At 40.5% G+C, this 485,769-nt stretch overlaps 3 protein-coding genes across 3 annotated transcripts; 1 reads left to right on the top strand and 2 right to left on the bottom strand.

The window, feature by feature from the left end:
• Positions 1 to 69,870: 69,870 nt before the first annotated feature.
• CEP85L (centrosomal protein 85 like) lies at positions 69,871 to 180,165 on the top strand. The gene is made up of 13 exons (XM_034060755.1): positions 69,871 to 69,919; positions 86,579 to 86,740; positions 112,655 to 113,418; positions 148,701 to 148,822; positions 161,293 to 161,410; positions 163,466 to 163,642; positions 165,798 to 165,950; positions 166,211 to 166,365; positions 167,957 to 168,074; positions 168,405 to 168,455; positions 173,654 to 173,761; positions 174,124 to 174,337; positions 175,684 to 180,165. The coding sequence occupies exons 1-13, from the start codon at positions 69,871 to 69,873 to the stop codon at positions 175,845 to 175,847; spliced, it is 2,355 nt and encodes a 784-aa protein (XP_033916646.1). The 3' UTR covers positions 175,848 to 180,165.
• Positions 123,806 to 124,110, bottom strand: PLN (phospholamban). The gene has a single exon (XM_005154709.2). The coding sequence runs from the start codon at positions 124,108 to 124,110 to the stop codon at positions 123,952 to 123,954; it is 159 nt and encodes a 52-aa protein (XP_005154766.1). The 3' UTR covers positions 123,806 to 123,951.
• Positions 180,166 to 228,100: 47,935 nt separating the features above from the next.
• SLC35F1 (solute carrier family 35 member F1) lies at positions 228,101 to 473,008 on the bottom strand. Its single transcript, XM_034061113.1, has 8 exons — positions 472,614 to 473,008; positions 334,020 to 334,195; positions 279,199 to 279,326; positions 265,900 to 266,059; positions 261,538 to 261,694; positions 256,777 to 256,829; positions 251,387 to 251,541; positions 228,101 to 232,198 (listed from the first exon to the last, which is right to left on the bottom strand). Exons 1-8 carry the CDS (start codon positions 472,814 to 472,816, stop codon positions 231,974 to 231,976), a joined length of 1,257 nt encoding a protein of 418 aa, XP_033917004.1. The 5' UTR covers positions 472,817 to 473,008; the 3' UTR covers positions 228,101 to 231,973.
• Positions 473,009 to 485,769: the final 12,761 nt, after the last annotated feature.

Below are 485,769 nucleotides of genomic sequence, written 5' to 3'. Positions count from 1 at the left end.
CTTCTGTATTTGAATTCTCTACAGAATATTGTTTTTATTACCTGCAAAGTAAACAGCGAATGAAGTGATTGCTTACAGCACAGTAAATCCTTTTAGAGGCTTGCTAGCACAAAGAACATTTGATTCTCTTTTGATTTGCTTAAATTTGGAAGTAGGTCCATTGAAACCAGGTGAGTTGAAATGCTGCAAAATTTCAGAGAATGAGGGAGTTTGAGGCCCAAGTGCTTTGGTGTGATACAGTGAAATAATGAGAACAGTAATTCTAGTAATTGGCTTACTATGGAGAGTTTGGGAAAATGACAGAAACATTACTGTCCAGACTGACTGTGTGGTGATTCCTCCACTGAAAACATTATATCAGAAGAAGTGGAATTTATCCACCTCTCTCCTAGAGCACAGAGACATCCCATTCTGTTCATTTCTCACAAAGACCTATGTAAGGGTTTCAGTGACCTGCACTCATGTTCCTACTGCCTGTGAAAATCAGAAGTTCTCTACAGGAAGCTGTGTCTATGCTGAAATTGGAGAAAGGCCAAGAATCCTGGAGCTATTAAAATTTATTATGATCTTTAGACTTGAATTTTCATGGGCCAGAACAGTTTTCATCACCACTGGAGCTGCATCAGCCCCTTACATGGTGGTCTCATTTACAATCAAAAATCGTCTTCACAAGCTTTTTGGTTTGATGGATGTTACTAGCTGGCCAGTGCAAAGCCAGAACATAGCTTCTGGAACCCCGTGGTCCAGCATCGCAATCTTTTTTTTACCATGTAAAATGATACTAAAAATCAGTTGAGAAATTTCATCCACCTGTGCTGGAAATGTTTTATTTCTCACTTCCTTATAAGATCAGTAGCTAGGGTTCTCATCTAATGCAATTTGCTATGTAAAGTTATGTGACGAGATGCTCCCAAGAGCTGTGGGATCTTTTCCTTAATACTCTTTTGTGGGAGGGTGGTTGATTTTCTTCCCGCTACCCAGTGGAAATTAGATCTCTTGAAATCAGTGGAGTCAAAATGGCACAAAATTGGGGTGAAAGTCAAGCTCAAAAATTTCCTTCATATTCTCCATGCTTATGCTGTGTTTGAGAAGGTTCTGGTTTTGTTATATTCTGCTTATTTCAAAATTGTTGCCCTGTAAGATCTGTGTGAGGGCTGGGGAAACTACATAGTGAAGTAGAGCAGCTGTATTGCAGGAAAGCTGAAATGTCAAGTAATGCAGCCAGCTGTCCTCCTTACTAATGAAACATCCAGTTTAATGAAGCAAGGGAATCCCCGGTTAGCACCAGTTGAAAGAACTGGGCACTCACAGTCCTGTGGTGTCCTTAAACTTGTGTGTAGATTGTTGCAGCTGAATAAATAGAAGACAATTAAAGCAAGTTTATTTTTTCACAGATGAAGTGTTTCCTCTAATCCAGCAGTAAAACACAGCCTAGAATACTAAGGTATTTTATGTCGCACAGCTTTTCCCGTCATAAAATACTAATCACATATGCGTTCCTGTTCAGCAGCAAGTGTCGCTGATAAAATACTGTTAGATCCCTTATTTGTTTGTTTTTAATTTATCGGGTTTGAGTTGAAATCTGCAGTTTAACTGTTCTTTTAAAGCATAGTCAGAGCTGTGGGCAAGCTGGCAACTTGCTGGAGACTGGATCTCTTAAGATAAGCTCCCTGATGTGCCTTAGTGCCTGGTGGGCTCAACCAGCTCAGTATACTGCCAGACATTTGGGATACATTCTTTCACTGCCTTAGAGCAGTATGGCCAAGCAAGGTATGTATATTGACATACCTGAACTTATAGGAGGCTAAATGTGTGAACTATTCTACAGGCTTGCTGAAATGTCCTGACAGCAAGAGGAAAGTTGCAGCACCTTTCTGTTACAGAAAGGACTCTCAATGCTTAGCAGAGAACAGAATCAGGAAGGATAAAGAAATACCACAGCATATGAGTTCTTGCTTAACATGGGCAGATTAGCCCACTTAAACCAACCTTTTCACTAGTAAGTGCAAACTTTGTACATTCAGTCTTTAATGCTCACCATTTCAAGGCCTGATTTGCAGATATCCTGAGTCCTTAACAGCTGCAACTTAAATCAGTGAGACATGTAAGGTGCAGTGTAATTATAATTTTGCTCTTCTGACTTAATTTCTCTCATATTCTTGGTTATGAAATGGCCCCTTCAAGAAGAAATGGTAGTGGGTGGTCTCACTTAAGACACCCTGTGTTCTGGGGGTGGAAGAAACAAAGTGATACAGGTTCAAACCTGTTCTTGCTGAGAACATCTGAGAACCGAAGACCTCCCACATTCTAGCACCTCTCTTTACTAAATCGCGAGTCAATTTTGCACCCTTCAAAACAATACTTTTGAGCTCATCAGGACAAGTTTGATAATGCCAAGGAGACTTTTCCAGATCAGCAAAGAAGTTTTGTCTGCAGAGCTTTGCAGCCCTGGAAAGAGCATGGCTGGGTTGCTATCTGCCACTTTGATATGTTTTAGGTATCATTAACAGGAAAAAAGAAAAAAAAACACTGTTGTCCTTTCACATTGCCTGCAAAGAGGTTCTGGTGACCTGAGTGTGTTAGGTAAGCAACCAAAGAATAAATTTGGAAGAGCAGATACTGCTGAGATCTTTCTTTACCAGACCGGTTGAAATACTACTGTTGTGGTATTGGTATTGCTTCTGATTCATAGCATGAATTTAGAGCATTCAAGATAAATGGGAAGCAAACAGTAATAAGAAAATTACACCTGCTCCTGATTTACTCTCTGCTTCACCGTTGTCATTGCTACAAAACCCATTTATAAGTGCCTTGGCAGGAAACATTGCTAACTTTGTTTGCTTTTTAAACCAACTTCCCCCACAAATAATCGTATGGTTAAGTGTTTTTGGAGTGCTAGAATAGCCCAATAATAGGAAGATTTAATCCATTCTGTCAGTGAGAGTCTTCTGGGCTAACCTACCGATTAATTTCCTCTGCAGATGATTTGTGCAGTCAATGAGCAGTTAAGTCACTTCCTGCCAGCCTGCCTTCCTGGCCAGGCACAGAGCCATTATCTCCTTTAATACTTGCCTCTCTTGGGTTTATGATCTTATAAAAACCTGTCCAATGTGTCTTCTCAGGGTGACTATATACAAATATGTATCAAGCCAATTATTACTGTTGAATATTTTGTTAAGCTGTGTTTTATCTTTATGAGTGTCATTCATTAAAGGTGAATATAAATGTTACTGTCTGAACACCCAGTTGAACCAAACCTTGAAGCCACTGGTTCTAGCAGTATGTTAATCAGGTCCTTCTTTGTGAGCACAATGTTGTTAGGTGTTCAGTGGTCAGACTCCACTGCCTTGGTTGAAACCAGATTTCGTCAGTTCAGCATGGGACAAGATCACGGTTTTGCTGTCACTGTCCCATGGTAGTGTTGTACTCAATGGCCCATGCAGACATGCTGATGAGTCAAAAGGGAGGTGGAAAGAAAGAAACCCAATGATTTAATTATATTTTTATATTATTTAATTATATTTTTCTGTAAGAAATAATGCTTCATCATAATTCTTTTAATCCTCCTGAATGACATTTTTGCTGGAGAAGGCATACCCTTGGCTGAAATAAGACCAGACTTAAGCAAGAAGCACACTCCTCTGAATTAGGAGCCCAGGTAAGATATTCTAGACAGTCATGAGGTAGCGCTGCTGAGAGACTTCATCACTCCCTGTCTGCCAGTACTTGGGAAAGGGGACCGGTGAGTAATCATTCTCTGTGGTTATATACATCACTGGTTGTTTTATAGAACTCTCTGATGGCCTGTCTTCACTTCTTTCATAGCTGAAAAGTCCTTCCAGAAGAGGGTCTTTGGGAGTCTTCCTCTCTACTTCCTATTTACAGAAACAGGCTATTGACCATACCCAGGGCTCATTTTCCAAGTTGGATGCTGTGGACAGCAGTCTTTGTAAGCTGAAGACAAATTAAAAAGCTGTTTCTGGTTATACAGCCACCAGCTATTTCCAGATCTCTATTGGGGTCTTTACCTGTTGGTTTGGTTTGGGGTTTATTATTATTATTACTATTGATTTATTTTAAAATTCTTTTATTTTAAAAAACCTTTTTAGTAATTTTTTTATTTTCACCTGAATTCATCTCTGCATTTATGGATTACCTCACTTGCAGATGAGACTCAGCATGCTACATGCAGCAATCTAGCATTTGTCACCTGTTCATTGTAGGCATCACTGCAAAAGTGACATTCAAGACAGTGCAACTCATAGACATTTATGTGAAACTTCCCTGAAATTAAAAGGCAGTAGAAAGAAAGGCTGTTTTTTTTTTATCCGGAGTTCTTACAATGTTTTTGACCTCCTTGACCTAAACAGCTACACTATTAAGTTACACTTAATGATAATTCCCTATGCTTCAGGATCACTTGAAATGCTTCCTGAAGACTGCAGGATATGTGAGTATTTGTTACCTTTCAGGATCTTACAGCACTTACAAGTACAAAACTGTGGTTTGCAACCTTCTTCCAGTCCAGTCTTGCTGGGAAACATTGGCAATGCTTTATCAGACATGGCCTGCAGCTGCTGCTATTGCTTGTAATGGACCCTGCCTTCGATGTGCCTACTCACCTCCTCCCTCCCAGACCTTTGTTGCCTTCTTTTTTGGCAACTCTGGTCTGTTATTTACATATGTTTATATAAATAAATATTATTTTATTTAAGGCACTTCTGGGATACCTAGTTCTTAAACTTGTAAAACAACCTGTAATAGGAATCTCTTGCCATGTAAACATCTTACAAAACCAGCCTCCAGTTCTTCCCAGCTTTATGAAAAGTTTTGATACGACACAAAATGTGGCAGAAGATGAACTGTAAAAGGAAGTACATGCCCTGTGTATGAGCTGCTCTGCTACCACATCCTTGTGCTCACTGCCAGCTAGTCTTACTCCAGTTCATATGCTGCATTTCATTCTAAATAACTAGTAAGCAGGAAAAATCCTACCTAAATAGCTGAATTTGCTTGTTGCTCCTATTATTCTCTGGACAGTATTTTTTTATGTCATGATTCTTGTCAGATATGAAGATTAATGTGTTAAATATCATACTGTGATGTACACTAGGATTACAAACCCAAGTAAACTAAAGCCAAAGGCAAGGCAAAGTCAATGTAGACTGAACTGAAACTTTTAATTAGTGGATGCCATGTGAACAGATCTCCCAGGTGAGGATGTGTAACATCACATTCTAGAGGGAATGTATTTATTGATGAGAAGATGAGGTAAACAGAGTATTAAGTGCTCTGTATTTCATGAGAATGAGGCAATAGCTTCATTAATAATGAATGCTAATTATGTCATCTCCCTTAGGTATCTGGTATGCCTTTGCTTATCAATACTTTCCTTCCTGTCAGACAGAAGAACATTAATAGTTCCGAGGAATAACATTGTCCTTTCCTGAGTAAAGAGCACAGCTATTTTACAAAAAAACTGAAAAATGTTTCTTATCAAGTTTGATTATTCTGAGCAAATACGTGTAATTACAATTGCACCCATAAGAACTATATGTACAATTGTATAACTGCGTATACACCATAATATATGCATAACAAATGCATATTGGGTAATCAAATACTATTGTACAAATAAAATGGATTATTGCAATGCAGCTTAAGAAGAGATAGCTGTTGAAGCAATAAAGCAATGTAGTCATGAGATAGTTACAATAAGGTTATATAAAAAGGCAAGGAAGGAAGTGTATGTGTCACCAAAGTCATCAATGGAAAAGCTCATGCAAGTGAAGCCTACATGACTGTGATCACTTACAAGATGTCTGACATCTTCTGAAGAGCAGATACCGTGTTCTAAATCCCCTTGATGCTACTGTAAACGTTATTATAATTCTGTACTCTCTGGCAACTGAAGGCAGGGGTGAAGAACAGTGGGAGCTGCAAGTTCCCAGATGCAGTCGTCTTCCATGTTCAGCAGCATACTTATATTGTTCATTTTCAGTGCCAAATACTAGGTGAGCACACCACATATTTCCAGAAATGTTACTTGCCTTTGTTCTGAAGTGTTTTCCTTCTCCATTCAAGGCACCTACTTGTCACAAGGCATTGTTCATCTGTCAGAGCAAAACATCCCACAGAAGAGAAGCAACACCTGCAGACCTTCAGTGTGAGAGAGACAGCAATTAGAGCAGCTGCACCTGCAGTTGTGCTTCTAGCCCATAGCAGCAGTCTGGAAGCAATGATTAAGCTCAAGGAAGCATGCACTTCACTTGCACTCTGTACTACTAGTAGGACAGCAGCTTTACTCAATTCCCTGTTTCATGGAGATGTGGTGTAAAAGTATCCATCTTTGACAGCGAAGGTGTCTGTGCACTAGAATAATCATTTTAAAGAGGTCTTTCAGGTTACAGATCTCAGAAACAGAAGGCTGTTAGGAGAGAGCAGCAGCCACTAACAGCTCTAAAATTCATCAGGGTGAGCATCCCACAGTGGAGAGGAGCCCAAAGTGGTAGGCGACGCCAGCTGACATAGTCACTCACACAGCAGCAGGAGCAGTAAGTCATGTGCTCCAGCCCAGCCCATGGATTTGGACTCACCCTGTGCTGTCAGGTAAACAGGTGGGGACAGATGTGTGCTGAGGATTATAGCAATGCAGCCTTGCTGCAGCTGGCACTGTTTTCTCACAGGCACTATACTTAGGCAAGCAGCCTTGGCTTTCATCTTGGCAACACCTAGAGCTAGTTCTGACCATGGGGAAACTTCAGAAATATTAAACGTGAAAGCTAAAACTACAGGAAAAGCTGAAAGAGTCTGCTTTTGTATTCAGAGGTAGGATAACCCCCTGCTCAACTATGGCAAGTTAACTTTTTTCTTAAGAGAATACTTTTTATGGTGCCTGGTTTACACTTTCTGAGTATGACTGTCAGCTCTGCCCAACTATATAGCTAGAGATCAACAGCATCACTGAAAGATCCTTGCCTTGTTTAAACAAATAACGAAAACCCAAGCCAAAATAATTTTAAGTATACTGCAAAATATTAGGAAGATTGAAAACTTTAAAACCACTAGTAGGTCATTCCAGTTTCTGCAATAATCAGAAGGCATATTTCCTGTGACTTCAGTGGATAATTTTCTAATCACCTTTACAACATTCAGCTCAGCAGCATATATTTATGGGTCCATTATCCTGCTATCAATATTCAGAACTAAGTAGCCCTCTAATGTTTTCAAAGAAACCTTTTCTTGAAGCAAATGGAACTAAAAATATACTGTTCTCTCAGCGAGCACAGAAAATAGAAGTGGGGTTTTCCCCTATGTTAGTAATTTAAAAATGTAAATTAAATTGTTCAAAAGTTGAAAGTTAAAGTTCCCTATCTAATCCCCTCTCAGTGGTGTCACTGGAATGATAATATAATCTGACGTAATCATTAGATTTGAAATGACGTTCTCCTGTTAAGTGCTATCTTGATTTAATCAGCTGCTCCTGTAGTTACATTATGGCTCTGCCATTACTATTTTGACAGCCTCATTGAGGGATGTATACCTCCCCTGTTAAATTTTTTTATAGGCTACAATTTGATGTGCAGACCTTGTGTTAGTTGGAATTTATTGCTGCTTAACTGCAAAAACAGTCCATTCACAAAATACTTGAGCATAATGAAATTTTATCCTTTAAAACTATTTCGTATTAATTACAAAAAAAAAAAAAAAGAGTAGAAAACTGATTTTTGCAGGGAGGGTTGTTGCATGCAGAGCAAGAGTGCGCCCCAGAAGGGCTTGAGTCTCAGATTTGATCCCATGCACTTTGGAGCTATTCTGCAAACTCACCTGTGGATAGCATGCCTGGTGCAAGGCAACAGGTGATAAGCTGCTGCTTATCAAAATGGAGAGGTTCATTTTCATCTCTGATAATTTGGAGTAACAGCCCTAGAGTTACAAACTAAGTGAGAAAATTGATACCCACCCTCAACCCCTGAGCTCCCTTTGAAGGTAATGAAGACAAAGACACTTGAGCAGTACCTCAGACATACGCTGTTTCTCATTTGTTTGTGTTTTCTCTCATTTGTTTGGTTGGTTTTTTTACACATGCACCTGAAGTACCCGTGTGATTGTGTTGTGTGGCACATTGAGCCTGGTTGCAGCTTAGTGTAGCAAACTCTGAAAACTCTGTAGTGCCATTTACATACACAGCAAGAAGGGAATACTTTGCATGAAAGGGAGAGAAGTTTTAGACCACATAATAAATAAGCTACATAAAGGTGTATAAAACCTAGTTTCTTGGTGGTGTGTGCTTGCACTATCTCATGCAGCATTTTCACCGTGTCTTCTCCTTGGCTTACTTTGCCTATACTTAGTAAGGCAGACTGACAGATATATTAAAGTAGTCACAGAACACGAGTGCGCACCTATTAGGAGTTCAGGGAAGAAAGGAGCAATAGGGGCATATGCTTCCGTTAAACGCTTCCATGCATGCCCTATGCATGAAACTAGATTTAGAAGAGGAAACATTTTGTCTCCTTGTTAGAGAAATGACAGATTTTTCTCCAATGCAATATCAATTATCACAGACACATGCTCTGATAAGCAATGTAACATCTTTTATATACATCACACTGAATGGATTGTTTAAGTGACAATGAGCAGCCGGAGAGAAGAGCAAGCAGTTGTAAGTGAAACCTGATGTAGAACCAGCAGAGGGAGCTCTAAATTTTAGGTTTTTTTTTTTTTTTTTTTTTTTTTTTTTTTTTTTTCTGCAGAGAGAAACGTCCTTAGGAACCGACTGCGAAGAGCAGTGGTCAGTTACTGAACACGGTGGCTGGCTGCACTGCTCCCTCTCTGATCCCTGGAATTACAACCGCAAAATTATGTCCCATTTCTTTGGGTAGGAGTACTCTCCTGGCACGCTTAAATTGTAAGTTAAAGGCCTTTGTAGCATCACTGTTTGTTAGAGGAAATAATAATAGTATGCTTGTTAGATCTTCCACTCATCGAATGATTTGTTAAACTCTTTCTTAATATATTACATTACATATATTACGTATATTACATTACAAGCACTCTTGACCTTACCTGAATCCACTGCACGTAACAGGAAGCCATGATGAAGTGCCAGACTGTGGTATTAAATGCTCTTTTCCAGGCTAAGACATATGATCTCTCAACAGAGTGCCCTAGCCTGGGTCACAACAGGTTTTCTTATTTTTAGACTAAGTTCCAACATGATGGGTGCCAGGACACTGAAGGGACATGGAACATGGAGTTAGCTATCTGGTACTTTCTTCATGTTCAGACAGCACACATAATATGCTTCAGCACTCCTCCCCAGCAGGGACTCACACAAAAGCAGACCCTTTTGGCATTACACCTTCCTTAACTCAGGGTGAGAAACTGTGCTGGCCAAGGAGAAATGTTACTGGAAATAATTTCACTGTCAAAATCCCAGACTGAAAACCAGCACAGTTGTGGAATGAGCTGGTCAGATGCTCTCCAGATCTCCTTGCTAAATGTACTCATGGACTGCTTCTACTTTTAATTATTTTGTTCAGCAAAAGAAACTGGAGAGAAATTAAATACCCTCTCAACGCAGTGTATTATCACCGAGAGCAGCACAATTGGAAGCTTCTCAGCAGTGTCCAAGGCAGGGATGACTCATACCTCTCATCCTTTCCTCAGTAATATGCTTACACATTAGCATGAACATTAAGCTGATTAACATTAGCTTAATTGGTAGCAAACCACGTTTGAGGTGAACACTCTTGAAAACTCTTTCTTGAGTATCATTGTGAGAGACATTTTCTCTCTCTGTGAAACAGGCAAAAGTGTTTTATTCTCATGCTCTTTTACTGACAGCAACACACCAGTCTTCCTGAATTGTAAATAAGCGAACAGCTTTGTCCAGTACTGTAATACCAGTAATGACAAGTATCTGCTAGAAAGACTTTTTGGAGATTTCTCTCTTCTGTTTCTCTGATCATTTGAGTGCTACTGCTAACTTCTCTGTATCATATGCATTTACTAACCCCCTTCCAAATTCAGACAATAGTAACATGCTTTCTGTAATGGATGACATTTGCATTTCTTTCCTCATGGTTTCTATATGCCATTCCCTAGCTTTTTCCAGTGGTCCTTAAATGTTTTGGCTAAAGAGACTGTTCTTTAACCCTAATGCCTCCCTGCCTATCAAATGTTTGGTGGGTGGTTAAAACTTTGCAGAATTCAGCCACTTTGCTCCCTCTCTTCCTTATCTAACACTCATGGTAGTAATGACAGTCAACTCTTCAGCAAGGCTGGTCTTGGACATACAGGATCTGGGGACAGAATTCTGAAAGTTTTTGTCATGCACGGATGCTAGGTTTAGGTTGAAACTCCACCACCTTTCTGTATACAAGCCTTTATTGCTTTTAACATCAGTCAGCAGTTTCTTAATCAGTAGGCCTTCACAGTTTTGTTTGCAGTCCCTCCCAGCAGTAAGTCCCTCTACCTTGTTGATTGAGCCTTGGCCTCAGGCTGTGCTGGTGACTGGCTGCGCCTGCTGGTTATAATGCTCTGAGGTGAAGCTGCAAGCAGGAGCAAGGCCTGACCAACACTTCAGCATGGGTTCCAGACAGCTTGACATCACATCCAGGAGCAAGCCTGGGGATACTGCAGACCTGCCCACCAGCAAGTACCTTAGCAAAGCTTCATGCAAGTGCTCTGAGCTCAGAGTGCAGCGTCAGGGACCATAAAGAGACTGTGGAAGTTTCATCACTGAAGGTCTTAAAGGCAAATTAAACAAACATAATTAAACATTAGCTTGTCCTGGGACAGAGCAGTACATCACTAGGGTCTCTCCTGACATTCCCTTCCTCTGGCACTATGATGAGGGCAGAAAGGACACATGTTACAGGTGTCTATAGTCACAGAGGTAAGCCAGTGCTGATATAACTACAGGTCTTGGGTCTCATTGTGCTGTGTATTTGGCAGCTGTGTGTCTCATACAGAGTAAAGAGACGCAACTTGCAGGTTTTAAACCGTTCATTATCCACTGGCTGAACAATTCTGTGTCAAGGAACTGTTTCCATTCACTGTTCAGGACTCAAGATAGCATGGTTTCTTTCTTGAACATAAGTAAAATGAAGTGCTTTATAAATGCCCCATATATCTAAGTTAAAATTATGTTTCCAAAGGGCTTTGTTATTAGAAGATGATAAATGATGGATATGTTAACTTCAGACTAATTTTAGAAGATGAATTCTATAAGACATCATATCTAGTTTATTAAGAATTTCCAGGCCTTTAATCTAAACATCATCCAGCTGTTAAGAAACAAAAGCAAAAACACAAAGAAAACCAGAGGATCTTTACTTTTACTTCTACCGTGCTAAACTTGTCTCAGTTAACTTAAACTGAGTAAAGACATTTGCTTCATGAATTCAGGTTCTGAAATTGATATTCCTGATAGACTTTTAGTCCAGTTTAATTTTGCTTCTTCATCTGAACTGCCATTGTTGGAGTCTCTTAACTGTCCTGTTTGAGATGCTTGAAACAATACAAGAAATATCTGGTTCCTATTACTGCCACAGAACTGCCATCCTCCCTAGGCTGAGAGTGTTAGTGATGCCAAAAAGCTAATTAGGTCAGTGTGTCAGTTTAAATTATACAGGAGATGAGCATTAAATGTTTACTAAATTTAACTGTTTCTGGATCTGGAATGTCTGTTTGCAAGGATAAAGCAGGAGCAGAGACACTGGGCTTTAAATTAATCAAAAGCAGTGTACTGAAAATCATGCAGAAAATTAAGTGGCAGACAGAATTACAGTATTTATTGTATTAGCTAAATTATAAGGCCAAGTAAAAGCTGAAGAAAGGGATGGCTTCCAGAGTGGATATTCTGCAGGCATTTAAATGGCTTGTTCAGCAACTGCCTAGATAAGTCATAAAATAAGTAATGTGAAAGAACATTTTTGAAGTGCATGCAACATGAATTTGCATGCATTAGGTACCTTCAGCTGTGTCTAAATGATGATATGTGGAAGCACTTCCTAGGTCCTGAGTCTAGGTGCACCTCTCAAAGGCATCTCATCTTTGTCCTGTTTAGACTTTAACACACACCATCTGATTTCCCTAGGCCATGCTTACTTCCATGGGAAAAATCTGGGTGCACACCCCAGAAGGGAGCACTGCAAGCTTCTGGCAGGAACTCAGCTGTGAAATCAGGAGTGCTGTAGAGTGTACCTGGCCCAGAGCCTAAACGCATCCTCTTTGCAACTGGGATATACAGCCTGAAGTGTGTCATTAGGCTTTTAGGTTATCACTATGTGCACAGTGCACCAGCTCACCTTTCTTCCAAAAGAAGTTATGCACCCCTCTTGCAACATAGAGATTAGAGCACTCCCTTATAAAGTGACATCTTGATTACATATTCTAATCTTTAAGATTACTCTCATTTTTATGCAGTTGCTGACACATCCACCACTACTTTTTGCTTTTTGGAGAGATGAGTTTGACAACAGTGACTTGCTTTTCCTCCCCAGTATGCCTGAAGTCTGATAACCCAGTGACTCCACTAGGAACCTTCTGGTTTGTAATATTGTGAGGAAAGGTCATGGGCAACCTGTTTCTTTCACTTCAGCCTATAATATCTTGGGATGTGAAAAGGTTATGCTTTCACTTTTGGTTAAGTTTGCAGAACTTTTGGGTGATAAAGCTGGTGATATTCTAGGGAGAGAACAGGGAAGAACTTGTGAGAAAAAGAGAGGAAAGGAATAATACCTCAAAACTATCTAAGTTTAGTTTTATTCTTACTGGTGGGATCAGTAAGAATAACAGTTAATGTGCTTTTCCTGCACTAAATAGATGGATTTATTTCTTGGTAATAAAAAGTGTCTATAGGATCATTTTTAGATGGCATTGTGAAGTTTATGCTCACTCAAACAATAGGCACTGGAAAGCTGACGTAAAAATATGGTTGGAGTAAAAATAAATGGTTTTCTTTATATTCTTCCAGCTTCTTGAAACTGGGTGTTTCTGAAAGTGCTGGTGTGAAAGCAAACACTGCCAAAATAAAGAAAACAGCAGATGCCATCTCCATTCCAGGTAAGCTAATAACCTGCTTAAGGCGGACTCCCTGTTTTCTTTCGATGTACGTTGCATACAGTGTAGTTTCTCAAGATTTGTAATCAGACAGAAGCTACGGAAATATCAGTATCCAATATCAACTTCCTAAAAGAGCTGTTCTCACCTATTGTCACACATATAGTCACAGTCTTTCAAGTATAATTCTTATTTTCATCAGTTAATACCTAGTGATCAAGTAGGTGCCCTTTTCTTCGAGGTGTCTACAGAACAGAAAGGAACTGATGATAAGAAAGAAATTAACTTTAGCTGTTGTTTTTTAATACGACCACCAGGAATGTACCTCCAGACATGATAACAACATCTGCCATTGAACTGTGCAAGCTCTATTTACCTCCTGGCGCATTCCAGATAAAAACAGTGGGGCCTCAGCTGATCTCTTAGGAGTATGCACAGCTAACAGCAGCAGCAGAGCTTGAAAATAATGCATCCTCCCTATGCCATGGCCTCTCTGAAGAATATCCCTCTCCTCCCCAAAAGGAAGGGTGGATCAGCAAAGGAGAAGAATACAGATGCACACACAGACACCTGGATGGGTTTAAAGACAGGCCTCCAGATCATTTCCTGTGCTGTCCCACCCACAGGTTCATTGGAACATGGCAAAGTAACTATTGAAGCTATATGTGATGGAAATGGTAATGCAACAAAGGAATTGGCAGCAACAGCAAAAAATATACTTTTCAATCAAAACTCTCTGAGCCAAGCTTGTATGTTGGAAACACAACCTGGGGGCAGGAGGTTAGATAAAAACACACTTGTATGAGAACAGCAGCCCTCTGTTCATCAGGGCTTGCTCCTGGCCTTGCTGGAGTGCTCGAGACACAGTCTGCTCAGGCAGCTGCTGGCAGCTGCAGCCACCAGCTGTATCCAAGGGGATCCCAAGGACAGACCCAATTCAGCAGCCATGAAAATAGTACCCTGAAGATATGAAACAATTGTTGGTCTGCATGCCATCAAGCTCCAGTACTGAATAAAGGGAAGAATAATATCTTCTCTTTTGATTCACTTTATCTATCCTGTTCTCTTTATTAGAACTCTCTCTTTCCTTGTGATTGATTAATTCTTAACCTGATATTTTTAATAGCTGTATATTTCATTTGCATTTGATACTTAAAGAGGGAGGAAGGATAAAAGGGTGAAACTCCTAGAATTAATGCACACCAACCCCTAACCTTAAACATTGGTATTACTCTTCTGTAAGTCTACCCTCTGTCAAGTAACTGTACCCAGGAAATAAATATTAGTCTCTTAACAGCTGTCCTGGAGACTACATCCCTATTGTGACTCTTCTTGAACAGAGTAAACTAAATAAAGTTAAATGAAGTTATCAGACATGATCTCATATTCAAAGAGCCAATGTCACTAAAATAACATTCTAAATTCAACAGTCTAATGTAATTATTAAAGTGGAATGTGATCTGTTTAGTACTGTATTGATTTAAGCTGCTCTCTCTCAGTTTGTAGCAGCCATGCCACTGCTGGCATTGAATTAGCCCTGCTGGTATATTTACACCTTGGACAATATTTGCAATATAACATCTTGATAATATTCACAATAGAGCAGTGAATAATGTCAATGACCAAAATTTATTATACAGGCTTCAAGATTTTCAGCAAAGTATTTAAACCTAATGTTAAAAGGGGAAGGCTTGTGCTTATGGGAATAAAAGATGTGAAATAACAAGAAGCTATAAAGCATCAAACACTTCTTTTGCCTGTCTGGAAAAAGAAGTAAAAGTGACTTCTCATCTTTCTTTCTGTGTTGGTTGATGCGGGGGGTGAGGGGGGGGTTCTCAGAGAAAGGACTGTAAGATGTGGTAGCACTCTTCCTTTGTCCCTACAGTGGTGTCTTCTCCCCAGCCTGTGATGTTAAGCCTTCCTGCCTCCTTTGTTCTCCCACATTTTATTCCTGTTCAGTGGCTCCATTCTCATTTTTAACTTTTTTTCAGTGCTGACCTCACAACCTCCATCACTTGTTTTTACATAGCTCTTTTTACTGCCATATCTGAGGCTCCTGAAAGCACAGACACACATATCCCTGGGAGTGGTCTTTCACTTCTTACCTATTCTACTGTGAGTTTGTAGCCATTATATATGAATGGAATGCCTACATATATATGTATATAAATGTCTATATACAACTTGTGAGTGCTAGATCTGGGACAATAAACATGTCTGTTTTTTTAAGTATGTCTGTGAAGTCCTATGTGTCCAGGCTTGCCAACAAGCTGTGCCAAGTATGTTCCACAGTAGCCTGGTTAGGCAGTCACTGAAGTAAATGGTTGTACTATAGCAGAACAGCTGATACACTGGAGTAGCTGAAGCCAGAGGCCTTGACTGTCTGCAGACAAAAGGCTGGAAGAATAAAGGAACAGAGGTGATAAAAGCTGTCAAAAGACCCCTTTGAGGAAGGCATTCAAATGTATTTTATGGTCGGTAAAGAAAGCAATCTCCTTCCACAGCATGCTTTGTCCCATCCTACCTTGGCTGTTTAAAACGGCACCCTGCCTGAGCTGACACACTTCTGACATGCTCCAGGCTCCCATCCCAAAATGTCAGTTTTGCCGGGCACCAGGAACTAAACCAGACATTTGGGGCACTGCCCAACTACACTTACAGATACATTTTAGATGTGAATTTATCACAACCGTGTCAGCTTTGCTGCATGGGTGTCATGAGTAATAGCAATGCCTCTAAGGCTTGTTCCTGCTGCAGTGTTATTGAGAATGCCCTCTTTTAGTTTTTTGAACAGTAATTTATTGATTCCCCGTTGATTTGGTAATGAGAAAAAAGAGAACAAAGGGCAGGGGAAGCTTTGTTAGGTATGAATTCCCTGCTCAAAAAAGGGAGGAAAAATAGCAAAAGAAATCCCACTGCTAGCACAGTCAACCTTCAAATCCAACTTGTGACTTTTTTCCAGTTGTGGAGCAAGCCGTACTGGTTTACATGCATTTTCTTTCCTTATATAGAGGAAATAAAATCTCTTCTTCCTTGGTGTCACTTGTTCACGGGAAATGTGCAGCTTATCGCTGAAAAGGCGGTTGGTTTTTGGAAGTTTCTGTGCGAGATGCGCAGAGGAAAAGCAAACCCAAAGTAACTGCGTCCAGCAGAGGGAGCTCCAAAATCTGATTTTCTTTCTGGGGTGACAGATGGTGCTTTTCTTTGGAAGAGATGATCTCTGGGAGAATCGTGTTTTCTTTCCCTTCTGTTAGGAATTCCTGTCTTTCACAATCCCCTAACACTCAAATAATTTTTATATGTTTCATTTCAAATTACATTTTAATGCAGCAGTTGGCATATTTTTTCATAACATTTATTTAAAATACATCTCTTCAGCTTTTCTAGAAAAAAAAAAATTAATAATCATAGCATAGGAATCATTGCATGTGTATCTTCCCAAATTTCCACATGGAAACTCTTTCAGCAGCTCAGCAAACAAGCAAAGTTTTTTCCATTATATAAAACCTATACCTATAAATGGCCTTATGTTTCAGCTTCTGGTCAAGTCAAGTCAGTCCGCCCCAAATGAAGGTTATATGAGCTCTAAGCCATCACCTCTACCAGCAGCACCTGCTCTTCCCTCACTGTTCAAACTCATTAAAGAATGGCTGCAGATGCTGGTGCCACTTTGTTGCTTCTGATAATATTGAAGTGCTAATGTAACAGATATTCATTTAATTTGACGTGTGAAGGGTGACATGTATATGTTGTTGCCCTCACAAGTGACATCTAGCAAGTATGCTTTATTTTGGTTAGCATGGGCAAAACAATCACTGTCTGTTTGGTGTTCATAGTACTTAAACCTTTGCCTCTGTGGAGAAGCGGATTCCAGCCTTCAGTGGCCCAGCCACAGAAATGCTGAGCAAATGAAGTGTGGAAAGCAAAGCCATGCTTAGCTCTCCCTTTTGGCTTTGTTTTATATATTTATTTAATTAATTTCCTGAAGCTCAAAAGCCTCAGGAACATGTAACAACCCATGTCTGCTGCCTTTAACATTTACTCTTGCAATGAAGACAGAAAACATATGGCATTCAGCTCCTGGTCACGTCATACCACTAAAATATCCAGTCAACGGGGGCTTTTTCTCTGTCTTGGAGGTGAAAGAGACATAATAGGAGCAAGCTTCAGGGGAAAAGGAACTGCTGTGCAGTTCTTTAGCAGCTGCTCTGTGTGCACAAGAGTCCAGATAGTTGTGTGTGGGATGAATGCCCTTCTGAAACAGTGTGGCATTGCCCTTGATATAACTACTTGTTCTTCCAAAGAATTACTGTCATGATGTACTCCTTCACATTTCTGCTCCTGTTGCGGCAGCCCCCAGATGCAGAAGAATGTGTCATCATTCATTTTACAGCCAAGAAAGAAGCAAATGTTTTTTTGCTGCTGGCTGTTTGATTTCTGCATTCTCTGCTCTACAGACAAGAGAGCTGGAAGCCATTTGTTCATTTTGGAGCTTCCCATTACCAAATCCCGGGTGTGTTGCGCCTGTGTTGGGCCCAAATAGTCAGAAAGCAGGATCTGGCTCCACAATCTGTTGTGATCCCTTCTCCTCTTTTTTGATCTGTTTCCAAGAGTTTCCTCTGGAGTCAGTGATGATGGCTGGGCACCTTGGATATCTGAAAAGCAAGACACTGATGTAGGTGCAAAAATAATGCTTTAGGCTTATTTTTTAAGAAGTTTACTGATGCCTGGGTATGCAAATATTGAAACATTATTTGTCACACTGTGAAGAATAGTTACTAAACAGATAGATTCAGATTTATTTGTGCACTTTAAATGTGTTAAAGTTGTGTCACAAACTATTGCTTATAAATATGGTGCTTTCCCAAGTCCCACAGGGGACAGAGAAGCAAAACCTCCACCTGATACCTTCAGCTTAAAGCTCACCTCCGAGCTCCTCTCCTTCTGACATGGTGCCAAGCAGAGATGGGAGATCAGATTAATTCCTAGAAGTCCTTGTGCTCTCAAACCACAGCTGAATTTCCTCTACAAGTACTTTCCAGCAAGCCAAATTTCAGGGTTCTGTTCTTCAAATTCACTGTCATGTCATGCCTGCTCAAAGGAATATTCTCTTCCTTAAAAATCAAGGTGATCTTTAGGATAAGTTTTGGTTTTTTTTCTGTAACTTTTCCCTCTTTCCTGCTTCCACCATTCAGAGTCTTAAGTGTTTAAAAAGGTAAATCAGAGCTTTATGCATAATTCTCACTTAATTTACAGCTGCGTAATCTCCAATACTCCTATTCTGCAAAACGCTCTGACATATTCTCCAAAAACTGAGATCTGAAAGAGAAACAAACGTCAGAAACCCCACTTTTGATCTGATTCCACTTGTTTTACATTCCCACAACCTGACCTCAGCATCTGACAAATGTGGGCTTCACACTCAGCCCATGCACACACACACACACACAGAGAATGGAAGCCCCTTGTCTCCAAATGCATCTCCCCACAGCCCAGGCTCACTTTCTGGCCCTCAGTGTCCCCAGCCCTGCTGGCTTCCTCTGCATGGCTGAGGTGCTGCCATCGCCCCCACTTCAGCCTGGTCAGGGTAAACGAGGCAATGGCTGAAGCTAGGGAAGCACTGGGAGATGTGGGCACAGTTTCCTCCACAAAGGAGAGTGCCTCCATTATTTTAAACAACTCAACTCACTTGTCTTTGGTTCCCTTTCTTATAGTTGATACTCTGGGTTTCAACCCGTGAGGAGGACAGAAGGGTGTGTGGCCATTTGCCCAGTTTCCATGAGATAAAATGGCCACCATCTTAGGCCAACACCTGTGGATCTGGTACCCACAAAATGGCTGCCCTAGGGTTCTGCAGTGCATGGTCATGAGTCTTCTCCTCACAAAAGTGGCTGCTATCTCCCAGTGGTGAGGTGAGGTTGTGTGTGTCTGTATACCAGCCGGCAGATGAAGGGCTGCTCGGGATGTGGAGTGCAAGAAGCAGAGAAAACCCAACGCAAGGCAAGGAGGAGGACCAAATTTGCAAGGAACAAATAGGAAGGCTGAGAGATTGTGGAGGTATGTGCTGACTTTTGTGAGTGGGCAGAGATCCCTGTGGCATGAACCACTATCTGTAGTATACCAGAGCAGCAGGTGTTCCATTTATGGAGTATTTTCTGTATTTTACTTTTCTTTTTTCTTCTTTTTTTTCCCCAGTGCATGCCCTCTTAGCCTGGAAACATGTAATTTAAAAGCTTTCAGCAGCTCATAAACCATTGCACTAATGTGCATCAGGCCTTTCAGTGGAGAAGGGATTGCTCTTCCTGAGGGGATATGGGTTGTGCCTCTGGCATTGGTGCTGGTATCATCAAATCCTAATTGAATTGTGCAGCTTTTTCCAACTGAAATCAAAAGGTAGATTCAAAATTGAGCTGACCCTTAATAAATGCAATTAGGCACATAGGTTCTCTATTATTGTTCTGCCATTTTTCAGCACTAAGTCAGAGAAGCCCAAAGCTTCATAGATGTTGAGGTTTTCAAAATATGCATGTCATTACTTAGGGTACTGAAGCCATTTCCTTTGTGTTGAATCTCCTTTTAAATGCAGTGAGTGTTGGATCCAGTCTGCAATGTGTATGTTAGCAATAAAACTAGGAGAATGAGAGGACTGTATTTTATCCGTACTTATTTCTGGTCTGGAGAATCGCAGAAAGCTGAAAATTCAGAAATATTTCAGATTTTCATTTGTTTTGTATATAATTTTTTACAGCTTATAGGACTATGCTAGTGCAAATGGTGATAAAAATATATGCACAACGTTAGTGTGTTTTTCCAAAACCAACATTGCCTAATATCACAGAGAAGGAATATGCCTTTGTTAAACATGGCTGGGTTTAACAATCCAGCTAAGGAGGCCCCTGCCATATCCCTGGAAGGAAGAGATGAATGGGGTATGTCTCTGATGAAGCTCATCATTATGACAGGACATCCTGTCCTGGTTTCAGCTGGGATAGAGTTAATTTTCTTCCTAGTAGCTGGTGCAGTGCTGTGTTTTGGCTTTAGTGTGAGAACAATGCTGATAACACACCAATGTTTTAGTTGTTGCTCAGTAGTGCTTACCCTGACCAAGGACTGTGCAGTCTCTCATGCTCTGCTAGTGAGGAGGGGCACAAGAAGCTGGGAGGGCGTAAAGACAGGACACCCGATCCAAACTGGCCAAAGGGGTATTCCATGCCACAGCACATCATGTTTGATATAGGAACTGGGGAGAATTGGCCAAGAGCTGCCGATCACTGCTCAGGGACTGTCTCAACATTAGTCAGTGGATGGTGAGCAATTGTATTGTACATCCCTTGGGGTTTTTGCAGGAATTTTTTGGTTTATTGTTTTCTCCCCCCTCCTCCTTTCGTTTTATTACTGTAGTTGTTCTTATTATTATTTTACTTTACTTCAATTATTAAACTGTTCTTTTCACAACCCACAGGTTGTACTGTTTTTCTGATTCTCCTCCTCATCCCACTAGAGGCAGGGTGAATGAGTGAGTAGCTGCATGGTATTCAGTTGCCTGTTGGGCTTAAACCATAACACATCCTCACCCCAGGATCCACTGGGGACTTTTCTCTAAAATTATCCCATTTACCTCTCCCAGTTCCTTCTCATTTCCAAATCCTGACACAAATTAGGCAGCCACAGTTATTAGATTTGTTTGTTTTCTAATATAGTTCTTTGGTTGTTTGACATGGCTAATGTGTCGTGTTCCATTAGAAATGTTCATGGCTCAGTGTTTCCAAGCAAAGAAGCCTTTTACCTATTTGTAAGTGAGGTGCAGAGCAGTGCTGTTTTTCTCTGGCAAGGCCTGAGGATGCACTGGGGTAAGCAACTGAAACGGATAAGCTGGGGTGGCCCCAGAGAGCCCTTTAAAAGGCTTTAGAAGGCCATTACCCATAGTCTCTGCCTATACTAGAAAGCAGAACAGGACCAGGGCACTGGCCTGCAGTCACGCGTCTTGTTAAATTGTTGCAATGCTCCATGGTACAGATTTTGTCCATGCCAGCTAGCAGTATTGCAGGAAAGAAAGAGGATTGTATGTCACAGACCTTTCCTAATGGGTGGTTCAGATAAGACCATCATGTCTGGAGGCAAAAGAGAACAGCTTAGCTTTATGTACATATGCCAGGCCATGTTGCATTGCTTCAGGCTACAGAAAAGTGTCTAGCCTATTTACTAGTAAAGATAGCCTAATGGTTTCATCCTTAGTGCTGCCACTGATTTTAGAGAATAACATCAGTGTGGGGCTTTGCACATCTATGATGCTGACCCTAGGCTGCTGGCAACTTTTAATGCTAGGTTAGATATGTCTGCAGAAGATACAGTCACAGCAATGCTTGTGGTGTGGATTTAGCCTGGGGGCAATCTTAAAAACGTCACTAAAATTTTTTTTATGCCTTTAAAAAAAAAATCCCCAAAAGAAAACAAACAAAAAAAAAAACCAAAACCCAACAAACAACCCTTCACAGAGCCTGAATACCATGGTAGTGCTGTATTTTAAGTCAGTCAGGCTGGTGAAGAGATTGTCCAAGTAGGAGCAGCAGGTCTGCAGACAACAGTGCAGCATCCACCTGTTGTTCTAGACAGACCTGCCAGAAATCAGTCAGTTTGTTCTTGTTTCTTCCTGTAGCTTTACCAAAAATCAGGAAAATATGTTAAATAGTTTATACTAGTAAAACATTAACTACTCACTTGCCTTTTCATGAGCAGTGAAGAAAACATAACTTTCCTAACTGAGCCGCATTATAATCCCACCAGAGGCTTCCTGGTTAACAGTACTGAGATTTCAGGTTTGTGAAATAGGTTAAGGTGCAGCTTTATTCTCCCTTCAGGGGTTTATAGAAAAAGTTTTAGAAACTGTTACATCAGTGTTATTGTGAAAAAAGATTTTATGTTATGCCTAAGAAAAGCAAAGATGGTTGACTTTATATGAGCAGGTCATGAATCTCTTAGATGCTGTGGACTGGTGGTTTACTCCTTCTGAGAGAGATGTCAGAGCAGCCTTTGGCAGCACAGTGTTTCCCTGCAGGGTTCTGAGCTCCACCTCTTGCAACGCCACTTTATTCACGGCTGCTGATCACATGGGCATGGCCCTTGTTGGAGTCCTCAGCAGTGATAAAAGAGGTTTAAGAGGGAGGTTTTTGGCTTTGCCCAGCCATGCTTCTTGGCACACATCTCTTCCTCCTGTGGAAGGGCAGCCAACTGGATCCCCAACAAAAGCACTACTTCCAGAGGGGGTTATAGGAGTGCCGAAGAGAAAGTTAATTTTTAGTCGATGTGCTGTGAGACACAGAAGAAAGCAAACACCAGAATTTCCATACACTTACTCGTTTTAACTTCTTGTGAGTAAGCAGGTTTCAGGGGAAAAGATGAAGGAACATGGAAGAGTCAGGACAGACACATATTAAAGGAGTAATAGAGAGTCTGACTGAAGGCCTATTTAGCTCATGTTTTGTGTATCACTGAGCTGAACCAGGACATTACAGAATGAGTAGATGCTGAAAGAAACTGGAAGGGAAAGTGTTGTGAGACATCAACAAGTGCAACAAGGTCCTGAGGCAGTAGTGAGAGATCCCAGTTGCACTGAATGCTTGCTTCAGCATGTAGGGACAGAGGCTAAGATGCTATGGAAAGACTGGAAAGGGCAGCACCCCGAAATGGATGCTACTTAGTCTAGAAGACAATCCTGCTGTGACAGGAAGCAAATGAACTGGAGGTAGTCGTCTCTAAAGAAGCAGATGAGAGGTTCTTGAGTTCTCAGACATGGACTAGACCAAGTGTGAATCCTGGAGCAAGACTAATGAAGAAATGCAGCAGAAGGTCAGAGAGCAAGTGCCAAGCATCCCTGGTGTGGTGATGGCCAGCTTCAAGGTGCTCCAAGGCAACCAGAATTATCAGCAAATGAAGCATGCTGTGTGGAGGAGTCAGTGGCAGGTGCAGAGTCCTACTAGTTGTGTAACTATTTATTTAGTAAAGGTAGGTAGCTTGGAGTAAAAGGAAGAAGTAGCTGCTGATGGAAGACTATAGCAGCAAGTCAAATGTCTATGAGGCTTCTCCCTAGCTGCTCCCCAGCCTTTCCACATATTTGATAATGTGTTGTGGATTTCCCGTTCACTAATTTGTCCTTGAACACATGTAGACACAAAAAGAGGGAAGGGCACACAACTATATTGTGGAACTGGCAGCATGAGGAGTTAGGGGTGGCTACAAAGCAGGACTTAAAGGTGATTAAGATGATGAGATTTGAATACCTGAAACCCTTGGTCACCAGCAGCAATAGTCAGAGCAATAGTCACGTGCCAGTTGAGGGGATCCATCAGTCAGATCTCTGAGAGATTCATGTGCATAAGAAAGCAGGTATTGTAACTGTATTACATACACATGAAGCTGTGCTGTGCAGGTGAAGAAATTTTGACACTAGACAGCACATCAAACACATAAACCTACTTGGCTTAGGCTTCAATGCCATCATTTGGTGCTTACCTCATTGCTTTGGAGGTGTGGGCCTGGCTCATACCAGCAATAATCTGCTGCAAAGTCTGAGTAGAAATGAGACTGCACTTATTTCCTGCCCAAGTAAAGTGATATGAGAATGATTATGGTGAGGTGGAGGTGGGAGTCAGGACTTCCAGCCCCCTACTCTTGTAGTGTTGGTAGGAATTAGCAATTAGGTAATAATAATTATAAAACCATAAGACCTGCTTTTGGCAATAATATAGTTGACAGCATTTTTAAATATGGACTCTGTGTTAGCCTTGTTAATCACCATCTTTGAGAAATCCATTGCATTTGGAATTTCTGCGATCTCTGGGTTTGCGTAGCAACATTTTGGTAGTCAGGGCACTATAGGGTGGCTTCTCTGAGAAGCTGCTGGAGACCTCCCCCATGCCCACCAGGCCCAATGCCAGACAGTTCCAAGAGGGACCCACTGCTGACCAAGGTCAAGCCCACCAGCAGTGGTGGTAGTGCCTCTGGGATAATGTATTTAAGAAGGAAGAAAATTTACTGTAGAACAGCAACTGCAGCCAAATAAAGGAGTGAGAATATGTGAGAGAAACAACCCTGCAAACACCAGGGTCAGTGCAGGAGGTGAAAAGGTGCTTCAGGTGCAGGAGCAGAGATTCTCATGGAGGATTGGATGCTAGAGCAGAGGGATGCCTGAAGAAGGCTGTGACCCCATGGGAAGCCTGCTTTGGAGCAGGCTCCTAGCATGACCTGTAACCCTGTGGAGAGAGGGGCCCATGGTGGAGCAGGTTTGCTGAGGGACTTGTGACCCTTTAATCTTGAGATTAAGAGAAACTTTAGACCATAGATAAGAAACATGATATGTGGAAAAAAAATCTACCTAATATTTTTTGGCAATTATTTGTAATGGCATAATGACCATCTGCTTCCCTGAACCAGTACACAAGATTTCTGTGCACCTGGTTTTATTGCAATTAATGTCTGTATGTTGTATCTCCTATTATGACAGCATCAGTATCTATTATCTATTATTACTGCAAACTGATTTGTTCCTAATAATAGAAAATAGGTTAAAACAAATGTCCTAGATTTCTGCTGAATTGGGGCCCCAAAAAGTGGAGCAGATTTAAAGATACTTCTGACGTTTAGATACTGCAGGGAAAGGTGATGATTATTATTTTTCAGACCAAAACCTTCTTAAAGTGCTTGTTAGACTGTGTAATATTTCAGTGCTACTAATAGTTTTCTTTCCCCTTGCTCAAAGTAAGGAAATAAAGAAGTCCAGCTTTTAGGCTGGTTGCATGGCTGCAGCCACCAGGATGTCAGCAAGGCTTTACTTATTTCACAGCTATCAGGACCTATCACACAGCAAAGCAGCAGCCTCTGAAGCCCAGTCAAATTGAATTTTTGTACATGAAGAAGCACTAAATTGTTCAAGATTTCGCTGTCTCTCATTACTGACTCCGGATTGACATGAAATAGCAGCCAGCTGCTCACCGAAGGTTTTGTTAGACGTTATCATAGTTTTCAATAAAGTGGAAATCTACTCTTCAGAAAAATCAATAATGGTAATTTTCAAGTGGCCACCCCAGCATTTCAGGCTCTTCTTCTCCTGTGCTGATTCAGAGGCAAGGAAAGTAACAAGACAACTTGCAGCAGCCGAAGCCCAGTCAAAGTGAGTATTTGTACATGGATAAGTATAACTGTTCAGTGAAATAAAACATTTGTTTCCCCCTTTGTTTAAAATCTCAGAACATTTCTATTTCTCCGCAGTTTGATGGAGATGGCTGTGAAGAGCCAGGAGCCTGCTGGAGTGCAGCACAGCATTGAAGTTCAACATGAGAACCTTGCTGGTTTGGTACAGTCACTTTGAAAAAGAATCTAGGATGAATGGTTTTCTTTTCACAAGCCCCTTTCCCTACCCATATTTCACAGGCAGCATTTTCAAGCCATTTGTGATACTCTGAAGCTGTTTTCCTGCTCCTTGGTTTCCTTCCAAGTATGATTGTCTGAAAGTTCTTCACTTGTTAGCATTTGTAGGCTGTGAAATGCATGGCAGGTAGCAGGGAAAACAGGAAGTTTCAATGTAATTCCCAAAGGTTGTGTGTGGGATTTAAACCAAAAACTGTTTTATGTTTGGTTTGGCCCACATTGCTGGAACCTAGCACTGTGGAGTTATTAATATTCAGCAAAACATTCCAGTGGGTATGTACTCATGAACCTGCTGACTTCTTGTTACTGTATTTAAAGAGATGCTGTAGAAAATAAAACCTAGTTTATCTGGTGAACTTTAACAGCACTGCATCTGTTCAGATGACGTGGCTTCTAAGAATATGCCTTTTTTAGAGCTCCTGTTACTTTTTGATCACTCCCTGGGCCAGGGCACAGAAGCCTTCATTCAAATACAGTCTGTTTTGTACATTCCCTGTGGCTTATTTATCCGAGAGGAGGAAAAGGAAGAGAAGCAACTCTGTCAATTCACCTTCTTCAGTACACTGAAGATTTTTCTCTGTGGAGTTCTTCATGGAGTTACTTCCTGCAGTGTGGCATGTGTGGCTGTCCAGCACAGGTGGAAGTTTTTGTATGCTCATTCATCCACTTTGAGCCTCCCTTTGCAAATGCTTACCACTGTCTCACCTTCTCTTGACCTATATACTTAACTTCTGGCTTTGGTTTTACACCACAAAATGAAGTCAGTATCATGCATATGTTCAGTGATCAACTCTGTGACCAGCATGAATAAAACAAGATGGGGGGGGGGAGGGAGGGGAGAGAGGGGAGGGAATACTGCATTAGCCAAGAACAAAACCAAAACTTGTTCTGATCTGTAATGAAATAATCTTTAGGAGTTCTCTCCATACCCAGAATTAGAGGCTGGACTGTGTTCTAAAGCACGAGGAGACCAAGGTATTATCCTGTAATTGTTATGATGCTGTTGTGATTTAGGGTCTGCCTGGAACTGCAGTGTGTTTCAGCAGTTCAGTCCTCACACTCCTGCAGTGTTTTGTGCCTGTCAATTGGAATTTCTGGTACTAAGGCCTCATACTGGATTTAATTAACACTCTCACTGGCCTACACCAGCTTCTCAGAAAGTTCTCGTGTGGGTCTTGTAATTATATCTCAGGGTATATGTAAACACTCAGTGCTGTGGAATGCTAGTATTGCATAGCTTAACAGCTTATTCTTTTGACTCCAGTATGTCTTTCTCGACTAACACAAGAGAAATTTAATGATAACATAAAGATTTTTGAAGCAAGATTTCAGGTTAGGTGACTGGATTGAAATCAAGCATCTACAAGACTGATACAAAAATCAATCATTGTCTGCTTTAGCAACTAAATATTGTTCAGTTGCTTAGCTTCTCAAATTATTTTATCATTTCTGAATGCATCTATTTTATGTTTCGCATGCTGCCCCTTTGCACAATGCAACAAGAAAATTAAACTGACTTTTCTAACACCCCCGATCATCCCATCTAACAATTCTTTCACTGATAATCACATGAAATTGTACCTATTATTTATAATAACTTGTGTTCATTTTACTACCCTTTAGAACTAGAAAACCATACTAGAGCTTACCAGCCCAGTTAGAAATGACAGCAACGCATTATGGAAGGATACATTTTCATGTTTCTTTCCCCCAGTTCAGCTCTATGCTAACACCTGGGGAAAGTGTGGAAGATGATTGTTTTTTGGTAGGTGGTGGCTAGAAATTGTCTGTGTGTGTGGGCTCTTTCATCTTTGTTCTACACTGAACAGATACAGATAGTAATTTGTATGAGTAGTTCAGACTGAAAAAAGATGTGCCCTATCACAGCTTACTGTAAGGTTTTTACCTACTAATTGAAATTTATCTTCCACTTAACTGCCATTTAAAGTCATTAGCATTGCTCAGCCATGGAAATTGTAACTGAGACTGATGGACGTAAGAGTCAAATGCAAGAAGCAATCAAGCTCTTTTTAGTAACTGAATACCCCAGACATGTAGCAAAGTTTAAATATGTGCTGGGCTATGCTGTCCAATCATGGACAGGAAACGAAGCTTTTTTTCTGTAGTCTGGTTCTATCCAGTTGGCCTTGATGCTGTCCTCATTGAAGGTTTGTCTGAGTAACCTCAATTCTTGTCCTTGTTAGGTATTTCCTCATAGCTGATGTCACCTGTTACAACTCAGGGCATAGTCACAGGGGAAACCTCAGTGGAGACAGAATGTGGGTGGCTGCTGACATGTTCCGTACAGGCTCATCTATCCATGTTCCAATACCATTAGCCAGTACATCTGCCACAGCTCCCACCAATGGATCTGAACAGTAACATGAACTTGTATCACTGGCATGTGGTTTCTGTGGTGGCTATACCTCCCTCTTCTTTCTTTCTCTTTTGTTCATATTCAAATGAACCCTTTCATTTGTTCACACTTTTTTACTTGTTTCAAGTATGCCAGAGCAGTTGTTATCTACATAAAGAAGTTTTTAGAGTGTGAGCTCTCCAGATGTGGCAGTTGTTACTGATATGTCCTCTTAAAAATCCATTCTTATATCTGTAAGAAGTTAAAACCAAATGCTGGAAAGTTTTGCTGCAACATGCATGTTTCAGTGAGACCTATCTGGGAGTTCTGTAACCAAAATGTGTGGGCTATTAAAACACCCTACTCAGTTTCCAGCATTTTACCTGTATATCTTGCACTATTATAGCATCTTTTCTCCTTTCCAACACTTTCCCCCTATGTTTAGGACAATAGCTAGCAGTGAACTGTGCTTCGTTGATGAGTTGGAGGAGAAAATTAAAGAACACTAGTGATTTCTGTGGGATCAGATTATCTGCAGCACTTGCCTTGAATAATCTGAGCTCAGAAATGCTTTCAGTCTGACCCTTGTTGCTCTGTCTCATTAAATTGAAGAGGAGAAAAAAATTCAGCTTCATAATGTAATTGTCAATATGTGGTTGACTCAAAGGATTAAAGTTGCAATACATGTTGTATCGCTCTCATCTTTTTAGCTGAGGAACAGAGTGTATTTATACAGGCTCATTTATAAAACCTGCTCATCCTCATTTATAAAACCTGCTTATCCCTATACAGGAAGAAAAATTAACTGCTTTTCATTACTATGGATTGCAGTAAATAGCGCTTTTAAAGGAACTTTAAAACTGTGCTGCAAATTCAGCTTCCATGTAAGTATGTGTGACTCCTTCCAAAGCACCAGAGGGTGGACTTACCTGTAAGTAAACCCTTTCCCTATGAGGCTAATCTTTGCCATAGATTTCTACATCCCTCAGCTTATTTGTTCAGGTTGCACAGAGCCTTTTGAAGATCACTCCAGTGAAGTGTGAGCTGCAGCAGCCAACTCTGTGCTCCAGTTTTATGCAGCCATGTAAAGCAACAGGGGAAGCAAAGATGACAGATCACGCTTGCTGCCACTTCAGTGAAAAGATTAGTATTAATGGATTTGGAATCCAATTAGCCACTCCTCTTCTTTAGCAGAAGCTGGCATGTCAAAGGTTGCTGTCTCTTGAGAGAACAGTGGGGTGCAGATGGCTGAAATCCTAACATGCTTTGAAGCAAAATAAAATTTTGGCCTCATCGATTTGTTTCCAACTTTGGAGCTCCCAAGGAAAGCAACGCTGTCATTGACTGGCTGGGCTCCTCCATGCAGCCACTTCCATCTGTAGCCATCTTTCCACTTTAATCGAACAGATTTCTCACCCAGATTGGTAGCTCTTTGCCAGACAGTGTTACAGGGCTGTCAATAAATGGACTGCAAATCAGGCTTATATTTGTTTAAACAAAGTTTCCTTTTCTGTCTTTCATTTGTCTTCAGTGAGGTTCAAGGTCAGCAGTTAGAAGCTTCTTAAAAAGAAAAAAACCCAACTGGTTTGTCTGGGGTTTTGTTTTCACTTTGTGTCTCTTTGCAGGTATTTGTAATTTTGATTTTTTTTCTTTTCAGATGCAGTTTAATGCTGGAGTTATTTCATTATTGTATCCCTTATACAGCAGTGTTTCCTATTTAACTATTCTGAGAATTCGTTTGTATCCTTTAATGAGGCATTCAGAAGTCTTTATATTTTGTTAAATTGTTAGATCAATATTGACCAGAAAATTTACAGAATTCCTAGATATTAATCTGGGCTCTGCTGGGCTTTGCAGTGACTGTAGAAGGATTTGTCAGAGTAGGTAGTGCTTTAGTTCATCTCACAGAGTGCCTCTGACATTTTGGTGCTCCAAAAGATGATGGACATTTCTTAGCCATTGCAGATCAAGTCCCGTTCCACAAACTGCCCAGCTCACTGCAGATTTTTCTTCAGGTTTCTGATGAAGAGGATAAATTACTCCATCCCAACCTGAAGTTTCAAGAGAATTCTTGAAACTCTAGGCTTTCAGGCTTGAATAAAAAATGAATTAGCAGTTACGTACCCCATAGCAGGATTTTTAAGGGTGATTCCATTTTTTTTTTTTTTTTTTGCAAAGAATAGGTCAAACTATTTCATTTTACCCAGAAAATAGCACCATTAAAAATAAGATGCAAAGCAGGACACAGAGTAAAGCCAAACTTCCATTTTAAAGGAGCAGACTCTTTTCAACATATCAGATGGCCCTAGTAATGTGAATAAAGCTCTAGTAAACATCCATACTTTATCAGAATACCTTCCTAACCTGTGGAGGTTTAACTCCTTAGTGGATAACTAATGTTTTTCTATTATAACTCAAACTATGGTAGGACAGAGGAACTTCAAGAAAAGCATATGGCAGAGAATGTCTGTATGTTGTAGGACAGTGTAGGGTTGACTTTTTTTTAGGCTGGATGAAAGGCAATGTCAGAGGGCATTGTTCTTGGGAGCAGTTACAGAAACTCTTTCTATTTTCTCAATCTCTGAAGAAAATACAGCACTGAAAACTGAACTTCTGAATGTCTCTTTTGTTCTGAGCTTTGTTTGACTACTACAATGAAAGGTGTAAGAAATACTTAGGTCTGATCAATCCACTTCCTGTACCTGGGATTAATACTGACATTGACTTTTGTGAAAGCAGATGCAGGTTGCTGTTGTTGTTCCACAAAATGTAATAAATCTAATGCCATTAAAAAGAGATCTATTATGTTACTAAAAATGGGATCCATTTTATAAATGCCAGGCACTCATGTACTCCAGAAAGGTCTGTCACCGTGGAAGTGGGACAGAGCAGAATGCCTTCACACAAGCTGTGCTGCCTGAAGCTTCTTAAGCCCCAGTCATTAGTACTCAAAGACTTAATGATATTTTTTTCCCAATGATCGCCACCAAAGTTCATCAGACTGTAAAACTGGCAGAAATATAAATCTTTGCAATGCTTGGAAACATGTAAACAGCCCCTCCAGGGTTGTTAAAAACAAAAAGCAATAAACAAAATAAGTTAGGATGAAAGAGGATAATATTTTACACCATTTTCTATTTTACTGTTTTGGTTAAATAAACTGTGCCTTAACATGGACACATTCTGTATTGAACAGCCATCATGTCCTTCATAGAGTCTCTAAAATTGATATAATTATGTATTCCTGTAATTATAGTTCAGTATCTGTTAGCTTGTTACACTGTCTTTGGACACCCCAGACAAGAAATAAATAATGTATATTTCAAGCCTAATTTAACTTTCAGCCATTAAAAAGTAATTAACACCAGCTCAGGCAATCTGCACAATCACGTTTCTTGCCATCACTTTAGTTTTCTTGGAACTGAGAATACTAACAGCTTTTTAAATTAAACAAAACAAATGTTGTTTTAGTCTTTCCAAACTGTTCATGGTAAATCCTGTTACCCTCATGCCTGAAGGTAGTTTCAGTAGTTTCAGTGAAATCCCTCACTTAATATTTAAGTGGAAATGAAACACAAGACCCTGAGCTGTAAGTACAAAGGAAGCTGTTTCAGAAGCGTTGCTGGGCCTGACATAGCAAGTAATCCTTTCAGCTGTGCTGCTGTGCCTCTGCTGACCCATGTTCTGCATTGGAGTCATGTGCACCTCCTGGGTAGAGCCCGGCAGATGCAACACCCAGACATACAAGCTCCAAACTGATATTTCTGCTTGTTTTATAAGTACAGTATTTGGCTTCTGGTTTATCTTTTTGGTTGTTTTCTTGTCTGGCTCTAGTGTTTCCTACCTTCAAAGACATGGGTTATGGTGACCACTTTTATCTGATATATGTCTCCTTTCTTTCTTCATTTCTCTTCCTCTGTCTTTTCCTCTCTGTTTTTCTGTTCAGGCTTGCCACCAAGCTTCTGTATACAATCCTTAGGTTAAGTCACTCCAGAACTGGCCAATTGCTACCAGATCCTCTGGAGGTAATTTTCATTTGTGTCACGCAGATTGAACTATTTTCTGTAGCACAAAGATGGTACATTTTAAGCAGCTGATATATTTTCTAAAAGAGTCAGCACTGTTTGTCGTTGTAATGATGTGCATACTTGCCGAGTGTTGCATCAGTGCTAAAGCATGTTATTGCAGCTTATCTTTCAGAATATTTGGAAGCATTAATGTTTATCTATCTATTTTCTGTTCATATTAAAATATATGTAATTAATGGGCTTTGTCAGTTTAAAAAAATAATCAGTTCTTCTGTAGAGGTCTAAAATGGAATAAAGAGTATAGTACTATAAAGAGATCATTAAAGAAGAAGCTGTAAACATTCATTCACCAGTTCCCGATGTGGTAGTAATTGCAGTACAAGCAAACATCTTTGGTAATAAATCTTTCCATTTACGTGCTCTAGGAAACAGACAAGGAAGGGGAACAGCAGACCTGATTCCTGTCACAGCTTTTATCACTGCCCCACTAAATCGTCTCTGGTAAGTTTGTTTCACAGATCTTTTCTGACCAAATCTTTATCAGTGCAGAACAAGAATTCCCAAATGACCTTATTTTACTTATAATACTGCTAGTAAAATTGGTTACAGAGGAGGTCCTCAGACTCAGATGATTCATGAAACAGTAAGTATGGCATTTACAGCTGTTAGGTGTGGGGGTTTTGTCATCTTTTAATCCAGATGTTGAAAGGAGTATAACAATGTGTGACTCTAAAAGTTATTTGCATTTTATCCTGGTGGTACTCCTTGGCCTAATGCATATCATAGAAATTGGTCTGTTTGGAATGCCAACTGAATATTGCCATGCATGCAATCAAAGCAAAACAAGGAATTCATTCACCACTTCCCATGGGCAGGCAGGTGCTCAAACATCTCCAGGAAAGCAGAGCTCCATCATGTGTAATGGTTACTTGGGAAGAGAAACACCCTCACTCTGAACATGCCTCCCTTCCTTCTTCCTCCAGCCTTATACACTGAGCATGATGCCATATGGGGTGGGATATCCTGTGATCAGTTGGGATCAGCTGTCCTGGCTGTTTCCCTTCCCAACTTCTTATCCACCCCAGTCTGTTCGCTGGTGGGGTGAGAGGCAGAAAAAGCCTCAATTCTGTGTAAGCCCTGCTCAGCAATACCAAAAGCATCCCTTTGTTATCAACACTCTTTCCAGCACAAATCCAAACCATAGCCCCATACTAGCTACTATAAAGAAAATTAACTTTACCCCAAACAAACCCAGTACATTCTCAACCCCTTACTCCATACCATGCTCAGTTCCCATACTGTTCAATACATCCTTCTAACTACCACTCCCCTTCCCATCCTTTGATATAATACACAGATATCATTCCCTTAGTCTATGGACCACCCCTGTAAAACGTCTTTAATGTCCATAAAACGTCCACAGAGTTAATTTAGTCCATGACTTTGGGCTCCATCTGTTAATAGTAATCACTCAGGACAGGAGAAGTGATTTGTAGTTATTTGGCACAAAGCCAGCTCAGATATGGTCACTGCTGCACTTGCACTGTTTCTTGGAAGGCTTGTACTCCACTTTTTCAGGGGAAGTTCCTATAGGAGTTCCTCCTATAGGAACCTATGACATGCAACTCAAATAGTGGACTAAAAAAATGTAAATGTACAGTCTCCAGTTCTGGTCCCTTTGGACCAAGCTAGAGGGTTTAACGTTACAACGAACCACAGCTATCAAAACACTAAAGTAAATGTTCATTTAATACCCAGCATGCAGAAAGTAGTTAACTTTCCTGTCTTTCTGTGTATTTATAATGAGGCTTTTAAGATTTGGTGCCCTCAGGCAACAGAGTGCCTGTCTCTAAGCAGTTGCAGATGCCACATTTCTTACTGTTTCCCTATCCTGCACTTTCTGTTTTCTTTTGATGGACCATTGCTTAGCAATTGATTTTACTTCACTCGGTGAATTCTCCATAAATAAAAGGTTTGGAATAACACTTAAACAGTCAGTTATTGTAATTCCTTGTTTATTCACTCCATCAATAGCTTACAGTTGGTAAAAAAAAATACATTGGCTCCAAGACAACAGGCAGTCCATGCACTCCCGATGTGAATCCTTTCCCAGCAGTTGCAAAGACACTATAGCAAAGTATTAGTGATAGACTATCAGTGGAAGCACAACACCCTGTGTTTCTTTCTTTCTGAATTACTTCTATATTGAAAACATCAACTGGCAGACCCAGAGGAAGTTGGCCTTGAGAGGTATTCATTTATATTGATAGCAGGGAAATCATTATTTCAAAAGCCAGTCTCTTAAACAAAACTAATACAGTGGACAGTACTGGCATACCATACGTATGCTGAGGTGCTGGCAGAGAGAAGCTGCTTCAGTATGAAGCAAGTTTGCTTTCTAATTAAGTTAATTGCTTCATCGTTGTTATTGCAGGATCACGCATATGAATAGCAATTTATGCAGTCATTTCATGTTGGTTATTATTACTAAAAACTTCTGTCACTTTAATTAATAACTTTCATTTCATTGAAAGCATATTTTAATGAGTTTGAAATGCAAAGTGATTTAAAAATCAGAAATTACTGTCAGTGAGGTAGGGGATGAAGGAGGCAGGCTATTAATGCTAGAATTCCAGTGATGTGAGCTTTAACTCCTTGGTATGATCACCTTTTAGTACTCAAAATAACTTGCATAGTTCTGAAGCAGTAGTGTCAATGCTGAGTAAAATCTAAGAAAATGGTGATTAGGAGAATGTGGCTGAGAAACTGTGATAAAAGATAACAGGAGAAATATCGTACTAGCTTATTAGTGTATAATTTAGGGGATGAAATCTTATAGAATCATAGAATAGTTAGGGTTGGAAAGGACCTTAAGATCATCTAGTTCCAACCTCCCTGCCATGGGCAGGGACACCTCACACTAAACTATATCTGATACTGTTAACTGGCAAAAAGATATCTGAAGTCCTGATTCTGCAAAAGCCATGTAAAGAGAAATATAGAATATGTCTGGATTTAGAAATATAAAAGACATGTTTTACTGTTTGAAATAAGTCTCAGCATTTAGATTCTCTGTGACTGTAAACATTTTCAGTATGGCTCTTCAGTGACCTAAGTTCTGACAAAAGAAGTGCATTGAGAGATGGTTTAACCAGAGGCTAAGCTGTTCACATTAAATTCTGCATTTTCTAGAAAGAAGTTTTTATACATATGATGATAGACTCTCTGTATATTTTCATGGGGTGTTCTGCACTGTAAAAAAATTCCAGAATCTAAGTATCTCATACCAGTAATGTTTAGTTTGTCATTAACTAAAGTGGTTTTGCATGATGAAACAAATTTGATGTCAACTCTCGATGTTATGTTTACTGAATGAATGCAATACCCTTTCAGAAGTCTTTAAGGGGACACATATGCAAAAAAAATCAGATGAAAGAACCTGTGCTGCTTAAAATGTGCCTTTTCTAAATTATTATTATACATCTTTAGGTTCTATGTTTGTCTCCCACTAAAGAGGAGTTCCTTTTACTGAGTCAGATATTCTAGGTTTACACACAGGAAGAAACACAAGGTTGGGAGTCCAAACTTGTAAAATCAAATTGATACCTGAATTTTCAGTGAGTTTTTACAAGCTGTGCACAGCCAACATAAGATGTCTTTCAAGTGGAGTTTGGGAAAACTTCAGGAAACTTGGTGAATGCCATGACTTGCACTGATTTCTATAAATTGCAAGTGAAAAAGGCCAAAGTAGAATTTTTTCATCATACACCATGTGGAGTAGGAACAATGGTTGTTCCTCCTCTCTTGTGTTGTTTCTGTAGGTCTCAAGGAATTTAGGAAAACACAGAAACTTATGTTGTCAGTGAAAACAGTGAGCTTAGCTGAAAGTCTGCAAAGAGCAAACCACAGAAGTGTGACTCTTCCTGTCCACTTTCTGTGTAAAGACACATTTTAAGTCAGTGGATTTTGAACTTGTGCAATAATAAGCTGCATAAGGTCAAGATAAACAGAAACAGAACTGGCAAAGTGAAATGAATGTACTTTGTGGTTTGGTAACTGCCCTGAGTGCTGAGAGGAGTTACAGCCTTGTAAGACCACAGCCAGAGATGCTAGAAATACAGCAGCCTGACAGGGATTTCATGTTTTGTGTGCTTGCTGAGGTAAATAAAATAAATTGGATTAATTTTGTTTGTATTGTGCACATTTGCAGCACAATGTCAATATAGCCACATTTCTAAAACTCACCTTAGATTACCAACCATTCCTTTACAATGCTCTTAATCAATGTAGTGGCTCAGAAACAGTCTTTCTGGTTTGAGTTTTTTTTTTCCTGTCAGATGCACTATGGGGATCCCTGCTGAATGAGTGATTATTTCCAGCTGTGTTAATAAATTTTCTGAAAAAATGACAAGAAATTGTTTGGATGTTGTCATTTAACTGGCTAAAATCAATTCTGAATTTGAAAAGGAAGTGTCTAGTATTGATTTCAGACATACACTTTGCAAAGAACTAGCAAGTATACTGTGGGGAACAAATCTTTACAAGGAGTGGAGGAAGAGCAGCCCTGAAACATTTCTGTGATTCAGATATTCTTCAGAAGTTCTTCCTTTTTAAAGGGCACTTTGAAATGAAAATGCTTCCCTTTTTAAAAAAGAGGAGGATTCAATGCTTGTGCTTGGTTTTAAACTTATCCTTGTTTCTTCCCCCACAGTGAAGCCACATGGTTTGAATTAAAGAAACAAAGAAAGAAGCAATAACCATATTTTTAAAATGTTGCTCAGGAATGTGCCCATTAATGAGAATAGCTAATGTGAAGAAAGAACTTTGCATAACTGAAAGGCTGAACTCCAAAACAATTCCTTATTCATTCAAAAAATAAACTTGCATAAACATCTGTTTACTATAGGTGGTACTATCAGCCCTAGAGAACCACAACTGTAATATGAATTGCTGTGGTTTGGTTTTGTTTCAGGCAGTGCTTATCAAAACAGACTGTTTAGAGTAATTATTTACCCTACAGGTATTCATGTCTCCACTCAGTGAACCTCTACAGTCTTCAATTTCAGGCATAAATTACAGACCTACATTATAGATCTGGTTTAGCAGATCTGATAATTCTGAAAACTGCTAGAATCTGTTCCACAGAGAAAATGGCTGTATTTGCAGTTATCTTTGGGTGAGGACAGCAGGGTGTCTCACCAAGTGAAAATAATTGCATAAATGCAGTGGAGGGATTTGACAATTGGCAAGTAATGGCCTAGTGTTACCTGAATGCAATCAGTGGTAGCAAGTTCAATGTTTGTCTCAACATTTGACTGGGTCCCAAGGGCAAATGGCAGTGGGTAAACCCCATTTAATCCCATGAGGAGATATATCTCCTAGCAAGGAAAAATATTTCAAGGTTTCGTTTAGCCTCAAGAGTATTGCATCAGTAAAACAAAGACTTGAGCATCTGAGTTAAAAATTGTTATCTTCAGAGCCCCTGAAGTGCTTCTGCACAGTACAAATGGGAGTTTCTGTGTGCCAACTTTCCAGCAGTGAAGGTCCCTCAGGAGTTAAGTGCATGTTTTGTGTACAGTCTGTTGCTACCTAGTGTATGTAGTTAAGCTACAATGAGATCTTTATTCTAAGCAAATGTCTACTGAGATTATTGATACAACTAGGTACATTCAGTACTCAATGAATCAGGTTCAACCTATGAGATACTATCACTTGTGGAAGTTCTTGTGTTCATGACTTTTTGAACTCACCTCTATAATGAGTGCTTAAATTATAGGATGTTATAGGATGAGGCAGCTTTAATCTTTTCTATTGCAAAATGGAAGAGTTTTATTAAATAGTTTGAGAAAGACAATAACTTCATGACTAGACCACTTGTCTAGATTGGCAGAGGAAAAGAAGACTCAGGTTATTCTGTCTACTCTTATGAATCATAGAATAGTTAGGGTTGGAAAGGACCTTAAGATCATCTAGTTCCAACCCCTCTGCCGTGGGCAGGGACACCTCACACTAAACTATTTACCCAAGGCTCTTTCCAACCTGACCTTGAGCACTGCAAGGGATGGAGCATTCACAACTTCCTTGGGCAACCCATTCCAGTGCCTCACCACCCTTACAGTAACGAACTTCTTCCTTATATCCAATCTAAACCTCTGCTGTTAAAGTTTGAACCCATTACCCCTTGTCCTATCACTACAGTCCCTAATGAAGAGTCCCTCTCCAGCATCCTTGTAGGCCTCAAATACATAAGAATCTTACCAGTAAATGGGATTTCCAAAACCTAGGTGAATGCTCAGATGTCAAGGCCAAGGAGACTCAGTGTAAATTTGTAAATAGTCAATGTAAAGAGCAATATTTTCAATGCAGGGAACCAAGAGAACCTCACCCCATGCTGAAGCCAAAGTTGGTAGCTCCTCAGGAATGTGTTCGCTTCTCTTCCCTGTGAACTGAACTGCTTCCAGAGAAGTTGTATGTGACTTTTCAAATGAATATTTTAATATGCATTTAAGGCCAGCAATATCTTGTTTCATAATCTGGCAGAGCATCTGGATAGGAAAAATAGGTTTGCAATGCTCTGAAACGAGTTAGAAATGGAATCTGAATCTTCCATATACTGGTTCAAGCAGTGAATTATTGAGAAATGGAGGTGTCCTGAAGGTAGCATCTGCAATCATGTGTGTAAAGCACTGCATGGGTGCCTAGTTTCAGGAGAGAGTTTGTGTTTGCGAGTATAGAGAGGATGGAAGTGGTTGGCTGCAGTGAAGAGCTTAATGTGTAATACCCTGTGTCTCAAAGAGACCTTACCGGCAGCTGGTCAAGACAAGCAATCACCAGAACCTGCATTTGAGCCCCTCACAGAGCTTGGGCTGAAAGCATTCCTGCCTAGTAACCTCCAGGTACCTCTCTCCTTTAGCTGTTAACCCCATGCAAGAGTTAGGGCCGTGAAGTTAAATAGAAAGCCGATCACTTAAGAGCCAAGTATTGCAACATATGCATTCTTTTGTGAAGCTTATCCCTAGCATGTAGCAGCTGGGTCCTCTTTCTCCTCTCATACTGCTGTTCAGTTGCATGCATTCCATACTGCTCTGAATAATTGGTGATCCTTGGCTAGAGTGATGGGCTAAGGGAAAGAGGGCAGGACAGCTGTGTGAGCTTCTATGGAGAAGTTCACAATGTTAAACTGAAGAAAGAGAAATTATCAGGTTGAATGGGGTTCTAAGCAACCTGATCCAGTTGAAGTTTGCAGGAGAAATTGGACTAGATGATCTTTAAAGGTCCCTTCTGGCCCAAACTGTTCTGTAATTATGTGATTCTAGGAGTAAGAGGGAAGTTAAGAAACTGTAAGGTAAAGAGTCACTTGAAAAGGAAATACTAAGAGGGTTAAGGCAACAAGAGGAACCCAGAGAGAATATGAAACTCAAGGGGGAAAGAACTTTTGGATCAGATTGCAGAAATGTCTGACTTGTAAGGGGACAGCCATTTCACTTCAGACAGCTACTAACATCCACCATTCTTGTCAAATCATCTGGTGCAGTTATCTGCTGATAAGACAGTAGTGGAGGTAGTGGGGTGGAGGAGGAGAAGGGGAAAATGCTGCTTTTCTCTCTGTTTGCAGGTCCTTCAGAGAGTGGCAAAGTTACCTGGGGTATCAAATGACCCGCATTGGCGGGTGCATTTGGTGCAGGCAAGTATTCCACGGAAGTGCTTTCCCAGACACTGCTGTTCAGATCATCTGCACATGCAGCAGTGAAAGACTGAATGTGTTTAATAGGAAAAAGTGCAAAGAAACCAGATGCATTTCACTGAAGCTAGGGAAAACTTCTCCTTCAGGGAGTCTCTATGCCCTTTTAGTTGTGTTAAGCAAGAATGCATTGCTAACTTGCTTTAGCTGCTGGCACAGATGTTTCCCTTTGCATGTGCATCTCCAATGATTTCATAGCCTGGCATGTAGCTGTGTAAGCAGGGCCTCCTGGAGTCTATGTCATGGAGCTGACTCAGCACACAAATAAATACTTTTCCCTAATCACTAACCCTGCAGAGTCAGACTGATCCAAAGGCATTCTACAAGTTTCTTGACTTGTGCCCAGAAACAGGTTCTGTAGGCTAGGTCTGCTCTACAGCAATCCTATACAACTGCTCATTTTGGTAATTCTGCTGTCTGTATCAACCACCCTGCAAGAGTTGTCAGGTGTCTTAGAAGTGAGAATTTGTTCTTGCAGTTCCAACTTAGTTATCAGCATTTCATCCACTTACATTAGTATTTCATTGCTCTGCTGTTAACCTCTACCTTATCTAAGCACCCTGTGAGTACTAAACTGATTTTCACAAAAATGTAGATTTGAAAGTATAAACCTTGTTGAGGCAATCTAGTTACTAAAGACATGCCGAACTGCCTGCAGTATCTGATGTTATCAGAGCTTTTCCATGAGTTCACAGTCTTACATACATATTTCTGTGAACTGGATATTAATTGCAGCTTTCTGCATCTGTCAGATGCTAATTCAGAAACAAAGAAGAGATTGTAGTTCATGTCTTACAGGCTGTGGGATACTGGCATGGTTTCAGCTAGCTGTCTGTCCTACTATGAAACCCTCTTGTAAGAAGAAGGCAGAAGCAGGGTCCTGATTCACTACAGGCAACGTTCTGTCTCAGCTCAGAAAACAAAAGCATGTGGAGCTGTCTTTGGACCTACTCGACCCGTGAGTGTGCAACTCTGTTCTCAGTACCCCTTCTCGCACATTGCCACAGAAAACAGGACAAGAGGTGTCCAAGTTCATCCCTGTGGGACAAAGAAGAAGTAAAAGGTCAGTATTGCCTTTAAGAAAGACAGCGAACACCTGTCCAGATAAAATCAGTAATAAATGATAGTACACCTAGGATGCTTTTCACCTGTAGGTCTCAGAGCACTTCACAGAGGTAACTTCCGAGCACAGAGTTGTCATGAATAATAAAGCCTTTTTGCTGATATATTTCATGTGGATCTTTGTTAAAGTCACTTCTCTCCACATGGCGCCTGTTTAAGATTTACATGCAAAGTACAAGAAGAAGGGGAGGCGGCTGCAGTTGTTGCTTACCAATCCAGTGCTGACTGCCTTTGCACTTTGCAGCGGGTGGTTTGAGCTGCAGACGCATAGCTTACCCGTAATTACCACAATTTCCTGTTGCACTCATTTGAAAAGACAATGCTCCTGAGGAAGTTATGAAGACAGCAAGTAAGTTGCTGCCTTAATTTCTGCGTGTTTGACTAAGAGTTCTGTCTTAATTATGCCAGATAGAGCTTATTTACAGTGCTTCTCAAAGGGTGCTATTTTTTGGAGGGGTGAGAAGGCTTGTACTTCCAGATAACAGATGGGGAAATTTGGGTATTCTGGAGTCCTCTCAGCATATTCCTCAGAAACAGCTGCAGAAGGTCATGACAATTCTTTATTTTACTAGTGCTGAAACTGTGAGGGAAGTAACTTAAATATTCGGTTGCAAGATGCTGCTGCAGCTGGGATGTCAGATAAGAAAATGTAACTGTTAGTAAATCTACTGTATGACAGTAAATATTCCTTAAAGACAGAAACTAAAAAAGCAACTTCATGTGTTCAAACTAGCATGTTTTTGATTTTTTTTTGAAAGTACTGAATTATTTATGCCTTCAGCTGGACTCTCCCGATGGTTGTGAAGTGTGTGCTAGAGAGCTCTCTCACAGTTCACAGAGCAGGGTTTTTTCAATAGGAAGGATATCTGTACCTTCTTGCTGAAAGCCGTGGTTTCCTGCCTTTGTTAGGGGAAACATGGTGGAGGGACGCAGCAAGTTTGCTATCTGTCTGATGCACAGATAACCTGTTCAGGGTGCACGGTGCTGCTACGCAGCTTGCAGCACAGACAGGACTGCTTTGACTTTGCCTGCACTGTCTATCATGACAGCACTTGCCTTCCTAGTTACAGCTCCAGTGCATATGGAGGGCTAAATGTAGTTCTCAAAAAAAAAAAAATCCAGAGAGAATACTAGGTGCTATACTTTTTTTCTGGACACACAACATGTGTGAGGAAATGTTGTGGGAAAAGCTGGGTTGCTAGGCAGTTGTTTTGCTGGTAATGCGGGAATTAAGCCAACACAGAGCAAGCCATAGGGGCTGTTCTTTTCAGGCCACAGAGGAGCAGAGAGCTCAGCTTGTTCTTTGCACTCTGAGTTTTCCTCTGTGCCTGAACGTTTGGAAACCATTGATAGCACGACTCTTTAAAACTGGTAAACCACCTGCAACAACTCTTCTCTCCACTCACCATAAAAGTTTTCATTTCTTTAACACATCTCATTAATTTTTAACTTCCAGTTTCAGTTCAGTTCAGCATGTTGTACTAGATGACTTTTGAAGGTTCCTTCCAACCCAAGCTATGATTCTATGTTTCTGTTGTCATTTCTGGAAAAAGTGAGATTTAGAAAAGAAAGCTACTAACTTGAGAAGTTGTAAATGCAAAAAGCAGTAGCAAAAATATTATGTTTTAGTGTATGAAATGAATACTGGCAAAAATAAATTATTTAGCTGCATGCTCATCACTGATACTCCAGGTTTCCTGTCACTGTCATTCCGCTTAAGGTTGAGCAAACTAGAATGCACCTCTCAACACTTACACTAAGTTAAAACATCATTAGCTGAATAGGAAGAGATGTCTGAAAGCCCAGAAAGATCCCTGTAGTCTGTAGGAGGAATCACAAGATCCAGAGACTTATGACAGTAGCCTTAATAAAGGGGGACTAATTTCCTTTTCTAAGATAGAGAGAAATGTACAGCCCTTGGGCACCACACGTATTTCAGTGAACTGTGCTGGGCAATCTTATGTACTTCAGCTGCAAACTGGAAATTTAATGCCAGACAGTGGGAAGCCAGAAAGCTGCTCTCTGGGAGCGTCCCAGATACTGTACTGACACCCTGACTCTGAAGAGAGAGGGTGAAAAAGGGTATTTTCCAGTGTCACTATTCATGTTGTCTCCATTGTCTCTTGTGACTCTGCAAAAGGCTTCATGTCAGAGAGAGTACCATTAGACTTGGCACTCATGGGCATTACGACTGATGGTGCCAGCAGGGTCTCATGGCCAGATGAGTGTGGAGAACAGGATCTTCCATTCTGAATCATCTTCCTGCTGTCTGGTGGTAAATTTTCTTTCAAAGGATTATTGTGGTGGTGCCATCCCAAATCTCTTTCAGCACCATGGCTGGCAGTGATGTGAATGGTTTGCCATGAATGCTCAGGAAGAGGATGAGTTCAATTCTGCTGCCTATAATGCAAAAGCTCTTTGGTAGCCTGAGAAACCAGAAGCTAGGTGTCATCTTTCACAGTTGCTATATGTGCCTTCCTTCATTTGCCTCATTGTATTTCCTTTAATATTTCCCAAGTAGTGGCTAAGAACATTATGGCATCTTTTTCGCTTACGTTGTCAGTTTCAATTTTAGCTAGCATATTAGCTGAATATAAACCCCTATTTTCTTCACACACAAATTCAGCTCTTTTCTGACTGCACTTCATAAATAAGTCAATGTACAGAATTGTATTACAGAAGCTCTACTAACTAATAAATAATGCATTTGGTTTGCCATATGATTCCATTCTTGTCTGTCTAGCCAGTGCTTCTCTATTTCACAATTTTTTTTTATCATGGGAATGTAAGTTTAGTTCTTTCATTGTACCTTTCGTAAAACTCATGCTTATTCTGAGCTAGATGCTTCTGCAAAGAGTTTATACAGGTCAATAATATACAGAGCAAAACCCTTATTTATTTTATAATTTATAAAACTTCTCTTTGAAGTTTTAGTTGTACTGGGTCGGGGCTTTTTTTAATGTTTTTGTTATGAGTCAGTGAAGTTTGGAGTTGATAAGCAGAGTGTTCTCCTAAACCCCCTTGATTCTTGCAAGACCAGGTTGGATGGGGCTTTGAACAACCTGGTCTAGTGGGTGGTATTCCTGCCCATGGTAGGGGTCACAACAGGATTTGTTTTGCAAACACAGAGAATATAAGTTTGAAGAGTAAAGTCAACAGCTTCCCCAGACTGGTGAATTACTGGTCATTGTGTAGAAGGCATGGCAAAAACAGTGGCCTACAATGGAGATGACAAGAGTTACACAAGACAGTGGTATGGCTGATGTGCATATTGCCTTCTGTGCAAAGGCAGCCTGATCACAGAGGATAGCAATGGTTTAAAAAAATCATGAGGGACTGCTCAGTGGAGGGGGTCTTAGCTTATGCAAGGTCTTTACAGAGAGAGAGATTAACAACTTTCAGCCTGTAGTTTACAAAACTGTGGGAATGTATGGACTAAATCTATGAAACACCATGCAAAAAAAGCAAGCTTTGGTGTCAGTGAACTTAGTATTTGCGAAGAGTGTTGAGAGAGCAGGGAAGAGGATTAGTGGAAATGACAGAAGGAGTAGCATGTGTTGCCATTTAGTTCCACCTGTGAATGACTGGACCAGACCTGTGAATCTCACAGCTCTCCCTGGCCCTGTAGCTGAAGTTGCTCTAATAATACAGACCTAGCATTTGCCTTGAATCTAAAATGTTGCTACCAGAGCTTTTAAAGAGAAGATATTTTCCAGTGTGTATCATCAGTACCTTAACTGGGGCTGGACAGCACAGTGCCTTCATCATCCTGAGTCACTTCAGGCACTGCTCATGCCTCCATCTCCTTCTCAACAGTCTGCCAGAAAGCAGAGGATCTTATCCAAAGATTATTGCACCTACTGCTGACTCTGATGGGAACAGAATAACCTTATCTTTAAAATACTGGTGACTTGTGTGTGGCAGAATAGCATTTGTTAAAATATTCTTCTGCCTTGTTTATTTAATTTGTGTTGCTTAGTTTTATTTTTTTTCCATCTGCTGCCCTTAGATTTATAGCCAATATCATGGTGTCCCCTCTGAAAGCTTTCCTAGAAATAGTTTCTGCAGCAGTGTCTTGTGAGGGACAAGGACACAGGGTGTTGAAATCTTATTAGCCCTCACATGTTCTGATGTCCTTCCTGAGAGGTTCTTAAAAGCATGTCAATAAAATGTCCATAAAGCAGATTGGTAGGAGGAGCTCACACAGCAATGAAATACAGAGGGAGAGAAGGTTGTATGGCAAAGATCTCACTATCAGTGCTAAGAAGAAAGTAGATGTAGCTACTACCTTTCTTTTAAGGTATTCACCTTGTTTTGCCCACTTTGCCTGTTACCATATATATTCAGAGCTGATTGCTGCTAATTATTACCATACTAACCTTTTCAAATGTTGATGACGCATTTCTGTTCTCATTTCCTCCTCTGCACACACGTATATGTCACGTAAACACCATGCAGTTGTATTCTGGTGAACCCTTTGAGATAAAAATGATAGGGAAGGGAGGAGGGAAGGGAGGAGGTAAATGGCTCAGAGGGTGGGAGCCTAAAGTTTTAAACAACAGTAAGAATTAAGAAACTGATGGTATAGGGAAGTAAAGACATTTTAGGGAATGAAAAACTGAGCCTTCATTTCTGATTGTGGTTTTCAAAGCAATAATGGTTTCCTTCCCCCACTCCTCCCAGCACATACGCACATCTTTCCCTCAAAATAGCAAGTTATTATGACCACAGTATAGAGAGAGAGCCAAAAGATTTGCTAATATATATTCTATGCATACCAGTGGTGGCTATGTCATACAGAAAAAAATGTGTGGGATTTTTTTTTCCCCACATTTTTAATAGCAATAACCAACAGAGGTCAGGGCATTTCCTAAGGATTTATTGACTGTTTGGAGTTAATATCCTTCACCTTCCTTATGGACCACCATTTGCTCCTATCCAGCCATTAGTCTCCAGGAAACACTCTGCACCATAGCCACTGAGTGACATTAGAAATGTCATTTCCTGAGTGACATTAGAAATGGTGTTTGAAGAGTGGGTTGAAGTGCTGCCCTGCACCTGAAATGCATGTCATGTGCAAGAATAAGGCCAAGATGTGAAAGCTTCTTGTGCACAGGACCAGACTGATTCTTGTGGGGCATAACACTGTCCGTCAGCCGAACAATCAGGGAAATAAGCTGACCTCTTCTGACCCTCTACACAGTAGCCTCATCACCCACAACCAAGTTCTAGCAGGAAGCATTACTTGACAAAGCAGCACCTCAAGATGTGTAGGCATAGGGTCTTTTCTGCCACCATTGACTTTTTATCCATTTTTTACGCCTCTCTGGTATGGGATGTAATAATAAATCAGCTAATGTGTTGTCTTTGATGAGTGACATTTCTTCATGCTTGAAGTTTGTTCAGTCTATGAATGAAATTACACTCCCTTAGTCTCTGAAAAATTACAGGCAGAGAGTAAATGCAGTATAAGGAGGATGGTCTCCGGGAGAGCACAGATGGAGTCTGACAGAGCAGAGCCATGGCAACTATATAAATAAAAGCAGAACTGTTTATAAATATTTCCTTTTTTTGGGAGTGGGTGTGAGCAATTGCATTATTTGAAGATACTTTTCTCTCATAACACTTTTTTCATCCCTGGCACTGCAGAAGGTTCCTATGGAATACAGGGCAGCAGCAGTGGCCAGGAATGGCAGTAGGGGGCCCCCTCAGGGAAGACAGCCCAGCAGAGGAGCCCCGGGAGCCCCCAGGCTGGATCTGCAGTGGGAGCCCGGGCATGGGGCAGAGCCCTTCCTCGGCGAGTGTGCTCTGCTAAGCAGCAAAGACAAGAGGTTTGGACAGCCCCTCCGCTAACGTGACTTAGCTGCTTCCAGCAACCAAAATAGTCCTTGTACTGCCGCCAGCTGACTCTCTAGCCAGTCCCATCCTGTCACTCAAGTGGTTGCAATTGGAGCTCTCAGCATGTAATTCAAAGCTGATGTGATGAGGAGGGTGTTACAGTTTCACATAACAGAATTTGGTTTTACTCGAATATACAAAACAAGGAATTATAAGCGGTTAGGCACAAAACCTTTCCTAAAAGAGCTTTGCTTCCGGGCCAGGAGGTGGCTTTGATCCTGTGAAAGTGCATTTTTCCACCTTATGTAAACCACCTCAGACCTTTCAAATGCTGTTCATGCTCCTGAGGCAAAGCTGAGGGGCAGCACCATGGAGGGGAGCAGAAGAGAGTTGAGGGGACCCCCAGTGCAGAGTCACAGCAAGGGAAGCTTCTCTAAGCAAACTCCCAGGCAAGGCAGATGATAAGGTGAAGGCATGACCTCAGAAGAGGATACACAAGTAGAGAGAGGAGAAAGCTGAGAAGAGGATGTGATTGACCAGAGAGGGGCAGGTCACAGTGAAATAACAGCCAGGCTCATGAGAGAAACGGAGCAGAAAAAAATAAGAGTCTCAAAACCACTCATGAAATACGAGCCCAAATGACGGAACTGCTGGTATGTGTCTGAATATTTCTGGCAGCTATTTCTTACAGTTTTGAACAGATATTTCTAAAACATAGTAGTATGATTTTACTACATTATCATATTATTTAAAAAGCTTTTGGTTAGTTCTTTTGCACAGTATCCAAATAAGAATAGCAATGTGTATTTAGATGCTTTGTTTTGGAAATCTTTTTTACACTTCTGAAAGAAACACATCTCTGTAGAGCAGTATTGCTGGAGATGGTTAGGACAAGTAACCCTGCATTGGTATTCCTGCTGGAGCTACCCCTCTGGTCCCAGCCAAAAGGTTATACAGACACAGGGTAACAGAAAAATTCTGCTTTGGAAAACTCACAAAGCTTTTATTCTCCTTTTATTCCCTTGCTTTTAAGCCTGGGAAGCAGAGCGGATGTCATGAGGGCCTGGCACTGGCATCAGGATGGGCATATATCCCAGGCTGGAGGCCAAATGATGGGTAACACCCACATGAGGGTCTCCATCTCAGCCCAGGGCACCCCTCTAACCCTGCTCCCACAGGGCCAGGAACCAGTGAGATCCTATGGCTGTGGCTTGGGGACATGTGGCAAACTGCATATCACGAATTAAAATCTGGGAGAAAATGGCATTCTGAAAACTTTGAGGAGCATGCTCAAACCTGGCAATGTTTTCCAGGACTGTTCTGGCTGTTCACTATATCTGTGTCTCCAGCCAGGCCAAATGTCCACTCAGACTTTCCCCAGGTTTAACTGATAATTTCCTGGAATTTCCCATTAGTTACATCAGGAGGAAAAAGCCTTTGACAAGCCTTAAATCAAAGATAGTGAAGTTCACTAAACTGGAAACTCCTTTATTTGTCTAACTGTGATGATCATGGGGCAGCCTGGGGAAAGCCAGGAGGCACACAGGAAACAGTCTGCTTTGCTGGGCCATGGCTGGGGCAATCACTGGGCTGCAGTAAACCCTGAAAAAGCAGGAAAGTGGGTGACCAAACTGAGGAGCAGGGCTGGACACCTGAGCTGTGAGGTAGGACACTGAACTTTGAAGCAGAGGATTGCAGGATGAAGTGGCTGGGTTGGAGAAAAGCTGAACACTGATCCTCATATAGATTCCTGGGGTACACATCCTTCCTCTCCTGTTCCTGCCTTAACCTATATCTGCTTTTGGCTTTTAATTTTGCTGAAGCACAAAAGGAAACATGGTTTGCACCAACTCTTATGGTTTCTAAGTTAGGTTATACATTGGCATATGGAAAAAATAAGCGAATACTTAGCCAGGGTGTGAATATAGTTCCTTAGCTACTCTGTACCCTATTCTTTATGGATATCCTTAGTATGCACAAAATATTGTGTCAACTTACTCTGCTTTCACAGTGACCATATAAAAGACTAGTACAGGATAGCTGCCAATTCACACTGTAACTACTGCACACTAACTTACTCATTGTAGGCAGAACCTGACTTAAACCAGCATCACTTCTCTGCATGGATGAGGCATATTTGCTTGTACTTGTAATTTGTATATAATCAGACATCAACTGCAGCTGGAGTGTCTAAATGGTTCTGTAATAGAAGCAGAATAATAATAACTAATTGAAATGGAATATATTTCCATCGGTAGACTTGGCAGTGTTAGGTGTACTCAATGATCTTAAAAGTCTTTTCCACCCTAAATAATTCTATGTGTCTATGATCCTGTGATTCTAAATTGATTTCGTCACTGTAAGTACACTTTCAGATGAGGTAAAGAAAACCCTTCATTTGTAAGCTGTTAAATGGAGATACACATAGGCCCAGTTTGAGTCTTTTATTTCTTAACTCATCTGCAGGAAAATGGTTGTGGGTATTTCTTATGCTGTCACAGCTCGGGTACAGTTCTCCCACTGGTATTTCAAACACTATTTTGTGTCTGGCTGGAAGAATCTGCCATTTATATTTCCTAAGCCCTGTTTGTTTCCTGTGTGTCTGGGAGCTTTTGGCTCACACCACTGGGACTTGAAGAAGTAACTGTGAAGACAAGTGATGAGATGGAAGCATCTTCCTTCAGTCTATTCCTGTTTAGCCCAAACTCCTGTACTTGCAGAGCTATTTGCAAAAGCCAAGAATACTGCTGTGGAGACAGCCAGTCCCTCCTTCCTCGAGCTATGAGAGAGCCATCGCTTGGAGGCATCACTGAGGGGAGCAGTTTTAATGGGATGAACAAGCACCTCAAAGAGTCCCCTGTATTGGACATAGAACAAAGATTAACTAGTTGAAATTAATCCAGTTATAAAGGCAGAGGTAATTAACTCTGTGTTTAATTAGGACATCCTGTATGCGAAAAAGGATGTTCCATGGATTAATAGTTTCCTGTGGTGTATACATGCCAAGTCCAAATTAAATGGGTTGGTAAATGCAAATGGTGAGGTGAGGGGGTAAAAAAACACAGTATGTAACACACATGGATTTGCAGTAGCAAAATTTAATTTGTTCTGGAAAAAGACTGTAAGAGCTTGAATATTATCATTTGAGGGTGGTAAGTGACACTTGACCACTCTATCATTAATCAAGTGCCACATTTTGAGTTCATTTTTTTTAAAGTCTATTTATTTCTCTATAGCCTAACAATTATGAAATTCTCTTATTAAGAATCATCTAGTTTTTAAAGAACATTACTTGTAAATAATGTTAGCTCCCTGGCAGCACAATAGGCAGAATGACACTCTGTTTGCTATCATTACAAGGTAACATCAGAGAAATTAATCTTTTCACAAGGTTTCTGGAGCCATCTTTTGTGTTAGGAGTATTGTATCAGGCTCTAATATAACCAGGTGAAGCTGTGAGAGGGATGTACTGCTCCATGACAGAAGTTGTGTTTTTTCAAAGACAGAGTGCTTTTCTAAGGGAAAAAAATTTGGGGTAGGGCAAAGCAATAAAATTCCAGAGGTGTTTGGTAGTATTGTCTCAGGTACATGTCAAGGGCCTGGTCTTGGTTTAGGGTTTGAGGGGTTTTTTTATTCCATTCAGACTGATGCGCTTTTTTCTAAGCACGTTGGATACTAGGACTAGGCTGTTATTTCACAGTCCCAAGGTCGGCAAACTCTGTCTGACATCATGGCAAGAATGTAGACCAATTTCCTCAGAAGTGCTAGAAGCTGGATTGTTCAGGACATTGAGAGGATGCTGGAGAAAATAATGTTAAATAAAGAAATATCATGATATTTTGCAGGGGGATAAACTATGTCACTGAGGAAGTTTCTTCCAGATGTATATTTTGTGATACTTTGAACTAGAGAACAGGATCAGAAATCAAGATAATAAGGTAGAGCTTTCCAAAAAGGAAACCTCTTTTTTTTTTTTTTTTGTTCCAGCAATATTAAAGAAGATTGAGGAAGGAGAAACTAATTGTTGCCATCATTGGCTTTTAACTGAAGTCACGTATTGTTGCTAGCAAAAAGCTTATGTAACACTGTCTAAAATGTCTTTGTGCTTAGAAAAGGTCATAAGTAAATGACTTTGAAGCTTAATCAGTGGAAGTACAGGACAATTTTTGTATTTCTTTATAAATGGAATGAGGTCAGCAGAGTTCCTTTGGATTTACAGTAGAGTGTGTGCAGAATATGGCTTCATGATTTTAGCTGTGCTTTATTTCCACTGTGTAGATATTACACATTTGTTTGGAACTTCCATAGCGTAATTTTAAAGGAAAGACTCGATATGCCAAAGCATCAAATAACACCTATAGGACAAAAAGTGAAAAGTTTAACATTATTTAATATACAAAATATTTTCTAGTGTTTCTACAGCAGTTTGTAAAACTAGAGAATACTTTAGGTAGGGATTACAGTGGCTAGTTTTGTACATAGGACATTTTAGAATAGAGTTTTAAAGTATAGCCTTGCTGTCTTTATAGGTGTGTTTATCTTCTTGACCCATTATCTATTTTCGTGATCTGTGTGCAAAGCCAAAAAACCTTTGTAGAAGGAGCAACTTTCAAGAAGAGCCTGGTTTGTCAAGTTTCTTTTGAGGTAGTTTAGATCCCTGGGTTTGTTGAGTTTGGTCACTTAAATAACAGAGCACTTTCACCATCTCAAATCTCACAGAGGAAATCAGTAGGGCCCTTTGCTTCAGGATGTAAGTGTGCCATTGGCTATGCTGGGGAAGCAAAGGCAGCAGGAGAAGATTTTCAGCACAAGTAGTCTATCCATTTTTTGAAGCAGCTGAGAGTGAAATTTTATTTGAACCTGTAAAACAAATCCTGCACTTCTGTATAATTACTTATGAAGAATCCACTAAAAGGTGAGACTTCAACAGAGAATAAAAATCAGAAATAATAAAACAGAAATCCCATCTGGATTCACATGCTTACATGCAGGTCAGGGTCAGCACTTCCGTAGAAGTCCCTGGATTTAGATCCTAAGCCTCAAGTTGTTTCAGTACAAAGAGGAATGATGGAAAATAGAGAAGAGGGGAAAGAAACCAGAAATCTTCTGGTGGAAGCAGACATAGCTCATCTGAACCACTGCATCTTTTTTGGGATTCCAGTGTGGCTTTTTGCGGATGGGGCTTATAAAGCCTTACCAATGCTGAACAGACTGCACCTGCTGCCTGCTGCCAGAGCCAGGGCACTTTCAGCAGCTGGGACTCTTTTCGCTGATTTGCATACAAAAAGTGCACAGAACATGGCTCTGGGAGTAAAAGATAAAATGTCAGGAAGGGTTTTCTCAGTGCTCTTATTTTGGAGAATGCATTAGGCTGTGCAAAATTCAAAGGGATGGGTTTTCCTGTTTCTTTTCTAATGATGGTTTTTACAGTGTGTAAATGTGGGAGGTGCACATACCTGCGGTCATTTTTCCTGCAGAAACATCATGGAGCAGTCAGATAAAATGATAAAGCTAATTAATTTAGGAGGGGTATTTAAAGGTAAAAAGTTGAACAACACAAGTGACTGTTAAATTCATTGCCAAATGCAACAGCTTTTGTGAGTGCTCCAGAAAAATAATCATAAATGTGCCTGTATAAAATCTCTTCCATGTTTTGCTATCTTGCTATAAATAAAAAAATGTCATTCCTCCTGGGAAAATTTAGTGTGATAAGGACTTTTTGAGTAAGCCTGGTTGAGAAGTCAAGGTACAGCTGCACTGTCTCAGGAAGAAAGGACAGTGTTCCTAGGTATTTCCTGGCCCGGGCAAAGTATGGCTCCCATCAAGAAGCCTGATGCTCTGAGCATAAAGCTTGTATCTGGTTTGGCTGAACACCTTTCTACATCACAGAAGCTCCCTGCCAGATGCCAGAAGCAGTGCTTGTACACTTTCTGGCAGACCCATCCTGCAGAAGACCACTGGGTGCACTGGAATGGAGGCTTTCTGCAGCAAGATGTCATATTTTCAGGTTCAGCAAAGAAGCAAGCAGGGAGGCAGTGCAGCTCAGAGGTGACTTCACAATGACATGCAGGTCTGTCACCTACCAGCTCAGCATGCTCCCAGGCAACCCCAGCTCCAGGGGTTGGCCGGAAAGAACAGGAAACAACTGCATCCATCCATGGATCTCCACGGAAAACAAGGCCACATCTGAACTGATCTCGATTTATTCCCCCCCAGGGAAAAAGGAAAGTTATCCTGCTGATGCTACACGTGTAAGTGCACTAATAATGCCATTCTAGGAATGGGTGTTGTAACATTCGTACCTGTCTTCTCTTAGCTTAGTCTAGTCTTATGCATGCAATACTTTCTATCAGTTACATGATAAACCATCATTATGAATTACCCAGTGATTGTGAATTTGAGTTATATGCAGTGATTCCTCTGGTAAAGCAAGACAAGAGAATTTATATTGGACAAGTTTCTGAATAAATAGCGATGGAGTGTCACTAGAGATGTATTCACATTGTGAAACAGGCAGCTAAATTTTAAACAATCTTATTTTACTAGTCTTAATGCTGTACTGGCAGTGTTGATGTAGCTTGTGGAAATGAATTTACATTTAATGTAGACGTCTGAGTAAGAAATTTGTTGATAGTGATCCTTTGTTTTAATTACAAGAATGTCAATCATACATCATATGATACAAAATACATTGTGAAACCATTAGACATTTGGGTCTTGTCTGCATGTTCTGGTGGCAGGGCGGCATACAGTGTGAACAACATGACCAGAGCAGCTGGTTTCCATCAAAAGGCATCATGATGGTATAAGGGAAAATAAACTGGGCCCTGCTGACTCTCTTGTTTATGCTCTGCAGACCAGCTGATGTAATTGTGTCTGATGGATCTCTCCCCCTCTCTGTAGTGTCCTGGGGAGTTGCACTGCAGTTGTCTATTCATGCTGTACTTGACAGATAGCTAAGTGAACAGAAGTGCACCATCCAAAAAGGCTTTCCTTTAATATTCCTGTGTGTCCTTTTGGAGAGTTCTAAGGGTAAAAACAAATGAGTCTGGAATCTGTTAAGTAGTTGTTACCTTACAAACATGGCAACATTGATGTAAGGTCGTGTGATACAATGGGTATCAGAAAATAATGCCATGTCTTCTGGACATCAGACTCAGATTATATACATCTCTCTTTATAGACCAGTGACTTTGTGTCAATGGCAACATTTTTTATTCAGTGACCTGTAACCTGATCTGTAAATGTGTTTGTCTGGCTTTATGTTCATGTGCATCCTTTTGTGCTTATTAGTATACTAGAACTGATATAAACATGCTTCATGAAGCAAGCACCTTCATTAGATTTGGGCTTGTGTAAATATTTTGCTTTGTGTACACTAAATTACTTCTTTCAGATAACCACATTTTCTTGCTTGTCCAATATAAAAGCTTGCCAAGTGCCTTGCACTCTGTTGCTCTGTTGCCCGATTACTGCAGCTTTAACTCTCCCACAAAAACGTTTGCATAGTAAACACACTGTTCAGTGACTACTAAAATCTATTTAGTAAAAATGTGCTGAAAAAAATGTAAATATTATTTTATTTAAGAGTCAAAGCCATACTTCACCATGATTTACCAGAAAACTTTTGCCTGACAAAAAGCTTATATGTAGTGGTAAACTGTAATAATGGTGTAAAAGAACGAATAGATTTTCATAAAAGAATACAGTAACAATTTCTGGAAGTCAAATCCTTGACAGCTTCTGCTTAAATTAAGTCTTCTTTAAGAGATGAAAAAAAACCCCAAAAAACACTAAATCATTCTCTTTCCTTCCCTGATTTCTTGAAACCATGCAGAAAACAGTTTTTAGATATGTTTCCTGTAACCAAATAATTACATTCTTGAAGAATTTGCAAACAGCTAAAATGTGACTTCTTTTTTAATCTTCATTGCCAGCAATGATGAAGTTAAATAGAGGTGCTGCAAGTAGCATTTATAATGGATGGTACTGCAAAAAAGCAAAACTTTGAGTGTCACCTTAACTGGTTGGTTGTGTTCTCTATTTTTCAATATGAAGAAAATGAGAACATACAGGGCAAAAATGCTCAACATGTCTTTTAGGCAGCAGCTTTCAACCTAAATGCATGAAGAATGATATGCAAAAGATCATTACACAACACATAAATCAGAAGAATGTCACTCTCACTGCATAGCTAAGGGCAGGGAGATTACAACAACCATCTTGTCCCTTGGCCAAGCTCTTTATTTGGCCTCTGGCTTGAAAGAGGTGTGAGTTCTAGATTAGAAATCCAATGTATTACATTCTTTTGTGAGTAATCCAAGTTAGTTTTAAGTGACTTGTGTTCTAGGGCTTATTCATCTTCTGTATGTCCTCAGTTGGTTACCTACAAATCCACTGCATGGAAAATTGCTGTGGACTCCTATGCACTTGTCAAACCATGAGGGAGTCTGCAGCAGCCATAGTCTGGAATTGGCTTCAGTCTTTTGCAGTGGCATTTGGGATGCAAAGTGGTCTGTGAATTACTTTTGAAAAGGCTGCATGGTGCATCATCTGGAAAAGGGTTTGCTGTCTCTCTACAGAGGACACTGATCAAAACAGACAGAAAAACATTTTCTGGTGAAGTCCGTGATATAAAACCTGGTGGAATAGTGAGTGAATGCAACACCTTAAAGCTGTGCTGCCTGTGTTGGCTCCTTGGGACCAAATCAGACATAGACAGTGAACACCATTCTCAACTGAGGTTATAAAAAGCTGGGGAGCTTCTGGTCAGATGACACTGCCCAGACTCAGGTGCAGGACCCTGCACTTGGCTGCATGTTTCTCAAGTAAGCTCCAGTTGGATTGCTGGGACTTTGCCGTCAGGAAGGTTTTCACCTGAGTGCCCTGAAAATCTGGAGCCTGTCGTACTCATTACCCATACTCTGTTTTATAGCAAGGTTTTTCTTTCTTCATCTGGAGCTGGAAACACGGACATTCACCCAGCGTGTTTCCTCTGTGCTGAATATTTTTTCTATGTTGAATGACTAACAAGAGACTGAGGAACACTGTGAAGATAATCTTTTCATTACTAGTGCTCAGATTTTCCGTTCATTGTAAGACACAGCATCCATTTCCAGCAGTAAATGTCATGCACACAATAGCTCTGCTGTCGGTGTGAAACCTAGCTTAACTAGATGAGGAGACATAAAAGATCAGAGCATGGCCTCTGTGTGCTAAACTGTACAGTCCAAAATATGTCTCATACTGTCAATTCAAAATAGATTGATTAGATAAGGTTGTATCCTAAGGCTTCATTGTCTGCCTGCATCAAATGTTACTTTTTATTTGAATCATCTTTACATGTCTAGGCAATAAAACTGATTATGGTCCTTATGTGGCCAAAAAGAAAGCAGAGTTTGAAGGAAGATTTGCAGATTACAAGCCTGACTACACATGGTTTTCACCTGCGTGAACAGGGGTTGAGTGAACATCAGGAGACACTGGGGCTGTTTGTTTTTATCCAGCTTGGAGCAGACAATATTCTAGGGATCGTGTTTAAGCAAGCAGGAGATGTGAGAGACAGAAACAGAAGATGGTATAAGACAAAGGAAAGTAGAGCCAGCAAAGTCTCAGTGCAAGACAATGAAGAAAACAAACCCTGGGGAATGTGTTTGAGGTCAGTCACTGAATCAGTGGCAAGACCCAAATCAAAATCTGAATCTTCTGTCTTGTAGTTTGACCTTCAGTGCATAGTCTGTAATTGATTTAAAAGTGGTATAATTCCTTAGTGCAGAAGTGTTTCATGTGTATGAGAATATTTCTCCAGCTTTATATAGTAAGCGACACATAAAATCCTATTTGGAAATAATATAGTGTGCAATGAATAAATGATATGCTCTGACATTTGGTGGTGTTTGTGAGATATAAGTCTATTTCTAGTGCACTCCAGGCTTAAATAGCCAACTGGTGTTTATAGGAGATGGGCTGCTGCATTCCTTTTCAGTTTGCTAATATGTGCTAGTCTACTGAAGTAAGCCAGCCCTACACTGAGTAAACACATGGGACTCTGCTCATCTATAGGACGATGTGAATAAACCATCATGCCTTCACTGGAGATCTATGCAAGCATCAGGTCATCAATTGTGAAAAATTTAAACAGAATTTAAACTAATTGAGCATGGTGTGTGGATACACTCTCAGCCTGCACGCCTTAGTTTACCTAGCTGAACTAAAAATAATCCATAGATGAAAAATCCTTGTGATGGACACTGTAAAATTCCAGTGAGATGGTTGTGAAGCATAGTTTATTCTTGTAAAGCACTTTAAGATCTTTGTTTTAAATGTGTTTAAACCATAAATGCTGTTATGTGGTTTTTTGTTTTTTTTTTTTTTTTTTTTTTTTTTTTTTACTGTGGTTCAGTACTTTCAGTGTTGCATCGTTACATTAAGAAAAAGGGGGCATATTTTTTTGACTGGATCACCATGGAAAACTTTGTTCTGTATACTGCACCAGCTGGAGCACAGAAACATGAGTTCTTGTGTACGGGTACCTATACTAGACAGATGGGGATACTGGGCTGTGTAGCGCTACCACCAAGTAGTAGAGGCAGGTAAAAAATCAACTTTTATGACTGAACTCATATTCAGCCACTGGGAAAAAATACAGCCTAAGACAATGGGACAAATGTTAATGATTCTTCCTCTTCAAGGTCATTTTGGCTTGTTACATTTGGTTTATCTAAAGTACTTTAGGAGATTGTAACAAATATTTGAATTTGCACGTAGATTCTGCTCTCAGTTTTACAGTAGTTCTTTTTCTCTACAGTGGCCAAAACACCCCACCCACCTCCCACCCCAACCCCCCCCCAAACTATGTCTGAACTTTTCTCAATGCAGTTGATGCAGCGGGCTTTATTCTGAATCCTGTTTTCAGTCTCCAAAAATTCAAATCCTGTCTAGCTTAGGAAGGTGCTTACGCAAAATCCTCGTCCATTTCTGCTTGCATCTTGCTTGGGTACTAGCTAAGGAAGAAGTTTCACCAAGTTCTGATAAAGCAGCTTCCTCCTCCCCTTTTACTGAGAATCATTTTAGCTGAGATTATTGCTGTGATCAGTTAATTAAGCCAGATAGAAGCATGCAGAGAGCCAAAACACAATTTTCACTTGCTGCATCTAGGTCTTGAGAAGGAAAATGTTAACATGTGGTACTTTCTTGCCACTTGGATATACATAATTGTGCTTGAACTGGAGGGGAAATCTGTAAGTGGAATTGCAAACCTTCCTAATGGAAACAAGGACAGATCACTAACAAGGTAACTGAAGTAGCTGCTTGATTGATTATATTAATGCCCTGAAGGCAATGTGTCCATTATATTTCTACTGTGGCTTTCTATTGTGTCTACTCATTTAACAATGATCCACATACAAGGAAGTGTAAAGACAATTGAAATTGGAGGAGGGAAATAATTGTTATTAAGCAATGTCCTTTTACTTTCAGACTAGCTGGGACTGTTTTCCCTCTCTGCTAGAAACCCCTATGTATAGCCAGTGAGCAGGGCTAGCTGCTTGGTTTGGATTTCTCTTTGTCTATTTACTGTGACAAAAAGACCTCAGCTTGTAAGCAAACTGCAAAGCACTGAGCAAGGATGTGTTCTGAAGGACAGGAACAGCTGAGCCTTCTGGAGGCTCTGCAGTTTGCTGGTTAGTGGTCTCCAGGCTGCTTTCACTTGCAGTTTTGTGTATGTGAATAATATGCGCATCCAATTTTATAAATTATTCCAAAGAGGAAATAATGCTGCTCTCCAAACTTTCCCCTCCCCAGGATGGAGGAGTTGTGTCTCCAAAACCACATTATCAGAGTTTTTTTCTCTTTCTGTCTTTTTTTCCTCTCATTCTATTTGTTATTCTCTTTCTGAAAATCACTGCAGTCTTGTAGAAGGGACAAATAACCTTTATATGTTGTTTGCTGCTTTCTGAAACACTTTTAAGATCTAAATGATCTAAAAATGTGTATCTTGCTGATGGTTCTTTTGACCTTACGTGACTGTAGCAAACCAGTCATCAGCTTGATTTGGGATAGGATTGAACCCTCAAGATGGATTTCAGTAGTGACTGCCCATACTGCATGAAAGTAAGCATGAAAAAGACTCATCCATCTACTTATTTGCCTGTCTAAAACTTTTACGTCAAAGACAGCTTGAACAGTTTCTGAGCTGAAGAGTTTTTGAGGAAGACATGAAGACTCTAGAAGCTGACACTGACACATTTCTGAAAAGGCACTACTTCAGAGTACAGATATATGTGCCTTTGTAGCATCCAGAAAATTGTGTTTGACTGTGAGAACCAAACTGTGTTGACTTAGTGAGATCCAACAGCACACATGCTGTTTGAGAGGCAAATGAAAATCCAGGGCCTCCTACCAGGAGCCTGTTTCTTATTTCTGAAAAGCTAACTATGGTTTAATTGTGGTCTGGAAGTTAATGTTATTTCAGAATTGTCTTCTTAATTCCCATCATTCCAATTCTGCAGATGTGGAAAATCACTCTCTTTACTATATTGCCCATGACGCTCTTCATTACCATCTACTAAGGTTTCAAAATCTGTTATGAACTTCCTGCTAATTTCAACTTTCTTTCCTTTTTCTGGAAAAAACAAACAAAAAAAAAACAAACCAAACAACCAAACCCCAAACAACACAGCAAAACACAGAAAAATCCCAAACCAAAAAAACAACCCACAACAGAAGACAACCCATCTGTATAGCTGCTGAGCACCTTATCCTGCTGTAATAAAGAATTCCTTTCAGAGACATAAGTCAATACTTTTGCTTAGGTCAGCCAAGAGGAATTGTCTTTTCTTGGGTACATCCTATACCCGTCTCTTCTTTCCAAGGGAAAACAGTTTTCACCAGGCAAGCTGATACTCTGCCAGCCAGAAAAACCTACGGTGTTTGAAAAACTAAAGCTGTCTCGCATAAAAACCTCTTTTCTAGTATACGCATTCTTTATTAGCCAGCTCTGTACTATTAAAGTGTTCAGAAAATAGTATTTAACAGTATTACGAAAACAGATTGTTTTTAAAAATACATTAATTTTTAATTTATCTATTCTTTTTCACTTTTTTTCTAATAGCTAGGCACAGCATAGAAGTAATTGGACTGTTTGGATTCTCCCTGTATATTTTAAAGGATTTTAATTTAAATGATAGACTTGCAACTGCTGAGTAATAATGACATCATTGTTGCAGCAAAGTCAATTTTTAGCAAAACCCCAGCTTACTAGGCTATGAATACACAGTTCTGTGGGTAGTAAGTACATTTAGCATTGTAGGAAAGTATTAAAACTGGAGAGCCCTGGGCTGTTGTGCACCCAGTTTTTGTCATCTTTGAAAGGGCCACAACAGGACTCACCCCCACTGGTTTGGAAGTGATATCTGAAAATATAAGGTGGAATAAGGGTGTAAGACTTTGAGGAGGGGCTATATACCATGAAGGCCTGGAGAGACAGATACATTGCACCATCTCTTTGAAAGCCTCATCAGACGCATGTATACACACACATACATTCTATCATGAATAGTTCTTATGATGCATTTGCCAGTTACTTCTGCAGACTAACAGCCCACTAAATGAGCTGCTTACTCATTTGCAGTAGTTGAACAGGCACTGAAGTTGTGCCTGCATTGAAGCTGAAATTTGATGAAAGGATTTGTGTTGTGCACTCAATGGGGGCAGACCTGCATCACACTCATTTCTTGTCCAGCAAATGCTGCTTCCTGACACTGTGATATGTTTACTGGGCCAGGTCTCTCTCTTTTTTTTGCTGAGTAGGAAGCCCAGCCAAGTCTGCCACTCTTCTGTTAAATCAGTCACAGTGTGACCAACTGTCAAATCTCAGGAAATTCTATGGAGCTAGTTTTGTATTTAAAAATAGAGCTGATAAGGGTGGGTGGGGGAAGAGCACATTCAGAAATCTGTCTCTTTGTTCTTTGCCAAACAGTCCCACTGTTTTTCAAGTGGATTTTACAAAATAATAATATAATATTATATATAATTTTGTTCCCACATGGGCAACAAGGGCTTGGGAAAACCTGACCCTGCGTTCTTCTGAAACTGTGTTCTTCTGGGATGGTAAACTGTGTGATTAAGTGGTACAACTAATTGGATAATTTTTCATACAGTCCTCACATGCTTATTGGTCCTGCATACAATCACTGGAGTCAATACTGAGGTCCAGTCAGTCAACTACTTTTCAAGCTTTTGCAAGTTTGGGGACCCTGCAGGTGCATCAGTCAGAGCTTCCTCACAGACCAGAGCCCTTGTCCTCTTCTGCACTGAACCAACAACTCTTGTCTCTTTTTTTTGTAAATCCAACCACAATGCATCAGGGAGCTTGTAAGTCCGTATTGTGCCGCTCTGCATGGAATAGCCATCAGGCAGGGAGGCCCTGCTCTATGAACCCCACGCTGTGTGCTGTGGAAATGCTTGAAGTGGCTGAAATCCAGAGGCAGTAAATCCTTATATTGCAGTCACTGCTTGGATAATTAAAAAGATTTCTGTGGGAAATCCTTGCAGCTATACATATGGTTGATCAGGGCTCTGCAAGAAAGTCCCTTTCAGTGACTGCTTGCTTGTATCTTAAATGAATGAGACTTTAGTAAACTAGCCTCTTACCATATGGTCCAGTTTGAGTTCCTATATATACTTAATGTAAAACTGTATTTGAAAATCATATGAAAGATTATGCTAAAAAACCCAGTGAGGGAAAATTAGAGACTTCATTGATAAGGAAACAAGAAAACAGAATTCACAGCCTCTCAAACTAGAGAGCTGGATTTGTTTGGTCCAACTCGGATCACAAATTGATGTACTAGCCCCATGAAAATTACTGTATTTACTAACTTACCTTCTTTCATTAAAGAAGGAACTAACCTGCCAATATTTTCATCTGTGTTCATCCAGATTTGAATTTGCAATAGGTCATGTCTTGTTCATGATGCGACCTTCATGAGGGTTATCTGTGGGAAGCAAAAAGTTGATAATTCATCTGAATTTCAGAACTTTCTTGTGCTTCAGAATTGATATGTAAATCTTTCAAGGTGAAGCTTTGTTTTAAATATTCAATGTGCTTCATGATGGCATGATGAAAAAAAACCATTTTTGTAGTGATTTTTTAATACTTCTGTAGAGGCAGTTTCAGCAACTAAAACACAATGCAGCAAATGCTAAATATAGACTCAAGTAAAATGGTTGGTAGTTTTTGTTTCACACAGCTCAGGTTTCTTATCTCTGTGCAAGGGAGAATGGTTTACTTAAACTGAAATATATAAGCTTGAGGATATGGAGCACTGATTAGATATTGCTGTTTGATTATGTTCTGGGTTTAGCGTTTGTTACATACTTCTGGGGTTTAGATCTTTCAGATTACTTTGGAGGTCTATTAGAGTCATGTTTCAGAGGTCTCATCTGCATGCTTTAAACTTCTGTGTTCTTGTATATCAGTAATGTTTGAGAACAGTAACATATAACTGCAGCAAATGTGTTTTGGTATATGCCATCTAATTTATAATTTTTAAAATTAGTTCTTGAGTTCTATCCTTAATACAATGCAAAATACGCAGTTTTCTCATGGCTTTAATCCAAATTTTGTGAGCTTATCCTTGCAGCAATTATCTTCAAACAGAGAAGAGAGAGACAAGTAATATTTGCATGTATTTAAAGAGGCTTTATTACAGCTGTCTGCTTCCTTTTCATGTCTTATTTTTTTGTTCTGTCTTTTAACTGCAGTGGCTGTGATAAGTAAAGATCTTGTCATGGTGACTGCTAGGGATGTGTTCCAGCAGGGCCAACACTGTGAAGTGCTCACGTAATGTAAGCTCAGTAGTGTCTTTGAGCAAGGGCTTCCGTGAATGAACTGACTTCATGTAGCATTCACTGAAGTAGTTTATAGATGGGAATGTGGTGTATGACTGCCCCTTACACTTTCTTAACGTAATTTGTTACTGTCCATTTCAGCTTCCTGCACTGCTTGCCATGTCCTGTTTCAGGGTTTTGCTGTTCTTGATTTTCACTTTGGGGATACAGCTAGTTCTGAACAGACTATCCATCTCTTACCATTAATGCACTTCAGTTGATACTTAACTTGTGAATAGATGGCAACCATCCTTCCTTCAGAAACCAGGGGGATGTTCCCATGTTCTGGATTGACCTTCTGATGCTTAGCAAAGAAAACCGTAACACTAAGAACTAAACGACCCAAGTATAGAGCATATTTGTATTGTACTGCCCTGCATGAACCAGAAAACTAGAATTATGATTCTTCAATTTAATTTTAATTGGTTTAACTATATATTCTTATTTGAGGTATGAGAATGGTATACCAGTGCACTACATGATGTGCAAGTCTTAAACCATGGGATTCCTAAATTAGTGGGACAATACCCAACAATTTAAGCAGCAAAACTTAAACTTCTAGGCTTCTTTTATTTATGTACATTTAAAGTTACATGCTCATTTAGAAGCTCAGTTTCCTGTTTTCTCTGTGACCAAATATCAGGTTGCATGTTTACTAAAATGCCTCCCAGATAAACTTGGTCACTCAGGCAATATGTTAAAAGTAAAATACTAGAGAATGATCTTACAGTCAAGCTAGAATTGCAAAGTTACTTTTAATAAACAATCTTGTCTGTCTTACTTTTAAGTCAAAAGCCAAAACAGTCTACGGATACTGTGGTGGATTCATACATATGTCATGTACTAACCCTGACATCCCGTGAAACAGTTCTGATGGGCACTGTGGTCAGTACAAACTAGTACAGTCCACTTTTTGCATTTCAGTCATTTTCTGTTGTCTTGGGTGAACTGGGTTTGTCTAAGAAAGTGTGTCCTAATATATATATTTATTAGTTTAATGTGAGAATGTTGTTAAAACGCCTGAAGAATATGAAACACAAGATACAAGCAAATGGTGCTTGGCAGTCTCGGATAACAAAACCAGAGAGTTTTCTAAACCTGTCTGTTCTGCACACTGGGAAGTTCCCAGCACTGCCACAACTGATGGCTGCTGGCCCTCATGGATTGCACAGGGAGTGGAGCTGGTTCTGAAACATCTGCAGGGGGTGTGCTGGGTGGGTCTGAAAGTGTCCTTTTAAACTGGATTTTATTCTAACAGCATAAAATGCCCCATCATTTTAGTCATGGACTGCTAAGAGAAAACAAGAGTAGTATAACTTTCAGTGGGATACTGATCCATGATTACAGTAACTAGTAGTGAATTATTTTAGAATCAATGTCAGTAATTTTTGTAGAATGGAGAAAAAAAATGGGGTGGGGAGCTTCCTGAACTGAATTGTATTTATAGTTAAAAGTATGAAATAAATTTTTCCATTTGACTTTTACATATGGGCATAAGACAGCATTGAGCCGACTAAACTGAGCACTGGCATAACTCCACTGACTTTACTGAAATTTCATCCCTTTGCAGCAATACTGGGTTTGGCTCAAAAACAAGTGACCAGATAATTTTCTGACTTGGTAATGTTCATAGCTTGTATTTCTGACTTGGAGTAAACAAAGTACATATTTCAGGCTATAAGAAGATAGCGATGGCCACTTGAAGAAATTTCCATTTCCAAGTATTCAGACAATGTTGCATTGCTGGCTGGTTGTGCTGTAGTGTGTCTGGCCTTCCTGTATACAGTTGTTGTAATTTTGAATTCCGTATTTCTCGAAAGTTACATAATTCACTGGGAATGTTAGTTGAGAGAGGAAAACAGGATTTACGCCTTTCTGCGCTGAGGTAGACAGGGTGCAGGGATCCTCACTGTATGGTCTGATCCTTTGTTTCAGTGACAGCATACAAGGGGAATGTTTTTTGATTAACCTTCAAAGCAAGCAGGTTTTAAACAGGTCAGGCTAAAGGCTGTTTTGTGCTTCTAATATGGCAGTTACTTCACATCTGAGGTGGAGTTTAACCTACATACAGAAGCTTAAAAAAATCCTACAAATTATTGTATAAAGATACCATCCAGTGCTTTATCCTCCTGCATTCATTTGTTTGTGTGTAACACAGAGTCAGAGAAGACTGCCTTGAAATAAAAGGCCAACTGTAAAAACTCAAGCATTGCCAGTGGCAGTCAGATAGAAAATCTGAACTGTAGCACTGCTGAGGCTTCTTAGGTTTTACCATAAATTTTAGGAAAGTAAAGAAAATACAAAATATTCAGTATTTTGATAATCTCAAAATGAAAGGGTTTTGATATAGCCATTTTGAGACTGCGCTGTGCCTGCCTGGTCTGATGACTGGCAGCAGTTATTTTGTGTCTTCATTTTCTTCATTTGGTGGGTTTTCTCTGAAGGATACCAACAAAATTATCACAAAGAAGCCTCTAGTCTGCAACAGGTCCCAGATATGGCCTTCATCAGATGTTTCAATGTCATAGTATATGTAAAACATCACCAAGAGGTCTCAGTCCTCTCTCTCAAGAGAATTTACAGCTTGCTATTTCTTGTTGCCTTCAACCTACTGGGAAAAAAAAGCATAATAATACTGGGTGCTCCTAAAATCAGATAGTGTGTTCATAGAACCTAAAGGTGACTCAAGAGGGCTCAAGAACAAGAGAACTAGAGAGATTGTAAAAAAGTCACACAATGTGAGTAGGAGAAGCAGTTTTTGAAAAACTTTCTTTAGTGGAAGCCTAATGTCTTGCAAGGAAGCTGGATATGTTAGTGAGTCCCACCAGGGTTAGAGGAAGAGGCTTGCTGCTCTGATACAGGCACTTAAACTTTTCAGGAGCTGACCCTGGAAGCTGGAGAGAAAGAAATGGCCTGTTGCCAGCCCATGGGTTTTAATATATTCTCTCTATCTCCTTCCGAAGTATTTATATCTCCCCTTCTTTCCCACTGCCTTTGAGAAAAGGGTATTGGGAAAAGGGAAGGTAGAATAGCAGAACTCAAAAATTTCTCCTTGAGAAAAATGTACCTGGGAAATTCCTGGTTCTCTTCATAAGCTGCTGGTTAGATGTCACTGAATCCCACCCCTGTATATACTCTGCTTCTTTCAGTATCAGAGTTGCTGACACAGAATTGATCTAAATCCATTAGACTTGTTTTAAAATCATATGACACACAAAAATGTGTTTGATCTACCCACCGATAATGAGCTACGTGACACCTTTGACTCCCAAGGGTCTTCTAGCAATTATGTCAATAATTTCTCAGGTGAAAATCCGATTCTGAAATCTGGAACATTAAGAAGAATCTGAAATTTCAGGGACTGGTAATAAGCCATAGCTATGGTAACAACAAGCTGCTTGGTTTGATTTACTCCCATGGTATAAGCTATTACTGAAAACATGGCACAAAGCAATTCAAACTGGTATCAATTTGTGTTCTTTTGTGAAAGATGTGTGCTTTCATTACGTTGTAGAGGAGTCAAAAATAAAAACCCTGCATGCACCATGTTATTTCATGGTGCCTGCTTGGCAGCTCGCAGGTGACACAGTTTATTGTTAATGCTGTGCACAATGCACACAATGTACTTTCAGTGGAACATTTCAGTGTTCTGTAGGCCAACCTGCCCCTACCAGAAGGGATGCAGTTTATTAGGGAAGCTAATCTGCTCTTAATTATAGTGTCACCCAATGCTGTTTTAACATTTTGCTTTGTAACATGCATAGTTAGTTTTTTTTTTTGCAGAACAGGAGGAATTTCTCTAAGGCTTCTCAAAGGCTGCTTAGACTTTGCTAGGACACAGTGTTCAACTGAAAAAGTTGTGGGTGGAGGAAAAGGATTTCTGTACTCAGTGAGACAATTCAAGAACTAAGAATTTGTGATTTTAATTTCAGTCATTTGCAATATAGATGTGCTTACAGAAATGCCACTGTTGTTTTTTTGATAGAATGCACACATGCTTGATTCTTAATTAGATAGAGGAAATAGTCTGCATTCTCTTAGAACAATGTTTAGCTATTTAATGTTTGGGTTTTTTTTTTTTACTAGTCTTTTAATTCTATTAAATGAGAAAGCAGGTGTATAGAATTAATATTGAACACATTTCTGGCTCTAATCACAGAAAAATGTAGTTTTCAGAGGTTATGTTTCAGCTTAATTCTATTTAGAGCATCATGTTTTTATTTGGGAGGAAAAACGCGATTTCTGAACCTGGAAATAAACCACAAGCCATTGAGTAAGATGTGCTGCAACAGACCTTAATGAGACAGCATCTGCCTAGTGTCAGTGCTTACTTAAGCTGTTACTTTCAGCTGATACTTTTCTTTGTTGATTCTGCCAAGAGGGTGGAATACATGTCAGAAGAAAGGTGGGGAGAACACTTTTCAGACAATAAGAACTTGAGTCCATTCCTTGTCTGGAGCATCACAGCTCCCAGTAATTACCTGGGGATGTGGGCTGTTTCCACTTACCATTGATTGACGTGTAAAGTTACAGGAGTTTTCTCTCGTATCATTCTTCCCTTGTCTAGGAGTATCAAAATCTTTACACCCCTCTTGATCAGCGCACAGACTGGAACAGTCCCAGCCACTGGGACACAGACTGCTACACTCCTGATTCTTAACCCAAGAGATGTAAGAGGTGATAAGCCAATTGACTCATCTCAGTGTAGGTTGCATTAGGGGCAGAGGGACAAATGGACATAGAATGGACTGGAGCCAGTACTACCTACCACCCCTGCACAGTCAGGCCTTGTAGGTGGGACAAGAGGATGAATGTGTCTCTGATTCTGTTATCTGACTGCTTAAATTTAAGTACGTTTGGGTTTTCTTTTGCTCTGAGCTGCACTGTCAAAGCACAGATGCCCCAGCAGGGACACCTCAGAAAACAGGGTGTTGCTGTCAGAGGTGATTCAGCCACACAGCTTGTGTATGCTCTGCCACACTCATCTTGGCCTTTTTACCCATTTGTTTTTGTTTTGGTTATTTTTTTTTTCCCTCTGTGGTATTATTCATGAGGAGTTACATAGGATATTGTGAAGCTTCCATGAATATGTAATACCGAGGTACATAAAAACAGTGCAGTGATGTTTACTAGGAGATGGAAGAGCTGTTATCACACTCTTTCCAGGCATGCCACTTTCTGGGGTCAAGATACACCTCAAGAATCTTGTAGCTTCATTACAGGGCAGCATCATTACATGGCAGTATCACAAACTCCAGAGCTCAGCAGCTCCTCACCTGCTGCTAGATGGCTTCCCCTTCTTGATATTCAGCTTCCTCACAGCTCATTGTGTCCCCGTGTAAATACGCAAAGTACATATGCTTATCCAACAAAACAGTATGCCACAAATGTTACACACAGACAACTCCTTTAAAAAGGTCTTGAACTAACCTGTTTACATATTTCTTGGTCTTGACTGTTTTGCAAGATACTTTAGCTCTTTCTGTTATGTTGGTTTACCTACCATGCTCTCTCACAATCATTGTTCAACACTGAAGCTGACTTCAGGCTGGACAGCTTCATTGAGGTGTTATCAACACTAATCTAGATTCCTGCTCTGGTCTTTTAGTGTAAACCAGTAAAATGTAAACTATTATCATTCAGAGGACCTCTAGCAAGAGCCTGAAGGTTTTGATGGGATCTCCAGGAGTTTTAGTATTTATTTTTTTATTCAGGATTTACTAACTTCTAAAAGCCTGTGCTACTACAACTTACCTACAAAACACCTAGTGACAGTTAGGCTCCATAGTTAAAACAAGCTGGTGAGGAATGTACGTTGTGTCAGGTCTTCAGTGAGCACATAAGGGCTTTATATGGATAAGAAAGAGGACAACATAACAATGTACAGCATTTCTACTTGCTCATGCAAGTACTTCTGCGGCCTGCCTTTTACAGAGGACATTCTGAATACCTAGACATAAATAAAATATGACATGTGCTGAAACATAACACATAAATTTCCAAGGAGATAAAAGCTATTCTGTGATCATCAGCTACCAATTAAAAATGCATTGGGTCAGCAGGAAGTGTTTGAACACAGATTTATTGATTGTGAAGGTTTCCACATGAGCACAGAACTGCTCCTGTTTCACCTCACCTCCCTAAGCTGTCATGTCCATCACACTCCAATGCACTGTTTTTGTATCTTGGTAGTGGTGGCTTCTGTAATTTTGTGATAGTTTCAGTGAAGTTGGAAGCTGGCCTTCTCTTCCTCTTTTTGTCTGATAATGTGTATTGCTGATTGAGTCAGGGTACACTTGTGCAGGAATCAGTTTAGAATGGGGACCATTGGGCTGCATTGCAAACACCAGTAACATGAAGGCTGCTATTACAGAACTGTCTCTTGAAGTACTTGGATCAAACTCAAAGCTGCTTGTGGTGAGGGGGGAGCCTCTTACTGTGTTTGAATTATCGCTGACGGGAGCATTTTGTTTCCAGTCCTGTGGCTTAAACTGTATGATGACGCTGAGGGTCTTTTGGTGGAACCAATCACTGAAATTAATCTTATGATGCTTCTTTCTTTCCACTTAGTTTTCTTACTAAAACAAAGTACTAGTAAATTCTTATTTGATGAACTCTGCCAAGTCTGTAACCTACTTGCCTTGTGAACCTCAAATGCCATAATTCTGGAGTAAGGCATCTCACTTTTCCTTACCAATTATACCAAATTAAGTGCCTTCCGTTAGGCGTTTCCCTGATGACAGTTACACGCCGTTGCTAACGGGTCCCTTCCCCGATCCAACGGACAGGAGGCTGGGATCCCTCCGGACAGCCTTGGGCGCGCGCGGACAAATGGGCAAACCCGAGGCCAACGGGGCTCTCGAACCACCCCTGCAAGCCCCACAGGGGCCTGACCGGGGCACCGCGATCGCCCCACTGGCCACAGTGGGGCCGTGAGTTGGGGCTGGGTAGGGCAGGGCTGATTAGCCGCCCGGCCCCCCGGCCCGGCCCCCCGCGGCAGTTTGTCCCGCGCCCCCTCCCCGTGGGCTGGCTTATGTAAGCGGCCCGTCCCCGAGCAGCGGCAGCAGCATCAGCATCTGCGGGGCTCCCGCCCCTGTCTCCGCCCCGCTCTAGAGGCAGGCGGTGGCAGCGCAGTACAGCAAGTTTTGTCTCCTGCAAGGGAGCGGCGGGGTCTCACCGCCCTCAGCGGGGGGGGGCCGGCACCATGGCTGCGGCGTTTCTGGGGCAGGCAGCAGCCCCCACCGCGCCGGCAGCGCCCCGCTAACCTCCCTCGGCAGCGGGAGCTGCCGCCTCGGCCGGCCATCTGCGCTGGGGCCGAGGGAGAGCGCGCAGCTCCGCACCGCCGCTGCTGCTGCCGAAGAACTGCGGCCCCCATCCCCCCCTCGGCCCGCCGCGGCACCATGTGGGGCGGGTTGCACCCCCAGCTCGGCTTGCGCGGCTACAAGGCGGGTAAGTGGCCCCGCCGCCTCCCTTGCGTCTCGGCGGGGCGGGAAGGGATGGGACTGAGAGGACGTACAAGGATCCCGTCGCAATGGGGCAACGGCGGTGGGGCGGGCGGGCCATGCCCTACAGTGCCGTTTCCTTTAGCCGCAGCCTGGCTCCCCGCAGAAACGTGTGAGGAAGCGGCTTCCTCATCGCACGGACGGGAAGCGTTACGGCCCCCACTGGCTGCATGAGGGGGACGTGGCGGCGGGGCCTCCCGGAGAGGGCGCGGGGGCCGGACTGCTGCCGCCGCCGTCTCGGTCCCGGCCGGGGACAGGCCATCCGTCCGTCCGGGGGCTCGGTGTTTGCTTAGCTGGACCTCGCAGCGGAGGGGAAAAGCTGAGCTTAACCTATATAATCCGTTTCCTTGTTTGGGTTTTTTCCCTCTCTGTTGGTGTAGCTTTAGGCAGGGGCTGGAAGCGTGCTTTGCTTCATGCTTCTAATTTTTAAACTGCAATAAATAGAGCATTTTTTTTTTAATTCCCCCCCCCCCCCCCTTTTCTGTCTGATCGTTAATTAGAGCCTAGTTCCTGCAGGTTTGCAGGAAGACATTGAAATGTTACGCTTGGAGTTAGGTTGTTACTGAGGAGACATGGATCTGTAAGCGAGGGGTTGATCTCTGCCGTCAAGGCTGTCAGAACTGCCAGAGGAGAACTGGTGGATTGATTGCAGAACCGCATGAGCATTACTTTTTGGGAAGGTAAGACTGGGTACCAAGTGTCTGGGATGCCCTGTTCAGGATTTGGAAATGTTATTATCTGCATCACCTGCTTTTACTCTGGCAGAGTTCTTTCCTGCAGATACTTTGTGGTATTTTAACTTACTGAAGCAATCGATCACTTGTGAAGGTCTGTGGTTTGGCTCTGTTGTTACAAGTTCAAAGTAGTGCTGTTGGAGTAATATCCTTTTTTACTTCAAAAATTTGGATTAATGTTTAATTTTGGGATTACAAAAGAGGCTGTTTTATGCTTGTACAGTTAGTTCACTTATTTAAATGGCAGAATTGTTTTGTTTTCAATTAACAGGGTTTTTCTTGCAAATACAAGAGCTGCTAAGATGTTCTCAGCAGCTGCCTGAATCTCTACAAGTAGTCTAATGTTTCGTCCCTTTAATGTGAAAGAAGACATTGTTCCTTTTTGTCTGTACTATTATTAATTCCTGTGTATAACACGTTTGCCTTGTTGAAGTGTTGCTTGTTGTTTTTTTTGTTGTTTTATTCTGTTATTTTTGCAATGCTTCCAGAAAAGTATGGAGTGACATTATCTTTGTGCAACATCTTGTAGAGGTGCTGGGTGTACTGAACACTAGGTGCAGAGATTTCAGTTAATTTGGTGGAAGCTGCAGGAATTCAGGTTGTTCTCGTTCTCGATTATTTGTGCCTGGGGCAGCAATATCAGATGGTTGTATCATAAGTGTGCACTGGCAGTAGCTTCAAACTGTTGAAAAGAGATTGTTGGTGTTCATTTTTCATTTGTTTCAGAAAACTTTGGATTTTGGCATTCATGACACATCCATTTTGCGTGGGATGAAATTAAAGGGGTTAGTACCATGCTGAATTTGTCAGCAATTCTGGTCAGTCAGTTATTGGATGGATGTTTTGCTTTGGTTTGTTTGCCAGAATTGTCTTTAAGATTTGATAACTAATTTTGGGTATTGCTTTTTTTTTCCTCCCCCATAATCTTTCTTTTAAATACTCAGGGTCAATATGAAGTTCAACACTTTATCTAAAACCAGTAGAAGTGTAAAGTAGCAAAACTTGGAGAAATATATCATAATTAGGGGTAAAATGGAGTAACAGAAGGTGATGGTTAATTAGAAAGCAAGTAGATAAAGGTTTAGGCTAGAGATATGATCTGTGCATTATAATTTCCAACATATATTTCAGTCCCTTCCCTCATCAGCCTTACTTTGAAAGAGTCAAGAAGCTGTTTCGAGAGGTCCATAATCCCTCTAAAGAAGAGGAAGTTAATTAGCTCCATGCAGTTTTTTTTAATGAAGGGGGATGGCTGCTAAGATCTTGGCTGTTACATTGTTGCTGGGTTAGTTTTTTGGTGTGTTTTGTTTGTTGAGGTTTTTTTGTTTTTGTTCTTCCTTGGAAGGAAGCTGTCTATGGGAAAAGTATTTTGTTGCAGAACAGCAGCATCCTAGTAGGAAGCAGAAGTTTAGGCATTTATTTTTCAAGATGAAGGAAGTCTTAATTTGCCAAGATAAGTTTTACTCTTTAACAGCAACTACTTGCTATGGATTCTGATTGTCTTTTAAATATTGCCATGGAAGCATAACAGTTAGCAGCTTAAGCTGTGTTTATTACCAAAAGGCATTCTGTTTTGCTAGTTGTATTCTAGTTGTCTATGGATATGGGTATCTAGAAGTCTTGTATTTTATTAAAAATCTTGCAATCCTCTTACAAACCTAGGTGTCCACTGAAGAATTATCAGATTTTCAGTGATAGATGCAGATTAACTCTGATTTTCTTAAAATTTCTTAAAAGGTAATAAGCAGAAACACTTCTTAGGGAGTATTTGTGGCCTTCAGTTTTATTCCTTCCTGACATTTCCTAATTGTTCGTGCTTTTCTATTCAATAGGAGTGTTTTCTCTGGGGGAAAAAAAAACGAAAACAAAACTAAACCCCAAAATAACTCTTGTTTGAATTCTGCCAAGATTTAATGACAAAGTTTGGTGCCCTGAAAAATAAATTAATAAGTTCGGCTTTTTACAGTCTAAGTATCTGTTCTAGAAAACTAAATTGCTGGTTTTGGAATGTGTATGATCAACTTACAGTCTTTCAGTCATTTTGTACATGAATGGTTTATAAAAACCTTGCAGCATAGTTTATACCTCTGTAAAGACAACAGCTGCTCACTGTGCTGCAGGAATTTAAATAACTGCAGTGAAGGGCATACAGTATGTAAGGCCCTTTGCTTATTCACCTAGACCATCATTTGAGATGCACAGTTGGCTAATGACTTTTTCAAGACTATGAAAGTGTTCACCTAGATGTGTTGTCCGTCTGGGGTATGCAGTCATCCATTTAGGCTATACGTGTCAAACGAATGACTGGGGAAAGTGAAACAAACACGCTTTAAAATGGAATAACAAATATTACTTTTAGTAAACTGTACCACCTTCAGTCAAGCCTCTCCACTGTACAATATTACCAATAGTTGTCTACTACTGAAATTTAGCTGGTAATAGATGTTTAGATGACAAAAGTCAGAAGTGGTAAAAACTAGAAGTAAGGTGCTCAAAAGGATATGATTGACATTCCCTATAAATAGTAGCCTGCATCCTTCTGCTCCTAGAGCCCTGGCAATGTGATTTGTTCCTCTGACAAATCCCAGAAGACCCCTGTGTTCTCATATTTAACCCTTGTTGGCAGTGAGCATGGCACATGTGGATCTGAAGGGTTCTGTAATGATGTCACAGTCAAAGCGCTAGCAACAGTAAGATCACAACACACTGTAAGGCCCCCAGGATGCTGCCTCCTTTGGGTAACCATGGACTGGATGGGCAGCTTCACAATACAGGTGGGGAGATAGGGCTCATGACACACTTTTTCATCCTTTGGGGTGGAGGAGAACAGAAATCCAGTGGTTTTGTCCGTAACAAGGTTTATTGGTCTGCTATTGGTCTGCAGCTGCGAATGTGCTAGCTCTTGGGACATCTTGAGAAGGCAGGTTTATATTTTCAGGCTAGGCAAGGTAAAAAATGGTGAGTTACTCTTACCAAGGGTAGACTTCAAATTGCTTGCCAGTTACAAGTGTGTGTGTGTGTATGTATATATATGCACACTTATGTATATGGTGCACAATGAAGATTGATTACCTGAGCCAAAAAATCTTGCATCTGCAAGACTGGCTGCTGGAATGTCCTTTGCTATCTTCCACAGATCACAGTGATGTGAATGACATTTCTGTGTTTTAGTGCTAGTGAGCAGGAGTTTGTTACTTCTCTTCAAAAAACATGTCTTTTATTCCCCCTGTCGCTTCCCTCCAGGCAATTCACTTTTATGGACATAATATCCACTCTTAATGTGTATAAAAGATGAATGCCTCAACTGCATTTCAAGAAAACTGTGGTAGATGTAAGAGTATATTGAATTGTTGGTCTTACAGGTTAGCAATTGTTTCAATCTCTTGTATGTTAAACATTTACTGACTGAATATAGACACATGGTTTCAGTAATTTTGTGCTTGTAAAACTTTTTAATTAAAAGGAAGTAGTAGTTACTTTAATGATTTTTGAGAACATTGCTTTTATTTTAAGCAGGTGTGCAGAATAAGTACATAGTAAAAAGCAGTTTGAGCCATCGTGTGCAGTAGCGGATAGTGGTGAAGGAAGTGCTAGTTGGGATAAGAGCACCTGGAGTTTCTCCGAAGAACGCCTAGGATTTATGTTCACCAAATGTTGCTTATTAAGGTTGCAAATTATTTATGCTCAGATTGTAGCCAAGCATTTAATACGTGTTAAGAACCCCTGCATTTCAAAATACGGAGAAGTTGCCAAACATAGCAATAATGCATGGTGGTAAGAATAACTGAAAGCCTCCTAAATCAAATAGATCTTGCATAACTTGAGATTGTAGCCAGAGGTGATTATCTGTCATTGTTGGAAGTGAAGCCTGCTTGTTGTAGACAGGTTAGTTAAGGAAAAGAGGGATGGTGCTACATTTGTTCAGTATAAACTTTGCCTTTTGTATTCTTTGAATGCTTGTTCTTGTCATACAACTTGCCTGTGGTTTAAGAGTTGAAGAGTTAAACTAATAGTCATAAAACAGCCAGCATGGGAATTGACGAAGTGCTGACTTGGTTGTAGTTGTTGGTAGTCTCTCAGATGCCCAAATGTGTCTTGAAATTGTACACTGACTATAAAACAGTCTCACTGCAGTTGCGATTAACTTTAAAACATGTTCAGTGTATTTGCTGTGTGACTGAAAAAGGATCTTTCCAGCTGACTGATGCAGTGGGTTAACCTTGCCTGGCTACCAAATGCCCACACAGCTGCTTACTTGTTGCCCCTCACAAGACTGTAGAGAAAATAAGATGGAAAAGTGTGTCACTCGAGATGAAGAGATGATCTACCAGATGCCATCACGGGCAAAACAGATTTGTTCATGTGGTCAGCCCATGGCAGCTCCTCTCCACTCCTTCCTCTATGCTGTTCCCCTGCTCCAGCCTTGTCTCTCTAGGGGCTGATAGGGAATCTTGGCTCAGGTGCTCAGAGCTCCTTCTCCTCTCCTGTGCTCACATCTGGGCTCGCAGGCCTGTTTCTCACACTTCCCCCCCACCATTGCTCCCAGGCAGCGTTTCAGTGTACTGAAGTGTAATAAGGTTCTGGTTTCTGTCTTGGGCTCCCACATGGGAGTTTTCTTGCTGACTACTGCAACTTGATGTTCTAAATGTGATACATGTGACACTGCAAATCAGCTTTGGAGGTTCAGGTGAATAGCTGGAGAACAGGAGGAAGACATGCAGCTGAGAATAACTTGTGTAAATATACTCACAAGTGTGCTTAGGTTTGTGTTAGTCCTGCTGCATCCTCCCTCATGTGCCCTGAAACTGCTGACCCCTGTGGAATCACCCCTGAGCATGTGAGTTTTCCCTGGGCACTGTTCTCTGCAGTGCCTGGCTTGGTTGCCTGTGCTTGAGCATCCTATTGATTGCACAGCTTTGCTCAAGTGACCTTCTTCTCTGCAGCCAGGCATGCTGTAAGTGGCACTGCATCTTTCTGTCCTTGTTTCCCAGGGTTCTTTGCTTTTTTTTTTTTTTTTTTTTTTGAGACTCAAATGGCCCTCTGTTAAAAGAAGGGCAAGTACTGAGATTTTATTGGTTTTCTTTTTTCTTTCAAGGTATGATAGTCCCTGGAATGTGGGAGGATGTGACAGAGGAACTCTTCCCTTCAGGCAAAAGGGAAGAACTTATGTGGGTGGGTTGCAGGGCATGATTTCATTTTACGGTGAAGATCATCTAATGGATAGTTGCTCCCATCCTTCTGGGTACCTCTGTTCACTGATCCTTACTGATTCCCATGGGTTCACTCTAGCACTTGTACAGCCTTATGGCAAGCTAACTGAAGATGCTGGTCCAGGAGAATAATAATGTTAAATAAATACTGAAGGAGAGATTTACAGGTGCCTGACCATGGTGTGAGACACTGGTGCAGGAAGGTGTTGGGTGGGCGCTGAATACCTGAGTCAAATGGGCTGGCTCTTCAGTCAGCTGACAGATAGTGGAAAAATCTGTCAGAATCTTGCTTTGCCACTCCTGATGACATCAGGAAGTATATAGCTAATCCACAGACGTACTGTGAAGGCCAAGGAAGATTAAGAGAGAGGATCAGGAAAAAGTGACATTAATTCCATTGGGCAGTGTAGCTTCTACCAATTAGTGGCCTCGCATACAGGTTTAAACAGGTCCAGAGTAATGGATAATGACTGAAGAGGTAGGAGGAGACTATCGCAGTCTTTCTGAAGAAGGGCAGTGCCAGTGGTGTTAAGGTAAAGTCATGCTGCCTCTTTATTAGTTAAAGTACCTGAAGTAGACTTAGCAAACACGAGCAGAATAACAAATGATGCTTTTCAAGCTTTCGACTTCCTAATATTTTAAGAGACCTTTGGTGTAGTACTCCGACAAGAAACATCTTGAATCATCCTGGAGTCACATCTGAGATTCCTTATAAGGTATACTTATGTTTTTAATGTCTGCTTTACTCCTTTTGTAGCATAGTTTCCAGATGGTGTGAAAAGCGGCAACTTTTTCAAATGTTTCTGAACATATAAAGCTTTTTTTTCAGGCTTTTTTTTTTCAATATTTCTTTAAAAGATGGTATTTTCTCTCCTGAATGCCTGCTCTACAGCAAAGCTTTTTATAAATTTTGGCAATTCTTTGGAGATGTTCTTATAGTTGAAAATTAACACTTTGTATTAAAGTTCAGTGACCAGCACAGAGCAAAAGCCCCATGGTTCTGGGGGTAGTAAGAAAACAAAGTGGGAGTATAGTGACCCAGCTAGAGGCACTAAAAGGCATTGAAAATGCTGTTACTTAAAACTTTATCACTCTAGCAAAAGAGACTTTACAGAAAACAAAGCCAACATTTGCAGTCTCAGCATCTTTCTGTTCACCTAATCATCTGAAATACCAAACTGATGGAAGAAAGGGGTTTGTGTGGTTGGTGGAATTATTTTAATGCCAAGTTTTGGTTTAAAACTGATGTATGTGTGAAGATGGAAACACAAGAGGTATTGGTTTAAACTGGGAGTATCCTAGGTAGGGTTGGTGGTGTACAGTGTGAGGGTTTTTTTCTTCTTTTTTAAAGGTATTGCTCTTTCTTTTTAAATTCCAGAGTACTGTCTTTCCTTATATTGAATGCGTGTGAGCTGAAGCTGAGCTTAGGAGAAGTTGTGTCCTATGACATGAGCACTGAAAGTTTGTAAGAAAAATCCCCATACAACTTGAGTGAAGCCACTTAACCGAAATGTAACAGTATGGGAGCTCCCTTACATCATGTGCATACTTCTGTTAGCATGCACTGAAACTATAGTCTGGGTGCTCGGTCTCTGGTGCATCCATATTAAAGTAGGTCCTGTTCTGTGTATAATGCACATTAGACCTCTGAAAAATGGTGGAAAAATTCTATCATTGTTATACATGAGCAAAATATTTCAGTGATTTTGTGTGTGTGTGATGTTTGTCTTCATTTATTTTAGGGTGTCTTTAGATCTGATACCTGATTACAAGGAGGGGACAAACCATGCTCTTTGAAATAAGAAAGACTGCTAGACTCCTTTATTTGATCCACTTTGGTATGTGTGGGAACTGCTTAAAACCATGTAGAATTTTTTGACTCATTCTAGCAGCTATGATTACTTAATTTTCTCCCATGCATAGAGGAGCTTGAATTAACTCTTTAAAAAGAGGAGGGAGGACAAAGGTAATTCTGGAAGAAAAATGTTGGAATGACAGAGTTTGGAGAAAAAAAAACCCAAACTTACCAGGTTTTGAATACCAGTAAAATGTAACTGCAAGAAGGGCTATAACCTAGATGGTAATCTGTGAATATTAGCTTTTTTTTTTCTTTTGGTAGGAGGATTCAGCTGATCACCTACAGGTACACAGCTTTTTAACAGACTAGGAACTGCCTGCATGTCCTCAGGGCTTGTTGTTTGAAGTTTATATTATCTTTAAGCATAACTTAATGTGTTTGTTTTCCTAGATGTTCCCCTCCTCCTATTGTAAGGGGTAACCTTTCAAGATTTAAAAGGTAGCCTTCTCCTCTGCAGTTACTAGATGGAAGTGAATGGAAACTAAGAATATCTTTTTGTGTTTCTGTGGGGTGAATAGTGCATTGACTCCAAAGACAAAGAGGCAAGCCAGCATAGCAGGCATGAGGTAATATATGTAGTCTGCGTGCCAAATGTGAAATAAGAAACATCTGCAGTTTGTATTTTGAAGTTCTGTTTTATGCAAATGCTCTGTCTGGAAGCGGAAAGCTCACGGGAGTGCCATCAACAATTGGACAGAATGCCTGGTCTTGCTCCTGTCAGTGATGCCATGAAGGCAAACTTCTTTCTTTCCTGACAAGGGTAGGTATTTTGTTGTTAGCCTGATACTAAATAAGTACACCTAAGTGCTGTCTCGTATAAAAATTGTGAAGTGTGTTATAGGTTTGAGTTTGTTTTGCATACTTTGCAGAATAGAGATCAGGAAGGTGAGTCTATTATTACATGTTGTGTCAGTCTGAGGATTTTGTTACTTATTTAGCTAGCAGAATGCAGTGTTGAACACAGCTTTCTGCTAGCTGAACAGATTTTGTTCTCTGCAGCGAAGCCAGCAGAGATTTATGCCTATCTCACTCCAGTTTAGAATCTGCCTTAGTGTGCAATTTGGCAGTAGGGATAAGCCTAGTTACTAGCTGGTTGCTGCTAGGCATCGGAAGTCTGCCTGTATGTTCCCACTCCCTCCTTGGCAATACTTCTAGTCTGACCCCTTGCTGAGCCAGTTTAGGAAATCAAATTAGCAGATAACCATTTTTGCAAGCAGGAACAGTTTGTTCCTGAACCACTTTTTGTGAGGCCTGGAGTGGCAGGCCTTATGCTGAGGAGGCAGCAGTGAATATGTGTCTGAGAAGGGTGACCAACCTCTGCATAGCAGCTGATCACTAGATCCGATTAGCTCTAATGTCAAATAGCATTCTCAACTCTAACCCATTTTAGTCGGAGGTGTTAGGTAGCCAGCTGGACTCCTTGATGGAAAGACAGAGCTGAGCACCTCTTACTTTCTATGGGCTTGAGGTGGGGGTTGATAGAGAGCAAGCTACCTAATTATGTCCTCAACTGCCATGGCAAGGTTTTCTAAAGCTCATCTGTCAAACTGATGTATTTATTCTTTTTAGCTTCCCTTCTCTCATTCTTCCTTGCACTAGAAACCTTGTAACTTGTTGTAAAGTTGTAAGAAATTGCAGCTTGTGAAAGTTCACACTGAAATAGTGTTTTGTGTAGAAAACAAAGGTTTTATACCTATAATTATCGTGGTGAGAGATGGTGTATTTAGCCATTTCTGGGGGATGTGGAAGCAAAATGGTTTAACTGTTATTGGGGAATTGCAGAGGCAAAAGAAGTCTGAGGTTTTGTGACACTATTTACTTAAAATTTGTCATTCTAAAGATGTTGGAGCACAAGTTTATATTCTTTAAAATATGACCATAATCAGGTTCATCTAATTGATACTGCCAATGAGGCATATGTTTACTTAGAGGATTGCATTTTTAGGAATTTCTTCTTTGGGTTTCTCTTCTACTTTTGTTTTTCTCCTAATGTTTTAAGATTTTCCTTCTCCCCGTAAGTGAATTCTTTGTATGGCCTTTGTATACCAGGCAGTATGTTATCAGGCTGTATAAATAAAAATGTTGGTCTCTGTCTCAGTATTTTCTGCTTAAATTCTTGCATGCCTTTTTTTCTTTCATTGCCTCTCTCTATCTGTACATTTTTATCTTTCTTCATATTTAGGATTTCTCTAATCAGTTTCCAACTGAAAAATTAAGAGAACTTAGTTACCTAGCTTGCAGGCTCTGTCAAGATAGTACACTAATAAAGGATGAGAGACCTCTGGATGAATCATACTTTAGCTATCTGACGCTATAAAGTGCTTTTGAGAAACTGAAATGTAAAAATTCAGTAGTTAGGGCTGTCATTTCATCCCACTTTGCCCTGTTCCTGTTTGCACTGTGATTAAGCTGTATCATCCACCTACTCTGCTGCATTCATGTGAGACGGGGGACTAGGACCTTCTGGTACCTCAGTTCATGGCCATCTGGTAGAACTTCCTGAAATTTCACCACCTCCAGAGTGTTTGTTGAAAAGGGCCACAAAACTGTTACCTGGCTGCCTTCCTTAAAGCACCAGAAACCCTCTCTTACCAGGATACTGCTCATCTCAGCAGGGAGGGTGTTGCATTGTAAACCTGGAACTTGTGTTGGACATGTGTATTAATAAAAGTTGCAATGTGCTTTGCAGGAGGATCGCAGAGATGGAATGCACCTAGCAAGTATTTGTCTAGGTGCTAGGGTTAGGATGCCAGTTCTTTAACATTATTTTATGAGTATTTATTCGATCATGTAAGTGGGTTTTTTTTTGCCTGTATCTGCAAGAAACATTCATGTGCCTGGTTCTTTTTTTTCAGTCAGGATATCTGAATGAATCCAGTTAAGTTTTTGGTTCAGCTTCTGTTGAAGGGGTTTGCTGTTGCACCATTCCATCAGCTGTCAGCTTTTCTTAAGAGAACCCTGCTATATAAATATATTGGTATGACATCTACTTTTTGGAAAGGGTGTTTTGCATTTTAAGTTCCCCTGCCTCCATTTCCTTTTCTCACTATTTGTGTCATCTTTCTGCAGCTGGGAAAAAAAAAGCTTAATTATTAGCAAAGAATTGTTGTTCATGAAACATGCACCAAAGTAAGGTTTAATCTTTCAGCAGTAATGATCTTGCAGCTATGATGAGTAAACCTAAAATGATTTTTCAGCTAAAGTATGTTTATTGCTACAATGCAGCCAGTGGTTTGCTGAGAGGCTGTTTGTGGGTTTATTTGTAGACTTTCCCTTTTGAAGAGATTGTGGTTATTTAGCCAGATTGGACAAGGAGAGAATGCAAAAGAGAGGCTGCAAAACTTTGAAGGATATGTTTGGAGGGTGGGGAAGGAAAAAACTGCAACTACAATTTCAGCAGCATCAGGGAGCTGCATGAGTAGGCGGGGGTAATGGGTTGAAAGCGAATTGCCTTCTTTCAAAACACTATTGTAGGACTTGCTAGCATAACCAGTAGGGGTTTTGGTAAAGCTGTTGATGGTGAGGCTGAACCAAGTAACTTTGGCAGTGCGGGTTGAAAGGACATTTTCCTTAGAAAGAGCCTCAGGCAGTCTTCAATGCCATTGTGGTGTGAAATATTATTGTACAGCCTGGTCATATCTTTGATGGGCTGGAATGAGTTTTGCATAGTTGTCAGGTTTGTTAGTAGCAGCATCATTTGACTGCAAAAATTTGCACTAGCTGTCACAGGTGATTCACTCCTGGTCACAACTTATGTCAAAGTTGTGGTGTGACTTCATCAGGATGCTTAAGTTAGGATGTATCTGCTGTGAAACCCACTTTTGCTGTTGCTTTTCATTCAGTGTCTAGGTAAAATAATAGTATCATAGCCGTCACTTACAATAATACTTTGCACCTGAAAGCCTGTTAGAGGTATTTTTGGAACCAGCTACAAAGACAGTGGTGTTTATTATTTTGTATATCTTGGGATCTGTGCATGCCACTGAAATTAGGAGTGGTAATGATCCAGCATTAACTATGTGCCTTTCTGCCAGCAGTAGCTGACAGCAAAACATTATTTTTTGTAACACACAGAAAAAGATACATGTTTTTGTGGAGTGACTTTCAACTACTGTTCTCTTTTAATAAGTAATCTACTTCCTGCACTTTATATACATAATTGTTAACTGGTCTGTTTTACATACCTAGGCTGGAAACACAGCACTGTGCCAGTATACTTAACTGGCTAAATCCAAGGACACAGTCAACTGTTTGTATAAACAAGGCTCCTCCTGAGATTTGTTTAAGATCTTGGATGTATTTTGTCATTTTTGTCATTGAAAGTTACAGCCAGATACAGTGAAACTTTATTCTTTCCTATTAAATCCCGTGAAGGGTAGATTTTCCTGACCCAGTAAGGAATGATCCTAGTCAGATGGCAGCATACAGTTGATCAGCACAAATATCTATTAGAAATCTTTGTTTGCTTTTCTTGCCCCACTCTGTATTTTGGGCATATGGACAAAAGCTGTTGATTGGCAGGTTTGAGGCTAGAGCAGCAGGGTAAAGCAGGTGTGCTAGCTGAGCAGCACAGGGGCTCCTGGGTATCTTTTCACTCTTGATTCTTTTAGTGTAGGCTGTTTGCTGTGTGAAAAATTGTATATTTACAGAGAATCGTTGAAAAGGAGATCTGGGAGCATAGAACAGGGTGCACATCTATTGGTGATATTTCAGGATTTAGCTTGGGTGGGAAGTTTCAAATAATAAAACTAATGAATGAATTCTTAAATAATGACTTGGACTAATGAGGTCTATCAGGTCTTGTTTTATGGGTAAAGTTTCCTCATTGCAGTTTGTGTAATTGTCTTCCCTCAGCGATGGAGAAGGAGGTTTGCTCTCTGGCACTGTGAATTTGGTACGTGTGACTTACTGTTGGGTGTTAATTATCGAGTCCATTTTTGCTATCTTGTTGCTTTTATTTGGCCTTTCAGCCTTTTATAAGAGTGGGTTCAGTTAGATTTGAAAAGCTCTTTTTCATGTAGACAGTTTATTTTCGTAAAGGCCTTTGTGAAAAATCACCATTATGTCCGCAAAGTAAAGCAGTACGGATGCACAATGAAACATTAAAAGGTGTAGACTCCTCAAATATGTCTTTAGCTATCTAAAAAAACCAAACCAACCAAACCCAAAAACATCCAGCCATAAACCCCCAACCAACCAAGCAGCATGTTTAACATCAGGGCTTCTGTGGGAGGCAAGGAGAAAAATGCTTCTTGAGGTGATCGCATGCAACCATGTTTTGATGGCATGTATAAAATAGGATAAAAAGAACATACTATTTATCTATTTATATTTGAAAGCAATTCTCTTTCTTGGGACGTAACCCTTTTAAATGCAGAGGATGCTCCTGAGCAGTAGAAGGCCAGTAAGGGAGAAAATAGGGCCATTTCACCCCACCCCAGCCCTTCTCCATGCCTCTGTGTACAGGATGGCTGTGAGGGAAAGGTGTGATCCCAGTGACATCACCGTAGGCATGCTCCTGCTGCACACAGCCAGCTGTGCATTATGAGGGGCAGTGAGAGGGAGCACCTGAGTGAAGAGACCCTTCTGGAGGCCAGAGTGCTGCACAGAGAGACTTGAGTATTTCCTTGGAGAGCCAGGTGGGATCTGGCAGGTCTGTGCTCAGCCAAAGCTAACAAGCTCTTGATGGCCTCATGGTGAGCTGTGTAGCTATGACTGAGTACCAGCATTTACCTTGTCAGGCCTGCCAGCTCAGGAATCAAGCTTCATGAGTTAACTTTGAAATGCGCCTGGGTGCGAAGTTGCGCCAGGAAGTGTTGTGTTAATTCCTTATTGTGCCAGCAAGTCCTCCTGGACCTGTGCTTCAACACCACACTTGGGGCTTGAGATATTGCCAAGCTGGCTGCATGTAGGTGTATAATTGAGAATACATTATAGTGTGGGTTTTGTGGGTTTTTTTATTTCCTCTGTTTACAGTACCTATAGAGATCCCAATGGGGATGAATGTCTGTCCTCTCTGGCATGTTAACTGTTATTACTGGGTCCAGTTGTCCTGTATTGTTGTATCTTTTGGGATATATTGCAGCAATATGTTTGGAACTTGAGAGGCTCTGATGAGATGTTAGGAGAATCTTCTTTGCACAGAGAATGGTTAAATGCTGGAACAAGCTGTGCAGAGAGCCTGTGGAATTTGTGTCCCTGGAGGTGTTGAAGACTCAGCTGGATGGGGCCTGGAGCAGCCTGATCTAATGAGCCTTGCTTTGAGCACGGGGTTAGAGTAAATGACCTCCGAACATCCTTTCCTATGTAAATTACTCATTCTGTGGTATTTTTACCTTTTGCTCCTCAAAGTTTCACCACAGTGGAAAGTACCTCTCCTTTTTCAGGGACTACATATGAATGGTTATAGGTTCAGATACTGAGCATTTGTCTAACCAAGGGATCTAAAGAGTTTCACACTTAATGCTGTGTTGATTTAATTTGCCCTAGTGTTAGTGTTATCTGCTACATGTCTTTTAACACTTGTGTAATGCCATAAAAACCAAAATGTCACTAAAGAATCATTTTGTGGAGAACATTATAATGAAGGGTAAATGAAACTAAATTTCTCTTCAAAAATGTATTTTAAATGTTTCCTGAATAAGAACTGTCTCTGACTTAATTAATTTGGGCTCCCATAAGTGAACTTTACTCTTGCTGGAATAGCTAGATGCAGCTTTAGAAGTATGAAGGTGGAAGTCTTTTGGAAAGTAGGACTATTTATAGGAATGGGTGATTCCCAAAGCAGCCAGAGTGTTTAGTGAAAAATGTACTGGATGGTAGGAGATAGAGAAGTGGCCCAGTTTCCCATTACCTGTATGTGAAACTATTGTGTTTCAGTATGTTAGATGATGACACAGAGAGGATGGTATGAAGAATGACACCTGGAGTGGTATGCAGTTAGGATTTCTGGGACCTCCTTACAGGGTGTGACTGGTGAGCCATGAGTGAGCCATAGGCAGTTGAGTTCATGTCTGGGTCTTCTGTTCTACTGCCTTACCCTTGGATTTGAAAGCTACTCAATGGAATAATTAAGAGTTAAGGTACTTTTGGGGAGGAAAAGAAAAAGTTTAAAGAAGACAAGGAAATATATTGCACAAGCTACGGCTAAGGTGGAATGAAGGGGAAGGAGGAACAAATGATTCTAAAGACTAAGATAGGAAAATACATTAAAGGGAAGAAGAGGCAGTAACCTCAAAGGAGTATGAAGTTGAGACAAATGAGATGGACAGGCACACCTAAGACCTCCAAGAACCTACTTACAGAAAGTAGGGTCTGTTAGATGTCATGCTTCAGTTAAATAGCGTGTACAGTAAGGAATTTTGTACTGTATTCTTCAATTTACAAGTGGCTTGGTGAGCAGCTGCTATCCCTCTGGCTAGTAGGTGTAGTGATTTGGCTGCTATATGGGGAGTATGTATACATATATATATGTGTGTGAGTTATAGAGACGTGTTCATTTTTACATCCTTTTCTAAACTATTAAATTTACTGGGAAATAAGTACAGCTGGAAATAGCTATAATCTGCAGATGTCATTGCCGAGGCAAATTGTTGTTACAACTTTGGATGGATGTTGCTGAAAATGTTTAAATGACCTAAAAATAACCTCATGTAGCATAAGGGACATTGTATGTGCACTGATACTTCTTCGTGAGTCATTTCCTGCTGAAAGTGTTATGCAAAGCTAACTGCTAGAGGGGGTGTATGTATGTGATTATATATAAAGAGCAGGCTGTGCATTTTTACCAAGGTGCTTTATGTGGCTCTGCTGGCTTGGAGTGTGAATGTGATGAGCAGTATTCTGCATATAATGAATGTTCAGATTTAGGTATTAGCTATTGGAGATTGTGATGGCCCCCCGGGGTTGTACTCTGTGGTGTCTTTTGCCTCGATATTGACTGTAAAGTAGGCCACACATCCTCAAAAATTCCTTGAACAGAGGAACTATTTTCTGCTCTAAATTGTGCTTTACAGTTTAATATTTTAATGATTGTTTAAAATAAAATAACCAAAATTAAATCACTGGATGGATAGATGTATCGCAAAGATAGCATGTGTACAGCCACTGTGTTCCTGCTTGAGTTGGCAGTCTATCTTTTAATAACTGAAAACTACAGATGACAGTGAAATATAATGAATGACTTTAGATATCGGTGTTAATGATGCCATTGCTCCTTCATTTAATCACTTAGGTCATGTGGTTTATGCGTAGTTGGACATGACTGCATTTCACTGGCCAAATCTTCAACTGCTTTCTCTCCAAAAACACATTTATCTCTGACTGTATTTAGACACTTGCAATGCAAAATTCTGCTGTGAGTTGGGAATCAGTTTTAAGATAGGAATTGTGTAAGTGCCTTGTTAACATTAGTGCAAGAACAGTTTGGAGGTAACATTTTTAATAGCAAAAATGTATTTACTGTTTGTTTTTTGGTTTGTTTTTTTTTTTTTTTTTTTTTTTTGGAAGCTTCCACCTAGCAAACAGGATTTTAATTAAAAAAGCCCCAAAACCAATCAAACATTAAACCAACCAGCCAACTGAAACCCACAGCACAAGCAACTCCCCTCCCCAACAACAAAAGCACCACCACCTCCCCCCCCGCAAAAAAACCCACAAAAAATCTCAATCCAAAACATTGGCACAGAGTTTGGCTCCAACCTGAACTGTGAAAACTAAGATTCAGTTTTCATGTTGACCAGTATTTTGTTGTTGATTTCTGTACTGTATCCATAATGACAGACTTCTGGCTTCCTTCTTTATAGGCTCAGATTATTCCTCAGTGGGATGGTTACCTGGTACTGAATCCCTGTGGCAGTCCACAACTATTTCATCAAGCAGTCAAAGCAATCCTGTCAGAAGACACAGTATAGCTTCCGACAGCGGGGACACTGGGATTGGTACCTCCTGTTCTGATAGTGTGGAAGGTGAGTTGACACTGTTTTGGATGTTTCTGAGAGAGAAGCAATCCAAAATGTTTTAAAGGTATGTTTCCCAAAATAACAGTACTTTTGCAAAGCTGTTGAGCACATGCAATTCTTTGTGTTCCTGGCTGGAGCAAGTAATTGTTTTGGTGAGGTTTAATTAATTTACTTCTGCATGAGTTGTATGTATTTACTTGCATCTCTACCACAAAGCCGGTACTTGTGTTGGGTCTTTTGATAATTGCAGTTACAAAAAGTGCCAGATTTGTACAGAGAAGTAGTATCCTGTACTACAGCACTTGATAAACAGGTGGTAAAAGCAGAAAAAAACCCAACTTTTGAGATAGTTGATGAAAGGACAGTGCTTTCTGGTATCTATTGTGGGTGTCAGGACAGAAAGCTTGCTCATTGCGGTTGGGAGGAAAATAGGCGTGTTTCCTTCTCACTTCTTCTGGTGAGAGACGTTTTCATTTTATTGCATGGCATTTGACACAGAGTCAAAGATCTTTAAGGAGAATTAGCAGTATCAGTAGATTGTTAAAACTTGTTTTGGGCTAAATCATGATTACTCAAAGTTGATCATATCAGGGAGGGTTTCAGCCTCTAGGATAGCATCATCTCTGTAGCATTGGCACCCTCCCTATGGAATGTGTCACTGAATTAAGCCAGAATGAGAAACACTAGACAGTAGTAAGGTTTGTGGTTTTCTTTTTGCACAGCCTTATTTCCCACTAAGATTTTCCTGACTAAGGTGATGACAGGAGGACTGTGGTGTATTTTTCTCCATCATCTTTCTATGCCCAGTAAGTTTTTCCAAAGAGGTAGCTGAAATGAGGGAGAAAAGAAAATTAATAGAAATGAAGTAAGGAATGCTGAATTAATGTAAGAGACAGAAGTCACTATAGGGGGGCTGAGAATTCCTAAAGAGAGGTCCAGATGCCTGAAGAGTTAAGTCTGTCAGGCCTCTGTGCACATGAAGAAATCCTTTCCACCCTCTTCCTGCTGCATCTGTCAGTTGGAAAGGAACTCCACAGGAGATGCCTTGTAGCTTGCTTTCTGTTTCATTTTAATTTCTAAACCTTTATCAGCTTTAGCAAAATTGAAGTTTTACTCAAATAGTCAAATTCTTGGATGTAAAACTGAAATAGTAAATTGATATTAAAGAAAAAAGGAATAAAGTTTCAGCATTAAGTGATGAAGGGGGTAAAGCTCTCATGATGTATATATGTGTGTATATATATTTACATTCAGACTCACACATGTGTTGCACAGTGCTATTTTAAGATGCAGCATTTGGATTAAAAACATTCTCTCCCATCCCCCCGTTGAGGGCTTCCCCATTTGAGAGGTGGGAGAGGAAATGAAACAGCACCTCTTCATCAGATGTTGTCCTTGCTAAAGAGAATAGACCAGCTGTTCCTGGGGACAGGGAGAGAGGGGGATGGCACAGGAGTACAATCGCAAGTTTGATAGGCAGTTGTTACTATTTAACTTCGTTTATTTGCATGCTTTTCATAGATCATTGTTAAGAGCTGCATTTAGGGTTTGTCAAAGCACAAGAAGGGAAAAGTTGCAACAACGAGTAGTTCATGAAGTTTATGCCTCTCGCAATGCTTGACAATTGTCAGTTCTATTATATCCTTACTGTTATTGATTTCCTGCCACCCTGTTTGAAAAAAATTCAGTAGCAGAAAATAAAATATTGAAGAAAAAAGGGGAGGGAAACCTAAATGTAAATCAGTTACTGGAAGGAGCATGTGGCAGATTTGGAAATGGAATGTGTATGACCATTTTTAGTGGAAAGTTCATTTGCCTATGATACCTAGTTGTCTGTGTCTCTCAAGCTGTCCCCACATCCACAAAAAGAGTATCATTGTGATCTGTGGGACTGCCAGGCCACACTGGTAATTGCAGACTTGATGCTGGCCATCTGTTCTCAATGTGGTGCTTGGGAAGAAGCCATTGGGGATTTTTTGGAGGGGAATTTTTTTCACAAGTCAGCAGATCATTACAATTTTTAACAATGCTTAGAGAGGGAAACATGGCCTTGCTATTTCCTTTCTATCATGGCTACTAAAAATCAAAACCTTACTTTTAGAATTAACATCTGCTTTAGTTCTGGAAGTGCAGGTGAATTCATTTGTACAGATTTGTAGTTACTAGTGCAGGGAATGGAGCTCAGATGCATTTAAAATCCATTTTACTTGTTTCCTTTGTATGTTAAATGTTTCTTCAAATTAACCTCATCCTTCATTTCATGAACACATTCTTTCTGAAACTTCAGGGCCTAAAAAATAGGGCCAAGTAGCTGTTGTGTTAGGCTTGAACTTGCATGGCTTGGAGGGGTTTTAACGAAGACAAGAGGAAGATTTTCTGTTAAAATGTCTTCAGTTGGTTGTCATATGTTCTGTTGTGCAAAGGTAGGGAAGTAAAATAACTAGTGTGGTTCCATTGTTGAGTTGAGCAATGTTGATGTGCACTAGGGGAAGCTGAGGAGAGAAATTTAGAAACTGTAAATGTGAGGATGTTTGTTTGGGTAGAATAAGTCTAAATACTTTAATTTAGAGTGCTCTTAATATAAGAATAAAAAAGCATTTTATGTCTGTGTAAACTACAGCTAATGTGGTTGCTTTTTTGTCTGTTTGATTCCTGTCAGTAAGTGGTTCTGGATTCAGGTCAGCTTTAGAGTGAGATAAAAATAAACACTGTATTTTGTATGGAGCAAGAGGAAGATATTTTAGTATGGGTTTTGCCAGATTCTTCCAGGTTCTTTTCTTTTTAAAGTTACCTTTATCTGTAACTCAACTCTGTTACTAGTGTTTTCAGCTTGTCCTGTGCAAGCCTGGCAGAAGAGTTCAAGCTTGGGCATTGATTGTAGCTAAGTCTTCAGAAAAACCTCAGAATCTCTGTTTAGACATATGGTGGAAGTGCAGTGTAAAGCTTTATGAAACTGTTGAAAACTTCCTGCATTTCTGGTAAAATAGGAGGTTTGTGTTCAGGATAAATTGTGTAGAAGACAAGGTTTTAGTTGGTGATGAGCAGCTGATCAGCAAAGACTATCTGAATGGGCTTGTTCTTGTTTTCCTTCTCGCTGGCAACTCTGAAACTGGCAGACATAACATTTATGGCTTATGGTTACTGGGACAAAAGATAGCTCCCAACATCAGATAGCTGTGCTGTGTATAGTCCTGTAGATTTAGGTTGTCTCTCGAACTTCAGACTTTGGCCAAAAGATTTGTTGTTACTACTTTAGAGCTGAAGCTAAAAGACGAAACAAGGTGAGGGACAGGTGTGTGTTAGGAAAAAAAGCCTCTCTTGTAATGAAAAAGTGAGGGTATAAAATTGTGAAAACTTTGAGCTATGGGATCTTGTGTCTTCAGGCAACTTAGAAGACTTTCAAATGGGAGCAGATTGTGGTAAACTTCCAAATTATGACTTCTCTCATTCTGTGTCTACATTAAATGCATGGTCTAGATTAAAGTGCTTCTCTTAGAGTTTATAGTGTCTATTAGGAAAAAGGCATGGGATACACTGTGTAAATGTGCAATGCATTCACGCAGCATGATGTTTCCTATTCTCAATCAGTGGTAACAGCGTTTAATAACCAATGTAACTCTTGTGCCAGTTGTCCTCAGTCTCTGCATAACCATTTCTTTTCTTTCTTTTTTCATAAGAAACATGAAGTCTATATTTTAAGCATTTTTGAAACTGTTTTTATTTGGGTTACCTAATTAGAAAATCTAGGTCTTACCAGAAATCAAATAGGCTGTAAACCCCAGCAGAGCTTTTCCTCCTGCACAGATTCTAAGTTTTGCCTTTTGGACAGGAGGGATAAGAACTTGGTACTGATATGACAAGTTACAAGGCTAATGACTTTTGCAGCCAAAATATTTTCCATTGTCAGATAAGCTTGCTGTGCAGTGGAAAGTTCCTTGTAAAGCAGATATTTATCCCTGACTATTAAATACTATCCTTGATTTAACCATTTTGGGTTGCAAATTAATAGACATGACAATTCATAGAATATTGCTTTCTTGGAAAAGAGAGAGGGGATACAGAGGATCAGAGTTACTACTTTTTTGTTACTGGGGAGTTGATGTTGCATTAGTTTAATGTTTAAAAAAACCCTTCTTGATTAACACTACCACCCCTACCATTCCACCCTGGTAGAAATGTTGATGTAGGATGGATGGGTAATTGTGTCTCTTTGTTTAGAAACCTGAATAAGTGTGGTCTATTCACAATTTAAAATCCTGTTCCATAGCTATGTATAGAGGTTTCCTCTGGGAGACTAGTAGCCATCTGAACCATCACTTGTATATTGGGGCTTAGATACAGCACACTTGATACATTGTCACTGCATTTTGTGTAGTTTGATCTTCCCTGGATCTCCTAACTGAATGTTTTAGTGTTAAGAGACCCAGAGCACTCTCTTGTCTCTAGCTTGAACCAAATATGTTACCTTTTTGACAGATCAAAAAAAAAAATCTAATTAGTTCAATTTAATTGTAGCATTTCTTGGTACACCAGGGAACAGGGTACAGCCAGCTCAAAAGTTATTTGATTTTGCTATTTCAAGCACTTCCAGCAAGTCTCAATTGTGGTATTTTGACACTTGTTTGGGTATTTTTTTTTCTTTTTGCTGAAGGAAAAAGAGAAAAGTTAATAAATAGAGCTAATGAATGTAGTGAAAAGCAGAATTGAATTTCAAGAGACAAAACCTATCTATGAATATCTTGGGGGGATTAATTTGTTTAGCATGTTGCTAAAGATAATGCGATTGAGAATGTGTACAGACAAATTGAGTTTGCACTTATAGTTTTGATGTCAGGAAGGTAAAATGGCACAAGGATCCTAGATCTTGTGAGCTGGAGATGTAGTTTGTGCTTGTTGTCTGCTGTGCTCTGGAATTTTAGATGATGACAGATTTTTGGAGAAGTCCCTGAGCTTAATCAAGTTGAGATAAATCTCTATGCCTTTGGATCCTGGCAAGTACTTGCTTAAGTTTGAAGTAGGTTGGTTATTTGGAGGGTAGAAAATAGTTGTGTTTGAGGCATTCTTCCTTGGTTTCCTTCCTCCCTGCTTGCCAGGTCTCACTTTGTGGAGCTGTCTCCAGTCCTCTCTGAGTCAGCCTTATTGTGTTACTTGGATATTATGCTGACAATCAGAAATGTGCACTTCACTTAGGCCTATATTAGATTCTGTTCTTTGTAGAAGAGGTATTTCATCCATTGCTAGCATGAAATGTCTATTTATGTATGAATGGAATAGAAATAGTAATGTTTAGAATTTGGGTGTTTATTTTCTGAGGGTTTTTTTGGTAGGATTTGAACCAAATTTAAACCTGGGTTATTTCAGAATTCTAGTAATTTATTTCCAGGATTTAGTGGATAGGGGGAAAAATGGTGCTAATAAATTTCCACTAAAATAAGACATGGAGAAATTGCTTCAAATGAGGATAGTATACTCCCTGTGTGAACCTGCGTACTCTAGTTCTAGTTGATTTCAAATTCAAAGGCACTCACTGCTTCTACATTTGAATGTTCTGCAGAGAGAAATAGATTCTGCCTTAACTCATACTTTACCTTCTTTTGTGATAGCTTCTCTGTTGAAACAAGCTCAGGGTGTGCACATGCTCAGTTTGTCTCACATCAAACAATGCTAGCAGGATGTTTCTCCAGCTAGCTAATAGTGCTTTTTCTAGTGAACTTGGTGAATTTGGTGAACTTTGCCATCAGCTAACATCAGTGCTTGGGTTTTGGGAAGATGACTTCTGGTCTAATAAGAAATAATTCAGTGAAAATAAATTGTGATTGCTTAGGATTTAGCAGCGTTCACTTTGATACTGTGCAAAAAGTTAACTTCTATCATGTATATTTTGGAAGCCATGTTGGAGTTTATATTGGAATTAATTGGGTTTAGAAGGTGTGAGGAGTTGTCCCCTGCTGGCAGGTAAGCCCCCATGCAATCTGACAAACTGACACTTTCACCAGAGGGATGGGAGAGAGGATCAGAAGAGCAAAACCAGGGAAAACCCCCAAGGCTCTGGTTGAGATAAAGACAGTTTAATAAGTGAAAGGAAGGGGGGTGGGGTGGAGGGGTGGAAATCAAGTGATGCACAAGCACCACCAGCAGACCTGTGTCCAGCCAGCCTCTTGAGCAGCAAATACTTTGGAAAAAACCTGCCCCCAGTTATATATATAGTATGGAATCTCTTTGGTATTTCAGGTCAGCTGTCCCAGCTGTGTCCTCTCCCAACCCCTTGTGCACCCCCTCGTTGGGGTGGTAGAGGTTTTGATGCTGTGTAAGTACTCTTCAATAGCTAAGATATTGGTACATTACCAACACTGTTTTTGCTCACCAGTGTAAAACACAGCATTGTAGGGGCTGCTGTGTAGAAAATTAACTGTCCCAGTTAAACCCAGTAGAGTCTCTGCCCCTTATTCCATATCATTTGTGTCATGCTCAGATGAAATCTTGGGGAGATGTTTTTAATATGTCCTATATTCTCCATTTTTGAAGGGTAGTGGATATCTGACATTCTGATGGGAAAATGAAGAGCCTCATAGAATAATCTTGTCTATATTTAGGCTACTATCATGAGACCTGAGTATGCCAAGCATTATACATCTTTGCTGGGAGATTTCATGGAGGACTTTGCACTTTTCTCTACTACTGCTACATCAAAGAAAACTCTTGGGCCTGCATTCAGCAGCTCTGTAACTTGGGATCTTGTGAATCAAACAGAAGTGAGATCAGTTTCAAAATAGTAAAAGAGAGGAATGTTTTGAGCCTTAAACTACCTTTGTATGAATACTGGGAACATTCTGTAGCTACTCAATATTTAATGTACATATTCAAGTAGTATTTGTAGCTTTATCTGAAAAAATCACTGGACTCCTTTTTAATCTTTTTCACTACAGAAAAAGTAGTATACTTTGTGGTAGACTGTAGTCACTTTGAATGTAGGCAGTGAGTTGCTTATAGCCTGCTGCAGAGTGAGAAAAGACCTGTTGCTGCTGCCTGGTGTTCTAGCCTGGGATCTGTCAGACAAGACTGGTTGTATCCCCCTCCCTAGAAAGGTTTGTAAACCCCTTTTTTTATTTTTTAAACAGTTTTACAACACCACCACCTATTTCTGGAGGTTTTATGCTTGCTCTTAAGTCTTTATTCAACAGACCTGTTTCTACCTTAGTGTATTCACAAAGCAAGCTTTTCTTTTTCCTTAGTGTCAAGTCCAGTTAGTGTGTTTAATGTCATCCTTTGTTTTAGCTGTGATTTCAGTATACTAATGATAAGCAATTTTAGTAGAAAACCCTTTGAAGTAGAACGTAAAAGCTCCCTGTTAAAGAGAACCTTTTTCAGGGCCTCACTTCTGGTACTGTGAGCTTTTACATCAGTTTTGGCAATATAAAGGCAGGAGTGAGAAACAACAGCATGCAGAGACCACTCTTACATGAAGCGTATTTACTCCCATCTCATTTCCTTCATCACTGTCTTTGTTAAGTTAGGGGAATGAAGTGTTGGTGTGAGAAAGTGAGAAACAGGCAGGAAATGACAAGTCTGACAAGCTAGCCTAGATTTTGGGTGGAATGAAACAGTTTGAATTGTGGGCACTGGTAAGGGAGAAAAACCAAACAAGCCTGAAGAATGCTTGACCCTCTGCTTGTGGTTTTGGAAACTTGAGGATTTGTGTAATTCCATAGGTACACTTACGTACTTGTTATAGCTGACCTACCCAGGTTTACAGTTCTTCTTTATTTTCAGCAATTGTAAAGGTAGCATGTCATTAATTCATAGTAAATACAAGAAGGAAAGATGACTGGATACTAAAGTGTATTAATCATAGAAACACAGAATACACTAGATTGGAAAAAACCTCTAAGATCAAGTCCAACTATTACCCCAGGACTGCCAAGACCACCACTAAACTGTATAATTGAGGCCCTCATTTTGGGTGTTAATGGAAGAAAAAAAAAAGTTCCAATGCAGAAGTATATAAGCAAATTTAATTTCTTTGATAGGTGGTAATTTTCCTGTTCTTTGTTCTTACTATTAGCAAGGTTTTGAAGATGAGGTGAAAGAAGAAGGGTCAAAATCTACTTCTGTGTAAGAGGAACTAGTATGAAATACAATCAGGAGATTGGAGGTGAGAACATCTCATGAGATGTTCCTCTCTTTGAAATGTAGTTTTATAGCTGTGAGCAAAAGATAATATTGTAGATGCTATTTTAAAATAATCTGGAAGAAGTGTGTACATAGTCTGAAGAATGGTCTTGGTTACACAAAACTCAGATAAGTCCTTTCTCCAGTTTTTGCCAGTGCCATATGAACTGTTTACTGTGTTCATTTGGATGTGCCAGGTAGCACCAAGTGACCTGTTGTGATTTGGTATTTGAATTGAGAGCTGCAGTGAATATGGAACTGGGCTGAAATGAACTTGTTGCTTAGGATTTGTTTTCTTGCTGCTCTGTTAAGGTCTAGACAATATCTGTAGTGTTGGTACTGCCAGGGAAAAATATAAAAGCTTAAAAACTGGAGGCCCTGTGTTCCCTTCTGGCTGCAGGATGGTCATTGAAATGTGGCGGTGAAATAGCCCTTTGATTGGAGGGTGAGTTGGGACCTTTGTCTGTTTCTCCCTTTTTTTCGTTTGAGAGAAACTCTTTTCACGTCTGATTTCACAATTAAAGAACAAAAGCATCATCCTGCAAATAGGACATCTGACTATGCTGCAGGTTTAAGCCAGAAAATGTTAGGATATGTCTCAATAAAAAAGTACCTTTTCTTGCCTTGTGTAATGATGACTTGTCAGTGATAATGAAAAAAGAATGTTTGAAGTTCAGAAGGGTAGGTTTTAAAATGTGGGGGGGTTTAATATATATTTTTATTTGTGATAATTCTTGCCTGCTACTCTTCAAGCTGCTCAGTTTTCTGCCTGTGACTTTCTTCTTATTGCACTTAAAATTTAGCTCAAAGTTAGATCCTTTTTGTCTGAATACAGATCTTGGACTTGCTTTTGTCCAGAATGACTTTTACTTAGAAGGTAGAAGGTGAGACTCATCTTGTGAATGGAAGAATATTGGCTCCTGTGAGAGGAAGTTTGTGTCTTGATTTGGCTCAGGTTTGCTTTGTTTTGCTTTTTTCCTGTTGCTGGCAGTTGGTAGGTTTTTATTGCTCTTCTATAACCCCCAGGCACCACAGCTCTTTATTGTGAACTACTGTTCCCCACCCACCACAGTGATAGTAATCCTCTCCTGAAGTGATCACACTGAGGCTTTGGGAAGGTTTGCTGGTTTATTTTAGTACCTTCTATTGATAATCAACATCTTCAGGTGTTTTCTCACCTGTTGACTGCTTTGAAATTGTTGGAGGGGAAAAGTTTCCATTAAAGATAACCCTTCCACTGCAATTTCATGTTCTTGTAGTTTTCCTGTGTAATTGGCTGAAAAGTTGATGCCTCTTTCTGCTTATGAAAACAAATACAGCTGATATAATGATTAGCTTTTTAGTGAATACTCAAGCTTTTTCTGCAGAAAAACACTTTGTGGCATTGCTGGTAGGAAATGTTACTTGCATAGATTGAAAGACTACCTTCTGTTTTTATGTGTTCGTTCTTTTAAAAGTGGCTATTAACTAGCAAGATCATGGAAAAAAAACCAAAAGGCAGTTTAGGTATATGTGTAAGAATAAAATTATGTCGTCTGAGAGGGAAAAAGATGATTAGCAAGTAAATATGTGATGTGTTTTATTCTCTCTAATGCAAGGACTTAACATAAAGTTAACATAAAGATGATATTTTAGTCTGTGGCTTGGTAAAGAGAATTGTGAATTGGGTTTGAATTTTTATTTTTTTTTAACTTCATGCAGAATGGATATAGCTCTAAGAGAAACTGTTTTGGTTTTGGAAACTGGAATGAGTGTTGTGGTGATGGAGGACTAGGATGACGACTCTTCTAGTGATTGGATTCTGTCAGATTATTAGGAACTTGAGGGTTCTTATAAAGGATACAGGAGTAACTTTCCTCATTTTAGGTCAATTTCTTCATGTTTAGTGTATGTCTGGTGTTCCTGTGGTGTTCAGGAATTGCATCCTATTCTGTGCACTGTTCCCCATGCTGCTCCTCTATATACTTAATCCTTGGTGTAGAAAGTGTTAAAATATACTTGGCAGGTGTTAATTAGTTACATTTATGGATGACATAAACATAAATTAGCATTTCCCTCCTTGCTGCTTGCCTCTACATTCCAGTACATTTCTTGTTCCTTGAAATGACAGGGTGGATTTCCTATTTTTTTTTTTTCCCCCTCCTGTCATGGCATCAAACAGTTTGTAAGGGTGTTGTGTTGTTAACAAAGTGGATGAATTTTCTTCCCTCAGAAATCGCATTCCCATTTTGAGATCACAACGTATCCTCCTTGACAGTATGGCTCTGAAAAAGGGATGGAAGTGGAAAAAAACAATTTTCCTCTCATCTTGCCAGATAATAATGTAGCTGTGACATGACTATCACCCCTTAAATGTATGGCACACCTGGCACTGACTGCATGTGGGTATAGGCTGGCTGCTTGTAACTCGCTTGATAGTTGGTAATTTAAATGCCAGAGTCTAGCTCATCTGAAAATAAGAAGCACATAATTTAGACTCTTCTTAAAATGTGAAATTAAGAAGGATTTTGGTTTCCTTGAGAGAATTTGCACTGGATATTTTAATGCTGTAGAATCATAGAAATGTTGTTTGGAAAAGACAGCTGGAGATCAAAGATTCCAGCCCTCAGAATCAGAGCAGGACCATCACCAGCACAGATCAAGTCAGCCATGACTTTGTCTTGCTGATCCTTGAAAACCTTGACAGGTTCCTCAGCCTCTTTGGGTAACCTCTTCCAATGCTATTTGCAAGTCTGTATATATAGAGATAAAAGCTTTGTGTCATAATATAAATATATATATGCATGTATAATTATGATGTATCTTTGAAGAAGAGTTCTGTTGTTCTTCAGCATATTGGATGATTTTAATTCTTGATGTTCATTTTTGAATCAGAAGAGTCAACATCCTGTACATGTTTCTTAAATTGTATGAACTATGGTAAATTCATAGTGGCAGAGCTTTTTCCAGCAAGGGTTAGCTTGTCACTGTCAAAAGCTAAAAATATCTTGCATTTTCAAAAATAGAGCAATCTTTCTTAGGCTGATATAAACAACGGCATTTTCTAAAAAGTGGCAGGAGGTTTTCAATTTTACCATTTACAAGTTTTATTATAGGAGCAGCTAGAGATTCTGGGCAGGACTGCAGTTTATTCTGTCTTTTGTATAGAAATGCTAAAGAAATAGACTTTTAACTGCGTGAGAGATGTTTTGGGGAGTAAGGTTTTCCTTTGAGAAGTGGTATGGTTAGAAGTACTCTACTTACTGTGTCAGCTGTTTGTATGCACTCTGCTGTTGACAGTGATGGCAAGATCTTAATTAGCTCAGCTTAAAAAATTAGCTAAAACTACATAGAGAGTGCATAGAAAGGGGCACCCAGAATCAACAGTTGTGGCTCTCCTCACATGTTAGAGAAATTTTAATAGGTAAAAGAAGACTAAAAAGTATTTTGAACACGGTTAAGAACTCAAATGAGATGTGCTGAGATTTTTTTTTTTTGTCCTTTCTTACTTTGGCAGTAATAAACTGAGAACTGACAAGTTCATGGTGCAGATATTTAGTAAAGGAAGCATGTGGGTAGAAAATTGTCTAGTATTACATTTATCTTTGTGTTTTAATGGGATATTTTTGAAGTAATTTAATAGGATAATTTTAAAATCATCCTTTATTTATTACTGTGTCAAATTTGTGTAATGCACACTAGTGGTTTGTGTAGATATCTAGATTTCATGATCTAAAATTAACTTGGATAGGTACCAAGCTGTGAATTAGGATGTTTAAATGCTGTATGACTTACATGTATATGTGAGTGCTGTTGGTATAGAGTGTAGCTATTTTCCATCTAGGAGGATAACTAATAACAAAAGAACATTAGTCTTCAGAGTACAAAGATCTGTCCTCCAAATGTGATTATTTTCATGCTTATGCGAATCTGATGTCATAGATCGGTGAAGGATTGTTATGATTGGAATTGGATGGAAAGCCAAGCTGTTTGCAGGTTTGATGGACGAGGCCTTGGAAATCGTTGTTTCTCTGTAGTTTGTGAGTTACACTGGAAAAGCTTGTTCTGTTGGCTAATACTGCTTGTGGAAGAAAACTATTGCCTTATCTAAGCTAGGAGGAAGAGAATACTTGTGATGAAACATTCCCTTGTGAAAACACTTTTTCTGTAGGTTGCTTGGATATCTGTTGTCTAATACAGCTTCTAAAAAAATCGTAAGTGAAGTGATTCGTGGCTTCTATATAACTGGAAGCATGCTGACCCTGTGAAATGCGGTCTGAACATGATTGTATGTTACTTTCTCCTTACAGTACCTATCAGGGTCACCAGCTTCACTGTTCCTGGTCAGGTCTTGTTACTACCCCATCTTCTCTTTCCAAATGACATCGAGAGAGAAGAGAGGGAAAACTAAACCTGCTTGAAGTAGTCCACAGGACAGGTATGCTTCCTGCATTCAGACCCTTCCATGAAACCTCTCTCACCTCCACTGGGTGTTCAAATGATCTTACGTTTTGGTATTAAGGGGGGCTGTGGTAGAGGACTTAAGTGCAGGATGTTCAACTGGGTTATCTTTACATATGCAACTGTTTCAGTTTGTTACTTTTCAATTCTTTCAGTGTCAGTTCCTTTAAAAAAAAAGTAGTGAATGATTAGTTCTTGACAGAGTTCCTATTTTATGGTCTTTGTCATAACTTCTGATCTTACTAATGGTTCAGTTCTCGTAAAACTTGGGTTTTGAGAATCATCTCTTGCCTTTAAAAGAATAATACATGATATAAATAAAACAACACTGATCTGTACTGGTGGGATTTCTGCTTTTAGAAAATGAGATGGTGCAGTAATACTTCCATACTTTCCTCAATGATTTTTTTTTTGTTTTTCATGTTTTCCTTTGTAAAATGAGATCTGGGAGAGTTGCACTGTTTTTCTATATGTTAAGACTTAATATCAGGGAGTAATGTAATCAAACTCTTGCAGGATACGAAGATGTGACATATATATATATATATATATAGAGAGAGAGAGAGAGAGAGAGAGACATAATGAGTGAGCAGGAAAAAAAAATGCAGGTTTTGTGTTTACCCATGAGTTTAGTTTTTTAGTGGAAACTAAAATTTATTTAATCTTTAATGGAAATGGGAATGGAATATTTTGGAAGAGGATGAGGAAAAAATCAGAAGGTCTTAAATAAGTAATTCTAAAATTCTGCAATAAAATAGAAATTAGAGAGTAGGCATGAATATTATGAATATATATGAATATTTACTTTAGTTCTGGCAGGTAGCATAATCTAGTAGAATTAATATAATGTGACTTACTGCCAAATGTTCATGCCTGTATGGCTCTAGGAGTACTATCCTCTCGTAGGAGTAATTTACTTAATTGCTGTATAAATTTACTGTAAAAGTCGAACATAATCAGACAGTTGCTTACATGAGTGGGTATTCAGCTGTTGGGAGGTAGGTGTGGAACGTGATGGAGAGTGTGATGTGCGTGGTGGTCTTCTGTGTTTCAGAGGTCATATATTAGTCTTGGAGAAGTGTGGATTTTTTTTTTTGCCCTCTGAAAGTTGATGATTTGTAAGTCTAGTTAATTCATATTTTAGGTGTACTTCTATAGATACTTCATCAGTGCTTATTTAGACTTGCATAGTTCAATTAATGTAAGAGTTTGTATATATGTATATACATACAACACAGGCTACCATGCTTGGTTTTCTAATGTAATTAATCTTTTTGGCCTATAATAAGTGCGAATAAAAATTGAATTCTAAAAAAAAAAAATAAAAAATGTACAGAAAGATGGCATAAAAAGTATTTGGGGTTTCTGTTAAGAAGCTGTTCTTTTATTCAGTCTTTATAATTACATTATTGATATAGTTCTGTTTTCACTTCAATATTGTAATTGTGCCTAATCTGCATGCAAATGCTGCAACAAGGTGCAAAAGGAAATTTAGCTGTGTTTAATTATAAAAATATTTTATGGATGTGAAGCATGGTAGCTCTGATTTATCAAAAATCATTTTTATCAACCTCTCTTCTGAATGCTGAAGTGCATCAATAGCCTTCTACCACTTGAGTGGTGATGGAGATCTGTATGTAGCTGCTGAAATTGTTACCCTTCGCAGGGTTTCATATTTCATGCTGGTAGCTCGGCTGTGGGCTGAATGCCTTTACAATTTGCTATGTTAGGGATTTACTGGTACTATTAGGTGACACTGAAAAACACATTAGATATTGCATTGTGCAAAATGGCGTTCTCTTGTTTCTCAGGGGTGAGAGATTACTTCAATTATTAACATCATTAGACAAATATAACTTCTTAAAAATTTAAATACTTGCTGTAAGACAGTTCAGACTCTCTGAGCCTAGTGGTTATGGAGCTGACTTTATTTCAGAGCCAGAGAACAGGTCTGTCTGTTTTCTCCTGTAACAGCTTTTATTATATACTTTGTTCCCTGCTTGTTTTGATCAAAAAGTAAGATCTGAAATAGAGTTGAGTTTTTAAAGAGTTCTGGTTTAATTTCTGGAGCATGCTGTGCTAGCAATACCACAACTGAGGTGTTTCTTAATAGTTTAAAGCACGGAGAAGAACAGTTTTACATTGTTTTGCGTGGGTCAAAGCACTGCTAATGTACTTGGATACCATAGCAATGAGTACTATAAATATCCAAATAATACGAGCCAACAACTGGAAATTAATTTATAAGCACTGAATTCTTTCCACTATCAAAGGCAGCAATTGAAACATTCTCTGCTCTCCCACCTCTGGCTCTATACCAATAACTGTGCACATCAGAAAACAAAATGGACATACAGACTCTCAGTCTTCTAATTTCATGGAGTGCAGAGAGAAGTCATTACTAAACTCTGGAGAAAAATGTAATTCTGATTGTGTTGAAGCTTGTTAGTTGTTTGCAAACCTCTGTTGTTTGAAACCCTCTTCTGTCTTACTATAAGAGTGCTCAGAAGACTGGGTAGCATTGCAGGTACTAGCACTCAAAATAAGACTGCAATTCTTATGTCATATGGTACGCTTTATTTAAACATGAAGGGTGTGCTAGTACTGCTGGACGTTCACTGTGTCCTGAGGGAGGCATGTTGGCGTGGGGCCAGCATCCCATTTAGGTGCTAAGGAAATTACGCTTTTGGGAAATTTGATGCCAAACTGATTTCTAGAATTATGGTGATCAACCCCCAAAACTTTACCAAGGAAGGATTCTGTATGTGTGGTGTTGTCTTTTTGTTTTGAGTGCTTTAGCATGCTTTAATTTCTGTAGTCATTCAAGGTATCTCGAATGTGCAAGTTGGAGTTCGGTTACAGTTCTGTTCTCTACAGTGGATCAAGTCTTTTAAGATGAGACTGTTTATATCATTTACAGCAAGTGTTGTGTTTCATGACAGGGAGGATGGATTTGGTGGACCAAATGGTGCCCAAAATGTATTAATATAAGTTGGCAAAGGAACTTTTGGTCTTTGAGGATGAGAAACATTCTTTTAAAGCATTTGTCATAATTAATGACTTATATTTTCTTACTCCTATGGTGTAGTTGGATTTGTCATTAGTGTGCTGATTATAACATTTTTCTAAATTATAATAATGTCAGGGCACTAAACTCTTCTCTTTTGCAGAGGCAGTGGGGAAAGAAATGGTAACGTTTAGAAGTAAATTGCCAGTGAGATAATGGAGACATAATAAACTGCTCCTAATGGTTTGGGGCTTTTTTAGAAAGTATTTCCAAAGCTGAGTATTTTCATTAGGAAAAGCTGGGATAAAAGGCTGTGCCAGCTGTTAAGTGTTTCTCTCCTAATTTGGCATCTGTTTGTTTAAATGTGGGTTATAGTTAAAATCTGATCTTTCAGGCAGCCTTTCCAAAGGACACAAATGGTCCTCAATTTTTGGAATACTTCTAAAGTAAGTAACATACTGATTCAGATGAATAGTGTATAATCATCATTACTTTACAGACAGACTACTAGGAGGTAGAGCTGTTAAGCATTAAGGTCTGCATATATATTCTAGGAAAACTTCAGAAAAACTTCTTCAAAGTTACATTATTCAAATGGTAACATGCATGAGTTTGGGGGTTCCCCCCCCCTTTAAGGTTATTTTTTGTAGCTTCTTTGATGGCAGGCATCTAAGGAAGCATAGTTCCCTTTTGCAGGTGGGTGGGGGGAGAGCTGGGGGAGAGGGGAGCAGCCTTGTCTGTTACAGTACAGAAATCCTAACAGTGTGAGATCTAGTTTTAAATATAGCCTCTGAAATAACACTCCTAATTGTACTACTCTATTCACATTGCTCAAACTATCAACTCTCCTCCAAAAGAAAGTGAAATTAAGTCCTTCAGTATGTGTGGGGAAGGTGGAGGTCTTGGAGTGATGGTTGTTTGTGGGCGTTAGGAAAATGTGTATCCCTCTGCATGCTGTAGAGACATGATATGTTAGAAAAGGAGCAGCATTCAGTTATTATCACTTGGTCATGGCTTCAAGGTGTGTCTGAAAAGAATCCTAAAAGCTAGAGTCAAAAGGGTAAAAGCCAGATGATGCAGGAAAATTGAGAGTTTTCCACATCTGTTTACTATGTTGTCATCAGTTTCGTAGGCTGGAATTCGGTAACTTTTTCCTATCTTCTTCTTGCTGCTCTTGCTTTCAGAAATGTTTCTGTTGGTAACAGAATTGTCAAATTCCCTTGGCACATGTCAAGTTTATGGTTGCTATAGGAAAATTCTGAGAATTCCAGGTAGGTCTTACCCTGTCTTCCTGTCAGTATATTTCTTCTTGAATTGGCAAAGTTTGAAATACATACAATATATGAGGGTAGCCAGTATTGCTCAGTGTAGAGGTTAGCGGGAGGAAACAGGAAAGGTTTACTAAGTGACTTCAGGGTAGTTGGCGTAACATTTTGCCTCCTCTTCATTTGGGAAATAATGATGCTTAATTTTTGAAGTACAAAAAGTGATGACTTTTTTAGGGATATAGAGCTATGCTCAAATCCAATTTAAGGTGAATCTTCATGATGTGAACTGGCTTCCAGATGGTGACCTACATGTGGAGTAGGCTGCTGATTGCTTATCGAAGACCTAAACTGCCCAAGAAGCCTTAATGGAAGGAGAGTGTCTTGTATAGTAAATGAAGAGTAACAAAGCAAAGAACATAAAAGCTAGAAAATAAGGAGCTAGATCTACTTCTGCCATATTGTATTTTGCTCTTTTATTTCTCACTTTTTGTGTGTCTTTTACTGGGAGGGGGGTTATATTTGTCTGGTTTTGGTTGGGTTTTTTTTGTTTGGTTTGTTGTTTGGGTATTCTTTTTTCCTTGCCTTCTCCCAAGTCTTAGTAATTACTTAGACAAAGACTTCCAGGTCCTCAGCAAACCTATTCCAGTTGAATATAAGCTATTGTTACAATACTATTGTTACCATTTGGGGATCAGTATCTGAAGGGAGGAGACTTTCCCGGTGAGCTAAATTATTCTTGAGGCAGTAACTGAATTTTCAGGATTCCTAGGGATGATTCCTGGCCCTTGGAAGGCATTACTCCTTGATATAGGCATTCTTGAAGCTTATTAAGTAAATCACTTGTGGTACATGAACCACTTCCAAGTGGTCCGTAGCAATAGCAGCGGCAGTGCTGCAGCAAGCTGGCTGTGTTTGGTGACCTGGCCTGACCTTCCATCTGCAGCAGAATGAAGGAAATAGACAGAGACAGTCTTGCTATGAAGCAGTGGGAGAGTCACCAAGGAGTAACCTCCTTCCTCGCTGGACCAGTGGCAGCCTCACTCCTGTGCCCATGTACAGCACCTGCTTCTGCCTGTGAAAGGATTTCTTTTTCCATCTGAGTAAAAGCTCATACATATGTGCTCTTACTGCATGCAAGCCTATGTGATACTTGGAAGGGATACCTTTTAAAGGGCTATCAAATGCTGGAAGAAGCTGCCCAGGGAAGTGGTTGAATCACCACCCCTGGAGGTATTTAAAACACATGTAGATGTGGTGCTTAGGGGCAAGGTTTAGTGGTGGATTTGTCAGTATTAGATTAACAGTTCGATTCAATTATCTTAACGGTCTTTTCCAACCTAAATGATGCTACTCTGTGATTATGACTTTGGGCTGAGGCTCCCAAAGTGAGAATGTGGAGGGGTAAACTAGGAGGATGGTGATTATGTAAGGCTCAACTGGGGGGAAATCCATAGAAGAAATGGGGTTGAAGTATGAGATTGGGTGAGAAAATGAAGGTGTGTTCTCTTGCCCACACTTGCACATAGCCTGCCATAAAGCTGAAAGCTGTTGCTCCTGTTAGAGCTTGTCTTGGGCTATGAACCAAGATAGAGATCTAATGTTTACTGATGAGCAGAATGCATACCAGATGAATCTAAATATATCATTAAGCTAAAGACCATCTTAGTAAGAGCAGAGATTAAACTTTTACTAATGGATAATGGTCTCAAAAGCATAGCCAGGAACTCCAGTCTCCTTGGAAGAGGATCATGGGATTTAACCTTCTAAAGTTACTTGACATTAAATTGCAGGTTCTGTTTCTGTCTTTATTTATGACTAAAATTGAAGTGGTTGATACACACCTCAGTGAACAATAAAGTTGTAACTGCATGGAATGATAGTGCTCTGTGGGAGCCCTCAGGTTTTGTTCTGGTCCCTCAAGTTGGAGTGTTCCTTGTGTATGTGTGTCTCTCCTCACATGCACTGCACCTTCCTTTTCCTTCATGTTTTACATGAGGTGGTTCTGCTGCTGAAAGGCATCAGCCTGGCTTGTCTGGGCATGCTGCTGGTGGTGATGGCACATGGAGTAAGTTAGAGAGTTGGGATAAAATATAAATACGTTTCCTTTGGAGCCTGAGAACGTATACTTCTCTCTGTCTTGGTGCAGAATGAAAATACTTGGCATTTCCCCTTCTCTGGAGGGCAGGGCTGGATGTCTGTTTGGGCCAAGTTACTCTCAATTTTTGGGACTTATCCCTAGCTGGGAATGAAGAAGTAATACGAGCGAGAGGGAGATCACGCTGTTGAAATAGATGGTATCTGTGGTTTGGGTATCTTACAGATTCAGAAGGGAAGGAGGACAGATAAATTTTAACAGTGGTGGTATTTTATTTTTTTTTTCCCTTAGCCATTATTTTTAATGAAGGTCCTAGAGGGATATTTGATTTCTGCATGTCTTTGCTGTTAAGTGCTTGTTGGAAAATGGAATTGGAAGCTTTAGATGGCCTTCATAAAAAGGCAAATGCAAGTTTAAGGTCGAGACTTTCAAAAAAAAGAACCAACCAACCACAAAGGAAAAAAAAACTCCCTGTGGCAGTGTAAGTTTTCACTCATCCTTTCATTTCTGAAAAATGAAGTTGCCTGATTACATGGCTGCTGTTCTGGAATACTGCTTTATGCTCTTATCTGGGAGGGGAAAATAGAACCTGTTAATCTAAAAATTGGTCTACTTAGTTATATAACTTTCTTAAAAATAGCTCTAGATGGCTGAACAGAAGGATAAACGCTGCAGGCTACAAAGTTTCTTGTTTCCCCAGTTTTTGCTCTTAAATAAAACACCCTTATTTATACATAATTTATTTTTTGCTGCTTTGTGGAGGCCAGTTGTGTGCCATACAGCACAGGTACACTCGTACAGCTACAGCGGCTTATGAATATTCTGTAGCACACATATCAGATACTGTATATGTATGGCAGTAGTAATAACACCAAAGCTGAGTGAAGAGCTGCCAGGTAGGCAGAGAAAGAGAAAGCATTGAGGGTAGGGTATCCATTCGTGTTTGTCTTCAGTTACTGCTGTGAAACTTTAACTTTGAAACTGATTGTTCAGAATATCCTTTATTATTTTGTATTTCTAGAAATCACAATTACAGGTGACTGTGGGTATGTGATATCCTTGGGATAAGGAGGTAAAATGCATAAATCAAAAGCTTTGTTGTATACTGGTAAAAAAGTTCATTTTTTTTAAGATGTATTTCTATCTTAATGTGCTCAGTTTTCTCATCTAAAGGGATTTTATTTAAGTTAGGTTAGTCTTTGTAGATTAATTTAGCAGATGGCCATTGCAGGCTTGGACCAATAGCAGTTATAAATAATTTGTTTGCAGCAAACGATATGCAGTAAAGATTTGCTCCTGGGCTTATCTGCTGTTTACTTTAGACTCTGATCAGATAGTGTCTGTGAAAACTTTCCTGCATCTGTTTTATTTGCCTTGTGAGCTTTCAGTGAATCTGTACTTCCACATTTCTCTAACATAGGCATCTGTAGTAGTTGAGTACAGTAAGGAAAATAGAATCTTGTAGCAGGTAACTCTGCTGTAATTATTTTTCTCTGCTGACTAATTTTTTCATGTAAAACATATTTCCCTTGCTGCTTTTGAAAGCTGTCCCTGTTGCACAGGATTGAGACCTGACTTCATTCTGGAGTGGCAGCATCCCACCTCTATACAGTGCTTCTGTTCTTTACATTCCTTTGTTAAATCGTCTTCTGAATATGGGCTTCCTGTAAGCAAGCTAATTTGACCCAGAGCTGGCTCAAGAGTAGGAAGTTATTAAATCTGTTCAAAGATGTTTCTCTTCTGGAGTTGTGGATTCCTCATCTGAGTATTATTAGCCTAAATATTGCTGGGCAAATTGTCACTTCACAGAAGTACTGGTAGGCCACACTGTTTTGTATTAAATCTTAGAATATATGTTAAGATCTCTTAAGCAGGATGGCTGTACTCTAGTGTGTATATATGCTGGGGACTTGGAGGTTTTTTCTCTTTTTTTCCTCATATTTTGATATAGTAAACTTGAAGTAGTATGAACAGGGCTTTTAAAAAGGATGTTGAAGATTTCTAGACAGTCAAAAAAAAATAATAAAAGAAGCCAAGCAAACCCAAGCAGTTCTGTGGATGCTACTGCATCCTGGAGAGGCATGCTTTTGCTTCCAGAAGCTGATGAGTCAGTCCCTTATGGGCTTTTCTGCTAGGGCTGGCCTCTTGCCTGTCCATTCTGAGATTTCTTGGCTCATCTGATTATCTCTGCCCCATTAAGGCTATTTTTATTTGTAAGTAGGTAGGGGGAACACATAAATACTGCTGTCATGCCATGTCACCATGGTCTTTATTTTTCCGGTAACTTCCAGGAGAGTTAGACCCTTCTGCTGTTGAAAGCTGTTTTGGGGAAGGTTTCTGGGAGACAATGACATTTGTGTGGTAGAGTGAAGACTCATGGCCTGTTCAGCAAGTTGTACATTGGATTCTGGAATTCTGGCTTGGGTCCATGGAGTTCATAGTTACAGAGCAGTTCAGAGAAGCATGCAGAAGAGCTGAGATCCTGTAACAAATGTAAGAACTTCTGTACACTAAACTGCAGCCAAATTCAAGACCTTGAACTTGTATAATAGAGGCTTGACTTCCCCAGTTTGTCTTCTGCTTGGTTATTAAGAACAATTCAGCATATTTTCCTGGATTGGAGTAATCTATGACAATGTTGTGGGAGGGCAGAAACAGAAGATCAGCTGGTTTTAATACTGATGTTTTTCTCCTTGGCCAGGGCTTTCTAATTATGCTCTGGATAAAATATCAAGCTTCAAAGTCTTTCACACAAGGAGGGTTCTCTGTTTTCAGTGGCATTAGATACACATGCATCCCATAAACATATGTATCATATGCATTTTGATTCCTATTGGGTAACTGTACTACCTGATTGCTGTGCTCTTGTTTGATAATACCTTACTGGGAGCACTGAAGAATTGGTCACATATAGAAGTATATCTTGTAGTCGTAGTTCCATTTTGCAGCTGAAGAAGTTATTCAGAGTTACAATGACCCTTCTCCATCTCTTATGACTGCTGGACAGCAGATAAAGATTTTAAGTAGCTGAGTGGTGGTGTTACATATCTGGCCTGAGAAATGGATTCAGAGATTTTCTTCTACTTATGATAAAAATGTAGTTGCTTCTAGTGTTTTTTAAAAAGCATAATAAGGGAAAAGTAAATAAGTAGGAAGTGTTCATTAACTTTATATTGGAAGGTTTCTTTCTTCTCTCCCTTAAAGTGTCTGCTGTACTGTATTCCTATGATTAGCTTTTAGTAAGACCAAAATTTATTCTATTATGTTCTTTTCTATGCCAGATATGCAGTAATGAAATAGTTCAGAAATGTAACACAGTGTTGTAAGAAGGCTGTTATTCTGTCTGCTGCTATTATGAGGTAGAAATCTCATAGTGTGTTTTATAATTTTTTCAATTGATGTGGTTTGGGAAGTATTGGATGTGATATATAAATTGTCATGACTATTAGAAAAGTGCTCTAGGGACCTTTGTGGTGATGCACCCCTCTTTCCCGCCAAGTTACTGGGATAACTGAAAAGCAAAATTTGACATATAATCATGATGTTGTTCAAAGGAAAGCCAGTAGTAATGAGCTGTGTCTTTTTGTTTCTCCTTTTCTACTGCTCTACTTCACTCTGAGGAGACCCCACCACGAGTACTGTGTTCAGTCTAGGGGCCTGCAACATAAGAAGGACGTGGACTTGCTTGATTGAGTCTAGAGGAGGGCCATGAAGATGAACAGAGGGCAGGAGCAGCTCTCCTCTGAAGACTGGCTGAGAGAGCTGGGGTTCAACCTGGAGAAGGCTCAGGGAAGACTTTGGAGCAGTTTCCAGTACCTAAAGGGGGCATGCAAGAAAGTTGGAGAGGGACTTTTTACAAGGGCATGTAGTGATAGGAAAAGGGACAATGGCTTTAAACTGACAGAGGGTAGATTTAGATTAGACATTAAGAAGAAATTCTTTACTATGAGGATGGTGAGACACTGGCACAGGTTACCCAGGGAAGCTGTGGGTGCCTGATCCCTGGCAGTGTTCAAGGCCAGTTTGGACATGGCTTGGAGCAACCTGGTCTAGTAGAGGTTGGAACTGCCTGCCCATGGCAGGGGGGTTGGAGCTAGATGAGCTTTAAGGTTATACTTTCCAACTCTAACCATTCTACAATTCTTTTAAGTTTTCATTGATCAGAGTGGTCTTAAGCATTGAAAGAGCCTGGATTCACACAAGCTATGTTTAACGATGTTTGTAATCCTCAAATAAACACTAGCTCAATGACTATGTGATGCTGAGAAGATAGCACTTCTAATTCTGAAGTAGGCATTTGTTTACCCCTGGCTACGTGGAAGGGAAAATCTGCTTCTTGGTTAAAGTACTCTTTGGTCAGATGGAGGTTATTTCTGTGACTACAGAAGTAATGTTTTTCAACTTCCAGGATACTTTCTGTATTCCTTCCTATTGTCAATGAAATTTTGGAATTTTATGCTTTTTATGCTGTGAGATGTTTCAGAGTGCAGACTGGCTCTTTTTCCAGCTGAGACTCCAGTCAAGGCAGACTGAAGCAATATGCTCTGAGAAGAAGTGTGAATTTTCTCGTATGTTTCAGTGAGCGTTAATAAGAAGACTAATTAGGAAGACTTCAAGCCAAAATTGCTTCCATCAGCTGTAGTTGGATGTACGTGGCATTCCAAGTTTAAGTCTGCTTGAAGAATTTGGAATCAGAAGTGAGGAAAAGAAGTTCAAATCTAACTCGGGGCTTAAATTTAGAGTAGAATCAGGAAAAATAAAAGTCTAACAGAGTTATCATATGAATAACTGTACTCTAATAAAAAATGGTAGAGATCATATACTTGTAATTATTACTGGTTTCAATTCTAGTTTCAAGACCACATATAAAAAATGGTACCTCACAGTTATTAGCAACATTATCCATCAGGCAAAAAGCTGGTAGTAGTCTACTCTTAATTTCTTTTTCTCTGATGTGAGCATCATGTTTGTATTTTATGGCCATCATCAGCATCCTGTGAATGCTTCTTAAATTTTGTTGGTCCATTCCAACCAGCTGTGACAGTTGGGTGAAGTCTTAGAGATGGCTGTGTGCTGTAGCTACTATGAAAGTAGGTGGCTAGGTAGGGGCAAGAAACAATGTGGTGTGAGCTTGTGCTTTGAAATGGGAGTCTGCATGGTGGAGCAAGGACTCAATATGAGGCAGGCAGGCAGGCTTCTGCATGAATTTCTTCCTTCTTAGGAACCCTGGCTCCTTTGGAGCTGGAAGACAAGTATGTAATAGATATCAGTCAAGGAACTCTGTAATATTTTTGTGGGCTATAATGCATTTTTTTTTTCTTCTGTTGTCCTGCAAGTGCAAGGAGTGAGCAAGTCTGGTCCCAAATAGGGAGAAACAGTAAAGTTGAGGTAAAGGATTTTTATTTGGATATGTAGAAAAAGAAGTGCTGCCATTTTCAAAAGTGGTTGAACCATTGGAAACTCTCTTCTTTTTCCTACCTGAATTTTTAAATCAAAACAATTTCATCCTGTCTATGAACCTGCTTTGAACCTAATGAGCAATATGAGCTTGCTGAGGTACAGCCACATGTCTCAGTGAGAGCTGATCCTCTAATGAGAGGATTAGGTGTTTATTTCTGGTTGTCCACAGCCTGTGATGCTCAGCACATGTCACTGGGTATATGAGAGCTCTCAGCCAGTCCTCAGTAACCTCTCTTTTACATCTCTCATTTTTGCTTTTCTATCCCCTCCTGAATATCACCTCACAGATTTCTCTGTTCCTGATATTTGAGCTTGGGATACATTTCATAAATCATGCTACATACGGTTTCTGAGTGCTGTTGTATTTGGTCTGCAAATAACACACCACCTAAATGGAACATGATATTTTTGTCTTGTTTTTTAGTAAATCACCTGAGGGAAGTGTTGTGCTTTAAGTCCAGCTGACAGCTAAGTGGCACCACATGGCAACTCACTCGCTCCTGCCTCCCCCCAAGTGGGATGGAGGAGAGAGTTGGAATTATAAGAGAGAAAGCTAGTGGGTTGAGATAAGACCAGTTTAACAATTTGGGGTAGATGAAAGGGAAAAAACAAAGAGAAATGAAACCCAAGAAAGACAAATTACACATATGATGACAGTTGCTCGCCACCCAGCCAGTCCCCAAGCAGTGCTCTCTCCACCAACCTTCCCCCAGCTTTATATGCTGAGCATGATGCCATATGGTATGGAATATCCCTTTGGTCAGTTGGGGTCATCTGTCCCAGCTGTGTCCCCTCCCAACTCCTTGTGCACCCCCAGCCTCCTCGCTGGTGGGGTGAGGTGACAGGCAGAAAAGGCCCTCACCTGTGAAAGCCCTGCTCAGCAGTAACTAGAACATTCCTATGTTATCAATACTGTTTCCAGCACAAATCCAAAGCATAGCCCCATACCAGCTACAGTGAAGGAAATTAACTCTGTTCCTGCCAAAACCAGTACAGGAAGTATATTTTGAATCAGTGGGATTCAAAAGAGATGAAGAGTTATGTCTGAGAGGCCATCATTAAACTGGCTTGTTTCCAGCACTGCCATTTTAAAGTGCCATTTAGTGAATTTTTTTTTTTTCTGCCTTTAGAAAATGAGAAGAGGGGTGATGCAAGAGGAATCAGTCCTGGGACTTGTGAATTATGATATCTCTACCATTTGTGATATACAAACTATCTAATATTAGGTGGGGAGTTGCTGTTGCCACTGCTTACTACAGTTTTCGTTTTGTAATGATGATGTCTGAGCAAACTAAATTTGAAAATCTGGCACTTAATGTTTCCATTCTCATAATCTTGAATGGTTTATAAGATCTTATTTTGTCAAGAAACCTGTTACCTTCTATTTCTGCATTTCAGCTTGAATTTGATGTTTTGCCCTCTGGGCATTGATGTTAATATGAGTTATGTGTTGTACTTATGTGATAAATCTTTCTTCACAGATCATTCAACTTCAAGTGGTACATCCTCATTTAAGCCCAGCCGATCACTGGTTTCTATTCCTACTGCCCATGTGATGCCGTCTAATGCCAGATCTTCATTTTCCAAACACAGGGAAGCTTTCAAGTCTGATGGTTCGAAATGGAGTACAAGCTTTGTACGGTCAGGAGGAGGCAGAAATCAGGGTGCCCTGGACAATTCTCTTGACATGAAAGATGCAAAACCTGTAAGAAGATGGTCTTCCTTGTCTAAACTCAGCTCACCAAATACCTTCAGCCAAGATGGTAGTAGTCATTCAGTGGACTCCAGGGCTAGTACAGACAAATCTGTCTCACCACAGTCAAGAACAAATGGGCCAAGTTGTTTGCATGATAGCATGGAGTTGCTAAAAATTGAGGACAAAGAAACAGGGAAAAAACGACCTTCTCTGCTGGACTGCAAATACAAATTTGAAACATGCAGCAAAGATGATTTTTCAGATTCCTCAAGTAGGAGACATGCCTTAGACTTGACCTACAGTGCCTTACCTGAAAGCAAACCTATGGCAGCCAGCAGTGAAGCTTTCGGACAGAGATATGCAACTCTAGGACAACAGGCTGTGAGTGGAGCTCCCATACAGCCAGCAGTGAGGACTCAAATGTGGCTGAAAGAGCAGTTACGTGCAAATCCCCTGGAGTGCAGAACTGCCGAGGAGCCCTACGGTGTAGCTGCATGGCACATGCAGCAGCTTGAAGACTTTAGAACAGGAGGTGAACACCCTGTGCAGGTAAGGCTAAAGCTTGGTGTTCGCTGCCACCATGTGGCGTCCCGAAGGAATAACATCAGGCAGGTTTTAATGAAAGAGGAAAGAACACCTTTTAACCAGGTGATGTTTTAAACTTTGATTAGGGATGCTGCTGCTGTTTCTCAGTATTACCTGAATGTCAGCAGGGTTTTTTTTTTCTGTTTTGTTTTTTTTTTGGCATCCACTTATGGTTTACTCTGTTTGTTGTGCCATATCTGAATGAGACTAACATCTCTTTTTGTGAAGCTGGACACAATAAGAGGTCCATCAAATAACATTTTCAGTAGTTCTTAAGAGAGTCTTTGGTCACAGTGTTGGAGGGAAGTGGGGTGAAATGTTTTTTTTTTTTTTGATCTGAGTAGCTTTACAAAGATGCTGTATGTTTTAGTCAGCAAAATAATAGGGTCTCATGTGTGCTGCAAGGGTGAGTATTCAGATTAAGTGCTAGGCATAGCGATATTGAATTCCATTTGGTATTACTGCATGTTTTTAACTAATCAGAATCAACTAATGGTAGTCAATTAATGTGATTTCCTAAAATAAAATGTGTAAGTATTGTGTGTCATACTTGAAGTTCAGGTATAAAACTTTAAACATGTAGTTTTGAGAGGTAGAACCCTTTCTGAGGTGACAATTTACAGTCTTTGTTTCCAGCTCTTCCCTTAACAGGAAAAGATAGCGTATGAAGGAGGGGCAGTATTTAAAATCTGAATGTTGAGGTGTACCTGTGCAGGTAAACTTGGCTTGCCAAAAACCTCCCAAGCAGAGTACAATAGCTAGGATAATATGTGAGCAGAGATAATCTAGCTCTGTGTGTAAACTATTTGTTTTCTCCAGCCTGAAGATACATGAAGTAATTTACTAAGAGCTTTACTTAAATTTTGTTTTTTCTTTCATTATATATTGAAGGAAAGATGAACAAGTGTAGAGGTTCTTCAGGTCTAATTTTGCTCTTAATGGTGATCCATATTTTTTAGCTTATAAAAAAAACCCAAAAAACTGACTAATATGGCCAAACTGACAGTAATCCTTAAAAATCTCTCTAAAGACCTGACACTGTTCCAGGGAGTCACCAGTTCCATTACTCTTAACACTACAAAACCCCCTCATCTTTCTTTAAGCTTTTTGAAGATTCGATGTTGAAAAATTCCCTATGTAGAGGCAGAGGCTGAGGGGGTTCTTTCAGAGCAAATGTGACAGAAACTGGCTCATTACCGAGGCTGGGTCAGGGGCATTGCCAGTGGGCTCTTGGCAACTCACAGCTACCAGTGGTGTCAAGGAGCACAGGAGGGTTTAGAAAGTGACTTAACTTCCTTCATTTTAGGTAAATGGCTCTTCATCATCTAGTATAGACCTTTTGTTTGGGACAGCAACTCAGAAGTCTGGCAAGAACTTTTTCACTGTTGATTGTGATTAAATGCAGTGTCTCCTTTTTGTATGAAGGCAAAGTTTCATGTTTGAAATAGATGAAGCCCTGTATATGTTACTGTGGTTATTTAAAAACTTTTGTGCATGCAGGCATTGATAATGAGCTGTGTTTTAAGGGCAGAGCCAACAGAGGGAGCACAAGCATTAGTTATGTTTTTGGCTGAATCCTTTAAAAAAAACAGGTGCTTTTCAGGTTTGTAAGACTAAAGCATGAAGTTTTGCCTAAACACTTTTTTTCCCTTGCTCTTGTTATTTTTGTATCTGTATCCATATTGATTATATATGTTGCTGGATCCATCTAGCCCTGGTTTAGGAAGCTATCAGCTGTTTGGTCAGTCCTGGAAAACAGGGGAAGTCCTTGAAGCTGTGGCCTTTGCTCTGCTTACCCTGACTTCCCACTTGAATATGAGGGGGGCCCTCAGGGAGTGTGACAGTAATTAAGGACACAGGGGGTGTGGAGGAGTCTCCAGGTGGCCTTAGCAAGTGGAACACCTCTTCAGAGAAGGTGCATCATTCTGCTGTGGGTGTGATGTTTGTACCTTTTGAAATAGATTTCTAAATGGGATCTGGTCTATTGTTGTGTAACATCATGGAGTTGTATGTAAAAATTGTTTTCTCTAGCTAATGTGTACTATTTAATGTATGCTTTTTGAAGATAAACATCCTCCTGTGTGTTTCCTAGGAACAGATTTTGACAGTAAGATAATTTCCATGCACAATTTATATTTTACCATACACTTATTTATTCTCAGTTCACTGCTGATTGTTCAGCAGGCATGACCACTGTGATACCTTATTTACTTCTTTTAACTCTCAGATAACACACAACAGTGGTTCCCATTTACTGAACTGGGAGGCTGTACAAATCTAGATAAAAAGACTGTGCATTTTTATATAAAGGCATTTCTCAAGGCCAGATCCTCTTATCTAGTTCATTATCTGAATGCACCTAGGTAAATACAGTGTGCTAGTCCAGAAGTTCTTTAAAAAGAAAGCATGCTTTTAAAGTTGTGGGAGATAATACAGATAATACAGTATTAAGAAAGGTTTCAGAAGGTCGCACTCACTAGCTCTGTACAATGTTGCAGGCATCACTCTTTTTCATTGTATGGGGCATCTGTATGATTTCTTCATGGTGTGCTAACTTGTGTCAGAATTTAGCAGAGCAAATAGATGGAAAATGCTTAAGTGTATCTTTTTCCTTTAGGGTATCTGGTTTACTGTTTTTTCTTTCATGAGGAAAATGCTGCCTTGGTAATATGTGTATGTGGGTATATATATACACACACTGTATATGTAAAAGTTACTGGAAATCAAATTTTAATGCAGGTGAGAGATATAGAGATACTACAACAAACTTCATTTCAAAACAGAAGTAAACTGCATGCATACCTAAACACTGCGGAACAAAAATTGTGAAACCTTAATTGAAAGAAAAAGGTAAAATCTTCTTCAAACACTGTTGTTGCCACAGAAAAGTTTATTCTGATCTCAGCTGAAAGCTAATTTTTCTTATGAGTGTGGCAGTTAACTAAAAATTATTCATGTCAACATTTTTCCTCTGTCACATATTGATAAACCATACTTTTCAGCAAGATAAAACTTTTTAACATGAGCAGTTATCACCTTTGCTTTGTGGAGTGAACTCCTTCACTGTGAGCCACAATTAAGCTCTTTTGTTCTGTTCGTTGGCTGTGAAGGTGGTAGTCCAACAACTGGGATTCTGTTCGTTACATTGTGTATGTGGGCTCGGTCTGGAGTAAGCACCAGCAGATGATGGGAAACCAAACTTGGACCATGCTTCATTGCAGAAAGAGACTTGGCACTGGTTAGCTGATAACATTGCCAGTTTTATGTCATCTTAAGAAAATACATATTTCATTTTGAGTGATGTATTTCAGCTTTTGTTGACTTCATTGCTGGTTGAGAGGAGGCTGCTGGGGTTGTATATTATTTTTCTTTCTGCATGCTAACAGTGGGGTTTCTTATACGCTTCTTTTGTATGTAATTTTGGATCTGGGAATACATGATTGTTGATGACAGTAGTAGTAAAAAGGAATGTATGACTTGTTTTTTGTCAGGGCTACCTGATTTATCTCATTTTAGCTATTAAACTGTCACAGTGTTTTTCCTGTCTTAGGGAAACCTTTGACTATGCATACAGACAAATAAGCTTTGTACAGTCCTGAGCAGAGTATCAGTGAATAGCCATTTTGTTGGGAAAATGTTTTTTATTCTTTAGAGAGTGGGCTTCGTATCAGTTTGTGTGGTTTTGGTATACTTCAAGCCATCTATATCAAGCATCAGCAGAGATCTTCCAAAGTGATGGATAACTCCGTAACTGTTAGGACATATATCCCTTGTATATATATATATTTTTTTTTTAAGTAGAATATTTCAAGATTATCAGAGTATTTAATAAAGTGCTTGCAGTGATGTAGCTATGCAAAGTTTTCTGCTTTAAATGCAAACAGGCAGGAACTGATATTGCTATGTCAGTATTAAAAAGTTATAGATATGTAGTTTGCAGAAGCTGTTTTAAATGTTTATTTCACATAGAGCAGATGGCAGAAAAGCTTTTGTTTTAACTGTCCATGCTGGCCTAGCTAATTGTGCTGGTTTGAATGGGCTGAATTTAATTTTCCTCACAGTAGCTAGTGTGGGACTAGGTTTTGTGTTTGGCTGAAAGCTGTGTTTCCAGCCCAAACCAGCACACTAATACTGTGTAATCTTTGGGGCAGGTAGAATAGAGCAGAATGCAGATGCCTGTTAAGGGTAGGACTGTGTTTTGCTAGGCCTACTGCAGTTTTATAGAAGTCTTCTTGTAGCTCCAATGTAGATGAGTCTCCTCCAGATCACTGAACCACTCACAATATCTTGTAATCTGGAAATCCTGAGGATGAACAGGAGTCAATCAGCTCTGTAATATACTTGGCACTTCTGAGAAATACTGGATCAGCAGTGGATGTGCTGAATTGGGGGTGTGCTGTTGGAAATAAAAAGCTGGAAGCTGGGGCTTCCCCACCCCATGAGCAACGTTGGCCTCATTTACATGTGTACAAAAGACTGTAAATGTGTGTATGTATGGCATTAAATTCACTGTACAATACGTATCTGTTGGTATAATTTGTTCCCATGTTGTCCTTGGGAAAGAGGTGTGCTTGTCTGGCCCCAGTGTAATACATCAAATGTACTTCTGGTCACATTCTTTCCCAATGTGTATCAAGTGTGTAGAGCTGCCTGCCTTCTGGACAATAATTCCAGCAGAAGTGAGCTCTTGGTCACTGTCCTTCCAAGGACCTGTGGGGAAACTACATCCTGTGAAGGGCCATAGAAGAAGGTTGTGTAAGATGTTTATGTTGCATGCTGAAAGTGAGGACAAGCTATGGACTGGATGATTGCACTGGCAAGTAACAAGTGGTGTGTTAAATATGGCTTGAGGGCTCCCACACTGCCCACTTGACCTGTGCTTAAGTGGTAAATCCGGCTTATTGAGGCTGTAGGGTACTTCCTGTGTTAATGCAGATGCACCTATTGCTTGAGTGTGGGTCAGTGTTAAGGGCTCCTAGGGAGAGTTATATAACCCTTGCTAATGGTAGTTTACTTTTCAGTTGTTTTGACTGCTTCTTCTTTTTGATACTGTTGGATAACACTAACGTCTTCTGGCATTTAAGGTGTTGCTGTGAGCTGTAGGTGGTCAAAAGAGGTATAATAATTATGTTTTCATATTTAAACTTATCCCCATCTCAGTTGCTGCAAGCTGCTTTTCATGGATATCCTTGTTTCCATCTACAGCATCTGTGCTTTTGCTCTCCATAGATAATTTGGTGCATGCTGTCAACTCAGTGTAGGTGTTTCATTCTGTCTTCCTGCTGTTCCTGTGTCATTTCCCATAATGTTCTACAGAAACTCCATTTAAAAAAATTGATTTCTGCTGTCCCTTTTTGCAGAAATGATGTTCTTTGAAGGCTGCATATCTTTTGTAGATCTTTAAATACAAGTCAGCTGTAGCAGTGAGAAAACTGCAGTAACTGCTGACACATACTTGGATTTTTTCAGGTACTGAGCAAGGCTCTAGATGCTTTCTTAGTGGCAAGTGGACAATTTTTAGGATTGTTTTCTGATAAAATAGGCATGTGGATACTTTGTCATGTATTTCAGTCTGTGCAGGATTTGCATATTTATATTCAGTTTGAAGTGTCTACATTATCATTGCAAAGCAAAACTTGAAGCAGAGCTTCACAGAAGTTCACATCAGTTTCACAAAGATAAATGCGAGCACCAGAACCAAGACAATAAGCAGAAAATTGAGCAGCAGGTTGACACCTCTGTTGTTAGCAAGATCCATGATGTGTATCAGTCTGCCCTCTTGTGCTTGCTGTAGACTTTTGATGGTAGATTTGGGTTGTTCTTGCAGTAGTCAGCAGTGTAGAATCACAAATTCATTGTGTCCTCGGCTGTTTGCTTGGTTTTGATTTCCAGCACTTAAGAAAAAAAATGTTTTACAGTAACTGTTTCCCCCTTCCCCCCAACAAAGGAATGTGGATGCTCCTTCAAGTCTAATTTTCCAAGTGCCTTTAAAATAAAAGAAAAATAAAGTTAATGATAGCTTTCATCTTTGCAGGCCCATGTGATTTTTCAGAAAGAATGGCTGTTCTCAACATGTATTTGTTTCAGTAATGGACTGTTGAAAATTTGCTTCTAAAAGATCTCTGTACACGCAAAACCCACTCCACTTTCTCATCTGTGCAAAAAGTCCTGCTTTTAATAGGAGTATTTCCTACCCTTCCAGGGTTTTGCATCGTGCAGTGCACTGGATAATGTTTTGCCAGCAGTGTGCTGTGTGGTATTAATTGCAGCTTTGCAAACGCCTTATTAAGAATCTAGATTCAGCTGGCAGAGATGCATCCTTCATGCTTTTAATAGTACATACGCAATAGCTAATTTTAAGATAGTATTAATATCTTAGCAATTGTGTTTTATATATAGAAAAAAATAGATAAAAATGAAAGCAACGAATAGGATCGCTCAGCCCCAACAGTGAAATGTTGCCAAAATGTCCTTTTAATAACCAGCTGAGGTTTTAGGAAATGCCACAAGAGGGCAGTGTTTTATAGCGTTATATTTTATTAAAAAGTTACTGCATTTTTGTATTCTTTTATCTTACAGTACAATGGGCTTATAAAGCAATCTGTGTGACTGAACTGTCAGATATTACAATAAATCTAGGGCCTATTTTAAATAATTTATATTAACAGGGTTCTTGCTGAGGTGAGCAGCAGGTTTGAAGGAATCCTTATTTATAAATTGCTCTGGTTTTAGTCCTTGCAATGAGCAAGAGGCTTTGCCAGTATACTTCCACAACCAAAACAGATTCTCTTCTCTACCCCCTGTTTTTGACATCTAAGCCAAAATTAAAAGGAAAAACTATATCTGTGGTGAAATAAAAGATACCTATGGATTTTGTAGGACTTCACAAATACTTTCTAATTGTATTCTGACAGATGCTGTTTGTTAATGGCCATACGAATACAGGCATCTGGCCTGTAATCTATAGTATAGCTGTATGCATCTGGATATGAGCAAGAATACTCCCTAAATGACTGCTTTTGTTACTCTGCTCTAATTTTGGCAGAGAGGATATAGGTAAAGTACATTTTGGCATGAGTGTGTGTGTCTGATGTGATTATTGCTCTGTGTGCAGTTGTAGCAAAACTTGCATTAAAAATCTTTATGCCAAGGGGGTTGGCAAATATTTTGTGCATATTTTGTTCATAATTTTGTTTAAGCCTATTTTACGCTTGTCTTTCCACCGAGTGGTTTGGCTCCACTGCTTGGAAGGGCAATAGTTGGTGAATTGGTGCAGAAAAATTAATAACTGCAAGTACCTGCTGCCCTCTGAAGTGCCACACTCTGGCTAGTGTTGATTAGAGCAAAATGTCAATGCTGAAATGGGTTATATCTTCACCTAGAGAAAAATGGGTAGATGTAGCAGTTTCTGCTGAAGAATGGCTGAGAAGACACATCTTTATAAGCAGCATAATCTTGTTCCTGATTTAGCTCTTTTCCAGAGTAAAATAGCCACTGAAGTTTGTATTTTGTGTTTTTTTTCTGAGGAAGAGTGATACCAGATTGTTGCCTCTTTGGCTGTCTTTATTTACTATCAGTATATAAAATAAATTTAGCCTTGGGCAGAGTGGAACAGAGAATTGAAAGCTTAATCCAAACTACATGCTGTGTTTGGAATTTTTATTACAGCTCATAAAAGTAGTGAACATTTTCATTACACTTACATTAAATTCATTAGGTTCTCATGTGCACTAGTTATTGTGAATTATGTGTAAGTGATTTGGACATCGCAAAATAGTCAAGATTACTGTTGAAAACCAAACCAGTATAAACAGAAGTATGGTGATGATGATTTACTCTTTTTCACATAACTTTAATAAGTAGATGATAGAATGCTTCTAAATGGAATTGTATTTAAGCATTTTATTTTACACAATATCTTTTCAAGCAGTCATTTTAATAAATAAAAATACAGTAGATGTTAGTTTTAACACCCATATAAGTATACAAAGAAGACTGTACTATATACAAAAGGTTTTATGTTTGTAATCTCTGGCTTCAGTTAAAGAGATACAGAGGATGGCAGTGAGGATGGTAGCAGATTTTATGATCAGCATAATCCTAAAACACAAATGAACTATGCAGTATATGCAATTTATTTGCATTGCTGTAGAATAGTAGGGCTTCCAGTTTATTTATACTTTGGTTTTGTTCTTAGTTGTTAATTGTTGGTTTATGTTTTGTTTTGTTTTTTTAATAAATAATGGCCTTTCAGCTACCTATGAGGAAGCTGGTGGGTTTTTTTTTATGAGAGAGGAATGGGAGTTTTATTTTCCTAGTAATGTTTTACTTTGATTTTTATGTATTACTGGTTTATGAAACAAATAATCTCAACGTGTCCTCAGAATATATGTACTGATATTTTACTCTAACACCTTGTTTTCTTCAGGAAACTTTCAGTACTATAGAACTATTGTCTATTTCCAGTAGAGTTTCTTGAAACACCTCCACAGCAAACTAAAACTGGAAACCCTATCCATCACAAAAACACAGATGTAAAAAACATAAAGTAGCTTTATATTTTTCTGTTCCCTTCCCACGCCGAAGTGCACTGTTTGTGGCTTTTCTTAAGAAGAATTAATAGGAAACTGTGCTTACTAAAATCTCATGCATTTGTGAGAGTGGTCAGAACGAATGAAAGGGAAATTAAGATAATTTTGACAGTTTGAATCACCAGTAGTCATATACTAATTTGCAAGTGGGGATGTGTGTTGCCAATCTCATCAGCACTTGCCCTAATCCTCTTAGAGTAGCTAACGAATTTCCTCTAGTGACTAACCTTATTTCAGAAATCCGGTCTCTCAACATTCTGTTTCCAAAGATGAAGTGCATTAACACTGGCCTTACGCGCATTCCAAAGAATACAGAGTTTTTTTCCAAACATTTCCTCCCTTCCTGCTTAGGTGTTCAGCATCAACCTCCACTCATGGAATATTAAGTTTTAAAGTCAGAATGCAAGATTAAGATAAACTTGTTTTAATTTCTGTATTCATCACTAGGGTTACTTACACAGAATGGTATAGAAAGATGCTGGTTTAAGAATCGGATTTCTCTTTGACCTCTGTCTACCTTGAACTTTCTTGAAAATAGGAAACTTTATAAATTTTCTAGGAATATAGTTTAATACCAGCAACATATAGGAGTGTTAGAAGTCTACTGCCCAGTCTTGTTACTGAAAACTCTTGGAGTAGAAACTTCATGTTTTATGGGTATAGACTGTGGTTTATATGTTGAAAATATACTTCTGCAATGCTTTGTGTCCTGTGCCTGTTTATAATTTATATGTATGATTTATTTTAGGGAAATACTTGCCTTTTTTTCCCCAAGAAGCATTTGCAGGTGTAGGTGGTGGTGTTACTTGTACAATACGCTTCAATACAGCAGTAAGGGTGACCTAGACCTTCCTCATTACCGTATCAGATACAAGCTACCTTGTGTGACATTGGCAGATACCAAGTTCTCTGTAGCTTCAAGTTAAGGAAATTGTAAGTTACAGCAGGCATAATAAAGGTGTCTGAGGCCAAATATTAAAAGCTCTGAGAATTATTTCTGGGTTATGCCAACTGTCATGTCAATTAAATGACTATAGAAAATTGAATCTTTGATACCAGTGTGGAAGTCTCAATTTTTTTTTCTGCAAAACACAGTGAGAAGACTTTTCAGATGTCACTTAGTTCTGTAAGGATGTTATGAGTGAAAAATACTGTAAATGAAGATGCCTTTTTATTTATTTTTTCTTCCTTCTTTTTCAACTCCAGGTATGTGGTGTGTGTGTGTATATATACACACATATGAAACTATATATATAAAAGATCCCTTAAATAGGGAGGAAAGCATATGAAATGGGATTTTATTTCAGGGTTAGAAGAGATTTTTGGTTTATTTTCATATTTCCTTAAAAAAAAAAACAACAACAAAACACTAAACTGATTTGAATGCTTTCAGTTGATAATGCAGAGATACAGCATCTTGGAGTAAGCAGAGCAGAAACTTCCCTAGGATGTATTGAGGGCTGTGTGCCTGTAAATGTTTTTCAGGCAGACACAGGTCAAATTTGGAATCCCACCAAGGGCTTAAGGACTTTTAGAGAAACCTGAAAACACTCTGCCCGACACAAAAGTGAATTTGCCATTTGTGGGATGTAGCTAAAACATTGAGGAACTTACCAGCTCCATGAAGAGCAAGTACTTTACCCCATTCAGAAAAGACATCTCTTGATTGAGACATAAGGTCATGCACAGCTTTGTAACAACAGGCTCTAAACACTGTTCTGTATAGAAGTAGCGTGTTTTTAATACATGTAGCAGGTAGTAAGAGACAGTGCGATAGTTGGCATACAGCTCTAGTCCAAGTGCTAGCCCCTGTCAGAAGAGGATCCTTGCATTGGGAGTTGCAGTGCAGGTGTCTTCCCTCTGGGGGTGACTCTCCTAGAGGACAGTGCAGGGAAGTGCTGGAACTTCAGAGGAGCATCACAATGATACAGATCAGCAAGAGGCAAATTAAAATCAGGCAGAAATTCACAAAGAGCTCTTGGAGCCTTTGTCGTGCTTGTGGGTTCACCTCAATAGTTGAGGCTCTCCTCAGAGCAGAGCGGGTTATGTATTGGACCTTCTCCATGGCAACAAGAAAGCAGAGGGCACAAATCAGAGGTTTTAAGAAGGCAGGAAAGAAGAAAAGTTGTCAGGAACAGTGCAGTTGTCACGAAAGTGCCTATTATCTTCTCTTTGTTTTAGAGAGCCTTTGTGGAGCTGGGAAAGCAGGAAAGTGAAGAATTAGAAATACAGAAGTGTTTTGATCAGTACAAATAGAGATTGTTTTAAAGTTCTAAAAAGCCTGAAATTAATAGATTGCCTTTAACATGTTTTTAGATTAAAACAGGGTTTTTATAATTTTATTTTTCAAGTCTAGTTCTGTGCTGTATTGTGCTTCTTCTCCTGAAGACTATGGAGCACCTGCTTCTTAACAGTGCTGGGGAATTCTAAAATGGAAGTTGTGGATATGTGGATTTTATCCACATCATTGATATAGGTCCTAATCATTGTATCCTTTACAGTTTGTAAAAAGGCCATGGCTGACTTCCCTCCCACCTCCATTTGTTCAAGCACAGGTGAAAGCCTGATGAGATAGCTACAGTCACAGACCTTTCAGCAAGGAGATCTGGATATTACTGCTGGCTATTATTGACCTGGGCAGATAATCTGATTTACTAGTATCTTATTTTGGAAGGTGTGGAGGCAGGAAATCTTGTTGAAGCATTTCCATTCCAAATAAAAATTCTTTATGGTGTGTAATTAAAACCTAGTGCATCAGTTTTATAGGGAATTTTTAGTAATATGTGTCTCAACAGACAAAGCAGAGTAAGGACTAATGTGTGTTTTTTATAATACACATGTAGGACAATGTGCTACTAAATGTAGGTGCAAAGGCAGAGCACTGCCATGAGGAGCAAAATAAAACGTGTATATAATTTTGCTTCTGAATTGCTTTAAGTATCTCCTAAATGAAGATGAAGCATGGGGTGTCAGTTATCTTAAAATTCTCAAAGAGTAGTTGCAGTGTAAAAACCCTCCTGTATGAACTTTCTTTAACAAGAGGCTGGCTTGGATATATGCATGCTTAGGTTATAGTGAGGTGGAATCTGTAGGTGCTGCACACTATATGAAAACTTGGTTTTCAAGATGATGACATGCATCTCTCAAACCTTGCTTCTAAAGCTGCACTTGCGCCTGAATGTTTTATGAATTAATATTGTGATCATCTCTTTCCCAGGCTTCTCATTCTCAAATGTCTGCTCTCCAAATAACATGATAAGCATGACTGAATTAGATACTGTGTTGTCCAAGAATTTGGCTTTAGATGTGGCTGAAATGGAAAAAAACTTAAAGTAAAACAGAAGCGTCTTTCAGGCTCTTCTTTTTTTGTCCTTCCATGTAGGCCTGTTAGGGTCAAATAGTGCTGTATGAGCACAATATATGTGCTGCCACTGCCAGTGTTGTATGTAAAAAAGAGGCTTTCAAAGGAAATCAGATTACACATGGATATTTTCTTAACTTTAGAGGATTCCATGTGGTGATATCTCCTAAAACTGAACTTTAGATTTTGTTACGATGTTTTGAGCTATAGTTGATCTTAACTTTATTGTGAATAAGATAGACACCAAGAACTTACTTTTGTAGTGACTATAATTTTTCAGCTTTGTTTGACTTTATGATGTGCCTGGTTTTTGTCTATTTAAGCAGTTAAAGTGTTGCAAAGTATTCTGCTTAGCTTTTTGCTTGTCACTGTCTGCCCCAAGTGCAGTGAAAGCAGAACATGCACAGGAATTCTCAGGTGACTTGCCTGAAAGTACATTAGTTCTTCCAGCCCATGACAGGCAGGGGTGCATTAGGCTGTTTATCTTTTTCTAGACAAGGCATGTTAATCACTAATGCATTTACACTAGTGCAGAAAAGTTTGTGTAATCAGCTTGTGTGACAGACATTGCACAGAGAATAATATTTCCTGAGGATGACTTCAACACAACTTGTTACATCATTTTTCTAATGCAGGGTGTATGCAACCTGTGGTCTTTTGGCTGTGTGTGACCTGTGACAGAAACATATCTGTCGTCTTCCTGACTTCTTTTGGCCCTTATAAGGATTGGAACAGCATAAGTTTTTTTCCCAGCATATATATACACAATATGTCCATTTCTGTGTGCTGCATTAGATTGAAGTGCACATGTGCTGACACCTGCACTGCTGTGTTGCTGCACGTTTCACTTGGATGTTTCAGGGGTGAAGGACCTGGGTCTCTGAGGTACTTCCAGAAAAAGCAGTATTAGCTGATTGGGCATCGCAGATGCAAGGCCAAGACAGGTGAGGAGAAATAGATCTCTCTGAGAGGGGAAAAAAATACTCTTCCCTTTAGAATGGGTGAGAGATGTTGCTGAGGGAGCAGGCAGTAAGTCAGAAGGCTCAGTTGAGCTGAGCCGGCATTATCTGTTTGGACTTACAAGACCAGACAGGCAATACAAAAGAATCTTAAAAAAAAGAAAGGTAGTGTAATTTAAAATATATATCTTTTACAGCTAGAAAGTGGTGTAGGGAAGAGATGAGGAAAGGTCAAAATAGAGTAACTTGGTTTTCTTGATTTAAAAGCTCTTGTAGGTATTCTGAAATGCCTGCCTGTTGTTTTACCTGCTAAGCCAGTCTGTGGGATTTGTTTTCTCATGAGCAAAGGAAGCAAATTCTGTGTCTGTGTTACAAAAAGTTGGTCTTTACAAGCACATGGCTTTAACTAATAAACACATACCTCCCTTGTTAATCTTCCATGATGCTGTCACCCACCTAAAGTATGCATAAAGAAAAACAGATTCAGTAATACAGCTGCATACGGGTGGCTATCTAGGTCAAAATGGACAGTCTGAAAAATAATTACACAGAAATAAAGGCTGATCATTGCCACAAATTGTAGCTCTTCTCCCTTGTTTAGTCCCCTGACTGTGTTTTAGGTCACTGTTAGGAAGTATTATGCATGCACCACTTCTTGAAAGTGCAGCAAAAGGGCAAACTATATTTGACCTTTCTTTAACGTTGTGTTACTCATGTGTGACAAGACCAAGTATTGCATAGAAGAAACTGTTGGCTGCATTACTACGCAGCTGTGCATTCAATCCAGTTTGTTAGTGGATGTGAAAGGCTTGTCTTACGCACAGTGTGGATCTGCAGGTAGAGATCATGGGGCTGACACAGTCTGTTTCCATGTAAGGGGTCCCCTACACCTGGTGCCCTAGACTGAGTCACGGATCACAATTGTTGTGTCCTTCTTCCCTGACATGTGACTGTTTCACTGATTTGTATTAGGTTATTTTTATCTTTGTTCCTGGGTGTCCTTCACAATGCGAGGAGGTATGTGACCAGAGAGAAAACTGTGGGCCAGCCTCGTTCCTGGTGCAACTACACTGACTCCATAGAAAGTCACACAGGATAAATTTGTCTCCTTTGGAAATGCCACAGCAATTTGGGACACAGATTGTTTCCTGTCATATGTTTACTAAATGCAGCAGTGATATCAGTGGAATGGAAGAGGTTTGACACACTTGATTTGTTGCTCTTCCATACAACCAAGTGAAGCCCTGAAAGGGCATTTTTGAAAAGTATTATTGTGTAACAGTCTATCACATAGATTTTAAAATGAGATGTCCCCAAACCCTAATAATTCAGCTTCATCCATTGAAAATAAATGTATTAATAACCACAATACAGTGATGCAAAGCATACCATCAAGTTACGTGATCCTTGGTTGTGTTTAAAGCTGTTACCAAAAATTACCTGGCCTAAGAAATTCCTATAGCAATTTGCGAGCAGTGTGATACGCCTAGATAGGAAGGGCATCTTCTACATGTTCAGAAGAGGCAAGTTTAAAGATTTTTGTGTATAGTGACAAACAAAAAGGAACTCTGCATGCAGGACTAAATGCTGTAAGTTGAATTGTACTCGAAGCCCCTTGTCACCATTGTCTGTAGATTTTATGGCCCCCAGAGAAGACATTGCAGAGTTTTAAAGCTTTGCCTGGGCACAGCATCTACAGTTGATGTGTAGGCATCGGTGGCTGTCCTGTGTTAATGTATGTATCTTACTCCAAGTTGAATTGCTTGGTTTTGAATCCTGCTGTAATATACCTCATCATTGGCAGTGGGGAGTCACCGTGGTTGAGACCTTCAGGTCTGAAAAATCTCATTTTCTTTTTTTGGAGAGGTGAGGAAGATAAGAAGTGAGAAAAGAGTGAAGCAGGAAGCAGTATGAATTAACCTGAGACCTCTAGAGGGTCCCACTACTGTCACTTCAGTAAGTGAAAGTTCTCAGTGATAAAACAGAAGTTGCTTACAGGTTCTCAAGTACAGAAGTGATTTATAAAGATATGTCGTAATTTTTTACTTTTGTTCTTTTTACAAAGAAACCCCAAGAAGTTTGGAGGTGACTTGCTAGGATTTACCCCAGCAGCTGGATTTTGTATTTACCTATGCTAGGGGTACAGAATTCTGTTGCTTATTCTCATGCTAGGCTTAGAGTTGCCCTAGGCAGCTATGTCAGTGAAGAAGGGTATTAAGGATATTAGCAAATTCAACAGTTGCTGGGATGGGTGAGGGCAAGAGTGTAGGCACTAGTGCAGGAGAGGACAGGCTGAGGGAGGAAAGTATAAAAAGGTGAACAGAGGAAGAGCGTGGAAGTGTAGAAAAAAACCCAAATAACTGTGCAAGGGAAAGGAGAAGACTGCAGCTGGAATACATTAAGTCATTGAAGGGTTAGTGACTTGTACCGTATAATGTCATTTTCTCAGTCACCTACAGAAAGAGCTTCCTTGGGATGGGGCAAGAAGCAACAATTCATCTCGGAGTTTGGCAAGTGCTGGTAACAGGAAAAACAAACTCAGTTTTTCTTCCTTTTTACCTTTTGTTTTAAATTCCGTTTTGTACTGAAGTGTCAGTACTTTTTGTGTTTGGGAGAGGACAAGGGAAGGCTCACACTTTAAGTTGTTTTTCTCCTCCCTATCTCATTAATCCATTACTTTTACAGTCTTCCTTTTGACTAGTTTTGATGTTCTCAGCGTACTAGAAATAAGATCACCAGTAAGAAACTTTATCTGTGTTTCAAGTCCATGAGAATGTGGCAGGTGTACATACCAAGGAATTACACCGATGAATAGTTGAACACACCAGGCTTGGTATCTTTTTTTTTTTTTTTTGAAGTTATCCACATAACCCATAGATAACTTCTGTCTGTGTGCTGGTTCGTTAGAGTAGCCAGGGAGCTAATGCTTTGGGCTAGTTTTCAACTGGGTTAAATTCCCTGCAGCTGCTGCAGGACCAGGCAGTGGGATCTTGAGCAGGTGCTTCAGCCTCCATACTCATCAATTCCCCTCATCAAAATAAAACATTAAATAACCGTATCTTTTTCCCATCTGTTGGTATGATTTGGCTTTCACAGAGTAACTTCCTATTATGAAATTAACTCCTTCCACCTCTAGATGCACCAGGTGCCTAAAACCTTGTTGTTAAGGAACGTAACATTACTTTCCTGTGGAGTTTTTTTTGTCTCTTCAGTTGGGGTACTTTTCTATTCCTAAATCAAATTATTCTTAAAGCAAATAAGAAGCTGCTCTTGTAGCTGTGTAGTTATGTCCCATTTTTCTTGTCTTGTGGTCTGAAAAAAGTCAATGATAATCACCTTCAACCTAACTGATTACAACGTGATTTTAGTGAGTTCCATATTGTCCAGTGAAGACACTATATTCCTAATGTTTTCCAAGGATGAGAAATAAATGCAACTTTTAAAAATAGAAGTGTGTGTGTGTGTGTATACGTAAATCCAAATCTCTAAACGCAAGTAGCATAGTTGTTGTGACAAATGAGGGGCAAAAAAAAAAAGACAAAATTGTTACTTGCTGTAAATTAAATACGGTATTTCACATCTGATTTGTAATACCACCCGCTATGTAGCACATGCTTCTGTCAGGACTGTCAGTTGTTGTTACTCAGCGTTTGGATTCCTGTGATACGGGATGTTATCAGTGTGAATTTTTTAGGTTTAACTTAACAGCTGAGCCACACTGTCATCTTCTTTAAATTACCTAACTCTGTGGCAGAACAGAATTCAGATGAACAGGCAGCTAACCTTCTGCAGCTATCGATGCAGTCCAGTAAAGGGCTGCCTGCAGCAGTCAAGTTTCTATATATGTTCAGTCTGTGTGTGTATGCATAAACTATGTATTTTCAAAGGTGTGTGTATGCAGTGCTTGTGTTAGGAGAGAAGGATGCTCTGTGCGGCAGAGTAACCTCTCTCTTCACTGGAAAACACATTTTATGTAACACTAACCCTGAAAAGAATCTGCCTGTCTCTCGGGATCTTCTTGCTCGTTGTAGGCATTGGTTTGAAGGCACTGGGAGGTCTGAAGTGGTGCTTCTGCCTTCTGGAAATAGCTTCTAGATAACTTGGTAATAGATTGTTTGCCTTAGAAGTAACAGGATGTCCAGAACTTCCAGTACTTGTCTATTCAAAACTGGCACAAGGCTGCTGAGCACAAGGCCAAGCACCTGCATGTATTTTTGCCTGATGCCTACAAGTCATTAGTAGGAAATGGAATTAGGTGTGTCTGTTCAGTAACAGGGAAAACATGCCTCACACAATTAAGGTCTGTATAAAATCTGACTTTCCTAAAACCAGAACCTTAAGCAGAAATAACTAGTAAGGTGTGAATTGATACAAGGGGGGAACATGTTTTCATGGAGGAGGAATTCCTTGAAAACTGACATATTCATGAATCCATAATCCTTTTTAAAATATTTGTATATCTAAATATTAAAATGTTCTTTATTTGACATATTTCTGTTTGAGATGCACTCTGCAGTGATATTAAAACCGGGGTTATATTTTGTTGCATAGTGTGTACATGCTTCCCTTAGTTGAAAATAACTACTTTCCACATTTGAAATTAAGTTCATGTTACAAATCTTAGATAAATTTCTCAGTTACTAGAAGCATTCTATGACAAGTTTGGCAGTTATGACCAACAAGAGAAAATAAGCCTTTAAAAACATTCACAGCAAAAATGTAGCTTGAACTGCAATTCAGGCAACTCAGTGCAAGCTTGAACATGACATAATATCTGTTCCATGTTTAAATTAACGATACTTTTTCATCATACAGCAAAAACCATTTTCTCTCTTGATATGTTAGATCAGAAAGCTGGTTTTATGCATTAAATGTGGTGAAAGAGTTTTACCCTTTCTGGGCTGTGTTTGGGCAGCTTTGGGGAAACAAAAGTGTTTCTATAAAACTTTGCGTTACTCTCTTTGTGGATTTTGTATTTAAAAACAATAATAATAAAAAAACCCACTAAAAACCCCACCACCAAACAAGGAAAAAAAAACCCAACCAAAACAAAACCACCCCAAATCAAAGGAATAAGAAAGGCAAAAAAAAAAAAAAAAAGAAAAAAAACAACCTAACCCCAAATAACAAAAAAAAACCCCAATCTCAAAACATCCCCATAACTCCAAATCACACAACTTCAAATCCAAATCTTGATAAATTTAAAAGGAGAGACGAAGGTCTGAAGAACATGTTCAAAGCTTCTCACCTTCTGGTGTAATGCTACTTGTGTGAATCATCTACCCAAGGAAAGCTGGTGTCCCACAAGCATGCAGAAAAGTCTGTTGCCTTTATTGTTGCTAATATACGTCCCCACAACATTACAGTTTTGACTTGGAGCTGTAATGCCCACATTTCCATATTTTTGATAACCAGTTGTAACTAGTCCTTAAGTACAGGCATTTTTGTACGAAAGTACAGCTGCAGTGCCTTGCTGCAAGAATGAAAAGCATGAAAGAAGAGAGGTTCCTTACCTCTGATGTGGCTGCTAGTGAAGCACAGGAGAGCCTGTTCCAGGCTGTGGGAAGTGTCTGTAGATCTCTGGCAACTTCTCCGAGTCTGTGACCAAGTTGTGGGAACAATTGAAGTAGGCTGAGGGGAAAAAATAACAAAAGTTTCAGAGGCAGGACTCTCTGTGTCATTCAGCAGCTTGCAAGTTGTGATTGGTCCCATTTCTGCCTGCTGGCAGAGGCAGTCGCTCCTCTAAACTTGTTCACAGTAATAATATATTAAACATGGGTAATATTGTCCCTTCTTGAAGGGAGCTACGTGCCAGGGAGACCACCTGCTCAGGCACAGAATTAAGGAATCTGGGAAGCAGCGTGTTCCACTGGGGTAGCAAAGGGAGCTGCTTGCTCCTTAACCAGGAGCATAAATAGGAATTTTTTCAGGGTGTGCTTTTGGACATGTTACTTTTGCTACAGCAGTGCTTTTTCATCATTGAAAGCCTAATCTCTAGTGTAGGTGATCACATTTCACGTGATTTTTTTTTACTTGGAATGATTTTCTTTTGTACAAGGGATTTCTTAAACTATATTTCCCCTATACATAGTTTTGATAATTCTGTTACACAGCTGGTATTCAGTTTAGTGTGTGATGTGCATTTTCCAGTGTCATCTTTCTTCTCACAGTTCTTGAACTGAAATAATTCTTCTGTATTTCAAATCTCGTCCAACCTTTCAGTTGACCTGTGGGTTAGAGGATTTTTTTTTTCTCCAAATAAAATCCAGTCATAAATTACAGAGATAAACGTACCATTCCTATATAACTTGAAGTATTTACTTTCCTTTAAAGGCCACACCTGCTCTTCTCCCTTACTCTCCACCTCCCCCTCCCTTTTTCTTTTTTTTGTGGCTGGAAACTCTCCCAGTGATTTCTTGAGAGCCTGTTCTGTTTGTTCGGACAGGAGCAGCAGTTGGATGCTGTTTCCCAGTTTATCTTATGTATGTTATCCTGTGCTGGGAAATGACAAATGAGACCACAGTGCATATAGGGGGTAGGTTTTGTGAATCCATGAAGCAGAGGATTTACTGAATGTGAAAGGACTGAACTGTTGAGTGTGCAAGCATTCAGCGTAAGGCTTTGCACGTGGAGGCAACTGACAGTGCATGCCTCTTCCGCATTGGGAAATTGGAGGCAAAAGTACAGAAGCTCAGCCTAACTCTGAACGCTTACAGATCTACTTTTGACAATAATTGTTCAGCATAGATTAGTGCTTGGCTTTGAGCAGGAAACCAGACATGGTGGCTTCTTTTTCTAATTTATTGGGTTTTTTTGGGTTTTTTGATTATCTGTAAGCCTTGCTGTGATACATGCTTCAAACCAGAGGCAAAAAGACCTTGGATGTGATGTACCACCTTGTTCCAAATTGAGCTCTATTCTTATTTTTGTAAATAAGATTTAGCTCTTCTGGGAAAGTGATAGTAACAGAGTTGAAGTTGGCAACTCAGTTTTAATATAATAAATCTGCCTGCTTTCTGTTATCTTTTAATATCAAACCAAGAAATATAGGGTCACATATTTCAGTTGAAAGTTAATTGAAAATCTCCACAGTGAGGAGTGATAGTCCTTTACCAGTGAAAATGGTTTCATAATTTACTTATAATGGCATTGTTAACATTATAAATCTCTCACAGTCAAGCAAACTGTAATTGGGCTTTTTATAAGGGAAGCTTCACGTTTTTATTGCATGTTGTCATCCAGCAAAAGTACTGCTATCATGCCATTGTTTGCTTTTTTAAAGATGTAGTATGAAACTTGTACTATTCAAATTGACTTCTGTACTTTGTTACTGAAGTCTAGCTCCCAGCACTGCAGTAGCTGTGATGCAGGTTTCTCCTTTTACTAAGTCTCTGTAAAATGATCATGTTATTTAGTTACTCCACCCCAAATTACCAGCTTTTTTTTGTTAGTGAATTGGACTGAAACATCATGTTAGAGCTTTTTAGGAACAAGAAGCCTTAAAAAAATGCTGGTTTTGTTTGTGGGTTGCTGACACAGTCACAGCTTGGTCATCTTTTTAAAGAACGATGCTTAAATGTGCAAGGTAGGGCATCAATAAAAATAGCACTATGTCATCAGAAATATAATACATGCCTTCTGTAAATGTCTAACTCCAGTAAGAAATTGTAAGATAGAAAATATATTTGTTAAATAGCAGTAGCATGTGTAAGTTCAGACCATGTGGATGTTGTAGACTTTGTATTGATGTTGTTTCTCTGGCAACAAACTTGTTTTGGGTACCCTCCCTGGAGAACAGTTTTCCAGTTTAGTATCACTCCCTCATGTAACTCATGGGGAGTTTGGTGGGGTTCTGAGGCAGATAACAAAGTTGCTTATGGGACATTTCAGTCTGACAGGTACAGGCAGGATATGCGAGCACATGCTGTATTGTTTGATTCACCCCTGTGTGAATGGGTCCAGACACCCATTATATCAGGAGAAGCTTTTTAAACAGAATCTCTGTTGGAGGTTCTGGTCTGCTTTATTTTGTTCTGGGAAACAAAAATGTGCAGCTGTTGCTTGCTTGACCTTAAATGGAGATGATCTGGGCTCTCTCCAGTGGGATTAGAAATCTGCCGTGAGAGCATGTTTCTTACAAACTTATTTAGAGATCTGGATGATATTTGGGATAATGTGCAAAAAGAGGTGTGTTATACTGCAGCATAACAAGTCCTTTATTTAAATAATAATAGTAAAAATCCTCTTCACACTGGACTATGCTTGTCTTTCATATGCCAATTTTTAAATTTCCAGCTGCAGACACTGGCCACCTGTATCATCTGTGTAGTTTGAGATGTCTGTATCTGGTCTGTTGGTAATCCGTGACCCTGCATAGAAATGAACCATAATCCAAGCGCAGTTATAACACACAAGTAAAAAAAAAATCAGCAGTAAGTCTGAGAAGTCAGGCTAGTGCTTAATTTCATGGTGCTGCTGCAGTTTTCTCTCATACTGAATATATTACTATGACACCACACTGTTGAGGTTCTTCAGTTGCACATGTATGGTTTAAAAGTAACTAAAAACGAAGAGAAGGGAGAAGTGGATGCTCCCACAGACATGCATCAGTTTGTGTGTGTATGTGGGCCAGAATAGCAGGTTTTGGTATTGAAACTGAACATTAAAATGAGAATTTCCCTTTTTGTAACCAGAATTTTTCTGTCTGATTCCGAGATGCTTCCTTCCTGCAGCAGGTGTAATTGCTTTTAGCCATCCAGGTGTCAGCAAATGTGGTTTACAAGATGCTTTTTGTTGATCTGTGCTAGGGTAAAAGACCCAGCTAATGTATCCTTCAGTTGCATTTGTACTGCAGGTCTAACACAACCCAAAGGGAGACAGCAGTTTTTTCTTCCTTCTGAAAGTACAGGAAAAGCAGTTACTTTCAGCTGCTGTCAACAGCTTTCCACATTTATACCAGGTAAGGAAATAGCCTAACCAATTCAGAGATAGCAACATTTTTTTTTATTGCTTTGAGGTTTTTCACTTGAGTTTAATAGATTTGACTCATGTTTGTATGTTTTACCTGATGCCTCCTTTGATAATTATTTGACTTTGTTGATTCTCATATCTGGAATCTCAATGATTTTTGGATGTATGTGGATGAAATTGCCTTTCTGAGGCTGACGATCTTCCTCCATGTATAGTGAGACTTGAAGTCTCTGTTAGTGTTAGAGGACAGAGCTCTACTGAGAAATCTAGGCTTTGCATCATGTTATTCTCTGGGACAAGAAGTGTTTACTTTTCTTAAGCATTGGACAATCATTAAATTAGTTTGATCTTCACATTCTGTTCTTCACTATAAACAAGGAGAACTTAACTTTTGAAGCTGCAGTTTGTGAAGCATACCATTGCAAAGTGATTTAAAAACCTGTACTAAATAAATTAATGGAAAACTATACAGCTGGGGCTGAAATATTTCTCATTTTGGGAGTGCCGAAGGCTCTGGCAGGACTAGTCATCTGATTTGTTACTAACCAAAGATGTTTTCAGAAAGGTCTTCTTGAATGTTTTCATTTCAGTTGCTGTTACTGGCATGAACTTTTAACCGTTAAAGTAGATCAACAGGGCTCAGGAGTGCCTAACGCCTGTTTTTTGTCTCTGGTGCTTTGACCCCATGTTAGGAGAGAAGCAGAGAAATAAGAGCTTTTGCCTGGCTCTTTCTCTGAAAATCCACCTTATCCTTCCTCTTCCCATACCTCCACAGGGAGCACTTATTTCACTTGGAGGCAACACAGTTAGGAGAGACTTGACCTGTGTAGCCTTTTTATTTTGCAGCAAAATATTGACAGCACAAAAAGCCGTGCTGTTTCAAATCCCTGGTTGCTTTCATATCAATGAAGTGTACTTTTTTGCTAGATTAATGAAGGTCAAATAATTGAATAGTAACAATTAACTGCAGTGGTACAAAGTGTCTTCAAAATAGCAACATGATACAGAATAAAAGTTTGATCTTCATTGCAATGGAAATTTTATTTCTCTGAAATGCCTGGGAGAACTGTATTTTGGTGTTTACTGATGTCCTCAGTTGGTTAAGATGAACAATGTGCTTTAGGTGGTGTGCTGAGATCTTTATACCTAAGAAACTGTGTTGAGTGTCTTTGAGATAAACTGTTCTAGGAAGCACAGAGATTAGTTGTGTTATTTGACATGTTATGAGTGATGGATGAACGGTGGGACAAAGGCATATGAAGGAGAGATAAAGTTGGGAGACCATGTTCCAGTTGCCAAGTGGTGGTGCTGGATTATCTCCACTAAAACAGTAACTGCAGGATGGGGAGAAACAATTGGGATTTAGATTTAGCTGCTACTTAATTATCAGCTGAAGGTTGTACTGAAAGGAATGAATGAAAAGAATGCTGAAAGAATGCATGAAAATTACCAAAAAGGTGAACACATTAGCAGCATTTAGAAGCTGAAGGGTTCTCTCATGCAGGGTATTGCAGTGACCATCCTCATGTAGTTTGGAGGGGGAGCTGGTAGGTGGGTGGCCTCAACAGCTTTCCTCACTGGGATCTTCATTCGTATCAACATGGAGATTGCATAGATCAGACATTTAAAGAGTTTTAATGCTAATTTTCAATTGGTCCTACTTAAAGATGAGCATATGGGAAATGTGGGCCAGAAACACCTTTCATTGTCTTGGTTGGCATTAGAGTGGTGTCTTCTTCCACTTACTACTCACACCTATTGCCCTGCCCTTTGTTTGTTGGTTTGTTTTTTTTTTTTTAATTCATTTTTATGGAGTGGCTATAAATAAGACTAGCACAATTCCCATGGTGTATGTCAGCTATCTATCACTTCCTTTCTTTGTTACATGCCATTCATAGCTAAAACACTAAGAGGTTTTTTGCTTGTTTGTTTTTTAACTTCATCAGAAATCACTGAAGTTTATTTAAATAACAATATCTTTTGCTTCTTCAGAAATTAAGTACTGTTTCACAGTTACATATGTGGGAAAAAAATTCTTTATTTTAAGATTTATTTTTTCTGCTCTTAGCACTCCAGAAAATTAGTATCCTAAATACTATTACTTGATAATTGGGGGTACAAAACTTTGTATTTTTCTTTATTCTATTGTAAAATGTGCAAAAAGAGTAACGTTGCTCTACTCTTCTGGTTCAAACCATCTCTGAGTAGCAAAGAAACTAGATAGAGATGTACATACAGCTTTTAACTAGCTGTTACTGAACCAGCCTTTAGTTCTTTCCAAATGTTTGGTATTACTGCTGCGTTGCACTATTAGACAGTATACCAGGAACAGTTTGCTGCAGTTGCCTCACTTCTAGCAGAGTGGCACATCACTACTTTGGGAATCATCTTCCCCTCTCATTCTCTTAGTACTGGATGCAAAAGGGAGTCTCCAGCTAGAGAACCAGGAGGCCTGCCTCTGTGTGTCGTGTGTGACGTTTTCTAGCATGATGAAAAATAGATTCAGAGCCTCCCAAACAGAATGTGCAGCTTCATCTCCATTTTGGCTCCAGGGATGTTCTGGGTAGATAAGGCCCTGTTTTTCTTTATAATTCAAGCAAAAACTTCATTCAACTCATGTTTGTATTTCTTTAGTGGGGATAATCTCATTTGTTTTTGTTAAAACCAGTATTTTGCTTATGAAATGGTTTCCGTGCTAGAGAATCTGTCATGATTTAATGCTCTTTGGAGAGCCTTGGACAAATTGTCTTTTCTCTTGTCTCAGTTTTCCTTTCTGTAGAATGAGAATTATAAGGCTAGTTTCTTTTCAAGGTACTTTGAGACCTACAGTGACAAGTACTAATTGCTAGTGATGGAAGTGATATTTATTTATTTTTTGTGTGAACTTTTTCTACTCTTTCTGCTTATATTAAGAAGGTGTTAGGACTTCCCTCAGTTTATCTCCTAAGGAAGGAAAACACCTTCACACAGTGACACAGATGTTCAAATGCACCCTTACATCATACTGCTACTTTTGTTAGAGACAAGTGCTTTTCAAGTACCCCTCATAAACTCAAGTGGGAAAGGTTCATAGTCTGGATCGAAGTCAAACAGTTTAAATATCTGTCACTTACTCTACACACAAATTGTTTGACTATCTTCCATGCTTGTGTGATGCTTAGTTTTACAGACAGTCCAGTGTTAAACTGGCTGCCTTTCTTCTGTTCCTCAGTGGCACAGAAGTTTCAGGCTGAGATTTTCAAATGTCTGGCTTTTGAGATTCCAGGACCTGCTTTGTCAGAGGCAAAAGCCTCCAATTCCCTCTGAAATTTAGAAAGTCATGCAGGTACATGGTGTTTCCATGTGAGTTTAAAATTATTTTTTTTCCAAAATAATTGTTGTTTACATGCTGATATGTGATATATGTGATGCTTTAAAGGTGGCTTTACTAAATCTCCCACTGCTGTTCATAGAATATCCTTGTCTTTTTTTACTTCTTTAATCTGTGTTCATGATAATGAGAGCTAGAGAACAAAGGTTGGGAGGGGTGTTGCTGGAGGTGTGTCTTTATGTCTGCTTACTATTTTGGTTTATCAGTCTAAAAGAAAGTGGGAAAACAGTGTATTACCTAATCATTCCTTCTCCATGTGCTGTCAGTTACAACATGTACAGAAGTTGCATCTTCAAAACTTGACATGTGCAGGTTCCAGTAATTTGGCTAGGCTTCTTTCTTTTGGCAAGTGCCCATAGAGACCAGTTGTGGATTGTAATTTTTTATACCAAGTGTGCTTTTGTGAGTTTGTGTGAATACTTGGGTTTGTTGTCATATAAGTATTTTGAACATTTCTGCTTTAATTTTGTGGGGGTGTTTTGTTTCTTTTTGAAGTTCAGTTAATGTGATGAATATTGCACTCATGGCTCGTGTTTCTTTTAAAGTCATGAAAGGTTGACGCAAACAGAATGCAGAATTGAGGCTCAGGTTTCTGATTCAGGGGCCAACACCCTTCACAGAATCTAGAGATCTTCTATTTGAAAAATTGGGGTCCTTGATAAAATGCAGAGTGTCATTTTTCCCCAGATGTGTACTCCTGCTTCACACTAAGTTCAGAGTGACTTCTCTCTCCTTAAGTGTGTTTGCATGTTTTGTTAAAAGGATCTGATGCTCTGTGCTGATTAGTCTCTCTTAAATCTTCTTTTCCAATTACTGCAGTGCAATCATTCCCTCCCCCCAGTAATCACTGAAGTGGCACTCTCTTTTCATTATCCTCATGGTTCAGAAGGGCTGCAGGAGGTTTCTGTGCAAGACTGCTGACCAGCTCTGCTCATCCTCGCAGAGTTTGTGCAGGCTCGTAAAAAAGAGAAACCTTTTTGCTTTCTTTCTAGCCCACTTTTTGCATTCACTCTTTTTGTCAGCCTTGAGCAGGAGTAATAAGTAATGAATGAGCAACCAACACCTGCCCTTAGTAAACTGGTATTTGTAGATATTAGCAGTGTAAATTTTTATAAACGATCAGAACTTGGTTGAAGATGCCTGAATGCAATGCTTGAGATATTTCAGCTTTAGGGGTGCTTTCATTCATGGTTGATTCATTCCTTCTCTTGTCTTCCCAAGTGTTCATTTTTTTACAATCTATTTCTGCCTTGTTTATACAGCTCATAAATTTTTATAGTGAATAATGGATGTCCTGCATTTGTACAGGACTTAAATCACTGGTATTTTTGTGGTATTTGAAACACTGTAGTTAGTTTTGGTCATGCTGCTTTCCAGGCCAGAACAGAAAACAAAAAAATAAAATCAGCTTAACAGTGAAGCTTTCACTAAAAGCTTACAAAAAGGGGAGTGATGTTGCAGTTGTTCTCCTTGTGGAAGCTCCCTTTCATCTCCACATTTATGTTATTTCTTTTTAGTAATGAACATTTGAATTTAAATGTAATGGGAAGATAAAACGAACACTTAATAAAACAAGTGCTTCTATACTTAGGAAAGACCCAGTTGTTATCAGTGGAAAATTCCAGGCACTGTTGCTTTTAACGTCATATTAAGTGGCACCTAGAAGTGTTTTGTGTTCATAACATTTGCCAGAATATACATGGAAAGGATTTCTGACAAAAATAATGTTGGTGTTATGTGCAGTATAAAGGAATGTTATAACATCACATAAAAGCAAGAGTAGTGACATTGTTCATATGAAGATAAGCAGAAGAGGGTGTATAATCTAGCGTGCAGCTCTGAGAGTGCTGGTTTCACCCTTTAAGAACGTAATAGAGTAAGGTGCCAGAGATGAGACAGTCATGGGGGACTGCTGAGTGGCTGCAGCCTCTTGTGATGAGACTGTCCTTGACTTGTACAGTAGCAATGTGCATCCCTAAGGATCTTGCCAAGTCTTTCCAGAGTTGATATATTGACTTACTAGTTAATTGTTTGAGGCTTTTGCACAATACCATCAAAGGTGCTGCAGGGAATGAAACCTTGCTAGTTAAGCAGTGGCCAGCATTACAGTTCACTTCCCTTACTAATCCCTTGTTAGATTCCTGTTTTATTCAGAAACCTCCGCTAGATGCAGATTTTGAGCCCATGCAGATCTTTCACACTTAGTCTCTGACTGTAGGCCAGGACTGTCCTGCCGGTCCTGTGTATGCACTTGTAATTCAGATAACCCAGCACAGGCAGGATATTTCAAAAGAAAGCATAGGAGGTTTTTGGTTTTGTTCTCTCATGCCACCTTCACGTGGAAGTTCCACCTGATTGCATATCTAAACATCAGGTGCTGGTCAATAACTTGAGAGTGTTACAGCAACTGCATAGTAGTATTTTTTTTCAGAAGCTTAGAAAATATCCAGTCTGCAAACTGATGGAGGGTTTGGCACTGTCTGGAGTTGAGATAATTCAACTTGCAGTTGCGTGTTTGTACTAATCCAGCACAAAGCTGTGCCATTGTAAAATGTGTTGTCTTGTATGCTGCTTTTCCACTTAAGTGTGTGCCAGTGCTAGATTTCACAGGGTCTTGTGCAATGAATCCGGTAGGAGCCTGACCCAGACACAAATAACCCCTGTGTGTGGGATGGAGGGAGAGTGTAGGACTGGGGCTGTCAGGAGGGAGCTGAAAGGTATGGATGTTTGAAGTGGTGAGAAAGGGCAGGAGAACAGCCCCCTGTCCCTTTGATAGCAATGTAAATTTTCATGTAAATGCCATGGTTAAGTAACCATGTGTTTGCTGTCAAATCCCTGTAACTATGCTTGCTTTTTTAAAAAATTATTATTATTTTTTCCCCTGCATATTGAATACTATACCTGACTTTAGCATTTGTTTTCTCCCATCTCTCTTAGTATCCCAGCAACCATGTAGTTGCTATGCTTTGCTCTTAATTCATCTGTAAGCTATTGTGCTAAGGGATCATGTCTTCCTCTTTTGCTATGGTTATCAAACCTGACCTTGATAAAGTTCGGAAGCCTCAGCTGCAGTATAAACAGCTCTGGGGAAGGAGAAAATGTACAAAAATCTGTAACTTGTAGGACGGTCAAATTCCTCCCTGGCTTATGTAGGTCAGATTTGTGAGATCTCTTAATAAAGCATATAATGCCTTCTGTGCAGTGGGGATTTCATTTGTGAAGGAGGCTTCAGCATTCTCGTAGAAGTGTAATGGGTAGAGGGAGTGCTGCTTTTTTATGAAGCCTTTTAATGCCGTTACTGTTTATTCTTTTCCTTTTTAAAAGCTTTCCACTTTCTAAAAGATACAATGTTAGTATTGTCACAGAGCACTGGAACAGGTTGCCCGGGGAGGTTGTGGAGTCTCCTACCTTGGAGATATTCAAGGCCCACCTGGACAAGTTCCTGTGTGATGTACTCTAGGTTACCCTGCTCTTGCAGGGTGGTTGGACTAGATGATCTTTCGAGGTCCCTTCCAACCCTTGGGATTCTGTGATTCTGTCTGTAAGTAATCAGCATTAGCATTTTATTTTCTTTTATTGGAAAAGCTTTAAAAAGTCATAAACCAGATGCAGTAATACAATTCCATCTAAGCAAAGAGAGGCGTGTTGCCCCCACCTTGCAGAACAGAACAACTCATTATCACAGTTTTAAACACTTGCTGCAAAGAAGAGAAGGAGCAGGTTAGTGCAGTAGCAAAGGACTTCATGTGCTTGCTTTGTAAAGATCTGTATGATACTGCAAAACTGAATGGGTATGATTCTTATAATAGCAAAAACCCTGCATGAAAACAGCAGGGTGTGGGGGAGTGGGAATTACTCTTTATTTGTTGTACTGTTTGCCAATTTTGAGGTTCCAAATTCCCAACACTAATTTAGGATACAGCAAACTGGGATAACGGTTTATGTGTCTGTCATGCTGGCTGCTTATTCTGTGGAAATCTTTTGTGTAGCATTCATTCAGTAGAAGTGTGGCTACGTATTTTTAAAGTGAACTGTTTCTTGAATGAGTTTTGATCTCAGTTTTCAATCTGTGAACTTTGAGCATAACTGTGTCGACAGTTCTATCCTTAGTCACATGTACTTGGGCCCAGCATAATTTAACCCTAACACTGAGAAGTCCTGATGCGTCATCAAGGACTGACTTGCCCTTTAGTTCATAAACTTTGTTCAGTGTAGATCCTAAAATCTGAATCTTCTTTCAATTGTGAGATGCTACTATTCTCCCAGTTTTTAATTTGCTTGGGTTTTTTTTTTGTGTGTGTTTTTCTTTTTCATCCCATACTTGTACCCCAAATTGTCCTATTGCTCTTCCGTTAACCTTGGTTTGTATGAACTTTCAGCCTAGGAAGCAAAGTATTTTCTGGTAGATTTCATGTTTCTTTTGTGGTATTTAGCTCTTTACTTACCACTCTAGGCATTTTATTAGAGTTGTTCTTCCTTAAACATGTTCTCCTATTTCAGTGACTTTCTGGTAGTACAAGGCCCAGAACCAAACATGTTTTTCCAGCTAGATGTATGACAGAGCTATGTAAAGTCACTGTTTTATTCTTTTCTTCACCCATTTTCTCCATGATGTGACGTATTGTACATGGGCAATTCAGACTTGCATTAAGCTGATTTTCAGGCAGGTTAGATTGTTAACTCCTATCAAGTTTATTCCCCCTGTTAGTTGTGGTCCCTCTTATATTAATTACTTTGCAGGTTGCTTATCTGTGTAAAGTATGTGTTAGGGTTTTTTTTTCCCAAGCCTGACTCATTTTATTTATTCATTTATTTATTTTCTCTGCTAGATTTCACCACTTGCAGTTGGCAGAGCTGGCCTCTCTATGATTCACCTTTATTTCTCAGTCCCTCACAACTCGATGATGGTTCAATTTTGATTTTAATTATGTCCTCCTCATCCATTAAAAATTCCCTAAAGAATGCCACATGTACCAATGGGTGGAATAAGGGTGCAAGGGCATGATTAGATGTTCTCTCCTTCATAACTGATGGAGATTTATTTAAGTGCAGCAAAATGTGATGCAGCCTAGGTGTTGCTGCAAAGAATTGCAGTGCTTATATCCTGCTGAGCAGAAACACTGTCTTCCCTAAATGGCAACAGCGGAACAGAGTGGAGTGGTAGGTAGGTGGTGATGAAATGCAGACACCCCAAGTTGGGATTTCTTGACTCTGTCCATTGCCTTGTTTTTACCCATCTGGGAATCTGTTGTGATGCTGCTTTGTGGCTGTTCTTTCTAGTAGGCACTTTTTGTAGAAATGATTCCTTGCCTTCCTTTTAGAGTGATTTGAAATTAAGGCCTGATTCCATGGTTGCAGCCTCCGTTCAACTTTCTTGCATGAGAGTCCCTAGCCCTGTCTTGTTTTGCTGGCAAGAAGATGGGTGGGCCTTGGGGTTGTCTGAATTAAGGTTGCTGTTGAAGTGAATCACTTGGCCTGATGTTAGGAGGAAATCTGGGTGGGAAGGAAGCAATGGGTTAACCCTTCTTTCCTTACCTGGGGAAGGGAGCAGCTGCAGAGTTCATCAAGGATGACTGCTCTGCCTTTACAGATCTAATCCTTTTCCCATCACAGGGAAGCAAAGAACAAGAGGCTTCTCTGTGATAATAGTCCATTTGGGCTTGCTGATGCCACATCCACCTCTTCCTTCTCCCTCATTGCTCAGTGAGATGGTAGGGCAAGTGCTGTGCCCCTGAGGCACAACCTGTGAAGACACTTCTATGTGGACACTTGTATTCCTTTCCTCCACTGTCAGATGAATAAAAGGAACCTTTTGTGCTCTTGCTGACATTGGTTGTGCAAATTATTTGCTTTGGATTAGCTGCTGCTAGGGAATTCTCTTTCTCTTGAATACTGAATGTCTGTAAAATGCAGAGAGAGAAGAACGTTACCTGCAGAGGGGGGGTTAATGATAGCAGGGCAGCACAGGCAGTTGGTCGAAAGGGATCATTTACTTTGCTTAAATTTTGTTGCTTTCCTCACTGTTAGTAATGGGCTGTGAAAACTTTACAGCAGTAGTAGAGATAGCGCTAAATTACTTAAACTGCAACTTTCAAGGAAAAAAAACATTAAAATCCATTGCTGCTTTTGAGCAACCTGGTCTAGTGGAAGGTGTTCCTGCCCATGGCAGGAGGCTTGGAGCTAGATGAGCTTTAATGTCCCTTCCAATCTCAATCATTCTGTGATTCTGTAATTCTGCGATTCTGTGAGATTAGCTATTACTTTGTCATTTTTCGACTACACCTTTACTTCGTAATACAGCACACTACAGGAAATGCTGTGCTACTCTGTGCTGAGACACTGAACTGCTTTAGACTGAAACGACAAGCATGTTTGGAGATTATTTTGGTTAGCACTATTAAAGCCCCAGCCATGACTGGCCTAACTTATTCAAATGTTGTCCAGAAAAAAATTATTTTCCCACTGTTAAGAAACATGATGGAACCAGTCAGTAATGTGTGTTCTGGTAATAAATGTTTGCATATAGGCTAGCATAGGAAAGATTTTCTTAATGTTTTTTTCCCCCAGCAGCTAACTGTGCCTCAACAGTGACTTGAAGGCTAGCCAGCTTGTGAAAGTCAAGGCCAAGCCCTTGTCAAAAAACCAACTAGTGGGGACCTTTGGATGCCACTGTGTAAAAGATACTGTTTTAACTGAACAGATGTTCTCAGTCCAAGGCTGATAACTCTTGGCAAAGGTGTCAGGTGACAAAAATAGTTGTATTTTATAGGGCAGATGGAAAAGAGTCCTGTATTTCAAGTTGGTATTTTGCTTTGTAGCTGTGGAGAATTCAAGTTGAGGACTTGAAGCTGTGTATGGCTTTCTGTATGAGTCCTAAAAGTGTAGCTTACTCTCATTATTTGACTTTGTGTGCTTGGGAGACAAAATACTTGAGTATAAATGGACCACTTGTATGTTGCCACACCATTCAAAGCAGCTAGAAAGCTGTTTGGAGTAGTCAAGACCACGTGCTCATAAATGAGACAAGTGTCTTGTAGTTCTTGGAAGCACTAAGAAGTAATTTTAGCTTTTTTTTATTTGTTTGTTTTTTTAATTGGCTGAAACATGATCTCAGAAACCATTTTTTGTTGTTTTCAGCTGTTCAGAGTGACAAATTGAAGCACAGAGTTATAGTACGAAATATTCTATTTGTTGTTACGTATGTATATACTCCATAAGATTAGCTATATTCCAAAGCCAAAAGCACCTCAGTCAGTCAGCTAAGGAGGCTTTATATAGTAGGTTAAAAACCAAACCAACACACCTAGTAGCATTTAATGGACAAAATACTGGTCTGTTCTTTGCAAAACTTCTTGCCTTGGTTTTCAGCAGCTTTAATGTTTAAATGACTTTTAGTATAGGCACTTACTGTACAAAGTTGAAGAGTTTCTTTCTAATTTTAGGGCAAACTATTAAGTTTGCAGAGGTGCTAGATTGAAGTAAGGAGCTTCCTTTGAAGAATTTTGCTAGAGAATAACTGGTAACTTCTAGAATGTATTCAGTTAAGATGGGTTCATATTTAAATAGTTGTGTTTAATCTCTTTGTTTCTGTAGTTTAGTCTTAAAGACAAAATTCACCTTGTTCACTAAATGGGTTGATTTGCTTTATAAAGCCATATATTTCTTGTTTGTCATGTCAAACCCTCGTGGGCTGTTTCTTTTGGGTAGAGATGGAATTTCTGGCTCTGAAATTTTTCTAATCCCAACTGCATTAAGGACTGTTTCTCTCTTTTTTTTTTGTCTGTGGTGTAATGTTATTGAGGGGGATATAGAAAAGCATTCTTCAGCACTGTAGAGGGAGAAACAAAGGAAAAAAAATCATGACACAGTGTACAGTGATAGTTCCTGGTGTTGTCACTTTATATTGCATGACATGGCATCTGTGACTAAGAGACTTTCACTGAAATAGTTTTGAGCTGGTGTCTGTTAATTCAGCCAGTCATGTGGATAACTGTAATACAAAACAATATGTGACAATCCTAAAGTATTCTGTAAGCACCAAACACGACTTTGAAGTTTATCTGGTCTGGATTGAGTGACCCAGGCAAGGTTAAATTTAGATTCATTGATCCTTAAAGACTCTGCACATGTATTACTTACAGGAAGAATCATGACTTGGTATCTTTCCTAAGTCTTATTAGACTGTTGCCCAAACAAAAAGGAGCTAAGGTGATGCCACCGACTTACGATTTTTTTTAATGGTAATATTGGTCATTGTGCATGAAAGATGAAGCGAGACAACTGTTAAATCCATCACAAATGAGTAGATCTTAATCCAGGTAGCACTTAGCTTTGCTATACTTTGCCTCCCAGTAGAGCACAGTGCCACCCTTAACGTAACTTCCTTGAATAACCATAGGTTTAATGAACTGACTTACCAGAAATTGCAGATGCTACAAATTTCATTCCCACAAAACTTTCAAACCTAGAATGTGCTTGCAGTGAGCAGTGGTATAGGTGCTTTTCTTTAGGCACCACATTGAGAGAATTTTCAAATGCTTTCTGTTGGTCTTATTGCTTGGGGGATGTAATTATGAATGAGCATGGAACAAGAAATATAAACCATAGTCATATGAGCTAGCAGTGTGCTCTTGCAGCCCAGAAAGCCAACTATATCCTGGGCTGTAGCAAAAGGAGCATGACCAGCAGGTTGAAGGAGGTGATCCTGCCCCTCTACTCTGCTCTCGTCAGACCTCACTTGGAGTATTGTGTGCAGTTCTGGTGTCCTCAACATAAAAAAAGACATGGAACCATTGGAACAAGTGCAGAGGAGGGCCGCGAGGATGATCAGGGGACTGGAGCACCTCCCATATGAAGACAGGCTGAGAAAGTTGGGGCTGTTCATCCTGGAGAAGAGAAGGCTGTGTGGAGACCTCATAGCAGCCTTCCAGTATCTGAAGGGGGCCTACAAGGCTGTGGGAGAGGGTCTCTTCATTAGGGGCTGTAGTGATACGACAAGGGGTAATGGGTTCAAACTTAAACAGGGGAAGTTTAGGTTGGATCTAAGGAAGAAATTCTTTACTGTGAGGGTGGTGAGGTACTGGAATGGGTTGCCCAGGGAAGTTGTGAATGCTCCATCCCTGGTGGTGTTCAAGGCCCGGCTGCACAGAGCCTTGGGTAACATAGTTTAGTGTGAGATCATAAAAAGAATAATCTTTTCTTCAGGATTAAAAAACTGGTGGAGGATGGTGGTACTTTGTGGTAGCTGATGCTGGGATCTCTCATTCTGATCACAAAAGTTCTAACTAAAACTTTCCCTTATGTGGATTCCTAATACAAATATTTTTTTATATAAAAACATTTTTTATGTTTGAGTATAAAAATTTTCTTGATAAAACATCCTAGTTAGTTGTTTACTTTTCTTTCAAACCATAATGTTGTTGGTTCATATTAAGTTCAACTGTAGCCCTCCATTCATTGTAAGGCACATAGCCTGGCTTTTGTGAAGATGAATGGAAAGTCTGAAACCTGTTACTTGTGAAACTTGGAAACAGAATTTAACCAGAACTGTATTCCCTTATTGTGTACTTTAAATATACACACATCAAGGCGAATTTTTCTATATGCTAAAGTTACAGGTGGGAGTCAAGCAAGTGAATGGTAACAACTGTCTGCAGTTACCAGCAGGTCTAAAGCCATCAAGCCAACTTGTTTGCAGTGCTTACAAGAATTGCAGCAGGATCTGAACACTTTGTGATGTTTATTGTAATTATGTAAATGATTTTAAAAAAACCAAAAACGATAAACTGTTTTAAGTCACTGGCACTGGGCTGAAGTTTGTTTCAAGAAACTTTTTTGTAAATAAGATTGTTATACATAAAGCAAATCTGAATTAAACTGAAAAACAATTGTCAGGTTCTGAAACAACAAACCGCTTTGTAAATGCCCAGATAGATATCTAGGATACTATTTACCTCTGTTGTTTAGGAGGCTAATTTTACAATTATTTTATGCAGGTTCCAAGTGGAACGTCTCGTCAGAGTTACCCAGGTACCAGCTATCAGGACTTCAGCAACTGGGAATCTCTAATGAAAATTAAAGAGGGTCTGCTAAGACAGAAGGAGATTGTGATCGATCGGTGAGTAACCTGCTCAGAGCTTCTGCTTGCACTGATGAGATGATATAAAAGCTATGATGTACAAACTGACTTGCAGGAGAGGTACTTACTTAGTTAAGTTGCTAGGTCCCGGTCCATTGTACCAAAATACTTGAGAGCTAATTCTTGTGGGAGTTCTTGATGTTTGGATAAAATGAGGCCTTAACCGAAAAAATGTGCTTTTAATAAAGGGCTTGAGTTTGCTTGTAGGACATCCAAGAAGGGCGCTTATATATTTGACATAAGTGTCATTTGGCTCAGTCTGTGTTTCAATAATAAAGTCTTGACTCGTGGCTGAGAGAAGAGTGGTTGATCTTGAAATAGTTGTGTCCTCTTATTGATAGTTTGCTCCACAGCATGAGGAGAGCTGTGTAAAGCAGGTGTGTGTGTGTTGATCACAGGAATGTCAGGCATCCATTATGAATGTTTTTTATACTTCATGTACCAGTTCCTTTCTTTTAATGGGTGGACAATTTGGGCATAATTTACTTTGGGATTAGGAGGATTATGTTTGTGTAAGATCTTTTCCTTCCTCTGTTGTGACCGAGCAAGAAAATGCAGTGGTTTAAGGTGTTTCTGTCCTCTAGTAATCTGCCCAGTAACTCTGCTGGCACTGTAGTGATGATGCTTGGCATCAGCTTACTCAGTTTGATGGGGTGCTTAGTGTGCATTTACCTGCCTCTGCAGCTGAAGATGGTACACAAAGGTACAAGCTGCAGGGGCTGAGGCATGGGCACACCATCTCACTGCCAGCCTTCTTGCAGGGGTTTTTCAGGCTTGCTGTATCAATATTAGTGCTGTATAACCTGCAGCACACCTCTCGGGGCTCAAGCTGTGAGCAGTGTTTGGAAGTACGTTGCCCATGATGGCTAGCAGCAGTCTTTGGTGTCTCTGCTGATCATATAATCCTCTGCACTCTACGTGAAGGCTTGTTATCCAATGGCAGAGGCAGTTCACATTATTCTTTTCACACTGGAAAGGTGTTTACAGTCAATGGTGAAGTTTCTGAAGTGACAGCTTGTAACCTAGTTGCCTGCTAACATTACACAATACTGCCCATGTTGAGGAAGAAAAGCTATTTCTTGATATCTACCGGCAGTGTGCTGCTTCTTTTTATGTACAAGTAATACATTTGTGTGACTTAACAATAATGAATACTGTTCTTTCTGGATTTCTGACCAGAAGTTGGTTGAGATGATTCCTTTTCACTCCTCTGAAAAGGCAGAATATCCCCTAGAAGCTACTGAAGTGAAACAAAGACCACTTAGTGATGTTACAGGCATTTCCTTTAAGTACATTTGGTGTTATAGTTAATCATGTTGTAAATCATAATAATGTTGTATAATAATACATCACAAAGCTCTTTTTTAATGTTGAGTCTCCATTCAGGAAAAACATTTGACTTAAAAGTTAGTTATTTTAGAATTAAATAAAATCACATGAAATACATGATTTGTATTATTTAAAATTAGTATAAAATAATGTTTCATATTTAAAGAGATAATTTTTTATTTTAATGGGAGATAGTATTTTCTATGACAAATTAATTTTGATTTTACTCATGGAGAAAACAGTACATAGCTGCTGCTCAAAATCCTACAGATAGAGGTCCATTATAAAGCAGTGATGTTACATTTCTTACCAGATGGGTATTAATAAAACTTAACTGTGAATACTACCTTTCTTCAAGGTAAATGAAGGGAAAATTTTGATACTACCCATATTTAACATCTGGGGACACAGGCTTTGCACTGAGAGTCAAGATGATGTTTGAGAGTAAATCTAGGTCTTCCAGCTCCTGGTCTTACTGTGCTTATAAACTTCTTTTCAGAATTCGAATTTGTTTTGAAATGGTGACTTAAAATAAAAATACCAAGTTTGCTAAAGTGTGGTTAATTAGGATTCAGTATGGTGCTAGTTAAATTACAGAATTTATGCTTTCAGGAAGCGGAGGAGGAATTCTTCTGTTGACTGAGGTTTGGTAGTAGGTGTTTGCTGAGAAGACCCTTTTGTACCTGTGGTTTTCATGGAATTTTAAAAGGTGTAGCCATACCTCATGGTGAATTTACTAGTTACTTGGTAACTAGAGGATGCCTGCAAGACTTGTTTAATTGTGGCTAAAGAGAAGCTGTCTGGAAGCTGTTGGAGCAGGTTAGCAGCTGGCATGGTGCTCCAGTCCCAGCTGTTTGCTGCTGAAGGGTACGAGGAACAGCTGAATGAAAACAAGCATACCAAGAACACCTTTCTCTTGCCCTTGTCAACAGCCTCACTTTCAACCACAGGGACATTACCCATTTTTTTTAAGGTTAAACTCTCTTCTATTGGGAATTACAGTGGGGTGCTGCTAATCCAGGAGGTGGAGATTAATGTCACACCACACACCTTGCTCTGCAGGGCGGTGCTTAAATCTGCTGATACGTAGGAAATGGAGGCTCTGTATGGGGCAGTATCCTTAAACTTTTCTACCTTTATCTTGTCGAGAAAGGGAGGAGGTGCCAGGAAAGGAAAGAGAAACCTGCTGCCTGCTTCCTTTCTTCCCACACAATGATATAAAAGCAACAAAAATCCGGCCCTTCGGATTAGGTTTTTAAACTTCCTTGCTTTGCATCAGAAATGTAGCAGTTTGGAACAGCTGCAAGCAAGTTTCAAATAGTTGTTAAAAATGATGCAACGATTCAAGGGATAATGCTTACAATGCAAGTAGTCATTCTTGGGTACTTTGGTGTGTCACTGGAAGGTCAAAGCTGTGAATAGAATGTTTAAAAAACGCAAACAGCCACTTGCATCTCTGACTACAAGTGACTTGATTTTTATTGTGTACACTGTGTTGAACAGCAGATTTAATAATAGATTAGTTAAAAAGATTTGCATTGTGTAGTCTGTCCAGCATAGCAAATGCATATTTTAAATATACACAGTAGCATAAATGCGTGGTTTTAAAAGTGGGTTTGGGTTAGCTTTCTAAAACTGCTGTAGGAATCGCTGCCAATCTAATGAATTATAGCCGGAGGATAGTTTTTAAGTCTGATCGTAAAAAACAAGGTGGAAACTACTTTTAGAAAGCTAAAATGTGGCATGAGGAAGGGAGCCTGGGGTGTGTGTGTGTATGGGATCACTATGTCAGTTCTTTGAGGTGTGTGTCTTATTTTCTCCAGATACGAACTGTTGGTACAGGCTGTGAATAAGGACTTACAGATTCTATGTGCAGGAGGAAATGTGCTGCTGTAACAGTTATTACTAGAATGTCTATCACCTACTGTACAAAATAATTGGATTATATCACTGCCTTACTTCTCTGGTGGTTAGTATGTAACACGACAGTATATTTAGCACCAGAGGGAGCCAACAGTGCTTGTATTGGTTTAGAAAATTACAGCATCACATTTTAATTCTTTGTGTGGCTCCTCTGTTCAGTACACTCACGACCATGAAATTACAGTGTTTGGTACAATTGTGAACGTCTCTTGAGGCTGGCCAGCCATTGTGAATGTCTCTAGTGTGGTCCTGGCACTGTTTGTTTCACAGGAACTGTGTGTAGGGGGTACATGAATAAATGCCAAATATCTGAACATATGACATAAGCTGCTGAGAATAACACTGCATGCAGTCCAGGCTTGTGCATGTGGAGCTGAGTGCTGTTCTCTTCCAGACAGCTTAAGGGCATTTGAACAGCTTTTTAAAAAAAAGGTAGATATAGAAGTATAATTCTAGTGAAGGGCTGCCATTCCTCAGGGCATAATAACATTTACATTCTTAAAGCAGTTGCTAAATCATTAGCTTTCCATCCATATGTGTACTATGCTTATTTTCACCAGGGCAAGAGAGTAAGATTGTCCTTGCCTTGTGTCAAATTGTCCTGACTTAAGTCACTGACATCAAACTGTATGTGTTCTAAGTGTTCCTGTTATTGATAGCGTAAAGCTGTAATTTTCTTAATTTGGGACGGTCTGTTAAGATCTGCAGCATTAGCATATCCACTTGAGTGATTTTTGAGAAGGCTTTGAAGTTGTATTCTGCTGAGGGTCAGAGCATATGCATATATAACTGTGAGTCCTGTGCAAGGAGTAGGGCTGTGAGGAGCCTTCTCAGAGTGCCTTGCTATGTAAAATGTTCTTTGCTTGCAGTAAGCCTGAAAAAGGTACATTTATCTTTTTCTGACACCACCCAAAACCCAGGTAACTTGTGATTAAAGCTTTTGTATCTTGGGCTGGTAAACTTTCAGGAAGATTTTGTTACTGCATAGGTGTTCTGTCATGAAATGGAATTTGTCAACATTCATTTTCACATAATAAACTTGGCACTAATGAGAGGATGTAGGGCTACAAAGGACCTATAGGGCTACAAAGGACCTATATGCCAGACCCTAGGGAGAACAAGCTGTGTAGTGGTGTCACTCCCGGTGGATGTCATTGCTAATTGCTATCTGCAATAGAAAACTTTTTCTAATATGACTTAGTCTTTCCTCCTAGGTCATGTTTTCTAGACCTCTGGTGGCTTTCATGTTCCTTGAGATATCTCCAGCTGATTAGTGCACCTTCCCTGCCTGCAGTGTCCAAACTGACCAGTTCAGGCCTCCCTCTGGTTGGGCAGCTCATCTCCCTTGCAGGCCATGCTTGTGTAGTGTTTGCTTCTTGTGGTATAACATTGTGTAGTTTTGGTCAGCTGCAATCCCAGATCCTTGTCTGTGGAACTGGTGCCAAGCTCTTTTCTGTTCTGTAGATGTAAATGTTTTTAGGAAGTTCTGGTATTTGGCAGAGCTGAGAACAGCAGGGAGGTGCAAGGCTTACTCTGTATTCATCCTGTTGGGAGACTGCTGAAGTTGAAAACCTCCCACCATGGGAAGTGAGGGTGCAGTCCTCTGATAAGACAATGTGTCCCACTCATGCCACACACCCCTTGACAAAGTAGCCCACAGCATACTGTTGCTGACTGTGCTTTTGCCTGCCTTGATTCAGCACTATCTACCTCCCGTGGGTCAGGCTAGCATTTCAAGCTTCCATCAATTTGGAAAAGTCATTTAAAAATAACAGTTGAACCAGAACAAAAATCACTTCTTGACTCTGAGGTAGTGTTCCCCTCTTCTCTTAAAGATAAGTTGTGACTGGTGGAAAGGTAGTATTCACTTTGAACTGCAGGCTCTTAAAACAGACTTTATTGCATAGGAAGTTTGAGATCATCTTTTCTCAAGAGCTTTGCTGATGTTGGAGTTCTTTGGCAGTATCTTTCAAATTGCGGAAGACGTATTCCCATTGTTTTTAGGACTTTTTTTACTGCTGATGTCTTTCCCTATCAGTACTCCGCACGTTTGGACTTGTGGTCCCAAGGGATCATGCCTTTAGAACAAAGGGATATAAAAGTTAGTATCCAACTTAAGCAACAAAACAAAGCAGCGTATCTCCAGCTGCTGTGTGGAATAAGTTGTAGTACAAAAGGACCTATATTACACTGTACTTTACATCCTAATTCTGAGGAAATCTGCTCAGGCATTTTTATATAAAGCAACTCTTTCTCACTACCTCATAATTCTTTAAGGTAAGCATCGATTGTTATTTGATTTGTTATGAAGTTATTAGTGTCCCTTCTTTAGTGGTGGGGAAAATGCTGTTCTAATGTACCTGAAGTCTTTGTAGATCCTAGACCTGTATCTATAGAAGATAGAGGGATTTAGTAGTAGCGGGACTACATAATGTAGTGGGGCACCTAGATTTACACTAATTTAAATATCTTAAAAGTTGAGGGGAAAAAGTGTTTCTCTGACAGACATGGATTTTTAAAGGCTTTTTCATGTTGGAGTAAGTGAGGGGCAAGATGAGTTTATGGAGAACAGATGAGTTGGTCCCAGGTTGAAGAAAATGTAATTTATTTCCAGATGAATGCATGCATGAGTGTCTGTAAGTATGTGTCCACAGTTGGCTTGTTCTATGTGAATATGAGAAAATGATGTGAATGTCAAGTTATGTCCTCCTATTGTTTTTGAGATATACAGAGAAGCAGTTTGTATATTAAGCAGTTTATTTATTATTAATGCTGGTGTCTGAAGACAGTCCAGACTTGTGCATGGTGAGCTTTCAAAGGGGATTTTTTGAGCTCCAGGACAGAACTAAAATGAATCAAAATCACCATCTGCGTCCCACATCGATACTTTGCTCTTATGGCTGTAGCTTCATTTTACTCATTTAAATGGATCCAGTTAGTGTGAAGTGGCACCAGTGGTTTTCCTCTGGATTCTAGCCAGTTTTGTAAATAGAGTGACAATCATCCAGGATGGGGGGAGCTTGGCTGCCATGTTTGTCTGCAGATAATAGTGGCACAGGGAATATGTACCAGCAGAAGCAGCCCCTCACTGTTTGTGGGCAGAAACTACAAATTTAGCAGCCATGTAATTGAAACACACGTGTGAAGCCTATTTTTGGTCATTCCGTAGCCCACCTTTAAGAGTTTTCTGAGTCTGTCCTTTAAATACAAATGTCCTGGTAAGGTGGTGCTCTTATTACTGAGGCCAGTATTTGACTTGCCTTTCTCCCTTGACTGATGTGCAGAGCACCAGCTCTCTGGACTGCATTGCACTGATAGGGAGGGCCACAGCAGAAGTCCCTGTTCCAGTGATGGCAGTTTGGCTGCATGGTACCCACCATGTCCAGGGAGGGGAAGGAGAGCCACAGCAGTATTGCCTGGGCTCTTGTCTCTTTTTATCTCATTATTGCAGGGCCCCAGCTCTAGGGATCAGCCCCACAGTTTTAGTCTGGGCCAGCATTGTTCGTATTTCATAGAATCATAGAATGATTTGGGTTGGAAGGGACATCAAAGAATATCTAGTTTCAATCTCCTGCTACAGGCTGGGACAACTCACACTAGACCACGATGCTCAAAGCCCTGTCCAACTTGGCCTTGGACACTGCCAGGGATGGGGCAGCCACAGCTTCTCCGGGCAATGTGTTCCGGTGTCTTACCACCCTCATAGGGAAGAATTTGTTCCATATCTAATCTAAATCTCCCCTCTTTCAGTTTAAAGTCATTCCCCCTGGTTCTGTCACTACATGCCTTTGTAAAAAGTCCCTCTCCACATTTCCTGTAAGTCCCCTTTAGGTACTGGAAAACTGTTATAAAGTCTTCCCTGAGTCTTTTCATCTCCAGACTGAAAAAGCCCAAATATCTCAGCCTGTCTTCATAGGAGAGGTGCTTCTGTGCTCTGAGCATCTTTGTGGCCCTCCTCTGGACTCACTCTAACAGGTCCACATATTACCACAAGCCTGTCCCTGATTTTCATCCTACAGCTCCTTCAACCTCAGTAACTCCTCACTCTGCTCCCTCCCTTCCAGCCCCCACAGGGGCCAGGGATTGCCAGGGAGCATGAATCCATGATCCAGTGAGGTACTGAGAGCACCAGGACCCAGAAGGGATGCCAGCAGCCTCTCTGCCAACAGACAGGGCAGCACAGTGTTAGTGCATTTTCTTCTTGTCATCTGCATATACCAACTGCAAGTGAGCTGCTTATTTACAGACCTGGATTTAGGCAAGCTAGAAACAGTTACTTAGTGTTAGGTCACAACTAATGCTCATTACAAGAAAATAGAACAGTTGGTGGGCAGTTTGCAAAGGCTCAGAAAGTGTTTTTTTCCTTAGATGTGTAATTGGTTGAAAGTATTCTGGGATTGACTTTTGTCCCCACTTCTGTTATCATCAGAAAGGTAGAAGTTTGAGCTAGATTTAGTGAACCGCCCTGTTCGTACACTTGATGCTCAGAATTGACTTTCTCCCTAAACAAAGTGGCATTTTGGATCAAGGGCTTTTGCTTTTGTCAGCAGGACATTGGCAGAGACATGTCAGAACTGTGCTGATACATGTCACTTCATTGCTTTCAGTCCTTTGCGTGTGGGCTTTCAGCTTCCTGATGATTGACGTTGCTTCGGTTTGGTTTAAATTGTTGGGCTCAGCACAAATTACTGTGTGGGAATGGAAGTATTTGTGGCAGGCAGGAAGTCAGATAAGGGGAACTGCTCTCCTTAAACACCATAAAAATAATTACTCAGATTCAACATCTTCATCAGGTGGCCTATTCTCTAGTGCCAGTGGTTCCTGTAGGAATGATAGTCGGTAATCCTGGGAAAGGCAAGAGAATTGTACCATCCACCATGACAGGTTTTTAACTTTTCCTTCCTTACAAAGTTATCATTGATCTGCAGTAGTGAAACACAGATAAACCTTGAAATTTTGTTTGCAAAAATAATGAGTATTTGAGGAAACAGAAGAGAACAAAAGGGGGGGGTGTGTTTTACAACTGGAAGTAAGCCAAAGTCATTACTTTGTGAAAATAGTAGGGGTTTATGTAAATAACTTAGCTAGAATGTTAATAACTAATGTGGGAATTGGGACAAAAGAGCTGCTCATAGGGGATCATAGAGCAAGTAGCCACCACTTAAGTCAAGTATGTTGGATAACCTGTCACTTCAGCTGCATTCCCTGGAAAAGAATGTACCTGGGAGCAGCACAGGGAGGAGTTAAAGGTTATACACTTTTCATGACATATTCCTCTGAAACATCAGTTTAAATAAGGAATACTTGTAAATATTCCTCCCAAAAAGATGTTCTTCATTCCTGCCTTTTGTGACTTTTTTGTTAATAAAGTTTTCTCCACCCTCTATGTCCCTTTGATTGGCTGATAACCTTAGAGAAGGGTGTTGCCTCCTGAGGGGAAGAGGTAGGGTTGTGTCAAGGCAGACACTTGAAGTGAAAGAGTGTTTTCTGTTTGAACAAAGGAGTTGAATGAAGCCATGTGAGAAGTGCCGTGACATTTACATAATATGCCAATAACTGTTACTTTGCCATCAACATAGAATTGTAACGCTCATTCATGGATAAAAGAATAGGGAATTTGGGAAGGAGAGCAGTTTCCATGGTACCTAGGCACAGTAATTTCACTGAACCTGGTTGTGTGAGCTACAGTCTGGTTTCTGTGAAGGCAAATCTCAAGGTTGGACTTCTGTCAGATTCTCCCATATCTTGAGCTCTGTCCGCAGCCTGTGCCCACTTGTATGCAGGTCGCTTCTGGAATCACAAAAGGTTGAGGAGCTCAATGTCTAGAGACATCAGTCCTGTGTAAGACTGGGTGACTGGAAATTCCTGTCTTGAGTTACAGGAAAAAGAGTAGGTGCAGTGTAAGTACAGCTGCATAACTCCAGTGTCAGGGGGAGGGAAGGCGGGGGGGAGTTAATCTAGGGGGGTTTTAATCTTCTTGAACCCCTGGGGAGACTTGGTGCTAGCAGCAGAGAAAGGAAAGAGTGGAGGAGACTTTGGTCACAGCAGTTAGAGAATTTCAGTTTGCTCTACTCTGGCCTTCTGTGAACACAGAGGATGCATATGAGGTTATAAACTGCATGTAGAAACATACAAAGTGAGAGCATCATTCTCATGAGAGCATACGTGTCTAGAAGGTAAAATATGTCAGTTTCAGGATCATTTATATCTGGCTTTGGCCTACTCAGAGGGGCAGTTGCCATGTATCTGAGCAGAATCTTGAAAGCACCTGAAATGCTGAAGGTTGGTTGGTTTGGGTTTTTTCTGAAAGTGTTGGGATGATTGACTGGTGCTAGGGAGGCTTCTGGGGATAGTGTTCCTGCTGTAATACGTGAGCAGTGTTTGTGAGAGCCATTTGAACTTTCCACATTCCCTTTAAATAGAGCTCACAGCCTGTGGTTATGCAGTGGATTAATAGTAACAGCAGTGGGCTAACAGAGGATTAAAACTGTCTTAGCATATGAGAACATCAGTGATAAAATGCATCTGGTATGAAGTCTCCAAAGACTTATGGGATTGTATGTAAATAGTAAATATGTTTCTATGGTGTTTATCTTCTGTTCTGCTTGTGACTGCTGGGCTGTTTTCAGAATTTTTGTTCCTGGGTGCCATGAGGTTAATGGTATTTTCAGAGAGGCAGTTATGCGAAGAAGTTTTGTGTGGGATCTGCACAGCCTTAAAACATTTCTATGGTGTGTTTTGTTGGCAAGGTTTTGTAACAGTAGAAAGTTTCATGCTCTGCAGAGTGAACAGAGGCAAGCTGGTTGCACTCTGTGCTAGAGCAGCTCTGTTTCACACGGATTAATTTGTCTCACCTTTTTTCCTTCAGGGATTTGGTAGGGTAGGAAAAGGATTATGAAAGGAAATATGGTAATGTAGTTCAGACTACACTGGAAGTTCAGAAGTACTCTGAAACATTTACTCCAGGCTGTAGTGTTTAGTTCAAGCTATTGAAGTGAGTGAAGGCACTGCTAAGTTACAGTGGGCCACAAACAGGAAATTACATAGTGCCTTCAGGGGATAAGTGACAGATGGATAAGTGATTTTAAAGCACATGGGGCAAGGGTATTTTAATAGATCTGTCTAGTAAGTAATAAGGTGATAAAAAACTTAATATTACTTCTGTTCATAGGTTAAGACAACTCATACTAAATAATTTTGGTATCTGTGACCAAGCATGCACAAAGGTCATCAAGGCTTTCTCTTTTCTCATGCAGTTATACAAACTATTGGGCTCGTATAAGATCTGTTATAAGTTAAGAGCACATTCTTTTACATAATCTGCAAATCTGTTTCTTCCAAAATAAGTTCGCAGTCTTTTGTTTGTAGTGCCATGATAGGGACACAAACCAAAACTGTACAGACTTTCAGTGTTAGATATTCCTCTTACATTTGTATAAGCTTGTTTTATCTAGATATTGGAATGGAAGAGGGAAAACTCAAAATCCCCTGTGGTGATACAGAGTATTTTAAGACTTGCTACATAACACATAAATACACCAGTTGCTCTGTTTTTATGAATAGCATTAAATAAATTGTTCTAAGGGACTACCAGATTGTAACTTGTTTATACTGGTTTTTCATTCATTGCAATTCTTTGTAGATATAAAAAAAGGGAAATATAATAAGGATGTTCCATGGGAGTGCATCATGTCTTCTGTAATGTGCATAGCTTAAAAGTTCTAGCTTATGTCACTATTTTTGAAATATTAAATTCTTCTTGTGAACCAAATAATTGGGATACAGTTGGCTGATGACTAGGAGAATGTATGTAGCTAAAATATTGCCTTTAACTGGGTTTTCACATCTTATTTTTCTTCTCAAAATTTGCAGTTAGTGTCTTTTCAACTAATACATCTTTTGCGTTAGTTTATAGATTGTATAATATGTATTTTGTATACTCATGATATTTCCAAGATGTTCTTCCTCAACATGGTCCTCCCCAAATCAAAAAAAAAAAAAGGCAAAGCAACTTTTGGTCTTTTTCTGTATTTCAGGAGGATTTGCTTTCCCAGTGTGTGCACAAACAGTTCTCCCTTGAAGTTAACCTATATTTGCCGTTTATCTCCTCTTAAGATTGGGTTTTCTCATTTTTGCTCAGCATCATTATTTTCAAAAAAGCCAGTCATGCTGCATGCTTAGAGATGATGCTTTGAGAAACAGTTTATATGCTTGCCTGCAAATACATCCTAGTATAAAACAAGAAGAAAAAAGGGAAACTAAAGGAATGCACAGAATTCATTCTGAGTTTTTTAAGAAGGTTGCTATGTGTGTTTCTGATGGGTGCTGACAACTCCAGTCTGGAATCAGTTACTGAGGTGCCCATTGCTCCACAGAGAGTACAGTACACCTCACCAGGCTCTGATTTGGGCATGGGCTGAGACCTGGCTTGTATTTGCCCTGCAGTCATGCTAGTTCAAATGCAGTCATGATTTAAATAGTGATATAATTTGTGATATAATTAAATAGTGAAGTAGTAGTGATACTGTTTCTGCTGTACACTGGCCAAGTGACTGCTGTAAGAAGTTAATTGTGGTTTAGTATGCAGTATGGGATTTTACTGTAGGGGTATGGTACATCTTATATAAAGCAGTTGTTTGAGAAAATCTTAAGCAAAGCAAAAATAAAGACTTTCCTGGAAAGCTGTGTTGACTATTTTATATAATGACTTTTTGTTCCCCTTGATTTAAAATTCTTTTAAACCCATGTCAAAAGTCAGCTCTGGCTGAGAGGGGCTAAACAGAAATCCAAGTAAAATGAAGGTGTGAGGGGTTTCTGTTTTCATTTGTTTTCTCTATACTTTTTCATGTTTACACTTCTGGCCCTATGAGCAAATGACAACTAAAGCCTCTCACAGAATTGATAAAGTTTTCAAATCTACAAGATTTGCTTATTATTGCCAATTGAGTACTGGTTCTCTGGAGTGTACTTAAGTGAAAGTTACATGGCAACTATAGTTTAATAGCTCATAACCTGATGAGATTCTAGTTCTAGTGGTAAACTAGACTAGTTGCTGTCTGGCTCTGATGGGAAAATGTGCACAGTATGTAGACCTAGGATAGTCAAATAGCATTGTTACAGTATTCTTCAGTTTAAGTCTTAAGATCTGTGTCTTTTTAATCTCTGTTCCCTTTTCAAACAAAATCTGTGTATTACAGGCAAAAGCAGCAAATTAACAATCTGCATCAGAAGATAAGGGAGAATGAATTACGAGCTCAACATGCGAGACTGAGCCATCTTGTGAACTGTGAAGAACCTTACATGACTAATTTGCAGGTAGAATGGATATTTTTCTTTCAGCAAAGCTTTTCATTGCCCAGTAACTGACACCTAAAATCATGTTCACAACTTACTGCAGGCCAAAATGTGGAGCTTTTGTGATTATTGATGGTTATGTAATTGTACAGCCATAAATTGTATGGAGGAGAATACTCCTGAGTGTTGTAGTTTACCTTAACATTCGCAGATATCTAACTTACATTAATATTTTGTACATACTCGTTTTGAAATCTGATAAAAATTGGATAAGAATGAGGGATTGTGACACTGTACAAATAAGGGTTTAACAGAGTGCATGTAGCACAGTTATACAGGGAGATATTAGGCGATAAAGTAGTTTGATAGGAGGATTATCTAAAAACAATTGATGAAAAGTATTCTGAAGAGGAGAAGGAGTTACTATCCAAAGCTGTATCAATAGAGTAAATGGAAGTCTAGTGAGAAGCTTGTGAGAAGGCAAACAGAGAAGGTGGAATAACTTTGCACAAGACACCAAAAAGGAATATGGATTAGTACTTCTAGGGAACACTTACTCTGAAAGGGAATGTGTGGTGGTATTTTGGGCATACCTGTCCTGTTTTTTTTTTATCTAACTAGCACAAATAACAGAAAGTGTAAAGCATTTTTCATGGTTAGCATAGACTAACCGCGAAATGCAGATTTTAGGACTGTGGCTGCTACCCTGTTTTAGTACACACTTTCCATCTCCGGACCTTGACATATCTAAAAGGCAGTACAAAAAGAGAATGTTAGAGGCAGATATGCAGAGAAATATCTTTTTGTCCCCCTTTTATTACCTTATCTTTTTCTGTCAAAAATGCTGCACCAAGATCTCAGCTAGCATACTTCAGCATGACATTAATGTGTCCTTGGAGTAGCACAGCTGTGCATCAGGTGAGAATCTGGTTTGTGTGAGACAGGAGAGAAATTCCAGTGAAGCCTCAGTGTGAAGTTAGGTACCCAGAAACTTTTTTAGTTATATAGGAATGTGTCTTTTGATGCTTTCAGAAGTCCTTTTTTTATAAAATGCTTCAAAACTTTGTCAAGGTAAAGGTTTATGGAGGGGGGGGAAAAATACTGCAGAAACTGAAATTTTAGTTTGTGTATCTTACTATACCATAGTAGACTTCAAATAAGCAGCAGATACATTCATCTTTCATAATTCAAAGAGTTCAAAAGTTTATAATGTAATAGGATTTCTGTTTGATTTGTGTGTCTTCTATAAGATCAGCTTACAAATGCAAATCTCCTTTGATGGAGTTTTTAATCTCATTGAATGCTTTGCTGAAGGAATTTTACTAGTTGAAAATACTGTCTATAACTTCTTTAAAGATACCAATTTATGTTACTAAAAGAATCTTGAAACTGAAGGCCTAATTTTTTGCCTCCTTTTTTATCTGACGTGCAGCTGATTTCCATTTTGTCCTTGTCTGTCTGTGGGCAGTGGAGGTGGAAGAGTAATTTTCAACTTCATGAAATGGAAGGGGAGGAGGGATTTGGTATGCAGGGCAGAAGGTAGGAAGCCTGCCTTCTGATAGCTGTAGCTTCAGGTTTGTTCCTGCACCATTCTGCACCTCAGATGTGAAGCTCAAAAGTTTGACTAGTATTAATGTTCTGCTTTCGAAAGATCTTGGGACTGGAACATCTTTTAATATATTCATAGCCATTTTATAGAATGTTTTTCTTCCTGAGATATGGTATGATAACGCAATGGTAGTGATTTGTTTTGAAAACACTTTTTGTTTGGTTTTTCAAGGGGCTCATTTTGAAAAAGTCACATCTGTTCCAGAAATCTGAGGGGGAAAGTGGCCCCACACTGTTCATTTCCGTGTGTTGTGAATGTAAATGTGTCCAGATTCTTTTTTTTTTTCTTAATTTTTGCTCCAGATCCCTGAAATACATGCTGTTACCATGTGTTCCAATGTTTGAAAATCAAACCCCGCCCTTCCTGGCAGTGGCAAAAAAATGCAGGACTCTGTTCTGCTGTGCTGCTCAATTTTACGGTGATTTGTGTGTGTTCATTTGTATGATTATTTTCTTTCTTTTCATAAGCAACCGCAGTATGAGAGCACACCACTGCAGCCTCATGTTTCGGAAAGATCGGCATCTTACCTTGAGGAGCTTGAGCGAAAGTTTGTAGCATCTGGAAATACGGAATTACAACTCAGTGAATTTATAAAACTAATTTCAAACAAATCCATTGAGGACAAAAAGAAGATGGAGGAGAAAGTAAGTGTCTTTTATGTTCCAAATTTCCTTTTGTTAGAACACTTTTAAAGCAGTATATGTTCTGTTTTGCTAGAAAGCAACTTAGTATGTGCATTGCTGAGCTATTTTCAAATGGTAGACAAACTACCTGTGATCAAAAAATTGATAGATGGTGATTGTAGGTGTTAGCAATAGATAAATCTGGGCTTGTAGTTAATGCATTCCAAAAAGTGATACAAGATGAAATAGCAATCATGATGACTGTTTTAACCAGGTATCAGTTAAACTTGCCTTGAAGAAAAGCTGCTCAGCTCTGAGAATTCATGTAGCTTAAAGTATAATTACAGTAAATAATGTACTGTTTAAAAACACAGAAAGTACGAAAATTAAATCCCTATTTTTAACACAGTTTGTAGATGTGGCACTCATGATTTGAGATGCGCTCACCAGCCTTTACGTGCCTACTCAGCAGGAGCAATTCTCTCGTCACTTTGCTAGGGTGTGCAAAGTAGACTTTAGTCTCATAGGAGGAAAGGGCGTAGATAGCTGTGTTCTTAGAACTCTCTTGACAAGGGTATTTTTTTGGAGGCTGAAGAAATATCCAGTGGAAGTTTTGAATGTCTGACAATCTGCCTTTATTGCAAGCAAGGATATGCTATCGACCAAGTGGTTCCACTAAGTGGTCTACAGATACATTTTCACTGTTACTCTCTCTTCTTTCATCACTGGGCCTTACTACTGGGCTTGTATTTGTATTAATGTAGGTGCCAGGGGTAGGATCAATGAAGTAGCATCTAGCACACAGCAGCATGTGTATGGACGGCGAAGTTAAAACAAACAAAACAACAAAATCCAAAGTTTGTTTTCCCCTCAGCAGAGTCAGCAAGAGCGAACAACAAAGAAAAAAAAAACCAAAAAATTTTTTTCATCTCAGCAGAAGGTGGAAAGAATTCTAGGGGTGATGCTGGGGATTTAGAGAGCGAGGGAGGAATCCAAGGCAAACACGGTAGTTATTAGAAGGAGAGGGGTTGCAGGTGAGGAAATTCCCTATGCTGTGTATGCAGGACAAGAAAATTTGGAAACCATGTGATCTTTGTCACACAAGTACCCAGAGTATTCTGACTGGTCATCTTGTCATCCTTAGTGGTATGTGAGAAACAGAGAAAGGATTCACTTAGCTAACTGTCAGACTCCTGGCAATTCTGACCATGCAGCACTTGTGTGTGTATTTATATCACTGCCTTAAGTTCACTTTTGAGATCTTGCTAAAAGATACAAAGATTCCCAGGCTTTTGGCAGTCCTAAGTTTTGTGCTCCATGTAGAAACCTATCTCTGGAAAAAGATTCCACGTATTACTGAGTTAAACTTTTCATTAGGCTCTGTTAGTGAGCTCTGACATTGACAGTGTCGTACATTTGTTTCTCAGTGAGATGGATGTCTGAAGCACTGAAATAAAAGTACATTTAGCATTTACTGCAGTGACAACTGTTTGTTATCTGTGAATTACTACACCTTAGTCAAGCAATAAAGATACTGTTTCTCATTAAATTTCATTATGACTGGAAAAATACTATTTTTTCACCTGCCTTCAGCTTTTTTGACTTAGGTAATAAAGCAAAGTAAGTACAAGGAATGCAGGCAAAGATAACACAATATAAAAAAAACTTTTGCAGGCTGGTGGACAGGTAAGATTTACATAGAAAAGGTGTTAAAAAAGCCACTGTTCTGATGTTCTCTGATGTAGTTGTCAGACTGCATCAAAGTCAGGTTTTTGGCTCCAGTTCTTGTTGGGTGAAGTTCTTGGTCCCTGTCTTTTAACTTCATTTCCTAGGCCAGAGGTAGAAGATGGACTAAAATATTTCGTGATCATTTGTTGCGTATGAACATCTCCATTGGTGGAAAAATTAAGAATATTTTAAATTATTGAATTGTGTTTTCAGTTCACAAGGCAGGTGGAGTGCTCTGGGGAGAGGTGAAGCAACCGTGGTTTGAGGTTACATGTGAATCTATGACTTGGAGCTGCTGGAATTAATCATTGTTTGGTTTTGTTTTCTGTAGTAACCAACCCTTTCATGCAGCTGAGAGTACAGTTCTTGAAGAATGACCAACCTCTGCTTCCAAAGCAGATTTATTTTGCACTGTAATTGTAAAACATGTACTCTTCCTTTCTTCTAGCTTAAAACTAGAGACCGATACATTAGTAGCCTAAAAAAGAAATGCCAGAAGGAGTCTGAGCAAAACAAAGAAAAACAGAGACGAATTGAGACCTTAGAAAAATACCTGGCTGACCTACCAACGCTGGATGATATAGAAGGGCAGACTAAACAGGTAAGGGGATTTTGGTTTACTTTTTAAAAATAAAATTAAGCTGCCTAGTATCTGTTGTCAGACATTTACTTTTTAAACATATTTTGCTTCTGTTTAAGAAGCAAGGTATTTCAATGTTTTAGAAAACACTTGTAGTTACTAGGGTTTCTTATGCTCAGAAATGGGTCTAAGATTATACAGAAGGTAACTGCAAGGCTGTGATCTACTGTAAGGCCTTCTGCAAATGTGGCATTGTGTCTAACTAATGTAACCTATGTTAGCTGCAAATTCTAGAAGAGAAGAACAAGCAACTTCAAGAAACAATTACTGAGTTAGAAAAGAAGCTTGGAGAAGCCCGATCGCAGTGCAGAGAGAGAGAATTGCAACTGGCGTGTCAGAAGAAAAAAGAAAAAGAGCTGGTCACAACAGTACAGAGGTATGAACAGCTGCTTGGGCTGTGGCTGGAAACAAATGAACTTTACTACCTGATGTCCAGACCTGATGTTGTTTGCACTCTTAATCTATTACAATGCTAGTGATTTTTCAGGTATTGCTATGCAGAATGACAGTGTAACGCAGTAAAAAATTCAACAAGATTTTTATTTGTGTCAAGTTGCAAGTAATACCACAGAGAAGAGCCTGACCTAAGATGCTCTTCACTACCTTTCTTTAAAGATGTGGAACACCACTGCAGTGGCATCCCTGCTGTCAGATAAAGGATGGAATAAACATGTGCAGCAAAGGGGCATTGCATAGGAGCTGTCAGCACTCCTATTTGATAACTAATCCCGTCACCAGCTGTGGAAAAGCTCTGTGGAAATAGCTGACAGGTGTATCAGGGAAGGGTCAAAGATTTAAATAAATTGTAGCTATTTCTTACCTTTTCACTGAGGGATGGGGGTGTTTACAGGGAGAATCAGATGTAGTTGATCTGCTGCCATTGAACTTCCATAACTGAAAAAAGAAATGGGACAGATATCCATGAGAAGATTCCAGATGAGGCAAGGAGACATTTTAGATCAGGGGAGCTACTTAAACACTAACATTTTTAGAGGGTGAAGGGGGAAGAAGGGGAGAGTCACTTTTAGTAATTTATGTGTTACTGCAGTTCACCCTCCCTCCATTGGTTAAAGGTGCATGCCACAGGAGACTGAAAGTGTTTCCATGATGAAAGGAAAGCTGGTTGGGACACCTTGCCAGCCAAATTGTTGAAACATTGTTTCCCTCTTACCAATGAAAGGCCTTTTTTCTTAGTGCCTTCATAATCTAGAGGGGGATCATTCTGACTTTTCTGAAAGCCAACAAATAGTTGAGGTGGCCTCTGGTTTCTAAATTAAACAGCAAGATAAACACTAATAAAATGTATTTCCTTTCTGAGACAAGGCAAGCAGGCAGAGGTTCTAGCTACACCTAGGAGCTTGAGATAAACTACAGAGGGTCTGAAGATTATGCTCCCTTGTGTGGGGAGCAGCTGGCAAGAGCTGCCAGCTCCTAATGCTCCCTCTTAAAAGTCACAGGGGGCTTGAACCATTGGCCACCAGTAGTCAGTGCAATATCTCATTCTGGACTCCACTTTGAGTTATGTCTGCCCTGTTAAGAGAGTCTGATTTTAAAGCACCTATAAGTTTGGGAGGTTTGAAGACTATCAATCTATGCTGGTGCTGTCTTGCCTCCCAAAGTAACGCGGAGCAGCCATGAAAACCACAAAGTTTCTTTGCTCCTGTCTGCTTTCCCTCCCTGAGCTGAACTGCTGGAGCTGTGCCTCTTGGGAGATGTAGCACAGAATCTGGCCCATAAAGCCCTTCCTGCATGAATCTGTTCCTGACAGTGCCACAGACACTTCAGTAGTTCAGGATTTTTCAGTCATTCATCCATTGTTGGTTTGCTTTTCTGTAAGTCTGGATTCTGCTAGTGTGGTTTAACAGGTCTGGTTGGAAGATGGTGCAACTGTCTAATTTCTCACTCGAACACACCCCTCTCCTCATTTCTGTCAGCACACTTAATTTTTCTTTCATGTTGAATGACAGCTTACAACAAAAAGTAGAAAAATGCCTGGAAGATGGTATTCGCCTTCCCATGTTGGACACAAAACAGCTTCAGAGTGAGAATGAATGTCTCAAAGAAAAGAATGAGAAAGCCAATAAGGTTGGTCTACAAGTAATCTGTTGTTGGCATCTTTAACCTCGAGTTCTGCATTTCTTTATTTTTTTATTTTTTTTATTTTAGAAATAAATTTCTCACTAAAGAATTACACATCTGTTGCTAATTCAGATTTCTTTTCGGTATCTGTTTCTGTTCACTGCATTTATTTTGCATTAATTTCCTGTTCTGACAGAGTTAAACTCTCTTGTCATTTACATTTTCAAATATTCCATTAAAATCTATGGCTACACACCTGCAAGCTGATTAAACAAACAAACAAACAAAAGTATTTAGAGATTCCAGCCTTTTACATTACTCACTTTTATATTCTAGGTCATTGACAATCAACAAAATCAGATAGCTGGACTGATTTTAGACATGCAGGTAAGGAACAGTGTGTATTCTGTTGTTTACTCTTGTACATTTTAGGTTTGTAAAGATAACATTACTGAAGTGTGAATTTCATCAAATATCTTCCCAAATAGGAGGCAAAAGTAGGAATTACAAGAACTTAATCTTCTGGCTTGTAATTGACATATGTTTTCTTACGGACTCATGATGTGGTGGGCACTGATGTTTGTGTGGTAGCACTTCTGTTGCTCATGATAAAGTGAAAAACTGTTGCTGTGTAGTATCCTTATTCTGCTGGTCTAGTGGATGTTGTATCAGAACTGCTCATTTAAAGTGCAAGGACTGTCTCTGTAAATAACAGTTAAAGCCTCGTATCCAGCTTTGGGGTTCAGATAACCAAAATACAAAATGTGATATTGATTAGGAGCTTCACTGTTGAGACCCATAGTAGAGACAGGTAACTTTCTAAACTGTACCACTTTGCATTACACATCATTTAAGAAAGTCCCTGTTCAACTGGTTTCTAACACATCAGTCACTCAGATATCTTAACTCTCTTGGCGGATCTTGGGCACCTAGCTTGGAGCCAAGGATTTTTCAAAACAGCAGAGGTTGTCAGCTAGGAGTCAGTTGCAGCCCTGTGGATCAGATTAACACCTTAGGCTCCTGAGACTTCAAAGTTACTTAGTGACCAGTGTTTGTTGTGGAGAAAAGGAAACATTATACAGGTTATAGCTGAGAAGTTACGACTTACTTTTGAAAAAGCTGAGCATTTCAAACACCAAACGTCTGTTTTCAGCCAATACTGAAGCCAAATTCAGTGAACTCTAGTTTCTGCATACTTCTAGATTGGCATTGTCTCCACACTTTTTGCTTCCCTGCCCTCCAGAGGGACTGAAGTTACAGGGTTGTCCTTTGAGATTGAGGAAGGTGCTTCTGGTTTGGCCCTGTGTATGTTAGCTTTGGAAGAACAGCAAAATGGTAGTAAACAACCAGCTGAATGCCTGCTCCTTCCAAAGTGGAAAGGAGCATTCTGTGGAGCTAGTGTCCAAATAATGAAGATACCTAAAACAGCTTGCATAACACTCACTAAGTGAACGTGCTTTCTTGTTTGCACACTAGAGCCAAGTTTGCTTATTTGTAGATGGTGAAAGTAAGTTGCCTTCCACAATTAAATTGTTTCCATTCTCTAGTATGCAGGTAAATAGCAGGCCTGATTCCTGTCAACAATCATATTTTTGTTTGGTGAAATTAATGTATTAAATACATTTATAGAGAAGTAGTAGGGGATTTTTAGTTGTAGCATAACATAAACCAGTTAACTGAAAAGCAAAATCGATCATTTAGGCTTCTCTAGGTTTGAAGAATACAGTTTATCAAACTGATGTTTTCATGGAGAAGCCTGTTACATGCAAAAATTAAGATTATTGACATATATACTATGTGTATATGTTTATTAGAAAAATGCTTACAAGAAATATGCATGACTTACCTAAATGTATTATCATGAATCTAAATTTTTTCATAACCTTTCTGATCTTTTTGTAACCCTCACCTTCATCTTGAGATCGGTGATCTTTGTGCACATTTATACACTTGGCTGTTTTTTGTGCTTAGTCTGAAGTGACTCTGGGGAGTTGAGACTAGGAAATGCTGAATAGTTGTGACAGTCTGTGAATAGTGTTCTGTTCCCCAGGACTTTCTTTTACTTTTCCTCTTCTGAGGTATTTTGTATAAGGACAGAAAATAAGATTTGAAAATTATGTTAGCCCTCTAATTACTTGTAGACTACAGCACTTTCTTTGTATCCTTGATCTCCCTGGCCTTCCATGTTTATTCCTTGGGAAGCATTGAAAATTAGGTCATTAGAAACTGAAATCCTGTATCAGCAGAGAAGTACAATTTATCTTCAGCTCAGATCTCATTTTATTCCCTGTCGTCTTCTGCCATTGTAAACTTATGCTTGAGAATGTTAGTTCATTGTTTTTTAACTTGCAAGCTGAAAACAAGTTCTGTTTCAGACAGCAGTGTATGAAGCAAGGCTAGTTTCTATTTGCTCATAATTGTGGCTGCATATATAAGACATCTTCAGAAAAACTGTAGATTGCAGTGGTGTTTAAAAAAACCCTGTTTTTACATGATTAATTTCAATATCACAAAATTAACTTTTTTTTTTTTACAAAATAAAATACAGTGGAACTAAGTCAAATTAAGCAATGTCTGTGTTACCCAAAGTACATCTGTCAATCTTGTCAGCCACTATAAAACAAAACTGTGTCAGGCTGGGGGTAATGCCACCAAACTGTAACTTTGGAAAGCATATGGAGAAATTAAGGGTGATGTACAAAGGACTTGTAATACTATGAGCAACTGGGATGTCATAGAGCTGTGGATGTAGCCAGGCTCTAAGCACATGTGCTTAAAATTAGGGTAGCAGAGAATGATAGATGCTAGGTTATCTTTTAGACATAAACACTGAATTCCACATCTAATAGTTCCTGTTAAACAGTGCAACTCATGAGCTGAACATGTGCGCATAATTTGGAATGCTCTACTTGGTTTTGGAGTAGTTTGCAAGTGATGTAAATTTAATGGCAGGTGTAGTTCTGAAAATACACTAGAGGAGTTAATATTTTTGAACTTGTATTCCCATCCTGAGCCCATCCTCAGGAAGGTTGGACAGTCAAACCTATAATGTCTGGTGTTGACATGAACATGAAATGGTAAGTGCTAGTACCAAGGCATGGATTGTAACGGGCTCTGGGTGTCCCTGAATGTGCTCTTCATCAAAAACTATTAAAATTTGAGGATATTTGTAAGGTGGGAGGGTGTTTTGGGCACTTGTGTTTCCCTGTTCTCCTTCCTAATCATTTGGTGCCACAGACAGAGCTAGAGGGACCTTCAGTCTGACCCAGTGTGGCCATTTTTCTCAGTCGATAATTTTAAAAAACTAAAGAAGACTGTTCAACACCACTTACAGGTTCTGCTCATCTGCAAGGACAACAAAGGAAATGCCTGAAGTAGAGCTACTTCCTGCCCTCTCCCTGCCCAGGTTGTTTCCTTTGACGTGGTTCTGGCCCTTCTTTCTTCCTCCCCTTCCTCCCGCTGGAGTGTGAAGCTGTGCTTTCTCACACAGCTTATCTTTAGGATGCACATTACTTCAGCTCTTCCTTTTGAGGGGCGTGGTGTGGATGAACTGAGAAACAGGTCAAATGTTTTTTTAAAACAAGTAGTTGTTTCTGGCTTCTGCCTGCTGATTCTTATTATTTATATGAAAATAAAGTGGGGGGGCTAGTGTGTATTAAGTGAGTATATTTTAGCACCATTGTTGTACTCCTTGCAAAACTGGAAAAGAAAATACTTTTTTTTCTCACTGTTTGTGCAATGCAGCAGTGAATGCATTGAATGCATTGGGAAATTCTGTCAAGGCTGCACACCTCTCATGAGTGGCAAGGCCATTAAAAACTCCACTGTGTATTGGCCCTGACTTGCCTCTTGACAGTTCTAATTTTTACAGCAGGCAAGTCAATTATGTAGCTTCTTATCCACTCTTTAGGCCACAAACATGGTAAAGGGCAGGCCCATATGTAGAGAATACAATCCCAGTACTGGTACCTGAAAGTTCTGTTCTTTATACATCTTGGGAACAACTCCCACAAGAATAAATTCCACATATTTTCCAAAGCTAAATAGTTTTCCTAAGACCCCCAGACCAGCATACATTGACAAAGTTTGTTGTAATTCTGTCAAGAGGGGAGCTTGGGGTTTTTTCTGTCTTTGATTAAAGTTACAGTGTCATGGTGCAGTAATTTAAACATACTTTTTACTAAAGAGTGACTTTGATCTTTCTATAGCATTTTATTTAAGCTACTCTCTAGAATTCCCCATGGAAGAGCTGTCTGCTTAGGAAGAATTTTTAGGATTATTCCTACAGATACTGAAGGGAAAAAAAAAAAAAACAAAACCAGAAAACATTCTTCTGGGACAGTGTCCTTCATAAATTGAGAGACATTGGTTTATGAATGCTCCTTTTCCTCCCCTCATTGTGGTCTATGGTTTCACTCTTTGGAAGGTTACAATCAAAACTGTGCCAGGGTGTGCACTGTTGTTACCAATGCTTCAGCTGTATTTTGAGTGTGATGGGATTGAATTTGCATCTTATAATTGAGATTGGGCAACAGGTTTTACCTATCAATGTGCTGAGCTAGAGACGGAGAGGACACTTTATATACACTGTGCTAGCACAACGTTGGATTTGTGAGCAATAACATTAACAACAGAAGAGGATTTTTTTCTTCATGAAAGCTGAAAAGATATCTCTGCTTTAAAGCCTCAGGAGTTTATATAATCACTATTCATTGTTATTAATATTCAGATAAGATGCTTTGACTGTTCCTCTTTCTGAATTTTGCCAGATGACCTTGAAAGGCATATATATTGATCTAAAAGCCACTAGAGAAATAACCGTGAGTGCTTTTAACAGCAGACACCTGTAGCCATGTTGAATTCACCCCCCAAAAAAATCCATTTTGGAAATGTCTCATGATTTCTTGTTTACATTACTTAAATAGTAATTATTGTATCTGTTAAGAATGACACTGTAAACTACAAATAAGTTACTTTTTTGTCTGCAGTTATTTTTTCAACAGAGTTGTATAGACTGTTTTATCTTGTGTGTGAATGGTTTTAAAGAGGTTGCTGCTGTGTATCAACTGTCAAAGGCTTTCTTCTCAGCTGTATAGAAGGTGAAGTGAATTCTGTGTTACAAAAGGTTGAAGGAAGTCTTTCCATAGTCTTTGTTGAAAAGAGAGGCAAAGAAAAAATCTCGTTACAAACTTGGAATTGCACAGCAAAGCTTAGCTGTCATTAATCTGCTGTTTATTTCAAAGTAAATTTTTTTTGTTAGAATAAACAATATTGCATGGTTATTTTAGACTTCCTGCGTTCCATATTAGAGTAAGATTTTACACACATAAAGTTGTTTTGTTTCTAAACAGATATTGCTTATTTAAAGGGTTTCACTGACAGTTGGAATAGCTATGTCAGTCTGCAGGGAGGTGTCAGGGTCCATCTGACTGTTACCTGGTGCAACATGATAGAAAATAAAAAGGTACTAATACAAAACAATAAATACATGAAATGTAGAAATTTACTAAGGATGCTTTTTTCTGTCAGTGCTGATATAAAGTACAAAAATTTAAAATCATTACCTGTGTTTTGATTCATTTTAGTCTATGCAAGAGAAGCTTCTGCAAGAAAAGCTGATTGTTCAGAAGATGACAAATGAGCTTGAAGAAAAAGAAAAGAATAAAGAGCAGTTAAATAAAGCTCTCTCTGAAGTAAGTAAGAACTCCAGTAACCCAACCCCTCACCACAGCAGCTGGGAGGTGCCTTGTTAGAATGGTTATAAAATCCCATGTTAGGGCTTTATAGGCTTAATTACATACTTTACTGTGCTGCAGTGTCTACCATGCAGATGTATTATAGGTATCTTTGCAACCTCAAGAAGTGAGAGATTAAAGCAATGGTAACGTGAAATAGCCATGTAAAATCTGTCTGTCTGCCATTCTTTGAAGGGGTACAGAAATACAGATTACATGCGTGGAAATTAAATATTTTTAATTATTTTTTGTGTGGTTTGGAACAGGAAACTTATGGTGCAGACTAACTTTCCCCTTTTTCCCATTTACTTTCCACGAAGAACCAAAGACTGATGGGAGAGAATGCCTGCCTGAAGGAGCAGATGCGGCAGATAGAGCAGTCCAGGCAACCAGTATCTGAGAAGATGCCAGTCGCAGACCAGTTGTTCAAGGAAATGTCCAATTGCTTGTTTGACTTGAAAGCACTGTGCAGTATTCTTACCCAGAGAGCTCAGGGCAAGGAGCCTAACCTTTCCTTACTGCTGGGAATCAGATGTAAGTGATGTTGGCATTCCAATGCTTAACTGTGTTTTGACACAAAAGAATAACAGTTTAGCTGAGTAGTGCTTGAACTTGCCCGTTAGAGGGGCCAGTGTCCCCCTTTAATGCAACTGGAGCAGTTGGGTGTGAACTGTATGTCTGGAGCACTCTAGAAAGGCTGAGCTTATAGTCTTACATGACTGTAGAGGTCCTTGCCAAGTCAGAAGAGCTGGTAGCTGGCTCTTCATGGTATGGTCATGGATATGTTCACTGGTCATGGCTGTGTTAACCCCCTAGAAAAGAATGGTGTGTAGCTAGGTGTCCATCCCTCCTTCCTGAGACACGCTGCAATCACCCTGAGGGTTAATGGATGCTTTTTTGTCAAATGCGTGCTGCTCTATCAACTCATTATGAACGAGGTGAAGCATAAGGAGGCCTGTTGTAGCTATATTATGTGGGGTTGTTTTTTTTTTTCAAAGCCTTTGGGGTCAAGTGGTAGGAATATGCATCTACTGTTGGAACATGTTCATGTCTAGTTTGGGGTAGGGGTGTCTGTGTGTGTTAGATAAGTTCAGTGCCAGGCAACTTCATCTCCAGTACTGTTGTTAATGGCACATCTTGTATTTGGCACTTACTAAGCTGTTAAGCTTAACCAAAGAAATGAGAAGCACCCCAGTCAAAGCTTCAGCATAATGACTTTGTTAGGTCTTTTCTTTTAACAAGCTTAATAGACAATTACATGGTATTAACCTGAACATATAATATTCTATTGTTTCTGAATGTTAATTAGAATTAATCAGATGGTCCAGTTCAGCAGTGAATCTATCAGCAAGGTAGAAATGTAAAAGTACAGTGTCCTCTGCCACAAGAGCTACTCTATACCACATAGTCTCACTTATCTGCGCTGTAGCCCCCTAAAGTACTGAGGAGTACAGCATATGCCCATCTCAAAAGTCCCTGAAGCCATTGTCAGACAGCAGGATGAATAGTTTGCAGCATGTTTGTAGTACTCTCATCATCTTACATGGCCTCATTTCCCAAGCCCTCCTATCCATCTTTTCTAACTGGCCATAGTAACCTCCAAAATCTCTATGAAATGGCAGTTCTACCCATGTTTTTCACTGCTGTTGAGATCCATCAGACTTCAGAAAAGTGTGTCTTTCAGAGGAGCACTGATGGGCTCTGAATTGACTTACAGGTTCACATGGTACCATGTTTTGTTGGCTTTTCATCATACTAAAGCCTGATTTGTCTTGATGTAATTAAAGTGGCCTACCCCTTATGTCAGAGGGGACTGACTAGTTGAAGTGCTCACAGAGTACAGTTCCTAGAGCTTTAACCTTGGGTGTTGTTTCTCGTAGCACTGAGCTGTTCAGCTGAAGAAAATGAAAATTACCACAGCACAGAAACCCTTTCAAAGAAGCTCTTGGACGTTTGTCAGTTACGAAAAGATATTGATGAATTAAGGACTATAATGTCGGACCGTTACGCTCAGGATATGGGGGACAATTGCATCACTCAATGACAACATTTTATCTAGTAGCAAATGACTTATTAAATGCTGCTGTGTGACAGGTCTTTGCATTTCTAATAAGGAGCCATATTGGAAGACTGCAAATAACGTTTCATGTGCATCTGTCTGAGGACTGTTCATATTTAATCTCCAGAATCTGCTGGGGAGGGGAGAGTCATTGTTTGAACAGAGTGGTACAAACTACAAGAAATCTTTTCTCCAAACTACTGAATGTAGGAACAAGCTGTGAAGAATGATTCAGTTGGACACTCTGTTTCCTTCATTAGGGTTCATTTTATTAATTCACCTAATTTCTGGAATCAGAGCATCAAAACAGCCCTGCTGCTGCTACTCTCAGTCCTTTCCTTCATCAAAGGTTTGTATGGGATTATCTGTGTTCTGAAGTCAGAGGAGAGTATCAAAGGACCTGTAGTTGTGTGTGGGGAAGCCAGAGTCTTCAGCTGCATTTCACTCTAGGAACTGCAATTGGAACAGTCTTGGAGCACTACAAAATGTAGTTGCATAAAAAATTGGAACAGGGAAGGTCTTGATTTTAGTAATGGTTGTCTAGCTTGTTTGTCCAAAAGCAGAAGACCAAGTTTTAATTCCTTTATGCAAATGAAGTCCATAAAATATAGTGCTTTCAAATTGTTTCAAGCACTTTCATATTGCTGTAAAAAGTTTTGATAATGTGAAGTCTGTGACAAACCCAGAGAGGCATAGTACGTGGCTGTTGGGGAAAAAAACCCACTGTACTTTTTGGTGTTTGTACCATACTTATTTTTCCCTTAGATCATCTCAGTTTTAAAATGTGGGTGGTCTGTGTTCCATCCCTGAAGGCCTCTGAGGTGGTTGTGAACCACCTCAAACCGTTTTTTTACCACAGCTACAAAACTAATGTTTGGCACTTGGCAAAATTAGGGCTCAAGACAGAATGTTCCCACTTAGCAGTATTAAGTATTTGGTTATCTGAGGACTGCAAAATTTTCCACATTGTCTGGGAATTCTTTATTTCTCCATTTATGTAGGAAGCAATTATATTTAAAAAGTTACGATCATGTTCCATAGTTTATTCAGTGAGTGTCACTTGGCAGTGCTGTTTCACTCCTCTGAGACAGATGACATTCAGGCTTCTGATTTCCTGGAACATTGCTGCAATTTAGCTGCAAAGTTATGCGTGGTGTAAAATAGTATTTAACTGAAGGAAACAGATACCTGCAAAGAGCAAAACCACTCTCAGATCACACTGTGTTTGAGCATCAGCTACATACGTGGTATTAAAAGAAAGTTTCAGATGACTAAGGTTCAAGTCAGTCAACTGACCGATAGTGTGGATAACGGCAGAAATCTCTTCGAAAGCTTAGCAATTAGCACCAAGAAAATTCTAGGGCAAAATTTTTATGGCAGAAGTGTTAATATCTTCAGTTTTCTGATTATATTTGTGTTAATAGGAGGAAAGAAAAAAAAAGTGTAGACCGGCTACCACTTTTAACTTGATGATGTTTTGCTTTCTTTTCATCGTTGAACAGTTAATATTCTTTTTATAATTTAGTGATTTGATTTTTTAGCTGTATGGACTTATTTATTTGACTGTTTTCTCTATCCTGAAACATGGACTAATTTGTGGGGAAAAAAAAAGTGGTGTTATTTATGTTATTGCTACATGGTATTTTCAGATAGGTTAATGTGACTGGTTCAGCTCCTGTGAGCAGTAAAACAGCATCCAGATGAAATCTCAAGTGAAATTGCCTAGTGTGTCTACTTCAAGGTAAAAGAAACCCAGGCCATCTTGTTTTACATTTCTGTGCTGTTTCTGTAGGTTTGAAGGTGTGCTTTTATACTAGTGCAAAACTGAGAACAAGGATCTTTCTTTGCACAAATGGTATGCACAGTTTCCTGTGCCTCTGACAGTACTGGCTTTTGTGACTAGGGCCTCGGCTCGTTCTTTAGGTGTAGTTCTTTGGTGGTGGTGGCCCTGCAGTGACATAGTAGTCTCCAGTTCATGGTATCTGTCTCATATCAGAATTCAACAATAGCATTTCAGAGAATAAACTGGAAGTATTAGGGAGAGAGGCAACACCCAAGTTGCATGTTAGTATTTCCTTACATGGAAATGTTGTACCTATAAAAATTAACAAGCAACATATTTTTCTAAATTTGGTGGAAATAACAAGGAGTTTAACAGAGCAGTTAGGGAGGAGCACAAGATTTTTTGAGTCCCTTTGAACTTTTAAGCTGGTAACTTGGCTGGTGTGCCTCCACCGTCCCTCCACTTACATGGTGATACTGTACTGCAGAGTTGAGATCAGTAATTTTAGATTAGCAAAGCGCTTCAGGAGCTTTTATGCTCTTCAAGTATTGGTTGAAAGTCCCTCAGAAAGGAGGACCCATTTTAGTTGTAATACTTCTATTACAGTGCTCTAATCTTGCACTGTCATATTCTCATTATGGACCCTGTAATATTTATGTTGACTTTAAAGCACTTGATTTAAAAAAAACCCTGAGATTTTCTGCCTCAGTCAAATTAAAGTAGGGAGAGAAAGGATGGATGTATGAGCCAAAGATGCAGACTACCAATTGACTGTCTACAGTGATCCACTATTTTCCTTTGATTACTTAAAATTTGGCCTGTTGTAGTAGTAGCAATTATTATATCTGCATCAGTTTATGGATGCCTCTAAATGGAATAAGCTTTGTCTAAGATATGCATGGTTGTTTAACTGGTTAAAATGTAGTGTGTGTGGTCTCATTCAGCATATTTAATACAGAGTTGGTTAACTAATGTTAACATTGGAATTGCTTAGATTTAGTCATGACAACTTTTTGCTGTAGCTATTAGACAATCTCAAGGGCTGAAAACCAACTGCTCATGAATCGATACTGTACTGTTCTGGCTGTCAGCAAATTTGTACAGTAATGTTCTGTATAGTTTCAGACTGAATTTATACAATCCTTTAAAAGATATTTACAGTAACTACTGTATTCAAGAATGTATTTTGAAAAAGACTTGGAAAGTAACTGTCTTCGGACAAGCTATAGGTGATGCTATGTATTTACTATATAGTATAGAAGTAACACGGCTCAGTTGTGTAAATGTGATTTAGGTTGCTCGCCCCTGCTCTGCAGCTTTGTAGTGTGATAGTTGTGTGAAATTGTGGAGATTGCTGTAAGCATGCACTTGGGCTCCAGCATTCGAAACTGCTGGTGGCCATGAAGTCATTACAAGAGCTGAAATTTCGTCCATTTCACTTACAAAGGTTTCCTTCCTTTGCCCTTGCTGCCCACCTTTCATTTCAAATGGAGGCAGGGAAGGGTTGACGTTTCTCTTGCAGGGTGAGAGCACAAGGAAAGGAAGCGAACCCCTTCCTCTGTGACCTGCTGTCCTAGCACAGGCAGCAACGGCAAGCTGCAGTCTCTCTGCAGGGGCATAATTTGCTCCAGTTTTCCTTGTCCTGATCAGTGGTGTTATGCAGGTGGAGTTGGAACTGTAATTGGGCTCTTCTCATTGATCTGAGTTCTGTCATGAGTGGGAAAAACATATCTGAACTAATCTGCATTCTTAGACTGCATATAAATCAGTGGTCATTATCTAAAGGGATGACTTCTTCTTATAGCTCATTAGCAATATTAATTCCACAGCTACATACCTTTGTGCCTTTTTTTTGCCTGAAGTGTATATTCCCCTTGAACTTTTAGAGAAGTTATTAGGATGCTGATGACTGCACCTTGTTTTCTTCTAACTACCAATATTTTGTGCATAAGCTTTTGTAGTCAGAACTCTCGCATGATGTCTAGAAACAGGAGTACTTAAACTGGGTACTAGGTGTACACTTTGAATGTTAGGCTGGTTGCAGAATGCAGCGTGAGCAGGAAACTCCAACCATAATGTGTTCATTTTGTGTATATAAATTGCAGTATATCATTAGTTCAGTGGGGAAGAGCATCTGGAGATATCTTTTAAAAGCACAGCTGACATATGTATTGGATCAGTCCCTGAAGACTGGTAGTTTTGTAAATTGGGTTCAATTTGTGAACCGCTCAGAATACCTCATATGTGAATAGAGTTGTCATGACTTAATCACAATGTGTTCATTGTAAAAAGTAAAGGAGCCACTGGCTGGCTCAGCTTTAGGCTTGTTGTTCTTGCCTCTTTTTGTAAATTTTTTTTAAAGTAGGGTTTACAGCTAGAATTTTGAATGCCAAAGTTCTATTTATTAAATAATAATAAAAGTTTTCATTGTTAATGACTGGTATTTTTCCACTGGAATTTGTTTGTTGATGTTTGGGATTTGTATCCACAGAGCAAAAATAAATTTTGTTACAAAATTGATTTCTTCATGTTTCTCATTTGTCCAATAGCTGGCATGTGACAGAAGTGACCAAAGCTGGACTAAGAGCAGGAGGCAAGAAAGTAATCGTGAAAGATCTTCAAAAAGTCTTGGTAGCAAAACTACTGTTTTGGTGTAATGAAAGGGGTTTAGAGCAGAGCTCCTTGTAAAGTCCCGGATGCTTTCATAGGGAGTTGTACCTGTTTCTGAAATTCTGGTTTTGATTGAAGTCATTTTGGTTTCTGATTAAAGATGTTACAGGTAGGAGTTTTAAAAGACTAATAGCACAGCATAATAAGAAGTGTTATGAAAGCAAAGTTGATGAAAGATTCATCAGCTTTGGAATAACATGGTAGCCCCAAAGCCAGTCACACAGGGCAAGAAATAATGGATGGTGAATTGAAACCAGCAGTGGGCGTGGTACCAGGAGGAAAACTGGTGATCAGAAAATATATGTGTTTTTAATTACTGCTTTTCAGTTAGCAGAAGCAGATGGCTGGTCAGACTGAGCAGTAGTTAAGGCAGTCAGAAATCCCTGCTGCATGTAGTACTGCAGGTCAGTATAGTCCAACACAAGCAACATTGATTTCCCTTCCATGTCAAGTTAGTGCAGTCTGAGAAAAAGTCAGAGGTTAGGGGTTGTAATCAACGTGACAGGAGTCTTCACAAGTGCCAAGTGAAGTGAGGTCACCCCACAATGGTTTCTTCTGACAGTTCCTTGTGAGAGAGTGTAGATAAGGCTTGTTTGAAGCATTGAGTGCTGAAGGAGCTTTGCGTGTAGAGTGGTGTTCCCCTTGTCCCCATCTGTACTGCATCATGCAGAGCACAAAAGTGGACAGTGTCGTGTTTTCAAAGACACAGGGAAGTTCATTCTAATTAGCTAATGCATTATATATGGTAGAGATCACTTGCTTTTCTCCAGGCTTGTGACTGAACATTGAAAGATGGGATTCTAGCTCAATTAAAAACATTCTGTGCCCTGCATAAATGTATGTAAAAGGTTGCACGCATGCCAACTTTCCATAAGATTTCTGAGGGTGACCTTTTGTGAACTGCCCAAAGTGAGGTTTAGGTTTCAAAGTATCATGATTAAAGCACTGCTAACAATAGTAGTGGTAGAAAATGTTCTGTTGCCTTTATGACACAAACAAAATACAACTCCAAATGTGGATAAAAGTGAAACGTTGAGCATGAACGCTGCACGTAACACCACAGTATCTTGAATGAGGACAACTTGCAACAGCTAAATCTGCAGCAGATAGCCTACGTTATGTAAATTAAGCAACTGCAGGATGTGCTAACAGCACTGGGTCGTTTGTTTTGTAAATGGATGGGTTCAGTATACTTGGAGAACGGCCAAGTGGCAAGGGAAAGCGTATACTGTTACCAATGACGTTTAATTACACTTTGGTACATGCATATTTCTCTTCCTACTTAGTGTGAGTTAAGTCCCCTTTAAGGGCAGCTGCTGCTTTTCTGTTCCTTTTCTTGGTGTACAGGTGTGAATTCCATAGAGGTAAAGGCATGCCTCAAGTCCTGGAGTTGAAGCCTGCACAGTTTGTGAGGAACCTGATAGGTTCAGCTAATGCTTGATGGCTCTCTAATGAGCAGTTTGGCAGCTCCCCTGAAGAATGCGACCTGGAGGTATTAATAGATAAGAAGACTGATTTACTGGTGTTTGTACCTGTGAAAGCATTTTCCTGGAGGAAGGCAAAAGGAAACCATTGTCATGTTCTGGTTGAGAAAAACGGTATCTATTGCTGAGCAAGTGAATTGTAGTGCTGGAGGTTGTGGTAAGAGACTTTCCTAACTGAAAACTCCTCAAGGGGGAACCACATAGAATAAAAAAAAATTGTCTTGCTTACATTAAAACTGAGAATACAGGTAGTTCCTGGCTGCCCAGAAATGCCGCCCCCCTGGGTTGTTTTGAGCTTTGTGGTAGCCCCAGGTGCCAAACTGGAGGGTACTGCAGAGCATTGCTTCTGTCAGCTGGCACTGGGGTGAGGGCCCAGCCATACCCTGGCCTGGTGCAGGGCTGAGCTCTTCCTCAGGGAATCAGGAGATGGCTCCAGTCACAGTGCTCCAGAGTGGGCTGAACCAGGAGCTGGATTTACCTGGTTTCTCAAGAACCTGACTTGCCCTTCCCAGCACCAGCAAGATGCAGCTCACGATGGATGTGGGCTAGCTGTGAGACAGGTGCTGCAGCCACTTGTTTCAATCACAGAAGGCTTAAACCTCATCCTTTCTATGTTAAAACACACTGGAGGAGACAGTGTGAGGCCACAACAGCCTTTTACATGTTCCCAAGGCTGTTGTACTGAGCCAGCAGAGGAAAGTAGTTCAAAATGTCTTCATTTGCAACCGACTACTTTGATGAGGCAACAGTTCTTTATCCTTATCAAATGTAATGATTTAGGGAAAAATATCCCCTCTTTAATAACTACATTTGGATAGATTAAAACATTTTCTTTGCTATTGATCTCTGATGACAAATTAATTGCCATTCTTTTTTTCATGGCTGGTATTTGAGGCATACTGCAGAAAATTATTTGGCTGAGATCTCTAAGCTAATGCAGTAATTGGAGCAAGGACTCATTGTATATCTGCAATCGTATTCACTTCCATTAATTTACCAAAGTATTTCCCAGGACTCTGCAATCACTTTTGGACTTTCTTTTAAAGTTTGGGTTTATGTTTCTAAGCACAGGGATCAGGTGCATTACAGCTGGGCTTGGGGATTGCGGCTGTCTGCTTAGACGTGTCTGTTCATGAGAGTAAGTCAGTATGCCTTTCTAAGGCAGTTGGGGCAATGGGACTTAATGGGCTGATGTATTTTCTAACCTCCTGTTATTTTTGACCTCATAGTGGCTAAATCAGACAATGCCAAATTCGTTCGCAGTTGAGGGGGAACCCAGTGATCAGAGTGAGTGATGACATGAACTTTTCCAGATGAACTGTCTTTCCCCAGTGTGCAGACATTTGAGCTGTTCAAGAAGCTGGTCTTGTGTTGGTACGTTTGAGTCTGGTGTTTTAAGGTGGCTTCAAAGCAATGCTGGTGCCTGTGGCAAATCTGGAGCTGTGGGGCAGCCGTGCAGCAGGACAGGGTGTGCTGTTGAAGACCCTCTGTCTCACTGCACACAAACCCTAGCTGTGAGGCAGGTTCTGGAGCATGATACTTGCACACTGCTGCAGTCCATGAAAGCCCCACTCAGGCACCCTTGTGGGGCTTGAGCCTTGAGCACAGCCACCCAAATCTTCGTTCAGTTCAGCTACTTGAAAGCTCCCATGGTATTTTCAAACCAAGCTTTCTCTTCTAGGAGATCAGCTATGCCACAGCATGTTGATGGCCATCACCCTTCTGTTAACCCAGACAACACCTTGTTGTCTTCTTCATGCCAGAGGTGGGGTGGCAGGACCCTGTTTCTTGACCCTTCTTAGGTTGGTAACTCTGGTATGATAAACTATGATTTAGTGGCAGGCTAAAACTACTAAACAGCCACCTCCCAGAAAAATAATCTCTGAAGTATCATAACAATGACCAGAGGATCATCATTCACAGCCTGCCTTTTGCCCCCCTCAGAGGAGCTCTGGGGAGAGAAAATAAAGATTACAGCTGGGAGAGAGCTGGTGCAGGCAAACACAGCCCTGCAGGGAGCTCTGCAGTAGGAGGGAATGCTGCAAAGGGGTTGATTGATGTCATAATCTGGTCAGCCCCCCGACATGCTTCGTTATACAAGCCAGTGACAATCAGATCATTAGTTACATTATTGCCCACTGCCTCAGTGCCTGTGAAATTGCAAAGATAAGTAATAGGATTTTTAAAGTTTAAATTATGGTTTGAAAATTTTAATTAAAAGCCAATTCTAATCAATCTGTTTCTAACAGCCTTTCCTTTGCCCTCATTTATAAAAATTAATTACTGCCATGAAGAGCCAGTGAGTGAGTGTATCCTGCTCCAGCCTGCACCAGTGCCAGCTTCAGAGCCCAGGTTTGCTGCTGCCCAGGTGGCTATGAGCATGGACGCAGCCCAAATTGTGTGCAGTGGTGAAACCAGTCACGCAGGGCAGGTTAACAGCCTTCCTGGAGCTGGGCATGGCCCAACATGGTGTGGAAGTCATTTACATAAAAGAGATGATCTGCTCAGGCCCTGGCGTCTCAGACATCCGTCTGTGTCTTGGAGGTAAGAGGAGCAGAAAACAGCAATATCTGCACCAATTTAAAAAGAAAACTTTTCTGAAAGTGCTGGCATTTTCAAAAAGTCACAAATATTCCCCAAAGTGCAGCTGCTGTGGCTATGAAGATCAGCACACAAACTACCCCAAAGGGCTGAGGGAGCAGCTAACAGCATGGGGGTCCCAAGCAGCTTAAAACTGAGTGTGTGCAGCCTGACTCCAAAATACACTGGGAATGTAAGAATAAATACAACACAAATCATTTTTTAAGAAAATTAACCCCGAGTCATTGGCCAAACTTTGCATTGACCTTCTCAAGGCTCATCACTGATCCCTGCCTATGTAAACACAATGAGACTTTGGCCTTAAAAATACCTCATTTGGGAATTAAACTCGTAGCAGCTCTGGAGTCCAAAGCAGAAACACTTCCTCTGCCAAAGAGAAATCAGCAATTTTAACTAAGGACTTTTCTTAATTGTCAAAAAATAAAAAAGGATGCTACTGTTGTTTCCCTCTAAGGGGACCTGGTGTAGTGCATCCATCAGCAGGGCTGGTGTGGATTTGAAAGAAGGAAATGATTTGTGTCCTGCTGAAAGCAGTCTTGTGTCCTTGCTGCCATTTACAGCCCCATTTACAGGCTGACGTTTGGGCTATAGTTTGAACATGGTTGAGAAGGCCATGTATGTACATATATGCACCCAGAGGCCACTTTGCAGCTTGGTTCCCTGCAGGGCTCACATTTTTTGTATGCTGTTAGTGCTTAGCCTAACATTTCTCCTTTGTCACCTACGGCAGTCTGCGAGAAGTTCCTCGCACTGTGTGGCAAGGAATGGGGAGTCAGGATGGACACCCAAACACAGAGCAGGTGAGAGTAGAGGAGCTGGGAGGTCCACAGCAGGAGAAAAGGAATAGAGAGAGGCCTTCACCCAGTGATAGATGGGTTGCACCAGAGGTAAGCAGTCAAAGCTTAGCTCTGCAGTGGGTGTCTGGAGACAAACCATTTCTGTGGCCATTCAGTCTCAACTGGTTGAAATGGGGATAAAAGGTGGCTTCATGGAGAGGCAGTCAGGAGCAGCTGCAGTGACATCTTCTGTGTGTTAGGTTTAGGGCTGCACACAGATGGCCAGAAAGAATTCCCAAAAATCTCACAGCACCATAGTACTGTTATTTATATGCACCTTAATGCAAAACACAACACAGGTTCTGTTTAATTATTACATAAACTGACCTTCTAATAAAAATAAATTAATTACCCCTGCACTTAGACATTCTAAATCTGACTTTTAAATGCATTTTGGATTGTTTCAGTGCACAGTGAAGAATTTGTTTCTTCTTCAAACAAATGGAGAAGACATCACCCTTGCGTCTGTGGCATGCCTGAAACGTCTTTCAGAGGCACCATGGCCTGGAAAATAGGCACAAAATGCCCAAATGTGGTGCTGCCTGTTCTGTTTGGAGTGAGCTGGACAGCTCTGGACAAGTCTCTCGTCTCAGTGCCTCTGTGTATGTGTGTGTCAAGTGGAGATTACACAGGCTCCTTTGACAAGCCCCCTGACACCTCTGGATGAAAATTTCCACAAGAACTGAGCAGAATCTCCTCTAATCAGCATTCACACATGAGATTGTGTATGTGAGATTGTGTGCTAAAATAATGAGTGGTTTTCAGTGTACCCACAAAACTGGGATACTGCATCCTCTGTCTTGAATCCCATACCAGCTCATGGCAGTCAGTAACCCAGGAAAACTGTCTTGCTCCCAGAACTGAGATTAGTTGAACTGCACAAAACTAAATCCATTTACAATAGGGAAAAGGAAAGGAAAGAAAACCAACCCCAAAAGCCCAAGTTTTAAAAGCTTACTAACTAGTACCCAGAGAGTCAAACTCAGCCAAAAAGTTATAGTTTCATTTCCAGCATGATTTTCCTGGATCCACAGGTACTACTGCAGGAAGACCTGAAATCTTTCTCTCCTGTAGAGCTAGCACAGAAAACAAGTTTTGTTTCATCAAGTACCAGATCAACTTGTTAATTGCTGAATTCTCTGGGTTCTGCTGGCCACTGTTTTGAGGTTGTTACCCTGTGCCTGTACATTGCAGCAGCGTTGCTGCCTCACGTGCTTGCAGACAGATGATCGAGAGAGTGGAAAAAGCTAGCACATTGCTCAGGCATCTGTTTTTTTTTGGGAAGTGATCCCTTGGGAAGTGAGTGCCAAGGGAGAGCATCATTCAACATCGCAGGGCTGTGTGTAGTGCTGCAGGCAGCTGATGCCTCCTTTGCTGGTCTCTGTTTCAGCTTATCTGGCCCTGAATTTACACAGCAGCAGCTCCCAGTACTGCTTCCTGCTTGGTCCCTGGTGCTTTTAGTTCCCATTCTGCAGTGCTGGTAGCCCCCTTTCCACCATCTCCTGCTGCTACTCACCACATCAGGCCTGGACCTGGGTGGTGAGCAACACCATGGGAGTGATGGCTGTTACACATCAGCATTAGTCCATGATTTAATTCTCCTAATTGAAAACCCCTTGCTCATATGTTCAGCAGCCTGCTGGTGCTTCAGGCTGTGTATGCACAATGTTAAATGGAAAATGAGCTCAAAAATATTATGAAAAACTTCAAAAGCTCAGGCACAGCTGTTTGATCCCTTGACAAACAGCCAACAGATCACACTCTCATTTCCAACCAGGAGAAGGAGCACCGGAATTACAGAAATAATGTAGTTTCACAAGCAAACAGAGATTTGCAGCACTGATAGGACAAAACATACAGAACAAAATGTACAAGATTAGTTTAAGTGCAAGTCCAGATTGTGTCGCTCACAAGTGGTGTATTTATAGTGCTCTGACTTTCTTTCAGATTATAAAGAAAATAGCAGTTGACTTTGTTCCCTTGCTTGGCACCTGAGTGTCAGTAGCATGGCATCTTAACCACACTCAATGGGATCTTAACCACACTCCCATGGGAGCCTGTCAGGAGGTCCTTCTATCTGAGTATCTAAACCCATTTTAGGGACCAGTCTTTAGCTGTGGCAAAGGAATAATTCTCCTCCTGCTATAACCTACATTTCCTACACTTCCCATATGACTGGCTGTTGATGCACCCAGCTGCAAATGCTCCCAGATGCAGGTGAGGCCTTGCTGCACAGAAGCACCGTGTTCAAAAGGGGCTTGTCCCAAGGTACACACAACTGGCACCACTCATCTTACTCCAACAGCCACAGTAAAAATATTCTCAGCCTTGACCCAAAGATTTTTATTATCCCTTACAAAGCTTTTCCTAAGTGTTAACAGCCCTCCTCTCACTCATCACCCTTGCCATACAAGGGAGTGCAGTAAAGCTTGAGTGCACATCCAGTGTCTCACCTCCTTGGTTATACCTCATGAACTGGCATGTTCATTGCCTCTACTAAGCTGCAGGAGCTAAGGAGAAAGCAGAAGGGATACTTTACTCAGTTTGGCTTGAGCCAGAGTGGAAGGGACCTGGGAGAGCTCCTATTGCCCATATCTTGCACAGACAAACCAAAGCAAGGGTTGAAGCCAGTCCTGACTTAAATTCCTGTGCATCCTGCTTGCCTGCACCTTTTTCTTGTCCCATCAATTGCTCTTCCATCCACTTGACATTTGCTAGCTAATGAATAATGTGTCTGACCTTCTTCAAAGGCAGATTCAACAGCACAATCCTTTCCAGCTACAGTATGCAGAGGCAAAAGGTGACACTGTCACAGTCCATTTTAAAAGCATCCATTTGTCTCTGGCTGAAAGCAACATGGGCTCCCTTTACAGAGGGGCAGCCTTGAGGAGCACAACTACAGAAAGACTTACTGGCTAATATAGTGATGTCCTGCATCTTCAGAGGTTTACTTTTGAATGCTTTTGGTTCAGCATTCAGTAATGGCACTCATCACTGGGCTGCCCAGTGAGGAGTCTGTCCTCACCGTGGATGACACTTGTACCATCACTAATTACAATGGTAAGGGCATGCAAATATTGAACAGAAAGAAGAAGACTTATTCTGCAAGTGAAATAGCAAGTTATTGTAAAATAAAAATTGGATAAATTATTATGAAGTCTTTAAGACTCTAACTATTCTAATGTTGGTAGCACTAAGGGTTCTACCATGTAAAAAAGGAGCAAGACTCAGCCTTTTGGCTCAGCTGCCAGCTTTATTCCCAAGCTCCATTTCCAAGCATCAACAGGGGTGAACCCTGAACAATATAGGCATTCTCACAGTACAGCCCTCAGGAGAAGAGAAGGATTTCTGGTCTCCTTTTCATTGGCAGCATAGACATGGCTGTAGACACATCTTTGAGAATAATAAAAATAATAATAGTAAGACTCTTTCTGCAGCCTTCAGGCTTCATTTCTGCTCTGTAATTTTCCCTGAATACCCAACAGAATTGTTCAGATGCCTGGACCCTATGACAAGAAAGAGAGGACTGGGATTATTGTTTGTCTTGGATGAACATTTGTCTTTATTAGTGATTTATCACCAGTCACTATGTAATTACCAACAACATTTACCCTTGCAATGGGCACATCGGCTACATTATTAATGAGTAAGGAATTAGGTTCTTCCATTAGCTGTGCTGTTTCTCTTGCAAAGACAAGAAAAAAACTGTTTAAACCCATCTTTGGGTCCTAATTCATCTCCATAACTACAGCTGCAAAACAGTTTCCCCTGATGGCAAACAGGGGTGCAGGAGGTCAGAACCTTGTGCTGCTCCAAGGCTCCCACTGGTGTTTGCCACTGGCTTGCACAGAGGGGAAACACACAGCTACAGCTTCTTCATGGTGGCACCAAATCGGCACCTAAGGAAACCTGCCCTGCTCCTGCTGGGGATTTCTCTTGGCTGGACACGGGAGACACAAGAGGTTTACACATTTTACCAAAACTTAGATTCTTGTATAGAGAATGGTCACATCTCAGTTCTCCATAAGGAAGTACAGGAGCTACTAGAGATGTTTGGCACCAATAACCATCCATCTCACCCCCTGGCCCACAACTCTTTTTGCAGGGATGTTCAGGGACATGCTGAAAAAAAATCACATTTAAATACAGTAGGCTGTTTATAAACCTGCTCTCCAAAGCAAGATGTGCAGGAAAGCAAATGAAAGGGGTCACTCCTGTTCCTGGAAGGGTTAAATCTCTTTCCCATTAAAATCCTGAAGACAAAGATTTAGAAAGGTGATCCTGGGGAGGGCAGGAGCTGGGCACCCCACTGGGGGCTTGCACAGCTTCTGCTCATGCTGCCCTGCTCCCCCCCAACCCTGTCCCAGCCTTCCTGCCCTCCTTGGGCTGAGGGGCAGAGGCCTGGTCCCTGACCACACCATGACTGCTCTCCAGGAGACAGTGCACCTGGCCCTGAGGACACACGGCCTTCTCTTTTTGTTTCCAGGAGGGGGTGTGGAGAAGGGAACAGAAGCAGCTCGTCACCTGTATGCATAACACATACATGATTTTATAGTGAACACCACTTCTCCCTCACTGAGTTTTTGACCCCTTTGGTGAGGCAGAGGGTACAGAGGGATGGTAAAGGGCAGGAAGCTGTTCCTCCCATGGGGGGCGAGCACAGTGCTCTGCCCTCTCAGAGTAAAGAAGAATAAAATTCAACATTTGTGTGGGATGACCCAAATTTCTCCTCTAAAATATGCATGAAGTTTTAATCTTTTTTCTTCCCCTGACATATCATTGAAATTCAGAGCAATGTCTACAACCTGGCAGATACTCAGCCCATTTCATTCAAGGTACTCATAAAATATTTCACATGCTAAAGCATGGCTGTCACTACAAAGAGCAATTCCTACATAACCGTAGAAGTTATTATGATAGCATTGACATTTATATATTATTTCACAATGTATTTTTCTTCTTGTAAAAAGAAAAATCAAACAGGAGTACAAATGGTTTCACACCAAGTACCTAAGCCTTCACCCTGTAACTTACTGACAAAATGTAACTCATTTGTGCTTCACAGCAGTGATGGACACTTCTGTTTTCAGCCACCACTTGAATAATCCTGCAGGTAGGCCTGGGGTTTGTGGTTGCTCTCCTGCAGCAGCTGAGTGCAGAGACAGTCACTCGAATGCCAGCTCCCCTTCTAGACCTGGCAAACTTTGTCTCTTGCACAATACCCACAGCTCCTCCTCATCTTACCAAATCACTAGTTTACCTGGGAAACCAAGGTCATGATGAAGTCAAATCCACTTTGACCCGGCCATCATCGGCCATTCTCGGTGAGTTGTTGAGGTGAGTACCTTGAGAGAGGATGCCTGCGACACTGGAGCAGGGGGAGGTCAGTGTCCAGGAGCCTCACTACAGAGAGACAAGAGCCACGGAGGAGGGAACCTCAAGTCCTCGACAGGACTTGCCCAAGAGCTCAGCTACCGTGAGGAGGTGACTCACCGGGGGCAGAGACAGGAGGAGGGGCACCAACTGTGAGTGCTTAAAAATCTACCCAGGAAGCGCGGCGAACAGAGCGGGCAAACAGAGCGGGTCGAGGCAGTTTGCACAGCAGTTCGCGTGGGCAGGCGAGTGGGATGGTGAGCACTCGCCATACGACCAGGAGCCGGTCTGGGAGCTCTGCCCTGGCCACCCTGGTGGTGGCCAGCGTAGGCACCCAGACAGAGCCGGTAAGTGGGGAGGTTGCGGTGCAGAGCTTGGAGTGTGGAGAGTGCCTGCACTGGTCTTGTGAGGGAAAGGTGCAGAATGGGCAGGGCTGCGCTCACTGCTCCCTGATGGAGGTCCTCCTCCAGCAGGTGGCTGAGCTACGGGATGCTGTCAGTAAGCTGCAAGATGCCAGGGAAGCTGAGAGGAAGCAGGACTGCTTGCTCCAGGCCCAAACAGCACAGGGGCCTCAAGATTCCCCTCTAACTCATGGAGGAAAGAAGGAGGCTGTTGATCAGGGAAGCTGGGAATTAGTAACAAAAAAAAACCAACAAAAGGAGGAAGAGAGCAATTAAAAGCAAGGGGCTTCCTCCTAAATCTGCTGTACCCACCCAGAACCGCTTTGCTGTCCTGCAGGGGGCTGATGAGGAAATGCACTTGCATCAGAAACAATCGGCTGGTGCACTGGTACAGAAGATCTCTACTGGTGCCGCCAGGAAAAAGCGGCAGGTTGTAGTAGTAGGGGACTCTGCCTTGAAAGGGACAGAAGCGCTCGTCTGTCACCCTGACCAGGTCGCAAGGGAGGTGTGTTGCCTACCTGGGGCACGGATCAGGGATGTTGTGGAGAGGCTGCCTGCTCTAGTAAGTCCCACGGACTATTACCCACTTCTAGTGATACATGTGGGTGCTAGGGATATAGATAGTAGTAGCCTGAGGAGTATAAAGAAGGACTACAGAGCTCTGGGAGAGGTGGTCAGGGGTTCTGGAGCTCAGATAGTCTTTTCGACAATTCTCCAGGACACAGGGGAGGACCTTCCAAAGGCAAGGAGGATTGGACAGGTTAATAAATGGTTAAAAGGGTGGTGTCATAGTCAAGGGTTTGGGTGTCTTGGACATGGGGCCCACATTTGTAGGCCAGGCCTACTGGCGGCTGGTGGAACTGCTCTGATAAAGAAAGGGAAGAGTGGCTTTGCTGGGAGGCTTGCCAGACTTGTCAAGGATGCTTTAAACTAGATGTGTGGAGGCAGGGGGCATCATTCCATCCCAACACAACCAGTCAGTTGCCAGCACCTATAATAAATACGCTGAACAATGTAGTAATATTCTAGCCACTCCAGCCACTGAGCCGGCTTCATTTGGAGCTCGGCTCAGATGCCTTTATACAAATGCCCTAGCATGGGGAATAAACAAGAGGTATTAGAGATGTGGGCACATCTATGGGGCTATGATATAATAGGCATCACTGAAACATGGTGGGATGGCTTATTTGACTGGAGTGTTGGAATGGAAGGTTACAGGCTTTTTAGAAAAGACAGGCCCGGTAGGAGGGGAGGGGGAGTTGCCCTTTATGTTAGGGATAGGCTGGAGAGTATGGAACTCTGTCTGGGGACAGGTGATCAGTTAACAGAAAGTTTACGGGTCAGGGTTAAGGGGAAATCGGTGATGGGACACATTAGTGTGGGGATATGTTACAGACCGCCTGATCAAGAGGAACCTGTGGATGAAGAACTCTACAGACAAATAGGAAAAGCCTCACACTTGCAGGCCCTTGTTCTCATGTGGGACTTCAACCACCCTGACATCTGTTGGGGCAACGGTACGGCCTGGCACAAGCAATCCAGGAGGTTTCTCGATTGTGTGGAAGACAACTTTCTTCTGCAAGCAATAAAGGAGCCAACGAGGAGAGGTGCCCTGCTTGACCTCGTGCTCACCAACAGGGAAGGGCTCGTTGGAAATGTGACTCTCCAGGGAAGTCTTGGATGCAGTGATCATGAGATGGTTGAATTCAAGGTCCTCAAGACAGTGAGAAGAGCGTGCAGTAAGCTCACTGCCCTGGACTTCAAGAGAGCAGACTTTGGGCTCTTCAGGAACCTGCTTAGCAAGGTTCCATGGGATATAGCTCTAGAGGGTAAGGGGGCCCAAGACTCTTGGTTAATATTCAAGGATTACCTGCTACAAGCTCAGGAGTGTTGCATCCCGACTAGAAGGAAGTGCAGCAGGAGGGCCAGGAGACCTCCTTGGATGGATTAGGAGCCGCTGAGAAAAATTCACAGGAAAAAAAGAGACCTATAAAAGGTGGAAACAAGGACAGGTGGCCTGGGATGGATACAGGGATGTTGTCTGGGTAGTTAGGGACTGGGTTAGGAAAGCCAAGGCCCAGTTAGAGCTAAACTTGGCTAGGGATGTTAAGGATAACAGGAAGGGATTTTATAGGTATGTAGCGGCTAAAAAACAGACTAAGGACAATGTAGGCCCCCTCCGGAAACTTTCGGGAGAACTGGCTACACAGGACTTGGACAATGCTGAGGTTCTGAATGGCTTCTTTGCCTCGGTCTTCACTGGCAAAGGCTCTGACCACAGCACCCGAGTCTTGGAAGGCGGATGCAGGGACTGTGAAAACTTAGACCTTGGGCCCACTGTACATGAGAATCTGGTTCGAGACCAAGAACCTGAATGTACACAAGTCCATGGGACCTGATGAAATCCATCCACAGGTCCTGAAGGAGCTGGCAAATGAAGTTGCAAAGCCACTGGCCATCATATTTGAAAAATCATGGCAGTCAGGTGAAGTTCCCAGTGACTGGAAAAAGGGAAATATAACCCCCATTTTCAAGAAGGGGAAAATGGATGACCCGGGGAATTACAGACCAGTCAGTCTCATCTCTGTGCCTGGCAAATTCTGGGAGCAGATTCTCCTGGAAGGCATGCTAGAGCACATGAAAAACAACAAGGTGCTTGGTGACAGCTACCATAGCTTCACTAAGGGGAAAATTCTGCCTGACCAATTTGGTGGCATTCTATGATGGGGCTAAGGAACTGATGGACAGGCATAGAGCAGCTGATGTCATCTACCTGGACTTGTGCAAAGCGTTCAACACTGTCCCACATGACATCCTTGTCTCTAAATTGGAGTGTCATCAATTTGATAGGTGGACCACTCGGTGGATAAAGAACTGGCTGGATGGCTGCATGCAGAGTTGTGGTCAACAGTTCAATGTCTGGCTGGAGACCAGTAACGAGTGGTGTCCTCAGGGATCGGTGTTGGGACCGGTCTTGTTTAATATCTTTGTCGCTGACATGGACAATGGAATTGAGTGTGCCCTCAGCAAGTTTGCCTATGACACCAAGCTGTGTGGTTCTGTTGATACGCTGGAGGGAAGGAATGCCATCCAGAGGGACCTTGACTCACTTGTGAGGTGGGCTGGTGCCAACCTCATGAAGTTTAACCATGCCAAGTGCAAGGTCCTACACCTGGGTTGGAGCAATCCCAGGCACAGCTACAGGTTGGGCAAAAAGGAAATTCAGAGCAGCCCTACAGAGAAGGATTTGAGGGTGTTAGTCAATGAGAAAATGAACATGAGCCAGCAGTGTGCGCTCACTGCCCAGAAAGCCAACTGTATCCTGGGCTGTATCAAAAGAAGCGTGACCAGCAGGTCGAAGGAGGTGATCCTGCCCCTCTACTCTGCTCTCGTGAGACCTCACTTGGAGTATTGTGTGCAGTTCTGGTGTCCTCAACATAAAAAGGACATGGAACTGTTAGAACAAGTCCAGAGGAGGGCCACAGGGATGATCAGGGGACTGGAGCACCTCCCATATGAAGACAGGCTGAGAAAGTTGGGGCTGTTCAGCCTGGAGAAGAGAAGGCTGCGTGGAGACCTCATAGCAGCCTTCCAGTATCTGAAGGGGGCCTACAGGGATGCTGGGGAGGGTCTCTTCATTAGGGGCTGTAGTGATAGGACAAGGGGTAATGGGTTGAAACTTAAACAGGGGAAGTTTAGATTGAATATAAGGAAGAAATTCTTTACTGTGAGGGTGGTGAGGTACTGGAACGGGTTGCCCAGGGAGGTAGTGAATGCTCCGTGCCTGGCGGTGTTCAAGACCAGGTTGGATGAAGCCTTGGGTGATATGGTTTAGTGTGAGGTGTCCCTGCCCATGGCAGGGGGGTTGGAACTAGATAATCTTAAGGTCCTTTCCAGCCCTAACTATTCTATGATTCTATGACTCCATCAGAGTCAAAGAGAAGCTGTAACCCAGGTTTTCCAAGTCCAAAGCAAGCATTCTGGCACATGCTTGTAGGTTGTCATGGCAGAGAAGGAAACAGAGCAAAATGCATAAAGCCAAGCCATTGTGTCCTTGCTACAGAGCTAATCTGAAGATACTTTAACAGACAGACATTGTGAGGCCTCCAGCCAGGCAACTGGTCAGATCTACTTCCATACTTAGGATAAGGTTAGTGGAAGGCATCTGAGAAACCACAGCTTCAGATTAAGTAGGTTCATGGTACTCCATCTATGGCCAGTGGGGACAATTATGCCCCTAACATGAGGCTTTCCATCACTCCTCACAGCCTTCAGGAGCTCCCACGTTTTTCCATAGATTACACACATTCTCTGGGCAGCATCCACATTCTAAATCAGTGGAGAGAGGAGCTTCAAACTGGTAGGTGTATCTTGACAGGTTTGAGTCCAGTCTCCCTGGATTCCACACCCATGGTCAAAAAAAGCCATCTAAAAATCCATTAGTTTTAAACTTCTTTGCCTCGATGTAATTGAAATGCAAATCTCAGCAAAACATCTTGGCTAAAGTAATGAGTTTCTCTTTCACTCACACAACGATGCCATTCTTACAGAACAATTTGTTTGACAAAAAGCACACAGGCTCTGGAGACCTCAAAATCTACCAGCACTTAAGTTTATAAATGATAAAATTGCCACATCAAAACATGAGAAATTAATCACTACTAACAGCAGGACTTGTCAGATGTACTCAATTTAAACTGTACATCATTCAGAATAACATAAATTGCTGCTTTAATGGACTTTTTTACATGGGGCACAATTGTAGCAATGACTTTGAGACCTCAAACATTTGCAATAGCCTCAGAAAAAAAGCAGATAAGGGCTGAAACAATGTTTGGGATATCAGAGACTTGGTGAGATGGTGTCATTTGAAATCAACTTCCCATTATAAAGAGAATCAGAAACAGCAGATTATTTTGGTTTTTTAACCCATTACACCAAAAGATTTAAGTGTCTTATTCACTTGATATCAGCTTTTCAAGAGTTCACTGCAGATAAGGATAAAAAAATCTGGCATATGCAATTCACACTTATATACAATTTACATAAGATTTACAAGTGTAATTATGTAGTAGTATTATTAAGTAATAAGTAGTATTATATATAAATATGCTATATAAATACATGTATATGTACGCATATGTAATGCTAATTATGCATGCACAATAATGTTTAATTAAAAAAAAACCAAACCAGCAACTTGTGACAGAATTCAGACATTCCTGACAAAAATATTAAAGATGCTTGAGTAGCTATACAAAAGTCATAGTCCATTTGGATGTTGCATCATTCTGTATTATCTGTATGGTTACAGCTAATAGTCTTCTTTCTTGTTTTAAGGCCAGCATCTAAAATGGTTTTGGGTTTCTTCAGTGTAGGTTCTTGTACCTTATCTGATACAGCACTGAACCACATTGATGGAAACTAACCATAATGTCTCTAACCCAATACAGTTTAAATCACAATGCAGGCCTTGGAGTCCCTGCTGCAGCTTCCCCTGTAAGTTACTGTAGAAACCTAGTTATGACAACCCCCAGGTGAAGAGCAAATACACCAAAGAGACAAGACAGTAAAAAAATGGGATCATGACACAAGTGTTCATCATATACGGGAAGGGCAGAGGATGAATTCCTTAGCTGTTGCTTAGTGCACACCTACTGTATTAACCACCATGAAACCATCTCCCCTGCCTAGCTGAAAAAAGCACTTGCACTGATGTCCGGGGCATTTTGTGAGGAATACTGCCCAGATGAGAAATAATCCTTTGTCACACAGCATTAGAGACATAGATCAAAAGGCATGACCTGTGCTGAGATTTAGGACATTGCCTGGTGCCCATGAAAGGGACTTTGAGGATGGAATCAAAAGAGGAAAAACCAACCCTTAAGTAAGTTATACAGAAATCCTCAGCTGAAAAATGATAGGAACCACACTGTTCAATATTAGGTTATCAGATTTCAATAAGCTAATAAAGTGGTGGCAAACACAGCAAATGTGCCCTACAAGTGGGTTGTCTACTTGACCTAATGCTCCACAGTCTGTTTTTGTGAAGACAGGGATGGAGCATGCAGGCAACCTCCATGATGCAACCTGCTATGCCACAGAGAGCTTGTGAGTGCAACTGTTACAGTGCTAAGATACTGAACAAGATCAATGAAATGCTGTTGTAGGCTTCCCACCTAACACCACCTATGTTGGTCAGGGGCTGATCTCTGCCTAGCAAGACGTTCACATCTCACAGCTGAAGTGTGGTGTAATTCTTCAAGTTCCACTTCAAAACTTCTGGGACTCTTTTTTTGACATCTGAAAGGCAGGAAACAGATCAGGGCAAGTTCACCTGTGGTGTAAGCCTATTTATTTAGCTCGATTTAGATGAGATATGAAATTGGTTCCTACTGAGGTTTTTTAATTAGGATTAAATTTGAAATGTCACTACCAGGCTTCAGAAAAGTGAGAACTCTGGCAGGCGCTCATGGCCTCTGGGAGGGAGTGGTGCTGAGCCACCTGCAGAGCAGACATCCATCTTCCCAAAAGAAAATCATTAAATTCTTCTACCAGAAGCTTATCAAGCTACAGGATGTTTAACAGAGAAACCTCATAGGTGGCATACTCTGTCTCCCTGAGAGAGAGTAGCAGAAGTTGACAGATTTCATTATGGCAGGGATGAGACTATTGGACCTTGCGTCCAAAGAGCTGTAACATCTGCACAATACCTTTAGCAACTGCTGCTCAAAGGAGCACAGTAATTTCTTTTTTTGATGCTGCAGCCAGCTGGAAAATTGGTGACCAGATGTTGGCAGATGGTGACCAGATGTTGGCAGGCAGATGTTTAGCAGTGTGACAGGTGGTATAAAATGTTCTGCTTCTTGAGGCTTGAACATCTTCTGCCCTCATGTCAGCACTTGTCCAGGCTCAGCCTGCTGGTTCTTGTGACCTCGGTGATGTTCATTAGTGGCACAGGTGGAAAGAAAATACATGTTTGACTTTAGGTAGACAGTTATTCAGCATGATCTGGATTGGAACAACCTTTTTTGCATTGAAACTGAGTCTCATCGGGGCAAGGAAAATACTAAGACCTAAGATGTCTCTCTATACCCCCAACCTTGCCTGCAAACAAAACCTTGCAAGAAATGAAAATAATGCTAAATCTTTCAAAAATTAGGTAAAAGTCCTTCATCTCTATTCAACCACTGCCAACCCTGAGCTTTTCTGGCAGGTAGTATTGGAAACCTGGTTTTAGCAACTCCTTTTCCAATATCAAAATTAATTGCCTTATGTCAGGACATTTCTTTTTCTCTCCCACTGAAGATGAGAGTCACTTTGGTGTGAGCACTTCTCCCAGGTGATGGTGTTGAGGATGTGTACTATGTTCTGTATTTCATTACAAGTACACAGGCTCACTTGCAGTGCAAAATAGCTGAGTGCTTAACAGTGACCCACCTTGCCTTCTCTATGAGGTGAAGCCTCTTAATGTTCTGTGTATTCAGATTCGAGCTTACTCACAACTTGCTTGTGAGCAACAGCATAGATGTTTTTCTTCTCTAAATGCTATTTTAACCTTGCTGAAGCCATATCAACAGCATCTTGGGTACTTCCTTTCCAAGTGTTGGGTTGCTGGTAATGAAAATGTTTTGGAGGCACGACTGCGCCAGAAAGCCCCCATTGCAAAATGGATTGTCTGGGAAAAAGCATGCAAAGGGCAGATGGGAATGCTGGTGTGATGGCAGTAGAAAGGAAGAAACTGCTCCAATAGAGTTTGGTCAAATAAGTTTTCAAAATACATTTATGGACTGACAAATGACAGGATCAGTACAAAAGGTACTTCAAGCACTTTGAATAGGAGAGGCTTACAAAGTACTTGAAAGTTGGTCCAGTGTTGGATCTCATAAAAATGAGAGCTTTCCCATGAGCCATGACAGAAGTCTGGGGTCAGTGCTTAGTTCCTCTTGAAACAGTCCACCACAGACATCCGGTGCACTGAAGCAGTGTTCCTGCACTCTCTCAGAGTTACAGAAGTAGACAGAAGCAAGACTAAGTTTATATCTGGAGGCACATGCAACCTTCCAAGGTGACAAGGAGATCAGTGGAAGAGTTAAAATCAAAACCGCAGACAAAAGGCAATACTGTTCTATCTTATTTTGCTTGGTTTAAAGTATTAGTATTCAGACATTCACCCATAGAGGAAATTTTGTTAAGAAAACAAGGTAGAAGGCATAACTGTGTTAAATCTTTAGAGGGGCATTGAAACAATTCAGATTGGCCACTTAGGGAGACCAGAGCAAATCAAAAATCACAAAATGATAGAATAAAATGATGAACACTGAAAGGAAATCAGCATGGCTGTGTACCAAGCTAAAGATATTACTAAAAGCAAGAAAATATCATTATGAACGAATAAAAAGCCCATGGTGTCCTTCTAACGAGTATTGCAAACTCTGGTAGTATACAGGCCATAAATGTGCAAGGAACTACCTTTTAACTGTATTTAAAAAACCCAAACCAATACCTTTTTGAACACATTAAGGTTAGCATCTAAAAGATGTGCAGGTGACCCACATGTGACAGAATTTCCTAGAGAAAGTAAACCATGGTCAAATGCCTCAGTGAATTTCTGCATGTCTACAGTTACCATTAAGTAGCTTGAAGAAGCTCTGGTGGTGAACCTGCTCTCTCTTGTGCATCCCCCCTTTTTTAGTAGAAGACACAGAGGATCTCTTTCCAGATGCAGAACTGGCAGGAAGATTAGGGAATACTGGACAAAGTAAAGGGGAGGTAAATGGACAGAACAAGCAGTAGCAAAAGGCCAGAGCCTAATTGTGGTCACTCAAGTTCTCAAAGAGCTCCAAGATAGACCAGCTGAACTGCTGCCAATGATGTGCTCCCTCTCACCTGGCATCAGAGGGAAGGGGAAGGTGGAAATGTGATGACAATATTCCTAAGAGATGTCAGGGAGGTTGGGCCACTGCACTCCAGGGATTCACAACTGGTAACATCAATGTTCAGTGCTGTGAAGAAGAGCACTGCTCAGTCACTGCAGCAGTTTGTAGGAGACCCAGCCTGGGTTTTGCAAAGGGAAGCTACTCTCATTTATTGTCGCTCAACCCAGACCTCCTTGTCCCAAGAACATTCCTGGGACAGAGCCTGTTTTTCCAAAAAGCCTTCTCAAAGCCTCCATAGGTTCTTAAGGGACTCTGGTGCCCTGCTGGAGAATGGAAATGGTCTCACACAGACTGAGAGCTTGCTAGAGGATTGGAAACAGAAGGCAGAATTGAAGAGGGTCATTTACAGAGTAGCGTCAGACCTCACAGGAGGAGAATGAGAAAGGAAAAGGAGAAGGAGATGGAAACGAAGAAGGAGAAGAAGGAGTCACTTGGAACAAGGTACAAACACAGATGTAAATCTGTAAACCCTGAGTACCTCTGTACCCTGAGTGCTGTAGGAAGTTCCTCTGTCTTAGTGATGGTAAAGGAAAAATGGGTAAGTTTCTTAGGTCAGCAGATGCATGGAGCTGTTTTCTGGTGAGCAATAACTAAAGCCTTTAAGACTCTTCAGCCTAACAGAAGAATACCAAATCCCCACAAAACTGTATTGTCTATAAAATTGCAAGTATCACAGAAGAAACAAGTAGGGATATTTTACATCCTTTCCAATACAAGTAAATGGGGCATCAAGCGATGCTGGCGAGTGTCAAGTTCAAAACAAAACCAAGGTTAAGAGCTTGACTGCCACACAGCATGGAGAGAAGATAATAAACTTTTTGAACAACGTTATGGATGATGAGACATTTCTTGCTGCTCAAAATAGGAGCTGGAAAATTTCATCAAAGAAAAATCCATCACAACCTTTTCTATACAAGTCACAACCTCTTCCTCAAATTTCCCCCACGGCATTTCTACCTGTGGCTAAACATGTGTTTTGGAAATTGTTGCTCCTGGCTTACCTTGACCTTATTGTCTCCTCTAGGCATCCGCTGAGGAAGGCAAAAAACTTGGTTATAAGTGTCTTTGGTCTGGCCAAGAAAAGCCTTTCATTTCTTCTAGTCACTATAGTCAACAGAAAACAGTACAGACCTGTCTTAACAGGAAGAATAGAGAAATTTCTAAGTGCAATTAAAGAAATATATTATCCAAGTGAAAGACAAAAGATCTCATTGAATCCATATGTGAAACAGTACGTAAGCAGTTTCTGTTTGCATTTTTAATCAAATCAATTTTTGTCTTTTCACTCTGGAGTCTCAAACCTGTGACTGAATTTCATATAGGACGCTAATCCCTGGAACTGGCTACATTAGCACTTTTTTCCAAAATGGATCAGAAATAAGCCCAAAGAAGGCTAGAAGATTGGATGCGTTTATTATTCCTTCCAATGGCAACCTTATCCAGAAGATGTCACCCAAACACAAGCAGTGCTCAGAGTTCCTAGGACAAGGAACATGAATGGGAGGACTTCAGACGTGCATAAGAACCACTCAAAAATCAAATCATGAAGGGTGTTGAAAGAACACTTCAAAACCTGTTGTGTAATAGCTGAACTCAAAACACACAGAAAAACTGGTGGTTAGCTAAGGTTGAACCAGTGCCTGGAGCAAAGTCTCTCAGTGGTTCTGAGAGTTTGGTCTAGCATGGCAGAAATATTGCCACTGCCATGACCTCAAGCAGATCAGCAGCCCATATCTGACAGGTGAATGTCATTGCACTTCCTTGTGACAGCTGAGCACAGGTATGAGCAACATGGCTCATGTTAACTAACACACTGTGGCTCAAAAGAGAAGCTCTTGCTGGCACAAGTTCAATAGAAAGCACACAGACCAGCACATCAGCCAACAGGAATTGTCCTGAGTCTTGAGCTTTGGGTTTAAGGGTTCTCTTGACCCTCTCTGGCACCAGGAGATGAGCCCTGTGCCATCACATTTAACCTTCTCTAAGAATAAACCAAACCAAATCTACTTGGTGATGTTAAAATCCACAGATGCTTTAGGACTGACAACCAGTTAGGGTGTATCACCACCTAAGTATCACTTTCCAAAGACCTCCCAGTGAAGGTGTTCTAGGAGCAATCACAGGATGGATCATAGAGCTTTTAAACTCAACAGCTCTTTGTTCAGATCTTGTTTGTACACACGACTGCCCAAAAAATTAACACCATTTTGAGCATGGAGTTAACATTCGCTCCAGTGGTTTGCACTGTCATGGGAAAAGGTTTTGTAAGAGGTGCTGCTAGGAGATAGTGCATAATAGTTGCGTGATAGGAGATATCACTTTCTTATAAAGTCAGTTGACAGATTTAGCCTACTCTCTAGGACTGATGGAAATCTCATCTCCGAGGCTGATGGGAAGTGTGTCCTTTCTGATTCTGTGTTAATCAAAACAATGGAATGAGGCCAGGTCTGCACTAAGAAGAAAACAAAATGTTTCCGTTACCTTGAAATCTGAAGGTATTTCAGCATGAAGTTCCTGTGTCCAGAAGCTAGCTGTAGTCTAGACAGATTTATATATATATATATATATATATATATATATATATATATATATATATATATTTACCCATTATTAGGAACAGTCAATTTCCATAATTAGTTTTGCAATCTACCAAATGCAATAAGCAATTAGGTAAAGACTGATCTTACTTCAAAGGGCTGGCATCTCGCACCCACAGAAAAAATATTTCAATTTCTAGATGATCTTAAGGTCCTTTCCAACCCTAACTATTCTATGATTCTATGACAAAAAATCCTGCCAGCAATGAGGTGAAATGAAACCTCCTTTACACGCAGAATTTGTTTGGGTTTCACAAGACAAATAGTGTGCTTCTTGACTGAGCCAGTTCATGTTGTAGGCCTTAAAAAAACCTGTGCATCAAACCTAGCCTTGCTGCTTGTGTCTGAACAATCAAAGCACTGTTTTGTTTCAAGTAAAGAGAAGCAGTTTCCTTAGCAATATCTGGAAGCTAAAACAACTGCAGCAAGAGAAAAATGGTTTAACTGCACATACATGTTTAAAGCAGTAATAAAAATGCTATTCTACTTTCCAGGCATGTTGGATCCCAAGTGATGACTAACAGATGAAATCAGTATGTTAGACACAACATAGTCTGGAGCTCCTGCACAGGGAATGAACTACACAAGGAGAGAGGGTCAGGAAGTTAAAAGCAGAAGTCAGCAGTGCTATAAATGTAATTCTCCAGTGTCTGTGGAGAGGAGCTGCCTGGTTCAGAGTCCTTTTCAAAAGCTCTTCTGATTTTCCTCTTTTCATAAGAGGGATTTGCTTCTGTTTTTCTGGGCAAGAGTAACAAGAGGTGGAAGGAGTGAGGCAGGTTATTGTTTTAGTGTGAGCTAGGACTGGACTGGACTTCAGGTTGAGTTATTGACAAATATTCTTCTTTTTGTCACATATTAAAAGGACTTTTGTCCTTTTGTATAAAAAGCTTTGTATAAGGGCAAGTCTACGTCAAAATCTAATGCCTCATTAGATATAATTCGGGAGATCAGGCAGTGAACAGGCATCTGGCCTTACAGGGTAGAATAAAATCAGAATTTCAGGCTCTAGAAAGCTCTGTTCACAGATCAAGTAGGCAATAAATCATTGGGAAGGCACAGGCTGTTTTATGACAGGAATCCTCCTCCATTCCATTAAACCATTTCTTGCTCTCTTTGTCATAGCCTAAAAGACGATGCTTGATAATAAACACTCACAGGTCTGATTAATCTGCTGCTGTTTGTAAAAAACCTTCCTGGTTTCACATAGACCCAAACAACCAGTATGGTTAGGAAGTAAGATCTGAGACCAACCAGAACCAGCACAGTTATCAATCAGGTAACCAATGAGATCTTTGCAATTTTCAAATTTAATAAGCTTCACTGTACACTTCTATGAGCAAAGATACTTACAGAGAAATGAAAACAAGGCAGGAGATGCTGAAATCTTCTTCCTCTTTTGTTATTTTGTGAGCAGATCCTGTTCTGTACAGACATCACAGCTGGGCTTGCTGATAGACCCCAAGAAGAGCATTTACTGTCCTAACACACATTCTTTTGGAGGGAGAAATGCTTCCAAATATAACAGTGAGGAACCTGAGGTACTGTCAATACATGTAATTGAAAAGTCACATTTTACTTCATATGCTGATCATTCTGTATTCTCAACCTGTGCTTAGCAGTATTCACAAGTTGTCATATACACAGCAATTAAAGACATAGTTATGAGAATACTAGTTCTTTACATTTACTTTTATCTTTGATTCTTGTGCTGTTGTCTATATTGGTAGAGAATGTGACTGGGTTGTGTTTTTTTAATCTCTTTTCAGATGTCTCTTTTTTTAAATCTCTTTTCTGAATCTCTTTTATCATATTCCATCACACAGTACTTCCTGGTTTGTATTTCTTGTACTCTAAGGAGCTACAGTCAAGGAGTTTCTGTAGCCGGTCTACCCACAGTAAGGATCGCTTAAAAGTGGGATGGAAAATGTAATTAGATAAGTGTACCTTCAATTTAATTCAGAGTCCTCCTTCTTGAGGAGGTTACATTGTATCTGACCTCTCAGTTTCTTTCCTTCACTGAAGGCAAGGAAACAGAAGCTTTAGTTCAGAATCTACACTATTGTGGTGATGGTGATCCACTGCTAGATTTGGCACTGGTGCCAGGGACAGAGATTCGAGCTGACATGAAGTGTCAAGGTCTTTTAAATTAAATTGGCATCAAACATGAGAGGTTTGTCACAAGTACAACAGGCTGGCAGACACAGTGAGGGCTGTGGCATTTTTCTCTCTCAGCCTGGTTTCTCAATATCTATTTTCCAAACATACCTCCTTTTCCTATGTTGCTCTGTTTGAGCACTTGGAGGATGTGGAAGAGGCTCCTACCCAAAATACAGAGGACACAAGGCTGGGTGAGCTTCCCCTCCTGGTCCTGGCTATACAATTTGCTTTCTTAGAAGATACACTGTATCAGTGATTAGAAATAGCAGACTTGTGGGTAATATAAGGAGAATCTGTATTATTTCATGGGTGAAACACATTGGCCAGGTCTGCGATGTTTTATGTCTCTGACAATTGCCACCCCGGCAGTAGTACTTCCAGCACCAAGCTTTTGTCCTTAAGTCAAGATTTCCTCAAAGGAAGGTAGGTATCCCTTCTCAAAGATCAGAGAGGAAAAAGAATTTTGAACAGCACTGTAACTAATTAGAAGATACTACAAGGGAAAATGGGAAAGGTTAGCCTAGTCTCTGTGACCATTCAGATGCTTAAGGACTTAATAATTAAGAGGCAGGATAACCCACAGGCTTAACCTGAAGTATGTAGTTAAGTCCATCACTGCATGAAAGCCTGTATTGTCAACCACTCTGAGACACTTGCAGCAGTGTATAGGTTATCTAGTATGTTCCTGCTTCCTGTGGTTTATCTAAAACCATCCAACATTCATGCTAACGAAGTTATTAAAATCTAAGTTTCTTCATGGCCTTGCTCATGAAACAAGCAAAGTAGAAATAAGGAGCATCATCGCCTTTTGCAGGATCATTCCTTTTTATTTGGTAAATGACAGCATCATTTCACATAAAACAAAAAAATCATGCTGATCAGCCACCCACACACTTCCTTTAAAGCTCTCAGAAAATGAAGCAACATTGAGAAAGCACAGCAAGTAGTGGCATTAAAGTAATATGGTAACAATCAAGCTGCGTTAACAAATACGTATCCTTCCTTTGTACGTTAGCTTCCCTATGCACATGATGGTATGACACTGCTCAGCAAAACAAGAACATGATTTTCATGGGAATTTCACAATTAGAAATCACCTCTTCCTTCGTGCATACAAGCAATGTCGTTAAGCTCCCTGTCTCCTCAGCACCGACTATTAACAGAGCTGCTCCATCATCCTGCTGATGATTACATAGCTATGCTCTGAGTCCAGTATTTGCATCTCTCAATGCAAGATGTTAGCCACAAGCTACCTGTACACAGTGGACTTCTTGTTCCTCCCATGCCTCAATTTAAACTGAATTGGAGCCTGACATGCCTTAGGAACATCTACAGCTATTCTTGTGCCATATCCCTGCTTCCTTCACAGTTCACTGCTGTATCAGAAATATGTATCCTCTGCTTCCAAGGAAAAACAGATTAAAGAAGATAGAAGTATTGTAGGGTCTGCTCAGCACCAAAACAGATGGTTGTTGTTTCATCCTTTTTCATCTACGAGGCAGCTGCATGAACACAAATGTTTTGTTGTATTTTTGGCTCAGTATTTCAGGGAAGGCATTATGAACAGACAGTGGTGGTCTCTCATTCTGCTGCTCTTGCCATTATTTCAAGTTTGTGTAGTGTTTACATTCTTGTACACTAATTTTAACGTTGCTGTGTTTTGAAACACACACACAAACTCAAATTGTAGGATGATCTCTTTATAATATAGAGGCTGATCAGATGTATTATTATCCCTTAAAAGAGCACTAAGCCTTTACTGTTTACCCTCTTTATTGTCAGACCTTCCTTAGCACCAGTCTGATCTTCTCCACTTGTTGGGATGTTTGGGGGAAGAGGGTGTCTTGAATTTTCAGGCTGAAAGTAGCAAGTTATTGTGATCCTGTACTGTTCCAGCTGAGCCCCTCCGTACCACCATGGGTAACTCTCGGAAGGTATCTTGCCCAGGAATATGAAGTGGCTACCTGTTTCTGAGGCACCCCAAGGAGAGCAGTCTTCCCAGGAGGCCACCCCACACTGGCCCCAAAACTGAGATTTTTTTTGCAAATGGAAAACCCAACAGATAATGGTTTATTTGCATATGCAAGAAATATGTCCATCAACATGAGTCTTTAGCTAACCTGCATTTCAAAGCCAGGATACACACATTAAAACAACATACCTATTACAACTGGCTTTCTACTGATGTCCTTGCAGTCCTTTTTGGAGATCACCAGATCCTAAAGGAGGGCAATCAGCACTCTTTTTAGTGTAGTGAACATCATTATTTTCCAGGGAAGTAGAAGCTGAAAATGTTTATAGTATTCTGTTTCAGCTTGCATAAAACTGGTGTTTGTGTCAGAGTTGTTGAGCAATCATTGCTGCTTGTGATGATAATTCTGATTTCTTTGATCTGTATTGTCTGCCTACAATATCTTCACAGGCTACAAGAGACAGGCAAACATGTGCTCTGTGAGCGAGCAACCATCGCAGCGGCTTTATTTCACATTCCTTCAGGAATGCTGGGACAAAGGGACCAGCATGGGGCAAGGCAGAAAGAGCCCCTTGCTCTGCATGCCCCAAGGGTGGCTGGCAGCTCTGGGCAAGGCCATTTTTCTTCTCTGCCACCCAAAAAGTGCACAAAGGCTTACATGTCTTATAAACCCCATCTTAAGAAAGTTAAGGAATGGCTTTGGCAATGGCACACTGCCTCTTTAAACAGAAGTCATGATGCATGTGCTGGGATGCTGGGTTCTATCATCTGCACTCAAGGCGACATATACCCACTCACGAAGTGGCCCAGCAAGTTTAATCTGCTTGAGCTAAGCAGAGAGCATGCAATTAATTTCACTCACAAGTGGAAATTAAAGCAGAATTTAAAACTGCAGACCCAGAAAATTGATCTTAAAAACCCGCTCAACTCTGTGAAGAGCTCATAAACCTAAAATTAAAGCTCAAAACTAAATGCAAAAGCCGTAAGCTACTGCATTATGTTTCTCAGTTATACCAATTTAGAATTCTCATACTGAGATAACTGAGTAGCCCAACCCTGTCTCAGTAATATCACCTACACTAACACTGTGCAAGCACAGCAACAAACCCTCTTAGGCAGGAGGCCAGGTGCCAGCCCAGCTACTGAACTCAAAATCAATTATTTCTCTCAAGTGTAACTTTATCCGTGTAGTCTATGAATATATCACTGTGTACAGGGGCAGCTGTACACACACTTCACAGAGATAAGTAAGGTGAAGCCACTGACTTAATAAATTCATTTTTTATAGCTGTTCTGTACTTCTATGCAGCTGTGTAACATGGAGCAGGACTGAAGCAAAGTAATGCAAAGTAGGAAGGAAGTAAAGACAAGGAGATCCTCCATCACCTAGAGGGGGCCTACAGGGAAATTGGAGATGGCCTCTTTATAAGAGCAAGTAGGGGTAAGACAATAGTGGATGGCTTTAAACTGAAAGAGGGTAGATTTAGATTAGACATCAGGAAGAAATTCTTCACTCTGAGAAGAGTGGTGCGGCACTGGAACAGGTTCTCTGGAAAAGCTGTGGCAGCCTCACCTCTGGCACTGTTCAAGGCCAGGCTGGATGGGGCTTGGAGCAACCTGGTGGAGGGTGTGCCTGTGCACTGGTGGAAAGTGCACCTGTGTCCTAGTGGAAGGTGTTCCTGTGCATTGCAGGTGGGTTGGAACATTAAAATCACTTCCAACCCAAACTATTCTGTGGTTCTATGTCTTTTAAGATCTGTTACAGTATCTTGTTCTGGAAAGGATGCTTCCTTCCCACAAGCTTTATTGTCTCAGTAAAGGATTGCTTTGAGGTTAACTACAGGTTTTATTTCTCATTCTCTTTGCATGGACACAAACAAGCTGGTATTTGCATCCCCAGTTCTCCTTCTCCCCTGTCACAAAGTCTTACATTTACCTGGCCTTTAAAGTGCCCCAGAATAAGCTGGACTTGGAATACCTTTTACAGATTCAAAAAAAAAGGGGAAAAAAACCCCAGATCAATCACATTATCCTCTCTGTTACTAGATGTAAGTAATTCTTTCCAATACTGAATTATAGCATATAAATTCACTCACCAAATATTTACTTGGAATTGGAGGGGAAGAGAATAAGCATGAAAAAAACCATTCAGACTAAAGAGAGCTGACTGCAAAGCTGGCAGTTAATGCTTCGCTGGCAGCAGGCTGAGGTATCTGCATTTATTCTAAAAGCCAGCAAAATGCAAAAAAGCAAAGTCTAATGTACCACTGAAGAAGTGGAAAATGACCTCTTATAACCTCCTGTTTGTAGTCATATCATTAATAATATGAATATCTATTTTTCCACCCATATTAGTGCACTTGAGCCTGACCTGAAATTGTTTAATGTTCTTCTTTCACCATAAGAGTTAGTTAATGGCTCCTTCTAACTCCAGGGTCACGCATCTCAGCACAGTTCAAGATCACGCTTTTGGCAGAGGTATCCCTCACAGGAGGCAGATCTGCTCACCGCTGTGACCATTTGATGATTTTAGAGCAAACAGAGGCGTTTAGGCAGAAGTGCTGTGGTCGCCTTGCTCTAATGGCTTCGTTATCTGGCACGGTGCCTGGCATCTTTTGATGCTTTGTTATCTTGTAAAAGCAGAACAGCTGCACACGTGGTACAGTTATTCCAATGAACAAGTCACAAGACTCTCAAAGATATAACTGGTGAAAGGCTGTTGAAATGCTTTTAGAATTATAATGACAACTTATCAATGCTTGGAACAAAATCATCCTTTTACCGATTAATTCACAGGCTCTGGGAATAGTGTTAGCCTGTGAAATCTCCCCTGCCTTTTTTTCCCCCTTCCTTATTTTCTATTGGTGATCTGTAAAAAGGGAATGTTAAGAACAGCACAGCCATGGACTCTTCTGAATTTAGCTCTGTTATCAGATAGCTTTCTTGGGAGACTAATAGATAAAAGCAAAACATTACTTTTCTCACCAAATAACAACTGCTTTGACATGCACAGTTTGAGAGATAAGCTGCCTGTGCATGTCATAATCTGCAGACCTGTGATCTTTATACTACAGATGTGTTGCCCACTGGGTAACCAGCTCTAAAATGTGGGCATCAGCCCACCTGTGACCATGAAGAAAAGGAAACTCTTTAGGACTTTTCACATGAGTAGAGATTCCCTCACATGTGAGCTGGTGATATAAAGGATGAAACTGAACCTGGCTTTTATCAGTAAGATATAGTGAGAACCTGTATTTCAACCAGTTGCCAGTAATTAAAGATCCCTTTTACTCAATGTACTCACCTTAGGCAAACATAAAGATCTGAACCCATGCTACTTGTTAGCAGATATTCAGCTGATGGACTACAGACACTAAAAATTATGCTCTAAGAAAACAGAGATGATAAGCAGAGGAGACTCAGTATTAGATAAATTTTCATGTGGAGAACTTTCCTGACAGGCCTGAATCACACTCTCTGAGGGCAAGCAACTCCACATCATTCCAAAATAAGCTGCAACACAGCTTGTTTCAAACAGAGGCATGACTCAGAGGGTGCCACTGTCACCACGTCTGGCTGTGAGTCCTTCAGAAGTCACAGTGATACCCTCGCTCACTTTGAACCCTGGATGAAAAAAGCCAGAGTGATCTTCACACTTCAGGCTGCAGAACAGCAGCTGGTTTGCATTTGTATTTAATCCAAGCGGTACAACAGCAGGGTTTATACAAGCTCATCCAGCTGATAATTACAACCAAAAAAGCCCCAGAAGCCGTCCCTCCCTGTCAGAACCCCATGATAGAGAGTCTGTGCAGAACAGCTCCTGTGCTATTACCCTGAGACCTGGCCCATGCCAAGGCTTATTCTGTTTGGAAGCAAATTGCTGAGACAGGAAAAGAGCACCTTGCTGTGTTTTTGAGAAGGCAGGTAAGAGAAAACTAGGCCGACATTTGCTTTGACTGGAAGAGGAAGTGTGCCATAAAGACAAGTTTCTTTGTGTCCTGAAAGGGAAAGTCCCTCAGGTCAGGACTATATGATAACACTGTGGTTGCCATCAGGCTATCAGAAGTTTCTTACTTTCAGCAGTGCTTTTCAAGTTCAGCTACAAGGCAGGGGAGTACTGGCAAGATATCGTGGCACCTAGAAAGACTCTCACTTCCTTGCGGAAGGGAACCCAGTATGTGTTGGTCAGCCTTTTGAAGTTACATTTCTAAATGGAGAAAGAAAATACTTTGCACTGGCTCCCCAGGACAAGGCTGAACATCTCTGTGTTGAAACCTCTGCTTTACTTGCTGCTCTGGTTACTTTTCATTTTTTTACCCCACCTGAACCTGAAATCATCTACTGTCCCCACTCACAGCGGAAGGTTTATGCAATGTCTTTCACAGTCCGGGCACTCGGTCCACAGAGAAATAAAGCAGAGATGCTGGCATCCATAAATAGCATCTGCAGGTCATAAAACAGAAAGCCCTCTGCTCTGTAACTGGTCACAAACTAGCCATCATGTCCCTCGTGTAATCTCTCTTGCTAAGCTCCCAGTCCTTTTTGTTTGGTTCCTCTTAGAAATTGACCTCACTTGTTATTTCAGTTACAAATACCGAACATTGCATTTGGGATTCTTTGCAGACAACCCTCTGCCTACTGACTGCTATTTATCAAGGGCAGATTGTCTGCAGATGCCCAGTATGTGATTATGAAAGGCTAAACAAACAGTATGGAAACAGCTTTAGGAATCCCAAATGCCTGTGCTGATAATGCATACAACCACTGCTTTATTGTCAAAGAGAGTACAATATCAGTTGATCAGGATTTTCCCTAAATTTAAAGAACTAGTTTGATTTCTAAATTTCTAATATCAAAAAAGGCAACACCTTTCTCAGCTTCCAAGCCAAGTCCCTAAGCAGTGAAAGGCATGGTCACAAAAAGCATCTATCCATTCATAGATTAAATAGCAAACAAGCAAACAACTCTCCCATGTCTAGGATGAGTGACTGTAATTTCTCCCCGACTGGCTTGCTTGTTATCTTTTCTGACATCCACACAGTGTGGGAAACTGAGCACAATTGTGCTGCTTTTTGCTGGGTTGTTTTGGAGTGTGCTGACTTACAGCTCATCTTTCATTGGTTCCTTTGAGGTTTTGGTGACATGCATTTTATGGAAGTCCTCTAAAATAATACATATTGGGTAAAGACTGAGTCTGTAGATGTTGAATGAGAGGAAAAGAAGCTACACGTTCTCTGCAGTGACAGAGCTCACAGGAAGATAAGCTATGCTGATTCAAATGGGGTCATCTACAGCCTTGTGTTTGTTTTGCCTCTGTTTTTTTGGCATTCACCCTCTCAAAACTTCCTTATGCAGGCTTTGAAAAGGCTGTCATAGACTGATACCACATTGATAAGAATTACAGAGTGTAAACAAACATAATGAACTCCATCTCAAAGCTGTTTCCAAGAAACTAGGGTACATATTGAGTAAGATCATAAATTGCACACTTTCATTTGAACACTGACTGTAGAGCTGAGAAGGCAAAGAAAGTACTTTATGTACTAAAGATCAATTTTGTTTGTTTGCACTGAAAAAAGACATCTTGCCAGACATCTTGAGTAGCATACTTAGGTTTTTAGTCCCATTAGATCAGCCACTGGTTTATTTCCAGTTCGAAGAGTCTGGAATGAAGGGACTCAGGTGTAGATCTAGAAGCAGCTCTACGTACTGAACAGATGGTCACTAGGGTCTATGTCTTTTTTATTGATGGCAATAATTAACCTCAACAAACTGCAGGAGTTTTCCAACTTGGTAAAGCTCAGGCAACAGTGATGTGGCATTACTAATACAGGCAGGCAAATACTGTATTAGGGTATGAATTATAGTGAACATCATGCACATAATCTGAAAATCATGGCTCAGTGCTGACTTCTAATGAAGTTTTGCAATAGTGCCATAAGACACCACCCAACCAGGGAGCAGAACTCTGAGCTGTTTATTATTTGCTAATGCACAGCACAACTGTTAGAGACAGCTTCTTCAAAATCTAACATTGTAATATCTATTTTGACAGCCATAATCTTGGGATAAACAGCACTGAACATAATGTGATTAGCAGCTGTAATTTTCATTTGATGTGAATGCAATAACCCTAACTCAAATCTAAACCAGAAAATCAGTAACTGAAATTTTCAGTGAGTCAGCCCTTTTAATAAGTTTAAACAGAAAGTACCCATCTCCATAGTGGAAACTTTCTGAGGCTCTAGAGACCTACTCAGCTGAGCCCCAAGGAATACCACTTCCAATGAAGCCAATCTAAACAGCTTGTATCAATTTAATTGTTAGCAGAATAGCAAAGAATTTTCCATAGCTACTTGTATTTTTCTACAGCATTAGTTAGCATAGGAAGGACTGCTCCCTGAGTAACAAATCGTATTATTGCCAAACTCCACTGCTGGAAATGAGAGACAGCAAGCACCTGGTAGGCTATTGGCAGTGTGGTCTAACCAAAGAGATGTTCTTATCCTTTCTTTTCTTTCTATTTTTATTTTTGACATTTTTTCTTACGTTGTTTTAAACACCACTTGACAGTCAGGCATTTCAGACACTCAAGAAAACTCACAGTTATGGACAGATAGTGCTATTTTACCTACTTGTATAAAGCTTCATTTTTTTGCCAAACCCAATCTTTCCACAGTTCAGACATTCCTGGAAGTCCCTGAAGACTTCCGAACCTTCCTGCAATTACTCAGATTTGCCAGAGCCAATTCTTTGGAAGTCAGAGATCAAAGGCTAGGCTTGGTGCAGCTGTACATAAACTAGCACTGGCTGAACTCTGCTTAATCACATAATACAGCAGACATCTGAGGAAGAAAAAAATCTTTCAGATATTATTATTATTATTATTACTACTATTACTATTATTATTATATCAAAGCCAATTCTGCTCACAGAAAAGACATTTTTTTTTCTCTCCCCAGTTTTTCTCACAGTCTGAAACTGAACAGCAAATTTTCACTCTCTGAAAGATGTAGTTCAAACCATTATGGAGTGAAATTAAATAAACCTCAAACCCGAAATGTGTGTGCTGGAAAGAAGATAAAAGACAAACATGAGGTATGTACAAAAGGTGTTCAGTGGTCTTATATGCTTCATTGTGCATGTAATAGAAGACTGCAGGTAGTGGTTCAACCCTCAGCTTAAGAGGTCCTGTGAGTGTCGTATCAGCAAAAGAGAGCTGATCAATTGTCCCGAATATGCACTGTAGAAAACTGACACTAATGGCTATGACAAATTGTTATTTAAGGGGACTGTCAAAAACTCTAACTCAGGACCATAGCCTTACATAACCCTGCAATGTACTCTATATACACAGGATAAATTAATCTTTATTTAATAAAGTCAAGCAGACAGCTCCAGTAACACCTCATTCCTATGCTGCAGTCATTGAGCTCTTCAGCAAGCCACAAGCATCATTAATTAAAAGAAAAAGAGCACAAGCATTTAGCAAGAATTACTTTGGACAATTCAGGAAACAGATGTGATGTCCTTGCTACTGCCACTGCTCCCAGAGCATACATCAGAGCCTTCTTCCTAACAGCACTATGCATGTAGCTACAACTTCTGCCTTGTACATTATGTTCAGCTCTTTCTCTTACTTGAATTGTCCTATGTATTGTGGACTCCATTTGCTGTGATTGGGGACCTGTTGAAGTAAAGTGTATGTAAACCACAGCCAGAGAGGACTGGTACATCCCTGAGCTTACACCAGTGATGTGTGGGTAGGGCACACCAGCAACCACAGCAATTCTGACTCCCAGGTCAGATGTAGCCTCCCTCCACTTTCCACTGCTAATTCCCTTCTGTCTTCTGCATTTTTATTCTTACTTCTCCTGTTATTGGTTCTTCATTGTGTCTCCACGCCTTCATGAACAGTACTGTGGTATTTAAAGTGCACACGTTGAGTATATATCCATGTAGTTGGCTACTGAATACCCTTGCATGACTGAAGAGGGGAAATATGTGTATATATACACATCCTTTTGTATAAAAGATATACTCCTAGCCTTATCCCATGAGAGCCAAGATAAAAACCAAATGATAGATGCTGCATCTCATAGAAATGCAAAAGGCCATGTTTTCAAGAGCTGCATATTTTCCTGAGGCTTTCTTACACACTTAAATTTCAAAATCAGTTAGAAAAACAATTTTTCTTTGACTCCTATCTAAATGACAATTGTCAGAAAGGCTCTAGCTAGTTTTTTCACTACAAAAATATTCTGCATCAAAGTCTTTCAGTTTTCTATGTCATTTCTATTAAAACCAGTCATATCTATAAGGCACTAAGGCACTCATTCATGAACTTCTTAAGGAATAAATCTGCCGTTTGAATAATTGTAAATGAAAAATTAAATCCTGAAATTCAATTTCAGTGTAAGTTTTCACTGCAGGTCACAGTGTTCTAATAACCGAAACATTAGAAAAACTGAAAATCTACACAGAAATGTCATCTCCATGGAGAAAAAAAACTTCAGATTCAGCACAAGCATTTCTCTCTTACAAGTACCACATCTTGTTGGCATTTGTAATGTCCATTGTCACCCTATGTTAGCTATTTTGACAGAATGAATGGTGGATTACATATGATTTTGACGTCAAGACAAAAATATTCAACAACAGAAGTAAAACAGATGGAAAGCCACCATTTGATCCCATAGTGAAGAGTGGTCCCATCACAACCACTGTGTGGTAACCTGTGAAACACAGATAAATTCAGATCTAACCCTCACTTGCCTGCCTTTAATCCACAGGCAATTTGAAAATGTTCCAGCTGATGGACAGAGGTTTACAGAAGGCTTTAATTAACCCACAGCAGTGTTCTCAAACTACACATTTTCCCACAGTCAGGTAAGAAGATGAATAGATACTAAAATAAGGGAACTGAAAGCTGTTGCCGATTCCTTTGTGTAGCAGGAGCAGGAAAGGTGTTTTGGATGGAGTAACTGCAAGAATTTATAATCTCAAATGCTGTTGTAGGAACTAGACAAACAGTAATATAATCACAGCCACAGAACACATCATGGCAATTTCCAGTTTCTTCCCCACCCCATAGACTGCAGCAGTCTATGCTGCAGATAGACCAAGCAGAAATAGCGAGTTCTGGGGAGAGAGGTAAACATGGACAGATTTCCTGGATTAATGACTTTTGTTTTAAACTATTGGAGTCTAAATGAAAGATGTTCTATTGCTGTTGGGATTAGAGTCTGTTTCTTACATACGTGGACTCCAAAAATGGCCAACAGAACTGTAAGGTATTTTTTCATTGGTAAGCCAAACCCCAGCCTAGTAGATAGGAGCAGAGAAAGCTCTAAACTGGTGGGATAAAGCAAAGGTGAAAAGAACTTGTGACAAAAGAGACCTTAACTACTTATGCTTTTAATGTTTCTCTGATTTTTTGGGCTTGTGTTAGTAGCTGGTATGTCAGGGTTGCATTTTAGTAAGGAGAAAAAAATCTGTCCTTAAAACTCATGTAGACAAAATTCAAGATCTTGGGAGGTTTAGAACTAAGACACACAGGAAGGAGGATTCCAAATGGTCTTTTAATTAGTGCTCTTCATAGCTGCAGAACAATAATAAAAGTACTGGATTTGAGGGAAAGACTGTATTGTCAGGTTGCAAAAGGATAGCATAAGAAAGTTGGGTTGGAAAGAGAAACAGTGTACATTTTTTTCTACCAAAATCGGCTTAGCTAATTGTGGAAAATAAGCTCAGAACCAGAGTTATTTCACTGGAGAGAATGGGGAAGTGATGCTGCACAAGACAGGACACTGGATAATGACCATCTCTCTCTTCTTCCATACATGAACCTCTTTTTGATGACAAATACTTCACCTATTTGAAACAATGTAAGCTTTGGAAGAGCCATAAAGGTGACTCACAGGGAATCCACCCTCTGATCATCACTAAAACTACAGTCCTCTTCCTCAGGCAGACTCTCAGGGGCTTAGTAAGCTTTGAGCAACTACTTTATCAACACAGATGCAGCTGACCTTCTGCCAAAGGATACTAATCACTTAATTTTCCAAATTAGCTATCTGTATAAAATCAGCAGTGCCCCTCTGCTTTTTTACTGCAGGAAAAGAAGACTTGCATTGGAAAATTATGAAACAGATGCTAGAATTATTTGTGCTGTAGAAAGAACTTCTGGCATTTTAAGTCTCTTGGCCATGGTGACTTGTTTCACATTTGTGTTGCCATCCTTACATTTTTTTACAGGCCGTCAAGTGGAAGTATAAGTCAGTCATGTAAAACTCAAAACAGAACTGAAAGTCTGTACACCTGCTTTATGTCCTGTGGTATTAAATATTCATATATTAGCAAAAGGGCAAATGACCAAAATAAACCATCATATTGAAAAAAATAGCTCTACTTTGCCAGCAGGCTGTAGCTATAGAAATAACTGTTGCAGAAATAGCATGATCTATCTGAATGCGTCTGCCTGTGTGTGAGAGCACCAGCAGAAAATGAAGGGTTAAAACAATAGCCTATAGCACTTGATAACTGAGTACATGGGGGGACAGTAATCACAGAGAGGAATGTGTCACTGTCAGGGGGCAGGTCTTCTCATCTAGATGTAAACAGGAGGATGGCAACAAGACTACATCACAAGTGTCATTGCCACCCCCGTCATCCAACCAGAAGTCAAGTTACAGCCAAACAATAACCAAAACAAGGAAGTAAAGGCAATGGGCAGGAACTGTTCCAAAGATTAGTGGAAAGCAACATAAGTACAGTTCAGAGGCAAAAGCTTGTCCCATGGTAACTGTTGAGTCCTCAGGGGCACGTCAAGTCTATTCAGAAAAGATTTTTCTCTCCTGAAAGATATGTTGAGGAATTGGAAGCTGAAATCCTAGTTCTTGGTGTTGTTTGCTGCTGATCTTGTATGGCTTGTGATGGGTGTGAATGAGTACAATCAATGAGACAGTGAGTGTGACTGGAGGCAGCAAAGTGTCTCCTTACCTTCTGTAAGGTCTTACACAGGCTTCTTTTACATTAATTTACTACAAGATTTCAGGTACTAGAGGACTGTTCTATCTGAAATGAAAGAAGTAACTAGTTTCCTTATACTGAGGAAACCTTTAAAAAGAACCCTGAAACAACATCCACCTGCCTGATGCCAGCTGAATGCATAACACTTCAGTGATAAAATAACAAGGAACTTCTACTGCTGGGGACACTTGTGCTAATTACTTTTCCCGCTCCTTATCTGCAGCAGAAGCAAAACAGAAGTGGAACTGATCTCCTAAGCACTGTGCACAGAGAACAACCTTTAAGGAGAAATGACTTTAATTAAAATCAGGATGAGCAGCAGCATTTCTTCAGGACTGTGCACCCATCAAAAGGAGCAGCTTCAGGACTACAGAGTTGTCCTGGTTTGAGCAGTAGCAGTCATTTTTCTCCTTCTTGGTAGCTGGTGCAGTGCTGTGCTTTGACTTTCGGGCTGAGAACGGTTGCTGATAGCAAGCATGTTTTGAGATACTGCTCAAATGTTTGGTTTGTCCAAGGCCTTTTCTGAGCTCATGCTCTGCCAGGGAGGAGGGGAGGCTGGGAGGAAGCAGAGACAGGACACCTGACCCAGGCTAGCCAAAGAGGTATTCCATACCATAGCATGTAATACCCGGGATGTAACCGGGAAAAACTCGGAAGGGCTGGAGCTCTGGGGGGATGGAGGAGGTATCAGTCAGTGCTCGGTCGGGCAGGGTGGGGTGAGTTATGGGTCGGTGGCTGGTGAGGTGTTGTATTCTCTTCACTTGTTATTGGCTTTATCATTATTATTTGTAGTAGTAATGGCAGTAGTGATTTGTGTTGTGCCTTAGCTATTAAACTGTGCTTATCTGAACCCGTGGGGGCTACATGGTTTGGATTCTCCTTCCTAACTCTCCGGGAGTCAGGGGAGCAAAGGGGGGGGAGTGGGTGAACGAGCTGTGTGTGGACTTGGTTTAAACCACAACAGTTCTTTTTGGCGCCCAATGTGGGGCAGGCGAGCAGCAGGACCAGGGAGCAGAGGAGCCGAGTCCTGCCGCCGTTCTGAACCCTGCAGCAGCTGAGAGCATCCCCCGGAAGTCACCCGCCGAGCCCCAGCAGGATGCAGGAGACCACGCAGCACTTCCCAGCAAGGCAGAGGAGGAAGATCCGGACTCAGGAGAAGAGAAGCTGGTGGTGGGAGAACTGGCAAGCAGGGCAGCTACATCAGCCCCAGTGACAAGTGACTATAAATCCACTCAGATCTGTTGTTATCTCAACCCCTCAGGCCCCATGTTGGGTGCCAAAAAGAACTGTCGTGGTTTAAAACCCCACCTCAGTCTCCCGCAGTACCACACACCCCATTTCCCCCCCCACCTCCCCACTCCTGGAGGGATGGGGAGGAGAACTGGAGGAATACAAATCCCACAGGTTGAGATAAAAACCAATCCAGCAATTAAGGTATAACACAAATCACTACTGCTACCACTAATAAATCAATGATAGAGGAAATAAGGAGAGAGAATACGATACTACCCGCCGAAACGAGCCCAACCCGGAAGAGAGCTAACTCCCCCCCTTTCGGTCAACTTCCAGTTACCTCCCCGAGCATGACGTGCTGTGGTATGGAATACCTCCCAGGCTAGCCCAAGCCAGGAGCCCTATCTCTCCCTCCTCCCGGCTTCCCCTCCTCCCTGGCAGAGCATGAGCTCAGAAAAGGCCTTAGACAAAAGCAAACATTTGAGCAGTAACTCAAAACGTACGTGTCACCAGCAACCGCTCCCAGCCCGAAAGTCAAAACACAGCACTGCACCAGTTACCAGGAAGGAGAAAAAAATGACTGCTACTGCTCAAACCAGGACAAGAGTTCACTGCAATTAAGAACAGAGATGAGCAGATCCGGTGGGAAAGGGCTGAACAAGGCTTAAGCCACACTCTCCCCCACAAAATTATGTCAGAGAGCTGCAGTTTAGTCTGGCCAGAGAGGGTTGATCTGAACTTGAGAGGAAGGTCTGGGAGTCATTAGCATTCACCTGGCAGATGGTGTATGAACAAGTTTACCCATGGATAAGATGCAGAACGAAGAGAGAAAGCAACCAAGGAATTAAACTCTTCAGGACTTAGAGGAGAGCTGGAGGTGGCACAATTAAGAGCATTCAATTGTGAAGCTGAGAAGAGGCAAACCAGAAGAATGACAAGTTTCGAGATCTCAGTGGAGCATGTGATTGCCAAAGAGACTTGCTGTATAATCTCAAAGTTATTGCCAGTTAGAATGAAGAGAGAAAGTGCAGGATCAAACGTGTGCACAAAGATCTTCCCAAGGGCTGGGCAGGAGCCACCCTGAAGCTTCAGCAAGATCTGGCAGCTGGGCAGAAGGCAAAGAGATCAGCTGCTGCCCAGCCAGCATTTGCACAGCACACCTCTGGAAAAGGTCAGAATTTGCAGCTGTCTGTTATCAAACAGCTTTCTGCAGAAGTTGTTCCATATGTACAAATGCCTGAAGGCATCATCAGGGGATGGAGATTGGAGGGTGGCATCCAAAACAAGAAACTAACAGATTACAAGAGGAATGCATTTCAAGAATAATCTATATTTGCAGCAGTCCTCTTCTCTGCTTAAATGCAAAATCTATTAGGTTCCTCCTATTTTCAAATACAACACATCAAACACCACACATTCATTGGAGAAACAGGGATAAAAGTAGAAACTTCAGTAAGAGCAATCCAGCCCTTATGGCATTAAATACAGCAGTTATGCCATATAAAATGTGAAAAGGACAAATGTATTTCACATACTTAGTTCCTTTATAATTTTCAGCTGTGTCCTTTAAGGCTTTTAAGTATTTAGAACTCTCATATCCAAAGTATATTCCAAAAGAGATGTAAATATATAGGAAAAAGAAAAAAAGGATATAAAATTGGTTAAATTATTAAATCATCACAGTGGCAAGACCCAGAAACAAGACTTAGCTCTGCCATCACTCAGAATTAGCACTGATCACCTGCCTCAGTAGGTAGATAGTATGAAAGATAAACGGGCATGGTACATGTATCACCCACAAGATATATGGAGCGATATTGTGTATACAGCTATGCTGTACACAAGCTCTTACATATAGCTTTGCAAGCACATAGAAACATTCAGATCTAGCTATAAATAGCTTGTTTCTCCAGGTGACAAGTCAAAGTCTTAGCCTTTATAAGAGACAAGTAAAATATTCTTTCTTTTGAAGCACTACTGGATAGCACAAAGACCTCCAGTATGCAAATAAGCATCACCTGCTACATCCTCAGCAGGCTGAAAAGTGTTTTTGCTTGTGTCTAGGTAATATAAATACAAATAGTTGCAAATTAAACTGCTAAAGTGAAGATAACTTTGTACACGCAAAGGCCAGGCTCAGGTGACCAGCTGCAATTGAAAAGCCCCTACAGAAAAATTCATTCTGTGGGGCTGTGGATTGATGGCTTTGCCTCAGAAGTACAGAAGCTCCTACAGAAGATGTGCTTTGATCCCTAGCGATGCTATTGCAATCTCAGGACAATTCTGCATAGACATCTTCCATGTGGGGGTCATTCCTTCTGCACCCATCAATTGATGATGTGACCATCTGGTTTACTTTCTGAGCGCCACACCTTTCATTTCATGGAAGTCAGAATGCCCAAGCATTTTAGCTGTGTTACTTCTTCAAAACGCATGGGTGACAATTACAGATTCAAAAAGGTCTTGGTCAGCGGTTACCAGCTTCTGTTCACCTTGCTCCCATAGGTGCTGCTTCACTTTTCTTTCTTTATTCTCTTTATAAAATCTGTGAATCAAAATGGACCCTTTTGTCTCTTCTATTAATGACTCTGGCACACCACTAGGACTAGGGAAAGAAAGAGCACAGGGTATTCATAGCTTTCCTGCCTTATGAACCTGCAGTTACAGAGATGAAACTGTCCCACAGGAGGCTCACAGAGCTAAACCAATTTTTCTCCCTTTATTTCTCTCCACTCATTATTCCTTCTTGTGCAGAACGAGCAATGAAAGAAATAACACCTTTATTTCCCAGCTCTGTTGCAAGCAAAGTAGAAGATACACAGGAGGGGAAACACTGAACAGAAGATCTGGGAGTTGCTTTTGTCCAGAACTGCTGATAACAACATTGAGTTATAAGTCTTAAAATTCTTCTAAACAAAATATTTTGAAATAACCAGCAGAAAGTAACCATCACTTCTCATTAAAGTGTCAGTGGCAAACTCCAAGCACTACTCTTGTGGTACCTCAAACACATTCCACAGCTGTCATCCAGCTTGTGCAAAGAACAATCAGAAGACAGGCAGTATCAACAAAATGAAATGAAAACCAGCAGACTAGGGTGGGTTATTTTCCCTCTGCTCAGACACACTGGCCATCTCACAAGTTGGCAAAGATGACCTCTCCCCAAAGGTCATCATACAAACACCTAGTGCAGCAACAATATATCCTCATACATTGATATACATTTTTAAGAGTTAGTTTGAGGTGGAGGCCATTGGTAGGAAAAAAGTCCCAAAAAGCAGAGCAACAAGAATACCTCATCTGACAACAAGAACAAAGTCCCTTGCCACTTTGTCATTCTTGTTTGAGGAATTTTTCTTCTGTCTTAAGTATCTGGAAAGGGTTGTTCATTGACTTTGGCAACGTTTTGTTTTTGGTACTCACACATCCAACACAAGCAGTTTAAGATACAGCTTCTAAAGAGGAGCCATCTACACATGCAGCTCCTTTCTGTTTCCACTGTGATTTCAGAGGGGAGTATGGGATGTATGCATATGGGAGCCCCGCAGGCAAAGCACTGCCATGTGGTAAGGCAGGCCATGCCATAGCACCAGTAAAAGTCAGTTGGAACAGGTAAGAGTAGAACTCCCTACTTTCTAGTGTTAGTAGAAGTCAACAGAAGTGATATTAAGGTGTGGAAGAGACTCGTTGCTTTATAAATTCAAGAGACGGCTGCCTGAAACAAAGGGCACATGCTCCTGTTGCAGGAGGAGGTGAGGATGAGGACACAGCATGTTTCCCCTGCACCCGTTGCTGATCAAGGGGAGAGCTAGAGCCTCAGATTTTTCAGTGTTCATAGCAGGCAGGGTGATGAACCTCTCTCCCACCCCTCTTCAGCCTCTTAAATATGTCCCCAGACAACAGCCCCTCTGCCCCCAGCCCTTCTTTCTTTCACAATTCGTGTTCATCCCCCAACCTTTTGGCTGGACTACACCCCCTCTCCCCCTCTGCCCATAATCACCACTTTCCTCTCTTCCCCACTGCCATGTCTTTATCTTTCATGACTGTAAAGGTGCCTCACCATCACGGGGAGCTGCAGGAGTCTGGACCTGGCCCTTGCCTGGAATGCTTACTATGCAAAGGAGGTGCAGGACTGAATTTCATGTGACTGAGAGTGTCTTGATCTGACAAAGCTTTGGGTTTTTTTTAGCCTTTCTGTACCTGTATTTTACTCTAAGTCTCCAACACTAATGTGGAAAAGATCTCCTGGTGCCATATGTGGGCAAACTCAAAAGGAAAATGCACAAGTTAAAGTGGGAATGCTGCTGTACTTTTCTAATGAACATGTAGCCTCTCCCTGATATTTCATGACGCACACTCAAAGCAAAGTCCATCAGTATTCCCTTGTCATGTTAGATACCTGTGCTATAGCTGGCAGTGATGCTTCCCTTTCCACAGCTGCTAGTGCAGCTGCTGCAATTACTTTCTTTAGCTCAGCAGCTTACAACAGTAATTCCAGTTAAAGCAAACCTGTGGAAGGTGCCAGGCTGCTGGCTCTGCTGAGCCTGGCCGTGTCTGGACCCAATTTGAAATCAAGCAGCTGTAGCAGCCCAAGCTTTCTCGCTCTGTCCTGAGCACGTCCTTCCCTTCTTCACCCAGGGGAAATACAAAAATCTCAGCTGCGCTTGCCTCCCCACCCTCTCTCATTAATTGAGGTCTGAGGTAGAAGCGAAGATTTAGGTTTGTGGACTGAGTATCCACAGTTCCTGCACACAGCCTGTCATGGCAAACACCAGCTCAGGCACAGTTCATGTCTGTACCAAACGTGGCTCAAAGGAGTCACTTGTACAAGGAGAAAATGAAGTTGTGAGCTGTCAATCGCAGCTATACCTTGGATAAACACTGCCTTTTCTGGTAATTAATGGAATTAAGATTTTTATGTGACCAGCTGCACAGAGGCTGGAGAGGAAAATACGAGCTGCAGGTGAGATGTGGGAAGAGGAAGCCAGTCCCTGTGTATGTGAATGGATTGTCAATGTAATCTCTGTAAATATTCAAGTAATTACAAGGTGGAGAAGCATTTTGATTTTTATGCTTGTATTTCCACTCATGAAAGGATAACGTAGGTTACCATCACTTGCTCAGTCCAAATGTCACTACACAGCTTCTTTTGTTACTGACTTGTCAATGACTTCAAGGATACCCATAGATCATCCTCCATCAGCCAACCCTCTTAACTTAAAAGTCAGAGACAGGTTCATCAAACAAGTTTTCACCTTCACTGTAAGCCAAATGGCAGGCAAAAGGACATAATTATTTTGAATCTCTTATGACTAGTTGCATACCATAAGGTAGATTGGGGAAGGAGGGGCATTATAAATTCAATCACACACACTCCCCTTCAAAAAAAACCCTCCAGTTGCAATGGAGCAGGGCTGGAATTTGACGTTCATATAGATACCAAAAGAAGCTCCTATTCAAATATTCCATGGCCAAAAGCCCATTTGGCTGGACTACACAAGCAACAAGGCAGAAAGATGTTTGAGACGTCACAGAGCAAGCAGAGGACCCACACCATGGGAGCAGACTGGGAGGGAGAGGCAGGATAGCTAAGGGTCTTGAGGATGTGAATGAATTCATTTAGGTCAGAGCTGCAAAAGGCAGCGTGACTAACTTGGAGCAAAAGGGCAGAGGAGATGAGCTTAGCAGTTGTCTTTGCCATGTGGAAATAGGTGGATGGTGATTGATTTGGGAAAAAAAGTTTGTCAGATGAGGAAGCTAGGTGTTGTCTTCTTCCTTTCTTTCAGTACATGCCTGTTCCACTTTAAAAACCTTGTTTCCTTTTGTTGTGTGTTGTATTAAGGCTCAAGACTAAACTAAAGATAGAATTTTGGGTTTTCAAATGCTCTGCTGGCCAGTGTGGCCCACTTGCACTGTGCACCCTGCCACAGGAGGTGGTGTGCTCCTAGGATACAACGTCAAAGCAGGGCCTGCAGTGCTAATGTTCCTCATCAACTTGGTTATTAAATGAAGCCTGCTGAGTGGAGGCTGAAGGGTGGACACACTGAACTGCAACAGTTCTAAAGGAATAAAGTTGTCATCCTGTTTTGTGGGTACTCTCTTTTAATTAAAGTGTAGGGTCACAGAGGAAGCATGGGGACATCAAGACTTATGAAATACACTCCCATGGTTGCATACATGTGTGACCCATTTACCATCTGCAAAGCTGTTTAATGCCAAGAACTACATCAGATAATTCAAGCTGAAGCTCAGAGGGAGTCATGTAATGAGACTTCAGATTGTTGTCGTGATTAGCCCATTCCCTTCCCCCTTCTCACTTAGGAAGCTCATTTAGCCAAGTAGTAATTTTAAGAATGTGCATACACTGATTGCCTGTTTCCTATGGATATGGGAAATAGCCAGGCTTCTGTGACAGTGGCCACTGTAGTCAGCGTGAAGTTAAATATGCATGACCTCACATAACGTTGATCCATGGGCTCACAGGCATTCTACAGCTGTAAAAGTCCAAGCTATTTTGTGTGCAAAGTGTCTCTAGCATTTAAAGTTGAATCACTTTGTGTTTCAGCGCTCAGTGATCATGTAAACTCAGTACATGTTCATTATCTGTCTGCTTTGGTAAGGTGTGCGAATAAAAAAGTCCTTTATTTATCCATGGTAAATCAAATACTTTGTTCTTGACAAGCATGTATGTATTTCACTTGGCAAGGAGGGAAAGATTTCATATGGACAGCTTTGCAGTTATGTTCAAATTGGATGAGTCCACTGCTGTCGAGACATGGGGAGTAAAAATGCAATAGTTAGTATAAATCATGTACTTGGCAGTAACAAATTAATAATGCATTGAGAGCCGGGTAGCACTGGGCAATTGCCTGAGGGGATTGTACATAAGAAGGAGTCACAAAAAGTTAACTATAGCTGAAGGTTATAAATCAGAACCTATGTATTATAAAATCCAGAAATCCACTAAAATCAGCTTCACCCAGTCTTGATTTAAAAATATTTGGATAGCATATATGATTGACATTATCTGTACTCTTACAGAGATTCTGCCAGCATAAGACTATGCATACAGGGGTAAATTCTAATCTCATGAACACCAGAGGAACTCAATGCATAATTTTCAACTAAAAATGGAACTTCTAAGATAAGAAAAAAAAAAGCCTCCAAATAATAGCAAATGTGCACTTTTACAACAGTAAGGACTGCACAGAGTGCTGATGTTTAATTCTGAGCCTCAACAGTTACTCTGAGCCAACTGTTTTTCTTCCACTTGGTTGCTGTACAGTAGCAGTGGTAGCAGGGGTCCTGCTTGCTAAGGGAAATGCCAGTGGCAGGCAGTGCAGTGGTTCCTCCCTTCACCCAGCAGAGACCTGATGAGTCCACAGGGCACCTATGGTGTTCTCCAAGGCTGTGGAGGCTGCTCCATGCCAGCAACGTGGCCTGCAGAAACACTGTAGGCCTTTTACTGAAACTAAAATAGCAGCTGCAATGCAAGTAACTATGAGGGTTACAACTGCCTTTATGTAGTCAATTTGTGGGGTTTTGTCTCCTGTTGGTGGCTCACAGCCAGTTTGTGACTAATTGCTGGTTAGTGATCCCAGCCCTATGGAATTAATGTCCTCCATACAGCAGGATTTTTTATTAATAAGTACCACAGTGCATGACCCTGCACTTAAAATTGGAGGGGGATGGCGTGGCCAACACTCTTATTTCAATCTCATCATCACTGCTGTGTTGTTGACATTTGGTATCCACACTGCAACTGCTGTGTAAACCCATCTATGGCTGCATAAATGTTCCCTTTTGCAAAGGTTTGGCGTATTTTTCTCATCTTAAATTGTGGAGCAGACTTAACAAAACAGTTTTTGTGACTGTAAAATCATCACTTTCTTACTTGTATGCCACAGCATATTGCTGTTAAGCATTCAGTTTAGGATTTGTAATATTTTGGAGAACTAGCTGTAAATAAACAAAAACAAAGCGAGATGGGTAGGTTTAAGCTGACTGAGTGTCCTTCAGTGTTGAAACATGTTTGATTTAAGCACAGAAGGATCCATTAATGCCTATTTATGATGTATTTTTAGAGTAATTCCAAGCAATTACTATTCATATGACTCAAGCACCCAGGCTGAATTCCAGCCAGGCAACAGAAGGAGATTTTTGTAATGCCAGAGAGACTCCTGAGCAGATTCGGAGGAAAATACAAATCTAACTGTTAGAATGACAAAGCCATGCACACCAACTCAGTTTCTGGAGCTCTTGATAGCTTAGGAAACATTCCCACTGGAAAATTAGACATACACCAGCCCATTTGTGCAGCATTGCTGGCTTTGTAATATCAGGGGCTGCACCCAATTATGGTGCAGGGGAAGGCTGGAAATGAGCTCACCAGCCTCTGTTCCCTTTTTTACTCTCAGCAATGAAGTATGTGAGAAATACCAATGAGAAGTTTCCTGCGGAGACATCAGGCAAGGAGAGATGGACAGATACGTGTGCTGGCAAACACTCTTAGAGGTGAATACATGTTCACAAAATCCCTTGCTCTCACACTTAGTATCTTCCTTTCCTTTCTTCCCATCTGGACTTCAAATGAGCCAAAGTCTCATTTTCTTCCTTTCCTCAATTATGCTCCTCCTGACAATCCTTTCCCCCCAGTATCTAAGTTTTGTCTCTGTTTCAGGACTCTGCTGGGAAGTGCTGCTGCAGTGCAGTGCAAGGCAAGGCAGCCACAGACACTCAGTAACCTCTGGCAGATAAGCCCTTTAACATCATACACATGCATTGCCCCACATTAATTCTAGATTGATTAATCACTTCTGCAAGGCAGTGGGGGGGGAGTGCTTTTGTGTCAAATGAGACCAACAAATATCAGGATACCTGAGATAGCCATAGGGGAATGACAGTTTACAACACAGGGTGCACCTGTTATCCTGCACAGGAAACCCCTTATCCTTTTGGCACAGCAACTGGGGGCCAGGCAAGATACCTGGCAGTGCCTAATGGCACCAGTACCAAGACATCTTGGATAGAATTGTAGGTGAACCACATCACAAGAAATCTTCAACACAGCAAAAAATTATGTCCTGCAGTAAGATTTACACATCAGAAACATTGTTTCAGGCTAAGAAAATACAAAGGAAACAGACAAGGAAACCAATAACCCTGCTTTCATAAAGCATTTATTTATTTTTATTTGAAAACATTATACAGGCATTACATTGCCACAGCCAGTCCATATAGGTGCATGCAAATATCAAAATGGAGAAAGGTTTGTTCAGCTTTTTGATGCAGGATTTGGGGTTGGGATTCTGTTTGTTCAGTTTTGGTTCATATTTCCATCTGCGTTGTCAAGATTAGTGTGCTTTATTATGGCATTTAACAATAAAATCCTACCCATGGGGTAAAATTTGTATTTGTAGCTAGCTCAGGAATACTAAATGGCTTAAAAAAAAAGGAAAGAAAACGTTACTACACGCTTGTCAAAGTGTTAATAGCACAAGTTAGCAATCTCTACACTATACATTGAAACTTCTTATGACACAGTGGTGCAAAATCTTCAATTGCTTGGTCTATCATTGTGTGTTTCGAAACTTTATAGCTGGAACAAAGACAAGGTCTGTCTCCCAGTGAAGGTTTTCATCCAGCAGCAGAAAATTACATCAGTCTTGCCAAGGGCTGCTCAAGGCCAGCAGTATAACAAGAGTTTCAGTTTGTTCAGGCAAGGAGCTATACAGAGATAGAGACGTACTATGTGACACAGAGAGTTAGATAGCTGCCGGTTAGATAGCAGAACCTTTGCTGGTGTACACTGAGGTCTTGAACTGCAGAAAACAAGCAGGTAGAAGTAATGTTTTCCTTTACTAGACCTCAGTTTTTCAGTCAACACAGTCACTTGTAAAGCTCTACTACTGATGGTTCATCCAGCACAAGCACACTGGTGCTAACCCAAGTATCCACTTTGTTCAACAGGAGACACAGACAGTGAAGCAGCCCCACTTTGTACATCAGACTCCTCCTGCGTGAGTATCACAGGGGATGCTGGCTGGGTGCAGAGTACACACCGAATCATTCGTAACTTCTTTCTGTACAACAGAGCCTTTGAAAATAGCCTGTAAAAATAGCTTCAGATGGCACCTCTCAGCCACTCGTGGATCACAAACTCTGGTAAGCAGAAACCCCCAGCCCAGTGACCTGGTCGGGAGATGCCTCCTGCCCTGCTGTTTCTGAGAAGTCTCTAACAAACATCTACAAGTTAGTGTCAGAAAAATGAGGAGGGGGAGGCAGAAGGACCACAAACATTTGGCTTAAAAATAAATACTAATAATGGAATTAACCAAAACAATTACGCAAAAGGAAGGAATTGTAAACATGAAACACACACGCACGCAATCCTCAAGGTTCTCAGACCAACACAGGGACAAACATTCAGAGAAAGGTATTTAATTGGTATAAAGGTAGCAAAAAAGACTGAAATGACAGGTTCCCATCAGTTTGGTTCTGGGTACCTGAGGGAGTCATGGTGGTTTTAACCAGAACGCCTGCTCCTGGGAAATGTACAAAACCCACCTGAAGTCAAATCTCTCCCAGGGATTGACTGAAGGATGCTTGCTGGCCCCTGTGCATCAGGGCTTCATCTCACTATGCACTTCCTACCTGGACTTCCACCCTATTGACCTTAATGTTTCTTGTGTGTTTTTAAGTTTTTTTATAATCCTGTAGGATTTAGACTTTCCTTAACATCTCCAGAACACAGACTCTTGTTTCTCTGTAGGAATCTTTTATTTGAAACCTCAATGATTTAAGAGTAAAAACCTTGGAAACATCAGTGCTAAAAACATTAAATAAACAGAAGGTTGGGTGGAAAAAAATCATGTATTTGTTTAAACCCAAGCCATCTTAACTGAAGCTTTTGGGTCAGTTTTGGGCACAATTTGGGAATACTGCAGACCCTTCCCTCAGCTGCAGCAGGATGGTGTCAGGCAGCCTAAACACAGTGGGACAGAAATCTCCTCCTCCACAGTGAGAATAAGATACAACATACTTCTGCTGTTCAGTAGCATTCTGGCATTTGCCACTTCTTGTATATTATGCATACATACTTCTCCTAGTCTGCTTCAGGGAAGTCCCTTCTATATTAAAGCAGAACAGGACTATAAAAGATGAATGTTACCTCAGCAGAAATTCATCCTGCTTGGTTGAACTGTGTGGCCTTTCTAATCTCCAGAGTACAGATTGATTTTCTTTTTAAAACAGAAATAGGTAAGTTGTATTTTTCAAACATGAAGCCCTACATTTTCACTTGAGACAGGCTTCTTCAGCATAATAGCATTCAAATCAAATTCATCTTCTATGCCCACAGGCTAAATATTCATCAACCCTGTCATAAACTCGATTTTCAAATACAATGAATGTATACACACTTTTACAGTGCTATTGTGTACTTAAACTCCTTCCTTCTGAAGATCCTGAAGCAGGTTAAAATAACTTGGTCCCATAGCACCCCTGTGAGGTAGGTAAAAATATGATTATTTCCATCTATAGAGATTGGGAAACAGCCACACAGAAGGTAAATCATGCCCAAGGATCATGCAGAGATGTGACAGATCTGTGAACAAAACTGAGCTCTCCTGGATCCCTCTCCTATCTGTTAGATCTAAGATCACCTTTCCTTCCTTCTTTAATTTTAAATTGCAAATAAATGATGGATATTGAAATAATAATTTCCTTTAACTGAGCTCTCATAAGAGCAAACATACAGGTAGAGATGGATTCTTTCTGGTGGTGACTGATATCCCCCATTCTGATAAGGCTCTTGGGGTAGAAGTACAGTTGTGGAGCACACCATTACTGTTTTCACATGTCTCCAGGAATGTAAGTAAACTGCTGAATTCTTCTGCTAGTTTTGTAGTTCTTGAAAAATAACTGGCTGCACCCTGCTGGTATGACTGCCTCTGTGGTACTGCAGCCACACCAGCAGATGGTTCACACTTTCTGCTCATGAATTCCTTGCTTAATCTTCTGGATTTTTACAATTCATGGGTTTTGTTAAAAAAAGCAGACACATTTCTAAATAGCTATTGTTAGAATAGTGAACCACAGGAGATTCAGCAAACTGGAACAGCAGAAGGCACCCTCGATGCACTGAGTATCTAAAATGAGTGCCCTGATCCACATGGTTTGTCATCTTACCATGGAGAGGTACAATACATAGGAAACTAGAAAATGTGGTTTTCTCTTTACAGGTTAAAGTTTAAAAAGTAAGAAATCCGTGTTAAGTCACGACTACAGAGAAACTAACTCCCCATCACCTCATGCAGAACCTCAGCTGCTAGGAAATCTGCCATGGATCACAGAGAGGTCAATGCTTGAGTACTTCACTTCTGCAAATATAGAAAGGCTAAAATGCTCACCTTATACCTATTCCTAGAATAGAGACGGATATTGTAAGTTGTCCCTTCTCTGGATTCATGGAACAGATTACCTAGAAAGGGCAACTAAACAGATACTACAGAGGAATTAATTGTTTTTCCCTCACCAGATCCAAGGAGCTAGTAAAAGTGTGTCAAGCTGTTGCTACCATAACTAACCCATCTACTTTGTGCAAACAGCTCTTAGAGAGAAATTAACAGTGGACTGCACAAGTGTATTTGCTGTAAAAAGGCGGCTTTTCCACAGCTGGTGTGGCTTAGACATAATATCGCTCAGTGGGTGCAGAAACACCCTTCTGTGAACTTCTTTATGTAATTTCATCTTAGATATTGAGTATCTTTCACAGCTAGTTTGACATTAACTGATTCATATACAGCAGTTTGTATTGCAAACATGCTGCTCACATCGTAAATGAGGGACCGGCATCTCCTTGCAATGAACACTCTGGAACAAGTAATTTGTATTTTTATGAGCTTTCCTTATTTGCTACCTTGCAGCTCACTGGTGTAACTGCACCTGGTAAATACCTTTCTCTATGTACAATACAGAGATAGTGGATATACAAGCTCCACTGAATCATCAGTAGGTGATCAACGGCCCTGGGCTTAAGCAACTCTAACATGAGGCTCCTCTTCTGTCTCCTGCCCCAGGCTGGTGTATGTTACCGAAGGCTCCAGCTGGCCGGTTGCTGGCAGGTCTACAACAGGTCCTGAAGGGTTTCGAAACTGCTTGTACACCCGAGGATCCTGGGCTACATAGGTGGATGTGGAGGAGTAGAGCACCAGCCCAACAAGGATGGTGAAGAATGATAACAAGTAAAGTCCTGAAAACTAAGCAGAAATAAGAATAGAGCCATTAGACACAGCACCAGTTATCTTGAGCTCACAAAGGCCCACAAGGAGGGGTACACACAGATTCTTGTTTTGGAATGCACTGCACAGAACAAACCCCCTATCACAGCAATGATGACTTTTTACGGGAATGTCTCTTTGAAAGTTGTTTTGCTCCCATCAACTCTCCTGTCTCCCACAACCAACAGATAATCCATGCCTTGCCATGGCCCAGGCATACTAAGTATTAACTGGGTGGGACTTGGGAAAGACAGATTCTGGTCACAAATCCAAAGCCAATTTTGTCATGCTTTTAGACAAAACTACTTCTCTGACAACTATTTATCTGATTTCAAGTTTCTTTAGCTCCAGCGTGGGGTACTATCATCTACAGTTGTCTGACAGGTAGTAGACAAATCTGAAGTTGATCACAGCTAAACCACATGTCTGTGAAGTATAACATGCTGTTGGTAATATAAAAGTAAAATCAAATAAACAATTAAACAAGCATTTAAAACCTATATACTTTAAAAAATACCTGTTTTCATAAAGGCAGCTTCTCTGGCTTGTAAAAAGAAAGCAGATGCTAGAAGATTTAAAGTGAGTTTGGACAGGATGAACTTCAGCTGTGAAATATGCTGTAGGTTGACCTCAAGAGGTTTGAAAGTATATATGGATGGCAGTTAACCAAAAGCTCAAGTACACATATATTGGCACACAGCTTCAGTGGATCAGAGGTCAGCCTGAATTTTCTGACATGTACAGACCCATTGTGCCTGGACTAAAAATACAACACAAATAACGTTTCTGGCAGTATGTTACTTCTTGCAGATAAAAGTAAAGGCAAAGGCAGGATTTCAAAAGCACAGATCATTGTATATTAGCTTTAAATACTGGGTTCCTACTATGGGGGACACATAAATGGCTTTAAGACCATTTGACTTGTTTCCTGATCATAAACTACAAGTTATTTCTTCTTGCATGCGGTGTGTGAGAAGCCATGAAGGACAAATTGTGTCATCAACAGGTCGGTGGGGATATAGAACTGATTTGTATTCAATGGGAGTTTAAAACGCGTCTGTATTCTGCAACTACCAGGGATCTGTACTTGAACAACCACCAGCTGCAACCTGTTACTAGCTGCTTCATGAAGTACCTCACTGTTTTACATGAAGGTACCTGCAAGTCTGTTTTTTAATCCTAAATGACTATGCTTTGATGGGTGATCATTTTATTTCCTCTGGATCACTTTAGCATGGCACAAAATGGATAGACTAGAGGGACTGTATTATCTTGGAAGCTTTTAGCAATTCTGCTTTTTATATTTAAAGAAATAATCATTGCAGATAAACCAAATTTTAGTTAAAACTTTACTTAAAAAGCTAAGTTTTTAGTGATGTTAATTTGTTGTCATTTAATAACCTACAGAAGGAAGCATTTGGCTTTTTTTACAGAATCCACACTATCTTTGAAAGCTTTGGACATCGAACTCATGGTGTTACATTGGATATAGAACCCATGGTGATGTATCTGTATGTGGTTCTGTTTTCCCATAGCTAGTATAATAATAGGAAAAGTTTAAATTGTGTCATGATTGCAGGGTAGGAAGAGTTCTGCTTTTTATCAGCTCTTAATTGCCTTTTCCCAGGAATGTCACCAGGTCTTCACATGTCATCTGGCAGCATGATTTGATGTAATAATCATCCAGCTGTCCCATCAGGCACAAAGACAGCATGCAACCTCACCCTGCTTCTGCTGAAGAATTCCTCCCACATGACAGTGCTCTGAAATGACTGTTTAGGCTTAGATCTCCCCCATGTGGCAATCAAACCCAAGTCAATAATTTCAAAGCATTTTCCAGGTGTTTTTTCTCCCCATTTTCAGTTCAATTTGGTCTCAGCACTTTCCTCCCCACTTTCTCTTTGCATGGGAACTTGTGTACCACTTGGCAACAGTGGATTTGACTAAGCCATAGCAAAACTCAGAAGCCAATTGCATCTAGTCTCCCTAGCCAGGAACTAGATCCCTAGTTTCCCACTGTTCCTCTTTCCCACCTTATGCCTGAATTTCTCACTCTGGACAGCGAGTTGGCTTTGCTTCACTGTATAACCAGAGTGCCAGCCAGATTTGTGATTGCCTTGTGTCCTGCTGTGAGGAATCTGTGGGGCTTCCAGCAACTAAATGTGCTCTTCTTTCTTGCTCTAAGCGCTGCCTAGCCAAAACCATTTCACTTTGCTTTAGTTCATGGCTCCAGCTCTACCATATATCCTTCCTCCTGGCCATACTTCTCATTCCTCTCAGGGGCTTCCTGCCAGTAGGTTCTTTTGCCTGGTAATATTCCTTCCATGGCAGTGTCCCCCGCAGTGGCAGCTCTCCAGCCTGGGAGAAAGGGTTTGGACAAAGCTGGGGGAAAACTAAACAAAGGCCTGTGAATCATTTGTCTTTGGTATCTATGCACAGCTAGAGCAGAGACCTGGTCCTATAGCAAGTCCTACAACAATTCCATCTTTAGCTTCCTCAGTAACAAGGTTCAGGCTGAATTGTTTTCTCTGGTAGCTCTCTGCAGCACTGGAGTAGATGGGCTGCTAGTAAGGTTAACACAGGAGTACACCCTGTAGGTATGTGAGAGATCTCTGTGTTTTGTCAATACTCTGTCAGATTGAACCAAAGCCCCTTGAAATCAATGAGTATTTTCTCCCAATTAGTATGGCAGTGAAGCCCGCAGTGTGATGGGAGGATGCAGACTTACTTCACCAAACACAAAACCTGCTGCTCACTGTACTGTGTTCCTCGGCCTCTAGCTGAAATTTTCATAGTTTATTGAAGGTAAGGTTTACAGGCACACTGTACTGCTATGTCTATATGTACATTTTGGAGGGTTTATTTATCTTGATCTGCTGAAATTCACTATTAACAGACAACAAGAGACAAACACTCAAAACCAGCAGAAAAAGCTATTCCTAAGAAACTGAGCAAGGGAAGATCAGTTTTAATTACTACCCTGTACAAAACTGCAGTATCAAACTGCAGACCCTCAGGAAGTGTGCAATTCCTATCTTTGGCTAAAAAGCTACTTAAGAATAATATTGTGCTTCAGTTTTCTGACTTGTTTCTCACTTTCAACAAATCATATTTCCTCTAAGAAAAGATGTTTTCAAAATATCCAAACTTGTACACCTCTCCAAATCCCACTTCCCTCCATGATAAACAGGATAACTGTAAGCTGTTCAAAGAGAAGCATGGGTAGAAATTGTTCAGCTCGGATCAGCTAAAGGGTCTCACACACTCTACAGTAAGCAACCAAATAATAAGTCATATTTCTGTATCATTAAATAATTTTACTATAGATCCCCTAGCTACAGTTTGAGTTGGAAGGGACATTGAAGTTCATCTGGTTCCAACACCCCTGCCATGGGCAGGGACATCCTCTACTAGACCAGGTTGCTCAAAGCCCCATCCAACCTGGCCTTGAACACTTCCAGGGATGGGGCAGCCACAGCTTCTCTGGGCAACCTGTGCCAGTACCTCTCCATTCTCACAGTAAAGGATTTCTTCCCAATATCTAATCTAAATCTACCCTCTGTCATCTTAAAGCCATTATTCCTTGTCCTGTCACTACATGACATTGCAAAAAGTCCTTCTCCTTCCTTATAGGGCCCCTTTAGATGCTGGAAGGTTGCTTTAAGGTCTTCGAGAGCCTTCTCTTCTCCAGGGTGAACACGCCCAACTCTCTTGCATATCATACAGTTTCTTGAGAGACTATGTGATTTATGATTAAACCAATGATCTAACACTCTCAGGTCCTGGGACTGTTTATCAGCCTATGAATTCTTTCTGTGAATCAAAATGATTTTAGATAACCCTCAGTTTCCTCTCCATTTAAAAGAGACAGTAACAATTTGTTACTGAATAAAGATAAGATTACAGAATAAAAATGGGAAATAAGGATATCATACTCTAAAGAGAAGGCAGAGACTTCCTTTTGCAGAAAAAACCTAAGTGTCCCAGTTACCATAACATTTCAGATTTCAACACTGACGTGAAAGGCATCTGACAAAACTTATGGAGCAGTCAAATCAAATGGTTAAATTGGCCCTACAGATCTCACCATGGATGTGCCACTCTGATATTTGGGTGTCTATAAATGCTTTCCCAACTGGAAGTATTCAATACGGAACACACAATAATATTTACAAATATTAAAATATTAGGAAAACATAAAAACCATGTCTTCTCTAGACACATTACTACTTGCTGTGAAAATAGCTTACAGTAAACTACAATTAATTTTAGGGGTATAACAAGCCAATTTTAGGTGTCTGTCAGTTTGAAGATAAACAAACAAAGCAAAACCTAGACAAATGCAACAAGATAACATCTGTAACAAGGATTTGTTCAGTGCATCAAAACCCGCACTGATTCTAGGTGAGTGGATGTTTCTGGTATTTATCTAAGAGGTATTCTTTAGGGACCCAGTACTTGAATGTATTCGCCAGTCAGGCTTAGCAGAACAGCTAATGGCATCTGATGACTTATTGCAGGAGCAGGCAGCTCGCTCCTGTAGAACCCTGCCAGAAAACCACTGCTGCAGTAAGGTCTAGTTCACCACACTAAATACATGGTGAAATCATGCCAATTTTCTATTATTCATGCACAAAATCTTTTACATTAAAAAGAGCAGAACCCAAACATATCTGCAGTGGCTTGTTGTGGTTTTTTGTTTGTCTGTTTGGTTTTTTTTAATTTTTAATGAAATACCTTACAACAATGCTCAATACAATTGTGAATGAAGTTTACAAAACTCATTTGAAATTTAGTTTATACACAGGATTTTTGTTGCAAGTGAATCAAAATTGTGCATTCTGGAAGTCAAGCATTACAAGATGTCTAAAATAAAGAAGACGAATATGTAGGCATCTAAATGCTTACAATTTTTAAAATCTAGAATGAACTATTGAACTTTTCAAATTTGACTTCCTACTAGTTCTTGTCCTCTACTTCTTATTACATCTCCATTCAAAACTTGCATTTCATATATCATCAAACTATTAGGCTAAAACACTTCTACTATTTCCACTTGATATTCTTATGCTTTAAAGTAATCCACCTGAGAAGGTGGGTGCAAAAGAAACTTCTTGATGGGGAGCAAAAAGTGTTTGATTTCATCATCTTGAATAGTGATAAGACTGTAAGGGTAGAAGGAAAAAGAAAGAAAAGCTGTTCAGAAAGCAGTAAATTCATGCCTGGGTCCTGAGAGAGAGAGTCATGCTTCAGTACACAGGTCAGGAATTTAGAAGGAAAGCCTGGGAAAAGGGCATAGAGGAATCACTGTTATTACAGCTAGGAAATGCTGCACTGACCATTGCCTGCTGCAGAGGGAATTTGCAGACAAGTAGTTCTGACTGTCACAGATGTCCACATCCACATTACCACTGACACTAGGGCAAAACAATATTCAAAGTGACCAAAAGAGACAGATGCGAATCTGCAGAAAAGCCCACAGAGACAAAAAAAACTCAATGTTTTCCTAATTTTGGTTTATCACTCAGCTACCGTGATAATGATCACAACCATTATTACAATGGTTATGAAAATGCAAATTCTTTTTTACACGGTCTGTTGAAATGGAAATAATCTACAGAAGCAGACTACTGGAGATGCAGTGCTACAGTTCTATTTGTATCTGACAACAGCAGCCACAGAGTGAATCTCTTGGTAGGTAATATGAAGCCCAGCCCCTAGCCTACAGAAACCAACTGTGCTTTTAAAGACTTTAAAATGATTTTTTTGTCATAGGACTAATGAAAATTTAGAGTTGTCATGAAATGAATTAACTACCTTCTCTCTTACCTCGTCTAGAAATTCTCCACATTTTGACAAAAAAAAAAATTCAGGTCTATTAATTCAAATTTTATTTTTTTTTATTTAATAATTCAAATTTAATAATTCAAATATTGGAGAGAAGTGATCTCCTCAGAATTACACTGATGAAGAGGAACAAAATGTACATATCAGGTGGAATTCATTTAGTTCCATATTTCTGTTGATGCTCCCCATGCTCTCCAGTCAGGCTGTTTCTACCACCTTCTTATTGACATCAGTGGGTCTGTACAGTCTGGTGAACTCTGTTTTCTGAACTAATTCAGTTTGTAGCATATGCTGCACAGCCCATCAAAGATAAGGCCAACAGGGGTTCCTGCACTGGCTTATATCTCTTCCCCCTGGGTAATTTCACACATGAGTACCTGGGCAGGATGAGTGAAGGGAGTTAAAACCAAATTCCGTCATTATCTTTTGTATAGCACACAGATATTTCCACTCGGTTTGATGAATTGATTGAGGGACTCGGCTTCTTTTCACACTGTTTTCTATTTTTGCCTCTGATATAACAAATGAAGTTTACTGTGACCAAGCCCCGAAGCTCTGCTGTGGGATGCCTACACTCTCCAGTCAGCAGCAGTACCAGGAAGGGTGAGGGCTCTGAGAGCTACGGATTTGCACAGTGCTTTCACTTGTGTAGCCGGATATTACAAACATGCTATTTTGTCAATAGAACTGGGAGCCAGCATCCTAGTCATAGTTCATCATGCTCTCTGGTAACTCCCTCAGCTCAGACCCATGAGGATCTGGACAAAATTATCTTAGGCTGGGATTGTGATTTACTATGACAAACTGTTTTTGTCCCAGTCTTTGAGGAAGATGTCCCTTCAGGATTCAGGGTCTGCCCTGCTTTATATCAGGAGAACAATCTTCTGGTTCAGCCTCAGTTATTTCTGCCTGCTTTCAGGGATGAGAGACAAAGACCTGACCTTTGGCTGATCACTGATCCCAGGTGGGAGGTAATGGGCAGAACATTTCCTAGGAACAGGTAGACATCTTCCCAAGTGGACTGCAGAACTAAGGTCTAGGCAGGTGATCATACATCTTTGTCATCAACGGAAATTAGGGCAGCCATTTTGTAAAATCCAAATAGCACCAAACACCAGAAAAGCTGCTGAGTTTTCCAGACTGCATTTGAAGAGATAAAACTCATCCACCAGAACCTTTATACATCCTGCTGTATCTCTCAGATCTTTAATCTAGTGATCTCTGAAGGGACTCAAACCACGGAGGATACCGTTTAGCATGCCTTCTCAGCTCTCCAACTGCAGAAGCTTGAATGCTTAAGTGTTGTTCCCCTGCTGAGAAGGGTACCAAGGGGCACTGCACAGCTTCAGTAACAATGATAACTTCTGGGCAGTGAGCCTGTACGCTACAGGCAGGATTGTATCACCTTCAAATTTTAACAACCTGGAGCTATTTCCAAAGAAAACTGTGAGGATATAATCTTAAGTGATGACTTAAGCTCCTATCTTGCTCTCCCAAAGCAGCTGGGATTCCAGGTGAAATCTGTAGCTAGTTCTTCCACATCTTTTTTCTTTTCTTTCCTGCCCATTGGAAGTCACATAGAAATTTTTCACTGGATGAAGGAGGCTTGCACTGCAGGCCTGTATCAACACATCATTGTTACTCATGCCGGTCAGAACCCAAAAGCAAGAAACATCTGCCTTGCTTCAATGACAGTGAAAATCTGACATTGGCCTCATTGCCATTTAGTGAAAACAAAGAAGCTAAAGGAAGTTTTCTCTCTGTCATTTCATGCATGAGAGAAAGGCCATACTTCTCAATTCCTTCTGCCTGCTTGCATCCTCATCATGCTCTCAGATGAAATGCTGTCTATTAGTATGACTTACACGGAATCACAAATGTTGCATAGAAATCGTGATGTGAAGTAATTATATGACACATTTTCTGTATTATCCAGTTGAGTATCTAGGATTTTTGTCCTAGTGCTTTCATATTTTACTCTAGGTAAAACATAGTGGTCCATGCCTTCTGTCATACAGCAGCACCCTCTTTTTTAGTCCTTGCATGGTATTTGCTGATGGACTCAGTTTAACTTGTAACACGGTGGTCAGTGGGAAAGTTCTAACCTCTCAAATAAGGTTATCTATATAGGAAAAAAATGAGGTGGTTACCAGAAAACTGTCACCACATATTCTGTTAAAATTTGGGAAGCTTCATAGTTTTCCTAGAATTCATTGGTGGAATAAAACAAACTTACAGAGAAAACTGATAGCATTTGGAGAAAAATCTCTGAGCTGTAAGGCAAATACTGGTTTTACAACAAATCTGCATCATTTCATGCTTCTCAAAAGATACCATTAGAAAAAAGTCATAATTGTCTGTCCTTTCTAAATGTGTGCCTGTTAGGGCAACATGTTTGTGTGAAAAGGCTTATCTTCATTTCCTAGGTGCCAAGAAAGATGGGAATGCTGCTTTGTCTTCTGTTTTCTTTTGTTGCCTCTACCATCAGATGTACAGGAAAAATGAGCCCATGTTCAGTACCCCTGAGGTACCAGCAGTCTATCTAATTAAAAAGTGCAAGGTAGAATGAGTCCTGCAATCTGTTTTAATCTTACCTACATAAGACAGAGATTTTTATGTGAAGTTAAAACACTCATATTACACTGCTCTAACTTCCTGTGAGCATCCTTACTGTGGGACAAGGTTATTTCTGGTTAACTTTTCTGGTTATTTCATATCAATCGCTTGGCAAGACAGTGGTAAAGCAGTTATCCTTTTAAATGTTCTTAATACCAAAAGGAGGAACACAATAGAAGAGCTTATAAAAATAAAATCAACTTACCCTCCCCACTTTCAGCTTTCAATATTCTTTGCTGGTTTGCCCTATTGGCTCCCAGTTGCTCCATGTCTTTCTGGTTTTGTGTATAAATATTTAATATAGTAGCAGTTGTCTGCTCTACTTGATTCTCAAATAATGTATATGTAGCTAATTGTGTTTGGTGTGTGTACCAAGGTACAATAATTGATTCATCTTGGATTATTTATGTTTTCCTGCTGAATCTAACAATATATTCCTACAGCAGTCTTCCATAATGTAATTGTTTTCTCTCAGCCATGAAACAGGGAGCACTCCTACCCTGAGAAATAAGGAATACACAGCTGCAGTTACCCTTACCATGAGTGACTTTGTAAGCTGTCTGAAGGGAGTGTGATGTGGTCGTTTCACATCAGGGTTCTCCGTAGTCTGGCATGTTTGCCGCCAGCAATATGAAGCCAAACTTCAAGAGTTCCAAGAGCTCTCAACTGAGTCCACTCACAAGTCAGGCACACAAGGAAGCCATAACAGAGAGCATGTCCTAAGCCACTGAATCCAACCCCATCCCCTCCTTACTGCGTAGTCAGATCACATATTCCATCTGGCAAATACTCCCTGCCCTCCTGCAAGCATGGTAAGGGCTTTTGTCCACTGCCCTCTAATCTATTTGAAGTCTGTTCTGGAACCTCTCTGCTAAAATAGCCAAAAAGTCCCCCTAATTTCTAAATGTATACATTCTCAGATTCCAGCCACATATTCTTACATCTCTAGCTCAAATAATTTTGCTTTCCTCCCTGTGAATTTACAGTTTAATTTATATATGTTGAAGTAACATAGTCCCTCCCTGTTAATCAGAAATCAAAGCTATATTATATACAACAAACACTTTTTAGGATTTGCACATTCAGTACATTCTTAGCAGACACACTTATTCTGCCAAGGCTTTGGAGCAGGTAAGTCAAAAATCTGTTTGGCCCTCTTGAGCTTGACCAAAAAAGTGTGTAGCTACGGTGAAAAAATGCTGTTCTTATATGGTAAGCTGTCCTGTTCAGTGGCATTAGCACTTCTCCATCAATTCTAGAAATACCTAGATTGCCCATTTGGAAACAGCTTTGCCACAATTGTGCTTAAATTCCTCCCATCTGTTGCCATAGACATTACCTTGCACTTTGTGCTTCACTGCATTTCTCCAAGTCACCCAGTTCTTGATGCCTGATTATTTTAACCCTTCTTCCTAATGAGGTGCCAAAGCTATTACTGCAGTCACTATACAAGGCCAGTCTTCAGACCAACTCTTTGTGACTTTAATCAGCAAAAAGGTCCTTCTAGCAAGATGTTTCTCTCTCAGCATGTTGCTTGTCCTTTATCTGCATTAACAAGTTTTTCACCTAGCTTCCCATCATTACAGTGCTAATCCTGTTCTTTAGCTTAATTGATAATTTTCTACACTGCACTGTATAAAAGGCTTACAAAATGCCTTTTGTCTACAAAAGATTGTTAAATTATCAGACATGAGATTTAGATTGGATGATTCACCTTCATGCGTACCAGGTCACCAGGTTGCATTTCATACAATTTTTCGTTTATCTCCATGTGCCTAATTATTTCTCCCTGGTGTCTACTTCTGATTTTAGTTTATTGCCTACTTCATATACAACTCTTCCAACTGTCTATATTCCCATGCTTGAAAGAACTCAGATTATTTTGCTCTGTTTCTACTTCTGACTTAGTAATTTATATTTCTATTAACTACTGTGCATTGCTTTCCTATTTAACACTTGCTCTTCCTAAATATGACAAAACATCCTGATTTCATTTTGGCTCCAGACTAAAGGTTGTTTAACTTTAGCCTCTGCTGTCTTTCCATAGTGAAAGTATTTCTTCTTTTCACATACAAAAATAACTTTTAGCTGTTTGTTTCATTGTCATTTTCATTGCCAAGCTTGGTTTATCTTTTACAGCAATTACTCCTTTTCCTTTAACCTGTATAGTATCAGTTTTCTTTTGTGATTATTTTGTATTCACTGTTTTCTATTTATTTCTAGCTTTTTTTTTAAAAGGGTGGTTTGCTCAGTTGCATCTGGAGCTCTCTCCTACAAGTTCTGCTGTTGTACTTAAGATACAAAATTCAGATTACTTTAAATCGAAGGTATTTTAAATCTCCTTCAGACTGATTATCATCCTTTGGAACACCTGAAAACAGTCTTGCTTGCTAAACTTAACACATGCCAGTAGTGGAAATAACTCCAGAAGTTTAGTCCAGTTAATTAAGGTAAGTTGCTTAGCAGCAGTTCTGGTGACAAACATCTATCCCATATTATGGGTTTGAAAGCTTACAGTTTAGTGGGAAGTGGGAGTTTAGGCACAAAGAAGATGCTTTTTGAAGACTTTCTAGTCGTTAATAAAATATTTTACTACATAGATTGAAAGCATGTAGAAGTGATGACTTCTGACTGACGTTATGTCTGCCTGTTGGCCCATTATTTCATTTTGGTAGGAAATAAGAGGTAATGTGGATGCCTTAACCCTGTATGTCTGTAACATTCATTAATTTGGCTGCTAGAAGGCACAACTGGAATAAGCACTTCAATCTAGTTAGTTAATCAAAACAGAGAAATTAATGAATTTCCAATTTTATTTTTCTTTCTGGTGGTTCATAGACCCTGTGGATGGTGAGGCACAATTCTTAGCACACGTCCTAAATATTCTCTTCTTTTCTGGAAACAAGGACTTATTCAATACTGTAAGAAATCCTCAGATTTATAATGCAGCTACTGCATTTAACTCTACCATTTGCTTTCTACACCTCTGGGGAACTTCCAGGCTGTTTCCATATGCTAAGATAGAAATAGCATTCAGCTTGAAGAATCATATTTTGAAAATCTTTGTAGATGTACAGTAACTGAGCCTTATTTAAGCTTTTGAATACAGCTGCTGCTTTGCTAATTCATTACTTTTTTTTTTGTTATCTCCTTTGGATTGCAAATTATTGCTAAGGTATGTAGCTCAACGGATTCATTGTACTTGCTTGTCTGCAAAAGTGTGCCTGACTTGGGGAATGCTGAGGTTCTCATTTACTTTTTAATATGTCCCCACAAATAGTTATGAAACTGAGCCTCCTGGTCTTTGTTTTCATATTCAGCGAATATCATTTAGAAAAAGTCTGTTGTGATAAGATCCAGCTCATTTAATAGCATATCTGTTATGTTTTTTTGTCTGCACTTTTTCTTATAATGACGAAAAAGGCAGTATTTGTTACAATATTTTTTGCTTTCTGCACTTCATTCAAACCATTTTATTGTTCTCTGTTGTTATGCATTTCTGTTGCTCCACTCTCCCAAATTTCTCTTTTCAGCCCCTGCTCAACAGCATCTTTAAAACCCATATGGTTTTGTTGGAAGATTTATCATCCAAGAGTTAATTATTTCCATTAACAGGAAGATTTCTGTTAATATGTCCTTTTTCATATTGGGTAGGAATTATAAGCTCACTTTTACCTTTCCCATGATTCTTCACTATTTTTTCCAAAACACTATTTACTTCCTTCAGAGTCTAAGAATTAAACTTCAGAATGTACCCTGTAGTATATTTAAGAGATCTCTGAACCACTTTTTCCTCATATTGAAATGCAAACTAATTCAAACAAGGTAATGTGTGTTGACCGTTATTTGTCTCCAAGTTCTCAAAGGCCACTGTTACCATACCTGGCTTCTTACGTTTCTTCAAGTTAATAATATCCAAATATTAACTCCAAATGAAAATGATGGATGGAGGCCTTATGCTAAATGTAAGGATACCATTGCATGTTCCACCAGTACAATGCCATTGCCTCCCTTTGGTTGCTATAGTGCCCGTGTCTGGATCATTGTTGAGCCTGGGGGCAGAGATGGGGACAGAGAGACTAGTGGGATCACCTCTTCTGTCTGTGAGCAGCAGTGACTTCAAACTACATACAAAATTAAACAGCATCCTGAACTACAATTCCCTACCCATTTCTCACTAGTGAGAAACCTATTTCTCCCTAGTTCCCTAAACATTGCTTCCCCTTACCTACTCCTGTGAAAAAAGCAGTGAAGACTTAGGGATGATGAACTCAGCATTCTTCCAGGTGTTAAAAATTCAAGTCGCATGACAGTGATGTGAATCACTTTCTTGAAGTAGTCAAAGCATATTCCTGGTTTTTTATCCATGTTCAAATCATTTGCTGAAGACAATTCTTTGTATTTTATATTAGTATTTTATATGATATTTATTATTATATTACATATTGTATTATTTTTTATATATTACAATACTTATTATATATTAATTATATATTATATCATGTATATTTATTATTATAACATTATATTATATTATATATTTGTTAGTATATAGAAAGAGTATTGTATAATAACTGAAAGCAATACTGATCCTCAGCATAACATTGCCTGTATATAGAAATGTCAAGGATGGAAATCTGTAATCCTGTGTCTCCTCTTCATTTTGTACAAAATATTAGAGAAAATTAATCGACTCCGTGCTAGGACTTAAAACTTTTGTTCATGATTTTGATTGAAAAATAACAACTTCTCACTATAAGGTAAGTAAACCACTTTCCCAGTGCCTTGTAGGTCAGAGCACATAAGTGGCTCCTTGCAAGCAAGTCTGAGAATCAATTTAAGTAGATTACACAGGCAGATATACTGTCTCTTCTCTTTCTCTGGGGACTGTCTGTGAATGGGCTGATTTTACACATCTTTTTGCTACAGTTAACATTTACATTCTTTTTTCATTTCATGTTTTTTTCTGAGTAGTCAATATCCACTTGGCAATTTGCTATCCCGTACGACCAAAGGCAGAACTCAGTCACGTAGTGGAGCTTTTTTTTTCCCCTAGCTGGTTGGATTGTCAGTATAAACTACTTCAGTCTGAAATTGGTTCTTTTCAATGATTACATGAGTTTCAACTGGCCTCAAACACCTTTTATACAAATGAAAATGTACTTGCATACCTACCTGACACATGTTTTTAAAAAGAATAGAAATACATCAAATTGAAAAGCTCTTTTGAAATCGCTAACAAATCTTTCAACATTTTAATACTTAAGCTCTGCAGGAAGATGTGATACTGAGACATAAAAATATCTGATTCAGAAGTTACACACAATAAAAAGGGGGAAAGGTGGGGAAGGAAAAGGAATATTATGACTATCTAAGCATTCATACAAAAAACCTAAAACCATACTGAGTTGACAACCAGGTATTGAGTAGCAAGGCACAGAACAGTGGTGTTGTCAGTAAGCCTTATCAACCAGGCATTCACTAAGAATATTAAGAAATCTAAATTACATAGTTAGAGAATATAAACCCATGGGCAGTTAGGTAGATAAGCTCCTGGCTGTTCTCTTGCTGTAATTATGAACTAGTTCCTGGCTAGGAAACCAAACTGTATGCCTACTGGAAACTCTGGCAACTGCTGACTGCAGCTGACAGGATTATCTCCATGGCAGATGCCTGGAAGCCTTAAAAGCTCCTTCTTGGGGTTCTGGGCTGCCTAATGCAGAACTGAGATTTGTTCTCTAGCTTACAGAATTCATGAGCTGCATAACTTGTGTTTTCTGTGCCACAGATCTTCCAGTTCTAGAATACCTGGCTGAAAACATGCACTGCTGCAATCTCTTAGATGAGATGGCAAAACAGCAGTCAAGGCCTGAGAAATGCCAGCTTCTGTTTCCTTGGGAGCATACTGAAAACAGGACTTTTCCACTTAGAACTTCTCTTTTGATAATTAGCTATTTCAAACAAAAACGAATTTTGCTATAAAACTCCCAACCAGTTCTGTTGTGAGCAGTCTTTTAACATGAGACAAAATAAAAATCTCAAGCTAAGAGCCATTAAAACAATCTATGGAATTTGACATTTATGATGAGCTAGGGTCTGAAAAAATAAAATTAAAATTGAAGCTTTCATCATAACTTTTGCAATATGAATGACGCACCTTTTATACTCTTTCTGACAGCCCCAAAACAGTAAATATCCATATTTCACTATTCATGCTTTGTAACTAATGAATCTATTGCAAGATAACACTGTGAAAGGAAGAGATAGCCTTTCAACAGTGAAATATTTTCACAAAGCTGCCATATCTGTGCTGTTTTGTTAAAAATCTACTGCCAGACTGTGCAACGTCTTGGTAGGAGTAATTTAATTTTCCAGCTTCTACTCTTTCTAGTCATTTACTTCATAGCTTTTTTTATTGTATAGCATCCTGCACCCTCAGACAAAGGGTAAGTGGATGTGGCCCTTTCTATCAGAGCAATATACATCCAAGTATGACCAAAGACAGACCTAACTCATTTCCGCCTCAAGGTAGCTCTTTAACCATGCACAGTTAACTATTTTCTAATTTATTATTATAATATGGAGGAAGAACTGCAGATAAAAAAATATAAATGTAAAGAAATATGAAAAAGTAAAATGCCAGTTAGATGAAAGGCATAGGGACAGTACAGCTTCATGGGAACACAGTTGTTGAGAGGGAGTCCCACTGTAGGAAATTTAGTATGCTGGAAAAGGAAGAGAAACATGCATGTTGGTTTCTGCACATTAGCAATGGCATAAAGAATTAACTAGTAATATGATTTACCCTCATTATCAAAAGCTTAGAAGCCTTTACTAGGATAAAAGCCCCCTGAGATTAAGTTCCATTCAAACAGAGTTTATGGGTCAAGCATCTTGCATATCAAATTTCATCAGGAAAATATCCAAAATGTTATGACTGAGGAAGTAATAATGCAAAAAATACATTTTTACAGTTGTTCAGCCTGTACTGCCTGCTCTGCTAGAAATAATGTTGTACCACTGTTTCTCAGTGAAGCTCACATAAATCCCCAATTCATGGACATTGCTTAGGATCTCTGCTGGCAAAAACTAAATTGGAACCTATAGCCTCCAGCTTGTACCCTCTCTTCTCCATTATGCTAAAATTCAGTCTCCTTCATGGCCTGTTTCTTGATGTAGTGGGAAGGCTGTTATCTGCTCCCTTCCATTGGAGGGACTCTGCTGTTAGAATTAGCATTGAAAAGTCATTTTTAGAAGCATCAGTATCAGCAAGCAGGGCTTCAGCTAGCATCATTTCAGATTTCTGGTACTGAAAGATTTTCAGTATCATGTTTGTCTGTGTATCCAAGTCCTTTGTACAGATACTCTGCATGAGTCTAAATCAAGTTATGAGACTTCCTTGATTTATTATGAAATATATGTTTTCTTCACTTAGGAATTGCTACTATATCCAGAAATTCTGAACTTTTATAGCTGCATCTTGGATAAAATAATGAATGAATTTGCCAAGGCAGAATATAATTGATTGTGCTTGGCTTGCTAGGTAATGATATAATACAGTGTGACTCAACCTGCTGGTGCAGAATGCAATCAGTATGCATGCTCTAGCTGGTGGAAAACTTAAAATAAACTGCTTAGATTATTTAGTGAGAACCCAATTTGCTTTGAATGACTAAAGAACAACATACAGCTTGCCAATGAAAAGCATGAACTTTAAAAATTCACATAACAATGAAGCCAAGACTGAGACTAAAATGTAAAAAAGAACACACCATAGGCAAAAACCAACTGAAGTTGTACAAAAGTGTCAACCCATACACACAGAGAACTGACCCAGAGTTTTCCCACCACCACTGGTGTCAGTGTATGCATGACAAAGAACAGCTATTGCAGTCTCTGACAGGGCAAGGCCAGTCCTGTTACTCAGAACATGAAATTTTTTCCATGCTATGCTGAGGCATGTCCTGCATGTCATGATGCCGCAAGTCTGTATGATAAAAAAACTAAATGCTAGCGAATCCAAGCACTTCAAGCACAATCTTTTCCCAGTTTGGTTTTAGAGGCTCTAAAATCAAGATAAACTAATTTCTTGCATTGTCTATGGATTTTCACAGATTTACTGTTTATAGGTGCAATAAACCCATCTGGTGATAAAGGTAGGAGCACAGGGAAAGAATAGTAACTGTTTCTTGAAAGACTCATAAAACTATATTCTGCAAGGGGTACTAAACCACTCAGTTGATCCTAATTCAGCATAAAACCATTTGCTTCCCAGTGAAGTGGGGCTGTGCCCATTGGCCAAAGCAGCAATAAGCAGAAGGAACTGCATGCCTGAAGGAGATGCACAGCTGAGCTGGGAACAAAACTGCTTTTTAGAAGATGGAAAACAAGCAAGTGTACACAGTCTTAGGAGTGGAATTTAGAGCATTTAAGGATGGACTTCATTATTGACTGCAAGTTGCACATTTCACAGTTCTACTTCCTCATATAAAATGATACCTGATAGTAAACCAGAAAGAAAAGGAGGAGATGACCTGTCTAAGTATAAAAACATGGCAAATAAAGAAGGGACCACATAACTAAGTAGGTTTTTAAATCTAGATCATCTCCGAACATAGCCTCTCTTTCTTCTGCAAATTGTGTATGAAAGGAGACGCCGACAGCTTGAGAAGTTGATACTACATTTCAGGTGAACCCCCTTTCACAAAGTCCTGACAGAGTTCTTTTCTGTACCAGCACTTCAGCTAGGATGAACAAAGGGGAGACTCACGTGAGTTATATGAATTGCAGGGTTAGTACAAATCATGAAGGAAAAGCAGCAATGAAAAATGTAAATATAGTTTTACTCTGAGGTAACAGGCTTCCTGGAGAAATAGAGAGACAAGAGCATTGCGCCAGGTGCTGGAGGGACCTTTCCTGCTCCTAGAGTTGAAGGAACTACCTCAGGAAGGATGAAATACAACCAGATAGGTGCAGAGAAGGGTTTGCTCTGATTAGTGAACTAGTGGCATGGAGAGAATACAACTGGTGCCTATTAGTGTGTCAATGGAGTAAAATGCTAAAGAGACAGGGGCATTCTTTATGCTGAGGGATACTCTTGGCAGAAAAATGAATGGACCAAAAGCCACAAGTAAATTTATGCTGGAAATAAGAAGGTTTGTAACTGATGTAGTCATCGTGTATTGAAGTAAGAGTTTGATAAAAGTTCATGAAGAAGACTGCATGACACATATGTTAACCATGGAAGAAAGATTTTCAATTTTCTAATCAGATGAGTAAGTGGCAGAGGAGACCACCAGCTATTTCAGAGGTGGAACTCAACCAGTTATCAGGACAGATGATGAAACCTTGCTTTCAACCAGAAACCCTGCCAGTTCTGAGTCTTCTCTTCTGAAGTTTAAAGTTTGGGTTTTCTAAATTGCCTTTTTTGTTAGGTATGGGCAATACTGAGCACAAAGCTGTCCAACCCCTGCTGCCTTTGAGTCTCTCCCTCTAACAAAGTTTGATTTTGCTAGAACACCACCATCACCATTTTTAGAAATAAATTTGCCTTTTACAGTGTTATATAGTCATTTTTCTTAGAAATAGTGAACTAGCACAGCTAAACATGTTTTGCTATGGGTATCAAATAATATTAACAGGAGACAACAATATTCAGCCAATACCTAATGTCAAACACTTTGTGTTCGTAGTGTCAGGCAGAAAAAACAAGGAACCAAATCACCATGAGACAGACACATGAAGCAGCTGACAACCTCTATATTGTTTTGTCAGTCAAATTTTTGTTTCTATACTTGCTTTTCCTTGTCTCTGCAAAATTCTTAAAGCCATAAAAACAAAACAAAAGGCAATAGTGAAAAAAAAATTGTATTGAACTCTGAAGCTTTGAACTTTCATTGTCTCATTCAGCTTCACTCAGGTACCGTTACTATCACAAAGTCTGACTTGAGTTGGTTGGATACTCAGAATTTTAAGGCTTTCCTTTACCTAACACTTCTCTAGGCCACCATTTTATCTATCAAGTAACATCCCTCTTATGAACAAATGATGGTGTAAACCAATCGCCTCCAGCATCCTGATGCCACTTGCATGTGATGGACACTGGGGGGATACTTGTGAATAATGAAGTGCCACTTGTTTTAACTGGAGACAAAATGTGCGCCAGATGTTTAGATATTAGAACATCTGAGAGGTAAAAGTTCAACACAAATCTGCTGCACAATTTGGCATTTACACTAACAGGAAAGCCAGTGGTTTGGTTGACAGGAAAGGTGCAATTCATGGATAATTCTGAGTTATAGTTCAGAATAAGCATGATTCAGAATTCAGCATATTCCTTGTTCTCAGGCAAAAAAAAAAAATCTATGGGATTTTTGGAAGAGTCCTTCCCTTCATGCTGCCACCCTGGGTCTGGTCACAGCAGCTGGAAGTTACCTCTGATAAGTAAAATAAAATTAGTAATACAGTTGCTGATGAACAGGTACTCAAAATTCACAACAATAAGACCAAATAAGCCCTCTTCAAAAACTGGGAATCATAAAATAAAATTCATTTTGGTGTGGGAAACCTGAAGTATAAAAGAAATCTGCACTTTTACTGTGTACATCTAACAAAGCTTGGAGGCTTCTTTTGTTTCTTTGCTCTGCATTGACATTTCTTCAGACATACTGCTATTACCCAAATGCATCTCTCATTTCCACATACCTTGTAGTGGAAGAGGAATAATCCACAGAAGAGGCTGTACAGGTCAGCTGTGAGTAGGGAGAGGTTGACGGCAGTAGCACTAGTTTTCTTTATGACCACTGGCATAAAGCTGTAGAGGCCAAACATACAGGCACTGAAGCCAACATACAACAAGCCTGCAGAAGAGAAACAAGAAGCAGAGTGACCGTTCACAGCCTGTAGAAATGACTTGTGTTGGTAGGAAGAAGGCTGTGTTTTTAGAAAAGAATGAATAATGCATTTTCAAAGAAACATAGATTCAAATTATTAAGATACACACAGATATAGAGGGAGAGACTAAGAATATTATTCTAATTATATTCTATATTCTATAATTCTATAGTGACTATATATATATAAACTATATATATCTTTCACTAGTAGTGAAAGACACAATTTCCAGAATAAATCTGAATGAAACTATGCATTCAGACATGTCGTATCTTGTACCTGATGGAGATGAATGTCCGCAACACCAACTGCGTTCATCTGAGTTGGATGGAGCACACAGTATTTTCTGGGAATGAACCCAAAAACTGAATGCAAAAGTATTTGCAAACGAGCTGATGAGCCAACAGATGGATGCATGAGGACAGCACTCAAATGACAGAGGTCCTAGTTCTATTTTGCCACCAAACCTGACAAATCACTTCTCAGTTTTGCACCTCTCTTCCTCTATCCGTTTTTGTCTGCCTTCCTTAATAAAGCTTTCCAGAGCTGAGTCTTTCTTGTTACATGTTTACAGAGTGCCTCACACAAATTAGATTGTTAGACACTAATATAATAAAAATACATTACAGCAGAAATCTAATTTCATTTAAAAACCTAAATAACTTACTGGGAAAAATTTCATTGCTTCAGTTATTACTTGATAAATCCCAAGGCAAATTAATCAATATGAAGTTAAGAAACCAGCAAACACTCCACTCATCTGCTCTCATGCAAATGATATTTCTTAAGCTGCCGTATGCTGCGGAATTCCCAGCTGATATGTGCACAAACCTAAATTTAGACACACTCTAACTCTTCAGAGCATGTTGTTATCGACTAAAAGTTGCAGAAAATCTGATTGCCAAAGTCCTGAAAGGGATTAGAAGGGAAAAGAAACAAAAAAAAAGCCCACATGATTTGTATCTGCTTGCAGATCCACTTAGCTTAAAACTCTTTAGAAAAGTTATCTAAAGGACAAAATCAGCTGTAACAGCTTGAGTCCCTTAGAAGCATCTGAACTGAAGTGTATGTTCATCTGAAAAAAACACAGCAGACACAAAATGTAAGTGTTCAAGTGTCTATGTATCAATTGTTATGGCATGATAAAGAATTTGAATTTATATCTATATTCAGAATATGGATAATATAAGAACTGCTTTTACTAACAGGTAGCAATTTTTTCAGGTGTACGATGCATATGGGTAACAACAGAATCAGTCTTTGGCAGTACTTGAAGCAGTTGCTTTATGCAACATCTGCAGGTCTTCTGCAGTAGGCAAACAATTGTATCAAATGGAGCGTAGTTTTGATCAATGACAAGTTGTTTGCATACATGTGCATTAAGTCAGCTTTTCTTCCAGGCTTAAATCAAGAACAGATCAGGCGCAAAAGACCTTTTGGACCCAAAGTCAGCATTCTCAAAGAACAGTCTGCAAACCACCAGCTGGTCCGCAGAGCTCCTGTTAGCGTGGTTTTAACACGTATATTCAAGTGCTCTGCTGGGTTGCACTCTCAACCAACAGTATAATTTCATGGTACTGACTTGGTGTTCACATTATTTGCCAGCCAACTACATGCACTTCACAGGCTGCTTTTCCAAAGGGCATTTCAGTTCCAGTGGAAAATTGCTTAAAACATAGCTGTCCTATCAGAGGTGAATATAAAGTGTCATTCATTTACATCTTAAATTACATGTAACATCCACCAGCTGGACAGCATTTAGTAGTGACAACAGCAAATTGGAAATAACGTCATATGATTTTCAGATACTGCTTCTTAGAGAGCAAATTTTCAGACTTAAAATATATTTGAAGTCAAAAGCTTGGAGCCTCAGCTTCCTTGGGAACTGCAAGTGGCAGCCTTGGGAATTGCTACTACTGCTGCAGTTCCAGGTGCTGGGGCCTGTCTACTGAGGCACCGAGTCACTAGCATCAAGTGACTCAGTGCTCAGACACTGAACAGAAACAAGCTGGTAAGTTAGGAGGTGCTTTTTTAATGACCTGCTGATAAGCTGCTCTGTCTTAAATGCTGAGAGGCTCGTGATGTGTAACTGTCTCCTTTCAGATGTCCTGGCATTGTCCTGAACTGCCTTAATGTGCATAAAGGCAGCTATGAGTAGGATTCATTACACCTAACTCTGGACACATACTGAGGATCGGTGGTCACTGAAGTGATTGGGAAATTTTAGGATGCAGACTGTCCAGCCTCTTTTAGACATCAACTTTAGCGTAGTATGATTTGTATCATGCCTGTTTATTGCTGCTGATGTAAAGGGAGACTATTCATTTAAATAAGATGTCTACATCCCAGGTATTTAAAGTTGGTGGAAGGAATCCCATCTCATCTGTCAGTGTTCACCCTAGTGGGTAAGGTCACCAGTTTTGCTTGGTTGGGTGTGAATGCCTCACAAGTGTCTATATTGGGCACTTGATAAAGAGAAACGTGCAGTGATTCAGGCTGGAAGGAAGCCCTAGTTCAAACCCTGCTCAAACCAGGCTCAGCTGTAACATCAGAACAAGTTTCTCAAGACTTTGCTCAGCCTGGTCTTGCAACCTCTGAGGATGAAGACTACATGACCTCTCTGAGCATGCCGCTCTACTGCCTGCCTGTCCTTAGGGTAAAGATTTTCCTCTTATCCAGTCTGAATCTCCCATTTTGGCTTCTGCCTGTTGTCCCTCATCCTCCTGCCATGCCCCACTGTGAAGACCTTGTCTGTTCTTTTGATAACTGCTTTGTAAGTAACTCCTCAAATACTTCTCTTTTGCAGGCTGAACAAGTCCCAGACCCTCAGTATTTCCCCACTTCTCTTAAAGCCAGGCATCTCCACACAGATGGGTAGGATTTACCTGCAGGGACTGCTCTAAAGTAGCCCAAGTACCACCAAAACTAACATGCCTTGGGAACTTCCATTTAGTTCCTGAGCATGCTGGTTGAATGTTGCATGTTTTAGCTTTCACATTTTTACTCCAAAAGCTATCATTACATTGGGATAAAACTGAATCAGTTATGATTTTTCACACTGTCTTCTTCAAATAAAGACCATCCAGAAATATTCAACCGCCCTGTAAAAAGGGACACTTCTTTGGAGATTCAAACTGTCTTTTCTCTTAAATAAAACTGATGTTAGTTTATTTACTCTTATTTCACCTATCACTCTACAAAACATTGCATGGTCTCATATTAAACCACTCAGAGCAGTATAATCATTCTCCTTTCAGTCAGGTTGGCAGCAAGTACTAATACTTACACCTTCAAGGTTTCAAACAGAGTTACCCTGGTTTATACTCAGTGTAAAGATTATGCTATATATCAGAGGAATTTCAAAAATTCAAACCAGGAGGGCCACAGCCTGTTTTAAACATGACAGACATAACAGATCGGCTTTAGATCATTATATTCAAAAATAATTTGCATTTTACATCAGCTGAAAGGTAGCTCATCCATTCTTAATAGCACAATTATGGCAAATGGCAACAGGCCACCTTGAGTTATTTATTAGGTTGTCTGTTTATTAGGTAGTGACTTTACCATTCAGAAGGCTGATGATTTAACTCTGCTGGACTGCAGGTCTGAGTCTGTCATAGTGGATAACTATTCAGGACAAGGCTGTGAACACCCTGACACTACTGACAACCTCGTATCACTGCCAATGCAATGGAAAGCACACCAAGTGCAGTGGAAGCCAGGGAAGAAAACAGAACTACACATAATTGTCATCATTTCATCCATATTCAACTACATTACATATCCAGTTATTGCTCTAATGAAACAAGTACATACCTATGATGCTCTTGCCAAGATGATCTCCTCATAAAGCATAGGGACTCTTCAGAATTAGTGACTAACTTTCAGTGACATTTAACGGCATCACAGAACAAGTAAGACTCTAGTTTAACAGTACATTTAACTGATACTGAGTAACAACAGAACTCCCATGGACTTTTACATGAATAGCAGATTAATTCACTATGACCACTGCTACTTCCATCAGTACCAGACTAATTATGTCCCTGAGCTCCTTATCAAGAAGTACAAATAAACACTGATGCAAGTATGCTAATTATCTCAGATTAAAGAAGGCCAATACACTTATAGTACACAGCTGAGTGTGTTTCTCCATGGATACTTTAAATTGATTTGTCATTTAGTTTTACAGCTCAACCATCAAATTTCCAAGGCTTCTAGGTGCAGTGTTTTGCGAAAGGTGCACTGTTTTCATTGAGGTTTACGACGATTAGAGGAAATTGTGAAATAAGTTTAAAGAAAGGAACAGTGTATTCCATAACATGTATTTCCTGTCCTCAGGGATTCCCCAGGTAGCAAGTTGCCTTCTGAGGTGTCATTTTGATGTTCATGCTGAAACTAGGTAACAAACTATTGTCAAGGTTTTACCAAAGCTTGAATCCTCTGCTAAGTACATAAGCCCTATACTACGAGTATTCTTTTATTTTTTCCATTGTTATAAATAGAAAAAAAGTGATTATAAGGACTGTCCTAAATGCTGATTTGCTTTTAAAGAAAGTAATTTGTTGGACTAATTAGAAGGGGGTCTTAGATCATAAACTCAGCTTTCAAACTGAAATGGGAAAATGCAATCCACTGCATAGCAGAACACTCTAAGGAGCTTCATTGTGCACAATGCTGCCTAAACTTGTCTAAAAGACACATCTGCTATATTCCACTGAAACTACTTGGAAAGCAATTAACCATTTGCATACAGAAATGCTCCCCTTGGAAATGAGTTTTTGAGGCTATAATATGGAATGGAAGTACTTTTTTAGGTTTTTTGTTAGGTTCTATTTTCTTTCTTTAACATTCATTGAAAAAGGTTTGGCTCTTAATGACTACCTCATTTATTTGTCCCACATGTTGAACTGAATCTTAGAACTGGAACCCTATTATTGTTTTACTTCACAGCTCTCTGCATAATTATCTTACGGCACACATATGCTTAACCTATTGGTGCAAGGAAGGCATAGGATGGCAGTGGGAGGACATATCATTTTAGAACAGTGATGAAGCATGTGGTTCAACCTTTGGCAGTAACTGGTGGAAAAGTGACAGACATTGGTTCCTGTGAAACTGTGCCTGCTTCCCCAAACGCTGGATGTCTCCATGCCTCCTTCAGCAACTATCTGCAGTGAGGTAAAGTGCTTTCTTACCTATTTGCCAATCCCAGGGAACTTTCAACAGCTCTTTGTGTTCCATGATTGCACTATAAGAGAAGAGAAGGCAAAATATGATGGAAGAGAACAAAAGTTAAATTACTTACACTTATTCGATTCAAATGCTGGACAAAACAACATAAATAACCTTATGACAAAATATCTCAGTAGGAACCAAATGCAATCAGACTTTGCTAATCCACTCTGGTATTATCCCTGTGCCTGTATATTTGAAAGATCTTCAGGGCAGTAATCAGACGTGAGAGAATAAAATTTCCACAGGTTTATTTCCAAATCTCTATACCTGCCCAAAGGGCCTATCCCCCCATATGTTCAATTCTAATGTACCCTTCTGACTTCATATTGTGAAAGGTTTTGAACTTCAGTAATTAATAATGTATCTGTCTGAGTTATTCACCCTTCAGAGCGGCTCTGCTGTGTCACATAAATAGATATTACAGGCTGGCTTTGGTGAGAATACTGTTATTTGTTATACACTGAGTGAGATCAAATAGTCACAGCAATGAAAGTCAGGACACAAAGCAAAGGACAGGCCAAGCCACAAAACCCCACTTTTAACATCTTGCAAGTCTTGCATTATACGTTCACATCAAAATCACAGATCCAGAAAATTCTAAGGTGATAACAAGTCAGCTCTTCCCAATACAGGCAAATAGGTCCTTGGAGATTAGATATCTCATGATCTAGGTCTTTACTCAGCTAACCATTTTCTCTGATCTGTGGTTTCCAGGTAACTCCCGCTGTGCAGAACTCTGCATGCTAGTCTGGGCACCATTTTAAACAAGTATAAAACATGTAATTACTCAGATTGAAAAACAAAGTACCTGGTACAAAAGATGGCATGTGGAAGACCAAATCTAATAGTAAAACTGCAGGAACTCAGTGCTTTCCAGATTAATCTGGTCTACAGAGTTGCATACTGGAAATTTTAATTTGCTTGCTGCTGATGTGTAGTAAATCTAATACTGTGTACAGAATAATAAGATTATTTTGTCCGCAAAATAACTAAATTATAAGTGTCTTTGATGCATAAGGCATATGTCTCTTTTATCAGCATTTCCTGAAGAGTATCATAAAAACATACTGCAGTGTCTCTCGTTCCGGCAAACAAGTTTTGTTGTAACTCAAATGTAGGAACATTGCTTTCATAGTATTGCCTATCCAATACAAAAGAGATATAAAATAATATGGTATAGTCTGTGATTCATTATGCTCTGCGAAACAAAGAAGAGTAAGAGCAATTCACTGAAGAATTGTAAGCACAATGACCTTTGAAAGGTTGTGGTGACTGGAGTAGGTCCCTGATGACTGAAAAGAGACAAATGCAACATCTGGTTTCAAAAGGAGCAAAACGTATGGCCTGGCCAGCCTTACGCTAACCTTTGGGAAGATTAAGGAGTAAATCTCATCAGAAGACTGCACGAAATGAAGATACAACTGGAAACAGCCGACATAGACTTCTCAAAAGCAAACTGTACCTGACCAAGCTAACTGCTTTCTATGACTGGTCAGTATATAAAGGGAAGGGAATGACTGAGAAGATGAGATATAACCTCCCTGGACTTTAGCAAAGCTTCACAAAAGATCCTTAGATCCTTAGAGGTATGGACTAGATGGGTGGACTATGCACAAGGTAGTCTGAAAAAAGGGCCAAGAGAAACCTTGTAGGGTTCAATAAAAGCAAACATGAATGCCTGCACCTAGGAATAATCCTATCCAACAACACAGGCTGGGAGCTGACTGTATAGAAAGCTGCTTTTTCGAAATAAACCCTGGAGTCCTGGTGGACATCAACCTGAACATAAGTCAGTAATGTGTAATGAGCAGAGAAGGCCTACAGCATCCTGGGCTGTGTTAGTAAGAGTTTGGCCAGCAAGTTGAAAGACATGATTTGTGAGACAGCAGTTGGAGTACTGTATCCAATTTTGGGCTGCCCAGAATAAGACAGGCATTGACAAATTGGAGAGAGTAAAGCAGAGTGCCATCACAATGGTCAGGCAGCTGGAGCACATGATGTAAGAGGAGATGCTGAAACAGGAGGACTTGTTGAGTGTGAAGAAGATAAGGCTAAACCAAGGGAAAGGCAGGTGAAACAGTAAATCTGCTGTCTTTACTTTATGGGTAGTTACTGAAAATATAGGATGGATGACAATGGACCCAAGTTGCAATTTGGGAAACTCTGATTAGTTATAAGGAAAAAAAGTATTTGTCAAACACATGAACAGGTTGCCCAGCAGGACTGGAATTTCAGTTCTTTGAGATATTAAGAAGTCAAATGCACAAGTTCCTGAGAAACCTGATGTAACTTTGAAGTTAGCTTTGAGTTGATTTGAGTAGCAGCTTGAACCAGATTACCTTCAGGGATCCATTACAAAGTAGGTTATTCTAAGATTATGTGATTCCATCAGACAGCATCATTGCCATTTTCTAGGTAGTTGCTATATCTCCAAATCCAGTCAACTGATTTCTACTCTTTTTTTGATATACAGTTCTTCCCTGCTTTAATCACATTCAACCCACTAAACTCCTCTTTCCACCATGTCTGGGTAGTTAGCCAACTCCTTCCTCCACTGTTTGCCCTGACACCTTAGCCCTTAATTTGCTGTCCAACAGGCATTATCTGGGTTTATTTTACCTTATGGTCTAATATTAAGCACTCTTGCTAAACTGGTCCAGGAAACAACTGCCTACTTGAAAGTCCTCATGGAGACACAACCTTGTACTAGAGTTGAAGCACGAACTAGTATAAACCACCCACACTGATGTAGATATTTGTAAATACGCAAGGAATAAAAGGCAAATACCACAGCTTTTTGCAATTATATATTTTGAGATCAGTGTATGTCAATAAAAGGGACATTCACCTGCGGGTATTGTTTTGTGCTTCATACATGCAGCATAGTCCTACATATTTTTCAATGCCTTCCCTTCTTCAGAATTGTACCGTTCCCTGTAAACATGAGACTTCAACCTCCAGTGATACTAGCACACATCTTCCCCATCCTCAATCACTTAGTGGATGCTAACCAAACTTTGCTGTGTCTAGCATACTGGGACATTCCTTCCTTAGACTACTTCAGTTTATAGGACCTAAAGGTTCCATGTTGCACCAAAATGGCCAATAGTGTTTCGGAGAAAGAGTCTGCTATTTTAACATGGGGAGCTGGGTTCTCTTTCAAACAACTGATACAGTTAGGTTAAGCATCTGTGAACACATAACTATATGACATCTGCTCTCCATTATAGGTAAAGGTAAGAGGGTGTTGAATGGCTACATGGAACCGAGTAGCAGAAACATTACTGGTCTCTCTCATTATGCAAGCTTCTGCCACCTTGTTTAAAAAGTACACACATGAGCTAAGTATGGTCAAGTCTTCATAAAGTGCCACAAAAGCACTAGCAGCAATACGCTGTAGGGACTGGTAGAGAAAAAGCTGCTGGTGAGAACTTTTGGGCCAAAGGTTGACTAGAAAACCTTAGGTCTTTCAAAAGATAAATCGTTTGTTATTGTTTCCTTCCAGTTGTGTACTCTGCATACACAGATGCCTTGTCCCAGAACCAGCTTTTTACCCCACCAAAACAACTCACAGACTCTGAATTATGACTAATTTCTTGGTTCTAGGGAGGAAAATAGCACTCTAATTAAATTCAGGAATATGAGACATGCACATAACATGCACACAGAGCAAGACAAGGGCACTGCTTGGACGCCCTGAGAATCAGCTAGTACATAACTATCATGAATACTGTAGGCAACAAAAGTTTTAACCAAAGATACTAGGCCTATTTACATGCTCTTGAATTCTGTATTTTTAAAAAAGGAATTGCTTGTGTAGCAGCCAGTTAATATAAATAATTTTAAGTCACAGTTTCAGATTCCTCATAAATGTAATAAGTTTTCTAGCTAAAGAAACAGAACTAATTAAGTGGGAATTGGTGGGCCATTGTTTTGATCAGTCTCTGTTCTTAGAAGCTGAATAGCTCAGATATGCAGGGGAGCAACCTGGTTTTGACTAATAATCAAAAGTTATTCTATGTGACAAGAGCCAGTGACAGATCTGCATAAAATGTGGCAATCTTGCATGGTGACATTTACTACACTTTCACCAGTCACAGTATTACAGCACTGGAAACTACCTTTCAACTCTTAGGCTTGCAGGTGAGTTGCTCATTAGTTACATGTCAGTATAGACAGGTCTCAGCAGTTCCTGGAATCTCTGCGACAATCAACTGTAGCACTAAGCATTTTGAAGTGAAAAGGCCTGTTTCTTAAAGGCATTTTAATTATTTCTGTCATATCATAATGTAGTTACACAGAACAAGCCAATTAGTAAAATGCCTTCTGACTGGACATATTTTCTACCTGTTTAGAAAACTAAATGACTTTTTAGAACTATGAAAGAGAGAGCTGTGTATTTTGTTATTCACAGATCAGACCAACATGTGAAGTATCTACTTGTCATCCATAAACAGGACGGTAGAATGTATCTTCTATTCCTCCTGCCCCATGTGACTACTCAAGGACACCAGTCCTTGAATTAGAGTACTTACGTACAAATTTGTGTTATTATTCAAATCCATCAATCAGAAATATGAAAACTAATGCAAATTTTGGAATTACAGGTTACCTATTCTCCACAGGTTATGGCTACCTTCAAAGAGAGGGTTACAGTACCTCATCGGAAGCTAAAGCTGCATTTATTTGAATGACCTTGGGGCTCAAACCTGCTCACTTACAGCTGAATTCCACTGAAGAAGGAGCCAAAGAGTCCGATCATGCCCAGGAATTCCACTCGACTCAGATTTCGGACGATATACTCTTCGCAAACGTTTGAGATGCCGTATAGTGTTGCTCCACCCAGTACTAAGAGATCTCCTATCAGTTTATTTTCACCTAGGAATAAACAAGGGAAAAAAATCAGGATGCCTCAAAACAACCATGTGTTGTCTAGAACCATTACAAAATCTTTGCTGGAGATTTCAATCCTCAGTCATTAAGTAGCACATATCCGGGTTAATAAGCTGAATGCAAATGTCCTATCAATTCACCAGCTGTCATTCAATACCCCAGCAAAAATCTAGCAGAGGTGAAGGGAAAGCATCATCCTTGCTGTAGATAAGAGAATCTGAAAGAACCTGAAAAATCTGTAAAAAAATATAGAAATCAAGTGGCACTTTTCACTGACTATTCTTTTTTATTTTACTACTATTATTTTGTTTTTGCAGGTAGAATGTGACTCACCTATATAGAGCAGAAAAACTTTTTCTCCTTAAAAATACCTCTTGATTTATCGAGTTCCTGCCTTTTTGTTATTACGGATTTGTAAAATACATACTGAAGTAAATAAAAATGGAAGCTTAACATTCTGTTTGGTTCAAAATGACCTTTACAACATTTTTCCTTATGGTGTTCTTTTAAGCCTTCAGTTTTCATTCCAAGCTACAGTGCTGAAACTTTCAGTGAAAAGAAACTTATGAAAAAAAGTACAGTTGTAAGAGGACAGACCAAGGGTTCATTTACCCAGTATCCTGTCTCTAAAAATGGCTATATGTGCCAGAAAAGTGTAAGTTGTTTAGGGACAAATAGGAATGAGGTAAAGTTTAAAATACCTCCTCTAATGATGTTTTAGTCTTCACCAGTTTTAAGCTCAGAGGAGATGTGGCTTCTATGTATTTATCAAACATTACTAGGTTTCTCTTTCACGTACTCATCCAGTCTCCCACTGAATTTCTGTTTCACATGTACCTCGACTGACAGCATGTTTATATTTGACTATTTATCTTTTTAAGATTCGGTAGTTATTTTCCTTTCAGCCTTCTTTTGCAGTCAGCCTCGGAAGATGCCCTTAATTTAAAATAAGCATGAGCACTTCACAAAACCTATTCCTATCCCTGATGCATTTGATGTTCCAAAAGAGGCTGCAATCATCCCTCACTGAGCTCACTCATTTGGTATTTATTACAGCTACTCACTGACACTTCGGGGAAGTAATGCTGAAAAAGCTTTTGACCTTATAGCTTGGATGTGCTGAACTGCTGAGATAAAAATATCATCCTTTTGCATCTGTGAAACAAAGCTCAGAGGATGAGCATTTTCACATAAATGGGATGGCCCCAAGCACCACACCGTGATGGCCCTCTCCAAAGCGCACTCATGATCAGAGTGTGTGAGCCTCAGCCTCCAGGGCTCTCCCAGAAGAGGAAGCCAAGATCTGGTCAGAGCATGGGTCTGCCTAGCCCAGAATCCTCCTCTGGCAGGACAGGGTGGCTGAAGAAAGCATAAAGAAATAGGGAAACACAGGGGGATATTTATCAGCCAGTTCTCGGCAGATTAGGAATTTTCTAAAATGGAATTTGCATTAAACAATTAAACTTCATACAATTGAGGCACTCTTCACTAATTTATGTGAAATCTGTATATTTTTAGTTTATCATTAAAAAGTACTTCGCGTGTTCAGCTTTTAAGCCTCAAAATTATATTGGTGATCACATCATTTCCTGATTATGAGAAACATTTAAGAATCAGTCTTTATTGACCTTCTCCATACCAGTGAAGACTTCATGTACCTTTATCTTAGTCTCTTTGTTGTCTTTTCTGAGAGATAAAAGGTCACAGTCTGCCTATAGTCATATAGCCATTTTAGGCCCTTGAATAGCTTTTTCACCTTTCTCTATTGCTTCTATGGGCTTATTTTCTGGTAATTTCTTTTTGAAATGCCATGACTAGAGCAATATATGGTACTCAGGAAGTTAGTGTATCAAAACTTTATATACTGGCATAAAAATGTTTTATATTATATTTTTGGTTTCTTTACTAAAAGTTCCTATCATCCTGCTTGTCAAATACCTTTTATTTGCTCCTCAAGGGGCTGACTTTCGAACTTTCCCCCAAACCTGACATATCCTAACAGATGTATTTTCATGGATACAAGATCCACATGTGGCTACATTGCTAAGGACTGACTAGAGGCATTGTAAAGACTTTTAGGTTAATACAGTTGCACTTGACCAATTTAATGGTGTAGGTCATTCTTCTGAAGAAACACAAGGCAGAGCTTGGCAAAACACAACTTGCATTAATCATTATTAGCATTTTTAATGTTCTCTAGAAGCAGAATTCATACAGCCCAGAGAGGAGTTAATGGTTTGTGGACTATAGGGTAGCATAAATAATTTCAATGTGAACTATGTTCTGACATGATTGCTTTTCATACTCTCACTTGGCCACTTTGCCACATTTTTACCTTAAAACTCAACATGTTTCTCTTTGCTTTTGCTTGTAATTATCATAATATCAAAATATCAGTCTCAATGTGTCTCACCTTAGACAAAACATACACTAATATACTTATTAACAGGATGGAAGGGACTAGTTTGCAGAGACTGTGGTAAGCAAGAGCTATGAAGTGCTTTGCAAAATCTCGATCGAACACTTAGACCTCTGTATTTTAGACCCCTGTGTATTACAGGAGCACAAGTACCAATGGGATTACTTGAGGAAAGTGTTATTTTAAGGTATACTGGACACGTAAGGTCATAGAACACAAAATAATTGCTTTTCTTATTGAGTAATGTGTAAAAGATCAGTCAGGATACAATAAAATGAGGTAAACTATCACAGATTTTTAATGTATAGTTTTACCCTTTCAGATAAATTACAGCAGCTGACATATTTTACTTTGCTAAGGACAATATTAATAACATTATTTTGCCACTTAAAAAAGCTGTAGTCTCTCCACATAGTAATAAGCATGTTTTTTCATGTGTAGGTCGAATTAAAAGGCCTGTTAACAGAAATTTTTTGGACAAATTTACCTACCAGCTATACCTGTGCTTTAGTAATGAATATGTGGCAAATAATACCTAATTATTGCAGTTTGATGGCAAAGTGTCAGTGTTCTTCAATCTGTTCCCTGTTTGCTGAGGTCCATTGTCCCACACACTCCTGCTGAGCCAGAACTCACCTCCCCTACCATGTTACTCTCTAGACTACTGAGTACAGGATGTTTTCTCTGGAACCCAGAGTTGAAATCCCAGTTCCTCTGAAATCAACCATTCCGAATGCAGCTTTGGCTGGCTGATTTCACAGTAGAGAGTATATTCTTTCCTTTTTCACTGGGGCAGGGTTATTTCTGGAGGAGACCAATGAACTAAAAGTCTGCTTTCAGGATAAAGGACAGGGATAAAAGGGGGCAGGGAGATATGTGAGTACTGCCACAAACTCCCTTGTTTTATTTAGTAGCATACTGGCAAATGCAGTTCTTACAGTACTTGTATTTGTATTCAGAAAGCTGAGTCAAAGAATTTTAAATCCCAGTGTATTATGCACAGCTCACAATTCAGTGCTTTTAATTAAGAATGAAAACTGTGCCTAATTGACAATCTTTGAAAGGAATTTCTAGCCTTCCCACATCATTTGGGTTGGCACTAGAGAAATCAATGTGACAGGGAAAGTTGATTGATGAAATCTAACTCTAGTCTGCATTAATAGCTACACACACATTATTCATATGATGCTGTACATAAAAAAAAGGAATATTTTACACACAAGAAGGTTCTCTTCAACGACAGAGGCAAATCCCAAACTTTTACTCTTAGACTGTGTGCAAAACCCAATTGGTACAGTCAGCATGCAGATTCAGTTTCTCTTAGCATCTACCTAGTGATCCTGCCTCTGTACAAAAAATAGAGCAAAGTTGAGGAGAATTTAGGGTACACAGTAGACAAAAGAGGTGCTTATGACTTGAAGATGTAACCAATTTGGAAAGGAAGCAACTGAGATATGCAGTCAAACAACTAAGCCAAAACAGAATGAAACTACAAGTATTGTCCCCCCTGCCTGAACAGAGGGTGACCTGTGTTGAAGATACAGGGCCCATGAAGTCCATTTGCAGTGGTGCTGACTTCTAAGTGTTGACCCATTTTTGTTCTCTGTGCCTCCTGACAAAGAAGCAACTTTGAATAGTACTTTGGATCCATGAAGCCACAGGCTTTCTTGCCAATTTTTTCGCTTTTTTTTTTTGTCTCCAGTCTGTTATGTTCTGGTCACTGTTTTCTCCGAACAGGACTTGGTCATACAACCCAATCATCCTTACTCACCTGCTCCTTGCTGTCTCCCAACGAGGACATCTGCTCCTGCCATGCAACCCATGCCCAGAATGCAGACCACAATTCCAATGAAATGTACTGCCTTGTATCGTACCAGTAAGAAAAACCAGGAGAGGAGTATCACCACTGGGATGACAAAACAGTCTAGGAGCTGTCAAGAAAGAGAGGAAAAATACCAACAAATCAACCTGCTAACACTTTGCTTAAAATAGTAGGATAAATTCCAGCAGAGAGGAGCAGGGTTATTTAGTTAGTAACAGCATTTTCTACCAGAAAGAAAGTATATTCAAGTGATCGTATCATCCATCAGACAGGACAGGGCTATTCTGTTCATGACTATTCCACAAATTCAGGAGCCCTGTTGCTCTACAGTAACATCCAAAATCACTGTTTTATTCTTGGATTCAGAGGCATATTTCAAATCTATGGGAAGAAAACCTGGGCCAAAAGAGAGCCACACCACTCCATCTGGTCCTCACCTCTGGTGATTAACAGACAAAGACTGAGGGCAGTTTTCCTGCAGTTTAGACATATGCTTTAATTCAGTAATTTCACACCCAAATAGCAGGAATGTTCATAAAGTTGACCAGATTTATTAAATCTGGCTGAATAAATCAAGAAGGTTCTGCATGTAGAATATTTATGGAAAATCTGGCCCCTGTGGGGACTGTTAACTCATTGAAAATATAGCCCCATATGCCTCTGAAGGAAAAAACAAAACAAAACAATACCTTGCCTGCAGAGCAAGAAGCAAAATCTTCTTGTCAATAGACTCTGGGTAAGAGATTTCTCAAAGAAGTGTTATGAAACAGTCTTTAACTGTGGTTTGTGGTATTGGGTTTTATAAAGAGGCACTCAGCAATTAACCCAGAGAACCCGTGATGAAAAAGAAAAGCACCAAATATTTGTGAGAGGTCCTTGAGACTTCAAAATTGAAAGATGTTTCAGAAACTATCAGTATGTTACCAGGAAACAAAAATCTTGGATAAGAAACATCCAAAGAAACTTGACTTTAAACTCTGCTGTTCAATACCAACTGTACAGCAGGAACCAGAGCTATAGGATTGCATCTATTTCCTAATGAAAATGTCTGGAATAGCCAAAGGAGAAGACTGTGTTCATAGTTCTGGAAAACTACTCCAGATGTTGCTACCTTGATTTTAGATGATACAATTTGGTTTCTCTTCCCTTTGGGCCTATTACCTGTGACTTGCTCTCTCAACGGGATTCTCCACTAAGCACACTAAGTGTTATCAAATAATTATCACATCCCTTTTAAATTCTTTGTCTGTTCACACATTATCTGAAGAGAACAAGATTTTTGGATGATTTCAAGAATTCCAGAATTCCAGTGCTTAGAAAATTATTCTTTACATGCGAGATACCTATGTAACAAATATTAAATTTGTGGGATCTGCAAAAATATACAAGCTGATTTTTGGACAGAGGAAAAATTGCCTGGAACTTTGAAAAACAAGAGTGTGCAGTGGAAACCCACCCATTTCAAAGATTCTCCAGACAGTGAGTGAAAAAAGCCTTCAGAAGAGAACTGGTTCTGCAGTGGGACCATGCTGCTCTTGGGAGGCTCAAGCAGCCCCAAAGAGCTGCAGAGCAGATGAGGGAAATTACAAATGGGAAAGATCCATGCTAAAAGCAAGTTCTGTTTTTAAGATGAGAGCTAATAATACAAAAGGCATAGACAGGCCTCTTTACAGTGAAATCTTCCTCTAGCAATCCTCAAAATGCCATCCTTCACAGACCAAAAGTGAAAAGGGAGAAGGTCTGAAAGAACTGCCACAAGATCCTTCATCTGCACAGGACATCTGTTCTGCCCCTGAAAAGCCTGTAATTTGTACAGCGTACAACACATCTAACAGTAACTAGTCTTTGCAAGACCATGCATACACAAGACACAAGAACAAATTCAGAAGTCACATTGCTGGAAGCAGCTGTCTCCTGGGGCAGGGAGGGATGGTGGCAGGACTACTGGGCATGCTCATTAAATCCAGGCATATGGCGCAGGCAAGGTGGCACATTGCCTTCTCCTGGCACTGCAAGGAGGGACAGGGCCAATCCAGCCAGAACAGATGGTCACTGCTGCAAGGATAACATCCTCTGCACATTTCTCATTTGCTGCGGATTTCAGCACTTTACTAGTGCAGCCCTAGTGTGCACAAGCAATAGGTGGTACATCTGAGGGAAGCTCATTCTTCAGTGTATGGGATGTGGACAAAACTCAACACCTCCCCTCTCAATCCACAGCTCATGTCATAGTGCTGGATGTGTGCTCTTCATCAGCTGCACTGGAAGACAGAGCACCCATCCTCTGTGCTGAAGATGGAGGGAAGGTGGTACCAAACAGCAGGGGGGCAGTTACTCCTTACACTGCTCATAGCCATCTGTAAAGGTGTGAATACCTCCATCCCATTTCCTTGCAGTGCAGCACTGAACAGGTGAGCTTAAATAACAGTTTTCTCACCTTATCACTGTTTTCCACTACTTAAAGAGTGGTTATGAGAAGATGAAGGCTCTTTCATCACTAGGAGCCTTCATGGAGAAGACAAGGAGAAATGGGTACATTGAGGAAAGTTTCATCTTGACTTAAGAAATAAATTTTTTACACAGGGAACAGTCAGTCATTGGAACAAGCTCCCTAGGGATGTGGTAGAGTCTCCATCACCAGAGTTTCCACATCATCAAGATGTGATTTGACAGGGTGCTAAATAATCTCATCTTTCCGAACAAAGGTTGGACCAGATGATCTTTGGAAGTCACTTCCAAGCTAGGCCATTCTATGAGTCTAACTTCATGAACAGTTGGCATCAAAACAAGGTGGAGAAGTACATGGGTAGAGACTTGTACCATCTTGGAGAAGGCAACCAAAATCTATCACCAGTGAGAGCTGCTTGGCTCAGTGCCCGTGGTTTCCCTTCCACTCTGTCTTCCTGGAGTCACTAGTAACCAGCAGATCATACCAACTCAATTAACTTTGCACTGGAGAAGAGGAGAAGCACCCTTATCCTTGATTCAGAGATGAAAATGAGTAAAGCAGGACTAGCCAGAGGTACTGCATAGTCTGCCATTGCCTTCCTCAGGTGAGGACCTAAGATTTGAGCACCCTCTTTCCCATACATGCATTACATACCACCTCAAAAACGACTCTGCACAAAACAGAGCAGAAAGCCTTACCAACAGTTAGGCACAGAGGTGTTTTAAGAAACCACTCATAAGTCAGACAGTAAACATCTGCATGCATCTTTCCAGTTCTTTTCTACGCAAAGGTAAGTGAACCTTAACCATCACTGGACTATTTGATTTTGCAAAATCAGGAGCTCTGGTCACTCATGAAAAGTGTTTAAGAACAGATTTAAAAGTATGAAGATGTCACCTTTCAGCCACTAACTGCTGTCGCTCAAGAAACACAAACTGACTCAGTGAACACTTTTAACATCTAACATCTGGAACCCCTTACTCATCTTTACACACAGGACATGACTTTGTATGTTCTCTGTGGGACAGGACTTCTGTCAAGGGATGCTTTACTTACTCCAGACAAAGCCCATAAAAAGAAGATTTTATTGTGAATATGAGATGTATTAGGGTGCTAGTGTGATTTCAATAGCCAGTTTTAGAAATTGTTTGTACCTGCAGCATATGTCCTTCAAGATGCAGATTCTCACAAACAGTTTTTCAGTGGAAGATTTTTAAAATTCCTCTCATTCCATAAATATTTAAACATACCTGTGCTTTCAAGTACGTGAAGATGTGTCTTTTAAGTGCTAACATGAAGAGATGCATGAATAAAACCTGTCACAAACAAGCAACACTGACAGCAGCTGGAAAACGCCCTTTTGGGGCTGGTAGTCCAAGGTCTAATCCACAAATTGCTATTTGGAATACTGGAACATCAATAGATATAAACATTAAATGTAGGTAATATTCACTGACATTGTACAGTTCTTGAATTGTGCTTAGTTTAAACCTATAATTACACAATGTGATATAAGGAAATAAATTAGGTTGCTACAATATAAGCAATAAGATAAGCTAGTATATCTTGCTTATCCGTTTTTCAGTTATTGCTCTACATTTAATTTCTTAAGGACTAAATTCCTCCTGCCTTTTTTTTCCTCAGATAAATTTGCCTAGTAAAAAGAAAGATGCACATATATTCTACAAACAAAAGACGTGAGATTGTGATTTGCAGTTGGGTTTTTTTTCCCCTTTAATTTCTTTTGTTTGTTATTAGTTATTTCAGCTATTTATAAAAAAAATATACCTAATTGTAATTTTTCTCACTATAAAGCTTTTACAATAACAAAGGTAAATTATGCTTAGCTTGAATTTCATTGATAGTACATAAAGGTAAGTTGTTTACCAGTATTTCCCTAAGAATCACCTTTGATATTTTCCTTCTGACCTTGACAACCCTGTCATTATGTTAAATTAATGAGTTACTCTGTTTGTCTGTGGTTTTCTGCAGTTACAGCTCTAAACTGTACTCCTTTATAAGGCAGGATACAAAAATATATAATCTATTTATGTACCACAGAAACTCCTTTCTATTATAAAGATGCTGTGCTATTGTAGGAATTGAAGATTATTATTTGACTCTAAGAGATATCACACTGCATTTAAGTCTGTTGATAATACACGGTGTAGAAATGTATTTCCTCCAATGACTTGTTTATTAAACTACATTGTGATTCTGTGATTCTGTGACTTTATTATATTTGTGAATCATAGACAAATCCTCTCTGCTACCAGTGAATATCCAGCCTCTGATCTCACAAATTCAGTATGTGTTTGCACATCTATAGCAAGAATGTTCTGTTAGTCACTGGGAAGGAGACCTGGCAAGCTTTAAAAGGAAGGTCTATAATACAGAGATTGAACTGCTGATCTGCAGTAATACCAAAAAAAAAAAGAAAAGCTGGGCAGCAAACTCCCTATGGGAGCAGCTGAGCTGAATTTCCCTTTTTAAGGATTCATTGGATTTTTTTTTCTCCCAGTTATAAGCCCCTTTTTCTCACATTAGGGGTTTCTCATTAGTGCTGCCCTCCAGCAAATCATGCAGAGAATCAGCTGCACCCTCTACTCAGCCTGCTCTCCAGAATAGAAAGATCAGTAATATCTGTCACATTCACCCAGCGTTGTATGGTCAAGTAATGTGATGGATACTGAATTTCAGCATGCAGTGTGGTAAGTTTAATACAACAGCAAGTGCTATATCCAGTAAGAGACACACCTTCTGACATTTACTTTGTTTTTCAAAGGAAGAAAGGGTTTGCTGCCCATTTGAGTGCTTTCTGTTCCAATTTTCACACTACCTTCACAATACCACATACACTTGACTCAACTGTACAAAAGCAGCCGTGATGTGAACCCTCACAGAGCTGGCTGCTGGCTGCCACGGGAACTGTGGCAATTACGCTACCCTGTGACTGAACCCTTCTGCAGGAAAGGTGTGGATGCTGGCAGCATTTCTGACAGTTATTTCAAGCAAGTCAAGTAAAAAGGGAGCATTGTTTTTACCTTTCATGTTTCTATTCACTATTTCATCACAACTTACTTACTTTTTTGCATGGTTTTTATATAATCAATTAAATTGATTTAAAAACTATTGCTTTTTTCATTCAACTAAAATACATGGTGCTTGGGTAGGGATACTGGTGAAGGAATCAGTTACTGATGTCATTTGTTTAGGAAAAAAAAAGTAAAATGTTTAATGTCCATGACATGAAGGAAACAAAAGCCAGAAGGCTGTTCCCAGTCCAAAGCCTCATTACAACAGTACTTTGTTCAAAATATCTCTGTTTTTTCCTTAGGGCCAAAGGACCGATGCTTCTATAACTGTTCCCATCAGTTCCTTTCATCTGTTCTCAGGATTTTCCCTGCAAACACAGAAACCTGTTCAAAATTTTACTATTGAAAGACCTTCCCCACCAATGATTTGCATGTACCAACATCTGAGATGGGGATTAGCACAGCTCCAGTTTTATGTGTACATACAAGGAATTCAGTGACTTCCTGAAGTTACGTTAAATGAAAGATAGTGGTCACATCCAACACAGTTCCTCTGCTCTCAACTCTACACATGGACACACTTTACTACCAACATGAGTAATTGCATGTTGACTCTTGACAAAAACCTTCCTTAGGATACAACTCTTCATCCTCTCCTCTCATTACATGCACTGCAGCTGTGCTTATGCAAGGTCTGCTCAAATACTAGTAAGATCTACCAGCAAACTGACCACTGAAATGGCCTTTCTTTAATTGCTGGCTTCCTCCTATTTTACATAGTACTGTCAGAAACAAATCATCTAAGACAGCAGACAGCTCTGTCAGCAGTCATATGTTTCTACAGAACTATTTTCTGGTTTGCTTCTCTCTAAGATGGCTGGATATAAGCTTTGAAGACCATTTTCTCAAGGTTACTTATCAGAAACATCTCCCTTCTCTCCTGGCCAGGAAAAACCATGGATGTCTCCTGCAGAAAAACTTCTGCTTCTGCATTTCACCAGTAGGAATATGTAAAATAAGCAGAGAACACCAAAATCTCTACTGCTGTAATGGGCACAGCTGGACTGACTTTAATAAGATTTTGCGTATTTTTGTTAGTAAAAAGTTTGGCTCAGGGTGAATTTTACCATTAGAGGCAGAAGCTCTGGATACAGAGAGCTCAGTTGACTCCAAAAACACATACAGAGACTGAGCATACTGACGGGTTGGTTTGCGAACCACAGATGTGTAACACAGTTAAAAGACAGAACAGCAACTTGAAGTGTGATAATTAATCAGGTGCTAGATACACCCCACAGACTCCTACGGTATAAATGTATGGTATGCAAGACTTCCGCACAATGCTGACCTATCTGCAAACCTTAACGTTACACTATTCTCTCACCACCCTGAAGCAAAACAGGAAACTATGGTCAATTGTACATAGGACTGGGGAGAGGATGGGAAGGAGTTAAATTTATCTCTGGTTTTGAGATATTGCCCACTTCAGTGGGCACTGGAAAACATGGATCAACAACTTCAGTATTGCACATCCCCTGCTTCTCACCTCCCAGATTTGCTTCAAAATTATCTCAAAACTTCTGCCTCAACATATATTAGTCCATAGGGACTGAGCACAAAGCAAAATCTATTGCCATCCAGCACTCCTATAATAAGCACTTACTGCTGACTCCTTTCCTTTTCCAGTGGCAGTTGTTGAGGTACGAAAACTGTCAGAGGTAATTGGAAGTATGATGTACTGCCGAGCCTCACAGTGATCTAAGAGTAGATGAGAACATTGGCATTGTAGTCTTTACTGTCTGTCTCCTGGTGTCTATAAATCCTAGCTTTTACTACCTTTGTTTTCATCATGCCAATCAAAGGCTTGATTACTCAAAGAATCAATTACCAGATAAATCACTATTTGGGAACACAGCTCTCTCTCGGACAGTGCCTTACTAGTGACACTGTATGCATATTCTACAGTACCACTATGCAAGGTGCTGTAGAAATAGTCCAATTTCTATGTGACATAACACAGAAAAAGGATAGCATTTCCTCTGGAGAGTGCAACACAACAGTGTAATATGGAGGTAGTAGAACAGTGGATTGCAGCAAGGAGAGCTAATTAATGGGACAATAAGGGAGAAGGGAGAGAGCAGTCTGTCTCATAATACAGCTTGGTATGATGAGAAAGCACTTAACTAGCAGTAAAGGTTACAAATGTTACTGTCATAATAAGCTTAATGGAAGACATTATGGACTTGGTAGAATGTACATGTGTGGTACACTGTAAATGCAGTACAGGGAAGTCATAACATAGTTTTAAAGAAATCAAATGTCTAGATCTAAATAACAGCAAACATTTTGCAATCTTTAAATTCCCTCTGATTTTATCTGCTGTGTAGAAGGTGTCCCTAACAGTGGATAAAATGTCCTTACTGAATATTTATTAAACCTTCTGCAGGCCTACATCAGGGTTGTTTTAAAAACCAGTTGCATTAATATGGAAAGTATTACCACAGGCAGTCCTGAAAGTTAAGCATATAGTCCATGGGACCAGGTGCTAGTGTACAATAGAGTGTCTAATGTACTTTCTGCACCTGCTAGAGCTGATGTGCAAGAAGGCTGTAAAATCTACGTTACATTACATTACAAAGTCATAGTAATGCACCAAAGAGAAACTAAAGATAATATTGCGAGTTTTTTGCCATCTGGGAATCAGGACACGTGTCAGAGCATGAAGTGTGACTGATCTCTTGCACTTCTGGTACTTCTTGAAATACACGATTTTAGATATCACATTGATCCATCTACAAACTACTGTGTCTTTTACCTGGCATATACTCAATTTTCAAATGTACCCTCTAGAGAACAGTCTTCACTTACTAGCCTGAGCATTTTCATGGCTGTGGGAAGCCTGAGTTTCAATCCCACAGCTAAGGTGGAGCTAACTCAAGCCCTTTCTGTGGGCTACTGTTTTCACAGCTATGACTTCATGTAAAAGGTGGCTCCACCCTTGCAATTTGGAGTGCACTGCATGCTTTTTGTAAGCACTCGAGGCATCCTAAGATCATAGCTAACAAACTGAGTTCCTTGGGGTACTTTGATGTAGGAATACATGGCTTTTGAAATTTAAATTGAAGGCAGGTATTTAGGCATTTGTCTTCTTCAATACAGAAGCTCTCTGGCCATGCAAAGAACCAGAACTAAAAGCTACCAAAGAAGGAGCAGCCTGAGAGGCTGGAACACATGTTTTCATATCCCTGGATTGTGCTCTGAGCAGCAGGTTAATATACATAGAACCAGGAAAATTAGACATCTACAACAGTCTAGATATGTAGACAAGTAGATATGGGTTTCTTGGATTGTTCTATTAAATCTAGTTGCTCCTAGGTTGCACTGCAGGTACCTCAGGCTAACTTGGATTTTATCCTTAGCAATTGGCCTACACCTTGATGTCTGAAACATAAACAGTGCATTGGTTTTCAATGTAATTTTTATGCCACCTAGTTTATATGGGAGGTCTTTCAGTTTGTTTCCTTTTTTTTTAAAGGGAAAATCACAAGTTTTAGGCTTCACAGTACTTTGATTGCATCTTATAATGGAGCTGAGCGCCACATTCTCAGACAGTAATTATAGAGTCCACAAGGATTTGAAATAATCAGAAGTACGTCCAAAAGAAAAGGTACCATATTAACCTCTGACTTATGCCTCTGTGTCCTCATTCACTGTGGTTCTGAAAGCACCCAGTGAAAGACATACAGGAACGTTTATTAGAAAATTCTGTTTTCCCAGACCCAAACCAAAAGGGAATTTTAAAGGAAAGTATATGAAAGATTGGGTGTGAAGCAGTGGGGAAAAGTAGGGCACCATTTTCTATATTTTCCTGGAATAGTAATGAGATAATGTCCATTTAAAAAAGAAAAAAGATGGAGTTTAAACTAGAAACTTTGACAATCCTAAGATTTTAAAGCTGCTGAATCCCTGGAGCTTTTTTGTGAAAGCAGAAGTGCAAATCAATTGCAATAAAGGTATATTTTTACAGTTAGACTTTGTCTTTTTGCTAGGAGCAACTTAATGGTTTTTGCCTAAAAGCACCACAAGCCCAGTACACTTGCATCTTAGTTTTGCATGATGGAGCAGATATCATGTGGAAAAAAATATATGCTGTAAACCTGATTTCCTACTGAAATGGTCTGTGTGCTACCACCATAAAAATACTGCAAGATTTCTCATTTACTGGAATGAAAAATTCAAAACATCTCACATTCTCCCCATCAAAAATGCCTTGGTGTAAAGCCTGTTGAGAATAATATCTTGCTGAATTGACCTGATTCTCAGTCAGTATATAAGTTGGGACAGCTCCCACAGCCTTCAGTCAAATTCATGCTGATTTGTGGTAGGTAGCAATGGATTTTCAGGTCTCAGCTCCAAAAGGATTTGAACTCTCCTTACTATGTGCCAGTGTGCATTTATGGCCTCACAGGTAGTGCTCTTGCAGGACCAGGCCTTTCAGAAAATGCTTGAGAGACTGGTCCTGTCAGATTCTTCAGAAACCAGATTCTAGGAAAGTCTTGCTCTCTTCCATCTTTTACTTTCCATTTCCATGGCAGCAGGTGATCTCAAGGTCCTTTCCAACCCTAACTATTCCATGATTCTATGATTCAGTCTTCCTTTCATACCATAACACACTTCGACCAACGCTGCTTAAGGCTGAATAATCCCCCAAGCTTCTTTGGTTTTGCTGTTAAATAGAGTGGTGTTTGGCTACATTTCATAAAAAGTCATTTGATTCAACATCTTAATGGATTACCTCATTCTCATCCCATTCTCACCATATCTTTGGGCTTGTCTACATTTAGAAGCTCATTCAAATTAAGGCATGCATTGAATTTAAAATGCAACAAGTATTTCCAGTCACTCCATGTGTACCCCAGCAATCAAGGACAATTATGGAAAAAGGAGATACTCCTGACATTCCACTCCTGAAAGCAAGCTTGACACAGCATTTGAGCTTCCACCTCTTCCTTCTTTCAGGCTACATAGGAAAGAGACCCGAACTCTGTTGTAACTTTTATGTGGAAGAGGTCTAAAACGGACATGATGCTGTCAGTGTCCTATGACAGTTCTCCAGTTCCACCCTTCCTCACTCTCAATATGAAAAGAGACTGAGGTTCATTTCAGCTAACAAATTCCCTGCTGATACCCAGGTAATGCCCTTGAACTCTCCTGCCAGCTTCCTCCTCACACTGTAGGTTTTGATGGCTCACACTAATGGCTATGCTCATTGCAGAAGAGAATCTTCTGGAATAGGAATTTCATGGGTCTGGCCAAACAAACCTCTGATACGTGCTTGCTGGTGGCTGTAGGAGATGGGATTTAATGACCTGTATTGTCTTGCTCAGTCTATTTATACCTGCTATGAGTGAACACGCAAAAGCAGCAAATCAGCTTTTCCTTTTCTCTTTGAGGCTTTTAGTAGCTATAAAATCAGATAGTGTGAGACTTATGTGGATTTACGCTTTACTTTATACTAAGTAACCTGATTTGAAAAAGTGTTAAAAAGCAGTATTACATTGTCTGGGCACATATCAGAATTCTCAAAACAACATTCTGATGGCAGAGGCATTTGTGAATATTTAGCATAAACCTCACACTCAGATTCCTTGAATTCATACTTTTATTTTTGCTTCTTATTCAGCTAAACAAGCTCAATATTTTCCAGTATCACATTTCAGCTATGGAAGAGATAAAAACCTAAATTAGCTTTGCTTCTGCAGAACACTGACTGATGCTCCTCTGTTTTACTGGCTTTAATACAAACTTCAGGCAAGTAAGGTTTAAAATATACTGAACACTAGGTAGTGTTGCCTAGTTATGTAGAGACAATGTAAAAAGGGAGTAGGTTTGCTTTACAACAAGTAGCAATGAAGTATGCAACGTTTTCCCAAGACAGACACTTTCCAGACTCTTGAAAATGTTTCTATTACTCACTTTTCTGCTCAAATTGGAAGAAGCCTGATTTTTCTGTGTTTGTATTTGAAGTATACAGGTTGGATCTTTGCAGAAATTGCTAACTTAGCTTTGGTTCACTGCATGTATAATTTTTTAAGGGAGAGTACATTTTTGACAGCTGAAGTTAAGCTGTTATATAACATAAAACATCTAACAGCTAACATTAAAGTAAGACTTCATCATAACTACATTCATTTTACTTAATGACAACTTTTGCACTCAGATATAATTATGGACTTCTAAAAGCCTGAATTGGGTTTGCATGGCAAGGGTGTGATAGTGGGGGGGGACTACAGGGTGACTTCTGTGAGAAGTTGCTAGAAGCCTCCCCCATGTCCAACAAAGCCAATGCCAGACAGCTCTAAGATGAACCCACCACTGGCCAAGGCCAAGCCCATTAGCAATGGTGGTAGTGCCTCTGGGATAACGCAGTTAAGAAGAGGCAAAAGCTACCATTCAACAGGAACTGCAGCCAGAGTAAGAATATGTGAGAGCAACAGCCCTGCAGACATCAAGGTCAGTGCAGAAGGAGGGCAGGAGGTGCTCCAGGCACCAGAGCAGAGATGCCCCTGCAGCCCGTGGTGCAGACCATGGTGAGGCAGCTGTGCCCCTGCAGCCCATAGAGGTCCATGGTAGAGCAGATCTGCACCTTCAACTCATGGAGGACCCCACACCAGAGCAGGGGCATGCCTGAAGGAGGCTGTGACCCCATGGGAAGCCCACACTGGAGCAGGCTCCTGGCAGAAGCTGTGGCCTTGTGGAGAGAGAAGCCCACACTGCAGCAGGTTTGCTGCAGGACTTGTGACCCCTCATGGGAATCCATGCCAGAGCAGTCTGTTCCAGAAGGACTGCACCCATGGAAGGGACCCATGCTGGAGCAGTCTGTTCCTGAAGGATGCACCCATGGAAGGGACCCACACTAGAGCAGGTCATGAAGAACTGGAGCCTGTGGGAAAGGCTCACATTGGAAAAGTTCACAGGGGACTGTCTCCTGTGGGAGGGAACCCATACTGGAGCAGGGGAAGAGTGTGAGGAGCCCTTCCCCTGAGGAGGAAGGAGCAGCAGGGACATGTGATGAACTAATCACAGCCCGCATTCCCTGTACCCCTGTGCCACTGGTAGAGAGGAGAATTTGGGAGTGAAGTTGAGCCCAAGAAGAAAAGAGGGGTGAGGGAAAGGTGTCTTTAAGATTTTGTTTTGTTTCTCATTGCCCTTCCCTGATTTGACTGGTAACAAATTAAGCTGATTTCCCTAAGCTGGGTCTGTTTTTGCCTTTGATGGTAACAGGTGAGTAATCTCTCCTTGTCCTTATCTCAAGCCTTTCATGACATTCTCTCTCTCGGAGTGACAGAGCAGCTCTGGTGGGCGTCTGGCATCTACTCAGGGTGAACCCACCACACAACATTTGCACTCAGATCTAATTATGGAATCCTAAAAGAAGTGGTTATATTTTTCTCAAGTACAATATAAAGTGAGAAAAACATTTCAGCCCATATGAAGATATTTCCTTAAAGGACCAAATTAAGTAGATAATGCCAAAAATGTGATCAGTAAGAGTTTAGCATGGGAAAATAAAACTAAAGCCAGTATGTTTTTGTACAGTTTGGAAAACACTGAGTAATAAGAATGGTCCAATATTAAAAAATGTGTTTTATAAGACAGTATTAAAAGGTTTACAGAAGATATAAACAGTAACTAGCTGTTAGTGCACCAAAGCCACTGACCTTATTATCTCACCTCAAAAGGGAAAATCCTTTGAGTTCTTACCTGTACACTAGTAAGAGTGGTGTATTGATAAGCTTTGACTACCAAGTAATTGGCTTCTATATCTATTATTCCCAGGATCATGTACTTCCACCATCTCCTTTTCAAAATTGCCAGCAAATTTTCTTCTCCTGTGGTAAGAATCAAGAAGAATTATGTAAGAGTTAGGTTACATAGAAAATACCTGCCTGTCAAGAGAAATTATCTAGCACATCTCTTGCATTTACAATATGCACTTCAATAGCACCATATACAAAGAGGTACTGCAAAGACATGAAGACAAACATGCCCTATTTGTCTTGCAGATATTAAAAAAGCCAACTTGGTGAAGTAATAAATGAGTGTCAGACTGACTCTTCACTTATGATGTAAACAACACTGGGAAAAACAAGTGCATCTTGGGATTACTGTAAATTCTTAGTTTTACATATACACATATGAAATGCTAAAGAATAGAGCAAACTACTACAGACATTTATACTTTCCATATGTACTGACGAATGCTGTATCACACATGACACAGGAGGGTTTTTCCAGAGTGGCAGATTGTAGTATTTACAAACATGATGGCATATTAGAGCATCACCTTTGGGCAGATTACAGATCCTGTGCCAAAGCTGGTTATTATCCTGGAAGATAACTATAATAACCATGTTCCAAGGATGGGTTTGATCCAAGACATTCAAAATATCAAACTTGTTTAGAGAAAGGTTGCACTTAGACAGATTTTGTGTGACAGATTGTTCTGCTACCAGGATCGATTTCTGAGGTAGGCAGGTTTGCTACTTTCTATGGGGGCCCTGTCAATCACCCAGTACTTAATTTCCACCACATGAAGACTGACAGTATAATATGGCCTGCAGATCAAACCTGCAACTTTCAAAAGGTCAAAGCATTCCTCATGCTAGGCTAGGAATTATTACTGTTCTCTGTTCAAAATAACTCAGCTCATTAGTGAGGGTGGGCAAACTGTTACTTATTTGCATTACAGGAAGCTCCAGAAATGATGAGATGCTACTGTGAAAGGGTTTGGACATACTGACTGTGGCTGAACATGGTACAACTGAAGGTCTACAGCCTAAACAGGAATCCAAGTAGGGCTGACCTGTACTGCCAAAGTATCAGAAATGGAATTTGAAACGTCTTTAAGAAAAAACCCACTATTCTCAGATTTGTTCATGTTGTTGCAGCCTTTCTAAGCGCCTGTGATCATCAAAATTCAAAACGAATGGCGGAAAACACAGAAGAAAAGGAACATTATTGTCAATTGCCACCAAAACTTGCTGAGGCTTCTCAATTCTGTCTCATCATTTTCCTTCATCACAAGAGTGTTCGCTCTCTGGTTCAAACAGACCTGCTAATATATGAGCTGCCATACTACTAGAAATGGCAGGCTCCCTATAGTACAGGAGTATCTAGGAACTCGTAAAATGCAATCACAGAAAAATAGATAATTACTTCAGAAGTTGACTCAGAAATCTTACATGTTTAATCTTGGCCCCACTGAGTGACTTGAATTAGGATTTACCTAAACAGAACAACCGAATCATTTGATGTTTGTTCATTAACAGATGCTCGCACAAATATGCTTCCAGTGGGATATTATTAGGCAACAACCTAATTATTTGTTAAAGTGAGAATGACACTGAGTGCAAAACTGTAAATGCTAAAAAGCTTTCCTTCCTTCCCTCCCCTCTCTCTTTTTTTCTCAATAAGCAGCAGAGAAAATGCAGAAACAATGTGGTGAGGAGGTAAACCATTTAAGACCCTAAGTAAGAAGTCAGTGCATTCAACCATACCAAACTTTACTGTTACCACCAACTTACACCAGAACTCATGAAAAAGAAAACTTCACCCTTTGAATATTAATTATGCCATTAATAATTAATATATACATTTACATATTTTTTATGATGATCTGAGCATGCAGAAATATTTTGGATCTTTTGTTTTGACACGTTTAGGGAGGTACTTTCAAAAAAGCATTTGAGATTAGATGTCCTAATTCCTACTAAAATCAGTGTAAACCACACAGATCCTTTGAATTACTGAAACTATATCTCTAATTTTTATGCTGCACAGACAACACCTTTAAAACACCAACTGGAAACCATCAGTGCAATTGAATGACATGGTTAACATTTCAGAGGGTTTTTTTTTGTTTTAATTGTAAAGAGAAAGTTTAAAAGATTTCAGACATCAAACTGCAGTCTCTATCTGAATAGGGAAAATCCCACCTGATTTTGTTACGGTAGGACCTTGGTGGTACCTACAAAGCAGAAAGTAACAGCAGGCTCAAGAAATGTACAGACATTAGGTTACCTGAGCAAGGACTATTGACATACATCAAGGACTCTTTTGGTGCCTCTGGTTTGTTAGCGCTGTCTTTCTCCAGCTTCAGTTTCCAACCACAAGATCACTGTATAGCTCATATGTGGCCAAATAAGTTAGCTTTAAAAACAAATGTACGGCCATGACTTCTGGCTAATAAGTAAAGCCAGAGTTTAAAGCCAGAGATGGAAATGAAATCTACAATTTTAACTGACGTATGGGGTTCTCTCTTTTGCTTTCTCCATCCATTCTTTGCTAATGACAGAAGAAAAATATTTGGCAAGCACTATTTTATCTTTGATTAACAGCTCTGAGATATTCCAAACTGCAGAAGATCAGTTTCAGCTGAGAAGGCTGGGCAGCGTAAAAAGCAATGCCAAAATAGATCTATGCAGGCATCCTTGTAGGCCTCCCTTCAGATACTGGAAGGCTGCTATGAGGTCTCCACGCAGCCTTCTCTTCTCCAGGCTGAACGGCCCCAACTTGCTCAGCCTGTCTTCATATGGGAGGTGCTTCAGCCCACTGATCATCCTCGTGGCCCTCCTCTGGACTTGTTCCAACAGTTCCATGTCCTTTTTGAGGACACCAGAACTGCACACAGTACTCCAAGTAAGGTCTCATGAGAGCAGAGTAGAGGGGCAGGATCACCTCCTTCAACCTGCTGGTCATGGCTAGATAAGAGGGAAGCCTTGACTTAACTTTGGAAGACTAAAATAAAAAACAGAGGAATCAAGAGCTTTATTCAAAAGTCTACATCCTGAATAGAAACATCACCTTTGCATAAAAACAAAGTGGGGGAAAACTTCACACTTAATTAAGAACAAACCAAAAGGAGACAATCTGTTGTTTGTGGGGTTTTTATTTATTTCCCTTGATGACAACGCAGGTCTTCTGAGTTGTAAGCATTGTAGGCCAAAAGGACTGAACGCAGATGCCTACACCTGAAATAGCTGGTAAGGCATTTTTAAAGCTTTTTTTCTCCTAACATCTTTCAGATTGTTTAGGACAAGATAACCAGTAATTTGAAAATAAATACCTCTCCCATTAGATGTAAAGGGAAGAGGGATTACGTCAGATCATGTGCTTTTGTTATTATCTCAATAGGACTCTGAGTAAGGCTGCCAGCCAGTCATATAAACAAATATTAAACCATAAAGTGTGCAGGTTAGCTTAAAGAAAACATGTCCAGTGAGCCAAAGCACATACTGATGTAGGTGAACATGCATTTATATGAGTGCACAGAGTAATACCATCTTCAGACACTGCTATCTTTTGATGGATATCCCCTTCCAAAAAACAAACCCCTAACTTCTTGAGTTTTCGAAAGTATAAGCCTTCCTATTCAGTCTAACACAAATGTAATGCAGATTTAAAAGCAAATCGTGTATTAAGAATATATGTCAGGGGGGTTGGAACTAGATGATCTTAAGGTCCTTTCCATCCCTAACTATTCTATGATTCTAATATTTTAAGATTCAGAAATCTAGCATGCTGTTAACACAGAGAAATATGAATCCCTCTCTTTGCCCTTTCTAGGATAGACTCAGGTTTTTACATTTTTTACTGATTTTGCAGCGAGACACACTTGACAGTTATATATACAGGAGCTCTCAGTGTTTTGAAGAAAGCTACAGCTTTGCCTCAGCTGGCTGAAATTAGAAATCAACAAATAAGCTGCTTTATAGAAGAGATGATTCTACATCATATAATAAGGATTTACCCTTGGGGGGGTTACAAAATTAAAAATAAATTAGAGAGAAAATTAAAAGAGGCTTTAGCTGTGCAGTGCCTACCAGAAATACATACATAAATGTGAAAAACCCTTTTCACATTCACCCGCACAGCTGCAGAGGTACAATAAAAAACCCCAACAACAGCCATTAAGACAGCAAATTCACATTTTTTTTGTGTATGGGCTTGGGATACAGGCAGAATAATAGCACTGATAGACCTGAAAATAAGCATATTGCTTCTTTTTCATGCCCTGTGGTTTCTCTCTTCTAATTCAGAGAACAACTTGCTCTTTAGATCCAGATCATTAAAGGAGCTGTGATTTCCTTCTGCTTTACAGAGCTTGGCTGAAGAAATCTAAATGTGTGCATGAGTTTTGCAAGGGGAAGGCAGTGCAGAGAGGCAGGGCTGCTGGGCACACTGGTCATTCTCCTACCAATAGAAGTGCCAGAGTCAAGTGTTACATGGTAAAGAAGCAATAGTCTTACAGAAGATTAAGATTATACCAGAATTTACTTATTATTTCTTCATTTGAAAAAGAAACTCAGTTACAAAACACAATTATACAATAACTGTTTCTTTTCCATTTTCACCCATTGTAACAAACTTTGCAGATGCAGAACTATACCAGTATCAGTTTGGCTTCTCTACAGACTTTGTAGCTCTCCAGCCCTGCAGAGAAGTAGCAGAAGGAGGCAGTCAAATGGGGTAATACCATGTAGGGGTAATAAAAATCTTCTCTGCACTACTATGCCAAGAGGCTCCTATGCCCGAAACAGAAAACTTTGCTTATCTCCTGCTTGGCCAAGTTGCTGGTTCAGGGGACTTAAAACCTGTTATAGAAGTCTTTCAGCTCTCCACAAAGCTCAAGAGACCTTCCCTCTTCTGTGTGACTAGAAATCTTCTTGCCCAAATCTTCTGACCCTTATTTCCTCATATCTGCTTGCATTACTGATAAATACTTTATGGTAATGCTGTTGCCTAAAGGCAAAACACCACCACTGCTTAATTATTTATGCAATAGAGAAAATATTCTCCTACAGGAATGCTTCTTGTAGCTGGTTTCACAAAACACCTGAATACTCTGTTCACCTTATGAATGACTGCTTATAGGCTGCACTGCTTTTGCTCTATACCATGTTTTCAGTAAATCTTTTGCTAGACTAGATAAACTCATCTCCTTCTGCCTCCTCAAAACATCTGATTTTATCCAACCTGATCTTACCCAGACCTCCTTTCTGCTCCCTCTCCTGTGGTGAGAAAACTGTGCAACCCACAGACATGCTGCAAACAGCTCAGAGTCACTGCTGCCAAGTGCCTTCCAGCTGCTGGCCATGTGTTCCTGCTGCTTCTCCTTTGCCAGAATTGTTGCTTTTAGGGCTGCACAGTGTGCCAGAGCAAGGAATTGACCGGAAACAAAGATTCTGGGTTTTCGGATCAGTTTTCAGACTGTGTCCTGAGTGATCTGTGACCAAATTAATGTTAGTCCTGTAGGAGGCGAGAAATGAGCAACAGTGAACACACACAAGGACAACTCACAGGATGTGAGCTGGCTACACGCCTCACTAGTGGCGAGCTATGTCATGGCAATGTATTTTCAACTTCTTAGGAAGTAAATCTTATTTAACAGTCTCAATCAACAGAATTTTTCAGTTTTGAAGGGGTACTATTTACTCTTGTTGCCTGTTTCAACTCCATAATGTTTTAACGTCTACCTATCACAGAATTACAGAATGATTTGGTTTGGAAAGGACCTTAAAGATCATCCAGTTCCAACCTCCTGCCATGGGCAGGGACACCTGCCACTAGACCAGGTTGCTCAAAGCCCCATCCAACCTGGACCTGAACACTGCCAGGGATGGAGCAGCCACAACTTTTCTGCTCAACCTGAGCCAGTGTCTCACCACTCTCACAGTGAAAAACTTCTTCCTTGTATCTAATCTAAATCTAACCCCTTTCAATTTAGGAGTTATCATACTAACTTTTATTTGGCTGGCACTCTGGAAAAAAAGTACTTTATATAACCTCTGATCTCCAGATTACCACAGGGGTAGCACAAATTGAAGGTAAGGTTTATAACTCTTCTGTTTGCCACTTTTGTAATTTTGAGCCTTCTTCTTTCTATAATATGCTTAGACCATTAACAGGACATGCATTCCAGTTACTAAAGCACAAGTTTATCTGAAGTATTTAGAGTTGTTAATTCCTTTTAGAGATTTTGCAGATCAGTCTGGTTTGATTCTGGATGTAAATCATAATAGCTGAAGTCAGATCTAGGAACTTGAATGTGCATTTTCAAATAGCATGAAAGGATTAATTTCTGGTGCTTTGATTTTCATCCAGTTTAAGCTCTGTGGTAAGATCTGGTAATCTTCAGATGTCTTCTTATTTCATGAGATTACTGGTCATACAATTTACCTTTATGAGTAAATTACAACTAAAACTAAAACAATAAAGTAGTTGGTGATTTTTGCTGATGCCTCAGTTTCTCTCTACCTGGCTGTGCACTAGATTACATACAGTTTTTGCTTTGGTGGTAGACGCAGTGCTGTATATTACTGCCATGGATTACTGCAAGAAACAGACCTTATCAAGTACTGTTAGAAACCTGAAGAAAGCTCTGAACACTACATTATTTTGAAAACCAGACATCTAAACTCCCAGCCCTTTAAAATGTCAAGATAAAAACCACTGATGTTTCTAGTACAATTTTCATTTAAGTTATCTCCCAGCCTAAACTTAAGCAAACACCTTTTCTGAAATGACAGATTGTGTCCTGGGAGAAGCACTTACACCTCCGTAATGCAGGACATGAGCATATAGAGAAGTCAAAGTCTTCCCTTGAGTCTGAGATCGTCTATGTCCTTTTGTCTTCATGCATGAAATTTTCAATATTGATTTCTGATCTACGTACTGTCAGATTTAAGTTGCCTCTTGAGCTAATACTGTTGTCTGTCAGCTTTTGGGATTCAATCTGGCTCACTCTCACACACAACTACTTCAAAACAAGTAATTAGAATAGATCATCACTATAGGTTAGTCCCTTCCAAAAGAAACAATATTCTCTGCTATTCTAAAACAAACCTATTGTTTTACTCTGTGAACTCTGCAGTTAGACCCATTTTGCATTGTTTATCACAGATTCACAGAATCCCAAGGGTTGGAAGGGACTTCGAAAGATCATCTAGTCCAACCGCCCTGCAAGAGTAGGGTAACCTAGAGTACATCACATAGGAACTTGTCCAGGTGGGCCTTGAATATCTCCAATGTAGGAGACTCCACAACCCCCCTGGACAACCTGTTCCAGTGCTCTGTCACTCTCACAGTAAAGAAGTTCTTCCTGATGTTAACGTGGAACCTCCTATGCTCCAGTTTACACCCATTGTCCCTTGTCCTACCACTGGATATCACTTGAAAAAGCCTAGCTCCATCATCCTGACACCCACCCTTTACATATTTGTAAACACTGATGAGGTCACCCCTCAGTCTCCTCCAAGCTAAAGAGACCCAGCTCCTTCAGCCTCTCCTCGTAAGGGAGGTGTTCCACTCCCTTCATCATCTTTGTGGCTCTGCGCTGGACTCTTTCAAGCAATTCCCTGTCCTTCTTGGACTGAGGGGCCCAGAACTGGATGCAATATTCCAGATGCAGCCTCACCAAGGCAGAGTAGAGGGGGAGGAGAACCTCTCTTGCCCTACTAACCACTCCCTTTCTAATGCACCCTAGGATGCCATTTGCCTTCTTGGCCACTGTCCTGGTTTGAGCAGTAGCAGTCATTTTTCTCCTTCTTGGTAGCTGGTGCAGTGCTGTGCTTTGACTTTCGGGCTGAGAACGGTTGCTGATAGCAAGTATGTTTTGAGTTACTGCTCGGGTGCTTGGTTTGTTCAAGGCCTTTTTCTGAGCTCATGCTCTGCCAGGGAGGAGGGGAGGCCGGGAGGAAGGAGAGACAGGACACCTGACCCAGGCTAGCCAAAGAGATACTCCATACGTAACTGGGAGAGAACCTGGAAGGGCTGGAGCTCTGGTGGGATGGAGGAGGTATCGATCGGTGCTCGGTTGGGCAGGGTGGGGTGAGTTATGGGTCGGTGGCTGGTGAGGTGTTGTATTCTCTTCACTTGTTATTGGCTTTATCATTATTATTTGTAGTAGTAATGGCAGTAGTGATTTGTGTTGTGCCTTAGCTATTAAACTGTGCTTATCTCAACCCGTGGGGGCTACATTGTTTGGATTCTCCTTCCTAACTCTCCAGGAGTCGGGGGAGCAAAGGGGGTGGGAGTGAGTGAACAAGCTGTGTGTGGACTTGGTTTAAACCATGATAGTTCTTTTTGGCGCCCAGCGTGGGGAACAAGGGTTTGAGATAAGAACAGATCTGAGTGGATTTATAGTCACTCGTCACAATGCTGATTTATTGGCTCTCAGAGTTTTTTCTCTGGATCTCACAGTTTCAGGATTTTGCCAGGTACTTTGAGTATGGATTAGCTGTCTTCGTGTTTATCAATCATGGGGTTTGGGCTAAAGTTTTTGTTTCAGTGTATTTTACGGCAATGACTTGTAATACGGGGGGGCTCCGGCAGCAGGGGGGGATGGACGTGGCCGTGGACTTGGACTTGTACCAGGCCATCCCTCTGCTTTTCACCATCCTTGCCCTTGTCCTTGCCTCCGTCTGCGTGAGGCTGCGTGAAGCCGGGAAGGAGCGGCCCTGGGAACTGAAGCTGCCAGGAGCTGAAGCTGCCAGGGAGAGCGGCCCGGGGAACTAAGCGGCAGTAGCAGAGCAGTGGGAGCAGACAGCAGAGGAGCAGAGAGAAGCGGTAGCTGAGCAGCAGGACCAGGCAGCGGAGGAACTGAGTCCCGCGGCCGTTCCCAACCCCACGACGGCTGAGAGCATCCCCCGGAAGTCGTCCGCCGAGCCCCAGCAGGATGCAGGAGACCACGCAGCACTTCCCAGCAAGGCAGAGGAGGAAGATCCGGACTTGGGAGAAGAGAAGCTGGTGGTGGGAGAGCTGGCAAGCATGGCAGCTACATCAGCCCCAGTGACAAGTGCAGCAGCAGCAGCTGAGAGTTCTGACAGTTATGAATGGTTTTTGGGTGCCCTTGGGACCTGCCTGTTGATTGTGATAGGGATCAGCATGGTGGCACACACACAGAGTGTGTTCTACCCACAACCATTTTTTCTGATCCCAAAAGTTAAGCAGAGTCAGGTTTGGGTTTTGTCTAGGGTTAGACAAGGATATAGGGGCACCAGGAGGCTTTCCCCAAGGCTGGAAAGTCATGAGTGGCAGGGCATGTGGGACAGTATGGGCGAGTATCTGGTCCACGGGACCCCTCCAGTGCTTTGGAAGCATTGGAGATGGAAGGCAGCTGTATGGAGTCCCCAGCAGCAAGCTGTAGAACTGCTGAAGGGGACGGTGAATGATTTTGAGCCTGGTGGGCCCAGATACTTCAGGCCATCAGTCCAGAGATGCAACATAGAGACTGACTCATGATCGAGGGGTGGACTTAAGAGTGATGGTGTATTGAAAATGTGGGATCTGAGCATGATGTGAACGGTATGGAATAAGGGGTGGGTAATGTCCTGGTTTGAGCAGTAGCAGTCATTTTTCTCCTTCTTGGTAGCTGGTGCAGTGCTGTGCTTTGACTTTCGGGCTGAGAACGGTTGCTGATAGCAAGTATGTTTTGAGTTACTGCTCGGGTGTTTGGTTTGTTCAAGGCCTTTTTCTGAGCTCATGCTCTGCCAGGGAGGAGGGGAGGCCGGGAGGAAGGAGAGACAGGACACCTGACCCAGGCTAGCCAAAGAGGTATTCCATACCATAGCACGTCATACCCAGGATGTAACCAGGAAAGAACCTGGAAGGGCTGGAGCTCTGGTGGGATGGAGGAGGTATCGGTTGGTGCTCGGTTGGGCAGGGTGGGGTGAATTATGGGTCGGTGGCTGGTGAGGTGTTGTATTCTCTTCACTTGTTATTGGCTTTATCATTATTATTTGTAGTAGTAATGGCAGTAGTGATTTGTGTTGTGCCTTAGCTATTAAACTGTGCTTATCTCAACCCGTGGGGGCTACATTGTTTGGATTCTCCTTCCTAACTCTCCAGGAGTCGGGGGAGCAAAGGGGGTGGGAGTGAGTGAACGAGCTGTGTGTGTACTTGGTTTAAACCACGACAGCCAGAAGGGCACATTGCTGGCTCATGGTCATCCTCCTATCCGCCAGGACCCCCAGGTCCCTTTCCCCTTCACTACTTCCCAGCAGGTCAACCCCCAACCTGTACTGGTACATGGGGCTGTTTTTCCCCAGATGCAAGACTCTGCTATGAAGCTACTTACAGCACTGCAAAGAAAGCTCTTGAGAAGGAAAAAATCTCATTTTTAAATTTATCAGGGTATTAAGTGAAATTAAATAAATCTGTATGTATCTCTGCATATCATTTATAAATCTGTAATTTGCAGGAGTAATTTATCCTGCTCAATAAACTTGAGCATGTTAATCACATTCACAAGACTTACTTAAAATCAAATAATCTTAAAGAAATAGTATTCATTGTTTAAGGCCAAGGAATAAGTTAGGGTCCATGAGTTTTTTTTTTTGCTTTCATCAACTCATTACAACTAAAGTTGGTTTAGGCACCTACTCACTCTGTGACAATTTTTCCCCCACCATACAGATATGAACAATGAATTATTAGTTTTGATCCCTATAAAGTTTATTTCCCAAAGCACAAGATTTGCCTGAGATAGTGAAAACAAACCAAAAAACAACCAACCAACAAAAAAAAACACAAAAAACCCCACCCCATGATGCAGATTGTCATTACTATTTAGCACCCAAAGATCAAGCAGATCCAGCTGAAACTGAATTTCTAGTTTTGCCTTTAGAAAATAGTAAGAAGAGAATAAGGAAATCATGGAGCGTGTATCTTTCTCTGCTTTGCATCAGTAATGATTGAACATACTGATCCAATATAAAACTAATCTGACAAAGTGCAAAGATATTTGTTCCTATGGTTTACTGTGAAAAGGTGACTGAACAGAAGAGAGAAAACCTAACATCACTGACATTAAGTATAGGCTTTGAGGTAAACCCAATTAGATACCAGAGACTGGGCTCTGCATCTTCTTAGGCACCAGCTTATTCAATAAGAGACATGAATTCCTAAGAAATCAGGTGACACCAGTTCTGGGACTCACCAACTACCTAGTAGCAAGTGCTGACATATGAGCAAGGACTGTACAAAACGTGGTAAACGTGAAGGAGAATCTGCTTTTTACAAGCTATAAAACCTAAAGATACCTAATAAATCTGTCTGCCGATGACTAAGAGGACAGAACTATTAAGAGGAATGAGGCTACTGGTGAAAAACTGAAAATGGGAGTGTTGTATTTTGTGGTATGAAACCTAAAGGCACACGTGCACTCCAATACTGTGACGATTTCTGTTAGCTTAGCAACAACTAAGCTAACATTTAAAAGGGCTGTTTTAAGTAGAATAAGCTGGGAAGCTGATGCTAAAGAAGCACTGCTGGCAGAATTAAAACTTCTGGAGTCAATAGTGTTAACCAATAATATATAAAATCCTAATACCCAGAATTATTTCACATCATTGCCCAGGGCCAAGAGGAGAGCTGAAGAGTTCAGAACAGATTAGGGCTGGCTGGCTCAAAATCAATATAGCTTTACAGATGCTTCATGTTCTCTAGGGGGATTTCCTATTCTTCTGTGTTAAGAGGCTGCAAATATGCAGTAAGTCCTCTTGGAGTATCTATTTGTGGTAGCAGCCACGGGAAAAACTAGCAGAGTGATTCCCCTTCTGGGATTTTCCTCACACCGCTGTTGGTGAACTGGAATAAGGCTTGATAAACTTCCAAATTAAATATCATCCCTGGAGGAATATGCAAGCTTTGGGAATGCATTGCTATCATGGGTTATAGTAAAAGCCTCAGACTGGAACAATCACAGATTATTCAAGAAATGCCACTAATAACATATGAAGCAGAAAATGTGGGAGCTGCTGCTTGGTTAAAGCAATTGTGGGGCCTGCTCAGGACACTTGTCTCCAAGGTGACCAGCTGCAGAGGCTCAAGAGAAGCATGTAAGACACACCAACCCACTGTGGCTCCTTCATTGTTGGCCACAGCATGAGCACCTTGTTTTATGCATGGCAGTAATTCCAAAAGTCATGAATGAACCCAGTAAAGAATGTAAAGAATGCGGGCATGAACACATAGAAATACATGAAACACAGTGGCTTCAAGTAACACTCAGAGCTGGCATACTCAATAATTTTCCTATTTCATGATTATCAGAGTCATGCGCACCAGAAATCTGTGTTGCATCTTTAATGATCAAAAGTACTTAATCCCCCCTTCCTGTTTATATCCTTTGCAAATACTATCTTTTATGTTACTAAAAGCATAAAAAAACCTCTCAAAACGATGCTAATTAATAGGAACAAGGTATCATAAAGATACTGTGTCAAGTCAACATTTATAGGCAATTCTGCTTAAGAAGCTGGGATTTGTTATCACATGATCCTGAATGAGTCACCCAGAATGACCGTTAAGATAGAAATCAGGCCAGTTATTTATTTTGGATGACAAGTTTTTGGAACAGGTAGTATTTCGTTGCAGACGTGTTGTGTACCTAAAACAATGGGGTCTCAATGTGATCTTTGGAAATGTAGCAATATCGTTATCAGATAAACAGCATTACACATCCATGTATCTACATAACGGAGCAAGCAATCGGGAAGACAACAGTATTGCTGGAGAGCAGCCCTCTATCCAGGGTACCCATAAGCATGCACTTCTCCTGAGCTGGCAGAACTGGGCTAGAAAGACCTTACAACAGAGTCACATCTGTAGCATTTCTGAATGTTACAACACATTTTCTCCATGACTCAAACTCTGTAACAAGACAGCTTACAGGTTTATCAAACATCTCTACTATGTGTACGGTCAGTAGTACATTTTCCTTGTCAGTAGTACATCTTCCTGTATTTTTGCGGTTTTCACAAGCAGAGTTGTCAGGACTAGCCTATAAGTGCAGTTGTACCCAGAAAGGTAGAGAGCTATGCAAGATGATGCAACACAGTTCAGACATTGTTTTGCTCTAGATAGAACATTGAAAGTTAATTAAATGCTCAGTTTGTACCAGTTTAGCTTCAGTAAACTGGTCAATTCAGCTTTGTAGCAGGGACTGAACCTCACCTGGTCTCATTTTTGAGCAAAATAAAGACTGCCGTACAAAGTGATAACCAAGATCTACAGACAAAGGAAATTTTAGCGTAGTCTTAAGCTAGAGGAGATTGGGAGTGGGACTAATAAGCAGTTAGATGCTACACTACCATGCTGGAGGTCTGCAGTCCTCTAAAAGTGTGGAAAAATTACCTGCAGTGAGATGTACAAACTGGGAGATATTCAGTAGGTGTTATTATAACCTGAATTATGCATCTAGTGCTACTGATGACTGGAGATTGTGCACATGCTTAAAGTATTGAAAAAATAATTTAACATGCCTTATCCTTTCATGGTAGAAGGTGATAGCCAATGAAAGTATGATAGAGAAATCCAGAATCTCACCAAATATACACAATAAAGTGGTATAGTTTGGATTCTCAGGTATCACGTTGCAGGAAAGCTAATGCCACTGTGCTATTTAATCAGTGATAGACTAATATGACACTTGATACTCACTGTACTAGAGTAATAAGAGAAACTCCATTAATTCATCCAGTGTGAAACTGAACTGTGCATCTCTTGGAAAAGTCAAGTATGGTTTTAGGATGAGCTGGTGCTAGAGGCAGAATCTGAAACCAGCACATAAGTAGGGGCAGTTTGGTGCCCACTTGGATCCAGTTCCAGAAGAGCTGTGAGTCCTGGGAGGGCACAAAGAGTTCAGTGAGGGAGGCAGCCACTGAAAGATGTGGTCAATACCCCCAATTTGGCTTTAGGATAAACGCAAGTACATTGCAATGATGTATTAAGATCTCTTCTAAAATAATCAGCACTTGGTACTAGTCATCTTTGAAATAGTCACTTTCTGTAAACTCTCCTATAACATGTGGTACTGAGTCATATAGTGCTCAGCAGGACACACTCCTCCCCACCGACAACATCTAAGTGAAAACACTGCAGACTTGACAGACCAGCTGTGAGGAGTGACCGCTCCTCTCCTGGCCCAAGCTGGTTGCCACAAAGCTCAAAAAATCTCCAGCAATAAAAAGGCAGTGACACTCAGAATGAGCAACCTTATTCTAGACAAGTATTTCCTTTACATGCATCTGATTTATAAGAAAAATGCTGAATACCTCACTGTCACTTATCTTGCCATGTTGCCTGTGCTTTAACAGTAACTGACACTGTAGCTTTTCTGCAACATTGAGAAGACCTTACACCTGTTTAGAAATATGTCCAAATCCTATTTTAGGATAAGAAATACTAATGTGTTAGGAAGATATTCTGCCTGATAACTGCAACATGAAGTTCTATAATGTGAAGCAGTAGGCTTAGAATAGGAGAAACTTGCATCACATGCAATTATCATCCAAGCAGAAATCCCATCAATGATGAGGTATCTAACCATTAATGTGTGAATTACGACCATGTATTACAACTACAGGATGCCTCCTTACACATCCAGCTGGTTAGTTACACCAACAAAACCTTTACTATTCTGCAATCTATCATTTTGTCCAGGAGCACACCATCCTATGCTTTCAAGCATATGTATCTGACTCAGACATTACTGATATTCTTTGATAATTTATCAATCCAGTTGAGAGAGAGTCATCATTTTTCTCCCTTTCTCCTATTCCACAGCTGAAGCCCAGGGGCAGTTCAGTCATGAAACAGCTGTTCAGTGCATGAGAAAGGGGAGTCCATGCACCTTTCTAGCACAAGTTGCTGAGAAGTGACAGAGCACTGAAGGCTGCAAAGCACATACAGAGAGAGAACATTTTGGTATTTTATATATGAGAGTGTTGTATTGATGCATCCAATGCTGAACAATGCATCAGAACAATACTTCAGCAGAAGGAAACCATCCCCAGAGTAGGGGTCATGTTCGCAATCCCACCTCTCAGAAACCTCATCAGCACAGGCAGAATGAAGGTATATTACACAAGGTGAGGCAGTCAGAAAGCCTGAGCAGGCTGTACAACCTTCTCAGAGAAGAGATATTACCTCAGTTTCAGTGTACTTCATCATAAAGGCAATGATGGATAAGTATGAAATTGTTAGTAACAGTAAAACAGCCCCAGACTGTGAGAGAAGTGAAATAATAAGCTTTCAGAAAATTCAGTTGATATAATAATTCTCATAAAACACTGGGTGGCATCTAGTATCAATAAAACCTACTGGTTTTAAACATAAACTGGATGGATTTTTTACTTTTTTTTAATGGAAGCCAATTCACAGATGATGAACCTAAACATGAATTTGATGGGAAAAAGAGGTAGTACTTGCCACTGATTCCTGAACTATAGGTGAGAAAGCCAAGGGTTCTGTAACCCCAGTACACACAAATGAAGCCCCCTCTAAACATCAAGCACCTTTCCCCATTCTCTGATACTTAAATACATATTCAGAATTTTTTTAAATTATAACCTTGATTTTCTGCAGTTTTGTGCCCAGTGAGTGCAGTCTGGGTAAGGATGAGTTACACCTGCTTTGGCCAGTGTGCTAGTACACACGAAGCGCACAACAGCAGAGAGTTTGGGCTCTCTGCGGTGTGGAAGCAGCAACTGGGTATCTTCAGCACACATCCTCTACAGCAGATCTATAAACTGTAAAATGTATTCCTGCTGTGAAGGCTCAGCCCTCCAACAGTAAGACAAGCTGTGCAACGTGAGCACAGGTTTCAGGGGAAATTTATGCAGGGCAGCCCAAGTGAATTAAATCCTTTGGGATGTTCACACAGTTGTGGGTTTCTAGTTGCAAGCACCAAGCTGAGCTCTTCTAGTGAGACACTCCCAAGAGGCTATTAATATTTGATGGCATAAAATTCAGCATGCCAGACAGATGGCAAAGGAAGAAAATGAAAGTAGCACTTAGACATAACTATTGCGCTTGGACGTATACATTCACCTGTTAAAACCATACATGCAATACCTGCATAATAAGGGTGCTTTATCTATTTTGCTGGCAGTGACATTAGGCTTATGTAAGAAGTAGAAACACCTTATAGAAATTTGTGAGCCCCTGTGATATATAAGCTGATCATGAGATCTCTATCAATCCCCAAGCAAATGCCGTAGCTAGCTGCAGTCTCAAGTGCACTAGTAGGAGTTCAAAAATCCCTTCTTTTTATTTCATTTTCCTGTTCTCCGTTTCTCTCTCTTGCTCTCCAGATTTTCATGGAAAACCACAAAAAGCCTTTCATAGTTTCATGGAATGGATCAGCTTATCATTATGCTTTTTATCATCTCCCATACATAAGCAATAACACACACACATATCTTCAGTCATTTCAGTCTGGCAATATGGATCATAAGAGAACGTTGCCACCCCTAAGTGAGCTAGAAGACAACACCAATGGGATGATTAGGCCTGTTTATGGGTTTAATTACAATTTGATTTAGTTTCAGACATATAGCATATATGGCTTTGATTTCTAGACAGGAATTAGTAACAAGCCATTTTTAGTTAAAAAATAGAAACCATCAGTTCTTTCTCATGTTGTGACAGCAAAAGCCTACAAAGCTCCCCTGACAAACTCTCTTTCTATTTTTCAGCCTCAGATCCATAGTAACTATTCAGGTCTGCTGTGATCTGTCTTACACATCTTCTCTAAAAAAATCCTGCTTCAAAATAAATTATTGTATTTAGAATTACCTACCAGTTTATATAATTTGCAAATAAGGAAGGCTGAAAAAATATTCCTGAGATTCAGACTTCTGCATAAATTACACCAGTCAAAAAAGCAGTAAAATTTGCTTAGACAAAATGAGAATTTTAATGAAAATTCAATGGTATTTCCAGTGAGGAGAAAATATAAATATTTCTGCATTAAAAATATTTGTTTTACAAGTTTGAGATTTCTCTTTTTTTTAGTTAATTAATTTTTCATGGTTTTATTATTTACATACTTTTAAGAGAAGCAATGTGAACTGACTGATTCATGGTACCATCAACCTAATAGCTGGAATACTATTTTTATCACATGATCCTCTTCTAATAAAACACAGACTAAATAGAGAAACTTTGATTTAAAAAAGAACATAAGCTTCCCCTATGAGGTATCAAAATAAATGAATATGAATTAAAATAATATTGCAAATAATCACTAGGCACAATGAGTATATTCTGAAATGTGGCTGCACATTCTCAGCTCCTGCTTCAAACCTGCCTTGAAGTGTGCAGTCCTATGTCAGAGTAAAGGGTTAATGTGGATGGCCTTGCCTGGGCAGGAAGGGCATCAGTCACATTATTTTTTATCATCTTACTCTGTGATGTCATATATATCCTTACTTTCTGTAAATACAGTGGTAGGTAAATAATTAAGAGTAAATATTGGAAAAGATGCTCTTTGGAAAGAGGGTTTGATACCAACAGGCCTTTAACAGCTCTTTCAACCAGAGTATTTTGTGAGCTGGAAAGACACACACTGAGGTTTCCAAGTATTGGTTTGATCTGCGCTCTGGGAAATTCAAGAATTCAAATGCAAAATACCCCCCAAAATGATTATACACTTTCCCTCATTTTCCTTTTCATGCCACTTCCCCTCTTTGTACTTTTTGCCCCGCATATCCACTGCAACTTTACTTTTGCTTTTCCAACCTATTTCATTTACTAGATTCAAATACGAACGTATCCTATATTCGCATGCCTGCTGTTGCAGTCAGCCTGATGCATTTCAGGCTAGCACCTTCCACCATGCCTCCGCTCAGGGAGCGGCACCAGCCTGGAGCCAGACATTTTTCCTTCTGGGTCAGGAGCTGGCATGTCTTTATGGTCATGCTCACAACTGTGGCAAAATTACCTCTCTCAGTCAGGAAAAAAAATGCAGGGCCAGCAGCATACAGCTTCTACAAGAAAAGCAGAATCTCCCCTTGCTCCTGAAAGGGTAAAGCAGCCACCAGGCTTCTCATTCAGAGGTCTAAAAGCAATGAATACCTCCTGGCCTGGTGTATAATGTATACGCACATGGTTTCATGCGAAGAGTTATTTTCTTCCTAGTCACCTCTAATATAGTACCAGATCAGATTGTTTTGCCCTCCCACAGAAGATAGCAGGAATTATGCTGAGCAGTAGTTGGTATTAATGGTAACTACAGATTATGCCCCACATGATGCGATTGCTTGTTTGATCCTCTACATGCTATATGTGTACACACACAAATGAGCAATAGGGACACAGTTACTCACCCAAACAAAAGAAGCACAACTTGCTTCAATTTCAGTATTTCTGTAATTCTAAGTCTCAACTATTGGATTGGAATAATTTAGTTTATGCTTTTGTCTTTTCCTCTCAAGACTAGCTTTAACAAAGCTGTTTCTTCTCTTGGCTGGTGTTCATCTGAGTAGCTGCAGTTGGCAGAGAGGGAGGAGCGAGTGCATATGTACCTCTGTGTGCACGCACATATGGGTTAGCACATACATATTACTGCTAAGGGAGCTCTCCACACACATAATGCTGAGGGTGTCTTCACATCTGGTCCTTTTCTGTCTTCCTGCGACAGCACTCATCCCTATAAAACAGTTGGTGCAGCCCAGAAGAAGTAAAAGAATGCAGAGACAGACCATACTTCATGCACTGTACTCTGCCAGGTCTGCCAGCTGCCACTTCTTCCCATATCCCTCTTTCCTCCCCTCACTGCTATGCAGCTTATCCTCTCTTCTCTGATACTTGACAACAATTCAGGGCTCTTTCCAAAAATCAATTAAAAAGATAAAGTTTCCAGACAGCAGGGAGCAGTGGAGCCACTCACACTATCCTTTTCTCATAAACAGTATGCATGTTTAATTCCTCCTCCTTAGACAAGCAAGGCAGTTCTTGTGTCTCATCCCCAGACAAGCATAGTAGACCACCAGACCAAGCTGTTTCTTGTCCATCTCCACATCTAGCACTCCAATATGAGGCAGAAATACGCCCAAGTATTGCTATCCCTTATTGTTTCACCCTCAAAGTACCTTGTTAACCGCCAGCCTGAGCATCAAGGTGCAATTTCAGTGAACTTCTGTTATTTATAGACAAGCTACTACTACAGCTTAGCTGCTCTTTAGAGGGACACAGCTCTAACCATGAGAGTCATATTTACAGAAAAAAAAGGATTGTGAAGAGTGTGCTAGCTTCCTTTAATAACATCTTAAAAAAAAAACCTGCGGTGATATTGCTCTAAAAAAACTTCTGTACATAAAATTCTCATAAACTCTATTATTCCTTAGAACATTAGTCAAAGTTTGAGTAGTTCATCGTCTCTTATGCAGTCATTCACATGCTATTGGGCTTGACACTGGATAATAAGGACTTATAGAATCATAGAACAGTTAGGGTTGGAAAGAACATTAAGATCACCTAGTTCCAACCCCCCTGCCATGGGCAGGGACACCTCACACTAAACCATATCACCCAAGGCTTCATCCAACCTGGTCTTGAACACTGCCAGGGATGGAGCATTCACTACCTCCCTGGGCAACCCATTCCAGTACCTCACCACCCTCACAGTAAAGAACTTCCTCCTTATATCCAATCTAAACTTCTCCTGTTTTAAGTTTTAACCCATTACCCCTTGCCCTATCACTACAGTCCCTAACGAAGAGTCCCTTCCCTGCATCCCTCTAGCCCCCCTTCAGATACTGGAAGGCTGCTAAGAGGTCTCCACGCAGCCTTCTCTTCTCCAGGCTGAACAGGCCCAACTTTCTCAGCCTATCTTCATATGGGGGATGCTCCAGTCCCCTGATCATCCTTGTGGCCCTTCTCTGGACTTGTTCCAACAGTTCCACATCCTTTTTATGTTGAGTATGCAGCAATATTTGGCTTTTTAATCTGATAACTTTACTATTGCCCTTTTTTTCAGCAGCAATTGCTTTTTTCTTGTAGCTTGCAGCATCACTGATTTCCTAATGTAGAATTGTTACAGAAACACAGATCTTTAAGTTTTTAGACTTCTTGCTCCAGTTGCCTTAACAAAAACCTCCCTCTCCAATAATGAAAGGACCTTCCTTCTGTTTCCTTCAGAGGTGGTATGAAAGCTATTGTAGGCACCATTTACTGGGTCACAGACATCAATCATATTTCTAATGTTCAGTTTATTATCACCTAACAAAGAGAAAACTGGCTATTGGATCAGATAAGATTCCAGGTCATGTATTCCCACAGGGATTTACACCCATGTATGGCTCCAATTTAGCAGTATGAACTCATGACACATGTCCCCTCTCAGAAATATTCACCTGAACCATTAGACGCATTTGTGATCTGCTTGCATTAGGCAGGTGAGCTCATGTTGTGGGCATCACCAGTGTGAGGTTGTTTAGGCACTATAAATTAATTCGGTAGAAAATGGCACTGTTTTAGGCATATGGGCTAGGCATATGGGCGTATGGCTGACATTCACTTCTCCTCTCACGATAAATAACCTAGAAACTACACAGAAGACAGTAAACAGCTTCCCTTTCTGTTTTATGGAAAACAAACTTACTTTACCTTTACAGGAATTACTATAAAACATTCATAAAATGCACACCAGAATATTTGATAAAGATTGAGTGAAAGCAACAGGCCATTAATCTAGCTAAATCTGCAGAATTAAAGTGCCAGCTTTTACTGGCACTACAGAAACACTGAGCTTGGGCATGGGTATTACTTATTTTTACTGCTACTAGTCTTCAGTGCCATTTGGGCAAACAAGAAGTAACTTCTGACCTTCTACAGGGCACTTTACTCATTTATCTGATTTTTAAGACCACACAAACACCACAGATATCAGTTCTCCATCTTTCAAGAATGTGAGATCTCACAAAGACCTGCAATAGCAAGGAGTGGAGCAGAACTGCCAGGTGTGTGTGCTGAGCAGTAAAGCAGGGCAGTGGCAAGAGATCTGGATTCAATAGAGAGCTTGGCCATTAAGACAAGTGTACGGACAGTCAAGTATGCAGCTAAGAAGCATATTTTCAAGTAGCATCAGCACTATTCTACCCATAAATGACTGGAAGATAAAGTTGAATTAGGTACATATACAAGCAACAATGGCAGTTATCTCTACACTAAAACTTTTTCCACTTGGAGAACATTTTGCAATGCAGTTAATGATTCCATAACCAAGTAACTTTACAATACTCTAACATCATTAATAGGAATACCAAGTTTAAGGGCAGCTAAAAATACACTTAAAACTCATCCAGGCAGAAGTGGGCCTTACTTCAGAGGCTTCCATATGCTAAAGCATTCAACATGGGATGTCTCCCATGGCAGTTAATGGTGCATGCTCTTTTTCAGTATATCTTGCACCTGGGTAGTAGCTTATAAAGTAATTTTATTGGTGCTTGACAGACTGAGGGCAAAGGCAGAAATCAAGAGATTACCTTCTTCTGTTGCCCTGATATGGCTGCAAATGTGTCCTGGATTAAAATACATAGCACACATATGTTATTATACATGAATAAATATGGAGGAAGTCATCATACTCCTAACACGGGACTGAAGGATTCCTCACCTTAGTGTTCTTAACCTGACATGCGTACCACAGAGATATGGGAAGGGAGCTAGGCTTTTGAGGCACCTTCATCTTCTTTCTCCACAAGTATGTTTGAAGGAAATGAGAAAGTGACCCCTAGAATATGAAACTGAATGGTGGAGAAAATGATCTGGTCTTTATGCTTGCCTTTTGTTTTACAACCAAGAATTACAAATACATTTATATTATTTCACATTTGGAACTGTCATGCTAAAAAAAAAAAAAGGGCAAATGAATTGCATCTGCTAGGTCAAGCTTCCCATCCCCCATCCCAGAAAATCACTAACCAAATGCCAATTGTCTGTGTTCGTTCTCACAGAAAGCAAACCATATGTTACATTCCCAGTGTCCATGTATTTCTGCAGCTTCTAAATAGCTGGCTTCCCCAGACTGCTGTTGGCCAGAATTGGTTCTCTTCCAGTGCTGAAAGGCAGAGGGTAGGAGATGTCCTGCTGCTACTTTCCTTTCATTTAGAAAATGGAGAAGTTGTCTGGCTGCCAACCTGTCAGTGTAAATAAGTCCCCTCTGCAGACCTTATCAGATGAATCCCAATGTGAAAACTTTTTACATATGAATTGCTTTACAAGGAGTGCTCAACTCTTTTCAGAACAAATAGGAAAAAGAACAAAATAAAGGAAATGAAAAAGTAAAGAACCTGCACTGAAAGGTCACTTCAAAGGAACAAAAGTCCTTTTGGACATGGCTTCTTTCTTCTGTTCTCTTTCTTTCTTCACAGTTGGCTCCCCAGCATCTACATGCTGCTCCCCTAACTGCTGCAGGCTTAGTCACCACAAGCCTCATCAGTTTTACAATTAATTACTCCTGTTAATCAAAGCTGAAAGGCTGAAGGAACTAGAGTACCCAGCAGATTGGTAATGCAATATTGTACTCGCATCAATGCCAGAAGTCCACTGACAGCCTAGGTAAGTAAAGCCAAGAACAGCTCATAACCACCAGGTTTTCAGCAGCCTAGGCAGAATGGCTAACTGAAAGGAGTGTCAGCCTATAGGAGAAGCAACACTTATCCTGAAAAATCACCAGCACTGCAAATGGTACTCAGGACTGTTGGTTAGATTAAATTAATATTGTTAGTTAATTTATTAAATATTAATCTAAGATATAAAAAACAGAGGGTTTTTCTGTTTCTGCAAGAGACAGTGTAATCATACACAAATCAATTTAAATTCCCATCTGCAAAACAGATGATAATAATATTTCCAACTGTCCACCTTCCGCAAGCTTGTCTCTCTAGGCAGGCTCCTTAGTCACCTCGCATGTTACATACATGTATTTTAGCCTCCTAAAGGCTGGTGCCTCTAGGAGCCACTGTAATGGTACAGCTGAAGAGACATAGCATGGAAAGGTCACACTGCTTGCACTGAAACTCTAGGGTCTCACCAGCTCTTGCTGGTTGCAAAGCAGGAATAGCTTGAACAGGAACAGTAGAACCACTCACAGTAGTTGAATTGGAGCACCTTGAAGCAAGATCAGGCCATTAGATAATGAAACTCAACAGCCAGGAGCACAGACCCTATAATTCCAAGTACATTACCCAGTCTTTGAAAGAAGACAGTCATTCTGATTAAGAGCTATGTGAACCAAATAGTTGAGAACTGACAGGTAATTCTATACCTCAAAACAGACTGTCACACCTACCCTGAATACCTGCATTAAGAAAACAGTTAATGCTACTGAGGTCTGTCAGATGGATTGACTCATTAGAGAAGTCAACTTGAAGTAACAGTGGGTCAAAATTAATGAAAGCACATGGAAACATTTCCTCTTCATGAACAGAAATGCATTTGGAAAGAGCTAAGAAAGAAAGAGGTAATAATTCCATGTTAAAAACAAACATGAGAAAAAAAAATGAGGAAAGGAGAAACCTTGGAGTAATTAACTCTGAAGGAGTTAATATTGAATTAAAGAGTTAAAGAGTACAGGCCTCAGCTGAGGTGGTAGCTAAACTTTTGTTTGAGTGATATTTTGACCTGGGGACAGGTATGTATGAAAGAACATAGATGACAAATGTGATCAAAATACACAGAAATGCCACCTCTGCACATGAATCCTATTTCTGTCAACAGTACTTTAAGCACTGCAGAATACAGCTGAAGCCTGAACTGACTTAAGCTTAAGCACATACTGAAATGGCTTGCTGAACTGAGATGTGCTGATGAAGTCTGATCCCAGAATACAATAACTGAAGGATAGGCAAACTCTAAGTCTAGCTAGTCATAGAGAAATTGTCTTCTTTATTCTCCTGACAGATTCCTGTACCATGTTCATTTTTTTCTTCCTAAGCACAATTCTGTGATAACAGAAAAATAAAAAGCAGGACCACGTTCAGACTCTGGGGCCACTCCCTTTCACCCAGTGAAAAGCCCCTGCATGTCAGTCTGTCAGGTGCCAGTAATTCAAATCGTCGTTCCTGGATGGATGGTAAGCCAAGTGAAATTACACTGGCTCAGCAGAAGGCCACTGGGTGAGGTAGTGCCCAGCACTGATTGCAGCATGGTGCTCCATCCTGAGCTATTTGACAGCTCAGCAGTACCAGAGCATTGGAACTCATTTGGGAGCGCAGTTTGCTTGGAAGGCAGAAGTGGATTTTCTTGTACATCTCTGAAGAGCTTATTGTGTAGGAAGTAAACAGCAACATTTAACTAATAATAGGAGATTGCTAATACTGTTGAATTTCACAACTGATTGAAGCCTCTCACCTATACTGAATTCAAACATTAAGCCAGATTTTAGTACTATTACAACTCTGAAACACAGAAGGTACTGTGCATGGTATAGCCAGGCTTACAAGTTACTATGCAGGGAGCAAAGTCTTGTACTGCTACACAAAAAAAAAAGAAAAATCAACTTCCCTTTAAGCTCAACAGCAGATAAAAGTGATTTTTGTTCCATCTAATTTGTTTTGGTTTTCTGAACATATTGCCATTTTGTATTTTTCCATTTGATCTTCATTCCCCTTTTAAGGCTAGTTTATTTCTTCTTGATGATTTATGCTAATTTGTTACTCTATTTTACTGGGGTAATAGTTTCATAAATTCTTTAAGAAGCTAGTGATAGACACAGATCATGGGGCTGTAGGGAGATCAGCTTCCTGCAGAAGTTATATGCTCACAGACTTACCCCATGGTGGGGAAACTGTTCAAGCAGAGTCAAACCTGGATAGTGATAGCAGTAAAACTACCATAATGCCTGTTGATGGTGGTAACTCCAGGATTTTGTGATCTCATGGTGCATTCTTAGCCATAAATTATTAAGAAGTTGTAGAAAAAGAAATCACTAGAAAAGGGACCCTGTTGATGGGTTACTGTTAACTTTCTTTACTCTGGACAGCCCTATGAAAACAGACTTGATGCTGAACACAAACCAGCAAGGTGCTGTCTCCAAGACAGTAATTACCAGGATGACATCCACTGTGACTTCATAAATCCATATGTAACAGATCCAAATCATGAAAGAAAGATTAGTTTTCATTACATCTTTCCTAACGTGATAATTTCAATGGCTAATTGTTTTCTAACAAGTTTATCATAAGCATCATACAGAATTTATGTTATTTTTTCAGACAAGGCTCTCACAAACACATATATCAAGCTTTGTATATGTTACTACATCTCATCTGCAGCCAGGATGGTGAGAATAAAGCCTTCAGAAATAGCTACTGATGTGGGGTGCAAAAGCATTAAAAAATAAGAGTGAAAGTGTAAAAATATAAGAGTCAGGTCAAATACTTGCAGGTCAATTAAAGAACGTTTTGGCCACCAATACAAGAAGTTGGAAAAAACAAACAAAACAAAACAAAACAAGCCTGAGTGCAGAATGTGAACTTCAACTGGAAGGTTTCAGTGATAACTCTACAGCAGATGGTGCCAGACTGTTCCTAGTCCCTCTCTGAGGGAGAGTGAACTTCCTTTCTTTGGGAGGCCCCTGTAAAGGACATGTGGGAGATGCAAGACTGATCTCTCACCGTAGGAAAGACAGCAGGGATGAGAAGGGCTGTGGCATGCTTACAGTGATGTGAAGCTATGAGTACAGTATTCTAACACATGGTGGGGACCACTAACTGGGAAAACATTTGCGACACTGCCTTCACAAGAGGGCGACTCTCACTGCAAAGACTGTGCCATAGGCTACATCATCCTTCGGCAAATAGTACCTTAACCTGGTGCTGCCCAAGCAGGGCCACTTGCATCACTGCCATCCCTGTTGTCACTCAGGGGCCAAGGCAACATTCCCACCTATTCTGGGTTGTGACATCAACAAAGCAAAGGAGAAATAAAAACAAACAAGTTTTCTTTTGAAAGGTATTGGCTAGAAAGGTAGAGAAGAGAGCAGGGAGCACCAGTTGAAACACCTTCACATCAGGATATCAGCCAGCCTGATTCCGCTCTGGTTTTCTGAGTGGCCCTCCACACAGTTGCTCTATTTTTTTATGGAAAATTACGACCATCTATCTGCTTACCTGACAACAGTGGCACCATAATCCCGTGTAACTGAAGTGCAGGAGCAAGCCTGACACAGAGATAGGCTTTTTTGCTGCTCTCCATCAAGACAAACAACAGAACCAGAGCCCTGTTTTGCAGCTAAGGACTAATGTAATTTATCCACAGATTCTGTTGTTCTGCTCAGTGCTATGTTTCCTTAACATCTATTAAATTGTTCAACAGACTGACTTCTTTTAATGGTGTCCATCAGCTGCTACCCAGACCAAGCTTCCCCTAGCAGAGCATCTCTATACTCTGTGTGAGCATTTAGTCTGTTCCACAGCCCATAATGACAGAATATCATCAGTTCTGATACCCCAAATCTGCTAGATTTCTGAAATTAGAAAAACCTTATATATATCTTGCATTAAACATAAGCGGTGAGATCCAAAAACTACTGTGCCTTTTTTCTATCCATCATCTCCTTGTTATTCCCAACATGGAATGCTATGAAAAGCAACAGCTAAGGTAGCCTCATGTGGGACTGCAGTCTTTAATTGGGAATGGGACCGATTTCCTTCATAGCTGTTCTCAGAAGAAAGCCCCAGTTCAACTCCTGCTTTTCCCCAAGTGAGCCACAAAGAAAAGGGAGGTAGGCTAAACAACAATAGCTTCAATCAGCCACACACGAACAAAACAAAGGGAATTTTTTTGCTGCACAGCCAGAAGAGGAGGGGTCTGATTGGCATTCAGACTTTGCAGCATCTCACTGTGGGAGAGAGGTCTTCTGCAGTCATTACTCTCCTATGGTGCTTGTTATTGACAGCATTTTCGACTGACTCTGGCAGAGAATAAAAGTATACCTCTCAGTGATATCATTCACTTCTCCTGGTTGCTGTTCCCCCTCTCTGTGCTTCATCCAGAGCACATGTGCATCTGACAGATTGAACACAGAGACCTCTAAATATGCAAAATGCCAAGGACCATCTTTTTTTTCCTCCGCTAATATAGCTGACTGAAGCAATAGCTTGGCCAGCATTTTGCTTATGAAAGAATGCACTAGTTTGCAACAGTTAGCCCACAGATCATCAGCTGAGTCTGGCATCCAGACCTCCTATATAGTCTCACAAGTAATTTAGAAAGTATATAGTTAAAACTGATGAAATACTGAGTTCAAACAGTGTGCACCTGCTTCTACTTTCTTATAACAGTTTGGAAAAAATGTCAATGTGCTGAGCATGGAGTAGAGGTGATTTAAGGGAAGAGTAATGTTAGCAAATTACTTTTTAGAATTTAGGTCTCTAACATGTGGCAGTCAGAGTTTGCATGAGTGAAGTACACCAGATGTAAACACAGATTAAATAGCAGGCTTTACTCCTACTGGACATATATGGATCCAACACTGCTGAACTTCTGTAGGTTATACACGTGAAAAAGGAGGATTCACCATTTCGATTCCTTTAAAATCACAATGGGGACTCCTTGAAATAATAAGAATAAACATAATTAACTATTGCTCATAATTGTTGAGCACAATGCTCATTAGATGCGTTCTGCTTTTTAACATTTATCATCTTAAAGCTCACTTTTTTGTTTTAACACTAAACTGGCATGTTATTTAAACTTCAAGGCCAGAATTTGCAAAATAGACATGAAAATGATTAAAATACCACAAGAAACAGTACTGCAGAGTATGGAGGTAGGTCTGACGAGCCTTATTCGATTTGCTGCCACTGATTGCTGGGAGGAAGACAAAAAACGGACAGTGCCATTGTCTGATGAGTGTGTTTACGCAGGACTTGCTTCAAGGACCTTATAACACAGAAATAAGATTTCAATCACAGACAAAACTTAAAGAAATCAGTAAGTCAGTGAAGTATCTGGGCATACCACTGTACATTCATGGTTCATGCTGAGCCTTCCTTGTAGAGTCAAAATTATTCTTATTTAATCTTTACATTTCCATCCTTCCCCCTTTTTATCAGATAATTTCCTACATTTCCTATACTCATTTAATCTATCCTTGTATTCCTACTAGTAAGCTCATACTACCTGTTTGTCACTGATTTCTTGGCTGTTCTAGCTGGAATATTGCTTCCAAATATGTGTAATCACCAGTCCACTGAAAGAGCTGCAACAACTTCAGTGTTCTTGGGCCTGTGATGCTGATTGTGTGCAACAGATCTCCTGTGAACACCACAAAACACCCAATTCTCAGCTCATCAAACCACTGTAGCTAAATTAGGGTGTGTACTTAATTCCTACCTGTCCTGAAGTCCATAAATCCTCCTGTAAGCAGTGAGAATAGCAACAAATCTTTCCTGTGCAGAAGCTTAAAAAAAATATATCTAGGTTTCCATTACAGCTTGTTTATCATTACTGTTGAATCAAAACCTTGGAGCTTTTGTAATGAAAATGAAACACAAGAATATCACAGCCCACAGCAGGGATGAAGATTCAGTAACCATCTCTGGTCAGTATTACTGCAAATAACTGACACATATTCTAAAGAAATGAAAAGTTGGCTCCCCAGTAAGAGAAGATAAATGAAGCAGGCAGATGGAGAAAGTGAGGGGAGGGGGGGAGGACTGAGGGGTGGAAAAAGTCTTTTTAAGGGCTTGTGTCAGGAAATGGAGGTGAGGGATTGATCAGTGAGATTTTTAGTGAACTTTCAGCAAATTTGTTACTCAGTGAAAGAGAGTCACTGGTACAGCTTTGTTCTCCAGAGAGAAGTGAGGATTGGTTCTGCAACTGTGACCCCAAGAGACACTTGTTCTCTCAGAGTCAGCCTTACAAAGTCCAGATTAGATGCTTGAAGTGTCAGCCATCACTTCTGAAAGAAAAAACCCAAACCCTTAACAATAAAAAGAAAAACAGTAACAGGCAAAATCTTCACAGATAGGTGTGTTTGTTACCAGTGCTGAAAGTTACTGAAAACTTGAATAATCCAGTATGTGTGCTGCTTTAACCATCAGCTGCCTTAGAAACCTCTATGGTACAGCAGTCTTGTAACATTTCCTCTTGTAGGAAATAAAGAAGTGTGCTAGTGCTGAATTCTGTAAATAATCATTGAGAAACGATAAGAACTTAAATAATTCATGCTTTAATACATTGTTAAGTATGTAACCCAATGACATGTGGTACTATATCATGCATGGCCACATAGCAAATGGCTTCAAAGAACTTGTTTGCAATTTACATTTATGTAAAAATCATAGAAAGGTTTGGGTTAGAAAGGACCTTAAAGATCATCCAGTTCCACCCCCCCTGCCATGGGCAGGGAAGCATGATATATTACAATGCAAAAGGTTTAGAAAACAATCAATTTGCTTTGACGCTGCACTCTGAATTTTCACTATTTTGATGTATCTCGTGATTTAAATACGGCAATGAACAAGATTTTTTTAAAAATATGTGAGCAACCTTAGACAAGAACAAAAAAAGAATTTTTATGTAAGACAAAAAAATTCTAATGTCAGGAAAATGGTCTTAAGGGTATCTGCAATTGAGGAAAACTTTACTTACAGTGCTTTGATTGTTTTCATCGAGTATTTTAAAATACATTTAAACTACTTTAAAAAAATAAATTCTTTCACATTTAAGTAAAAATAGTTTCATTTTGAAAAATGTTGAAAGTGTATTCTTTGACTTTTAAAGAATTACAGCGTGAAACACATGAGAAAAATGACAAATTCCTAATACATTTCATTGCTGCTGACCAATATTTTCTTTGTAAAACACTGCATGCACAAAACCATCCCTCAATTCTGCTTACAGTATTTGCTGTTTTCCTCAGCATACAGTTTCTGCCATCAATTCAACTTGCTTCTATTGGAACCTCCATTAAAACCTGAACCCAAGCACTCACTTCACATAGCAAAACTTGAACGTATGGATTACATATATTCTAGAGTTAAAACCTGCCATCAGCCAAAAGGCATCTGGAAAGTATTAGACTTAGAATTCAGGGTTTTTCATTTGCTTGCTTGATTATTATTTTTTAAGGTCAGTTGCATTGTATTTGAAATGTAAAGGCTGACAAATCTGGTACCATAAACACAACAGAAATATAAATCATGTTTCCCCAGGCTATAAATAAGTTAATGAATAAATGAATTATACCCTGAAGTTTGTAAGAGAAACAGAAATAAGCACTGCCTTCCTAGAAATCATGACCTTTGGGAGCATCGGGAATGATCACAATAGTATCAAAAAACTTTCTGTATAGTAAGAACTTTTTCGGGGAAGAAAAACTCTATTCAAACCCAAGCACCTTTGAACTGAGACAAATCAAATGTCCAATTTGTTCTTCAATACAAATTTTAATTAAAGAGCGCAATGAAATATAGAGAAGTGAAAAACAATTTATATGTATATAAATAAAATTTGAAATTTAATCTAACAAACAATACAAACCAACCAGATACATAAAATACCACTTCTCCTATACAGCTGCAAAAGCAATTTCGGTTTTCACCAGACAGAGATGAAGGAACTGCTATTTAAGGCAACACCTGCTTATATTTTCAGGTGCAATTTTTCATTTGAATTGTTTCTAGTCACAGCTGATTGTACTCAAGCACACAGAAGTAAATTAAAGAGGTGAACAGAAGTAACAGCCTCCAAAAATCAGTATGTGCAAATTGTTCTTGTAATTAGTGTTAACTGCAAAAACAAAGGGGTTGGCTGAAGGTGATTCTTAAATCAAGGGTCAAGACGATTTGTTGCCCAATGAAAAAAACAATCCTTACAGGATAACTGTCATCACCTCTACAATGAACATGGCTAAGTCAAAGCTCTGAGTAATCTCTGTGGACAGAGAAGCTGCACAAAACTAGTATCAATAAATGATCAACATAGCTTTTCGTAAGAATGCTAAACAAACAAACAAACAAATCTAAGGCCTTTTTATTTTCTGACCTCAGAGGGACAGTTTTCTTTGCTGAACAGGTGATTAAAAGATCTGCCACTACAAGATGAAGGCTGAATTTTGGTAAAGGGTATGTGAAGCCAGGCCTGCTCAGTCTTGAGACTGTCTTTCCTGCTTCTACATTGCAGGATCCCACTCACACATATATCAAAACAGAAGATGAAGCTTCTTCCTGATAAGAATAACTTCAGCTGATCCCAGATTTCACGTGGGAAGGAAAGTTGCAAGCAACAGAAAAGATAGTGCAATACTGAATTTGATGTGGGACAGCTTATCCTGAAAGGAAGGCATCATCTTCCTGTTGTCCAAATGCCTTAATGCTCCCTTATTGAACACTACTTTGCTTGTATGGTGCTATGTGATTTATCACTCATGATGTGAAGAACCATATTGTGCATGATCTGCTTATACAACTACATTATACAAATCTGCACTAAGACAGAAGTCAAAATGTTTCACAGCATTATTTGAATAGGCGTCTTTGTATTTCAGACATACTTGCCTGAAGTATATTCATATTATTCCCTGTTACTCATACGTTTGTACATATTCCCTGGTAGATTATGACATAATAATCTATTTTTTAATAGGATAGTTCCATTTTCTTGGTCAAACAAGCACTTCTGATATCTATTATAAAAACAAATGCACTTTTTAAAAAATTTTGGTATGTATCTGCTGATGGGCAATATTTCTTAGAAGCCTATGATCTAAATTTTAAATGAGGATAGCAATTTTTATTGCTTTCGTTTCAGAGAGCCTTAACTGATGGGATATCTGTGAATAGAAACCTACCCACAGAATTTTATGCCCAGCTGAGTTAAGTATGTCCAATGATCCACTACACAGACAAACAGAAAATGCTTTCTTCTCTATGCTCATAAAAATTCATAGTATATTAAGTAGCTATTCTACAACCAAGCTCCAAAAAGAAGCTGCCAAACTGCAAACCACTAATAATGCTAAAGGAAAGTTTCAGAATGTTCTTTGCAATGCAAATATGGATGAACCTTAAGTCAAGAGTAACTGTTTTTTGGAGTCTGTCCCTGCCTATTTGTAAATATACCGCAGCTGGTGCACTTATATCAATTGGCTTCATGGAATACCTGTATGAGAAACATATCTGATTTTAATTAGCATTTTGTCTTGGAAAATTCAAACAGGACACTCTATTCTGCTCTTCATTTAATCTCTCCTCCACTACATTTTTGTCTCTCAGGTGAGAGCAACTGCACCAAAAACAAGTTCGTGGATATAGCTCATTGGCTCTCCCTCAACCCTAATTTGTTGACTGCTTTGTTAGACTGCACCAGAAAACTCCCCCAGAATTGCCTAAAAGCAATTACAGTATTGGCTACATTGGGAGGCCCTGAGCAGCTACAAGATGTCTTAGCATGAGGCCAATTTATGGATGCTTAGGTTGTAATGAACTAGAAACTGTACAGAAAAGTAAACAATTTAAAAATATTAAAGCTTTTGGAGCGTGATTCAAAATGAGAATATTTTTGTCCTATTTTCCAAGCAGCAGAGTACTCTATGATTTAAGAATAGGCTTTTTTCTTGAGAAACAGTAAAAATTGCTTTAAAATTAAATGGTCCCATGTAAGAGCCAAAAAGCAGGACTATATTAAGCTTGACAACAACAGGGGACTTAACCCTTCATCCGGTACAGAACCAATACTCTGTAAGAGCTAGGAAGCCCTAGGTAACAGAAATGAAGGCCGAAATCTGATCTTTATCCAAGCTGTCAAATAAAATCTTCTTAAATCCACAAGCACTGAAAGAGCCTGGACAGTAGACACCGTGGCAGAGAAAGAAATGGTGCTAACTATTAAGTATTCAGCAAATGCACTGGAGTCAAAAGTTCAACTTTCCCTTACAAATTTTGCTGTGATAATACTGATTATGATGTTAAGAAAACTAGTTGCATCATGGTCAAATATATTTATGTTTTAAATATGGTTTTCTAATTTTTTGATCCAAGTAGAGAAGAGATGATGCTCTTAAGAAACATGTATCACTAGTTTCACTTACCCAAAGTTAAAGAACTGACTGGGAAGTTCTAAAAGGCCCTCAAGAATAGAAGATATTAGGCACAATGAGTGTTATGAAAGTATTGATGCAACTAAGCAATAACTTCAGAGGTCAGAAATCTAAAGCGTAGTGACTATGTTCTCTGATATTAATATTTATCACAACCTTATGCAAAATACTGTAAAGATGTTGCTCTTAAATATAATAGAAATTGAACTCTCACACAGATCAGATTTTCTTTTCTGGGAGATTTAGAAGCAGTCCTGAGAGGACTGTGCTGGAAACTGTTAAACAGCCAAAGATGAAAGTCAACTGCTTGTTTCTTCTGCTTCCTAACTTTCCTTGAATAAAAGTTTAAAGAAAGTTCTCATTGTTGAAATTTCCAGTGAACTAGCCAGAAGAACTGGGATGTTAGTGGCAAATATGTTAGCTCAAAACCATTAAAAAAAGAATATTATTAGAAATTGCCTAGGTTTTAAGAGACAGTCTCCTCAATGTGGATAAATCAAATATACTTCCTAAATACGAGTTTGCTGCTTAAGGCCATCTCACCGTGAGCTGTGGAGAAGAGCAGAAAAGACCACGGGTGCTGTCATGGGTTCAGCAGTAGCAGTCATTTTTCTCCTTCTTGGTAGCTGGTGCAGTGCTGTGTTTTGACTTTCGGGCTGAGAACGGTTGCTGATAGCACTGACGTTTTGCGTTACTGCTCAAATGTTTGGTTTGTCCAAGGACTTTCTGAGCCTCATACTCTGCCAGGGAAGGAGGGGAGGCTGGGAGGAAGCAGAGACAGGACACCTGACCCAGGCCAGCCAAAGAGGTATTCCATACCATAGCATGTAATACCAGGATGTAACTGAGAGTCACCCGGAAGGGCTGGAGCTCTGGGGGTATGGAGGAGGTATCGGTCAGTGCTCGGTTGGGCAGGGTGGGGTGAGTTATGGGTCGGTGGCTGGTGAGGTGTTGTATTCTCTTCACTTGTTATGTGCTTTATCATTATTATTTGCAGTAGTAGTAGTAGCAGTAGTGATTTGTGTTATACCCTAGTTATTAAACTGTTCTTATCTCAACCTGTGGGGGCTACATTCTTTGGATTCTCCTTCCTAGATCTCCGGGAATTGGGGGAGAAAGGGGGGGAGTGAGTGAACGAGCTGTGTGATTTGGTTTTAAACCACGACAGATGCTTAGGGAGACTCCACGGGAGCTTAGTTTGGCTGTTTCATTTCCACCCCTCACTAAAAGTGACCTCAGAGTGGAGCAGCCTGGAGATGCAGCCAGCAGCCAGCCAGCTCCCAGAGAGCAGGGGAGCCCTTCCCTTGGCTCCTCTGGGGGGCTGGCAGCTCTTGCCTCCTAGAGTAGGGATGCAGAAATCACCCTCTGAAATTGTGGCTCAGCCCTGCCCTGCCCTTACAGTGCTCATACAAAAGGGGTTGGGGGCGGGGAGGGCACTACTGCCCTGCCACAGCAGGGAATGATACCAAGGTTGGTGTAATAGACTGGGTCATTTTCTGCCTCTCACCTTCCATTTTGTTTAAAACATGCCTTTAATTTCTTTTCAAATTGAGTCATCATTAGTGACTCCTTTTTCCTCCCTAAAGTATTCAGATTCTTAATTTGGGAAGAATGCCCAAGACCAATATGCAGTCAGTCCAGGCTGCTTCATTAAATTTAATTTAATTTTATTCTGGTGGGATGATGAGTACTGACCAATTTCCTTGCAGTTAGCTCCTTGCCTATTTCACGCTTTTCAAGTACCTGCTCACTAGCACAATGAATCCTTCTTTTGGCTATTAACACTGGAAGGAAATACCCCATTTTGGTTTTGTGAACCCCATTCTCACTAGAGTTAAACAACAGAATTGATGTCGCACCAGCTGACTTACACCTCTAGAGAGCAGGGAACATCACTAGTTAGTAGTGCAGGCCAACTGAGAAGGATGCTAGAGATGCAGAATGATACCCAACAGGAATAGCCACACAGACTACTCTGTACAGAACACAGAAGCAACCTAGAAACATGTTGAAGAGTCAAGTGGACTATGCTTTCCTTAACTGTGGGGTATTTATTCTTTTTACTCATGAAGGTACAAATTACAAACAGGTTGGTCTTCTCCAAAATATTGTTCATAAACTAATATGAAACACAAGACAATAAGAAGCTGATTTGAATAATCTGCTACTGAGAACACCTTAACACTGTAAGAAGAAGCACACCTTTGATTTACAGAAACAGTCCCCAAACTCTTTGAATCCAGCTCTTTGTTGCTTTTTATTGCCTAATTTACACCTACATTAGCACAGAAATCAGTGGAATCACATTAGAGAAGTTAGAGAAAAATAGGAGTTTTACAACCTTGTTTTCCATTAGAGAACCCTCTAAGGACAGCATGGAAGTTAAGTACCCACGGGAGATGAAAAGCTGTAGGATCCCTACTTTTGTTCTTGAAGAGCACTCACTTGAGAGACTAAAATGCTTAGGTTTATACAGTGCCCTTAAGCATTATTACTTATTATCATTCATGTGATTACAAGCTGTGTTCACAGCAATAAAATACAGCTAAGCTTGGGTAGTATTAATAGCCCAACTAATTACACAGCTATAAAAGTTTTATGGGAGGTATAAATTTCAATATTACTACTACCATACCATGACACCGGCTTTGTCTAAAGGAAGGCATTACAAAAGCCACCTCCATGTGCTCTATCTTCACTCTAATTCATAAACAATTAGTGAAGACAACAGGATATAGAAACATTCCCACCCAGCTGAAGTGCCAGTTTAAGTCATGTCTAATCCTGCAGCTACAGTAGAAACACGTTATCACTCTGGATTCCTGTTTAGAGATGGAAAAGATCAAAAGTTTTTCCTCATATCTATGGTCATTTGAAATCCCAGCAGCATTACTTCAGCTGTGTCCAACCCTGTCAGACATCAAGAGATATTCAACCTGAAAATTAAAAACTCTCTAATCTTCTACTCTGTGATTTTGTTCTTATTAATAGAAATGACCCTACTTTTATCTAGACTTGAAAATGGCAGAAGATTCATTTAGGTAGGATACACACCAGCTTTAATGATACTACTTTGTTCTTCACACGTTCTAGGTCATATTACAGATAAATTCAGAAATCACAGAATGATGTATTTGGTTTCAGCAAATCAAAAAACTTCCTTGGGATTATTTCAGCTTTCTGAGTAAAAGTAGGCAGGTGAAGGCATAATATCATGGAACTGAATCTCAAAATTTCTATATGGTTAAAAAAGTAGGATCTGAATTCATTCAACACTGTTCTACTTTCTGTATCAAAACAGATCCCCAAAAAAATTGATAGCTGCTTTTTCATCAGTAGGGAAAACAACCTTCTAACAAGCTACCTGTAGCTGCCAATGGGGCATTTGAACCAAGTAGAAAAGTGTAAAATGGAAACACAGGAGTGCCTTTTGATCAGGTGGCTTTTCTTCCATGTTATCGCAACAACTGAGCTTTCTAATATGATGGATTTAACAAGGCAACTGGGAACAGCAGGGAATGAGGAGCTGCCAAGGCAGTCTGCCAAGGCCAGGCAGAAAAATATTGATGGTGATGATCCAGAATCAGGAAATGAGGATTCATCTGTTACTGGAAGGAACACATTGCCGCATACTGTTGCTGAATGGAAGGGTGAGATGGTAAAGTCATTACAGCTGGTTTTAGAAATGAACAACTGGGGCCATTGGTGGGGCATCAGGCCACCAAAGACTGAAAGGGGTCTTTTAAATTGGATGGGAAGTGAGTGTCATTCAGTGCATATCTGCATCCACATTACTCTTTGCAAGACAAAGGCTGCAAGACTCACAGGGGCTTCTTGATACTGGATTCCAGCTGAGTACCAAGCAACTCATAACAGTCATGTAGGAAAACAGGACTGCTTCAGTATGTTCCTAAGAGTTTGTTCTACAAGATAACCATCAAAAGTGGCAAACAGCACCTTGTCCTCCTTCATATTCTGTACTTGATGCCAGTAGGCTTTCCTTTACAAGTGGATGCAGCAGGTTGTGTGCTTTTTGCAGGGACAACTTTGCACTCAATGGAGTCTGTGCAGTCCATTATATTTGTAAAAGCTTGGATCAGTGGGCAAACTGATAGGTATGGGGTAATATATCAGATCAGTGGGAATGGGTAAAATATCAGTAGCATTGTTCAGTCTTTTCTCTGGTCTGACACTATTTTCTCATGCTCTGGCCAAGAAGAGCAGAGGCAAATGTAGTCTCCTCTCTGGAGTGGCAAACTACTGAACCCATCATTCAGGCAAGTACTGCTCTCAGTACAGCCAACAACAAGCATTTAAAAATTTATTTGAATGAGATATCTTATTCAAAATTTTAGAGAGACCTTAAAGTACCACATTATTTTCTGAGATTAAAAAAAAAAAAAAACTTGCAATCCCATATTTGAACACTTTTTTGCCAACATGTAAGAAACATACTTCTTTACTTCTTATAAAACTCAGAGGAGATGCACTCAGCTTACAAAACTAAATGGGGGTTTTAAGAAAAAAACAGACATGTTTATTATCATGAATCTCTTTAAATTACAAACTTGTTCTATAAAAGTTGGCAACATTACTTTTCTTTACAAAACACAGTCTTTGGCAGTTCACTTCATTGCCTCTGCTGATTTTCTTTTCCTGTCCACAGCAGACAAACAAGAATAAAATTATACTTTAAACAACTTGTTCACTGTTATACACAGAACAAAAGCTAGAAACAGAATTTTGCTATTTTAAATGCATTTTGCAATATATTTGAGTATAAGGAGTCTAAAATAACATAGCTTTTAAAGGCACTCAGATGCTACAGTAATGGACAGGTGGACAGACAGATAAGCTGTGTGCTTTTGATGTGATTTACTGCCTTGCAGGAACCTGCCCTGTACAGCACTGACACTGAAAATTCCCTAATTCTGCTTGACTGAACTCTAACCACAAAGGGCATACCTTTCAAACATAACTTCATTAATTTTATTACCATGGCAGCAGCTACGAAAAGGTTATTCTGCTCAGACTTAATTGCACCAATATTTGTGATATAGAATCATAGAATAGTTAGGATTGGAAAGTTTAATCGTCAAATCTCTGTATTTATATTTATTATAGTTCAAAAAGACAGAGACGCAGAGAGCTCAAAAGCTCTGAATCTTCTACATTAGTAAAAGGCCTGACTTCAAAATAGTCTGTTTTCTCAAAATTCATCTATATGAGAAATTCTTATTACACCTTAAACATAAATCAAGTCCTTTTGAAATGTCATTCAATGCCTGTCTGTATTTCAGATGTGGATGTGATCCATTATTGGTATAGTGAAAAAGCAGCTCTGTAACAAAGAAATATTATGTTCTAAAATGGAGGTTCTTTTCCTTTTTCTCTTGCTCTCCTCCATCCTATGATTCTTTAAAAGCCCCTGATAAATTGCCTCAGAATTTGGCCTTACTGTATCACCTCTTTCAATAAGAGTGTGACTTGTACAACCTGCTATAGCTGCTCTGATGTTGATTTTATTTCGCCTCCTAAAAACAGTAAACAAGTTGCATCCACATGAAACTGTGTTTGTTAGAATAAAAATTATTCCTGATATGTTAAACATGGAGTAGATAGTGTCAGAGTCAAATGCATCATTTGAGGATAGTTTCAGCTATATGATCAGTTGAGAAGCATTTTCCATCTTTAGGCAATATTCACAATAAATTACAAAAAAGACTTATAGGATAAGGCAGGGAAGCAGGGAGTGAAGCCTAACACTACTGAAAGGACTCAGAAAAAAGGAAATCAGAACATCAGAAATGAGAAGAGAAACGAAGCTTTGGATGTCACTGACAGTAGGGACAAGCAGCATAAAAATAATTTTGGTATGATGGGGGAAAAAGGAATCAGCAGGGAATTCCTCTAAACATAGATGCAACACAAGGCTTCCAAATTAAGCAGGGGACGGGAACTGCTGCTCTCCAGGCATACTGACTCACTCAGCTTTCTGCAAGCCTACATCAGGGCTTTGGTCTCAGCTCCCACTGCTTATTACAGCTTTGTTTTCTTGATTTACGTGCCTGCTTGTCTGTTCAGGCAAACCCTTCACAGATTTCTTTGTATGCAGTCTCAGAAAGTACCCAGAAGGCTATTCTATGATTCAATGATTCTATGAAGACCATACTGTATTTATATTCTGAACTCCAGATAATAAATCACTTTCTGCTGTACTTCATTTTTTGCCCAGTTCAAACCCTAAACCTAGATCCCATGTTTAAACTTCTGGCCACCTCTATTTCAGCCTCAATTTCATTTTGTCTTTTCAGCTGGAACTGGACAAGGTCAAAAGACAATTTTTCTCTGTACAACTATTCCCTTAGGGAGTCAGGGAGTTAGAAAGAAGTGCCATCAGCTCTTGTCTTCAAACTAAGCTACTGCCAAAACCACCCACAAATTATCAGTTTGGATAGGGATGCTCTCTTTTTAATAACATAAAACTCAAACCTGACTGTCCAAACAGCCAGCCACCAGGTAACCACCTGGAGACTGTGCCATCAGCAAATTCTGACATCCAGAGCATAAGGTATCAGCCTCCGCCCAGTTGTGAGGTCTGACAGAGGTAAGCACAGACACATCGTAGAATCAGACTTCTACTTCCACACGCTGGAACCACTACTCTTTCTGTTCCTCTTGGCCATTTCACTACTGAAAAGAGTGCCAGCATTTACAAGAGATGAACAGTGAGCAATGTCACTTCGTGATTCTAGTGCTATTCTGAATTGGGAAAACAGAGATCAGTACTCCGGGAAATGTCCTTGAGAAACTATTCCACTTTTGTGCCCCTGTCTGCAGTCCCTTTCCACAGCAGTTCCCTCATAGAGTCTTTTTGTCAACCAAACCAGCAAAAAACACAGTTCCAGCAATCAGATTTCATATCCTCTTCATGGTGACATACAACTAATTGAGTATTGCTTTCCCATGCTGGGAAAACTTGACTAAGAGAGAGGAAGGATGACCTAGGCAGGTCTTGAGGAGGGACTTGGACAATACTGGTGGAAACACTTCTGTGTTATCTTTACTTAAAAGAAAATGCTGACCACAATCTGTGGGATACCTGTTTTGTGACTGTATAACTCAGCCAGGGATGACTGTCACAAACCTATCAGCCTGATGTTTAGGGCATAGCAAGTTAAGAATGCTCCTGTGGTGCAAGGGCAGTCTCCAAAGCAAATATTTGTGTTTCCCAAGCTTTCCAACCTTGTTGATGTCTGACAACTGTCCTACAAACTCCTTCTCTGACCATGTCTCCCTGAAGCCTCATCAAACTCAGTTTCTCGTGTCCTATTTTCCTTACCTATTAGATGATACCCTCCTTTGAGATGAAGCACTGTTTGTGTTTGGCCAAATATTTACAGAAATATAAATCACCTAATCAATCCCCTTGCAAGATGATTTCCTGTATATAGTATTTTCTGAATATAGTATTGTCTATATTTATTATCTAATTCTGATTTCCTGAATATAGTATTATCTCTAAAAGGTATTTTTCTGATACCGATTCTTGAAACTAGTTGGTGATTGCTGATGCAGTGGTTCAAAAGGGTTGCATAATGTTTTATGCAAGTTTAACTTGCATAACTTTTTATGACCATAAATGACATTTTATGACTATCACTTAGTGATAGAATTTTGGAAAAAAGTGAAGAAAAAAACCCCTTCTTGCAATCATTTAAAGCTCTGAAATACTTATTGTCAGTGTCTCTATTAAGACAATCATAGTCCTTGTTTTGAAGTTAGCAATGTTAATAGGTAATAAAAATAATTTGTAATGATGAAATTAGTTTACTAAATTCCTTGAAAGGGAATGTTTTACTCTTCAGTGCCACTTTGCTGCTAAACTGTTGATATGAGATATGATTCTCGGTTGCAAATCGTTATCAATGATTTGCTCAAAACTGTTCACTATAGATATATTTTGGCTTCTACAACTCATTAGTTCCAACTAACAAATATGAAGCTTTGTCTGTAAGACTGCAAAAGGCAATGACAAACATCAGTGCTATTGATCCTATTACTTGCTGCTTCTTAATTCTACACCTCTTCAGACCTGTCAATAACCTCTCTCTCAACACCTGGGTTTTAATGAAAAATTCTGCTTCTTTTCAGTGTTGCTTACATCTGTAACCAATAACTTGTCAAGTCCACTAAATATTCTTCAGTACAAAACAGATTAAATCCATAAACCATATTAAACAGAGATCAAGACAGTACAAAGCAAAGCATCAGTGGGAAATATTAATACTATGAGAGATCTATTTTTTAAAATAAATATAGTCAAGCAGATTATCTCTTAATATTATAATTAACAGAAAATAGACTGTTCCCTCACCAATGTAGGATTAGCGGAAATTAGGGAAATAAACACAAGCCTCATCAAATGCATGAGAAGGAATGCCTCTGCAGTGAATGTGACAGACAGCTGACAACGAATTTCCATTTTTATTCTACTGTTTAAAATATTAAGAATAAGGAGATGACATTTCGTCACACTACTGACAAAATACGAAATATATTAGCAAGGACTAAAAAAATGAGTCTTCTGCAAAAACTGAGAAAGGAAGTTGATAGAACCTGACAATATGCAGTAAGCATCTTCCAATTAGGAACAAGTTGCTGCTATACTATCAAGTGGGCATGTAACAGAAATTGAAGGCAATTGTGACACTTTTAGGAAGAAACATCCTGCTTAAAACTGAAAGATGTGATTTTTTTTCTTGTGTCAGTTGGCTTGTGTTTATTCCACTTTAACCTGGGACTCAGGTGCACATACTTATAAATGTCCACTTAAATGTTTGTTGTGTGCTTAGAAATTGGTTTTAAACTGAAAGAGGATAGATTTAGATTAGATATTAGGATGAAGTTCTTTACTGTGAGGGTGGTGAGACACTGGAACAGGTCGCCTGGGGAAGCTGTCCCTGGCTGTTCAAGGCCAGGTTGGACAGGACTTTGAGCAACCTGGTCTAGCAGAAGGTGTCCCTGTCCATGTCAATTGGGTTGGAACTAGATGATGCTTAAGGTCCTTTCCATCCCAAACCATTCTATGATTCAATCAAATAAATACTGATACCAAGCATTCCGTGCTCTTCTGTACAAGTATGTTGACACAGCACCTCTACATTTTAGACCCTCCTCCTTTTTTCCATGGAGAGGGCTATCACTGTCTTTACTGCTTGAGAAATGAAACAAGCACCTTGCTTTTAAATCAAGACTGTTTTTACATCTAGATGATTTTAAATAAAAATCAATGTGCCATAAAGATTACATGTCTTTACTCAGCACTAGGCATGGATACTATCCTTAGAGACAGAGACACTGAAATACAATCCACGTATGAAATAAGTCAGCCCTGCTAGAAGTGATTCTGTCAGCCCTGCTAGAAATGTTTTTATCATTAAGGCCATAAAGGCATAGTAATGGTGCAATTCTTTCACAGACATTCTAGGAGCTCTTCCTTACAATCATGTGTTTCTGTTAAGGGAAAGACAAATATAAGCAGCAAGAAGTAGCTATGTAGACATGTCCAAACTTCTGTGTTACCTTGTATCTTATATTTATCTCAGTGGTTTGCATTATGAAATATCTTGGTGAGTGTGATCTCTATTTGGAAAACAGATCCTATCCACCAGTCATTATACTATTAGAAAAAAAAAAAAAGCTATCATAAATACCACAGTCATTTGTCTTATTAAAAGCAGGCTGTTCTGAGCTATGCTTTGAATTCCCTCACCTTGAAACATCACATTTCTTTTCTGCAGTATCCCATATCCTTTAAAGACAAAGGAACCCTAATTTCTTTTGCATGAGTTTCATTTCCTTCCATGCTTCAGAAAAATACTACTCTGGTAAAGGCTGTTTTGTATTTTCAAAACAAAGAACAATTGAAGACAATAAACACATTCAAACTCCTCACTAAATTAAAAGTGATCGGATTGCCACATTTCTAATACCCCATTCACCAGAGAAAAAGCAAGTAGTTTTGTGCATGTAGATCTCAGACCATCTCACACTGCAGATCCACATGCATTCTCAAGTAGCATTATCCATGCAATTTCAGTGTTACAGCTGCAGTGTGGAGAGGTTAAGTAAAGTTTTAGTCTTTCTTCAGCTCAGTAACTTCCAGTGATTATTACTTTCTCCATACATCCTCAATAAGACACTTTCCCACAGAGAGAGGCAATCTGCTACAGGAAGAGAAAAACACCATGTCACCTGGGATGTGATAGTGATCTATACCAACCACATTATCATCTAAACAAGAGCTAAAATACCCGGGCATGTACTTGTTGGTACAATGTGCTTGTTCTTTAACAAGCACATTTGCCACCTTGCCCACCTGACATGCTGTGGTCCCTTGCGTACCAGCATTCAGGAGTGCACCATACTCAGCCTCTACTTAAAAATGTGTTTCTCACTCAGACTTCTGACTGTGAAGCTGCCCCTGTAACTTCAGCTCTGCCAACCTGCCACCTCCTCAGCCAAATGGCTTTAGTTCTAAGAAAGCACTCAAACCAGTGATTGCAACCCAGTGACTGCTTGCTGCCTAGCTCCATGGCCAAGTCCATTCTTCTTTAGGAGGGAGCAGATCCCAGCAAACATTTCTACAACATCAATTCTGCCCCAGTGATGAGAGCATCAGAAATTTACTGAAGTCCTTCAAATGTTTTTGCTGCTCTCTTTGGCTCTGGAATGCAGTTCTTAACACATGACATCTTTTAACACAAAATTTAATCCACAGTTTTGGTATGCTGCTGCAAAAGCATTATACCAAAAGATCATCAAAGCAAAAGATCCTTCACCAGTGTCCATGCACTTAAGATTTGCTTGGGAGGAGCTCGCTGTCAACTTGGTTTGCTTGGAAAACATTGTTATTTGCAAGCTTCTATCCCCTTTATGGCATTTTAGCTCTTTGAACTGTTATAAAAGCTGCGAGTGGACATGAGATGTTCCTGGTAAAAACATGGCCTGCCTGTTATCATACTCCTGCCTGAATAAGCATGAAGCCTAGCTCAGGAACACCTGAAGTTCACTGGGATCTTGAGATGATAAGCAATATAAAATAATACTAAAAAAAAATTCTACTGATAATAGATAGGGTATTTTGGATGTGTGCATATATATGTGTGTGTGTGCATGTTATATAATCAACTATGTGTGCATGTAAACACTCTCAGGATCACTCACAGTAGAGCAAACCACTACAGATACTTTAAAATGGAGCCAAACCTCTTACATGACAAACAGAGGAAATAAGGGCACTAAGTAGTTCCTCTTGAACACCAAGCAGCTGAAATCTTAATAGGACATTTAAGAACATGTTCAAACCAAGGATTTCAAATACCAATGAAAACAAACAGCATATATCCTAATTTATGGTTAAAATATGATTAATTAATCATGATAGATATATATAACAGATATATGAGATTATGTATTATATATACATTAAGTTATTATTTATAGCATACCTATACATCATAAATTATGGCAACTCCTTCACTTATATCACCAGTGGTGCAAATCAGTGCAGATCCATTTTATAAAAGCAGTGACAGTCCACCTCTACCCTGAGATATTAAAACCTCCTTTAGAATTAAACAAAACAAAATAAAGTATCAGATCACAGACAGATAATCAGAGAAGCAAAGATAAATGAAACTGCGTAAACATTCTAGTAGCTGCACAGAAGCAAAGTCATAAATATTTAACTCAGAAAAGGTACAAATGCATAATTTTTCTTTGAAACCTCACTTGCTATATTTCTGTATTGGTTACAAAAATATCCCTCTGAATTGACTGTTGCTGTCATATAACTGAAAACTAAAGGATAAGTGTTCTTGTGAGACATGCACGTGGTCTCTCCCTCTCCTGTACATTCAGAGAGCTCACTACTGCTGTCAGCAAAGCTCCCACCTTCCGTCAAAGATTCCTTCTCCCATCAGGGAAATATGTGCAAGAAATGGAGGAAGCTGCTAGACGGCATATGTTATCCTTCTCCTTTTCTCTAATGTTAATTCAGGGAAGCTGATGTAGGGATAAGCTCTAACAGAGATGGTTGCTAATGATCCTGAGCTACTCTAGTAGCAACCTGGCTCTAAAGCATCCCCAGTGTTTGTGATTCCCTGTGATTCCCCAAGTCCCTGAATTCTGAGCATCTTTCAGAAGTGACTTGCTGCTCCTGTCTGTGCTTGGATCTTATGAGCAGAAGGGAGAGCATACAGCACAACTGCAGCTTGCATACAGAGTGCTAAATTTGTACACATTTCTTCAGATGAAGTTGTGATTAGTATTATAGCACGATCATCCAGAAATGCGACAGGAGTTCGAAGTAACCATATGCCAATGGCTAACAGCTCAGCTAAAAATAAAAGAAAAAATATGCTTACAAAACGGTAGAAAACTTAAAGGACATTTGTATATTTTTGCCTTAAAGATGTATTTAATTGTAACAATAATTATTACCTGGTAATAAGGGAGATGAAGGAAGAGAAACTTACTGCTTCTGTTACAGCCTGGTATTAAGTGTGAGCCAAAAGAGTAAGTTGAAAACAGAGCTTTTTCCTACTAGCATAACTTTTTATTTCCTTGATTCATGTCGTCTCATAGACTGTATTTTAGAAAAGGTGGTTTATTAGAGTAAGTTTTATGGTTTACTTTATAAGCTGTGGCTGTGAGTTACCTGAAGCATCACATACTGCTCTTTGCTCCTTCCTCTGTCCCCGTACCTTGTTAACAGAAACTAATGAAATCCAAAAAAGAAAATGGAGAGGTGGGATATTTCCCATGTGAGAGAAATATACTGTACTTCCAAACCTTCAAAAAGGACTGTGATGCAAGGCTTGTGTACAGTTTACAACTGGGGTCTGCAGAATGGGATGCTGCTGAGTCCTTAATTTAGTGAAAACTTCAGAAGGCAATCCAATTCACTGCAGGAACCACTTTGTTCTTTCATTATGATTCTTTTTTAATGAGAAAGGCGATCACAAGGATAAACTCTAGTTCTCTGAATTTTTACACTAATTACATACGAAGCACCGTTCTGGCAGAGCGGGACTTACCTCCTTCAGGCAATACAGTTATCATCTTGTAACCACACTTCAAATCTCCCGTATGAATGTTGGAGCTACGTGTGCTGAATGTGGATCTTGCTACCCTGGCTAGCTGCTTGAATTGATGAATGTTTAAGTATTCAATAAATCACAGACAAATACTGATACTGCATGAAGTGGCAGAGACAACCCTGGTATTCTGCATACAGCTGTAGGATCAGGGGTACGCTATTTTATCAGAACCATTAACTTTCCTCATTGTGGTGGGAAGGGATGGTTGGTTTTGTAAACAGCACTTGAGATGTTTATGTATTAAGATGAATCAGACTTGTATACTAATACTACAAAGGACAGTTATCCTTTAATTCCACAGAAAATCAACTGCTTGTGATTCAGCTCACACCCTTAAGAGACAATTTATTATTTGACACACTGTGAGGCAATACAGGCTAGACAGGGAGCTGCTTTACCTTCAAATAAAATTAGTGAGAGCCACATTCACCCCTGTGCAACACTCTGATACTGTGGACCAAATTACAAAGCTCAGTCTGTGCTCACTGTCATGGTATCTGAGCACTTCCAGGGCTGTACCATACAATGCCTGTCTCTCCACATTCAAAAGACTTGATTCTTTTACCTACAACATCTGTGCCGCTATCTGAACCTGTGGTACAAATACATAGTGGCAGCTGCAGAGATGGGGATGCAGATCAAACAGCAAGATGCTTGAGTATTCAAACTGAACTTCCTCAGAGCTTCCTTGAGCCTGCCCACTCATCCTCCTAGTAATGAGGTTTATCTTCCCAAACAGGTACTCACAGACTTGTGCTCAGATTACTCAGTGGTTTGAAGGGCTGGTATGGCTCCTGGAAAATTGTCTGAGGAGGGATTTTCCCAGGATCAGCAACAAAAGTCTAAATGCTGATCCAAACATAAATGCTTGCAAATACATGTTGCCTATTTGACTCAAGTCTCAGATTTGGGTGCTGGAATCACTAAGAAAAACATCACAATATAAAACAGCACACTGTGACGGTTTTTTGATTTTGCTAAATTCCACTAGCTACCTGTGATGTTGCAGCTGTGAGCTGAATAACTGCATGACTTCCATTTTATTGCATCTGTAGTTTCTATTTATGGGCTTACTGGCAAGGAATGGCCACATCTGGCTAAGTGTTCTTAAACTGTATGCAGATTCACCTCCAGGGTAAAACTGACTTATTTTTAAGTAGTATATTCAGTATAGACATTGCCTCACAGTCACGATGCAGGATCTTGATGAAAATATGGTTCATCTCCCACAGCTTCGGCCAGCCTAAAGCTTGGCAACCTTTTCATGCTCACTGCACTTAGTGCCTGTAAGGTTTGCTCTCATAAAACATGCACCAGTCTGAATCGTGATGTAAACCTGAATCTGTTTCTAGAAGAAACTAGATAAGGACATAAACCTGGCAGCCAGAAACATGACCAAAAAAATTAGGTGATCCTATGTTTTCACTTGATGCCCTTTTACAGGTTTTGTCTCTGATGGCACAAAGGATACTTCTTTGAGCAGCAAAGCTATTTTGAAACCTAGCAAAAAAAGAGGCACCTCTGGACTGAATGAGTTGCATCAGGGATCATGAGATACTACTAAAGAGAATGCTACAGCATGGATGCTTGATTAAACCTGGCCATTATTGCTTTGGGGTCATCATGAGTGTATTTGTGTTTGCATCATTAAACCATGACACACAGAGTTCATGCTTAACTGCTGCCACCTGCATCCTATAGGAACAGTACTTTCCAATTTTCAGTTTGTATGTGCTGTGGGATGCACATCAGTTACTCCAATGATATGATGCAATGACTGTGCTGCTTTGGCCAGGATTAACAAAAGAACAGACATTTCCTAACATAGGACTATTGCTGTGGGTTTAGACAGCAGATGTCTGACCTAACAATCAGGAGCACAGAACTGAGAGATGAAAACATATACAAAGAAAGGACTGAGGCTTCCTTTCAGCCTTTGCCTGCCAATGTACTTTCACTATGTTTGGGGCCAGGATTTCTCTCCATAAATGTTTATTTGTGTAGCTGGCAAAGCAAAACACACCTGACGAAAACAAAAATTGACTAAGCCCTGGGATGCCCTGAGATGCCTGGTCCCTTGTGTGTGTGGAGAGGAGCAGCAGAGCCAAAGCAGAAAGCATGTGTCTACTGGTAAGTGTAACAAGGACAGCTGACAGCAAAAACCCCATAGGATTAAAAAACCCTACCCAACCTCTCCACTAGGAATAGCAAAATAGAACAAAACAAAAGACAGAAAGGTCAAGTCTGTGGGTTTTAACCCTGCCTTTGTATCACCAATATGGTCTACCGGATTTTCACCCTGTCTTCCTACCAGCTATGTGGAATAAATTGTACTCTGTAGAAATTTCATCTGTTTCTGTATTATGGCCAAGAATGTGAGAAGACTTCACTGGACTGGGAAGGGAAATTCTGTGAGTTTGGGAAACTGTCATAAAGAAGAAGATCCCAAGGTCCTGCATTGAAACTATACACACAGGAGAAGTTTAACACCTCACTGAACTGTAACCACCTATGGAGTAACATAACAAAGGTTCATGCAGTACAGAGCACAGCAGCATTCAGGATTTTAGAGCAGGGAATTTTTAAAACTCGATTTAAAGTAGAGGGGAAATACAAACATGCAAACACAAACACAGTGATTATGTAGATGACACCGAACAGGAATCTGGCTCTGCTCATACTGTCTTCTTCTATCTAGTTTCCTGCGGTGCCCATGATGTGATAGGCAAATCCTGAACACATAACACATCATAATTCTTGCTCCTGTGAGCATGATATCCAAACCAGAAAACTGCATGTTACAGAAAGATCCCTTCAATTTGAAGCACCTATAAACATCCAGCATTCTAGTTTCATTTCTCCTAAAGCAGAGAATTCCCTCTGAATATGAAAAGGGCACTTCAAAGCCCAGACAAAAGGACTGTTTGGCTCACGATTTTCATAATAAACATATCCCACACAGTTTGGCATCTCTAATTAGAAGCCCAGAGTAATTAGGAGAAAGTGCACTGCAGACTGCAAAGCACCACACAGCAGGGAGACTCTGCAGTGCTGCTATGAGAATACCAAAGACCTGAACGTCATTATTTTTCACTGGTCCCAAGCTATGCTTGCTGCTTTGTTTCATTTTTACAACCCAGGGTTAGCCTGGCCCCTTGCAAGGATCTGGGCCAGCTTGATGTGCCTTCCTCTGTGCTTCGAGTGGAATGCTATTGTTCTTTGTAACACCTGCCATGCATTTGCAGGCCAGCATGTGGTCACCTTGAGGGACTGAGTATCACTTCTGTCACAGGCAGAGAAGACCGCAAGGCTGCTTGGCTGCAGCTTATGCAGGTTATGTACAACACTGGAGGGATAACCAAGCTCTTTGTTCTACAGCAGAGGCATGAGCCTATTTAGGAAATCAAACAATTATGAAATGCATCTTTTCTAATCAAAATCACTCCCTGTCCTCAGTGAAGAGAAAATGCCATATTTCTGGAGGCTTCTCACTGAAAATGCTGATGGGATCGATGCCTTTTCAGAAGACATTTTATCTCAATGGTACAACATATACTGCCCAAAGTACATGATATCTAATACAGTATGATTAGCTTAAATCATGTACTGTCGTTCTTTCCTTGGCATATTCTTATAGGCAGTTGACAAAAAAAGGTGTTAATAGTGAATAAATTCTGGTATGTCTACCTAAGTTAACTGCGTAGTACTAAAGTTTGTGCCAATATAACATTGCCAGTGGAATAAAACTGAGTAAAAATTTAGCCTTTCGATCATTCAATAAATTTACTGCTGACTGCAGTAAAAGAGAGTAACTCCTATATAATGCTTTACTTTCCTTCAAGAAGCCTCATTTAGTCAATTTTGGGTAAGTAGGAAGGATATTTGGAGTGGGGGGTTATGCATATAAATGAAGATACATATTTGAATAGCAGATAAATCAGGAATTCATATATGACTGATACCAATGTCGTAAAACAATCCTAGACAAAAATGCATAAAAAAATAATATTCCAGTAAAGGACTTCAATCCTTAATACTCTCATAGGATTCTCTGGCTGACTCAGGGGCACAGATCACATTTGATTATATGTCAAAACGAAGACATTTCAGTTACTCTAAGGAAAACCATATTTCCACTGACATATGCTACAACCTCATCACTTAGCCTAGAAGCAGAATTCACCCAGACAGATTCATAAAAACTTTTCTGAACTAGCAAATTATTTCCAGCCCTCAGTAATGGTGGGCTGAAAATACTCGGTAACTTGTTACAGTAAAATTAAGGGAACAGTTGCCAGTGTGGAGCCCTGCTTGCACAAAATCTGGCCCTTAAGGTGTATGGCTCCCTTCTGTTCAAAAGACATTTCTACTGCTCCTCATTTCTTGTTTTCCAGAGTAACAAAATATATCAATTTCATATTTTTTTTTTTTCCTTTTAACGATGTCTAATAGATGGGTTGTTTTCATTTGTAGCAATGTGAGGTGTCTTTCAGACATAATTTATTTTTGGTGGCAAGCTGCTGATACTTGCACCCATGTTGACTACTAGTAATTAACACCTTCTGGTCCCACTATGGGCAATTTCCCACTTAATGCTTTTTAAGGTGTTAAAACTAATCTCCACCAGCTCTACTTCCCATAGCTCCATTTCACTGATTGAGGCTTTTCTTCCTGGAAGCCAAGTTTTTTCTTTTACACAATGAGTAATAACAGGCAACTGAAAGTGTCCTGATAAGCTTTTGTTAACCATCGTCCTCTGTTGATGAGGGGACTGAGCTGTGATAAGTGTTAAAATCTTCTTCTCAACTCAGAGGCGTTACGGTGGACAAATACAGGTTTTGGCTGTGAAAACAACAGGCATGAGAGGAAGTTACCTTAAAAGAAAGAACTGAGGTGATCCTTATTAGCCATTAATTTTTGGCATATCAGCCAGATAAAACATAATGATGTTCAATGCCTTATAATGCTGCAGTAGTAACATTAATTTTGTAGCAGTGTTCTCATACAAAAAAACCCTAATGAATTATATTCAGACGTCAGCACTGGTGTATTTATGAGCACTGGCGTATTTATGAGCACTGGCCTGGAAGCTCTAGTGGATAGTCTTTGTAGGTAAGTGGCTACTGGCATCTATATGCATGCCCAGGGGTGTGCACACCTAACTGAAGAACCTCTGCATTCACCTCTTTGGGTAAACAGTAAGTTGAACTTAATTTATATATAACAAAGAAAATTAAAATTAGCATTAAAAATATCCAGGACAAAAGAGAAAGTGTTCTAGATACCAGATTCACGATTTAATGGAAACTTTAGAATTCAACTGATTGATAGAAAATGTGGTTGGATTTTGCACCAGAAAAATTCCAGTTTGTCCAAATTCTTTTCCTTTACCTTTTCCTCTACCTGAGTAGCACCTACATTTTATGGTTTATATGAAAATCTCACAAGAATGGATCTTTTCTCCTTTATCAATTCTGTACTTTTACTGCCTTCAAACTGATTCCCTATTTAGAACTACAGGACATGGGAATGAAGCTTAACAGAACTCAGAGATTCTGGCACTAGCAGGACTTGTGCATCTCCTACACTGCCTGATGACATGTAGATTTATTACATAGTGGTAGTCCTAATCTTTGCACCCACTAAAGGGCTATGATATAATTATTTTAGTAAAAGCATCTTGATCCACAACATAAAAATGTAGTGGAAGCTGCTGGTTCCCATGGAATAATTTTAGGTGCTGGAAATTGGGCATTCACTGCAGAAAGCTTTAGTCAGGAGAGCTCAAGAATCAGGAGCTTTAATCATCTGCTAATGGTGATTTTCAGAGACCAGTGCAAATTCTACCTTTTCATTATCATTCAGGGAGCTTATATGGGGTGAGATGAACAGCAAGTGAAGGTAAGTCAAAGGGGATCCACACTAAATCAAAATTTGGTAGAAGCTTCTAGAGAAACGGGAGTTCCTTATGTCTCAGAAAATTATAGTTTTCAGTCCTACAGTGAATTAAGGGGTTTTTTTTTTGCTATCTCAAGTGACACCTCCTAAGCCAGTACATTTCTGAAAAAAAACCCCAGCGATTAAGAAGAAAGCAAAGAAAAAGACAAAAGGATGCAGCTATTTTTGACTACAAGCCAGCTTATGATGGTTTGATTTCTAAAGGAGAAAGAGGATAATTTAAAGAATCTTAAATCTTGCACACAGGGTACAAGAACCACACTTGAAAAAAAAAAGAGCTTCTGATGCTCTCAGCACTCAGAACAGAATTATCCCATATAAAATTAATAGCATTATTATGTGGTTTCCATCTGCTAGCAATGCCAAATGACTAGAACTGCTAGAAAAGCTGCCTTAGTGGAACAAACACAGATAATGAATTTGAATAAATACACAAGCAAAAAGACAATGTCAGGCTCAATCACTTGGCAATATTAAACGCCAAGTAAATGAGGTGGCTGTGTAATGCTATACAATCTAGCAGCAATGTTATGCTGAGTGCCTGGATCACTGCTTTCATTGCTTCTGTAGCCGGTTTTGTTCTGGATTTTTCTTTTCCTTTTTTTTTTTACCAAACCATCTTTCTTTTTCTGACAGCTCCTTTTCCAGAGTATTCCATTGGCAAGCTTTATATTGTATTCTGGTTGTTTGTAAGGTCAGTATTCAAGCACAGGCCCATTCAAACACCTTTCCCAACCTTCCTCATTCTTCCAGAAAGTATTTTCCATATATTCCCAACACTTTCCCCGTTTGTTTCCTAGATGTATCTTACTGGCACAACAGAGAGCTCTGACAATAGCTCTGACAACCTCTCTTTAGTCCACCACTGTATTCTTAAACAGAGTCAGAATATTATTTATGAAGTGCAGTTTGCATATATATTTTTATACATGTAAAACGGGACGCTTCATAGCATTTTCGAGATGTCAATCTATAGCAGGTGTCAAACATTATTCTAAATAAACCCCTGTAATGCACAGCAGTATGTTGGCCCTTATTTCCTCTCACAAGCTAGCAGTTTCAAAAAAGTAAAATCTATTTAAAAGTCACAGGGACTTGCCTTCCACAGCTTCAAAATCAATCCTGAGAAGGACATTTCTGGGACAACCTGGGAACATCTAGGCAACCCTACACTCAGAAGAATTATTTTTAAATCCAGCTCTCCAGAAAGATGCTACTAATACATGTTTTAAACCTTTTGCAGAGGAAAGCATATGGTGATGTTTCCCCCTACACAAACCGAAATACCAAGACAGCAAAACACTGCTTGAACAATCTCTCCTGGTATAAGAGCTGACATGTCCTCTGCAGATTGGCCTTCACTGCTTCTGAAAAACGTAAATGGAGACCAAGGTTTATGAAACTTAAATTGTAATACATTTAAGTGCTTTGTACTGGAGCACTGTGGTATATTTTTGACTGTTCATTGTTTCATGGAAGTTAAGTCCTTGCTATTTTGCAACATTTTATAGTATTGTATCACAGACTGGACCATGAGTGAAGAACTTAAGCTTTAGGGTTGTTCTCCAATCAGTAAAAAATGTAACATCAAAGAACAATCCAAAATGTTTGTTCCTGTAAGAAAGTGTGAACCTCTCAGTATGTTGATAAATACATCATGGCCTAATACATTTTGTGGTTCTTCTCCTCCACAGAGCCCTTCCCTTCTTATGTCAGGAGAGCCAAGTCAGGAAAGCACATGATATTTTTGTTCTTTTATTTCGATTCTAATCCATGTGTTCTGCGAGGGTGAATAAATAAAATCATTACTAAAAATGAACGGGTAAGAAACGTATTTAAACATGTTCACCTCCCACACCTTATCTGGATTTGAAATCTCAAAGAAGGGAGGGATGGGCAGGAAAGGTACAATTCCCCTGTATTATATGTAGACTGTCGAACAGTGTCAAAGTGTACTATAATGCTTTTGTCACTTTGGAGGTTAGGTTGGTTACACAAAGCCCTGTTGCAAAGCAGTGGCAGGGCTGTAGAGCTGCTCTGCCCACATAGCACTTCAGGGAGATGACACCCCAAATTCTCTCCCTTCATCTCCTACTTCCCAACAACTAAAAATTGGCTGCTATTTTTTTCTAACAATAGGTGAACTACTGAATGGCTGTAACCAGAATCTAGAACTAACAAGCTCTTCTTTGTTTGCATCTGAGATCTCCTTAACCTATATAAGATGTAAAGCATATTAGTATTTCCCAGCAAGTCATGCAGTGAAATCTAAAATGAACCCTGAGTGTATGGTTCTGGTGCCAGTGGTAGGTATAAGAGGAACATTCCCATAAGAACAGTTAGAAAGTCAAAAGTACTGATATTTCTTTTTCCTTTCAGGTTGCACCACTACCCTCATCATCTACAGATTCATTCTTTGCCAATGAGCATTTGCTGTGTTTTTTTTTCAATCAATCAGATCTGCATTACTAGGTAATGTAAACATGTAACAAATGTTAATGGGGTATGAGTATAAATAACATTGTGTGCTGTTTTCTACAAAATATTTTCAGAGATGCACTTACCTTGTCTGACAGCTAGTGTTGTTGTGTAGACCAAGAATAGAAGAATATAATTGAGGAAGCTCTGAAAAACAGGTGTGTTGGCATGGAAATCTTCTGACAAATACTTGCTTGTGAGACCAATGCCACAGATAAGGAGGGAGAGTACTTGGCCAAGTGCCACAGACAGCAAGAGATCCCTAAAATGAATGAGAAAAACACAGACATAAAACACTCAGCCTCCTTGCCAAGGAGGAAATGTTCATCCTCCTCCAGGAATTGTGCTCAATAGTGCTAAGACACAGGAAGAAACACTATGTTTCAGTCAATGAGGGAGCTGTTGGGTGTATCCAACATAACATTTCCATTATTCGTGCTCTTGTCATGAACTTAAACATTACCCAAACACACTAACTTTTATTCACATATTAAACAACTGAAGATGGTACATCTCTTCCATTTAATTTCAATTTCACAAAGGATAAATTCGAGTTTAAATCAACCAAAATACAGCACTGCTTCCTTCAACCATCTTTAACAGAAAGACCTAGGACAATCATTCAGACAGAGCAGCAATCACAGCTCTTCCAGGCCTTAGTAGCCACAGAGAAAAAGCATAGAAGGATTTCATTTTGTTTCACTATCAACATGAATTTATCCTATAACTTCCTTCCCCTCATTTCATTTCCATTTCATCATATAATTCTTTCCACCTACTGTGATACTGTATGTATCTTTCCATCTTTGTCACTGTTTAGTTCCTATTCTTTTCGCCAGGAGCGGGAGGTTCCACTTTTTCCTTTCCCAGCTCCTTCTGCTTCTTTAAAATGTATCCCTGGTTTGGTTTCTTTAATATGCTTTTCTTGACTTCAATCTCTAGTCTCCTCTGCATTCCCCTCTTACAATGTACCCCTTCTCTCTTCCCACAGGTCTCCAATAGTTGCTCCTTTCGGGCATGTTCTGTCTTCCTATAGTTTTCATCTCTTTAAGCAAGAAATCACTGTATCTGAAAGCCCTTTTCACATCCAACTATCTTTATCTCTTTTACTCTTCTCACAGAATTGATTATCTAACCGCACGGCCCAATTCAGTTCAAGCAATCCTCTTTTTCCAATTTTTGTCATAGAGGTCGTACACCCACAGCACATAAACATGTATTTTTAAATAACTCTAAAGAGGTTTTCCAGGTTCCCCATTTGTCAGTACTTTCATGCTGACCAGGCCTGCTTCAGAGCTACGTTGTCCCATGCAGAAGAACGATATGCAAAACTGTTGGCCTGGAAGAGGAGCAAGCACGACTGCAAGGAAAAGCAAGAGGACATCTAAAGGGGATATCTAGCCCAAGCCCAGCCAGCTGCTGCTTTTGCTGTCACCAGCCCCCAGAAAAGAGGGGCTGCAGATCCCTGGGGGAACCAATGAAGGAGAGAGGAAGGTGGGAGAGGAGCACACTCTGCAATGTCTCATTAAAGCCTAGTAGGAGGAAAGGGGATTAGGCAATCCCAAGAGAGTAGAGGAAAAAGGGCACCCTCTGCTCAGCTGTAACTGTATTTTATGTGTGTTCTCCTCTGCCAGATGGTTAAAAAAAAATGCTGCAAGGCTGCTTTGCTTTCCCTGACACATTTCCCTGACCTCGGCTGTGTGTATTTGGCAGTGATGAGCATCTGTGCTCCCGCAATGACTTTCCTGGTAAACTCAAGTGTCAAATTTATTTTCCCTTTTTTTCATAAACAATCCTCCCACTGATGTGTGTTGGTGTCAGTCATGGCGTGATTCAACCACACACTGTAAAACACAGGAGCCTGGGTAGTTACGTTCAGCTAACATATCTCACTGACAAACAGCCTAACACAGACAGTAAGAGAACAAACTTTATTGTGCTAATACCCCGTGTTTTGATGGGAGACTGCTCGATAAGTAGCAAGTAAAACTCCCCAGCTGCTGCCTCCACTTTCACATTATTCACTCTACAGTGAAACATAACCATGGGAAACAAACACACTCAACGGAGATGACATCTGAGACTATGATGCAAATGTTGCTAAAACTATATATCCTCAGTTCCTGCTGTTACCTGCTATGCTGTTGATGTGGAATAGGAAATTTGAATAGTGACTGCAATTTAAATCCACATATTAATCTTGTAAACTTGTTTGCAGTTATTTATTTAGTTGGATGGTGTTCCCTATGTCTTCCTCCTGCAATAAAGTTTCATGCAGGGCTGCTTTCTTACTTACTGCAGTTTTTGTCGGTTTATTTCATTAGTAAGCTAAATGTTTGCAAATCTGTATCTCTAAATATGTTGCCTGCTTTACATGGGATGTTAAGTAGTTATTAGCTGTTCTCTGTATCTCAGTTATGCCTATGAGCAAATGTTGTAGTACATCCATTGTGGGACTGCACCTGCCCTGGAGAGAAGAATCCTGGATCCTAGTCAGACTTACAGAAAGCTAAATGCATGAAAGGATTTTCACAATAATAAATTCCATGCTCCATATGACAGCTAGCTGTTGGACATCACTAATCATTACATTTTGGTCAGACTGGTGGAAAGTTTGATGAGATCTTATAAAAAGCATAATGTTTTTATCTCAGCTGTTTATACTCTGGTGTGTCACCAGGCCTAACCAGGCAGTATTGACCTATGTATTAAAAATCCAATCAACAAAAAATTAAAAACACCAGCTGATTTTCCAAGGCTCTGTATGATAACTACAGCTCTCTCTGAAGTACATTTTCATTCTGTCATTGCCATCTTGCAATTCATAAATCAGACATACTTTTTATAGTTGATTCTTTGGCAAGTCACCGCATCTCAAAGTGGCAGTTTTCCTAAAGAGTTCAAGCAGCTGTCTACAGCCTTATATACATATGCTGTCCTCAGCTTCTGTATTTTACATTTCCTAAACATACAAACAAGAATGTAATTCAAGGTAATTCAAACATTATGCTCTTCTTCTTATGAAGTAATTTACAATAGTTTTCTGTCTTCAATCAGTTACAAAATATGTCAAAAATTCTATTCACTGTTGTCTTACTGAAGTCATCAATGAAGACAAAGGGTAAGTAGGAGCTCAGTAAAAACAAACACTGACAAGAATCATGACTATGAACCTAAACACCTTCAAGTATGTAGATAAAGGCTGGATGTGGGTCAAAGTATAACCCTTGTAGCTTGAACTGTGCTTTGGATAACAATAGAATATAAAAAATGCAGAAAACTACTCTGTGGAAGACCGGTGCCAGCAGTACTGTCAATGCCAGCAGCTTTCAAAACACTGACTGCATAAATGATATTTAGTATGTACTGTTTGTCTCTGATTTTTGCAAAAATTTGGTATTTTTCATTATGTAAGAAAACTTGTTCTGAAATCAAGCAGTTCTGTTTCTCTTCCAGTCAGAACTTAGTTAAATGGTTCACAGATGATGTATGACATAAAAAGAGACATCTTTTATTCCTATCTAATCAGTGCAAAGAGTAGCATATATTAGATGCTTAAGAAGAACTAATACAAACATCCATGAAGTGCTCAGACTTCCAGAAAAGATGATCCATTTTATACAGGATGGTTATTGCTAAGATTGTTCAATGCCCACGTTAAAATACCCTGCCATTACTATAGGTATGTCCACTACAGACATGAATGATATATAGTGGCAAAAGAGATTTGGTATGCTTCCCTTCTCTCATCAGTGTTGACTGTAAGAGACTATAATGACTACCAATGAAAATGGATGAAATGAACAGATAAGTGAAACCAAAGCAGAAGATCAATAAAATGCTGATTGTTGCCTTGGGTGAATAGAAGAGAACAACTCATCTCTCTCCAAGCAGAAAACATAGAAACAAATCTTAAATGATTTTTTTTTCTTTTTTAATTAGTGACAATGTCAGCAGCAAAGAAGAATACACTGTTTGGATAACCTTAATAACTAATGTAAGATGCCTGAATTGTACAGAAAATGCCTGATAGCATTATCTGTATTTTGTTTTTCCTGCCAACAATAATCTAATAATACAAGAGTCTCAGCTCCTGAGTCTTTAATACCTGGATAAGAATAATAACATACCCATTCTTTTTTTAAAAAAAAGCAGCAAGCAAACATTGAAAAGAAGCTTTCAATAGCTGTGGAAAACCTACTACTTCCTTTGTACAGAATAAAAAGCAACTAACTCACTGCTGTCATCTCCAGCACTGAGTATCTTCCCTAAATACAGTAATACCATTGAAACACGCAACACAGCTCCTATCTACAACACTTTCCTTGTTGGTTTTCATACCCTCCACTTCTCAAAGACTGGCACAAAGTATGATTTATTTCCTAAGCCTTTGGTCTATCATGCTGGATTCAGTAGTACATTCATTCACTGAGGCTGCAACATTCATTCCTATTTTGAAGAAAAGCTGTATGGTTTGAGGGCCTTCAAACAGAACATAAAAAAGAGTCTCACTACAAAAAGCTTCATAAGAGTGAGGTTTTCTGCCTTTCAGAGTCAAATTTCTCTTCAGGTGAATGCTATTCTATTTCTCTACTTGTATTCTATTTAAATCAAATAAAGCAATTCTTCAGAAATCCCACTTTTCCTTACTAAGATCAACAATGACTTTGAAAGCCAAGTTAAAATAGGGATCTTCAGTTTCTCTCTAAATTTCAATCTTACAAATGCACAGAATAGTTTACGGTGCAAAAGACCTTTAAGATCAAGTCCAACAGTTAACCTAGCACTGCCAAGTCCACCACTAAATCATGTCACTAAGCACCACATCTACACATCTACCTCCAAGGATGGCAACTCAACCACTCCCTTGGATAGCTTGTTCCAAAGCCTGATCACCCTCTTGGTGAAGAAACTTTGCCTAATATCCAGTCTGAACCTCCCCTGGCACAGCTTGAGGTCATTTCCTCTCATGCTGTTGATAGCCATTCACTAACACAGAGCAAATAGAAGACATTCTTCTCCTGTAAAATATCAATTTAAGGCCTGCTCTTTGAATTCTTTTGCTTAAATTAAAATCCTGCGTTGGAACTGACCAAATTCATTCCACTGTAACCAAACTTGCTAGTTAATCTGTCCAATGCTTCCTATTAAGTCAGATGAGTATTTTGAAGTAAGAAGTAGGTCAGAATTACCTCTAAACCTCCAGATGTTTCACTGCTAGGCATCTATCATGGGTTTTCATGATATCCTAACAGAAATTAAACAGTACTTCTTTATTGCCTCTTCAGAAGTGGAGCCAGATGACATGTTTCATCTCTAGCATGAGGCATGCTAATCCTTCTGCATGCTACAGGCTCCAGCAGATGAGAGATTAGCAGTCTGTTTCCTGAGTTGAGATTTCACTAGAGGAACACATCTGTAAAGCCTTCTTCATAGCACTGCTATGGACCTGCAAGCAGGACCATGTTTTTTCTGTGATGGTAATGAACTGCTATACAAAGTTATAGCTCCAAATGTTCCAAGCTTGTATTTAAAAAAGAGAAAGAAAAGATAAACTTCATTTAGAGACTGATTACTGCTATGCCATAATGAAGCTGATCATGTCTGTCACAGCACTGTGGGTTTGCCAAGCTTCTTCACTTGAGTGCAGTTTAGTGTGTTTCTATAAAAGCACAAGGAAAAATAAAACAAGGTCTTAAAAACTTTACTTTGATTCAAAGTGAGCTGAGGTACACCCCTGTAAGAACATAGTCAGGTTTATTTAAATATTTAAAGGTAGATGTGAAATCTATATTAAACACCTACGAAGAAAGATGTTAACTCACATTATCATAGGAAAAGCAGGAATAACGCACATGTCAGAACCTCAGATATTAAGGGCTTTGAGCCCTTCCAGGTATGCCAGAAGTACAAAATTAAATTACTGCATTTAAAAGTCTTTATGCCTTAACTTGGGGAGAAGAGAAGAGCTCTGGACCTTCTTGTTCTCGTCACCCTCTCTTGCCAACTCCCCAGCTTCCCACTGCCTCCTTACTCACACTGCAGCCCTGAACTAAACTTTACAGATACTTTCCTCATTGGAGCGAAGCTCAGTATTACATGTTATGAGCTTTATTGGCATGTTCCAGTTATCCATGATGTCTCCAAAACAAGTCACTGACTTGGATGAGTCCCAAAGGAGGGAAGTGGAGTTGTCTTCTCCTTAAATGGCCCCAGAGGGAAGGCTGTGGGGACATCAAGGGCTGAGCAGGCAGAAGAGGGACACTGCGCAAAGCCAAGGACTGCAGCTCACACAGCATCCCAGGGATGAACGACCCTGAGAAGCAGAGAAGGGACAGCCAAACTTAGCCATGTGGCTGGTGCTTCCTGAAAGCTGGAGAAGCCCCAGCAGTCACCAACCTGACTGGAAGGTCACACTGTCCAGGGGGGCTGTGGCATTTCTTATCCTTCACCTTCTGGCTTTCTAAGTTGCTCTGAGGATTTTCTTTTTAAAGCGTTAAGGTTCTAATTTCTATTCCAGTACAACTGGGCTTGAATTTAAAAGCCTTTTGGGGAGCTCACTGAAATTCAAGGCCTAGGTACATCTGCCTCAAAGCTGTGGCTTACTCAGGCTCTGCTGTTTTTAAGTGACAGCTTGAGGGACCAGCACAGATTGCTGGCTTTGGACAAAAACAAAGCAGAATCATATTCAGCAAGTCATGGGAGTCTTTGGAGCCGTATTTAAGATGAGGTCTTACCTAAAAAATCTCGTAGCTCTTGTATATTGCCAATTACAGCAATTCTTGAAATAGGTTTCATTTATAAATTTTTACCCCAGCTTCACACACACATGCTCACGAATACTTGTGTTTTACAATTCTTTAATAATGAAAGGAATTGGAATTCTTTAAAGACTATTCTTAAACAGATAAAACATACCTTTGCACTTAATGTATAACTATATCGTGCTGAGAAAATTTGCTGCACTGATTATAAGTGCAAGGAAGGCACCTTTTAAGGCATTTAAATAAAATAAATACATTAAAAAATAGCAAAGGAAAGCATAGTGACAAAATTTCCATGCTATTATCTTAATGGCGTCCAGTGATAAATCATTACAGGTAAACTGGAGGGGTGGGGAATGTTGGTGTAACTTCCTAAAAGTCAGCTTCATCCTACCAAGGAATGAGCAAAAGAAAAAAAAGGAAGTTTATCCTAAAAACATGCCTAAGTTTTGAAACAGCCAGCTACCCTCCAACCAGCAACTTCTCAGTGCTTTTTCAGCTATGATTCACAGGACTTGGAGCACCACAGGCTTTCTATCTTTGAGAGTGAAGGTCTCTCCATATATAGTTCTTGGCAGCTTACCAGTCTCGGGAGCACTGGATAAACTGAAAATATTCCAACCTTTCTGATGGAATCAAAAATATAATTACAGATGACCATGCAATAAAATAATTGTATTTCAAGTCATTTTAGCCAAATAAACTGACTGAAGCTAACTACAGCTCATAAATTTTTATAAAAAGTCACTGTCTACCCAGCTATGATTAAAGAAATTAAGGCTTCTAGATCTAAAGATTTGATCTAGATTGGAATAATAAATTACACAATTAACTTTCTATATGAGAGCTTACAAAACTAGTTAGAAACCCTAATTGAGGAATACAGTACTTTCAAACAAGTAGCTCTTTTTCCACAGTTTTCCAGAAATTAATTCAAAAAGTGATACTTGCAGTCTTAGAAATAGAATAAGGGACTCCAGAATGGATTAAGAGTGAGCTGTAATTTCTCAGACTAGAGCTCCTTATGAAATATGACAGCTGCTGAAAATAATACATTCTAGCCTATGAAAGCTAGACAGTCACTGGGTGCCCTTCACCTTTATTTTTATAAATCAAGAATAAAGTACACAATAGATGTCTTTTTACAAAGTAGATATTTTTTTCTTATCCTGTTTCAATGCACCAGTTTGAGCTTTCAGTTGCTGGAAGAAACTGGTATGTAGAAGGACTGTCAGCTCTCTGTCTTGGAGAAAACAGTTCTCTGTCAAATTTCATTAGTTCATCTCACTTGCAGTGGTTTTTATGCCTGAGGCTTGGGACATTGTAAATACGATGATGACTATCTTTAGATAATATGAGAAACAGTTTTAAAAGTTTCAGTTCAGTGAAGATCATCATTAGCTCCCAGTTTTCTCAAAGGAGCTGAGAGCCTATAGTAATAGATATGGATGATTCCCAGCATCAAGAAAAATGGCTCACTAGTGCCCTACGAAGTACAACATCATTTCTTATTGCTCTCTTGCCATTACTGTACAGTACTAATACAGTTTAAACTGATGAGGTTTTATGGACTAAGTCTTACAGCTATTGAGAGATACCTGATAAAGGACATGGAAAGCATCCCAGCTCCTGCTATACCCCTGCTACTGATACACCAATCCTGACTGAATGCTGTGATGGAAAACAAGTTTAAAGGACTCAGGATTCCTCAAGTAATAGATGCTACTGTAACTTAATTCAGTGTTATCAGAAACAAGACTCATGGGCTTGGAAAATTAGGCAGAGTTCTTAGAAAATGGTATTTATGTGAGTCAGTATGATGATGGATAATTTCAGATTTTTTCATGATGATCGTGAAAATCACAGGAGTTGTTTTGGATTTATGTCCCTGTAAAATGCATAACTCTAAGCATACACCCTTCTGAGCACTGGCTCTGTATCCACAAGTGGCCATCTAAAACAATTATAATTTATTTGTTTCCAAAATAAAATTAGAAGTTAAAAAGGCTACAGGTATGACTATTAAAAGTACAAAGGTGCATCTGTGATGATCATGGCTGGCTTTTGGAGAACTAAAGCTACTAGTTCAATTATTACAAGATGTAGAATTTTTCTTTTTTTTTTCTTCATATGAGCACATCTGCAAAATACAGATATTAAATAACAGTGAATGTTCATTCTAGGGAACATTTAATATCTAATGTAAAAGTTTAATTTGAAAACCAAATTGATCTGCTTGGATTTTGAAAATCTTTTGCTTGACTAAAACTAACTCTGTATCCCTAAAGAAAGCTTCACAACCCAACTACTGTAAGAAAGACTGAAACAGAGAAGAAATGAAAAATCCCTGCTTCAGTGTGCCATGTTTTCTTCTAAGTAGGCATGTGCAATTCCCATAAATTTGAATCTTCTTTACGGTAAGTTCCAGCTATCATCTACATGCTTAAAACACATCAAAGACACATTAAAAAAAAATAGCCCTGAAGTTGGCCCCTGCATATTGCCTGTTTACTTGAAACCCTTGTACAGAAAGACAAAGGATACCCACATTAGCATTTCACCATGGATGGCACTAAGCTGCTGCACACTTTCCCAAATCTCCAGCTACTTCAAAGGAGAGATGCTCATGTGCTTGCGGCTCATTCTGATTTTGACTGAAGGCCCTGACCTTCTTTCACTGTTTCCCACTGTGGGTTAGTGTTGCTGCTGCCTCATTCTGCAACCCCTCAGGCAGAAGTAATGCTTTAATGTTGCTTGTTCATGGATATTATGACGAATATCGGGACATTAAATTTGTAACTTTTTTTTTTTTTTTTTTTTTTTGCCCAACAGTTCCTGAATGCATGGAGGTCAGGGATTTCCCATTTTGGGTATCTTTCTCTACCCTCTTCTTTCCTGTGATGCCTGCATATTTAGTTTCATGGTGGCACAACTTCATTAAGGAGGAACAGAAATCACCCGCATCAGATCTACCATTAACTTGATGATTAATACACCATAAGGTAGAATATGTGGGTTTCAGTCCTCACAATGACACCACTGAAGCCACTTAGGCAAACAATTTAAAAGTTTGGCTATTTCATAGAGCTGGTTACCCCCTTCTGGAAGAGAAGTTTGTGCTCCAGTGGAACTGTGGAGACACAGCTGGAGAGCGAATTCCTGGCTTATGTAGGTAACTACTTGTAGACTAGAGCAATAAGGGTTTTCAGTAGGCTATACCCTTCCTAGCTCAGTTGGATCAACTTTGAGGGCCCTGCTTACAGGACTTGAAAGGTATTGTGTTTACTTCTATTTCTGCTACTGATCCCTTCTAAAAACAAGGTACCTCTAAGGCACTTCAAATTGAGTGTCCAGAACTGACCCAGTGATAACCCTGTATGTGCCTTCACAGGTCCTTTCTGCCCCTCTACTCCTGTGATACCACAACATATATGCAGGAAGGCAGCCTTCTCAAAAGGATGTGGAGTGCAGGTGCTTCTCCCTCTCCTTGCTTTTGCTCTTTGCTCATCACTCAGCAATGATGGCCATTACCCAGCCAAAACTACACAGGAGATCCAAACTCCAGCACCTTTAAACTTCTACTCCATACATCTAAACCCAATATTTTGTGCATAAATTACAACTGAAGACAATTCACTTCCTGATAACTGAAAATTCCAACTATCTGCAACACGAAGTTCATTATTTTTAGGTATGAATGTGATAGCTCTGTCTTGCTGCTCTACTCTTAGGCTCCATGATAAATCTCTTCCTTCCTCTCTTCCTTTCAATTCAGTGAAACAGCGTGACTACCTCTGTCAGTGCTATAAATTTACTGAAGACCTGACACACAATGATGGAACAGGCTCAGCTGAAAAAACATAAGGGCACTGATCTCATTTTTGCTGTTTTAATTTAGTGCTTGAAATAAGAAAAAAAAAAAAAAAAGGAAGTGATTTGGGAAGGTGTCAGCTGCAGATTTTTAGAAGGTCAGGACAGGCCTATAGGATCCTGATGTGGTGCTAAATGTATGACCAAAGCCACCAATGACCTAAAGGATGAGAATCATGACTCAAAGTAAAATGAAACTTGTGAAGAAAGGTCCTGTTGCAGGAGATAATCCAAGTCTGACATTTTGACAGAGCACTGATCTTCCTATGCTCCCTGACTCCCAAGTTGCTTTACTGTAATTTCTTTACAATATTGTTATCTGTATTTCAGATAGGCAAGAAAAGAAAACTCGATAGACTTTCTTAGTGAGATTTGGGTACAATTTTACCTTCCCAGCCTTGAACTGTAGAGTCACAGAAAGGCAACAAGTGGGCTGCAACAAGGACATTGAGGGTCTCCTCAGTGTATGTGGCTGATACACCATCTCCGTCCCGTACAAAGGGTGGTGGCAGGCCAAAATGCACTCCTGAACTGGGAGAACATAGAATCTATGTCCAGCTGCAGTACATGAGATCAGTCTCATGATGATTTCCCAGTTTATGCTGTGAAGTTAATCAGCACCATACTACCCTCCTGACTGTGGTGGGTACAGAAGAGGCATAGCTCTGTTCTTCTCTTAGCTTTCAGATGTACCAACCTCCCCATTACTGTTACTGGAAAACAGCACTCCTGTATTATCCTTTGAGTTGCTCTGTGTGTAGTGCTTCATGGGTGGCACTTGTATCAGTTCACCTTCATGTGCACAGATTAGAGAGCTACCTACACACACTGAAACTGTCCTCTGAAGAAGCTTGTCTCCTTTGAAGACAGCCATGGAGGATGCTATTCCAGCTCTGTCATCTCTCCAAAATGACAGCTTCTCAAAACCAGAATAAAAGGTCCACTGAGGCACAAGAAGGCTTCCTCACTGATCAACTGCTTTTCTTCAGCAGAGGATCTTTTGCCTCCCAGCCATATACAAGCATGGTCACAACCTGCAGATGTCAAGTTTATTTTATTTCCTCTCCCAGCACAGTTTAGATCTGTGCTTGGAGCAAAGAGAGCAGGGGGTCAGTCTGACAGTTGAAATTAAAAGTGTGAGGAAAAATCAGGGATTAAATAATTTTCTGTGCACACACGACATTTGAGAAGCTCTGTTTTAAAGCTTTACACAGCTACTATTAAAAATACATGCACAAACCCACTGTTAGTATTAAAAAAAAAAGAGTAAGTATTTCTGTGTTATTCAATAGCTTTTGTTCTCCAAAAATCATGCCTCTGAAAGGTGTCTACGACTTGTAGTTATAAGTGAAGGATGAAATCCCTGCCTTAGCTCTTCATTTCCTTGCCTTTCAGAACTAAAGTTAGCCATTAAATAGGATTTCACTGTAACAATATACATTTCATTTTCCATTGATTTTTTTCTTCTAGTAAGAAAGAGAAATGGTGAAAAGGCAGAAATTCTCTCATAAACTGCATGAGTGAATCAAACGAAATACCTATCATATACAGCACATGCACTGGGTTAAGGGATTATATTTAATGCAGGCCATGCTATGACATGATTGTAGGCATCTTACATGTTGCTTCTGAGGAACATGCACTGGTTAATTTATGTGTAAAAGGGATTATCTGACAAGGACATAAGGGGCTGTAAGGCACCTAAACACTTCAGAGATATAAAAAAATAAACTAGCTTTTAAATTCCTTACTTAGTTTACTTACAGACTAAATTAAAATTTAACTCAATTGTAATTAAGTTATTCTGTAGAAGTCAAATGTTTTTCTTTATAAAGCCCAGTTTGAACACACAGATCCATGTTTTTGTTGAGTTAAGCAGATGTAACTTCTTTGGGAGCTTCCACCACTGGTGACCTGAGGCTGAAATGGGGCTCACCATGACTTGGGAGCATGCTTCCACAGTCATGCCACATTACTGTTGCAGCTTCCTTACTGCATGCATCTTAATATCATCAGTGCTTTGCAGGAGCCTCTTGGACTGTGTGTGTTTAGCTGTGCTGCCTTTCCAGCTGGTATGAGGGTGGTATCAGAGAAGGCCTCATATGCAAGGGTAGGTAGTACATGCCCTCCAAACATAAGAGGAATCTGAGAACCCGATACTATTTTCTCCTGGTTTTAGGTTTACATTGTTGGGAAGTTTCACACTTCACCTGTGTGTACTATACAACTAGTGAGGTGCAGAATATCATATTAAGGTTTACATAGAAATGTCTGACTAATATGATTATGCATATGCAGGCATACTTGAGAGAGATCATGGGTCCAGATGAGAGAGATTTATCTTGTAATTAATCGTGTGCTTGAATTTATCTATTTTTATTATTTAGTACCTGTGTCAACCACTTAATTTGCCTGCAAATCATTTTTGTGTATAATATTAATGAAACATGCTATACCGAAATGCATCAAACTATGGAAATTAGAGATTAGGAAGAGTCATTACATCATCAATTTATCTTCTCCTAGTTCAAGAGCTCTGGCTTCAGAAACCACTCCTTCAAGAAGAGCATTTCAGTTCAAAAAAGAGCATTTGTGGCACAATGGACACAGTTGGAGATCAGAATTAAAAATCTGATTTACACTGTGGAGCAAACTATTTATGGGAGTCTAAATTTCATTTCTTTCCTCAAACAAGACTTTGTGAAGGAAGAAATAACAACAGTAATATTAATTTCAACACAAACCTTCCCCAAAGGTCAATGTTTTTAGAGCTCTATACATATGATATTCTGAGCAAATGAAGATCATGAGATTTACACAATAATAAACCTACAAATTTGACTGCACAACCCACTCAAAATAATTCATGCCCAAACATGGAGATGGGACTCCCTGGGGTGCTGATGGCTGCTGACTGAGCATAGGGAGAGATGAGAAACATAAAAATAATTGCTGTTTAATCTCTGCTAAATTGCTTGCTTAATCTCTGGGTTAGTCTAATGGATGTTTAGGGCACCAGTGAACTACTCAGCTGCAAGGGTGCACTGCTGTATTTCAGAAGTGTCTGGAATTGAGAAAGGCTGGGAATTGGTACTGTTGTGAAAAGGGAAAGAAATTGCTAAAAGGAGAACAACCTCTTCGCTCTTTGGGGGTCATACTGGGTCTAGTTTGGATAAAATACCTTTATCTCAACCCCATAATTTTTCATCTTACTTTATCCCCCAGTCCTGCTGAGGAGGGGGGAGTGAGAGAGCAGCTTGGTGGACAGCAGCCCACCACAGGGGTGGGGGAGACTTTGCTGTGGATGGATGTGGGGGAACACTAGCAAGCCTTACACAACCACAGGAGCAAAGAAGTCTCACCTTGAGACACTTCTGCCCTCCCTCTGCCTTCGTCCAACATCAGGAACTTGGAAGGTGTAGCAGCAACCATGCTGAGGCCCCACTTCCTGCTGAACTTGTATTATAACAGTGTCAAAACAGTTAAGAAGAAAAGCAACCCCGCATCTTCCGACTTCCCTGGCCAGCTTGTTCAGCTTTCTATACCATCTAATTATTTTTGCTAGGCCAGACAGAAGCAGCACTCCTGTAGCCCAGCCTGGCTTGTGGGATAGAAAGTATGGTCCTTGGTCCAAACATCTTATGCTTGCAGTGGGGATCAGAAAAAAACAGATAAAGGTATAACTGTGGGATTTTTTCACTAAGATCTATTCCCAGATCTACAACAAAACTGCCATGGATATTTTTGGGTCTCCCTGCCTCTATTTACTCTCCAATAATGACTGTTGAGTCTGTTGAAGTCATAAAATCTCACGGAAAGGACTCTTAAATGAGCACCTACCAGAAAACCTTCCTTTCTATAAGAAACAGACTAGAAACTGAGAGACAACATAAAAATGGTTTCCACAAGAAAACCCAGTAGAAGGTGCCCACCAGTGTCAGTGGTTCCACACGTCTTAACTCCCCGGGGACAAGACTTTCTCATCCTTCAAAGAAAAATGTATTATAGTCTTTGTAGCTATGGTTTGTTTTTCACAATTACTTAGAAAAGCTAAAGCCTTAAACTTTCCTTGTTTCCATTTTCAGTGAACTTTTTGTTGTGTGACAGCTTTTGGTTCTTTGTAATAAAAATGCTTTCATTGACCGATTGTATTGATCCTCAGTTTCCTGAAGCTTTATGCCTTCCTTCTTCTAAGGTTCTGCTGACACAGCTTAAGATGAGTCTTACAAACCCATTTGCTTCCTGCTCCTGACTGAAGAAATGGTTCTGAGGAAACTGGATGAAACTCATCAGGCATTTAAAAATTATACCAGTTCAGCTCAAGCCTTCTATTTTGTCCATTCGCTTAATCTCTTCCATTTTTATCTCCTGGTGTTTCATGAAAGAAACTGAATGATATTCAGAATGTGTGTTTTAAAAGCAAAACTCTTCCTTAGTGAACCTGTTTGCAGAAAATTTGGCTTGTTGCAACAGGACAAGGGATAATGGTTTTAAACTAAAAGAGGGTAGTTTCAGACTAGAAAGAAGAATTTTTTTACAACTGAGGGTGTAGAAACATTAGAACAGGTTGCCCACAGATGTAGTGGATGTACCATACCTGGAGAAGTTCAAAGTCAAGGTGGACAGGCCTCTGAGCAACCTGATCTAGTTGAACATGTCCCTCCTCATTGCGTGGGGGTTGAACTTTAAAGATTCCTTCTGCCCACAGACAGGGCTTTTTATATAATTTTCTTCCTTACAAACACACAGGTACTGAGGTTAGAATGTAACTCGCAGGAGAAATTTACACTGACAAAATTCAAAGATGGCCTGTCCAGTCTCACTGGATGTGAACCTGGTGCTGTGTCTCTATTTCTTACTTTGATCCATTTTTAAAGGACACAGAGAAAACCAGACTCTTTAAAGAGAAATCTGAGTCAGGCTTGAAAGCCTCAGCAGCCAAACATTTTTCTTGTCATTGAGAAATCCCTAGAGAAAGTGGCAATGCACATTGTAAGGGTAAGTGCACTTCTATTTAATTATCAAGAAAACAAACATCAGGCATAATTTCATATTAAAGGTACTCAGGGATCACAATCTGAGAAGAAACTCACAAATAAACTTTTTCATATATCAATTAATTCGCATCCATACCAAGAAGTAACATTTCTATATTTTCATATTGCAGTAGGTTTTCACTGTTACCTGCTAGCAAGTCTTCTCGAACTCTCCTCCTGCACTAACTTTACAAACACAATGTAATATTTAATCCTAAAATCACTTTTGAGAAGAGTAAACCATCACAACATAGATGTAGATAAGATCACATTCAACCTCCAAATTATCCTAACACTATTTTTCCATAATTCCTATCTGTCACTTCCTTAACAAGTTTAGTATTTGCCTGTTTGAATTCCTTTATTTTTTCCCAATAAAATTCTTTTGATCCCAATGCTAGTATTCAGGTAGCTTCACATTAAACAGCTAACCTGAGTAGTATAAGGTATTTAGAAAAATACACAGCTTGGTCCTTTTCATGTCATGATATTGACATTAAAATGGAAACAATCCATTCATGCAATCTAACTCTGGGTTAACACTCTACAGAACAAATTCGGGAATGAAATCAGCACATCTTGAACAAAAGCCTCTTTCAGAAAGATATCCATCTTTTATTTGACTTCAGGACATGGGAACATGTCAAATTCCTAATTAAGTTGCTTGAAGAAAAGCTTATTGAATCTTACTTCTTGCACGAGCTTTTGTAGTTTCAGCTTTCTACCGCAAGATGGTATTTTCATTTTTGTCAGCTATCTATTATACAAAAAGAAACTAAAACAGAAAAAAGGAAAAACCTAGCTATAAACTTCAAGTTCAGCTGAAAAATCTGAATATAGCTCAAAATACATTGAAGGAAAATGAGTTTCTCTGAAAAGCTTTATGAGGTACAAGGGACTGGCTGGCCACATAACCAATTGTGCTCAGCACGATCTGGCATCCTGGCTAAGCTGCTTCTGGTTGAGAAGCTACACCTTTTTGCAAACAAAGGTTTTTCCTGTGAAGCTGTCTGCTATAGTGACAGTTAACACATATAAAGTGAAAACTAAATGAGTGTAATTATTGCAGGTACTTATTCTATCCTTTTTCTTTTTTGCACTTGACTACTTCGAGCCGTGTGTAAGTTCCAACAAATGAACATAGATATAATAAGCTAAAATGTCAGCAGGGATCCACATGACCATTTAGTTTGATCTCCAGCATAACACAGGCCATGAGACCTCTCTGAATTAATTCCTGTTTGAATCAGGTACATATTTTATAGAGGCATTCAATGTTGCCCTAAAAATGTTCAGCAACAGAAAGACTTGACAAGTTGCTCCAGAGATTAATTACCTATTAAAAATCTGCACCTATTATTTCTAGATGGATTTTGTCTAGAATCAGCTTGCAATTTACCACTGCTTCCTGATGCTCTATTACCATTTTTTGCTTAACATATGCAAAACTCTACCAAGTCATCCTCTAGTCTTATTTCTGTTTAATTAAACAGGTTGAGTTTCTCCAGTTCAGTCTTCCTCTATAAGCATCTTCCAATTAGGGCTCATGTGGATCTTCTATTAAACTTGTCTAGTTTATCACTATTCTTCAATCTTGAACAACAGAATGGGACACACTGTCCCCAAGCCAGTCACACTGTGTGCCAACATAGTATCCCTCCTCAAGATTCCCTTGTTCACATAGCAAATATCTCATTATCCCTTGTGCACCACACACTCACAGTAGGCGGTTATGCCCTGCTAATTCCATATGCAATGGCTCAACTCTTATTGCTTCCCAGAATAGGTGGCCGTAACAGAAGATCATTAGGGGAGACAAAGGGTGGACCATGAGGGTTGAGGGGCGGTCATGTGGGGAGATCATGAGAGAAGATCATGAGGAAAGGAGGGGTGGTCATGAAGGGAGATCATGAGGGGAGAAGAGGAGCAGCCATGAGGGGAAATTGTGAGGGGAGACAAGAGGTGACCATGAGGGGTGAACAGCAGTCTTGAGAGGAGATAAGAGGTGGCCATGAGAAAAGATCATGAAGGGAGAAGAGGAAAGGCCATGAGGAAAAATCCTGAGTGGAAAGGAGTGCTGGAGATCATGAGGGGAGAGGAGGGACAGCCATGAGGGGAAGTCATGAGGGGAAAGGAGAAGCAGCCATGAGGAGAGATCATGAGGGGAAAAGAGAGGCAACTATGACTGGAAATCATGAGGGAAGAACATGGGGGTGGCCATGAGGGAAGATCATGAGGGGAAAGGTGGAGTGGCCATAAGGGATGAGTGGCCATCATGAGTGGAGATTCTGAGGGGAGAGGAAGGGCAGCCATAAGGGAAGATCGTGAGGGGGAAGGAGGGGTGGCCATGAGGGGAAAAGAGCAGCCATGAGGGGAAATTGTGAGGAGAGATGAGAGGTGGCTATGAGGGGTGAATAGCAGTAGTGAGGGAAGATCATGAGGGGAGAGGAGGAGCAGCCATGAGGGAAGATCATGAGGGGAAAGGATGGGCGGCCATGAGGGGAAATCATGAGGGGAGAGCAAGGGCAGCAATTGGATGTGAGGACTGGCCATGAGGGGTTAAGGCGGCCGCTATACAGTGTGGCCCACTATGGGGGGCAGGTGAGGGGTGACTGTGACTGGAGATCATGAGGGGCAGCCATAAGAGGAGCTCAGTTTGCCCTTAGTGACATGGTTTAGTGTTGGTCTTGGCAGTCCTGGGGTAACAGCTGGATTTGATGATCTTAAAGGTCTTTTTCAACCTACTTGATTCTGTGATTCTACTGTAGAGCCAACAATCCTATCAGTATGGCCCACAGTATTTATTGCTATATAGTTCTTTTACTTGGCTTCATAGAAACTCCTACTGCTTTCTTCCATTTTGTATACGGCAATCAGGGCAGACCACTCTGTACAGTAACTTGTTAACTAACTTGTTAATTTTGCATCATCTACAAATTTTATGTGGAATGATTTTTTGATTTCTTCCATATCCACTGAAAATATTGTAAAATAGCATGCAATTCATCATCCTGTCTGTTCAAGTAACACATTTAGGTTTAGAAATTGCCACTAAGCTGGTTTTAAAGCCATTTAATGTATGCATGATTTAGATTTTGGATCATGTGACTTCCTTAATCAAGAAATTGTGTAATACCAAGTTGAAAAGATTGAGATTTGAAATACGCAACTTCAAGACCATTCCTAAACTAGCAACCACCTCAAAAAAAAAAAGCATGAAGCTATTTTGACAAAAGTTATTAATTATAAATTCACATTGATTAGAACTAATTAATTTAACCTTTTCTTGATGTTTGATTAATCAGATCCCAGGTGTGCTACAATTTTAGATCAATAGCAAGGTGACAGGACAATGAATATCTGGATCACCTGTTAGGCCTTTAACAAACCAGTACAACACTAGCTTGCCTACTCTTCTCTGGAACCTCCCTATCGCAAACCAGTATTAGTAGCATAGAGTGCTCTTATGGATGCAGACTTCATTAGCTTGCTCACTTACAAGCATCCAGCTTCGGTTTTATACATTCCTTAATTACTGCTGAAGCAGAAAGTATTTAATCATTGCTATATAGTACACCACCTAGTAGAATCCTTCTACGTTCCCTGCAGGAAACCACCATCAACTCCCAAGCAAAGCAAAATCAGTTTTCCTCCTGCTTTTTGCCTTGCCACCCCTCATGTATTTTCAACAGTGCTCGGCCTTTGCAGTATGTAAATTCCCATGCGCTTTCCTTTTCTTTCACTGGTTATCCATTTTAAGTCTTTCTGTTAATTTTTTCATGTAATCATGAAAGCACTGGTTATGGGAAGGAGGAGTACTTTGGGTGCTCTTTGAAGAAATACGTTGAAGTACTAGTCAGGAAAACTAAAAAGAGGTACTCAACGAATACCCAAAAAATATCCAGAGAACGTTTGCGCTCAATCAGAGAAATCTGTTCAAATGCAAATAATGCTGAGATCAGTGGAATTTCTCAGCTCCACTAAATATCAAGAAACTTTCAACCTTCAAATCAAATTTAGTTCCACTGTTATCCATATGTCCTGATTTTTCACTATATGGACTATATATTGTTTTCCAAACACAATTTGCATAGGGATGAATACTTTGCTATGCTGATCAGTGAGGAATGAGTTTTTACACTGAGAAATTTTTCATGATAGGGAAGAATAACACTTTTTTAATAATCCCCCACAGCAGGCAAAGAATGCTACAACTGTGAGAAAGCTTATTAGAGTTACATGAGTCTAATTGATCTGTTCTGGTAATAAAAGACTCATTTTGTTTTGCACCTGAACATGCAAGAAGTCTACACTTCTACAAATCTCTTACAAACGGGTAAAAAATCATCTTTGCACAAAGAACCAGCATAATTAATTTTAAAATGCTGTTTGTGTCATCAGAGGAGGACTTAAAAGGAAATTAATTGCTGGAAAGTCCTTGTGAGGCTCTTCATACCACAGAATGAAATCTTGATTTCCCTGAAATCAGTAAGAGAGCAATCAATACTGACTATTGAATCACAGGATTTTAGTTCCTTATTATGTCCTGCATTACCTTTTGAATTTCACTGTAATAACAGCTGAATTCGAATTAAAATCATTCTCCCTACTGCTTCACTGAAATAACAGTTGTATTGCTCTTTAGTGATCCAAAGGAATAAACTTTATCTTCAGTAGTAAAAAGGCTGGCACTCTATCAAACAAAAAAAAATGTGTTGATTCTGGTTTACTTCTCCTGTAAAAATAATGACTGATACTTCGAGAAAGCGCGTGTAGCAAAGCCAAGAGCATGGTTCATATACTTTTACTGAGAAGGCCACGGAATCATAGAAATGTTGATTCAAGGGGATCTCTGGAGGTCTTCTAGTCCAACCTCCTGCTCATGACAGGACTATCACCACCAGCAGATCAGACTGGCTTTACTTATCCTAGACTTAAAAACATTCATGGATAAATAATCTGTAACTTCCCTAGAAAACTAGTTCCTGTACTACAGTACTCTCCTGGCAAAGAAGCTTTCCCTAATGTCCAGTCCAAACCTGCCAAGCCACAACTTGTCCTACTGCTGCTTTTCATGTAGAAGCTCGAGCAATTCACTCTACTAGAACCAAATACAGTGTCTGATGTCACAGGACACTTCTTGTCATACCCTGCCATAAATCAAAGGGAATTTAAAACCACTCAGGCTGTTAGCTGAGAGTGCTTGATTTCTCGGTGGCTTTTCCATGATTCAGCAGTACGTATTCAGCATGAATAATGCAAAAGCCTATCAAGTCCATATTTACGCAACAGCTAGGTCTAAGCACTACATTCCTCAGACATGCAAGTCAAAGCTGCACTATGGGTAAGATGCAGGGCTGGGCTCCATATTTGCTCTAAAATGGCTCAAGAGACTAACAGCAGTTTTCTTTCATTCAGGTTTCTATGAATAGTATCAATTTCTTCAAGTACAAGAATGTTAAGAAATGTGTCATCTTTCAAAACACATGTATGAGTTGTTCATAGTTCAAAATGCAACATATATCCCACTTGCTTTACGTAAATAAATGCTCTTGATGGAAGTGGGTAAGTATGGCCCTATACACACCTTATTGTCTACTTTTCATCACTCTTAGTTCAGCTTGCTGGCATGCACTAAAGGAAAGAAATAGTATGCCAAGATGTGGAAACCCATAAACTTGATAAAGAGGACGTTGTTCAGCTTCTATGGGAAGTTTAGCTGATGGGAAGAGAAAAGAAAAAAGCTCCTTTATTCCCTCCCTTTTTTAAGAACTGTGCCTGCTACAAGGGTATACAAGGCTAGCAGTAAATGAAGGAAAAAAAAATAGCAAGGAAATGAACCAAAGCGTGCCCATGCAAGTCTTATAATGCTGTCATTTAGAATGTAATTGGATTTATTTATATTCCTGATTTCAGCAGTCCCAGGAAGCAAATTTCCCTTCTTAACACTCTCAGCTACATGAAAGTCTACATATACATACACAGAATTTGTCGCTGCCGTTTGGGCTGATAGGCCTTTCTCAGCCATTACTTCCTGCTATGTTTTGTGTTCCATTTGTAATAAGGATGCCTTTTTGATCAGCCTTGAGCTCAACAAAGATAACAAAAAGAGATGCTTGCAGAACAAGTTTAATAAACATTAGCTCTTTATCCTAGAAAAGGGATGTTGAAAATGAAGGCAACATGAACTATAAAAGGATATTAAAATGCATGTGATGAAATGGGAACTCAGTCATCTGTGCCTCATCCATTTCAGCAACAACCTTTAGCACTACGGGAGGATGAAGCCTGATGGGCACATCCCTATCCCGTGGGGTTATCTGTTCCAAGCCCCTTTTTAATTCAGGAACATTACCCTTCGCTTCATGAGCATCACCGTGAAAGGAGACATGAACCACGTTTTCTAATGACAAGCAACGTGTTACTGCCTTTCCTCTCAACACTAGGTGTATAACTAAAAGCAAACATGAAGAGACTTACCAGACATAATGGAAAAGACAATTAATGAACCATGTCCTGGATGAATTAGCAGCAACAGTGAGTGAAACCCACCTGCATGTACAAAGTCTATAACCCAGTTAGACTTTTTAAGTGTGATTTGAATGGTGCCTATGCTTCCTTTGTTTACCTTTTTAAATGGATGCTCTAGACCACCTCAGAAAAAGTGAACAGACTTTTGAGGACACTGGCAGTTGGCAACTTGAAATAGCAAATGAAACCAAAACATTCCCTGCATGATGTGAATCCTACTCAGCCATAAGGCCCTCTCCTTTTGGGGAGCAACAATAGCTCTTTGTGTGGAACACAGCAATATTTCAGAGAGCAAAACTATACGTTTTCCTTTTGTTCTTGGTGAAAGGTAATGATTTTACTGGATGAAATTGCCTTTGACATTTTAATGTTTAAGAGAAAGAAGTATTTGCATATAGTGTTCCCTCCATTTTCTCCCTGGTTGATGCTAAGCTCTGGCATCCCCTCCTCAGGCAATTCTTAGCACCCTTCTTTTGACTCACCAAAGTGAATTTTCCCATGTTGTGATCTGCTCATCAAATCACGGTCTGAAAAGGGAATCTTTCCACTGAGGAAAAAGGGTGGTAATTACGTTAAATGAATGTTAACTTCTTGCTAATGAATGCATTACATCTCTCCTAAACATTTCTGGGAAAAGAAGCACGCGAAGAAACAAAAAATAATCAGACATGCCATTCATTTACCAGAAGTATTAATTACAAGTAATTAGAAAAAGTGACTCATTTTTGAAGATACAAGATTCCTAAAAAGAAATGTAGAGGTTTCAGCAAGAGCTGAATAGATGTATCTGTACCAAGTGGATAATACTGTATAAAAATACAATATTACGTATGCAAAGGTTTAAGGAAAAAAAAATCCAGTCTTAAATTTTAAATTTCCAATTATAATAATTTATAACTGCCATGAACTGTATCAGTATCTGATTGTTTTCACTCTTCAAAAGATGTGCCCAAGTTCTAATTCGCATTTACCTAGATTCACCTGATTCTGCATCTTGCCCACCTCTGGTAAACCAAAGATTTCCCCACTATTTATTTCCTGCTATTTAGCCCTTTGCTGGTTACCATCTTTTCTCTCTATGGCTTCTCCCTTCCAGCATATGTCAGTAAATACATTATATGAAATAAGGAAAAATCTTCTTCCCTTTTTTTCCCCTTTTAATGCTATTTCACACTCCCACAGAATTTTAGTAACATCCCTTTAGTTATACTACGCATTTCCATGGTTCTTGAGTCTAGGCAAAAATTAAGCTGAATGTATTGAATTGGATAAAATCTTTCCATTTAATCATAGAATAATTTGGTTTGGAAGGGACCAAACATCTTCAACTAGATCAGGCTGCCCAGCACCACATCCAGCCTGGCCTTGAATAACTCCAGGGATAGTGCATCCTATTCTAGTATTTTACCATGCTCATTGTAAAATTTTTTTTTTTCTAACATCCAGCCTGAATCTGCCCTGATTTAGTTTAAAACCATTACCCTTTGTCCTATTGCAACAGGCCCTGCTAAAAAGTCTCTTCCCATTTTTCTTATAGTTCCCTTTTAGGTATTGAAAGGCCACAACAAGGTCTTCTCCAGGCTTAACAACCTGAATTCTCTGAGCCTTTCTTTTGGGTCTTTTCTGAGTCACCTTCCCAAAGCCTGTCTGAGATGTGGTGCAGCTCCCAGCAGGTGGATATGGCTCTGGGACTTGCAGCCTGGCCTGCCATTCTGGCTTTTCCAAAATCCCTGTTTCACCAACATCTCCACAAGCTCCAGGAAGCTCCAAGTCTCCCCATCCCCTACGGCATTTGACCAGCATATGCATTTTTTATTTTTTTTTTTTTTTTACCACCAGATCACCTTATTACTAAGGCCTGCATAATATTTTTTAATCCACTGGAACACAAAATGCTTCCAGCAACAGCGCATGGAAACATACGTTAAGTATTCATCACTTACTAAAAACCATTCACCTTAGCCAGCTCCCATGTGGAACCTTGCGGCTACTGAACAGCTCTGGGGAGCACCACAAAACCAGGTAAGAAAGAAAACGTCCAGCTACGCATAATGAAAACTCTAGGGGAATTCAGTTAGCAAGGGTGCAATGCAGGACAGGACATTCCTGCCTGCCTCAGCCCCTGTGTCTTCTTCAGTAACAGAGGAGGAATTAGTCCAACTCCCTACAAGGTGGCACCAAGGCGCCCCTACTTCGGCAAGCCAATAAATCTTGGCTGTTCTCCCTTTATCGAATATGTAATGTCAGTATGTATAGCATAAGCAGAGAGAAGGAGCATAGCTGCCAGGCTACTTTAATCTTTGCTGTGTGTGAGTTCTTGATACCCACCAAAAAATAACAGTTTATGTTCTAGTATTGTTGTATTTCAATTCCTATGTACAAGAGAGGGGGAAAAAAAGGAGACTGGAGGAAAATTGCACTTACAAAACAAATTTGACTATTATTTTATTATAATACACTGTTGCAGCATAATTTTGTTGCGAATGTAACACCAAATAAAAAAAAATCACTGCCTGGCATTGAAAAGGGGAAGTAGGAGACCCTTTTATTGGCTCTGCAGTTCCTCAGAGCTTTAGTCACTGTGTGAAGAACCTGTTTTAAAATGGAATCTCTCTTTTCCTCAGAGGTCCTAGTGGGAACAGTAAATCTCTTTTACAGAAGTGCAAGATGAATTCCCAGAAGTGTTAGAGACAGCTCAGAAAATGCAGCAGGGTACAGTAGCACATCTATTTTTTAAGTTCTTAAAATACGCATAGAGCAAAAAAAACACTACACAGCAATTCATTGTACATTCATATGCATATACTTAAAATGAAAAAGAAATGTGGAAAACAGTAGATACAGTTAAATGCAAAAAGGAGGGAAATATTTTCTATGGAATCTTTGCTATCATTGATGGTTAACTTAACCGCACCATTTATCTCAATACAAATGGTTTGTATTCTAAATCAAACATATGCTTCCAAATCATGTTATATTTAAATAAGAGAGCCAGATTCCGTCAGGCTACTGACAGTATTGCATAGTGCTTGGCATTATGACTTCCATTTGGAAACATTTATTCTATCATGATTGCTCAAAGAGAATGAGAATGCATTATCTGACATAAAGAAAGATATCTACATTTGATCCTCAGTAAATCTGAAGAAATAGGGTTTCTCTTCATGCTTCATTGCCTTTATCTAGGAGGTTGGTTTTCCTACATGCAGTTTTATTTGTTCAGCACATTAGGATGAAAGAAACATGTTAAACCATCCCTAGAGAAAGATGCACACAGTCCCTGAAAGGCTTCTCCTGCCATATGCTCTGCCCTGGAGGGGGCGTGAAGTATGCAGGATGAAGATTTGCTGTAGAATCTTACCACATACAGAGGCTCTCCTTTAATAATTTGCCAGTATCAGACAGCATGCTTTGAAATGGTCTCCAAAACCACCCATACTTGATGAGTGATCACAAGAGTTTATTAATAAACTTGACTGTCAATGATCCCACCTTCCTACAACCATTCCATACATGTTGCACAGGGACACTGTTTTGAGAAGTCCACACAAAGAACCTTTGTCAGCTATACCACCACTGGTTTCCTACTTGTTCCTACCTTTTTACCCCTCAGCTTACCTGCTTTCTCCACTATCAGCTATTGTCAGCTTGACTGCTTGAAAATCCTGTACTCAAAGCCCTGGAGTATTTATGAACAAATACTTGCCTGTATTATCAATAAAATTAAGTTCTGCTTTGTTGACCATTATTTATCAAGTTTTCTCCCTTATGTTAATATAATTCCTCTGCTAATATTATTGTGGGGTTACTTCCCAATCTTTTACAATCTCCAGATTTGTTTGGTCATGTTTCTCTGCTTGATATCAAATATAATATATATGCGTGTGTGTATGCATTTATATATATGTACACTATATATAAATCCAATTTATCTTCCTATGTTTTGCAGTCCAAATCTCATTATTAAAAAGACCAACATGAATGTCTTTTCACACTGGGACCAAAAAAGGAAAAAACAAACTACTAAATATAGAAGAAAAAGTAACTCTTAGTAGAAACACGCCAATAGACCAAACTGTGGTTTGAAAATTTCACCTTAAAAGAACTATTTGTAGAAAAAATGTTACCAATCTCATACTCTGGAGAAAATGACTGTAATATGTGTTACGTGTAGTTCACACACTGAAAATATGCTCTTTTCTAGGGCACCCTCAGAGCAGTGCAGGGGCGGATTTCAATGGCCAGCAAGGGTATACTTTTGTTGGCAGATAGCACAGCTCATAGACAGCTGGCTTTTTTTTCCCACAATTTATAAACCTTAACACTGTAGGGCCAGTTTGTTTGGCTTCACATGCAAGTCATCCGCTCCATTACAGGAGTACCATTATTCCAGCTACATTATTTCAATTTCAACCAACTTGAATATTATACTTTCTTACTTTTGTTGACATAGTAATTGGCCTTGAGAGACACCATTTATACCCTAAGCACAGAATAGAGGAACATAATGATACTTCTGTCACGCACTTCAAATGTGTGTATGCTCTGAAGGACTCACATGTGGGTCTGGACTTCAGCAAGTGTATGTTTACTGCATAGACTATTTGAAAGAAACAGTCCATGTCAAATTCCGATTTGGTAAGGACAGTCTTTGTTTCTCTGGTGCCATCCATTCCCTTTAAACGTAAAGGCTTAGAAAAAACCAGATTTTTTTCTTCTGTAAGAAGGAAGCACAACTTCCCTGGTGACCTGTCCTATTAACAAGCATTGAACCTCTGCATTAAGCTGTGAAGGCCTTACCATCACAGCAGGGCAGATGCTGCTCATTAGCTCTACCCTGGGCACTAACAAAGTAGAAGTAATTGTCTCAGCAGGGCAGCTGAGGGTCTTGGGAGAAATCCTTTGGGTCAGATATTTTACGATGATAGTGCATGCAGTAAGGATTCTGTAGAACCTCCAGATCAGGCCTAAGGAGTGATATATGTATGTCTAATAAGCAGGATTAGCCAAAAGTGAATGTTCTTATTCAAACTACTTTATGTCCTAGTCCACATCCCACCCAGTTTATGTGAAGTTCATCATCATATCCCGTCTCCTTGTTCATCTTCAAAGCTTTCTAGGCAACGTGAGTTCTGCACTTAGGTAATCACTATTTACTAGTTGCCCACCTTCAGTTTGAAACGCCAAAGTCAGAGCACACATCTATGATGTAACAGACTAGAGTACGATGCTCACCAGCAGTTCCAGCACCTCCTTTCCTGGACGTGGGCTTCTACTATGCCATTTTGAGGCTGCGGCATAATACAGCAATTAAAGGCACACATGAGGAAAACTTGAAGAGAGAGTTTACAGTGATAGGAGACTAGGGTATTCACTAGGTACATTAAAATTTCAGTCATACATGGGGTTATGTAGGTTATAAACCATATCTGATATTCCTTTTAATGTGATCATTATAACCCTTCCTCTCTGCAGGTAGCACTGCATGTACTGCACTGCTCTTACCAAAAACAAATATTTTTTTTCTCTTTTCTAAATATGTATTGACACATTCCAGGAAACTGAACTGCTTTTTTACTATCCAGCCTCCAAAATAATGTGTTTTCTCCTTTCTCCTGTTAATGAGCTTAGACAGGAAGACTTAAGCGATAATATGGAATAACAGAAGAACCGACTAATAAGAGATCTTAAATTCTGTCTTGCATACTTGGTATATTACACAATAAATCCTATTCGCACATCTAGACCACTATAAGGGGTAACGGGTTGAAACTTAAACAGCAGAGGTTTAGACTGGATATAAGGAAGAAATTCTTTACTGTGAGGGTGGTGAGGTACTGGAATGGGTTGCCCAGGGAGGTAGTGAATGCTCCACCCCTGCCTGGCAGTGTTCAAGACCAGGTTGGATGAAGCCTTGGGTGATATGGTTTAGTGTGAGGTGTCCCTGCCCATGGCAGGGGGGTTGGAACTGGATGATCTTAAGGTCCTTTCCAACTCTAACTATTCTATCATTCTATGATTTTATGATACTTAGCTATGCAAAAAAAAAAAAAATCTGCAGTATGAAATATACTCAATAGGGAAGAAGCAAGATTTAACTTTAAAAGTCTAGCAGTCTGACAACTGTGCATAGTAGCCTCATTTAATTCACTTTTAAATTGTCATTTTACAGTCTTTGCCCTTTAGTTGTCTGTGAGTGACCAGCTAGCTTTAGAAGCTGAGCACCAACCTTATGCTTTTTTCTAGTCCTTTATCTATCTAAATTAAGAATTAAGTTGATGTCCATTCTGCTGCTTGTTTTGCCTGAGTCATAGCTGATATAATCAAGCAATAAGACATGGCAGAAGTATACTCAAGAGTATCAGTATCATACCATAAATGGCAGGATAAGATATTAAATTTTAACTATCCAAGAAGTGCTGCAATTGTCCAGAGATACTGTTTGAATTTCCTGTGCTATTATTAAAAGGAAACAACTAGGCACAGAATAAAGAAGGAAGATTGGAAGGTTTGCACAGTATACCTTCGCAATGGGTTAGAGATGCCTGGGTCAACACCTTCGTAAGAGGCAATAGGTGGTCTGCTTTTCAGTTGTGCTCAGCTTAACATTTCAGAAATTGCTGCAGAAATCTTCTGCTTGCACCTTCTCAGAGAAGCTCACTAGAAAACCTCAAATTGGCTGATGAGACTGAAGGCATCACAGTGGTCAATAATCAAGTTTTAAACTCCAACCATTTCAGCTAAAGTATTAACAATGGGAAGTAAACAGTATTAATGATGTGAAGCTTCCCAGGACACACTGCTTCAGCTAATCTTTCCTTTGAGTTTCACCGCTGTCTTCCTACATTGTCTGTAACAGTGGGGTTGCAGTTTCAGTACTAGACAATACTACGGATGCTATGGGCACAGCATCACAGCTCGCAGCCAACAACCCAGTTACTTCATCCCTGAATTATTCTCAACTATGTAAAGAAGGGTAGCTAGGCTTGGATCTACTTTGAGCAATGACAAAATAAAGATGGTGGGAGGCATGTTGGTGCCGAACAGGACTTGACACACACCTGCATACTGCCAAGCATGTTTTTCAGGGGGTTATTGCTACATAGAAGTGCTGCAGGGGTCTGGCTGCAGCCCTGGGGCACCTGGGGTAGCACAGAGGGCAGGCAGACAGCCTGTGGTGGGTCTACAGGCAATAACACAACTTTAGGTAAAGGGAATCAGGAGAGAAACATTAGTTTTCGCCAACTCATGCTGACAGCAAACCCAGAGTGGTTTTGCTTAAGAAAGGGAAGAGGTGGGTGGGCAGGAGGGGCCTGGAGTGCATGTCCTGACCTCTGTTACTTGTGGGGAGCAGATATCGGTCTCAGTCCATAAGCTGCTCTCATTTCAGAACACCATCATTAAGTAACCCTAAAACACAGCACTACACAGGTAACCACAATGAACAGGCACTTGTCACTGGCCCTTTATTTTCTAACTGAAAAAAACCCAGCAACAATAGAACGCAAACCCACTAAGCCTTCTCTGACCAAAATTGTATCATGTTTGTTCTCATACAAAACCTTGGCTCCTCTGCACTGCTTCAGTTTCTCTTGAAAGCAGCTATTTTTCAGAAATTCTTCCCTACTTCCAATTTTACATTACAATGGGTTTTATCACTTTTTAAACACAGCTATTGTTCAATTTCTAAAGCCCAAACACTCTGGGGGTCTAAGATTCACGGCCAGTACACACTGCCACTATTCAGAAAGGGCTTCAAAAAAACAGCCCTCTATTTATTTCTATGGTTATGCTATACAGGTGTGCAGTGAGAAAGGACCCACTTTCTTCCCCCTCCTGGTGGGCAGCTACTGTATCTACAAGCAGCTCTGGCACTTGCAGCTTGACAACCTCGTCTACTCACCGCATTCCCCAAAGAAAAATCTTGCAATAGCACAGAAGATGGCACTTGTCAACACCAAGATAAAATATCATGACGAGGAGCCAGATTGTACTTAGGCATTCAGACTAGGCAGAATAAAAGGAAAAAAACAAAACAGCCCCAAAACACCCAAGAGACATTCCTTTTCAAGATCTCACAGCCAAAGCAAGCTACAGCAGTCACACTGCAGAAATGTCTGATGAGCTGGTGTGCAGGCAGGCATGGGGGAGGGCCCTGACTTCTAATAAAATGAAGTAAATAAACAAAAATTACCACTTGATATTATGGTAGGAATAATTTTCATACTATGGAAAAAAACATTATACTTTCATTAAAATTCAGAAAGCAAAACTCTTTTTCAAATACAGTAAGAGTTGGCCAAACATACTTGAATGAAAGCCACCAAACTGGTCATCTGCAGCATGTGGACTAGAAACAGTCTAATCAAACAGCTACAGACTGAAGGAAACCCTGAGCAGCTCTAAGCAAACTAAGGCTTGTTTCAGCTGAATCCTGAAAAAAAAATCCATTGTTTACCTATTACATGAGTTAACAGTATATGTAGGCCCAAATACATGGAATGCATTATTACTTTTTATTTGGTAATTTTGGCTTCTCCCAGCACATAAAGAGTTAGTAAGGGAAAAGAAAGGAGGAAGAAAGATGAAAGGCATCCCTGATTGTTTCCAAGAATCCAACATCCTCAACAGCATTTACAGGAAAAAAAAAAAAATGAAAGGGAAAATTGGAGGAAAAGAATTGAGAAAAGCCTTATAAAGGTGTTGTGGTGCTCTCCCACTACTTCAGCTTGCAGCAATAGCTCAGCCCCACTGATAGACAATAGCCCTTACTTATAAGTTACTAAGCTATGGACCCTGAGCCAATTGACTGCACTATACCAGTGCCCAACAGAAGACAGGGCATAGAAAAACCAAGTAGTCACCAACTGACAGAAAACAGCAGGGATACAATGTCTAGCAAGAGGACAAAGAATTAAAGATGAGCTAGGAAAGAAATACCCTGGGCTTCTGAAAGAGTATTAATCCTAACTGACTGAACACATTGGTCCCAGGAATCACAGCAGACTGTCAATGGATACACTAAAAGGCATGGTATTTGTAGCTGCATTGCCTTTGGCAGGTGCCATCAGCCAAGTAGACAACAACAGAAACAAAGAAACCACAGGCAAAGCACAGCTGTTGGGTGGTTAGGATGGGCACTGGCACATTTCTAACAGAATTCCTCTTGTGACACCACGTTAGGATTCTGTGGTTTCCTCACTGAGATACAGCAGCTGAACCTTGCTTTTGACAGCATATGATGAACAATATGCATTGCTGATATAATGAACAGTAGAACTGTATCAACTATGCTTCTGCCCTGCCCTACCCAAACAATGAGTCAAGCTGCTTTGCTGTTTTGCTCTCACAGCAACATTCCACAGGTCAGCAAAATTCATGATGGTGATGCCTCTTATTCTTAACTCTGTCCACACAACAGCTGTAGCAGATTTGTGACTATGATCTATTTTGTTTCTGGTGCCTTTATGTTACTTTGATGGCAACCAGGAACCACCTCAGCTGCCCACCTTGTTGGAGCTCCCCTTAGGAACAGGTGAGCCCTCTGCCCAGTGCTGCTCTGCTAGCTCTTGACCTCTACCTCTGCCCCATAAGTGTCAATACAGTCTGTTCAAAAACAGTGGCTCTCCTCCCCTTTATATTGTCTCCACATGGCTGTAACTTCCTCCAAGTTTTCACAAACAAAAGTCAGGGGATAACCTTATCAGTTACGGACCAAATTATGCAGAACATAAATGGCATTACTTACCCAACAACACTGGAGAAGCATCAGATTATGCTAACAGGGAATTTGGTTCTCTGTATGAAGTTATAACTGTAATCAAGCATCTGCCCAGATTTTAGTAGGCTTTGATTTGGACTCTCATTGCATTGTACAAATGGACAAAACTGTAATCTGCAATCCTCTTACATTTCAAATCATAATTTCCAGGCACAGAAGATTAATTTCAAAGGAATCAGAGAAATAGTCTTTCTAAACACTTGTCTCACTTTTTCTTTTTTTCAGGGGCTATTCAAACAGCCATTTTCTCTACCCTAATACCCACACTGCCTTTACAAAAGGAAGAGGACTATGATGCAGGAAAGGGACCCTTTAGCTAGAGGAAGAGGGATAACAGGTTTAAACTTAAACAGTGGAAGTCCAGCTTAGATAAAAGGAAGAAGTTCTTTACTGTGGGATGGTGAGGCACTGGGACAGGTTGCCCAAAGAAGCGGTAAATGCTTAATCCCTGGCAATGTTCAAGGCCAAGCTGGACATGGTTCTCTGTGAGGCATCCCTGCTGTGGCCGGGCAGTCAAAACTAGATGATCTTAAGGTCCTTTCCAACCCAAACCATTCTATAAGTCTATGAAAAGGGATTAAAATAGCCAAGTAAGAAGCCACTATAAGGCAAACCTAGAGGTCATTAGGCAATGCAGATTCATTAACACAATATATTTGCATTTTTACTATCCAAAAGGAGGTCTTTTCACACCCCCTCAGGACTCCCTGCCACATGCCCTCTCCTGTTATGGACCATTTCCACAGCTCAGTGAGCACCTTCCACTTCTGCTCGTCCAGGCTTTACCCTGACGGTGCAGTGCACACTGTATCCCATCTTACATCTGCCCTTCTCAGATTTGCTAATGGCTGAGATGGACAGAATAAAAAATAGCTACAAGTGGACCACTTCCTTGTTGAAATGATGAATGGGTTATTCTTTAACTAAAGAACAGTGCTTTGTTTAATTTGATTTTTTTTTTAACAATGAAAACTTACTTAGTCTTACTTGGTTATAAAGAACCTTCCTTTGGTAGACACAAGAACAGGAAAGGAGGTGTAGAATATGTTAAGTAACTGGTGCTTACACCCAGAAGCAGTGGGAAGTTTTGCACATAATGAATTTAGCAACCAGCACCACTTAATTTTCTTACTCTAGTTAACTGCAGACAAAAGCAATGTACAGGCAGCAGCAGATGCTCCAAGTACAGGCTTCAAATAGTAGCGGTAACTGTGAACTGGAGTTGTGCAGGCTCTGAAAACAATATGTCCAAGAGCTATTGCTAACTGCTCTGCAAGGTTCTCTTGCAGAGCTGTCTCTATTTTTCCGCCTGAGAAATTAAAAGATTTTACCTGTGATCTCAAGCAGAGCTTTAAAAAAAGCCAAACAAGCTTCAATTCACAACCATAGTGTCATTTAAACTTTTTTTCGACTACACACCCATTTCAACTGTGTAGCTAGTATCACTAAATATATTTTCATTTCATTAGTAATTTCTTACAGCATTGCTATTGCAAAACCCAATCTGATGATAGCCAAAGGGATTACAAAGACCTCACAAGAAATCCATCATTTACTATAAACCCCATTTTTTAATAACTCTTTAATACAAGGACAAAGAAACAGAATAATCTGAGTCTGATCCCTGCTTCCAGAAGCAAAGTCTGCCTTCGAGTACATCTTACCCAGCATGGATGAAGAGACACTTCCCCCGCAAACCACGTCCCCCTTTATTAAATTTTCCCATGGATCATCCAGATCAGATGAATGAGATGTGTACAGCCAAGAGAAACAGATGTGGGCAATCTTCTTTAGAGCATTTTCTGTCTTGAGACAATAGATTCTTAACTAAATATTGCAGCCCAAGGAAATAACTGTTTTAAAGCGATATTCAGTTTAGGCTCCACTCCTTCACTCCTGTCAGAAAGGAAGAAAGGCCATGTACATTAGGGTGGCTGAGAAATGGGTTTGTAGAACACTGTGAAAGGACCAGAGGTGCTCAATAGCTTGGTAAATAAAGCTGTGTTTTGAAAGTTAAGAGAGTAATGGAGAGTAAAGAATGAAGCCTGAATATTTCGTCAGCTATTTCTTGCCAACCAAAGAACAACAGAAGGGAGATACCATCTCTGGCAGTTTATGCAAGACTAGAGTCTGGCATTTCACTGGATTTTGAGTCCAGTCAGGCCAGATGCTGTGATGTGCCTGTTTGGCACCCAGTGCATTTCAGTTCAAGGAGGGACAGAGATAAGCATGTGCAACTGCTGCAGCTGAGATTCTGCGTGCCCAGACACTTACCCCCTGTCAGTCAAAATACCTACAACTTCTTTATCCCGTTGGTAGCTCCAGCCACCAGGAACATTGACAGTGGCCCCTTCTCCTCTATAAATGCCTGAACTAGATGATCCTAGATGACTTTTTTTTTTTATTTAATCACATCAAAACCTGGCATTTGGATGACTGAGAGCTCACAGACAAAAGCACAACAGCCGCTGCTGGTGCTCCTAGCTAGCCTAAAACTTGTGCTCCCCTGCTCTGCTCCGGAGAACAGAGAAGAAAGGAAGAAACAGGGTCCTAGCCCCAGAGCTTCCCCAAAAGGCAGCCTGTAGTCCTTCTGTGACACCCAGCTCAGCAGAAGGGTCACTGGGATTCTGTAATTCTTCTTGCTGTGCACTAGATGCCACTACACAGACTGTTTTTAGCAGCCAAACATCCATTGCCTTTTCTCAGGCAGCCACACTCCACCTGTTAGAAGTTCCTCATTACCATTGGCTTGGTAACTAGCAAGCTAGTAACAAGCTAGCTTAACCTAGCAAAGCTCCCAACAGTTAGGACAGGACTATCATTATTTTACAGCAGGGAAACTGGGGAAAAGAGACTACAGTGTGATTTTGCTGTAGGTTGGGTATGGCAAGGCTGACAGAGCATGGACTTCAGCAGCAAGTCAACTGCATTCACCACCAGACTGAATCCCATTGAGCAGGCTTCCTGGCTCTCTTCCCTGCCATTGCTGAAGCCAGATAAAGGTAAAGAGATTAACACAGAGGTAGAGGAGAGAGGATGGGGAAGAACAGTCACAGTAGTGTCAACAACAGCAATGCTACCCACCTAATCACAAATCAATTCAACCCTGCATAGAGGTTCCATGGACCGCAACCTCCTATTGCCTGCTTAAGCTCCTAGTCATCTCAGGAACCCCCTTCATAGGTCCCACAGCCAGGCATCCTCTCATCTGCCCTCTGGGCACATCTCCACTTTCCTTCAACAGCAAAATTTTCTGGTGATAAGCAAGGAGAGGCAGCAGAAGAGATTTCCTAGGAAGGCTAGAGAATCTTCATCATTCAAGGTTTTTAAGATTAAAGGCAACAGAGAGCATCTCCAGACAATGACACTCTCCCCATTTCAAAGCAGCTGTATGGGATAAGGAGGAGCTACTATTGCTGCTAGTGGCTCCACAAGGCAGATGAGGCATTGGGAACCTCTGCAGTACATGATCTCTTCCCACCTTGCTTTCCTTCAATTCCTGGGACAGTTATACAGAACATGGACAAACATCAGTTTCTTGTCCTCATAGCCAATTTCCTGAAGGACATTTTACATGACCCAGACATGGCAGCTTCTCACAGATATCATACAGCAATCCCAGACACCTTCTAGCACACCTTCCACTCCAATCCACTCTGCTGGACTCTTGCACAAACCTGTTCCAGAAAGATATGCTAAGCCACGCGCATCTCCATATCGTATGCTTGTCAGTCATTGGTGGAGCATGTTCACTACTAGCTGAAGGTTGTGTGACATCCCATTTATAATCTTCATTGTAGTTCACTGGAAACAGCTGTATACAGCTGAGAGTTACAGCGCCACTGGTACTTGGAGGGCTGGTACCATTCCTCTGCCTGCTGCAGCAAGAGTGTGTGAGCCCTGGATGAAGGAGGCACCTTTAGACACCCTAAGCCCTGCCTTCTATGTTTCACCTCCCCACACAATCTAAGTTCTTGGTTTGTGGACAGGTCAGAAAACATGGCTGGGCCAAAAAAGTACCACAGCATCCCAGCATCAGCCCTGAACATTTGCACCCTTGCATGAGTTTTTTTATGTTCACTCTGCCAAGTGAGCTGATTCACATATTCTGTTTCTATAGCAGATTTTACTGGCTTTCAAAAGCCAAGCAAATAAAATTAAGAATTCTCTGACAGAAGCACGCTAAGCTGAATGAAATAGGAAACAGCCGCAGAGTCTAAATTGAGGTCTTCCTTGAGGTCTGAATCAATTAACCACGAGGTCTGTCAGAGTTAAAGCTGTGTTACGAAAGATTCAACTACGATAAATACTCGTGTCAGCGGTTTCCTTCCCAAACAATGAGTTTTTAAAAGGTACTCTCATGGCAATGGTAATCTACAGTTCTGTTTTGGTTTTTTTTTGTTTTTTATTTCTGCTTGCCAGCTGAAGAGTCTTGATTGTCATTGTCATTGTGTGAATTTTAAAGTTTACCTTCACTTGGGCAGCCATTGGGTAGGTCTCCATAGCAGAAAGAAGGCCAGTCCCAGAGGCTGAGGGCTCAGCATCACGCACCCATCCATGTGAGTACAGATGTGAGCAGCCACACAACCCAACGCTGTGCTGCTGGTGGGCAAATGAGCCTTGCTGGTTATCACACCCAGTGTGGCAGCCACTCCCCATGTTGCCCATGGTGCTTCTTCAACCCAGTGTAATTGGTCACTCCCCCCACCACTGCATTTCTCTCCCAGAGCCTGCACATAGCTTCCACCCGTAGGGACCCCCTGAGCTTTTCCCTTCCCTCCTGAGCCCACTGGAGCCAGCAGTCACATGCTGGAGCCATGAAGGCGGCTGTGGTGAGACACACATTTGGCCACCTCACCAACAAGGATAGCCTGCGAGGAGAGGCATGGCAGGAGTAGCTGGAGACAGCACGAGGTCATCACTTCCAGCCCACGCCAGCCTGGAGCTATGCAACAACCTCCATTAATGGTATATACATGAAGCCTCTATGCTGTCACAACAGGGTTTACATTTGCACTTTGCACTGTGTAATTGGTATTTTTTTTCTTGATGATTAGTAAAGTTTTTACATGGGGTTGTTTATTTTGTAGATTAGCATATTTTGCATAGCTGGTGTCAAATATTTCTGTTGCAAGTTTTATCAGCTATGACTTGCTGCCAGCTGAGTAATTCTGTAAATGAGGTTTATACAAACTCTCCCAATGTAAGTAAAGCTACATACAGAAGTGTCACTCCATGAAAGCTTTAACTTGGTTGGTAGGTGAATCATGTGTGCACATCCATCTGACATTCAGGCTGTAAACAAGGGATTAGGAAAAAATATAAAGCAGCCTGCAGGTATGCATGTAGTGCTTTTTTAAACCCATAGAAAAAAAGGCAGCAAAGGAAACTGGGAATGCCAGTAGGAAAATATTCTTAAATAAAACAAAGTGAGAGAAACAGTAGCTACTAGAACAATATGACTTTTCTTATTCTACAGTATTTCTAACACCAAGCATCCAAATTATGAGATATACCCAAAATCAGGGTGACAAGTTTGGTGGGTCATTGCTTTGAGCCCTCTTGTAAAACCTTTAATTCAAACCTCCCAAAAAGAGATGAGTTCAGACCTCAGAACCTCCAAACTATGGGCCTACTGCAAAATGAGTGGCATCAGTGTGACAATATAATGGCATTTTCTCTTTTACTTTGCCCTGTGAGAGCTCAACAAATTACCTTTGCTTCCTTGACACACCAAATAACTGGCACAATCAATTAGAGACCAGCTCAGTTACAAAGAATGAGTTAAGTATGATTTCAGGTACATTGGTCCTTTTGTCCTCTGTTAATTTGGGGTGGTGTCTAGAATTTCTTCAGCCTTGTTAAAACAAAACAAGCTACACAAATTAAAGTAAGAAATGGCTGAATATACCAAGGAAAAAATAAAAGCAGCGATACATATGGAGTGTAACTCACCCCCCTACAAAAAGATTACCATAAATATATCTCTCAAAATATGGCAAGTTATAAACTGCAGAACATTTTCTACTTATGTGTAGGGGTATGAAGTGATTGCTTTCCTGTCTGGTATTAAAACTTTTAATTTTCATGCTGTCAGACAAGTTGAAAAGCTATCTGTTACAGCAAGTATCTAAAATAAATAAACGTATTACTTTGACTCAAGAGATGAGACAAGCAGTAGCATACTCGCTCATCTGATTTAGGATGCTCAAAAAAATACGTAATTAACATCTGCCAATAATTTTGATAAATCCTGGCAGAGGCTGGAGACACATGCAAGAGATTTGGTATATTGTCTGTCACGGCAGATATCCCACTAATAAATGCTGTCCACTTTTCTCTCTCTATCCTCCTTCTTTTTTCTTTTTTTTTAAAGAAAGTTAGTTTTCTTTACAAAATCTGGACTAAACTAAACTTTACTCTTGGTTCTACACCAAATGTTCAGGTATCCATACCATGTTTGGGCGCAAGTACTACTTCTTCATATCACTGAGAGACTATTATTACAAATTATCAAGAATAAGAAAATATTCTTTGGTTAGTAACAGAACAAGGACTGTTATGTATCAAGTCATCAATACATGGTGGGTCTATGGTATAATTATAGATTCTCAAGGAAGTACCAGCAGCATCTGCCAGCATTCATTGTTATTAAATTCAAGTGAATGACTACTGTTAAGTCCATGTTCTGCTGAGCAGGAAAGAGGTACCAAATGAGGATCCTTCAGAATAACCAATTCACACAAAAGTTGTTGCTAAGTTATAAATTTTTCGCTAATCAGATAAACAGTTTACAGATGCAGCAGAGGTAAGTGTAATAGTTTACACTCAAGATAATGCTTAGCACACTTAAAAGTAGTCCATGCATACCCAATATATCTGTTAAATAATTAAAGTATGTATATATTATAGACAAAATACTGAAGGTGGAGAAGGGATGCTGTTTACAATCATGCAGTCCAGCCTATCTACTGCTTTTCCTAGTTCAATACTTGACTAACACAGTCAGTGAATAACTGCAGTTGGTCAACAAGAAGCATATTTATTCCCCAGAAAACAGCAAGATATAGAAATTTTGAGAGAAATGTTGAAAGCTCAGAATTTTCACACAGTGAATAACTGCAAAATAGTCAGTTCTGAACCCACAAAAGTGTTTCATTTGGTTTTGTTTCAGTATTTATTTTATAAAAAATACTACAGTATAATGTATCAAAACATTACAGCTTACATGAGCTCACTGAATCTGAAGGAATTATTTGAGTAATGTATTTCTACAAATCTAATTACCTCCTTGTATTTCTACAAAACATTTTAGTAAGCTAGAATAAAGATTTTCTGTTGGTGAACCCCTCTATGAAGTGGTTTGCAGGCAGCTGCAGATCACACCAGGCTGGCTCTCATGGCCCAGGAGCAACACAATCACAGTACATGCAAACCTGAAGCTTCCTGACCATAACAGTGTCCCCAGACAAATGCACACAAGCAAACGTTTTAAGAATTCTGTAACAGCCTGCTTGAAAACAAGCACTACCAAACCAAACACACTCTCATACTTCCAGAGCTCAAAACTGATTTAACCCAGTTTCCAGTGGCAGTATATCAGTGTTGCTCTGAACAACACAGAGTGCCTTTTGTAATGTAACCCGCTCTCACAGAAGTTTTACTCTGTGTTTCACTGCATGGCAATGCTTTTAGTCAATATATCCACAAATACTGGCAACACCAGATCTGCCCAATTTGAAAAAAAAAAAAAAAAAAACAATGCTGCAAAGACCAAGTGGCAGACTTTGTATAAACCTTTGGCTACAGACTTCCATTTTAAGCATGGAAATGATTAGGAACACAGGCAAAACTGAAGAGCTTCCCAACTTCTTAATCACCATTTCATACACAGAGCAAGCATCAGCATCTGCTGCAAGTATTTCTGTGGTATTTCAAACCTGGCTCAATTTCTAACAGCTTAATTAGGACCAGAAAAGCCATTTTCTGTCAGAAGGAAAACCAGCAGACTTTGATAGCTCCCCCCAATGGGTATTTGGTTTATTCTACTTCATAACGTTTTGTAGTCCAGCAAGGGCACAATACGTATGGATATGCACGTTTGGAATCATGGAATCATAGAATGGTTAGGATTGGAAATGATCTTAAGACATCTAGCTCCAATTCCCCTGCCATGGGCAGGGACACCTCACACTAGACCATGTTGCCCAAGGCTCTGTCCCCCTGGACTTGAACACTGCCAGGGATGGAGCATTTACCACTTCTTTGGGCAGCCTGTTCCAATGCCTCACCACCCTCACAGTAAAGAACTTGTTTGTATCTAACCTCCTCACAGTAAAGAATCATGTTCTAATAGTTGCGTATAGATTCTGCAAAGTAAATAACAGCCCTGGTATGAGCAAGACTCAAAAGAGCGTGGTCCTCTAAGGTGAGACATGGTGGACAGGTCATAGGTCAACATACCGCTTCTTTGTAAAAACATTTTTGAGCTAGACCAGTTTTACAAGCTACAATGCAGTGCCTGCAGTTCAACAAGACTTCCAAGTTACTGCAACAACAGCTTTGACAATTCTAGCATTCACTGTAATATTTGCCACTGATTTAGAGCCTAGGTTTACTTCTCCAAAGACTGTCTATACTATGGTCTTCTCGTTGTTAATATCCTTATAGATACCTCTTACTTCTTTTTCTATCACTGTTTAAGTGAAAATACCTTAAAAAGAAGCCTTCTAGGGTACTGACCTGGAAGAGACTTTTTGTATAACCACTTCACTTAAAAGAAAGACTGACAACCTAAAAAACAACCCTATCAAATAAAAAACCTGACACCTGATAACGTCAGTGAAATCCAACTTAGAGCTTTAAAATTCCCAGACGTCATCTATCAGTGCTCTTCTGAACTCAGGTCAATGCAGAAGCGTTATCTCTGCCTCTTCTACTTGCATGGGTCAAAACTGAACTAGACATCCTTTTAAATGATCTACCAAGACTCATATAGAAGTACCTTCAGTCAGACAAAAAAAATTAAACTCCATAAAACCCAATATACATTGTAGAACAAAGTTATTTCCACTTATGCCCTGTGAAACACAATGCAGCTATTTTCTTCTGGCTAAGTATGCCGTTGTGTAAAGAAGAAATACATGTCCATATATAGACCTCAGTTCACCACAATACTCAAGTACATACCTAGATTATAATAATATTTAGAAAACCCCCTAATTAGACTTCAGAAGCTTCATGCAACCAACCAAATATAAAAATTAATATATATTATAAATGTACATACATTCACACAAACATACATACTCTATTAGCCAGAGTTTTCCTGTTGGTGTTATTTACACACCTAATAATGGCATCAGTAAGTTTAACATTTTCATTACTCTTTCTAAGACATTTCTGGGCTGCAGTCATCTAACTCATACAGCTCCTGCAGGAAAAATGTGGTTTATGGGACCACTGTCTCCAGTGTACAGTTTAATAACGTTAAAAAGATACCAGCATAAAATTAATGACTAAATTTTTCATGAAGGGAGCATTACATTTCCACATAATGGGGGTTTAAGCAATTATTTCTCTATTATTACTATGTTGCTGAAACTAACTTTCAGTAGCCCATTCTATAATCCAACAGAGAATCCAAATTACTATTGCTGCTAATGATAAATATCCTTAGAGAGTAAATATCTTCTGAATGTTGTGCCAGTTCTAAACTGATTGTATTTCAGCCAGTGTAATGAAACCTCTTCTGGTGGTGTTTGATTAAATAAGACTTCAGTTACTTTTCTGTATCAAAAGGAGTATTTTTAGGCTCTGTAATTTCAACTCGCTACAAAGTGAACACTTTCAAACTGGTGCTGGGCTTCAACATCAACATACCTCCCTCATACCATTTGCTTCCATACAGTGCAAAAAGAGCTGACCTTTTAAAGCCCGAGGAAACAAGCGTTGTATCTCCCAAGAGGGGCCCCAGCTTGGAGAGCATGCACAAAATGCTCTGGGGTGCTTCTGCTGTGGAGGAGTATATATACTCTTCCTTTACCACAAAAGCAGGTTCCAACCTCCACAGCCACTTCAGTTCCAGTTACTCCACACATCTCTGTCTTTTATTTACTGCTCATTCCTATATGCCTAAAATTCACTCTCTCTTCCCCTCACTGCTCACGTTTTTATTTCTAAATGTGACTTCTGTGACCTTATGGCCTTTCTAATTCTTGTCTATGTTATTCATAAAAATAATTTTCTGCATAGACACCTTACTTCCCTTTTGGTTTGTTCACATTACATCCTCTTTCTTCACCACTCAAACTCCTTATCTTAAAATACCCTCCCTAAAATATTAAAAATATATTCTGAACACCCCTTTTCCCACCAAGTTTTTTTTCTCCCCATCAGTCAGAGAGGGATGCTGTCTCATGCCTTTGTTCTGCTCCGTTGCCCTGCTGCAGTTAGTGTCTCTGGTACTGCATAAACTGCTTTAAGCCATTATCTGTTCTTTTCTAGAATTGCCCAACCTCCACCACCCCTAATGACCACAAAGCCTAGATGACCGTCAGATCAATCATCCTGCTCTAGCTTCTCACTTGTACACATACCCTTCAGAAAGAAAAAGTCTTCCATTAATTGGGATAATAGCTTCTGGCACAAACACTTCACCATCCATATCTCCTCCACCACCATCCTGCCGCCATGGGACCTGCCCTGGTTGATCCACAGCACACACCAAACAGGGTTTGGTTTAGTGTTCTGGTCAAAGACATGGGTAAGAAATGATGCAACCACCATAGGTAAGAAACAGATACCTGCAGCCAGGGTTGTGAAGAGTGGACATTTCTCCTCATGGAAAAGGGAAAGCCAGGCAAGGAGAGTTCCTCAACCTGGCTGAATCCCAAAGGAAAAAAAAAAAAAGTCAGAGCAGGGAACTGCTGCCTAAGCCACCAGCTCAGTTTTCCATGTAATTTCTGACACTATGATACTGCTGTTTACCCATGAGGCCAGTGTTGTGAAGCAGAGCTAGTGAAACCATCTGGTTTCAAATAACTATAACTGCAGACTGAAGCTGAACTGATTCTGATTTGAAAATGAACCCTTCCTCTTCTAACTTGAATGCAGCAGTTCAGCACCACAGGCCAAGAACATGAAGCAGCACAAATCTAAGCTGGAATGTCACTTCTTTACTGGCAGTATTTTAGTTAATGCCATTTACACGTAAATTATACTCATTAAAATTAAGTATTCACAAACTAAGTTTAGAAGGATGGATGTGGAAAACTAACCTGATACTTAACCCACTTCTGATAAGCTGAAATATTGGCTCAGGGCAGTAAATGGATGACATCTGCCTTAACATAAAGGCAAAAAACTGGACAGAGAGACTATGGGAAGTGGTTCCTTGGCTTGTGCATCCATTTACAAAGGCCTAGTAGAAGGAAAAAAACACAGGAGGAAGCTATTCCTACAGTCAAATTTGTGAAGATTTATACCTAGTTTACCACATATAAGGCCTGCGATTCCCCACTTAAATTTGTAAACAGCACAAATGTTTTTCATGCCAACATGAAAAATATTTCCTCCAAATTTGCATTCTATGTATACTTAGAGATACTTTTGAACAGTGGCACTTCCCACTCTTCTTGTTAAATACTTGTTTCTATATGACTCGTTTGGATGCATCACATTTCCCCACATGGATATTTACAATTTTCCCATCACTGGCAATCACGATTTATTTCAATGGTTTGGCCCAGCATAACACTGTCTGGAATCCAGTCTTGCAAGTATACAGAAAAGCCTTTACTCATATTGCTAATTCTTTTTCAAATGGGCAGAGCAGTACCCATTCATACAAGAGCACATATACTTGTGTCATTAATACCAAAATAGAAAGACACACCATCAACATGTTCTGGGCAAACTGGCTTAAGAAGCAGAATAAATCTTTTCCCACCAATTTAAATTGGACTCTTTCCACTGACTTGACTGTACTGGGCTGAAATGTACAGCTTCCTAAAGGCTGGAGAAGAGTGACAAAATAAAGTGTCTATGATGCTTGACAGGTACAGTTAGAAACCTGAGGAGGAAAATGGGCAGTAACATTGTACTTAGTGTACGGCCTCGTTCAAAAAATGGCTCATAATCTTGCTTCACATTTTTCACTTTTAAAAATTAACATTTTCATACCAGAAATTAAGAGAATCCCCAAGGCACTGCAGAAAACAGCCATTGTTTTTTTTTTTATTAAGTTATAAAAAATTAAAATTTTTTGTGCCCAATTCAGGATGCTTCTGATAGGCCCTAAAGCAAAAGGCTCCCTGAGCTAATCCTTGTCAATCCAATCATTTGCTTTGTGTAGGATTTTCCTTCCCAGCACAGAACATGCAGTCCAGATCCCCTTTAGTTCTTCTTGACTAAACCCTAAATCAGATCTTGCTCTGTGACAGAGCCATAGGAATTATAAATCATTGCAGAAAACAAGTGATAATTATGTGGCAGCTTAGTTACTGGTGTAAATGTTAAATTGCAACCCACTTCTGAAATGTTCCTCTGCCACTCACTATAAACATACATTCCTACAATAAAATCAAAAGACTTCTAAGCCCCATCAGAGCACTTGGAAAGCTGGCAAGCCATGCAAGACTCCCTGCAAAGTTTATGGGGGTCTATGGCACAAACTGGAACTATAAGATGGAAGTTAAAATACCCATACAGAGTAAGGATAAAAATTTCCCCTGTAAACACTGCCACCCTGGTCTGAGCTCTGACCAAGAGTTCTATATATCATAAAATTATAGGTTCAGGATATCAAAGACAATTCAAAATATTTCCTGCATTTCCTCTGTAGATACTTCCCATCCAGTTCTCAGAGCAGGGCAATGGGAAGCCAGCACAGTCATGTCATGGGACAGACCAACAAATACTATCTGATGAATCAAGTATCAGCAGATAACTTTTTCTCCATCTTACACCATACAATCCCTGCTCCTAGAAGTTCAGACAGCAACTGCAAATTTTCTTTCCTAGATATCCTCGCAAGCCTCCACCAGTAATGATTGTCTGATCAGAAAGGGTACCAGTATTAATCAGAACAAAAGTATATCAAGCCAGCTGACAGCAAGGCAGGAAGAAAGAGCAATGTCCCAACCATAAAATAATACACCAACAAATTTTATGTATGGTTTCATTTGTTAAAGTCCTTTTGCCTGCTGACATTTAGACCTTTTTCTCTAGCTTGATTCCTCATAACATGAAAATATGTCTTCAAATGTCAAGGTCAAGTGCAATGTTGTCTATATATATTCTTTGTGCTGGGTTCAACTTGTAAAATTTCTCTGCTGCAGATGTAATTACACCAATGCAGGTTATCCCTTTTTGTATGCTAAAACATACAAAACACACTTTCGTGGCAGTGTAGCTGAACTCACATTTATTCACATATCCACAGTATATATTACTGTCATGAACTTCATTTATAATCACAATGCAAAGGAATATATTGCAACCTTTTTTTTTAAAGGCAGAACCACTTATGTGTATAGACAAAACCTCTCAAATCAATTAACTATCTGGAAAGAACTGGATTATCAGCTCGAAAAAAAATACTTCTAAATAAAATTATTGTCTACAATTGCTTCTTTCTTCTACTTATTGGAAAGACGGTATAGGGAGGAGCTGGGTGAGCAGTGTTTCTGAATGTAGCTCATCTCCTGTACCTCAGAGATGAGGGAAATAACCTGCAGAGAAGCAACCTGGAAGAAAATGAATCCTCAGGCTTTCTGGTTTGAAGGGACAAATAAAGTCACATCTTTCTTAGGTGTAAAGTCTGCTCTGACATCTTTCCACTCAAGACCAACCAGCTGACATCTCAGGAATGGCTGCCTCCTCTCATCTGCACCTGCATCCTCGCAAGAGCCATTTCTCCCAGCACCTCCCCTCTGCAGCTCCACAGCCAGACCATGCTGGCTGCACAGCTATGGCTTTGCAGTGGGAACACAGGCTTTGACCTTACATTCGTAAAGCACATTAAAAGCTTGATAGTATACTCAAGCAAGAGGAAAATTTTTAAACCTTGTCACACTCCTGGTGAAGTGCTTTCCAGGTACCTGGCATATCTCTGTAAATATATTCACTGCCACCTGAGTGCCCTCTGCCTTGAGAGGACTTACCATGAGATGACATTTAAGATTGATCATCTCAAATACAGCCAGGTACAGCTTAGGCAATTGACTACAAAATGGGGAACAGCTACAAAAAAATAGGAAAAGCAGCAAAAGTTATAAAGGCAATCAACCTGAAACTCAGGTGTGAGGTGGTGGCTGTGCAGGTTTCTTTCTTGGGGCTTGTCTCTCTATGGGATGAAGCTCAGCACATACTCCACCTTTCCAAATGTAACCTCTGAGAGCCAACCCCTTCCCATGGCCTCTGTTTTATCAGTTACATCCCACTTTTTGAAGTGAGTGTTCAGTATGAAGAATCTCCCAAGCATATCTGGGTCCCAGACATTTCTCTTCCTTCTATTCCACTCATCAATATGAATGTAGACTGTCATTCTCTGCCAGACAAAATGCCAGGGAAACACTGTCTGACTTGATCAAAACAAAACCACTTGGAAACTCTTCTGGATGCAAATGATTCCTTTTCAACTCATTTCCCTGCCTATGAGCCTTAGTTTCACCTAACATCTGTCTTTCCCATACAATGCAAATATGTCACTTGAGGCTCATCTGGAAACTATAAGCAGCTCCACTCAAAGCCATTCTTGCACAACTGCATTACGGTTAATCCCATCCCTGTACAAACCATATGCCTTAGTAACCATTTAAGCACATCTTATAGACACACACTCCTTATTGACCATACTGTTTTCAGTTTGTCCCTAGCACTCCAGAAATTCAAAATGTGACAGAAACTGGGATTTGACACTGGGGCAAAAGGGACTGAGCAAATCCTTCCCTTCTTCTATGCACAGACAGGGTCAGGGAAGTCAGTACTAGTGGAATGCTTTTTCTGAAAGACTAAAAAGATAAATATCCCAAGACAGTTTTGTTGTTCTTTCTTTCTAGAGGTTCCTTTCTTCCATAAAACCAAAGGAAATCCTGATGAAATGCTAGAGCACTTAACTGAGTACCAAACATGACTTATCACCCTGGGGAAGTTTCTCCCAAATGTTCCTTTTTTGCAGATAACATCTGCAGGGGATTTTATTAGTGCAGGCTCTCAGTTAAGTCTTTTTGCTTTAGAGATATTCCTGTTCACTCTTTGGGGGTTTTCTTTTTTTAATTTCAAATTAAGTGACTGCCAATTAACTGAAGCTATTTGACATCTTTGAAAAAGCAAGTCAGAACTCTTCCCAAACATTAGTAATGTGCTACAAATATATATAGTCTGGCTTAATCTGATCCCTAAAGTGAACTAGAAATGTCTGTAGCATACCTTTAAAGATTGCACTAATTCATGTTTGACAGAGGGGGTTTCACTTTCTGGAGAAGTTCAGCATGGAGCTGGGTTGCCCACTGGCATTTTATACTGTGGGGTTTTTTGTAAAAACACAATAACAACTTCCAAAATTCCAGCTTTTGGGCCTAGGCCCACAGAGCTTCCTTCTGCTAAATAACTGCTTCTCTTTAAAAGTGCTGGAATTTAACTATAATGGAGCCCATAACTGCACAAAGATAATTTTGCAGCTCTTAAATATTAAAATTAAAAAAGAAGTATTGTGCACCTGGACAGTGCAAGATGCAGGGAGGATTTTTAGACATACCCATACTACAGAATACATTGTGTAAACAGCCACACAAGTACTTTTTGTGTTATTTGATTATATGCAACTTGTAATACGATTTTGATCCCCCACCCCAATTTTCTCTACAATTTAATAATGTCAAAGCAGGAATATAAGCAATCTCTTCTTTCATTAGAATTTCATTAGCATTTATACTCATTCAATCTACATGTATGTTTATTTACTTGACTGGAGAGAGACATCTTGTATATTGCAGCAATTAACTTTTATCATGTTAACTAGAATGGTAAGAAATTCTTTCTCCATCCCAACATGAACAGGCTATTTTGTCAAGAAAGTAATTTAAAAAGGTTCATACTTACTTTTTTTGCTTTCTTTTCCAATCAGAGGTCTACCTCTTCAACTGTGGCTAATTTATGAAGTAATTTTTCCAAGTTGAGAAGCATAACCACGCTCTTGAACACACTAAGTGTACAGAAGAACTGCCAGTTCAAGTTAACTCTGATTTCTCTAAATGGGTGAGATCCATCTTACCTTTTTAACATCTAAATGTAGTAATTTAAAACTTCAGCAGCTAGTTTAAGATTGCTGTTCAAGTGTTTTCTCTCTATATAGAGAAACATTTGTATCCCTACCCATAGAAAGCAGTTGATGAGATGTATCACAAACCAAGTAGAAAAGGATTTTCAGAGAACAGGTATTTACTCAGCTTTCATATAATGGTTTCCCCTAATCTCAAGAGTCCGATGTGCAATTTGATTAAATGAGGATTATTTAAAGTAACTGGCAGAGTAGAAATAAACAAATCTCTAGATTTACACTAAAGATCACCAAAATGCAGCTATATTTAATTCAGTGTTTGGGTTGACTTGCTATTGCTTTGAGCTGGCAGAGTGATAGAAACACACATTCCAAATACTTGGAATGATTAGACCAACCTGCTTAATGGCTACAAACTAGGCTTCTATATTTCCAAATGTTTTGTTTTTAAATTTCCTATGAATTTTAGCCTTGTGCTATTACTGACAGGCCTTAATCTGGAATGCTCAGAAGATATGGTAGAAACATGCAAACTATTGGCAAAACATCCATTTCAAGCCCAATCAGTCTTCCCAACAAGAGACTGCACATTTCCCCTCCTATTTCATTTACTGTAGTCACCTGACAATCAAATCATATAGCTCTTCAGAGCTGCTTAAGATTTACATTCATATGTACTGTATGTGTTACTTATTTTAGCCCATAATGTCTTGAAGAAGTGACTTTTCAGCGTCTGGAATATCTTCTTGCTAGCCCATCTGATTGACATAACTCATACCCAAAATTCTCACTTCCTGACAATCCAGGATTACTTTGGATACAAATGTTAGCAAAGCCTTGGAGTTCCATAAAAGAATAGACACATGAAATTGTTTTCTCATGTGTTTCTGTTAATCTCTTCTGTCCAATGTTTTCTTTGCTCCAGACAGTAGCAAAGCCGTGCAAGTAAACTAAGTATATATCAGTGTATAAAGTGAAAGCAGAGTCTGCAGCTATCTCACTAATTGATTGTAGTAAACCTTTATATATCACAATTCTGCTATAATACAGGTCTATAACAAGTGCAAAGGTGTTTTCAACAGCAGGGAAAACATCGCTAGTTGCTTCTGCTACAGCCCACAGAAGTTCCTGCCATAACTAAACAGCACCAACATCCTTCAAGAACCTACTAACACCTCCTTAAAGAAGTGGTAAAATTCTGATTAAAGGTTTTCTGGTCCTGGAGTTCTGTCATTGTTCAAATGTAGCATAGCTTTGAAGAATTTGCCTCCTGTATTTTTTCACAGAGATTTCGTCAATATTTGCAAACCTCCCATACTGAGATACATTTGAATAACCTCTGGTGGGATATCTGAAATACATAGGTTTCCATCATGACCAGGACAACTTAGTGAACGTGTATGTTTGACAGATATATCTGCATTGATAAATGCATACTATTATTACATTCAATTTAACAGATTTTTTGAATAAAACTGATGTATAGGTTAAAAGAAAAAAAATCATACTTGTAACATGCTATTATTCTGCTAATTTCAGGAACTCGGGTAAAAATCGTCCAATGAATTACAATGCCAAGCTTCTATTTGTAATGGCTAGTTTTGCTTGTAATAATTACAAGCAACTTGTGAATATTATAAATTACATAAATAATTTATTTTTTCTAAAGATAATCTAGGAACTCAGACAAGGAGGAGACTCCTATGGTGTATTTCCTTTCTTAAAAACTATCCGTTTGCAGAAGTTTAGGATTATCAGCATAACTTTTGTTGCAATCAGGAATTAAATAAGTCACCAGTTAGAAATTAATTTTTGACTATTTACTAAGTCATGAAACAAGTACATGGAATCATCTACAGCTGAAACATGTTGGAGATCTACTGCATGATAAGCGATTCACAGCAAAGTCTGTGACCCATGTGACAAATGCACTAGCCCATCATGAGTTCTGTCATACTCTTCCTCTTGCCTTCCACCTATCCAGCCCTGTAGCATTGCAGCCTTTGGAAATAAGCACTGAGCACCTGTTCAGACTGCATCCTTTGGTGCAGTGATCAACTGCTACACTATAGGGGTTTTGGTGCACAGACATGTGCATCACTATCCCATAGCAGCTGTCCTTGTAGATCAGAAAGTAGGAGACATGAAAAAGATTATTAATGGGGTTGCACAGGTGGACCCAGATACCTGCTCTTCACTTCTTATCCACATGCACACATATCCCGGAGTTCAGCATAGAAAGGATTATTTTGACAAAGTGCAAGTGAAAGGTTCACTAATATTAATTTGGGATGGCCTGAAAACAGCCATAAAGCCAAGGTTTTTACAATGTCTGGACTGTCTTCTTCCATGGAAAATTTCCATGGTGGTATTGAGAGTTGTGTGTGCTTTCTTCTTATTTCTTAGACAAGAATATGGTGAGTAAGAATCCCAGCAACTGAAAAATATTGGTGGAACGTTCTTTTAACACACTGAAAGATAAATGGAGAAATGGGAAATGCTAGGGCTGGTGATAAATATCTACCTCTTATGATAAAACAACCACTCACAGTATTGTGCATGACCTTTATGAGACCCAAGAAGAGGACCTCAGAGATGATAGTAGGCAGAAACAGACAGACTAAGGCATTTTACACCTGCTGCACAGGGGATTTTTAATCCTACAGTACATACTGGAAGATTAAGGCTATGAGGTTTGAGGCTGTGGCTTTCATGGAATATATGCTGCAATAGCCTCCAGTGTTTTCAGAATGGTACCCACGTGTTCTTTGACAGGTTGACAAGATCTAAGTTCTTCCCTATTGGCACCATAGATGATTATGACAACAGTGGCAGGACCTTCTATCAACATGCAGTCACACCTCCCGTAGGAGCTGTAGAGCCTGAAAGCACACATAGGCATCCTGTAACTACTCCTTACAGTGTTAACGCTAACAAAGCTTTTTGGCTCTACAGAAAGGAAAGCTGGTAGAACATACAGCAGAGAAGTTTACTTCAAGCTACTCCAGTATCTGGAAAGGCCACAACAGTCTCAGTCATGAGTTTTAAACAAAATATAAACATATCACTGATTTCTAAATGAGAACATGTGGAGATGTCCAATATAATTCTCTTTTTGCTGGTGATGAAGCACAAGGTTAAGCAGTGCAGCTTAAGAGCTGATATGAGCAATTTGTGCAACCTGTGAGAACTGAGCATCCAAATGTGATAAACAATAGGATGGGGAAGGGCTTCTTAAATGTCTGTGAAAGAAGACAGACAGAAAATAAGTGATTCAAGAAGTGATTCTTTCCAACCAAGCCAAGTTAAGCAATGACAGGAACCAGGTACATGAAAAAAATATGCAAGTACTGATTTGTTTCTGATAACTGAAAAACATAACTTACCTCTGATTTCTGTACAAGTAAAACACCTGAAGCAGAGATAATCTCTGTGAGGCAGAAATTCAGAGATCCCAGGTAGATTCTATCCTATCTCAGTGTAACTAGACAGCCACGAACACCATTCTTATAACCCAACCACAGCTCCTGGCCTCTATGAGAGCAGCACAGGTGGTCCTGGTGGTGTCAAGACTTGTCAAATCTGGTGCTCAATAAAGGGGAGGCTGCTGAAGATCTGTGTCCCCCACCCAGGCAGAAGCCAGGCTGAGCAGGTCTTCCCAATAAGTCAAGGGTGCATGTATTCACACAGTGTATAGATACGTCTGTGTGCAGCCGCACACATTGATCCAGCTCATGAATACAGTACTAACTCAAAGACACAGAGCATTTACAGCCTGTCCAGACACAAACACGATCCACCCCTTGTTTATATGTGACCAGATCCCTTTATATCCTTTTCCTCTAGTTTTCCATGCTGGTTTCTCTCCCATTCACTCCCTTTTCCCACTTTTGGTACTCTCCCCAGACATCCCACAGTTTTGTGCACCCCCCACATGCTGTTTCCCCAGAATGAGCCCACAACCCTGATAGTGACCCCCACCCAGTCCATAGGTGATCTCAGCACAAGCTCTCCCGCTGACTGCAGGCAATGGCTATCCACCCCGGCAGCCAGCACACAAGGCAAGGAAGTGACATATACCTAGAATAAGTCATGAAAGCAGAGGACACACAGCAAGCAGGAAGGCTGAATGAGCCACACAGTGAGGAAGGTATGGAGGCAGCAAATGCACAAAAGATTTGTCAGGAACAGGATGCATGACAGTTGCTGTGGATGGGAAACTCCTGTTTCCCAGAACAGGGCTGACAAATCCATGATTGTTGCACAGAAAAAGGAAACACAACACATTATAACTTGAGCAAGCCTATAACTAATTTTGACTGCACATGAGCTCTCAGTTGGAAAGATGTAAACCCATTTTAAAAAAGTGGTTAATGAAAACAGAAACACAGCTCCAACCAAAACATACCAACAGGTTCACAGCCCAGTCCCCTTAAAAAAGTTAACAGAAGGGCTGCCAGCATGTCTAAGCTATCAGCAGCTTCCCTTAATTAAATCTAATTGCTACGCATTAACGATTCCAATTGACTCAGAGAGGATGAAGCCTCCAGCCAGTCTGGAGCAGAGGCAGATTCCAAGCACATACTTACACTCCCTTTGAAATGGAAAAACTGGTATCTGATAACATAAGCCTTCTCCCTACAAACTAGGCCAACTCCATACTGGTGGCAAATAAATACAAATTCTGTGTGTTCTTTGAATTTTAAGAGACAAACATCCTTCAGCCACACTTTCCCAATGGAGCAACTGGTGATGCTTTAATAGCTGTTGGTTGATTTGACAGTTCACAAATGGATTGGAGAAGTAGATGAAAGAGCAATTCTGTCTGATTTTGCAAGCATGGGACAGGTTTGTAGACTATGCACACTACATATACAGACATTAAATTTACCTTTAAAGTTGTATCAATGACCTTATATTAGAAATACTTATCAAGAATCAATCAGCACTAATGAAGAACTGCTTATCTTAACTTTTTGATTCTTCTCCTTTGAGCATCTGGACAGTATGGGTTCAGGAAATTATTTCAACATGTGCTTAAATCTCTCTGAAGTGAAAAGAATGTAAGTGCAAGCTTAGTTAAGTGAATACTTATGTAGCCTTCTGAGACAAGGGAGCACACTGGGGCCATAATCTTTGAATCCTATATTCCTCCAGTGTTATGACATCTCTCTAAGGCCGATAAGCATCTTCTTGTCATAGGTAGTCTCTGGCTGGAGTCAAGCATAATTCATGAAAGTAAATCTCATCCCACAGTAAATTTTACTTCCAGGTCCTTCTATAAATTAATGAAAATTAAAGTGTTACTGCAGGTTTGTGGCACACACAGCCCACTTTGGCTTGCACACTCTGATTTATCACAGTTTTACAGACAGGACCCTAGGAGCCATCTATCAGCTCCTCTGAACTGGGAACTTCAGCTGTCAACAGACCTGCGGGTGCCCCTGGTCTGCTGAGAGAAATGTCAACTGGATCCACACACTGCAATAGCCTGCGTGGTACTAGGGGATCACAAATGCTTGCAATCATTTTTCTGCAATCAAGCCCTTTTTCAAGCTATCTTTTTGAACACTGCTATCTCACCAAGAACACATATCTCTTCTGCCCTCTGTTTTATAAAACTGATTTCCGTTCTCTTTTGCCCCAACCTCTTAACAGCTCAGAAACAATGATCAGTCACACAAACAGTATCCTGCAAAACCTGCATATGTGTGTATATATATATGATATATATATCCTATATCTATGATATATATATCTACACACACACATATATGTATAACCCAAAAGAAAATCATACGACAACCAAAAGGTATTACTTAAATGGATCAACACTATTGTTGTATCTACCTTTTGCGAAGAGATGATTAATTCATATTTGTGAATCAAGGCAACTGGGCGTTTAACAAAGAAACTCAGGATATTAACAAGTGGGGAAATGGCACAAGCAGTCATTGTACCTGGCCTGCTGCTGTGGCCAGCTGAAAAAGATGGAGGGATGTTTCTATGTCTACCTGGTGACTGCCAAGATAAATCCCACTGTAATGAAGACTGGAGGCAGCAGAAGCATCTTCAGAATTTCCAGGCATGGTAGGGCTTTCAGACCAGCGGGAACAGGGACACTTTCCCTGGCTGACATACTGACCACTGGTGGGTTCACAAGAACAAATAGTTTTCTTGAGCATCTGACCTCATCTTTGCTTCTCTTGCTGACGCTATACAAAAAGCAAGGAAAACAAAGATGGAAATAGCATGTGCCTTGCCACCATTCATCTTACTCAGGGACTACTTTCAAGCTTAACTTATAAGCATCATCAACCCCAAGCACTAACCCTTGCATCTTTTGGCAAAAGTTTTCAACTGCTTGTAAAATGGTGCAGAATACAGGTTACTGGTGAAGAATCCTTCCCCCCAAGGCCTCCCTGTCACCTCCAGGAAGGTCTTGGACTAGGCCCAAGAGCACGACTAGTTTTGGACTGCTCTCTTCTTATGCCATTCTTACGCATGAATAAGGGCCAGATACAAAGGCAGCATTGTATCAGCTTCATTAGGAAGGTTGTAGCCTCTCTCCGTTCCTCCAAGTCATCCTCCCGACACAGGAAGATTGCTGCAGCTGCACAGGAATGCTGTGTTATGGACACAGTATTTTAAAAGTTCCAAAAATAACTCCTGTGAGAAAGGAGAAACTGTTTGAATCCTGACAGAGTAACAGACAGGCTGAAGCTGGATGGTGAACAAGTAGATCAGAGACAGAGCAGTCACGACTACTGTGCTGTTGAAAATCAGAGGAGCTAGACAAGGTAAAGTATCTGCAGTCTGGGGGAGAATGAGGCTTTTTTTTCCCCTCCTACACAGAGCTAGGAAAGAGAAGAAAAAAGCAAAGCAGTCCTGATAATCAGAGATCTCTGAGTTATAGCTGCACCCAAAGCCCACAAGTGCTAAGTTTTTGATGAAGTCCTCAAAGCCTGCTGATGCACAGGCTCGGGGACAAAGAGCACTGCTGTTAAATGAAAATGAAAGGCAGTCAGCCCATCAGTGAGGCAGACCCAGGGCATTTCACAGAAGCATCCCAAAAGGCATCTACTCAAAATTTAGAGATTACTTGAGAAAAACTTTGAAAAGTATGCCTCGTACTTGCGCTAGTAATTGCAGAGGTGCAGACTGCACTGTAAAGAGCTTCTGGGCTTAGACCCCCATTCTGTTTTGAAACGTTGGTTGCAGATTCACTAATGTTGACAGTGGCTTTTCCTTGAATTGCATATGCTGAAGTTCAGCCTCCCATTGTATTTTCATTGCAGTGAAATTAAATTAAAACTGATCAAACGATAGCTGAGGATTACAGTCTATTTTAAGAGGCTGTTCTTTTACTTTGAGCTATAAAACACTGCCAAGGGCTGGCAGAAAAATAGCAAACAGGGAACATGATTAAAAAAGAAAGCATTATTACAAAGACAAATGGCACATTTTGCACATCAGCTATTAAAGATACTTACAGACTTTACAAAAATAAAGCACGTAGCTACTGAAAAGGTGTTTTCGAGCAGGTGCACTTGATTATAAAAAGGCACTGGAGCTGTTAAAAAGGACAACCTTTCTCCCATAGGCAAGGGAAATTAGAGAAAGGCTTTGTACCATGCACTGCTGCCAATCCATCAGGGTACAAACAACCCCAAACAGCAGCTCTCACTGAGGTGGTCAAGGTAAACATGTCTACGCTTCACTTCCCCTCTTAATTCTCACTAGCATGACCCATATGCCAAGTGTCCATCTGTGCTACAACATGCATCATCCCCAGTATCCCCATACTGGAAGGGAAATGGACAAAAGACAGAGCTGGTGCAAAGGGCTGGAAAACTCTCTCTCTCAAAAAAAGGAAGAAGCAGCTTGCTTTATTTCCCTGCTTTATGAAGGGCTGCAAGTCAAAAAATAGCATGAAGAATAATGGATTTTCCAGTAATGCTTTAAAAAAGCTCATTAACACCTTGACAGGCATCTCTACTCATGGTATTTTCTCTGGGTGACAAATTCCAACAGCATTAAAGTATCATAGAATCATAGAATAGTTAGGATTGGAAAGGACCTCAAGATCATCTAGTTCCAACCCCCCTGCCATGGGCAGGGACACCTCACACTAAACAATGGTTTGACCTTATTTTTTTCTAGCAGTTGGTGCATTTAAACCTGAAAATCAAGGTGCCATTCAGGTCAGGTAATAGGCCTGGTTGAAAACAGTGAAAACAGGCTTTCAGAAGGTAATTTTGCTGAGGGAGCCGAGTTTTTTTGACAGGGTGTGTGGATCTGCTCCTGGGTAGAGGGGGGACACCAGGGCAGGCAGTGATGCCTCAGCACCTGGCTGGGATGGATGGCAGAGAGCAGAGCTGGAAACCACTGGATCACAATGCAGCACAGCTGTATTGTAGCCAACAAGAAAGCCTATTTAGCTGACATTTGCTCTGTGTGCCATTAAGCCTTGCCTGCACTCACCCAGTTGGCATGTACGTAAAGCACAAAAGGGTACCCACGCTGTGGCAGCCTTCCCCGAGGTTTCAAAAGGAGCTGGGCCTGGCACTGCCACCCCAGGTCCTGCTCTATTCCAACTGTAAATGGCTTTTGCTGCATGCCCAATTGGCACATCCTTTAAAGTTGAGAAAGGGTGGAATGGAGGGTGTTTGCTTTCCTAAGTGAATTAAGCAGTTTTGAAGAGGCCAAAACTTGTAACACTGAGAACCAGACTTGTGTTTAGCTGCAGTCCAAACAAGGGGAGCAGAAGGAAAGCAGCCTTTCCCACACTATCTCCTGGCAATTTTGACACCAGCCAGAGGCACCAGGCTGGCCAGGGCAAACGCTGCTCCTGCCAAACAATGTGGCAGTTCAGCACCAGCCATGACAATGTTTTCTGTCATTTATACAGCTGTCCTGCAGCGACTAGACTGCTGTCACCTACTCACTCGCCACCAGACATTTAACAGCAGCCTAACAAGAACTGTCTTTGCTACGGTTTAAACCAGGAATTCAGAGGAGAACGACAAATTGAATTACTACGGCCCTGAACTAGACTGCCTTTACCTAATGTTGTTAAAGCCTTATGTGAAATAATACAGGATGAATCGTGAACCTCTTCATTGGTTTCTGGGTAGACAGCTTTAAATGCTAATCATAGCTAATTAAATTACTTAACTTCATTTGCCTCTGCCAATGGGCCATGTGATAAGATGACTTCAGAAGACAGTGCTTTTGGAGGCTGTGGCTCTTATATTTTACACCAGGGCAATGTTAATCACCAGAAAATGTAATTACCACATTATTGCTAAATCCATCTGTATGAAATAAAATGAACTCCAGCAATGGAAAGACATGAAATATCAAACTTCTTGAATAATGACAAAAACTGCTATTTAATCCCGTCAAACACTCAACTCTTGGTTAGTAGGGAAGGCTCACAGCACAAGAGAAACGTGTTTATGAACAAACTAATATATATCTATTTAAAGCCTCCTCCTCTCTGCAGGAAGGGGAGTGCCTCATCACACAAAGTATTTTTTCAGTTTCCACTCTACATCTGGAGAAGCTGAGGCAGACACCTGACATGGCTTCTCCTTCCTATGGATACAAAGGCTCTAGACTGCAACTCATAAGATCTTGGGCCTTATTCTTCTTGCACCTTTCTCCCATGTCATGCTGCTATCTTTCTGCAGATCAATGCCATGTTCAAAGCCTGGAGGCTAACGTCTGTATCACCAGCCAGCTGCACCTGTCAGTTACTTTAATCTCTTCTATGCTTGCGGGCCTGTCATTTGAACTACAAGAGTGCAGGTGAAGCACTACCATCATTCTGTATTTATACTGGTATGAAAATGCTTCTGGATGATGACTGTTGAAGTCAGGAATACAAATTGCGCACAGATCATTGGCCAGAAAGTGTAATTTGAAAACACTAGTGACTGGTCATTGAAATTTATCACTCAATTTCCATCCCTGGCAATAGCTTGCTAAAGAAAACTCCTTCCCATTGCTGCCTAGCACACTGGCAGTTACAACAGCACAACATATTATTCAAATGGGGGAGGTTCAGTCTGTCCAGGGTCATCAGCATCTCCCTAAGACTGCCTGCTCTAACCATTTATTTTTAACATCGGCATTTGTTCACACTGCTCCCTTTTCCCAAATGTGGCATTTTTTACATAGTGGTGGTTTGTTCAGTCCTCTCCTCAACGTCTACTACCCACTGCTGGGCTTTTGCAGTTACTCATTTGTTCTGTCCTGTATCTCTGCAATAACTCCCGCCTTCACCATAATCTCATACACCTACTACAGCCTTGCGTCTGTTAAACTGCCTGCAATGTGAAATGCTGAGGCCTTAAGCTCTGCAAACGATGAGATCAGTTAACACTTGGGCCTTCCCATGCTCACAGCAGGATTTGTGATGCTCTGACTCCATCAGCTTAAGAAAGCAACACAGAAACCTCCCACATCTTTCTCCTAATGATGAAACTTCCCCAGCCAAAGCCAGCACCTAATCACAATTGCATGTTACATGGCAGCAAGGAAAGTGAGTGCACACATCCAGATTAACTTGGGAGACAAAAGGAGAGTTAATTGTGTCAAGAAGGAGAAAACTTGTGCTGAAAACAAGACTTGGTGAATTCAGTGGTAGTGATACCCTCCACTGGCACAGCCTGGGACTCCCATCAGTTGCTGTATGTCAGCAGGGCTATGCCATAGCCTGCAACTGATGGGCTGCCAGGGATGTTTCTATTCGAAGTATATGCAAACATACCCCTCCTAAAAGGGGTATATTGTGTATTTATCTAATCGCACACGGACACATCTCTAGGTTTCCTTTTGGACCATTTTAGGAGGGCATGCAATCTTCCCAATACATTTCCCATGGAGAGGAGGCAAAACATTGGAGTGTTATTACTTTGTGATATCTTACCAGCCAAGATTGTGAAAAAAAACAAACCTCCTGACAATATGTCACTATGAGGCACTTTTAATCAAGAGCAAACTGACTAAAACGTTCAGCCTGGATTAAAAACCACTCTTTTGCCTTAAATATGCAATCAATCAAAGAGACACAATTACGTGGCCCGAATAAAAACACTCGGTGATTTGTAGCTCAAACACAGGCAACTCCAGAAATACAATTATCCCTTTAATATTCAGAACGAAAGCAAAACGCTTCTGAATGCTTAATAAATCTTCAGACAGAAAATTTAACATTCACTAACACGTTATATTGGTTTTGCTCACAGTTTTATAAGTACCAATTTGTCTCTGCAGAAAGAAAGGCAAGACTGACAGCATTTCTTAATTGAGTCAGCAGCTTTGCCAAAATGCTCCACGCTACTTCTTAACACAGAGGTGGAAGAAAACCCTGCTTCAAACAGAAAAAGTCATGCCAGGCAGACTTTGAACGTACTGTCTGCACTGGAAAGGCCAAGGGGAAATTCCAAGGTCCTCATGATCGGTTCAGAACTGAATAAAGACTAGAAGATCTGGTGCTATTTCATTTGCATACACAGATATTGTCCAGTTGACTTGAGTTGGTTTTAATTATATTATTCCATGAAGCTGCAGAAGAGAGTTCCATGAATTAAGGTAATATTGAGATATATGCTAATTGTCTAAACTGCTTTATATAGGTTTTTTCTCCATCATTTGTTCCTGTTGTGAATTATAAAAAACAACAGTCATTGTTGCAAATAGCTGTAATTAGGGTAAAAAGAGGCATTCTTGCTTTCACCACGTAATTAACCAAATGTTCTTTCTCTGTTAGCTAGAAATGAAAACACAATCATGTAGACTACTAATAAGCATTAATAAAGAGATTAACTGTACTTAAATCACTAAACTCAATATAAACATTAACTTCAGTTATACACCATGAACCATACATCCCTGTCACAGGAAGACAACCAGTTTACAAGCTGCAGATTAGAGAACAGTGAACCAAATATTACTGTGATCATATTCAGTCCTCAGCCAGAGTTCAATGGGTTTATAACAGAAATGGGTTTTAACTGAGAGCATTTGAGTAAGCTCATTTTCAATTTTGTAAAATTAAAGTTGTAGCACTTGACTTCAGCAGCAATAGAAAGATATCTCTGCTTGTACTGCAAGATCATGCTTCTGTAGGAATACCAATCCCAGATGATGAGACACTGAAGTGTATTTTTCACATATTAAGATCTTCTTTAGAGTGAAATCTTACCAGAAGGGTTTTTTTTTTCACCAGCAAATACTCCCTCATCATCATGTTATGCCTCTAATGAGTGAACAAAATTTCTCAAGCAGTGGCAGCCAGGCAAAGCAGAAGGCAAAACAGAGCATAACACACCTGTATCTCACATTTGTACCACACCGTTTCGGAGTAAAAGCCAAAACTTCATTTCAACAGCTGCTATTTCTAGCAAGTGAGAATTGGGGAAGAGGAGTCTTGGCTGCAGATGAAAGTAAATCAACTCCATTCATCGGTCTCAGGGAGCAGGGGGTGGGGTATCTATTTCATCTTGAAGGGATCAAACAAGACACTAGGCTCCTTCTGCACAGCAGCAATGCTGTAACATTATTTGCACCATGATGATGCAGATGAAGTTACTGGGGGAAAAAGCTGGGTCTGTACTAGGATGCAATCCAAACCAGTAATTTGTAAGGAGATTTACCAAATGCAATGCATTTGACAAATATCCGAGAGGAAAAGAAACCACAGAGTATTTGAAGACCTTTTTCTGTGGGTGTACAAAAATTCTGAATTTCCAACAATAACAGGATGATCAATGATCTTTATTTAGATGGACAACAGATCATTTGGTATACACTGCACAGAGGCAAAGTTGCATTGGACAATCTTCCCTCTCATTTTTCAAACAAAAATCTGACTTTGGATTTCAGTTTAGCTTTGTAATTAGTAATATAGCTGAGCTGTAGAAAGATGATGATATATCCATCAAACCTTGACTTCCTTTATGCAGAGGACCTGCACAAGACCTCATGGCATATATAAATCTTAGAGTGCTTACATAGCAGCTTTAGTTATGGCAAATCCTTTTCAAACTAAGAATTTTTGATATATTAAATTAACATTCAGCATGTAAAATACTAAATTAGTGACCCTTGTAAAGGTATATTCTATTTAATTAGATATTTCACAATCCAGTGTTCTAGCATACATATACTTACATAAATCCTTCCCTTTCCAAAGCTAATCCAGAATTACAAGCATGTAATCATAAACTTTTCATTAATGGATCCTCTGGGATTAAAGAAAAGAGTTCACAGGTATAAATGCAGAAATAATAGCACCCTATTGCTACATATCTGAGAATCATAGACTGGTTTGGGTTGGAAGGGACATTAAAGATCATCCAGTTCTAATCCTGCCATGGGCAGGGACTCCTTCCTCTAGACCAGGTTGCTTTAGGCCCCACCCAGCCTGGAATTGAACACTGCAAGGGATGGGGCAGACACAACTTCTCTGGGCAAGCTGTGCCAGTGCCTCATTACTCTCACACAGCAAAGATTTTTTTCCTAATACCTAATCTAAATCTACCCTTTTTCAGTTTAAAGATATTCCTCTTTATTCTATACTCACATGCTCTTGTGAAAAGTTTCTCTCCAGCTTTCTTTTCTAGTCCCCCTTTAGGCACTGAAAGCTGCTCTAAGGTTTCCCTGGAGCTTACTCTTCTGCAGGCTGAACAAGCCTAACTCTCTCAGCCTGTCTCCATAGGAGAGGTGCTCCATCCCTCTGGTCATCTTCATGGCCCTTCTCTGGACTCACTCCAACATATCCATCCTTTTTCTGTTTAGGGGGAAGGGAGAGTAGCCAGAACTGAACTGAGTACTTTGGTGGGATCTTGCTAGAGTGGAATAGAGGGACAGAGTCACCCCCCTTGATGCAGCCCATGATACAGTTGTCTTCATCAAAGACACAAAAACCATGGAAAAGGCTATATAAAAAACAGTTGGTAAAAAGACTACAGATCTCGGAAAACACCTCACACTGAAAGTGTAATTGGTTTAGTTAAAAAAATAAAATTATTACAAATTATAAATACTTTTATAAAGAGAGAGTATTGCCTGGCAAAGTATTCTTTAAGTTGAGAAAGTGTGGAGAAAAGCCAAATAAATTGATCCTGAAAAAAGCTGGAAAACCCAGCTGTTGGGACAAACAGCCGAACAAGGCAATACATTTTCTGTCTGTGCTGTCTTCAAGCCAAAAGCTAAGCATCCTTCTGGAAGGTACGCCTGACTCCAAACCAAATTTGGGCTATAATGAAGAGAAAACCTAGCAAAGTGTAATAGTTTGTCACAAGTTTACATCTTGCAGCAGAAGGTGACATTTCTGTAGCCCTTCTGGGCTGAGCCTCTCTTCATCTGAGAAGGTGACACCATGGGAGTGCCTCCCTGAAAACTGCCAGTGCTGACACTGACAGCAGTGCGGTCTTCTTTGGCCTCACACTTCTCATTAGCAAAAGCCTAGAGCAGCCAAGACCCACTTGAATGAATCAGATGAAGAGAAACCAAACAACAAAGAGCAGCTCTGTAACTTTTCAAAGGCTTTTAAAGTGGAAAATTCATTCTTTAGTGGCTATGATCAATCTCTGCTACATCATCTTTTAGGGTTAAAAGAGAAAGAACAAGTGTCACACATTCCATATATATACCAGACCAAGAGCATCTAAGCCTCACTCGAGATAAATCTTCAATCTATGAATTTGTCCAAATACAGGTATCTTTCATGTGTTCTGTATCTTTTTATTCCTTCATACGTATATATTACAGTTAGTCATAGTATGGAAAATAATTCCATGCAACTTTTTAAAAATACCGAAGCAAATTTCACTCTGAGTATCTGTGTGCTTCTATTCACAAATGTTAGGAATTTTGCTTTAAATACCCTTCCTTTTATGGTTTTCAGAGGGCTGTTGTGTTTTTTTTTTATATACTATGACCACTATTAATAATTGTTATAATTTCTAGGAATAAGGAAGAACCTGAAAGTCTTGACCAGATTTCAAGCAAAGTAGCTGCTGTTCTGCATCAAAGACATTACAGCCTTATCACTGCTGGTATAATTGCCTTCACTCCTTTTTGCTCTGCTCTCTACTATAATAGCTCTATGCTTCATTGACCCTCCCTTATTTTCATAAGCTGTACCAGCCATTTACCTTTATTTGCTCCTCTATTGGTACATTAAAACAGTTCACGAAGATAAACCAGGCTGCCTTTGCAGAAGTCATGCTATTCTGGCCTCATCTTATCATGATTTTCCAGCTGCTTGATAGCAGTATTTTTTTAAATCTTTTTCAGTTTAATCAGTTTGCTGGTTACTGAGATAGGACACACGAATTTGTAACACCTTGGATCACCTTCAGTGCCTATAAAGAATACAAACACTAGTGTGCTCTTTGCCAGTGTTCCAGTATGTGTTGTTTTAATCATAAATGATAAATTTTACCAGTTAGCAATCTATTTTGCCAAATTCCATTGCTCCATGTGTCCACAGCAAACAGTACATCAACAGCTATCGCTGCAGTGTGGAAAGACAGCACAGAGAAACCAAGGCTGGACTGACTCAAAACAGAGGCTAGAGCCTTGGCAGCAGAGCAGAACTCTGCTTCAGGTGGGCAGTGCTGCTGATGCCTTTGTGCTGCCCAGCAGCTGCCTGTACTGCTCTGTACAACAGCCCATCAGCATTAGCCAGTGCGCTGCTTCAAGCTGCTGGCCTGAGTGGTTTGGAGAGCTAAAGAAGCTGTTGCTACCACGTTTCATAACCCACTTTCCTTTAGAACTGAGCTGGGAGTTCAAGCCACAGGTAACAATGCAGGCATCTTTGGACAGCGGTGCTCCCACCTGGATCATGTAAACACTAGCATCCTCTAAAAATGCAGGAGAAAAAGTCCTCTACTGCTTGTCATTTTTAGTTTCTAAAAATAAGCTCTATGTGTTGCTGAGTTGGAGATCTACAGAAAGAGGAGCCCACCTGTTACTCACAAGTGAGCCTGCCAGACACCACACCATAGTGTCTGCTTAGCACTACCTGCAGAAGGCAACACAGCTAATGTGCCTGAGCCAACAAATACTTATTAAATTTGCAAGTGCTTTTCAAAAAAATAAAGACATTTGTAAAAGAAAATAGATCTTATTATTCTTTCCAACATTAAAAACATGACAGATAAAGCACAGCAGGTTAAACTAAACGTTTATCCAAAGCCATTTTCTTATCCAGCTTGGCAACGAAATAAAACAGTATTCCATACCTGACCTGACTTTTTTTTCCCACTTGGGTAAGCTAACTCACAAAAAAAGCAATTATTCACAGAGTATTACTTTAAAAATTTTGTGCATGTGTGATATCCTTGCGCAGCTTTGAGTTTCTATCCCAGACCTTAGAATTACAAGAATTTTCAATAACTGTGAAGTTTGGTTTGTTTTCTAAATCTATTCTAAGATATAGCTGAATAGAATCATAGAATAGTTAGGATTGGAGAGGACATTAAGATCATCAAGTTCCAACCCCCCTGCAATGGGCAGGTATGCATTCCACTAGACCATGTCACCCAAGGCTCTGTACAGCCTTGCCTTGAACACTGCCAGGGATGAAGCATTTACCACTTCCTTGGGCAACCCATTCCAGTGCCTCACCACCCTCACAGTAAAGAATTTCTTCCTTATATCTAGCATGAACCTCCCCCCTGTTTAAGTTTGGACCATCACCATTGTCCTATCACTACAGTCCCTAATGAAGAGTCCATCCCCAGCATCCCTATAGCCCCCCTTCAGATACTGGAAGGCTGCTATGAGGTCTCCACGCAGCCTTCTCTTCTCCAGGCTGAACAGCCCCAACTTTCTCAGCCTGTCTTCATAGGGGAGGTGCTCCAGTCCCCTGATCATCCTCAGTGGCCCTCCTCTGGACATGTTCTAACAGTTCCACGTCCTTTTTATGTTGAGGACACCAGAACTGCACACAATACTCCAAGTGAGGTCTCACGAGAACAGAGTAGAGGGCCAGGATCACTACCCTGTGCCTGCTAGTCATAATCCTTTTGACGCAACTCAGGATACAGTTGGCTTTCTGGGCTGCAAGACCACACTGACAGCTCACAGAAGCAAGACTGACTGGTCTGTAGTTCCCCAGGTCTTCCATTTTTCCCTTCGTGATATAGGTTTTGTAGAAGTAAAGCAAGCAGGTATTCTTCTCCCAGGAACTCCCTCTTATCCCAGAAATAAGTCCTGCAGACAGAGGCAGTTAGATTGAAACACTTCAGCCTACCTGGTCAAAAAATACACCTTAGTAGTTAAAACTAGCTTAAACAAGATCTTAAAATTTAAGACATTAGGTAGTATCAACTAGACTTGTCATGAGCCATGATATGTAAAAAAGCCCCAAAAGGCCATAGCAGAGCAATGGTTTCAGTGGAGTGGTACTGAATTACATGAGTCTGCAATCTGCCCCAATGCACAAAGCAACTTTAAGTTACCTGCCATGTGACTAAGCTGTCACACAGGATTTCTACAGACATTACAGACTGGCATTATTAGACAATCAACCAAAGACTATTAGAAGGCCATGGCAAAAACATTTCTGAAAGTAATAACAGCATATAAGCACAGAATCACCGAAACGTTAGGGTTGGAAGGGACCTTTGGTGATCATCCAGTCCAACCCTCCTGCCAAGGCAGGGCCACCGAGAGCAGGTTACACAGGCACCTGTCCAGGAGGGTTTTGAATTGAGCACCTCTTTCTAAAGTTATCAAGTTAACTTTCTTTTATTAAAGAAAACCCCACAGAATCTAAACCAACAGATAAACATTATTCTGTCAGGACACATTCCTAGACAAAAGCTATACAGACTATGCAAAGAAGAATGTATTAATACAGTTATTAACTTCTCATTTCTTTTATATAGCTTTTAAAGATGGTTAAATTTATTCTTCCTTCCTTTCTTCATCCGTAAGACTTAGAGGATGATGCTGACTTTCCAGAGATGTGTCATAGCAGGATTGTTAATACTCTTCTCCACTGAATGTGTGTAATGCTTGACAGATTTTAGCAATGCCATGGGTACATCTCAATACACAACAGCTCAATAAAATCAGATGATGAACAAATGCAAATTTACATGGTCAAGTTTCTAATATGTAAATGTATTTGTTAACTGGACTCCATAATTTGCTAATAGCATGCAGACATTAATGATATAATCACAGGAAAAAATAGGCATACTAATTCATTATATAATAGTCTGTAAAATAATCAGCTGCTTCATAGCAATTTACATTAATGCACTCAAACTCCTTTAAAACCTTCCAAACAAAAACCCCCAAACCTGAATCTTGCATGCCTAAGAGTTTGTATTTGGTTACAGCTTATTTAATTCAAGCAACGAATTGATGCACCTTTGTACCATTAGAAAAGCATACCAAACACCTTCCTTACCAATCTCTTCAGATAACTGTTAAGTCACATTTTGAAAAGCATGGTCTCTCTTGCAGACACATTTTTCACCCATCGCTCAGGACCACTGGCAAGCTGCAAGTGCAAACTGCTGCACCAGCAGCTATTGCACCTGAGAAGACCCTGGTGACAAAAGCTCAGCTGGGCTGTTTTGAGCCTACAATTTATATATCAAGTTATCTGTATCAGTAACAGGGTTACAGTTTATGCCTTTAACCCTGTTTAAATACCTGCCTACCTTGGAAAACCCTTCTTCCCATAGCATCCAGCTGTGAGAGACCTAAAACATCACCCCACATCTGCAACAAAGCAAGTCACGGAGCAGAGCAAGATCAGTCACTGATATTAATTCTTCAAAAGAGGCCCTCATGAGAAGAGTGAAAAGGTCACTAGGGCATTATACCCTCTCCCCGTAGCTCTTCTAATCCATCTAACATAAACACAGCATGAACAAGATAAGGAAGCACATTTTTTTCAAGACAGTGCTTGGAAAAATGATGTAATTCTGTGTCTCTGCAATTACAGTACCCGCACTGCAGAATGACAGAAGTTCACATCATCAAGCGTGGAACTAAAGCAAACCTCAAGATTTATGCTCTCATCTAGTAACAAAAAAAAAAAAGAACAAAACAACAAAAGGAGGAAGAGAGCAATTAAAAGCAAGGGGCTTCTTCCTAAATCTGCTGTACCCACCCAGAACCGCTTTGCTGTCCTGCAGGGGGCTGATGAGAAAATGCACTTGCATCAGAAACAGTCGGCTGGTGCACTGGTACAGAAGATCTCTACTGGTGCCACCAGGAAAAATCAGCAGGTTGTAGTAGTAGGGGACTCTGCCTTGAAAGGGACAGAAGCGCTCGTCTGTCACCCTGACCCGGTCGCAAGGGAGGTGTGTTGCCTACCTGGGGCATGGATCAGGGATGTTGTGGAGAGGCTGCCTGCTCTAGTAAGTCCCACGGACTATTACCCGCTTCTAGCGATACATGTGGGTGCTAGGGATATAGATAGTAGTAGCCTGAGGAGTATAAAGAGGGACTACGGAGCTCTGTGAGAGGTGGTCAGGGGCTCTGGAGCTCAGATAGTCTTTTCGACAATTCTCCAAGACACAGGGGAGGACCTTCCAAAGGCAAGGAGGATTGGACAGGTTAATAAATGGTTAAAAGGGTGGAGTCATAGTCAAGGGTTTGGGTGTCTTGGACATGGGGCCCACATTTGTAGGCCAGGCCTACTGGGGGCTGGTGGAACTGCTCTGATAAAGAAAGGGAAGAGTGGCTTTGCTGGGAGGCTTGCCAGACTTGTCAAGGATGCTTTAAACTAGTTGTGCTGGGGGAGGGGAGCATCATTCCATCCCAACACACCCAGTCAGTTGCCAGCACCTATAATAAATGCTCGGAGCAATGTAGTAATATTCTAGCCACTCCAGCCACTGAGCCGGCTTCATTTGGAGCTCGGATCAGATGCGTCTATACAAATGCCCGTAGCATGGGGAATAAACATGAGGAATTAGAGATGTGGGCACATCTACGGGGCTATGATACAATAGGCATCACTGAAACATGGTGGGATGGCTCCTTTGACTGGAGTGTTGGAATGGAAGGTTATAGGCTTTTTAGAAAAGACAGGCCCAGTAGGAGGGGAGGGGGAGTTGCCCTTTATGTTAGGGATAGGCTGGAGAGTATGGAACTCTGTCTGGGGACAGGTGATCAGTTAACAGAAAGTTTGTGGGTCAGGGTTAAGGGGAAATCAGTGATGGGACACATTACTGTGGGGATATGTTACAGACCGCCTGATCAAGAGGAATCTGTGGATGAAGAACTCTACAGACAAATAGGAAAAGCCTCATGCTCACAGGCCCTTGTTCTCATGGGGGACTTCAACCACCCTGACATCTGTTGGGGCAACGGTACGGCCCGGCACGAGCAATCCAGGAGGTTTCTTGATTGTGTGGAAGACAACTTCCTTCTGCAAGCAATAAAGGAGCCAACGAGGAGAGGTGCCCTGCTTGACCTCATGCTCACCAACAGGGAAGGGCCCGTTGGAAATGTGACTCTCCAGGGAAGTCTTGGATGCAGTGATCATGAGATGGTCGAATTCACGGTCCTCAGGACAGTGAGAAGAGCGTGCAGTAAGCTCACTGCCCTGGACTTCAAGAGAGCAGACTTTGGGCTCTTCAGGAACCTGCTTAGCAAGGTTCCATGGGATATAGCCCTTGAGGGCAAGGGGGCCCAAGACTCTTGGTTAATATTCAAGGATCACCTGCTACAAGCTCAGGAGTATTGCATCCTGACTAGAAGGAAGTGCAGCAGGAGGGGCACGAGACCTCCTTGGATGGATAAGGAGCTGCTGAGAAAAATTCACAGGAAAAAAGAGACCTATAAAAGGTGGAAGCAAGGACAGGCAGTCTGGGAAGAATACAGGGATGTTGTCAGGGTAGTTAGGGACCAAGTTAGGAAAGCTAAGGCCCAAGTGGAGCTAAACTTGCAAGGGATGTTAAAGATAACAGGAAGGGATTTTATAGCTATGTAGCCGCTAAAAAACAGACTAAGGACAATGTAGGCCCCCTCCAGAAACTTTCGGGAGAACTGGCTACACAGGACTTGGAGAAGGCTGAGGTTCTGAATGGCTTCTTTGCCTCGGCCTTCACTGGCAAAGGCTCTGACCGCAGCACCCATGTCTTGGAAGGCGGAGGCAGGGACTGTGAAAACCTAGACCTTGGGCCCACTGTAGGAGAGGATCTGGTTCGAGACCATCTTAAGAACCTGAATGTACACAAGTCCATGGGACCTGATGAAATCCATCTGCGGGTCCTGAAGGAGCTGGCGAATGAAGTTGCAAAGCCACTGGCCATCATATTTGAAAAATCATGGCAGACAGGTGAAGTTCCCAGTGACTGGAAAAAGGGAAATATAACCCCCATTTTCAAGAAGGGGAAAATGGATGACCCGGGGAATTACAGACCAGTCAGTCTCACCTCTGTGCCTGGCAAAATCTGGGAGCAGATTCTCATGGAAGGCATGCTAGGGCACATGAAAAAGAAAAAGGTGCTTGGTGACAGCCAAAATGGCTTTAACTAAGGGGAAAATCCTGCCTGACCAATTTGGTGGCCTTCTATGACGGGGCTACAAAAGTGATGGACAGGGGTGGAGCAGTTGACGTCATCTACCTGGACTTGTGCAAAGTGTTCGACACTGTCCCACATGACATCCTTGTCTCTAAATTGGAGAGACATCAATTTGATAGGTGGACGACTCGGTGGATAAAGAACTGGCTGGATGGTCACACTCAAAGAGTTGAAGTCAACGGTTCAATGTCCAGCTGGAGACCAGTAAGGAGTGGTGTCCCTCAGGGATCGGTGTTGGGACTGGTCTTGTTTAATATCTTTGTCACTGACATGGACAATGGAATTGAGTGTGCCCTCAGCAAGTTTGCCGATGACACCAAGCTGTGTGGTTCTGTTGATACGCTAGAGGGAAGGAATGCTATCCAGAGGGACCTTGACACACTTGTGAGGTGGGCTGATGCCAACCTCATGAAGTTTAACCATGACAAGTGCAAGGTCCTACACCTGGGTTGGAGCAATCCCAGGCACAGCTACAGGTTGGGCAAAAAGGAAATTCATGGTAGTCCTGTGGAGAAGGACTTGGGGGTGTTGGTCAATGAGAAAATGAACATGAGCCAGCAGTGTGCACTCATAGCCCAGAAAACCAACCGTATCCTGAGCTGCATCAAGAGGAATGTGACCAGCAGGTCGAAGGAGGTGATCCTGCCCCTCTACTCTGCTCTCGTCAGACCTCACTTGGAGTATTGTGTTCAGTTCTGGTGTCCTCAACATAAAAAAAGACATGGTACTGTTAGAACAAGTCCAGAGGAGGGCCACGAGGATGATCAGGGGACTGGAGCACCTCCTATATGAAGACACGCTGAGGAAGCTGGGGCTGTTCAGCCTGGAGAAGAGAAGGCTGCGTGGAGACCTCATAGCAGCCTTCCAGTATCTGAAGGGGGCCTACAGGGATGCTGGGGAGGGACTATTCATTAGGGACTGTAGTGATAGGACAAGGGGTAACGGGTTGAAACTTAAACAGCAGAGGTTTAGATTGGATCTAAGGAAGAAATTCTTTACTGTGAGGGTGGTGAGGTACTGGAATGGGTTGCCCAGGGAGGCAGTGAATGCTTCATCCCTGGCAGTGTTCTAGACCTGGTTGGATGAAGCCTTGGGTGATATGGTTTAGTGTGAGGTGTCCCTGCTCATGGCAGGGGGGTTGGAACTAGATGATCTTGAGCTCCTTTCCAATCCTAACTATTCTATGATTCTATCTGAGTACCAGAAATGCAAATATACTTTTATTTCTCTACAGTGGAGAAATACATGTCAGGGGGCAGGAGAGGAGAAATCAAGTGATCTTTGGGGTGGGAGTGCACACCAACCATCAGATCCCATCTCCTACTGGAAAGGGAAAAATAAGTTTCCTGATGGATCCGCTTTGAGCAGTAGCATCTGGAACCAGTAAGGCTGAGGAGAGGGAAATCACAATCTCAATCCTACACCCTGAATTTCTGCTCTATAGCTTATGCAAACATCTCAGAAGACTGCACTTTCATAGCTTTCTTTGCCACTGCTTACATGAAAATTAGTACAAAGTCACTGTGTTCAAGAGACAGGTGAAGTTATTTATTCTCATAACTTGCTTTTATTGCAAATGTTCTGTGCAGAGAACACATGGCTTGTTTTTGTAGAGCTCAAACTAATTTCTTACATGTGTTCAGAATCTCCTCTAAGGCAGCAATGCTTTCAGGTGAGGTGGGCTGTATGGGAAAGATGACAAAAGTTTTATGATGCCACAGACTGTTTCAAGTATTAGCTTTTAATGCACTGGTGTACTTCAGGCACTCTTTTATTGTGTGCTGGGAAAGTATACGCATTCATCAAAACACAGGAGTCAGGTCTAAAGCAGGGTACCTGACATTTAATCCCACCAATAAAATGCTGCTGGCACAGTTTTTAGGTAGATAGGACAGCCAATAAAGAGCCCTTTTCATCCTCTGCTGTCTGCAATTACTGTATCCCAGTCAGGAACAAGCAGCACAGATCCTGTCCTGCATATGTGTCAGTGCCAATAGGAAAGGGTAAATTTAGTAAAGAATACAGAGTTTAAAAGCAATCACCTATATCAGAGAAGCTATAAGGAAAACCATTTAATGCTACATATCAGCAAACATTATCACACCTACTTAAGTGCAACTCTTCATCACCAGTAATTCAAATCTCTAACAAAGCAGTTGCTTAATAGCACCTTCTAGCAGAAACAGAAAAGGGAAAGAGAAGGCAGAAAACAACCCACAAACGCAGAGTTTGGCTCTTCTGATGTGGTGTGTGAGGAGGCTGCTGGCTCTGCTTCCAGACACCTCTATCATGCAGCTTCTCTCCCATTTCTGCAGTGTACAAGGCTGGCTATAGAACTGAGCTTCACAGAGCTCATACAGGCAGCAACGGCCCCAGAGACTCTACAATGAAAGCACTGAAACATCATTCAAGAACTTTGTTCAATCGTTTACAGCCCCATCCAGTAAACACAAGATGGACAGAATTAGTCTGCTGCACATTAGAGAAACGAAGTGTAGAATAAACACCCCTGTGAAACTGCAACTTCAGTATTTTTGTGCCACTGAATATAGGAGCTATCAAGGACACAATGAAGTGAATGCACTCAACCAGTACCATTGGTCTTTGCAAGAGTGACCCAGAAATCTGCTTCTGACCTATACAGGAGCATGAATCACTTCTGCAGCTTGCAAAGTCTGGGTCAACAGGGTGGTGCTCCGGTGAATTTGTTAGTGATAGACAGGACTTTGTTAGTGACTCAGATACAAACCAAGGATCTCAATGTTTAGAAGTTTTAGAAGCATTTGACAGCCTTTTATTCATACCTTCATAAACAGAGTCAATTGCCAGGCTTTCAGTTGAGCCACATGGTCACTTGCTAGTGGGTTACTTGAGATTTTAAACACAAGAGCTCCAGGAACTCAGAGAAAAAAGTCTCAAGCATCATAATGCAGCAGAAGGTATTGTCTTTTATAGTGGGCAGAAATGTATGGCACAGAAAAATGGAAATGTGCCAGTAGTGAAAATTTGGTAAGCAAAAAGATAGAGTTTATCAGCAAATTAACCAGTGCCTGTTGACTCTCCTGTGTCACAGCATATTATGAAAATCTATCACCCTATGCCCAGGGCAGGTACCCCTACCCATGAGGCTCATCAACACCATCTTCCGTCTTCTTTCCTATAAACCACAAGCAACTTTGTATCTTGAGTCAGCAACGTGTTATTGGTTTGAGACTTGTAAAATGCAGACAACCAGCGGGAGCAGAAGAGCTGTCAGTCAGTACTTCTCCCAGTCCTAAGAAAAAGAGCTTACTGATAAGCTTTGCTTACAGCCTCTGAAATTTCATTTCAAAAGCACCTGAATTCCCATCTCCATCAAAGGAGACAGACATACTGAGATTCTGGGATCTCTTAATGTTGTTTTGCAGTCTGCAAGCAGCTGAAGAGTCTGCTGGCGGACTCCAATGGAGACATGAATGTATCATCCAAGATTTTCATGAAAACATAAATCACAGCTTCACTAATTTTAAATTCAAGGGAGACTAGGGAGTGGGAAGAAAGTGACCCAAAAGAAGACAGGGAGGCAAACAAACAAATGAATATTTTAAACCTTATAGAAAACATGAACACTATGATATGATTCTATGAACACGTCAAGTAACCTCACATCATATGAAAACTCTCGCTTCAATGCCCATGTATTGCTTTCATAAAGATTTGTCCTGACTTTTAGCTACCTTCAGCAACCCAACAGTGATCCCTGTGTAGGTTTTCCATCAAAGCACTACACTGAAACATTTCTTCCTCCACTTGACAACATGGGTGGTGAGAACAGTAGCAAGACTCCGTGCGTATCAGTAATTTGATTCCTGAGGAGCCATCCATCCATCACACACCTGCTTGGCTGAATCCCCACAACAAACAAGCTGCTTTAATCCATTTCTGTGACGCCTCATGCTGAACAGCGCAGCACAGGCTCCAACACAGCACCAGTTGTCTTTGCCAACTTCCATCACACTTAGCATTTTATGGGTGCTTCTCTGAAGGCAATCCGTCAAAACAATCTGATAAATAGGTAAGGAGTCTCAATACAGTAATCAGGGCCAAGAAAACCCCAAACATAAAAGTTGTGCTTGTAGCCTTCAAGAAGATCTCTCAAAAAAAGTTATTTTAAGTGCCTAGCTAGTGGGAGTCAAGAGGTAATAAGTGCATGTATCTGCCACCAGCAGAGTATACAATTTTATGCAAAGAAAAATTGGTACTGCCTTAGAATGCAATATATGAGAAAATTACCTGGTAATGGATGGGCCCTGAGAATGAGAAGGCAGAGGGAAAAAATTGTTGCCTGAAGGAGGCCAAAACTGGAACTGCTCTGCTGCTTAGAATGAGAATGACAAAATCTCACAACAAGGACGAGCAGTATCATTTGCTTTAGCACTGTATTGTTAGCCTGAAAAATAATTCTGCATCAGGTTCACTAATAGAAAGAATGCATTACAAAGATATTATTCAAGTCTTTTACATGCTTATCTAATTCTAGCTCTGTCTACAAGAAACACTTGTGAAGATGATAAATAACATCAAAACAAAATTCAAACCTCAGGAAGGAACAATGTTATGAGTTGGATACCAACTCTACACAACCTTAACGGTGGATGTGGACTGATCCCGCGTGCCTCACCATGGAAACTTCACATTTTCTTGATGTAGGAAAGACTTTCTTTGGACTTCTTTTATTCCTTTGAGATAGTAATGGACATACATACACTATACTGAAGAAAGTGTTTGGGAGTCTTAGCAGGATCAGAACCTTGATTTCTACTATTTTTTTTTCCTCTCAATTCACTACACCACTTTCCCCATTTCATGCAAAAAAAAAATCCAATTATATGCAAATAATCAAGAGCACACTTCTAAATTGTCATCGCTGCTCCACCACAATCCATCAGTTTCAGCAGATAATCTCTATTTCCATCACAGCTTTCCAGAACATTCCAGCAACTTGACTGATTTTCTCAGGCATGTGACAAAAACTGCATCTATACACATTTTTATGTAAAGCAGTTTCTGAATGTTGACCAATTTTAAGTGTAAGGAATGCAAGTGCCATAACTCAGCAGGTAACAGTCCCACCATCTCTGTGCATGTCCAGCCAGAGAAAAGTGTGAATTCAAAATTATTTCTTCTGGAGCACCACGTGAATGGAAGTTTCCTGTTCCAGCAGGTTCATCACTGATCTTCTCCTCTTTCAATTTCTCCATAACAATTTGAATGAAATGTGAGACATTAGCTATCACTTTCAGTAGGTATGACATTTACAAAGCAATTTCCATCAGGTGCTCCTACTCATGCACTGGCAAATTTCAAAAAGAAATCTGTCTCCGTTTTAAAAATTTCCATAGTTAGTTTCTGCTCAGAATTGTATTCTTTATCTGCAGAGAGAAACTGCACAGGTAAGAGGTGGGGGATTTTTCAACCCTTTAACACTTGCTGAAGAAACTATAACCATATTTCCTAACTGTAAATCTTCTGATTTATGAAGCGTGGCATGCTGGGGTTTTTCCTCAAAGTCAAACCTCTTAATCTGGAAACAGACTTGTGTGACTGAAGCATCCAGACATATCCCAGTATTACCACATCCTGAGTCTTGTGTGGCCTATGCACCACCCAGCAACACAAGGTCATGGATCCATCCTCTGGACTCACCGTGGAAAGAGAGAAAAGACTGTAAAGCCAAGGAACTCCACATGGTAGCTCAAACTGTCCGTTTATCTGAAATCATCTCATTACTGCTCCAACTATTTAGGACGATGGAAAGAGTTAAGTCATGGTAAGTATTTCCTTGTCCTTCAAATGCTTGGATCATTACATGGCAGTTTGAGAATGCATAGCAGGGATAAACATGTCCATTAATTAAAAAGGAGTGAGATAGGTTTGGCGTTTTTTTCAAATATTCTACTCATGAAATACAGTAACGGGTTGAAACTTAAACAGCAGAGGTTTAGACTGGATATAAGGAAGAAATTCTTTACTGTGAGGGTGGGGAGGTACTGGAATGGGTTGCCCAGGGAGGTTGTGAATGCTCCATCCTTGGCAGTGTTCAAGACCAGGTTGGATGAAGCCTTGGGTGATATGGTTTAGTGTGAGGTGTCCCTGCCCATGGCAGGGGGGTTGGAACTAGATGATCTTGAGGTCCTTTCCAATCCTAACTATTCTATGATTCTATGATTCTATTGAGAACCCGTGGGGTTTTTTACTGATTAGAAGTTAAATAGAAAAGGAAGTGTTAATATAATCTCAATAAAAGTCAGAAATGTCAATACACTTTAAATAACTGTTCTCTTAGCAATACGAAGTCAATCTTACTACTAGTATTTAATATTTTTCATCTTGCTTTTCTCTAATTATAAAGCTTAATATTGTACTACATTTTACACCATTTAACAAATACTGGAAAATATGCAATACGTACAATGAGACAGTGTTAATACTCTTGCCAGAACTTTCACTTTTTGATGTTTGGTGATCTGCCTTTTCATCTTAGTGTTACATTAACAGTTTAATATCACTACTGCGTTGAGGCTGAGCAGGTTCAGGTCCAGCTCCAGCAGTTGCTTCTTGTAGAAACAGCTTAATCTCTAACCATTGACCAATGCTGGGCATTCCAGAGTCCTTACTGTGAATGCTCAGCCACCAATAGAATAGGGCTACAGCCTGGACTGTGCAAAGATTTATTAATCCAAATTTTGCTGTATGCCTTCTTGTATTGGCATTATTCTCACATAGGGAAGCATATAAGAGATCAAGACCAAGGGAAGGTAACACCAGTTTTGAGGAAAATCAAGTGCTGACACCAATGCTACTTATTTTTGTGAATATTTTTTTTTAGTGAATCACAAAATGAGGAATGTTTCCATCAAAATCCTTGACAGAGTCATGTGGGAACTAATTTATCTATTATCTATGATTTGCTTTTTATTTACAATGTACCTATGAAATTGATTTAAGAATCCAGTTGAAAAATAATCCTTTGCAAACGTGCCACAGCAATAGTTTATGATCAAAGAGTACATCAAGCATTGAATGAGGGCTATGTGAAGCAGATGGATCAATTTTAAAAGAACAATAAGGATAAAGTAAAGGAGAATACAGTAGCTTTAGAACAGCATGAAATGCTAATGATTTATACTGCAAATATAGTATATGAACTATTTTTCTAGGCTTGCACAAGAAAATACAAATCTATTTACTGCATCTAAGTGGCTAATGAAAAAACAAAATCAAGCTTATTACAGATAGATTCCATGTTTGTTGTCACCTGGTGCCCAGTCCACTAAAGATATGTCATTGTATTTCAAAGCCTGAGCTATTGAAGAAGCAGATGGGACAGGAACAGACCATTCCCAGCCCATTAAGTCTATGGGAGGTAGGCTGTGCCACTTTATGGAGGGCTGTGCTCAGTTTTACAACTTCTATGGATGCCACTGTTACTGCTTTTTGCAAAATACTTATCTGCTAACAACAGCTACTGTGTCTCACTAGGCTTGGTCCAAAGCTGACTGCAGACATTGTCAGCCTTCCCAGCTTTCAATTCAAGATCCCTAAAATGCCACATACTAAAATGTAAAGGTAGGAAAGGTTTGTTATGTAGCATGGCTTAGCATTCTCTCTGATACACTGAAACACCCAGGTATACAGTTGTAAGTTTTATAATGAGATGTTTCATTTCCCAATACCTGGAAGCAATTTTGGAAGTCATATGGCCCCTGTTTTGGAGGGGCAGAAGAAGGAACAGCCACCAATGTGCAAAGAACAACAGAAACATCAGAGAAGCTAAAGAATCTGCAAAAAAAAGCCTCACAACTGGCAATGCTGCCCATGAGAGAGTGTAAAAACAGCAAGTATGTATTAGATCCTGTCTATAAAGATCCCATCCAACAATTAGATCCTAGAAGAGCAGTCCGCACCCTGAGAATGAAGTGAAGAAAGTGATAACAAGACCAAAAATTGTAAGAGCTCATGGTAAGTGCTCAGTATTTGACTTGGGCAGGAAGGAGGAGTCTTGTCCCTCTCACAAGGCCAGCAAACCCTTTGTGGGGAAACCAACCAAACAAAAAAAAAAAAAAACAAAACTCAACAAAACAGCCTATAAAGGAGTCAGAATCCTGGGAAAACCACTGCTACTAGCAGAACAAAACCAAAAGCCCTCTTATAATTCCTCAAGGGTTTGCAACAAACATACGGACTTGCATTTGTTCACTTGTATTGTGAATCCCAGTTGAATGTGCAGATTGTCTACAGATTTTTATGAAAGGCCATCATTTCAGCCTAAGAATAAACAGTCTAGGCTCTTTTCCAGTAGATTTGAATTGTTTATTTTTTGTAAGAAACAGAGTCTCCTTCAGGGGAAGTATGTCTTGGCCACAATACCCATGGGCAAACCTTCTTAGAGGAGTTTGTGCCAAGCCTATCAACTTTACCCAAGGCAGTTCCAGGTAATTTACTAGAGAAAATTAGATTTTTCTGGAACTATATTTAGTATTTTCACTTGCTAGAAACCATCCAGCATTGAGCAGTGGTTAATGAAATCCAACTATAAACTTCAATACAACTTGTGGATGGCTGTAAAAATGCAGCCACTCTTAACTTGTGACTGAACATCCTATGGCCTCAAGCAGATATCTCATCCTGAAGAACAGGTGATAAGACTTAAGACACAGTGTTTCAAACAGAGCTTTTCTTTCATTTCACATGAAGTATTTCAGATCTACAAGCTTGCAGCCAGCCACACCACAATGCTTCTTAGGAGCAGCCAGCCCCGCAAAGTGTGGCTTTCATGGGTGCACAGTGCTATCAGCAGGGGTGGTGGCTGGAATCAAATTCCTGTGACTTAAATTGATATCTGCTTCTAAATTACAATTTGCAGATCCGTATGTTGTGACTCATTGAAAGCTTGCTAAGATATTATCAACGTTAATGAAACTTCAAGAGGCATACGATAACAGATCTAAGCTTTGTGTGAGACCCAATTATCCTCTACACATAAGGGGAGGTAACTACTTGTAAGCCTACCTATGTATTCTTCTTTGCTATGCTAATAAAAATACTTGGTAATAAAGCTCCTGGAAACCTGCAAGTTTGCTTTATGTCCCATTACTGGAAACAAACCTATTTTGTTTTCCAGTATTTGAAACACATTTAACACTATAAGTTTTCAGTAATTCTGAACTACTACCAAGAAATGGTATTGTATCATATGCTTTTCCAGTGGCGTTAATTTGAACCATTTTGCTAGCAGCACAGTAAAATGCTTGAAAGCAAAGGAGACAGGGAAAAAAAGAGGACAAGTCTAAACGAACAATAATGACTAAACCACAGTCTGATCAACCGTTGCTTTAATTCCTTCACTTTGGTTTCCCCCCCCCCTTCATAACGATTGATGGCTCATACCAAAGTATGTTGTTGGCTTTCTGTAATGAGAATGGCTAGAGAAGAACACCTTTATTAAAAACTAGCTGTTACTTCAGTGGAAGCAGGAGAAATAAAACAAACTTCCATAAAAAACTAATAGAGAACAACATTAGTATTTGAGAATACTTGAGGAAAATGTGTGAAGAAGGCCCAATAATTAGAACAAAAAAAAAAGGTATTTTCTTCTTCCTTTGCCCACCACTTTATATTATGTGCGCCATTAAGAGTATTAAAGGGCCTTATGATCAATTCTGGTAATCTTGCACGTAAGTCAGATACTCCAATACACAGAAAATAGATAAAACATTCAATGTATCTTTAGGAAAATGTGGAAAGTGATTGTGAGCCAAGGGATTTTTTGGGGAGAGATATGCTATCCTCTTCTTGCCAAGCATTAACTATATGAAAATATCTAGTAAACTGTGATAATCTGTGATCATCTTTTTAATAAACAGATAGAAGACAGACATCACAGAGCTGAACAGTATAAATTAGCTTTAAGCAGTCTAGGTTGTAAAACTAAAAAGACAAACCCTTAACATCCCACCTCCCCAAAGCAACATTTAGTTCATCTTTCCCATCTTCATTTGCTACCTCCATATGCTGGTACTTGCTTTCCAGATTTCCCATTTTCACCACTTCACAAGCAGCATCTATAAATGCATACTAAAATCTATGTGAAGAAAAACCTTGAGTAGTTGTGTTTACTGAAGTCTCTCACTTGGGCTGATGGAGTAAGTGATGGCTTTGAAACTCCAGCACGCAACAGGAAAGGGAAGGGATCTGAGCTAGGTGGCACTACATATGCCACTGATTAATTCATTTTGTTTTGTGCTAACCTTTATCTAGGTATTCTGGATTGGCATTCACAGCATGATCATTTAATAGGTGTAAGTTAAAGCAGAGACATTTGCTAAATGACAGAACCAAGAAAAGAAGCTGGATTTTTGCTTCTCCATACAAAAACAAACATCTGTTACTGTGAAGTTACAGAAGTAGCCTCTTCTGCAGGCTGTTGGGTGGCCCTGCTCTGTAAAGGCCTAACAGTGGTCACGCTACACTCCTGTAAAATAGATCTAGGTTCCCTCAGGCTGAAAACCACACAGAAGCTTCTCCCTGCGAGCTTCCTGGATCATCATCTTGTTACCTTAATACCTGGAGTCAAGTCTGAGGTGTTGCAACTGCTGCTCCACATCACATCCTACTTGGCTGAGGGAAGCCAACAGGCCTTTCTAATACCTGTGGAAAAATAAGGTTGTATCCTGGATGGCTGGTTTTGCCTAATGTAGGATTGCTGCCTACTGAAGGACTGTTTGGAGCAGAGCGACATTGCTACGTGACACAATACCTACCCATCACTTTTCATTTAAAGAAAGAGATTAGACAGAAATTTCACACGCCCACAAGCTGCTTCAAAACTCATTAAAATTCTACAAATGCTCCTTTCGCCTAATTCTAGCATGCTTTGCTCCATTATTCATGGGCATCAGTACTCGTTTTAAATGTTCTATTAATTGGAAGTCCAAGCAATCATCAAGGAAACTGTAATTACGGTTTGTGTGTTCTGAAGTCACCAGTTTTCGTTTTCATTTCAGCCCTTGATTTAGTGACAAAATAGGCATATTTCTGCAGGAAATGGAATAAAACAAAATAAATATTTGTTAAAAATGACAAAACTCAAAGTCCTGTAGCTAGCATACTGGAAAAAAAAAAAAAGGAGGTGATTTTAATGGCAGAAAAATCACCATAAAACATAAAAACTAACAATCAAAAAAAGCAAATTTCATACAAAAGCAAAATTATAAAAATGTGGTTAAGATCTGCACCATAAGATTAAAAATCTGCAATGAACCTAATGTCACAGCAAACTCATGCACCAAACTGATGTATCACTCCAGGCAAAGGAGGACAAGTACTGTTACTGAGGCAGGCACAGCTGAATGCCAAAGTCCATATTTAAACAGTGCCCAGTGGTCTTCCTTCTTCCTCGGGTATTTATCAGGGTTGCTTCAGCATATTTGCAGCCTCTCTTTCCACTACCCAGCCCTGCTGGAAAAGGTGAAACAACAGCCAGTGCTGTCTGCACATTCAAAGGAGCGCAACCACAAACCAACATGCTCCAGATCAGCACTGTTGCTTATGTGAAAGCCTACCAAGTCTGACTTGGTCTTAAGGGCAGCCTTTGGCATCAGGAAGGCTCTGACAAAATTGACAAAAAAAAAGACAACCCCAGAATAGTGTCTTGCCCACCTCTGCCTTCTTAATAGTTGCCATTCCTTAAATTTCTCTTTTCAAGCTGTGGCTGCTGCTGCAAGTGCAAATATATTCAATATAACAGTACATTTGGATGAGGGATGCTACAGAGTGACAGTTACCCTTCGCTACAGCATCTTGCTTGAGGTACCGCTGCAGACAGCCCTAAACATTCAGAGGCCTAGTTGACTGCACAAAGTAACATTACAACTCATGTAAGGGTTAAACGGAATAGAATTCAGCTCAGCAGAGATCTAAAGCGCTCAGTTTCAAAGCTTTCCATGCAAACAGAAGTGTAACACAAGCACTGAATGTACACAGTGTGGGGAGGAGGAAAGGACCCCCTCAGATGGCGAGGACAAGACTTGCACAGCTGCAAACCTGACAGGTACACTAGTATGAAGCCAAAGTAACCACACACAGAGCAACCTTACCAATCCATTGGGCCAGCAAAGTAAACTAAACCTTCCCACCCTCTGAACCTTTAAGAGAATGGGGTAACACTACTGCAACCTTGGCTGGCTCTCCTGAAAACAGAAGCAGCCTCCAGGCATCCAGCAATGCACAGGCATGGGAACAGCCAAAACAGCCCAAGAGCAAGGAGCCCCTGGCTGGACAGAGGGCAGGGTGTGAGAGACCACTTCCAGTCTTCCCCTCCAACACTAACTCATCTTGGAAGCAAGAAGGAAGGCTGTGTAGGATCTGAATAGCACAACTGGAAAGGTTCACCTAACAGGTTTTGAAGATTTCCATTTCAGTGAACATCTCCAGCTTTTCTCTTCTTTTTCTTTCCTTTTTAAAAAATAATAAAATAAATCTGTCACAACGCCACAATCATCTTTGCAAGTCTCATGATCGCCACAAATTATTTTTAACACTTATTACCTACAAAAGTGAAATGATTCCTTCATCTTTATTTGCACAGACTTTTAAAGTGATAAATCCTTTCTTGACAGGCCTCCAATGCACAGTAAATGGAAATGACTTAGGTAGCAGCTATTACTCTTTCATAAAGCTTCTGGATCCTGTTTCTTAAGAAAAGAAAGGGATCTTAGAGGGAAAAACAGGCAAATCCAAAACATACAAAAACGCTTATGGTCTTCTGACAGTTGCTGTAAAACCAACCACAGGGATAACACAAGATCCAATTAGCTGCTCTAAGATCCCAGCTTTATTTCCCTGGCTTCTGAGAACATTTGGCTACATTTTTATGGATTTTCCTGCAGGAGGTAAATCTTTCACATGAATATTGGATCGCCTATAACCTCCACTGAGCTTGCCAAACTAATACAGCAAAGCACTGCGAGGTTTAATATGCCCTGCTTGGCTGAACTGCATTCCTATTAGATTCTTAAAAGAGAAAGACTAAGTGGAATAAAGTGAAACGTACACCAACACGCTAACATGAACCAGCAGATGGATTAGCTTCACAAGGCAGGACTAGCGTACAACAGTGACAAAGATGAAACATCTTGTTCTCTGGCCTTGAAAATACCTTTCAAGATGACACGACTGAAACTGTAATGGTAACTTCTCTTTTGTATATGTGTGTGTGTATATATACACACACCCACAGGAAATGCCAGAGGAACAGGACTCCACAGACGACCGAGAACATTTCCAAATGCAGGAAAGCAGTCTGAACACAAAATAAAAACAAAAAAGGGAACTAAAGAATAACAGAGGCAGTAAATATGGGCAAAATATCTTCACCCTACTGCAAAATTTTCTTCTGCACCAGTGTAACTTCGACCACAACCTTCCTTAACAGGAAGCTTTTATAGACTTCTACCTAATGAAAGATTTTTCTGTTAAGCATTTAATATTTTAGTTAAGGAAAATGTCAAAGATAGACACTTGGACAACTTAAATGGGACACTTCAAAAATCAGCCCCCACAATTTTGATTTCTGCGAATTAGCATTTGCTGATAGAAGAAACCCTTGCTAGAAAATTCCTGACCAAGTTTATTTCAATTGCGCAGCCACACAGTTAATTGCTGCATGAATATTTTATCAGAACCACAGCAACCTATTCATTTCATAGTTTCTTCACTCACATGCTGAGAGGCTTCATAATTTATTGCTTAGGCAAAGCCCTATTGATTTATGAGTAAGGATTAAGTGGTATTTCAGCGTATTAGTTGCCAAGGTTATTGTTGTCTTTGCTGTCACAACTGAAGTGCAGTTGAAGCACAGTCTCCATCCCCCAAACTCACCCAAAACAAAATCTTGCCAAATGAATGAAACGCATCAGTGACCCATGGATAAGCTCGTGTTTGTCTGGGCATAACCACCTCTTCAGTGCTCACTGCCCCACTATGAGCAAATCCAATCTTAACCAAGTGCTGGTGTCATGAGGCAGCAGAACTTAGTCAAGCAATGAAGTGGAGAAAATGAGTTGTATTAACAACTAATGTACACAGGAGTCTCAGGTAATGCTGCACAAACTAGAACCGAACGGCACTGGGGCAGAAACAATGTTGATGTCTGACCTGGCATATTTAAACAAAGAGAACTACTTTTCTGATCCAAAATACACTATTATTACATTGAAAAAGTAGAGAAAAGCAAGAAAAAAATGCATGAGGTAGAAAACCAGCATCTCAAAGGGCCTTTGTGTATACAAAGTCTTGAAAGTATCTATTAAGGTCACACAGTCAATACAGAAGTACTGACAGCACAGCTTTGGCAGTTTTATGCTCTCTGGGCTCTCACTAAGCAAGACCAAAGTCTAATCCAACTCTTGCATCACTGGCTCTTTAGTACTTAAGATTGTGTGTGTAAAATCATTTGCCTGAATTGAAAAAATCCTAGATACTATCTACTATCTTGTATATCGCCTTGGCTGAGATGCTCTGCAATATTAGTGCGTAACACAGAAATGGCGAGGCTCAGGAGGTCAAGTTGACAAGAGATAAGGAAACAGCACAAGAGAAGCAATACATTGTGCTCTGCTGCTGCCCCAAGAATGCCTGAAAGCAGAGCAGCAGCCCTCCCTATTCATCAAGCATGCATCCTGCATGTGTGTAGAGGAAAGTTAGCCATAAACAAGGTTGATGAAGCAGAGGGAATGCACAGGACATCTTCTACACACCATGCATGCAACACTCCAAATAAAGAAAACAGGAAAGAAGGTTTCAGCAATAAAAGCAACTAAGATAAATACGTTCCTAAGTAGCTCTATCCCAGCAACTGTATGTAACTTCTATATATTGTTGTCTAAGCTAATGTTCTCCATGATTAGTGCTTAAAACTGTCCTAGAAACACTTACATTACTGTAATTAGGACCTTTTTTTCGGGGTATAATTTCTGCTCCTTCAGACTCAGCCAGATCCACTTATATCCACTTAGTTACATGTAACTTATGCTTCTTCATCCGTCAGCTCTGACTTCAGCACAGTAATTTACCTACTTCTGCATTTAAATTGTGATTGGCCTTAAGTTTCGTAGTGAAAGTAGCCACTTGTTCCTCGCTGTGGCTCATGTCTCATTTTTTTTGACTACAACAGCTTCAGCAAAACAACATAAAAAGAGTTGATTTCAAGCACTTCAGTCAATGAGTACCTTCTACAGAAGAGCACTGGGCTAAAATAACACCACTTCCACATGAGGACTAACACAAAAAAGCCTACTGTTGATGAACGATAGAAATGTAATTAGTACGAGTTCAAAGCATTGCTTAAATTACTATTATTTAGAAGAGCCTTCTATACTTGCAGTTATGCTTTTGACATACTCTGAATCTGAGAATCAGTAGTAACTGAAGGAGGAGTGCCCCAGAAGAGCTCACAATCGTGTGAAATCAGAGGGATTTCATTAGATGATAACACATCAAGCCCTACCACTGTTAAGAGATGTGGCAGCCAGAAGCTATGTTTATCACATGAAGCTTTGTAGCACACTGAGAAGGGAGGGTATGTGAGGAAAAGTTTTATTTGCCTGTTGAAGAGGCACTGCTATACTGCCAGGCATCACAAGTATGGGCTGGTACCATAGCAGCTGTCAAATTCCTTCCATGTCACCTGAGAAGAAGAACAGACATGTATCTCTAGAAGAGATACGAACCAATATTGCACATTTTCATGGTATCCTAGTTATTGTGGTGATAGCCACCATTGTTGATCTTTCCAACGGCATTAAAGGTGATAATTATAAAATCTTCAGAACAGTTTCTGAGATAAAGCTCAATAACATTCCACAAAGATTCTGCATCCAGAGTTAATGAAAGATAGGAAGAATAAAGAATAGCCTCCAGGGTAAGCAAAATCATGTTCCAGAAATTAGTGATGCAGCCAGACTCATTATAGCATTTCATTTACCGTGTACCATTAGTAATGCAAATACAAATCATAAGTGAGGTAAATACTTGATTCATTTTATGCCTATGTCCTTGCCGCTTTTTCTCTGCTTCTGAATCTACGTTACCATATTCATAACGTGTGACATTTTTCCAGTACAGTGCTTCTGAACCTCCAATGACTCGCCTTTGATTTTCTGCAAATCTAGACTGAATTTTACAGGTCTCTACTTGGTATAAAGAATGTTGCTGTGTTTTTTAGCTTAAATGTTACATTTTTTCTGGCACGTCAGCCTAGTTCTCTTACTTTGCTCCTAATTTACATCATCGCATGCATACACTAAAATAAACTCATGACTGAAATCAGAAATTTTGGATATTTTAGTCTTTACAAAGCAGCCTGCAGAATAAAATATTCTGCTCCCTAAATAATGAGAGTCTGGCAATTCCAACAATATTTTGAATATTTTCTTTTTTCTTTAGGGAGTTCATTTTCTACTCTCTTGGGATCTTGTATACACCCCTTAAAGTCTTCCAAACAACCTTCTAGTTTTAGGTTGTTTTTGTCAGATTTTAATGACCTTTGATACTATTGCTTACACAATGTTCACATTTTATTCTGGTGGGATATACAATGTAAGAAATATTTCTTCACTCCTCCAGCCTTCCCTGCAGAAAACATTCTAACATGGTACAAAGGGAGGACAATCTTGCGCAGGATGCTGGGAGAGCATGCACCAGACCTTCCTCTGTTTGCCATCTACATCAGATCATGGGGGAAAAGGTGTGGGGTGATGATGCACCATTGGAGTAATGAGCAATACACTTTTTTTTTTTTATAAGAGCTTGCTGCCTGACTTCCCAAATGCCTTCTTGAGGATCCTGGACAAAAGACAGCTACGTGCCAATGAGATAATGGACCAAGAGAACTGGCATCTTCATGGAAGAGGGAAGCCAACATGAAATACTACTGAACCAAAGAGAGAAAACAGTATGCAGACAGCATTATTGGGGTTTGAAATCCTACTGGCTATCTCAGTATTCCTAAATGTTCAACATCTTTTTTGTTTTGTTTTGGCCTCTGTTTGTTTGGAATTTTTTTTGGGGGGTGGAGGTTTTTGTTGTTGTTTTTCTGTTCGTTTGGGGGTTTTTTAATAAATTAAACTAATTTGACCAAATAAATTATACAAAATCTCCAGTTATCACAGAATTCATAATAGCTCATCAAACAGAGTAGACATTTATCACAGAATCACAGAATCCCACGAGGAAGGGACTTCGAAAGATCATCTAGTCCAACCGCCCTGCAAGAGCAGGGTAACCTAGAGTACATCACACAGGAACTTGTCCAGGTGGGCCTTGAATATCTCCAACACAGGAGACTCCACAACCTCCCTGGGCAATCTGTTCCAGTGCTCTGTCACTCTCACAGTAAAGAAGCTCTTCCTGATGCTCACATGGAACCTCCTATGCTCCAGTTTACACCCATTGCTCCTTGTCCTATCACTGGATATCACTGAAAAAAGCCTAGCTCCATCATCCTGACACCCACCCTTTACATATTTGTAAACACTGATGAGGTCACCCCTCAGTCTCCTCCAAGCTAAAGAGACCCAGCTCCCTCAGCCTCTCCTCATAAGGGAGGTGTTCCACTCCCTTCACCATCTTTGTGGCTCTGCGCTGGACTCTTTCAAGCAATTCCCTGTCTTTCTTGAACTGAGGGGCCCAGAACTGGATGCAATATTCCAGATGCGGCCTCACCAAGGCAGAGTAGAGGGGGAGAAGAACCGATCTTGCCCTACTAACCACACCCTTTCTAATGCATCCTAGGATGCCATTTGCCTTCTTGGCCACAAGGGCACATTGCTGGCTCATGGTCATCTGGTTCTTCTTCTGACAGAAGAGACACAGCAAGAACAGGAACAATGTATAAGGAAGGCACTGCAAGTCCTCCCTGGGTTTCACTGACCACACACCAAAAGCCCAAGATGGGGATGTGAAGTTCCTCAGTACAAAAAGACTGGAGGCAAAGCTAGTTTGAATTAAACTGACATATTTTAGACATTCATGCAAGCATAAACTGAAACAGCAGGAGATTTCAAGAACAGGCCTACACTTTCCTACTTGTGAAGATAAATTTAATACAAATGATTTTCCTAGCACACTGAAAGCTTAAACTGTTCATAGGGGAGGTAGTTCCTTCAGAAATAACATGCAAAAAGGTAATTACATGACATCTCACCCAGTATGACCTTAGGATTCAGAAGCCATGAATCAGTTCAACACTGCCTTGTTCAGCATTTTTAACAGTTTTTTTCTGGTATGTTATATATGGAAAAATTGGCACCTGGACAAGCACCAAAGTCTCCCAAACTGGGTATTAGAGTGAGCTCATCCCATCGTGGTAAGAACTAATCTTTGTTCTCAGTGTGACATCTTGCATTAATAGGAGATCATTTTCTCACAATCACTGCCATTCATCTGAAGTGCAATGGGGTCTGCATCGAACAACTCCTCATTGAATTGCAGAAAACAGGGAAATAACTGCCGAGTTTTCCCGGTTACGCTATTGATATTTAAGTGCTGTTCTCTGTGGGGACATAACAGCTTAACTCCAAAGAGGCTGTGACCTATTTCCGTGATTACTGCTGCACTAATGAACAAATGGTTTCTGAAGGACATAAGTGCACTGCAAAAGTTTGGAGAAAGATGGACGCTCCCAAAAGAACAGGCTGGGTTAGATAAAAGATATAACTCCAGGAATTAGCTGCTTTAATTCTGTACTGAACAACAAAATAAAGGTTTATGCACACATCCACACTTTTGTATTACACACTTCCATAGTATGCATCAATACTTTCATATTGATTCTGTGGTTTAGCTCTGAATCCTCTTGACTTTGAAGCCATTCTCACAACATCTTACGTCTGGAGGAGATGGAAGGGTGAGGATCTGAAAACACATGTATTGGCCACATGTCCAGCTCTACCATGGCTGTAGAGAGTGATAAAGGAAGTCCACACTAATACAAAACACTTACTTTTCACAAGACAGTATCTTCTGTGCTGTGTCTGTTTCACTAAAGAAAGCTTAAATCACAAACAAACAAAAAAAAATCTGATTTTCATTGAGAATCTACCTTTTCACCCAATTTGGCATCAGGGGTGGCAGGACTAAAAGATCAGCAAGATCATGGAAACCCATGAATGTAATTAAAGTAGCACTAGAGCCCATTTGGGCTCCATGACCTTGTTCTACATGAAACAATCATCCAAGTTGCTTTATTCATGAGAGCACAGTTACATGATTCCATGACTCATCCCTAAAAAATCATATTCAATCCCTCCTAGCTGTGGATTGAATTTACACAGTACTAGATGAAATTGCCTCAGTCATCTATGTGAAAAGCTGCTGGTTTGTTTGAGAAAATGCTTATGTAAAAACCCACCAATTACTAGAAAGTTTGCAAGCTTAACTTGAGGGGAAAAAAGGCCTCTGCACTTCTAACCACTGACTGGGTTAAATTCGACACAGAAGCGCAACAGACAAGACTCTGCTACATGAGTGATTTGCTCAAAACAACACAAGTGGCTATAACTTCGCTAAGTGACAGAGATCTGATCTGCCCAACAGAGTGCAAATGATCATTTGCCAGGTTAATGGCACAGATGTGCAACCAAGTCCAGCTGTGCCCTTCCTAGGGAGGGGAAACTCTACATACATGATTTTTAAGTTCATTACATCAGTTTCTTTCCATATAACTGCACACAGATTTCCAAAACAATTTATATCCACAAAAGATTTCAGGAATAGACACTAACTGTTTTAAAATGACAAAAGAATCTCATCTCTCTGACTTTAGCCCTGCAGAAGGGCTCATCTCATCTAAGATTTGCATCTGGGCTTGCTCTGTAGCTCATGGATGAGACAGGAACCTGCAGAGGATAATTCCTCCCATTTGTCTTGCACAGCAGTTTCCACCACAGAGGAATATCCTGGTTCTTCACAGATCTGTTTTGACCAGATAGTCAATCTGACACTTCAAAAGCCTTTTCTGGGGAAACTGGTGCTAGAAGTGGTGTGTTCCCCAGGGTGCAGTGGTTCTGTTGAATCAGTACTTTCCAAAGAAAATCAGTTTGTGCAGACATAAATCAGCTCTCTTCACTTAGGCTCCCCTTGCCAAGGAACTAAATCAGCAAATCTCTACAAAGGGCTTTGTCAAGTAAAACAACATTAAAAAGGGTGTTTACAGTTCAGAGAGAATTCCCTCTAGCTGCACGTTTCAACCACCGGCTTGCATCTGCTGCTGATATTTTCTGCATCCCAAACAAAAAAAGTCTTGTTCAAAAAGCTGCCACAACCTCTTTGCAAAGTGGCCTGTGATAATTTAGTGCATGCGGATTAACACATTTATCATAGGTTATCTTACACTCTGAACTAAGTGTTCCTTGGGTCATTTACTAGTTAAGGAAGAACACAGTTTGGACGCAAGCCCTTAGCAACTTTCTCAATACCAGTGGGTTAATTTCAAAGTAAAATATGCAACCTCCTTGTTAAACACTGAAGAACTGCAGATGGCAAACCCCGGAACAGGTTGTCCAAAAGGCAGTGTATTTCCGACTCTTGCAGATTTTCTTGATCTGAACTGCATAAGGCCATGAACAACCTGATACAGGTTTTCAGTCGGTCTGAGCAGGCAATTGGACTAGAGACTGTCAGAGGTCCCTTTCAACATAACATTTCAGTGATCCTATAAGGTCCCCCAAAAATCAAGTTTTGTGTTTTAGTACACATTCTCCAATTTGAGTTTGTCACTGATGGATGAATCAGCCAATGTTAAAAAAGTTAACCAAATATTTATATATTTGCCTTCACCTCCATTTACATTTACAATCTTATTTCCTTGCTGCAGGGAACTGGAAGGACAGGGATGCAGAGGGGAGGTGATGGTGTATAAAAATAGACCTTAATGTATGAAAATCAGAAGCACTACATTTGAGTTTTAACCCACAGAAGTTCATGAATATGCAACAGACTTTCTTCTTTGAGTTTTACTGCTGAAGAGTATAGCATATTTAACTCAAGGATAGGCAGCTAACATAAGTAAATATACATCTTTATCAATATTGGATTACGTATAATTTGCCAGTAAAAAGACTCCATATGTGTGGATTTATTGATAACTGCCTTGAGCAATTATACCAAGCAGAGGGCCATTCAACACTGCCATCATTATGTACTGCCTAGTCTCCTGAAAAAAAAAAAATCCCAAGTTACATGTGACTTCTGACACACTTTTCCCTAGATTTGACCCCTAAATAACACAGAAATTGCACAAAGATTCTAAGCACCCTTAAATCCATTATACAGAAGGCAATTACAAGACTTCAGCTGAGGATGATTACTCTTGTATTATTCTCAAACTGTATTTTACTAAATACTTGAAACTAATAAATAAAAGTTGTTCTCTTAAGTTGGATTCAAAACCAGGGCTTATAAATGCATGTCATGGCTAATTAGATAAACTATACTAGTGGTTTTAAAAATACTGAAAAATCTCTCCATTGTTAGTGTTGTATCTTATTTATGCCCACTCAGTGCCACAGAGCATCCTCCAGGTTAGGCTGAGTAGGATCCTTTGTTCTATTTTCTTTTTTCCTGTCTTTATAATAAAAGGAGTGATCCATTCCTAAAAAATCAGACTCTAATCAAATTCCTTTTCATTGCAGTGCTGTAGGTAACTGGTAATATCCCTAATCTATCCTGCAGTTTTCAGTGGCATATTATTATCACCTAAATTTTGTATTCTTCCTGAGAACTGTATGTATACTTCAATTCTTTCATACAGGTCTGTTTTGTCTGGTTTTGTTCTATAAGCCCTTATTTTTCTGAACCCTCTAGTTGCTATTGCAACATCAAAGTTAAATAATGTTCCAAATGTCCCACCCTGGTCACACTGCAGCTGAGAGTTTTCAGCAAAGATTCTGGAATGCTTCTAGATTTCTGGTTTGTAGTAAGTCTGTTCAGAGCTGTATACGATCTCGCCTTTCTGTGCAATTCTCCTGCAATCAACATATAGAGCATGTGTATGCATATGCTTTTTAACACAGAATAAGTCAATGAAACTGAGCAGTTCAAGCATCCCCCCCACTGTTTAAGTAGCCAAAAATCAATAGCCAGACATTGTTCTTAGCTCTTGTTTCGAGCTCTCAGATTCTGGGATGTTTTCTTGCTAAATGCAGACAAGGGAGAGACAACTACAAATAAGACACCTTCTAAATTCAGTGGCTATAAAAGTACTTTCAAGGAACAATTCATTAAAATCCTTTTATTTTTTTCTTCCCCATTTTGCATGATATACATCAATCCCAGATTCTCTGCACTGACTGCATGGAATAGTCCAGACATGAGTTGAGATGTGTCTACCTCCACATTGATGATTCCTCAACACTTCTGCTAGACTTACATCATGTGTTACCCCTCCCATCTGACTTTTCTTATATTAAGAAGTGTTTCTCAGCTCAGAAAGGTGATGAAATAAAACCTTCCAAGGGTGACTGGAGCACAGAGAAGTTCTGGCTGATTTTGCAGTACGCTGGCATAGCAGAGTACAATCTTCCATAGTTATTTATACTTATTTCCATGCTGCCTGAACTTGCAATTGATTGCTCTTTCTAGAAATCATCTGTCACAGAAGGAAAACAAAGAAAAACCTCAAATCACTGTTTGACAACGCCAATGCCTCAATTTCATGACACGTGAACCCCTTAAGCAGTTTTCTAACCCAGTCTTCCTTTTTCTGGTGTGAATTATCAGGATGCAGACAACCTTTGTGACCCTAGAATCAGAATAAAGGAATAATGCCTATATTATCCTTGTGCCTAGAAGTTCCCACGTGACTGGTGGCTCTGGGTGTCTGCCTTGAAATACAGAACAGGGACAGACATTAATATATTGTAAAAAATGATGCATCTAAAAATCACTGCTCTTTTCTAAAATCCTAGGCCATAGCCAGCTTAGCTTCTTGGCACATTTGCACACCAAATGTTCCTCAGCGTACCGAAATGACAATCATTTTGGTTTCATTCCTGTCTCACTGCACTCCATTTTACATTTGTGCACTGTACTACAGCAGTGCAGTAAAGCTAACGAGAACAGTATAGCCAAGAAGTGACTCGTACTGCTTCCTTTGACTAAAACTTTGCTCTCATAACACCACCACTCACTATCAGTTTGCCCAAAATCCATCCATGGAGTCTGGGAAAGCCACTTTCAGTGCAGCACACAAACATAAACTAAACAATTTACCTACATGTTCAAAATCCTACAGTAACAAAGCTCTTTATGATAGAGAAATTCTCCTCCATACCAGATTTAACAGCCTCGTGCAAATTGTGGATAAAACAAACAACATAGCAAGAATAAAATTATTTCTATTATATTATTATTATTTTCTTCAGCTCTTATCAGAGTGCTGAGGTTTGTACTATTCATCCCTGCTTTGAAGGCAGCTCTGTCAGAGCAGAAACACACCTTTCCCTTGTTCTTTCTGGGCCTAGTCCCCTGAGACACTGACTTCAATAAGAGGTATTGGTACTCAGCAGGAATGAGCTTTTGTTAATAACTTGTGGAGAAATACAATCCTAAATCTAGTAACTTTGCTGCCAACTAAGTGAAGGCATTAGCACACTGATTTGATATATCCAGAGGAGCTGCATTTAAACTGCCAGTCCACTGGGACCTCCGACCTTTGCCAAAACCCCACCTTTGATCCCAATCTGCCTTCTCCACTGCTTCTCATAGTTTTTCTTTCTGTCATTTATAAGGTAAATTCAATAGCAAAAAGCTACATTTCACTTCTTGCATTTGATCTGCTGTTCCCAGCAATTTCACAACTGCACCTTTTACTGGTTTTTGAGCTCATTGAAGTCTCCAGCAATTTCTTCAAATTTGAGATTTCAGCTTAATCTCCATCCCCTTTAGCCGATTTATGACATCTGACACTTCAGATTCAACACAACATCATGATTTACACCATTGACTCTTCTTGTGCTACTGCACTGCCAGCCTCTTGTCTAACAATTCTTGTTACACTTCTCTATAAAGCACCATGACTTTGTTGCTTCCTCCATTTCCTTCTTACCCACTTAAGTCTGGGATGAATAATATCAATTTCATTTATTTGGTTTCCTGTGGGGGTATGTTGTAAGGCTGCTCCGCTCTAGTTGAGTGGGATGCAGAAAGAGAAGGCCTCTGCCTACTTGGCTTCCATCTGCGGTACCTTGCAGGGGGTGGAAGTCACTGATAGGAGCAGGATGCTGTTCCTTCCCCTAAAGCAGTGGGCTGTGCTACCCTGGGGGGAAACCTTCCAGACCACAGGACAGGCAAAAGACAAACAGGAAGCTGGCAGGAAGCAAGGTGAGAATCAGAGCTGACATCAAGACACAGGTTTTCCCTAGAGCAGCAAGGAATTCTATGGAAGCTGTTGAAACCAGGAAGTCACCAAAATGAGAAAGATTGATGCTGCAAGGACAGAGTGAGCAGGATTTACTTTTTTGTGCTTCTGTTTTAGCCTGTTCCTATTCAGAATTCTCAGTGTTAACAGAGTTAACTGCACCCGGATCACTTTTAACATCACTCAGTCAGTATGCAAGAAGCCTTCTCCATGTTCTTGCCCTCTTGGGTCTACTACATTGAAGCTATATCCAAACATTGCCCTATTTCTTTCTGGAAGATAAATTTCTATCCATAGATTCCCTCTTCCACTAATTTCAGTGGCCACTACTGTCTCTTTTCAACTTCAAATTGATTAGTAAGCCCTTCTTCTATGATGTATAAATTAAAATATTATGTATGTGGCAATGCTAATGTGTCTATCTTGACCCTTCCCACCATATATTGCTCTGTAGAACAGATGTTGTAAAGGGAGTAAGACTCATGCAGGTGACTATGCGCAGGTATTCACAGAGGTACCAGCTACAGTTTAGGATTATAACTGATGCAGAACTAGCCAATGCAATCAGTGGAGCCTAGAGAGTGATTCAACTTATGTTTAAGTCAACATCTAAGATACAATCCACTTGTCAAATATAGGACATAGACAACTTGGTCTACATAATTGTCTATAATAACCGAAATACCTATTCTAGCTCCCAGCTGCCCATCCAAAGGGACATGTAGCAGGTCTCCTGCAAGCCTCTATGCCACTTACCCACCCACATTGATGTCTCACATTCTCTAGTGTGTCTCAAATACCTCTACACATCTCTGTTTAGACAACTGAATTGAGCCCATACTGGTAAATAACTGAACCACTGCTCTCCAGGCTTTACTGACTTTGGCACTCACCACACACTGTAATACTCAATGTAGGTGTCTTCACTTCAACCCAAGCTGTACCCGCTGTGTCCTCCCAGGAGGTACTGGCAGTGCTTTTGTGGATGTAGCAGGAATTCAGCACATAACAAGAGCAAAAAAAAAAAAACTTAAAAAAAACCCACACCAAACCTGTCCTTCTTTCATTTCACAGTGCAAACATTTACCTGTTCATCTAAAAATCAGGGCGGATCTATCCTGTAACTTGCTCATTAGATGAATGGGATGACAGGGTCTGCCCTCAGTGGCAGCAAACTTCTGAAGCTGCCTGTAGAAAAGGAGAAATTCTTGCAAAACCAGTGTGATAAATAAGTCACTTTGCTTTCTCTGCATGAATGGATTCATTATGTGCAGATGTTCGTTGCACTTCTACAAGTTTTTACGGAAGAACAAGTCACATCATTATTGTGTTATTTGACCAGAAATGAAGCATGGACTAATGCCATCCAGGGCAGGGGAGGAAGAAAAAATCCTCTGTTTTTGAGTTAGAACCTTAGGCAAATCTAAAAGATATGTCCAAAAATGAGCAAGAACATACCTGGAGGTGACTCCTGTGATGAATAACAATTCACCAGAAAATAAGAAGCTGAATTTTTCATTACACTGCTGTCTCTGCAATATCCTTTAATCTGCTTCAGCAATTTCACTTTAACATCCAGAAAATCACTTTAAACTGTACTCTGATAGATCATCTCCAAAATGAAGAAAAAAATTAAGCACAAACTATTTCATTACAGAAAGCAAGGAAGCTGAGCATCCATGGCAATTTTCTAATTCTATTTATGCCTATATTTAAAAAAAAGTGACTCATACGAGTATCTACACTGGCAGCTACAGGAAAAAAGCTAATTATAAATTGTATCTCAATACTTTCATTCAGTTATATGACAGAGTTCCTTATTTTCAAATCTTATGGCAGCAGAGTATGAAAACCCTCTTTCAGAAACTACTGACATCTTTTTAGGTTAGACAAAACAGTAACGCAGAAGCTCCCCCATGTCCTAGCAAGGAATCAGACCACCACCACAACCACAGTTTTTCTGATTTCTTCAGCCACAGATATGGTCTAAAGAGAAAAACATTATTTTGGGAAAAAAAATACCTTAAACACTGCAAAAGTGATGCTAGGGCAAGGTAGCTGATGAAGAAAATGCTTTACAGTGTAAAAGCATGGTTAATCAGGACGCTTCTTTATTAGGAAGGACAGACATCAGGGGAAAGTGTTGTCAGGACCCTCTCCAGGACAGGCTAGTACGTTAAACTTTCCTTACTAGTCTATGATACTAACCCTGTTGAAATACAAAGTTTCTAAATGAGAAAGAGTATGAAATGCTTTTTCTACTTACAACCAGGCTGAACCCAGCAAAACAGAGATCTCCAGACAACAGTATAACGCCATGTTAACCACAGCTGGTAGAGTTAACATCCTGTGTGCATCCTAGATCTGATGCTTAGGTGCCTCAGAAAAAGACAAAGAATCATAGAATCATGGAGTGTTTATGTTTGAAAAGACCCTTCAGATCATAAAATCAACCGTTAACTTGCCACTGCCAAGTCCACCATTAAACCATGTTCCTAAGAACCACATCTACATGTCTTTTAAATACTTCCAGGGATGGTGACTCCACCACTTTCCTGGGCAACCTGTTCCAGTGCTTGACAACCCTTTCAGTGAAGAAATTGTTCCTAATATCCAATCTAAACCTCCCCTGGTGAAGCTTGAGGCCATTTCCTCTTGTCCTCTCACTTGTTGCTAGAAAAATCCTCTATTGCAGATGTTCAAACCTGTAACTCTCAGTGTTTGCAGTAGGGCATTTCAGTTTACAGTTCTTCTATTTATTGCTTATTTTGGCATGTGATTCACTGCAGGACTCTGTAAAGTACCAAAAAGGCAATGTGGCCATACTACAGAGCAATTTAAGGACAGGTGTTAACTGAACATCCTTCACTATGGCACAGGACAAAGAACCAGAAAATTTACCCCCAAATCTATGGACACTGTACATGGCAAGTTAGCCCTATCTAGTTTCTGGCCACCGCAGTATCACTGCAAAAGATTTACAGTAAATATTCACTCTAGCGATTACCTTCTGATTGCATGCAAGAGGTCTGCTGCCTATCTACCCAAACACTACAGCTAACCTATGCTCAACCTAGGATGGCACCAAAACTGTGGTTCTGCTGAAGGCAATAGAACCCATTACGTTGTTTAAAACTGTGAAGATCTTTAAAGGGCTTTCCTTCCTATCATAAACTACAAAAACAACAACAAAAACCAAAACAAAAAAAACCAAACCCACAACATCAACAACAACAAAAAAAAATCACCAGCAACAAAACCCCACACACACAAACTGCTAAACCAAAAGTATGCAATGTAAACAAAATTCTACTACACAGTATTTGGTTTCCAGAGCACAAATCATAGCTGAAAAAGATTCTCATTACAGCACTAGTGCAGCTACATTAATTGCAGCTACATCAATCAGAGCAAATTTCTGTAATTTAGCTAGGTTGGCACTTGAAAGTTTAGACCTTTGGTCCATTTCTCCTCAACAAGTTGGTGAATTTTTAAGTTAGTGCTGTGGGGGTTACAGAGGTAGCCATTCCAAAGGAGGTGAAGTTTCATGAATGCTATGTCTTCAGCTGCCTTTGTGTTACCAAGGGAGCTAATAAAACTGGCTTGCAGGCGTACTTCAGCCTATTTGAGCTATTGCCTGCTACAACCCTCTGACCCTAGGATTTCTTCTCTCATTTTGGGCCTACTCTGTCAAGTGTTAGTCTACAGCATTCTGCATTGCTAAAGAGCCTTTTAAACTCAAAGCAATAATTTCAACAGCCACCAAAAGTCCCAGTTTGCCTTTACAGGCTACATGAAACAGGGTAGGAAAAAGAAAACTTGTGGGTCAAGTTTCCTCAAACGCTGCAGTTTTTAATCAGCCCATGATCTTTCTAATAAGACCACAACACCAAAACAATGGAGACGTTTCCCACACAAGGATGGGGTAAAGGAGAAGTGAGCAGGAGCCAGATGTCAAGAGTTAGCTCTTTACATGTGGTCAGTGCCTCTCCAAGGCTTTTACATTCCAGCACAGTCATGCCTCAGCTGAGGTTCTCACGAGCCCCAACACTTTTCACTTTTTATAGTTATTAAGTAATGCTGAAAAAAGAACATTAGCACATGCTTTCTCTCCCCTGCAGAAATGAGAACCCCACATTGGGCTCTGCCAGCCCGCCCCTGCTCTCTCAGACACCCCGCAGCCACAGTAAGCAATTATGGGTCAGTACAATGGAGTGTGCAAAAACTCTTTATATTGCTGTCACCAGTGAGACTGCAGAGAAATTTAATCTCAGACAGTCTAAAGAACAGAGAACCAGAGAGAGTCAAGTAACAAGCAATTTCCTATCAGTATCAGTGCTGTTAGTGACCTGCATCCCAGACATTCGTTACAGGGCAGAGAAAAAAAACTAGCAGATCTGGATTTTCATATTTTTTTAACTCTGTAAATAGCACAAGTTAAATGAAAATAGAAGTTTTAAAGGGTAGGGTTCTCCTTTTTTGTTTTCAGTATAAATGCCAGCGATTCATTAAAGAATAGGTGCAGAGAACCACAGATGAAGCGTTCCTACAACTGAAGTAAGTGAAGAGGAGCTAAGGTTTAGTAGTTATGTAAGACAACAAACCCTTTCACCTTTCTATTTTATGGCCCATTTTATGGCTTTGGCATTGTATGGGATGCTGCTAAAAGGAAAAGAGAAGTGGTTATAACTACTCCTTAAACAACTCAAGTTACATATGTAATACTCAGGCCCGTATTTTCTCTCTGCTTCTTATCCCATTGTGACTAAAATTCTCCTATTCAGAGTTCACACCAGAGTGTTTGCACAAAGCTTTATATGGAAAAAAATCAAGGCACTACTTATTGCTTAGACTTTCAAGCAATACCAAGAGATCACTTTATTTGCATCAGCAATAGAAAGCTTTAGCACTTGGCAATTTGCTTGGCAGTTCAGTAGAATATCTGATCTGCAATAATTACTTTGGAATACTGGCATTTTTTTCTGAAATCAGTCCCCCTGTTATTAATTTATACCCAAAACTGTAACTGTGCTTTCATTTCAGAGTAAAGGCTCTATAAAAAGTGAGTTTTTTTCCTGGACTAATTATATCTGAATATTTACTCTGGAATAACCTCAGTAAGTTTCCAATTGAAGACAAAACCCTTTGCCACAACAATAACCGGAGCTCCCCAGGAAGCGTTATTTGGGTTGGGTTTTTTTGCACTCAAAGTTTAATTTTTCAGCAGTTACAGTTTTTAAGTGAATGGTAGCTTCAGCTGAAAGAATGGATAGGACAAACAGGGTACTGAAACCTTCTAGCCACAAAAGTACTGCCCTGCAGCACAAGTGCCATCAAAACCTTCTTTATCATTGACTGGTCAAAACTCCATCAGAAGAGCACTAGGGCCACTTTTCTTGGGTGAAGGTTTTTTAGATTTTAACCTTTTCATTCATGCCTCAGTTTCAAGACCAAATTCTAGATTACACCAGTCAAGGTCACCACGGTGCCTCACTAGCAGCTAGCCAAACCAATTCACTGCACACGATGTGCAGCTCATTTTATTTAACATTTTAATTTACCTATATCATTTAGCACAGGTAACAAACACTGAAACACCTCCTCCATATTTAAAGACCCCAGTGCCATGCAGGAAGACAAGAAGGATACTGAACACAGACTTTTCTCTGAAATCACCAAGCAAGAAAGGAACTCCTCAAAGAAGTCAGAGATGAAATATACAGCATTATCCTGGTGCAAGCCTTACTTGGAGGCTCTTCTTTGCCACCAACACTCCAGATACTGCCCTCAACTGCCACGGTAAGTGCATCACACCACAGAACATACCTATTAGACTTCATTTTATACTGTTACATGCTTAAATAGGACCAAAAAATCTGTCCTAAATAGCAAAACAGCATAACTGATAAGACCAAATAAACCATATATAGGCAGAGATGAATCATTGGAAAGCTACGAACACTGAAATAATAGATATCATCAGAGGCAACCCTTCGTTTGGTGGTTCATACATAGCTTTCAACCTAATTTCAGTAATGACATCAACTTTATTGTCCAAGCTGCCACTTCACACTACACTTGATGTCTGACAAATTCATTGTTGAAAATTATACCCATGAAAAACACAGAACTGTAAAACTGTGAAAGTTATTACTGAAGGTGTGATGACACAGTATGTTGATTTTCATGTAAGAAAATTTCATTTTGCACATCCCACATTTTGGAGGTTTCTTAAGACACATCCAAGCCCAAATTAGGAGCTGAGAGGCACAGCTAGAGAGAGAGAGAGAGAAAGAAAGATGAATCCAAGGATCCATGCTCTGTGGTGCAGACTACAACAGCATCTCAGAATAAAGCGATCTAGTTAAAGATGTTCCTGCTCATGACAGGTGAGTCGCATTAGATGACTTTTGAAGACCCCTTCCAATCCAAACTGTTCTATGGTTCTATGAAAATGCAAACTCGTATACGGTTAGTTTTGTTATTTAAGTAGGGATACACTAATTTGCAACTTTGCAAGAATTTATGACCCACGGAAATTAACAGATCCTGACTGAAGATGTCAAAATCCAGCTGAGAAATCTCTTTGAGACATAAGAAAGCCACAAACATTGGGAGGTTTTCTTTTATTCTTTTCCCTCACAGGTAGTAATAGTTTTAGGAAAAGCGAAATACATCCTAAAAGATTGTTCCTCTGCAAGAACATGACCTGTGAATACAGAGTGAAACTTCCAAAGGCAGAAAAGGCATCAAGGTGCCTGACTCTCAGTGAAAGTCAACAGGAACTGAGTGCCAGATTGTCATTTATGTTTTATTCTAATGAAAAGCAAGAGCTTAATTATAGGTAGTCATGGAATGCCCTCAACCTTCAAACTGACTTCAGTGAGGGCTGGAGGAGCCTGATGAGGCTTTTAAGTTACAACTGCCACCCCCAAAACAAAAAAATAAATAGAAGTGTTGGGTACAATGCAAACTAACTACTTTAATGGGAAAATTAATTACCATGACCTCAATCAGTAACAATGGTCACCTGACCCGAGGAACTCTGCCCTCCCAGAATTGATCAAGCACATGAACAGTACATTAAACTGGAGCTGCTGCAACATGTGAGCAACCTCCCACACTCCAGAAGCTGTGCTACACCCCAGTGTCTGCAGTACCACTGTGAGAGTACCAAAGCACTATGTTCACAGGAAAAAGCATATTACTGAGCTTGGTTTTCAATACCTACTGTCTCTCCCTGCAAGCAAGCAAAAGCGGTCAACATCAGACCTCTGTCACTCTCTTCTTTTTTCTGACACGCTGTGAGCAAACCACAATGCCTAAGTTCTTGCACTAACATAGAGCTGGCAGCACCAGCTCTCAACTCCAGTCAATAGGCAGGCAGGCTACTCTAAAGTCGCCGCACCAACCAATTTGAGATGCATGAGCTCCTGGCAGCAAAATAATTATTTCCTCAGAGGTTCTTATTGTCTCCAGCACGCCATGAATTCTGTTCAAGTTCAATGTCAATTTATCACTCTATACTACTGGCAGCAGCTGACATCATGGGTGCAATTGTTATAGAAAGGGGATATTATTTCTGCCCTCGTACATTTAGAATCACTACCCACCCCCCCAGCACAGTGAAGGGAAAAAGCTTTGAGCAATCTGAAATTGCAGAATGCCTCTTTCTATAAAAGCATTGCACTTGTCCAGCAAGCCTCTCTATCTACCACTGCTGAATAATATCAAGTACTAGAGAGACCTGAAAGGGAACAGAGAGAAGTATGACCTGCAAAAAGGTAGTATTTTTAGAGTGCAATGTGGGTTTTTTCTCTCCCTCTAATATGTAACACTTGCTTTGGGCTTGATACAGCAGGGTGCTGAGCATGCCAGCCCTTCTCTAGAAATGCATGGCAGTATATGCTACTTACTAAGCACAGCCAGCCTAGCACAAAATAAGGTGGTCTGCCGAGGGGAGACCAAAGTGCCAGCACCTCATAGGCTGGAGAGCACCAGTCTCCGTGCCATGATCCTGGTACACTGCCTTATCACTATGTTCCACTACTTAAAGCGTAGATACAAAGGAGACCAAGTCCCTTCTTACAAGGAGTCACATGGAAAAAAAACAAGAGGTAATTTACTCCTGGGGAGACTCTGACTGGACACAAGAGGAAAGTTTTTCACAATGAGAAATATCAGCCATTGGAATCATCTTCCCAGGCCCCAACAGTGGATGTTTTTAAGGTTCAGCTGAACAGGATGATGTGACATCTAGTGGGGTAGTATGTTGGCTTAAAACAAATGAGATCCTCACAAAAGATACCCCAAGGGACTATTCACACATAGGGTGTGTTGCTTGCTGTCAGTACAACAGTATTTTACCTTCACCTACCATCAATCTTCAACTCTGAATTAAAAGCAACTTAAACCACCATTCTGACAGGGAAAAAAACCCCAACCCTAGCACTCAGAGACAGGACTCATTTCAAATAACCATTCCAAAAGTTAACATTCCTATATTTTTTTTCTAAAGGTATTAAGAAACTTTAAAGTAAAAAGATGAAATAGGTATCAGACAGATCCTTCTTCATAGAATCCAAACATTCCACGCCTGCCCCGAAACACTGTAAGCTGTTTGACAACATGGAAGTCTTTCAAAATGGAGTCAGCATGCCCTGACAATGCAAGAGATGGAGGAGGTTAAAGTGACAAGATTGATTTTAATCACCACTAAGACAAGACTATAGCATTTATTTAATTCAGTGTGCGCAGCACAACCCCACCAGCAAGCAGTTAGAGCCCAGCTGGTACCAACTCTTCTCACTAGTGCCCACTGGCAAGACAAGAGGCAACTACTGAAACACATGAAACATCTCAAGACAAGACAACTTTTTTACTGCAGAAGTGGTCAAATACTGGACCAGGTTGCCCAAAGAGGTTTTGAGTACCTGACAGTGTAACAGGGTTATATGCCTGCTCACAGTATTACTAAAATTTGATCAAAGGATAAAAAGTTCATGATCTTTCAAAACCAGAGAATGTCACAAATAAGCACAGAAATTCTCTTCCATTAGGAAATTAACCGCCATGGTTTCAGAAACTTCAAACGTGCTTCATTACTGATTACCTAAGCTAACTTTCCATGGCGAAGGAATTTCCCCTGTCTCCCCACCTTTTCTTTTTTAAAGTTCTCCCCATGGAGATTCTTAGGCAGCAGCTTCGCCTGTAAACAGCAAGTTTTGATAGCTCAAGAGATGTCCAGTGCGACTCTGTGTTTAGCATTAATAGCTAAAACGCTAAATCCAAAAGTGCTTGAATACTTGCCACTTTGAAGCCTGTATGACTCATTCTTCAAGGCAGCTTCTGAGACCCCAAACTGCTGAAGCACTCCTCTGCCATTGTGCAATTCCCTTGTTTGCTGGACCAGGGCAGCAAAGCTGTAGTCCAATACCCCATCACCATCCTGAGCAACTCCATTGCTTACTTGGGCAAAGAATTTGCAGCATGTGATTGTATGACCAGAATCATAGAACGGTTTGGGTTGGAAGGAACCTTAAAGATCATTTCGTCCCAACCCCCCACACACAGACACCCTCCACTAGACCAGACTGCTCAAAGTGGGGGGGAACCACACCACACTGGGGAAGACAGGCTCAACCCAGGACAGCAACAAGCATCAGAATACAGCAGCTCAAAAGAAAGGGGTCAGTAACAGGTCCCCATCACAGGCAGAGGTGTCAGACCTCACCAAAGTCACCAGTGCCTCTGGAGTCACTCCAGCGTACCTGCAGCCTCTCCACTCCACACAATGCCAGCTTGCTCAAAGCTCTGCTTGCTAAAAATAACCTTTAACTTTGCATTTTTTCCTTTTCACACTCTGTACTAGTTAAGGCAAACACAGCTCAAGATGAAGGAGCAGAAGCAAGTTCAAACAGAACTGGCATTCACTGGAAGAGCACGGTGAGGAGGTGAAGGACAGCCTTAAGGTCTGCGACTCTTACTCAAATGTGGTGGCAACATGAAAGATTTATCTGCATTTCTAGAAGTAAATGGATAGCCCCTTATTACAATGGAGTTGCTATGCACTCCTCAAACCCTGATGCGTAGGATTTCACTTTACTACGAAATACCACATTCATCATTCTGCTGTTTTTCTTCTCACTAGTTACAGAATTAGTCATCAGTACTATGGCGTATTAAAAAGAAGCAATAAAATGAAATATAGACAAAACCAAAATACACATATGCTGTTGTGGTACTTATTCTTAAAATAGTTAATAATGCCATTTCTCAGATTACCTGAAGATGGGAAACATACCATTCCTCACCAAATCTAAGGCCTTTGCTGTATCAGTTTAGGCATAGGGGGCCTACAAGAAATCTGGAGAGGGACTTTTTGAAAAGACAAGGGGCAACAGCTTTACAGAAAGAGGGTAGATTTAGATTAGATCTTAGGAAGAAGTTCTTCCCTGTGCGGGTGATGAAGCACTAGCACAGGTTGCCCAGAGAAGCTGTGGCTGCCCCATTCCTGGCAGTGCTCAAGGCCAGGTTGGATGGGGCTTGGAGCAACCTGGTCTAGTGGAAGGTGTTCTGCATGTGTCAGGGTGGTTGGAACAAGCTAATCTTTCAGATCCCTTACAACTCAAGCCACTCTATGATTCTATGATTGCTAGGCCTAAAATTTGCAGAGATAAGCCATAACAAGGCAAACTTATGTCACAGAGAAGTTAATTTGCAGCTACATGTTATGTCATGGAACAATTTTACCTTGCAGACTAAAATCACAAATATATCAGCACTCTGAGACTGCAAGTCAGCAAGTCTTTATGAAAGAAAAGCAAAGACAAACTTGAACTAGTTGCTTTCTAAACTGCACCTCTACTACAGAAAGAAAAACATGCAGACAAGAAGATATTGATGATTTGGGAAAGTTTATTTGAAAACTTGAGGCTCGATCTAGCATAGGACCCTTCTTACTGTTTTTCAAGCCAAGGCAATGCAAAGGTCAGATTGTAAAAAGAGGACTCCAGTGCCGAGAGAAGGAGCTAAAAGTAACCAAATACTGACTTTATGTCTCTCTCTCCATATATATTTATACACACACTGCATTTCTCCAGGTTTTTTCATCTAAATAAGATGATAAAATACAAAAAAGAAACAATTAAAATATAGCATATACAGTAAATTCCCATAACTGCAAGATGTGAGATGTATAAACACGTACCCTTGCAAAATCTATTGCTTTTCCTCTTCACCACAGCCTTTGACAGAAAGTTGACAGGTATTTGAAATATGCATTGATGAAATGCTTTGGTAGTAAAAGGAAAGGTCAAGTTCAAGGAACTATGGGAACACATACCTCATACAGTATTTTCACCTCTTGGTTAAAATAACATGAGAGGTTCACAAGTAAGTGGCATCAATGTAAATGAGTTTTGCATTGTGGTTTGTGCAACACTTTAGTGAGTATTGAGGGGGGAAAATTATTTTTATCAGATATTCCCTAAAGCACAGTTTAAGACAGTTCCGAGATTAAAGCAACTGAAGTCTTTTCATATGCTGTTGACAGGTTGCTGGGGTTTTTTTTAATGTATAGGAAAAACCTCAAGCTGCAGGGATGCCCTGCTGGCTGGAAATGCAAGCCTTCTCCTAAACTAGATTGTGTGACAGCTGCCTGCACCTGTTTCTAACACTCACCTCCAAGATAAAAGAAATATAAAAATTCTCCAGATTACTTACTATCCTTAAAAAAACATAATTTGGGGCTGTGGTAGACTATTGGCTTGGAGTCCTGGCCCAAATCCAGCTTCAGTAATTACTTTGAGATGTATCCTGTTGCCCTTAAGCTTCATTCAGCAGTACTAGCTTGTTTTCATTTTCCTCCCTGTGGTTACAGAGAAAATGGTGTAAATTTTGTGCGTATGTGTGTACTCTCAAAAAAGAACTTCATTGAAGCTCTACACGTATATGGAGAGAACCTCCTCCAGAAAGCTTTCCATCAAACCCATAAATTACACACAGTAAAATCTTGACTAACCCCACTTCATACCAATGATTAAAAGTATAATCAGTCTTCCTTAATACGACAGAGGAGTACAGGCTGGGAGACAGCTCTAGCTGCTGCTAGTGACCTCTGAACGCTCCCACATGGACAGGGATTATATTTATCATCCAGACAAATGAACATATAAATCATTTTTCTCACCTGCAGTGATACAAGCTACATGCTTCAAATGCAGTACATGTAGTTTTAGCATAACTGTGCATATTTTAAATGCAGTGCAATTATGGGAGATCTGCATTATGAAAGATGCAAAAAAAAAAGACTGATTGCTTATTGGTTTTGTTTAGAAGTTATTATTACTCTTAAAACAGCTTGGTTTTGGTAAAGCAAAGAGATGTGTAGAAGTAAGAATAACAAGATTATGAGAAATTCATTAACTGAGAGGAGTGTGAAACCAAGCACGAAGATGCGACGTGGTCAAGAAGCATGGCAAAAAGGACCAGAGAACCTAGGGAGTGGTAGAAAGTCCGTCACAGAGATACGAAATGAACATGTGGAGAACACATCAAGACCAGCTCACAGCACAGCCAAAAAGTACAACATTTGAAGGAAAACCTGACTGAACATGATGCCCCACATTGCCTGCACCCTTCTGCTGAGCAAGGAAGAAGCCAGGGAAGGGTTTCCTCATTGACCACTGGACAAGCTTCTCTCAGCATATGGTTTCTCCAACAAATTGAGAACTTAAGTGACTGACCCAGTCTTACTTACCTGCACCCTGACAAAGGATACTGAGCACTTGCAACTTTTCCTGGTTGCACTCTGGGTGCAGAATCACTTCTTCCTACCACGCAGTCAGTGCAGGCAAAACAAATGAAACTGCACCTGACCCAAACTTCACTGAAGCTGAGGAAAAGACTGCTGCTGCTGAATGTGGCATTATGACCACAATGAACAAAACCTAAAAAGCAGAAGGAAAACATGATACTGACTTAAACCTTGCCCCAGGCTCCTATCTGGGCAATGGAACCTGCAGCCGTTCCCAGCTGCCTGCCCCACAGCACTGACTGTGCTGCCTCTACAAGTCCCCTCAGGCGCCCCTGAAGCTGAGAGCACTTTAAACTCTTACCTTGAACAAAAAAACCCAACCCATATAACAACATATAAAAGCCCTTTTAAATTCATCTTGCTTTGAAAGTGAACTGCAGGGCATTTTATAATTAGCTACTAAACTAGGGAGCCAATGCTGCTGTATATCTAGGCAAACAGATTCTTTATGAAAAGGCCAACTATTTAGAAAAGGTATGAACTACAATAAATCACCATTCCCCATCAGTGTAGGCTGATTATCTTCACGCCTTGAGATTTGTAGCAACCTTAAGACCTGTACCAGCTGCAGACCAAGCAACCTCTGTGCCCAGTAATTTTAATGCTAAGTAACAGCATTCTGCATTATTTCAGCCACAGCAAAGCATAACCTGGGAGAACCCACAGGACAAGGGATTAGTGGGAGGATACTGGATAGGTAGAGAAACATCCAGTTCGTAAAGGTTTCTAGTAGTACTCTGCTTATTACTGACAGCTACTTCAATATGACAAATACTTCCTGCACACATGGTCCTTGCTTAAAAAGTTCAAAGTTTACCTTCTCTGTTACAAAGCACAAAATTGAAGATCGGAACAAACAACAAGGGGAAGAGGACACAATTGTCTTTTCAGATTACATATGGTTTTGACGTCATCTACCGCATTCTGACAGCATCAAAACCAAGCAAATCACTTCTACTAGAAAAATTCAAGAAAAATATGCTTTTGGGTGTATATTTCTTAGAAGTATTATTTGCCTTTTATTCCTCTGTCAGCATGTGTACCACTTCATCAGCCTCCCTCTGATTTCCTTTCTCTCTGGAAGAGAACACTTCCTGCCTTGCCCTAGAAAATATGAAACCTTTGGAACAGAAAAGCTCCTTTTTCCACTTCATCAGATGCTGCTGCTGTTCAAACTCATCTCAAGAAATACAGCCTTGTGTTCGTGGCCTGCACGGTCTCTCATTTTCCCATGCCAAGAAATCAGCTATAAATGCCAGAGACAGAATTTCTTCCTGCTTCTGTCCAGTTCACATGAAAGTCAGCTGGAAACTACCACTATGGTTGTTGTGGAAAATCACGTAGAAAGCAGTAAAAAAAAAAAGGGTTATGCCAACTTCAGTAAAAAGAATCTCTGTTCCCCTGCACAGCCTTTCAAGATTAAAAAAAGGCAGCTGTAGCAAAGTTATTTTAAATTGCACGTATAAATCAGAATTCAATATAACCCACAGCCCACCTGTGTCTAACAGAGGATCTGGCTACTCAGATATGTTACTGCTTTTTGCTAGGGATGCTGCCAGTAACAGTACGGCAGGTGCTCACCCCCTGCTTTGCTCTATCACATCACAGTATCAAGTTCTAGCTCCTGCTCTAGGTACCAGGCACCAACAGCTCCCCTGAATGACCACCAGGGATATTTTGTTTGCAGGACCTGGACTTCAGACACCAGCACTGAAGCCTGGCAGCACATAACTCCTAAACTTTGAATGCTGATTCACAAGCACCAAAACCAAAACACAGGAAGAGCAGGGGGGAAGTTCAAAGCCACACCTGGCTGCCACTTCAACAGCCAAGCCTGCAGAAAGCCCTTCAGAGCATGTGCATGTGGAGTCCATATGGAAGCAGCAGCAGGTTTCATCTTGTAAAACCTCCTCTGTGGAATGCTGATCCCCAAACTGATACATTGGATTATTTAGGCTTGCTTTGTGATCTTTACAGTACCCAAAACTTGTACGCAGGCATAAAGAGACATGTTTAGTCATTTATTGAGTACATGCAGGTGTCTATAGTTCACTATTGTCTTCAAAGACATGTCTTCTTAATACACAACTTTCTTTTCAGTAAACTTTACATCATATGATCTGTATAGAGAGGACAAGAGCCAACAAGTGGGCTGAGTTACAGTTCTCCTTCCTGAAAAATAACAGCTTTTTACTTAGGATACTTGGACAAGGTAGAAAAAGTCTATCTGTTATGTCTCTTTCCTCAAACACATAACAAAGACCCATTAGAGAAACACCCCAAATGAAGGGAATGCTCCAAAGCTGTTGGTATCAGCAAACCTCTTTAGCGGCTAAATAGCCTTCACTTGTGATAAAAACAGAAGCTGCTGCTTTAAATATTCTAGTATGTATGATAACAACTATATTTTACAGGACCATTGCAAAACTATAAATGAGGTTTTAAACTCATTCACTAAATTTCATGTTTGCTTTTTTTAAGCATTGTTGGTTTTGTGGTTGGTTGTCTTTTGGCTTTAAGGCCAAAGAGTAAAGAAAAATCCCACTTGTAAAAATTAAACTTGTATTGGGACATGAAAGAGCACACAGAACTCAAAATTTCTCTAGACATAAAAGGAGAACTGTTCCCAGCCCATATCTCAGGTTTACAGAGACTAACTCTATGCTTTTTTCATCAGCTATCAACCATTCTACTATTCTGTGATGTGCAGCCACTACAATGCCAGAAGACCCCACATTCCCTGTACTGACAAACAGAATTAATTTTATTAACTTGATCTATCAATCATATGTTTTATATTCTTCAGAATTTGTGCATATTCTTTTTTCCTGTAGAGACGTCTTGCTGGTTGATGAAAAACTTAACATGAGCCAGCTCCAGTATGCACTCACAGCCCAGAAAGCTAACCATATAGTGGGCTGCATCAAAAAGGAGCGTGACCAGCAGGTCAAAAGAGGTAATCCTGCCCCTCTACTCTGCTCTCGTCAGACCTCACTTGGAGTATTGTGTGCAGTTCTGGTGTCCTCAACATAGAAAGGACATGGTACTGTTAGAACAAGTCCAGAGGAGGGCCACAAGGATGATCAGGGGACTGGAGCACCTCCCATATGAAGACAGGCTGAGAAAGTTGGGGCTGTTCAGCCTGGAGAAGAGAAGGCTGCATGGAGACCTCATAGCAGCCTTCCAGTATCTGAAGGGGGCCTACAGGGATGCTGGGGAGGTACTATTCATTAGGGACTGTAGTGACAGGACAAGGGGTAACGGGTTGAAACTTAAACAGGGGAAGTTTAAGTTGGATATAAGGAAGAAGCTCTTTACTGTTAGGGTGGTGAGGTACTGGTATGGGTTGCCCAGGGAAGTTGTGAATGCTCCATCCCTGGCGGTGTTCAAGGCCAGGCTGGACAGAGCCTTGGGTGACATGGTTTAGTGTGAGGTGTCCCTGCCCATGGCAGGGGGGTTAAAACTAAGTGATCTTAAAGTCATTTCCAACCCAAACCATTCTATGATTCTATGACATTAAACTATAAGAGAAATATTTTGCTAAACGTATTTGGTGAGATAAACCCTTAGTAGAATTAGCTGCATTATTGCAGCTAAAGACAAGGGAGGCCCTTCCTTTCCCAAATTTACAGTTCTATAATCGAGTATGTCAATTAAGATTTAACCAAGATTTAGCAGGCTGTAGCTGGGGGTAATTACTGCAAAGTCACTGAGGTACAGATATATGCTTTATTTTTCTAGAAGCTGAATTAATTTTATCTAGCTATGTTGTACAGCAATCATCTTCTTTATGCAACTTTGCTGCTTATTTGCAAGATTCTAGACTTTGCATTAGCAGGCCAAAGGACGGTACTGTTGCACTCTGGAAGATTTTATATTCTTCACTGTTAAATAAAAAAATAAAATAAAAATATCTTTTATTTGTCCATAGGAAATCTGAAGATCTGAATGTATTTTCCTTTTCCAACTCTGATGTTGACATTCATGGTACCACAGTTCCAAGTCAAATTTCCCAAACTCAGGTCTTGTTCCTGAAGACAGAAGCATATTCACAGAGCCCTGAAACTCTTGGTATGAGACATATTTCTGAGGGTTGCAGATGACACTCTCAAAACATTATTTTAAAGGCTTGATCCTTAAGTGATCCATGCTCTGCCAGAACTAAAGGGGTTTGAGAATGGGAAACATTTCCCAGGAAAAAGATTCTATCTCAACAGTTAGATGCCAGGCATCTGTCAAAAAACATGTTGATATCAATTGATGGTATTTTGATGGTTTTTAATTGATAGATAATAGTGCAATGGCAGTGATACATTAATATCATATTGACAATGAAGGCAATTTGGGATATGGTATCTATGGGTTATGATGGACTATCCACGTTCACTATTACCTCTTCCCCAATATTAACAATTAACAGTGAAAAGCAAAAGCAGGGGAAAGATGATACTTTCCTCATGCTCTGTTAGGTGGCTCTATGGCAGAGTTACTTCAATAATGTAGAAGATACATCTGTGTCTTATTAGAGGAATACTTGAAGTCTGGTGAGCTGCCAGCACAAGCTGTATTATAGGACATCTGTATGTAATTTGTGGGTTTTTTTGAGAGTGTAACGGCCAAATTAGAGCAAGTTTTCATTAAACAAGTAGATGGTGCTCCTCAGCTTCCACACCCACTCAGTGTTCAGGTATCTCTGAAAGATCTAAAGGGCTCCGCTGATATGAAGCTTTCATTAAGCTACAAGAATTATTAAATTATGTAGGTCTAGTACTCACTGCTGCTTCTCCACAACACAGACACTCACCTAAAATTACCCAAAGTTGATAGAAATGAAAGGGGAAAGAACACATTACATGTTAGCAACAAGGACAGATTTGACAGCTTTCCACAACTGTTCACTCATCAGCATGAATGCTGCAGAACTGCCCTGGTGCTACCCAGACAAGGATGTTTCCAAAGCTGTCACCAAGTACAAGGCAAAATGTGGGATTATTTTTGCAACCGTTCAGAGTAGTAAGACTGTGTTAGCTGTACAATAGCCCAGTATTATCACAAAACATGGCAGCATGAAATATAGCAGAAGTACAGGACCTAGGAGAAGGAAATCGATGGGTATTTAAAACACCGTTTAGTTGATTTACTTACAGCACAAAGCACTACCATTTAAAAATCTCTCATGGAGATGTCTCTTCCCCAAATAAATGTCTGTACCAAGGAGATTATTTACTAAAAGACTTCTAAGTGCTGCTATTAAAAGCAACACATTAAAATCAATTAAAAGGTTTTATAAAAACAGCATTCTCGTTTCCTATGCTCTTGCCAGCATCATTCCAACATTCTCTCTTCCTACTAAAGCAAATAACATGTTCTTCCCAAATTCAAATAGAACAGAAGGAACCATATTCTACAACAAACCCTTTTTTTAGACAGCACTCAAATGTTCCAGATAGGTTTGTGTGCTTTCATTTAACTTAAGTGCTCTGTTGCATAACATAGGTTTTCCTTGTTTATATGCTGGGGAGGAGTTAGACCAAATCTCAATCAGGTAGCATTTGATTCCTTCAAAAAGGCAAACAGGGCAATCTATTAGTATTAATTTAGGAGTGGAATTCCTCCCAACCAGTTTAAGCCATCAAAAACTCCTTGTCAGGTCACTTCTCACTCTTCAGTGAAGAGGGAAAAGCTTGTTCAGAGGGCGAATAACCATTTTAAGACAGGACAAGATAAATACTCTGGGAGGGCCTATCTTCATCCACTGAGCACAGAGAAACAATGTATTACCAAACACCGCGTCTAGAGATGGCCAACATCCAGCAACACAAACCCCAATCTACATTATTATTAATAAACCAATCTTTATACATGGGTTCACTATCAGATTTAACACTATGTCCATGAAACCTGGCAACATTTGGTGATCACTGAAGTCTAGGGATAAAAACTGCAGAAGCAGCGTAAATCACTTGGGAGTCTAAACCTCATTTTGCAAAAGCCGTAGTGCTGCTTAAGCTGTCAAACAGAGAGTACTGAAAGGTGCAAAAGTGGGATCTGTGACTTTCCCACTGGCCAGATTTAGTTTAAGTTTTAGAAACGTACATATAGTAATAAAACACGTACCTAAATCCAGAGCTTAAAAGAATACACTACTGGGAGACAGAGGGGAAGGAATCATGCTGGCAATTTATCAGGGAAATTATTCACTTTTTAGCACTTTCCATCTCACAGATATAACTCAGGTGCCCAGTTGTGACAGGGCTGCTTAGGTGGAAAATACAACGTTTGCACAAGAAGAAAGGACAGAAAACTGATGGCTGCATCACATTTGGTATCTTGAGATAGCCCAGAAGAGAGCATAAGTTTCCCCTCTTTTTTCTTCTCTGACTTTTTTTATTTGGCTAACATTGAGAAGCTGAAGTTTTCTTCCTCTGTTCCAGTATGAAGATGCCTGCTTTAAGCAGCGGCTCCATATCTGCATCAGCAAAAAAACAGCTACAGGGAAAACTTCTCAAGCCTCTATCCACCAGCATCAGAAGGCCAAAGGTCAAACAAAGCATCATGCATTCAGGCACTATAGCAAAGAAAAAAGCAAAAAGAAATGGAAGGAAAAAAAAAAAAGGTGCAAGCTCTGCATTATTTTTCTGCTTAGCCCATGGAAAGGAAGCAGCCTGAGAATTCCCAAAGGAGCAAAATTTAAAATTCACTTTAAATCACAAACTAATTTAACAGTTCCACTTGTAAATCTCAGAAAATCATTATGTGCTTGGAGTTTGTGTGGTAATTTGAAAGACATGCCATTCCCCATTCATAACCAAGCAGTTGGATTATCTGCTTTAGAAGAAAAATTCCACTCATTCACAGCCTCAAAGTGCGACTGGGGCTTCTAAAAGAAATAATGAATAGGGAGAATGTACCAAAACTGCTGCTACTCCGCTAACTCAATGAAATTTTACCCATTTATTCCAGATGCAGTTTGTGCTCTCAGGACAGTAGGCAGAGACATACACACTTCACACTCAGTTTATTTATTGCTTGGCTACCAGGACATAGCCATTGCTTCGCATTGTGTTTGGGGAGAAAATCAAAATAAAAAATAACACAGCACTCTTGTTTTGTTTGTTGCATCTTTCAAAGCAGCCTACAAAATGCTGTTTCACCCTCTCAAGCAGCAGGTCTCTGCTACATTTCTGCTTTCAAACACTCACAGTTCTATGGAAAAGTCATCAGGGCCCCGAAGTTCATGGAACGTTCTGCGCCAATACATTATTTAAACACAAGAGATGTAAAACCTCAGAGCAGGTCCCAAGAGGCAACTGCCCAGCAGCTGGGATTACGGGACTGAGGACTTGGGCAGCAGAATTTGGCGTCAGCCAGCCTGTTGCAAAGGCCTGGATGCACTCACACAAAGGCATCATCATTCTTTCAGGCTCGGGTTTTATCAATGAACTGAGCAAATTCCAGGCTCTGTTCCTCCGTTGCCTAGCAAAGGGACACTCGTTGAGGATTTAATCACAGTTTAGGTGCCACAAAGGAGAGGACCACAAGACTGCAGCACACAAAGCAGCTCAGCAGCACATCAAAGAAGCAGGAGCTATAGCTGTGCCCAGTCTCATGTATGCTCTCCCAGCCAGCAGCAGCCGCCAAGTAGGGTAGTGCTGCCCTGCTCCCCATCATGGGAAATCCCCGCGGGGGGTGACCAGCCTGGTCTGAGGTGCTGCTCTGATCCCCATCACTGCTTGGATTGAGGGGACCAACCAGAGACCATTCCTCAGGGTCTCCTACTTGCCCATGCACAGGGAGGAAGCTTGTGACAAATTATAGCCCTGCATCAAGGGAAACAAAAAATGGCACATCATAGTGACATAACAAGACTTAGGTCTGAATGCAAATCCTTCATCCCTTTCCTTAATAATTCTGAAATTGCAGCTTTGACAAAAAGCTAAAATCAGAGCTACAAAGGACATTTCCTCCCACCAGCAAAGAACGATTTCATCCACATGGATTTGAAAGAGCTTTCTGTGATTTAGCTCAGGAGCGCGGCGAACAGAGCAGGCAAACAGAGTGGGTCGAGGCAGTTTGCACTGCAGTTCGCACGGGCAGGCGAGTGGGATGGTGAGCACTCACTGTATAACCAGGGTCCGGTCTGGGAGCTCTGCCCCAGCGGCGGCCAGCGTAGGCACCCAGACAGAGCCGGCAAGTGGGGAGGTTGCGGTGCAGAGCTTGGAGTGTAGAGAGTGCCTGCACTGGTCTTGTGAGGGAAAGGTGCAGAATGGGCAGGGCTGCGCTCACTGCTCCCTGATGGAGGTCCTCCTGCAGCAGGTGGCTGAGCTACGGGATGCTGTCAGTAAGCTGCAAGATGGCAGGGAAGCTGAGAGGAAAGGAATGCCATTCAGAGGGACCTTGACACGCTTGTGAGGTGGGCTGATGCCAGCCTCATGAAGTTTAACCATGACAAGTACAAGGTCCTACACCTGGGTCAGAGCAATCCCAGGCACAGCTACAGGTTGGGCAAAAAGGAAATTCATGGTAGTCTGCAGAGAAGGACTTGGGGGTGTTAGTCAATGAGAAAATGAACATGAGCCAGCAGTGTGCACTCACAGCCCAGAAAGCCAACTGTATCCTGAGCTGCATCAAGAGGATTGTGACCAGCAGGTTGAAGGAGGTAATCCTGCCCCTCTACTCTGCTCTTGTGAGACCTCACTTGGAGTACTGTGTGCAGTTCTGGTGTCCTCAACGTAAAAAGGACATGGTACTGTTAGAACAAGTCCAGAGGAGGGCCACGAGGATGATCAGGGGACTGGAGCACCTCCCATATGAAGACAGGCTGAGAAAGTTGGGGCTGTTCAGCCTGGAGAAGAGAAGGCTGCGTGGAGACCTCATAGCAGCCTTCCAGTATCTGAAGGGGGCCTACAGGGATGCTGGGGAGGGACTATTCATTAGGGACTGCAGTGACAGGACAAGGGGTAACGGGTTGAAACTTAAACAGCAGGGGTTTAGACTGGATATAAGGAAGAAATTCTTTACTGTGAGGGTGGTGAGGTACTGGAATGGGTTGCCCAGGGAGGTTGTGAATGCTCCATCCTTGGCGGTGTTCAAGGCCAGGCTGGACAGAGCCTTGGTTGACATGGTTTAGTGTGAGGTGTCCCTGCCCATGGCAGGGGGGTTGGAACTAGTTGATCTTGAGATCCTTTCCAATCCTAACTATTCTATTACTCTATTCTATGATTCTGTGATCTCTTTTCCCATGAAACATTCGTTCACATTCAAATAGATGTCTCACCGAGTCCTGTTTTCTATTACCCAGCTTTTGCATCTATCCCATTAGTCCCAAATATATCTTTGAGATGTCCCAAATGCCTTCTGCTACAGCACAGCAAGTGAGACATCAAGATTTTTATTTAAAAATGAGAATGAGTAGCACACACAGACTAGCTAGTGCACATTCTTTCACATTCTTCAGTCTTCCTACCCCAAAAATTAATATAACCTTTTTTTCTAAGATCATGTTGCAAGACAACACAGAGCTGGGACATAACATAAAAAGATGGTATCACCAAAATGTCTACCAGAGACAGAAAAGAAAATTTGATTAAGACCTAGGGAGCTTTTGGGGGCTAAGTCAATCTTTGATGCACTGGAGGGTACAGATCCCCCTCAGTGCATTTTAGGGCTAATTTTTTTCTTCCTAAATCAGGCAGCAAAATTCAAGTTGCCACATTAAGTAGTAATAATTTATTTAGGAAGTTAGCACATCTTGTGTTAACTTATTGCTATGGCCCAGAACAAACAGGAACATTTTGCATAGAAGCTGGTTTTCATGCTTATGTCATGATGCCCTACACAGACACCGAAACACTTGAGGATTATAATCTCTATGACTTCTTCACCTTCTTCAGACAACAAAAGATACAGTTGTTGATTTTTTTCCTACTTCTGCAGGGCAAAATTCCACAAGCTTTACAAGAAAACACCTGTTTTACTGACACACACTCTACATTGATCTTTATTTTCCATGCAGAAGCCAGTCTTTTTTTAAGACAGAAATTTCATGCTCATTAACTGCAGTTAACATTAGCTTGTCAACAATTCTCTATTGTCCAAGTACCTTTGGATTTGCACACCCCAGAATCTGAATCTCAAACTTTTTTGCTTATCTGGCTTTATGAATGCACATATTAAGCTATCGTACACAGCCAGACCATCGTGTTTGTATATGGCTATTTTGCTTCTGACAAGGGGGAAAGAAAAAAAAATCATGTTCCACTGCTTAAGCAGTAGATACCGGCTCCTCAGAGACACTGAGCTAAGATATGGAACAGAAGTTTCCTCGTGTTAAGGAGAACATGGAGGCGATGCAAAGGACATGAGCTGCAAAGTAAGCAAAGAAATATAGCTGCAGACACATTTGGAGCTGGGGATGGACAAAAACCTTCTGCTCAGGTTTGGTATTAGTGTTTCCAGGTCAACTTTAAGATGCAAAAGCTCTAGAAGTACTATATTTGTAAGATATTTTACTCTCAGTTTTCTTCTGTTACGAAGGCATAGTCTATTTAACACTATGTTGAAGGCCATTCTTATTGTTGTGACAAGCAATTCCAATGGTAAGAAAACTGAAGAAAGGTAACAAAGCTATGAGCAGAATGGCTTACCCCAGTGTGGGGCATTTATGTGGTCAAAGCAGGGAAGTATTTCAGATGCAACCCTAGAATACCTACCTGAGCTCAATATTAATTTTAAGAGTAGTAACGGTCAAGGGATAATTGTATATAATCAGGCCATGCAAGTAAATGAGGAGGCAGCTTATTTACCGAGACTATTCTGCTGGCAAGAAAGAAAGCATTACCAAAATGAAACTAATCGAGAACTCAGTGCCAGTATTCCATATAATTCAACAGAATCTCAATTACATTGCCCTTTTATGTTTTCTTGAGCTGCAGCAAGATATGGAAAAGACTCTTCCATATCTGTGACATGGCCTTTATAAGCCTCTTAATCTCCTTCACCATGGCCACTCCTCTCACCTGCATTTACAATACACATAGAAGCATTTATAAAACTCTTTCCCCTCCCCTTTTTTTTCTTCATTAAACAGTCCAAGTCTCCTGCTGTAGGCTAGGGCTGGTGTTGCATCCTAGGTGGAAAACCAGAAGCAAACCAGGGATTGCCTAGCTCAAGAGGCAGGGACTTCATGTCAGAACGTGGGTTAAAACTAGAGAAGCTTTGTTCTATGCTCATACCACTACATTATCATTATCCCACTACAGCATTAATCTTGAGAGCCAAAAATAACAAGGGTGTAAGTGAAATCAGATAGAACTGCTCTTCCACTAGAGGGGACATTGTGCCTCATGTAATTCTTGTGGCTGGAAGATCCATAGCCTCGAGAGCATGACACCAGAAGAGCAACTCAAAGCCCTGCACACTGCAACAGTAAAGCTGCAGCCACAGATAAAACATTTCCAGTCCAACGGTTACTGTCATGCTGAAAAATCTCAGCCACAGAAACCAAATCTTAACCTAAGTTTGCATTTATTTTTAACCAGGTATCTTGCTTCTGTGAGACATGCTGAACAGATTAAAGCCATGGAAAAAAAGACCCAGATGACTTCTGCTCTAAAAGCCCCTTCAAGCCCGCACATGTTTAAGCAGGGCCAAGTGCCTCCACGAGAGGCCAGAGTCAGGGTAGAGGATACAGGATAGCACACTCCTCCCAGCAGGCACCAAAAAGCAGCTGAACTATTTCAATTTCAAAACCCTCTAAGTACTTTCCCCAAGAGACCTGAGCATCTGACCCTTACCCAAGAATATCTCCTTCTGTGGGAAGGGCAAGAAAAAGAGGCAGCCAACCCAGGGAGAAGAAAGAAGGGGAAGCTGCAGGTGAGGGGGTGAAGGGAACAGCAGCCACACAGAACAGAGGAAAAGGGACAACCAACTACTGCTTCACAGAAACACAGCACTGAAATGACAAATGTAAAGTAAAACTGTTCCTCAGCACTGGCCCTGGGGCAGGCATCATGTACAGAGCTCAGGGCAAAAGACATGCCATGTGAAAGGTGCAGGGTCACAGCCAGCAGCAGCTCCTGCCATGCACCACGGTGGCTCCTGCCAGCCATATGGCAGCCCAGAGATGGTAAGGACCCAGGGCTTTTACCAAGGAAGACTCAGGTATGGACCACTCAGCACACGAGACCGAGATCTCTCTTCCCACCACACAGGCTGCACTGTTCTCCACCACTGCTGGCACAACTCAGCTTCAGCTGGTGAGAGACTGCGGGAACAAGCGGCTGCCAGCTCGCTCATACTATACCATGGTTACTGCTCTATCTTATAATACCAGTTGGTTTTCCCCTATCATACATCTTCCTAAAATTAGGAGCTGTCAGCTCTACCGTGTGGAACATGCAAGACCTCTCACAAAGTAGCTTTCTAATATAAGAGATGCGAGCAAGGTCTTCCTCCCCATCGGCTTTGGAGAAGCTCATGCACTAAATACCAGACCCTGCTGGCTGCCCTGCTGCAAAAGCTGCTGGGAGCTACCAGGCTGGAAAGGACAGGATGGCATCTACAACTCCCAAACAAAAGCAAGTTTCTTCTTTGCCTCTGGCATCCATGCAAGAAGCTGTTACATGTCATTCTACTGGGCTTCAAGATACTGTAAACTAAAGAGAGCAACCTCAGCTTTCTGCTATCACATCAGGGTATCTCCTCCCTGCTTCCACCAGACTCCCCGCACAGTCCCACTGGGATCTGGGGGAGTTTCACCTAAGAAAAGCCTCTAGAACCTGGCCCACCATTTCCACAGTGGGGAGTCCTGGCATACAATACAATTATACGGGTTCCACACCACACCAGAACCCGTATAATCACACTGATGTATTTAAGACAGGCACTGCTCATGTACACAGAGCTGCCTGGAATATTTTTAGTAACACAAGAATACCATCACAATACTATATTGCACAAAATGAGGGGGGAAGGAAGGGTGGGAGAGAGGGAACACAACACCACCTTGTATTCTGGGGGTGGGGGGAACAACACAAAAGAAAATAAAACCAAAAACAAATGCAAAATACTGGCTTCAACAGCATTTGTTGGGAAGAACAAGGCAAGAGGCAACAGTCTGATAGTTCTGGCAGCAGCATGGATGTGGGCATACCCAAGTTCAAATCCTTGCTCTGCTGGGTAATCAGAATCATCATGGATAAAGTGCACCACTATAAGTATGGGAGGAACTGAAACCTACTCTATCTCACATCCCCTTTAAGCGCCCTTGATCTGGATGCCAAAAGCGGGCTTTCAAAAGCTGGACCTTTTGCAACTTGTAACTGTTACAAGGACTACTAGCAAAGGAGAACAGGTAGCACCCCAAAACCACCATCTGCCTCAGGGTCTTTGATGAGTCTCTGCTGACCAGGAGCAATGCAGACCTGGGAAAGGAATTTCCACAGGCCCCATGAAAAGGAAGGAAGGGAGGGAGGGAAAAGAATGCTTTCTTTAACTGGTTATTCTTCTTCCACATAGGAAAGCTGATCCTGGGGGATACAAACTTAATAAACAGGAGCTTAGCCTGCAGTCCTTGGACAGCAATCATGCACACCTTCAGTTTAAAACTCTTCGATAGGGGAGAGGTAATGGCGGCAAAGCTGTAAGATGTGAGTTGTGTCCCTTTGGATTACTTCTCCTCTAGTTGCTCCAGCTTGACCAATCCTGAAAGATTATAGTGAAGTGCCATACATAAGATGAAGCAGGACTGTTTCTTCAACCACAGTTTAATTATCAACAGTAATACAAGATGCTTGTTAAAACACGGCAAGCCAATATTATGCTTCTATAGTTCTATAAAAGGTTTATTCCCATGTCTGTGACTAACAGGATTAAGCTAATCACCCGAAACCAGGATATATAGCATGCACTGAGTGTGCACAGCTATTAATGTTGCAGATAATCAAAGTTACTTAACCCATTTTATCACATCTGATTCTGATCTGTTATACCAAGGAACGCCAACATCTTACCCACTATCTCAAGTAAAACTAATTGCAAGTTTCCACACACATATGTTGTGTATATAAATGTGTATGTATCAAGGTGACATTCATTAAAAACAAACAAAAAAGACCATGTTGAATTGCAGCTGTCCTTACGGCTAAGAGAGAATATTGTGTATTTAATAACTTATCCTTTTAAACCTGTTTCCCTTCATGGCATTTGGTTTTGTTGCGGATTTGTTAAGGTTTCTTTCTGAGAAGCAATATTAAAGGTAACAGAGAATGCAGTGCCTCTAAGGAAGAAGAAAATAATCTTCTCAAACTTCTGGGAAGGTTTTCTACTAACGTACTGAGGAAATTAAGACTGCCTTTCCTGTGAACAGGGCTTTAACCTACAGAAAGACTTCTAAGAAGTATTTGTATTCACCACTATTCAAGTTCTTGAAATAATGATATAGTAAACATTGCCTATTTCTCACCCATTACTTACGCAAACAAATACCAAGTAGTCTTGCTGCAGCTGGCTTTCATTTCCATCATTGTAACAGTAATTCCCAGCTGTTCTTTTTAAGGCACAAAGAAAACCCAGAGACATACACATTAACTGTCTGGTATAAATCTTCCCATAATAAGAATAAATAATTAGAATAAGATAGAAAAGAATAAGAAAAAAAAATCTAAAAAAAAATCATGCATACCTCTCAAAGGCAATGTTTCTTACATTTCCCAGGTACACACAGTCATGTGAAGACTACATGCACTGAGCTGGAAACCAGCACACGCACACCCCACACCCCCCCCATCTATGTTGCAGTTGTTCTTCACAGAAATTCCCTGTGTCACAGCAAGCCCAGGAAGGTGAAAGCCAGTCCAACAGCATGCACCAAAGTTATTCTGGCTTCTATATTTTTTTTCTAGTTGGGGTTAAAAATTGCCAAACCTCTCCATCCCACCTTTTGGGGTAAATTAAATAGAAAGGTGCCTAAGGAGCAGCTTAAGCCAGGTTCTGGGCAATTTACAGGGATTTGTAGTCAACACCAGCCCTTAAAAAAGCAGTGATTAATTGCTATGACAACCAGGGCATCACACTACCCACACTTCAGCTGGGATACAGGGACTGCAGTGTGCCCTCTTACCCACACAAGCATCTCAAAAAGGTCATGGGCTCCTCGAGGGGCTGCATTGTCTGGGCACAATTAATCCTTCATAATAGACCCTCTCCACTGGGAATAGGGGACTCTGCCCATACTCCCCCTTCCTTTACAGGAAATCTTCCAACTGTGGTGCTGCTGTGGCTTTGGAGGCAGGCTGCATGTACAGGGAGAATAAGGAAAGGAGAAATGTTGGCCATTTAAAGAAAACACAATTGGGGGTACCACATGTTTGAGGATCCACGCAGGAACTCACGTTAAGAACTCATATGACGCTTTTTCCTGCAATGCTACTATATCTTCTTCACTTATACAGTAGGCCTTTCAGACAAGAGATGATCCATCACCTTCAGTACATCACCATCACTGCACTTATAAGAACAGCTAATGTGTTTATACTATATCCACACATGCAAGGTAGTTCATTGCAAGCCACATGACAATCTCTGCTTGCCTGAAGTCAAGCCATATCCATTACGATCACACAAAAGGCAAAGAAATAGGTCCTTCCTCCCTCCTTGACAATTTATGTCTATGCCACAGAAGCATACTCAAACACAGAGATGAAATGAGACAGAGATACTAGTTGTGTTACATCTCCCCAGTTCAAACCACAGGGATTCAAACACTGGCAAGATTACCCTGCCAGAAAGAAGCTTCTGCTTCTTCCCTGGCTTCCTGCTCACTCATTTTGGTATCAAACCAGGAATTGCTCTATATTGTCCTGTAGCACTTTTGGTTTGGGTTTGTTGTTGTTTCTTTTCTTTTCAAATCAACATAGCCTGTACTTCTAGTAATAGAGACCCTCCCTGCCTGAACACAATTGCTTGACAAGCTCATGGATACCAGCCTGAACTGTGTTTATTTACAAGTGTTAAATATTTAACCGAGAGCAGGATTATGTAGCAATGATTTAAGCTTCCCTAAAACAAGACTAGCCCCAGCAAACAATCTGAGTTGGTGTTGGGCAGAAATCCAGAGGACGGGGGAACCACAAGCTAGAGAAATTTTTAGAGTTTGAGGCAAAAAGAAAGTATCATAGTTGTTCCACGGCCAAACTTGCCTTTAGTATTGTTGCAAAAAAACTACTGGTGTTAACACCTAGACCTGTAAACAGTGACGTATTCAGTTGTACCAACAGAAACACAATCTTCTGACCCAAATCACAAAACCAAAACCTCCTAAAATTCTGCCTTGGAGATCAGAAAGTGGCTGTCTACCATCACTCATGAAAATAACTTGCCAAAAAAAACCAGTACAACCTCATTATTGGATAAACTGCAATGCCCTACCTTATTTATTTTAAACTTTTGTTGTTGTTAAGAGAAAGTCACAACCTAAAGAAGCTTTATTTTATTTTTATGATCCGGAATTTCTATTATCACTTCCATCTGTTTTCAATAGGAACATAATGAAGAACTAAACAATGCGAGACATCCTCTGTCTGGATTTGTTAATTCTTTATTTCTCTCCAGGCACAGTATACAACCATACCATTTCATGCTTTTTGTCTTCTACAATACCTGTTTTCCTCCTTATCTCTCTTTGTGCTTTTGGTGCTCTAAATACAACAGTTTTAGCTGTGGCAAGAGAGGAGAGAGCGTTGTGAAGTGATACACTAGAGCTGGGCAGCACAAGGAAAGACTTCCAGCAGGGCCTCCTGCAATAGGACTAGGGGTAATGGTTTTAAACTAAAAGAGGGGAGATTCAGGCTACATCTGAAGAAGAGACTTTTTACAATGAACATAGTAAAATACTTGAACAAGTTGCCCAAAGACCTGGCAGATGAACTATCCCTGGAGACATCCAAGACCAGGCTTGGATGTGGTTTTGGGCAACCTGATCTAGTTCAACATATCCCTGCTCACTGCAGGGGTGGTGGACCAGATGACCTTTGAAGATCCCTTCTAATCCAAACTATTCTATGATTCTCTGTTGTATTCTCTTGAGGTAATTCCTTCTAGAATACTAGAATGATACAGGATTGATTTGGGAAGCAGGACTAATAAACAAACACTCACATAAAACTATCTTTGTATGTCAGTGCAATCTCTCTACCCAGAAGACGCCCGAGTGTGACCACTCCCATGGTGCCCAAATTGGCGGAGGTTTTGCTTTTAGGAAATTCGTTCAGTAATCAAAGCCACTGGATTACTGATGAGAGCACCCCCTCTAAGGCATGGCTTTTGGGAAAGCAAGCACCTGACTGCTGGCTCTAGGTAAAGACAGAAGAGAAAAAGAAAGGCCAGGGAGCAGCAATACACCTCCAAGGTTACACTGGCCAAATAAAAATCACATCAGCTATTCACAATGCACGTTATAGGAGAAAGCTGAAATACACTGCATGCTGTCACAGAAAGTGAGATGAACCAGTTCAGTAGCCACTGATCAATTGCTGTTTTTCTGATCAGCAGCAGCAACAAAGTTACTGCATGCCACACCAAACAGGCAAAAGTGAGTCATAAAGCTCACAAAGGCACTGCCACACACTGGATACAGTGATTTTAGACCTGCTGAACATAGACCTCTCTTTCAGTTCCTGTGAAAAACCAGTATTAGGGATATGGCTTCTATTCCATCATCTATCAACACAGAAACACATAGCATACATATATTAAGGTCTTGCAGAAATGCCCATCCCCACTGAACTCAGATCAGCCTAAAAATAAATAAACAGAAGGTGCAACAAGGAAGACATGTCCATTTAGGACTACATCACACCTCCACCATCACCTCCAACGGTACAGCACAGCAAGTACTTACAGACTTCAGACCCAGCTCCATCCAGATCTATACCTTCTCTTTGCCCTCTATACAATCATATCACCCCTGTTTGAGTTGGGAATTGGCTACAGCTGACTGTTTACCAACCGTTGATACCCACCAGTTTCAGCTGGCATCATCACCACTTTTCCCAGGACCATCAGCACTAAAGTTTATACCGAGGGAGAAGGTAGGACAGCAGGAAGCTAAAGACCCTGGCAACAAGCAGTTAGCTCAGGCATCATATTACAGTACAGATGAGACAAAAAACATAGAAATAGATATTTTTCCTTCCTTCTTTTCAGTTTCTTTTATTTCCAATCCCTATTTTTTCCATCTCCTCTGTCCCAGTTGCTCCCTGTTCCCTGCCCACAGGCTCCTTCTTTACCCCAGTTCAGGCACTAGTCTAATCAAAAGCTAGCTAAAGACCCAGCAACAACAACAACCTTTTCCAGCCAGGTTAATTCTCTGCTGTTTTAGTGAGCCAACTGTGAGATGTGACAGGAACCAGACCTGGCTTAGCAAAAGCAGAAGGAGCAATTTGGCCAGGAGTAGCAAAGAGACAGAAATGAGACCTTTCAGCAGGTTGTGAAACTGTGACTAAGAGCAAACATATTGCTCAGGTTTATCTTACCTAGTTCTGTGAAATGGCTGAGAGGGTAAATCTTTGCACCTGGTAACTCAATACCCTCTCCTAATAACTTCTAGTTACTAAATCAGGAGTGGCTGATTAGGAAATGGTTTCCTACGCATACTTGTTCTTTCCTTAACAGTCCCCTTTTAAACCAAATCAGCATGTGTGTATGTGCATTGTTCACATAGTGCCATATATTCATAAGTGTCCCAAATAATAGCGTCAAGATGCACATCTCAGAAATTATTACAGGCTCATCTCTGGCACATCTTCAGCTGCCCCCTTGTTGGCAGTTTCACACACAACATGGTGAGCTCCAGCTAGCATCACATCTTCACCACCTTTTATGCTGCCATACACACATCTCCAATGAAACTGGCATAAGATGTTTCAGGAGGCAGGAAAAGAGGTCTCCTCACTCACACGCCTCCTAACCCCTGTGATGGCAGCATCTTCTGTGTTTGGGTAACATGGTTTGTGGCATCATCTCCAGTGTCAGGAAAGATTCAGCAGCTCCAGCCCTGCTTTCTCTCCATGCTTGTTCTCACCCCTGTACCACACCCTATTCTCCATGCTAGTCCATGTTTTTGTCATCACATGATAAACTCCACTGGAGAGAAGACACATCTGGAAATACAAACCAACAGCAACAGAACCTTTTTTCCACTTTTCTTCCCTTCTGCATCAAGCCACCAACTTGGTTCTCCATGCCACCATGCAAACAGCTCCACCAGCACAACAAAGGGGGAGGAGGCTGGAGAGAGGGACAAGAATGAGCAACTGGGAGTGGAGCAAAGTGCTCTTCTATCACTTGTCAGAGCTGCCTACTGCAATCCCAGCCTCAACCAACACCAGTTTCAGTGCCAGACCACTGCAGGTATGCTCAGGAAACTTCCCCTTGTATTCTGACAGGAGGTATCTCAGGGAAATTAGATGCCTTTGAAAGGATGCCACTCCCTTGTCTCCCAAAGCCTGCATGTACTGCGCGCATCACTCATTTCGTTTCTTGGCAAACGGTTGCCCATAAAGTTTCAGAGAAGCACTACAGTAACCGCAGAGCAGATGCTTCTGAGCACTATGCTGTATTTTATGGCACTGTATAGCATTTTATAAGCATTAACTAATCAACAACTCTTCCAGGTAGTTAAGTTTAACTATCCCCATTTTACAGGTACTGAACCAGACCCTGGGAGGTTGAGAGATTTGCCCAAGGCTGAAAAACCAATTGGTGTCCAGTCCTGGACCATAAATCCAGATCTATTACAGTATGTAACTTCTTCCGAACTCCTTCAAAACACAATACTTTACCTGCTGCTGCAATTCCAAAAACAAAACAGGCAAGAAGCCCACCCCTTCACTGCCATGGGCTGGTTGAGCTGCTTTTTGTCCACCACATCTCCTGTAACTTTTAGTCAAGCACAATCACAACACCACAAACCATAATGCTCTGGCCTTGGTCCAAAATCCCATGACTGAATCAGACAGTCAGGATTCACAGGGCATCTCCCCATCTTTCTAATTCCAATGCCTACTTCTGCATCATGATAGTTTTGGGGGTGAGGTTTTTCCCCTCAGTTTCCCTCTCTCACCTGACTGGTCCTTTTGTGCATGCTGGTTTTATCAGGCTTGAGCTTTTAATGCCCAGTAATTGCAGTGGTGCACAAGCAGCAAATACAGTAGCAAAAGCTAAGTACAGACCAAAAAGTGGTAAGATGAGCAGTATACTGGGTGCATAGAGCAACTTTTACAGGAAAACAACAAAGAAAGGCTGGCCAGAGAAGAGTTAGTTTTAAGGAGCTTCACCTTGCAGACCTCTGGATGAAACATTATCTCTGTGCGTTGCAGCTGCTGGAGATTGCTCACCAAAATGTTTAGTGAGGTACTCTGGCTGAGGCTGGGCTGAGGTCTCTGCAATTCCCTTCCTGACAGTTACAGAACATTTGTGGTCCATCTGAAGGAAGGAAGGATGGTATCTCCAAGCACTACTGGTACCATGATGTGAACAGAAATGTTTGTGCTTGGACCACATGAAGCCTCATCTCTCCCAACTGTCTACCTGTCTTGAAATGGCAACCTGTCAGTGCTGTCTACCTGTATTGAAATGGCAACCTGTCAGTGCTGTCTACCTGTCTTGAAATGGCAACAAGGGCAAAAGTGATCAAACCACCTTCTTCCTCCATACGTGCTGTAGCCTCCACCTTCCTCACTTCCCATCAAACTTTCATTAGCTTTTGCCTGATGCTTATGCTCTGGAAGCAAGCAAATAAGACCCACATCAGCTATCCATTCCGGCTGGTCTTTGCTACCACTTCTCGAACACCATTCCTTCCAAAGGATAATGCACACATGGCCACCGCTCAAAGAAAAGCATGCAAATACACTACATTTGGTAGGCAACTTAGTTGTAAATAATATTTTACCTGTGTTTCCTCTCTTGCTTTGGGCCTCCCATGTAGAACAGCAGCCAAAACACACCTCAAAGATTAGGTCTGGTCTCAGAGCCCGAATCTTGCAAACACCTAAGTTGCTGACTAGCCCCAGTGACTAGAGTATGGTGATAACCCATTTGATGCTTGATGCATGACATTTAGCTCAAACAGAGTCCACATACATCAAAAAATCATTAGAGAACAAAGAAGAAAGACAATTGTTGGAGTGTATGCTTCAAAATAAATTGCAGCTAAATACTCTAAAGTGTAATAGTATTCTGGATGTTAGTAAGAGGATTCATAAATGAGAAATTGGTATTGATTTGCAGGCTCATGTCTCAATACATCTATACACTAAAAGTGTAGGAATAAATCTAATAAATTAATCTAGCTGAGTAATGACAAGTTCCATTAACATGGTAATACCTACCAAATCAATATGTATGAACAATTTCAGACATCAAATTTAGCAGAAATTCTTCTGTGAGCTAGAATGTGCTGGAATTTATTTATTTATAACAGGATGTTAAATTTAGGTAACTTGTAGTTCATCCTAAAAGATCTCACATGCTTACACACACAGACACAGAGTCTTTTTTTCAAGTGAATTATTAGGGAATTACTTGGTGTCTTAAACTCAAGTAATCTCTTTAGAGCAGGAGAAACTCTGAATCTCAGAGATTTTACTTGGTTAACATAGATGCAACATAACCCTTCCACAGACAGGTATGACAACCACCATACCATCTTGCCCCTGAGCTTCTAGGTTAAGTCCTCAAATGTCTTGGATTCTATTGAACCTCTCCAAAGATGTCATATCCACCACCACCACAAACTAGACAGAAAAAACAGTATACTGTCAAAAACCTGCTGGTGAGTGCTAAACCAAAGGAAAGTGCCTTTGGTAGAAGAATATAAAGAGAAGGCAACAGAGCAAGGTCTCCAGGGTTAAGCACAGGTGTTGCCTGCTCCGGACAAGTCGGACCACACTTCTACAAATGGTGATCTCTAAATTCCAGAAAAATAGTAGTTTCTTCTAAAAGCACCCTCCTCAGCACACCAGGCACACAACAGAGGGGTCACGTATCCAAATCTGGCTGGAAGTTACCTGTGCACATCAGGTAGGTCATGCAGGAAAGGAGCCACTTGAGTCTGATCATTACATATATTGGGTGCTGGCTCTTTCCCCACCATGTTAGATGAAGCTTGGAGACTGACGGTACTTAAGCCACATATGCAGCCTGATGAAAATTACCTCTACACTATTAAAGTTTTATTTCCTTCAAGTATCAAATCCCATACCCATGAAAATATTTTCCAGCTCCCTGCTCAACTCTTCACAACCTACTCACTATTTGCTGTCCTTCCTCACTTTCAATCTATACGGGAGAGTCCCTACAGACCTCAATATGCTGCCAACAGGGAGTTTAAAAAAAAAACCCTAATCAAAAGTATTTCATGTCTGTAACAGCAGCAGAGAGAGAAAAGGAAAAGAGCAACAGGAAAGAAACACTTGCTCAGTTTCATTATGGCACTCAGCTTTTAGTAAGAATGGATTTCAGAAGGTAAACAGCCTAAATCAGGCTGCAGAAGCCACTGAAAACACAGTGGCTCCACAAAATATCTGGACTTAGAATAGCCACAAGGTAATTCATTTAATTGTATTAAGTATTTTCCAACATTTGTCTGATCATCACAGAGGGGAGGAAAGCAAAGATCCACACAGAAGAATACTGCACCCTGGTAAAAGAAAAAAAGAAAGTATAGGATAGGGTACAGCTTATGCCTTATCCACCTTGAATTATTAGGCCCTTCCAGTCAGGCCTACTCTTCAAGAGTCAGACATCTAACTCCTTTCTTTAATAACAGGCAGAGATAAGTTCCATGGTTTCTAAATCGTAGCCATCACTCTCATTAAGCCAATACCCCCAAACTTCCCCTTCTACTGAAAGTATCTGAGCTAGCAGCCCCAGTGCTATGTTAAGGATCTGGATTTTACTTATTAGGCTCATGACAACCAGGAGTGGATCTCTCTTCCTCTTCAATGAGGCTGATGAAGTAGCAGAGTGGGAACAGATGCTGGTATCTCCCTCCAACACTTCTGATGGCTTCCTCTCCATTTCACCAAATGGCGGGAAACATTTATCATAGAATGGTTTGGGTTGGAAGGGACATTAAAGACCAACCAGTTCCAACCCCCCTGCCATGGGAAGGGACACCTTCCACTAGACCAGGTTGCTCAAAGCCCCATCCAACCTGGCCTTAAACACTGCCAGGGATGGGGCAGCCACAGCTTTTCTGGGCACCCTGTGACAGGGCCTCTCCATCTTCATAGTGAAAAATTTAATTCCCACTTAACTGATTTCCACATCAGGTCACATCAAAACATTTGCCAAATGAGAAAAGTAATGAGAATGAATGTGGCACAGAAGACAGCACCATTTCAAAATCAATGCAGCCCAATAACAGACAGTGAAGCAGGCTTCTGAACACACATGCAACAGTTTCTTTGACAAATGAACAACAGAGAGGGCTAACTAATGGCCATCACTATAAATGTTTCAAATTTTGGTTTCATTTTGTCATCACTTAACACTGGCTTACAGGTTGCTATTAACACTAGGGCCTGGGAAGTAATAATTATGGTTGTGTTACTGGACAGAAATTACCTCATTTATCTGTATTAGAGATGCAGCAATCCGTTTCAAGCATAGCGTGCTATTGTAAATGAACACCTTGAAACCTGAAATGCCTTGGGAGATGAGCTGAGCAAACAAAGCATCTTCTTGTCCCAAACTTTCAATTTTCAAAATTTTGCATTAGGACAAATCCACAACCTTTTGAGGTTCTTCATCTCAAGAGGACATCACAGTCCATGTGTTTGCAGCAGCCCTCAGGGATGCAAAGCAGAGCACAGTTAAACCTGCTCTCCTACATAAGGACTCCCATCACTAGATTACCATGAAGTCTTACTTGCTTTCCATCCAAAAAAATTCCAATCTGAACATAAGAAACTTTGCTAAACATAGTCTTGAGAAACCCAGTCCTTCTTGCCAAGGTTTTAACTCGTCTCCATGTTCTGACAGGAATAAACGTTACAGCAAACAAGAAGATCCACTATTGGCCTTGAAGTTCCTACAGGCTGCCTCAGGTCAGACCTGTCCCAAGGTGAAGCGTAGTCTCCCACATTGCCATGGGAAAAGGCAGTGTAAGGAAGCAACTGACGACCACACCAAGGGAAAATGACTGCATCAGCTGCAAACAGAAGGCTAGCTTAATAAGTGTCAGAATTGCTTATTGTGGCACTTACATGGTGTCTTTGCGGACAGACCTTTCTCATGAGACCAAGGGTCATCCACCCTTTCTAGGAAATTATCTGGCTAGCACCATGTACCATGGCACATCCCAAAAAGCAGGCACGCTCTCTGCAGAGGTATGGCATGGTATTGCCACAGGAGTGCTCTCAGTGAGCACTACCAGGATGCAGATTCTCCCTCCACAGTCTCTTGCTCTTTAGTTCCAGCCACACTGAGGAGAATGTGATGCATGGGGGTCAAACCTGCTAACTCAGTCATGTGGTGCCTCTAGGACAAAATGACAAGAGAGTGAATATTTATTGAAGAATGCTTTCTTAAATCACAAGAGAAACCAAGTCAGAGAAAGCTGAAAGACAAGCTTCAAAACTGGTGTGTTTTCAGCAAAAATCCCAGAGGGACAGATGACCGACATAAATAAGCAGAGACAGGTAGGTTAGGCGGTTCACAGCACAAATTTCACAACCACCAATACATACACACTTTGCAGTCGCAGCAATTTACAAGTCCCCAAACTGCTATTCTTGCAACAGGTGATTTCAGCTGAGTTTAAGCTGGGTTCACAAGCCTTTGAGCATGAGTGTTCTCTTGTTGTTGGGTTTGGGGGGTGATTTTTTGCAGTTTTTTTTAAAGTTAAGCTTCTTTAGTGAGTTCTTTTTCCTAAGCTTTCCTGGTAATTAGCCCTAATCAGTATTCAAGTGCCGATCTGTAAGGCTATCTGCTGACTTAAAGGAAAGGAACACCTCACTAATAGACCCAGTGTTTGTCTCTGCCTGCAGAAACAACCTCGATAAGGACAGAGACTCTAGCCATCTCTAAAGCGACAGAGCCACAAAGAGCTCTTCTGATCAGTGCTGGCATCTGGCCTTCCCCTCATTAGCACATTAAAGCTGCTCTGTCCATTCCATAAGAGCCACTCTGTCCATTCCTCCAGCTTTCTCTATGGAGCCATTTACAGTGCTGCTCCTTTGAAACCCCCCTAGTTCAAGAGGCAGTAACCCCTTCCCAAAGCCCACGGCCCAGCCAGTGTCAAAAATTCCCACTTACAGACAGGCACCCAGTAAGTACCAGCCTTCTGAATGTCATAGGTAGACAGAAGACACCCACATATTTCATCTTGCCACACTGACCCTCCTAGGAAAAGTCTTTTCCCAGTCCCAATCAGTATGTCAGCTGTCAGGTTTAGACTGCAGTGCATTTACAGTATCACTATTTCAGACTAGGACCAGCAAGGCTGCTATCTCCTAAGATGCAAATTCTCCAGAGCAAAAGCAAGGTGAGGGGGACAATTTTTCATCAGTTGAGTTCTAAATCCTCTGCGAGGATGCTTTTCTATGGGCAGATATGACCTTCCCACTTCCCTGACCAAAAAGAATAGTACTAACAGGCACAACAAAGACAACCTACTTGCTTGATCTATGCTATGAACTCATTTTCTTTGACTTATTTCAGAATGTTATGAATATTTTTACCTAAAAGGAGAGCTACAGCGATCTGAATTGGGCTCAGACTCGTTCTTCTACAGTCACTGTTATTCTGGGTGGACTTAGAGAAGCTATTTATACTTTTTGAGAATAAAAATCCCAAAGGAAGCCAATCCTTTTGTTTTGAAGAAGAAAGAAGAAGAAAGCAAAGCAACTGAAGGTTATGAATACTCACTCTTTTTTTGGATTCCAAAAATGGTATGTTTGATCCTTGACTTGCTTTTCATTAAGGAAAAATGCCATAAATTATTTGGTTTGTTTGCCTCTCTGATCAGTCAACTGAAAGATGTTATTGCTTTGGGGCAACGAAATACATTACCTCGATTTCATTATTATTCAGTTTCAGGTTCTTTTTAAGCATATAAACTCCCTCTGTCTGATTTTCTATGTGGATACAGGTTATTAGAAAGAAAAAAATCAAAGGGTTATAGCTTTTGATACTTGCACTGTCATTCAAACAGCTCTCATTTCTGAAGAGTTAGTAGCCTTGACACACAATTCAAGCTCAAAGTTAGTCAGCTAGTGGGACAAATTCTTCCTCAACTCCATTATCATGGATAAATTTGGCCTGTAGCATACTAAAAAGGCAAAAGTTTTACACAGGCTGTACCCAAACAGCAGGCTTTCTGACAAGAAAAATCCAAACTGGTTTTCTTCATATAATTTTGCTCAATAAATCCCTATCTAGCTTAATCAATTGCAATTATTAGCAACATTATTTTTTTTCCTTTTCCTAAGAAAGGAAGTGGCAATTAGAGCATACACTGACATTATGCATAAGGCTGAAATTTATTGGATAAAGTAAGTGAGCAAAGAAGTATAGAAAGGCTCACGCTGCTCGAGAGACAGCTTTCACAATTCACTAGAGCAGACAACTACAAATCTATTTAAAAGATGGCATGGGACCGAGTGCTTCAAATTACTCTTACTCTATTTTTTTATATCAAGTTGAATATGCTTCTAATATTCTGAAATTTTTAGGAAACTTCTGAAAAATACAAAGCACATGAAGATACCCTTGAAACAGCAAGATGAGGCATGGCTAGATCTTATTCCTTAAGAAAGTACAAGATAGAAGTGGGTAAACCCAGAAAACAGTATGTGCCATCCAGCTTTCTCATCAGGGAAAGCCACACAATAGCAGAGCCTCCGATGCTACTCTGGATACCTGAGTTCATTGGTGAGGCTATGGTATTTTTTGTTTCCCGGAATATTCACATTTACTTAGGTAAAATAACTTTGTTATACTATCCAAAGATATTAACTTATTTCCTTGGAAAAACTTTATTTCCCCTCTTTGTCCTGATGCCTAGGACTAAGGAGATTATGTCCAGGTCTATAATCATCTGTTGGCTCTCATTTAAATAAATAATTTTTAAGAATCTGCCACAGAGATCATCTGGCAACCCGTTCCCCCTGTGTTTCAGCAATATTTATTCTCTGCCCAGTTCCTCTGAAGAGGTGATAACCAGTCTTCCGAACATGAGATCCATGCTTCAGAAGTCTTCAAGGGCCACTGGCAACATGTGGCAGGTGGTTCTGTGCTCTTGAGCCTTCAGGTCAGCTCGGGACAGCAGGGAAGGGACACAAGAGACCCTTTCTGTGATTCGAGACAGACACACAGAACAAGTGCTGACCCACCAACAGGTACCTCTGAAACAGGCAGGGGCTGGGGTGGAGGCACAGAGAACAGCAGAACTCCAAAGCACATGATTTTCTCCTTTTCTTCTTGCTTCCTGCTATAGGTGGGAGGCAATGTGGAGCAGGTGAGTCACTCCTCATCAAGTGGTCCTCTGCAAGCAGAGTTGGTGGAGTCCAATTTTGGCTTTGCAGAGGCTGTGTGGAAGCAAGTAAGTAATCAAACAGCCAACACTGCTCTTTCCCTTGCAGTATAGCAGGGCAGGGTCAGCCAGGGACACCCCCTCAGCAAATGTCACAAGGAAGGTACCAGGCAGCACCCTGCAGTTGGGATTCATGGACCATGGGTGTGAATCCCAGGTCCAGGAGCATATCTGCAGTACGTAATCTGCATTTCCTCTTAACACAACAGCAATTCCAAGCCATCCTTCCCAGACTTCAAGGACAACAGGAAGCTTGTTCCTGTTGCAGCAGGTCCTCTTCGGGACCACTGGGAGCTCAGGATTTACATCCAAACTGTTCCAGTAAATCCCACAGTTTCATCAAGCATCTCCAGTCCTCCATGATTCTGATCCTTCAGTTTTGTGGTTTACTTTTATTTTCTTTCATGGTCAACTTTTTCACAGAGCTCAGTGTTTGCTGCAATCACTGATATAGATTGTTACAGTCCACCAGCTCTGCTTTCAGCATGTTCCTTCTCAAATACCCTGGGGAGGGAGACGTTCAGTGTTTCTCTATTACTTCAGGATCTATTGAGTGAACAGGGAGGAGAGGTTGGGAGGTGAAGTTAAGACACGTTTTCATAGCTTGTAAAGCAACTTTAAGGCAATTCAGGAATCACGAAGTGCCTGGATAACCAAACTCTTACATATAAAGTGAGAGAGAAATGATGCTCAGTCTCTGCCAGCATCTGTGCCCATTCTCCTGCTGTCTTGTTTCCTCCCTGACCTGTCGCTGGGGAAAGGCTTTTTAGCAAGGCCCATTGTGATAGGATAAGGGGTAATAGCTCTAAACTAAATGAGGGTAGGTTTAGACTAGATGTATGTACGTAATAAATTTTTCACAATGAGGGTGGTGAAACACTGGCACAGGTTGCCCAGAGAGGCAGTGGGTGCCCCATCCCTGGAAACATCCAAAGTCAGGTTGGATGTGGCTCTGAGCAACCTGATCTAGTTGAAGATGTCCCTGCCCATTGCAGGGGGGCTGGACTCAAGTGACCTTTAAAGGTCCCTTGCAACCCAAACCATTCTATGATTCCATCAGCTACAAGCAGGTTTCTGTTGTCAAGGTTTTCGTTTTGTTCATCTTCCTGAGAAGCCCCCATTTTGTCTAGCAGAAAACATAAGTACATGAGCTCAACCAAATGAGTCAATCGGGGATCTTTCACACATGGGTCTCAAGCAAATAGTGCACAAAATGGGACGGGTAGCACAGAGAAAGTGCTACCCTGTTCCAGCAGGAAAGCATTAACTGAAGAAACCAATGCGTAGTTAGTTCTGGGCTCCTGCTTCTTTAGGGATATACCATATATATTTCTTCCTTTCCCTTACACATTTGCATGCTGTTGTTCCCATGGAAGATGAAAACATAAACACTGCGTGAGCATCCATTTCACTGTGTCACTTCACTGTATCAACAGAAATATCGCATGAAAGCCATGACCTTACATGGGCTGCGTCATTAGTTCCCATGTAAAGATGAAGGGAACCTAACTCAGGCAGTATTTCACCTGGTACAGACTTCTGGATGTGCTGAGGATTCTCTTAAACAAGGAAAAGGCTGTTTTAAAACACCACAGTAATAAGTCTTCTCCCTCTCCATAAATCATGTACATTTGAAAAAAAATGACTTTCATTTTATGCCTGAAGAGGAGAAAATAACATGTTCATGAACATGGTCACAAGGGCTGGAGCACCTCTCCTATGAAGACAGGCTGAGAGACTTGGGCTTGTTCAACCTGGAGAAGGATCCAGGAAAAACTTGTATAACAGCCTCCTAGTACCTGAAGGGGGCCTGTAAGAAATCTGGAGAGGGACTTTTCATAAGTAGTGGTAGGAGAAGTAATGGTTTTAAACTGACAGAGGGTAGATTTAGATTAGATATTAGGAATAAATACTTTACTGTTAGGTTGGGGAGGCACTCAGGTTGCCCAGAGAGGCTGTGGCTGCCCATCCTTGGAAGTGTTCAAGACCAGGTTGGATGGGCCTTTGAACAGCCTGGTCTAGTGTGAGGCACCCCCACCTATGGCAGAGGGGTTGGAACTCGATGATCTTTAAGGTCCCCTCCAACTCAACCCAAACCATTCTATGATTCTATGAAAAAGTGACAGGGCTCCTATTCATTAAGAGTGTTCTGGGCAATGAGAGATCTCATTTCTAGATCCAAGTTTGTGAAACAGAAGATTTGAACTTCGGTCACTGAAACCAATTTCTGTCCTTTCTCCCTTTAAAAAAATAAAATAAAAATCTCTATATTCCCATTTCAATCATCTATCTAAAATAATAAATACTTACTTGACTCTTTTCTATGGCTGAGAATTATATATATGCATAAGCATAGTAAGTACTTGACCTATATGAATTAATCCAACATCTCTAGCCATGAAGACCATGGTCAGTTTTGGTGGCTCCCTAGAGGTCACTATTACCACCCTTGAACAGGAGTACATATTGTGTCTGTATCTTATCACCTCACTACATCTTAATTCCTTTCTGGCTGCCCCTGAGAAAACTTCTTTCCTCTAGTGTCTCATTTCAGGGTGGACACACACCTCAGGATGACTGAGCAGAAGTAGAGCAGGATTTTGCAAGCACACGACACCCAAGATGACACAGTTGGATTGAGGAATTGAGTGAATTTGACTATGCTGAGAGTTACTAACACGCGTGTAAAAGGAAATGTATAATTGAGCTGAAGCAGCTCTTACTTGTTTCAACTTCTTTTCAATCCTTCTCATGCTTGAATAACAAAGGATAAATATTTCCTTCCTTACTGATGTGTTTGAGGATCCTCCTACAATGGTTGCAGTTAATTAGCTGCATCTAACAGCAGTGATCTGTGAGCAATCGAATACCTTCAGGTATCTGTAACAAAGAGGGTAACAATCATAATTTCCTAATGTTTAAAAGCTTGAAAGAGTAAAAGACCTTCACCTTCAAAACTAGTATATCCAGACAGAACAGCCGTTTTTCTTAGTAGCTTATCCATATAATATGTATCTGAAACTAAATTGGAGACAAAGAGGCCGACACTGATAGGCACCATCACATTGCTGCCCACAACCCTGCAACCGCTCTATTCAGCACGTAAAAGTCACTGAGCAGAAAGGGATCGCTTCAGTCGGCTTTTCAGAAAGGAGCGCCTTTTGGAGAAGTGCAACCGGTTAGGCTCTGGATAGGCAGTTTTATGGCAAAAACCTCATCCCTAATCAAATGCAGTGCAGAAGAAACAACTGGCAAAGAGCGTAAGGGATTTGAGTAAGATGGTTCCAGTGTTTTCTTGTGCGTTCGGTGAAATTTACCCCGAGCACCGGGCGCTTCCCTGGCTTTGCGCTGACAATCCCGAGCCGCACGCACAGGCGAGGGGACAAGCCAGCGTCCCGCCGGCAGCCCGCTCCCGCAGCCACAGCATGCTGCCCGCGACACCTGATCGGGGCCGGGCAAAACCCCACTGCTGGCGGACCGCACCGGGACGAGGGGCCGCCCCTTCCCCGCCGCCGCCGTTCCAACTCTCCGCCACGGGCCGGGCTGCGGTACCGGGTACGTGGGGTCCTTCTTCCCCGCCGTCCCCCGGGCCAGGGAAGCCGAGACAGGCTGGAGGCACGGTGGCCCCGCAGTGAGGATGTGCCTGCGGGCAGGGCAGGTGCGACCAGCACCGGCCCGGAGGGGAGGGAACGGGCCAGAGCCGCCCCTCACCCCGCCGCCTCGGAGGCAGCAACGGGCCGGGAGAGGCTCTGCGCCACCGCCCCCTGCCCGCGCCTCCTGCGGGGAAACGCGCTGCCCGCCCGGGGAGCAGAGCGAGCCGCTCCCCCGGAGCCTTCGTGCCCACGCCGCCGAGGGGCCGGGCCAGGCTCACCCGACGGCTGCCCCCGGGATCTGCGCGCCCCGGGGCGAGCGGCGGCGGGGCGGAGAGCAGCGCAGAGCCGCCGAAGCACCCCCTGGCCTCACCTGTTCAACACTTTCCTGATCCTCTGGCGCACGCTGGAGGAGGGTGCGGAGATGCCGCTCCTGCCGCCGCCGCTGCCGCCCTCCGCCGGCAGGTTCTCGATGGTGGCCACGACATGGCTGGGCTGCGGCGGGTGGTGCGGCGACGGCGGCGGCTGCGGTGGCTGCGGGTGGCGGTGGTGGCGGTGGCGCTCGGGGGAGAGCATCGCTGCGGGGCTGCGCCTCAGCGGAGCGCGGGGCGCATTCCGGCGGGCAGGCGGCGGGCGCTGCTGCCGCCGGCGCTGGCTCCCTCGGCTTCCGGGCAGCGCCAGACCCTCGCCCGCTCCTCCCTCACTGGGCTGCCATGCAGCGAGGGGCGGGCTGCCGCCGCCGCCTCTAGCGAGTGCCGCTCACGGTCGGCGAAGTGGCAGCAGTTTGGCGACCCTCCTCCTCCTCCCCACACCCCCCGCGCCCAGCCAGCCGGTGCCTCCCCCCGGCGGAGCCGCCGCCGCTGCACCGCCCCGATCTCCTTTGTTCCCGGTTCGCCTCCGCCCCTCGCACCCCCAGCGCACGGCTCCCGGCCCGGCCCGGCCCGTCACGGAGGCGGCGGAGCCCCCTCGGAGCCGTGTGTAGCGGCGGCAGCCCCTGCACGCCGAGGCTCCGCCGGACGAGCGCGGCGGAGGCCGCCAGGGGGCGCCGGCAGCTCCTCCGCCCCCCTAAAGCAGGGCACCCCGCGGGGCGTTGGCGGCCGGGCGGGATTCGGGGGATCCCCAGAGGAGCGGTATTCGGGATGGGGGAATTCGGGATGGGGGGTACCTCCCCGCAGGCTGCGCCGCCGTCCCGTCCCCTCCCTCTGGGGCGGCAAAGGGAAGGCAGGATAGCGCTGCTTATCCCCAAACTTTCCCTCGTTAAATAGCCGTCGTTTTTCCTCTGGGGTGTTTAGCAGACTTTTTGGGGTGGGTGTTTTTTTTTTTGGTAGTCCACTGACCGCTGCCTACAGCCAGGCAACAGGGCACCTCTTCCTCGGCTAGCCAGGAGCACCTGGGAGCTGCCACCCATCTGCCCTCTGAAACGTGGCGTGGCCTGCATCGGCGCCAGTGAATTGGGAAAAGCCAATAAAAAATGCCCCCGGCCACCATCCGTGCTCTTGTACTGCGAGGGAAGCCCCTAAGGGACGGTAGGAGGGACGGCGGCTGCCACTAAGTTCAGAGCTCCATGCATTGTCCTCAGGGATGGGGCGCTCCAAGTTCATGCCAGGGCGAGGCTTGTAACAGACTATTGTGTGAGTCTTTCAAATGCGGGACTGCCTCTCAGAAGATGGGGTTTGAATGTGGGTTTAATATTTCGTATTCTAAAGAGTAAGATATTTCACTTTAAAAATTGAATTGGGCTCGGAGGAGGTGAAACTTGTCCATATCTTTTACATCGACCGTGTCTCTCTGAAACCTATTACGTGGTAATTTTGCAAAGTCCTTTAAGTGAAATGAATTTAAAATTTCACCTCTTCCATTCCATTGCTCCCCCTACACTTTGTGAAAGACTCTTTCCCTACATTCCTGTTTGTGTGAACCTCATACAGAGCTGTGAAGGTGAGAGGAACATTCGTAAAAGGCAGGGAAATGTGGTTATAAAGCTGTGGAGTGTACCCCAGGGAAATCAGATGGATGTAATACTCGAAATTACTTTTCCCTTTTTTTTTAATGACTAGATTTCAGGTCGGTGATGTCTGTTTATAGGAACTATTCCTTTTGCCAGTATTAATGTTTAATATGTCAGTTTACTCTGAGTACTTCAGCAGCCTCAGCCTAACAGGTCTGCAGACGACATCCAGTAGAGCATGTTGCTGTACCAGAGGAATGCTTTTGAAGATGGGGCTTGATCACTCGAAATCCTCCAAAGTTCATTCTCTGTTCTGGGCAAAAAGCCAGCTGTTTTCAGCATGAACCGAACCTCAGCTGAATCGGGTTATGCTACTACAAGATTCTCCTCTCTCCTATTCCCCCCATGGCAACCACATGTTTCCCTAAGGGAGAGATGAGGTTCATTCTCCTTGGCAGCTCCTGGAAGTGGAAGGGGCAGAGCCTCCAAAGCCACAGTGTCTGCAGCTGGGGCAGTACAAGGATACAGGAGCAGGGCTGGCTGCTCCATGCAGCCATCACTGCTGTGTGCCCTCACTGTGCTGGTTCAGTCACAGCATCCTCAGTTCACACACTCACCTCTGCCCCAGGTACCTCCAGCACCTATGTGCTAACACTTCCATGCCTGTCATTAAACGTGGTGTTTCTCCAAACTGCAGCTGGATGATGACTGCAGGTATTCTGGAAATACTCCCTGTGCCAGTATGAGAGCGGCTGGGTTACAGGGCTGTTTGCTTCCTGGTGCTCAGTGGCCATTTCGGACTAACCTGGCAGCTGAGTGGATCAGAACAACAGTATTTGTGTAGCTTTATTCCTCCTGATTAAACCAAATGGATGCATACCTGAAATGCAGTTTGAGGTCTGCTGATAAACATGAGGGGGCTGTGGGGAGCTCCTGTCCTAGGGATAGCCCCCTTATTTGGCAACCCCCCTTTTACCGATGTGGAGGGAAACTGTAGGGCCATGCAGACAGCCCTGCTGCCAGTGTGATGAATGGATTTCTTGCACATGCAGGTCTATCACAAATACGATGCCAAACTTTTGCTGTGTCCAATAAAATTGTTTACTTTTCACTTTGTCTCACTATCATACCTCATGTGCAGCATTACGCCATCCCATAGCTTTGTGTGTTTAATGTTGCAGCTTAACCTCATTGGGTTTTTTCCATGATTAGACAAAATTACTGGGAGGAACAATTATTCTGGATGCATTCTGTTCAGTAATATCAGCAGCTGACTGCATCATACAATCACCAGTGACTGATTGGGAGCAGCTTTTTTAACATTTTAATAATTACTCAAGATGCTGTTCTAGTTGCTCAGTATCCCTCACAGTCTGAGTACTCTTAGCCCAATTCCTTCCAGGAATGGTGAATCCACCACTTCCCTGGGCAGCCTTGTCCAGTGCTTGGCAACCTTTCCAGTGAAGACATTTTTCCTAATATCCAATCTAACCCTCCCCTGGCACAACTTGAGGCCATTTCCTCTCATCATAATGCTTATTATCTGGGAGAAGAGACCAACACTCACCTCACTGCAGCCTCACTTCAGGTAGTTTTAGAGCATGATAAAGTCTCCCCTCCAGCCTCCTTTTCTTCAGCTACATAACCCCAGTTCCCTCTGCATATCCTTGTAAGACTTGTGCTCTAGACCCTTCGGCTTTGTTGCCCTGCTTTGGGTATGCTCCAGCACCTCAATGTATTTCTTGCAGTGAGGGGCCCAGAACTGAGCACTGTATTCAAAGTGTGGCCTCACCAGTGCTGAGTACAGGGTGACAATCACTGCTCTGGCCCTGCTGGCCACACTATTTCTAGGCTAGAATGCTGTTGGCCTTCTTGTCTTCTTGGGCACTCTGCTGGCCCATGTTCAGCAGCTGTTGACCCATACCCCCAGGACAGCCACTCTTCCCCAGGCCTGTAGCATTGCATTGGGTTGTTGTGGCCCAAGTGTTGTGGACCCAGCGCTTTGCTTTGTTGAACCTCATACCACTGGCCTCCCACTTCTGTCGTCCCACTGGCTCCTCAGTCCCTTGTAGCACAAGCAAAGAGAGACACCCCAACTATGTCACACAAGGGGTAGGAAGGTTGTGGGCAGCAATGCCTATTTTTTTCATGCATCATAAAAATGTTTTATATTTCTTGTTAGTGGCAGGAGGGAATATACCAACTGATTGTAATAATTTTTGCTCTTGTAGGGGAATATTTATGCACACACAGAGAGACAGGGAGAATTGCATTGCAATACTATCAGAGCCTGAATCCAAGCAGCTGAGTTCATCTAAAAACTGTACATTATACAATACAGAGAGGGTAAAATTAAATAGAATTTATTCATTTCCATCACCTAGGGTGAGCAACAAATGTGAATGCCTTAGCACAAGGTTCACAAGCAGTTCAGAACTGGAACATTTGCAGTAGCTCAATTTCTCTGGAGGAGGATGGGGAAAGCTCCTGTCTCACATATGATTGCCTCTTCTTCAAGATTTCACTTGCTTTACCACTGCAGCTATCATTTCAGCAGAGTTCAGAGGAGCCATGCAGTCACCAGCAGATTTTAGACAGTCGCAAGCATTACCTACTTGTCCTTCTCCTAATTTGTGTAAAAATAAATGAAACCTGCAGAGGTTAATTAAGAAGTGTATTAACTTTCCTGCCTTGCTTGTAGCATAGGTCACTAACAGACTCAAAACCTTAGGCTGGAAATAAAGCTGAATCTCAAAAGAAAGCAACAACAGCTCATCAACTCAGAAAGCTGCAGGGAGGCAGACTGTTATTTCCCTCGTCGATATTCAATACCGAAAAAGCAGGCGTGAAGAAGTCACTAATATCCTAGCAAAAGAGAAATGAATTTGTAATAATCATGTGATGCTATTTTTGCGCAGGCCAATAGCATTTTTGGTCCCATTGTTTTTTTTCAATAAACCACATTACAATTACTTGTATTTGTTTTGTTGTGTGCTTCCTCTCCATCCTCATTACATAACTGAATGTCAGTTATGTGCACTCTGATTTAAGTGCCTCTACTTATCCATAGATAAAACGTTTTTTAAATAATCCTGTTCCTTTATGAAACAACAATAACCCTTTTCAACAGTAACCCACTCGCTGTTCAGCAATCAGAAAACGTGATACACAGAAGTGAAAAATCAAACCAATTCCCTTTGAGACTGAAGAAACAAGTCTTGAGAAGTCCTTTTCAGAGGGAATATGACAATCTGATATTGGTTTATTTCTTTGCTTCTCCATACTGTTTACAGAAAACACTCAGTCTTGCAGACTTTGTTCACTCATTCATCATCCCTAGCTCTCATGCCCACACCTGGGAAACCCTTTGCCTGCCATGTGAAAAAGGCACTCCTCTGCCTGATGCCTCAGGAAGGCCAGGCTGCAGGGGAAGGCGCTTCTCTGCCTTGGGGACTCAGGGAGCAGATCAGAGGCACACTTTGACTCACAACTTGGGAAACATTTTTCAGGTCTGACACAGTAGATTTAACCATTCTCTTTATCTAGGAGCTTTTTTCCTGCCTTAGGATGAACCTTGCCCTTGTCCCTCCTGCATGCAGAGCTATCCATATATCTAGATGCTTTATGGTGAATTAGGCATGCTAGCCCCAGGATAACTAGAGACTGACTTCCTAAAATGGGAAGGGAGACACACGTCACAGCAGAGATAGTTTATTAGTCCATTTACAAGAGATAATCAACAGTCTGACAAGCAGAGGTTTGCAAGAATGAAGTTGCCCTTGGATAAGAGTGATGCCACTGGTCCAGTTTCATCATACAACTTCAATACAGAGGTAACTCAGTGAAATGTAGAAGCCTGCGATGTGTAGGAGGTTGCATAAGTTGATCTTGAGGTCCTCCTGGCCCTGCACTCTCTGAGTAAGCAGTGTCCACACAAACACTTGAGGTGAGAGGACACAGACACACTGACAGACTCCAGGGTGACACAGCAGATTTGCTGGACAAGTATTACATTTAGAAAAAGGGTTCCAACATCTAAAGCAATGCACCTCAGAAGAACAGGAGTGCATTTTGTCAGGGAGGAAGGCCATTAGACAGGCTATGGAGTAATTAAAGGGTCTTCCCAAATAACAAATGTGCTAACCTCTAGAGAAACCCAGCCATACATTTTGTATGCCTTAGTGTTATTATCATACATTTCATTGACAGACTTTTGTCCTAGTTAATAACACTTCACTCTCAGAGGTCTCTGGGTTTCTAATTACTGCTGTCAAAGCTCCCAGAGGAAACAAAACAGCAGGGCTGAAACCTAAATCAAACCTCCTAGAGATGCAGACAAGACCCCAGGAACTGCAATCCCAGCCCAGATGAGGGTGAGAGCATCATGGTCCTTCTCCAGGGTCCCAGGGCCATGGGAAGAGGCATCTGACTATGGGGAAAAGTGCCTGGTCATGGACAGGCTGCAGGAGGCAGAAGCAGAAGGATCATGTTTTCAAGCAGTAGTTGTGGTGGTGCCGGTGGGTTCAGCTTTTCCCTCTTGGTTTCGACTGCGTGGTCAGTCCATTTGAAATGGTATAATGTGACCACATCTGCATTTCTACTGCTTTTCATGTTTGTTCAAACTTCTCATGGTTTTACTCTCTGGCCTTGTATACCTCTAGTCCCACCTGCCTTGGCTCCTGCTGCACAGAGCTGCCTTCTAAGAGCTGATCCATACATCTGTGACAATACAGCAACATCTTAATTAATTCTATAGGGAGAGGAAGACAACTGACCTTTGTGCTGCCTTCTGGGGTTTTTTTGGTACAGTACTTGGATCAGCTATATTGAAGGCAGAATAGACTGTTGGAAGCAAAAAATGGCTTTCTATCATTTCTAACTTCCTGGGGCCACCTGAGACTGTTAGGAACTTGAGGCTGCCCTAGAGTCTGGGATATACAAGAACAAATGGGCTTTTTTTCTGGTACGATGATGCTCTGAAGACACAAAATCACAGCATCTTTAGGTTACAGGCTACAAGAGCTGACAGATACTTTATTAATTCCATCAAGCAATGGCACAGGCTGCCAAGGATAGGAAATCTCCATCCTTAGAGGTTTTCAAGACCAAACTGTAAAAAGCCCTGAGGCAGCTGGTCTCACTTCGTGGTTCACCCTCCCATGGGTAGGAGGTTGGATCAGAGACTTCCTAAGCTCCTTTTCAAGGAGAATTATCCCACAGTCCTACGAATTATAATGTTCATTGTGGTGAGTTGTGTTTTGACAGGCTGTGCATGTGTAGCTGTGAGGTCAGAAAACTCTGGAAGGCAAAACAGCTAGGAAGAGTAACCTTTTCACTATTGTTCATTTTGTCAGGACAAAGTTACAGAAAAACTCAAAAGTCTGAGTATAAAGTAACTTATTCCAACATGGCTTTATACAAGAGTGAAAATAAAATTAATGTAAAGCAACAGCAAAGTGCTTGACCAAAGGAAATTCTTAATTACACAAATTTATTGATAGAAACAGTAGAGATTAAGCTCTTTTGCAATTCAGTTCTCCTTACTGAACTGGAGAGATGATAACCTCTTGGGGTTATTGCCTCAGTCAAGCATTCAAAGTGTCTATGACCAACTGACCATTTAGGGTATCCATTAATAGAGGTCACAGTTCATAGAAACAAAAAAAAATCAGAATACTTTCTTCAGGAGAAACATCATTTGGGCATATTTATTGTTGGTTTTCAGTGATTCTTTATGCCTGGCACATTTTTGCAAAATATTTTAATCTTTTAAAAGTAAAGGCTGTTCTCCAGATACTAACACGTTCTCCTTGTCATGTGTAAAGTGCCTTTCTGTGTTGTCTTTTTCCATGTATCATTCTGTTTTGCAGGCCTCACTGGCAAGACAACTGTAATTCTGCAAGGGAGTCAGAGGAGGGGGGGCAATAGAGTCACACCTGCTACTCACACTTTGCAAATAGTTCAGCCTTTTGGGCAATTCATGGAAGTTACCACGAGGTTCAAGGCTTTATTCAATTCTTATTATTTTAGTTCTGAATTACTGAAATAGCCACAGCAGACATGATTAACAGGACGACTCATGCTTTGGAAGGTATCACCTAATGAGGTCATTATGTCAGCATCATTAGAAGTGTTCAAGGTAAAAATGGATACATGGGAAGTGGGATTATTTCAGTGTTACTCCTGCTTGATTCCAGAAGTTAGATTTGATGACCAAAGAAGTCATGTCCCACAGTACCCTCTACAGGAAGTTTTACAGTCTGAGAATATGCTAATGGCTAATAAAGATTTCTCTGAATGAGCACTGAATTTCAAAAAGAGATATGGAAATCAGAGTCTGTGGGTGAAAGCACTGGACCAAATTCAACTCTTTTTGCTGACTGGGATGCTAGCTGCTTTTGACTTGCTTCTTTTAACTTTTTCTCAGATCATGTTCAACTAGCTCCCAGGATAAACAACAGATGCAAGACTTAGGCAGAAATTTTACCTGGTTCCATACTTTTGTTGTAGGTGCATAAACTGCTCTGGCAAACGCAGGCTTTCTTCTTATCCCTATGCATATTTGTATGTAACTGCAGAGCTGGAGCCCTGCCCTGCTCTGCACTTAGGGCAAAGAGCAGAGGAACAGGATGAAGAATGTGCTTACCCTGATGTACAAGTGTTGTGGTTTAAACCAAGTCCACACAGCTCGTTCATTCACTCCCCCCCTTCGCTCCCCCAACTCACGGAGAGTTAGGAAGGAGAATCTAAAGAATGTAGCCCCCACGGATTGAGATAAGAACGGTTTAATAGCTAAGGCATAACACAAATCACTACTGCCATTACTACTACAAATAATAATGATATAACCAATAACAAGTGAAGAGAATACAACACCTCACCAGCCATCGACCCATAACTCACCCCACCCTGCCCGACCGAGCACCGACCGATACCTCCTCCATCCCCCCAGAGCTCCAGCCCTTCCGGGTCTCTCCCGGCTACATCCTGGGTATGACGTGCTATGGTATGGAATACCTCTTTGGCTAGCCTGGGTCAGGTGTCCTGTCTCTCCTTCCTCCCGGCCTCCCCTCCTCCCTGGCAGAGCATGAGCTCAGAAAAGGCCTTGGACAAACCAAACATTTGAGCAGTAACTCAAAACATGCTTGCTATCAGCAACCGTTCTCAGCCCGAAAGTCAAAACACAGCACTGCACCAGCTACCAAGAAGGAGAGAAATGACTGCTACTGCTCAAACCAGGACATTACCCACCCCTTATTCCATACCATTCACGTCATGCTCAGATCCCACATTTTCAGTATACCATCACTCTTACGTCCACCCCTCGATCATGAGTCAATCTCTATGTTGCACCTCTGGACTGATGGCCTGAAGTATCTGGGCCCACCAGGCTCTAAATCATTCACTGTCCCCTTCAGCAGTTCTACAGCTTGCTGCTGGGGACTCCATACAGCTGCCTTCCATCTCCAATGCTCCCAAAGCACTGGAGGAGCCCAGCGTATACTCGCCCATACTGTCCCACATGCCCTGCCACTTAGGACTGTCCAACCTTGGGGAAAAGCCTCCTGGTGCCCTATTTCCTTGTCTAACCCTAGACAAGACCCAAACCTGACTCTGCTTAACTTTTGGGATCAGAAAAAATGGTTGTGGGTAGAACACACTCTGTGTGTGTGCCACCATGCTGATCCCTATCACAATCAGCAGGCAGGCCCAATGGCACCCAAAAACCATTCATAACTGTCAGAACTCTCAGCTGCCTGTGCTGCACTTGTCACTGGGGCTGATGTAGCTGCCGTGCTTGCCAGCTATCCCACCACCAGCTTCTCCTGAGTCCAGATCTTCCTCCTCTGCCTTGCTGGGAAGTGCTGCGTGGTCTCCTGTATCCTCCTGCGGCTTGGCAGGCGACTTCCGGATACTCTCTGCCGTCGCGGGTTTGGGAATGGCAGCGGTACTCGGCTCTTCCAGCACCTGCTGCCGCTGCTCAGCTCTCGCCTCTCTCTGCTCTTCCGCTGCGCCCCCCCCCCCGCTGCTCTGCTACTGCCGCTTGGTTCCCCGGGCCGCTCTCCCTGGCAGCTTCAGCCGCCGGCGGCTCCCAGAGCCGCTCCTTCCTGGCTTCACACAGCCTCACGCAGACGGAGGCGAGGACAAGGGCAAGGACGGCAAAGAGCAGTGGGACGGCATGGTACAAGTCCGAGTCCACGGCCACGTCCATCCCCCCCTGCTGCCGGAGCCCCACCATATTACAAGCCATTGACATAAAGTACAGTGAAACAAAAACTTTAGCCCAAGCCCCATGATTGATAAACACAAATACATCTAATCCATACACAAGGTATCTGGCAAAATCCTGAAACTGTGAGATCCAGAGAAAAAACTCTGACAGCCAATAAATCAGTATTGTGACAAGAGACTATAAATCCGCTCAGATCTGTTCTTATCTCAAATCCTCGGGCCCCACGTTGGGTGCCAAAAAGAACTGTCATGGTTTAAAACCAAATCTGCACAGTTTGTTCACTCACTCCCCCCCTTGCTCCCCCAACTCACGGAGAGTTAGGAAGGAGAATCCAAACAATGTAGCCCCCACGGATTGAGATAAGCACAGTTTAGTAGCTAAGGCACAACACAAATCACTACTGCCATTACTACTACAAATAATAATGATAAAGCCAATAACAAGTGAAGAGAATACAACACCTCACCAGCCACCGACCCATAATTCACCCCACCCTGCCTGACCGAGCACCAACCGATACCTCCTCCATCCCCCCAGAGCTTCAGCCTTTCCGGGTCTCTCCCGGCTACATCCTGGGTATGACGTGCTATGGTATGGAATACCTCTTTGGCTAGCCTGGGTCAGGTATCCTGTCTCTCCTTCCTCCCAGCCTCCCCTCCTCCCTGGCAGAGCATGAGCTCAGAAAAGGCCTTGAACAAACCAAACAGCCAAGCAGTAATTCAAAACATGCTTGCTATCAGCAACCGTTCTCAGCCCGAAAGTCAAAACACAGCACTGCACCAGCTACCAAGAAGGAGAAAAAAATGACTGCTATTGCTCAAACCATGACAACAAACAACCAGATTTGCTCCATACTACATTGGAATTAATGAACATGCCTATCATATTCTGGTGAGTATTTAAAGTATTTAACTGCCATGCCAACTGAAGCAAGAGCTATCCTCAGCAATAAGGATATCTAATACTTAGCAGACAGATATAATGCCTATGTTGAAATGAAAGCAAGTAAATCTCACCATAATGTGCTCCTGTATGTACTATGAAATCCTTCTCAAGAAAGCAAGGCCTGGGTAACAGAGTTTAAATCCAGTTGCGATGACTGGGACTGCTTCTCAGCTTTTTCAGACTCAGTAGCTCAGCACAGGAGTACTGGAGACCAAGTACCAGAAGAATGCTATAGATGCAAAACATTTCACAGCTGGACTTAAAGGCTGACTCGTACCCATTAAGATGTATTGCCTGGCAGCTAATCCTTTAAACTACTTCCTACTGTCATATGAAAAGCCTGCCAGATACTGACTGTCCTTCTGCTTGCTGAGTCCTCCCTTTCCTTGGAGAAGTACAGACAGCATGTGCAGATTCAGATTCAACTCTCTTCACCTCAACCTATCCAAAAGATTTATCAGAAAGAAAAATAGGCAGTAAAGCTGATGTTACTGCAGGGTAAACGTCCTTTCAAAGTCTACAAAATGCCAAAACATGATTCAAATTTTATATCAAAGATTTTTAGTGAAGAATGGAAATCTTTTATGCAAAACCAGGACCTACCCCATGCTTGAGACCCTCTGAAATTGTTCAGGAGCTTTTGAAATTGCAAGGAAGAGTAGAGGCATTGATGCAAGAAGCAGACTCAATACTGTGGTCTAGGAACAAACAAACCACAAGCTGTTTAGTGCTTTGCAGGTGAAAAGAGAGTTGATGCTTCTGTTCTCCAAAATACTGTAAGTGGTCAATGTCACAGATGTGCATAGGATACTTATTTTCTCCAGATGAGGAAATTCTGGGTCTCAAAAAAGCTGAATATCCAAGCCACGCTTCATGTCAAGACAGCAGCTTGTGCATTCACAGTGAGTTCATGTCAAACAATGTACAAAACCTGTACTGAAAGTAATTCAAGGAATACTATTATAATTGATTATGGTATTTCCACCTGCTGGACCAGCTGCTGAACTGGAAGTCCCTGTGGGTGACATTCATCCCTGTTTGAGGAGATGAGCACAAGAGACTATATACTCTAGTCATTTTACTTAAACTAAAAATATTGTGCAAGTAAAACACAAGCTATATGCAACTCCTTCCCAACAGCCTAGATTTCAGACAAAGCGAGACAATGTCTTCTTCTTTTGTAAACTACTTCAAGGCTGCAGGATTCAGGGTGAGTGTTTACACCGAGTAGCTGGACATGAGCTCTGGAGATGGGTTCAATGGTAATGCAGCAGCAATCTGTGTATAGAGCAAGGCAGAAATGTTGGCAGGCCCCTTACCAGCTGCAAGGTTATGTTGCACTTCAGTGTAAGCAGCTGCAGCAGCTTTCTGGAAGGTCTGGAAGGTTTAAAAGCTACATTACAGCAACAAAACATAGCCAGACAATGCCAGCGTGACAATTTCATAGGCTTTCAGCACAAAACCCAGAGGCCCCCTGAGCATCCTCAGAAAGCCCAACCATATTTTTTTTACCAGCCCTACCATGTGCTTGAAGGTCATCACCACTGGCGTTTCTGACACAGGGAAGTCTTCAGGAGTCTCTCATGGTGTTTTGGGATGCTCCCACAGCAGAATAAAAGGCTTCTCCAGCACAGGGAACTGCCTGTGCACAGTAAAAATAATGATGAGACATGACAGCTAAATGAGCAGTGCTTATGAGTTGGAAAATACAGGATTACGACTATGATCACTGCTCTGAGTTTTTCCTGCTCCCCAAACACTGTCCAGCTACATGTGTTTTGCCTGTTTCTACTACTTCTGTGCTGCCTACTTTCCCTTGTTCCACCATTTCATGTGCTCTGTGTAACACACAACATGGTATCAACAAGCTGCAGTTTGCTCCAGCAAAGCAAGAAAACCTAAGCTTTGACTTTCTTACCTTGCTTGTGACTTTGCCAGTATTAGATGAGTGCATTGGTTAAAAAATAAGCATGATTGGCATTCATGGCAGGAGCAGAACTGATGTAAGATAAATCAATATGAACATGGGTTAAACCAGTTTCATAGTAATTTACATAAGTTTAAATCAATTTAATTAAACTGACTCACTTTTCTGATAGAGACAAGGCTTTACAGTATGCCAACTTCAATCCATTGACTGGATTAAAGTAACAAAAAAGGGGTGGCTGGTGGCTTTCAAGTTCAAGATGATGAGTGACTGATAATGTCATGGAGAAAGAGACATATGAAAATGGCTGGTTGTGCTCTTAAAAGAAGAAAATGAATCAGAGTGAAGATACCTCCTTTATGGTGCAGTGAAATGTAGTAGGCATCATTACTCTGAATTGTTAACTCTGTGCATTATCGATACCTCTGTAACCCTTGCCTCTGACAGACAGTCACCTCTAAGGAAAGCAAAAGGCC

Source organism: Melopsittacus undulatus, chromosome 3 (genome assembly GCF_012275295.1).
Source record: "Melopsittacus undulatus isolate bMelUnd1 chromosome 3, bMelUnd1.mat.Z, whole genome shotgun sequence".
In the NCBI taxonomy this organism is placed as follows: Eukaryota; Metazoa; Chordata; class Aves; order Psittaciformes; family Psittaculidae; genus Melopsittacus; species Melopsittacus undulatus.
The sequence above is the reverse complement of the archived record's forward strand: the minus strand, read 5'-3'. Positions and strand labels throughout refer to the sequence as shown.

Coding starts and splice junctions, on each gene's coding strand:
- SLC35F1 (XM_034061113.1), bottom strand. CDS start 472,816: ATGCTCTCCCCCGAGCGCCACCGCCACCACCGCCACCCGCAGCCACCG. Junction 261,695..265,899: donor TGGGAGACAGCAAGGAGCAG/GTGAGTAAGGAT, acceptor GTTTATTCCTAG/GTGAAAATAAACTGATAGGA. Junction 256,830..261,537: donor TTCTTCAGTGGAATTCAGCT/GTAAGTGAGCAG, acceptor CTTCTCTTATAG/TGCAATCATGGAACACAAAG.
- PLN (XM_005154709.2), bottom strand. CDS start 124,110: ATGGAGAAGGTCCAATACATAACCCGCTCTGCTCTGAGGAGAGCCTCA.
- CEP85L (XM_034060755.1), top strand. CDS start 69,871: ATGTGGGGCGGGTTGCACCCCCAGCTCGGCTTGCGCGGCTACAAGGCG. Junction 166,366..167,956: donor CTGGTCACAACAGTACAGAG/GTATGAACAGCT, acceptor GTTGAATGACAG/CTTACAACAAAAAGTAGAAA. Junction 168,075..168,404: donor AGAATGAGAAAGCCAATAAG/GTTGGTCTACAA, acceptor TTTATATTCTAG/GTCATTGACAATCAACAAAA.